Source organism: Camarhynchus parvulus, chromosome 2 (genome assembly GCF_901933205.1).
Source record: "Camarhynchus parvulus chromosome 2, STF_HiC, whole genome shotgun sequence".
NCBI classification, from domain to species: Eukaryota; Metazoa; Chordata; class Aves; order Passeriformes; family Thraupidae; genus Camarhynchus; species Camarhynchus parvulus.
The window spans coordinates 100186946-100763661 of record NC_044572.1 but is presented as its reverse complement, the minus strand read 5'-3'; the positions used below and the strand labels follow the sequence as shown (position 1 = coordinate 100763661).

The window sequence follows — 576716 nt, the reverse complement described above, 5'->3', positions numbered from 1 at the left end:
TTTGGTTTTGCTTTTCTTCTGCCTCATTTCTCTTGTGGAGCCTTTTGACTGCTTTTCCAGAGAAAGGTTTGTACAGCACACCAGAAAACACAGAACGTGGCTCTTGAATGAAAGCACTTCCCAGACATTTGGAGTCAGGGTTCCAAAGAGGATGAGACCAGATTTTGATGCCTCCAATACCCAGCAGCTCCTGTTGTGACATTAAGGGCAAAACTTCAAAGGAGTTCTGATTATTACACAAGGGGCTTGAAATGTTTGGAGAATTTAGCCTTAATTAGGTGGTAGAATAAAAATGCATAGTGGAAACATAAAATCTCATTGCATATTGAATAGTAGGTGATCTTATATGCATGATGGAGACTGCTGCTGGATAGCAGGAAACTGCTAATTGGCATTAAATGTTAATGGAATTAATTCTGCTTCTGTGTGTGCATTTCTTGTAAAACCCCATCTTGTACACCATCACTTTTCATTAGCCCAACCAGATAGGTCAGTCAATGAGCACCTGCAGTCATTTCCCTACATCTAGCATATTTTTGCTGATGTATCAAATGGCTTGGAAAAAGTAGACCACGTTTGTTTGCTTTTTAAAGAAAAAAGGCACCTTGGCATGTATAATTACTGAATACAAAAATGGGTCAGGTGGGTTCAGTGATGCCAAAAATCTGGTGAGCATATGAAGTCAGCTTAGTTGTCTGCATAAAATTTTATAAGTATTGCCATTGAAAAAAGCACATGACAATTACTTAGATTTTTGCATACTTCTGTTTACTTGACTTGTCTTCAAAGAAGCCTCCATGTAGTTACTGCATGAAATTCCAGGTAAGAGGGAATGCAGGAAGCCTTCACTTCAGAAAACAAATTTTAAAAAAATTTGATTAGACTATCGTGCAAGGATGGAGACAATTAATTTGAGTTAGGCCTTCCCAATGGAGTTAACATATTCCTGAGAACCAGGTAATTAAATGCTGATTTTTTTGAGTAAGCTTTCCCATTTTTCTGCCCCTTGCTGTGTCTGCTAGTCAAGTATAATTTTCATAAAAGTATTTTCTAGTCAGGATAACTTGTCAGATACAATCTCTGGTTACTCCCTGGTGTTTGAGAGGCTTATTGGGAATATTTGATTTAAATTTTTGACAAATAAATCATATATTTCTGTTTTCTGATTCAATAACTGCAAAAAAAATTCTTTTACTAATCCAGAATGAATATTTAGAAATTTTGTTTTGATATTTAACTTTAAAATGGCAGATTTTGCAAGTGCCCAGAGAATGTGCAGAAGGTAAATGCCAAAACTAAGGAAAATGAAATAAGATTTGAGTAAGACTATGGGATGTCAGCTCTGGGCTAGACTTTCAACTTATCTCCACTCTTGGCTTCTGGCTACCACAAGAGCTCTGACAACATTTTCAGCATGGCCATAACACTCTCAACAAGACATGAATGGAGGTTTGCTCTTTGATCCCCTCTGCAAGAGGGAAGGGGCCTCCCTGGCCTTCAAGCCTTTGGCACCCAGAAGGTGCTGCTGCAAAGCTAACCTGGGTGCAACTGCCTGGTGTGGAGCAGGAATATGAGGTACAGACTACTGAAACACCTTAGCAGAGATACTCAGCTCAAAGCATCACTGTATTTCCCAAATCAATTTTATCTGATAATACAAAAGCATTGAAAAGTTATCCCCTTTCTTTTTATGTAGTTTACAAATATTTGGCATTTGATACAGAGCAATGACTGTATGTGTGAGGCAGACATGTAACTATGCAAAAACCTCAGCAATGATACTCTAGCTTTTGTTTATAGTATTAAAAAAAAAAGTTATTAATGATGTCCTCAGTCCAGAAAGATGCTTAGTGCCTTTTTCAGAGTAACTGAAGTATTTTTGGCTTTCAGGAAGCATCAGCACTAGGCCTAACGACAAGAGAATCACAGAATCATTTCGGTTGGAAAAGATCACCAAGTCCAACAATAAACATAATACTGCCAATTCCACCACTAAACCACATCCCAAAATGTCACATCCACACATCTTTTAAATACCTCCAGGGATGGTGACTCAACCACTTCCTAAGCAGCCTGTTGACAGAGAAGACATTGCTATTCTTAGTTTCCTCATGCAAAAGTTTGCCCAGGCACTTTCTCTTCCATGCAGTGGACACCAGCCATTTTTTGTCCTAAAAAAATGAATCTGGGGATTAAAGCCAGCATCCAATGACAGCCGCACTTTGTCTGCTTTGTTGTGCCAGGCGAGCGAAAACCGGAAGCTCCTGAACGCTCTGAAGGGTTTGCTGGATGACTTCCGCTCGGAGCTGCGGGACGAGGAGCGGGAGCGCCAGGGGCTCCAGCAGCAGTACGCCCTGCACAAGGCAGCCTGGGAGGTGGAAATCACTGAGCTCAAGTGTCGCCTCCAACAGGTAACATGCCCTAAGTCCAACACCTGGAGAGAACAGCTGAGGTGCTTAAAGAAATAGGAAATTTACTGGGGCAATGTTCCTCACTCAGGGCTCACCAAATGTGGTGGTGTTCGCAGGGGTCCCAGGACAAGGGAAGAGACAAGAATCTTGACTCCATGTTTCAGAAGGCTGATTTATTATTTTATGATATATATTAAAAGAAAATGATATATTAAAACTACAGTAAAAGAATAGAAGAAAGGATTTCATCAGAAGGCTAGCAAGGAAAAGACAGGAATGATAATAGAATCTTGTGATTGACCAGAGAGTCTGAGACAGCTGGACTGTGATTGGCCGTTAATTAAAAACAACCAATATGGACCAATCCAAGATGCACCTGTTGCATTCCACAGCAGCAGATAATTATTGTTTTTCTTTTCCTCTGAGGCTTCTCAGCTTTTCAGGAGAAAAATCCTGGCAAAGGGATTTTTCAGAAAATATCATGGTGACAATTTACAACAAACTGAAGAGGGGCTTTAGTCATGCATTTTATCCTGGTGTCTGAAAGCCCTCACCTGAAGCCTGATCAAAGTTTTGCCACTTGGGTTGCCTCTTGGATTTCCAGTTGTCCTACTACAAGGGCACATACAGTGGACACTGTGTGGCATAGGTGAGAACAAAGGAACTGAACCTCTTGCTGTATTTTCTCAGCAGAGTTGGGTGGTGATGTATCAGCTGTGGTAATGAGACATGTGGGTGTCTGTATTTATTGAAGAGAAAAATGTCTTGTGGTTGGCATGCTCACAATTAGTTCATCACTGTGCCTTGGTATGTAACAACTGCAGTATCTGATTTATTGCAGAGAAAAGAGTGATTCAACCACACTGAGGTGATAGATCAATATATTGATATTAAACCAGCCATTCAAAGCTACTGGTTAGTGATGGAAGAGAAAGCTCTCATTACCTGCCATGGGATACTGTTAGAAGTATTTGTATAAAAGCTGGTTCCAGGTGTTTCAATGTCATGTATGGCGGTTCACAGAAAACAAATCAGCAAAGAACCCACAAGAATTTATTTCCAAAGCTGATGGCATAAAAGCTCTTATTTTACACATTGAGGAGGGAAGGGGTGGGAGAATTAGTACATTCAGATCTTGAGAAAAATTGTAGAGCTTCTCTGCAGAAGTAAAATATAATAAAAATATTCACTGTTGGAAGGGTGGTACATTTAGAAGGCTCTACTGAATTTTAGAGACTCACTGTGACACACAGAGCTGAGATGTGAGCACTGCTTTTCCTGCCCAGGTACTGCGGGCTGCTTTCCCAGAATGAAGGAGGCAGCTTTCATTTTTAGCAGAGTCTTCTCCCAGAAGATTCAAATTCTTAGTTCTACTGCTTCTCAGTGCACCAGCATTTCTGAACAATATATCACTTGAAAAAGGAAACAAAATCAGTTCCTGTTTTGGCTCCTTCTGAAATATCTTGGTGACAGATTTACCTTAAGCTCGAGATGGCAACAAAGAATGATTCTTAGAGAAAGTCTGACCACAGAACTGCCAAGCTTTCCTAGTTTGCCTTTGCATGGGCAATAAACTTCCAGGCTGCCACTTTGGCTGGTGTTTGGCACCAGGATGGTGCTGCAACTCCTACTCAGGGGTTTCCACCCTTCCTTCTGGGGCTTTTACCTGGCTCTTTGCTACCTCCACTGCCACACTGGAAATAATATACAACATTTGGTAATTACTGGGCAATGGGTGTTACTTGTTAGGGAGTTAGTGTTAGGGGCCAAACCCTGAGTATACTTTGAGAATTTGCATTGAGGACATGGGACCCATTAAGGATATGGGAGTCCCTCACTAGGACTCTGACCAATGGTCCAGCTTCAGGATGCCTGGGGGGAATATAATATATCATGTCATATCAAATAATATCATATCAATCATATATCATATCATATCATGTGGTACACAGGTGTGAAAAAGATTATGTCATGTCAGCTTTGTTAAAATAAGATGCTGCTCTTTCAAAATTGATTTTTTTTGTTTGGTCATTTGAAAGAAAACAACTGGACTCTAAATATTAGTGGTAGAAGATGTTGATGTTTTTAAGATTTCCTTGTCACTGCGAGTGGGTGTAACAGGATGTTCCCTGCAGCTCAGTACAATTTAAGTAACTCAAGCAATAATCTCTCAGTCAATTGTTTGGGGAGGCTGTTCCAGAAACTACTAAGCATCACTCCTGAATCCAGTCTGAAATTTTTTTGCTCAGAAAGTTTGGGTTTATTTTCCACGTAGGGCAAGGTGAAGGTGTTGTCCTTCTCTTTTGCTAGAGGAATATGCTTCCCAGCAGACCTGCTGCCTCTCATTTTTGAGGACAATGTTAACTCCAGAGGTGGAAATGAGTTTTTGCTGCTTTTCACTCCATTTCACCTGCAGAGCTAGGGGATGGAGATGTATCCCATTCTGAGTCATACACACATCTACTGAGCTGTCAACAGAAGGTCAGATTCCAAGGATAAATTCTTCACTCACTTGAACTTACACAAAACAATTGAGCACTTTTTCCCTCTGACAACAGTGCAGCACTGGCCCAGCTTGACCAGAGAGGTTGTACAATCTCTGCACTTGGAAGTTTTTCAGGATCCATCTGAGCAAAGTCCTGTACAACCCATTCTGACCTCAGAGTGTACCATGCTGGAAGGAAAGGGTTCAACTAGAGACTTCCTGACACCCCATAAAGCTTATATTTTCCTGTGAATCTATTACCTTGGGCTAGCTCTTCTGATCTGTTTAAGCTAACCCCTGATCATGAAATTGAAGAAGGGAGGGAAGGTGGTATCAGATAATTGCCCTTGAAATCAGTTCAGAGTCCAGAACCTCAGAGATGGGGGGGATGATCCTGGTGCACCTGCTGCTGCTGCTAATACCTTCTCTTGTTGGAAGGCAGGAGAGTCATACAAGAGCACCACTGCTGAGGATTGTTGTGGGACAGACCTCTTCAGAAGATGAATTCACTCTCCTTAGGTTTCAGGTGCACTGAGTGAGAGCACAACCGCAGGGCAGTAGCTGAGGACATTGTCCTGGAAATTGTCTCAGAGATAATGATGAGGCTGGAGTTTATCTCCATGTTTCCTTCATTACTGGTACCTATATTCCCATCAGAAAGATCATAACTGGTGCCTTAGGAGCATGAACTGGTAGAGCTTGAGAAGTTATCCCCTGTAGTTTTCACTGTCTTGATTTTAAAACTTTTTCCACTCTGAACATATTTGATCATTTATTGAGGTCCTAGGAGGTAATAATTGCTATTATTCTGCCATTGTCTTTGTAAAGTTAGGTCTTTAACTCTAATCCATTTTCAGGCACAGGTTTTTATTGCAGAAAGTTTAACATCCTAGTAACATTTGACTTTATTGCCAGCTGGAAGGGAAGAGTGAGAACACCTCCGGAGACACAGGTTCAGATGCAAAGGGAGCTTTTAAAAGGGAAAGAGAGGAGCACAAGAAGCTTCTGGCTGACAGTCACAGTGTGGTGATGGACCTCCGCTGGCAAATCCAGCACAGTGAGAAGAACTGGAACCGGGAAAAGGTGGAGCTCTTGGACAGGCTTGATAGAGACCGGCGAGAATGGGACCGCCAGAAGAAGGAGCTGCTCAGGCGGATAGAGCAGGTAAGGAGCCGTCAGGTAAGGAGTCATCTTGGGTCAGCAGTGCCTGTCTGAAAGAATGAGGCCATTGTACCATTACTACACTCAGGCCAAGCTCAAGGGACAGCATTAAGAAGAAGCACAGGAATGATTTTTCTTCCTTAGCTACATCAATGTTTCTCATGTTATGAAACAATTTATATACACAAGGGAGTAAAACGAAAATGCTCATAATCCCTATAAAAGACCACTTATGAGAATTCAGCTCTAGGTTAGAGGTCATTTCCCCATTTCAATTACCCTGGACAAGCATGGTCACATTCTGTTTGAAGGCTTCACTGCATCTCTGTGCTAGAGCACTCAACGCACAGAGTTACGCAGGGTTTGGTACACAGCTTCTTGCCGAAAGAGATTGTTCATCTATGGATTAGCCACCAAAGATGCAGCTGCTGCAACTATTCAGTCTCAACTGAATGCTTTTTCTCTGGCAAAGGAACACAGGGGTTAACATGAAGAGCCCTGACTGATAACAAACACAGTTACCAGTACTAAATATTCAGAAGAATATTTGCCTCATAAATTTTGTGCAAACCTCTGTTATCATTTGCAAATTTGGAAGCGCATACCTACCCCCTTGTTTTCATGCCTATCTGTATTTTCATCTGCTTAGTATTAGAGACAAATAATACCTAATGAATTTATTATCAGCCTGGAAGCAGCACAAAAAATGAAGTTTTATGAGGGGGAGTTAAAACACCGCTTTTGACTGAACATTGTTCAGATCTGAGTCATGCATTCCAGGAAAAGCAAGAGAAACAACTGAAATTGTGGGTCCTCGACTAACTGAACGCTTTCTGTCCTCAGGACAGCAGAAATGGAACCACACCAGACCTGTGCATGCCCTTTAGAGAGCTTTATACTTGAGAAAAGCACAGAGTGGCCTCCTCACAGGTTTAAATCAGTGAAAGTCCAGTGTAACTTCATGACCAATTTTTGCAAAGGATTCATTGTCTGTGTCTCATGTTCCCATGTCAGGGCTGCAACAAGAAGTTTAAAAAAAGAGACTAGGCTGGAAATATGAGTTCAAGACTAAACCTCAGTTTGAGCTTTGGCTGTTAAACCCACAGAGAAGCACTTAGGAAAATCCCATGCTCATGTGGGTCTTTCTAAAATCAATGCTGAAAGTGTAGGTCTGAGTGGGCAGTGCCAAACATGAAGGTTTTATAGACCAAGAAGGGTAATTTTTGAGCCTCTAAATTTTGAAATATCAGCAAACAATATTCTCAATTTTTTAATCTCCTATATATCTGAGGGGATTTGTGTGTATTTCACGCAGCTTTTTGAGCTAGTCTTTATAATGCAACACAGTAGTGCTAAGTTAAAACCTAAGTTAATCTCCTAACTTAAAATCATCAGAGCCTGTGAGCCGTATAGCAAAGGTCATCATACAAAGTTCCTGGCTTGCAGGGTTCAGTGGCAAAAGGTGCTTGGTTAGTTCTCCATGGCTGGACTGGGCTGGTTTCTAACTGTTGGGTTGTAGTGGCCAAACTACCTCCTATGGATTCTTCATGCACAATGAGAATTAAATAACCCTCAGAAAATTTTCCAATATACTAAGGACATAGACAGAAACTTTTCTTTGAAGAGTCACTGGTACCTCTTTGGTTGTTTCTTTTCCTGTCCTTTCAAATTGTGGGGTTTTAGGTATATCCACAATAGCTTGAGGGACTTAACCTGGTTAAAGACTGCTTTTTCCATTCCCTGGGAATGGGGCACATTGAAGGAAGCCACAGAAAAATCCCTGTTAATGTTAACCTAGCTTTTAATTCTCTTAAAACCTGACATAACCTCTCAGTGTCATCCTGGGAGAACCTACAAAATAGCTCTTAGCTAGTGCTGGAACTGATTCCTTTTGTTATGTTTCTGAAACCTCTGGGCTTTAACTATATATTTACTATGCAAACAGAGTTGTACACAGAATTGGCAATGAATGGGGGAAATAAAAAATATTATATCAAGCTAACTTCAGAGGACTAAGTGACCAGAAATAGGATTTGAAATATTGGCTTCCTGCCTACAAAACTTCATAACTCCATCTTTGCTTATAATCAAACATTTCCCTGTGTGACAGGAAGCTTCCAAATATTTGCAAGCTTTTAGTTGAATATCCTCTCAGATTGCAGTCATGCCCTGCTTTATATGGAAACAATTAGTATATCTCTGAAGTCCTACTCCCCAGGGTTTTGGTGTGGGTATTCCATGTATGGCAATACACAGAGGATGAGGAGACTACACCACTGTGTATATTTGAAACAAAGTCTAAGAGATAGCAGAAGCGTGTGTGCCACATTTCATTCTAATGCTTTATGCCAGTCTGCTTTCACACAGCTCCTGAATAATACATGTGTGATAAGAGGGAAGTCACACCAATGTATAAAATATATAAAGTATTTTACTCTGGATGGTGATGGGAATACTGCTCGCATAGAAAAAAGTGATGACCTACTTTATTCAGAGCTCACAGTTGTTGTTTTTTCTTTTTAAGTACTCTGTCACTTCATTTTCCCTTAGAGACTCTCCCTCCCCTGTACTCCTAAAGCTAATTGTGCACAGAGCACACTGACAAGTATTTCAACCCACAAGATCACCTATATGAAAAGTTATATATTTAAAGGTATAAACACATGGGGACTCAAAATTATTAGCTGTTATTAAAAAGTTAGGACAATATTTGTCACTTTAATTCTCCTGTCAGCTCTCTGAGGTTCAGAGAGTAAGGCAGTATTGGTACTGTTCTCTTATAAAGGTTTCCAGAACATTGTCCTTATAGGATCCCTAAAACTCTGAAGGGATTGTCATTGGAGCTATCTACAAAGAAAACATGTAATTACAATTTCTCCTTCCTTTGAATCTTGCTCATATGCTCAGGAATGGCCTCCAGGATTTCTTGATATATACCTTCCAGCCCCTGCCTTTATAGGACACTTCCTTTTAATAAAACTGTTTCAGGTTTTGTATATCATGAGCAAAACACTGAAGATGCATTTCCATTTTTGTAGACCTGAATCAAGAAAAAATCTCACTGTTTTCAGCTCAAGTGTAAATTTAATCATTTGAGACCAAAAATGGTTTGGTCTAAATTAAGCAATATAATGTCTGTTTATTTTTCCAGACACAAGCAGCAAGATGAGTATGTTTTGTAGGTTTTCAGTTTCCAGGGCCCTAGTGAATGAATTTTGAATTGCATTTTCAGTTTATTGTCACTAATCTTAACATGCTGCTCGAGCAAAACATGAGAGTTCTTATCCAATTCCTGCAGTCATTTATCATGTTTGAAATTATCACTTCATCCATCCTGTTGTATTTACAATTAAAAGAGAATCTGATCACATAATCTAATTTTAATATTGGCAATTTCACTAATGGTTCACTTTTTGAAAAGTATAGAGTTAATGGCTTTGATGCCCCTTCTATAAATACGCATTTTCTTTGAACACGTTCTGCATGCTTAATTCATCCCTTTGACAATGTTGTTCTGTACAAATACTCAACTTTCCAGCCATGCATTCAGGCTAGGCCATTTATAAAACAAAGCTTTTGGGTTCTTTTAAGCATAATTTTCCACCTCTGGAAAAAAGTGTTATACATAAAAGTGAAATCTTTGTGCTGCTGAGCAGAAGAAAAATGTCTTTGTTTTAGAAAAAGTCTTTGTTTTGATAAGAAGGCAATTCACACACCCTTCCATTAGCTTCTACTTGTACTGCTATCAAGATTGCTTTTAAATAACAGTCTGTGTTGATTTGTTTCTTTAAAAACCAAATTACAGACAGATGCATTATTTTGTATATACGTATATATTCAGTGTGTATATATGTATACATATACATGTAAATAAGCAGAACTGTACGTATACACATTTAGTCACCCAAAATCCCATGAGTAATAGCCTCAAAGTTCTGGAGAAGTCTCCCTTTGGTGGAACGACCAGTAGAGCAAGGCCAGTGTCCCCTGGAGGTGCACTCCTGGGGCAGGGCTGTAATCCCCAGGGCATGGGTGCCTTGCTCCCGGGAAAGGATGAGTTCTGCCAAATGCCATGCACTGCAGAAGTAATTGCTGCTCCTCTTGATGTGCCTTGTCTCCAGCTGCAGAAGGAAGCGAGCCCACGGAGAGGAGGTGGTTTGGTGTGTGACCCGAGCGAGAGCAGCCGGCGGCCGTTTGCGCCGCAGGGGAACCTCCGCGTGCCCCGTTCCATGGGCTCCAGGTCCTACTCGGACTCCGACACCATCCAGTTCGATGAGCGCTCACTGTCCAAGCTGAAGGAGAGCGACCGGTGCAGTGGCACGGAAAACCTCTTCCTGGAGTCACTGTCCCTCGACTCCCCCGACGAGCCTGAGGAGCATCGCTCTCGGCAGCTGGAGAGGGAGAAATTCTTGACTGGACTAACAGAAGTATGAGCTCTTCTGCATTTTATCATGCTGTCATGTTGTCTCTTCCGGCAGAATCAGTACTGCTTCCCTGCTGTAGGAAGTGAGATATTGTGTCACAGGCACTGCTTACAGTTACCCAGTAGTAAATTTACTATGGACAAGTTTTCATTCCTTCTTAGGAGCTGATTAGACCAGTGTCAGTCACCTGACAACTGGGAGCCAGCCTAAAGGTCCCAAAGATTAATTCATCTTGTGGCCATTTATGTTATGTATGAGAACTATATTTGACACAACATATTGGCTTAGAAGGTCTTAAGTCTTTTCCAATTATAAGTAGATACATATTTATGAAGAAACATGGGCTTTACTTTGTTAGTACAGCAGTAAGTGCTGTAGAGAGGCACTTCTTATTGTTCTGATACATTTGCCTTCTGAGGAGATCAGCATGAGTAAGTGAGATGTTAAAAAATAAAGTTATTTATCAGCAAAGTACCTACCCTGAAGTAAGACCATAAAGCTATAAAGATGCAAAACACAGTGCTAAAAGATGACAGCAGGAAATGGCAAATGAAGTCTGTGTCCTCCACCATGGCAGGCTTATTTTCATCAGTTCCAGGTCTTCACAGTTTGTTTATATTGTTCCTGAGTGAAACCAAGTGTCCGTGTCCCCAAATGCTGGTACAAAACTAAAAGATTGAGAAATCAAGTTCTTTGAGAGGAAGAAGAGAAAAAAAGTTTTACAGAGGCAAGAAATGTGACGGTCCTTGTTACATAGCTGAAGGTAGCTGTGTTCCAGTTAGATTTTCTTCCCTCGGTGCCATAAGTGTATTGCTGGCAGTGTGGGATCCCATATTTATTATTTCTTAGCCTTTTTTTTTTCCTACATGTCCAAGTGCTCAGCAAAGAATGTTGGTAACACTATCAGGGAACTAAGTTTTGTGCTTAATTTTGATTGCTGTTCCCATTCCTTCAAATTCAGTCTGATTTTCAGAGAAAATATCTCTTCACTTTTCTGTTTTTCAGATATTACCACCATTAACAAAAGGGTGGGCAGCAAAATTTGTTCTTAGTGATATTTGCATAGCTTCTTTCCTTCAAAGCATGTTTTGGGGAAACCTGGGCAAAGTAATTTTCCCTCAGAGGGTTTGCTGAAGTGAGACTGATTGGAGTTTAATGAGTAGCTTAACTGAGGATGCACAGAGGCAATAGCAGCTTGCTGACTACCTTCCACTATATTTTCTGTTTGGTACTGACTGCAGTAGAAATCAATCCAGCCTTCACCCTGATTAAGCATTCAGTTAGGTCAGATTTACTCTGCAGTAACTCCACTGAAGCCACCAACGTTATTCCAGAATTATACCACAGTGCATGCAAGGAGGATCAGTTTACTACTATTTTTTTCCCTGACCTGGGATAAATACCAGAAAGGTATTTGCTGAGTTAAGCAGTGCTGTTTTTAAACAGTCCCAATTTGAAATGGACTTTTGGTAATGTTCTTGATTTCATGAGGTCAAATAAAATATGTACAGTACCAATGTTCTTTTTTTCCCCCGATCCTATTTTGCATTCCCTGTAGTTTACTAGAAATATAAGGAAACAGAATAACTGTAGAGCAAATGCTTCAGAAGTAGCTATTTAAAACCCTAACTCGTTAGGGGAATTGTCACAGGGAAATAACTGCCATAAAAACATCTTAATGCTGTTAGCGAGCTGTAGGTATTCCATCTAGGAAACAAGCAAGTCTTCCCACACATTTAATATACCAAGCTTAAGGAATTTCAACTGGTGCCACTTGTTGGTTCCTAGAAAATGTATAATGAAATATTATGTCAAAGAAACTCAGTTGATCTTTTATTTCTGCACAGCTAGGCCTCTAGCATAAGGTAGATTGCCTCTACAGAAAAAATCGCTCGAAAATATATAGTCTGAAACAATATGTTGTGGAAATAAGCACCTTTTTTGGCCTACATCTATTTGTGATTGCATGGGAATATAAAAGTTCAAAGCTGTTGTAGATTTGGCATACAGTCTTTACCTATGCAGTGTGGTATCCTGATGGGATTGCCCACTCTCCTGCCTATGTACAAAGTGAAGAATATTCCCACTGGCACTTTAAGAAGCTATATCAGAGAGAAGATCAGATACTTTTTAGAGACAAACATACCTGGTGCAAATAATGGGAAGTGAATGACAAAATACCCATAAGCTGATGCCACCAACACCTTTAGAAATAACTTATCCTGCTTGTTTCTATTTTCATTCAGGAGGAAGAAACACACAAAGGAAATCTTCAAAGGTGAGTAAAACTTGCAGGGGAAAGCCCAGCAAATACTCAACTGCGATGGCTCTTGGCACCCAAGCCACAGCCCCAGGACATAGCCATGTCCTAAACAGCCTGCAAGCCAGATTAATGGATTCACCCATTAATTTGTCTTAAAATGCTTCAGTTCTACTCTGATTAACTTGGGCCACATTCAGCTGTCGTGCACAAAGATCAAATTCTATGAAAGTGGATGAAGCTGCAGCTTACAGTGAAATCCACGCCTGCCTTAGCAAGCAGTGCAGTACACACTGCTGACATCCATAGTTAAAGGAAAACACTGGGTGCTGAGGACATTATATGCTGCTGCATGTCAGGGGTATTTTGCTTTGGACTGGTTCTGGTCTTATCCCATGGGTTGAATACCCACCTAACCCTAAAATGCATTAGTTGTGCTTCTTGAGAGCATCTTCCAGCTCATTTTCATCCCAAAGGAATGAAGCCTGTGCTCTCTGAGATTGCCCTCCTGATTCAAACCAGAGCATCAGACTAGGAGATCCATTTAGAAACTGTACTCACCTGAATCCCTAACAGAGACACACCCAAACTGCAGCAGGAGCTCTTGATTCAGAGTGTGACTCACAGTGTGACTTGGCTGTATCCTTTGGATCACTGATCCATGAAAACCACTGCTTGCTGATTTCTCATCCAGTTTGAGTTACCTCATTGAACCAACTCTGATAAGTACACTCATTTGCATTTTTATTTAGTGCCATTCAAAAATTTTGATTTTTTTTCTTAAAATAAAGCAGTAGGAGAAGTCATCTGAATGCCTGTGATTTGTACAAATTAGTAAAATGCGGGAGAGCCAAGAATTCAGCATTATCACTTAGAGAGATTCCCTTGGTTAAACTTCAGCATGTAGCAGCATTTCTGCTGGATGTCCCACATCACTGCACACCAGCTGTGCAGCCTGGGCAGTCTCAGGAGTGGGGGTGGACTTGATGATTTCCCAGCAGGTCAGAAATACTCTACACTTGCTTTGAAAAGTGTGCCTCGTATTGTGACAAACACTCGTTTCTTGTGGACAGTGTAATTCTGAGATCCATCCTACTGCTCCACATTACAGATATTTGCCTAGCAGTTAATCCACAAGAAAGCAGTAAATTAAGAACCTCTACTAAACCATTTGGTACTTTTAATGCCACTTCACAGATGTTTGTGTTTACAGCTATTTCAAAGATAATAAAAGGGGGCTTAAATGAAAGAAAGGGCTAAAGGAAGGAAAACTAGGAAAAGGTTTTTCACACAGAGGGTACTTGGGCACAGGCTCCCCAGGGAAGTGGTCATAGTATCAAGCCAGGCAGTGTTCAGGAAGTGTTTGGACAATTCTCTCAGGCACATTTTTGGGGTATCCTGTGCCAGGCCAAAAGTTAGACTTGGATGATCCATGTGAGTCCCTTCCAACTCAGGACAGTCCATGATTCAATGATTGAAGTGGTTTTATATGTAAGGAGATAGTGAATGTTGTGTTTCCAGAGTTTGCTGGTGAAAATAAGTTACTCTGCAACAATTTCCAGGCTCATGAGTGACTCTCTTGTGTTCCTCTCTCCAGGGCAATGTCTGTTTCTTCCATGTCCGAATTTCAGCGCCTGATGGATATTTCTCCATTTCTACCAGAAAAAAATTTGCCTTCATCTGGCAGCAAAGATGACATAACACCTCCCTTGTCTCCCGATGATCTGAAGTACATTGAGGAGTTCAACAAAAACTGGGATTACAGTGACTCTAGGAGCCATGGTGGGGCAACTGAGAAGCCTGCAGAGGGTTGGGCAGAAAGGACAGAAACTGGAAAAGGCGGGAAGGATCCTGCTTCAGATCCATTCCAGGCATCCTCATGGTACCTCACCACCAGTGTCACTATGACCACCAACACAATGACCAGCCCAGAGCACTGCCAGAAGCAGCCAGCGAGGAGTCACAGTGTTACTGACAAAATGGGAGTGCGGGTATTCCACAGCCCACCGGTTGTCCGTAGGTTCGATAACTCAGTGATAGCTGGCAGTGAAGGGAAAAACCAGGCTGAGCCAGATTTCCTCTTTTCTGTGACCAAAGCTATGGGGAACGTCACTGAGACAAAAGGTGCTTCCTCAGACATGTTTGGAAGGTGGTCTTGTGACCTGGCCAAACACCATAAAGATTTTCTGGAGAACGGTCTTCATCCCATTGAACGCCCTATTTGCACTACTGTGGGCTTTGCCTCGCCCTTGCACAGCTTGCAGATGTCCAAGAACATGAGTGATGACATGAAGGAAGTTGCTTTCTCTGTCCGGAACGCGATACGCTCCAACTCCACGGAGCCCCAGTTCAAGGACATGGCGTGCCAAACCAACGGCATGAGGACGACAGGGACACAGACCACCCAGACCATCAGCGTCGGCCTGCAGACGGAAACCCTGCGCAGTATCACCAGCAGTCCACACAAGTGTCTGACACCAAAGGGGGGGTCCACGCCTGTCTCCTCACCATCTAGAAGCCTGAGGAGCAGGCAGGTGACCCCCGTCATTGAGAAGGTCCAGGCTAAGTTTGAACGCACATGCTGCTCCCCCAAATACGGCTCTCCGAAGCTGCAAAGGAAAGCCCTTCCCAAATCCGACCAGCCAAATAACCGGACTTTGCCTGGCACACCTCAGAAAGGATTCAGTGAGTCCGCCTGGGCTCGATCGACCACCACACGGGAGAGTCCTGTGCACACCACTATCAACGATGGCCTGTCCAGTTTGTTCAACATCATTGACCATAGCCCCATCTTTCATGAGACCTTCCAAAAATGCCCCAGATCTGGCAGCCGGTCCAGGTCAGCCGAACCCAGACCAGAACTGGGCACGTTGCAGGAGCCATGTACAAATGCCCGTGGCAGATCACCCAGTCCTCTCCGTCTGGGGACAGAGACACAAAAGGAAGAAGGATCTGAGGTGACAAGTATTAGGCAGGACTTATCTGCTCCTCCAGGGTACACACTTGCAGAAAATGCTGCCAGGATCTTGAATAAGAAACTTTTGGAGCATGCCTTAAAGGAAGAGAGAAGGCTACGTTCACACAGCCCACCAAATCTTAGCAATGACAACAGCACAGGAGAAATTGTCAAAGTAGATCCAGGGTCCATAGAGGTAACGAATTTGCTTGTTTTTCCTCCTATAGCTAAGTGCACTCTTCTTTGAGCAAATGTATTATGAGACCTCTTGCAGTCCTACTGAGTATTTACAGTGAATATCCTAGCCCTGTCCTGGTACCACCAGCAATTTCCAGTCATGAAACTTTGGATTAGTCACTGAAGAATGCATGAAAGAATTGAATTTCTATCCTGGCAGCTTATTTGCCCTGAAAGCATCAGAAGAGTTTTATCCTTTATGGGATAAAAAATGGTTCTTCCATGAATGGCTGGGATAAAGGTTTTCTGTCACAAAATACACCACACGTTACAGATGCTCTAGGAACACTAGGTTTGAATGAATTTTTTATGCTGGATGGAAAGGTAGATTCTTTCTCCTACACAAGAATGGGCCTTAACAAGTTTGTGTGAAAAATAGTTTCTACAGTACCCTGGAGCAAAACTTCAGGGCCTTCAGCATATCTTTTCTCAATGTATCTGATTAAGTTTGGCTCAGGTCTGTGAATGTGATTGAATGGCATGATGTTTGGTACTGACTGCTGCTGCCTCACAAAAATAACAAAAAGCAAAAAATACACACATAATCAACTAATCTAGACACATATCTATTTAGTGTTTAAGAACTCCTTGCTGATATTTTGTCAAGTCATCATCTGTCTCGGCAAGTGTGCCCAGATGTTGGGGGTCAGTCTCAGGTGCAACAGCAATCAACAAAAAAAGAAGGTGTAATGATGGATGAAAGCTTTCAGTTACCAGTATTTAAACCTCCTGTTTCTGGTGAACCTCTGAGAGCACTTGAGGGTCTTACTCTTAAGAAGCCCAGAAAAGCTGAATTATGCCCACCTCTTACATGCACATACTGCCTTTCTGGTACAACCATGAAAAGGGGTGTGTACTGCTGGTTGGTGACAGTCCCCAGGGCAGAGGCTCCTCATCCTCTCTGCCCTGTGCTGCCCCTTTGGCATCCTAGTCTTGTGGTGATCCCTGGCTCCAGGGAAGCAGCTCCTTGATCCTTGCACACCCCATACACCCCTGCACCCCATACATGCACTTTGCCTTCACAGGCAGACTCCTACTACCCCTGCCTCAGATACCTTAAAAATGGAAGGTTCAAACCCCACTTTCTAACTCAACATTTGGTATGAAGGATTTCCGAGAGCCTGAGTGCTGAAACCTTTGGTCAGCAGTTTGCCTTGCCCTAGTGGGGAGTTCTCAATGTACAGTCAGTTCCTTTTTTTTAGGTGTTGCTCAGAGGATGTGATCTTTTTTTCCTAACAGACAATCCAAAGCTAAGGATTTATTCCCTATGTGCAGTTTAAACAAATATAAGCAGGGAAGTTTTTTAATTAAAAAAGGAAAAGAAAAGAAACCCCATGCACATTATAAATACTACTAAGTGAAAGTGGTCTTTGTGCACAAACCTCAGAGTGAAGAAAGGTGGGAAGCAGCCTCATTAATTTGACTTTTTCCAGCTATCTCTGTATTTTGTCCTTAGTTATAATACTGGGAATGCACTACTAATCTGTATTAGGAAGTGTATTGTACTCTGACAAGTTCAGTTCAGCTTTGCCTTCAAGGTAACCCTGGAAACTCTTGATTTCCTCCTGTACCTTTTAACTGCCTCAGTAGATTTCAGATATAGGTAGACGGATGTCATCCCACATGATGACAAATTGCTGTTGGCAAAACACAAACTAGCAACAGTACCTGAGTTTGATGCACAGAGAGATTTGGGTCAATGCTATTTAGCAAAAACTCATTGACCATCAAACCGGCAGAAAATTGTTCCTTTTTGTGAATTCTCAGTATCTTTTGCCTAACTTTTTGAGTTATGAGCCCTAGAGCTAAGACTTGTTTCTCCTTGCAACTCCTACATGACTGTTATGACTGTAGTCTAGATGCCAGGTTTTGTTCTTTGGCTGGTCCTGGCATTTCTCAGGAATGTGGATTGAAAAGGAAGCTGGTGGGCATTCATACAATGAGCTTAGCTTTTGCTAGCTGAGGTGGTGCTCTGGAAGATGTACTCAAGGGAAGCGTGGGTTTGCTGCTGAAAAAAAAACCGCCCACAAATAAGTTTAGACACTGCAGGTGCCTTGGGTTATTTGTGGATTACCCTGACCACAGAAATTACACTTTGTACAAATTCTCTTAGCACATTTTGTACAAAGCCAGACACAGCTGTTCAGGGAGTTATGCTCTTGAAGGAGCAGGTTTGTGCTTGGGGCAGCACTGACACAATGCTTCCACCCTCCAGTAGATCCCTGCTCTGCTTCCCTCTGACCTGTTGGTTTCTGGCCAAGTCAAGTGCCCTTCTTACCACCAAACGCCTTCTAGATTCTGCAGCCATGGCATATTAATGACTTTTAAATTTGCATGCAGCACCTGTTGGTGACTTTTTCTCAATTTGAGCTTCTGAGTTGTTTAGTTACATAAATTTCTTCTATATTCCTGCTGCAAATATGAAATCTAGCTCATATATTTATCTATTTATGTACAAGTGCATGTGCGTGTGAGTGTATATGCATACAGAGCAGCAACAACTTTGTGTTTTCTGACTTGCTCAGAGCTGCTTTTACAGGCAAATTCATAATCCACATAGTGTAGCCTACTAGTGTCTTATCCTGCTAATTCCCTAAACCCCTATCTTACATGTGTATCATAGGATTTATACATCTTACTATTAAAAATGCAGATTAGCATTACCTAACTTACAACATAAGAGCTTTAGGAACATTTTTGCTTTTATGACTAGCGAGGATATAGATCGTGGAGGTTACACAACAGTCCTGGACTGGGAGTCAGACTCATTTCTGGAGAGAACACTGTGAAAGGAGCATCCACACAGACCCACAGATGAGAAAGCTGGTGCTGCATCCTCTGCTTGCCAGGGCAAAGCAGTTGCCACAGGCTTGCCACTGAACCATTCAGCATGGGAGGGAGAGTGTTGAAAATCAGGGGAGGTGTTGACAGAATTAAAGGGCTTATGGTTAAGCTTGAGTTTCCCAACCAGCATCACTGCTGAAGAGAAACAACGGAGAAAGGTGAGACAAAGAGTTGTCATGAAACCTGAGCAATCAAGTGTAAGCAACAAACAATAACAGCCATTTTCTTGCTTGTTGAAGATTTCCTAAGCAGAAACTCTCTCTTGAAATCGCATTAAGGGAAAAAAAAAATACAGCTTTATTCCTCTCATAGTAATGTGGTTTTTCCCTAGCCCCAATCAAGGTTGGCAAAGAAAAACAGATATCTTTCTCTGCTGAGTAGAAATGTTTGGTTTGTTTATTGATATGTCCACTTCTGAAACTGTGCTAGGATTGTAAAATGTTGGTTTGTTTGCTTCGTTTCTTTCTAAGTCTTTTTCTTCTAGTGGCTTGGCTTTTATTTTTGATTATTAGTTTCCCTGTGATAACGCTGGTAACATGATCTGAATGAATAGTAACATCAGGAGACTTCTTCCTTGCTGACATGAAATCTTCACTTTAAAAAAATAATCAATTAAAACAGTTCTTTCCAACCTACTTGCTTTCTTTTTCTTTTCTGTCTGTTCTGTCCAGAACCAAACTGTCTTATTAACTACCCCCTGGGGACTCTAACCCTGCCTGCCTCACTGCTGTAAGTCCTTTCTACCTTGTTTCCAGAGCTTTCTGAAAGCGGTCATTCTTGAACATGGGGGTCAACAGAGGGAAATACATGGCCACAACTCCAGAGGTGTCAGCACACACCTCTGGGGTTCAGCACAACTCCAGGGGTATCAGCACACACCTGACATCCCTGTGGGGTCTCTGTATGGGACAGTCAGGAAGAGTTCAGGATAGGAGCCCATCTGCTGTGTCCCGTCCTGCAGCAGCACAGGCTGGGAAGATGTCACACTTAAGTCAAAATTTGTGCTGTTGGGGATTTTTGCTAAGCTTTTAAAAATTGGCAACATTTAAGACTGACACAAAGATATGAAAAATGCTGGGGAGGGATTCAGATTTGGGACAAACTTTCTTTCTCTTTCCTTTTTTTTTTTTTTTTTAACAAATGCACAGCACTGCACAAGGCTTCTGTCTGCCCCAGAATGCCTTCTCTCCAGTTCTGGCTACAGCAGCAGGTGTAGAGGGCTGGGAAGGGGCTTCAGCACTTCAGCACCAGCCTGGGGCTAAAGGCTAAAGTCACCTTTGCTCATTAAGCAATTCTGGGCCCAGTTCTGCCCTGTGGCTGCGGTTGCCACAGTAGAGGGAAGATACTGTGCAAACATAAGCTGTGACCATCCACTCTGCCTCAGAGAGAAGAGAAAACTGTTTTCTTTATTTATTACTATAGACATATCCATGGTGGCTGACAGCCTGTTTTAGGAAATGGCTAGAAACTGAAGCTGAAATCATCTTTCCCATTTTCAGTGCTCAGGCTAAGAAATGCTGTCTATCCACCTACACCCTTGCGCAACTACCAAACTAAATTACCCACAGGTTATTTATTTTTTTGAAACCATTTTTAGCTATGACAGCTACATGTAGTAAGGGAGGAGGGGTTTTCACAAACCATTCTGCAGAGTTTCCTTGTCATGGCTGGATTTCCACACTGCAGGTGGGGGTGACTGACTCAGCAGCCAGCACTTTATAAGATTATGCTGCCAGTCACTTTTGGCCCTGGAGCAACATCCATCACCAGCACAGCCTTGTGTGCTGCTGGGCATGTGTACATCACAGATAAGATGAGCTTAACCTTGCTGTTTGGTAAAAGCTGACCAGCATCTGCAGGCATGCTGGAGAAAAGCTTTTGAACGGGGAGGCAGCAGTGGAAATAGATTTTGTTATCGCTGTGCTAACTCTGATTTACTGCTCCAAAACTAGGATAAAGCAGCCAGGAGCAAGCAGCACTATAAAGATATCATTTTAAGCCTCCTTTTTGAAAGAGGCTAAGACAAAACCCACAAATCTCATAGCCTCAATTCACTGTGTTGTGCTGCCCGTGACTGTTGCTGCGCAGATGGGTTTCTCTTAACAAATCTGAGTCTAGTGGCAGCTTTCACAGACCATATGCTGCCCCAGGCACAATGGGATAAGGTGAACTAAGGACATGCAGTCAATCCTTTTGTTAGCACCCATTCCTATTTCAGCCTTACTGCTGTTTTAGCAAGGGTTGTGAAGGTAATGGCACAGAGATGGGGTGGGGGGTGAGGATGCAGAGAGGAGGGGGTGCAGGCTGAGGTGCTCTGTGAGTGCCGAGGGCAGCTGGCCATAGCTCTTTCTCAAACACTGGTGTGTAGCTGTAGATCACCCCACTGGCTGCATGCTGCCCAAAAACCTGGATTGACCCTTCACCAATGCTTCCTGGAGCCCAGCAATGCACTCTCTCCAGAATAGGTGTCACCAGCTCCATTTCTCGTACCTCAGCTCTATGTCTTCAAAATTGGTCTTTCTGTCCTATGACATTCATGTCTGGTCGTCCACTGCAATTGAAAAGTTCAATGTTGTATCACCTTGTTTGTTCACTGTCAATCACATCATGTTACCTACTCCAATATTCTCCACCTTCAGTGACTATTCTCTTTCTCCATGAGAAACAGTGTGCTGAATCCTGGCCTCCCTGCTGCCTTGGTATCCCTGCGTCTTACTGTGCTACAGCTTTTCCTTTGCATTGTATTGTTTCTGGTCTCTCTCTTCATTTATCACCGGTTTGCATTCTGACTTTGGTTTTTGCTGAACTCCCCTGTACATTCCAGTGACTGCTGCTTGGTGTATGCATTGCTAGATGTTGGCAAACTGCTCTGATTTTCTTTCATAAATTTCAAGGTATGCAGTGAAATTCAGAAGTTTGGCTTTGGCCCTATGAGACAGACTTGCTTCCACAGTCACTTATCTTGATGTAGGGAGCATTCAGAGCAAGGCAGGAAGTGCAACTGTACTTTGAGCAAGGTGAATACTAAAAGCATTACCAACTTAATGCCAGGGTGAAAAATCACAGCTGCAGATTGTTTCTAATTGCAAAGGCAAGCTAACCAAGCCAGAACAGTAGAAACTCCGTGAAGGAATAAAATTTCCAATTTCTTCTGTTTCTGTGAATGTTGCCTTTAACAAAGAGTACTCTGTATCCTGTAACTCAGGCTTCAGCAGCTGGCAGTTAGCAGTGGTGTTCCAGAAAATGAAATCTGTAGGTAAGCCTCATCTTTAACCCAGCTGGAGATCATAACTACCCCTGTAGTCATTATTCTGTGCTAAGAAGTGTCCTGCATGTCAAGTCTGAATTCTGAAGGCAAAAAAAAGGAGACAGTTGTTGATTTTTCACCTGTCTTGCAAATGCCAAACCTAGCCTTTTTATGCCAGGTCAGCACTTAAAGTGTTGAACAGTGGAATTTCCTGAATTATTATGCAAATGTGCTTTTCAGCTCTTCTCTTTCTAGCACAAGGACAAATAGCAATTGAAAGTGTTTCAGCTACTCCAACTCACCCTCTTTCTTTCATTGTCTCCTTACCTGTTCCATAAATCACGGACACACATGCAGATACCTAGAGCCCTCACGCAGCCGGGTGTTTGCTGCTTGCTTTTGTCCTGTGCCACAACACACGCTTAGCTTTAGTTTGGCGGGTTTGTTTCGCAATTCTTCGCGTGGCGCGACGGTCTCTAACGCAAGTCACTAACCGCTGTTTTGCTCTCTTGGCTGCCAAGGAACTGCCTTGTTCTGCACTAGCCCCGTCCCTCCAACCCTGCTTCTCCCGGCCAGAGAGACCAGCGAAGCGGCGCCCACCGTCACGATGGGCCTCACATTCCCCCACTGCCTCACAGTCGCAGTCCACCGGAGACCTGGCGTCCTCAGAGGAGCGCGGAAGCGAGGAGCACCTGGCAGAGACCCCCAGCCAGGCAGGCGAGCCGGCCTGACCACGCATGGGAACAGGGCGGGACACCCCTCGCCTCCGCCAGGTCGCCCGCCAGCCGTCCCTGCCACGAAAGGAGGGAGGTCCGCTTGGAGAGAGAGGTCAAAGAATGTTCTCAGACACAGCTGCTGAATGTGCAACCTGGGAAAAACAGAGGTGTTTCTAGAATGAAACAGTTAATGTGCCTGTAATAACTTAATTTTTTTCATAGCTGAGAAAACTATTTTTGTCTCCATCTTTTCTACATACAGTATATTAACAAAAACAGAAAAAAAAGGGTTAAAATGATACAAAGTAAGATTTAAAATAAAATGTAAATTAAGTTTTAAGGGAATTTGAATACGTGCTCGCACTCTCTCCAAATACTGACTGCCTTTTGGTTATATTTGCACTGTTATGTTTTCAGTTTTGGTTTTGGGTATTTTGGGTTGGTTTTTTTTAATTTCATGTAGAACTAGGGTCTTAAGTTAATTTTATTCTATTTTAATGTCAGTGTTATCAGTTTTTAAAGGTAAGGTTCTTTAAGATGCTTCAACTGTCTGAAGCGATACCTTCTAAGTAGTGAAGAAAGCCATGAAGCTCGTTCACTAGACTTGTAATTAATTGAGATGGAGGGGAATACAGGTAAACACAAGTAAATGTGTAAAAAAAAAAAGAAAAGAATGCCTCAGAAAGTCTTACAGAGTTAGCTGTAAAATACACCTACGATACTTGACTTGCATGCCTCTGGGTCCTCGCACTTTAGTGCATGTACATACTGCTACTGTACCATCACATAAATGTGAGTCAATCTGTTTCACTGTAATATTGTTGTGAATTTACCTGTACTGTACTTTTATCGTTGGTATTCTTGCATTGACTATACAAAAAAGAGTTTTTAAATTATTGTTAGCAGTTCAACTGGCTATGTACAGCGTTTACTGAGAACTTCCTTCGTTTTGGAAAAACCATGGAAATCTCTGGGCATACTAAATTGTAACTGGTCTTGTTTAAGAGTCTGTTTGAGACCATGTGAAGTGGAAATAAAACCCTCAGTATTTACAAGCTGCTCGAGTGCTTCATAATGTTTTTTTTATTATGGTATTTCCCCGGGTTCATTTAACTGGGGGACATAAAAGCCCCTGAGCTCCTCCTTTATTCATAAGGGAAGAAAAAAGCTTCCTAATATGAAATAAATCACAGCAAAACCAAATACTATGCTGTGCTACACGGACTCCTGTGAGCACTGGATCAGACTGTGGGAAGGTTTCTAAATTCCCTCCCTGAACTCCACAAGACATCTGCTCACATGGATCTTCCCAGTTTCTCTGTGGCCCTATGGCTTGTTGTTTTCTCACTCATGGGAGTGAAAACCAGCCAGCTAAATGGAACACCAGAAATATGACATGTCCAGTATTAATCTAAGATTATGTACCATTTGCATTACGCACAGAGACCAATAAACAAGGCTTTTTTAAAACTGAAGGCTAACAATGAGATGTAAATGCAGCCAAGAATTCACACTTCTGAGAGGTGGAAACCTCTCAAGCTACTTTGCCTAAGACCATCTGTTTGGCCACATGATTTCTCTGGAGCCCCAGAACTGCTCTGACTAGTTATCCCATTGCTGAACTGGCTTGTTCCCATTCTGCTTCCTTAGCTGAGGTTTTCTGAGGCTCATTTGTTGAAGAGCACCATCTGGGCTCCCTAGAAGCCTTCCTGGTTAGCTCTGTCAAGAAATAAGCCTTTCACATCCTGTCCTGCTGTGTCACAGCCGGCTTTCTAGGAAGTTTAATTCAGCTGTTGGATAAGAACAAACTCCCTGTCTCCCAAATCACAGCCAGTTTAGGTCTGATTTCTCCCATATCAGGTAGGGCTGTGGCTATTGACCCCGGGTCAAAATGTCCACCTGTGGGTCATCATTACAAAACTGGGCAGTGACTGAACAGTACTGTTGTCTGATGGCTCTCTGGTGCCGCAGTCAGAGCCAGGGGTGTCCAGGGCCAGTGCAGAGCAGCAATAGTCGTGTTAGGGATAGCTGCCTTCCCAGCTGTCTCAAAGCCTCACTGCTAGCCTTTTTCATAAGCTAAGTATAATCCCCAAGTCTGAATGCCTGAAATTGTCCGCAGTGGCCATCCTGTTTGCTGAAATTTTCTTCCTGCAACACATTGCTGAATTGCTGCACTAATTTTGGTTTGGGAGGGGAATGAGGGCACATGCAAGAAGTATTTTGAAGGTGAACCGCAAGAGTCACAATGATTATTGGAGAAGACTAAGCCACAACTGAAAACTCCTTGTTTGTTTTCCAAGTAGCTTTGCAGGGATAAGGAGAAGGTTGCTGCTTCCTTAAAAGCTATTTCTCCTTCATGAAGCAATTGGAAGTTGCAAATGAACGAGCAATGTTGACATCTGGCAAGTAAAAATTGTGTTCTGTTTCTTGTGACAGCTGTAATTTTTTTGTTAATGATGCACCAGAAAATTCAGGGCACGACTCTGTTACTTTGATGCCAGAGGATGGTATTTGCCTTTCAAGTCAAGGATACCCCAGTTTGCAGAAATAGCTGCTGGCCATTCTGAAGATCTGTGAGGATAAGCAGCTGCCTGTGGCTTGACAGGTAAAGTGCTTCTGAAACAGCAGGAATCACTGAAACAAAAGCAAGAGAGCAAATAATAGCAAGAAGGAGAAGGTTAAGCACAAATAGAGATTCTGTGGGTAATCTTAAAAAGAATGATATTAATTAAACATAATCTTCTTTCTAGTCTAATTAGTGAATACAGTGACATCAAGAAATAGCCCATGTTTCTACTGGCTCTGGAAACAACAGGGCTTTTCTCTTCCAATATAGCTGCTGGTGGGTTTGGGACATTCCTACCTACCTCCACATTATTCCATCATGCTCCATAATTACTTACATAAATCATAAAACAAATGACAAGTCTCTAGTCCATCTGAAGTCCTTTTACAATCTTCTGAGAGAAAATAAAAAGCCTTTTTAGAAAGTCTGCAGCTCAGTGTCTATGGGGTATCTGAATTATTGCCTCATGAATAATCAGGGCAGGAGAAGCCTCACAGATTAGCACACAAGTTAGTGTAAGAGGATGTGGATACATGTGTCACAGCTCTTTTTGGTAAGGATGAAACAGATGGATTTCACCCAGGGGTTTGTGCTGCCAGAGATGATGGCCTTGGGATATCACCTGCTCCTGCAATACAGAGGGGAGCAGGAGCAGGACTGCGACCTGTGGCATCCCTCCCAGCCAGGCAGCTTTTGAGGTGGCTGTGACACCCCAGGGTGATGGGGTATCCCTCATGTCACAGCACTGATGTGTCTGTGGGGGTACCATGGGGAGGAGAAGTCCCCCTTTTCCCCCACTTTACTTCCTGCCTCTTCACAGTCACCTGCCCGTGCTGTGCTCCACTTTGCACTCCAGGGACACATGGATATATACCAGTGGCAATGGTGTATGGCCTCTTAAATCGCCAACCCAGAACAGGACAACCTGGCAACACCACACCTGTGCGGTGCCTCAGTGCCTGGAAAATGACCAGGCTTGGACCATCCTTCCCCATTGCCCTTTTCCCTTCGCATCCTCCTCTGCACAGAGGGAAAGTCCATGAACATATAGTACCTCAAGGTATGTATTTTCCCCTGATCCCTTCCTTTCCTATCTGAACCACCAAGGTCCTCCATAGTCTCTTTGGAGGTATCCCATTTCTCGCTCACTCCCTGCTCCCCAGTTTTTACTTCCTTATATGTAAATCACTGTAACCTGCTGGAGTATTATTAAGCTACTGAGTACATATAATTTTCATACAAAATGACAGCTAATGTCTTCAGTCTCCACACAGCCCAGCCTGCTTCGCAGAGAGGCTTGATAGCTTTGAGCAAAGTCTGCTTCCCTTCCCTATTACCATCCCCTTATCCATCATGTATGAGACATTGTGCCTTCAGGTTTGGGTGAGAGAGGTTAGTGCCTTGCTATAGATGTCTCTAGAATAAAAGTCTAGCACCTGTCACTGAAAGCCACTTTTTATTCCCTATCAGAGCAGATTTAGGACTTCTCTCATTATTCAATCTTCTTTTCTTTTTACATAACAACACTTTCTGGAGGCCAGTGTTGTCATCCTCCGAAAAAATACATGAGAAATCCTGAGAGCACTTGTTGATTTGGGCAGGATTTCACCACTGAGGGAGGGATCAATGAGCTGATCAGCAAAGGCAGTGCAGACTCTCATCCTGAAACTGGCCTGAAGAAAGGTGATTGTCCATATTGAGCAGGTGTTTGGAGGCAAAGTTGGGGCTGGGGCTGCACGGGCCCAAAGTAGCTCCTCAGAAGTCCCTGGTTTGGCAGCCAAATCCCTGGTTTGACAGTCATCACTTGCAGGTTAGAGCTGCAGGAGGTCAAGATGTGGATGGCAGAATGTTCCCTTTCTGGGGACAGGGCAGGGGAGCCCAGGGTGGTAGACTGAGATCTGAGGAGAGAAGATCACAGAAAAAGAAAAAATCAGTGTACTTGGCAGCTGCAAGTAGATGGATATCTCAATGAGAAGAAGAAAGAAGGTGGTTTGGATATTGAGTTTTATATGATTCTCTGGATGGCAACAAGCCTGGCTGAGCAACGTAAACAGATACTGCACTAAAATGGAAGAGTGCTGTTAGGCTATGAAATGTGAATCCTGTTAAACCTCAACAATAGCAAATAGCAAATTTTGGTTTGTCCTTTTTAATCTCTAGGTTGTTTGTTTGGGGTTTGGGTTGTTTTTTTATATACCATAATTGTATTTTATAATTTCTACAGTAAGACTTTAGAATACTATTGCACACAAAAATGTCATGGACTCAGGTACTCTCCTAACCTTCCTCTTGCTCCTCTCTCCCACTGTGATCCGTCTGGATTAGCCTGCAGAGGAGAGAGCTGAGTGCAAATGGATAGGCTCATCCCACAGGTTTTTCTCAGCAGGTGCCTCTTCCTCACTGAGCTGGTTGCAACCCACCTGGCTCAAAAATATCAAGCCCTGCCATAATGGAATAGGGCATCATTCTGGGGTTGAAAAAATTACCCCTTTAAAATAGGAAATGAGCAGTCCATACATTTTAGCTATTAAGAATTGCAATGTTAAGTGCTTAGCAATTTAGAACATAAATCTCATTGATTTTCTGCTCAGGGAAGAGACTTAAGCAACTTAAGACATTTGGAGAGCTTTTATCATGAATCTCTTACTATAGGTTCAGTGTGTTTGTCTTTAAAATACACCCTGAATTCCCAATGTTGTCTGGGAGAAGACATGTATTGTGTTGTTCCTCATTGCATTTTCTGCACTCTGCATTGTCAGGACTGAAAAAAAATCCACTTTGCATATATGAATGAGAGGAAGAACAATAAAGGCCATGATTTTGTCACCGCTATTTCCATGACAAAACCAAAGATTTTTGAGAGGGAGTTTTCTTACTACAGTGTCACTGTGGTTTGTCATGGAAATCACATTTCAAATTAAAAACAAAGCCCTGGCTTCACAAATTATCTGTGTTCCTCTTAGTCTGTGATGCTTCTGACAACACCTCTGCTTCATAATGTACACGTTATGTAATAAAAATGTAAGTTAAATATGTTGCACAGGCATCTTAGACATATTACAAGTAGGTTCTGATGTGTACTCAAACAAAAGAATTTTTTTTTTTTTTTTTTTTAGTAACAGGAGCATTCAATAGTTGGAAGGAAAACAGCAATAAGAAGCTGGGAAAGACAGAGTCCCTGGAAACCAACACCCTGGACTGTGTTTGGTAAACAATGAGTCTCATTCTGATTTCTTGGAGAGCAGCCCCAGACCTGTGCCTTGGCTTTAGCAAACCTTGAGTGGTGTCACTTTCATGGGAGGACACACAAAGGGAAAAACCTTGCCTGTCTATAACACTGACAGCATCTCTCAGCAGCAGTCCACACTTGAGTGACAGGGAAACTCCAGCTGATGAGCTACAATGTGCTGTGCTTTTCTCAAAAAGCTCCGGAGTCTTCAGCAGGACAGGCTGACTTGCCATGCCATGGGTCCTGAAGAACACAGTGACGCTCAGTGGAGGAGATATGGTGGGACACTATTCCCTGAATAATGCAACATTTTTCACATCAAGAACAGAAGCAAAATTATTCAGAAACTGCAGCACTATGGGATGACACCTCCTCAGGTATGTGGGTTACTTTTACTCAGCAAATAATTAGCGCATCTTCCTAGCGCAGAGCTACATCATTTAGCGCTTAGAATTTCCCCACTTAGAAGAGTCTGCCTGAGCTCTTGGCGAGCAGGCCTGGTTTAGGTGACCAGCAGCCCCTCTGACCAACATCAATCCTCCATGAAGAATTGGGAGAACCTCCACTTGCTCTGGACCCTGTCTCACAGACACCACATAGCCCCTGCCAGTCCCCAGAACCAGAACTGGTTTATTTGACTAGTCCCACTACCAGGGTTTCTGGTTTCCCCGAGAGGAGTTAGTTACCCTGAAATCATCCCAGCACAAGAACAGAGTATTCTTCTGGTGCTGGTTCTTCAGGTTAGGCAGAGGCAACTCTGAAACTCCAATGGAGCCAGGATGGGGAATGGAGTGAGGAACTAGACCACTGTTACCTGAGGCCACTTCTGACCTGAATGCAGAAAAGAAAACACACCACCCTACACTGAAATTAAACTATCATTTGAGCCACTTAGCAAGTTAACTAAATTGATTGTGACCTACATACTAGAAAGCTTTGGATATGTGGAAATGCTTCTTTCTGTGGGAGTCAGGTCACTCAGTAAAATCTAGTTTAAAAATTTTCTCTGAAGCCTCCATTGATCTTGCAGCAGAAACAGTCAATCTGAAGAAGCAGTAGGACATGCTTAAATCTTGGCATCTATTAGGTCAGGCCTGCAATGGTTTTAGTCTCTTGTTAGGGTAGCAGACAATGCTGACAGATGAACTGATTAGACTTGGTGCATATTGCAGTGCAGACACAGTAATTACAGCCTAGAAACAATCATTTAAACAGAAAATAATGTATTACATGCAGAAGGTTCATTGCCAGCTGCCTAGAGGCAGCACCTCCACAGCTACTATGCAAAAGTAAAACACATCAGGCAGCACATTGGGCATTTAATCTTTCTAAAAGTACATCAGTTAAAGACCAACAGCTGATGTAGTCACAGAGGATAAAACAATATATATCTTGAAAACAGTCTCCTAAAGGAAGATGGAAAAAGAAGCATCATTTTCTCTGTCTATCTGTAAAACAGAAAGTCTCTTATCTTTTTATATCTAGCAATGCAGGTGTGTATATAGAGGGATAACACCAGACCCCTAATAACAGACACTTTGCAAGGTCTATGAAGTGGCCTTTTCCACAACAGGGTGGAGGAGATATTTTTTAGACCAAATAGACTTTCCCAGCCCTCTCAGTATTGTCTTTTATCCCATATCAGCATCACACAACTTTTAACCACAGACTGCTGCAAACCTGGTCTTTGGAAATAGTCACCACATAGTATTTGCTCTCCTGTTTTTAAACAGTATTTGTGGGCAAAAGCTCAGCTCAGATTAAGAAGAGAAATACAATACAGAGCTTTAAAGATAAGTTAAATGGACAGTGAAAATTAGCCTTTAATCTACTTAGGAAGTCTTTGTGATTAAGTCTAGCAATTTTTTCTGTGCTAATGAGGGACTAGGCAAGATAGTCGCTGAAGAAATGTCTGGGGAATAGCACATAAGCCATGGCTGGTGTTGTTGTTTTCTCTTTTCTTTCTAAATCATTTACTTTGGTAAATTTTGGGTTCTTTTCTGTTCAGATGGAGCATTCAGACACAATCAAAAGATACATACATGGGCTTTCAACCTCCATCACGGTGAGTTCCCTTTTTCCAGCAGGCATCTGAGTGTGCTCCCACGTAAGCAAACCTCCTTTAGATGCATGTTTTATGCAAACAAGCCTTTGCTTTAGGGAGCAGCAGGCCACGAGCTGGCACATACATCAAACAGCATGCAAATCCTTCCCCACCAAAGACATGGTTTATAGCATGCCATCAGATTGTAAAAATGTAAAACATCTGACAAATTCTGTGGGGCTATGGTACAATGGCTCCTCAGAACAGGCAGGCACTGCTTTCACAGAGCAGACGTTTTGCAAAACCTTCCCTGGAACACCTATGCCCTCAGCTGTATATTCAAAAGCCATATGTAGCAGCAATTAAATGTCCCAATGCTTTATGGATTAGAAAGCAGAGGGAGAGGGCATAAATCTCAGATTAAATCAAGTTAACTGGAGTTTAGCTTATTGACTGATTTTCTGACAACTAGTTTTAGCAGCAAGATAAAAACAATTTAAGAAGGCACTAGTGTTCACTGAGAGGTTTTGAAAAGTTCAAGGGGCACCTGATTGGAACAACTGCATTGCATGGGAAGCTACCACTTGAGGTAGAGCTGCCCTCAGCTATCCCAGTGTTTTCCAAATGACCAATAGGAATGGAACATTATGTCCCAAACAAAATCAAAGAGGTTTTGTGTGCTCACCCCCTCTGAAAATGTTGTTATTAGAAACAGACACCTGAAAATAATTTTCCCTCTTCTACTCAGTCCACTCTTACCACTTCAGTATTTGAGCACTACCATGCTGTGGTTTAATAAGCAGCATGACTAACGTCTGTCTCATAATGTGTTTGCTCGTCATCTCCCTCGGGAGAGACCCATGTGCTCTGGAGACTGCTTTCCTTATGCATGCACACTGAAAAATAGGCAATTACACAAGCACACACACGTCCATGTGAGCTTGTCAGAGAGGGGAAGATGAAAGCAAACGTGGCTCACACCTCGGGCAGGGAGTGCTGGGGTTCACTCTGAAAGAATGGGGAGGTTGAAGCTTAGGAGGGCTTCCAGAAGGGGCTGCCCAGACGCATCTCACTCTTCTCTTGGACACACCACAGCTGTGTCAGGAAGGTGTTCATTGTTTTTAGCAGCATAAACGACCAGACACTCCTGGTGACCAGTGTGACTGAGTGGTTACAGAAAATCTGGAGTATTACGTGAGTTGTAGCTGTTAGCTGGTACATACAGTACCTGGTAATGCGGACCCAAAGAGCTGGGCCAATTATCAGTTTTGAGGAGTTTACTCCATATTACAGCATTTTGCTGAGAATTTGTTTTTATAGTAGTGTCTGTTGTGCTGGAGTGACCTGGAGAAGAAGAAGCCATTTCCTTAGTACAGGAAGAAATTTTGGTACTAATTGAATTTAAGCAAGTAGAGGCAGGAGAAAGGAATTTCTCTGTCTCTCTGCTTTTGGCAGCAAGAGAAACATATTTACAGGGAGCTTTTTGGAACCAAGCCTCTGAATAGGGAATATCCATAGTCATTCAGGAAATATATTAATGCAGTAGCCATGCTATGCAAGACATTATCAGCTTCTAATTATTGTCATAATGCAGGCTGGGTGCCCTTTAGCTGGCTGTGTCCTGTGGCTTAAAACAGAAATGCTCTTGCCCATTTTTTCTAGATGTGTGTGCTCTCTGTGAAGAAGAATTTGGATTTTTTTTAACTTGGATGGAAAATCCAGCAGTGGAAATGGTGCTAATCCAGAGAGCCCAGCAAATCTGAGCAGGAGTGGTCAGGCAGCATCACAGAGAAAATAAGTGACAGCAGATGTAAGAAACTACAGCTGTTCATCCAAATTCCAGGGGCCAAGGTGAAGAACTCAGCAGGACTGTGTCTGACTGTCAGCCTGCTTTGCATGTACCTATGTGAATTTTGATACTGGCCTCTCTGGTCAGATTCTATGAGCTCAGGCAGTGCTCACACAGCCATTTGCTTCTTGGGAACGTATGAAAGTTTGTTTGCTGTCTTGTGATGATTGTTGTTCTTCCAGCTGAGAAACTGAGGCATTTAGATGTTAAATAATTTATTTAAGGAAGTGCAGTGGGGTTTGGAAAACATCCAGTTCCTGTTCCTTCCTAGGCTGCATTGAGTACACCAGGCTGCCTTTCCAGCAGATCAACGGCAAGGTTTAATAAAAGTTTCCAAATCCTGTGAGTTTTTCCAAGGAGCAAGAAGGGGCCATCAGGCTAGAGAAGGTGATCCTGCAGGAGGAGAGCATCCTCTGGTGTTATGGAGCTGGTGTCTTAGTATTGCCAGATAATTTAGTTGGTAAGTTCCTTAAGGAAGTTACTGAGCCTCATCTCATACTGCCTAAAGGTTCACCAGTGAGAGCAGACACAGTATTACAGCCACAGACGTGACCTCCAGCTGCTGTAGACCTGGACTGGATTCCCTTGGGCTGCACCATCCTGTTCAAGGCAAAGCTGTCCAGAGACCAGCACTGCGTGCTGCTGGGCTTTTTCCATGAAGAGAGCGGCCCTGGCTGCAAGGATCCCGGCTGCGGGCTTTCACTGCTGCCTCTCTCAAGCTCCCCAGAGGCAGAGGAGAGAATCTGCCTCCCACCAGGCTGCGGTGCTACGCGGTTGGCACACAAGGGAGAGCGAAGCAGGACAAGCAGGGCAGCTCAAGTGGGTGTATCCACAGATCCACCTCCATTTATGTTTCCCATTTTTGCCAAAAAGGACAACACAAAACAGCAGCACCATAAATACCACATTTTAACTGTTTTCCTAGCACCCAGAGTGGGAAATATGCACATGCCTTGACTACAATCATGGAAAACACCTTTCAGTTCCGCCGACATCTTTGAGGATTTCCTGGGAGTTGCAGGTGGCACTCTGCCATACAGAGGGATTTAAACCCAAATGAGAACTGGTATCAGTGGTGAGTGAGGAGCATGGATCCTCACAAAATATGTTGCTTGCAGGCATGTCACAGACTGGCAGTGACATCAGTCTCAAAGGTGCTGCTGGCCTCCTGCCACCACTCAGCACATCTAAAGGCCAATTTGGCAAGGAGCGGGACATTGTGTGGAGCTGTTTGTACAGCAAGTACAGTGCTGCAGGTTGGGAGATGAAATCGGCTATCACCTTGAACCATTTCTTTATGCTGCCTGCACTGAGAGTGGGACCTGAGTTTAAAGTAAAAAGAAGGAACAAAACAAAAAGGTCAGCTTTGTTTAATGTCCCTTTTAGCTCTGTGGATAGTACCAGGTTTTTGTCTGTGCTCAGAAGCTTTGCTTATACTTTTTTGTGGTGGGAACCAGCATAGCAAAGCAGCTGGGACAGGCTTTTACTGAGCTGCTGAAAGAGCCCTACCTGCTGAGCTCTCCTTCCCAGCTCTGTCCTTACTCAGCACATCAGGGCCTGGCATGTAAAAGGAGAGTTCATGTAGTGCCTGTTGTCTGCTGAGCACAGTGAAACCGCTCCAGCATCGATTCTCTGGGCACTGGCTTCCTCTAGAGGGAAATGTGGCAAAACTGTTCCTGGAAATCCAGTGTTGTTCTCAGAAATGAGTAAGGTTTGCTGTTAGCAGTGTCGAAGCATCAAACAACTCCTTCACACATTCTCAATAAGATTGGGGCACAATTTTAAAAGACAAAATGTTCTAAATAATCCTGGTATGTTTATGGCCAAGCCACTCACCTATGACATTCCAACCTTATCCTCCTTTAATATCAAGAAGAGAAGCCTATTTTTTTGCCTTAATATTTGAAGAGGGCAGAAAGATCATGGGTTTAGAACATTGTTCATCATTATACATAATTTTGCTCTGTTTATTAATAGTTGAACTTTCTCCACTCCTCTCAAATGTCACCCTTATATTTCTTCATAATTCTTCATTGAAGTCTTAAGCATTCAAATTATGGATAGAAACCAAGGCGGATATGGAATATTGTAGACTGCATCTTCTTCTCCTTGTGTGCTTCAGTAACTCTGGCCAGTTACTGTGCTTGGACTCTAGAAGTATTGGTAATTCTGCGATTTCTTCACAGAACTCAGCTTCCCTTTCTGATCTTGGGCCCCGATTCTCCATTCCCCATGTACACAAAGCACATGAGGGATTTAGCAAGGAAGAGGATATGGGATCAGGCCCTGGCAGCATGCAGAGTACAAAGAAATTGGCTCCCACTGAGCCCCCAGTTGGCAGCATTTACAGCTCTGTGGCCCTCACAGCAAATCAATCCCTGTGCCAGAGCCCAGAAACAGAACCCACTCCCTGCTCCTGCTGAGCAGCAGCGCAAGGGCAGGACGCAAAGCTGCCCGGGCCTGAAGGATGGCATTTCATGGTGCCTTTGAGATTGGCATCCAAACTACTCATCAAGGGTGTCATACTCCATTTTACATTACATTTGAAGAGAAGAAACAAAATGTAAGCTGTGCTAAGTGCCCAGGTAAAAAAAGCCAAACTGAGCCATCCTATGTGTGGGTGCATCTGAAGCCTGTAGTTTAACTGGCATTACTTGATAAAGATGAACAGCACAAGGATTGTGGTGATGGAGGAGCACTTCTGCTGCTTCACAGGCTGTGCAGACTTCTGAGGAAGCTAAGAACTTAGCAATACCTTCATCAGCGCCTGTTCTTCCTCCCAGGGACCACCCTCTGTCCATCCACAGGTGTGTTCATCTCTCACATTCTGACAGAAGATCAAGGACTCTCATTCCAAACAGTTTCTTATTTCCAGCCAAAGTTTCAATTGTTGCTCTATTTCATTCTTTAATAAGGCACAAATGTTTCAGACCCAGACCAAGACCCTGCCTCTTGCCAGACATTTTTACTAATTTTAAAACTTCGAACAGAAAATATATTGCAAGGCTTGATCCTCCTGGCAACTTCTGAAGACATTCACATTTATGTAAAATAGCCCATGGATGAAACTCTTTGCAGAAATTACTCTGCTAGTTGCACTCAGAGTCACCAAAATGACTCAGGCAGAAAGTCCAGCCCTGATAATTTGACTCAATGCCATTTCTGCACCCCCTCTGAATAGGAAAATGAAGGCACAGAGACCAGAGCACTGCCAGCCATGTCTGCAGGAGCTCCCATACAGATAGAGAGCAGAGATTGCCCAGGGGTCACTTTTCTTCCACTCCATTTCAAAACGTATCCCTAGGTACAATTCTTCCCCTGATTTTCATCATACTTAAAATCTTAGATTTTGCTGAGATGTGTTTCAGAGTCAGAATCAACTTTTCTGACTTTTAAGGCTTCTTTTTCCTGTCTCCTACACTGTTCAATGTGCAGCAGCCTAGCAGGATGTCAGTCATGGTGTACTACAGATAGCAATAAAAATTAAGATAATAGTAAGGATACGTGATAATACACTGCAACAGCAACAGTTTTCCTGTGGTTGGGCCTTTAGAACAATAAATATTTGCTGCCTTTGGGATGGAATGTTTTCTCTCTAGGACATGATCTCCACCATTTTATACTAAGTAGAGTAGGGAATTTTAACTTCCACTGGAAAACAAAATAGTTCAAACTATTCTTGCCATCAAGGAAAAGCAAGAAAATGCTTTGAAGAGCAGTATTGGTTCTCAACCTCTTAAACAGGGGTAAATAGCAATCCTGGTTTTGCAACCAGTTTTCCAAGTTAGAGTTTTCATGGGCACTCGCTCATCCTGATCCTGTTACAGCAGTGTGGTTTCAAATCAAGAGAACTACACAGAATTACAAGGGAAAATACTGTTAAAACCAAAAATGCTTCAATTTTTGTTAATACTAGCTAAGAGTCAATACATTATCAGTTTCCCGCTGTAAAATAAGGGAATTTTTTTAAATATTAAGATGCCACAGAGGCTCCATGAGCTGATAATATCAAACCCATAAATTACCATCAAATCAAAAATAATGCATCTAGCTATCATAGGAGCTTTCCCTTGTGTACCAGAGTTGGGAGAGTGCTTAGACCAATGTGGGTTAATGTCTGGGAAAGCATTCAAATTACAGAATCCACAAATGACTGGCAGCCCCCATTAAATTCGTTGTCTTGAATCAACTGCGAGTGGTGTAGGGGATCCCACAAGGGGTATTATCCTGTTTGGCCTTAAGCCACTCACTGAAAATATGCATATTGTAGGTTAAATTGAATTGCATAGATTTGTTCTCTAAATATTCACCATATGTTCTCATAAAAGTAAGTGCCAGACACATCTTTAAAATGAATCGTGTATTGTGTAGCTGTTTTCTTTAGGCTTTGCTTCAAATCCTTAGTATACAACATGAGCTCTGTAAACATTTGAGTCATATACAAGATGCAAAATGAGTTTATTCCAAATTTTTAGAAAGGGAGGCTTGACAGTCTGAATGTTTGTTTACATGTGGATTTCTCTGCTTTGTGTAGTTACAGTCATGCTCCAGTCCCTCAGTAGTTTCAACTTATCTCCTTCAATCCTAAAACAATTTGTGCTGTGTCAACTACTGTGAAAAAGGTAACTATCTTCCCAGAAGGGACCTCTTCCCAGTCATCATTAATAAACTTGTAACACAGAAAAGTAACACAACCCATTCTCTAGTTAATAACATCTTGTGTGGTCTGTAGAAAGCTGGCAAAACCGCCTGAGAATTAAATCTGTACAGAGTAGATGTTCAAGAGTTATCCAGTAAAATAAAAGGCATGTTTTAGTAGCTCCAGCTGGCCCGTGTAGAAACAGAAGAAAACAGCTGTAATGACCTTGACACTTGGACAATACAAAGCCAAAAGATGCCTTAGGGCCCCTGGGTGAGACACATCAAAGAAGCCAGGAAGAATTTCTGCTGTGAGTAGGCTTGGATTATGTCTAACTAACACCAATTTCACTTGTAACCTGTTTTCCAGGTCCTGTTAAATGAAGTTTGGATTTTTACAGGAGGCCTGGTGTGAAGAGAGAGATGAATGAGAAAGAAACTCAGCACCTTCCTGAAGCAGCCATCTGAGTGCTGCAGTATGTCCAGGCAGAAATGAGGAATCAGCATCCCAGGACATGAGCAAGGATGACAGGTGCTGGGCAGCATGGGGATTTGGGCTGCCAGGTAAGAGGTATTCATGTCAACAAGCAAGTACCCCAACCATTCTTGCAACACCTTACAGCTCTGCACAAAACCCCAGAATGCCCAACTTCCCCTTCTGAGGCACTGTTCATCTATAAAGACCGAATGCAAAGACACTGACTCCAAAACATTGGCTCTGGTGGAAATGAAAGACAATTTGTCTGTTAGATGTCAAACTACTGGGCATGACCTGTGCAATCTCAGAGCAAAGAGGGCTTGTGCTCTCTGGAGAGCCCTCACTGGACCCTGGGGATGGCTTCTTGAAAGGTTTAAGACCTGCCATAGGTAGAACATGGAAAAGAGCCATGTCTGGGAACAAGAAACACTGTTCCTTCCCTGCTACCTCCTGCCTTGAGCATAAGAAACAAGGACTAAGATCTCACAAATCCCTCTGAATGAGCTCAGTGCAGGGATACTTCTATACTTTTGTTTACAGTACTTGTAACCAGTCTCTCAGCCAAGTTTCCTTCTCAGATCAAACACTTGGTATGGATATGCTGTACCTTGAGCTTGGCAATTTTTGCTGTTGTGATGCTGGACTTGGTATATTCCATTACTTCAGACACTGTTCATGGAATGTGTTTCTTCTCCAAGACCAAAGAGGGGCTCAAAAGCAAAGGAAAAGTGCTTTTTTAAACAAAGGAGGTTTTTTGTCGCCTAGAGAGGCATTCTGCAATCTATTTGCTGAATGTTTTTCCCTGGTTCACAATATCATTGAGGAAGTTCCCAGGAAAATAACTTAAGGCTCACTAAAAATGATGGCTTCTTGGGAACATTATCTGAAGAAGCAAAGGCTTGCCCATATTTCTGCTGCTTTCTGTAGCAGAACTCGTGAGTTCCAGGGCGTCATAAATTCCTGTTTGTTCTTTCCTGAACTGTATTTTCAAATTCCCATGATGAACTCACACAACTCCACCAGGACACACATTCTTCTTCCTTCTCATAATATGTTTATCATAAAAACTCTGACTGGCCTGAGGCCACATGGCTTACAAGCAATGAAGGTGAAGCTCCTTCTCCCAGCTCTTACAAAGAATTGCAATCTTTTTTTATGTTTGACTGAAGTATGAATGTGGTTATAGTACACATCTTAAATATTATTTTGTTCTTTCTCTGACATAACAGAATATTTATTGTTGATCTCACTTTATATGGATCAGATACACATAATAGCTTTTGGCATACTGTTTCAGTAATGTTTATTTGGTAAGCTCCTAAGAAAGTAACCCCTGGAGCTTCCATATTCACAGTAGTTTAAAAACTAAACCAAAACCAACAATAACAACAACACAACACAACTCTGATTGAAGGGTAACACTTTCAGTAGAGATGCAACGGTTTACTTTGGGACAATTTAAATTTAGCACTGTTTCTACACGGTTTACAGAAAGGATGTGTTTATAGTACTGACATGGGATTTCTCTATTGGTGTCCAGATCATATAGGGAATTCATAATTTACCAAAGATCTAAAAGCAAACACCTGGAGTGAAAATAGCTATATTCATATGGTCTACACTCATTTCAAATGACACAATTCAAGGCTTTGTAAGAACAACAGGAAAAGAGGGACCTGCTCACCAGAGAGATATCAACACCTTACAGATGTTAGTTAACGATGTCTGGGCCCCTGCCTTGCAGTTCAAGGTTTCAGAATTACTCAGGAGCATTTTTTTTAATTACCTATTACCAAACACCATGAGTTTCCTGCAAAGTCTTCCCCAGAATGTTTTTTTACTAGCTTCCCCTTTACAGCTAGAACAGAAGATGGAGCTTTTAATGGCCTTTAGTAGGACCTTCTAAGGTCCTCTTTCCTACAAACAGGTGGCTACAACTGAATAAAATCCTGCTGTACTCCCAGAAGAGACAAGCATGCGGTGTATGTGTAAAAGATAATACACAGTTTGTTTGTAAATCCTACTTTTAAAGAAGGTCATCGTGCTCCCTCTGCCACATTCCCTTCAGGTCCAGGACTCTGCACAAGGAAACCTGCTCCTGCGTGATTTTCACTTAAAGTCTCTGTCTTCTGATTCTGTTCTCAGATTCACCACAAAGAGTAAAATGCAGCATTCCCTGTGGTGCAATTATCAAAAGCTCTGATACAGCAAGTCACCTTAGATCCTTTCTGTTGTGCTGCTGAGAACTCCGTGCACTTCCAGGATGCCTTTATCAAGCCTGAGCCTGTGTGTTGAGCTTAAGTTTGTCCCCAAAAGGTGCCATATTGAGTCACTTGTTTCCCAAGAGTTCTGGGGCACTGTCCAGCCCTAATATCATGTTAAATCAGCCAGATTAAATGATACTTGCAGAGGTGTTGAGATCTGACAACAGACACAAAGGACAAATTGGTCTTTTGGAAATCATCTCAGCTTGACATCTCCATCATTAGCTGTTGATAGGAACAGAGCTGGATATCTGATCTTATTCAAAAACAAATGCATCCTGCAATCTGTCTCAAAGACTGTGTGGTAAGGATAGCTCTGAAATAGTTGCAATGATAAAATCCAGATGGATAAGTCATCCATTTTCTACCCATGGAAACATTGGTGAAACTGTTTCTATTTTGCATACAGCTTGGGAAGCTCTGTTATCGTGGATCTGCGAGAGGGATAAGAAATTATTAATTGTTCAAAATGGGGTTAGGAGAGCTTGTAGTCCTCACACCAGATGAACCTAATAGAGCTCATCTCCCAAGGAATGGTAAGTGAATGATGCAGAAGCCCTGAGAATTTCAAGTCCCTGACTTGAGAAACTGAAGGAAAGAAATGGAGGAAGGATGACTACAACCCTAGAAGGAGGTACCTTGGTGAGAAGTGAAGAGCTAGAAGAATGTTTCCTTGATGTATTTATTTCCTGCAGAAAGAAGACAGGCAGTCTTTATGATTTGACCAGGAATGCCAGAATGATTTAACATGTCAAAGTTCTCTCATGCAACATTAAAAGCAAAATCTCTGGAACAAGGATAAGGGAGGGGGCAGGAATTGCAGACTGGCACACAGAGCAAACAGATCACTTCAAAAGACCATAAAAATTGTGCGCAGCTACATTTATTTTCAATTGAACATAATTTTGGATTCTCTTAATTCTACTGAGTTGAAAGAGGAAGAAGAAGATCACCCAACTCTCTAACAGACCAAGGGCCCGCTCATTTCTGGAAATGTCCCAGGGGGTGAACATTATGTGGTGAAATGTTTGCAGCATTTGCAGTGCTGCCTATGTAACAGACGGTGCACAGGGACTGCCCTAGCAAATTATGCATGGACAATAAATAATGTATAATATGTCTCAAAGATTAGGGAAGTGCACTCTGCAATGTACACAACACTTCTATTCCAGAAATAATTTTTATTTTTGTTTGGACAGTTTTTTCTCATTAGCTCTGTGGGTAAACATGACCCCACATAAGCCTGAGGGTTTTTTCACACGTTTTTCATGTGACAATTCTCACATCTAATACACAAACTAAAACAAAAAGTAATTTTCTCCTGATCCTCTCTTAATTAGAATTTATTTCTTTATTAAGTACATATATAACCAGGTTAATTTGTTAGCTTTATACACACATACATTTTCTTGGGGTAAATTTGTCTCTGAACCCTATTATCCTGTTAGGTTTAGTGGTAGTAAGAGTGTTTCCAATCCCAGTTATGGAGCAGGTTCTGTAGCAGTATGTACTGCATCAGCCTCCTGTGAAATAAGCTCTCCATCCCTGGGAGTTCATAAACCAGGATATGAGAAGTTGCAGCTGGATGATGAGGTAACAAGTGAGCAAGATATCATGTCCTAATTAAAGGACTTGGCTTGCTTTCCACTTGGCTTCTGCAGTAAAGGGAGTTACTTGGAAAGTTACTTGTCTTCCTACCTCATGTCTGAATAATGTTTATTAATCATCACTGATTTCTCAGTGCACTTCTCCCCTGTGAGAAACAAGGGAGGATCATTCTCTTTCCATTTCACTTTGTGTGGTTTGCAGCCTGCATGACTCAAGCTAAGCTGGGCTATTTCTTCTCCTTTCATTTCAGGTGCTGTGTTTACTACACTGGTCTGGGCTGCAGAACAGCCTGACCTTCCTCATTAACTACTTAGAAGCTAGACTAGTGTCTACTTTTGCCTGGGATTCACTTCCTCCAGTCTTATTATCTCTTGGACAAAGGCAGTTGAAAAATGCAGTAGAGTAGTTCATGCACTCCTTCAGAGGCACCAGTAACCTTCCTTTGAGGACATAAATGTCCTGTAAAGATTTATGTCCAGGAGAAAGTCTCAAGGGTAGTTCCAATCCAATTTCACACTTATTTTAGTCTCTTCTTTCAGTGGAGATTTAGACCAGAAAAATTTCTTCACCAAAAGAGTTGGAACAGGTTGTCCAGGGAAGTGATTAAATCACCCTCCTGGAGGCATTTAAAAGACATGCAGCTGTGGCACTTAGGGACAAGGTTTAGTGGTGGACTTGGCAGTGATGAGTTAATGGTTCAGCACAATGATCTTCAAGTTCTTTCCCAGTTAAATGATTCTATGATTCATATTTTTCAACATTCATTTTCTTTTTATTTAATACATCTCAGTAAAGAAGTGGGAGAGGAAAACCTATACAATTTTTTCACTTTTTTTACTTAACATTTTGAGTGTTTTCTGTTGTACATAACAGATATCTTGTAAGTCTTAACACAAATAAATATTTGAACAGTGTCTGATTACTCCCTGGAATTAAAATGGTAACCATTAGTAGATATAGTTATAGGTTCTAAATTATGTTTAATCCAAAATTCATAGAAGTTGGTGATTTTCCTAGTGAAGAGATAGGCACAATAATATAGGTGTCCATTGAACTGAATAAATACAATACATACATGCAGTTTGAAAGTTAATAATTTGAAAGATCCCATTTTTATGGGATCAGGTACTGAGAACTTACAGATACTGCAAGAAATCTTCAACATAAATACACCCCAAAATTTTTTCTTTAGCAAAAAAGTTACTTGACTTGAGTCTATGATTAATTATTTGTTAATAATGAGTCATCAGACTGCAGATGTACACACCTTGGGTGCTTCTAAGGTTTCAGATTTGTCTACTTTGAGTGCTCTAAAAATGTCATTTCTTGCTGAAGGGCACATATGTAATTTAAGAGACTATGCTATTCTCACACTATTGTTACAAACTGCTTTGCAAACTGCTCTCAAATTGACCTACTTTGCTCTTCAAACCAATTTCTCTGGAAATGACAGAAGTAATTGGCATGACTGGCAAGTACCAAATCCAGTGGAAAATGAGAGCATAGGAAATACTGAAAAGAAATATGCACCTTGAACTAGAATGATGAAATGCTCCAAGTACTTTGGTGAAATTACACTATGAAAGACTATTGTCTGGGGCAGATAGAAGTAAAAAAAAAAATAGATCATTATACCTAAAAACTATCAACTGGAAATAAGATGGTGACCAGCAAAGATCTGTTATTTGATAGCTCTCCAGGGTTAATAATACCTAGTCCTCTCCAAATCCATGTAGAAGTATATAGCTCCTCCTTTAGTTTTCTCTGGTAACAGGTGACATTCACAGCCTTCAGAAATAGCTCCATCTAGGGCTGTGTTTCAGCAATCTACTCTGAAGATGGCCAAAACAACAATTATAAGGGTCCAATTTGGTCAAGAATAGATATCACTATCAACAATTTAGTTCCCACCTTATGTCTAAGTGTTTGCCAAGAACAGAGAGCTCAGCAAGACTTCTAAACTGCAAAAGACAGTGAGCAAATTTATGTAGTGAAAATGGGCTTAGAAAATTCCCTTACTTCACTGCACCCTACTCTTAGCCAAGTCTACTTGGCTGACTCTTTAATGTTAGCCTTCATCTCAATTAGTCCCATGTTCATTCCTACTCTGCTGACTGGATGAAAAGAAATCCAAGAAGTAAATGCTGCCTCAGAAACTCATAAAATTGTGGTTTCACTGAACAGTAATAGTGCAAAGACCAGAGGTGAGGGTGCTCCACACAGAGGTACTAAGACTAGACAGTCCTTGGCCTCATTCTAGCCTCCCACTCTCTGCACAGAAGAAAGCCCTTGGCATGGCAGAAATGAAACCTCCTTCTTCATTGTCCCAATTAGATTTTTCTCTCCTCTTGGACTCACTGTTGTGGTTTTAAAGTCTTACAGTACCTTTAGGCTCTAGCATCACACCTATTCATTAAAAAGAGCAGTCATCTTAAAATCATCTTCTGTAGATGTAAAGACTCTGACTAAGTAATTAATCATTTAATATACCATTCCCATCTTTTGGGTGATTTGGCAGTGCTGTAAGGAACTGCTGCCATAAGCCCTCAGTCAAACAGTCTGAAAATATTCATATGCCTCAGGATTGTCCATTTTGTTCTTTTTGCTTTTTCCATGGAGAGCTGTCAGAACACCACTATTGTACGAACTCACCTGGAAGATTTAACACGCAGCAACCAGAAAAAATGTGAAACTGGAAGCCTTCTCTGACAACAATAAGCAGCTGTTCAACAGCTGAAATCACTGGGATGGCTTGTGAGAGTCTGTCACCTCTCAGCAATGCCAGTAAAGATCTCACCATTTCATCAGATTCCACAGGGGTCTTACAGAAGACTCCCAACCCCTGATGCATGAGGTCTGGGATATGGTTCAAGAGCTGACATATGTGCTGCAGAGACTGGCTGGTTGCAAATATATAAACTGTCTTATCTGATGCAACAAAATTCGTGTTCCCAAGCAATTGCCAGATGTTGTCAGCTCTCTCTTCAGAAGATGAAAAGGCTAGGAAGACATGCAAATTGTGGATGATAAGAGGATGTGACTCTGACCCCTGCGCCTGACAGTTGATATTAGGCTGTTCCCATGGCTCTGCTATCCCCAGTACATGGCTCTCCACATCCTCCTGGTTTTCATACTCACATAGCAAATTCAACTTGGCATGCAATTTAAGGAAAAGTAACATACCAGTACAAGAATGAGCTTGTACCTGAGGAATGTCAAGATCTTAAATGTCAGGATTTTAAAACTAATACCTTTTTTTCCCCAAGTGCCATTGAGTTTTGCAGCAATTAGGAGAATGGAACAATCTGTTAAACATCAGGAGGAGTAGAGTCATTGGAAGACATGGCCTTCCATTGTAGGTCTCATCACATGCTCAGCCAGGTTAAAGACGCTGAAACAAAGCATTCCCTTTATGGGAGAGACAGAACATCTAAAACCTTGGATTAAGGCTTGACCAATGGACTTTTCTTTGACCTCCCGCTATCTTTGTGTACATAACTATCTGTGTAAATTTATTTATGTCCTAGTGTGGGATCAAGCATGATATACAGTAGCAGGAAAATAAGACATGAGTTTCCTGGAGCACTTCCTGTTGCAGTGAAAATTGTTGATTTGCAAGTTGAATCACTAGCTATTTGAATGCTTCTACTCCTCAAGGTAGGCAATATTCCTCAAGGAATTTTATTTTGCAAGAGTTTGTTTTCTCCTAAAATGGGATGGATAAAAAACAGCTTCATTTCTCATGTTTATAATTATGTTGGTCCTCTACTTCATACTACCTAGGGTAAAATATATTAAATAAGACTCGCCTTAGCTGCGCTGAAAGTATTTCTTGCTCTGTTTGGCATAAAGTGGGACCATCACGCCATGGCAAGGATGCTACACTGTCCTTGAGGATCCTCAGTAGGGTAAAGGAAAACACCTCATCTGCCTTCCCCTAATGAAGCTTTACCTGTTTTTATGAAATAACTAACACTTCCATCATGTGTCTGACCTAAAAGTTTAGCATGTGCTATTAACATCAGTTAATCTCTTTAATTGAAGATACAGAAATTTTTGGTTTATTGGAGACTAAGGTTCTAAATTCATACTGAAATGGGTTTTCTGCTCTTTACATATTGGCCATAGCCACGGGTATTTGTATGAAATATGTATTTATATAAAAATATGGAAATTCATTCTAAAATATGAGGTCTCTTTCTCCTGGAAGATCTGACAGAATATTGGAAATCCTGGATATCATTTTAAACCCTGCAGCAAATTGTGATCAAAGGAGTGTTCTTCCTGAACATTTCTTTGCTTCTTTCCATCACATTTACTATGTCCTTGTGATTCAGTAAGAAAGTGACAAATAAAAGTCCATTGTTTCACTTCTAAAATGGAATGCATCAACATGATACACTCACTGTCCAGTGCTCTGCTTCACCTGAGTGCTAGGTGACCTTATTTGCTCTTTGTGAGCCAGTAAAACCCACTTATGCAGCTGTGTTACATGCTGTTACATACCCTTTAGTATTCAGCATTCCTTTTTCTAACTGTTTTAATCTCTGTTTCACAAAGAAAATCAGTGTATGCAATGTATGAAAAACATCTCTATATGCCACTCCCTTAACAGAAAAGGACAAACTGGAATTTCAAGAGAGCTTCCCTACATTTGCATTTTAAAACAAACTTTGGATTTAACTTACTGAGCTTCCTTTTTTTCTTTTTGCATGCCAGATGTCTGAACCATACTGGCCTCCCATCATTCAGTTACAATCTCAATCCCAAATGATTTAGCTATGGCCTATGAGTTTTAAACGTACCTTTTCTGGTTACCCAGGGGTAGGTTTGTTCTCATATGTCTGCAAACCAGATCTCTTAGCTCAGCAACTCTTAATTTGGTACTCATGTTTGCCACAAACAAATTTTCTCCACAAAACTGAAGAGAAGTGGGAGATTCCCTTCAGTTCCTCCCCTTGGCAAGGGTGCTGTCGGGAGCGCAGTAAAAACACCAGCCCTGATCTACAGCAGAGCCTCTCAAGGAGACAGAACTTGCTGTGCTCCATTCTCAAAGCACAGAGGGAGGGTGAGGAAGACAGTACCCAAGAGGGTATGGTGGGAATCTGGACTCTGCCCTTGGTTTGTAGGTCCTGTTTTAACATGGGAGGTAACCCGCGCCTCACAGCATGAGTGACTGAGGTACATCAGTTTGTTGAATATGCTCATACCTTAGATGTGAGTGAGACTTGCTGGAATGACACAACACTGATATGAGCCCAAAATAACCTCAAGGTGTCCAGGGCACTAAGGTGCTGTCTCTGTACCAATAGATTAGCCCTAAATCAAGTCTATCCAATTCCTGTCTATATCAGTTATTTTTGTTCTATGAAACTGAGATACATTTTGCAAGTGAGATGAGCACAAGCATGCCTCCTGCAGCAAAATCTTTTATCTCCAGTACAAAATCAACAGGGAATCTATTTCATGCCAGGGAAACAGAAACCATGGCTCAAATATGGACAAATTCACCTTAGTTCCCTGAAATCTGAAACAAAGACAGGAAAGAAATCAGTCACAGGGATAAAAGCTGCAGTTCAACTATCTTTAGTCTGCACTTTTTGTGTCACACTAGAGGTCAGAGAAGCAGTGTATACTTATCCCTGAGATGACAAATGAAGATTAAATGAGACCGTTCATGTGGAATTTCACTTGTATCCTGAGCACATGCTGCTTTGAAATGTGCACAGGATTAGCATTCCTAGCCCATGGGGAAAAAAAAAAGCCCCCATCTAAAACTTCTGTGGTCTGGAGAACATGTAGGGGCTGCTGCAGCCTGGCTCTGGGCAGACTTTCCATGGCAGTGTCAAAGACCATAAAAGCCAAATCAAATATTCTCATTTTCAGCAGTGGGCTTCCATCCTGACTGTGGTCTTGTCCCTGTGCTGACTGCTGTGCCAGCCCTGGAGGATGGCACACACACACCCACTCTGGTGTTTAGCATGGGAAGGGAGTGAGCAACAGTCACCCATCAGCCTCTGAGGCTCCTGAACTTCCTGGAGCTTTCAGAGCATATTGAATTATGCCAATGTTCACAGGCAAGAAATGACTGTTTAAATTAAAAATATTGTTGATATATTTTATTTGTATTGTCAGCTACTGATTCTAGACAGCATTTTTTCATTTATGCAGAGGGACTGGGCATGCATGTGTGATGAATAAAGAAAACACTTGCTTCCTTTGCAGTCCGGGATCATCACTACCCATTCTGTGAGCCAGTACTAAAGAGACTGACTTTTACCCACTGGTCCCCAGTCCCACTTTTTCTCCACTAGTTTAGGAAGTCCTACAAGCCATCTTCTTTCTCACCAACACCCACAGTGGTTTCTAAATCTACTTCAAATTTCATCCTTTTTACTTTCCTCCTCTCCTCTCCTCTCCTCTCCTCTCCTCTCCTCTCCTCTCCTCTCCTCTCCTCTCCTCTCCTCTCTCCTCTCCTCTCCTCTCCTCTCCTCTCCTCTCCTCTCCTCCTCCTCTCCTCTCCTCTCCTCTCCTCTCCTCTCCCTCTCCTCTCCTCTCCTCTCCTCTCCTCTCCTCTCCTCTCCTCTCCCACATCCTCATTTTGCTCCTTATTTGAGATGCACAGCTGTGGGTTCACCCCACACTTGTGTTGTACCAAACTTCACTGCCTCCTCTTTCTTTTCCCCTCCATCTATTCCTGCTGCAGCTCCAACCCATCCCTCCCTCCTGGCAGTACACAGGGACTGGAAGTGACCTTCCCTGCCACCATCAGCCTCTTTAAAGAGTTGCCTTTTCATTAATCCAGGTTATGTGTATGTGTGTGACACTTTGTATATGGGTCTAGACAGCTGCAACTTGGCAGCCTTGCTGGAAGATCTCCACGGAGTTAGGTTTGTTAGCTGTTGGGTCTTAGTATCCAACAGGAAACAGAAATTTGACCCCAGTAACTAGACAAATGTAGTGCTAATTTCTGAAAGTAAACATTATCCTGCTTTTGTCTCCAATTTTCCTGTGTCACACACATAAGCATGTCATACTCATTATCTTAAAAAAATCTCATGTGGCCAAAAGATCGACTTGGGCCTAGCAGAAAGGTCCAACTAGGTCACATTTTTATAGATGATGCCTCTTATTTCCCTGTTCTGTCTGCACCTAGGCTGTCCCTCTGCTGCTGTCCTTAATTTGATACCAGTTTTCTAGGATAACTCTCATTGTACCTTTCTGGACAAGAGATTTTGATCCCTGACATAAATCCAAACCAACTCTGCATTTAAGACACTTAAATGAATATATTATGAAATTCCAACTTTTCCTGTACACACTCTTATTAGACATAAATAAGATACCATAGATATCATAAATGGCACTCTGATTTGAGCTATTTCTAGGCAAAGAGCATACATTAAAACCAGAAATTATTTTCACAGATTTATGGAGCTGTGTTTTTAATTTTGTTGAGGAGAAGCAGACAAGAACATGTGTCACATTTTCCAGCAATTCACATCAAACCTCAGTGTACTCTCTGAAACTTTTAGTACTCCTGATTCTTCTTATCCAGGAGCTTCAGCAATTTGGAGAGCCCACAGAGCGTGCCAGCAGGCAAAAAGAAAACAAGGATGAGGGAACGATGCTTCTTTGCATGCGAGACTTGGCTGTGCCTTACCAAACCCAAACCCAATTCATCATCTTCCAGACACTATTTCATAGCAACAATTTTGCTGTCTCTTTAATGCATCTGTCTGTTTATCTCCTCTCAAGTACCATCTGCTTGTCCTGCTCTCTCGCACTGCACATGTTCGCAGCGAAGACACCTCCAAGGTGACAAATGAGCAGTCGAGCTAATTTCATTGGGATAAACAAGAAAGCAAGAGCCAGATGGAAAGCCATGGAGAGAGCCAATGTCATGTGGGGGGAGGAGAGAGTGTTTGGAGGGAGAATCACCATAACAACGGCAAGTGCAAAGAAGAGGTTTCTATTCTGTCTATTCCACTAATTACTATGAATATTTTATTCTTGCCCTGTGGTTTATCCATGTCCAGATCAATGATTTACTGGCAGATGGCTTATTTTGTTCTGGACTGTTTTTTTCCAATTAAGTTTGACTGTTTTGATTTTCATGAGGTTTGGGGTTTGGAATTCTTTGGTTCTCTTTTAGGAGTTTGGACTGTTTTTATCAGATGCTCACAGGGAAGCAGCACTTGAAGGAGTTTAATGACTCTGTGAATTCCGAAATGAGAGCACCCTTTTATTACAGATTTTAATTACTGTAAAGACACAAATTGCTTGTTGATAGGGTTCATTCAGACCCTGCTTTCAGTTTACAGATAATCTTCTGAGACTGTAGCTTTTCTCTATATCGCCCTTCCAAGCCCTGGCACAGCACAAAGATCTTAAATAACCCTGACTACACTGGCAAAGGCCCAGATAACTTCAAAGCACCAAGATCTCTCTGCCTGTCAAAACACAAAGATTGTAGCCATTTAACTAAACTGGTTTCAAAACACACTTTAAGGAAAAAAACACAAAGCTTCGTGTGTGTGTGTGTGTGTGTGTGCGTGTGCGTGTGTGTAGCTTTAAAACTGTTTTACATTGCTTTAGCCCGCTTTAGCAAGAGACATATCCAAAAGTGACAGAATAAAACTTAAAATTGGGCTAAATATGTTTATATAGGCCTTAAGAGGATATGGATTTTTAAAACATGATTTTAGTTTGGTTTTCAGTTGAAAATGCGCTTGAGGCATGTTTTTGCAGGACAAAGCACAGTGCAGGTACACTTTAGCTACTACATGAAGAGCTAGCTAGAGCAGGAAGCAAAACTCTTTGGCCAGGCTAATAAAGTTGTTCAAAAAAGGCACAGCCCAGTATCTTGCAGAGATATTTGTGCTAACTGGGCATTCCCACATGGCAAAAGTCAGTGACCTTACTGCAAAGGACAATCTGTTTATAATTTCTAGTGACACACAAATACAGAGCTAAGCCAGCAGGCTGAGAAACCTCTCAAGTTCACTGTCATTGCATTCAATAATGGCTCAACAAATTTAACAGTACAGGCTGAGCAAGCACTTTATTTTGCTAAAATGAACAGATAAGGCACTTAAAAAATGTCTCTGGTTTTTGTACCATATCAGTATCATTCAGTGTGAATTGGCTGCTATGGCTCAACACATAATATTAAAAAAAAAACCACCATGATCTAGCTAAAATACCCCTCTACGTGAGCTTCCCAAAGTCCATTTTCAACCCTGTGTACATTGGGTGATTTTTTCAAAGACTCATCTGTCTGCATCAGAAACTCCTATTTCACGCTTTTCAGTGAAATACCTCTCAGAAAAAAAAAATTGCTCCCTCTCCCAGTGAAATATAAACTTTCACTTTGAAGATACATTTTCAAGCAATCTGATTTAGACCTTTGCTATAAGAAAAGAGTCATTCTGTATGTAATACAATCATGTACTATAAGCATTGTCTTTTGAAATCAGTTTTAGACTCTGTAAAGTAGGAGGTACTCTGTCTTCATGAACAGGAGCTGTTCTGCTGAATGGTGCAGAATCACACCATGTGCTGGAAGACTTTGCTCTTTGTCTCCGTTCTCACTTAACACATGATTCTCCATCAGCTTACTCAACCAGTTTGCTTTTGTTATGCTAAACACTAATGGAAAGATTAAGGCTCAGATTCGTCCTATATTCCTGTGTGTTCCAACTGCACTCGATGCTATTTGCATGAGAAGCACTATTAGATTAAATTTTGGGCATGGTATTATGTGGCAAGTTTGCACAATAAAGCGGGGGCCTAGGCTTAATAAACAGAAGGGTTCTTCCTCTTCTATAGCCTAAGATCCTAAGGGAAAGACCACTCATGTGGAAAAAGGTCCTTAGTAAAAAGCCTGTTAATGATTAAATTTTATTCTTGAAATCTTACCTAAGTTTTTTCTCTAAGTAATGTTGTACTCCTTGGGAGACAATGACGTGGTAAATCACACCGTGTGTTCTTCTACTTGTAAATAAATAAATCATATTATATGCCTGGAGAACACACCCAAAACCTCAAAAATAAGATGTTTTAGGATGGAAAATGTTACATATTTCTATGTGTAAGTAAAAGAAACGTATACAGTTTGCAGATGGAACAAGAAAGAAATAAAACTTGCCATAAATATAGCTCTCACATGAGTGTCTGCTGATGGACTGGTATTGCAAGAAGGGAGTTCAGGTTCTGCTTTTGTAGGATAAGTAAATAATGTCCATAGCGAGGCAGTTTCAAGAGAACAGGCGCACCTGCCTACACACAAATGATTGCAAAACTTTTCACCTCCTCAGCAGTCATGGGATGCCCCAAGTCAACAGAATGGAAGACCTTGAAGCACCACAGAACTTTTCCTGAACAAACATCAGGAACTCTGGAAGGCAACTTCATCCAGGGCCTCCCTGACAGGCCTCCTGCAGTCTGCAAGGACAACAGTGCAAGAGGAAAATATCTGGTCATCTCAAATGCAGGAGACCTGCTCTATTTTCAGCAGCACTCCTCTTTCCCCTGCCCACAACACACACACGTCCAGGTGCTCCTGAGGATCAGGCCTGGCCTGGTCAGCCCTCAGTATCTTTATAACCCTTTGACCTTTTCTTCTGCCTTTTTAAAGCTCCGTTATTTCTGTTTCAAACACTCTTGTCCATCTGAGGATGGATAGATGGATGGATCTGCGACTGATGACCTTCTGTTCATTGCCAAGGTGGAAAAAGCCAAAGGACTCAGTTAGCAATGGACATTTGCCCACCAGCATTGCTTGCAATTATTTTCACATCCTCTGGATGAGATGACCATAATCCACATTCTCCCTCTAAATACACAAGGCCTTTGGGTGAGTAAGCAGCACCCTGAAATCAGTGAAGCAACTGCATAATGTGCAGGTGATCTGGAGAGAATTACTGCTTCCCAGGGCTACCAGGATTGTATACTATTAAAAAAGATGAATCCACAGAACAAGCCTTACATAACTTTTTTCAAAAATGCCTCTTATTCTATCCCTTTGTTAATCTTGCCTTACACTGACTGCATTTGTAGAGGATCTCACTCCCACTGTACCTGAAATAAAACATGATATGTCTTTTGGCAAGATCAAAGCTGGAAATTTATACCAGGACAAGAGCCTGTGAAAACCCTTTAAGAAAATCAATTTCCAGTACAAAAATTCAAATGCAATAGCTTCTGTTCAATCTTTTCAGAATGCATATTTGACTAAGATTTACATGAACATATAATATTTCAAAATGGTACAGCTCCCAAACCAAAGTACAGTCTTAATAAACAATAATCAGCTTTGTTGTTGATTGTAGTGATGGGCAATAGAAAATCTGCTGCTGCATTTACCAGGTTCTGCAAAAGGATTAGACACGTGATAAAGGGGGAATAAAACAAAAAAAAAAAATCTGCGGTAAAGCTCTGACCCAAAAAAACACACCTGCTCCTGCAGTTGCGCCATCTCAAATCACCTTTATTAGAGCTTTTTGCACAAACCTTGCCATCTTGCAGCCTGCGAAGCAGCATATCAGGGAGTTCTGGATTAGGATTGCCAAGTGAAAGAAGGTTACTTTTCTGGTGGGTTCAGTGTCAGGACTAAAGGCTTTAACTTCACTACTGATTTTAAATTGTTTGGGACTTTTCAGCTTTGATGACTGCATCTAGAAACACTCCTCAGAAAAACTGTTCTTCCTCACAGCAGCTTTGCAGGGTTTAGCAGCCTGACACATGCAGAGCATTTTAGGATGCACATTATACACAGCTTTATTATTAATAGAGCTGAATGTTCACTTTTCCTACGCAAAGGTCTCCTAAATAAAATAATTTTAGGCACTTTATGGAAATAAAATATTAAGAATAGGACATTAAAGAACTATTTTGAACTGTCTTTTATCTCTGCATGTACACAACGGTCAAGCACAGCTTCATTTAATTCTGCACTAACCTAATTGCTGGGTACCTTCCACATCCATCTGTGTGCATTGTGGTGAGTACGTGCACGGAGGCCCTAATGAGCCTGACACCTGCTCCAGCGAACAAATGGACTAGAATTATCACTGCTAATATCATCCATACATTTAAGATGCTCTTAATTTAAAAGGAGTGCCAGTGCCGCAAAATAAATGAACTGGTAAGATTACTCCAGCCAGGATGCATGTGCAGGAGCAGTGCCATGTCCCTGGGACCAGCCTCTGGCAATGCAGCTGGAGAGACTGCACCCACACACTCTCAAGAGTGAGAGCCCTTGGAGCAGGGTAGTCCTGTTGGGAATGTTCCTGCCAAAGATACTTAGGAATGGGGGGGTGGGGAGTGGTAGCTATCCTGGATCACCACTGTGATAGGGAGTATTTTAAATCTATAATAGCATGAAAGACCAAATCTCACTGACAAGAATGTTCTCTGGCATTGTTCTGTTTACTGTGACTTAATTGCTAGTGAGCCCAGAACAAAGTGCTACAGTGAACAGAGCAAGGCAAGACACTTCAGTTCAGTGCCCATTACACAAAAATAACACTTTGTGTTTTCCATACCATTAATAGAATCCTTATGCAATTTTCTGCTCCCAGAAAGATTAGACTATTAAGTAGCTTATACTCTGAGTAACTATAGATACTACTGAGTCAAGCATCTCAAACAGCCTCCCACAGCCAGAAGAGTTGTTATGGTTGTGTTTATGGTGACATTTCAGAAAAAAATAATGCAGGGAAATAATCAACAGAAGCCCAGATACAACAGGATCATAAAAACCTACTTCACACTCAGTATGTAAGCAGGCTTTCTCAATCTTGTTTTCATGTGTTTTACTTTAGTATTTAGCTGACATTTCTCTCATGGCTTTTTTCCAAGGCCTGAAAGAACACAGCTTCCAGTATAAGGGTTTTTTAAAGCAGATTTTGTGGCAATCAGTTAATACTCTGTTATTACCAGCATGGTACTCCTGATTGCCCTCATTACCCTAAGCTACCAAGGCTGTGAAATTCTACCTCCAGAAGAGCCCACCTTCTGTCTCTGTTTGCACAGGTAGAAAGGCCCCAGCTGGGAATTTTAGCTCAGTTCTTGGTTATTTCATATTCCTCTTTCCATTCATTCCCCCTTTGAAAGCCATGTGCCTGGATTCTGCCATTTCGTCCCTCCCTTGTCCTCTTCCATAAAATACAAGTCTCTCTTCCTCATAATTCCTACTCACTCCTCTTCTGCTCTGCTTTCTGAGAGTCAGCCCTTTATATCTACTGGGTTTCCTTCACCTCATCACTTATATCAGGCATACCACTGATTGCTAATGGGAAAAATAATTAATTTCCAACTAATATTTGGTCATTTTCTTCCACAGCTACTGTGCAGGCCCACTCCAGGTACTTCCACCAGAAAAGATCTCAGCTAATACCAGAAAAAAGACTGAGAGGGGCTGCTCCACACTTGTAAGGCTTCTTATATGAAAATGAGAAGATGCTATCAAATTCTTGCTGGTACATGGTCAAGTGCAGGATGCACATAGAACCATACAGCCACAGAATCAGAGAATCATTTAAGCTGGAAAAGACCTCTAACATCATCAAGTCCAACATGGCACTACTGGGGTCACCACTAAACTATGTTCCTAAGTCCCAGATCTACATGTCTTAGTTTTCTAGCATTTTTAAAATTCATATATATATATATATATATATATATATATATATATATATAAAATAGAAAATATTTTTAAAATATTTATTTTTAAATAAATATTTATTTTTTAAAATTAGCATTTGCATAGAGGCAGGGTGACCTTACAGAGTCTCAGTATACAGATTTATGAGTCAGTCTTCACATAAGCACATTTGTACAATTTTAGGATTTAGTGTGCAATAACACTTCTTTTGAATTTCCCCTGAAATTTTAGGATCAGTTACAATGATGATGCTCTGGGAAAAAAAGGAGTCAGAGCATGCCAAAGTATAGGATAAAAAAATCATATGAAAATTTGGTGTGAACACTGCAATATAAAGTCTGTCCTTCATCTAGGACTGCAGAGAAATTAAACTCTGTCTGTTTAAGCTTCTCTCTTTCTCTTGGTTGCAGCCTCCAGCCCAGGTGGAGAAATCCCTGTTCCAGCACCATGAGCTAAACTGAAGACGTGGCAGCCCGTTGCTTTTGCTCACAGTGTGTATGCTAATGGCTCAGCTGGATCAATTCCTTCATCTCCCAGAATCCTGAAAGGTACTTGTTAGTGCCTCGTTCCATTAGGACAGCACTATTAAAATGCACAAGCCATTCCTCCAGGGCTATGTATATATTATGTGGCTGGCCAGGGCACCAAGCTGGGATTTATTAGTATGCTGTGCACAATAAGTAGCAATCAATACTTCAGTCTTGGCACAGTTTAACTCTGCAGAACAGTCTGAAGATACAGTTCATGCCAAATAGCAGCATAGGATTTAGTACACTACAGATGTATCTGAAATATTTTAATATGAAGAAGGGTTATGGAAAATATTTGGCAGTTTCTGGAGCATGCAGCAAATACTGCCTTATATACCATCTATAACAGTATAGCTGAGCATGTACAATGTATTAAAAAGATGTTGCATCCATTTCCTATAAGAAGTTTCATCTTTCTGTAAAAAACATAAATGTTTTAAGTTTTGGGGTTTTTTTTAAGGTTTCCAATTAGGCCAGATTTGTTTGGTTTGGAAATAAAATCCTATTGGTGCTCAGCTCAACTTATTCAATAGTCGAGCTAAGACAAAATTTCTTAAGCTCTTTGCAAGAAGTTCCCTTCAATAGTCTTCAATTTAAAATGTTCTTGCTAGAATATCCATGAGAAAATTGTATTCTGGACTCCGAAACCCAAATGTTTCTGCAGCTTTCTATTGTGGCAGCAGAAGAAGCCTTTTTATTCCATTAACTGGCTTCCAGATGAGGCAGCATTTCAAGGACTGCCACTACCATGATGACATCACCTCATGATCTCAGTCATTAAGCTAATGCAACACACAAAGCATACGTGTTAGAGAAAAAAACAAAGTTATCCCTTACTGAGCGCTCAGAAGGGCTCATGTATGAAAGAGTAACCCTTTAAGATTCATGGGTCCCTTAGTCGTACAGCTGTAAAGAGACCCACATCTGAGGGAAAAAAGTGCTTCCCCCTGGGCCATTAGGGGTGGAAGAAGACTCTGCTGACCATTACTGTGTTCATTCAGACTTGAAATCCTGTTGGTTTCCTCACTCTTTCCAAGGAGTAAGTAACATTGTGAAATCCCAAGTAAATATGCAGATGGAAACTTGCGCAGAGGAAATATCTTATTTTCCAGATTCTGTTACACCCAGTCAGAATTCTCTAAATAAAGCTAATCCTTTTCACACCAGACCACTGCTAAATGCACTTGCTGCATCCCTGAGTTTGTTGCTCTCATTGATGTATCACTTCATATATGAACAGGTAGGCTACAGGATCTGTAATCTTTTCCATGTTTGCTGTGAGAGTCACTGGGGCATTGGCACCATATTGACATCTGAAGGAACAGAGGTGACACATTCACCCAGGAAAAGCACTGAAAAGCAGCAGCTCACTGCCTAAACGATGTATTCTGCAGCGTTTTCTGAATGCACTACAAGGCACAGAAGTAGGCTTATGTTTCTGTGGTATGACATGAAGGTGATTATGGCATGGGGATAGTTTATCAGATCTTTTACTGTCTTCTCACTCATTGCCAAATTGTGTCAAAAATACTATTGGGCAACATGTGCTCAGTAGGCAGTAGAGAGGTGCAGCTGTTACAGCCATTGTGGGCAGATATGATGATATTTTAGGTAAAATTGAATCTTGATCTGGTATGGGTCTTTCTCTTGATCTGGTGTTCTTTGCTGGTTTTAACATCAAACAATTTGCGGTGTCCATGCAGGGTTGAATCCCCACACATGTGAAGACGATCAGAAGCTGAAAGCCTGTTGGAATGATACTTCATGGTTAAGAGCCTAAATTTTACTTCCTTTCTGGCTTACAGGTGTAGCATAATGGCTGGAACAACAATGCCCCACTAGTGACTCCATTCAGTTGTGGTTTAAGGTTCAATAAACTGATTCCATTCAGTTTAAGGTTCTTTCTATCCCCACAAAAGAGTTGTATGGTACAGACATTCCAATTCAGTGCTTCTAAATTAGTGTCATAATTGAAGCATAGTCTCCTATGGCATTTGCAGAAGGTTATGCTGTGTGATGGATTGTGTTCTGGTTTATGTCATGGTTTTATAGCTGTATAAAAGCCAATGACAGGTGTAGGAAAAAAAAAAGCTGAAAATTCATTGCCTAAAAAAATCACTCATCAAAGCAGAGGACTGAATTATTTAATAATTCAACAGTATAGATGGGTGAATTCTTTATGGAAACCTAGGAAATAGCTTATCTTTGAACAGCTGTCAGTACTTTTACTTGTTAAATTTCAGTGTGCAGTGTTCCCTCTGCTTTTCAGAATGTTCTGTCTCAAAATATTTTCTCTTGAGAGCCCTGTAACAAATAAAGTGGGGAATTTTTAAGGTGCTTGTTTGGGTTTTTTTCTTTTTTGACCTTTAGATGAATTGTTATCAATAATAATATTCCCTAAATGCTTTGTCATGGTAGTGATGTCTTATCTAATAGTGAAAGAAACTTTCAAGTCTCTTACTGAAATAAGGAAAAGCCTCATTGCTTGGATATATTCCATTTCTCCATGTTACCTTATGGCAAATTATTACTACAGACAGTTTTTTTAAAAACTGTCTATGATGACATATAAAGTAAGAGGCCCTCTGGAACACCATTCAGACAGATGCTGTTTCTGATTATTAAAGAGAGAAGCATTACAATATCCACAAATGAAATGCAACATTATAATAGGTGGAAAAGACTTGCACTAATAAGTGATAATGCATTTATATATACATGCATGCATGTGTGCCTATGCAGATCTGTAGGAGTAAGTTCAGAAAAAAGACGTGAAAAGGCTCAGAGGGATGGAGCACCTCTCCTGTGGAGACTTCCTGAGGGAGCTGGGGTTGAGCCTGGAGCAGAAAAGGCTCAGGGAAGACCTTACAGCACCTTCCAGTACCCAAAGGGGGCCTACAAAAAACCAGGAAAGGGACTTTTTACAAAGGCAGGAAGTGATAGGACAAGGGGCAATGGCTTTGAACTGAAAAAGGGCAGGTTTAGACTGGATATTAGGAAGAAATTAATTACTTTGAAGGTGGTGAGACACTGGCACAGGTGGGCCTGAGAAATCGTGGATACTTCATCCCTGGAAGTGTTCAAGAAAAACCCAGGTTGGATAGAGCTTTGAGGAAACTGGTCCAATGGTAGGAGGGTTGGAATAAAATTATCTTTAAGGTGTCTTCCAAGCTAAAACATGTTGTGATTCTATGATTCTGTTAAGCTTAAGACTAAAAGTCGTTATCTTGGTTTCATTTCACCCTGAACACTAATGTTCCCCATCTAGTTGTCTGGAGATGTGTTCATTTTGGAGACAGTATTAACGCACCTGTATTTTGTCAGGGAGAAAAGTTATTAAGTTGGAGTGTGGAAAAAAATGTAGAATGATAGAGGGATCCTTTTCAAGTACCTCACTGCAAAATGACTACGCTTTTGAAGCAGCTCGCAGTGACTTGCAGAGCCAGCTACTATTCTTCACTAATTACCAAGCAATGATACACTTCAGTAGCACAAATGTTCACTTTCAGTGCCTACTCAGTACCATTTTTAGCTCCATCTACTGAGGAAATGAAGCCTATTCTGTATCATTGGGAGGTCTATCTCTTTGTCCAACTCAGCAATACTTGGCTGACTTACATAAAATCTGACACTTAAAGGTTTAAATAGATAATGGGAGACAATTCAATTGCTCAGAAAAACATCTAGAGCTATTTTAGATGTCCACATGAATCCTCCATCTGCTGCTCCAGAAGAGTGCAGATCTTCAATAGGTTTTGTATCTTAGCTCCAGTCCCCTGTGCAAGCCTCTAGACCAGGACATCAGTTTTAGGCAATGACATAAATGTCTAGGCACTAAAATTTTGCCCTAAATCCCAACAATTTTTTTGAAAATCCTTAGCCTGCTGAGTTAATGGCCACATCATAAAGCTGGATGTTTACCTGTCATATTTTAAGTGCCAGTTCAGAGCTGGACACAGCCTGGTACTGCCTCTTTCACACTGGTAGGAGTGGGTGGGGAAGGGCCTGGAGATACTGTGGAGAGGCTTAAGATTAATTGGAGAGGGAACTGCAGGAATGACAGGAAGCTCATAAAAGGCTGTGATTATTGCAGTGAGGTCAAGGCTGGAAATTAAACGTGGTCTTAAAGAAAACCAGACTTCCTTACATCCACTCTTTGCCATGTTTACTGTATAATAAATTGCTTATATGGTCGCTCATTAATCTCTCCAGACACAAATAACCCAAAAGGTCCTGATTCATTTTCAGACTTTGCCAACCATCTTTCCTTATAGCTCCCCAGTAATGGTTTTCCTAAGCCAGACCCAAGGCATGGCTGCTGAAGAAGCCCCTGCAACATTGTTCTTGTCCCTGGACTTCAGCCAGGGCCGTTACCTGTGGTAGACAGACCCAGTTCTGAATATCCTTCTCTGGGATGATTACTGTAATGAAGTAGAATATTTGCCAAATTTAAACTGAACTAATAGTCAAGGACTAATTTAACCCATTGTTCTGTCTGTCTGGTTCTAATAATGCCCAGATTAACTCCCAGAGACTGCAGTGCATTTTTAAATACCCCTGTAATCAGTTGGCCATACCCCAAGATAAACAGACTCTAGAGTTTTGTCAAATATTTCTGGTCTGAATGTTGAATACTGCTGAGGGAGGAAAGGTCCAGATTTAGTCTATATTAAATATCTCATTTGTACCTTCCTGGGTCAGCCATATGCATCGTGATGACATTGGAGAACCAAAGAAACCATGATAAAAAGGATGGAAACAAGGACAGGAAACATCAGAACAATCACTCTGAGAGAGAGGAGACAAAAGTGTGACTTAGAGTGGACATGTGGTCCTGTTCCACCCTAGAGTATTATATTGGCTTCCCTGGAAATAACAACAGCCCTGTATCCGAATTCAGAGCCTAACATAAGGCTCCAAGTGACTGACATTTATCATGGGAACAATCAAGAACTGAGACTATTTGAGATCTTTTCCACTTATGACTCTCTTGCTTCTTCTTTACAACAGCTTAGAGCAAAAGAACCACTGGAGCATTTACACACCTCCATTACAACACATGAGATCTTGGAGATCCCTTTTGGGGTCAGCAACCAGGTACCAGCAGTATTTTATTTACAGTCATCTGTCTGCCGTGGAAGGGCAGGCCTGTGAGCCCTGATATCCTAAAACACTGCAGGAAAGTCCCACACATTATCTGTCTCAACATAGAGATTTAAGTGCCTTCTGCATGTTTTAGTGATCTACTGGACATGGATGTAAGGGTGCTGTGTTATCCTTCCACCACTGGCAAGTTAAATAACATTATAACAATATACTCCTCTTCTTTTTGCATTTGGAAAACTTTGAATGCTTTTTGACATAAGGCTGCTTAAGATTGCAAATTTACAAAATAATTTGTCTAATGTGATATGTTTGACTAACAATGTTTTGAAAATAAGCCTGGCAAGTTGTGTAACAGAAATGCTTTCAATGCTTCTTGCTATCTGCAGTCTGCAGTTCCCCCTGGCATTACTGATGGCTAGTCCATCTCTTTCTAAGCCCCAGTGCATTAAATCATTTTGTAAATTAAAAGAAGTGTGCTATCTCCAGCAGACAAAGAGTGGGTAGGAGATCTCTCAGGTTAACGCCAAGCCCTCAAAAAGCTTTTGAAATCTCATTACTCAAGTATCTAATGGACAGAGTAACAGTGAATGCATTATGTTTGGTGTGTACTGTGTATAACTGACATACATCAACCTTCACTGTGTTAGTAAATGGGGTGGATAATCTGCCAGGTTTTCATACCCTTTTCCATAACATAGGAAATTAATGTTTACATATTTTTATATATATATATATATATATATATATATATATGTGTGTGTGTGTGCATGTGTATATGCATTTGTAGATATAATTTACATATACACGTATATGCCACTTACATAGGATAGTTATATCTATAAATGTAGTTTAAGAGGACTGCCATTCTGTATATTAGTGTAGTAGCCCAATATGTTTAATGTATGACCAGAAAGCCTCTTTATATCCACTTCATTTTATCCATTACCTAAAGTAACATAAAACATATTCACAACAATCTCAACTTTTCCCTCATGTCTTCTCAAAAACCCAAAGCCACTTAATCATGAGTAGGGTTTAGATTCTTTAGTGTGTCTAATGAAGCACAAGCTGTAACCTTATACAAACTACAGAGCTCAAAATCACTTTCTTCCTCGCTCTTCCCTTTCTCTCTCTTCCCAAATAAAGACTGAATTCACACTGATATCTTCTTGACTACAGACACCAACATAATCTTCCTCTCCAGCAAATCTCCCCACCCTTAAAAAAAAAAAAAAATCCAGAACTTAAGAATACCTTACATAAGCTTTGACTTCAGTTATATATTACAGCAATTATTACTTCCTAAGTTACATTTTCTTCCTAAGTGAGGAGGAAAATCACTTCAGCAAAAATTCTGCCCATTTCTGAAATAACACAGCAGCATTTAGCAGAATATACTAACCAAGAGAAAATGGCATATTCCATAAGTGTCTGGACATGGATATTCTCGAAAAAGCAATGCAAGCATTTTCAAAGGTACATTACACTCATCTCACTCTGTACTACCAAGTCAGTGTGACAAATGTTCCCAACAAGGCAAAGAGCATTGTTGAGCTCTCCCAACTGCCTTCTGACTTCTGCAGTCTTTTGACTGCAGAATTTTATTTGAAAAATTGCCAAAAAAAAAAAAAGTCCACCATCCAAACTGTTGCTGCAAATTGGCCCTGAAACAACCTTGCTTCAATCCCTTTCCTTTTATTTGTGTTGTATTTGCCTTGGGAATCATGTGAGAGCTGCCCTCTGCTGTGCACCTACCCTGACCCAAAAGCCCCAGTCCCAGTGGTCCAGGCTGCCTATGGACAGCCAGGCTCAGCAAAGGGAAGCTGTGGACCTACATGGAGAGGTGTGTTTCAGATCTGGAAGCCTCTTACACAGAGCAGATGGGATCAGGATGGCATGAGGAAACTAACCTAATGTAATGGCTGTAGGGAACTACTAAGTGGTGCAGATTTTGGCTTTGCTCTGAAGGGAGAATGAACGTGTCCATTTGCTACCTCTGCTCAGAGTGAAGGGGGTCTCTGTGTATCAATGCAGGGTGACCCCAGCATAGGGAATAATGTACTCTGATTCCATGATTTCAGAAGGCTGAACAATTGCTTTTTTAAGCTATGTTATATTACACTAATACTGTATTAAAACAATACTAAAGAGATACTATACTAAAAAGATACTAAAGAAAAACCCATGACTGTCTCCCAACAGTCAGGACACAGCTTTGACCTAATTGTCAATCAATCCAAACAACCATCAGCAGAGTCCAATTAACAAATCACTCTCGGTAAACAATCTCCATAACACATTCCACATGTGCCAAACAATCTTACACCAAACAACAGGCACAGTAAGTACAGATAAGACTTGTTCTCTCTTCTTCTCTAAGGGTCTTCTCAGTGCCTTTCCCTATGAGAAATACTTGGGAAAGTTGTGCCTGCTGCTCTCTGTGAAGAGAGCTTCGGCCACATCTGTGCAAGCAGACAGAGAGAGCAATTATATCAGTTACTGGCTAATAATTATTGGACAAAATGTAATAACATGATCTTGAGTTATAAAGCTCATGACATGATGTGGTGTTTTTTCTCATTAGGACTTCAGCTAAATCAAGTTCAATTTTCCATCAGGAAGCTGCCTTGTGAGCCAGTAGTGGTGTGGTAAAGCAGCTCTCAGCAGCTGTACCACAGTGCAGGACTGCCTCACCACCACTTCCACATTTTCTGTCCTGGAAGCAATAACTTGAGAGGCCCAAAATCCTTCAGCACCTCAGTTCAAGATGAGATGGCCTTTTGGATCCATGGAAGACCTCATTCCAGACTATGCCAAATATGGAGCACCACCATCTGCACATTTGTTTAACAAATGGTTTTACACGCCTACCTCTTGAGGGGGCATATTGCACTACAAAAAAAAACATGTTGTTGGTACTTGCTGTGTGATTTATTTCTTCATAGAGGATTTCTTCTAGAAATTTTGACAAAATTTATTTCATTTCAAACTGGAAAAAACCCAAATGTCAAAATAATTACATGGTTCTCTGAAGAACACTTTCCTGGGTTTGGCTGGCTCTGATTAAGGTAAAATAAGAATGAATGTCCTCAAGCTGTACATCCACCATTTATCTTCCAGCAAGGAATCAGCCTGTTCTGAAAAGCCCAAACAGACGTGCTGAGCAATTTAAGTTGCCTGAACAAAGAGATGAATCAAAAGCTGAGCAAAATGTATACATGGGAGCAGGCACAGCATTGTGGCTTGTGAGCTACATTATCCTGCAATCACAATGTGACAAGTGGGTCCTGTGGCCAGACTGCACTTTAGTTTGGGAAGTGTTTTGCATAGTCTGGTTTGCATCTTTCTTTGGGACAAACCAAAAGAAGATGGAGGGCAGCCTTTGAAAGGCAGACACATTGATTTGTCATACTATTCAGGTGTCAGATTTCTAATTCAATGGGGAACTTAATTTACTTTAAAAATCCAAAGATTAATTCCCTTTGTTTACTCACTCCTTCAGATCCAGTTCTTGCAACACTTCATTCTTCTTACGTGTTTTTGAAAGCCATATGCATTCTTACTGGGAACAAAAATCATCTTAAATTCCTGAGTGACTGGGTGGCTCACCAAGATTTCTTTATGACTAATGAATTGTTTTCACTCCTTCAAACCTTCATCATTAAGGCCGTTGTTTCCCCAAGGAGATATCCTTGCATATTCAAAAATTGAACTGCATTTTTCCCATGGACTATGTGGCAGATGCAGCTGAGTTCTGAACACCTGTGGAGACTCAGCTTCTCTGTGAGCTGGTATCAGCCATTACTTGGCAAGCTCTAAGGATAATGTCTGCTCTCATAACTGCACTCTTATTCCTTTCTTCCTGATCTCATTCTGCAAAGTTTATGGCAGGATTGTATAATTTTTTTTAAAAATACCTATGATTTCTCTCCACTCGGAACATGGTGAGATATGCTTATGAAACTGCAGATTGTGACAAAATGAGATTTCTGGATCCTTGTCTCACCCTTCCGCTGTTCATCTGTCTCTGAACTCTCTGTGTAGACTCACCATTCCCATATATTTTAAAGGAACAAACTTCTGGAGAAGGAATGACAGTGTTAATCACAAAGATAAAACCAATCTTTTCTTCTCTGTTCCCTCCAGAAAGTCTGTTTCCCTTCAACACAAAAAGTTTTCTGTTTATATTTGTTGGGGTGAAGAAGTTAGTGGATGTTCAGGCTCATGCAGGTCTCGAGTGATGACAAGTGAGAGCAAATATTTTTCTTTTTTTCTGGTTTTACTTGAACTTCTGTAAAGAGGGAACACAGCCTTTTACTCTGAAAGAAACCCTGGCTGTTTGATGAGATGGCTACAGTAAATGACAGAATGAAATCTGTTTGACCTTTGTGTGCGACAAATTTAACTGATAGTTATAGAAGATTTCTTAAAGTGCCAGAAAAGGAACTTCTATCCATTTCCCATGTATGTAGGTGTTATACCAGCTGCTCACATAGTCTAGCACCTTGTGGTTGATACTGGCTGTTTTTGACAACTGTGCTTTAAAGACTCCTCCCTTCTTAACACAGGTTTCCCCCTTTCTCCACTGAACAAACCCATGGGCTTGTACAGCTTCACAACCTGACTTAAATGGCCAGGGCAGAGCCTGAAAAATCCCTGTCTTCGGTATGCAGCAGCCCAGAGGAGTCCCATTAGAGCAGTCAGGGGGAACTGCTTAGCTTCTCTTCATTTCACCAGCCTCCTGCCCATCCAAATCCTTCTCCCATTGTGTAGAGATAGTTCTGCCTGGGTGGTTTCTCTGACACTGCCCTTCAGATTGAGCTCTTGGCATAAATACACCTGGGAGCTGAGACAAAACTTCCCTTGGGCCTTTTTGTTCTCAGCATGCGCTTCTGCAAGCCCATCCTCTGCCAGGAAAAGAGGAGATGTGGCCGATCCCAGGAGAAGACTGGTTGCTGGCAGGACCCAGAGAGACTGTTTCTGATCTCAGCTAACAGATTTGGGGGGGGATATGGCTCTGTATTTTAGCATATTCAATCTGTTAATCATTATTGATAGAGAATCAATAGTGTCCTTTCCCAGGGAACAGAAGGGTCAAATCTGTCTTCTTTGAGGATTCTGCAGGGTAAGATGCTGGCTGATAACTAAGTGCAAAAGGGAGTATAAAATGAAGCTTGTGGGGGTTTGGGAGAGGAGAGGGCAGAAAGAATCTTCATCAACATTTATTCTTTCTTTTTTCTTGCCATTGACCCAACTCTCTAACTACGCACAAACATGCACAGCTGATCACACACCAGTACTGGGGGTGTTTTCAGTGCGGTGGCTGGCAGCAGCCTTCATCTCAGCTTCTTGTCACTGTATTTGTAACTCAGGTCTATAGAACATTGGTGACACCAGGCAGGATTTTTACAGAAGTCAAGGTCAAAGGCAGCTGATTCCCCTTCAAGACACTGAAAGTATAATGAATGTCAGAATCATACCGTGGCAGTTCAGAAATTGGTGCCATTAGCAGGAAAAAGCACATACTAATCAATAAGTGTTGGCACTTAATGGCTCTGAAGTATTGGTGGGTTGGCAATTTACATCTACTCACAGCACTGCACCGAGTCACAACAATTTACTGTCTGCTCTCCTCTTGAAACCCACCAGTATAAATTGTCTGACTGGCACTTGCTAATTCCTCCTTCCAGCCTCATAAATTACTCTGTCTAGAAATCAATAAATCTTGTATGGGGAATGGGTAAGGAGGCAGGGTGCTCTTTAATTAATAGCTAATTTTCACAAGGTAACATCATGATTTCCCCACCAGATTTTTTTGATGCAACTCTACAGATTTACTCAGAAGAGCTCTCAAGGTACATGCACATCCTTCTGAACTTCCAGAGATCAGTTTTCACTTAATTCAGTCTCTTCTGAGGTGCTTGTGCTCCCCATATCTCTTGAGATCAAGCTTCCTTCCTTTATGAGCAGGATGTGCTGAACTCGCAGGGCTCCGTAACCTACCCAAATTCCAGCCTGGGAGCCTGCCCTGGGGCAGAAATGGAAATGGAAGAATCCCAACAACATTTTGAAATGTAGTGTCTAATACCTTACCTTTTCTTGCTCATCGTTGTAAAAAAAAAAACATTAAAACACCATAAAGATAATATTTTATTGTATTTTTGTTCTCTCAAAGCAATAGCTGAAATTCTGTCCCTAAGATAAGCATATTAATTTTTGATAGCCTGCTCCCCAGCGAGTTCAGCTTGATCTGGCTTTTGGACAAAATGTAATTATAGAGATGATAGCCAATTTCATTAACAGTTATGGTGTGCAGAACCAAATCTCTGTTTCTCTCAGGATTCTCCTTTATCAGCATATTAGATCACTGTCTCAGACACCTGATGTGGGAGAATGAATTACAGGTGAAATGGCAATTAGCCTCAGAGATGGAGAAGCCCTGTGGCACACCATCAGTGGGGAATGAGGCTGGAGAAATTTATTTGATCTCTTTCTTCACAACTGAGATTTAAGAAATTGTATGCCATGGATCCTTTATTAAAGAAATTAATGTCTGGCATAGACGATTATTCCCAAGTCCACACACTGGACTGGAATTTGCAAGACTTGGTTGTCATCAAGTAGTTCACCTAATCTGCTTGTTCCTGAGCATCCTGTAGAATGTGGACAATAGCAGTGCACTCAGAGGCATTTTGTGGGGACAACCATATGAAGACTCAGAGTGAGACCAGAAGTTGTACTATTAAGGACAAAGCAAGTGTTAAACAGAATTTTTAACAGTGGTACATATGTTCTGCAGATTCACATTTTCACCCATTTAATTCAGTGTTTCTGTTTCATCACAGATGTAATAAGCAACTAAAGGAATGTACAAAAATGCATCATAGTTACATTGTGGCCAAGATTCTCAGCTCTCCACTGATTTCAAGGTGTTGCAACAAATCTAAGACACCCTGTAGGCACCTTCATGTTTCAAATGCTTGTAAATATCACAGATCACACATATACAGGGAGGTAAAATGGCTGCAGATAAAACAGCTTCTCATGTTTGAGAAAATACATCAAAAATATAAACTATTTTATAATGTCCCAAAATTATTTGCAATCTGAAAGTAAATGGCTGGTTAGCTCCAGCTGAACTAACGCTTATGTTTGGTCCACCCAAACAGTTGCAGATGCCCAGAAGACAGAGGAAAAATCTTAAATGGTTGGACAAGAGGTATGAAAGCTCTGAAAATGTTTTGGAAGTGCCTGAATATGAGTACTGAGCAGAGACAGGCGTTTGGGGTGGTGTGAGGAAGTCAGGAATCCAGAAAGTGGTCCCAGCTATGGAACCATTCTCGTGCTCTGGTTGGATCTCTGACAAACTACTTATGAAAGCCTGAGGCTTCTGGTAGAATTAAAAATCTAAAAAGCAGGCTATTCACTCAAAAAAAAAAAAAAAAAAAATAAAGGCCAGTTAGAAGTGAGACTCCAGGGGGACAATATCTCTAGGTAGCTGGAGACTGGCCTACAGCTCCTGCTTTCTAGGTCTCTTGTGCTGTGGGAGGCCACGGTGGAAAACTTTGCCTTTCTAGGTAGGAGATACAGAGGGAGAGAGCAAAATATCATGAAAGCTCTCCTGCATTCAGACAGCTCAGAATCACCACCCTACACAAAAGCATCACTCAGCTCTGGGAGAGTTTTTAAAATGGAAAACAACCTGTACTCAGGCAGGTCTAGGGTGTTCCCGCATAAGAAAAAATAGAGATTCCACTCTGCCAGTTTCTGTAAGCAGATGTGGTGGTAGGAACATGATCATCCTCAATGACAAAGGGCTTTGTTTGGTGTCCTGTCTCAGCAAAGTCGTCTTTGTCAGAAACAATAGAAGAAGAGAGGCACCTCACTGAGCAGTATGACACCTGTATACACGTACTGCAGACTGACAATTTACACACTTTCCTTAACCAAATACCAGAATTCTTGTCACAGAGTTTAACATCTTGCATTTGGGGGCTTTCTCAGGCTTTTTTGCCTTCCATACATGCAATGTATGGAAATTAATTAGAGTTCTCCTCTAGCCTAAACAACTTTAACCTAAGTTCATAGAGATCAATAAAAGCACTAACTGAATAAATAAAGCTTGCCTACAACATAACATTTATTCGGTAATGTTCAAATTGTTTGAGGTCTTCTGGTCCTAGAGGTCACTGTACTGTAAACTGAGGTGGTCACTTGTTGGCATAGTGCAGCAGGCAACAAAAATCTGGCACAGCTCTAGCAACTGCTCCCTGGGGCAGGCGCATTGGTGCTGAGGCCGGAGGAGTGGATGGGTTTGCTGCCTCTTGGCATGAAGCATTTGGTGACCTGAGCAACCTGCCTGAGAGGGATGCACATACTCTGCCTCTGTGTCCTACAGAAACTATCAAGATAAAATGTTCAGTGCTGTCAATCATTTGCTTTATTTCCCTCTCAGTGTTCAAATCCAGTATATTAGCTCATTAATAAACACCATTTGTCAGCTGCATCTCCTGTGTATTCTCAGTGAAACAAATAAGCTGTGCCAGAGAAGCATTTAATGTTCAGATTCACTGGTTTAATTTTACCCAGTTGCCACTACTGCCTCATACTTCATCCTACTAACAGATTTATGTCTGGATTTTTTGCTCATCCAGAATTTCCTTTGCTATTCGGCGCTTTGCCTTTTTGCCCTCACTCTGAGCAGACGGGTGATGCACACTCATCTCTCTCTGGGGCCAAAGACGCTTCCAATTCTTCCTCCTGCATTAATAACACATACAGACAACTTGTCTTCTGAGGGTTTTTCACTGAATTTTGTTGCCTCTTATTCTACAGAAGATATACTGCTATGAAAAGACTCATGGCTTTCTCCTACCCTTATCCTCAGGCTACTGTCATTGTTATCTATTAGCTACAGAATAGCCTAAGTTTTTTCAGATCTCTCAATAGTCTTGTTTATTATTTACTGCTCTTTTCAACAGACTATAGCTCATTTCTACTGTCTGCTATGTATTGCACTTTAATAATTATGATTTTGCATTGCTGTTTCACCATCACCTATAAAAGCACTCAGAGGGGAGAGCCCTTTTGGTCCTGTGGTTATGGAAAATATAATTGTAGTTTGTACCAAGAGGGACTCCTCAGCGCCAAATGAAGCACTTTTCTCAGAATTTTCCATAAACACTCAGGTTCGCAGGAGTTTGCTTTTTTAAGTCTTTTGCTTTGCTTGAGACTGCCCCCCTTTGACAATGTAGTGAAAGTTTTTTATGATATCTTGAAAGAAAAGACCAAGGTTTTCTTCCCTGTTTTTGTCTGTGACTGGAACAGAAGCTCATGGGGTAGGGAGAGCTGAAAAGAAGGCTGCTTGGCAGTACACCAGCCACAAGGCTCCATATGAAATCCTGCTTTGTTCACTGTTTAAATTCTTGTTGGTCTTGTTGTTTAGCATAATTCTGCCCCACATAACTATATCCAGCTGCCTCTCACAAACCCTTTAAAATGTAGGTATTTACATACTCCTTTTTCAGCAGCATATAACAATAACAAGTAATAACTTACTGTTAAGCAAGTTTCAACATGTGTAAGTAGCCTGTTAATGTAAATAACTTGCAGGGCTGAATAAACCTCTTAGGAGTTCCCTTAAAGGACCATTGAGTTTCTCAGTATTTTCTCTTCACCAGAAGCCCAGCAGTCACAAACAAACAATGCTTTGCATAACATGGGTCAGAGGGTTTTGTTGTGGTGATGCTCTGTTCTGCTTTGTCAGCCTGACTGACAATAATCCAGCTCTGGATGCTGCTCCACCCTTGCCAAATGAGACCATATCAGCAACTCCCACAGCTCCTCCAGGCTTGACTTCAGTTTGGAGATCTCACAGCTGAATGGGATATTTTTGTGCTTAGGGAAGGGTGAGGAAGAAAAGTACCTTATTATCAAACAGGCTCTTTCTGAAAATGCCGATAAATTGCTTGTGGCAAATTTCAGCTAATGGTGGCCTTGCCCCACCAAAAAGCTGCATTTTTTATCTCCAGGCTACACCCAAATCCCCATTCTCTGATATTGCTGGCATAAGACCTTCAGGATGACAGCTTCAGCCACACTGTTATGGGAGTAATGCACATCCATGGAGTCACTGGTGAGTTTATTTATACACACCCTGCCCTAGTGCCTGGCTCCCAGTGCCAGGCATGGCTGGGCAGAGACTCAGCAGACTGCCCCTGCTGAATTCCTTGACACACAATGCATTACATAGTCCCTTGTCCCTTTCACTCCTTCCCTCTTTCCACAGTGGTAATAGATTTTGGAGAAACAGAGGCACAACAGCAAATTCTGCTGAGTTTTTACCTAACCCAGCTAAGAAAAGCAAACACAGCAGGGAAGCACAGAGGTTCATTCAGAGTGCTCCTCGGTTTTTGCTTGCAGCAAAAGATTTTGCTAGGCCTTACTTTGCATGTGTTTGAAGGCACGGAAGCGTATGAAGTAGAAGGCTTGTAAAAAAAAGAAAGCTGGATCTCTTTTTGCCTGCATTTAAATCTCAATAATGTCCTTAGACTGCATTACTTATACATATATATATGTGTGTGCGTATTTGTGTGTGTGTACTATACACACATAATGCTGACTGCTTCTTATCCTGCTTCAGTCCAGCGAGCACATTTCAGCTAACACATCTTTGTGCCACCCTTTCACCTGTGTCTCTCTTACTCTACAGGTGAGTCCCAAGAGGACAGGACAGGCAGGTAACCCACAGATATTTCTGCCACAAAACTCCTCCAACACCTTCTCCAAGCCCAGACCCTCATGAAAATTTGCCTCTGGAAAGGGGAAAAAACTCATCCCCCCCTCTTTCTTTTGCAAGTCTGACTCCCCAGCCTGCCCAGCCCCCGAGCTGGTGGCTCAGCCGCTGTGCGAGACATCCGACGGCCCCGGGAGCAGCCGAGGGGCACGAAACACAGCGGAGCACATCCATGTGCTGCTCCCTTTGCCAGCACCCTGGCGGTGACCCCAAGGTGGGGATGTTTGTGTCGCCTGGCTTTGGCGTCTGTCCCAGCGGGAAAGCCTCCGCTGGCCGCAGCCGCCCGGCAGGCAGCGTCCGGCGGCACCGCGGGGGCTGCGGCGCCATCGTGCGTCCGCATCGGCACCGGGACACCGGGACACGGAGACACAGGGACACCGGGACACGGGATATGGGGACACAGGGATACGAGGACACGGGGGCATGGGGACACCGGGACACGGGGACACCCAAACACGGGGACACCCAAACACGGGGATATGGGGTCGCCGAAACACTGGGACAAGAGACTAGGGGACACCGGGACACGGGGACCACGGGACACCGCGACATGGGCACACGGGGACACCGGGACACGGGGTCATGGGGACACGGGGACACGGGGACACCGGGACACGGGGACACGGAGACGGGGCAATGCAAGGCGGTGGGGCGAGTGTCGGGCCGGGAATGAGCGCAGAGAGGGAATGAGGTGCGGGGCTCCGCAGGAGGAAAAGGCAGAGCCCCGTCCCCGCAGCAGCAGCAGGGACAGAGCCCGCGGAGGGGTCTCTGGATGCAGGCAGGCTGCCCTGTCTGGGTGGCAGGCTCTGCTTTTTTGGATAGCCTCTGATGATGCACTTTTCCCACTTCCCAAGGACCCGGCCAAAGAGAGGAGCGTGACTAAAGTGCTCGACTGAAGACGGAGCCGGGGGAAGTGCAGGGATGGGGATGGAGATTTTGCTGTGAGGAGGGCTAATTTTCTGAAAACAGTTCCATCTTTTCACTCAACCCAAAAATATGGCCCAAGAGGTGAACACAAATACAGATATCCTATGGAGGTGACAGGCTTCTATGCTACATACTCCCTATGATCTCTAGCACATGTATGGATGCTCCATCAGGAGAGCCCTGTGGCACCTCTGCAGTGCCCAGGATCTGCATTGTTCAATATCCAGCAAGGTCTTAAGTGCAACAATACCAGAGGCCAGGTATAAGGAACAACATTTTCACTGGAGAGCATTTCTTTCCACCTCTTGCACCTGTTTGGTTCTGTTCAATTGGGTTTTGTTTTCTCAAAAACTTTTTGCTCCACAGTTTTCATTTGGTGTAAGCAAAACATTTTTTTTCCAGACCACAAACATCTGCACAAGATTCAAGGTAGAGGTGTGCTGGGGCCTTCAGTGGTGGTACAACACAGAAAGGAAGAATTGAAGAAGTGGGATAGCAGAGTCAAAAGCTACACAGGAAACAAATCATCCTCCAATTCACATTTCTCCTCAGAACTCTGAAAAGTGCTTGGGGGTAAAAAAAGCAGCACAGAGAAGTAAAAGGTACACTGCTAACCGGTCCATGTAGGCTTCTGGTCTTAAAGAACTGAGAAAAGTTCTCCTTGGAGCATGCCAATTAAATGCTCATTAAATGGAAAAACATTGTAGGGACCAAAATGAAATGCAGAAAATAAGAAACTTAGGAGCACAGAAATATCTATAAGAGGAAAGAGGAAAGTTAAAAATGAAAGGGTAAATTACTATCCCACAGCAAAGGTGAAGGTTTATTTTAACATGGCTGAAAATGCACTTTTGTTATAACATCATTCTCTCATTTTCACAAGTGATCTGAAAAAACCTCTTCTTTAATGCCACTAACCTTTGGATGCATTTGCCTCCTACACCCCTCCAAGGGAAAGCCAAAGCAGGTTTGGGAAAGGATGAACAAAAATGCACAGAAGGTGAAAGGGTATATTTATAATAAACTGATCCTGAGCATCTAATTCCTATGCATTTAAATGTTCCTCAGGAGAGTTCATGACATACAGCTTTCTTCTGTTGTTTATTTTCAAACATCTATGGCACTAAACACTTTGTCAAACATCAATTAATCAGAATGCCATGAGGGGATTTTGGGAATTTATTACCTCAATAAATAATACAGTGTACTTATTTGTACAAAGTATACAGTAAAAATGTACATCATTTTATAATGTCCCAGGATTATTTGCAGTCTAAAAGTAAATGTCTGCTTGTCTCCAGCTGAACTGACTATTAAATATAAAGTTCACTTGAAAATCTGTATGTTTTTGACACTTAGGAGAGGGTTTCTCCTTTCTTAATGTTAATGGCTGATAAAATGGAACAATAAATCCACATTCCTCAGTAAGTGAACGTGCATTTAGTCTTGTTCCAATACATAATTTCCATTATTATGTGATTCTCTGGTTATGATTATAATGAGTTTCTGCTTTGAAATATATCAAATTTATTTCATGATTCTGTGTTTGGAAAGAAAGAAAAAAAAAAGGCAGCTGGAAGAAGTTAAGAAGCCCAGATGGGTCTTCTTGATGCTCCCCTCCCTAGCCAGCATTCATACACTCTCCCAGAATGGCACCAACCAACCAAATGCCTGAAGCCTCAGACCTACACCCAGATGTGTTGACCACAAACATGAAAAAAATGTGAGTAAAGGCAGTTTCATTTCAATGGTGGCAAAGAGACCATAAGTGATCAGGGATCAGACTACTTACATCTAAAGCATGCAGCAGAGACTCAGGTGTCAAACTTTAGGGATGATGCTTTGGAAATTGTAGCTCCAGCCAGATTCCTTGCATGGTGATGCAGGAAAGGGTTCAGTGCTTTTCCATCAACCCAGCAGGTGAACGGAGCCTGCCTTGGTTCATTGTACTGGGCTGTAATGGCCCATATCAGTGTTTCATAAAATGGGTGCTGAGCTCATCCCTGCGTGGAAAAACATTATTTGCAGTCATAAATCTCTAACTACTTACTGATGGAATCAGCACAGTCGCTGTGAACTCCTTATAGCTTTATATGGTATGGTATAAACTTTTATTTTATTATACACTGTCACAGACATTTCTTTTATGAAAAATCCTCTCAGGATTTTCCTGCTGAAGCTGAGAAGTTCAGCAACCAGACATAAACAATAGGTTATCTGCTGCTGTGGAATGTAACAGGTCTGCCTGGATTGGCCCAGTTTGGATGTTTGGAGTTGGTGACCAATCCAGAACTGAGATCTCTCGGACACAGTCTGAGAGAGCTGGTTTGTTGTTCATTCTTTACTTTCTATTCTTAGGTAGTTAGCAGCTTCTGGAAACTCTCCCTTTTTCTTTTTCTTTTAGTATAGTTATAATGTAATATATATATATATCATAACATAATAAATCAAGCCTTCTGATCATGGAGCCCATCTCGTCTCTTCCTTCACCCCGAAAACCTTGTGACCAACCAACGACAATACACTTTCAAGAGAATGTACTTTCTTCTTGGGCTCATTGATGATAAAACTCCTGCTAAAAGTAGGGAGGGGTAGTAGCTCTGGCTTAGGTCCACCATCAGCTCTGAAAAATTAATTCACATTTTTATTTGCTCTTCTCACTCCATACTGTAGCAATTTTGAGCAAGCAGATCCAAACACGTGGTTTTAATGCAAGCGATAGAGAAAGAGTAAGGAGGCAACTCAGTCATAACTCAATGGAATGTTTGTCACCTATAAAATTGGTGTCAGGGAATAAAAATAGAAAGAGTGATAAAATAAATGAAATATGTGATAATGGGTGTCAGCATTGCAGACAAGGCAACGAAGGCAGTGCTTTGCCATAAGTCTAGTGTGAAGCAAAGATCGTGGAGGTTGACTGTGGGACTTGAACAGCACCCTAAGTAATAGGCATAGACCAAGTCACTGAATAGGTTAGCATTGAAGTCAAAAATAGCTTAGTTTTGCTAGATTTTTCAAACAGATGAAGCATTAAATGATTATTTGTGATATTTGCACACTCCTGAAACTCTTGTAGTTTTGCCATCTGCTTTTTATTTGAAAATCTCAAGTTTATGGATCATATCACCTAGCAAGAGTGTAACAATATCTGTTACAATGTGTGATTTTCCCCTTTCCATATTCCGTGCATAGCAAATGGAACAAAAAATACAAAGAAGCTCAGGTGATGGTCGATTTGCCATCAAAATATCTCACTAAATATCTGGGGGCTCGTGAATGTTTTTTGCTTTACCTCCTGAGGTCTGTGAAGCTCTCTGATTTCAGAGGGCATTTTAGAGACTGCTTAGATGGAACAGTGTCTTTATGGGAGAAATGCTGCAGGAACCAGCTTGCAACATGCTCAGGAGTGAGCTGGCTTGCTGAAATCCCCTGCCAGCTCAGTGTGTGACAGCACAGGTAGACCCCTGCAAGTGCCTTCCTCGGTGCAGATATGTGTGTGCATAAGATGTGCTCATAAATGTGTTCTAACTGTTAGAGGAAACAAAATTATAGCAGCTGGTAGGAGATGGCACTTTTATAACAGCTTGCTAATGTTTCCGCAGCTTACCACCAAGCATTTTAGAACAGTGGTCTTGCCCGTAAGTGCCATTTCTTCTTGTTCATTTCAGTTTAATAGCTAAATAATGCATAATTTGAGTTCTTCGGTACTGGTAGTGAAAGGACACTACACTCCATTAAGTCCAGGATATTTGTTTTGAAAAAATGAATGAGTGCACAATTTTCTGGGAGCACCAATAGACTTAAATGGGTTTCAAAAAGCCTTTTACAATTACAGAATAAGACTCAGCTATGGGTCACATGCTCAGCCCCCAGGATGCATCCAGAATGCAGCCTGTCACTGACTTGCTCTGCTCTAAAGAAACTCTGTGGATCTTGCTGGGAGTGTCCCTGATTCATTGAGCTATGAATGGGATCAGAGTCAGGCTTATTATTTTTAGAACAGGCAGTACTCTTTACATAAAGAGGTATGATTTTGAAACAAAGTAATTTAGCATTATATTGATGATTTGGAAGGCGACCCACTAAACGTTCCCCTCCCCACCCACCACCCCCCTGAAATTCTGGCATAGTCTGATTCATCCACACAAAGGGATGTTGGTCTCAGGATGGTTTAAAGTTCTTTCATTGACTGGTGGGTTTTGTGTAACATTATCTGTTACAATGTCTGATTTTTCCCCTTTCCATATTCCCTGCATAGCAAATGGAACAATAAATACAAAAAAGCACAGGTGATGATTGATTTGTCATCAAAATATGTCACTAATTAATGTGTTTTATCACATCTCTCTTCTAAAGCTCTTGTGTGATGGACTGTAATATAACGTAACGCCTTCCCTGCAGCTTCCTCTGGCCTCAGCACCATTGATTAGGTGGCTCCTGGGCTCTAGAGGTACTCACATGGAATGACAGACATTTGGAGCTTGTTCAGCATTTTTCATGTCTGTGGAACATCACACCTCACACTTCAGACATCTTAGTTTCTGAGTCTTCAACACAAATATCCACTCAGCAATGTACAGTACAGGAGATATTATTTTCTAATATCTGATTAACGTTTTGTGGCTGTAACATCTCAAGCCTTTCAAACTAGGATTCTACTTTGGTGTTAAAACAAAATTGCTAAGAATAAAAAGAGGAAAACTGGTCCGAGAGATCTGACACACAGTACACACAGTGTGGCAATGCACAAGGCTTGTCTGTCTTTCTTTCGTGTCACTGGAGGGAAAGGGAAGTTGGGATATTTTCTGTTGCTCAAGCATGGGAACTTTATTTCCTTCTGATCAGGTTGGTTCATCACTTCTCTCCCCTACATCCCTCAGTCTGATACTTTGATCATCTCTGGTTCACGTTCCCACTTGCTAAATATAAAGCATTCTCTTGAGGAGATGGGATTCTTTTCTCCCAGAATGCCTGGTGTAAATACCTAAATTAATTCCTGACTGCATCTTGCTTTAATTTGAGCTTGTTTCTCCATTGCTACTAGTGCTGGTAAATGTTATTTGGAAAATCTACCCATTTTGTACCCATGTCACTCATCGCATCTCATGTCTAAATAAGAAAAACATAAAATTCATGAGCCCGTATGCTGAGCTAATGCTTGGCATATAAACTATAAAGTATTAAAACATATAAACAATAGTAAAAAACCCTAAAATATTTCACATTTCACTTTTTTTCACATCTCATTTTCACTTGTCACATGCATTTGGAAAACTGTACTACAGCAATATTTTCCTTTTCAATTTAATTTTTATTGACTTCTTTTCTTTTTTCAATCCCACTCACATAAATATGACAATATGAGCTATGTATGGATGATTCATTTATCGTGCTGACAGCTAGCCAGTCCAATGAATTTGAAACAATCACAGCTCCATGACAGCTATTTATACTTCCCCTCTGGTTTTGTTATGTTTAAGAGGAAAGTACAGTCTTAATCAGCAAAGACGGATTTTAAAAAAAAAAATTTCTATATATATATATGTATGTAATGTATGTATGTACGTACGTATGTATGTATGTATGTATAGATAATGAATTTAAGTTGAAATATTTTAAGGAAATTGAGTTAAAATATTTTCTCTTTTAATTTTGTAATCAGGCTGAAGACACATGATTTTCTGCAAGGAGTTGCAATATTCTATTGACTGTCACAGTTATGATATAGTACAATTATTACATTTCTTATTTCTGGTTATTTCTCTCTCTAGCTGCAGTTTCTTCATATGAGATGATGCCTGTATTTGAGCACCATAGACTACTTCACCCAGAAAAAGGTTTTTTCCCTACAACCACTTTCCCCTTCAGAGTTCAGTTTACATTGCTCTCCACAGAGGACCTTTGAGCCTCCTCAGCTCTTAGGACCCTTGACCTGGATTCAACCTCTGTCATACCCATCTCTGATGATTTTAAAGGCAGTGATGCTAAACAGTTTCCTAAGCATAGTTCCCAAGGTCAGATGGAAAGCAGAATTTGAATCCATATTCCATAACACTTGCAACTGCAGGGGAAGTCCTAAATAGCTTCTTTCATCACCAGCCATACTGAGGACAAGGATGTGGCTTCTTGTTGACAAGAAGGCTTCTGTTGTGACAATGCTTCCATGTTCAAGGGCTTCCTTTGAGAAACAGGATTTACAAGTTTGTGTCTGCAGTTTCTATATGAAGATGATCACTAGAAACTAGAAATGTCACTGAGCTTGAGCGTGAACAGGAGGGTCTGCTCCTCAATGCTTCACCAGGAGGTGACCCACACAGGGCAACGACGCTTCTCTCTACTTCGAGAAGTACTTGCTAAAGGAGGGGGTTCTGAATGCCCAGGAACCTTGCTACTTTCACCTCCTACTGCCACTTTTTGCACTGAACACACTGATCACGTATTGTCTCTGCTCTAGCTGAGACCCAGGAGGGGAATCGTTTCACTGTGTTTAGTTACACATTCATACACATGGAGTTAGTCCTACAAAAGCTTACATTTGCAGCTGGCAAAAAGCCATATAACTTATTATTTTATCTTGCCTCCAGCCTTTGGTGAATGCTGACATTGACACCAAGGTCATTGTGCCCTTGTAGATACCATTGTCATTTTTGCCAGGAGGACTCAATGTCAACTTCATAGAGAATTCTCTAAGGTTGGGTTTAATCCAGGTCACCGGCACCAAAAAAAAAAAAAAATTCACCCGCTGCTGGGTAAAATAATGCAAACTGTACAACAATACAACTGAAGGAAACCAGGAGGAAAATCAAAAGATTGTCCCAAACCTGTACATGCTTTAAACTTAATAAAGCATCAAGTGTTGACAAAATATCTTGTGGTTATGAACAGATCAGAAGTTCAAGGCTAGGAGACATGAAATTATCAAGATTCACAGATATGTTTTGCATGGCTGCTAAACCTCAAAATAATTAGTATTGAATTTCTTTGCTAATAATCTACAGCAAATGTTGGAAATCACAGGCTAAATCAAGTAATCCTGGATACCAAAAGTTTATCCAAAAGTCCTATTAATGGCACATCATTGTTTTGTTGTTTTTTTATTTCAGTAGTAATTGAAACATGTGGTTTAGAACCCTAACTGACAAAACCTCACATTTTAATAACTGCTCTGTGTTTATCTCAATGTACATATGAGCACGCCTGTTTGGAAGATTCCTGGCTTTCATATACCCATTTTAAAACTGTTACCAATTTTGGCAAACATCCATTTAAAAGCAAATATAAAATTTAAAGGCAAGCTGCTCATAATTAGTCACGTTATAATTTACATTGCAATGTGCTCTGGGAGCTTGTTTGGGGGGTTGGGGGATGCAGTCATAGAACGAGCCCTAAAAGGGATTTTATTAGGGGAGAACAGGCCCAGCTCTGGGAAAACATTTGTTCACTTGCTTCAGTCTGTCTTTAGTCACGATGGTCCCTACACATATTCTTAGAGGAGCATTTCCAAAATTTGGGCTGAATGAGTTAAAGGGAGAATTTCAGTGGCTTTGCTATGTTATGAAACTTAACGTGGGTTTTAAAAACAGGTACAGCCCAATTAAAGGATTTATTTCTTTAAAGTCTGAGTACACTGTCATTTAAATGGGACTTGTAGATAGTACCTGCAGAAACACCATCTGGCAACTTTCACAGTATTAATGTGTCTAAGCCTCCATGAAACTTGGAAGAAAAAGCTGGAAACTGATTTCTAGCTAATGCAAAGAGTATAGAAATATATAGAAAATTACATTTCTTTATAAAGCTCAATGAACGAAAAAACAGGCTTCATTGTAACAGTGGGGCAAGCAAGCTCTAGTGACAAAAACTTAATAAATAACCTCTTAAAAATTATTTAATTTTTAAAAATGTTTATTAGCAATAGTAAGTAAATCCCAAGCTCTTCTATCTGTCTATCAGTCTTACAAATCAGGACCACATTTGAGAAGACAAGGCTTGAAATATTGACCTAAATAATTTGTTTGTGCTGAAATTTTTGCAGTCTGAAATACAGGTCCTGCATTGTTGCCAAAGTTTATCTCCATGATTTGCTCTACTTCAGAATAAAAGAAGATACACAGAGGTACAAATCCAGTCGTGTCTTGTCTGTTTGATGTGTGATTCTTTTTAGCAATCCAGTTACCTATGGTGAGTTTCTTCAAGTCTTACAGAAAAATGGTGCAGAGAAAATGTAGTCCTGTGTTCTCACACATCAGGCTTTGTGCATAACAAAAACCTCATGCAGACAGGAGTCATGTCCTTCTTTTGCCTCAATTTTTTGGTCTCCTCAGCCTGGGAGGAGCCTGCACCTTCAAGCTGTATCCCATCTCCCTGCCATTAGGCAAAAATTGCAGCATTTGTGCACAGGGAGCCCAAAACTGTTCCCAGGGGAGGCAGCAGTGACCAGACCTTGTCGCTGCTCTCTTTATTCCTGTCCCCATTTCTCTTTGTGGTTGGCTGCTGCCATGCTCCAGCCAGCTGCCCAAAGGTCCTGGGAATTTACACTGTCAGGAAATGCATAAGGCTTTCCTCTTCAGCATTGGGTCTGACCCACATATTAACCTCATTATTCCTACATTTGCATGACAGCAAGCAGTTTGCTAGGGGAAAAAAAAAGAGCAAGCCAGCAATAAATCTGTGTAAAAAACCTCAGGAAGGATAATAACTGTAAGTCTGATGACTACAGTATGAGGACTGTTGCTCTTCTCCTGTAAGGCTCCACTACAGAAACAGCTGAGAAACACAGGAGGTAGGGAGAAATTGTAAACTTTATGAAAAATTTGAGAAATGGATAAATTATCCCAGCACAGATACAATGGAATTTACAGATCTTTTTTACCCTCTTCAAAAGCAAGAATCTGAAAAATTTTTTCAGCACATGCACCATGTTTTATACTAAACTGCAATTCCAAAAATTTGCAAACTGTATGCACTGCACAAGTCAGTTCCTGGATAGCTCTGTTCAAATATTTTTATAAATAATATTACACTCTTTATAAATAAAATTTATAAATAATTTTTTTTACAAAATTAGTTATTCCACAAGGAATTTTTTTATGTTATGAATATGTTAATTGAACATGAAATTTTCAGATTTGCACTTTCACATAAATCATTTTACTTTGTATGCTATTCAGCACAGTGGCTGAAGGAGCTGTTATGTAAGTATTAACAGGACAGCTGCAGGTTGTCCTTTCATCTTGTTATTCAGATAAGCTCATTTGTCATCCAGAAATCACTCAGAGCCCAAGCACTGATAAAAATCTTCCAAAATCTGTGTTCAAAACAAGTCCAGCAGTATTCTGTGACAGAATCATCTCCACAGCAGAGCAAGTAGTTACAAATATCTCTTGTGAGATCCCTCTAAAAATAGAGTTCCCCACAAAGATATTGCTGACTGGGTTTATGGAGTCTGACTGGGCTTTTAGTTTAACTGCAAATAATTCCAGCCCCATCTACTGAGTCATTCTAACTTAGCAATAGATCATATATTTGGGGAAAATACAGAGAAAATATACAACACTTGTCTTCTTCACCTATTTGAACTGTGAATTTTTCAGAGACATTTTCTTTATGATTTTATCATAAAAATGGTAGTTAGAGTCTTAAAGCAATAAATAGAAATAATTAGTGAAAAAATGTCAGAAAATTCTGAGGCTCACTGAGCCAAAAGTCTTTTATATTTAAGAACAGAATTTCAATAAATTTACTTTACTTTAGACTGTTATAGCAGACACCTACAGCAACAGGGACAAAATCATTCTGCCTTTTCCAGAACTCACCACAGATATTCCAGTTAGGACAAATTCTGGATTTCTATGAAGAAGTTCACACATCTTGGCAGTGTACATTTGTGATCTATCTTTGAGGAATACTTCAGAACACTAAAAGGGACAGGTTAAGGTGAGAATAAATATGCTATCCATTCTCTAGGGAAGCATTACAAATTATACCTGGACAAGTGAACAGAAAGGGCCAGATTCTGTCACCCAACAAGGCTTTCCTCTGCTCACTTCATCAACACAAGGTTGCTATAAAGACTTCACAGGTGCCTTAATCTCAGCACGGCAGAACTCATCTCCCAGCTTTGGATAGGAAACAGTTCCTGCTCCACTCCACACTGTCTGCAGCGGAGGGGAATGGTACCAGATGCCCACCATCAAAGCCATTCCTTGTAGTCAGACCAGCTCTGGGAGTGGCAGACCTGCTGCCAGGGACTGCACCTCTGTTGGTCATCCAGGCCTGGAGGGTGGCACCAAGGCAGGAGAGCAGCTGCAAGCAGATATTTTATTGGACCAAGTCCTTCTGGCCGCTGCTAAAGCTAATTAGATTGACTAGCTTCATTTTTTTCTGCTTTGAGAGGGAGCTCAAAGGAATCTCTTGCTGTATTAGGGGGGCCCACATGCCTCCCATAGCACAGGGCCCAAGTTGGAGTGTTCCTGTATACTTGAGCAGTCCCTTGTGTAGCTACACTTGACCATGGGGTGTTGAGGTGATGGTGATAAATAGTTAATCATTTCTCTGCCAATTCATGTTCCTGATAGTTGGAGTGAGCTGCTATGAAAGCTAACACTTCTTGAAGTGCAGAAAGTGATGTGTAAACTTTCTCCTCAGTCCATGGCAGGCATGTCCTTGTTGTCTCAATAAGAGTCCTTCACATCTGTGAAAGATTTGAGTGCCTCCAGCAGCAGAGAAAGGGCTTCCCAAAGGCACCACCTACAGCTTTAAGCTGAAATTTGGCTGTCACAGGCTGCCCACTAATGAGAGCAGCTGGGAGATTCAATGTGTGACTGTCCAACAGATCCTTGGGCATCATTAAGGAAGGAAGCATAGCATGCCAGGTTAGAGAAATCCTTCTGTCACACCTGAATAATAGCAAGTATCTTCAAAACACTTGCTAAAAGTTCAAAGAATCTTATGCAACAACTCACATCTCAACATGTTATTGCACTGCAAGTTAGTCATCCAAAGCTCTTCCCATTTGTTTGTTTCATGAACTGTGTGGGACAATATGAGGAAAAGGCTGTCTTTTTTTAGCAAGGAGAAATATTTCCTCAATTTCTTTGATTGCAGATAGCTTTCCAATCACACTCTCACAGACTGGCTCTGAGACTATTCCAAACTCCTTCTTGTACTCCCTGTGTGCTTTCATACAGTTTCCATGCAGACTGCCAGACTAATGAGATAAAGTGGAGCTTGGAGTGGTTTATGAAACACTGGAGCTGCACAGCTTCTGAAACTGAGATGGAGCAGTGAGGGGCTCTAACTAAAGAGGGTGACATTCATTAGTGATGGGATTAGAATCCATTTATAAAATGTGATTCAGGCACCTAAATTTAGGTGTGAACAGTGTAGCTGCCTATGATAAGGCAGCTGTCTGTGGCATCATTACACATAAGGGAGGTTGAAGGGTCAGTTCAGCTTCATAAATCATAGGTGTCCTGTGCTATCTGAGACTCTCAAGGGCAGCTATCACAGGAAGCTCACAGGGAATTTGTGTCCTGCTGCAGGGCAAAGATCCTGCTAGACACCAGGCAGGATGACCTTGGGCTAGGGCCTCTCTTTACTGTCTCACAGTGAGCATCCACTGCAATTTGAGATGCTCTAGGAAATCCAAGGTGTGCACAAGGCTGGGAGATAGGGCAGAGGATATCTGGGGGACATACACCCACCTGAAATGACACATAAATATGCTTGGGTAGGCAAGACACCCTGGCCACCTCAACTGGCACAAGATAAATATTTGAGGGTGATCAAAAGATGATGTGTATGTCCTTGTCCAGGCAAATGGATCACACCTCCAGTCAATGCAGTTGGGAAGGCACACTTTGACATGCATTTAAATAATCCTCTAGATCCATCCACTGCAGGAGCAGGTTACCCTGGAGACATGAAGAGAGTTCATAGACACTGGTCTTGTGTTTGCACTAGAAGTATCTTATCTTACCGGGTGTTCTGCTGCTCTTCCAGAAGATTAAATGTCTCCTGAAGGTCCTATGTTGTACACACACTGCATGGATGTTCCAGAGACATTGAGACATCTCACATAGCACCAGAAGCCCATTTTTAGGCAACTGAATCCTGCAGTAGCCCACATTGGTTATAATAGCAGCCTCACCACCAAACTCACCTACCTGTTACTCACCCTGTAGACAGCTCATTGTTCATGCCTGAACTGGGATGTTCACCTCCAGCTCTGCCCAGAGCCTGCCATGCTGTAACGTTTCAGACTACAGGCTGTTCCCTTGCTTTGTGTCTACCACTGCAGCACCCTGATCTCAGCTCCTTCCCCCAGCTATGCTGAAATAGAACCACTGAACCATAGAATCAAATCTCAAAATATTAAGAGTAGGAAGAGATCCACAGGGATCCTTGAATCCCACTACTGACTCCACACAGGGCAACCTAGAAGTTAACCATAGACACGAAAGTGTTCTCCAAATGTTTCACAAACACCAGGTTTGGGGCCATGACCTCTTCCCTGGGCCACTTGTTCCTGTGACTGACCACCCTCTCATTGAAGAGCTATTCCTAATATTCAATGTGAACGTCCCCTGATGATTTAAGTCATTTCCAGGCATCCTATCAGCAGAGACCAGAGGGAAGAGATCAGCACCTCCCTCTTTTTTTAAAGAAAACAGCAACCTGTGCTGGCTGGGCCTGATGCCCTGGTTGTCCTGCACATGCTGCATGATGGCACTCAGGATGTTCTGCTCCAGGATCTTTCCTGGTGTGAGGGTCAGATTGATAGGATTGCAGCTCCCTGGATCCTCCTTCCACCCTGGGGCATCACATTTGCTCACCTCCAGTCAAATGGGACCTCCCTGGCAAGCCAGGACTGCTGACAAATGACAGAAAGTGGCTCAGTGAGCACTTCCACCACCTCCCTCAGTACCCTTGGGTGGATCCCATCCAGACCCACAAATTACAATGACTTTCATCACAGGCAGTAACTAAAACATATCTCACTATTGAGAGAATAGCAAGTTTGTTTGTTAGTTTGCTTGTTTCAGGCTGAGCAAATCTACCATCAGAGAAACTGCACCTGAGCAAATTCCTAATTGCTATGTCAAGTTCCCTGCAGCACCAGGATCATAGTGACACAAAGAACAGAAACCTAAATATTTTTGCCCACCCCCATCTCTTCAATGACTTCCAAACCTCTTCAAGCAGCCTCTCCAGCTGCTGAATTCCCAAGTATTCCCTGCCTTACTGATTCAACCAAGTCTGCCTGAAAATGGATAAAAGGTGGTGAATACCTGGTTCACTGGGTACAGGTTTCAGAGTGTTCTGTGGTCTGGAGAGAGGATCCTGAGATGGAGCCCTCCGAGTGCCATTGATTCTGCACCTGCTCAGTGTGCCCATGGTATCATCTGATTTTTTATTTTTGTACCATTTCTAACAATTCTCATTATTACCTTGGCACCTGGGGACTGTGATTTGCAGGAAGGGCTCTTTTCCAGGCCAGGCAGAATTATATTACAGTTCCAAGGCATGTTTGGCAACTGCTAATAGTGGCTGGCTATTTTTAGATACTTTATCTGTTCTTCTCACAGTTCAGATCTGTCCTATTTACCCCTACCCCTTTCTTTTTTTTTTCTTTTTTTTTTTTTCCAAAACCAGAGATTTTAGACCTGTAGTAGTTTTCACTGAATTTTTGGAATATATTTTTACTGCTTTTGAAAAGGTTTTCCATTAGATTGCATCCACTTTGATTTTTCTAAAATTGTGGTATGATTATTTTGGACCTAAACCTGTGTCTCTTCCATGTTGTAACAGCGTCTCTCAGAATAAGGACTGAATTCCCATGTAAACCATTTGTTGACATTTGTTCACCATTTGTTCAGACAGTGAAATCTGTATCATCTATATCTATCTATATCTATATCTATATCTATATCTATATCTATATCTATATCTATATCTATATCTATATCTATATCTATATCATCTATATCTATATCTACATCTATCCAGTAATACCTGGTTTTGACATCTGAATATGAGGTTTAAATCTTTTTGAGGGTCCTGCCCCTCAGCCTTTGCCATTGATTTGCATGCCTTCCAATTTGCACTGTTCTAATTCACCAAGCCAAATTCAGTGACCCCCTCAATGTCTGAACATGCCTGGGGCCATTTGCTGAGCTAAGAGTAGCAGAGGAAGTAGAATTTGGCACTTTCAGTACCAGTAGAAACAAGCAGAAAAAACCTGCTTTCTCAGTATTATTTCACCTGAACCTACACAGGCAATTGCCCTATGTGGAGCTAATTTTGTCTGAAGCCCATGGTTCTAAAAAAATGGGGGAAAGTGGGGGGAAGATAATTTGAAGGAAAAATGTGCAGTGTATTTTCCAAGGCAGCTGCCAAAGTTTTCACACATGCATACACAGAGAGGAAAAAATAGTGCAGTAGTGATGCTAGATCCTCTCTCAAGACATTTTTAGCATCTTGCTAAATGATGGCATCCCCAAAGGAAGGGGATGTAGTCTTGAGTATATATTAAGTGTCCTGACACAGTACAATTTAAATTAATGTGCCATGAAAATTTGCCTTGGCAAAGCCAAAAACAAAGATCTTGTTTACTTTCCATTTCACAGGTATTTCTGCTTTTTGATGACTGCTACAAGCTGATTATAACACTGGGGATGTGTAGGCAGGCACCTCACTGAGTGACAAATAAAAAAGGATCCATCTGCGACCTGCTGTGTATCACACATACCAGAGGAATATCTTCACAGAATATTTTCCCTGGATTATTTTTACATCTACCTGGTTTTTTACTGACAGAAATACCCATTTTCAGCTGCTAGAATTCTCTCCAGAGTTACTGTGCATTGGAGCACAGCATATGATGAAAAAAGTCTGACCTGCTTAATGGAGGGGTTACAGGTGCCACATTAGAAAATGGAACATGCTTTTCTTTTTCTTGATAGCTCACTATTGGAAGCTTCCCCGGTGCTGTGAAAACATTTATAAGGACTAATATTGCAACTGTTGCAAGTAAATTTACAGACAGGGAATGGGAAAGATAGAATGACAACTTTAATAAAAATGCCTCCATCTGGAAATGTGAGGCTTAGGTCTTGCCTCTGCTGTTCTTGTATAAATCAGGATTTACTTAAATTTTAATAGAAAGAGCTTACCCCATTTTAAAAATGTGAGATCAGACTCCTGAGAGTGAGAATGAGAAAGATCTAGTCAAAAAGGAGCAACTATTATTAGTTTGTATTTACTTGAAATATTAATAAAGTGCCTAAGTCCATTCGTTTGATTACACTTGCCTTGCAATAAAAACAGAAATTCCATAGAACAGAAGGGATTGTTGTTTATGCTCCATATCCCTGGTAACTCAAGCAGCCTCCTTGTCTTTTCTGCATGGGAGGGCCCATAGAGAGCATAAAATCTGTGTAGGTAACACTCAGCATTTGGAGAGCCCAAGTACTGTCAATGTATTTGAGAGATAACATGAGAGGAAATCCCCACCCCAGCTTTGACTTTACATGCTAATCTTGCTTTCCAGCCATGTGTGATCCTGTTTCCTGTAAGATACATCTCTGGCAAGACAGGCATTGTATTTCTGCTGAGTTTTCTAGCAAGTGGGAACAAGCCAGCCAGTAGCTTGCAGACAGGTAAACACCTAGCCCTGCTGCTTCTTGTTTTAAATATTAGACTGTACTGGTGCAGAAACTTTGCAGATGCTGCTGCTCCAATATTTGCTGGCTTTGCAAGCTCATTTCCTACTTGGTTCAGGAGAATTTCTGGGAAATTTCGGCTATCTAGAAGGGCTTGGAAATTTTGCAAGGATGAAATAGTATGAGTTTGTATCCTGGCGGTGTTTTGCTAGTAAAAGAAAAGAAAAATGGAAAATTTATTTATGTAGTTGACACACCACAGACAGTTGCAACCATTTCCCAGCTATTTTTCCAAAATTAGTACTAAACATAACTCAGTCTAGTAAGAATTGCCTTAAGTGTACTGTAATAATTGCTATCTAATGGTCTGGAGAGAAAGAGTCCAAAGGCTGGAAACTCAACACAAAGTGCCACTCACAGCTACAACAGCCAGCTTCAAAGGGATTGAAACGGCTGAAAAGCATATTCAGGCCATTGACAAAAAGATGTAAGTTGTTTGCTACCATACCAGGGCTAATGCAAGAAAAAGACCATGCTTTTTCAATTTTTATTTTTCTTTTTTTTTCTTTTTTTTTTTTTTTTTTTTTTTAGTTACAGTCTCTCTTCTTAGGGAGACTATTAACGGATTTATGTTGAAGCATAATGTTGCTTCCTGGTTCACTAGTTCTTCCTTCCATAATAAATCCTGTCATTAGATTTGCTTTTTGCTTTCCATTGTTTTCAAAGCAGTAAGTTCAGAGACTGCAGGACGTCTTTCCCTGGTGGTAATAGCTAATTAAAAACCTATCATTGTACAAGCATAGGTAGGATTCTTTTTCTCTCTTAAAAGCATTACTTTGCTTTCCTTAATTTAATCTAATTTGAACTCATTATGGGTCTTTTTTCTTAGCTCATGGCTCCTGCTTCTTATGTACATATCTGTCTTTCTCTCCTTTTCCAGACACAACTGGCTATAATAATGTTGGCTTTGACACAACTCCCTAGCACGGATATTTAAAATACAGCCTTCTTTCCAGCAAAACCAAGGCTTCAGCTGCCACAAATTTCATTGCCAGACTTCTGCCTTGTGCTCCTGGCAATATTTTAAAGGACTGGAGTGAGATGCTTGTGAAGGCTGCCCTCACGAACAGGGTCTTTTTTTGTTCCTGCTTGTACCAGGTGACCAGGCACTGACGTACAGCGTAGCTCAGGCAATGACCAGGGGTGAGTGCCTGAACTTTAATGCAGCTCTTGAGCTTGTGGAAAGGAAGGCCCTTGGCAAGGCTGCTCCTGGCTTTCCCACACAGCTCTTTTCACAGCATCCTGGTCCCGGGATACACAGTTACACCACATCAGGGCTGGCCTTCAACACACAGGGCACTAAATCCCTGTGGTCATGAGGGAAGAGGCTGCAGGGCATCTAAATCCAGTCAGGACCATGAGATTTATATCTTGTTCGTTTACTTCCAAAAGATGCCCCAAGATCACCTGTGCTCCAAAAGTGGCACTTGAATATAAAGCTTCTAATGGATGATGGAAGCGCTTAGAACAGTCACTGGAATGAGTGCCACCAAATTCCTGGGAGAGCATAGTCCTTGAATTCTCTGTGTGTCCTCAGAGCCACTGTACATCATTTATTGGTTCAGACAATTGTTATGGATTTCTCATTCCCTCCTGCAGACAGTATAAAAAGGGATTCTTGGTCTCTGGCCAATATTTCGACCATTATCAGAAGTAATGGAGAAATCTGTGTTCCTCTTTGATTGATCAGAAACTGGTCATTTTGGGAGATAATCTAAGGTAGACATACATTTTCATGGTCGTAGAAGTAAAATTCTATTTTTTTTCATTTGTCAAAAACTTAAACACAAAGTACAAGAAACAAAGAATTTTCATGCTTTGTTAGCAAAGATCCATTCAATTAGTATGATTTCCTAAAGAGAAGGCTTTGAGTTTGCATACAGAAAAAGGTGCAGAGTATTAGTCATAGGAGTAAACTATTGATTGAACTTAGCAGTTCATGGGAAATTAGGTGCTTTATATTCATTGAACCAGATGCTTGGACTGCATATGTTGTATCAATTTGCTACATTCTCTCTATTTTAGACACAATTCCTTTTTAACAACACAAATAAGACTTTTGAAGCCAGTGTGGAATAGCAAGCTGTCCCCATCTCTGAGAGGATGTTCCTTGGAAGTCTAGATCATTATTTTCATGGTAATGGCTTAATTCTTAATAGTTTAACTATCAGGCAGAGTTCAGAGAGTGCTGAACCCAGAATGCATAGAAGTAATCTAACTACTTACATGGAAGTGAACCTATTAGAGCTCCCTCAATACCTTTAAAATGGCTAAATTATGCATGGTGTTGGAATGGGTTGTGCTGACTGAAAATCAACGTGGCATTCTGGGGGAGAATAATAACTACTTTACTCAGTTTATATGTTGGCCTTGCTCTCACAGTGGGAAAGAATGTATATGATGCTTGTGAAACTATATGGAAGGAATGCAGAGGCAGGCTGTTGCAATTTTTTTGGCCAAGATTATGTCATTTCATTTGAAATTCCAAAATAAGGTCACAGTAAATTTTCTGCATCCCAGTGTGAGCTTCTTTTTTATATTGCTGCTTCAGTTTGCCAGAAATGCGAGCAGTTGTAAATTTCCACACAAATTGAATCCAAAAAGGACAATGCAGATTTTCCCCTGCACCTGTGAGGCAGGCAGTCACATCCACTGACTTCAAGAGACCAAAAGCTGTAACATCATGGGCTTTGGGGATTGACTCTGGAAAGAACAGCAACAAGCCGAGTTTGAGAGTTTTTGACAGTCTCATCTAGAAATTATAAAAAAGCCAGTGAAAGAAGAGCTGTTTGGGAAGTACTTAAAAAGACACTGTGGAAGAAAGATTTAAACTACAGAAGGAAAAAAATATCCATTCTTATCACACAGGAATTACAAATAAACAATACATTCTGTGAAAATGTTCTGAGTATGGTGAAATCACATTGTGTGAGGTGTTTAAGATGACACATTTGCACCTGGGGCTTTTTCCCCTGAAAACTTTATTTTGATTTTTAGATTTTCCCTCCAGTAAAACTGAGGTTTACCATGGAAAAATTATGCTTGCTAGTTACAGAGGATTTTTTATCTTTCATTGGCTTAGATTACAGCCATAACCTTTCAGTGAAATGAGGCCAGAAAAAATACAAGATTGCCCTCTATCAGGTGACCCAATCTCTTTATAATTCTCTCTTTATATTTTTCCCTATGGCTAAATGATGAGACTAACAAGCCTCTTTGTTGCTTTTTAAAGACATGATACATTTTGATGGCCATATTTTTATAGTAAGCTCCTGACTTTATTCCCAATTTGTCAATGTATGTTACAATTTCTTTGGTACTGCTTGATTTGATACACTTGAATTTAACCAGATTTTCAGCTGGAGTTATTTTTGAAAAATACAGGAATAAGATAATGAAAAAATTATGAAAAAAAAGTATTTTTACCATTACTTTTTAAGAATTTGTTATCTTTTTTCTCTCATTTAGCTTTTCTAGACAAAGACTTTTCTTAGTGCAGTTAAGAGATATGAAAATTAAAGTTATCTTCTCAGATTTCAACAGATCATAGATTTTGATAGAATACCTGATTTAAGCATACTCAGAAAATAGGAAATCAAGCTCAGAAAACTACTATTTTCTGAGTAAGAAAGAATTAGAGTTTTGACTTAATACTCCTGCTATGTGAAAACTATAAAAAATTTTTTTAAATTAATAATTCAGGAGTATATCAGAATTGGGAGCAAATTCCAAGTTTAAAAAGTAGTTTATTTCTTCAAAAGCTGATTAAGAACCCATGATTATGTGACAATCAGGTTCAAGAGCACCTGAAGAACCTGAATATTCCTAAATCCATGGGACCTGATGAGATGCATCCCAGGGTACTGAGGGAATTGACTGATGTAGTTGCTGAGCCACTCTCCCACATATTCCAAAAATCATGGTAGTCAAGCAAAGTCCCCAGGAATGCTGGGTGAATGGAGGACCCTGGAACTACTGACCATTCAAACTCACCCCATGTGCAGTAAGATCATGGACCAGATCCTCCTAGAAGATTTGCTGAAACAACATACCAAAGACAGGGAGTTAATTAAAGACAAAGACAGCCAACATGGTTTCTCCAAGGGCAAATCAATGCCTGACTAATTTCATGGCCTTCTCTGATGGACTGACTTCATCAATGGACAGGGGAAAGGCTACAGATGTCACCTACCTGGATATCTGTAAGGCCTTTGATGTGGTCCCTCCCAACACAGTTATCTCTGAATTGAAGGTTTGAGGCATGGACTGTTAGATGGACAAGGATCTGGCTGGATGATTGTGTCCAGAGTCCCAGGCAATGCCTGAATGTTCAGGTGAAAACCTGTGATAAGTGGTGTTCCTCCAGGGTCCATACCTTGACCAATGCTATTTAATCTCTTCACCAATGACATGGACAGTGACACAGAGTGCACCCTCAGCTAATCTGCAGGCAGCACCAGGCTGAGTGGTAAAACTGGTGCGCTTTAGGAAAGGGATGCCATCCAGAGGGATCTTGACAGGCTTTAGTAGTGGGACAGCTTTTTACCAAGGCCTACATGATAGAACAAGGGGAAATGGTTTTAAACTGAAAGAGCATAGATTTAGCTTGGCCATAACGAAGAAATTCTTTTCTTTAACAGTGCCCAGAGAAACTGAAGCTACCCCATTCCTGTAAGTACTCAAGGCCACACTGGATAGGGTTTTGAGCAACATGATCTAGAGAATGGCATCCTTGTCAAAGCAGGTAGGCTGGAACTAAATGGCCTTTAGAGATCCCTTCCAGCCAAAGTCATACTGTGATTCTATAAAATATGTGGCTAGCCAGATATCTCCCGAGATTAGCATGACTGACCAAGGGATTAGCTGGATATCTACCCTATGGATGAATAGCTCTAGGGGAAGGAGCTATTACAGCTCCTAGCCTGTCTTTAGGATGACATTTCAGCTCTTAGCTTGCACATTAGTCTTAATTGTTCCAGTAAAAGGAATAATCAGTTCTTATGTTCCCTGCAGGCTGGCAGCCTGAAATGTGATCTGCAGCCCAAGGGTAAAGATCTCATCTCAGTCACCTTTGTTCAAGATGAAAACCTAAGGAATTTTATTTTAAAATCTTCTAGGTGAGTTAAAATAGTACCTGCAGGACAGCATGACTGTTCAACCACTTTTGCTAATTTCTCAGCACCAGAAACTACATCAAATACGGATTTGACACTAAAAACCCCTCAAGAAGAAAAGCAGTGATACAGTTGAGTGGGAGGATTAGGATACCAATTTTGATGCCCAAATAATGACATCTTCCCACTTCCTCCTCTGCCAGTTCTCTCATTCCCAATTTGGTGTCATGTTGTGATGATGGTTATTCAAGCTGCAGGGCCATAATCTCTGCACTGCAGCAGTGCTTACAGCTGCATTTGCCAGTCACTCAGGGACCAGGTCTGTCCCTGCTTCAAGCTGTGCAGAAGGCAGGCTTCTCTCTTTCTGGGTCACAGGTGATAAACAAGTATGGCCACCTCCTCTCCAGGGAACTCAGGATATTTCTGCTTGTGTCTGCATATGCTCTCACTCTGCAGAAAGAATAAAACATCTGTGGAGAGATGAATGCTTGAATGCATTTTAAAAAACACTAGTGGTTTACTGAAAAAAAAAAAACCAAACCCAAAAAAACAAAAACAAACCAAACAGATTTAATTAACAGTTGTTATAATCAACAGTGTTATGTATGGCCTTCAAAATGTCAATGACACCCTAAGCAGTGACTAAACAGAGGACGTTGATGTTCTACAGTAGCTACTCTTCAATAGATTCTGCATTTACTCTGATTTACAAAGCAAAATAAAATTACTCTCCTTCCCTTTCCCCAAGTGTCAGTTGTTAATCTCAGTATTCCAGAGGTTATTAAAGCAGGTAGATTTTCAGCCTTTACAAAGTACTCCTCATTTACTGATACCACTCACAGTTATACGAGCAGAACAAACACTAAAAGGAATCCTGATCCATCTCTCTGGCCCACCAGCTTCTCACTGTGCATTTCCTACATCTTCTAAGCAGTTGTAGAGTGTGATAGTAGAGTGAAATTTGTCCTGGTGGTCAAAAATCTTATCTGATCACCCTGAAGATCCTTAGCCCAAACTCACTCTAAGACCTTCCACAGATCCCAGGCCAGGACCTTGAGGTATGCATTGGATGGGGAATACACTTAAGGAGGTTGTGGCTGCACCCATGAGCGGGATGCCTGGTTCTGGTTCTGGGAGCAGCCTTCACAGTCCAAATGTGGATATTTCTCTCTTCCTCCTTCCCCTGTACTTGGGTGTACATCCCAACCATTATGAAATTCAGTCTACCCCCCTAGACCAGGCTGAGAAAAGTGAAGGAGCATTGATTCTGAGTTGAGAGTTAGAATAATGAAGGCAATGGGCTGGACAAACCCTCTACAAGCCAGGAGCTTCAAAGGAGATGGAAAACAATTAGTGAGATCTAGAATGTAGAATTGCTTGTAGTGAGATTAAATAAGATGGGGAAGAGTTTGAAATAAAAATAAAGTCAAAAATAGATGTTTAGATGGGAAAGAGATAACCATGATTCTGCTGCAAGAGAGGAAAGCCAGACTGAAAGTAAGCAGGGAGAAGAGTAAGAAAGTCTGAGTTCAGGTGGAAATCAGTCAAAAACCAGTGACCTATCTGCTTTTCACAAACATATAAGAAAAATACCTTATGGGAACATCATTCTAGAGAACTAATGTACACACTGCACAAAGAGAGATTAATACTACTCCAAGCATTGTTGTCTTTTGTTTTCATTTACCAAAGCTAGTTTGGTCATTAGGTTAACAAATCTGTGGACTTATCTCAGTTTTACCCCAAAATAAGCAAAGTTCTGGCTGTTTTTTTAAACTGAATTCTTTCTCTTCAGAGGAAGCCAATACCTGCTGCTAAATTCAAAAGCCAGATGGTGCATTTGGATGCATTTAGACATGACCCACTACACAGGAGAGAGTGTTGCCAACATAAGATGATGCTTTTACCCTACGGATTTGCAAGAGGGACCAAACCTCAGTGGGCTGATAAGGCTGAATGCAGAACGATGCTGAGCCCAGCACTGTTCAGTGCAGGAGATTGATCACATTAGCAGCTCAGCTGGATGCATCAGGAATTTAATGCCTTCCAAGGGGCAGCCTTTTTCCATCTTAGGAGCTAATAGTTCTTACAAATGAATAAACTGTAAAAGTATCTTCTGGGACTGGCTTAGGGAAGAAGGGAAAACAGAGTCAGAGTGGGTGAAAGAAGCCTATCTTTCTTTTCACCTACATTCCTACCTTCAGCCTTTCAGAGCAATTCTTGTACTCAGTTTGGTTCTCCAGCCATATAAAAACATCTGCTCTGAGTCTCTCAAAAGGAACTTGCTAATCTGTAATGTTTCATGCACACAACAAAACAAAACCTGGAATCCATCCTACGTATCATATGTAGCTGTGTGGAAAGATGCCTGTAAAATCAAGATGAGCAAGAGGTATGTATTTACTTATTCACAGCAACAAAACACAAATAAAGACTCAAAGTGTCTGTAAGGGCCTTCGCATTTCTCAAGCAATGCAAATCACTGCAGTCTGCTCGCTCACAGGTGTTCACTCAGGTAACAGTGTCTTAGAATCACAAAATGGTCACAAGGGATCTTTAAGGGTCATCTAGTCCAATACCCCTGCATCAAGCAGGGACATCTTCAACTAGATCAGGTTGCTCAGGACCCCACCCAACCTTACCTTGAACATCTTCAGGGATGAGGCATCTAACACTTCTCTGGGCAACCTGGTCCTGTGTCTCACTACCGCAATGGTAAAAAAAACCAAAAACAAACCAACTTATTTTTAGTTTGTATCTACCCTCTTTCAGCCTAAAACCATTACCCTTTGTTCTATCCCTACAGGCCCTCCTGAAAAGTCTGTGCCCATCTTTCCTACAATCTAATCCCCCGTTAATTTGGAAAGGTCTCACCAGAGCCTACTCTTCTCTCTTTTCTTGCTTTTAAACCTGATACCAAATGATTTCACTGAGTATTCTGTAGCTTTTATACTGTGAGAAATAGTGAACAGTTATTCCTCAACTCCCTTCTTTGTACTACTTGTGGTATTATAAAATTTAGCACATCTCTCCCCCTTCCCTCCCACAGAATGTTTTCCAAGTTGATGATCTTGAGATTGCTTACTCTTTTTCTTGTGGGAGTAGCTCCATTTTGCAGATCAATGCCACTATTCTTATCAGCACCCTTCCCAGCTCAAGTAAAACCCTTTCTAGATCAATCACAAGAATTTAATTACATGAAAAATATATTTGTGAAATCAGAATGTTAACTCCTACATTTGTTTCCTATTTTTCAACATGATATTTATCCCAAAAAGATCTTCTGGTTTAGTTCATGATAGCTTTACATATCTTTGGTAATAAATCTTTTAAATATTTTTGAAAATCCATTTGTATGAACAACTGTAATGATCTGCTTATTGACACCTTCAAAAGACTGCAATAAACTTGTAAGTAAAAAGAAATCAGAGCTGATGTTCCCCTATATCTCATATTTAAATTTTGCCCATGGTCTGATTTTATTATCTCCTATAGTTCCTAATAATTTGCTTGATGAAAGTCAGATTTACTGCCCTCAGAGCAAATTCTGTAGTTTTTTTAAAGACTGCTGCAGCATCTGCTTTTATTTTTAATGGAAAAAAGAAAGTCCTTCAGTATCCTGGCTGCAACTCTCTTACCCTTTTCTATTAATTTAAATAAATTTCTAGGATTAAGGATATAAATGATTAATTAATCAGTAATATATACATCAGTAACATATATTGTTTTCACTGGAAAATAGTTCAAGTAGACACTTTACAACCAGTAATTTCAGTAATCTGTCAGTCTGGGGAGACTTTCTAGCAGCCCTCCAGTACCTGAAGAAAGACAGAAGGACTTTTTACAAGAGCACAGAGGGATAGGACAAGGGGAAATGGCGTTAAAGTGAAACAGGACAGGTATAGATGAAATATTAGGAAGAAGTCCTTTACTCTGAGAGCGGCAATACACTGAAAATGTTTCCCAGAGAAGCTGTGGATGTCCCAACCCTGGCAGTGTTCAAGGCCAGGCTTGATGGAGCTTTGAACAACTTGGTCTAGTGGATAGTGTCCCTGTCCATTGCAGAGAAGTTGTAACTAGATGATCTCTAAGGTCCCTTCCAACCCAAACCAGCCTATGATTCCATGACTCTACTTTGCCTTCACTTTCTTTCTACACAAGATCTCAAATCTTGTATATGGTAGATAAATACTTTCTCAATAAAGTCTGCACATGGAGATTTCTTTTCCCTTTAACAATTCCAGTCTTGAACAAAGGATTGCAAGCCTTTCTTTTGCACTAGAACCTGAAGCCAAATGCCATTTTTCTCTCATGGAAATTGATAGGACTTCAGTGCAGTACAGTCTTAACATCAATGTACTGAGGAGCCTGTGTCTTCATTGCTGCATTTACAAAGACCTAGCAACAAAATTCATGATATAAAGTTAAAAACTTAAACATATACTAAAATCTGATCTAAAAGTAAAGGATCTGTTGAGTTACTGAATGAGAAATCAAGAGATGTTTCCAGAATATTTGTAAGGATGTACAAATTATGCATGGCTTCTTTATAGTCCTCATTCAGAGGAAAACATACACAGGAGTCTCTAAGCTTGAAAGCACTATAAATGGAAACCTGAGAAACCAGGGCTCAATTTTCCTGCTTGCAGGCCTCCATAACAATCTCTAAAATCTACATCTGTGAGTTCCCTGACCGAGGAAAACAGGAGGATAGTGTGAAAATTTGAAAAAAAGAAAGGCTAATTTTCTCAGCTGAGCCAATAATCATACATGTATGCCACATGTATCAATGCCATACCTTGCAGAAACATTTCAGAGGTTGGCAAGAAAGATCCACAATTTTACAAGAGCTTTTTGTTAACATTGACCCTCAGTAACAGAGAGAAAATGAATACACTGAGGATAAAAGGCGCACCTCCAGTAAAAAGCCTCATGTAAGTATAAATACAACCCACTTCTACTTTTATAGAATATTCTGCCATCTGACTGATTGGAATAAAAATATCATTGTAGTCCCTGAGATCATCATCTGCAGACTTATGTAACAGCAGAAACTGTTTTTCAGGAAAAATATTAATTGCAGCCTATTATTAGCCATGAAAACATTCTTCAGTGTTATGAGTCATGGTTCTTGTCATGAAGTTCAATGCCATTGAAATGTATTTCCTAAGAGCAACACCCTTAACTCTGCTCAACACAGTGGTTGTGTTAGCATGGTTAAATGCTGGCTCTCCAACATTCTGTTATGAAATAAAATGGGTACATGTGGAAGGACTTGAATGGCATCACATATATTTGGATTTCTGAAGTGGAGGGCTGATGCTGCCATAGCAACAAAGCCTCTGGACTGTTTAAATTTGAAACCACCACAGTTAAACTCCCTGTTGTGATAGAAAACAGCTGTATTGGTAGCCTGGGGTCATCCTATTTTTGCAATTACAGTTGTTTGCAGTATGATCCATGTTTGTGATATTAGGGGCTGCATTTCTCTAGGGTTTTACAGGCAGCCTCTCTTGTCCCTCCTCCCACCTGACCAAGAATGTTGTCAACACCAGATTTTCAGAAGATGGAGTTCCCTGAACATGTATTTATGTACATAGATACCAAAGCTGTGACTGAAGCTGGATGTTTCAATAGAAATATTGTCTTAAGTTGCTATTATTTGATTGTAAAGTATAATCCCTGGACTTGTAAATAAACATATTCATATTTTGAAAACTCACTTTATGTATTTATATGCATATATTGCATCCTCAATCACAAACTTGGGGCAGTAAAATAAGCCTTTTGCCAGACACCTGTATCTGATACTTCTGTCCTTTCTGAACTTAGCAGAGTCTGGTTTAGAAGATTGCCTCTCTGCTTAAAAATTGTGATGCTTGAAAGTTTGTTGATGAGATATTTTTAATTTCTGTCTTTTCTGGCATTAGTGTTTACAATATGATGCTTCAGATTTTCTGGGTTTTTTCACAATTCTGGAAGCAGTAATTATATTTATCAAATACTGATCTTTTTTCACATGCTCAAGTGTTACATCTATCAGAGTTATCTACCTCACAGCAAATAGTAATATGAGAATATGTATCAATTTTTAAGCCTTTTAATGTATTGAAGTCAGCTCTTGGGTTACATCTCTCCATTTCTCAACTGTTAATACTTTACCAAGTAATTAATATTTTCTCTATCTGCAGCTGTTGCTACTCTGAACTTGGTTCTCCCTGCTCTCAGGCTGCTTATTTCACTCTGGTGGAGTAAAGGCTCTATCTAAAGGTAGATTATATTTTAATCTACCCATTTTCAGGTATTTTTATGTAGAGTAATTGCACTGGCTATCTTTGAGCTGAAAGAGAATCAGTTGTTCTGGTGTACTATCCAGCCCTACTGTAATTTGCAACTGTTCACAGCCAGAAATAGTGTATTACGAAAGAGCTGCTACCTATTAAAATATTTCTGGTGGGAATCCATTAGGGAAAATTTATGTTCTATTAGTGAAATCAGTTATGTAGCCAACATAGATTTCTACTAAGTGCTGGGTGAACACTCCTCTCCATCCCCACCTTGTAATTGGCTCACAAGTCATAGCAGAGCTTCCGACCACTGCTACCCCAGGGAAATAAAATGGGAGTATTTTTGGATATAAAGTCACTGCTACAAAGCAGAAACTTTCCTGTGGAGTGAAATTATCTATATAGATACAGGAACACAGTTAAAGTTACACTGATACTTTTGACAGGTTTCTGTAGGTAGTTTCTCTCATGATGTGGAATATCTTTTTTCAGCTTAATATACGTCCCTTCAAAAATACTTCAAGACAAAATAAAAACAAGCTTAAAAGCATATAAAGGTTCACAAGAAGACTAAAATTAACTCTCTGTCAGGGATATAATTAAGCTAACATAGATTAAAAACTTCCCCAGAAGAAACAATCCTTAAATGAGTTTATTATTTTTTAAAAAGTGTGTGCAGCACAAACTCACTATCACACAAGCTGTTTTATCTCTTGGTTCCCCAGGGAATTAGAGGGGGAGACAGTGAGCATGGCATCCTCATGACAATCCTGAATACAGGCATCTCACAGGAACAGTTACCCACTGGCTCACCTTACTGGGGATTTTTATTTCAGTTCTAGCTCTGAAACTCTGCTGGTATTTGGGGAGCACTGGGCATCCAGGCTGCTGCATTTTCCCTGTGCAACACCAGAGGTTCCTTGACCTGGTGCAATAGTGTGGAAAATAGATTATGACTCTCAATCCTCACTCGTGTTTTTAAAAATAAACACCTTTTTATCTTGTGACCAGAGGCTAGCACAGGCTGTTCTATTGCTCTCCATAAATTTCCATTGCCTCTGAAAACTAACCAGCTTTGGAGCTCCTAATATATCATCATCATCATTACATTTGCCTTTGGTAAATTTACCTAAAATGTCTTTCCAGAGGACTAAATTGCAGCACAGCAGGGGAGATGAGAAATTGCTATTCACAAGTTACTGCCTTGCAAAGGTTAGCTCATAAAAATGTGTGCTGATTTAGGCAATGTTCTTCATTGCCATTTTGGGGATGAAGATTCAGTTACGTTAAGATTTCTTAAGATTAAGAGGCTGTCCTCACACATATGTAAATAAGAGGAATTGCTGAGCTCTGAAAAAATCGCTTAGCTTTGCTTGCAGATTTTTAGGAAACTATAAGGGCTGTGAAGATAGAAAAATTGCTTAAAATACTTCCATTTGTTTTATGAAATGTCACTTTTCAGTACTTCCTCCAAGGCATCTCCCAAGGATAGTCAAGACACAGCACTGAAGAAACTAGTCAAGTGCCAGTTCTTGGTTGACAAGGTAATTTGGAAAAATTGGATACCCAAGATCTATGTAGAAATCTTGTCCCATCAGTGGCTGTTCTTCCATGGACTACACAGGATTATCAATCATCATCATCATCATCATAATCCTTAATAAAGGATTGTGGCATCAGATAACTTCGAGGTCCTTACTTGGCCAGGTTTTACAGTTTTCTGACAACACACTGTTTTTCAAAAAATAAAAATCAATTAGAAAAGAATCTTTGTGAAGTCATAAATCATTAAGTTGTCTGAAGTTGTATGGATGTATTCAGATGTTATGGAAGTCATTAATATGTTACAATGATGAAGAAAATATCTAGGAATTAATCTGGTGATATAGGACTTACACATGATGACAACATGCTCCTATTATTTATTTTGATTTAAAATTTTATTATGTAAAGCTGCACATCCCTAGAATTTTATATGCAAATTAGTGCCTCTTAATTCTTCCTCCCATATGAACCAGAGCATTAGCTGCACCACATTTTCAGTAAGGGGAGCTCCATATGCATATCTGTGCTTACATGTGCAAATCCCAAAGCTGTCCTTGCAGCTGAATGTTTTGGTTTCTGTCATTTGCAGGAAAATTGTTGTTACTAAGGGTAAAAACATAAGTATGCTTTGTATCAAAGTATAGGCCTCTGTTTCCTGGAAAGATTTGTGCACATGAATTAATATAATAAAAATAATATATTGCCTGATCTGTGATCTCCTTTAGGCTCATAAAAATGATAAAAATTTACTCCACATTTGGGAGACTAAAACACCCAAACACCATGTGCTGGCCAAAAACATTGCTGCATCATTGCAGTCCCTGAGCCACCAAAGGCATGTTGGATTGTTCAGGCATCTAAAGTGGAACTGTCCCATAAAATCTCACCTTGCCCTTTTGTTGGCTAAGCAGTGTGAAGAAGTGCATGTTCTACCCAAAGAAATGCTGTAAATTATCTTCCTGGTTACAAGGCAACAAAAGGGAAAGAACATTCTTTGCAGACAAACATGTTTGAGGCACAGCACTTCCTTAAGCAGACCAGTTTGTATAAGAGCTTACACTTTGCTCTTATTTCTTCTTGAGCATAAAATCTTGTGCCAGAGCTTTCTAGGGTCAGAGCAGCGTGCACACATTTTTTCTTAAAGTTATGAATTTGGTTGCAATAGTCAGTGATATTCTTAGTTCTTTTTTAGGGCTCTAATTTCCAAGGGCTGCTTTTATACTCACTTCATTTACACAATATTTCAGCTGTTAAAAAGTTATCTCATTCCATTGGATACAGGGGAAGCAAAAGGAGGCTAATTTCCATAGCTACATTTAACCTGGGTGAATAGCACTTAATTTTTCAGTAGGTGTTTTTTTTCCTAACATTTCCATTAAATGAACCATTCTAAATAATGAAAATTATTATGACAAAGGGAGCCACAAGATCAAGCATAGAGTGTCTGGTATCTGTTCCACTTTATCTTGCATGCTGTCATCAGAGGATAAATTTATCAACAAAGATTTTCCAGGACATATTCCACATTTGTGAAGAACAACATTATCTTCTCAGTCTGCATCTTTCCTCTGTGTCATATGTTCTATAGCTTGGGAATACTGAACATTGTCTACTGCAGGCATGTGTTTTGCATGTCGAGACGTGATCTAAAATTTATGTAAGTGGATTTTTTCATTGTGACAATTCTCACCTTTTACCAATCTTTCCTAAGTACAGAGAAATGGACAGCCTGAATGGAGGTCCTTCTCAAAATACTGCTTCAAGTGGCAGAGAATAGAGCCATCTATTGATTGGGGGGTACAGTAATGTCTCCCTTCTGACACTCACAATGCTTTAAGAACTTACGTGCCACATTCTGAACACCAGCATTGCTCACAAGCTGTTATTTTGGTAAGTGCCATACTTCACAGATACATTCTTGAGAAGGAAAAGACCTAATTCCCACAGCTCCCAAGTGTGATTTGTTTAGCTATTAAGCACTGTGATCTAGAAAGCCTGCACAGGACTTTCTTCCAAATGTTAGGTAATGACTTTGGTCCTCCCTAGTATTTAATTTAGTAGCTACCTAACAAAAATGTAGGGGTAATATAATGAATTGCAAAATACACAACTGAACTGTCTGCTCCAACATGCTTTATTTATTAAAAATATACAAACAACATATTTTACACGTCTGTGGACTTTATGTTACCATGGTTAAAGTGGAAATACTTTATTACCAATAGTTTAAAAAGGCTGCACACAAGGCCATAATGAACCCAAAAATAGAAATCACTGGAGAAAATCACAGATGAATGCAAAGAGAATCATTGCACAGTAACAGCTAGCAGACACTCTATTTGATGTTTTGATATATTTCATACGAAAATAAATAGTCCTCAGTTTTTAACTAGAAAAAAAAAAAAAAAAAATACATGAAAAGAAAAAATGCTCTACCAACCCCGTGTGCTTTGACCCTGCAGGCACCCCTGCGTATTCCCAGCTGCAGTGCCGGATAAGGCAGCGGGAGCGCACGCCAGCCCCCACTGGGTGGCACTCAATGACCAGGCGTGCAGCGAGCGCCGCGTGCTCCCCGCTCCGTGTGCTCCCCGAGCCTCCGAGGCGCTGCCCGCGGAGCTGCCCCGCTCCTCGCACTATTCTGAACCACAGCTGGATGTTCTCCATCAGCTTGGCCTTTACAGCCGGCAAGTGCAGCACTGCGTGCTCTTGGAGCAATTGGATGGCAGGATGGAGACAGCAGCTGTGACAGAAGAAGGCACTGCCCCAATAGCAATCGGCACTTTGCTCATGACTGTCCATCTGTCATATCAGAGCTTCACCTTTACTTCATCCTTTTGTTTCGTGATAACAAGTCAGAATAAATCAACCTGTCAAACCTTCACGAGAAGCTCTAATGCAGCTGTTGACCAAAGCTAGTTTAATATACAGTGCCCACCATATAGAAGCAAAGAAAAGCAAACTTTGCATCTGTTAGCATGCAGTAGTGCAGCCTCACAAATGCCAACCTTTCAAGGCTATGTGCTTTCCTCAGGACTCAAACCTAGTCTTCTGACAAACACTAATCTTAAAAAAACTTTAAATGTTTCTCACTTTTTTGTGATGTGAACTTGTTTGAAGCAAACCAAATACCTGAAAAACCCCTCAGAGGAACTTAGTGCTTATGATTTTGCCTGCTAAAACATGGTATCAGCATAGGCCTTTGTTTTCCACTTGTATGTTAAAAAACATCATGTGTGAACATGGAATTGGCTGCAGGAGGTCACACTGAAGACTCATCCAGTGCAGCCGTGGCCAGTACTACATCGCATTTTTAACGGAATACCCAAATACTGATGGCAAATGCTTGCAGTTCCTAGCAGCCTGGAGCTCAGGCACTCACACAGAGGTGATGTTTGTGCTTCATAGCTTTTGGTATCTCTTCTGTTTATTTGGTGGGGGTGCAAATAATGAACTGGTTTTATTTCCATTTTCTCAAGATGCATACAATTTGCCTTTGGACGCCCTGCATGGCAATATGTTCCACATTTAACTACACATTGCTTGAAAAGGGCTCTATTTCTGTTTGTTTTGAACAAAAAGAATATTGCTGGATTAAGTATGTGTTAGACACAAGGAGAGAAGTTTGACAGTTTTAAATCAGATGGGAGGGCTGCCTAACCAAACAGACCTACGCATGCTATTTGCATCATATATGATAAAAGGAGTCATAATTATTTTTATATCTTCTCTGAAGTCAGGTGATTATAGCATCTATAAGGCTTGGCTACAAAGCCTATGACCTTCAGAACCAAACTAGCACAATGTTTATCCAGGCATGGAGGTGCTGTGAGTATAAAGCTCATTATTTCAGGCCTTTCCAGACTGAGAGAAAGTGTTATATTCATAATGACACATGGGAAGTATGGTGATATAAAGCACTGAGGTGAGATTCTGTGCCATGCTTGAGTCATCTTACAAGATTTTTAGATGTGAAGATAGTTTTACACCTACCCAGTTTTGAGGCTGTCTGTGCCTGAGGAGCTCTGCCTGTTAACTTACACTGTTTAAAACTCTCTGAGGCATTCACAGGGTCAACACTGCCTTGTATCATCTCCTCCTTCTAAAACTTTTTCTATGATACAAAATACATGTTGTATATTTGAAGTCAGCAAAAGGTTCAAACTCTTTGAACTGACTCTAGACTAAATCCATCAAGAAGCTCTGTGGTTCCTCCTTTTGACAGCTTAGTGTATTGCTTCCTCTAGAAGTCAGGCCAGGGTAATTATGAGTGAACCTGCTCCCTTAAATGGATAGGAAAAAGAACTTTTCTTTGGAAAACAGTTTAAAGACCGGTGGTTGAAAGCTTTTTTATTGAAAATACAATTAAAATCTAATGATAAAGGCCTGGAAGTTTCTTACATTTATTCACATGTGTCATTTTTAACAACTGAAAAATGGGCCTTGGCATTTTCCTATCCTAAGGTCAGCCAGAAAGTTAGGTGCAAACCTTGAGTTTAAAATTAATTTTGAATAAATCTGTAAACAAAGCTAACTGGATCACATTCCTTCCAGCTGACCCTATGTGAAGCCTATTGAATTATGTCAACAAGGGAAAAATTTGACCTATCTTGTTTATAAAATGTTGCGCAAACACAACAAATACTTTGAGTAAACGGTTCCAGAAAGAGTGCAGCATCATCATCCAAAATATGTTCTAGGAAACATAACGGTAGATAGTGAGCTGAAGACTTGCATCATGGAGAAAAAGCTAAATAAGGATTCAAATCTGTTCTAACAAATTGTCGTGGGTTTACAGGAAGCAGGTTTTCTGGGAATGGAGTGGCCAGAGGCTAATAGGTGTTCAGATTTTAAATTGACACCAGGCTTGGCCACTGAGGGTGGATGCGCCTCTGAGAACACAGGGGTTAGAAGCAGAGCACTCCCTTGGGCTCTCTCTTTGATTTCCGGCCAGCAAAGAGGCAAGGCCTCCCCTGCCCGGCTTCGAGCTGGGCGGGGAGGGAAAACTTGCGGCCAGGCAGAGGTAGGCCTGACCCTTCAAGATGGAAGGGTGGTGGGGGCACCAGGAGGCGTTGGGCAGCCCCCCAGGAGAGACAGAGGGAGAGAGAGGCCCCGAGAAGATTTGGGCAGCCCCCCCCCCCAGCCAGAAGACGAGAGAGAGAAAGCTGGTACAGGCCTGTGGCCTTGAAGTGATATCGGCCTGTGGAGAAGGAGGGGGAAGGGGGGAGTGCAGCAAGGAAGGAGCCTGGCCGAGTGCAGGAGTTTGTTAACCCCTTCTTAGACAATGAAGACCTCACAGAGCATTTGGACCTTTCCTGGAGGGGAGATGGAGTGGATGATAAAGAAGAAATGAGTAAATGAATGACAGTCGGAGCAGTGAGTGAGGCTGGGAGAGTAAAGAAGAGGCCAGAAAGGGATGATAGAGTAGCTAGTTGCTGGACTCTTTTTGGTACAGCCATGGACAGAACCATGCTTCCTCGCGCCACAGAGGCTGCGTGCAGGGGGGAGGCGATGGCTCAGAACTGAGAGGGTTCAGTTTTAGAGACCCCCCGGCCCCAGGGGGTAGACAAGTATGGGGGGGACAAGAGGTCCCGAGAGTGAAAGAAAACTGTGCTTTTTTTTGGAACTAGTCAAAGCACCCTTAAAAAGATAACCCTTGAAGCAGCTCTGTTCCTTGTCCAGTGGTGAGAGCGCTGGGCATGCAAAGAAGAGGTCACCATGGCCCCAAGAAAAACTCCTCTCCTCTTGATAGACTGGAATTGAGTATTTACAGGGTGATGGATGGAGACTTGAAATTTGGAAGATGTATTGGGAATGTGGTGGGAGGAGGAGGAAATGCTTTTCGTGGAGTTTTCATTTTCCAGGTGTGTGTGTGCGTGTGTGTGTGTAGTTTTTTTTCCCTTTGTAGTTTAGTTAATAAACTTTTTCCTAAAGTAGAAGCCTGCTTTGCTTATTTCCTGGTCACATCTCACAGCGAACACCAAGGAAGTATATTTTCATGGGGCACTGGCATTGTGCCAGTGTCAAACCATGACACAAATTTAGGCCTGCTGCTCTTATTTCTTTCTGTATTTAATTTAGAACAGAAGAAAAATCTACTTATCAATCAGACAGAACCAAATTCACCTCTGGTTTAACTCAGCTGGATTTAAGACCAAGACTGAATCAATATTTTGATTGCCAGAGGATGACACAGAGTGGGCATGGGTAAAGTGCAGGATACAATTCTATCTGCATATGCTGAGTATCCAAAACCAGTAAGTATACTTAGTGTTCAATACAGGGATGAAAATACTTCAGTATTTATTTCACAAGAGACCTGATCAACTGTCACAGATGTCCTGTTCCTGTCCTCAGCTTCTGTGTGGTACTACATCCCCTGGCAGGAGTTTCTCCTTGTGTCCTGCAAAGCCTGGTAAACTGGTGTTGGTATCAGAATCTGCTTTTTGCTGATGAGCAACTGAGCCCTGGGGACCACTGCAATGGGAGAGTTCTGAGAGGGTGAACCAGTCAAAACTTCAAGAAGGCATCTGTTTATGCTCAGCTTTTAGGCAAACCTCCTGTTAGCAAACAAAAATCAAGCAATGTTTAAACATACAGACCTAAACACGAAGCCTTAGATCTACAATACTGCTGCTGCATTGTGGTTTCTGATGGTTACATCATTTAACAATTCTCAGCCTCCAAGACAGTGGGGGCTGAGTTTGACAGCTCTCCAAGGGAAGCCAGAACTAAAGGGGGCATACTCTCCCTTCCCCAAAATCCACTGTATGTCACTTCTGTTTACACATAGCTTTTGTGTGGATCAAGACCAGTCTGGTCCAAAGGTTTGCTTCCTCTTTCTCTAGGTCAGGGGCAGTCTGGTCTGTCTGCTAGACAGATTTTACACTTTTCTGTGTGCAGGTCCAGTCCAGCCTCTCCAGGTGGGTGTTTTGCTGACTGCATGCTGACCATCTGATTCAGGTCTTTGCAGTCTGGGTATGATTATCTCAGCTCTACTATTTTTGTGTAACCATGCTGAGCAAACAGGTATTACACAATATTTCACTTCCTAAGTCAAACAGTCTTGTGATATGTCTGGGTACAAGGCAAGCAGGACGCCTCATGTTTCTGCTTTAACTCAAGCAGACTTGTAGCATATTTGGGTACAACACAAACAAAATATATTTCTCAAAAAGGTCTTCTCATCTCAAAGTTTTCCTTACTGAGTGTTGAAGATTGCATGTAAGATGTTTTCCATTACCATCTGTATGGCTGATTACCTTGTCAAGTGAGCAGTTTGCCTTACCTCTCTCTTTGAATGACCACATTCACATCTTCCTCGGGAGGGGGCCTCTGCTGATAACAGGCTATTGAATATCAGTGCATGACTGATAAGAACTATAACATCCCATTGTGAGATGCTCCGCCCAGAGGGAGGAGCCAAGCACTGCTACCCCAATATACTCTGAGATTTTGAAATTGCAACTCGTTTTTTCTCCACGAGATTCCCCAGAGGAACAGCAGCTGCCTTTTCCTCCTGGATCTTCAGAGGAAGACTACATCCTTCTCTACAGAGCCCCCTTGCTCCAACAGAACCACCCCTGATACTTCAGAGGACTGCAGCCACATTTTCAATCGGACTGCCACCAACACCCTGACCCACAGGGTGTCAGGTTGGGTTCTGACTCTGTCAGTGTTGTTCCAGTGGACTGCATTGTTTATTTTATTCTTTTTATTTCTTCCCTATTAAAGAACTGTTATTGCCTGCTCCCATATCTTTGCCTGAGAGCCCCTTAATTTAAAATTATAGCAATTCGGAGGGGTGGGGAGGGTTTACATTCTCAATTTCAGGGAAGGCTCCTGCCTTCCTTAGCAGACTCCTGTCTTCCCAAACCAAGACACTAAGTCTTGCTTCCTGACATTCTGGAGGTAAACTAGGCCATCCTGCAACTGAGCACAACATGACTTTCCTTTTTTTTTTTTGTCAAATCACCTTTTACTCAGTATGGAGCTACTCACTGACTCATCTGAGAACACCCTCTACTCCTCCTCTACCTGAGCCACTGTAAACTGCCTTCTCCTATCAGTCAAAAGATAAATGTGCATGTAAATATTGGGTTTTCTATAAAAAGGAACAGGTCATTCATATGCTTACATGTTAAGATGATGATTGTGCACTTCTCTGACTTGCAACTTGGTAGCAGTAATGATTACTTGCTTAATGAGGGCTGGATACAAATACTAGAGGGAATTTATAATCTCCTTTTCTTCAACTGTGAACCACAGCAGATGGTTTCAGTCTATGCAGATTAAGAGCACAGTAACACATTTTGTATTTCCATAATAAACAAGAATAACTTAACACCAATTACAGTTAGATTGTGCAGAATAGGAAAGACAGCATTCCAAGCAGTGAACATCTACTGATTTGAGCAGATTTTGAGATAATAAATATTACATTTGGCAGTTTAGAATCATCCACAACACAAATGGAGGAGAAACTGTGAGAGAGAAGAATACATCTGCCAAAACTGGGATTTGGGTCTCCTTTCCTTTACATCACTCTTCCAGTGAAGTCTTCACAGTAATTTCCAATATAGATTTTTTATGTTAGAACTAGTTCGGTCACTGGAACAGTTCCCCTGAGCTCCCCTCTCTTACATCCTATGTTGTCTCCAGGAGGTTAAATCAAAGCATGAACAGGAGAGGACAGATGGGGAAGTGCAAGAAAATGACACATCAGTACCCATCAGTGTGTCTGCTATCAGTTCCAGCAGACTTAAGTGTTGTCATCAGAGCAAAGAAGAACTTTAACAAGGAATTTAAAGGTTGTATTAGATATTCATACACATATTAGATATTCATAAATCTCTTCCTAGTGGGCAGCACAGGGCAAACATGAAACAACTGGGCAATGCATATTGTAACAGATTTTCCACAAACCCACCTCAACCAGACCTGCACAAGGGCCTGCCCAGGAAATCTCATGCACTTGGTTTTTGTTCATGACTCACCATTCTGCAGCCCAGGTGGCTGAACTGATGCCAAACATGAGCTGGCAATTCAAAGCCAGGTGATCTCTTGTCACTGCACAAGGACAGTGTCCAAGATGGAGAGGGCATTGTCTGTATGACTGCACCTGCAGCAGAGACAGGCATTTCTGTTGAGTTAGTGCCAAGGTAGGTCCTTGCTTATCTTTGAGGAGTGATTGACAGTTAGCAAGCGTTGTGCAGATTGAACCATGGATTTAGTCAGGAAGGGTCCAGGACATAAAATGATACCTGGTGTCTTTGCTGGTCCCACAGTTCATGATGTCACCCAGTTTCTGACACAAAATAGATATTGTACAATTGAATCAAAATAATTACAGGGGCTAAATAGAAGAAACTGTTCCAAATGCAGCTTGTCTTGAAAGAAAAAGCAATCCTTTGGAGAATAAAGGAAAGTCAGAATTTTCCCCTATTTTGTGGTCAAATTTAGGGAAAGTGTTTGCAGCAAAATTCTGAAGGGCTGTGAATGCGGAAAGATTGAAATCACTAGGACCTTTGTTCAGGAGGGAGAAAAGAATATGAGTGACAGAAATACATAATAGACTTAGAAGTCAGCAAAGCACAAGGGCAGAAGCTGCATTAAAGTGTGATTTTTTTGATGAAACCCCAGATAGGAATTGTATGCTAAAGATGTAAAGAGAAAGGATGATAAAGCACTAAACAGGAAAGGCAGGTGAGTTTGTAAGATTTTAAGACAGGAGGGGTTAAATCATGCCTGGATCTGTGAGGAAGACAACCCAAAGAAGAGTGACTAGAAGGACTGATGATGATTAAGGACAGTGTGATGAGTGGGTAACAGAAACTAAAAGAAAGGATGAAATGAAGTTCTTAGAACATGGTCAGAAGAGGAAGACAAATGGGAAATTTGAAGTCTAACTGTCTATCGTGGCAGGAATAGCACACTGCAAACATGTAAGGGCATATGTGGTTTTGGGTCTGGAACTCTCCCCTGTCTCTTCTCAGGCTCTGCAGTGTGAGCACGTATCACTGGGTCAGTTTTCATGAGAAAACTGGGCCCAGGCTCTGGCAGTCATGCTGTTGGCACCAGGCTGGGTGCTGGGTCCCAGAAAAGTGTGAGTGTTTAGGGAACACAGCTGTGGGAGGTTCTCATGTTGCAAGCAGGATCTGTGCACTAGGATGCTCCTGTCAGCTTGGCAGAGATTTGTTTCACCACAGGTATCAGAAGTGTGGAACAGCTGGATTCTAACAAATCACTGAAGTATCAAATCAGCCTGTCTGTTCCCAACACACTTAATTAATCTACAGGCTTTGGATATAAGACAAACTTAATTCCTGTGTTTGTAATTATTATCCATAGAGCTGTGAAGGTAGCTCTGAGCAGGAATGCATGTTTTGGCTTACATCAGGTAAAACAGATTCCTTCCCTGAGGATCCACTTTGATGCAAGGGAAAGGCAGATCTGACCTGGTGATAGTGAGAGCTATGCCAACAGAAGCATAAAGTCCTGCCAGGACCATCCAAGGTGAACAGATCTAAGATTAAAGAACAAATGAATAACAGCTTCTGGTCATCTAGGATGGTGTCTATGTAATCACTCAGGAGAAAAAGTTACTAAAATACAGTATAATTATTATAATAGACAGGATAGTAGACAAGGAGGGCAGAAACTTACTGTGCCCTAGGATACCTGACAGAACAAGCAGCATTTGTTTTTAGACAAGATACTAATGCATTAGAAAGTCAGAAAGTCAAAAACTGCCCTAGAAGTTTTACTAGGCAAAGTAAAACCAGCCCTTTAAACTGCATAATAATAACAACTGCATAATAATAATCTGACCAGAAGTCAAATTAATTCCTGGTAGAATTTTGCTGCCTTTAGGGGCAAAAGAAGATGTTGTCTCCTTTCATGCACACATTCATTGTGTTGCATTTTTTTGTTACTATTTTTTGTAACCTCAACCCCAAGAGGTGTAATGCATTTTAATTTCTCTTTAAGTAGGTCACTGGTTTTCCTTTTCTGCACTGCCCTCTTTCTAAAACAACTTGTAGTCTAAATCTTTATTTATTCTTTTTAAAATGGGAGAGGCAGGGGAAAAGCTCCACAGACATTTCAAATCTATTTTGGCAATTCTACTGAATTCGGCTTTAACCTCACCCACTCAATACCCACCAGGCTGTTCTCAAGTTCTTGCTTTTCCATCTGCTACTCCTATATGGAGAAGGATCTGGGGAAGAAGGCATCCCAGAAAGATAAATCTGCATACTGCAGAAAAGAGGAAACTTGTTCTTAAAGACCATGACAAAGCAACCCAACCTGTCACTAAAGTTGTCACCATTCTGGTCATGCAGGGTTTTTGTAAAAAGACAGTGTGTTACTGACCATCAGGAGCTTAAAAGAAAACCGCCTGAAACTCCATCCAATTACGGTCTTCCCATATTTGTCTCCACTGAAAATTACAGTTAATTCTTCTCCCATCTCCCAGATACCTTTCAGAACTTGGTAATACAATAACTCACAAAATGTCAAAACAATCATGTACCCAGCATGAGGTGGGGAGAGACCTCAGAGAGGAATTGACAAGAATTAGAGTAGATGCAGGCAGTAGCTGTCTACAAAAGGGTTCATTTTGATTGTTTGCCTGAAAGGTGGAAGAGATTGCCTCAGTAAATTCTGAACGTGGGATGCTACAGGCTGTAACCTCACTGGCTGCATTAGGTCAGCACCCTGAAGCCCAGATTACAAATCCAGGGCCATGCCACAGGGTCTACTGTGCTGCTTGGAGCCTGTGAAAGCAACATTCAGACTCCTATCTCTGCCAACACAAGATGTGAGGTTCACAGGCACTGTGGGAGGAAGATATAAATAATAAATGAGCTATATAATGACAGCTAGCTGTACCTAATTATAGTTCTAGTTGCCCTTTTGAATAAAGAAAGTTCAAAGCTGCTGCAAAAAGAGGCTGATACCTTTTCTGAATGGTGTTTGAACTTCAGAGATTATTAACATGAAAAAGTGAGGAGATGCCAATGGAAGCCACACCAGCCTGTCATAGCCTTGTTGAAGAGAGAAGCAATGTCTCTAATACCAGTTTATTTACACATCAAAACATTCTTCATCTTAAATTAATATTTAGCCTGAATACAGAAGCAATGCAAGAATTAAAATTAAATTGTGTACATTATCTGGAAGATGTTCTTCCTTACAGCTTTTGCTACCTGACTTGGGACACTAATCTAGGAAAGTAGCTCTGCAGGCTCTGTAAAAAGGGAGCACAGGGGTCAGCTAACTCCAGAATGCAGGTCCCTAGCCTGGGCATTTAAGTATCTAATGCTAAGTGTGTAAATGTATTTACCTCCTCATTCCTCTCTATTCATTCAGAAGAATTTGTTCCTGGTGCCCTTCCTATGCTGCAAACCAGGGATTATGAATGTCTGATCACTATGAACTGAATTTCTCTCAGATTAGGAGAAAAACAGAGCCCATGGAATAGGAAGCCCACGGAATTGGTGGGCTTATGTTCTTTTCCAGCTCTTGGTGACTTCTTGAGGCTTACTGGGGGTCAGTACACATTTTCCTCACATTTTTCTATCTGTAAAATAAATTCAATAATTCCTCATCACATTTTAAAAGAAATCTTCACCTTTGGGTAACAAAGTTTTAATTACTATGATTATTTTTCTCCCAGCACAACTATCTATCTCTATGGGTACATTTAAGTTATCATTACATATTTCTAAATAATCTGAGTAGTATCCTAAATTAGGATTCTTTTTAAACTTTAAGTGTATTTACACTTTCATACATAATATGAAATGTACTTTCACATAAAAGTTAAACTACTACAGTATATTGAAATAACTGCATTTGTAGAAAATCCAAAAACAGTATCAAAGGACTTGCAAAAGTGCACAATGCCTTTGGGCAAATAGTTAACAAAAGTAATTGTGGGTTGTTTTTATTCCATGTTCTATGTGCCTCCTCATTTTCTTTTCAGTCTCTGTTCTCTTGTAGTCATTTTTCTAAAGAAAAATGTTCTGTGGAAGTCGTTCCATGTGCAGTCTCTACACTACCCATACAGTCATTTTTTGTTGGAGGAGTTCTTCTGTGATGCTAAATTGATAATGGATGCTAAATCGATAAATACCAATTTTAATTTTTACAGTTCTTGGGTGAGTGTGTTAAGCAAGTAGGCACTTTACCTTTACTTTGCTTACAGAAATAGGTCTCAGGTCATATTTTACACTAATTTTTCTCTTAGTACATATCATTTTTTATTAATTAAAGCTAATCTATCAAAAGGATAACAATATTTATTAATCTGAAACACTCCTGGGTATAGAGGTTGGTTTTCTGTACAGCACTGCAACATGAAGATTGCAACTGAGAATGTTTTGTTTTCCAATGTTTTATGGTCTTAATTATTTAATATGGTCTCTTGTGTTTGTCCCCTGTGGTTTTACGCTTCCTAAAATAGATCTCTGTACTGGTTAAATACAAACATACTAATGTATTAAATTTTTTTTTAAAGACCAGAGAGATCTTAATAGCATTTATTTTTTTTCTCTTTTACATAGTTGACACCAGAGCTAGTTAAAGGTATTTTAATGGGATAAAAAGCTTCTGATACCATCTGATAGATTTTAGGTTCTCTCCAGATGACTTGCTTTCAAAAGAATCTCTTCTAATGGCTTGCCAACATTCACAGTCCCTACACTGCAAATTACATACTATTTATATTACTTAATGTTAGAGCACGCATTTGTGGATGCCCCATCCCTGGAGGTGTTCCAGGCCAGGTTGATGGGGCTCTGAGCAACCTGGACTAGTGAAAGGTGTTCCTGCTCATTGAACAGGGTTAGAACTAGATGATCTTTAAAGTCTCTTCTAACTGTGCTATGATTCTATGATTCCAAAATAATAGAAATGTAACATTTTCATGTATGATTGGTTAATATTACTTGTACTGCTGTGGCTGAAAGTACTACTTTTGAATGTCAGAAAATATACAGTGAATGCCTGTACATGCGTACATGAATAATGGGTTAAAAATTAATGAAAGCTGATTTGTTTATTTTTGTATTTCAAAATGGAGAGTATTTCAAAATGTAACAGCCATTAAATATCCCTACTATTATTTACATTTAAGTCAAAAGCCTGAAAGCAATTATTTGGCATAATGCATACTAATAAAGAAATCAAATGACATAGAAATTAATTATTTGATTGCAAGTGAAAAAATGAGTTTTATGAGCAAGTAAACAGTGAAAACAAATGAATGAAAATATCAAATATGGTAGCAGTACTTAAATTACAAATGCTGATAGTATCTGTCAGCATTGAGGAAATGATGAATAAGCAGCAGGAACACAACCCCTGACTACAGTGAACCCAAATGTGAAGAGCAGTAATCTAATCAGAGCTAGTACTACATCCTGCCTGATCCCCAGTGCAAATGAAAAGTATTCTGTTAAAAGGACATAAATTACACTAACAGCTCCCAAGTATATCTATGCACATATGTTCATATCCCTATAGATGTACATACAATTATCTGAAAGAGCAGTAAATATCCTAAAATGTCCTAATACATGCAATGTTTCAAGTTTTGGGTTTTCTCTAGAGCTATCTGTGTGATGTACCGTGGCACTTGTATCCCCATACATGCAGGTTTCTTTACAGGAAACCTTTCTTTTTCCAGGTGCACTTACACAGGCATGGCTACCGTGGCTCTCACTAACCTGGCCTTTTGTCCCAACAAGTGCCCTGATGGATCATTTTGTCAGTAAAAAAATCATACCATAATCATAAAATCTTTTTAATAAAATTCAGCTTGCTGTAGCGTAGCTAACCCTGCCTTTTTGAAAGTTTCTACAAAACAAAAGAGGCGCTCTCATCATAAGTAAGGAGATGAAAAAGGAAGTTAATGCTTTGGAGGAAGGAAAACACTGTAAGGAAAGCTGAATTTTTGTTCTGCTGTGTACTTATTAAAAGTAATTGTACGCACAGTGTCAACTTGCAAATCATCAAAGTTTTAGTAAAAAAATAAAATACACGTGGATAGACTTTCAGTGGGAAATTAATGAAATTAATAAGGCTGCCCCACTGAAAGCCAGGGCAGATGAGAGGGTGTGGACTGCAGGGGAAATTCCTCCTCGGAGAGAAGGACAATATGGTAAGAGATGTTGGAACATCAGGTGATGCTTTGCCAACCTGGAATGCTGAGTACTCATTGGAATAAAAGACTTCCTTCTTGGCTGCTATTCGAAAAATGTGAATTTATTTGTCAGTGAAAAAGGTACATTTGCGCTCCTCATCACAAAACCTGAATGATCAAGGCTCTGCACAAGGATGGACCTGTGAACCACATTCCTAAGGACCAGCTGCACCTAAGGAAGAGTCTGTTACCCACATCTAGCCCAGATAAGTCGTGGATGCCCCATTCCCACCAGTGCTCCAGCCCAGCTGGATGGGGTTCTGAGCAGCCAGGCCTAGTGGAAGGTCTCCCTGCCCATGGCACAGGTTGGAACCAGATGATGTTAAAGTTCCCCTCCAACCCAAACCACTCTGTCTCTTTGATCCTCTGTTCCAGCATTTGTACTGTATTAACTGGATTATGGTGTCATACAATGTGAAAAATGCATATTTTATGATTAGCTTTACGCAAATATTAAAATGATTATTATATGTGTTATGTTATAAGGTTATGCTGTATTAATTCTTCTAAGTAGTGTGTTAAATATAGTTTTAGGTTATAACTTAATGTTAAAATAGAAACTATGTATGCGGGATATTTTTTTAAGAAAGGAATGAGGTACTCGCACCAGATAGCAGCCACAGGATGCCTAAATCTTCCAGAGAAAAAGAATTTATTGCTTCATTATCAGAAGAAACAAACTTCTTCCCGCCTCGCTCAGCCATGAAGATGCCGCCAGGATTCAGAGGAAGAAGCCAACACTGACCAGACAGAATCCTGTGTTTGAATGGAATTTATGCATCATGTATGAGGTGTATGAATATGCCACAGGCTATTGTTTTTTTGGGCTAATCCTCTGTTAACGTGTGTACTTTTTCGGGCTTATTTTGCCCAGAAAGAAGTACCTAGACATCCCTAACTCTTTGTTTCTATTGTCTCGTATTGTCCTAAATCCTAATTGTCCAAGTTTTTATTACTCTAATTATATTACTATTTTTATAAACATTTTATTACTATTAAACTTTTAAAATTGTAAAAACAAGTGATTGGCATTTTTCACACAAGGATGGACCTGTGCACCTTGTTCTGAGAAACCAGCTGCACCTAAGGAAGAGCCTGTTACTCCCATCTAGCCCAGATAAGTCGTGGATGCCCCATTCCCACCAGTGTTCCAGCGCAGCCTGGATGGGGCTCTGAGCAGCCTGGCCTAGCGAGCGGTGTCCCTGCTCATGGCACGGGTTGGAACCACAAGATGTTTTAAGTTCCCTTCCAACCCAAACCATTCTGTGATTCTGTGATCCTCAGTTCCAGCATTTGTACTGTATTAACTGGATTATGGTGTCATACGAGAATGCTTATCAGAGGCCAAAAAGACCATCAATGTTTATTGTTTCTCCTAAAGGAGGACAAAACACAGGCGCAAGCAGCCCAAACAAGTGGGTAGGAAGGTGAGAAACACAGTGCTGAAAAATCCCTCTCTAGTTTCCTGTCATTTTCCGCTGCTATCAGCTCTTGTTTCCGAAGGAATCTGTTTTCTCCACGCTGGTGCGTGCCACAGAGGCTGGAACTCCCGCGGACACCCTCAGGCACGGCTGAGGCCCGGCTCCCCGTGGGGCCGGGATCCCCGCGCGCCGGGACAGCCCCCGCTCCCAGAGCGGGCACGCGCGCTGCGGGCGCACCCCGGCGCATGCGCGCTGCCGGTCTCCTTGGCGCGGCGCGGCGGAGGGCGAGCCCGGGCCTCAAGGAGAGGGATCGGGACAAGGAGGAGCAGCAGGAGCAGCAGGAGCGGGGACTGCCGCTGCCGCCGCCATGCTCCTGTGCGCTGTTCTGCGCGCCGCGGCCGCACACTCGGTAAGGGCTCCCTGCCGCCGCCGGCCGGGAGTGGGAGAGGCCGCGGGACGGCGGGGAGGCCGCGGCGGGGCGTGGGGGCCCGGGGGTAGGGCGGTGCCTGGAATCCCAGTCTATGGACCGCGGACCCGCATTGCCGGCTCTTCTGCAAAGACGGCCTGGTCAGCTCAGTGTTTCTAGCAGCGGCTCTCGCAGTGTAATGTCACGGGATGGCTGCAGCCTTTCCCTGTCATATGACCTGTCCCATCCCTGGGAGCGTTCGAGGCCAGGTCGGATGGGACTCTGAGCAGCCTGGTCCAGTGGAAGGTGTCCCCGCCCATGGAACGACGTGATCTTTAGGTCTCTTCCACCCCAAAGCATTCTGCGTTAAGAAAGCTCAGAATTGCTCAAGAATTAAGTATTAAAATACACGTAATTTAATATAAAATTATTTTTTAATAGAATAAATACTTGGAGTAAAATTATCAAATCTTACTAATAGCAGCCAGAATCTAGAAATCTTGTTCTGGCAGGTCAGAGAGGCCAGAGAATAGTTGAACAGAACAGTTGAACAGAACTTGCATATGGGTCTGTGTTCTGTTCATTCTTCAGGTTTGGGCTTACATTTGCCCTCCTGTGCCAGTTCTCAGTGTTTGGTTGGATAAAAGCTGAAGAAGCACACAGATGCTTACTGGAGAAGAAATTCAGTAGCAGTGGTGGTTTCTGCAAACTTTATAGCAGATGGCATGTAAAGTCAGGAATTGGGAAATTCTTCATGGAATGTTGGATGAGAATTTGTGTTCAAGGCACTTTATTAAGCAGTAGCAGAGTTAAATCCTTTAATTTCTACAATATTTCAACTGATCAAGGCGGGAGTCGAGAGATTTGCCCTCCTAATAGTACAGGAGAGCCCTTAATAATCTCTTCTTGACTTATTTTAAATTATAAGTGATGGTAGTAGAATTAGTGGCTTACAGTTAGAATGGCAATCAGACTGGTTCTGAAAGCAGCCACTGACAGTATGTGCATTATTAACCCTGTACTTTGCTTGTAGGCAAGACAGATCCGATACTTGCACGGAACAGCAGAGCGCAATGCCACTGGAGCCTTATTTGTGGTAAATAATCTGCTTTACTGTAAGGGGGATGGGTCAGAAGAGTTTGGCATGTTCTTCTTCAGATCTGCCTAAAAGCTTCTGATGGGCAGAACTTTGCTATAGAAACCTACTGCCATTTACAAATAAGAGGTTTATTTTCTATAGAATCTTCTATTAGAGTTGTAATGGAATTTTATTTTAATTTCTGGCTCTTGTGTTTCTTACCTTAAATAGTGAAAATGCTCCATAATTTGTATGTGATTGCAGATGAGACTTTGCTTAAACTTTATTTCATTATAAACCAGTTCTTGTTTATTTATGTTAGTTGAGTTTGTAATTGAATCTCATTAAGCTTTTTGCAGGTGCAGTTTCTTGCTTTCTGAAATTTGCTGCAGAATTACCCGTGGGCTCAGGTCCTAGCTGTGTTTACAGGAGTTGAGAAGTACAGTTCTTGTTGATGTTCTGTGTGATACAGCAGATCGTACAATGAGTTGTAATTGAGGCCATTAAGCACTGTCATAAAAGGCATAAACAGTAGTAGTAATTGAAAAAAAGTAAAAAGCCTTTGAATTTAAGTGTGTAAAGCAGCTGTGTTGTCTGTCTACCTCTGAAGAGAACCTGAAGCATCTCAAGAGAGTGTTTATTTTGTGCTATTCTGCTCCATTCAGAGCTTTAGCTGGTCTGCAGTTTAACACCTGAATGATTTGGCATTTTCCCAAAACTTGGTAAAAATCAGCCCTTTACTAGAGAGTTGACCACTGTTGAAAACAGGTGCTCAGGATTTTTGGACATGTTGTTGTGGTTATTTCCTTTCTGCAGCTGTCTCTACAGCTTTAATCATAAAATGAAGTTAATAGGATCGCAGTATATGCTTTGTGTAATTTTCCAGAAATCTGAGCAGGAATTGGTGATTTACAGGGTGAGAGCTGGTGTTCAAGGAATAGAGGAAATGCTGTAGTCTGGCAATTTAGGAAACTTCAAGTGTAGTTGGGGGTTGGTGAAGACAGGCAAAAGATGCCTTTGGCACCCTAATGGCTGTTATGTCTGACATATGAAGCTAGATAGCTTTGTAAATTCAGGATTTATGTAATTGTTTAAATTATTTGCTGCAGGGAGGAGCCTCATAACAGAGAAAGGCAAGTAGAAAAGCTGAGTGTTTTGCAGATGTTTATTTAATAGCATCATTGATGACTTATTCCGCAGCGGAATTTTTGCTAAAGGAGCATGAGAACTTGGTTCTGTGGCGGTTTGATTTTTTTCTTGTTTTTTTTCTCAGTTGTTATTTTTTTAATAAAGGTAATAGTTGTTCTTCTCTGAAGTAAAAGGTAATGGGAAGAAGACAGTTGGATGTCACTATGTGTGTGTAATTGTTTGCCCTAACTAAATTCCAGATGCTACTTAAAGTGGGAGATTTCAAGGGAAACTTGTCCTGCTGGTTTGAGACAAAGGCATTCTTTTCATCAACACCAGGTGTTCATATACAATCAGAAAATTGGACTCCCCCTGGACTTCTGTAGAGGAAAAAAAAATTTAAGGTTTTGTTTGTTTGTTTTTTAATTACAAGCAGAAGTATCAAAAGTTTGTTTAAAAACTGCTTGTGCAGGACGGGAGTAACTCAGACCTGTTGTGGTGGTCCTCTTAGTATGTCAGTTTACACACAAATGTCATGAGTTTGTTTTACAAAGCTTATTGCTGCTGCTTCTTGCATTTTTCATCTATACATGAGGAATGTAAATGCATGCAGTGTATTTGTGTTGTAACAGCAGAGGACAGGCTAGCAAGGGACCTGGTTATCACAAAATCTAGTATTAAAAGGCATTTCTAATTGGCATGCCCATGCTTCCCTTTGCAAACATGTTACATGTTAACAGAAACACACAGAAATCAGTAAGAGAACTTCTGCTGAAATGCCTTGGTATTCTGAAACACCCAGGAAGAGCCTAAGTGCTATCACAGGCAGCCACATCACACTCCCAGTGAGAGGATATCAAGTACAAAATTAGGTAGATTGTTTGCCCATAGGAATGTAAGAGTGATGCTCCAAATCTCTACATTCTGATGCCTAGGGAAGGCCTGATTCCAGAGACATTTATTATGATTACCTTTCTTCTTTGAAATATGCATTCTCTATACTTGACTTTTACTTGATTTTAGCCTTCTTATCAGCTAAAACTTAGCTCTTCTACTTTATTTTTTTCAATACACAGACTGAGTTTCTTTCTTCAACAGCCTTGATGTGGGCTTTGTCATAGGGCTGCACAGGAGTTCAGCACAAAAGGTTGAAGAATTGCTGTATTCAAATTTTAGTTACTTGTGAAGTTGATCAGTGAGATACTTGTGTTTGAGACCACTTCCACCATTCTTAAAGTAAGAGGGGTTTATATCTTGAATTCTGTTGGAGTAGTGAATGTAGGGTACTTTCCCTTTAAAGGACAAGTAATACATGTTTCTTCACTGCTGATTTGATATGGATTCTGAGCAGGTTGTTGCCCTAAACATTGCCCCTGCAGACCACCCAGTTCTCTCATTTTGGTTTACAGTGCTTTGGACTGGTGTTTGCCATAGGGCATAGGTCAAGTTTCAGGCCAAGGTTTTGCAGTATACATGGAAACTAAATTATTCTAACTATTCTGTTGTAATTCTTCAGTGCTCTTTAATAATTTTGTGTATCAATAAAGACAGATGATTGCATCACTGGGAAAAAAGAAAGCATAATAATAAAATGGCCCAGGTCGGTGTAGCAAAAGGAATATGAGGTGACCATTCAGCAGCCTTAGTGGCTTCCATGGGAGTGCACTGGCATCTGTGTCTTGGGTAGCCCTTGCAGTGAAGGTATTCCTACTTAAATAGGCTCTGTGCTGCAAGAGAATTGTGATACAGTCAGTGTATGAATGGAATGAAAACTGGAATTTATTAAATTGGGGAGCATGAGAAGAGACTTGGAAAAAGACTTGAATGGGGGGAGAGTGCAAGGAGAACAGAGCCAGGATCATTTCAGTGATGCCAGCTGACAAGACCCCCAAAGGCAATGGCCTCAGAGAACATCAGGAAACACTTTTTCACTATGAGGGTAACAGAGCACTGGCACAGGTTGCCCAGAAAGGTTGTGGAGTCTCAATTATTGGATAGATTCAGAAGAAGCCACCTAGACACAGTCCTGGGCAAGCAGCTCTGGGTGTCCCTGCTTCAGCAGGGGAGTTTGACCCAGGTGGCTTCCAGAGGTTCCTTCCAACTTCAACCACTCTGTAATTTAAAATAGTACTCTTTCCAATACTGTGTTCTTATTTCTGATCTTGTTCTCTAGAATCTGTATCCTAAAAAAACGTGGAAGTGCACCCATGTCATTTAAGAGTATGTCAGTGTATGCAAGTCTCAGATAAATGGCACATTATCAGACACATATAAGACAGAAGAACATATAAATTCCTAACTGCTCAGGAGTCCTAGAACTGTATAAGCTCTTGATGAAAACTATCAACTTTCCATGGCCCAGAATTAGATTAAGCCCTTTCAGGAAAAGGGAAAATATAAAAGGTGGCCTGGCTTATTTATTGCTCACCTCTGCTATAGCCTTTACAATATATCATGAAACCTTGCTACAGCTACACTTGTATTTTCCAATATAAACTCTGTATTATTCCTCTTCACATGTAGGGCATTTAAGGATATCAGTTTAGAGATGATACACTGAAAAGAACAGCTGCTCCAGACAAAGAGGGAATTTTTAATAAATCAAATACATTTATTTGTAAAAGCAATTGAGATGAAGTACAATTGCTAACTATCAAATAGCTACAGAAGGCAAAATAATAGCAAAATAGGCATGCAGATTTGAGATGGAAAAGCTAAGTTATGGAAATATTTACCATGAATTGTGGAATTGATCTGTGCAGCTAAGACATGGAAAGATCTGTAAGGGAAAAATAATAAAAGTTGTACAGTATTTCCAATCAGTCTTCTCTCCATCAGCCTCTTTTGAGAGCTTTTTTTACTCTTTTTCTACCAATAAAATTGGTAGAAAACACTCACCAAGACTAAATATGAGTCATCAAATCCTTCATCTGGAATGGTCAGTCTGAAATAATGGGAATCGTGTTCCTAAAAGCTCTTTTATGTTGTAAAACACAATAAGCAAGAAATTAACACTAAATAAAATATGAGTGTGTTCAAAGAGCATCATTCATCCTTCTGTAATTCCTGTTCTTATAGGAAAGTCATCCTTGGTGCAGTATTTATCCATGGTAGTTTTATATTGGACTTGAAACTGTGGTGAGGGCACAATGCTTTCAAACTGATGGTGATAGTCATATTGTGTGCTTTGGGGTATAGACAGGATAAGCAAAGGTAATCCCTGGACAGACCAACAGATTTAATTGAAGTATTTGCCCTTGCAATATTTCCATATTAAAATTTCTAAATCCGAGAATAGCTGTGGACCACACATGTTCTAAGTTCTTCACTGATGATACAAACTTCACTTCAGTATGCAGGTGTCTTGGCAATGCTAAGGTTTTCATTAAATCCTTTGCTCCTTAGTAAGGAGTGTAGTGCGGCAACTGCAAAATCACCCTCAGTTACTGGAGGAAATGATGCAAGTGGAAGTCAGTGGAGGGGGCTACTTTGTTCTAAATACACTTCTAAAGCTTTTATTATTGGCTAGTTGTGGATTACTTTTAACATCAAGCCTCAAGTATAGCTTGTATTTTCCCACAAACTTTCCCTTTGATTTGCAATTTTCTCAATTTGAAAACCATATGAAGTTTGGAATTAAACTTAACTATAGGTGTTTAAAAGAAATCAAAATGAGCTGCTTAGAGACAGCTAAAAATTCTGTGCAGGAATATTTTCTGGTGGAAAAGGATTTTCACCAGAACTAAGATTTTGCTACAGGAAAATGTTACTTTTTTCAAGACCTCCAAATTTGTATTTTCTGACTATAGAAGAAATAATTAAAATTTGATGTTTCCCTAGAAGACCACCTTAAAAATAACTTATTATAATACCTTATTTTGGAAATACTAATTCAGAATTCTGCTTCTTACATTTTGATTCAGAACTGTATATAAAATGAAAATGTTGAAATCGATTACAAATCAAAACACTATATTAAAATGGATTAATAATGTGTTTGAATGTGCAGATATTTTAATTCTACAACAAACTTCTGGATGAATTGTGCAGCTTTTTTAAAATTAATGTTTCATGGTAAAGGGAAAAATGAACTGTTGTTTTAGTCTCTTGTTTATTAAGGTATTAACCAGAGCGTTCTTACTCTGCCTATTGTAAATTTGAACATAATTATCAAACTGTATTAACAGTGTTAAAAATATGTATTTTGATAACAACACCATACATTTTCTCAAGATATAATTTCATGTATTTCTCAGTAAATAATTTCTTTAGTAGGAATTAATGGGAATAGGTAATGATTTTCAAGAGTGATGAAATAATTACCAATATTTTTGATGATTTTCCCAAATATATTTAATCACTTTGGTACTACATTTTTATGTGGAATACATAGTTTTTATTCAAGCAGCTCAACCGTAACTGTGTAATGAGAACGTATTTTACAACAGTAAATATGTCCTGAATATTTTTCTAACAATCCATTTTTACACGTTTTTCTTCTTTTCTTGAAGCATAGAGATAGTCCTGAAAACAATCCAGATACTCCCTTTGAGTTCACACCTGATAACCTAAAGGTATGCAGACAAAAAAGAAGTTGAATACGCAGATTTTGTCTTTAGAGCAGTACTGATTTGTTTTCCTTCTTTGCCTTTAACAAGCGAATAGAAGCGATCATAAACAACTACCCAGAGGGACACAAGTCTGCAGCTGTCATGGCAATACTGGATTTGGCCCAAAGACAGCACGGATGGCTGCCCATATCAGCTATGAACAAGGTATGTAGTACTTGATTATCTTTCAAGCATCATTTTATTGTTTTCTTTCAATATCTTACTATAATATTAACATGAATTAATAAAAGCTTACTAACATGGGAATTTACATGTGGCACAGAATTGGGAGAATTCCCTGTGAGACTACATTTTTAAAAATAAAAGGGAAAACTAATGCAGAAAAACTTACGGCTCTGTTTATATAATATTAGCCCATTGCTAGAAACTACAGGCAGAACAAATAAAAAATTAGATAAAACCTATCAGATAGACTCTTCTCCCAGAGTGATCATAGAATTAGGAACAGAGACTTGATTTTGCTCACTGCTGAATGTGGGGGAAGAAAAAAAGGTAATGTCAGTGGAGTTTTCTTCCTCCCATATTAATGGCATTTCATACATTGCCTGGATTACACTTAGTCTCTAAATCTGTAAGGACTCTGCAGAGCAATGTTAGTGTAGTTGATGTCAGGAGTGTTGAGTAACACCTCACAGCAAGTGCCCAGAAGACTTGTCAGGTTAATTATTAAAATTGTTTCAAAATAACCAGGCAAACAACTACACTGCTCCAAAGTGAGAGGCTGCATGACAGTAACTAAATACCAAGAAATAAAAAAATCTGGTTTATATTCATATGAATAAATCTGTTATACTTTGTGTTACCATCTGGCATACCATTAATTTTAAAGTATAAAGTTTTAAATTCAATTTAAGGTGAGGATTTTGAGCATTAGAGGAATGACTGACGGCGGTAAATGAGCATTTAAAGAAAGGCAACTTACGTCTGCTACAGTTTCTACAGTATAACATAAAGCCTCAAAGCTCCATTAATGCTGGCAGTGTATATTAGTTTATTTCAGTTTCAGGTTGATATTATGTTTAAAATGATCTTAAGGCTTTTAAGTGAACAGATATTTTCCATGATTTGTTGTTTGCCTGCTAGAGAAACTGGAACGTAAAACAGTTACACTATTGAAATCAGAGCCAGTTCTCAACTTGAGCAGTTTGCCAGGGTTCCATGTTAATGAGATCAGGGATACTTGCACTAGAACTGGCTCCATGGAGATCATGCTCCAATATTTACTTATTATCTGGGACAGGAATCTGCAGATGTAGCCTGGTGTGTCACAGAACCTGAGGGAGACCTGCTCTGTATGAATTAGATAAGCACAGTACCAACTTAAAGGTATTCCTTACCAAAAGGCTTCCATGGATTAGTGTAAGCAGGCTCCTCCAGGTTTGTTCATTCACACAGCCCAAGTGCAGTGTGAGCTGGAGCTGACTCCTTGCATCCCCTTGAGTCTGACAAGAGATCCTGGAGGGGACCTGACTCAAGCTCCTCGCTGTGCGGATCCACAGCTTAGTCAAGTTTGTAATCAAGCAGGGTGATGCCATTCAGAGAACTCAGGTGTCCAGTCTTGGCAATTGGCATAAAATACATTTGTGCTTTGATACCCACCCCCACCCTCCTACTTACCTGTTACTGCAAACAGGACAGGTGACTTCACTGAAATGGTTTGCTAAATACCTTTACTGCTGCCCTCTGAGAATTCACTGTAGCATGTTTTTGCCTGTCACAGGTGGCTGAAGTTTTAGAAATGCCTCCCATGAGAGTCTATGAAGTAGCAACCTTCTACACCATGTACAATCGCAAACCTGTTGGGAAATACCACATTCAGGTCTGCACCACCACGCCATGCATGCTGCGAGACTCTGACAGCATTTTAGAAGCCATTAAGAAGAAACTTGGTATGACACAAGTTTGTAATATACTTCTTATATTTTTTTTACCTTTGTTTAATGATACTGAAGTAAAATTCTTCATGTAGTGGAAGAAAAAAACTGGCCTTGTTCAGCTTCTTAAGGTTCACATGGGCCCACCCCTATCCTGTCAAGGTCCCTTTGGATGATAACATGATGTTAACATAATTTTTGAATTCTCCATGGGAAAAGTCAATTGAGAATGGTGCATCATGGGTTGTAAGGAATACTCAATGGTTTTGTGTATGGGTTGGAGTTTTTTCCTCCTTTTTGGGTGGTTATGGGGAGAAGACAGGGTAAGATCAGCAACTGACAACTCTTCCCCTTCTATGAAAAGCTGTGTTAAATTTTTCTAAGAACTGGTGATAAGAGCTGCAGAACAGCTGCCAATCATCTGTAATTTCATATACTTTGTTGTCTGAAAAAGGCATATTTAGATGAAATGTCTTGTTACTGCATAGATAGCTTGATTTCAACTGAAACTCTCAGCTTGAGAAGTCAAAGCAGTAAGGATGATTCTGTAGTTTCTACTGAGACAGACCTTACTTACAACTTTGATTATTTCCATCCCATTCCTACTAGTAAATGGAGGAAAACTGCTTTTCAGTATTCTTCCTTCCATGGAGTATTTGTAGAGATCAGATTCTGAGATGTTACTTGGACTAACTCACATATTGGGGAAGGTCTGTATCTCTAGCAGTAGAACAGTAACATGCCATGGATGCTAAGTATGTGTACAGTTTGGTAAATCATCTTTTGTGTATAACTTGAAAGTTGTTTATGAATTTGTAGCTAACAGTGTTTGGATGTTGGTTAATTTGGGAATATTCAACATTGTATATTAATGCATCTCCTATCAGCACACAAAAGCTATGTGTCCCTATTTTTCCATTTTATTGTACTGATTACTAAAAATGTTCTTGAGTAGATCTGTTGTGTTTCTTAGAATTGTCATTTCATGGTTATTTTTCAGTGATTCATACCTGTAAACAAGGTCTCAAAAATGTATCTGAAAATTGACTTAATGGTTCATTAGAAACTTCTGTTTAATGGAAACATTTTTGACTCATTTAAGGGGGCTTAACTTTGCAAATGCTTTTAAGGCCCAACTACAAGTAATGCAATGTCCATGGAGTACTTAGATTCATGCTTTATTACTCTTGTTCATAACCACTACTAAGCCTAATTAATTTATTGGTTTAGGTATTAAAGTTGGGGAAACAACATCTGATAAGCTCTTCACGCTGATAGAAGTGGAATGTTTAGGTGCTTGTGTAAATGCACCAATGGTACAAATAAATGACAATTACTATGTAAGTACTGCATTCCCTTTTAAAAGATAAAACTTCTTTGCTGGCTTACCTGTATTTTCCAGTTGTTTCAGATTGTGAAGTTGTGATCAGTTTTCCAATTCCTATTGACAGGCTGAACTCATTTCCTGCAGCATCTTTTAGTTCCTTGGCCTCTTGCTAGAACACTTCATTTGTATCAGGTGTATCAGTGTATTTTTCATTTCAGTTACTGTCTTGATTTACAAGAGGAGTGATGCATTTTTGTGATTGTGGTCTGCTTGTAAATCTGCAATTTTTAAATAGGTATTTGATAAGCTTTTGAAAGCATTTTAAAGCAGTCTGTTGCAAAGTATGCACTAATTTAAGAAGTGATGTCTTGAACTGTACCCAAAATCTTTTTCTTGGAGCCGACACCATTCTGCATGACACACGTTATGTGTCATGGCATGTGTGCAGTGGGTAGGCAGAGATCCAGCTCCCGAATACCAGGAAGCTGAAAACACAAACATTGTTTGTTTTAACATAATTTCTGCAACTACACACAAAATAAAGTCTCAACATTAAAATGACAGTAGACTTTTCAATTTTTCTGCAGGAAAATCCTTTAAGCCACAATGTGTGTTAATGGATAGGATCAAAATTACCTGTGCTAGGGTCACACTGATCTGATAAATTTGAAGTGCTGCATTTAGCATAACTGGTGACTCTCTCAGTTTTGTCAGTAATCTTTTTTTTTTTTTTTAACAGGAAGATTTGACACCCAAAGATATTGAAGACATAATTGATGAGCTGAAGGCTGGCAAAGTTCCCAAACCAGGCCCAAGGTAAGCTATATGTACAACAAACTATAATATATGATTGCCTGTGTTTATAAATTATATATATGATATTGGTCACCTTCTGAGAAACTAAATTACTTTTCCAGTGATTTGAGTTCACAGCCTACAGCTAAAAAGCATTAATTAATTTACTGAACAGAAGTGCATATATTCAAAGCCAAAACAACCTGGAAAGAACTGAGAATTTGCATGTTCTTGGTGACTGACCAGAGGAGCATAGAATGTGAAAACATGAATTCTGATTTGTCTTAGTACTTAATAGGTGAATGATGTTACCTGTTGGAATTTTTCTTTAGATCATTTAAACCAACAAATTCCTGTTGGTTGGTTGGTTGTGTTGGTTTTTTCTGATTTCTGACAAAAACCAAAGATTGTAAGTTAGTGAGAAAGGTGTTACTGCTGAACTTTTCTTATCTGTTATTTCCCACTGTTCTTTGTTAGCCCACCTACATTTATGTCAATGGGGAAATTAATTTGACTTCGGTGTTACTTATTCCTATTGTTTCTATAAAGATGTATTGAGTACAAGAACAATAATCTTAAAACAGTTACAGTTTCAAAAAAACACAGGGAAGCATCCACCTATAACAAAACTGTGATTGATAAAATTTGATGCTGCCTGGCCAACTATAAATTAATATAAAAGACAGCAAGTGGTCCTAGCTTGCATTTCAGTTATGAATTTTTTTGTCACTACTTGGATTTGGAACCCTCTCACTTTAACAGCTACATCACACTTTTTCTGAAGGTTGAATGGGAAGGACAAAATAAAAAACAGTGGCTTCAGCCTTAAGCCAGATTTTTGACTGTCTTCTATCCAATGATTAAACAGAATCTGAGTTTTTATCAATACCAGCAATGAATAAATTGCTTTCATTTTTCAGGAGTGGACGTTTTTCTTGTGAGCCAGCTGGTGGCCTTACTTCCCTGACTGAACCACCCAAAGGACCAGGTTTTGGAGTTCGAGATGATCTCTAAGGATTTTTGTAATATAAGATAAACTGTCTGAAAAGAATAAAATATCTTCAATCTCAGTAAAGTTATGCACATTCTAATGTTTTGCTTTTAAAAATTAACAGCAATTAGACTATCTAACTTACTGTGGTTTTAACTACAGCACAGTTTAATCACAATTCCAGATTATAAGAAAAGTGGTTCTGTAGACTGTGTAAAGTGACTCCCTGAGCATGTCCACTTACAGTCAACGAGAGATGAAATGTTGCATCTTTTGATCTGTCATTGAAAATTTCAGCTTTTTTTAAAGCTCTTTGAAGAAGCAACAAAACTAAATTACAAATCTGGCAAAGGCACAAGGAACCAAACTGAAAGGAGATCATCTGACAAAACTTCATTGAGTTACTTTTATTGGCAATTTATAATCAAACAAACACACACAAACAGGAAAGGTTATCTGAGCTGTGTTGTATAAAAAAATCTCATAGGTTCAGTTAGAAGTGGTTCTTCTTAAGCTTAATGCTTCTTAATATCATTCTGTAATCAGGAAAAATGTAAAGCCCCAAAGAGCAGCAGTATTCTACTAAAAGAATTAATAGCAACAGAAACCAGCTAACTTCCTTTGCAAGTTTATTTAGTACAGACAAGGTACGGAGTTGGGAGAAGACAGAATACATGAGAACAGTTCAACATGTGCTTAAGGGTAATACTATCTGACACTGGATCTTTGATTCACAGATCCTTCTTTGACCTTATTACTGTGCACCATCTACTTGCAAGAACTAATCTGTGTGAAATTGAGGAATTTCTTTCAATATAAAAAAGCTGAAGATAATTTTTTTAAAAATTGACTGCATACTGACACTTCATACCTATGCTTGTAAAACTGGGCATATGCTTTAGCTATACGGACATACATTTCCATGTAAATTAGGAAATGTGGACCCATCAGTCACCTGAGACCATATTGTGTTTGTCTCTTCTCATTCTGCCATGAAACTTGTATTTGTATTACAGTTGATGAGACAGATGAAGCTTAACTGTATCATTTATAATTTCATTCTACATTATATTTAGTTTGTTTTGATAGTCTGATTAATAGTACTTCACCAAACTATTCTCCCTCTTCAGAGTTAAATTGTGTTTTTACAGATTATGTGCATAATGGCTATGTCAGGTAGTCTATTCATGCACCACCTTTATTTCAGCACACTGTGAAGTTCCTTCACACGCCATTAAAAAAGCAGTATTACTGTTGGTAGTTCTGGGAACATAATATATCTGTAAACCATTTGTATGAGAAACTTGCTATCTCTTCCATATCACTGTATTTCTAAAATGAAATAATTTAATTGCATACAAATGGAAAAGAAAATTCAATAAATACATACAACTCATGAGTGAAGCAGTTTCCAGACAAGCATGAAAAAAAATCTTGTGTAGAAGCAGTACAGAACATAGTGCACAGGAGAAAATAGTACATGGATTGAAATCTTATCTGTCATTTAAAGCCTCTGAATGCTCTTCTGAAAGGTCACTCCATGTTTGTAATAGCCTCAGGCCTTGTAGCAGGCCAGGCATGTGGCACTGTGTGGCACTGCTCCAGAGACACGAGATGAGGCAGACTGCATCTCACATCTTGAATCAAAGACAAACTCATTTCAGTATCCCAGCCTGACTACGCTGTTTGTTCCGTTTTAACAGCAAAGCTGTATTCTAGTTCATACAGCTTTACCATATTCTAACCTGTGAAGTACATGTTGAATAGAAGTGAGGATGTTGCATGCATTGTGGAACTGTACTGTGCTACAGTTATTCGTGGTTTTGTATGTAACAGTGAAATCCCATGGGATTCATAATTGTGTTGAAGGGGAACAGTTTTGAACATGCCAAGGTTAAAACATCCAACTATACAAAAACAAAGCTCTAGAATGCCAGACTCCACCCATTTTTAAAGCCAGAATGAAATTGTAGCCTTATCCCACTTTTCTCCCCAATTTATTCCATCTGCATGTGACAATTTTGATGTCTGTCTCAGGAGCAGAACATGGACCTCCACAGTTCCCATATTTTGGAGATTGTTAGTGATGTTCCACAAACAAGCTGTCAGTCATTTTGATGCAACATGTGAGAATCTGCCAATCACTTGACTAGAATAGGATAATTTACATTATCCCTACTGCATGGCACAAATCTGATACATCACTCTTTAAATTGAGTACTGGAGGGACAGCTACGGGACTGTAAAATGATTGTAGACATATAAGAAAATAACTATTACTCTTCTCTCTCATCTTACCCTCTTCATTCATCAAACAATTATATGAGGCTTTATGGTCCTGGTTTCTCCTCAAAAAAGTATGGGCAATCATTGTATTAAATGGTTTTAAAAAAATCACATCTTGGGTTATTTCAGGTTTTGTTGAAATTTGAACATTTCAAACATCTCAAGTAGCAATACATATTCTGCATTATTTGTTACATGTAGCTGTTTACTATATACAATAAATTATTTTCACAATGGTAACTGATGCAGGATTGTGATGAGAATTAGCAAGGTGATCATTATTAAAGAGTTGCAGAATAGTGAAAGAATTGATGCATCCTGGTTCTCTGTTCCGTTTTTTAACAGCTGTAGGTAATATCTTGTGCTTGCTTTTACTAGTACTAAAAATGTGTATTTTACTACATACATTTGCAGTAGGGCATTTTTGGTAACAAATATTAACAGGACAGAATTGTCATTATCCTCAATAGCAGAGGGTCACTAATATTAATTCTAGGCAGTAGCACTAACCTGTCAAATAATTACACACTTGCAATTCTGCTGTTCCAATCAAGCAGTTAATATCCTGGATTATAAGAGTACTGGGTGGTGAGTTAAGCAAAAAATGAGTCAACCACTGCACCAGTCCACACATTCCTGAAACTGTTACTCCAGCACCAACAGATTCTGTGTTTTCAGTGGTCTTGTTTGCCTCTCCTGAATGAGGCAAAAATTAAAGAACTCACATATTATATTAAGTCTCTAAAAGTGGAAGATAACAAAGTAAAAGAAACTGGGGAAGAAATAAAAAAAAAAAGACTACCTTGAGAAGATTTTAAAATAGGTAGTCTTGAGAAAGGAAATGTGATTTAAGACACAGAAGTACAAGACACCAAAAGAATCCACTGGACTGCGAGAGTGGGAGACGATAATTCTTTCCTTTGGTGAAGACAGAAGGAAGTGTGGAGTAATAGGAAATTCTAGATAACCAATGAAGTGTGTGATGTTGGATAACAGAAAAGATTTCCATGACCACCACACACTGCTAGAAAAATGTTATCTGGAACAGTGTTCTGTCATTCAATAGGGAGAAGCAGTGAAATCCCATTCCACCTGTGCAGGACGTTTGCTGGCCCCACAGGCTGACCTGCCAGTTATCCCCTAGAGGCTGGTGCACATGCTTCCACCTGTGTGGCATCCTGCAAGTTCTTATGTCAGATGTTGGTACTGCAGTCTGACATTTTCAGTCCTTCAGTTACTAGACTGAATTGAGCAACAACACAGTTCAACCAGATGCTGGACCTGTTTGTCCTAAGACCAGTAGTTCACAGGGCTGGTGACACAAGGTGGGAGGGCACATCAAGGGCAGTGCTATGCACACCAACACAGGGCAGCTACAAAACCATCTTGCAGCTGTGCTAGATGTAGCAGGGAGGGAGGGGCTGCTGGAAATAAGGGCAAGAAATTAATGTAGGGGTAGCAACCAGTGGTCAACTGACTGATGCTTTTCATTAGTCCAAACAGTAGTTCTTACAAAAGGCTTAAGGAACAGTATTTTTTCCAGTTAGTGACAGATATTATTATTATTATATCTTAACATCTCCTGCTGCAGATACTGCTCATAAGACTCCTTCCCCAATACCTCAGCTGCTAGTTATGAACACCTAACACACACCAAATTTCTGGAATTCCACACTACTCGTGCACAAGGAACAAAATGCAGTATCACAATGCAGGCCACACCTGTAGCCTGTCATGTTTTACAGTGTGGATCCATGTATAGTACCATGAAAAGAAAAATTACTCCACCTTTGCAAACTGCTCTTACTCCACTTATGCTGACATTCCATAGGCTGTGTGCTACTCAAATGAGTTTTCCAATTCTAGAGAAGCCTCTACCATCAACCAAACACAAAAGAATATGAAGGCAACTCCCTATGTGACATCTCAGCTGACAGAGATCTTCCTGGCCACCAGACAGTACCCACTGTACACTAACAGAATCAAATTAAAGTGAAGGCATTTGCTTTAGAACACAAATTATCTGTACCAGCATTTGTACAGGAAGATTGTGAAAGCAAATGAGAGAAGTTTGTCTGAACAGTAAACCGTGGAGCTTGGGAATATGAGAGATTTTTGATGCTATCCTCTATCCATGCTGGTACATCATGGAGGAGGATCAGAATATACAGTCCACACAATAGGTGTCCTCAATCAAAGTTATCTTCTGATACTGAAAAAAACCCACTTTTCTAATAAATAAGAAATATTAAGGAATATCTCTCCAGTAACAGAATAAACCAATCCAGTAGCAGAGTGACCACAGCAATTAAAACTATGCTAAAGGGCTTTGTTTAAAGATGCCGTGACAAAATACTACACCTGGCAGCCCTTGAGCACCTCCCAGAAGCGATCTGGAGAGCATTACTCGAGAACCCATGAGTACAGCACCAGACGTGTTCCTTAAGTCCTGCCACATACTACTCTTGTCACAAGCAGATGCAAAACCTTTCACGAGAGCAGATGAATGACCTCCTTCCAAGGCTGCAACTAGGGCTACATCGTCAGTCAACGCCGTAACCCCTCAGACGTCTTTATATGACGTTTGGCTCATTTGTACAAGCACAGCACCCCCAAAAAACTAGTTTGGAAACCCAGAAGTTGTCTCGTCCTGCAGCGGCGGGCGGATGGGAATTGTGCCTGTGTTGCAGTGTGATGCAGGATCTTATTCCAATATGCCTGAGTGGGGGCTGGGGGGAAGCAGCACTGTCCAGACCGCCAGGCGCGGCGCGATCAGCATCCCACAGGCTTTCGCGAAAGCGAACGGCCACCCCGGGCTTTCCGGCACGGCGCCACACGCACCTGCGTCCGGGGGCTTCTCCCAAAAACCTGCGGGGCCTTTAACCGCAATCCCTCCGTACCCGCCCGGTGACGGGAGAGAACACAGGAGGGAACAGGATGGGCAGCGCCCGCCGCGCACGCGCATAGCGCCGGACAGTTAAAACTCACTGCGCCATCACCGCCGGAAAAACCCCTCCCCGGGGAGGGAGCGGCAGCGCCAGCACGGAGCGAGGCGAAGCGGGACGCGCTGGTGGCTCTGGGTCGGCTCCCGTCCCGCGGCACGGACCGGAAAAGCTCTCGTCCGCCACCTCGCCCCATGACCAGCCGGGGCCGCCGCCGCCATTTCCAGAAGGTTCCAGCGGCCGCAGCCCAAGAGGATGCGCGGCTGCCCCCAGCAACCCCCCGGTGCGCATGCGCAATGCTCGCGCCCTAGTCCTCGTCCCAGCACCGTCCGTGTGTGGCATCCCGCGAGCCCGTTATTTCCCATCGCCCTGCGGGCGTCCGCGCCCGTCTCCTTCGGGATGGGGACGGCTCTGGGAATGGCGAGAAGCTCCGCGCTGCCCACCCCACCCCGAGCGCTCTGTCGTTGGCAGCGGCACCGCTCGCCCGCGTCCCGTGCCCTGCGCGAGGCCCACGTGGGCGGCGCGCGGCCAATGGGAGCGCCGCTGGGAGGGGGGCGGGGGGAGCCGAGCGGCGGCGCGGGGTGTGAGGAAAGGAGGGAGGGAGGGAGAGAGGGAAGAAGGGAGAGACAGGGAGAGAAGGAAGGAAGGAAGGTGAAGGAAGGAAAGAAAGAAAGAAAGAAAGGAAGGGAGAAGAAAAGACGGAGAGAAGGGCGGCCGGGGTGTTTGCAATCCCCGGAGCCGCGGCTGAGCCTCAGCCCCTGAGCACTGCGGGCGGCACTCGCTGCCCTGCCCGATTCCCCGCGGCCGCGCCGTCCACAGAGACAGCAGCAGGAGGAGGAGGAGGACGCGTCCCGCTGCCGTGCTCCCGGGAGAAGGTAAGGACTGGAGCGCACCTTCCCGGCGCGCGGCGGGGACCCCCGGCCCCACCCGGTGCCCGCGGGGTGCCGCCCCCTTGTCCCCGAGCCCGGGGAGCGCCCACCCGGTGCCCGCCTCGGCGGTGTCAGCGCTGCCGCCGTGTCCCCCCGGGCAGCGGGCACCGCGCCTCCCGCCCTGCTCCGTCCGGCCGCGCTGTCAGCCCGTCAGCGCCGCGGTGGGGGCCATGGCCGCCGCTGTCACCGCCTGGCCCGCCGAGCCTGGCCCCTGCCCCGCCGCCCGGCGTGAGGGGCCCGCCGCCTACGGGAGGTTCCCGCGGGAGGCAGGGCCGGGAATGTGCGGGGAAGGTTGTGAGGCGGCACGGGCGAGCGGGGCGCGGGTGCCGAGCGCGGCATGGCAGTGTACACACACACGGCACACAGACACACACGCACATAATACACACGCCCCGCCTCCGTGTCGGGAATTTCGGCTGCTCCCTGCAGCCTCGGGAGTTGCTCCGTCGGTGCCGGCCCCGCCGAGGCTGCTCGGCAGGATAACGCGTTCCCTGCCGTCCCTGCCAGCGCCAGGCAGCCGCCGGTGTGCATGGAGCGCGGCAACTCGCGCTGCACAGGTGACAGCAGGCAACAAAGGAAGGGCAAGGAATGAGAGAATGCCAGGCTCGGTTCTTCATTCTAATTTCTGTCAGACTCTCGAGGTACCATTGATAATATTCAGTCTTGTTTGGTTGGGTTTTTTGTTTTGGTGGAGGGTTTTTGGGGTTTTTTTTAATTTGGTCTTTTTTTTTTCCCTAAAGAATGTGTATGCAATAAAAAATTAAAGGATTCTTTTTTTTTACTTTAAACTCTCAAATAAAATAAATATTTTGCAGAATCATAGAATCAGTTAGGTTGTAAAAGACCTCTGAGATCGCTGAGTCCAACCTGTGACCAAACACTATTATGTCAAGTAGACCATGGCACTAAGTGCCGTGTCCTGTCTTTCTTTAAACACCTCCAGGGGTGTTGATTCCACCACCTCCCTGAGCAACATGTTCCAATGTCACTTATTTAATATTGGTATTAAATATCAATTATTTAATATTGGTATTATTGCGTAGAGCTCCTGTGGAAGTTGCCTGGACACTGTCATTGTGTTCCACGCCTTTCTTCTGCAGCCCGTGTGATATGGAAGAAAGGGAATACTGTGCCCCTGAATTACAAGGTAACTGATGGGATAAAAGAAATCTTTAATGGAGAAAAGTAAGTAAGTGAGTGAGTAGTGATGCTTACAGGAACAAAAAGCTATTGGACAGATGTGGAGCAGTCCGAATGTACTTATGTTCCAGGAAAAAATTGTCTAATTTTGGAATGCTAGGAAAGGGTGAGATCATCATGTCTATAAGAAATGATTAACTATTATTAAACTAATTCATTTTGACAAATTATTGACAAGCCTTGATTTGGAGGTTGGGGGCACTTCCTTCTCTCTAATTTTGAAACAGCAAGGGTGTGGGTGTTTTTCAGTATGCGAGTAGATGGTAGCTTGGTTGTCCTCAAGTCTTGGTTACTGTAGGTAGGGACATGGTGAGCTGCTGTGCAGGTGCTGTTGTAGCTGCAAGGAGCCTGTGCTTTCTTTTCCTTCTTCTGCAGTAATCCTTTCCTATAGTTCACTGGGTAGAAGTCCCCAGAGCAACAGATCTTCAGCATTATCTGAGATGTCAAAGTGTTTCAACTGTTCTTTTTATTTGAGGTTTGTGCAGGTGTTGTGTATCTCTTGCTTTTCTTCATTCTTTGAGATGGAAATTCAGACTCCCTGCTGACCTTGTGATTTGATCAGCTGGGGACCTTTATCTCACCCTCTGTGGATTTAGTAGGTTTCTCTGCAAACTTGAGAACAGCTCTGTTCAAATAAAATTGTAGGGTTTGAGGTACAGCAGAATATTTCTCTGGGAAGGTAATGGTGAACCCATTGACTGTCTGTGTCTTTTTACATTCCACCTTTCCCTTAATAGTTCTGCTTTTCTGTATGTGTTTTGCAAGCTAAAATGTCAAGGAGTACCAATGTTTTTCTTGGCACTCAGAGGACCATGATGGCTTTCTTGTGGCAAAGTTAGTTTTTCAGAGTGTAGTGTGTGAATCCCTTTTCCTATTTCCAAGCTTTTCTGTAGTAATCACTGAGTGTGGGCAGTTGATCAGAGAGCCTTTGGTTCTTTCACAAAGATGACAGCTCAATCTTTCAATTATAAATACTTCTGCCTTTCTATTGCCATCTCTTTGTGTGTTCTTCTCCCACCCAGAGGATTATTCAGAATTGTTTGTGAACTCAGAATACTACAGACATTAAAGTTTAGGACAGATGTTGTGTAAGAAAGCAAGCCCCATGCCGCAAACTGAAGTCTGTGTGCAGTTTCTTCCAACAGGCTTGCACAATTGGTGACTTCTTAGAGGAAAGGGTCTTTTAACAAGCAGGCTAAATGAGTGCTTGTGTGAAGCTTCTGTGTTTGCTTGGCATTAGTTGCAGGAGGTACTGCTATGTTGCCACTTAACCATGGGATTAAAAGCATACACTGAAAGTTGAATATCTATGTTTACAAATCAGTGGGTCACCAGTCATTCTCAAAAAATAGTTTCTTTGCACCCTTAGATGTCTGTTTAAATTGCTAGAAACTCCAAAAGCTGTTGCAGCTTAACTAGGTGCAAGGTCCTGGAGGTCCTTTTTAGTGGAAATCTAGGCACCTAGAAATGACTGAGCTAGAACTTCTTCCTCAGTATTCAGAACTTCTTCCTCAGTGTTGGGCATACAGGCAGAAAAACAAATTGTATTTGTTGAACTGATTTATCATGTTTAGACCATCTTAGGCTGATGAAATTGCCTGAGAGACTAGCGCAGTTGGTCCTCTTTAAAACTGGAAAAAACTATTGATCACGAAATACGTAATGATTAACCTGCTACCACACTGTTAATATACACACTCAGAACAACCTACTTTTGACATTTTTTTGATCTTACCCTACAAAGTGATGGGCTGGGCATGACTGTTTGGTGTTTCTTCTTTTCTGTGTTCTCTTGCAGATGGATTGTTATAAATGTTGATTGGTCATTTAGTCTCCAAATCAAACTATTTTTTAACTACATCATTAGAGTCTACTTAGACTCTAGTGACAGATGGTATGAAATAAATATTAGCACAAACTCAGTCTTGCATTTTGTGTTACTACACTGAATGATTTTATTAACAGAATAACAAAAGTCAGAGCTCTGCTGACATCTTTAGGGGTTTTTTTTCCTCGGTTCATTATTATTCCAGAATACAGAAGAGTCTTTAAAGTTCTTCTGTAAGCTTATGGAGGCAGTTGAAGACCTTTATTGCCACCTTGCTTAAAGACTAAATATTCATGTAGAGACATGAAGCCCTTGAGAGTATGACTTTGCCTTAGTTTATTTTAGATTATTTCCCTGGATCTTATGAAGGATCCTTACGTCTGCTGCAACTGCTTTTGTCTTTCTCAAGCAACATATGAATAAATGCTCCCCAGTTCCATGGCTTCTACACAGAGTGCTCTAGGTAGTGATAATGTCACAAGTGGGTTGATGTCACACTGGTTTATGTTAAGAAAAGCCATTAGCAACATCAGAGACAGAATTAGGGGCTATATTAGAGGCAAAAACTAAAAATGCACTCTGAGGAGGAAAACTTTATATATATTCTTCTCTGGCAATCTGCTTTCTACCATTGAGTAGCTTGCTGGAGATAGAGAGTATTGGAACAACTCTTTCCTTGCCTTATATCTTACATTCATGAGGCTGGAAAGCATCAGGTAGAAAGCAGATTTTCCCCTCCTCTCTGGGCTTCAGAATGTATTCAGTGCAACAAACCCCACGTAACCCTTACACATTTCCAAGTGTTCTGTAGTAGATCTTAAAAAGTTCCATTGTTTGATGACAGCAGAAATGAGCTTATGTGTAAAGACATTTCTTATGGTTTCCCTTCTCTTTCCAAGCCTTTTGCATTACTCCTACCTAAGAGCTATCTGGCTGTCAAGCCTTTCAAGCTCTGTTGGCCAGATAATTTTCTTAGCTGGTTCGTGGAAATGTCTTCCTCTTGTTTGTTTCCTTCAATATTATGTGCAACAAACAACGAACTGAGAGAAACCAACATTCTGTGGTGCTCTGTACTCTTCAGCAACCTACTTATCTGGGTTCTTACTACTAGTTTAATAATGAAGGGAAAATGGGCCTTTCATTAGTGTTGCTCTCTTTCATGTGTGGGTAATGCTAATCGATTCATCTTTTGACTTCAAGAAGAAACAGGTGTCTTGACACCCATTTTACTTTTTTTAAGCAAATAAAAAAAATTCTAGTTTTTGTCTTGAAAATAACTGGTTCTTTGCTTTCCAGTCCCTTTGATTCTCCAGATGACACAGTAAAACTTCAATGAAAGTCAACTGCAGTACTCACTGTAGTTTTACAGCCCTAAATAGTTATACTTGTCTGCAAACAGTATTCTGCTTGTTCTCTGTTTCCACTCCATCTGTTCCCTTGCTATCTCTTTTCCCCCAAAGAAAGATTATTTCTGTAAAGGAGCTGACAGATGATTTTGTTGTTATTTTTGCGAGCTTTGGTGATGGCCAAGAGGTGGCAATAAAGCCTGTTGAATATGTTGCGTGTCATCACGATTTAGCCAGGACAAAAACCTCTGTTATCCATTTGGGAACCTATGAGTAAGCCAAAATTGCTTTCTGTCCTGCATCTACTGTTTTAGATTCTTCTTATGAATGGTAGCACTCCAGCTTCCTGCTTTACCTGTCCTGAATCCTGCTATAACTGAAGGACTGCGAGTAGGTGTTGGCGCTTCATCTGTTTTAGCCTGTGAAGGGCCTTTGTGTGTGTTTTAAGTCATGTTCTTTCTGGCAGTGCTGCAGATAAGTTGTGGGTTTTCTTGGTTTTAGATTGGCAAATTATCATTAGTTTATGAAGATTTAAATAGAAATTATTGAGGTTGTAGTAATAATGTATGGCATAGTTATGAAATCTCTTGTCTTGGAGATCTGTAGGTTTCCAGAGGGAAAGTAGATTCCTGTGGAAGGAGTTGAAAATTGTTTGGCAGTAGGTTTGCTTATTTTATGTTTGTCAAAGCACTGATAAAGAGGCTTTTAAGTTTTATTCTGGTAGATTCTGCATATGCAATAATCTTTCTTAATTGAAAAATATTTATTTAGCTACATCTTTAAGTAATAACCTGTAGATCAAACGTGACATTTACAACTCCACTTCTCCATGTAGTTTAAGAGTGTATCATATTAAGCTAAACTGTGCAGGTGTTTCCTTTGAACCCATAGCTCATCCTAAAAAAGACTCAAGAGGAAGCACCTGTGAACATTCAAGTTTATAGACTTGTAGGTTAAAAGGGAGGACTAATGGATTTTGCAATAAGATTTTGGCTCCTAAGAGCCAGAGTTCTTGGGCCGGCATATTCTTTTATTTCCCTGGAATAGAATTCCTCTTTGTAGAATCTCCTTTATTTTGAGAGACTATTGAGAATAAAGGGCAATCCCTTCAGGCACTCTGGAAACTTATCTGTGTCTGATGCTAAGAAGTGAGGTTGCTTTTCCATGTAAATGTTTATTTTGACACCTAGGTCTTTCCCTCAGTAGGAATATGATATTTGCATTCTGCACAGCTGTCCTGACATGGTTGGAGTATGGCACCCCTACTCACAAGATGCACCAGTTCTTCTGGCCAGCTATGTGAGGATTTGTTAGAATAAGTGCTGTTCTGACTACATAGCATGAGTTTCTGGAGAATGTAGAAGACACAAACCTTGTCCTATACTGAACATGTCAGCAGGAGGAGAGAACAGCCTGTAGCCATAGTGCTGCTGAGGTAAAGAACATCTACACTTCAGATTCTCTGATTCATGGGACAGAATCATGGACCAGCTGAGGTCAGAAGGTTCCTCTAACCCCCGACCCTGTCATCTAGTCCCTCCCACCTCCCTGCAGGCTCAGCAGAGCAGTGTGCTTATGGTCATGATCAGTTGAACCTGGAATTTGGCCCAATAGTGCAAGGAAAATATTATGTTCTAATTTTAGTTAGTCTGTTGAGATTCCTTGTTGAACTTATTGTTGAAGGCTTGATAAATTTTCAGCTGTTGTAGTTAATGTGTTTTTCCTGACTAATAATTTTTAATAGTCAGAGGATGCATTCTTCTTATACTGCCTGTGTGTGGTAGTCTTGTAAAGCTGTGGTACGTTCTACCAAGTTCTGCCATACAGATTCTTAATTAAGTAATTTAAAAAACAAATTAAATTACTGATTAGCTGGTTGCATAAGTAAGACTTCTTTGGACTTCATTTTTCCTGTTAAAAATGCAGTTTCTGATATTTCTTTTTAAAGAAAGACAAATGCATTTATGTCTTCTGTACATTACTTGTGGTATAACTTAATGGAAAAAGTCTCTTCTGGTGCTTGACTCTGAGTGAGCTTGTGAGTGAGAAACTGAAAGTGAAACAATCTTATTTTCTGTTGCTGAAGGAGAAATACGAAAAGTAGCTGAAGTATAATTAGCAGTAAGACAATTTATTCAGAAATTTTTTAAATATTGAGAACATCTGCAAAGAAACTTAGTCCTTTTTTTTTGATCCTTTGGAATTCTTTAAGGAAGAAAAACAATTCCTTATTCAAGCCATTCGGTTTGTTTTTTTCTAATGATTCCTTGCAGAGCGGCCAGCCTGTGTATGAACAATAATGGTAGTATCCTCCATGAATAGACAAAGGGTTAATCTGAGAATAGGGAAATGCACTTGAGAATAATGCAATACTGACAAGTGTCCTTCAGATTCATCTTGAATTCTGGCAGCAGTTCAGTTCCTTACTGGCCCACATGAAAGAATGCTGTAGAAATAGTATAAGTGGTTCAGAAGGAATGATGCCCCTTGTCACTTATGTGGGAGTCACTCCTGCCACACTGAAATGAGGGTTGATGTCTGACTTCTGAAAGGAAGATTTGTCGCCATTCAGGCAGTGCTTGTTTGTTTGTTTGTTTATAATGCCAGGAGATAACCCAAGATAACCCTATTCCTAAATATTAATTTCTTACTTCTTATCCTTCCCATTTTGTGGTAGGGAATGTATGTCTATATGCATGAAGAGAAGCTTCAACACAAGTCTCTCAGAATCAGGGAGAAGTTTCTGCTTTTAAGTAATTCCTAACCATTCTTTAATGAAAATATCATCAGGTGTAAGTTCCACAAACTTCAAAGTTTTGTACTTTAAGCTCAATTTTAAAGCAGGTTTTTGTTCTCGTTCAATTTAAAATCAGTTTTTTCATAGAATGTAAATGCTTTCCATGCAGCACTTTTCTTGGTTACTGGGAGGAAATTATATGATTGAATGGATAGTGGTAATAGAATGGTCAGCCTTTTTTTGCAAGATAATACTGGCTTATTGATAAAGATTCTGCCATTCCTGTGCAGTCTGGGATGCCATTGTGATATCAAATGTCTTACTGTTTTATGCTTTTCTAGAACAAGTCACCTTTTTCCAAGCCTGTTGTGAAAGTTCCTAATTACTTAAGATTATGATTTTGCAAGTTCATTTGTAATATATGTATCCAGTCTACATGCTTCACTATTAAGCAAGCCCACAGCCCTTCAAAAACTTCTCTGAAATAATGGAGAATTCCATAATCTCAAACTTATAGAACTGCTGTTCTCAAAGTTTATCCTGAATCTGTACTATTTCTGTATAAATTAGAAAGTATGTATTGTAAAAATAGTTCCTTGACCCTGTGTGTTCCTTTTACTAAACAATTAATATTAGGATTTCAGACTTGTGAAACTATTTCTGTTCAAAAATGAAAAAAAAATCATGATATTTGATCTTACTTTCTTGTTCCTTCAGGTACCTTCCATCAGTGCCTTCCTTTTTCAACTCTGTTTATATAAAATCTTTCTAATAGATCCCTGTTGCAAAGCACCATCTCCCCTGCTCATGTATTTTCAGGGCTGTGCCATCCTGTCTGTTCAGGCCATGTTTGTCAACATTGTTTTTTCACCCTAAATAATGTTATGTAAACAGATTAATTTCTAAGGATTTTTTTTCCTTTTTTTTAAGTAAGGAAGGAGTTCAGCATCCTAGAAGGGAGCTCTACAAGAGTTAGAAAAGAATTAATCTCATCTCTACTTCTTTTGCTTTCTGCCTTTTCTCAGCACCTTACAGGGATTTGTTGGCGGTTTCTTGGTGTCTTCTTTTGGCTGGGTCTTGATACAGGTGGATTTACATAGGTTTAGGGTCCATGAATCTAAATAATAATTTGAGAGTATTCCATCCTTTGAAGATGACCTTTTTGGATACTTGGTCTTCAATACTGCTATGAGATGTTAAAGTAGAGACTACCACACTTTTTTTTTTTAATACTTTCCTGTTCAGTTATTCATGTGGAAGAATTTTAAAGGTCATTTATAGATATTTGGGATCCTTCTTCTTTCCCTCTGTCATGCTCTGCTATAATTTTTAGATCTTACATGCCAAACAATATTCAGTTGGTTGACATAGCACCTGCAAGGATATTTTGACAAAATGTTAGTTTTTATGTGTTTTTTGCAGTGTCTTGGAAAGACATAAACAGTAATTAATTCCATATGAGTTTAGAAGTGTGATACCAACAAACTGCTTTGATTTTTTTTTTTTTTTTTTGTAATCTTGATGAGTGGAGTGACATCTGCAGTGGGAGGATCTCAGGATCTGTTTGAGACTGGAAACTTCAGAGAAAGTAGAGGAAGGAAATGGGAGGAGTGTGTTGCAAAAGAAGTAAAACGAGTGCTTCTTGTCTGTATTTGCGTGACTTCTTGCTGTGTTCTACAGCGTGGCTAACCTTCACCTTTTGCTGTGCCAGAAATGCTGTCTGCTCTGTATTAGAGCAGCACTGCTCATTTGCCCTGCTGCACACAGCAGAACTGCATCATGAGTTGATGGGTTTTTGGATGATATTCCACTTTAAATGATAAACTGTACGAATGTCTGGGGTTAAACGCATTTGTGCAGTCTAGGTTACTGCTCTAAGAAGAGTCCTCTGGCAAAAGCTGAAACAAGTTCTGTAACTTACGAGAAGGTTACAGGAAGAGAGGGTCCCATGTTGAAGGAAGTTGAACACTGACCCTGAAAATTACCTATTTTCAGTCTGTTTTGGATTTTATGTGAGCTACAGGCTTTTTATGAGCACATGCTAAATGTTTTCCTCACATGGGGATATCTGCTTTGAGGCTGTTTGACCTTTTCCTTCTGCAGAAAGAGTGGTTGCTTGCAGAAGTTGAAAATTAAGTCAATAGTAGCTATGGTCTAACTAAGTATTGACTACTATCTAATGCAAAAGAATCTCAAAAATAAAATCTTTGATGTTACAAGTGGTAGATTGGTCAAACTCACTTCATTTTTTCTTCCCTTCATTATTTCTGTCAACCAAATTTGCCATGTGTAGGAATGGCAAACAAAGGAAGTAATGCATTTTCATCTTCCAGCAATATTGTGAAAAGAAATTAATATTTGTGAAGGGAGATGGAGCGCTCCTGGTTTTGATTTATGAATAGTAATTTCTTTAGAGTCATCTGGGATAGGTGCTGCTTTTTATTTAGGATGTTGGTTTTGGTTGGTTTTTTTTTAAGGTATGGTAGACGTTTTCTTCCCTTTAAGAAGGTAGAAATCAAGACAAGCTGAAATAGCAGGAATCATGTTAAGAGTGAGAAATAGATTATCGTTCTCTAGGAGCAGGTTTAGCCACTTGCTGCAGCTGTTTGTGGTTGTTGGTTCCTCAGAACTTCACCAGGTTGTCAGCATGTTGGTTTCATTCTGACAGGTAGATTTTTGGAATTTTAGTTGAGAACTTGTGAGGCAGGAAATGTCCAATTTACTCCAGCAGAAGTTTCAGTCCTTACTTGGTTGATATTTAATATTATGTAGTTGCAAGAAAACCTTTGGGAAGATACGCAGAGGTATTCCTAAAGACAAGCTGTGACATGAAAGAGAGGTCATCTCTTGCTCAGATACGGCTGTTACTGCTGCATGATCTCTCTAATAAACCATGTGTATGAACCCATAGCACCTTTAAACTTGAGGTCAGTCCGTGTAGCACATCTCTAATACATACTGGGGTGTGGTGTTTTCAGTCAGTGAATAGGATTTTGGAAATTAAATCTTGGGCCAAAGTTTTTTCTTCTTCCACAGCATGCTGTTTGTGAAGTGCTGCTACATGATTTATAGGTGCCTACAATTAGGAAGTTTGGAACTTTCCATACTTCTTTTTCTGTGTTTTCCTGCTCAAGTTACAAACTCAACCTGGTCTGTGTAAAGTTCAACTGAAGCTGAAAATGTCTGACTGACTAGATAACTGAGAGACTTAAATGGACCTCTAAAGGTTTCTTCCCCTCAGCTATTCTTTAATTCTATGTACAATGAAGTTCTTGAGTTCTTGTATTCTCTGATAAATATGTGTTTAGTTAAAATAAAAGAGGAGAAAAATCTTACTAAAGGTTGATAAGAAAGCTGTAGATTCAGTCGCACTCTATTAGAGAATATTTGTTATAAAGAAGTTGACATGTCTAGTTGCTACTACTGCCACAGAAATCAATTGAAGAGTGTTGTGAAATCTGTGGAACTTGACACTTGAAACCGAGCACAGGTAAACTCAGGCTCTTCAAATAGGGATTATCTGTAGGAGCCCAAGAAACTGTATAGGCAAGTGCAACAAAACCACTGCAAAGGTTTTGTTTGTTTTCTGCATAGGAAGGAGTTGTGTGTCCTCTCATTTTTTTTTTCTCTTCCTTGTAGAAATTCCTAGACTATGAGATAGATTCCTTATTTTGGTAGGAAGTAGTGGTGAGTTCCAGCTGAAGTATTGGAAAATCTTTCTTGCTGCCTGAGTGTTGGCTGTTTTTTAGGGCCTTTGTCCTATCCCTGTATCGTGTAGTCTGGCATGCTATGAGTACCTACTTCTGAGTATATTAAAAGCTGTTCTGGAGATTGTGAGTAGTCACTGCCCATGCCTGTTTTACTGTTACACTTTATTTTACAAAGGACACCTTTATAAAATGGAGTTCAAATAAGTAGTTTATTTTGCTTATTGCAGAAAGATTTGTGCAATTCTTACGTTTGACTCTCAGTATCTCAGCATTTCAAATTAAAATGTAGGAATGCTCTCTGATAGGATGATGAGTCTGTTCCGTCTGTTAGCTAGCATCTGAGGAGTCTCCAAAAAATAAATAAAATATATACACAACTTAACTCGTGGCACATATTTCTGAAATGTATGTTTATTAGGATAATGCTTTGTTTTCTTCAATTTTTTTAATATATCCACTAAAATCTGGTAGGGCAAACTGCTGCAGGGGAGAGGTAAGGCACTGTTTCTGAGATTGCACAATAGCTATAGCAAATGAGTAGAACTAATCCCAGCATTGCATGGTCTAGCCACAAAGTTGTCCCAAGTATTGTGCAAATCTTGAAGAAAAAATGTAATAAAAAAGAATTTCTCACTTCTGAACCAAGAATGTTTTGTCATATTTTTAGTGTCAAATGCTGTAAAATCTGCCAAATTTGTGACTCATGTCCGTGCTGGGTACTGCATTTGCACTTAATACAGCAACAGACTGTTGCCTTAGGCACATTAGTTTGAGACTGTGTTGGAGCTTAGTTCTTTCATCATAACCCTGACACCGGAATGTGCATGCACTGAACCGTCGCAATTGTGTGAAAAGACCTTGTGAATATTTTCCAAATAAAAATGTTCTTGTCACCTTTCATCTGCAAAAGCCACTGCATGTATCATTCAGACCGTGCTCTCTCTACAATACTAAATTGCTGTGCTTCCTAAAGCCAGTGTTGGTTAGTAATTTATTTGCTGGTTACTGCCAGAGAACTGAATTGTGAGTACAATGAGACACATGGAGTGCAGGGCAGAAAGAGCCTGGTAAAATGTTCTGTTCATTGTGTTTGAAGGTATTATAGTGTGTACCACATACAGGAAGCGGTGATGGTAAAAATACAATCTCAAATAGTACAGTGTACACAAATAGCCTTTTATTTAATCTTTTCTTATGCAGAATGTGGTTTCCTTTGAGCTTGTAGAGAATAATATGGTTCTAGCCTGCAGCAGGAGGCAGGCTTGCCAGTAGGGATGTATTGCAGTGTATATTTAGTCCATTATAGCTGCATATATCTAATGTATTATCAGTTTTTTAGAAAAAATGTTTTACTGTCTAGATTTTGTACCTATTCAACTTTGACTTTAGCACCCAGGGAGTTAAAATGTTCCCTATTCCTATTTAGCAGTAATATGTCGGACTACAGCCGTGCCCTCAGTTGCTGAATGATTGAGAGGAAGCCTTTTTTGGGGAGATCCATGTAACACAAGAACCTTAAACTATTTCTGCTCAAATAAAGCCTTTAATGACCTTTTCAATGTCTTCATTGTAAAGATCAAATAAACTGCTCTAATGATTATAGAATAGCTGTGTGGATATCGTTTTCGTCAATTAAGACCTTGGTACAAATATTTTTCTGGCTGCAGTCACTGAAATTTTGACCTTTCAGAACACTGTTTTGTATAATGTTCTGATGAGATTTTTAAGTGCTTGCTCTCGGCAGTTTCCCATCCTTTACCATCCTTTTGACATTTTCATGAGACATCAGCCATGTTTGAGACTTCATTTCTGCAAGTATATCTGTCCAAGGAGGTAGTGGAAAATGGACCACAGAGATAAGCGGGTCATTCTCAATTTAAACAAAAAGGATATGGAACATTCATGCTTTTTTACAAGGCATAGGAATGACAGGACTAAAGGCTTCTGGTTTGTGTTCTGTAACACAGAAAAAAAGTATTCTGGGGAAAAAATACTTGTGTGTTGATCATGGAGTCCCCTGTGCTTTCCTCCCAGAGACAATCCCTTCTCACCATTGTCCTGTCAAGTCTCTCTCTCCACTGCCTCCTTGTCACAGTTGCAATCTGTCATTTGGCTAATCTGAAGCTTTAGACATATTTCTGTGTGGGAGGTGCCAGGTTAAAATACAGACAGATGTTCTTTTTGTAGACGTGGTGCGACCCAGAAAAGCCTGGCCCTGTCCTACTGGACTTGCCTGCCCTCCTACTGTGTGTTGTAACCTGAATGGTCTCTTTCCTCACAGTAGCAAATTGCTTGTGCCTCTTAGCACATCCCCTCTAACTGAAATATCCTGAATAATTTCTTGTTATGTCTCAAGCCCTTTTTTCTTACTAGACACTGTAGGTGAAAAGGTAGATGCTGATCTGATTACATGTTAATTTACCAGGAGCCATTTCATTGTGTAGCACTTGGCTCTGGTTGAGTAACTGTGTGCAGAAGGACTGAGTTCCGTAAGAAGAAAATAATTGGCTGTGCTGCTACATCTCCCATCACGCATTTCATTTAGCATCAATAATTAGTTAACCTCTCTTTTGAAAATAAATCACTTCTCTCAGCTGTTTGCTGAAGGATGCTTTTGTTGTGAAATAAAATACTGAAGTCATTTGCACTTTCCTGATAAGAAGAAAAAAGAACACAGAGTGTTAAACTTAGTTAAATGAACATCTTTTTGCTAAAACTCTGCTTACAGGATTTGAAAATACGAGTTTTCTCTAGCTTTTTGGTCTTTTGTACTATACCCATTCCCTTTCTCCCAGTGTGTTAACCTCATCTGTCTTTGACACACTCCCACAAGAATGCAGATAACATTTGGTATGGCTAGGCGTGAGCTACCTACATACTTCTTAATTAGCCAGTGTGTGCATACGGGTTGGCCAGCTGGCTTTCTCTGAGCAGAATATGTAATGTTGGCTTTTGCCTGCCTTTCCCTCAGTTCAGCTGTTCTTAGCCATCTCTCTTGTACTCATACACTAACTATTTTTTTTCCTTTGGTAGACTCTTAATAGCTTTGAGATCTAGATCATACCAGTCATTTCAAAACAAACCTGGAAGAGACAAATTTCTAGGGCTGGGAAGGAGGAGATTGCTAAGAGAAAATCAGGTCGGTCTTAGTTTAAATCAATGACTACCCTCTCTCCTCGCTGTAGTTTCATTTGCCATGTGTAGTGTTTTCAGAGCTTGATTCCTCCTGGTTTAAGCTGAGACGTGTTTAGGAATTTGTTGAATGTACTCCAACCTTTAATGTGCAGTTAGTACATGGAACTACACTAGAAGTAGTCCAGAGCAAATCTGCTAAATGTGACTAGTGTAAATGTGGATTTTTGTTACCAGCTGTTCTACTCTACAGATCTGCTCTTGATAATTCTTTACTTCTTGCTAGTTTAGATGTAGCCATAGTTGTCATTTTCAGTAGTGTAATTTTATTATAACATTCTGAAGCATTCCTGTCAGCTATTTATAGCAGAAATTTGGTATAGTTGATTCACTGTTTCCTAGTCTGGAGTAAATCCTTATTGAGAGAGGGATTTTGTTTGTTTGTTTAATTTTGGTTATGTTTTTCTTCTTCCCTGCAGATGAAGCAAAGGTAGTTGAGAAGATTGCCTTACTCTAGATCCCTGCTTTTCAAATGCAGATGCTTTCTAGAGCAGGAAGGTAGTTGCAGTGTCTTGGAAATGAACTCATCATTTACTGATATTCCCATAGAAGGTTAATCTTGTGCCCCCTTGCTTTGATGTAGTACCAGCAGGCAGCTAACCTTCAAGATCAGCTGTACAGCAGGGCTACCAGAGAAAACCTTCCCAAAGCATCCTGTAACATTTTGCTGTAGGTGTTAAAGGGAACACAGTCTGAACCAGAAAGGAAACAAGTAGTTCAGTGAGCACCAGAACTAATGATGCTTAATTTCTTAGCAATTTGTCTAGTGATTGATTGACTCTGGTAATGTGCAGGTCTCAACTGAAACTCCCCCCCATAACTAAGAGAAAAAAGGAAAGTGGTTTACAAAGGCCATCTCATGTGGAGTTTTCTTCCAGGCAGTATGCCATGAAGCTCATATTGAAGCCTTCCCATGCAGAAAACAGTGATAGATTATTATTGTTATTCTTATTATCCATTGGCCACCTTTTCCAGTGAAATTTGTGAGTGCTTAATATATTTGAAAATTTCTGCTGCTGCCAAATTAAAAGAAAATCTATCTACAAGCTTGGAAGTCATTAGTGAATCATACATATGCACCTAACACAAACACATGGCCCTTAATTTCTCAGAAGAACAGAATGAAAGATGTAAAGGAGTGAATGACAGTGGCAGCAGCACCATTGTAGTACTGCTTGAATTCCCTGTTTTTTTGCATAGGTAAGGACAAGCTTTTTGAAAGTTTTTTCATCAGTGCTAGTTGTAAGCTTATACAAATTAATAGAGTGACTTGTTAGCATTAGACATTTATTATATGGCTAATTTTCTGTAACTAATTATATCTGAAATTCTGGTGAATTGGTGGGATCTTTTTTTGGATTTTTTTATGTCCAGGGTTTTTTATATTAAATAATCCTAGCATTTTATGTCACTGCCCATAGATCTGTCTAAATGCTTACCTTTATTACTTCAAGGAGAAAAGAGAATTTTTAGTTCTTAGTTGGAAAATGACTGAGAGAAGAGTTCAACAGTATTTCCAGTAGTATGACTCGTGATAGGTAATGAATGTGCAGGAAAGATGTCCAAACATAAAATAAGAATGTCTGATTTTGTTACATACAGAGAAGTTTCTTTAGTAGGAAGCAAATTCTGTTTTATTGAAAAGCTTGAAATGAGTTTGTTTGAGAGAAAGCACAGCTGTGCCTGTGTCAGATGAAAAGTGAGGACACTGCTTGTTGTGACAAAGGGGAATAATTTAAATGTAAAGAGTTTAACTTTTAATTTAGGGTTCTGGTGATTCAAAATGTGCCATCAAGATTGTCTAATAAACCAGTAATTGCATTAAGAAATGGCAGTGAGGAAAACTCAGAGCAGACAGATCTAGGTTTCCCTGAAAGACCCTGTTAATGTTCTACATTTTCACTATGAATGCAAACATTTTTGTTTACAACTTGAGTTGCAATGGCATTGAACTCCAGACAAATGGAAATAAAAGTTGACCTGTCAGGAAAATCACTTCTTCTGCAGGAAATTTTATTTTTATATACACTATGTAATCACCAATTGAATAGTTTGCCTAATTTCTGGGCCACCATAGTGATATTTTAATAATTTTTTTAATATCTATTATTTATGAAAAGTATTTTTTCTCAAATATGTGATGAATTTATATCTGTTTGAAATTTTGCATAGCCATTGTGCAACAGCAATCTGATACTTGGCACACTTTATGGAAATGGTGCTGTTTGTTAGTCTTAGAGTATGGTGGTTCTGCTTTGGTAATCCAGCATGTGACACTCAGTTTTAGTGAACTTCCAAAGCAGTTTTTTTCCCAAAACATACTTGACTTGGGTCAAGAATTTCATGAATTCATGTTAACTTTTGATCACAGAATCAATGGGTCAGGTTGGAAGGGAGCACAGTAGGCCATCCCAGAGCGCATGGCACAGGATTGTGTCTGGAGGGTTTTTGAATACCTCCAGTGAGGGAGACTCTGGTCTCTCTGGGTTAACTGTCCCAGTGCTTGGTCACCTGCGCAGGAAAGTTCTTCTCATGTTCAGGTGGAGCTTCCTGCACATCTGCTTCTGCCTGTTGATCATTTGATAAAGAAAATGGAAACTTCCTATGCTTTCTGTTTTCATTTACTTCTATTTGTATATTAAGCTAACTGTATTAAAAATACCTTTAATTGAAATCTGTTTTGAAAGTGTTTTCATAATCCTCTTGCCCCTATACAATACCATTTTAAAAAATACACTGTTGCTGTCCAGGTGAGACATGCAGGGAGGCCTTTTGTGAAGAGCACCTCCTGCTGATGAAACAAATGAGACCAAGGGAGCCAAACCTAAGCTCTTTAAGTTTGGCTTCCTGCTGTCATACACCAGGGAATGGCATATGAAACCAGGAAAGGAAGAGAAGCAAAGCAGGAATGGAGATAGTTTCAGGGAGCCAGGTAGCAGTAAAAAAGGAAGGAAAGGAAACAGCAGCATATGCAATGAAAAATATTTTGATTGAAATAATAAAGAAAACTTTGACCCATTATATTTTTTAAGTTGTTGTGATCATGATGTATACAATGGGAATTGTTACAAATGAAACTTACAGAGAGAATTTCAGAGGCTAAATGAGCAGAAGCAGATTTATGACTTGTCCCTTTTTAAACCCATGGGAACAGATATTTGCTACTATGGTAATACATTATGTTTGGTCTAATCAGCAGAGTACTATTCTGTGAAGATAGTAACTTGTTGCTTCTTTTAGGATTCAGGAAAATTTTTTTGTAAATTACCGGAAACTCAGTGTAGTTTTCTTTCTCTTCTTTGAACTGATAACCATTTTTTGTTCCTGCAGCTGTTACAAAAAGCAACTAAAAACAAAAGGCTGATAACCATGTGCTTTAATGTTCGTTAAAATTGAACAATTACTTCTGTATCAGTAAGGCTGCATAAATCCTGTTAACACTCCATAAATGGAGTGTAGTAATGTTTCTTTTGTCTTAAGTAAGAGTAGAACAATATTGAGTTTCACAACATTGTATCATAGTGGAGACAAGATTCTAGTTATAGAAGGTGAGATTGTTTCTAATTAATCTCTTCCTGTTTTTCATAAGCTTGTGGTTAGTTTAAAAAAAAACCCCAACAAAACAACAAACAACTTCCTCAGGTGTAGGGGAAGGGGAGGAAAACAGCAGACCTTAGTGCAACATTTCCTACTTCTCTGTCTCAAGGATTTTGCTTTTTGAACTTTCTTCCCCTCCTGTTCTGGAAGATTAAGAAAGTAGCATGTTACATTGTTGTAATACAACAGTATTAATCTTAGACAAATATTCAAATTTCCCATGGTTTAAGCTTTGTGGGGGATGGATGTGTGGGCAGGATGTAGAAATTTGTTTGAATATCAGTGTCTCATGTGTCAGGTGTAGTGTGCAAGATGGTTTTTTCAAAGTCATCTGCACCAGATTTGTTGTCAGTTAACTGTATCAAACCAAAATAGTGGCCATGGTCCTAAAACAGCAACAAATTCTCCACATGATGATCCCAAAACCTTAATGATAAAGCAACAATAGAAGTGTTGCACCTGAAATGATGACTTGATCAGGCATAAAATTACGACAACTCAGTAAGATTGTGATCATGTAAATACTTGCAACAAAATACATCAACTTAAAAAGACCCATAAAAAGTCACCAGCTCTGAAGTGCTGTCAAATGCAGTTTTAGCTTTTGTGTGACCTTTCCTCTCAGCCATTCTTACGAAAAGGGTGTCTCTTCCTGCTGTGGAAGAGGCGAGTCGGACCTCTTCCATCATGTGAATCTGTAGTGACACTTGTTTGCTGTACCATGGAGATGAAACACTACACAGCTCTTGGAGCTTTATATAGATATATATCTGGCTCTAGTAGTGGCTTATGTAATTGATTTGATAGACAGTGGAAATTTAGGTTTCTAGTTCCAGGTTTAAGCTTTAAAAGATTTTTCTTCTAAAGGGCATCTCTTGATCCAGAAAGAATCATAAATCACAAGACTTGACTTTCTTTTTCCATACTACTTTGAATATACAGTATTTCAGTTTCCCAGACTAGGAAGCCTTATTTCTCTTTCCAGTGTTGCTAGAAAATCTTGTTCATCTTTTTAAGCCTTAGGACATTTAACACAAAGTGAGATATTGAGCTTATGAACCTGTTAAAATAGCCAAAAATGTTCAGTCTTCCAAAAAGATAAGCTAGAGGGATGAGGTAGTTTAGCAGCTGACTTGGTGCTTTTTTCATACACTGTCCCCAGCAACAGCTGTGTTAGACCTTTTGGGGTTTTGCCCCAGGGTTTGAGCTGCATGTGAGGAAGATGCTTGAAGCCAGGCGTCGTTATTAGTCGTCTTTTTTGGGGTACTATTCAGCTCTGCTACCATCTGCAGTAACATTTGTCCTGAAATGACACTGCCGTGTGTATATTTATGTAATGTTGTTTGTTTGTTTTTCAGACACAGGATGAACCCACTGATACAAGATACAACTAGCTAAACAGCTATAAAATGCCCAAATTTGGGTCTACAAAAACAGTTCAAGTTGAAAATTCTGACAGCAATAGCACCATGGTGGAAAAAACAACTGCAAGAAAGGTAAAGTTTATATTAATGCCCCTTTAGTTTCAGTAAAATGAAGCATGTTTCATGATTTTTGTTGCTGTAATTGGAAGAAATAAATATGAATCTGTGTTCTGATATATTCAGTATTGAAAAAAGTTATAAATTTTTACATTTATTTAACTGTAAGTTAAACTGTGAGATAGAATTCTACTTTTATTGTAATGTGCAAGTTAATTTAAAAGGAGCTGGATGCTTTGGTTTTATTTGATATAAGTTAGTATATAGTCTCCATATCTTAGCTAATTTGAAGTCTTCATATACTCACAAGAACAACAATCCATATTTTTTTATTTTATTTTACTGTGTATTTCTCTCTGTAACAAACACACAAGATGTGTGAAGGCCTCTGACAGAGCACAGACCAAAAAAACCCAGCAGTTTCCAACATCCCTCTATAACAGGAGGGACTTGCTTTGCTGCACAAGGCTTTAGAGTAGCTCCTGTACAAGGGAGTCCCATCTAAAAATTGTACAGTCCGTTTTTGAGTGTTGGAGAATGAAGGAATTTGAGAAGTCCAGTCATGCTGGAGAGTGGTTTGTTGTTTATAAATGTGAGGTATCCCATGATTTTCAGAATTCTGGAGGCAAGTTTCAAATCACCCAGTTCTTCAGCTTGTCTGCCTTATACACTTGTACAATAGACCGCGGATTTATCTCTCCTACTAATGAATAACAGAAGCTGGAGTAATCCTCTGCGTTGACAACGATGAGTGACATGTATATTGCCCTAAGGAGAGAGAATCTGTTTGTTTCCCAACAATCTATAAAACTGTCTTCTCTAGAAAAGGATTTTCTGTGTGTGTGTGGTCATACTTACTCTTGTGTCGAAATCTGTATTCTCAGCAAGACCATTTGATGGTGAATGGATGCAAGACAGACGGGAGGAGGTTAAAAAACAGGAAAAGATTAGAAGATTCAGCATCTACTTGTAACTTTTTATCTTCCAAAAACATTCATAGAAACCTTTAGACCTTTTAGTGTCGTTCTAGTTTGTTTCATTGGTCCCAGTAAAGTGAGGCAAAGGTAATTCTTTCTGCTGACTCTGATGAGCTACTTAGATAAGACGAGGAAGATAACAGAATAAAATGGGGAAAGGAAATCAGTTTACTAGTAAAGAGATGAAATGATGTTGGGTTGGTTTTTTTTTTCCTATTTATTGTGGTCTTTATTTGGGATATGGTCAAGTTAATTGAAGTGTCATTCAGTAATTTAGGGAAAGAATAGGGAATGGAAGTTTGACAAAGGCTGTGAATATGGAATCCCAGTGATGGACTGATGAAGTTGATACCAAAAAGTAAGCTGATAAACTGCTTGCACTGTTTTGTCCAGTGTTGCTCACTGTCCATCCTGGTACAGTGGAAACAGCTTGAGATTAGAATAATGTAGGGTTTGGTTTGGAATTGCATTGTATAAAACAATGTGAAATATAAGATCCTAAATAAAAACAGAGAATTAATATTATTATTAATGGAGAGTAGAAGTGTTTCAGTTAATATTTCTGTATTCAGGTTTTTAGCATAATAAACACAGTTGTCATATTTTGAGAAGAACTGAATACATGGTTATGTTAAATAGTCACTTAAACTATCACATACCTGTTCTCTAATGGACAATTGCCAGAAGTGTTCAGCTGGCCTTTGACTAATCTGCACTCTTCAGAGTGGATTAGGTAAGATAGAGAAAATATTGCCAAAATGTCACAATTTAGGTTCAGCCAAGAAAATTATTTGAAATCAGTCAGGCCATAGGCTAAGAGTAAAGTGTGAGTTTGAACAACACAAAATCATGAAGGTAAATCTACAAACACAAACATAGAGACCCGAAGTAAAGATTGACCAGGCCAATCAACAGTGATAATGTTAATGAAATATCTTCAAAAGGTAGTGGAAATATCTGTAAAACAAATAAGGATTTTTCTCAGTGCATAAACATGTGCAGCCATGAATTTAAAAGTTACAGTTCTTAACTCATTAGAAGTATGAAAAATGTTACGGATTCATTAGCAATGTAATTGATGTTAGGAAGTGCTAAGGCCTAGTGTGAAATAATGTTCATAAAAAACAGTGCCTCTTACAAGTGATGAGTAATGCTGAAGGATACTAGTCCATAAAAAAAAATCCTCATTCTTCACAAAATAAAAGCTGTAGTGACCTAAATGGCATAAGACTATTCCAATGGTTAGCATAAGATAAAAGAAAAAACACTTGCAGAGTTTTATTTCCATTTCATAGTTTTTACACTGTTTAGCTGGTTCTAATTTTGCACTCTTTAACTGTTGACTAGACATAATCTTTCATATTTGTCCAGAAGTTAATGCTTATTAAGCAGCCCTAACAACCAGTGAATAGTTATGTGAACACAATAGTGATGTGAACACATATGAACTATGTGTTCAGGTCTTCTGACAACTCAAAAAAACCCATTAGAAATAACATTGCTGTTAATAAGCTGTGTTTATATAATGTATGCATTAGAGTACATGTATTTTTATTTCAGTTTCTTATCTGGCAAGCATAAAAAAATAGTACAAGTGTATACGGCAGCTAGACCATCTAATGTTTGCATGAGATATTTTGTTAACATATGAACATGATGAAATTTTAATTTATACTGAATTTATACTTCATATGGCCAAACTAAGGAAGTAAACGATGGATATCTCTTCCAAAGAAGAAGCACATTTGGAGTTTGTAAGAATTAATTCTCTCCTTGGAAGACTCCAACAATAGTGCCCAAAACCATTTGGTACCATACAGAATATGCTTCAGTATGTAATTATCTTTGATAGGCAGAAAAAGAATACTTGTTCTCCCAGGGTTTAGTACATCTGCTAGATTATATGGCTCTCTGTTGTCTCCTTATGTGTCTTGTCGTTGATTGTAGCAGTACCAGACAATAGAGCTGGAATGGGATATCAAGGAATTGTCCAGACTGCTGTTTGTTAGCCTTCTGAGACAGTTCCTATTGAACAGATTAAAAATGTGTTCTTCATCATAGCACACTAGTATGGTTTTGTTGACAGAAAAAATTCTTCCTTGTTACTACATCCTCCAGTGAGGCATGCATTAAACGTTGAGACATGCAGATCCAGTTCATCCATTTGCCCCAGAGTAGAATAAGCTGTACTCAGTTCCTGACAGATGTTTGCCAGACCTTTTTTTTAAAGGCTTGCCTGATGGAAATTCCTGTCTCCTTGGGCAGTTTATTCTGATACTTAATTATGCTGACTGGCATAGAGTTAATACTTAGTAGAAGGATAAATAACCTTTGCTGGTCTCCTGTTGCAGTCTAAAGCCATTAAATGTTCTCTAGCTGCAGCGGACATGGAAAGTATGTGATGCTTTTCACTTTGCAGCAGTAGTTTAGTTTTCTGAACATCAACATCTCATCAGTGTTTTATCTGATTAGCAATTTTCACTTGAGATTAATCAACCTCTTTAGAAAGTCCACAGGATTTATAGATTATTTTATTAAAAATGTCAACTTCATTTTAGGTTGCTTATATGGGTCACATTAAAGTAATGCCACAGACTTATTTATGCTGAGTTTTGAACCTTGCCTTGGACCCTGAGAAAGCAATGTCCATGCTGTTGCAGTGACTAGGAACAATTGGAACAGTGAATGCTCACTCTTGAAAATGGAATGCCTGGTCGAACCTGCAGGGTTTCTACTTCCTCTTCCTTCTTCTACTTCCTTTACTTGGAGTTGAATTCAGGATGCCATTAAGAGTTTTCTGTCTGCTAACACAGCATTTTGCGATGGTACAGTTAATTATTTTTATCAGTTTGTAGGACCTTGGTTTTATATCCTGGGTTTTCCTATTTTGTCTTGTATTAAGACTGGTTTTCAAATTAGTAATTTTACATTTGCCTTTCCAGGGCTCTTTGCTTCTTCCTCTCTTTCAATTGTGATGATGTCTGCATATCTGATTGTATCTCTATTTCAGCATTGTCACCAAAAATAATAAATAGCATCAACTTCATACAGACTTCTCAAAACACCCTGTTCATTGCATCTTTTGGATTGGAAAGTCCACCACTGAATGCTGAATGCTTATTTCCACACTAGCTAAGGAACAAAATAGTCTCCTTTTATTTCAGTTTCTGTGTATTCTATGTGTAGCCTTTTTTAAAATTTTCAATTTGTTTTCATTTATCTGAAAGTATGCACTTTGAACTGTCTCTCCTCCTAATTAGAGTATCACAAAATTAATTTTCAGTCATTGTTCAACAACTAGTGCATCATTCATAATATTTAACATAATACATTGAGATGGTGTTCACAGGGGTCTCAGGATGAGGAAAGAGACGAGGATTTGACTCTATTTCAGAAGGCTTGATTTATTATTTTATGATATATATTACATTAAAACTATACTAAAAGAATAGAAGAAAAGGTTCTCCTCAGAAGGCTAGCCAAGCTAAGAATAGAAAGGAATTAATAACAAAGGTTTGTGGCTTGGACAGAGAGTCTGAGCCAGCTGGGCTGTGATTAGCTATTAATTATAAACATCTAAGATGGGCTAATCAAAGATCCCCCTGTTGCATTCCACAGCCGCAAACAACCATTGTTTACATTTTGTCCCTGAGGCTTCTCAGCTTCTCAGGAATAAAAAAATCCTAAAGAAAGGATTTTCATGAAAAGATGTCTGCAACAATACATACAAGCAATTTGAGAATTAATGTAAAATGATCAAATTACTTAAGCAGCTTGTGCCTCTTTGTGAGCACCTACTAATGTATTTTACTGAGGAGTGCCCTCAAAAAAGGAATTCTTTTTAGAGATTACCAACTGCAAAAAGTTGTGGGGTTTTTTTTTCTACTGAACAAGTTGAAACCAAGATTTTCTGCTTAGGAACTTTATTTTTAGTTCATCCTTTCTATTGCATAGTACCAAACATAAGATAATATTCTAGAGAAAGAAATAAAATTTTGATACCACTTCATATTGTGGGAAATTCACATACATGGATAGGAGAAATAATTGGTTTGTTTGAAACAAGGGATGAGAAAGCTCTTGGTGAGGTTGGACTCAAGTGGGAAACTTGTGTGTGTGTGGTGGAAGAGATAAGGAAAGACTTAATGGAGTTTGGATCTCCTCTTGCTAACTTAGAGATGCATTTGGAAATGATGACTTGTGTTAGATGGATTAATTTCTTTCATAACTAATACCACAGGCACTGAGTGTTCCAAGGGCCTAGGGGAGTCCAAAGGGGTTTGGGTTTTTAGGGTTTTTTTTGTTCTAGCATGTAAAAAAAAATAAAAGGGGGAAAGTGTTGTTTCCTTTGGGGTTTTGAAGGAGAGTTGGCTTTGGTTTTGGTGGGTGGATTTTACTCTGCATTTTGCTTTGGTTTTTTTGGGTTTCTAAACTTGGAGTGAAGAAGACAGGCGTTCTCTGAGGGCAGCAACCTTTATACTTCAGTAATTCTGTTGATACAGACTAATGCCTTCTTTGTCATTAGTAATTTTACATTTGCCTTTCCAGGGCTCTAATGCCTTCTTTGTCATTTCCCTTGTACAGATACTTGTCTTCTGAAGTTTGTAGGGCTTGTTACAGGTTCTTTTTCTAATCACTTCTGCCTAACTTTTTGGCAACATTTTAAACTCAGCATGTCAGATGATGTCTTCCTACCTGAGTTTGGTTTCTTTGAAAAAAAAGGAAAGGTGCCTTTGAGAACAGTGCCTCTACTTTAAGTTATTTTTTAGTTTTCCTCCAATTGGAATAAATCTTCAGAAGCATCAAGGACCAGCTTTTTGGTTTTCAGTGATTGGCAAGGTGGTGTATATTCTTCTACCTTTAGGAAGTTAATGGATTAGTACTTTCATCTGATCATGTATTAAGAATGACATAAAGCTGTAGAGTTGTGATAGCTGACAGAGTAGATAATTGTTTCTGCAGCATGTATTGTACAGAAAAGATATGTCTGCATTGCAACTCGATTGGTAGCTAAGATGTTGGGTTTGCAGAGGGTTCTCTCAAGCAGTCTTTACACTAACCTGGTATCTTTTGCATGCTTTCCTCCTATATCAGTGTAATCAAGTATATGTTAATAGGGAGCGTGTTTAAGTTTTTCTCTGTTTATTTGAAATATGGGTTATAAGCCCAAATATCTAGACTTAAACAACTCAAGAATCCAAATAGCTTGTACCTTTTTTCTTCTAAATTTGGTATCAGTTTAAAATATTTCTTCATAGATTTTTCTCGAATGAAACATTGCGCTGTTATTGTTGAAATAGAAAGGGAGTTCTGTATTGATGTATCACAGGGTGGGAGTGGAGGCAGGGGAGGGTAATTAGAAGGGTTTTTGGGGGCTTACAATTCACAGTCTAAATTGTAGTGTGGGCTTTTAATGTGCTTTTAGTGGGATTGTTATGGTCAGGGAAGGAAATTGGGGTGGTCATCAAGACTTGGCAAATTCTTGTTCAGTTTATGTTGCTCCTTTGCTAATTAGTTAAGCCTCTAATAGTGAACAGCATTTCTACAGTGATGTGTCTGAAAATAAAAATAACATAGAAGTTAGTAATTGAAAAAAGAAATGACAATTGATTCTTTTGTTTATTGAATAAATTTTGTAATACACGTTCTTATACACAAGCACATGCATTCTCACATATCAGCCTTTTCAGTCTGTATACATTATAAGACTGTCCTGCTTTATGCAAAAATTACTTAGTATACTTTTTATTTATATTAGAGCAAGGACAAGATTGCATCCTACAGCAAAACTCCAAAAGTGGATAGGAGTGATGTGGGGAAGGAGATGAAAGAAAAGTCTTCCATGAAACGTAAACTTCCTTTTACAATTAGTCCATCCAGAACTGAAGATCGCAATTCAGATGCAGGTAGAACCTTTTTATTTCCTTAACTAATTATTTGTTGGTAAAATACGTCCTAACTTAATTAATTGTATGTTATGTTTTTACATTGATTTTTTTCCCTCTTTAAAAAGAATACTAAGTATAAATGTTGCTTGCTTCCTTCTGATTGTTGCATCTCAGTCTGATAGACTTTCATCCTGGCATTAGCAATAGCCAGCATGCCACCATCGTTGATCTATATTCTCCAGTTGTTTCCTAACCTCATTCTTTCCTTCTGTTTCAGTAACAAATCTTTCTTTGTTTTGTCATCCCTAGAGGTCCATTTGTTTAAATGAGTAAACAGATGAAAAACCATGTGAATGCCTTGATTTGAGACACAGCTGTCAGCTTTCATAGCCTTTTTTGAGGAGGGAGTGTTGGATTGGTAGATGTACTGTCTTTTATAGAAAAGCTTGCTAAGGTGACAGAGGTAACTAAACTAGTCATGGAGAGCACACTTTCCTTTCAGTTTAAGTTCCTATCACCTGTACCTTCTCTGCAGAGCATAAATAGTTCTTCCCAGATTAAGCTTATTTATATTAGAACTGATTTCAAGGCTTCAAACTGCCATTCTTAACACAGTTCTTTTCAAATCAAGATTTAGGGAGCTGGATACATGCCAAGGGTACAGTTATCTCTGGGTTTAGGTAATTAATTATCTGTGTCATTGTGCAATTATAGTTCAGTAAGAGTTCACTTGATAACCAAGCAGTATCCATGGCCAGCAGAACACATTGAATTTCCCCAAATTTCTCAAAGGCTCAGTGTTACAGTTTTTTATACATTGCTTATTGTACATTTGAATATTTTCACGACCAGATAGTTCCCTTAATATGCATAGATTTAAATGCAAGGTAGAAGTGTATACCTCAGTGTGAGTTTAATTTTTGTTCAGGATTGATTCATGTAGATTTGGCTCCTTGATATTACATACATATTTTAATTACTGTAAAGAGACTGTAGTATGAAATCCATATTTGAAATAGTCACATTACAAAACAATGCTCTTGGCTTTAGTTCTGTTCCCAGTAGTTTTACAGCATTCTTGCACTATTCACGATACCATCTGATTTTGAAAAGACCATGTCTAAATTAGAAGTATGCTCCCAGCATCTGCTTTATTAAATTTTTTGCTTGATATTAGATCATAACTATTTTTTCATAATGGAAGTAAATGTATTTAGATGTAATATTAAATATATATTGAAAGTTGGAAATTTTTTGTCATGTCGTCTTACTCCCATCAACTTTAAATAAGTCATGCTTGTCCCAAACATCTTGTAAAGTAGCAGAACTTTTTGTGGGTTTTTTGCTATAGCATCTATTGTTACAGTTGCCACAAACAAGATTGATTACTTCAGACTCTTAAACATGCACAAAAAGACAATGCTCACACTACAAAATTTTTTTGTCAGAAGTTTATCAGAGAGGTGAAATAGACAGTTTCAAGTAGGGGCAAGAAATATTTAACATAAAAGTAGAAGGCACATGGCTCTTAACTGTGCTAGCAAACACCACGGCTTGGTCAACATTTAATTTCTGCTGAGGTAAGGAGGTTAGAGCAACTGCCCTTTTGCAGGTGGGAAACTTGGTACATAAACCTTCCAGAAACTTCAGAGCAGGAGCACTGCTAGGATGAAAAAACTGTTCCTGTAATGCAGATTCTGTGCCTAACCAATTAGATTAGACCACTGGGAATGAGACACACTGGTGCCAAGTTTGTCACTGACATGGATTAGGAGTGACATCAGTGATCATGAAATGCAGTGCTGCTTCTGGCACAAACATGGCGTTACACATGGAAAAGGTTTGCTGTCACTGAGCTAAACTGTTACCTCTGACAGAAGTGTCTCCCTGATAGCTGTGTACAGAGAATGGCAAACCCTGAGAAGGAAGAAAGTAAGTTTTTGGAAATTAGAGTGTAATAGGACACAGAAGGGGAGAAAGAAAAGGTACTGAAAAGCTTCCTATCAGCTTCAAGGTCTTTAAAAATATGTCTGAGTTACAAAAAAACCCCTAAATGTAAAAGTAGCTAGAGGTACTTAAAAATTTTTAGTTTAATAGTTTAATAAATGGTTTATTCCCAAGATACATTATAGGGTTACTAGCTGATTGTAGAAACTCCATGACAATTGGATTTCATCCTGTTTAGGCATGTAAATGAGTCAAAGAATGGTGATACCTAATTTTTAGTGTTACATCATTAAAGGTTTCTTGGTTCTAGTTCCAGGGTTTTCTGTAAACTAAAATTTTGTCTTTTTTTTTTTTTCTGATTTTTGTAAAAAATACTCCTTTTTCTGCTGGGCATTTTTGTTTTGTTTTGTTTCAGGTTTTGTCTAAATATTGCAAGTGGTAATGAACATGGACAGCCAAAATGAAAGTTGATGTAACACAGAAATGTTTTGGGGTTTTTTTTTCCATTTGATTTCTGCAACACTGTACACAAAGTACATTTTACACCCAATCAGTTTTGGCAAGACTGAAACCAAATGGCATTTGTAGAGTCTAGAACAATTATAGCCCACTTCTTTATCTAAATTTAAATTTAATTTTTTTTTCCTTAAGAAAATGTTGCAATAAATTGATATTCAGTGTTTTAAGATTGAGCCTTTTAGTTACTTTCTTAACAATTTGATACCCATGAAGAGAGTTGAGAAGGCTGCAGGAGCTGCCAAGTCTGTGCAGGTCTGAAGGATAATGTGAGTCCCAGGAGAGCTGTGGCCCTCTGAAGAGGCCCCTGGGAACAGGACACACCTGGAAGGACACTCTGTCCCTGTCTTTATCAGCAGCATCCTGTTGTGTTGCTTCTGTTGTGCAGGGCTGTGACACTCCCCTGGCTGTGGTGGCTTCCTGAAACTGAGAGCTCTGTTGTGACGTCCCCGTTCTTGGTCAGAGCAACCACAAAAAAATAATGCAATGTATACATCCTGCAGGCAAATTTATTTATACTGCAGTATAGCTTTAACCTATTTATAAGTAAATCTTAGGAAGGAGTCTACATGCAAGCTTTGATTGAAACTGCTGGATTGGATGATCAAAGCAGAATTATTTTTCATCTATTTTGAAATAAACTCTCTGATTTTAAGTCTCCCCGATCCAAAACCATAATTTGACTGAAAAGCCATCAGTTATTTAGACTGCTTAAACAGAGTTGCTTACATTTTCTTAATTTATTTAAGTAATCTGGTTAGTTTTAAGTAACCTCTGATGCAGTTATTGGAATAAGAACAATAGACAGGTGTTGATTTTGCAGAGGTCAGATTTGTTTCCTTTCTCTACCTTACTAGTCTGAAGAGAGAAATTAGAATTTTTCATAATAATTAAACATAACTGCAGATCCTAAAAATCTTTCCATTGTAAAGAGAATCTTGTTACAGAGTTGATTATTCAGGAACAATGAGTTACAATTACACTGAATGTGGTAATTTGTTAATCTTTCTTGGTAATTATGTTATCCAGATTTACTGTTTATAGCAGGATCTCGGTTTTGTTTTCTGACCCCTTCAATTTCAGTTTTTAAAGTAGTCCAAACCTGGCACAGTCATACTTCTTTTTTAGCATTTAGTTGTCATCCAGGAGAGCAAAACAACTGACCTCTTCATGCTGCATGGGCACATCACAGTAACACAGTTCCTGTGCTCATGCTTTCTGTAGTTAAAGAGGTTTGTGGGAGTGTTGAAGGGAGTGTTCACACACTGCTTGCTGGATTTGGGCTTGTTGTTCAACTGTAACAACTTCATTTAACTGTTGTTTGGGCTACAGGCAGGAAAGTGGAGGTGGTTTTGTGTGTTGGTTTCATTAAATAAATATGATACAAACTAGATTAATTAGGTATCACAATTAGGTATCTACATTGTTAAATGCACTGTGGGGTCTCTGCATCACATTCTAAGCTTTCTCTGAGGGTAGGAAACACAGCCAGTCATGATGTCTTTCTCTTGGAAGTAACTTGGAAGTAACTTCAGTCAGGTTGCAGTGACCACGCAGAGCTCCATAAACTCTGTCTCTGAACTTCATCATCTGCAGAAGTGGTCTTGACCTAGCAAAGAACATATTATTCTTTGATTGTATATCATTCAATCTTCTGACTTCATAACATTCATTTCAAGCAGTTCATATTTTAATTTTGTATGATCCTATTTTCTGATCCTGTTAATTTTTATGATTTAGACTATATTGGGAGTCTTTTACATAAAAACAGAGTATGATGAGCCCTAAAGTTTGAATTTGGGGTTTGGGTTGGTTTTTTTGCCTAATTTCCTTTATCCACTGAGGTGATTATTTTACCAAATGAAATACTCTGTTAGTTTGGCATGATTTGTTTTGAGAAATCCACGTATTACATTACTTAATAATTTAATGTTCCAATACATTAAAAATTACTTGTGTGGGTATTTGTAATTTATCTAATTGGGGGAAAAGAGCAAGCAAACAAAAAATGAGATACATTATTGGCTGCCTTGGGACAAAATCTGTCATGTGTAAATTATCCTAAAACAATCACCAGTGTCTCTGATGTTCCTTGTGCCAGTACATTTTAAGTATTGTGAGTGGATTTCATTGAGCCCTTTTACAAATAAGTACTCAGATGCTCCTGAATTCCTGTTTTACATAACTTGAGTATTTCAAAATAGTTTTTTTTTAGTGTTCATTGAAAAGCTTGTGTTGTCAAGGGAAAATCTTAAAGAGATACAGTCCAGAGGAGTTTGGCTGTGTATTATGAAGTTTATTTAATAAAGGTGGATGAACATGAAGCCACAGGAGTAGTTCTAGTTTTTATTTTTTTAATAAAAAGTGAAAAAATCTCTTATGTTCTATTTCTAATGAACATAAGTTCATTTCAACTTCTGAAGAACAGCAGAAAGTGATGAGATTGTGAATGTAATAGGAGATATTTGTAGTCCATAGAACCTGAAAACAAAGCATAAACAAAAAAAACAGCCAGAAAAAACCAAACAAAAAAAACAACAACAAACCCAAAAAACAAAACAAACCAACAACAAAAAAACCCCCAAACCAACTGATGGAGTTTCATAGTCAATTTTATAATTAAATTCTACCTAAACTTACTTCTTAAACTGATTCTGTTCCTTTATGAGGGAAGTTTTTACTGTTCAAGTTGTAGAAACATCAGGTTCACAGTGGTGAAAGTTTTCTGTTACCATAAGATGAAGAATAGCTAAGAAGTTGAAGCCCCTAAATGTTAAGTTGGTCTCATCCTGTTAAAGTGTGCTATGTGTTGGTATTCTTGGAACATTGATTTTTGGTTTGATTTGAGTTTTGGGAGTCTTGTTTGTTTGGGGTTTTTTTTGTTTGGTTGTTGTTGTTGTTTTTGGTGGGGTTTTTTTTGTGGTTTTTTTGGGGGGTTTTAGGTTGGTTTTTTTTTTTGTTTGTTTGTTTGGTTTTTTGTTTTTGGTTTTTTTTTTTTTTTTGGTTAGTTGGTTTTTTTGGGTTTTTTGGTTTGGTTTGGTTTGGTTTTTTTTGGTTGGGTTTTTTTTTTGCTTTCTTCCACCCCTCTTGTCAGAACCAGTTCATATCCATGAGATCTTGGGGGGGATTATCAGGTGCACCTGCTATAATCTTGAGACTTTTTTAGCTTTCTTGTTGATCATATTGATTTTTGTGTATTAAACTGTTTAGATTAACTGACAACATATTTGAAGTCTAATACCCATTTAAATTAAATTGTGTCTCCTTTTGAGCAGTAAGTGCATATTTACAGTATAACTTGGTGAGAACAGGTGTTCTTATTTGATGCTTTTAATTTGTAAGATCTAGAAATGCTTTGCAAATGCTGTGTTAATAAAATGTAATAGAAGAATTATTTACCACTGAAATGGAGCACTGAACATGAGGCAGGAATAAATTGTGCTGATTTAAAAAAAAGCAAAACCCAAAAACTCAGAGAATCCCAATGTATAAAAGAGTAAACCTAGATAATAAAAAACTTTATTTCATGTATTTTGATACATTATTTTCTTGAGCTGAAAATAGCTATAGAATGGTAAGGAATAATTCAGAATGAAAATAAGTGTGTTTTTCAAGGAAAGAATTACGAGCAGTAAATAGCATATGCTAAGAAATACCTGATTATGCTGGTCAATCTGAAATGTGTTATTTCAACGGAAGTACTAAATTAGTCAGTAAAGAGTATGCTGTGCTTTTTCATTGCAGAAAGAACAGCATGCTTGCAGTGAAAAATTTCAAGTACAATTTTATTGTTAAGGGTTTTTTTTATTTTCCTACACAGATGTTTTTACCAGTAAGGCACAACACAAATAGCGTTGGTTTGGATATTGAATTAATTTTTTAGATATTCAAGATTCTGAGTTGCCTGTAGTTTAGGAATAAAAAAACCATCATTTGATTCTGTAAAAGGGATCTCGTTTCCTTTTTAAATGTGATACATAAATGTATAGAGGTTTTTAAAATATATACATGGGTCAGTAGCGTTCCATTCTTAAATACTCTCACTGGCAATTGTTTAGCCCAAAAAATCATGTATTTCTTATGGGTCAGTATGGAATTCAAGATAAGAACTGTTGATGTGCCTTCGTGTGCCTCAACAGCACTGCTTTACTAGAGCTCGTGTCTGTAACCAGGCCTAGAAAGTGAGATTTAGAGAAGGCTAGGAAGGCAGAAAATTAGCTGAGAGGAAAGGAATGGAATGAGAAAGAAGGCAGAACTGTAGAAACTGAAAAGATAACTAGGAACCTCAAAGGGACTTAAGATTCTAATTTTTACCTCTGCAGAAGTTCAGTGAAGTTTTCCTCGTCGGAGTCCTCTCTTTTAAGGTTTTCCACTGTTGCAGATGACAGGGTTTCTTGGTTTTGGTGGGAGTTTTGTTTAGTTTTATTTTCGATGTGTTTACTCAGATGTGTAATTTTAGCTCCTGGTTTAAAACTTGGAGATGAAATATTAAACAGTTTCCGTAAATATTGATAAAGAAAAGAAGTTATGTATATAAAATAGCTGTATGTGTTTGAAGGATATGAATTATGGAGAAGAAATTGCTTTGAGACAAAATACCTGGATGAGTTTGAGAGAAAGAATCTTTTAACCAATTACTTAGCAGATACCAATATTAACTAGTCTTTTCCTAATTTTTACCATGGTGTCTTGAGAGAAGCAGAAGAGAGCGTAGTCTCAGGTCTCTATTCAATGTTGAAAGCTGACCAGCTGATTTTACAGAAATTTTAAGTTCTTGGCTTTAATCTCTGAGGATTGAAGTTGTGACATACACAGCGTTCCTTTTATGAAACAGGTTTTTCATCTGTTAGAATTTTTTGGTAATCCTGCTTACAGCTTTAAGTGCTTTATCTCAGTAGCTTATTATGCTAATATGATTAGAGCAGGTAACCAACACTAATGCAAATGCAGTAAGTTAGAGGTGTAATTTCTGTTTTTCATCACCTGTCACCAGTCACGAGTTTACAGACCTTAAGAGGATGGTTTTATTTTTAGAAAAATATACTGATGGAACTGCACATTGAGTCTTGAAATGTTCCTATTTCTAGAGAAGGAAGGTCCAGAGAAAAAGAAAATGAAGAAGGATGCTGGGAATAAGAAATCAGCACCCGTTAGCATTCTGTTTGGTTACCCTCTGTCAGAGCGCAAACAGATGGCACTTCTCATGCAGATGACAGCAAGAGACAACAGCCCAGGTGATCTTACAGAGTTAACAGTTTTCTCCCTCCTGCCTCTTTAATTCTGTCCTAGTCAGAATATTCAGAGCACTGATGGTTTTCAACAATCTCTTATTTTTTTCAAATATTTTAAATCATTCATACTTCTGTTAAAATTTATTTCACATGGATGATTAATCTGATGAAAAATTCTTGATCTTCTATATTTATGTGAAAAGCTTTGCACCGTGATAGCTGTAAAAACTGAACATTTAATTTCTTCCTTTGTTTATTTTTGCCTCTCAGACACTGTTCCATATGGATTATTTAAAGCCTGAAATACTTTCTTTTTTTTTATTTTTATTGAAGCTTAACTATTATCTCATTTTCTCACTTTGGAGCAGGATTTTAATCTAGGAGGAAATGGGACCATTTCCTTCTGATTTAATGGGAGAGGCAAGACATCTTGTTCTTAATTCACCATTTCAAGCTCTCCTTGGTCCAGCTGCATTTAAAAAAATCTTTATGTATGTATGTGGTCTACAGGTGTAAAGTTTTTACAAAATTGCTATTTAAAAGCAAATGGCTTCATTTCCTTAAGGAACTATCCAGTCCACCCACCTGTGGAACTTAAGGAACTATCCAGCTGTCCAGTTGTGTTGGTACAGCTGATGATTTGTATGTAGTATAATACACAGACTGTAATTCTTTAAACTGGCATCCCACTACATAAAAATATAGTAGAATTTTGCTGGAGGAAGGAGAAAGCAGGGTAGATACTGCTCTGCCTTGTCTTGATTCAGGAGAATTTATACCAGAATGTGTGAATCTTGTAGTTTGGATAGACTTCATCTTTCCTAGAAACTTGCTTAAAATAGTAAGATTTTGCAAAATGCCCTTTTTCACATTGGAAATCTGCATTGTGCTGACTCCTATGAAGGGTGAAATGTCTTTTATTTAAATATAATTATTCAATGGTCATTATCATCTTTGAAGGCAAGTGTTGACAATCATTTAACTTCATCTCACTTTTATTAACTTAACAGTGACCATTTAAAAACTTGTCTTGTAGATTCCACCTTAAATCATTCCTTACAAACAACACCAACACAAAAGAAAACTCCAACCTCTTCTTCAAGACAAAAAGACAAAGTTAACAAGAGAAACGAACGAGGGGAAGCTCCTCTACATATGGCAGCAATCCGAGGGGATGTTAAACAGGTCAAGGAGCTAATCAGATTAGGTGCAAATGTAAATGTAAAAGATTTTGCAGGTAAGTTAATATGAGTACTCTTAACTGTATAAATTAAGACTGAAGTTGTTAACAGAGGTTTCCTTTAAGTTCATGTTGTATGCTAATGAAAATGTATAACTTCATGGAAATTCCCAAAGGTGTGTTTTTCATTTCCAGTGGCAGTGGTAGTACTGGGACACTGTAGTACATAGTGTATGATTAGAACAGGGTTTTAATCCCGAGAGGTTTCAGTTGTGTCCAGAGCCTCGGTGTAGTAGATATTTGCAGAAATCTGTGCACACAGATTCTGTGTTCTTGCTGAACTTGGTAGGATTGTGCTGGACAGAGTTAAATGATGAGACTGTGGGCTATGTGAGGAGATGCAGAGTTTAGTAGTGGTGGAGGTGATGGTGCTGTGATGTGCAGTGTCTTCACTGGGACAACTGATTCGCAGCAAGGCAGAGTGGTGTGGTTGCAGTTGTCATCTACTCCTGCTGGATTAATGACTGCTTTGATGTGTCAGTATTTGATGTGATTTGCATAATGGCTGATGAGCTTTGTTAAGTTGGAACATATACAATATTCTTAGGTTTATGGTCTGAATTATGTTGTCAGTGGGAATGGTTGAGAGGAGTTGAGATAGCAGGTCTCTGTGGAAAAAGCTAAGAACTATATAGCACAATTAGTTGTTAGCTCAAACTTGACTTCAAGAGAAGATATTAATGAGATTAACCGAAATCTTGACTTTAGGTAAGAAATAGATGGGTAAATTCTTACCCTTTGAGGAGGGTAGGTGAATTTGTATTTGAACATGAAGCTACCCAGGACTGGCATGTAGAGGAGGAGAAGAAGACAAGCAGAAGTAGAACACTATGAGATCTTCAAAGATAGAGAGGGGAGATGAGAAGAACTTGTTGACAAGAGCAATTTTAGAAAAGAAGGGGGAGGTTCAGGGGAAGACAGGCCCATAGATATCACTGGGAGAATAATAGAAACACTTGAAGAAGAGATGTAGTGGGTTGACCTTGGCAGGCTGCCAGACGCCCACCCAGCTGCTCTCTCACTTCCCTTCCTCAATAAGGTGTTGGGAGAAAATAAGATAGAAAAAAGCCCTTGTGGGTCATGTTAAAGACCATTTAATAAGAACAGCAAAAGCTGCCTGTGCAAGCAAAGGAAGAAGAATTCATTCACTACTTCCCATCATCGGGCAAATATTCAGTCCCTTCCCAGGAAGCAGGGCCTCAGCAGGTGTAACAGATGCTTGGAAAGAAAGACAAATGCCATTATGTACAAACTACCCTCCTTCCCTCTCCTTTCAGTGAGCTTTAATTGCATGACATCCTGTGGTATGGAATACACATTTGGGTAGCTGTCCTGGCTATGTCCCCTCCCAAACCCTGGTGCAGGAGGAGGGAGAGAGAAAACCATGACACTTCACAAGCCCTGTTCAGCAGTAGCCAAAACACCAGTATGCTGTGAGTACTGGTGTTGCTCCCAAATGCAGTGCACATTACTATATGGGCTGCTCTGAAGGAAGTTAACTTCACAGCTTCATCTCAGTCTGACCTAGGGCAGATATTTTATTTTAAAGGCAGATGAAAGGAAAAGGACAATGGCTGAGACCTGGTTCTGAGGATCAGTTGGATATATGTTGGAGGCTTCATTCAAAATTCTGGAGGGGTTGTTTGGGATCAGGTGAGATAATTTTTTATTGGTGATGCAAAGTGAGAAGCAGAGATGGCTGAACTTCAAAATACTGAGCAGAGGGAGAAGTCAAGAAGAGGGGGAGGATTGAAGCAGTGAGTCATGAGTGGAGAAAAGTAGGAATTCAGGATGCAGTGTAGTTTAGAGAATTAGAGGTTTTTTAGCTAAGGATTTGGCAGAACTAAAGGAGCAGAAAATGAATTAGTAATGGAGGAAGTAACCCTGCTCATGGGATATCTGCCAGCATGATACTGTTGTGTGAGAACAAGAGTAAAGGAAACAGATACTGACAGCAAGCCAGCGCTAGAGTTGGCAGGCTGGACATTGTGAAAGGATGGAAAAGCAAAGCAGTACAACATGGAGAAAAATAAATTATGAAGGTAATTAATATAGAGAATACAAGACAGGGATCAGAGGGCTGAGAGCAGAAGAGTGTTATCATGTTGGGTGAGTGTGAAAAGAGCAAATGGCAAGAAAATGGAAAGATGGAGGTGGTAGCCAGACAGTGCTGGAAGTGAGTAACCCAAGTGATGATTCAAGAGGAAAATTAGTGTATGAAGAAGAGAAAGAAGTGTTTTGCTTTAGAGTAACTTAGAACCTTTTTTCTTTTTTTCTCTTTTGCTTTTTTCTCTTTTCTTAGCTGCTTTTAAAATTTAAATGAGTGGCAGCTTGAAGTTGAGTGAAGGCTGAAGGTGAGAAATCCCATTACTGAGGGATTAGATAAGTTAGGGATTTCTTGTACCTCCACTTCATGGATGTACAAGACTGCTACTGATTAGATCCAAAGCTCATGTGATTAAACTCTTTTACTGGTTATGTTGGAAGCGAAAGTTGAATGCCTTCCCAGAACTGGGCTTTGAGAAGGCATCAACAGCAGGTCAGGTCAGCTATGAAGTGGAAGTCATCAAGCTGGGGAGAAGAAACTGAGGTACGGAATAGAGAGTGCGTGGGTTGTCATCTTCAGCTGACACTCTGCTACAGAGAATGAGCACTGAACTCAAGGAAATCATAATTGCAAAAAATTACTAATATTCTGGGAAATACCAGAATGAGTTCACTGCCATTATTTATTAACAGCTTGTTATCTAGCTGCTAATGTTGTTCATATTTCCTAGTACATTTTCAGTAACTCTAAAAGAGCACTGGTTATGGCAATTTGCTACACTTACTATTTCAAATAGTGTGGTTTTCAGAGGGTTTCCATATATTTTAATATTATTTTTATATGTATTTACCAGAGTTCAAATGTTTACTAGTCAAAGAATCTCTGACATGTTTAGCCTGGAGATTTTGTGCCAGGTTTTGTCTTCTACTATTTGATTTGTGATTCCAGCATTTAATCTCAGAAAAACTTGGAATTTGATGTGAGGTTTGAAGTTGATAAAGCGTGTGTTGTTCATCAGACGGATGGCGTTGCTGTTCTGCCAAGTACTGTGTGTGAGTGTTTTGAAATGTTCAGAGGCAATAGAGATCTATAGCACAGGAATGAAAAATCAAATCTTTGATCTTTGTCTTAAATCTACCATTCTTCTCTCTAGGTTGGACGCCACTACATGAAGCTTGTAATGTTGGTTACTATGATGTTGCTAAAGTTCTGATAGCAGCAGGAGCAGATGTGAACACACAGGGCCTGGATGATGATACCCCACTTCATGATTCTGCTAGCAGTGGACATAGAAATGTGAGTGTTCTGGAAAAGTGGGAGGGGAATAAATACGTGGTTTGAAATGCTGAAGCTTCAGAACAAATCCTAACTGTCTTGATTGCAGTCATATGGTCTCGTAGTTCTGCTTCTGCTCTTTTGGGAGCATCTTAAAGTTGTTCTGATTGTTTCATCTGACTTCTATTACCAGATATTTTCTACTAGTATCTGTTTTCTTAAATATTTATAAGTTTCCTCTTTACTTTCTTAGTAAATAAGCACTTAGGTGACTTTTTTTGAGAAACTTTTACTGTACAGAATTCTCAAAAGAAAAATGTCTCCTAAAAGTATACTGTGGATTCGTGTATATTGTATATACATATTTATAAATATTTAAAGGTATATATCCTATATTTCTTTTAAAATATTAAATGTCATTGAAATAGGGAACTGATATATATATATATTCTTATTATTTTTTAATTTACCAATCAGCACTTAATGGAGAAGATAAATGGAGCTCTGTAGGTACTTTATATTAACTTTCAAATTTGTTCTTGATTTCTGCAAATAAGATGCAGAAATGACTCTGCTTTCCCTTTATATCTCCTTTATTTCATTACTGTGTATGCAATCTGTTGTATAAAGCAAAAGATAGAATGCATCCTTAAATCAAGTACACCTTGCAAACAAGATGTTCAGTTTGAAAAGTTTTTCTGGAAAAGCTAGAGAAATTAATTATCATAATATGTTGGGAATTCTTTTATTAGCTGTTTAGTAACTGTTTTTTTAGGTATGTAAACAAATTGGGTCTTAAGATCAAGCTTTCATAGAGTTGTCGTGGAGTCTTGGAGAACAGGACCTCTTGCTTATCTGATATCAGTACAGGTACCTGTGGCCATCCTACTGATATTATGTACCAGAATAATTCTGAAGCTTCCTGTTAAGGTATCACTGTCTGCTGAATTTCCACATTCTTTATACATAGGCAAAAAAAAAGTAATACTGGACACTGTGCTAATGCAGTGGCCTTGGATTCACTGTAATATTAACAAATTGTTGCCTTTGATGATGGAGAAGTTGATAATTTTGATTTATTGCATGTAGTTGCTGGTAGGGTGCTTTGTTCCTCCAGTAAGATGCTTGGATCTCTCTCAGGGCTTTTTGGAACTGCTGAGGAAAACAGTAGTACTGCGATTTGTAAAAGTTTATCTGTTCCTTATTGAAGTGGAATAAAATTTGGAGCAAGAGGGTGAATCAAGTGCAGAGGAGTAAAGAGCCTGGTAGGTGGGGAACCAGATAAATTGTGTGAAGAAATGCTAGAGCAGCAAGAACAAAGGCCCCTGTTTCTTTCTTCTATAATGATGCTGTGTAACAGAGGGCAGCTGTCTCTGGTCTTCCCCTTCACCTCCTTGACAGAGCAGACTCTATGCACTACCTGGACTTTGCATTTTAGTTGCTGAAGTCTTGCTTTCCAGTCTCAGTATCATAGATAGGACTTAGGATTGCATATTGTGTTACTCACATTTCATGTGCAACAGAGGATTTTTATGCTGGTCAAGTAAGGTGTCGTGGATAACCTCAAAGTTAATTTATTTAATGCTGCAGATTGTGAAGCTGTTGCTTCGACATGGTGGAAATCCATTTCAAGCCAATAAGCACGGGGAAAGACCTGTTGATGTTGCTGAAACTGAAGAATTGGAAATGCTGTTGAAAAGAGAGGTGCCCATCTCTGATGATGAGGACAGTTGCTCAGGTAAAAGTAGCTGTTTAATTGCATACTTAATGCATCGTTTCACCTAAGTTCTTTTGTATAGTGTTAGCTATCAAGGCTTGCTGCAGGTAACAATTGATATTGCTAAGGTTGTCTTTCACTTATATTTTTAGAGGTAGTTTGTTAAATTTCTCAATTAAATTACCTGAAATGTGTATTCTGATTTTTTTAATTTTTTTTTTTACTTTTCTCTCTGTCTTTAATAAGCCATTCCCACTTTGCAGATCAACTCAATATCAGAATGATGATTTTACCAGAGAAAGATATAGAGGAAAATACCAAATTTTTTATGATACAGCTTGTTTCTGAGATGGTTTATTTCATGGTGAAAAATACCCCAAAGTCACTTACTTCCTATCTTTGGTAGATTAATCAGGAGTCAGCGTTTCACATGGGTGTAACATAGTTACTCAGTGTAGAAAAGTTCCTGCCAGTGGGGGGGACCTCTGGTTTCTGTGGATGACCAGGTAAGTAAGTTGCTGAAGTGGAGGCAATAATTCTTGGTCCCTCCTGTGTTTCTGCAGATTGAGGAGTATGTAACACCTCTTGGAGCACAGAAAGAATTGTAACCTCCTCAGAAGCAAAAGATTCTTGGTCATGAGTAACTTACTTGAGTGCCAGACAGGAACTTTTGATTTGGCTTTCACAGAATATTCAACAACTCAGAATCTTTTAGGTAAAAGAAATTAAGTGGATTGAAAACTGGCTGAACATTTAGACCAGAATGGCAGTGATTGGTGGCACAGAGTTTATTTGGAGGCCAGTAACTGCCTCTGTACCTTGGATCAGTACTGTGTCCGCTCCTGTTTAACACCTTCATTAATGGCTGGGGTAGAGTGTTCCATCAGGAAGTTTCCTAATGACACAGAACTGGAGATTCTGAGGAGGAGTGGATGGTGCATCAGAGTGTTGTGCTGCCATCCAGAGGAATCTTCCCATGTTGGAGAAATGGGCTCGTGGGAATCTCATGTAGTTCAGCAAGGGGAAGTGCAAAGTCCTGCAGCTGGGGAGGAACAAACATCCAAGCAGCAGTGCAGGTTGGGATCTGACCAGCTGGGAAAGCAGCTTTGCAGAAAAGGCCCTGGCTCATGCTGAACAACACCAGCTTGACCGTGAGCCAGCAGTGTGCCCTTGCTACAAAGAAGGCCAGTGGTGTCCCAGGCTGCATTAGGAAGAATGCTGCCAGCAGGTTGAGGGAGGTGATCCTCCCACTCTGCTCAGCACTGGTGAGGCCACAGCTGCAGTGCTGGGTCCAGTTCTGGGCTCCCCAGTACAGGAGAGACAGTGACACCATGGAGAGAGTCCAGAGAAGAGCCAGGAAGATGACAAAGAGCCTAGAAAAGCAAAATTTGATTCATGAAAATACCTGAGGGGAGGTTGCAAAGAGGACAGAGCTGGGCTCTTGTCACTTGTGCACAGTGACAGGACCAGAGACAGAGGGCATGCAGTGAAACACAAGAAGTTCCCTCTGAGCAGCAGGAAACATTTTTTTCACTGTGAGGATGACCAAGCAGTGGCACAGATTGTCCAGGGAGGCTGTGGAGTCTCTGTCCCTGGAGATAATTCAAAAGTTTTCTGAGTATGGTCCTGGGGAGCTGGCTCTGGGTGTCCCTGCATGAGCAGGGTGGGTTGAACGAGATGATCTCCAGAGGTCTCTTCCAAGCTCAACCATTCTATGGTCTGTGAAAAGCACTTGAAGAAGAGTGTCATGTCACCTGATTGTAAAAGTTGGTTTCTCTTTCCCAGACAAATACATAAAGTGCAACCCCCTAGGAATGTTTTCCAGTCAAAGTTTCAGTATACTTCAAGGGAAAAATGTCACATTGCCCTATGATCTGATGTAGTGTTAACTTTTTTGGCATTAGAATAACCTGAAATGCAGTGCATGGTCCTTCTGTTCTAAGGGGCAGTTGTGGCATCACTTCACAGAATCAATTTCAGCTTATTGAAAGCATTGCTCTTACAGACAAATATTTTGACTTATGTGTAATAGAAATTTGTTACTATTTAACAACTGATTCCTCAACAGTCTGTGCAGGGTACTGTCCTTTAGAAAGAGTCAGGTTATACAGGAATTATGCACAATGGGTGAGGTTTTCAAAATTTAAATTGCATTACTTTTATTAGATATAAATGTTATTTAGTATTTTTACACACCTAAGTGAGAGCTGTAAAGGGAGGGGAGAACTTTGATTTCATGACCTTTTGTTTTCTCTTAAAAAGCTTAATTCTTGTGAGAAGTTTTGCTGTGTGTTTAAGATCGGTTTTATTCTTTTTTCATTTGTAAAGAGGTGACTGCTGAACTGAACTCCTTTGTCCCAAGGTACGACAAGTGTCCCATCAGTATTCAATTTGATTTTTTCAATTTCAATTTTTGCTTTCCTTACTCTAGATTCTGAAGAAGCTCCATCTGTAAATCCTTCCAGTGTAGATGGGAATGTTGATTCAGAAGCAGAAAAGGACTCAGTAGCCAACAACAGCAAACAAACGGTCCCTAGTAAGGCACCACTTCCATCTGCTCTAGATGAGTATGAGTTCAAAGATGATGATGAAGATGAAATGAAAAAAATGATTGATGACAAACATATTCTTAGAAAAGACCCAAGGAAAGAAGATGAGGCTGAAGTGGAGAAGACCAGCTTATTTGTGAAACAAGAAAAAGTTGTCTTTTCAAAATCATTCAAAAACAAAAAACAGAAACCCTCTAGAGTTCTGTATTCAAGTTCTGAAAGTTCAGATGAAGAAATAATGCAGGACAAGAAAATGGTCTCTCCTTGCTCTGTTTCAGAGACATCAAATTCTGATGTCAGAGTGAAGAAAGAATATATGGTTACAAACGAGCACAAGCAAAAGGGCAAAGTTAAAAGGAAGGTAAAAAATCAAAGCAAAAATAAAGAGAATCAAGAAGTAAAGCAAGAAAAAGAAAATGCTAGAGTAACAAATATAGCTACTTCTGGGTTAGATTCTTTAGATAAAGCTAGAGAGGAGGAAACCTTTAAGAAGTCTTTTACCTCAAAAGAAGATTCTTCTTTACATCTGTTTCATATCACTGCTGGAAAATCTCCAAAGCATCCCTGTGGGTTAGGTGAAAAGCAGTCAACACCATTAAAGCAAGAAAACACCAAAACTTGCTTATCACCAGGAGGTTCTGAAATAACATTGCAGTCTGAATTAGTTCGGTATGATCACAACACTGATTCTGATTATCTAGTAGAAAGTTCTAGTGGCAAATCTTGCAAGCACAAAGAAAAAAGCAAGCATCATCAAAAGGATTTTCACTTGGAATTTGGTGAAAAATCTAGTCCTAAAATTAAAGAGGAAGATAATAGCTCAACATTTGAGAATTCAGAATATACTTTGAGAAAAATTGACAAGGAAGGTAAAACACTTAAAAAGCATAAATTAAAGCACAAAGAAAGAGAAAAGGAAAAGCACAAAAAGGAACAGGATGGGGAGAGAGAGAAACACAAACATAAAGATAATGTTAAAGACGTTCAAAGAAGTATTGAGTTTGACAGAGAATTTTGGAAAGAGAACTTTTTCAAAAGTGATGAAAATGATGATACTTTGATAAACACAGAACATGAATCTCTTTCTTCAGACAGAAAATCAAAGCTGGAAAAAAATGTGGCAAAAGAAGATAAGTTAGTTAAGGAGAGACAGTTCCAGAAAGAGAGAAGTATTAAAGATGAGAGAGAAAAAGAGAAGAGCAAAAAGGAAAATGAGAAGTTTCTCAAGGATGAAAAAACAAAAGATACAAAAGAAGAAAAAGAAGTTATCCTTGCAGATAAAGAAATTGAATTGTTCTGTTTTGGTGTTAAAGATGAGGCAGCCAGCGTGCATATAGTAGAAAGAGAAACAGATACTGAAAAGCAGGAAAAGAATTTAAAGGAAAATAAAGAGAAGACAGAAAAGCGATTCTCAATCAAAGAAAAAGATTTTGAAAAGATAGAAAGAAAACATGGAGAAAAAGAAAAAAAGTTAAAGCATGAATACAAAATGGAGAAAGATAAAGCAGAAGTAAATGAGAATACAGAGAAAGTAAAGGAGAAGTCCAGTTTCCAGCAAGTGGAAAGGTGCCATAAGGAAAATGATAAAGTAAAAAGCATGGGTGCTCTTAAAAAAGTTGATGACAAGGAAAGAAATAAAGAAAAAACTGATAAGAAGCATGATAAAGAAAAAGCTGATAAAGACAGACACTGGGCTGAAAGCAAAGAAAAACATTGTACTGAAAGAAAAGTCAAACAGTCTGAAAAAGAATCTGAATATGCTAAATCAGAAAAAAATAGAACTAAAGAGAAGGAATTTGAAAAAAAAGACAAATCCAAAGACAAGGAGGCCTCATCCTTAGCAAGCTCAAAACATATGCAAGAGGAAAGGAGATGCACTATTACCGAAAGTAGTAAAACAGTTCATGACAAACTGTCATCTTCGAAAGAAAAACCGAAAGATGATTTGTTGAAAACTCCAGATGGTAGAGAGAAAGATAAAAAAGATAAAGATATAGACAGATACAAAGAGAGGGATAAGCACAAAGATAAACTGCATCAAAGTAGTTTGCTTAAACTAAAACTTGAACATGAGAAACTTAAGCCTAAACCAGCTCCTGCATCGAAGGATGCTCGACCTAAAGAAAAAAGATTAGTCAACGATGATTTAATGCAAACTAGTTTCGAAAGAATGCTTAGCCTTAAAGATCTGGAAATCGAGCAGTGGCATAGAAAACATAAAGAAAAAATAAAACAGAAAGAGAAGGAACGTTTGAGAAATCGCACTTGTTCAGAGCATAACAAAATGAAGGAAAAACCCAAGCACTCATTCACTGAAGGAAAAGGCAAAGAACTGATTCGTTCAAAAAGTTCCGAGTTGCCAGATGTTTGTATGAAGGAAAAACAGCAGAAAGATGCTACAAGTAATAGATCACAGTCAGTAGATACTAGAAGTGTCAATATTGCAAAGGCTTCATTGGTTTTAGATAATTTAAATAGATCCCCCAAATCAGAAAGTGAAAAGATGGGGCTGAGCTCCAGGTCAGTGTCCATGGTTTCTGTTGCGAGCTCTGAGGATTCTTGCCATACCACTGTAACTACTCCAAGGCCTGTAATCGAATATGATTCGGACTTTATGCCAGAAGGTTCTGATTCCCAAATGTCTTTTTCACAGTCACCATTTTTGGCAAGTGCCAAATCACCAGCCCTTGTGGAAAAAGAGGCTGATGGTCTTGCTGAGTTGCCAGATCGCATTAAGCCGCCTTTCACAAACAGGCTCCCACAAATGTATGTTAGATCAGCATCTGCTGAAGATGTTAAGTTGGTTTTAAATGAGTGTAGGCCTGTTATAGAGGTTCGAAGATGCAGCATGCCTGCTGCAGTTTCTGAGCACAGCAAACAGCCTCGAACATCAGAAGAAAACAACCAGAACACTCTGCCATCAGTTCAGACTTACAATAGCACTTCTCCTAAACCAGAGCTACTGTGCAGCACACTTGAAAGAGATTTTCAAAGCAGTGTGGCTGTTCTGCAGTCAAACTTCACATCATCTCCCAACAGAGCTGTTAGCAACAAGCAGGCAACAACGGGGACAAGTACCATTAAAGATATTGCTCAGATGAGCCCTTTGGAAGATTCTAACATGCATTTAGAGCTGTGTAGTCAAAGTGGTGTGACTCAGCAAACCAAACCGTGGGATGTGCCTTTTGACAGACTTAACTCATTAAGCAGTGACTTTAACAGCTCAGGCTGTGGTGTACCAGAGCAAGATGCTAAAAGCATTATAGCAGTGCGTGATTCGGAGAGCAGGACATTAAAAGAGCAACAAGTATCTGAATTTTTGCCTCAGCACCCTGAAATTAAGGGAAGTTCCAGTTCTCAAGAATCTGCATCAATGTTCCCTTCACAATCGCCTTGTTCTTTACCTATCCAGCCACTTCCACTTGTGTCAAAACACGTTTCTTTACCAGGCATTATCAGTCAAGATTCATCATTAGTACAGCAGCAAAATCTAGTTCAGACTGCAGCTTCTGCTTTGGAAAGAGATACTACTAGTACCAGAGAGCTGGAAAACCCTTTCTTCCCTTCAAACTTTAGGAAGACTGATGCACCCATGGCTGTATATTCTGAGAGCTCTGCAAAAGATGTTTCACAGAGCTATGAAAAGGTGAATGATTTACCATTAGAGAAGGATACTCCTGAAAGTGATAGCAGTTCACAGTTAAACATGAACTCGTACTCATTCAGTAGAGCTGCTTGTAAGAATGCCCTGAGTGAAGTGGGTGGTAACACAGCAGATACTTCAGATATTAGAAATGAAAAAGACCAACAAGAAAAGTTGGTCTCTGTACATGTTGTTGATAGTAAAGTCAATGCTGATCTCTGTGAACTAAGTTCAGGAATGTCAAAGGGAATTGCAAATGAATTGGTTAATAAAAGTCCCTGCACTGCAGACAGAGAAGATGTGTTGGCGGATGATCCACCACAGTACTCGTCTATATCCAATTTGGAAAATAGTTCACAACAGGTTACACAGGAAGAGGTGCATAAATACAGCCAAATAGTCAAAGTAGAAGAAGAAGTTGCTGAGGATCAGAAGATGGAACAACAAGAAGTACCTCAAAGAATCACAAGGAACAGAGCAAATTTGCTTGCTAACCAGGGCAAGCAGAATCCTCTTGGCTGTATACAAACATCAGAAAAAGAGTCTGAATCGTCAGCATCTATGAAAGCAAGAATTAGATTAACTGAGGATGATGATGCTCAGGTACATCATCCACGTAAAAGGAAGGTGTCACGCATGCCTCAGCCTGTGCAAGCAAACCCTTCTTTGCTGCAGGCCAAGGAGAAAACCCAGCAGTCACTGGCAGCTATTGTTGATTCTTTGAAACTTGAAGAGATTCAGCCGTACAGTTCAGAGAGAGCAAACCCCTATTTTGAATACTTGCACATAAGGAAGAAAATAGAAGAGAAGCGTAAATTGCTGTGCAGTGTTATTCCTCAGGCACCTCAATATTATGATGAATATGTGACCTTCAATGGCTCCTACCTGCTGGATGGCAATCCCCTGAGCAAGATATGCATCCCAACTGTAAGTAACGTGGTCTTTCAATCTGCGGTATAATGAAAGGCATGTTTTACTTTTGTTTTTGTAGCTTCCATATTCTTCCTAACTTGCTTCTGAACATTCTGCTGGAAGCAGTAAGTTGACATATGTCAAAATAATATTGATTAATAGCATCATATTTAAAAGCCCAATTCACTGGAAATTCAAACAGTGGTTTCAGTCACTGTAAGACAAACCATGTATGACACCTGTCAAGGGCACACAGACAAGTGCTATATTTCAAAGTATGTAAAGCCTGCTCTTTCAGAAGTGAAATAAATTATTGAGAGCTTCTCTGAATTTTTGCTGTCAATAATTTCATTAAAACTAATTAGTCAAAGCTGTTTTGTTTGGCGGGGGATGGACATACAGTGCTTCAAAATACCAAGTCTGTTTGCCAAATGTTTTAAGCAGGAGAGTGCCTGCCAGCTATCTCAAAAGCAGCAGATGTAATCTGCTGTGTCCTGGCTTTTGTAATCCATCAATCTAAAATGTTCATAATTTTATTAAATAATGTCAAGGTTTTTTTTCTTTTTTACTGAAGAACATCTGTAGTTCAGAAACACTTGTTTAGGTCTAAGCTTTACATTTTTGAATGGTCAGGTTATTATGTCAGCTCATCTAAGATAACTCACCCTTACTTGAGAGTAAAAAGCTTTAGCGTTTTCCAGTAGAGTCAAGGATTTTTTTGATGAAGCAATGAATAGAAGTTTAATGTGTACATTTTAAAATGTTTGCTTCATTATGCAGCTAGTCTTAATTCCTTGTACAAGCTGTTTGTTCTCATTTTTTGGGAATTTCTAGGCCAGTTACAGTTTGAGGAAAGATGTGGGTAAGAGCTTTTGCAAGGTCTGTAGGTGAGCCAGAGTGTATGGTAAGCTTCACCACGATGTACCAGGCTGTCAGCCTTCCCGAGTCTGCAGATCTTTCTCAGTAGCTGTTGCAGCTTCTGTAACATCTTTATCACTGGAGGCACAGATTTCAATTTTTTTTAAAGCTGCCGCTAGTCAAGTACATACTGTTTCCAAGCTACGGCTTTCTACTTTGGCATCACACTTCAGTGCTTAATTTGGGATAAGTGGAAAGTAGAGAAGCATGGAATATATTTTTCCTTGGCCCATCTTCTACCTGAGCAATAGAATTCAATTCCCTATCATAAATGGCAATGTGTGTGTAGACACCATAAGGAGGGCAGAGGTTTTGACTTGATATTAAAGCACTGCCTTATAATTACTTCCTGTCTCTGTTGCTGTATATAATAGGAACTCTGCAGTTAATGAAAATAAATTTAGGTTTTGGAGAGCAAAATCTCAGGTAACAGGTTCAGAAAATACCAGAGATGGATGTGTGCTTCCTGTTCTCAGTGGCTTTTAATTAATTGTTGAAAAAAAAGCCTCTTCTAAAAAAGTTGATGAAAACATAAATATGTAATTGAAAAATTATAGTTACTGATTTTTGTCTCATTTAGATTTCTGGTGCATGTTCTGATGGTAATGATGTTTTTGAACAGTTAATTGTTTTGTGTATACTTTGATGCTCCTGGTAATATTCTACAGATCTAGAGAGAACAGGTGGAACTTTTTATTTCGAGTTCCTAGAAGCAAAAAGGAAGAAGATAAAGTTTGAGAAGCCAAAATAAATGATTAGGAAATTAGTGATTATTTTCATTAGAATTAAAGTGTAAGAAAAAGCATGAGTTTTGCTCTAAATAAGAAGATACTCTAAGCAATTCAGTTTTGTTTGTCTGAAAAATCTCCAATGCGACTAAGTGCTTTATTTAATTACTGTCACTTGTGTAAATGTACAATTTTGATAAAACTTCTTAGGTTTCCTTTCAGAAAAAAGTATTGTTTAAAACATTAGTAGTATTTAAGATTTAACTTATTGGCAGAATTTGCTTGTGTACACAGTGTAATGGTTTTATTTTGTCACCATTGAAAATCACAATCATAATAATTACTGTTACAAATACCATAAACAGGAGAATTGCTAAACCAAGGATCATTTCATTCTCAGAAATGAGTGTTTGTTTCTTGCACACATTGTCCAACAACGTGAAAATAAAGACTAGGCTTTGTCTCTCTGAAATATTAATAGCATGTTGTTATGCCTATAATGCAGAATTTAATAAGCAACTGTAAAAATACCTTTTTGTCACGTTTGTTTTGCAGTTTTTTCCTTCAATTCTCTAATGATTCTCTGTTAACCAAATTTTTGCCTTATCAATTTACACAGAGAGAAAGTAGATACTCTTTCTTTAATTATTCCTGTGTTACAGATACCCTTTGTGTAGGTCTGTGTGGAGACCATATATTTAGCTCTGACACTCTGAGGCTGGGAATGGTTGGTGTATGGAACAGTGTGTTTACTGTTCTCTGCATTGGAATTTTAATGATGCACTGTAGTTTATCTGATGAACTTCAGACATGCTGTAGGTGGGAACCAGGAGGTGGTGTGCTAAAACCTTGTTTCCACAGCCTCCTTTATATATTGTAACTTACAGCCTGGATCACCTAAGGCTGTGAGGATATTCATGTATGAATTACGGCTTCCCTCTCACCAGTACAAATACAAACATAAGGTAGGAGGCATCAGGTCAGTTCAAAATAGAAGGAAACAAGTCTGAATCTTTTAACAGAGAAATTTCAATTGTACTTGGCTCTGTTGCCTTACAGGTTATTCCATGTTCTACAGGGTTCAGTCATCTTTATCTGTATTGTTTCCTGAGAAGAGGTGCCAGGATGATTCACTGCCAGCCTCCAGTGCCTATCTAGTGGATGTGTTTCTAGTAAAGGGGATTCTGTCCAGTCTCCCTGGCATTGCTGTAGAAACTCAAGTAGTAAGATCTAATTTTAGGGGTGTTACCAGAAACTTGTTTTCAAAATGCATGAAATAGAGCATGAGAGCAGGCCAGTTGTTTGGATGACATAGAAGAGTGGGGGTTTGTAGCAGGCAAAATGAGGATTGAAAATTTATAGAGTGAAGAGTTGATGCTGTAGCTGTAGTTGTTTTGAAGCATGCAAGGCCTGCAGGAAAGGTGCTGATGGATTTTGATATGTTGGAGATGGGAAGGGCATGCCTTGAACGTGAGCTCTGGCCAATCAAACCTGCCCTAATGGCTGGCTCCAAGGGAGGTGGAGCAGAGGCACAAGGCCAAGATCTGTCTGGCTTTTCTGGGTCATTTCTCAGGCTGGGAAAAGAGAACTCTCTGAAGCAGGCAGGGCCCCATTGTTTCCCTGTCTTCTGTATGGAGTCTGGGCCCTTAAAATAGTTTAATACTTGGTTATGCAAAAACAGAGGGCACCTTTTTTTGTGGTGTTCAGTTTCATGCTCTGTTCTTGCAAGTCCAGCTTATGCGTTTGTATTTTCCCTAGACAGTTTTTTGTGTTCTCTTTAGTAATAGTTTCTTTGACTAGAAGGTCCAAGAGGTTCCTCTGGCTGTTCCTGCCTCAGACCCTTTAAGTCAGACTTTTTGGTCTCAAAGAAACCAATTTTCTTTGTCTGAATCTGAATCAGTGCTGTTTCACAAGCTGGGAATTCCAGCAGGTGGTGTGCAACTGCCCAAATCCTGTGTTCAGACTCGTAGGGATCTGAGGCTCACTCTTCCTAAGTTTCCAAGAAGAGGGGAAAAAACAGCTAGTTCTATAAATGACTGTAACCAACTTAGTATTTAGCTGTACGTTTTGGCAGGTGGTGCTGGGCTGGGCAGGAGTGAAGAGTTTATGAATGTGTCCAGTGGCAGTTGGGATCTCTGGAGTCATGGAGACACACATGTCTGAACATAATCTGTGTTCAGACCTGTACATAATCTGCTGAAAGAGAGTTCTACATGTTTAAATGAAAGTCCACACAAATGATCAGCTCCTTGTCAGATTATTTCTATGTTGATTCTTATTTCTGTTGCACAATTAAACTGTCTGTAAATTTAAGGGAATAACATTTTAAAATATTTGAAATGTAGTGACATTACAAGGGTGAATGGCTTGAGACTGAGAGAGGGGCAGGTTTAGATTAGGTAGTAGGAAAAAATTCTTCACTGTGAGAGTGGTGAGACACTGGAGCACGTTGCCAAGAGAAACTGTGGATGCCTCATCCCTGGAAGTGTTCAGTGCCAGATTGGATGGGGCCTTGAGTAACCTGGTCTAGTGGGCGGGGGGGCACATGGCAGGGGGCTTGGAACTCCATGACCGCTGAGGTCCCTTCCTACCCAGACCATTCTGTGATTCTGTGAAATTGTTCAAGTGATATGAATGCTTGGCAGCTCTGAAATTTTTATTTCTGGAAAATCTAGGTGCATAAATCCAAAGCTTATTTAGATACTCTGTCTTGCTTCTTATCTGTGTGCTTTTCTGTAAGCAAAAGAATGGAGATTTTGGGAGATGTTTTGGGTTTATTAAAATTAAAGCTTTATATTACTTACAAGCATCTTGTCTTATTTTATTGGAAGACTGTGACAGCACTATTGTACTGTACCATGAATGCAAAGTCTTCAGGAAGAATAGACTATAGGGGGTGTATTTGTTTTTAATACTGCTGTTTTACACAAAATGGCATATGCCATAGACATGACTGGTTTGAGAGCCAAACTGTTTTCACTAAGAAAAATGAAGTGTATCTTGTTCTGTAGTTTGAAATGCGAAGGAGTTGAACATCGTTTTATACGATTTAATAATTTAAGGAATTAACTGCAATCAGTTATTCAGATTATGTGCTACAATTCCAGAGACATTGGCTAACTTCCAATTGGGAAAAAATTATCCTGAAATAATTTTCCAGTATAATACTAATTCAAGCATTTCTGGTAAATAAATTGCTTCATGGCTGGAATGTATAGTTGCAAGATTGATACTAATAATCAGGATTAACCTACAGTGTATCTGTATTTCCATAATGGATTTATTACTTCTTGGCAGTTGAAAGATCTATTTTATTGAAAAGAGTTATTTATCTTTCTGCTTGTGTTAGGTAGGAGGCAGGGTATAGTGAGTGCAGGTATGTATTTGAGCTGTGGTTTTTGAGTATCATTGGTAGTAGGCAGTGTTTCATGTAGTTTGAATGGGTCTTTGCAAAGCAGTATCAGTGCTCTTACATCTGTTAGGTGTTAAAACCCATGCTGAACTGTCAGATAGAACTGGCATAAAGGAAAGTAAACTTTGGGTGGAGCCTTAAAACTTCCAAGAAGTTTATTAGTTACTTCTGAAAAAGCTGAAAAATCTGATTTCTGCAGTTGCCAAGAGGGCTCCAGGTGCCTTGTCTGTGTTTTTCATACAGCTCAGACCAGACAGTAATTCTGGCTGTTTACTGTAATTGGCTGAAGATGCAAAATGTTTATAGTATAGCAATCAGTAACAAATCAAGTCTATTTGATTTTTTAAAATTATTTTCTTTTTAAGGAATAAGATTTTTTAAAAAACTTATTAAAATAACTGACAGGAAGAATCACTTTTCCAAGCTGCTGTCTGGGTCTCTAGTCTACTTTTTGTGCTTTCTTGTGTTCTGTGTGATTGCAAGATTAGGAGTATGGTTGGTTATCTTTTGTGCAATATAAAATGCTGTTGCTGTTGTATGAATATATCAAGTGGTTTGGAGTTTTTTTAGCAGTACTTTTCTTTTTTTTACTTTTTTCTTGCATTTTGCTAGGCAGTTTTTATCTTCTCAGAATGAACAGCTGTGCTTTAAAGAATCTTTAGAACATGAAGCAAGTTGTATTCTTACTATATTGCACAGTATAGCCTTTTAAAAAGAACAGCTATGGAATGCTGATAATGACTGGTTAAAAGCTCTAAATAGCTTGAAACGCTGTTTTCACTTGGGTTTATTAATTTTATGGTATGGAATCCTTAAAACCTTTTCCTGCAAACACTGCGAACACATTGAATTCACATAATTAATGGAAAGTTAAAAGTAAAATTGTTTTTCTTTAAAAATGCCTTATTGTTTCTTGGGTTTTTTTTTAATAAATCACATAAGCAATGCTAAACCTGTGAAATACACATTCACTATATTATTTATAAAACTTTTTCCACAGATTACACCACCTCCATCACTGTCAGACCCGCTTAAGGAACTATTTAAACAACAGGAGGTTGTAAGGATGAAGCTACGTTTACAGCACAGTATTGAAAGGGTGAGACTAATTTATTTTTTATGTCCTGGATTTAAGCTTTAGGATTTTTTTTGCCTTTTCAATGAACAGACTATATTTTTCTTAATTTAACAGTGTTTAGAAGTAATCTTCTTTCTGTCCAAATTTATTAATTGGAGAAACTTCAAAGCAGGGGGGGGAATGGTTTGAACAGCTGTTTGCAAAATGCTCAAGTTGGTAAGACAACGGCTTTTTCCCATTAATTGCTCTGAGTTGTGTCCTGGATTTATTCTAGAGGCAGAAGCTTCACACTGTAGTTTTGAAAGCTAATGATGGTTGTAGACTTCAGATCCAAATTGACTGAGTTAAAAGAATTGAAGATATAGTAAATTAGTAAATAAATATAGTAAATAAAATCCTCTCTGTGTATTGAGAGGAGACGTGTGGCTCTAAGACTGAAACATGTTTGGCAGTATTCTGCTCAGAAACTGCCTAACATTATATTAGAGCTACACCTGTAGGCACCACTGATTTTTGAGCACAGAAATAGAGAAAATATTCCTGGTTTAGGGGTACTCTTCAGTTTTAGTTACCTTTTTCCTAGGTAACCTAGCTTTAGATGCCAGTATTGTGAGCCAGATAGCTTGTAGGCACAGGCAGGGCCCCTTTCTGACATGGATGCATCATAAGGATTTCCACATAGTTAAACAAGGAGCTGCCACATCAAACCCAGTGTGATACTTTGCCAATTGACAATTTCAATGTGACTTAACAAACCCCACTGAGAGAGGGGTTTTACTTGAATTTAGTATTTCAGTGAAGAGTATAAAATAAGCAGCACAGAAATTGTAAATGTGCTTCAAGTTCTGAGTGAAAACACATCAGTTGCAACTAAAAATATTGTGGACAGCAGGGCCAGGGAGGGGATTCTGTCCCTCTACTCTGCTCTGGTGAGACATCCCCCCCTTAGAGTGCTGCATATTCAGCCCTGGGGTCCCCAGCAGAAGGAGCACATGGACCTGTTGGAGTGAGTCCAGAGCAGGGCCAGGAAACTGATGAGAGGGCTGGAGCACCTCTCTTATGGAGAACAGACTGAGAAAGCTGGGGCTGTTCAGCCTGGAGAAGAGAAGGCTCCTGGGAGACTTCATTGTGGCATTTCAGTATTTAAAGGGGCTTATAAGAAAGAGGGAAAAGTGACTTTTTAACACACGCAAATAGTGATAAGACAAAGGGAGGTACAGTTGTAAGCCAAAAGAAGAGAAATTTAGATGAGACATTAAGAAAAATTCTTTATTGTGAGGTGGTGAGGCACTGGAACAGGTTGCCCAGAGAAGCTGTGGGTGGCAGTGTTCAGTGCCAGGCTGTGTGGAGCCCTGACCAAACTGGTCTAGTGGAGGGTGTTCTTGCCCACAGCTGGGAGGCTGTAGATAGATAATCTTTAAGGTTCATTCCAGCACAGACTCTGTGATTCTAACCAAAGAAAAAGTGGTCCTTTTCCTGTTTTCTGAAAACAAGGAAATATAATATTATAATTTGCCTTCTTTTATTTTGATAAAAATTAGAGCCATTTTATTATAGAGCAGTAAACACATACAAACATTCTTCTGTGTCTTAAAAAATTGTGCATATTCCTAGTTAATTTGTTCATATAGGCTGTTTTTCAAATGAAATACACTTTATACAACTGTAAGTCCGGTTTTGTCAAGTGAGTTGTATTTTTCTTGTCTCAGTTCAGGAAAGAATATTTATACAGATGTGAATTTAGGGAGTTACTGCATGTTGTTTAAAAAAATATATCCTGCAAATAAATGTATTTCTGCTTCAGTTTGCTTGGCCACTGTGCCTGGAGTAAAAGGCTTCACACAGTTAACATTCACAAATGTGTATCCTAAGCCTATACTCCTCCTACCTTTCATCTTTCACCACCCTCATTAACCAGGACTTGCCTCAGTAAGTGGAAACATTCAGCTATCAGTGGAGGCTGGGGCTAAGGAGGTGTTTTCAGTTCTGACATCCATGGGACAATCTTTGCATCATCAAATTGAAATTTTGTATTTGATTAGAAGAACGACCCCTCCTACTTTCAGCAGCCCATTTCTCACAGTGTTCAAAAGTGTAAGCCCTGAAAAGATATGTTTAAATTAGTGGACATTTTTATAAATGTTTAACTTACTAAATGTATATCTATATATTGATATCTTAATTAGGAAAAGCTTATTGTCTCTAATGAGCAAGAGGTTTTACGTGTTCACTACCGAGCAGCCAGGACCTTGGCTAATCAAACTCTGCCCTTCAGTGCCTGCACTGTGCTGCTGGATGCTGAGGTGTACAACGTGCCTCTGGATGCTCAGGTAAAGATTTGTCCTTCACAGCTTCAGACAAAAAGGTCTTGCTAGCCTGGCTCAAGCATTCAGAGAGAATTCTGTTCCCATAGCAAAATTGTCATTGATTTGCCTGGAATTAAGATTATGCCCACTGTAGATTGTTACTTATATTAGGCCTCCATTGGGTGTACAGTAATGGGAGGATATGGGTGTATGTATGTGTTTTTTCTGTTTTCTGCCATGTCTGGTTTTCTTTCACGTCCAGGAATTATGAGATGGATGAAATAAGAAAATTCCTCTGCTGATTCTGTTACAAAAAACAGATTTCAGTCATAAACAGAGCATGTTTTTGAAGCTTACGAATATAGCTTAAACAAGAGCAAAGAAATTATCAGCATAGAAGATGACGTCTATCAGTAATCCAGATAATTGGAATGCAGTAGTGTGTGAAGTGATGAAATTGGTTTGTGAACTCTGGAGATGTTTGTGGATGTATCCACATTACACTTTCCACCTCTGTACAAGGCAGCCACTAGAGCTGTACCATAAAAAGCAGATGACCAGCAGTGAAATGTTGAATGCTACCAGATGAAATAACCTTTTTCAAAATTACTTCGGGCTCCATATTACTTACCTGTGCCCTGTTATTTACGTGTTCAGTGTGAGTATTTAGTCCTGATTGAAACATATAAAATAAGAAATGTGCTTCACAATCTGTGTATGTTGTATGGACTGTCACTCAAAAGTTGACTGCAGCTGTATCTCTAAGAGAAAATAATCTCGTGGTGTTGGTATTTTGTGGACATTTTTCCAACTAACAATCACAGAAGCAGCATTTGACACCTGTTACAGTGGCTGTGAGAAGCACATAATGCAAGGAGGAAATGTTGATGTTTTGGGTATAATAAAAGTGTTGGTGCATTGGATGTTGGGCATTTTAAAATGAAACATGTACATTTCCAACATATGGGAGATTTTACATTCGTTCTGCAGCCCTTTTTAGAATTATTGCAGCTTCCAGTGTTTCTGCAGCCAGTTACTACATTTTCCCCCAGTTTTTAAATAACTAGAGCTATGCCCTACAAGGTGATTCAGCAGGAGATAGCAGTTTATGGAGACTGTATTGTTGTCTCATTTTAAACTTCACACAGATAAATTTTTAAAGCATTATTTTCTTAGTACTTCTAACTGATAGGGCAAAAATTTTTCTCTTCCAAAATTCAGAAAATCCTTTGCTTTATTTGTGCTCCACTTCATAGGCCTTGAGCTTTTTAGAGATGAGGAATATGTGAGTTGTGCACATAAGTGCGTTTTTGTAGTTAACATTTTACAGTTTGTTTTAAGTAAGCTGATTCCATATTTGAATTCTATGAAACAAAAGGAATCTTTGTTGGGGGAGAAGTTGAGGTGTGCCCCCCAAGTACTGCCATTTTTTTTACCATCTGTATAATAACAAGAGCAATAAAATGCCTCTCCTTCCCCCTCAGTGCTTCAACAACTTTGTGTTTCAGTCTGTGGTAATTTTTCTTGGGAAATTACATTACATATAAGGTTCAGCAAGTTATGAAATACATTTTTTATATAATTGAAATCAATGTTTTATACTACCAGCTTGATGGTTTGATTAAAATGTGTTTAATGGGAAGAATGTAGATGCATAAGAAAACATTGTCTTGTAGTGCATCCTACAATTTTCCTGTTACCTCATTAGCAAATACTGATTTTGTTCTCTAGAAAGATCAACATTTGCACCTTTGGTTGGGCTTCTTTTTGTTCCTTCTGCTACAGTGTACAAATTCCTGCAGTGCTTCTTTTCTCTCTGAAAGAGGAACAGCAGCTTCTTATATTTAGTGGTTATCATTTAAATGTTAGATTGGCATAGTCTGGCTTTAGGACTATGCATGGAGTATCTCTAGTTTTTCACAGTGGACAGATGTGACATTCCAAATCCTTTTGAAAAAGTTGGAATTAAAAATAAAACTATTTCATTAAGTAGGACATAATACAGGTCTACTCAATTTTTTAATCTCCTTTTGGGGATTGTGATGGCAGAAATATTTTTAATTGCTTTCAATATTTGTGTAGTCAGTTAAATGAGGCTGCTTAATTTTTCCTTTATTAGTGTTTTTGCTTTTCCCCGAGGGATATTGATTTGATACTGAATTTTAAAGAGAAAAAAGAGAGACAGTAATTTTGTGGAAGGATCTTTTATTAGTTAAGACTTTAGGTGTAAATCCTTAAACCTCCTATTCTAAATTTCAAAACCAGAGCACAGTAAATAGCTTGAGGAAATCTGAAAATACCCATTTTTAGTGAGCAGCTGGCTCACAGAGGAAGTGTTGGTCAACATTTATGTTTTCGTATACCTTTGTACTTTGAATCTGTTTTTCCATGGGAAGCAGTGTTTGTGGGATTGTTTACTGTTTATGTCCTGCAGAGTAGGTTTTGTGTTTTAATGTTTCAGATTGAATCATCAGGTTTTAATAAATTTTTGTTTTTTGCAGACTGATGACAGCAAAACATCAGTGAGGGATCGATTTAATGCAAGACAGTTCATGTCATGGCTGCAGGACGTTGATGATAAATTTGACAAATTAAAGGTACACGTCTTGGTTTTTCCACTTAAAAGAAAAACAGAGCAAAATTAATGTCAGCATAAAGATGAGATGAATAAAGAGTAGGTTTGTGTGCAGTGTCATGTGCTTCTGTGGAGGCAACACAAAGGAAAGTCTATTAGTAAAGAAAAAACCAAACTTTCGTTGCTATGTAGTGTAATGGAATATTCTGCAAATTTCTAAATCTATACTGTGGGGGAATTATTTGCTATCACCGGAGAGGCTCTTAGAGATATTTCCTGTGTTCAAACTTGCTGCAATAATATTTTTTCAAATATTTCAATAATTTCTTTCTCAATTTTAAACCAGACGTGCCTTTTGATGAGGCAGCAGCACGAAGCAGCGGCGCTGAACGCGGTGCAGAGACTGGAGTGGCAGCTTAAACTGCAGGAGCTCGATCCTGCTACCTACAAATCTATCAGCATTTATGAAATTCAGGAGTTTTATGTTCCTCTTGTTGATGTTAATGATGACTTTGAACTGACACCCATATGACAGCCAGCACCGTCTGGCTCTTCCCTCCCCGTGGACAGCTGGAGACTGAGGTGCAGTGATGCACAAAGGTATTTCTTCTTTTGAGACAGAGCACTTAATTCTGTGGAATACTACCTTTCTCCATAATTCAGGTGTTCCTACAGAGAAGTGTGGCACAGACTCTTGTTCAAACACAGAAGATGGATGCTGATTTTAAATTCAGATTCCCAGTAACTGCTGTTATCTGTGTTTTAAAATTGCCTGCAGCTTTAGGGCTTATTGCTGAAAAAGATGACAAAACCCGGTGAGTTTACAGCGCTGGAAGCTGTTAATAACTAAAAGATCCACCAAAAAGCAAACAATACTTAAAATCTGCTATAAAGCTTTGTATTATGAAACTTCAGTAACAGTTGAACTCCCACAGAAAAATGATGAGAAAGCCTGTGGAAGAAAGTGTAAGACTTGGAGGAAAAGAATCAATCTTACTATGTTTTGTAAATTACTGTACAGATTTCTTTTTGGAAAAAGATGTAATATTGTCTTCATTTTTAAATAATTTATTTTATACATATTGTGCAAATGTAAATAGTCTTGTAATTAATGTTCAAACCTGTATAAAATAGATATTTTAACTGTAAAACTGTTTTTGTCTAATGTTTTATTGGACCAAAGTTGTCGTTTTTATTAAGTGTAATGTGTTCCTGGTTGGCAGTTCCTTTTTGTATGGCATGCGTTTGATTTAGCTGCTTGTTTCATCATCATAACTGTAAGAGGATTGAACTGTATTGCATGCTCCACAGGACTCTGAACTCCTTCCCTTCAATAACTGATACCTAAACTGTTGTAATATTTACAAAATCATACTTCATATTAGTCTGCTGTTGTAATGCCATATCTATGACTTCCTATACTGAAAATATTTTTGTGTAAAACAAAAAAACCCTTTTGCTCTTATATGGTGGTCTCACAATAGAGCCTATTTTTTCCAACAAAATGCCTTTGAATTAAAATTCTTAAATTGTATATTGTCTATTTTAATATTAATCTATGGAAGGGATATATAAATAGTTGTAAATATAATACTTAATAAATTTTATTGGTCATGTTATTAGTTGGAATTTCTTAGTATTGGAACACTTGATACATCAAACCTTAGCATTCCTGGAATATATAAGGAGACTCAATGGAAAAGTTAAAAAGAATTCTCCATGTTGTGAAATTTAATGCTTTTTTATTCTTAGTATTGTTAATGAGCAGACAGTTAATTATTTATTAGTAGGAGGTTACAGATATTCATGAAAAAGATTTGTTACCCTCCAGGCCATAAATTATTCAAGAATGCTTGAGATCTGATGTCTGTGAAATTATTTCTGAAGGAAGTGAGGCTTGGGCAGGACAGCTGGTTACTCAAAATAAGAGATTTAAAATCCTTGGTTTTGAACTGATTTTTAATGAGTAGGTGAGCTACCCCAGAGAACTTATTCCTTGTGTTTGTGTGAATGTCCAGGGGGCATTTCCTGGGGCACAGGGCAAACGGGCAGTGAACAAGAGACTCTGTGGACAGCTGACTCTTTCCCTCTGCACAGCGCTGCTGGTGCCAGTTTAGAATAAATAGTAACTCAAGCACAGTAAAGCAAATTAATATGTAGTTCCTACCCTGTAAGTTTGGGGTTTTTTCACTTTTAATTTGTTAAGTACCTGTGGAAGGAGAAGTTGTTCCTGCTTTTATGACAGGGATATCTTCCTGACCTCATTCAAAATTAAAACTATTGAGGAAAAAGCCAATTTCTTCTCCAAGTTAGATACTCTTCTGAACATAGCTGTAAAATCTTAAAATGCTGCTTCATCTGCTTAAAATCTGTTTTATCTGCTTGAAAAAATGAGGAGAAATGGATAAAGCTGCAAGGTGTTAACTAGTAAGTGGGTACAAGTTACTTCTATCAGATACTTGCTGGAGTAGTAAAAAGTAACAGACGTGACTGGAAGTGGCAGAAATACGAGATAGCAGTAATTAAGAAGCTAGCAAAAAGAACGGATAATAAACTGGGTTGTAGAAGTCTTGGCTGTGTTAGAAAAGAAGTGTGTGACAAAAATACTTGGTGTGCAGGAGACAAGAACAATATTTTGGCAGTATCTTGTAAGGAGATCTGAAGACAGATTTTTCTTAGCATTAACCTGGGTCTTCTTCCTAAGGAGAAACGATTTCCCAGTCTGTGCAACAGAGTTTTTACAACTGCAACTTCTTAGTAAGTTTTATTGCTCCAAATGTTTCAATCCCATAGATAATGATCTCTTGGCTTCTCTGATTTGAAGCCATTGTTTTGGGTTTTTTCCTTTTCTTTCCCCGAGTTTCCTCGGTGGGATGATACCTCCTGTGTTGTTTAAGGACACCGGCCTGTGGATTTACCTCAGCAGAGTGCCGGGAGCTGGGAAGAAGGGATGAGAGGAAATACGGTAGTAACGCGTTGGCGCGATGGCTCTTGTTACCCTCGCCAGGGTCCAGCTGCCTCCTGGGAAGCCCGAGAGCTACTCTCAGTTTCTGGATACCCAGCCAGGCTCCTCTTGTGTTTTTCTTCCAGGGACCAAACTTGTTACCTTGGTCCCTTGGAGCTTGGCACGTGGGAGGATAAAGCCGCGTTTTAGAGGTCCTGGGGGAGGTTGTCCGGAATCCCAGGGCCCCTTCCCAATGCAGGCGGCCCCTGCCCTCCCCCGGGCACCTGCACCTCTTCAGCCATCGGGGAAGTTCATCGCGTTCCCCGCTGGCGCTTCCAGGGGCGCTGCCCCCGGGTTCCTTTTCTCCCGCCTCACTCCTACCCGGGAGCGCTGCCCCGGGCGCCCTCTGCTCCCCGTGGCGGCCACTCGGAGAGACCCCCGCGCCCCGCTGCTCCTGACCCGGAGCTGCTTTCCTGCCCACAGAACCCCGAGTTTCGCACTCGGCTTGCGGGGGGATATTCCCTCCTCCTCCCCTAAGAAGCCCCTCCGGAGGCAGTGGCCTGGCCGTGCCGTCCCGTCCCGCTAGGCACGGCCCGGCGGCAGCTCCCGTCCACCGGCCCCTTCCTCCTCCTCCCGCCCCGCTCCGCGCAGCCGCCGCCCGCCGGGGCGGAGGGTCCCGGGGGGAGGGTCCCGGCGCCTGACGGTGCCCCGAGGCGGGGCGATGATGCGAGGCCGCCGCCTCCGCGCTGCCTGCGGCCGAGGAGGGAGCAGTGGGACGAGGCGCGGGGTTGCTGCCGCCGCCGCCTCCGGAGCAGCGAGAGCCGCCTGCGGAGCGCGGGGTGCCCGGCCCGGGCCGCCCGGTGAGCGCCGCCGGGGGAGTGCGCGGGGGGCGGCAGGGATGGAGCCGGTGGCTGGGGAGGTGGAGGTGGAGGTGGAGGAGGTGGCGGAGCCGTGGCTGCTTCTTTGTGGCAGGAAAGTTTCGGTGCGGCTCGGCGCGGCCGCCCCGCTGCCTGCGTGCCTGCCCGAGGAGGAGGAGGAGGAGGAGGAGACCCGCTCCCCGTGCGGGGCCCCGCCTGCCCCGGGCCACTCCAGCGGGGGTGGGGGGGGTGGGGGTGTTCTCCACATCTCTCTTCTTGTCACCGGCCTCTCAGCCCCTGGCAGTGCCATCTTTGGGGCCCGGGCCTCTTGGGAGCTGCGGCGGGGACGGGGAGCCGGGCGCGGGTCGATCGGCCGGAGGGGTTTTTTGGGGAATTTTCCGCCCCGGTGCGATCCCGGCGGAGCGGCGGAGCGATGATGAGCCGGTGCCGCCGGGGTGGGCTGCGGGACAGGAGGGGCGGCGGGCGGGGGTCCTGCTCCGGAGGGACGCCGCGCCGGATAAAAGTCTGGGAAAGCAGCGGTCGGTGAATCGGAACTGGAGCGGGGGGAAGAGGCCGGGGAAGGGGCACTCGGACCCCGGTGCGCACCCCAGGGGTGTCCGTGGGGACGGCATCGCCCGGCGCCGCTGCTCGGGACCCTTTATGTAACGCAGCCCCGCGCTGAGCCGTGCGGGAGCACGCCTGGATCGCTCCCCTCGGCAGGCAGCGTGCTCGGCTCCCGCGCCCGGGATGCGGCACCCGCCGGCTCCGGGTCCGGGCCGGCGGCTGCGGCTGCTGGAAGGAAGCGTCCTTGGCTCCGGATGGCAGGGAGGGAAAGCGGTGGGGGAAAAGATCCCGTGTTCTCCGTGCGTGCCCCCGCGTCTTGCAGGGGGGTATCCCCAGCAGAACTTGGTACAGATGGCGGCGTGCCCAGCACAGCGAGATTCGGAGGCATTTAACAACCATTGTAAGAAGGACTAATCGGACACAGACTTTGAATGTCCAGATCGTGCCTTCATTTTCCACTTTTTTGTTCGTTGAGGGTGTTGGGTTTTGTAGTTCATAAAACAGAAAAACATTTCTAGATACCAAAAGAAAGCAATCCAGTGCTCCATTAGCATTCTTTCTCTCTTAGGAGAACAATACAGGCTCACTGTAAGCTTGCCCAAACATGGGCTGCCTTTTATTATATATTGGTACAGTGCCTGGTGCAATAGGTCCTCTTTTGGCCGGGCTCACATGCAAAGCACAAGTAAAAACTGAGTGGCACGCTGCTAATCGTGATATATTTGTGGCAAATACCACCTGCCGACAGGCTGGGTTTTCACAAAGGGAGAAAGGTGGAATGCTTTGAACAAACCCGGTTCCTGTCTGTTTGATGTAGCAGATGCTTGTCGTCTCTGGTTGACCTCAGACACTTGCTTGGCTTTTGAAAGTTACGTTGTTCAAAGTGTCTGGTACTTTTTTTTTAATATTGGTGTCTGTAGATTTTTAAAAAAGAAGTTAACAACTCTGTGATTGGGTTGATAGCCTGTGTGACATCTAAGAGTCCATGTGAAAACAGCTGCCTGTCTGCATTAAAGATGACAGGGGCAACTTACCTTGTTGTAAAAGGTTCCTATGTGGCCTTGGCCCTACAGACCTGTGTGTACCTTAGCCTGAGGAGATACTACACAAAACTCATCTTCCTGCTTTGGGCATTTACAAAATTAGGTCTCCTTTGGTGGGTTGTCTCATCTAAGGCAGTTTTTATCATAGGATGTCATATTTGATGCTGCAAACTTGAGATTGCTCACCTCAAGTTTATTGCAGTTTTAATCCAAAGGGGCAATAGCAGAAAGCTTTGTACAAACAAGATAGCTGGAGGAGGAGGGGTTGGGTTCACTGTAAAGTACCCCAGTTTGCATTTTTTAAAAATATTAATATTTATTGAAGGAATGGAAAAGGGGGAATGGAATGGAATTTAACTTGGGCTCCAACAGCCTTTTCAGTCGCTGGTTCTTGTTTCAGTGCTGGTTGAAGTACTTGTGAAAATTGCTCACCTGCAGGAAACATGAGGTCACAGTACATCACAGCGCCCACAGTCACTGTCCTTCTGTTCCTGCTGTGGATCCCATCATCAACAGGCTGCAACAAGGCTCTGTGTGCCAGCGACGTCAGCAAATGCCTGATACAGGTACGAGTCCTGCGTCCTCCATCTGCTTTCCAGTGGGCAGGAAACAGCCCTGAAACTGCCTCCTGAAAAGATACACATAACTGGCATTTTATGTTAAGTAGTAACACAACCTCTGTAAAGAGGTTGGTTTGATCTCTTACCCATATAAGTGCAGATTTACAACCATTTTATAGACAGAGAATACCAAGTGCATATTTATATGGACATGCTTTTGGGGATTTTTTAATTGAAACTTTTTCAAGCCAAGGACTATATCTGTCTGAGATGTTGCCCTTAACTTTCAATTTGTCCAGGTCGTTAAGTCTCTAGCAGAGGGTCAGGAGTTGACGCCTGATGCTCTCCATAGCATCAGGTTTGTACGGTGAATTAAAAGATGCCTAAAAACCAAACCAAACACTTATAAGCTGAACTGGTAGGAAATGGATGTTAAATTCAGACGCTGCTTTTGGCTCACTGCATGTCTGTACTGTGAAAGAAAGAGAGTGAGAGCAGGTTGCTCTTCTTAGAGCAGGAGTTAAGAGATGTGTACAGCAGAACAAAAGGGCCTTCTCTAGCAAAACAACAAGCAGTTCTGGTAGCTACCAAGTATTTTTTTAGTCATGGTAAACAGAGCATGCTTCTTGACTCCAGACTGAGAAAGGAGGCTTCATGTGGTCAGCTGCAGCTTTTTTAAAAGCAACTGTTTCCTACTGCCTCTTTGTAGATTGGAAAGGCAATAACAGAGAGCATGAACATCATATGGCAGTAAGATGTGAGTGTGCTTACTGTAAATGCATGGTCACAGCCTGAAAAGAGATGCAGAAGTGGCCTCAAGCATTTCCATGTTTACTTCATTTTGCTGACTTCTGTCTAAAATTTGTCTGGGTTACAAATAAAACACTTGCCAGATTCACAAATCCTTTCTGTGGAATGAAGACTGACTGTAGGCTGAACCGTCTTTCTGGGTTCAGCACTGCCTTTGCTTTAAAAGTAAAAAAAAAGAAATTGCTGCTTCTTCCAGCCTCACCACAATCTGTGGAGTTGTTAAAAAGAGGAGCAAGAACGAGGCTTTTGATTTTTACCTTTTCAAACAGAACTCCAGTGGTTTTGCTGGCATGTTGGACATTGTGCACTGTGACAAACCGATGCACTTGTGAGCCCCTTCTCTTGCATTTTTTAAAATCTGCTCCAGGATTGAAACCTGTAAGAAGTAACATGCTAATTGTGGTGTTGAATGTACGTGGCACTTAAATAGTAAATCCAGTGGTACAGATTTGTTGATTCAGGGGAAAGTTATTGGCTCAGGTGCTGGATTTCAGTCCTGGAAGCTGTTGATCTGCTGCTAGTTTCTCTGTAAGCAAAGGGGACAACAGGGAAGATGTGTTTCCTTTTCTGGTGCCACTGATGGAGCCCACCATCTGTGAAAGAACAGATATCTCCTCCTTGAGAAATCATCTCTTATCGAGTCAAGCTTGAGACAGCGAGCATTTAAACTTTATTTTTATGAGCTAGTCTGGATAGAGCACAGCCCAGGAGGGATGGAGTTAATGCTACCAGAGTCCTTACTCTTACTCAGCTGGCAATAAATGGCTGAGGTTCAGCAGTGCATGGAAATGGCTCGTACAACTGTGCTTTCCTTGGATTATGTTGGCATCTCTGTAGCAACACAGCCCTGTGCATACAGAGAAACCACTGAACTGCTTGACTTGTGGTGTGTTCTCTCTTACTTTGTACAGGTGATGTGGAGTCCCTTTTAAAGCATTTCCCTAAAATCAAAATCACATGGAATTCTCTGAGACCCTAAAGTGGCCTAGGCCATGTGAGTTGTGTGCAGTTGCAAGGGAATTACACTGTTTGCTTTCACCATCTGGCTGCTGTCTTCCTGCACACAGGCCTGACTTACCAGTCAGTATTCATTCTTTATAGAAGAACAGATCAGGTCAGACTAGTCTGATTGTGGACAGGAAGATATCCTAAAGCTTTGACTTAAAGCAATTGTCATCTTTCTTCTTGGCTTTTTTCTTTGTTTTAAAACTTCAGTGCTGTTGTGGCAGAAGTGCTGCACTGGCATATGAAATGCATGTTCTGTCCTGGATAGATATGCAAGTAGAGTATATCCATGCACTTTTTTTTCCCCTCTAAACTCTTTTGGAGGAATCTGGACTTTTAAATAAAATACTATGTTGAGGGAAGTTGCTTGAATATCACATGACATTTTTCCCTCACTGACTTTTATCACTGTTCAAGTTTAGCAAAATCCCTATCTTGAAACCCAGATAATGTCACTCAGAGACAAGTGGGGGGGCAAACAGATGGTGAGTGTTTGTCATCTGCATCAGTGTGCAGAAAGGGAGGCTGTCTGTCCTGGAGACAGAGGGACAAGAGACCTGCTTTCTCAAAAAGCATACGGTTAACATAAATATTTTTGCCAGCATGGCTAGAAGTCTGTACAGTCATTACTGCCACTCCTTAGGAGCTCCTCTGCTTAAGGGTGGTCCCTACATAAATATTTATTTTGTTAGATCCAGAACAGTGCATGAGATCAACAACTCCCATGGATTCAGCTTTCCCTTTGCATCCTGGGCCCTAGCTTTATTGGTGCTCCTCTTTTTCCATAAGCAAAGGCCTGGAAGAAAATAGCTTGAGGCATCTCTCTACATAAGCTCAGCCTTCGCTAAGAAACTTTGTGGCTTCCTGTAGCTGTTGAGAGAGTTGTGGGCAAGACTTGGGAGTGTAGAGAGTGAGTCCACACAATTAGTTTGGCCCTTCAAGGCTCTGGCTGTAGCTCTTTCCCATGTCCCTGGGACTGGGACTGGAGTCCGTGATCCATTGTTGCTGTGCATTCCAGGTGGAGCCCTGGGTGCACAGGGAGCATGTGCTGCAGTGTTTATTGAGCACATCTGCTGTTGGCTTGGCCCGTGGGTTGTTTTGATGTTTCCATGTGTGGAGGAGATGAAAAGGCCCTCACTGGGTGGGGGGGAGGGCATATTGTGCCCTTGCAACATGGAGGAAATCCTTGAAGGCAGAAACATTGAGGATGAGACATTCCCACAATTGTTCATAGCAAAAGGGTTTGAGGCAAGTCCCAGGTTGGCTCTTGAGGTGCAGAGCTCCTGGCAGGAGTCAGGCTCGGGTGGAATGTCAGTGTTGGGCTGGAAGCTGAGCTTTGCTGCCTTATCTGCAACAGTGCTTTAAACTGCTGCTGTGCATAGGAAACAAATGGTGTTATAATTCAGGCATGGTTTCACGAGCCTTCTAAGAGAGGTTGTTTTGCGGAGAAAACAAGATTTTCTCTCCTGAACTTTACAGACCTGCAGCTACCTCAGCTAGTGTGGTATCATTCCAATTAAAATCTCTTTTCATCTGTCTTTTTTGCCTCCTGTTAATCCTGTGTACAAACTTGTCAGCCTGAAAGGATTTCCAAGACATTTTAGCCCTCTGGTATGAAATAAATGCCACTCCTTAACTTCAGGGCTTCAGCATCTAAAAATTACTTCCAGTGTGGATTGTAGCTGCAGTACGTAACCCGGCTGGGTTAACAAAACAGTTCTGGTTGCTTCACTTCCAGGAGATTTTCTGTTATTAAACTGTTCTAGGGAAAAAAGCTCTCTTTCACTCCCCCTTCCAGTTTGCAGAGAGGTTCCCAATGCCTTCAGGTCCTGCTTCTCCCTGCACCAAGAAAATAGTCTCTGGAATTTCAGGAAAGCTTTGGAAAAAACTCAGATGTTTAACATCTTCTAAAAATTTTTGTTTGCTCTCTGGAGCAGGAATATCTTTATTGTACAAACATGCCTACTCCCTACTTAGTACTGTATTTTTAAACTGTGAGGCTTATTTCTTGCCTAGCAAAATACATTGATGCACCTTCAGTAGTTCAGCTTGGGAAGTTGCCAAGTTGACTGATGAGTAATATTTTCTTCCACTGACACCTCACCACCCCCAGCTATCAACCAGGAATGTTCCTTATTCTGCCTTGCTTTCACCCACATCTCATGTAAGCATTCTTTTTAAAAGATGTATCCTCTACCGGTATCCAGTGTGGATGAGTCAGGCAGGAGGACTCAAAACTGGTTAAGGAAACCATGGATGTGCAAACAGATATATGGAAAAACTTACAGTTATTGCCCCAAAGTGGCAGAAGACTAATTAATTAGGTTGTTCTTTCTTCCTTCCTCTCCCTCCAACTTAAAAATAAAGAAATAATAATAAAAAACCAAACAAACAAACAAAAACCCTCAAACAGCGACAAAAAACCCTTAAACATTGCACAGCTCATGAGCCCTTCCTGTGAAAACAAACTTGTTACAATACTGGTAGGTGTAATTGTGCTGGCCCCAAGTCAGTGCTTACACATATAGATGCTAGGCAGAATTTTTTATTAACAGGTTGCAAGTGCAGAATTTAAGGTTACATTTAATTCTCTAAGAATGCTCTTCCATAAAACCAAAACAACTTTAGTTTAGTGAACTTTCTGGTTTCTATTCATGCATTACATTTAATGGTTTAGTGAGAATTGTCTCCTCCCACATGCTGGCCTGTTGGTGTCTTTAAAATGTAAAAGTTGTTTGCCCGGTTTTACTGTTGAGGAATAAATTGGATATTTTTAATGCTAAACTCGTGGTTATTTTTAAAGCTGTTCTATTCAGGCTTTTTATTCTAAAGGCTGACAAAATCTGTTTATCAAATGGTAAGATAAATATTTTAGAAATGTATCATTAACTCATGTAAGTTGTCTTTCTAAGTTTGTGGTGTCTCCTGTGGTGGAAAAATGTGCATATTTTGTTAATTGGCCTGTTTTCATCTTTTGCTTGGAAACAGCACAGTTTGTGTGGAAACAGTGATAGGTGCCATTCATAAATTTTGATGATGAAAAAGTAATAAATCTTAGTAGTTTTCCACTCTGTAAATAAAAATTCAATACTTGCAAGGGCTGCCTATTGCAGACATGTGTATGGAGCAGGGGTTCGCTGTCCATCAGTCAGTGGGGCAAACAGGTCACAATAAACTCTACAGGCAACAGCGTTTCTCAGCATTATGTATCAACCAATAGCTGGTGAATTTTGTTTCTTTGCTGGATATAAGATGACTTGTGATCTGGGATGAAGTGAATGGAAAAATAAGGGATCAGTGGATTTATACTGCATTAGTACATTGTAGCTTGTCTGCAGCACATTCTAGGGCTTGTTCAGCCTTAGTAGGGGCCTGAGAGCCTTGCAGCTCCATTTGCTGTGCTCTGGGGGCCTGTCCCTGTACAGACTTTGCTCTGGCCTCCCTCTCTGAAGGGCTCTCCTTGGTCCTCTGTGTGCCCATGTGAGTTGGTGTGAGCGAGGGCTGGCCACTGTGCAGCCCAACAGGCTGTGGATATTTGCAGTGGCCAGTTTTGCAGAGTAAAGAGAGAGCAGGAGTCACAATCAGGTTCAAGACTGCACCTTGCTGTGCCTTGCAAACCTGTTCCTGACATCTGTTATAAAAATGCCTCTTTCTCCCCTACCTTGTGCTTCTTAACAATAGCAAGGAAAGAATTATTTTAAAAGTGGAATTTTGCCCAATTTGAGCTTTTCCCAAGGTGCTTCAGAAAGAAACCTCATTTTGCAGGTGACATTGGTGCCTGCCACCAATGTAAAGAGAGGTGCCCCTGACCCAGCTGGAGTGGAACCATGGGTGGAGACTCCAGGATAGGAGAATTTCAAACCAAACCTCCTTCCTGCCCTTCTCTCCTGTCCATGAGCGTCTCCTGCAGTGTGTCCCTCCTCTGCCTCTGGATAATGGGATCAAAGAGAGGGGATGGGCATAGTGTCCCCCCTGGCCTGGTGTGTAACAGATTTGCCGATGGCCCTTCCAGTAAAGCCGGGGGTGGAACGATCCCGTGGTCAGTGTTTCCAGTAACGGGATTTGTTTTCTCCCCAGTTGTGTGTAATGTGATAGTTAGACAGACGTCATCAAAACCAAATCCTTACACAGGACAACCAAAGGGACTTCTTGGCCAGTCTGTGTTTTGCGCTATGATGTAATTCAAGGCTGTGAATTATTGTCATGCAGCTGCAGTCTTTTGGCCAAACTGGAGTTACTAGTATGGATTTGAGTTAGAGGGAAGGAGACCGCCTGGTTTTTAGATTTTCTTCATCCCTGTCAGCTTTTTCCATGCTTTGAGTCCACAAGTGTGTGTCTCCAGCAGGACTGCTAAACCAGAGCTTTTGGGTTTAGGTAGTATGAGGACAAATATTTGTCTTTGTTTCCACACCTTTTTCCATCTTTTTAGGTTATTAATGGTTAAAGAAAAGTACTTGTATAGGTCATTTCACTTTCTAGAGGCTCTAGAAGTCTCATAGGTATCCCAAGGTGTCAGTTTGGAGGGATGAAGCATAAGGTTGTTTTCATAATGGCAAAAATGAATCATCTAGACCTGGGGTGGCTGGGAAGGGGGGAAAATCTGGTCACTAATGTTGCAAATAGAGAGCAATGTGTAACAAGTGTTTGGAGATGCAGAAAATCCTGTGGTCAGATGTCTTAAATGGGTAAGTTCCTCTTGGAGTCCAGGGATAGGTGTGATGGTAGACATCATGCAAGTCTTGAGTGGGCACATGTGGCTTATAGTAGCTTTCTTTTTTAGTTAAATTATAATGTACGGTCACTATTTATATATAAAGAAGCATCTGTCTCCAAGTTTCCTGTTGTGATGGGAAAGCATTCAAAGAACTTGTAGATTTAGGCATGCACGTGCACAGAAGTGCACACACCTTTCCCATGAATAGGATTTTTTGTCTTTTAAATGCTTCCTTCAGATTTCTCTTCAGAATGTCACCTTTAAGGGAAAAAAAAAGCAAACTTGCAAAAGATGCTTTTGTAAACTTGGATTGGTTTTTGGCTGGAGTTGTTTCACCGTTTACTCGCTGTATTAGTGTACTAAGCTTTTTTAATGCCCTAATTTGAGTTGTGGCTTGAGGAAAAATCACTCTGCTGTGTAGTTATTTTACATCTGGGATTGCTGCGGTGTAATGAGTGTCTGTTGATTCCAGGAGCTGTGTCAGTGCCGCCCTGGGGAAGGGAACTGTTCCTGCTGTAAGGAGTGTATGCTCTGCCTGGGCACACTTTGGGATGAGTGCTGTGACTGTGTGGGTAAGTTTGCATTTTTGGGGAGAATTCCTGCTTTTTTTTTACATTGCTTTCTCCTGCCACATGCTGAGCTCACAGTCTTAAAATAGGAGTAAAACACTGGGACAGAATCTGTGCTTTAAGCACCTTAGTAGTGTGAGTATGGAATAAATTACTGTGGAGACCCAAACATCTGAGGGCTGTGTCTGCTCTGTGGAGCTGGGGGTGGCAGTAGTCCAGGTATTGCTTGTTAAATGTCATCATAGCTGATTATTAATTTTGTCTCTCAAACATAAAATTCCTGTTTGAATTGTCATCTTGAGGTAACTCCCCAGTGGGGTTGGATGCTGTTTCTGTTTCTGTATTTCTGAAGGTTTCTACCTATAAAGGGTGCATTGACAGGTACAGCACTGGGACACCTTTAGGATTGAGTTGGGACTACTAGTAAATATGCATGGCCCAGTGTTTCCACTGTTCTTTTATTTACAAAAATAGCTCTTTGTGAAGGGTGAGAAAGAAGCAGACAAAGTTTTACTGTAGGACTACATGACTATCTTAAAAAGAACACATTGCTGCTGACAGGTGGTGTTCAGAGTGCCCAAATCTTTGCAAGTGAGTGCTGTCCCAGCTTGAGAAGGTTGCATTCTAGTTCTGTTTCTTGTTTTATATGTAACATTCATCTTCCTATGGTTGTTGTAAATCTCCCTGTGCTGCCATCCAAAATCCTGGCTTCAATGAAAGCGATGCATCTTGAGTGTTGTACCTGCTCTCAGCTTTTCTAGGTCAGTTTTCTCTGAATTCATGAAGGTCATTAGTGTCAAAATTCCCATTTTCAGTGCAAGTTATTTCCCTAATTTAGAACCATTATCTGCTGTAGAAAGCAAGGCATAGAGTACTGATCTCTAGGGAGAAGAAGGACCTACCTCTTGGGATTGTGAAGTCCCCACACGAGCTTCTTTTCATAAATCTGCAGGTGACTCACTGTTCTGCGGCTCTTTCCCATAGTGTTTTTCTGGAGAGGAGCTAACAAGGTTTCAGGCCCAGTTTCCCAGTACTGAGTAAACTAAAATTTCTCCTGATGGTTCTTTGTGTGCCTCAGGCCTTTTGGATTCTATGGCATGGTCCTATTCTTCTTCTCTTCAGTGTAGGATCATCCTTGCTGTAGCCTTATTCAAATAAGGAAACGGGAATACATGCCATACCTGACTCCCTAGACAGAGTTCTTTGCTGATGCCTGAGCTGATATTTTAAGTTTCTTTATAAGCTGCTCATGTCTAATGTAAAAGCAGATAGATTGTTGTGTCTTTAAGGTCATGTCTGCCTCAAGGACAGGAATTACCTCCTATCCTCCCCCACTAACTGTACTAGTGCTCAGTTAATACCCCCATGTTTTGTGTAGGTTCTCTCCCTTCTCTGACAGGGAAAAACATGCTGGAGGACTGAAAACAGCACCAAGTCCCCCATTCCCTTTGAGTTAAGCTCTTCTAGTCCCTTGTGTAAAGGTTTATCTGCTTCCATAATTTTAATAGCCCATTTCTGCATCTTCTCATCCACTCCAAAGTGGTAGTGTAGACATGTTTGATCCTTACAGGTTGCTCATTAGTTAAACTTTTTTAAATTTTCTTTTTAACCTTTTAACCAATTTTCTTTTTAACCAATATATACTATATTAAAATATTATTATAATTCAAATGCTTTTAAAAACAGTAAGAGTGAAGGATCTTTGTGGATGAGCACTTACCCATTAAACTATAAGCAATGATTTTTTGGTACCATCTTAAGGTAATACTCATTGATATGCACACAAACTTGTATAGATTCTGCAGGATTTTGGTAAACAATCTTGATGTTATTTTTTTTCCCTTGTGTGTCATTTTTATCAGTGAAATTTTTAATGATGTCATTAATACAATGACATCAACTAAAGCATACATCCCTTGATATATCTGTACAAAACTCTTTCCTGGTTTGATATCTTCCTAACTGATTTTCAGGTGGTCATCCTCTCTTGCAATTGTATGGTTAATACAGTGCTTGTTAAAGCATTGTTAGTATTAGTGCTTATTAAAGGGTGGTAAGGAAGGGATAGAAATTTTTTATTAAAGCAGTGAGTCTAGAAAGGTCTGCAAAGAACAAACCTAATTGAGAGGAGCAGGAAAACAATCATGTACAGTAGGGTGTTTGTGTAAGTGGAATTATATTTTATTATGACTTGGTGTTGTTTGGAAAAGAGGCTTATTTTTTTTCCTACTCTGTACTTGGCTCACCTTTTAATAGGAGCAGACTGTCGTGGAGCGTTCCTATTACCAAATGCTGGTAATGCTAACCACTTGCTTAAGATTTGCTGGATCTCATGCTAATCACCGTTGACAAACTTCCCTCTGCTTTGTTCACTGTGGTAATCCATCTACTTAGGTTGAGAAGATTATGGGTTTGTATAAGGCTCTAGTTAAACACAATTATTTGTGAAGCCAGAGCCCTAGTGGATCTGTGGGGCAGGAGATACTTCTCTGGTTGTATGAGGCAGGTAGACTTTAAACATTCATGTCTCATAAGACTTTAATACTTCAGGAATTGGTGAGCTTTGCAGCTGTAGCTGTCTAAACCTGTGTCTGTGAAATTACCCAAAATTATATCCAGATGCACATGAGGAAAATGGATTTGCCTGTCTGTTGACAGGTGACTTCTAACAGTGTTTTATCACTCCTGAGTTTAAAATACCTATGCAGATACAAATTTTCTTTTTAATCTTGGTAGTTTCCACTGATTGGACTTAAATTGAAATACCCTTCAGTTTAATTGCCAGTAATAAATATTAGTGTTTAAATGGTTAACAAAAAACTGGAACTGGCATTGCATATCACAAAAACATTTTGTAGGAATTTGCAAAGTGAAAAAAGATTACAAGGTTTCAAAAAAGATACTGCAGAAGATATTGAAAAATAAGGAAGAGGTAACCTAGAAATGAGTATTTTGCCTGTTGTGGCCCCTCCAGCTAAGTAGCAAAATGAGGTTCATCTTGGCTGTCTCTACACAAGTAAAGTAATTCAGACTCATGCTCTGTCCTGATAGTGATCTTTGTATCTCTGACAGATGACTAAAAAGATCTAGTGCACTGCTGCAGCAGATGAGATGGAATACTTGAATTGTGATCAAAAGTTTCACATACCTCAGATTCGTTAAGATAGTCCCTTTCTTCAGTCCTAACCTTGCATTCCAGGTTTATGCTCCTATTGATTATATGTGCTTTGTATAATCTCTTCTCCCAGGGAAATCAAACCTTCCACTGAACCCTCCATTTTCTAAGCTGTAACGCTGACAGGGAAGAAAAGTGCTGTTTAGATGAGGTTTTTCTTTCCACAAGTCACAGGTGTGTTTTGTAGAAGTCTGAACAATCCAAAACCTGCTGTTATGGAAAACTTGTCCTGCTGTATTTGATAGCACTTCTGCTATTGGGCTGAGAGTAGGATAGATACGAAAGAGTTCTGTTCTGTTCAGCAAAAAAAGAAGCAATTTTAGTTCTCCAAACATTCCTACCTGTTTCAAGAAGACTTCGGGGAGTTCTGTGTGATTTACTGTTTGTTTCCTCTGCAGGTATGTGCAATCCTCGCAATTACAGTGACACACCTCCAACATCCAAGAGCACTGTTGAGGAGTTGCATGAACCAATTCCTTCCCTTTTCCGGGCACTGACAGAAGGGGATACTCAGCTGAATTGGAATATTGTTTCCTTCCCTGTGGCAGAAGAACTGTCACACCATGAGAACCTCGTCTCCTTTTTAGAAACAGTGAACCAGCCACAGCATCAGAACGTCTCTGTTCCAAACAACAATGTCCACACACCTTACTCCAGTGACAAAGGTAATGAGCGTAGTGTCTAAATCCCTAGCATCTCCTCTTGTCTCTTTCAGGAGCCTTCTCAGTGCATGTCCTACTCTTCTCTATACTTGCTTCTTCTTTTCCCATAAGAATGTGTGAAAGGTTCAGCCTAATTTTGGGCATGACATAACAGAAGGAGTAAGGCAAAGATGTTGAGGAACATGGAAGATGGTTTTAAAATGACTGAGGTTCTTAGGAGACAATGAACCACATGAGTTTATCTCTAGAATTACTCCTGTGGCGTGAGGCAGTTTGTTCATGTTGTTTCATGTGCACTGGCACGGAGTGTTCTCTGACCTAGAAACTGTTACCTGTATCTTAGGAGACAGGACAGACCAGAAACTGAATCCAAATTACACATAGGTGCAGAAGTAGACAACTGAAACATGGCTTAAGATATGCCATAAGCTCTTGTATCTGGAACAGTTGTTTATTTATTTCATCTGAGCTGGCATAACTTGAAATCTTTAGAGGGATGTTTTGTATGAAATCCAGGATTAATAGTAAACCTAAGCAAGATTAGAAGCATTGATGAAGGAAGGATATGTGACAGACTGTCTTCAAAATAAGTAACTTGGTGGTAGGGGTTCAACTTAGAGATTCATTCCTCCTATTTCATATTAAGTTTTTTATATTATTTCCTTCCATTTAGAGGACAGACTTCAGGATACTGTTTGCTGTGGCTGGGTGGGAGAAAGATGAGAACTTTGAGTTGGTGTTGACAGTGATATAAAAAAAACACTGTCTGTTTCTTGGTTTCCATACTAAACCTGAAACACTTTTCCCTGCAAATCATTACGTCAGACTTTAAAGAATCTCATAAACAGTTCATAGTGGAACTGCTGCTTAATAGGGGAAAAAGAGCATCTGATTTATTAGTGCAATTAATGTTTTGCTTCCTTCCCAACGTACACTTTAAATATTCGTAACCCATATGTTGCTGTTGTGATGGCCCTTTTATCTTATCAATAAAAGATACCCTAATTGATGGACATGCTGCTTTTCCATACCAGTGTGAACCAGTGACCTAGTTGTGTTTCTGAGTAGGACTGCTGCTGATTAAATGGAACCATAATGGCAACTTTTCTAATTTCCTTTGGCTAAGGCACATTAGAAAAATAAATTAATTCCAGAACTAGGAAACCAGATGGGCAGAAAGCATCTCATTCATATGTCTTTGATGTTATTAAAATGCTTGCTTGGCATTATGAGAATAATGTACAAAGTCATGTAAAATGGAAAGCCACAAAAAGCCCTGTGTACAAAGACTACAGTACTTACAATTATAAATTAAACTCAGGGAGAAAAAATTATGTTTAGTACAGCCTTGAATATATCCCACTGTACTTAGGTACTGCAATCCAGATGGCTGTTCCCTGACAGTCCTTTACTACTGTACCAACAGGATGGGCGAATGATAGTTTTGGATTAAATTTAGAATTTGAATTGCATCTCAAGGGTGTGGAGCAGTTTTGAGTTCAACAACACAGACAAATACATAAAACTGCCATTTTTTCTTAGTCAAAAGTCCCCTTCATTTCTTTTGCTAGGAACATATTAGAGATTAGGCTGAGAGAGCTCTTACTGGAATGATGACAGTCCAAAAACAACAGTTATATTTGGAAATAGTTACCAAATGCCACTGGCTTTCAGGCCCCAGCAGACACTTAAAACAGAAATAAATGTCAGAGCCTGTTCTTGTAATCATTTGCTGTGCCTTCTCCATCTTAGTGACCAGTGAAGAACTGGAAAAGATAGAGGATTACTTTCCACATCCTATTCCCATACTTTTAAGTATCTAAATACGTAAGCCTGCTGAAGGGTCTCTTTTCTTGGTCACAGTGTAGATAACTTTGCAGTGCTCTGCTTTCTCAAAAGTCATATTAAATTTTATTTATAAAAACACTGAAGATTTGAGCACTGAGAACGGAAGAGATGGAAAGAAAAATTAGCATCTGGCCTCAGTCAGTTAATGTTTATTATGGGGGAAGAAGGACAGCTGGACATCCAACAGTGTTGGATGTTGTGTGAGCCATGGGGTAGCATTGTTTCTAATACTGTTTTGCTGAGTTCGTTGGGGAAGCCATAATCTAAAGGTGGAGGGGCAGGCAGTAGGTCAGGACTGAAGAGCCTTGTGAGCATGGGCACAGTGAGGCCGCTGAGGGAGCTCCTGGAGCCTGATGGCTTCTGCCCATGCAGAGTTCAGTCACACAATCAGGTCACTGCTTTAACAAACTGGCAAGTGTTAGAGCCACTGAAAGAGAGGGAGGGTTTGTAAAGGTGTATATGTGTGCTCAGTGGCAGTAAACACAAGCTTAGCCTGCAGTGGGAGAAACAGATCAAGTCTTTACCCTTTCCTTCTCCCCAGAAATGCTGCTAGGCTTGAGGGCAGGTCTTGCAAACGGAGATACCCTTAAGGTGACTTGCTAAGCAGTTGTCTTTGAGGCTGTGACAATCAGGGATTTGAAAGAATATTCCTGTGAGCAGGAACACAGAGGCTTTATGTTTCCTTTACAGTGCTGTGCCTCCTCCATTTTGTGGTTCTTCTGTGCCTCCTTGCATGCTTCCCTCCAACATGGTGTGCTGGCAGCAGCCAATGGCATGGCCTCTTAAGGGAGAGGGGCTAATGAGAGGTAGATTTTGTAGGGGGACAGTGGTCTCTGTGCTGTCTTCTGGAATGCATTCCAAAATTTGGAAAGGCTCTGCTTACAGATACCCCTTGTCACGTAGTGTAACACAGCTCTGATTTCAGCTTTCCGGCACGTTCTTGCAGGGATCACCATTAAGCTGGCCCAGGGTGCCAGACTTGCTTGATGCAGTTCTGGGTGAGTGCCATGAAAAGCAGCACCAGCCACAGGAACCACGAGCTTTGTGCCTGAGTGGCGTGGAGCCACCACCAGGGAGGGCGGCTGTGGATCCGGGAGGAGGTGGGGTGCGGTGGGATATAAAGAATTCCTTTCTCACCCCAGCCTACTCTGAACCCAGCCACCAGACCTTGAACTTCCCTGTTATTTTCCTAATGAGTGTCTTCCCTTTCCTCCTGTGAACTGACTTGTAATGTTTTAGCTGCCAAAGTTATGCGCGCGCTGCTGGAGCTGCTGGAGCTCTTTGTATCAGTTGTTTCTGGCACTTGAGCCTCTACTTCAGAGAGAATTGCGATGGTTACTAATCTGGAGCTACATTTGTACTTCATTCTCTTTGCTGTACTTCTAGCTGATACCCTCAGAGCTCTGAACTGTGATTTAAACTCAGAGATTTCAATAAGCTTAGTTGTTTCAGATGATGACAGGATGTTGGCGAGAGGGAGAGGGGAACTAGATAATTTTTTGGCAATTGATAAAACAAAATCTGTGCTGTAGTTAAGGGTTTCTGACTTACATTGCTCGGTGACACAGGGGATGGTGTCTGGTCTGCAATTCTGCTCCTCTCCAGTGCAACAGGGAGAGGAGAGTTACAATTCCAGTGAGGAGACATCTACCTCTGTAGGTAGTCCAGGAAGATTTTTTTTTAAATGTTTCTTTTTATAAATTGATTGACATAAAATTGACTTGTCCAGAAGTAGTAGATTATGTAAATGGATTGTGCATAAGCAGTTGCAGGTTAGTCTCCTTGCTCTTGTTTTCCCCTCTTCTCACTACTGCACTAGACTAGTGTTTTTCCTAGTGGAAGGTGTATCCCTGCCAACAGCAGTGGGGTTGGAACTTTAAGATGATCTTTAAGGTCCCTTCCAACCCAGGCTGTTCTATGACAAAATGGTATGACTGCTGGATGGACAGTTACCTTTTTAAAGAACTTTTAGAACTACCAATAAAGTGGCCAGCAGACAACTGAAGTTACACAACACATATAACTTCAAAGATCCCGTACAGCAAATTATCATCAACTGGGAAGGTTCTCTGAGTTGCTAAATTTTTCTATATTACACCAATGCTGATAGTTTTATAGCAAAGCCTAGTAGTTTCTTCTGTTCACTTTTAATTTAGACTTGATTATTGTCTCTCCTACACAACCTTCACTGAGTATGAAGTGTGAGGGGGGAAAAGGTGAGAAATTAGTGTTCCAGGAAAAAAAGTTTACTGCTGCATCCTTCTCCCTCCCTGCATCTGCAGTCTGTCATCCTTAGGGTGTGAAAATTGGCAAAATGCAAATGAGAAAGCTGTTACTGCACTAAGTAATATTGTTTTTATCTATACTGAGGGACCCAAGTGATGACTCGGTAATTAGCTTTGTGAAAGAGTTTAAGTACTCTCCCAGGTCCCAGCTGAGCCTGTAGGTATGTATTTTTTTCCCCTGTGTAGCTCTCTTTTTGCAGTCTATAGAGCAGGATTTAGTGCTTGAGGGGAGGAACTCCTGCTTTCAGTAATTCAGCCTCCACATGAGCACAGAGGCATTGCAGAGGAGGGGATCATGAGTGCCCTATGATAAACAAATTGCTCCCTGGACAATCTGACTTGTTCAGACCTGGCAGGTCTTTCAGTGAACAAGGCATCAGAAACAATTTGGTAGCATATACATGGAGCACATCCTTCAGCTGCTTACAAGAGGTGCTTGGGACCAGATGGATCTACTGCTGGCTCTGGCCTGCCACATGCAGTCTGCTCTCTCCCTTTTGCAGCATTTTTGTGCTTGTCCTCAAGAACCTAATCCCCTTGACTTGTGTGCAGGTGCAAATAAACTTTCTTCTCTACTCTCCACTCAGTCAAGATTAATGTCCTTGGCTGTCACTGCCACCATAATAAAGTTGAATTTTGGCTTTGGTCCTGGGAATGTGATTTAGGAGACCAGTCTGCAGTCTCACAGGAGCTGACTGATGCCACCTAGTTTTCCAGAGTTATAGGCCAGGTGCTGCTTCTCCTCTGGCCTCCCTTATCCAGAGAGATGTCTCCCTATTCAGTGGCATCAGTCTTTACATCCTAGAAATCACAGGCTCTCCTTCCCTAGGAAGTTTATTTCATTTCTGCAGGCATTAGCTGATAGCCTTCACCAGGACTTGTGAAGCAGTACTAACACTGCTGAGGCTGTCAGAGATGAGGTTAGCATGAAGGTGGGCACAGATGTCTCCTTACACAGAAGGGACTGGACATTCTCTGGTGTGGAGACAGTCTGTAAGTGCTGGGAGAAGTTAGCACACCTCAGAGTGTGCACAGCTTTCATGACAACTTCCCTGACCTACCTTAGGCTTCCCTTTGTGTGTTGCAAGTTGGAGTGTCATGATCAACAGATAGTGAGCATTCTGGCAACCCCTTGGATGGTTGCTTCCTTTGAAGAGCTGTTTCATTCCAATTTGGAGATAGCCATGAATCATTTTGCCTTCTCAGGCTTATCCAGAGACTAAGTCAGTCAGCTGGAGATGGCATCCCAAAAGGTGATTTTGCAGGAAGAAATCTTTCGAGATTAGCCAGGATTGCCTGTTTCAAGGGAGAGGCTCTGTGCCTCTAGCTGACACCTTCTAAGACTATGGAATTTAAGGTCAAACTTAATGTAGTAACACTTCAGTAGAAAACTACTGAAAACTAATCAAAGGACTGAATAGAGATTAAGCAAAAGGATATAAAGAGTATGAGTAATGTGCAACAGAGGCTTCTGTAAGATTCTTGTGCTTGAGCCCCAGCACTGACTTGGATGACTGATGGGAATGAGGATACTGTCTGGAGACTTGCTCCTGCTTTCTCATCCCTACCCTTCCACTAAAAACTTCCTGTGAGGAGTGAAGGGAATAGATACCTGGGGCTATCTGGGACTTCTAGGTGTGTGCTTCTTCTTGGGACCATGGCAATCTGAACTTTTTATCACTGGTGATGAAATGCTGCCAAGTCCTTGTGCACTCCCCACAGAAGTTGGAGCTCCGTCTGGCCTCTGCCTTCTTGCCTTTGAGGTTGTGGTGGCTGCACCTCCCTACTACTTTTCAGCTTTGGCTGAGCACTTTAGGTGTACACCTATCGCTCTGCACATGCTACCATACTTCTGTTCAGCTCTTTCCTCTTCCTCTCTGTGAATCAAACATCCTTACTGAAGCTGTAGATATGTTGGTTGTTTTCAGGTAGAGATTTTGTTCTCTGAGAACTCTATTCCTCTGGTTGCTTTGCCTCAGGATATATTATTAAGGCTTATAGAAACAGAATGCCAAGAATGGGACAGGACTTACACAGCCACAGTGGACTTTGTTGATGTTTCCAGCAGCACTTCAGATACTGCAAGATTTTTTTGACAACTGCAGCACAGCTTTTCTGGGAGCAGAAACTGCTTCAGCTCTGGGTCTGCCTCTCCTACCCAAGATCCCTATTGCCTGTTGCATTGTATCTGGTGTCTGCAAGGCATATACATCAGTTTGGAGCCTGACCAAGGCAGTGAATACTCTGTTGCTCTCAGTGGGCTGGCAGCACATCCTCTGACCTTCTTGCAGCTGTTTTGGTAGTAGCATAATAATTTGACAGTGATGAAAATCAGTCATTAAAAAAAACCAAACCAAACCCACTGTCTTGATTTACTATTTAAGTTTGGATTACATTTTTCTAATCCACATTGGAATGTAAATCAGTGGGTTTCTCCCAGGTGCACCATGAGTAGTAATAGGCTAGAAAGCCCTTTGACATCTCCTGCTCACAAGCTGGTCTAATCTGCGTGAGGGAGACATTCCTGTTTGCAGACAGCTGCCAGTTGTGCTCTCCCCAGAGTCTGCCAAGTTATGGTCTGGGTAAATATTATGTAATCGTGGTCCTTTGGAGGATGAACAAAGTTTTATGGTATAATCACCTGGTCAGTACAGAAGAAAGGTGGTGGAATCTGCCAGCTTGAAGAATTGGAAGTGGACTGTGGTATTTTCTGAGGACCTCCATTGTTGGAAGGAAATTATGAATATGACTCCATGTTCTTAGAAGGCTAATTTATTATTTTATGATGCTATATTATATTAAAGAATACTAAACTAAACTATACTAAAGAATAGAGAAAGGATACAGACAGAAGGCTAGAAAGATACTAATGAAAACTGGTGACTCCTTCCAGAGTCCCGACACAGCCTGACCGTGATTGGCCATTAAGGCAAAACAATACACATGAAACCAACGAAACAATCACCTGTTGGATAAACCATCTCCAAACCACATTCCAAAGGAGCAAAAAACAGGAGAAGCAAATGAGATCACATTATTTTCCTTTTTCTCTGAGGCTTCTCATCTTCCCAGGTGAAGAATCTTGGGCAAGGGGATTTTTCAGAAAATGTGATGGTGACAGTGGACTGAAGGGGGAATGGTTTTATTTATAGTTGTGGTGAATGCCTTAGCTCCATTTTGATGTTGCAGCACCAAACTTCTTAGCATTTCAAGTAATTGCATGGGTGTTAGAAGCACAAAGTCAACACTTAGGCAGAAGGGGTTTCTTAAGATTAGTAGTAAAGCTGGTGGTGTTGCTAAAAAAAAAAGGGAGAAAAAGGTGTGCAGTTTCATGCTGATGAAAAAAGGATTCTTTAGGTCCGTGATTTTTTCTGGCTAAAGATCATTGTGGAGTTTGGGGTGGGGGTGGGGGTGAAAGAAACATTTACATCCAAATAAGTGGGTTTTGATGGTTTTTTAAAATAACTTCTCTAAACCTGAAGTGTTTTGTGGTAGCATATTACCTTCAGAGGACACATTCCTGCTTGCAATTTTGGCATAGCTCATCCTTACACTCTTGTAACTGGGGGAAAAAACTTAAAAACATTCTTGCCTGTGAATATAGAAATAAATTAATCCAGGAGATCAGACAACAGGTTGAGTTGTAGATGCTGAAAATTTGAAGCTGATAGATTTTACCTTGTCTCTGCCTTGCCTCTGTTCTTTTACTGTCACCTTTTTTTCCTTATACCTCACAGTCCTGTCGGTTTGCAATCATACTTCTACAGCTGCTCATTTAACTAATTCCTAACTAACCTTTAAAAATACACTTTAAGACCTTTTAAACCAATTTTTTTTCCCTCTTGGTTTAGAACACATGTGTACTGTGGTGTACTTTGATGACTGCATGTCAATACATCAGTGCAAGATCTCTTGCGAGTCCATGGGAGCTTCCAAATACCGATGGTTTCACAACGCCTGCTGTGAGTGCATTGGGCCAGAATGCATCGACTATGGCAGTAAAACTGTCAAATGTATGAACTGCATGTTCTGAAGCAGGGAAATTGGAATATAGCAATACTGAGGCCAAAGTAATCTCTCTCAGTTAAAGAGACTGGGATTGCAAATTCTGCATTTTGGTGGAGTGCCTGCTGGTTGCAATTAAATGTACCTGGTTGAAAAGAGGATGTATAAAATCAGAGAACTTTTTCCTTTTTTTTCTTTGTTTTCTTTTTTTTTAATTCATATAAGCAAGGCTAACTAGTAAATGTTTAAACACTATGTTTTAAACTTGTTTTTCTCTGTTTCTGCTCAAATGGTACAGTCATGCTCATCATTACTGTTCTGATTGTTTTCCTTTGATTTGAAAGTATTGTCTATACTGGTTTTCAGAACATAGTACTCTATCTTGTAGTTTAGAGTAGGGAAACTTTTAGAATACGGTGATGAGACTTTCATTATCTAAATTCAACAAATAAATAAATGGCTGCTAGGTTGGAGGGAGGGTGGATGTTGTTTAGGGGCTGGGTTTTTTGGGATTGGGTTTCTGGTTTTGTTTTTTAACTTTATTACCTTCCAGTTTTTAAGGTTAGCTTTTATTGTGGAAGTGATATTTGGAGGAAAATTAAAATTCGTGCTTTCTCTTCAAGTTCAAAGAATGGGCTGTCATGGATAAAATCCTAACTTCTTAGAAGGGCTGCCCAGCAAAACACCATGTGTGGGATACTTTTCCTCCAAGTTTGATGTGCCCTGCTCTCTTTTCATTGGGGCCTATGATGCATAATTTATGTGTTACACAAATTAATCTTTTCAGTCTTCTCTTAGATCCCAAAATAAAGCTGGTAAGTGCCATTGCATTTCCCACCGGTTGCACTGTTCTCTAGGGCTGTTACACCCTGAACATTTAGTCCAGTAAAGGAAACATGAAAGGCTATGATGGATTTAATGACTAAAAGAATAAAGAATGAAATGACAGGAACAAGCAAGTGGTACAGGTCTACCAGCTGGGCAGCTGGCAGCAAGAATGTTCCCATTTAGTAATTTCCTGTGAATATTTATTCCAAAACATTTTTATTATTAATTAATTTCTTCTTCTTTTCCCCACAAATTTTTGTCAGTGAAGAAGGGAATATGTGTCTGCAAAGGCAAAGTTAAAGTGCTCTGATTATAGAACATTGTGCATTTTTCTAAGTAAGAGTTTTTATATGTTGACAGTTACATAGCAGTTACTATGACCGATTTAAGGTGTCCACTGATAATGGTACTAAGTACAAGAATAAAGGGTATGAGTAGTTAATGATCAGCTTTTTGTATTTATAATAATGTAGGTTTTAACTCCTTCAATTTTTTATGCATATATGCATATGCAAACACAAAAAGGAACTATTGACTATTCATTTTTCTCTCATTAACCTCAGCTAGAGGGATTAAACTGTTTTCTAGTTACACCTGTCTATCTGTACCATGTACACATGAAAGCAGTCATATTACATTTATTTTGTTGAAAAATTTTCCTGAATGTTTTTTTCAATTTTTTTTCATGATACAGTTCTTTCAATAGGATGGAATAATAATAATAATGATGATGATAATAATAAAAGAAAAATCTACTCTCGTTAAATAATGTTACTTTCTTCAGTGTCTTTTTCAGCTATAAAGATGTACTTGAAAGATGAATGTTATTGTTTTGAACTAGTGGATTATGGAATGTCTTCATACTTTAAAGTTACAGTTAAGTGATAAAAGATCATAGACAAAAATAGAAAAACAGCTTATAATGGAGGAGTTGTTCTTCCTATACTTTTACAATTCATGTTATATTTTTTTCTGCTATATTTTTTTCTTAAAATGAATGGAGAGGCAGAATATGTTAAGAGTAACTGTGACTGTTTGTAGCTGGAGGGTGATGCATCCGTGTTCCTGACCCAGACAGGAGACATGTAGCAATCAAGCAAGCAGGGGGTCATTAGCATGCTTCGGATTTTTGCAGTCTTAAATTATTGGAAAGATGAGGGTAGCTCAGAATCCTCTTGGGGGAGGAAGAGGGCTGATGTTTCTGGTCAGGCACCTGCTGCCCCATGGATCTGTGACACTGTCTCCACTTACATCCTCAGAATTTTGCTGTGAGGTCAAATCAAGTGGGGGCGGGAGGGATGGGGGAGCGACCTAACAGGTGTCCCAGGAAATGCTGGGGGGAATGGCATAAAAATGTAAACACAGTTCTCTGTAGTGGCCTGAGAGAAGGTAGTGCACACCTTCTGGGGCTTGCCTTACTTTTTGTAATTCCTGATGCTGTCTAGAGTTTGCTGAAAGTGGTGTGTGTACACAAATGTCATGCAGCAACACCCAGTGTATTTTATGATGATGAGTGCTTTTAAGAGGTATTTTAATAAAAAGACATTACTGGTTCTCATGTGTTCTTTCTCAAGAGTTTCTCAGGGAAACATTACCAGGAAGCATATTACAAAAGTTACTGATCTAAATGGATAGAATAATACTGAGAATTACCTTTCCAGCAGTTTTTTTCCATACCTAAAAGTGTTACTTTGAAGTATTTTTCTGTCCATAAATGATAAATACTCAGAATGTTCTTTCTGAAAAACCTAACCATTTTAGAAAGTTGTTTATTTAGTCTTATTAATTTTGCAGGAAAAAATCACCATTTATTTTGGGGTCTCTTATTTCACCCTATGTCTGGATAACCAGCAAACCATCACCTACATAAGAACATGTTTTTAAAACTTCTTTTAGTTAGGAATGTTCTCCAGGTAAAGCATTGGCCACTTTTACCACTGTCCTTTGGGACAGAATTGTAAATAATTGAATGTAAAGGGAAGCAAAGAGGGAATTCATATAGTAAGAAATTATACAAATTTCTTGTGGCCAGATGCCCTAGTGTGTTGGGGGTCTGACTGAAAAGGGGTGGAGGGCCTTTTGTTATTCTTTCTTTAAAAGTAAAAAGTTTTTTTTAGTTGCTTTGGGGTTTGGGTTTTTGTTCCGGTTTTTGAAGTTTGTTTTTCCTTACAGACACTTGAGTACAAAGGTCATAATGTGACATTGCTTTCCTGTCATTCCATAAGGTTCTTAGCTTTCTTTTAGTATGCTTAATGTATTTCACATCTAATTCCAAAAAAATAAATATAAGAACGCCTGTTGCATCTTTAATGATATATCTATGGTCACTCCAGTGTCCCTCCCAAAATTATGGCTATTGTGATAGCTGGCTCCAAGCCCCTCATCCTGCTGGCTGGAGTGACTTGAAGTTTGCTGGCAATGGCACGGTGACACACAGACCCACCCCACACAGATACACTGTGGTCTCTCCAGCCCTGTGACCCACGGTGCCCTGTCCCATGGCTGGCACTTCCACCTTCATGGGGAAAGCCTGGAGACTCGTAGCCCGGGAGGAGTTTAATGAGAAGAGGACAGACCATGCTGATGGGACACCTGCTGAGCCAAACAACAACCTAACATTTTCCTGTTGGATGGTAATGTCTGTTGGGCTTGGCAAAAGGAACACCTTTCACACATTCCCTTGGCACGAGATCTTTCACCAAATCACCAGTACATCATTAAAATATGTGCTACTCGCATGGGAAAACACACTTAGACACAAAATCTTCCTAGAAACAGAGCAAACCTGATTCAAACAAGTACATCTAGGATGTAAAGGTGGCCAAGGCTCAAGTTTTCTTATACCCTTGTCATTGCTTAAGAATTTATAAATTTTCTTCCTACCACAGAGAACTTGGAATTATTTGGCTTTGAGCAACCTGTTCTAGGGGAAGAGTGTTCCTGCCCAGGGCAGAGGGGTTGGAAATAGATGGTCTTTAAGGGCCCTTCTATTCCAAAGCCTTCTGTGATTCTATGGCTCCATAATACTGCTCATAGGAGTTGCTAAGGCAGAGTTCAGCATCATGCACCTTTATTGGCTCTGTTCTCCTGCTCTGTGGTAACTTCTATGAACAACATACTTTCTTCCCCAAAGGCATTAACTAATTTACTACTTCCAGGTTTTCTTGTTGTATCTTCAGGCTCTCATTGTTCCACTTGTTTGTTTCAGTATGTGGACAACTAATTTCTTTCCTAAGCTAAATCTTTTTGATTGCTGTGTATTCCTTTATTGCTAAGGAGAATTACAGAGCATGTCTGAAGCTATTCCAGAATGGTACAGCTCATGTAGGCTCCCATTTGTCCAAGACAATCTCAACTCCAGAACTGGCTTTCTTGAAGTAGTAGGAGGAGGAAGGAATTATTAATTAACACAGCTATGCCTTTTCCCTTTTCTTTCCCTTTCTGAAGCTCCCCTCCATTATTATTTTATTACTTTTATGAAGCTCAGGTACATCAGTGAGACTGATTTTCCAAGCAGGGAGCTTGCCACCTCAGAATCCTTGCTTCACTTTGTCTTTAAAGCAGTAAGAATTTACTGAGTGAATGTGGGGCAAGCTGAGGGTGTAAGAAAGTGCCTCAGTCTGTGTAACTTGGCCCCAGACCACAATGAATTTTGCAAGTCAGAAATCATCCAAATCTGTTTCACATGGCAGTAAACTGGTACAGACAGCACCGCACACAATCACTTGTTTGTCCTCAAAATGTGGGAGAAAATTCATTCTGGGTTCATTAGCTGATGAGCCCATTGTGCATGAACTTTTGTTGGCAGTGGCCTCTAATAATACACATTCTTCAGAGCTGAGAGCCTCCGGCCACTGTCGCTTCAAGTGGAGATCCTCACATCCACGGGACAACCATCTCCAGTTACTACGGGATGTTACAGAACTAACCCTTCTCTCTTCTCCTGCCAGGAGTAAGGTGGCCTTTATATGTAACAAAAAAAGAAACACATTAGCTGTGATGTTAAGTTAAATAGCCTATGAGCCCTTGCTGTTACACTGTTTCTTCTGGAGAGGAGGAGGGAGCCTGGAAGTTGCGAGGTTATGTAATAGGTGCTGCAGACAATATCGCTGTGCTCCAACACTAATCGGAGTGTTTACAACCCTCCCTTTTGTAGCTTCCACTGAATAGCACAAATTCCTGTGGGGGACCTTTTACATTACCGCAGGAGGTGGCACAAAGAGCTCATTCGACAGGGACTAAGCAGCATTGAGTCCCAAGTGAATAAATGGAGCAGGTGGCACGCTGCCACAGTTTTAATGTGTCCAGTAGGCCGGGGATTATGCTTGAGGCTGTGGGAATGAATCGGCCCTGCTTCTGACTGAAACAAATTCCCCTGTTGATGAGCAATCCTGAAAGGGATTCAAATTACGCAGGTGCTCAACGTAACAGAAACTTGCATTGTAAGAGGCAAAAAAAACCCCCACAACATTCCTTATAACACCACTGTAAACAGGATGCATCTTGAGATGGGGATGTGTTCCTTGGCACAGGTCACCTCAAGCAGCATCCAGAGCCTTTCTTAATTTCCCTTGCACTCCAGAAAGCACTAGAGAAGTGGATAACTCCTCTGAGGAGGTCAGATTTGTTATGTGGGATGAAGCCAAAGCCAGTGGCTGTTCTCATGTGAATTGAGGAATTCTGTCAGCAGTAACATCACAGGGAAGGCGGCCCAGGTGCCCCCACTGTGGGGCTGTGTCAGCTCCCTCACTGAGACTGATGGCTTGTGGTGTTTGCTGACCTCCCATTCTGCCAAAAGAATCACAAAATCACAGAATGGGTCAGGTTGGGAGGCACCACAGTGCGTCATCTGGTCCAACCTCTCTGCTCAAGAAGGATCATTCCAGAGCACACAGCACACATCTGTGTCCAGGTGGTGCTTGAATATCTCCAGCAAGGGAGACTCCACAACCTCTCTGGGCAGTCTGTCCCAGTGCATGGTCACCTGCACGGTACAGTTCTTCCACATATCCAAATGGAACTTCTTGTGAATCAGTTTCTGCCTGTTGCCTCTTACCCTATTGCTTAACAGCACTGAGAAGAGCCTGGCTCCATCCTCTTGGCATCCTCCCTCCTTCAGATACTTATAGACATTGATGAAGTCCCCTCCCAGTTGTCTCTTCCCAAGGCTGAACAGGTCCAGCTCCCTCAGTCTTCCCTCATAACAGAGATGCTCCGGCCTCTTAATTATCTTTGTTGCCTTCCACTGGATCTGCTCCAGAAGCTCCACGTCTCTGTTGTACGGAGGAGCCCAAAACTGGACACAGCTCCAGATGCGGCCTCACCAGTGCTGAATAGCGGGGCAGGATCGCCTCTCCTGACCTGCTGGCAACGCTCTTCCTACTGCAGCCCAGGATATCATCGGCGTTCTTGGCCACAAGGGCCAGCTCATGGCTCAGGGACGCTTACGTTCCTTGCGTTCCCAGAGGAGAGATGGACCTGCCGGCTCTCGGCGGCCGCTGAGGGAGCTTCGCATATATCTCGCCGGGGTCCCCTCAGGCAGCCGGACCCCGCTCCCACGGGCCTGGGGGCTTCAACAGCGATGGGGGCAGACGAGCTGGATCCCCCCCCGCGGCGTGCTGGCCGCTGGGAGTTGTAGTGCTGTGGGCGGCTGCGACCGGTAGTGCCCTTCCCGGCAGCGTTCCCCGGAGAGAACTACAACTCCCGTCGTGCTCTGCGCGCGGGGGATGGGGAGACCGGGCCCGCCCGCCCCACCTCCCCGCCCTCACGGCCGCGCGGAGCGAGGCAGCGGCGCGTGCGCGGTGGCGTGAGCTCGCGCCGCTCCCCGCCCGTCCCTGCGAGCGCCGGGCGGCGGCGGCGGCGGAATGGGGCGCGAGGCGGGGCGTGCCCGCCGCGCGTGAGGCCGAGGCGGAGCCGCGCGCGGGCGAGCGGGACCCCCAACGGTCAGTGCGGGGCACGGGGGCCGGGCGGTCCGGTCCGACACCCGGTGAGGGCCGCGGGGCCGGTCCGGGTCCGGGCGGGCGGGCGGGCGGGGGCGGAGGAGCGGGGGGTGGGGGGGCGCACAACTGGCGGCGCGAGCCGCCACCGCCCCGCGGCGCGCGCGGCTGCCGGGTGGGGGAGGGGCCGGCGCGGGCTGCTCGAGCGGGTGGGAGGGGCGGGTCCTCGGGAGGCTCCGCCCATTTTCCCTCGGGTCGCTGCTCGCCCTGCCTCTCCTTTGCCTTCCCTGCGTTCCTTCCCTCTCTCCTTTCTTTCCTTGCTTCTTTCCTTCTCTTGCTTTCCTCTCCCCCTCCGTTCCCCGCCCGGGCGGGTGTCCGGCCCCTGTGCGATACTTACGGGCCGTGTTGTCCCTCCTGCCCTTACGGGCACCTTGTGCGCCCTGTTTCCGTAGGCGTTTGCTCCCTTTGGGTCGTGCGGGTTCGCTGCAGCTCAGTCTGCGCTCTGGGTTGCCTCTTTGCAAGGTCGTTTTTAGCTGTTTTTTTTGGGTTTTTTTTGAGGGATGGGAGAGGTCAGGGATTTATATTCTTCTACCTTCACCTAGAGGTCTCACCTTAAAACCCAGAAAAATTTACTGTTGTTGTAATTTTTCTGCATCTAGTGTGATTAGCAGGTTCTAAGGATGTCGTGTTTCCTACCTGATAATAATGTTGTTTAGAAAGTGTGTGTTCGTGTTCATCATAGAATCACAGAATAGTTTGGAAGGGGCCTGAGAGACCATCTACTTCCAGCCCTTCTGCCATGAGCAGGGACACCTTTCACTAGACCAGGTTGCTCAGAGCCCCATCCCAGATGGCCTTGAACACTTCCAAGGATATGTTAGTGGGTGATGTATGAGTAAATACATCTTGTTTTTAAGTGCTAACAGATGTTCAAACCAGTGAGAAAGATAATGCCAGCAATCCACACCAAAAGTATCTGTTCATGAGAATGGTGTGGTTTGGATTTACCCCACCCCAGTGTCCCTGAGATTCATGACAATTGTTGATAGAAAATAATATTTTAAAAAACCAGGCTAAGGCCTTTTTGCCAGTTGCATAAACCAGGGTGATTTGTGCAAATCCCTGGTTTCAACGCAGGAAAACAGCCCTAACTGTGCCCTTAAACAGGTTTCTGATCTGGAAACAGCTCGAAGTACTTACCATGAGTGGTCTGCACTGCCATAACTCACCCTTTCAGGGGTGGTGTTAAGGCTTTGTTGGCTATGACACAGGATGGTAATGGATGTAAATTTATTAATGAGCTTACAGGGAAATGGCAGAGGGATCCCTTAGATTTGGGTTTTGATGTTGCTTGAGGTGTTGCATACAGCTCGTGGTGGATGGTGCTGTGCTTCAGTTCATTTCAGCTCAGTCTGGGAATAATCCATACAGTCAGTGTGACAAGCTCTTGGGGGCTCTTTTCTACAGAGAAATAAACAAGAAATAAACAGGAATTTTAAAAAGCCCTTCCAAACTGTTGTAGTTTTGAGCATTTAGTACTTCTAAGAGTGTGAAATTTATTAACCCTTTTGCTGTAATGTTCTAGCTAACTACAAGAATAGAATGTCTATTTTGTTGAAGTAGGGAACTGTACATTCCTCGTCCTACCGATCTCATTTCTAGGTTGGAGAAAATAAATTTACTTTAGTCTTCCCACATCTGAAATGGAACATGGGAATAGCTGCCTTCAAATCTTAATACTCCATGTGCAACTTCTGCATTGTTCTGTCTTAGTTCAGGTGTATTCAGGGGTAGGAGGGCATATTTTGTACTTTGGTTTGGTGGGGCTTTTCCCCAAAGTAAGGATTTCACAGTGAAATCACTGGTGTGATTGTAGTTATGTGGGGAAGAAAGTTCTTTTTCTGTAGGGCAGATTATTTCCATTTCTATATGTGCATGTCTACACTGGAATATATTGTCCTGGAATAGCAATAACTGTGTTCCTGCTTCAGAGCTGCACGGCTCAGTTCTGCAGATGTCCTTAAAGCAAAGCTGATATGCACAAGCCCTGCACTGAACTCTTTAGGGTTCTCATCTGCACTGCACCCTTCAGGCACTCCTCCCAGTGAGTTTTAGCTGTATTTTCTTGCAGAAAAGGTTTGCATATTTCCTGAGTAAACACTGCTGTTACTTATGGGCAGTTCTTAGACTAATATGGAAGATGCTGCTGTTCAGCAATAAATATCACCAAATGCTAATTTACTTTCCTTGGATAAAGCTTGGTGTCATGTAGCTAGCCCCAAAATGCCAGAATATAGTATGATATTTACCTTCAGTTTATATCAGTATAGTGTAGCATAATCTACCAAGTTTGTCTCTGAGCTAATGTATCTGGTTATGTTGAATCAGTGAATGTTTCGCTACCCTTACAACTAGTCATGGTTTGCTATGTGCATGGTTTGCTATCATCATCACCTCCTTCTGCTGTTCCCCAGAGCCTTGTGGATGGTGGTTTTCAAATTATTGCTCAAAAAAAAAAAAGGATATCAAATGAGCCCACAGTTGGGCTAGAAATAGGAGGTTTTACTTAGGCTGCATCCCCAGAGGTGGTGGTGTTGAGGGGTGACTGCTGTCCAGATAAGGTTTACATCTTCTGCTTGCCGTGGCCAAAGCCAGAAGGGTAAGGATGCAGGCTGAGTTTAGAAAAAGGAAGGGTGTGACTCCATTCCTGTCCATGCTTAGCCTTCTCCTCCCAACCATCCCTCACCTTTTGGGCTTGACATCAGGCATTACAAACTCGGTGGAGGTATAGTAGAGTGAAACAGACTTTGATGGTGGCAGCGACAGCAGGTCTGCAAAGCTGAATAGCAGCAGGGATCCTGTGCTCCCTGCTTCCAGTTTTTCTTTAGGCTGCAGTAAAAACTGGGGAACGACAGCTTACTTGGGGCAGCTGCTGGGAAGTGGGGGATTTATAGGGTATTATCCAAGTAAGGAGTGTTGATCCAGTACATTGGCTCACGCAGTAAGTTGCCTCAAATATGTCCAAGGAGTTTCTAGTTTATTCTGTCCTGTTACTAGCAGATAATGTACTAGGAAAACATTTATTTAGGTTTCATCAGTAAAGTGTTGTGACAATTTTGAACTAGTAGGGAAGAATTTGTGAAAAAGATAAATAGGAAGTGCAGTGGCTTCAGTGGATAATAAGAAGGTAAAAACAACATTTAATACCTGAACAAAGTATGTCTGACCAGAAATATTTGGAATGTGTAACTATGTCCTTAGTGTTTTTTATTATTGGCTGTGCATTAAAAAAGCACAGAAAGCATCTCTTTTTCTTATCTAATGGTGAATTCTATGTATACATCAACGACTGAGATCTGCAAATTCAAAGCCTTGAGATCACAGCATTTAGAGCAATCAGTTCACTACCTACAAGCAGTATTTCCTTTGATAACTAATTAAGGTGTTTTTAAATAGAAAACACGATTTGGTATTTTTTTCCTTGTCTAGTTCCTGTGATACTCAGTAAACAAAAGTACAGATAATGAAGATGTCCTAGTTTCTTCCAGAAGAAGCTTGGTGTAGGATCCTGACTAAGAAATAGCAGCTAATTATTTACTAAACACATAATTTTATAATAATAAAGAAAAAGTGCTTGCCAGATGCTAAAACAGTAATAATATAAATCAGTACGTACAGCGAATTGTTAATGTGTGTCAATAGTAATGTGATATTTAGCCAAGCTTAAAAAAATATTTATGGAGAAAATGTTGTGTTTTAAATAAGCAAATTTAGTATTGTTTTTTACAGAAATAGGAAATAGTGCAGAATAAAATGATGCAACTATTCTGATATAATACTAATAATTGAAGAATGTGATGTAAGTCACTTCATCTATCCTGGTGCGCCCTTAATTGTTAATAGCTTGCTGTCTGTCCATTTGTTGTAAGTGCTAGGGAGGTAGGCAGAAATACAGACCTTATGCAATCAATGCAAAGAGAAAATTTCTTTAAAAGAAGGATGATAATCCTTGGTGGTACACATTAATTTATGATATGACCTTGTCTGTGATCCCTGCCTTGCCTGATGCAGGCTCTGTGTTCCCTGGAGGAAGCAGGGAACGGTTAATGATTGGTGCCAGCTTCAGCGTGACAGGAGTGCAACGCTGGGGCAGACCCTGTGTGCAGGTGCACAGATGCCCCATTTTGCCTGCTGGGGGCTATACTTCTTCATAGGGATAGGCCCACCCTTCAGTGCAGTGGAAGGGTCATCTTCCCAAACAGTAGGAGCACATTCCTCATATCCACTCTGCCATCTTTATTCTCTTTCTCACCCACATGGAACAGAGCTTTTTTAGACTGGCTATTCTGGTCTCTGGAGGCACGCAGGGAGAGCAAGGGATGAGTGATGGCTGTTTGCATGAGGTGGGAAGGGACAGATGGTTGCTGGAGAGGAATAAAGAGGAGTGAGTGCTGGGTGGTAAGGTTTGACATTCCAAATCAGAATGCAAGTTTGAACCAAACTGAAATTTATTTTAAGGAGAATAAATTTAGTTTCGTGTTCGTTGTTTTGTACATTTCTTAGCAGTGACTAATTCTTGAGTCAATTCCAGTAGTTATGTATAGATAAAATGTATTTTTATACATTTTTGTCCTCTCTAGTATGAAAATTTCACAGGTTTCTGGTGTCTAGGTGAAGGCAGCCCATGAAGTTTTCCTCCTGTTTCACAATTCAGTAGGATCTCTGGGCTTTTTCTGTCACTAAAGGACAAGACATCTGGCAGAAAGGAGCTCTTGGAACTGATCACAGAACTCTACTACCAGAGCTCGAAGAATGACTTTTGAAAACACAATATATGATGATAATTCTTAACTTGACAGTATGGAAAAAGATATCACAGTGGCAAAAATTGCAGCTTCTCTTTCTCATAAAAAAAAAAGTAAGAAAATTTCAAGGGTATTGCTTCTCTTTAAAATCATATCTAACTTCTAAAATAGAACTTACACCTCTGAGCTTGAAGCTGTAATTTAATGTTTATCCTCTAATGGCTTTTGTGAGGTTTAACATTTATCTTACTTTGGTGGTGAAACTTGTTGCTACTTTAACATTTCTAGCCTGCCCTGTTGTGTTTTGTAAATACAAGGATCAACAGTCAGGTGCAGAATTTTTCTGGATGTTGCCATGAAAATAAATTTTCAGTGAGTTTTATTAGCATGAATTAAATTGAGTGCTGAATGTAAATTCTAGTGCTCAACATGCCAGCAATTAAACTCTCTCATTTCATGGTAGTAGTGGTTTTCTGCCATGAATATTATGGAAGTTCATAATTCTCTGGTATTGTTTTCCTGTATCCAGTATACTGCTTTCACATACTTAATACTGAGTGTGTTAATGTAGTGTATAATTACTGGTAAAAGGTAATTAAGTTGACAGATATTTTACTATATTTGTACTGCTCCAGTAGATTTTAATATTGTGAACCAAATGCTGTATATAAAAGTGTAATGCTAAACTGTAAAGAACCCAAAATACCTTTTGTTTTTTAACTGGATTCAAAGAAAAGAGTAATTTCCTTTTCTGCATTTCAGTTGTGGTGGCTTCAAAGGAGATACCATTCCTTTAAGATAGCCTAAAGAGCTTTTTATATTCTGTGGGATATTTTTAATTGATTGAATGGACTAAAACCTTGGGGGCAAAAAAATACCAAGTGATTGAACTGATTTATCCAGAAACTCCTTGGATTATTTCAGTCCAGTGGTTTTAGCTTTTCTTGTCCTTTAGGTGTTTTAATCTTGACAAATTCTCCAAGTTTTCTACATGCTGGCCACTTGTTAATTCTAGATGCAGAGATCTTTCACAGGTCATGCTTCTAAAGTTTTCATTCTGAAATTTGGGGTTGCAGTTCTCCAAAATTCATGCAGTTTGCACCACTTGGGAGCAGATGCCTTTTAAGCAGTCAGGTTTTGAAACATTGTTGGAGGAAACAAATTTCAGCTTTCCAGCTGAAAGAGGAAGTGATGAACCTGTGGAGTTCTTTGCTGCTACATATTAGTATATTAGTGTGACTGATATACTAGGGTGTATATTTAAATGCATGTTCCTTCACAAAGATAAATAAGAACTATTTTTCTGGCAGTGGCTTTCAAAATGTACTTTTGAATATGCCAGAACCTGTATACGACCCCACAAAGCACGGGAGAAGGCACATTAGTTTTACATATGTCATTCATTTTGTGTGCTGCAATTTTATGATATTTTATTTGGTCTATGATCAAATTTCTTTGCAGTTTTCTTTGGGCTTCTTTTGGTTGCTTGTTTTTGATAAATCCCTTAGTAAGTAAGGGTTTAATGTTACTTCAGTCAAACTTCAAACACATCTAAAAGATACACAATCGTGTAAAAGAATTTTGCAGTTAGTGTGTTATCATTAGAACAGTCAGTTGTTGGTGGATATTTTGACAGGTAGGTTTATTACATTTGGTGGGTTTTAGTACTTATGTGCAAGGATTTCACCACTCTTAAAATTGCCTTAGACTGATGGAGGCAGTTTATCTTCTTTAGAGGGAGGGATAGGACAAAGGCCATCTTTGGTCTTATGTGTATTCAGGCTTCCATTAAACTATCTGCTCTAATTTTAATTAAAGCAGCATGACTTATGTTTAGACAAGGCAACACAACAGATTTGGAAAGGCAATCAGAATTTCTTTGGTCCTGTGCTATCAAATACCAAACCTTTCCTCCATCTCTGAAGCATACAGTATTTTTAATGTTGTATGTTATTCAGTTAATTTTTATTGTATTTGGCAAGTAGGTTGAAAACATCAATCAGTGCATTTCTTAAGGTATGGGGGGTTTGGTGATATTCTCAAGATGTAGGATTGCTGAAAATTGCTGCAGTAGATGCTACAGACTGAGCTAAATGAAGCCTGTTTTAGAAAGTATATGTGGATTTAATTTTAAATTCTAAGGATATTTATACATTTTTCTAGAAGGCAGGTGTTTCATGTAAGCTTTCTTCTAAGGCTGGCTAGGTAAATTAGCATAGAAGACAAGGCAAATAGTGTGAACTTGTGGGTCCTGCTGCTGTCCCAGTAATTGGCATTTTAATGGATGACAGATTCCTGCTTTCTCTGCAGAGACCAACAGCTGCCCCATGGTGGGTGGTGCCACACCTTGCCTTCCATGTATTTCTGAATGCTTTCTGTGTTCACATGCGTGACATTTTGCAACATCTCAGCCCTGGAGGTGGTGATGTTAATCATAATTAATAATCTGCTGAGCTTGTAAATATTTAAATTGACTTTCCCTTTGGGTATTGAGTGAATCTGGGGCAGACATGGAAAGCAGAACTTGTAAACCCCATCTCTTCATATGGTACTGAAAAAAATAACTAAAAATTCAGAAATTTGCTGAAAGGCTAAATCCTTCATGTGGTGTTGATGAAGAATTGTCACTGGCATTAATGGGAATATGTCTGGGAAGAAGAGATGGTATAGCCCTACTCTTGTACGGAAACTTAACATACCATGCTATTTTTTTTTTTTAATATATCACATGAATTTGAAAGACATTGACATCTCTTCCCTGCAGGTTCCTGCTGCAGACATAACATGGATCAGCAAAACAATTATTTTGTTGGCTTGTCTCAAAACAGATCTCAAAATAAAACAAGCTGCATCAGAAAAAACCTTTTGGTGGGTAGAACTGCATCTACAATAAGGCTGTGCTTAAAACTGCTGTGCTGGGAGCACAGAAATGTTACGTGTCAGTCCATTATTGTTAAGTTGGGAAAACGTTTGCGTGCAGCCCAGTCTGTGCTTGATTCTACTCAAATTGGACTTAATAAGGCAACCAGTGAAGGCTGATTTTCAGGTCAATAGGCACTGATGTTAGCTTGATAATAAACAAGACTTTTAAGCCAAAAGCAAAGGTGATAGACATAGATTTCAAATAAACACTGAGAATAATCAGCTGATAGAAACAGTTATTAAATAATCACTAAAAATAAATAGTGTTTCTGGATCAAAGTCTTCTTTTGCTTTCTGCTGTTATGGTAGAATGGGTTTTATCTCAACCACCATAGTTCCATTTAATATTCACTTGAAGCTGAACATGTTTTGCCATTGTTGCACTGGAACATGCAGGGTTTTAAACATGAAAAGAATCATACATGGAAATTGATCATCTGTGTCATCATATCACACTATGAAGAGATCCAAGCAAAGCTGTTCTTTGCTTCCTCTTCTGCTACAGAGTTGTCAGTTCAAGTGACACCCTGTAATTGATAGATCTTTTCATCTTTGCTCAATAGATGGTGGCAAAAATGCAATGTAAAGCGTAAGAAAGTTAATTTTCACGGTTCAAGCCCTAAAGGTTTGTGTGTCATTAATATACTTTCAGAAATTGCTTCTTTCTGAGTATGATAAGGCCATGGAATTGAATATTCTTTGCCTTTGGTAAAGATTGTTTGTACTGCCCTCCCAGTTAAAGGATTATGAAGTGACTTCTGCAAAGTTAATGCTGTTTGAAAATTCTATGAATAAAATAATGATCACAATTCACCCAATTCAGTGAAGAAGCATGGTGATTCTAATTGATTTTTTTTCTATATCCAGTCTGAAAGGTGATATTTGAATACTGGATTAAAAAGCCACGCTGTCTGGACTCAGCATGCAGTTCTGTGTGCAGCACCCGTGCTCTGCCATTCCATCTACGTGTTAAGCAGATTTATGGAGTGTGGCAAGGCTCTCTGTGGCACTGTGTGTTTGGGGGTGGCAGCAGGTGGCTCTTGAAGGGCAAACCAGCAGCCACACCAGTGCAGTGGCGTTGGCAGAGGGGCACACACCAGTCCTGGTTTCGCTGTAGTTGGCACGGGTACGAAAGGTGATGGTGCAGCAGCAGCAGTGGCACCTGCCTGCACATGTCAGCTGAGTGTGCTCCCAAGAGCTCCACAGAGCTTGAACTCCACTGCTGGCACGAGCCTCACAGTGCCTTACTGCATCTCCACTGCTGCTCTGGAATTTGCCAGGTGAATTACTTCTGTTACAGAAGGGCCAGTGTGCTTTATAGTGTGCATTTCTGGTGTCTGGGCATTCCCAGATTTGTTGCCACTGTTAAATCCAAAGCAAAGAGTCTTTGGTAATTGCTGTTTACCCTTGCCAGTCTAGTATTTTAGCATGTGTTAGCTAAGACACTCTTAAAAAATCCCCACAAAACACAAAAATAGATTTTTTATAGGCTTTGTTGTTTTTTGCTGGGTGTTGGAACTGAGTGTGTAGAGCTCTGGCCTCTCTGGAAAACTAGGTTCTATTCTGTGTTGTTTGATCTGTCACGGGTAGTCTGCAGATGCTTTTGAAAGAACAGCAGCAGTGCTTAAAACTCCTGTAAAATATTTTATGCCAAATCAATTGGTTTTTCATCTGCTTCATTTTGCATTTTTTACTCTGAATAGCACTTGCTTTTTTAACGTCATTTGTAGTACATTCAGCTCAACCAGTCTTGGGTTTAGGATGTTTGCTTTTTTCCCCTGACTCCACTAAATTGACAGCTGTTCTCAAGCTGGCTGCATTTAGGTACTGGAGTGTGACTGAGCAATGCTGTAGTTTAAATCTCTGATCAGGGGAATTTGTCATTAAATAGATCTGGCCCAGGAACTGATTAAAGTATAACAATTAGTATTAATTTGCAAAATCATAATCTCTGTACAACTTGCTGCAGACCTTTGGGGACTAGACTACTCTTTGAAGGGTTTGTCAGAAAATGTGAATTTGGATACAGTTGGATACAGCTCCAAGGGCAGACAAAACCCATGGTGATACTGTGTTTACAGTGATTGTCAAGAAAGTAAACTGCACGCCTTTTGTTGTATATTCTTCCTTCCTTTGTTAAGTAGTAAAAGTAAAATTTTCTTTTCTCTTGTTGGTACAAGTGGGAATTTGGAGAGGTGGACAAGAGAGAAGGGGCAGGGTTGTCACACCAGGAATAATTCTAAAGCCAGTCTAAGTAATAGTGGGTATTACATATGTTGCACAGTGTGGCGGTTTTCAGAAGTATAGGAGGGCTCAATGTGTTAGCAGGACAGTTGTAGTATTCAATTCAACACTCAGTAATTCAGCTCTTATCAAAAGCTACCATATTTTAATTTGGGCTGAAAAGTTTTGTATCAGAGGCTGTTACTTCAATTTTATTTTTTTTAAAGCACTAACTACATTCCTCAAACTGTTTCTGAGAATTCAGCTAGCAAGAAAATATCTCTTTTCTGTAATAATGAATATTTTGCTAATCAGGCAAATCTTTTTAGTGCTCTTTGTAATTTAGAGGAGGAACCTGTATTTGGCTGGAGAAGACCTCCCAGATTGCCTTGCTTATGTGTGGCCCATAACTTGCAGAAGTTTTAACGAGAAGTGAGTGTGGGAGAAATAGAAGGTGGTGAGGGAAACCTGGGAAACCGTGAGCAGCCAAGAGGTGAGGTTAGATGAGACACTGGGTGTGGAGAACAGGAATGGTGAAACTGGGGTTGCACAGGTCCAGGTTGTGAACACCTGCTTGGTGAGGAAAAGATTGTGAGATAGACGAGGTGCAGTCCTGATTGTGGAGGAGCTGCACTGCAGGAAAGGGGACAAGGAAGCAAATGGCGAGAGTCTGGGGAAGAGTGTGACTAAACCATGAGTGAGAAGCTAATGTACCAGGCTTGAGTAGTGTTACTGGAGATATTGGATTACTTTGTGCTGACAAGACCATGGGAACCAAGAGCGGGATTTGCTGGGGTTACAAACAGAGAGTCCTGAACAGTGGAGTAGCACATTGCCAGGAAGTTTGGAGAATGAGAATTTTTTCTCAGGGTGGGCAGTAGCAGTTGCAGTGCAGGTGGCTGATTAGTCAAGATACTTCTTCAGAAGTCTGGTCTGGGTGCAGTGCCTGTCTGCCTCGTGGTGCAGAGTTCAGGCCTTCTGCTTGTTACTTGAGAAAGCTGCCATGCAAAGCAATTAAACAGCTTGTTACCTGGACAGTTATTTGCAAGAATGCCTCTTAAATATTTGATTGTGATCATAATGTAGAGCACTGCTTTGAAACTGCTTCCATGGCCATTGGTTCAGCTGAGGAGAGACATGGGAGGACTTGCTCTGATATCCCTGAAGGGTAGAATGAGGCACGTGGTGGGGAGGGTGGGCGGAGCCACTTGTGGGGCATAGTTTGTGTACCCTCTGTATAGGGCTTTCGTTGTTACCCTGTAACAAAGATCTGTGCCCATACTTTCCTTGTAGACTACTTGCTTTGGAGAGGTAGTGGGCTATAAATTGTCGAAGCCTGCCTCTCCAGGAAAGTGGGATGTTATGGTAAAATAGGAGTGTGACAGTACAGCCAGTGCAGGAGGCAGCACCATGGGACAGGGGCTTTTCCTAGGCAGTTCTGGTCCATCTCTTTCCAATGTGCTCTCTCCTGGAGCAAAGCATTCAACTGTCCATCCCTCTTCCAGGGATCCTGTTTTTGTTTTTTCCAAAATGTGTGTCTTGGAAACAGCCTGTGAATTGCATCCTGATGGAGCTCTATAGAATTTTGTAGGCTAGGGGCTGTAATACTCTTTTCCCTGAAGTGAACCAAACTGGAAAGCACGTGCTTCCACATATCTGGAGATTTTATCTTCATGCGATTGCAAGACTTTATCATAATGGGATTGGAAACCTTATTTTTGATATTTCTAAAATGTCTAGGGTATTATTTAATTATTTATTTTAAGGCTGGCTCCCTACTGATTAGATTACTGAAGAGCTGGAATACCCTCAGTAATAGGGAGTATTCTGGATACAGCTGGATATTCTAAATGTGAGCTGGCTCCTCCAAGAGCCCACTCAGGTATGGATGTGGTCGGTAGCTCACTGATTGTTGAAAGCTAAGTAGTTTTTCTGTTTGTATATCACTCCTGAGCTGGAATGGACTCTCAGAGCTGAACTTGAAATGCCTTGGATGGTGCTGTAGCTGCCAGACTTTATCCATCTACAGGTAAATGAGAGACCACACAATAGCTAGTTTTGCTACTTTTAGAGGTGATCTGATGCTGGCATTATTTGAAAAATGTATGGCTTGCTCCTGTGTGACTTCAACTGTATGATTATGCACCCTCCTTTGAAGTAAATTTTTCAACATTCTCATGGCATCACATATCCTGTAAACTAATCTGAGGTTGAGGAGCTGAATTCTGCTAAACAATTTGTATTTTATTCTTTTTATCAAAAAAATTCTGTGGAGTCCCTTCTTGAGGCTTTAATTTTTGCCAGTTATGAAGAGTGCGTGACTCACAGGGGAGTTACTTAATGCTGTGTTTGTGTGATTACATGTGACTTGTGAAATTTTAAACTTGCTTTGCCTGTCTACATGAAGTACTTCCCTATTCCTTCTCCTTTCATGGTTGTGTTGCCTTATTAAAGAAAGGAAAAGGCACTGATTTTATACCTGGCCACTGCTTATTAAATGAAAGACTGAAATGCTGCCATGCAGTCAAATGTCAAGATTACATCAGAGGCCATCTAAGAAGTGTTCAAATGAAAACAGAGATTTGTATTAAGCTTTTCAGTGTGTTGTAAAAAATGCAATAGATGCAGAACTTAGATATGATACAGACCTTGTATGGTCTTGGTAAATTAATTCTAATTGGATCTTCTCATCTTATTCCAAAGTCTCAACAGTTATATGAGTACCACTCATGTTTTCTGAAGTGTTTTGACATACTTAGCCAAAAGTGATAGTTTTTATTCTTCTTGTGGTTCATTGCTCTCCAAAATGGAGCTGTGTTTGTTACTAGGGTATTTTTGTCCAAAAATGGTGTGCCCCATTTCTGCAAGAATCAGGTCCTTCACACATATGCAGATATTTTGGACTGAAGGTCTGTGGTGATGAGTGAGGTACTGCTGTGCTCTCTGTCTTGCTTTTGGATAATTGTGGTGGAGCAGGTATTGGTAGCTGAGTGAGTGTCCTCACTCTGCCTCCATCCTTTGATTAGTGACTTCTTGGGACTCTTTTCAGTGTAACACTCAGGTATTCAGAGGGTGTCTGTTTGCGGCAAAATGGAATGACCAGGGGACACCCACTGTGCTTCAGATGTGGTCTTGCATAATACTTGTTGCAGAAAAAATCCACATCCTTCATTCCACCCAGAAGCTTTACAAAATAACATCTGTGCATGCAATCACCTGCTCTAATTTGCTTCTGCTGTTGCAATTGGTTACAGAGCACAAAGTCACAGTACAGACTCAGTGCAAAACAGAAATAATGGAGCCTTCTGTACTGAATGAAAGAGCTGAATTTGGTCTTTCAGGCTGTGCTTCTTTTTAATGTGTTCATACTGACTTAGATGATACACTGTTGAAAGTGGTATCTATTAAAGCTGGCTGTCATGTCTCTATGTCTTCCTTTTTTTATGTTTTTCCCAAACCTCATCTTTACTTACTAAATATGCAGCTCAGACTGAATTTTTTTAGGAAAGAGTTTGGTTATTTTCAAAAAGGAGGCTTGAAAAAGCACATTGTTTCGCCTGTGCAGACATCTTCCTTCCTTTCCCTGACCCACTTTCCTGTGCTTAGTCTGTGGTCTAGAAAGGTGGTGATGGCATGATGGCTAGGAGATTTTGTGTTAATGATGTACCTTCTTTCCGTGTTTAAAATCTCCTATAATTTAGTCTTTCCTTGGGGGATGGAGGAAAGGTCACGATTTTGCCCATGTTCAGTGAAGGCTTCTATTTGACATTCAGTTATTCTGAAAGAGTGACTCAGTGTTGAGCAGGAAGGTGGTTCAAGAAAGTGCATTTTGGCAGTACTGAAAAAAGTAGCTAGGTCTGAGAAGGTGCCTGAGCTGCGAGAAGCTCTCTGATCCTGTCATGTAACAGCATTTGTGGCTCCTGTGGAAGAAGAGTCAAATGTCAAGTGAAGGAGAAGTGGTGGGAGTCAAGGAGCCTGCTGTGGGCAGGGAGGTAAGAAGGGACTTCTTGTGGTACTGGGGAGAGAATGAGAGCCAGTGGGAGAAATGGGGAAAAGGTGAAAAGATGAGGTAGATAATCATGAGGTAACAAAAAGCAGCAGCAGAGGACATTCAGGAAGAAGTGGAGACTGGTAACTACTCAGATAGAAGAAACAGAGGAAGAAGGGAGAGAACTTTATCTGCAAGGAAGTGGTGTGCAGCAGGAAAGTAGGAACTGCCCAAATGAAAAACAAGATGAGGGGAAAGTTGGAAACTCAGCTTGAGTCACAGAGACCAAAGCAGATGAAGATCAGATTGTCTATGATACACTGAGGGTGAAACAGAGTGGTAAGTCAAGACAAGAGCTATGGGAATACTGACACTTGGTGGTAAAGAAATCAAAGTTTTAAGTTATAAATACTAAGAAATAACTGAAATCTGAGGAGATGAAGCTATGTGTGTGGTATGACAAAACAGAGGTGCCCAAAGACAGAGGTTGCCCTCCTGTCATGGTGGTTCTGCCACTTCTCTGTTTTTCGTTGCTAGTGCTTGTTGAGCTTTTCCACAAGCCAGCTCAGCAGCAGAAGCCTGTTGGAGCAGCTAGCAACTTGAATCATCTCAAAAAGAGCAAACTGCTGCAATTGGAGGCAGAGGAGAGTTAATGGGGGGAGTAGTGTGACCTTCCTCATGTGGCAGCAGTGAGTTATTGAATCTCCTGACACATGAGAGCTGCACAGGTGAAAAGAAGCAATTTGAGGGAAGGGACCTGCTGCAGAGGGGAGACAGTACTGAAGCAGTAACAGATTGGGAAGAAAAAGTCTGAGAGGGAGAAATTGGCAGAAGAGCAAGCCTGTTAGAAATATTCCTTCTCAAAATGCCTAGAAGGTCCATGATTTTTTCAGTCTTTTATTGCTGTCAGAAGAAAATGGTAAAAGCCAAAGGAAATGTAAAGATTTATATGGCAGTAGAACATTAACATCCATTAGTAAAGTGGAAGAGGTTTTTTCAGTAGGCTTAAAAGCTCTCTTCTGCTGATAGGTTTTGATATAATTTGAGCATCATAAAATTTTTCCCTTATTTAAAGGCCTAGGCAATGTTACATATAGGAAAGTAATGCTTTCTTGAAGCTGTAAAATAAAAAAATAAGAGACATAACTACAGTCTTAATTTGTTGCATTTGCAAATACACCCCATTGTCTTAATTTTTAACCAGTGCCTCTGCTTTAGCTAGAATAAGGAATGAACAGTATTAAATAAAGATTTCATTAATATTTTCTCATCATAATTCTGTGTCTTACTGTGCCCTATTCAAATTCTGATCTGAGTAACTGGTAGTTTCCATAAGCACTGTGAGTGATCTCCTGCAGGGAGATACTGTTGCATACATACTCTAAAATTTCACTCTGATCTGCATACAGAGAGCTGAAAGATGAGAATTTAAAAAAAAATTAAAATTCCAACCCCAAAAAAGTGAACAAATCGCCCTCCCTAAAACCCACTTAGCTAGACTCATCTATAATTATTAACTGGGCAGAATTAACATGGGCAGAATACAACACCATGACATATTTTTTCTGTATGCTACCACGCTGTAAAGAAAAGCCCTGGACTTGAGTGATACTGCTGAAGAGTGTTGTGGAATGTGTCCTTTGTGACCATTTAGACACAAGGGGCCAAATCCAGCCAAGTGGACTCCAGAGGTGCAGTGTCCCATGCAGCCTATCCATTCTGTGGAATTTCTGAAATTTATCTGTGCTAGGAAGAGATTTTACTTATGAGTTCTACTGCTGAGAATTTATGCATTGGTTTCCTTTAGCAATTTTTGTATAAGCTTTTATTTGGCCATAACTCCCAAGTGATATACCAGCGTCTGGGTGCAGATGACCTGATCCAGCCTCTTCAGAGGGGAAATTGTTGTATACCAGAAAAGCATAATCATTATTTTTTTACCTTCTTTAATTTGCAGCAGCATAATTAAAAGATGGATTCACTTCAGCTGTATTTGTTTTATTTCCCCTCTTATTGCAACAGGCTAGGCAAGTTCTTATTTGCATCTATAAAATATGCTTGGGAAAGAAGAAAATGATCTTTGCCTTAAGGGCAGTGCTCACAAACACTCTGAGCTTCCAGGCAAATCTATTTGATGTAAAAAAAATTTGAAGTTAGCAAACTAATTTGTAGTAAATACTACGAATCAGTATGCAAGCTGTCTATGAATTTTGTAAGAATTATTTCAACAGTTAAAATATTCAGATACTTAATATATATGTTTTATATATCATAGAGTAGAAATGGCTAAAATGGCAGATCTCATGTTAATATGGCTCAGGAGTTAATGAACAAATTCTGTAAACATTGAGCTGAAGGCCTGATGTGTTACTGTGTCTTGACAGAAGTTGGAACTCTCATTGTAGAAGGTATTGCTGGTTATGATTTCAGGGTAAAACTCTAAACCAGGTGTTCTGAAACCCATTGCTTAAAATCGTGTGGGTTATCTTTTTGTTTTCTTCTGATGCAGGTGTGATGGACAGGTAGCGGAAGGTTTCACTTTGCTATCTGGGTATCAGAATGACCGAGTGCTTCCTGCCTCCCACAAGCAGCCCCAGTGAACACCGTCGGGTAGAACACAGTGGGGGACTTGCTCGTACTCCCAGCTCTGAAGAGATCAGTCCTACAAAATTCCCCGGATTGTACCGCACCGGTGAGCCCTCACCACCTCACGACAGCTTACATGAGCCTCCAGATATAGTGTCTGATGATGAAAAGGAGCATGGGAAGAAGAAAGGAAAATTTAAGAAAAAAGAAAAAAGAAGTGAGTAGACAACTTCTCTTTTTAATTCAATGCTTTCAAGTTCTCTTTCTTTTTTTCTCTCTCAAAATTGCTAAGTATTCCCAGTGGGTTCTTTTAAATTTGTTTCAATGTAGAGGAAGTTAATTTAGTCTGCTACAAGCAGACTTTGTGCAGTGCCCGTTTCTCTTGCAAAAAACTCCACACCCTAATTTTCTTTTGTTGTGCGATTCAGGTGCCAAGCATGTGCCCAGAATTACTAATGGATGCATTTATCCAAAACTTTTCATGATGCATTGGTAAATTCTGGCATGGGGTGGTTCTTCACGTTCTAAGTGGAGGTTTTCAAATGTGTTTCCAAATACAGCAATTTTTAGTCATAGCTGAGGTGCCAGCTAGAATAAAACTGTATGTCTGATCTGAATTGTACACTTGTGAATTTGGAAGAAGCAGTTTCAAGAACTGTAGCCCTTTTCCCATGTGTCTCCCTTATTCAGTGTTTGCCTTATTCAGTGTGCCATCCCAAGTTTTCATGTGCGCACTGCACCATTATTCGAGCAGTCATAAAATCTCTGTTGTTTTTTTTCTCTAGCTTCTCAGTTTAGTCTGATCATGCAGTTTCCTCCCACAGTGCCAAAGTATTATTGCAGAGGTCAAAAATGTGGAAACCAACACTGAGATCTGAATTTTCCAGAACTCACTGAGCAAAGGTTAGAAGAAGGTAAAGCTTTGACTATAGAATCCTTTGTCAGTGTATCAGTATCCAGAGTGAAAATTTCTTAAATGCTTACCCCTCCTCCAAAACAACAGAACTATGACTTCCCACTTTTAGATTTGTGCAGAAAATTTTTGAAACGTGAAATAGTTTTTATTCCAGAAAGTTTTTCTACATATTCTGAAAGAACAAAGCACTTGGAAATACTAAGCTGATAATGAACACTCTCAATACCAGAGCAACCCTTCCTGTCCAAGTCTCTGAAACCTAAATATCACAGCCCAAGTGCTAGTACTTTGTAAGTAATATTTGTTTTAGCAAAATTTCAAAATGTCTATATCTCTGCTGCCAGTGTATTCTGCTACTTCTTACATGTGGAATTTGGAAGATCAGAAACAGTGAGACAGTATTCTGTTAGAATTAATATCATGACTATTTGTAATATGCATGCACATATTTAAACAATCACTCCTTAAGAATCATTCTGCTGTCACTGCACTGCTTTTAATCAAACCAGTTTCCTGGCATGCAGGAATTGTTTCTACCACAGTTAAGAAGGGCTATGGCTATTTTAACTAAAAACTGTGTGCCTAAAGAATACTGTAACTCAAAGATGCATCCTCAAGTTAAAACCAACAGTTGAAATTCCTACAGGTTTTTAGAAAAGGGATTCCTTAGTGATTTTCTGTATTGTAAACCATATTGACCTAATACAGATTACTGGATTAGCAGTGAAAATTTGGTATTGATTGGATAGGTCTAAATTCAGGCTATCAGTAGTTGCTTTTTTACTGTCCAGCTTTCTGTTAGAGCTCTGTATTGCACACCTCTAAGTCTGGAACTGGTAGATGCCAACATTTTTCATTGTGTGGATTTCTTTGTATGGAATTCAGGATGTCTCATGGTGATAGTGTAGCTGAAGGCTGTTGTTTAGGAGGAAAAATGCTACTTCAGCAAATCCACACAGGTCTGTGCACATTGGCACTGCAACTGTTTTTTTTCCACAAGAGATTGCAACACATTTTATAGCTGATTTTATAGCTGATGTAAAGCAATTTCTGTTACTTAAAAGAACCTTTAAAGGTATGAAAAAGTCCTCAAAGAACATAAAAATGCAAAATATTGGAGAAAAAAATCATCTTTTGCAGCACTAATGTAAGGGGCATTCAGCATTTCTTGGCCCTAATATGTGTCTGTCATATAACTGCCAGTCAGATAGAAGAGTAGATTACATACCAAGCTTTCAGTCCATCTCATACACTCCAAAAATAATCAATATTGTAAATATACCCTCAACAGACACTTTACCTGTCTAAATTACAAGTGTTCTGTACAGTTGCTTATCATGGTAGATTTTAAGAGTTTTCCTTCCAGATTTGGCCTTTGTTATTCCTCCCATCCTTTTGATTCTTCATTTTATTTCACCTTTTCAATTCTGTTGTATGTCTTCAGATTGTTTGCTTTAATTTTTTCTGGCTACCTGCTTTGGTTTTGAGTAGTGCACAACCTGCCATGATGATATTGTTTGGGGTATAAACAAATATAACTGAACATGTCAGTGAAAAAAAGACAAGTTAACATTACATTATGACAGAGTGAGTGTTTATTGAACTTGCAATATTAGTGAATTAATGACAAGGTCATTCTAACACTTGAAACTGTATCTAAGTTTAATCCCACAAAAATCTTGAGCTATTTTGATAATACTCTAAATGTAAACTTCAGAAGTGCTTGAAGAGCAGCAGGGAAGGGAAGGTTAAATACCCCAAAGTTACTCAGTTTGGTTTTTCAGGTAAGTCATTTCTGCAAGAGTAATGTACTCTTAGCTTCATTATTATCACCTATATCAAAAAGCATTTTTGTGTGCTAGCAAAATATCCTTTTCCATATCTTTGATAATAAATATAGTTATTTAATTATTTGATTTTTTTCATGTTAGTTTCAGTAACCTAAGAATACACAGTAATTATTCTGGGGGAAAAGTGCTAAAAGTGTTTTGAAAGTAATAGAAAATTCAATTGAATATTGTTTTTTGTGAGGAATATCGGCTACTGGAAAAATGTTTCAACCACTAATTTTTATTCTCCCCTCTTTTATGATAGACTGGGTGTTGGTTGGCTGTAGAGTGAGTTAGATTAGGAGACTTACTAGGGATTAAAAGGAATTTTCTTTTTACTAGCATAATTTCAAATCAGATCTGTTCCCTGACTCAAACAGAACTTGTCCTGTGACAGCAGGAGAGCAAAAATGGATCTGTGTTAAGCAGTAATGGATCATCTGAAACAGCAACTATTGTAATTGATTTTGAAAATGTTTAACCACCTGTCACTAATCACATGTTGATAAAGCCATAAAATATGCAGTTCCTTGCAGAAGAAAAATGTTATGGTAAAATACTTCTGAAGAAGCTCTTCTTCTCATTAGAATTTCTGTAGATAAAGAGTTTGTATGTAGTAGATCTTACTCTGCTTTTTCATTTTACTTCTGAGATTGATGCTGATGGGCAGAATGGGTTTAATATACAGCTAGGATTTTTTTTGTTTACAAGAATCTTGATTTTCTTTGTACCATTCTCAAGTAAATGGAGAATTGTTTGGATTGTACTAAACTACCACATGAAAGGTTAGTAGAATCATCGATATGAACTCTTCTGAAAATTTCAGGAAATGTTTTTGAAAGACAGATCCTTGATGTGTTGGACAGGGGGTGTCCTCTGTGTTCCTTTGGACTGTAGATGAGGACTGAAACCAAACCACTGCTATTGCAAACAAAACATTATTTTTACTGTCCGGTGTGTGGAGAAGCTCTGAATACAGTTTTCAGATCTACAGACTAAAAGATTATTAGAATTTTCTACACCTGATAAAGATTAGAGGCCCTTCATATCAGGGTTTATCTTTGTGTGTTGCTACATCCTGTTCTGCTGAGAAATCACTGTATATTTCTATGTACCACTGTGTGTTTATGTAGCAAAGCACCATTTGCAGATAGTTTAAAAGTCTGCCTTTCAATGCCAGTGATTATTTTAAATCAAAATAAAGTAAGACAAATTCCTTTCTTCAGCTTCATTTGCTCTGCTGGCATGCTGCTGCAGAGTAATCTGCATGCAGAATTTGTTTGGGAGTGCTGTGCTGACATCAGTGAGTCACGTGAATATTAAAGACAAACTGATCTAAATGAAAGTTGGATAGTGAGTGTTGGTAGTGTCTGTAAGGTGGAAGTTTCTGTTGATAATGAAAATGCATCTTGTGGGCAAGGAGAGGAAGTAGAAGACATCTGTTCAAGCTTGTTGAACATTTGTGTGTCTTAGTTTTACTTAGAAATGCTGTACAATCTAATGACAACCCCTCTGACAAACTGACATTAGCAACTCATGCTTGCACTGCACTTCAGTCATATTTGACCTACTAATTCTTTCATATGTAAAAGCCATCCATGTTTTCTTTCAATTAATTAATTACAGATGCTGCAGATTTCCCTGGGGAGCCAAATCAACTGTAGAGTTGTAAATTACTTTAAAAAACCCATCAGAGACCCGATGGACAAGATGTCTCTTGCAGTAGGTTTGATAAGTGGTAGTTCTGAATAATGCCACCCTTGGAGTTAACAGTAAATACTGCAGCATGACTTTAGTGCTTTGTTGTGAGAACACAGAAGTATTCCCAAGTATGCAGACTGATAGAGACACTGGACTTGCTGCATGACAAAGATTATAAGCCTGTAAACTAGATTTTTCCAGAGTAACACTGGAAAATAATAATAATAATATAATAATGATGATGATGATGATGATGATGATAGGGTTTTTTATAATTTTCAGTAAGATAAGGGAACTTCAAGCATTACATTACATGAAATGTAACTTGAAGCATTACATTTAAAATAACTGCAATGAAGGCATGCTTATGGAAGGAAGGTCTAACAAAAGGAACTGGCAGATTATGCTGTGTCATTATGCTGGTGAAATTGGAGTATTTATTACATTAGTACTGTTCTCATATAGATGGAGGAAGATGTCAGTGGCATAGAGTGATGGGAAAAATGGGGGCTATTAGTACTGGAAGTCTTCAGGAAACAGTGGACAGAAATACCAGTTTATTATACCCTGGGTAATAGTCTTTTCATATTTAAAATTACCTGATTTTTCAAGCACTTTTGGTAATTTTTCTTCTGTATAAATTTAAGTTGTTTATATTTCAATATATTGTATCACTGGTGAAAGGGGTACAGCAATTTTATAACCAAAAGTATAGTAAAAAAAAATCAGGCTGTTCTTGAAAGACATGCAAATCCTCTCTTGGGATATTCTGTGTGAATCTGTATTAGTTTATGTTTCTAAACTTTGTTGACTTATGTTACTGAGACAAATTTTAAAAGGCTGGGTTTGTATTTAACTTGCTCCTTCATGTCTTCTCATGAATTCAAGAAATACCAGTTTCAGTAATGTTCTCTTGCCGGTGTTACATTACCACAGGCCTAGGAAGGCACTGGGGCTTGTGTTACAGAGTGCAATGTTGGGACATGTGAGCGGTGCTCTGTTGGTGGCACCGACCTCCCAGCCTGTGTTCCAGTGCTGACACTTCCTGGTGTGCATGTGGGAGCCCCACGCTGTGTGGCTGGGAGCTGTCACAGCTACCCAGGAGGAAACACTGATGGCAGATTGTTCCAGGCTCTCTCTGGGGAACATCTGGCTCTCTGTTTGGAAATTACATCTCTGAAGTTCATCTTGAACCTTGGTGCCAACTCCATCTCATTCTCATAAAACATACTGAGGATGGGTGCTACTGCTTTGTTCTGTAGCTGGTGGATCTGCAGTTGCTTCTGTACCAGAGTGAGATTTGAATCCTTGCCCATTTCTGGGTTTAGTTTACAAAAACCAGTAAGTGACATAGCCAGTAAGCAGGGAGGAGAAGTCCTGGCTGCTGGTTGGCCTTCAGTTAATGTTTGCATTTTTATGTTAAAATCCACTTGGACAGGAACAGTTCTAGAGTCTTTTTCAGTCTTCTAGGAAAGTGTGTGTTTGGTAGTCCTAGGGAAGAGTATCAGCTGCAAAGACTGAGCTGATTCAACAATTGCAATTATCTTGTAGTAGTTCCGTGCTTTAATACATTTATTATATTTGTTTGACTATTACAAGCTATCTTCTACAGAGCAATCAAGGAGGCTCCAAAATAGAGACAGTTCTTTTATATGCTGAAAAATGCCGAGAGACTCTGCAGTCTGGTATAGTTCAGAATTGGAAGGAGGACAGACTAAATGCCCCCTGGTTCTTCTGCAGATATTCCACTTGGAAAAAATTATAGCCTATTGTCTCGTGTGATATGCTCGGATATTATCAAGAGGGTAATTTTCCTCTGCACAAAACTATTCAGGCAGCAGGAGCACTTGGCTGTCCGTGCTGCCTCACTCAAGCAGAGGATCTGCCTGTAGGCAGTAGAAGAGCCTCAAAGGGCTCCTAATGGGGGCTTGCTGCCCACTGCCTTGGGGGACCTGGCTGGAGCACATGGCGTGTCCAATGTACTTTTGTTGACCAGGTTTCAGGCTTACTTTTCTTATATGGGGTACTGGGTGTGTAAAATTAGAATTAGTGGACTTGAAAGTTGTGTTGGATTGCATGTTGCTGGGTTTGTTTGTGGATTGGTTTTTTTTGTTGGTGTGTTTGTTGGGGTTTTTTTGTAATCCACCTTTAAAGACTTCTGTGTTCTTGCCTGAAGGTGAGGCAGGGCCAGCTGCAGAGGCGTAGCGACTTAAAAGCACCTGGTGCATGTTTTAGACAGCACTTGGACGTTTGCTGCTGGAGTGGTGTGCTCAGCCCAGGGACTTGTTTGAATCTCTCCCATGTGCTTTTTAAGGCAAATCTGTACTTTCATGGGCAGGTATTGTTCTAGAGTTACTGAAATTGTGTTATTCATCTGGTGAAAAGTAAGTGCTAGTGCTTTTTTGGTATATGTTTGGGGTGGAGTTTTTTGTATTTTGTTTGAGGCTGAAACTTTATTAACTTCATACTTGTCTTTAAATTAATAATATTCTAGAAAAGGATTGGGGCTTTAAGTCACTGGAGTTTAGTTTGTTGTTAATTGAAATTTGTTAGACTTCTGTGTACGCAGCAGATGATCCTTAACAGCAACTCTTATACTGTTGATTGCAGGAACATAGAGAAGTTGCCAGACAGTTGTTTTTATTTTGCATTTCCTTGACTATTAGATGGGAATCTAGCCCATAAGATGGACATAGCCATTATGAGTAAGTATATAAACTATTCATTGTTTAGATCGTTCAGGAGCTCTGTGGCTTATCTTTGATGTAATTATACAACTTGATTTAATCCTTATCCACTCAAGTGTGTCACTAAAGAAAACCTTCTGAGGAGTCAGACAGGCACTGTTTTTTAATTCATGTTGTTTCTTCCCTCTCCTCCTTACATGCAACTTCTTGTTGTTGCTGTCTGGAAAGTAAACAGACTCACAGCTGTCCCCTTCCCTTCTCCTGCTTTGTCCAACAGCGGAAGGCTACGCTGCATTTCAAGAGGACAGTTCCGGAGATGAAGCTGAAAGTCCTTCCAAGTTGAAGCGCTCCAAGGGAATACATGTCTTCAAGAAACCCAGCTTTTCCAAAAAGAAGGAGAAGGATTTTAAAATAAAAGAGAAACCCAAAGATGAAAAACACAAGGAAGAAAAACACAAGGAAGACAAACACAAAGAGAAAAAGTCAAAAGACTTAACTGCAGCAGATGTTGTAAAACAGTGGAAAGAGAAGAAGAAAAAGAAAAAGCCAATTCAGGAGACAGAGATACCTCAAGTGGATGTTCCAAGTCACAGACCCGTGTTTGGCATTCCTTTGTCTGATGCAGTAGACAGGACCATGATGTACGATGGCATCCGCCTGCCAGCAGTTTTCCGTGAATGTATAGATTACGTAGAGAAGTATGGCATGAAATGTGAAGGCATCTACAGAGTTTCAGGTACTCTGAGCACACTGATATGCAGGTTCCTAAGGTCTTTACTTCCAAATTTCTTATTATTTTATCACTTCCAACATCTAGGTACACTGTTTATAGTTCCATTAATTATCCAGAAGGTAATTAGGTAGCCAAAGTTAAGCAAACTTGTAGGTCTGAAGCACCAGAAAAAATTGGTAATTTGGTGTACTACTCAATGGCAGTAAAAAACAACTATTTTGGCCTTTTGTCATGGGATGGTAGCGATTAATAAAATGTGTTAGTGTGGCCAACTTGTATTCTTTCTTCTGCTTTAGAAATACAATGGTAGCTGATTGCAAAAGCAAAGATGAGCTATAACCATTTCATTGCTTGTGCTTCCCACTAAGTTGCTTTTTCCATTTAGTCCCATTGTATATTTATTTCTTGAAAACTTCTTTTCTCTGAGCAAATTTGTTAATAAGCAGAAAATGCAAGTTTCACTAAGGTTAGCAGCTAATTAACTGCGGTAGTTGTGTAACACCAGCTTACATAAGTGAAACCTCAGTTTAAGTCATGTTAGACAAAACAGTCCCTTTATTTGTGAGCTGCACCAGAAATGCAGCTCCTGTAAGTACTTCTGTGGGTACATTGAAGGGGACAAGAGCAAGCAAGGAAAGGAATTTCAGGAAAAGCATTTTGAATCAAGTTACCCATCACTGTAAACCAGTAATGAAATTATTTTAAAGGCTTCATTGGCTGTCTTCTTGCTGTTCATCTGCATGGTGTTTGGTAAGCATGCAGAAATACTGCAGCACCTTAAGCAGTTGCTTAGTCCTGCCTAATGACACATTTTGGTTGCTTGGTTTTTTACACACAATGTGTTGGGAGTTTTCACAGGTGTGTTTTCCTTAATTTCTGCTGTGTCCTTTGTACGTGTTCTCCAGTGCAACAGCTCCCTCTTGTGCATGTAGGGTTGTTTAAATTGAGAGCTCAGAGGGAGCATTGCCATGCCTTAGTGGCCTGCAGCTGTTGTGGTGGCTCATTTTGGCCGTGAAACTGAGCGTGTTTTCCTGGCATTTTCCAGGGCTGAGTGTGCCCAGTTGTGCTCATTGAGTATGAGCCAAGCCAGGGCTGTGCACCAAGTTGGTGTAATCCGAGTGGGTGTTGGAGCTGCAAGAATGAAATTTCCCCAAGCTTAGGAAGATTGGAATGTCACTGAGTTTATACAAACACGTTGTAGAAAATCTTGGCTGGGTTGAATAATAGTGAACACACTTTTAATCATGTGGTGCCTCAAATCAAGGATCCTGTGTGAGATTCCTCTGCTGAGGAGGGCCAGCTGGAAATCTGGAAACTAAAAAGTGTGGGGTTTGTTTTGACAAAGGAAAGCTGTTATAGGTAGAGCTTGTTGCACAGCATCTGAACTAAAAACATATTTCCTGCCTGGGTTAGGGATGGGTAATTGAACAGCCAGAAAGAAGCTTAATGCAAATACACAACTGATCTCGAGTTTCCCAGCTTCTCCTCACCCTATTTTATGTTCCTTGATGAAAGAGAATGCTGGCACCAGCTCTGATTCAAAGCTCTGTCAGCGCTTTGGTTTTGCTTCATAGGAGTAGTCAGTGCTTTTAGAACCAGTGACCATGTAATTTTGAGTCACGATTTTCACTTTGTTACATGTGGATAACTTTTAAAAGGTGCTTCTCAATTATCTGAAATTGTAAGGAGAGGTGAAATAAAGGCATGTCCAAAAAGAAAAGTTTAAATATAACTGTTAGATATTTACAGTCAATTTTTCTCTTAATTCTTGATCTAACTATTTTAAGGAATAAAATCAAAAGTTGACGAGCTGAAAGCAGCCTATGATCGCGAGGAATCTCCAAACCTGGAGGAATATGAGCCCAACACAGTTGCCAGCTTGCTCAAACAGTACCTACGGGAACTGCCCGAAAATCTGCTTACCAAAGAGCTCATGCCCCGCTTTGAAGATGCTTGTGGAAAGAGCACAGAAGCTGAGAAAGTTCAGGAGTGCCAGAAGCTGCTCAAAGAGCTGCCAGAGTGTAACCATCTCCTGATTTCTTGGCTGATTGTGCATATGGACCATGTTATTGCAAAGGAACTGGAAACAAAAATGAACATCCAGAATATTTCTATAGTGCTCAGCCCTACTGTCCAGGTACGTGCTCCACACTGCAAGGCTTAGAGCAGAACTGCAGCCCAAGAAAGATTTCTTTGTAGGAATTCTTTTGCAGGTGGGAATTGGGTATTGTCTGATACAGTTTAGCTAACTTACAGCTCTTCTTTATGCCTCAGGAACCCAAAATACTGGGAAAGAGGGAACAAAAGATTTTCTGCATGTGGGCTTGCATACTGTGGGTCTCATATTTGGGTTATTATCAGAGTACTACAAAGACTTCTGTCTTTCAATTCTGTCATGAGAAGTCATTTAATGTTGATTTTGCTCAATAATTCATACAGCTACACAATTTCTGTGAGGTTTTGATTCAGTGATAGTTTAGTTAAGATATTGTTGCTTAATTTTAATATCAAGCTAATGAACCCTGTCCTGCATGTAGATCTTCCTGGTGCAGTAGTGACTTAGGCAAAATGGCTTTGTTGTCTGCAGCCAAATGGCTGGGGAATAACAACTGACTTGGTTTTCCAGTAAGATTTTGTGGTTTCTGGATTGCTTGATTCCTTAATAGACATCTTGGAAATATTTAATTAAATACAGCTCAGAATTAGTCCCTGTGCATGATGAAAACGTGGCATTACTGGGTGTGGATCTTCTAGAGCAAACCCCACAAGTTAGAAAAACCTGACTTTATAATTCGAGTCCAGGTGGAGGCCCAGTAGCAGAAGGGCCAGCTGTTATTCCTGGCTTTTTTGCTATGCCAGACACCTCTCTAGCTAGGAAAATAAGTAACAATTAGGGTAAAACAATGCAGGCCCAATCATGTTTTGTTGGTAACTAGATCTTAGCAATTGAAGTGCAGGTAATGACACAACTCTAATATTTGTTTTAGGATAATTTTTTAAATGTCAGTGGAAGATAAAGTATCAAAATAAATATACTTGCTTCTGTCTCAGGTTAAAACAAGGAATATAGTGAAAGATACTTTCATACTACTTTTTTCTACTATATTAAGTCATCTGAGAGAGAAGCTGTAGAGAATACTTAAAGTTTGGGGGAAGAGAGAGAAGGTGTAGCCAGCCATCAGGTATAACACAGTAGGGTTGATGTTCCCTCTTACTATCTGTCTTTACGTGAATACAAAGAGATTTAATGCATTTCTACGTGTATCAGTGAGAGAAATAATTCTGGTAGGTTAAGAGATGTGAAGATGCTGAGTTTAGTATGAAAATGTCTCAGATGTACAGGTAGGAGAAACAGTGAAGTGATCCCTTGAGGCCAACACTGCATTGTTGAAAGTAAAGATACTTTTCAATCCAGATTTTAATCTCAAAACAGACTGACATGACTGTGGCTCACAGAAAGATTTACTAAAGGCTGCTGTTTCTGGAGGACACTGTGCTTTGCAGACAAAGATGATGTGAATAAATCATCTTAACCAATATTCTCCTGTCCTTTTCAGATCAGCAACCGTGTTCTGTATGTTTTTTTTACACATGTTCAAGAGTTCTTTGGAAATGTGACCCTCAAGCAGGTGACAAAACCTCTTCGCTGGTCAAATATGGCAACAATGCCAGCACTTCCAGAAACACAAGAGAGCATCAAAGAAGAAATCAGGCGACAGGTTGGCAATTACTTGAATGTTTTTCTGTTTATCTTTGCCCTGGCTTTTATACATTCAGCAGAAAATTCTCCTAAGTTTGTAACGTGTGCTTTAAGTCCATCACAATTATCCTATCGGTGAGACCACTGGGAAGAGCTTGATGATTTCCTTTCCTTTTTCATGTGTGGGAAGTTGTTATGGTCTTGTGATGCTCATAGCTGTGTCGTCCATGGACATCCATAGCTTTGCTATGTGGTCAATACTTTGGTTGTGGGAGGAGGGTCAGGAGAGCCCATTAGGGAGGGTGGTTTCTTTATACTGCTCTTCAGCTGGCTCTGGATCCATGCTGGGTGTGTGTTAACACTTGTTCATGGACATGTCAAGGTTTGAAACCAGAACTCCCAGCCCACTGCCACAAAAGCAAGAAAGATCTTACTTCTCAATCTGCTCTGCTACAATTTATTTAAAGACAATTTCTTTGGCAATCTTTCTAGGAGTTCCTTCTGAACTGTTTACACAGAGACTTGCAGGCAGGGATAAAAGACTTATCCAAAGAAGAGAGACTCTGGGAGGTGCAGAGAATCTTAACAGCTCTTAAAAGGAAACTAAGAGAAGCTAAGAGACAGGTGGGTAACTTTCCTGTTTATTGGCCAGACACCTAAATCATGGATCCTAATCCATAACAGTGCAGAGGCACCTAGTCAGATCAAAACACCTTTCAGTCTTCTTTGCTGCAGATTTTCTCATTTTAACTTTACATGCCTGATGAGCAATTGTGTTTTCTGCTTAGCTGGCTCTCCTAGGGACAGGGAGATCTTCACAGCTGTTCACAAAAAATGTGTGTGTGATGAAAACCTTAATGTTTGCTAGGGCACATGCTCATTGCATTGAGTCCTAGAGTACCAAGAGGAATTACTGGAAGACTTGAGGTTAACAAATCTGAGAAGTATTTTTTAAACGATTTTATGTCCCACAGATGGGACAGACCATACTCAAAATTTGGAAGACAACTGTGATGGTGGTTCTAAATTTGGAAAATAATGCATTCAAAAAAATATTTTTTAGAGTAAATACACTGACCAGGGAAGCTGTCATTTTAAATGTTGTTTTCTTTCTCTGGCAGGAGTGTGAAACAAAGATTGCACAAGAAATTGCTAGCCTTTCAAAGGAGGATGTCTCCAAAGAAGAAATGAATGAGAATGAAGAAGTTATAAATATTCTGCTTGCACAGGTAGCTGGCAGGCACTTACCTGTTTGCCTGGTAATGGTATTTTGTATTTCAGATCTATTAAACACTCCTTTGTGCCTTCTGATGCAGAGGGGACATTGGGGACAGGCTCAGAGGGGTCTCTGTGTCCATTAAAACCACAAGGCTTTGTTTTAATGGTCAGTGAAGCAGGGAAGGAATGCTGACTACAAGAGTGAGCCCAGAGCTGAGGAGACTCTTGTTAACAGCAGAAAGGAGACACTGTGAAAGAAAAAAAGTGGCTTTTGTTGTTCATGTACTTAGAAAGCACTACTTCCCAATGTAGTCAGGTTCAGTACTGTTAACGGCTTTCCTGCTGATCAAAGGAAATAAGGCAACTATTTTGGCTTTTTTGCCTTCTGTTGCTTCCCCCAGTAGCTTTGAAAATGAATATAAGGAGGAAAGTACAGAGGGGAGAAGATCAAAGACATGTAATTCAGTTTTTCTAGTTATTTTACTGGTTGGCCAGAGCTTTCCCCTGTGATTTAAGGACAGGCAGCCAAACATGCCAGGATTTGGTGTGTCATCTCCACAATTATTCAGTATGGCGATTATCTTGAGGATTTAGAACAGACATTGCTGGATTTGAACTTTTTATTTGCTTTGAGGTTTCGATGGATCAAAGTTCAAAGCAGACATGCTAACCACTGCCACTGGAAGTATTTCAGAGAAGAGCACCATCTCATACTTATTGTACGTTCCTGTAGGAAATAAAGTCCAGGCTCTAAGTGAACTAACTGATCATTGCAGGAGAACGAGATTTTAACAGAACAAGAAGAGCTGCTGGCCATGGAGCAGTTTCTGCGGAGACAGATCGCCTCCGAGAAGGAAGAAATAGATCGGCTCCGAGCAGAAATAGCTGAAATACAAAGGTAAAGGGGACAGCTCACAGCAGAGCCCAGCCAGGACAGCATGCTGGGATTAAAAGTACATAAATGCTTTGCTGAAAGAATACTACAAACCACACTTAAAAGTGAACATCACAGTTGAAAGCCACTCGTTTTTATTGAAGTCTTGACAAATGTGAATCTTGAAGGATATTTTCTATTGTTTTAACAATGGAATTATGATCTAAAGGAAACTTGACCCTGTGCACTAAAAAAATCCCCCTATGAAATCACTGCTTTATTAAATTAAGCTTTGAAAGGGAAGTCTGATTTTGCTCTTTAAACCACTGGCAGATGATTGAGGGGATGAAAGTTAAGTCTCTTATGTTGCCACAGTTCTGGCAGACTCAAGGAAGTGTTTAAAGTGGAATTTGCCCTTGCTCTTTCAGTCGCCAGCAGCACGGCCGCAGTGAAACCGAGGAATACTCTTCCGAGAGTGAAAGTGAGAGTGAAGATGAGGAAGAGCTGCAGGTCATCCTGGAGGATCTGCAGAGACAGAACGAGGAACTGGAGGTAGGATTTGGTTCTTAGCATTCACTGGTTCTCTCCTGTGGTGCTTATGTGATTGCACAGGTGTGAACTGGTTGTGTGCATCAGTTTTGCCCAGCATTTAAATCACTGCTGTGCGTGAGTCCCTGTTGCTGCCTGGGCCAGCAGTGCTAAACACCCCTGAGCTACAGCACTGCTGTGTCAGAGGAACATATTGTCATTCCCTGACATTTGTTCCCTTTCCTTAAAAGATCAAGAACAATCACCTGAACCAAGCGATTCACGAGGAGCGCGAGGCCATCATCGAGCTGCGGGTGCAGCTCCGCCTGCTGCAGCGCGCAAAATCCGAGCAGCAGGGCCAGGAGGAAGAGGAGCCGGAAAAGCGTGGGGGCATTTCCCAGCAGCAGAGAGACACTGTCCTGGAGACAAAAGCAGCCAAAGAGCAGCCAAAAGCAAGCAAGGAGCAGCAAGTCAAGCCATCCCCAAGTAAAGACAGGAAAGAAACTCCCATTTGATCCGGCTCCTTGGCTATGCACAAAATCAACCGAACTGTGCAAATTACTGTAATTTGAGTCAAACTGCACAAATTATTGGTGGCTGTGTACATTCTGTAAAGAAACTTTTCTTTTAAGCCCTGGAGACTTTTGTCTCTAATACTTGTGGCTTCTACTCATCAGACTCAGGTGAGTTTGGAGAGGCCAGAAGAGTTTTCCAGTTAGTATCAGATTATTTCAAGACTGGTTTCCTTCAGGTGATTCAAAATAATTCAGTAACAGTTTTATTTCAAACCAAAATCATTATTTACATTCACTGGAGCAGAATTGGAAGATCTCCTTTTCAGTAAAACAAAACCCACCTACACTTACTAATGATTTGCCTTGTGGATCTGTTCATCTTCATTCACCATTATCTCTGCTTATTAACCTAGTCACTTCTTGCTTGTGCCTTTGATACCTTTCTGATGCAGATTATATACAAGGGAGCTTTAAATTTATTCTGGGTTGGCTGAAACGGTGGGAGACTGTGGGGTATCATGTTTACCTAACATGCCCTTAAGCTTCATTTCTGTTCTGAGATGTACTGAATAAGTGTAAAAACTTGAGAGATGTTATTTATGTCCCTGAATAATGGAAATGTCCATGTCCTGTAGCGGTGTAGGTAACTCACTGACTCATCATTAACCACGCCCATCACTCCTGTTTGAGGGGCGTGGTTAATGATGCGTGGTTACCTGTTCACACTGCTGCCGTGTAGCCAAGCGCTTTGTCTTCATCCATTTTAAATGTTTCCATCTCTTGGAAAAAGCCACTGCTTGTAGGCAGGGATGGGAGTGGTCATGTCTTTAGGACGAATCTGCCTGACCAAGCAATACAGCATTGCCCCTGCACAAATGCCAGGCACTTGGGATTCCAAAGGAGCCTGCAGAGCCACGCCAACGAGAGGCACCGGGGGTTCAGCAATAGCCTCCTCTTGTTGGTGTTTAACAAACCAACCACCACTACCAGGGACTTGGTTTGGGTTTAGCTGTTTTTAATGCTTCTGCCCTTCAAAATCCTCCACCCACACTGGCATTTAAGGGCCCTTTAATGTTTCGGATATGCTCATTGGACTCAGCCCTCAATCCATAGTATAGACAGAAACTCCACAGAGTGCATATAGGCTATCTTATTTTTTAATCTGGATATTTATTTTCAGCACCTGTTGGATGTGGTTGTATTCTTTATCTATTGCACTGTTGTGAATCGTTGGCCATGATTTGATTTTTGTACAAATAATGCTTTGATATGTTATAGAAAAAACAGCATAGTATTTTTTTAAAATTTGGAAAAAAGTTTATAAACACAGAAAATGTGATCAGATTACAAATGTAAACTAAAGCATTCTCCCTTGCCTTCGTTACATACATTTTATATTTGCTGGCAATATTTAAACTTTTTGTTTGTTTGTTTAATTCACACTAATTCCTATTGAATTGTCATGGATTTTTCTAATGTTCTTCAGACAAATCTCTTAATATTGGTTAACTTTTATTTTGTTAGGATTGTATTTATCAAGCAAATAAATTCAACAGCCATTTGAAAGTAGTTTCTCCTTCATCTACTTCATAATTCAGATCAGAGTTACTCTTTTCAGGTGGGTGCCTGCAGCTGAGAAGTTTCTATGAAAAATTACTCAGAGTAAGGTCTGAAACAGGTGGAGCTGCTGCCCCTGCAGCAGCACAGCTCCTGTAAGCAGAAACTTGGTAGCAAACCACCTGAGAGATATTTGAATTGTTCTGTGCCTCAGCACAGGTGAGGCTGGGGCTGGGCTCCTGCTCGTTCTCCGCAGAGGGGCCTGACTACCCCAAGCACAGAAGCAGCTTCCTCACCCCACTCCCTGCAGTGAAAAGCCACAGAGCAGCAGCCATTTGAAAGCCTGCATGTGGCAGTTGTGAATCATTAGCCAAAAAAAGCCAAAGCTAATTTCAAATAAAGTGGAAAGTAACTACAGCACAATAATCTGAGTGTGCTGTTCAGATCACATTATATATTTCTCAATCCCAAGGGCCATAAAAAAACACCTGAGCAGCCTGGCCACCTGCATAAAGCACATACATGTCCTAAAGGATCAGGTTCTATAAATCAAAGTATCGTTTGAGCTGACTTAAAATAAGCCTCTTTGCAACACCTTAGAGCCTGTGTGTGCCAAGTGCAGCAGCAGAATCTCTGTCAAACCCTTTGGACAAAATGCCAGACTGATTTACATTTACTGAAAAGAGGCAGGAACAGACTCACAATGTTAATTCCACTGTTCTGGACTTAACATTTGTGAGTGATTGGCCCATTGGCTTCCTTCTTAAAATCTGAGCACTTCCAGTGGAGGTGGCCCAGGTGATGGGATGGGTGACAATGACACACCTGGCTTGTTTTGACAGCCCTTTCCAACACAGGCCCGGAACAGATCGGTCACATCCAACAGTCAGAAGCCCAAGGGATCAGGAAGCACCATATGAACAATCATTGGGATTCCTGTGCCAGTGAGGCAGGACACAAAGGGGGGCTTGCCCACAGGTTACTGAAATCACAACAGCTTTTATACCCATTGAAATACTGCAGCTGTACTCGGAACAGCCTCAGACATCTGGCACACCAAGCAGGATTTTTCCCTCCTACTTTTTACCTGACAAACAGCAGCCTGAAGTGAACTGGTATTGTCTGAACAGCTAAAAAGAACTGGAGTTGTTTTATTTACTGAAGGATAACAAAAAAAAAAATAAAATGTTAGATGGGCCTCCAGAAATTCACTGTCCTTTACCATGGACATAAAGGACTCCTGTAGAAAAGGTTTCCACCTCTATTCATTTTTCCTACACTAGCACTGGGGGGACTTTTATTTCTCTGTCCCCTCAGATTAATGAGTTAACTAGCAATTTTTAAAATCTCTGTACTGAAGTCAAGAATTTGCTACCTGACCATGTAAAGCTAATTTCTTTCAATTAAAAAAATAGATAACAATTAAAACGTCAACCTGAACCTCTGCCAAAAAGATCTGACCAAACTTCATCTGTCGAGGTTTTCATTTCTCAGCAAGCAGCTCTTACTCCCAATGCTTCATCTGCACAAGGAAAAATGCCTCATCCAGACCAAACATGCCTTATATCCAACAGCACAAGTTCTCCACTGTGTTCTTTAAAACACGCTCCCAACAGCAGCAGCCACAGCACAGTGCCCTGCGCCAGAGCATGGCTGTCTTGCTGTCTTTCCTGTCCCTCGGAGGAAGCCCTCGGCTGCTGCCCCACCCTCTCCCAGAGGTGGAGACCCACAGAACCTGTCAGGACAGGCCCCACCTGGAGCACTCGGCATTGGCACTGTCACTGCTGACACAAAGGACTTGCTGCCACGTTTCCTCTGGAGTTCCTTGTGTTGCTGCCTTAACAGCGTGAGCTGGAAGCTCTGCCAAAGGATTACACTGCACTAACATATGATACTAAACCAGACAACCCTGCTCCCACAGCCTGGAAAAATTCCCCATCCGAACCACAAGAGTTCTCAGACCAACCCTGCAAACTGGGCTGCTCTGCATGGACCTTCCCCTTCCCAAATGCCTTTTCTCTGAACTCCCTAGTCCAGGAGAGGAACCACAGCTGGTCCTTGGAGGGGGAAGGGAGCCTTGAGCACAGCCATAGCCTTGTTCATCTACAACTCTGCAGGTCACCATGGCAGTCTGCAATCCCAGCATTTTGATTTGAGAGATGGGAATACTGCATCCCACGTTTCTGCACCACTGAACACCACTTGCTGGCAGACAGGGGATGTGCCTGGGAGTCCCAATGAGCTCCCACTGCTGCACACTCCCACTACTGAGAGTCACTGCCTGTGCTTATCCCAGTGCAGGGCCTTGAGGGAGATGGGGGCAAGACATTTCTGCTGACAGCACTGCCTACAGGAAACAGTGCCAGGCACAAAGATCCAGGAGGTGACTGGAAAAAACTAAAAACAAACCCCAAACCCTCAGCCAAGAGACCAGAAGAAGAAACCATGAGATCAGTGACCAGTACAAGAGAAATGGCTTGGCCCCATTTGTGCCTTTGTCGGTACCTTACTCAAATTGAGTTTGGGTTTTTCTTACACCACAAACCCAGACTGATTGAAAAATAAATGAGATTCCTTTTGATGTTCAAACAGTGCATCTCTCCTCCTCTCAGCCTTGCTAAAAAACATGCAGAGAAGTGTGCTCAGTACCTTCACTTGTCACAGTCACAGTCCCAAAGCACCTGCAGGTAATCCCTTTCCCTTTAAGCATTTCCCACACAGAGACGTTACTATATGTCTGCAGAAATGGGTCACAGAATTTCAAGCAGACAATGATCAGAGAGCTGTAAGATGTTTAAACATTTGGTTGTTTATCTCTGCTAAGTGACAGGGTATTTTAATCAGCTAGATGTAGCCCGACCTCAACAGCAACTGAACCCTAAAATAATCCCATTAACTTGGGCTCTTTATTTATTTTTCTGATCTAAATAGAATGTTAATTAAAACTAACAGGCAGAATCTGAAGGCACTCGGGCAGGGGGAGAAGATCATGCAAAATGAAGTTGTCATACTTTGTCATATTTTAAGGCAGTCTCTCAGCAAGTCCTAACTCTGCACATAAAGAAATGATTAATCACTTCAAATAGCCATTCCACAGTGGCACAGACAGGTAGACAAACCCTTCCCATCAGTAAAAGGGAGGACAGTGTAAATGGAATATACAACCAGCTTCTGCCCACCTGCCTGCCTCAGACTCCTCATCCTTCACAACAAAGGGCTGAAACCAGGTCAGAAAACGTGAGCTGTACACCAGCTTCCCCAGCAAAAGACAAGGGACTAACAGGAGTCTTTGCCAGCAGGAGGGAACTCAGTCAGAGAGTGCCTGAGCCATGGGACACACTCTGCCCTCCTGCCCCTCCACTCCCAGTTCCAATCAGCCACCTCTGCAGCCTGACCTCTGGCAGTACAGGGACAAGGGACTGAGCACTAACAAGGCTCTAACAAGTACCCTGCTGTTCTGTTGTCCTAATGAACCCACGGGGCCAGGAACTTGTGCAGTAGCCATCTGGGACATTCAGAGCAGAAAAACAAACCCAGTTTCCAAGCCTTGCCCATGTCTTGGTTATAAACAAACCCCCCCCTCTACAGAGTTGCAGACATTTGCCAGTTTTATTGGCATGAAATCTGCAGGCAAGTGTGGCGAGGAAATGGCCATACCAAATCCTGATGGGTCCCTGGGGGGAGAAAGAACTGAAGGGAGAGGCTGCTGTGGAAAACAGCGAGCAGGAGTAAGGCAGAGCTGCAAGCAGGACATGGGAATAAAAGGAGTTTCCTGTGAAGAATTCTCCTGAAGAAAATGCAAGATGAGTGAGCCAAAAGATTAAATGGCAAACAATGAAAATAGCCTGTGAAGAACCAATCTGGTATTCTACCAAGCAGGTGAAGGTTGAGTGATGGTACAGCTTTTGAAAACCATGAACCAACAGATGGCAGCTGGGGAGCCACCTCCCTTTCTGCTCAGGAAATCCTGACAACTGAGGTACACAGCTCAAATCTTTCCTCAGGAAAGGCACCCAGGAGGTAACTCAGCAGGATGTCTGGCAGCATCCCCTGATACTGCTCCACAGAAGAACCAGCGCCCTTTAGCTGTGCTCAGAGCAAGGATGCACATTTCCCCAAACCCCATATCCTTAGGGACACGATGAAGACTGAATTATTGGCACTGCTAACACTTCTGGCATGAGAAAATCCCTTATCAGAGTTCAGCAATAGAGTCCACATCCCTCAGGCTGTAGATCAAATGCTCTAGGGAAATGCTGACAATAAAGCAAGCCTTTCCTTCCCCTCTGCTTCTTGGGAATCATCAAACAGAGCAGGAAAAAAAAGGGATGGATCCATGACATGCTGGGTGGAGGAGAAAGGACAAAGCCATTTCTCCTCTTCACTGATGATCTTCAGCTGTTACATGAAAGGGGGATTCAGGCACTCTGAAACTGAAAACACTCAATCCTCCTTAGGAAAAGCTTCAAACACTCTCTCAGATTCCTAGGCCTGAACCACTACTGCATAAATAAAGCATCCAAAAGTTGTCTCATTTTTCAACACAGAAGTGTTTTACCTTGAAGTAACTAGAAAATACCTAAAGGGATCAGATATAATCCTTCATTTTACTGGACTAGTGGAAGAGTACATGAGTACAGTGATGGAATTAGGTTGGGCTATGTTAATTTCAGACTCTAAACTCTGGGATTTAAACCCCCATACTCCTCCAGTGAATACTGTGCTCCATTCACAGTCAAGAGGATAGCCTGGACTATCCCCTGGTCTCAACAGGTCCTGTTCACCTCAGGAACTGCACACACAATTCAACTACAACTTAACTGTCATTACACACAAGGCAAAAAACCCCTCAGATGATGGGATTTATGTTCTCTGAACAAAATGCAGAAATCGACTGCACCTCAATGCATATTGCTAAAATGGAACCATCTGGCCTGGGAGATGAGTCACTTTCAGGTGCTCTCCTTAGGGCAGCAGGGAGAGCTGCACTGCTCCCTGCTTCCACACAGCCTGGTGCCATGCACAGCGCTGTCACCCTGCCTAGTCCTCCAGGCATTTTGCCAATTTTGAAAAGGGACATGCACAGAAAAAAAAATATATATACTTATATATTAAAAATCCAGACTAAAAAAGCAGATGAAAAACACACATCTACAAAAAGTAATAAATAAAGAAATCCTGCAAAAATCCTCGAGCATAAAAGAAAAAACCCTACAATCTAGAAAATCAAACGTACCTCAAAAAAACCCAAACCCACCACATTTCAAGGCAGACAGAGATGGCTCTGCATCTTAGCCACTTCCATGGCTGTGCTAAGGAGTACAAAAACAGCCTCTGGGGAGCAAATAGCAACCTTCTGTTTACAAGAGAAGAAACTGCAGAATAATCTACTTTCCAAAAAAACAGGAGTTGAAAAAAAGATATCCCCCTAAGGCTCAACTGCCAGGGCATCAGGTACCTGACTGATAAGTGAAAATGTTCTGCTAAAACACATCAAAGATAAGCTGCCACAGCCATTTCTACTTCCTCGGGGAAAAAAGCTTCACACTTTGGGTTCTGCAGGCTGGAAGAAAGGTGATTTAAGGAAGTTGTCCCTGGAAGACACAGAAGGAGATACTGGATCAGTAATGTTAAATGAGAGGAAAGGAAAGTAGTCAATGGACTGCAGGCAGGTTAAGGGCAGTTTGAACTCACAGTTTTCTGTAAATCTGACTGAGGTGCATCTTCAGACTTACTTCCAGCCAAGATGACGTTTGAGGCTGGAGGCAACAGGTTCCCAAGCGAAAGGGACACATGGAAGAATCCAGCAAAACCTCAACAACATGGTCAAAGTACATATGTGCTGTAGCATATTCCATCTCAAAATGCAGAATTCTTCATGATCATTAAGCAAACCCCTTGCCCCTGAAATAGCCACCAAAGTGTAGAAAACTGAAAGAAAAAGTCCACTTAAATTTCAAACTTTTTTTTTTAATGTCTTAAAAAGGTCACAAGATTTCTTTCCATCTTATTAATAAATTTTATTTGGACAAGTAGAGAACAACTTGTATCACAACAGCTTTTAAACAACAAGATTAGACTGCAGCACTCCAAGGAGGCTCACAGATATGTACAGTATATGAAGAAAAAAGTTGCACCTTCAGAGCTGATCATGATCAAGTTAAAAATACCTGACTTAAAGTACATGTGCTAATAAATTTCCTTTAGGTCATGACCAGCATGAAAATAATTAGGACACAGGTACTCAGCAAAGTTTTCTGCTAATGGATACAGCAATATGCTGCATTTAAGGATTAAAATCAGATTCTAGTTTAGTGTTAGCACTGAGCCCTTAAGAGAAATCCAAATTTCTACTTTTCCCATTTACAAACATCAAAGCCATTCCCACTTAAGGGTGTGCCCAGCTGCACACAAATCAAGTCCTTGACTGATAAAAACTTTAGGTCTAATACTGGAGGTCTCAGTCCCTGTACAAACTCGCCTCTCTGGCCATCCCGCCCATCAGCTGCTACAGAAAATACTTGCTAAGTTAACTCCTCAGGAGAAACAATGCAGGTCTCTGGAAATCATCACATCCTTTCTACAATGAAAATGATCTGCCAATTCAAGTTTCATTTGTTCAGGAAGACAGAAGATTTAAGGCTTCGGTGGCAAAAATAATCCTCTGAGCAGTGTTTTTCTAAAGTCAAGCTGACACAGGTATGCTTACTTTGCCTTGACTTAAAATCCCTGGTTATCACATTTAGATAACATCCACCTGTTAAATCTGGCAAGAAATCCCTTCTTCCAAAGAGGTTGCTCTAAATCAACCATTTTAGAAGCATTTGAGGATAGTTGGTTTAATTTTTTTTTTTTTAATTATAGCAACATTGGGAACTTAGTAAGTTGATGAAGCAGTGCTCATGGCATCATCCGCAATTTTGGTACTGGCAGGGTGGATGCTTGCAAAATACTTGACATCACTGTCACCATCCATTTGAAGAGCCATAATTGTTTGTTCCACAGCTTCTTGGTGAGAGTTGGCAGAATTCAGGAAATACTCTGTAAGAGAAAATGCACAAAACTTATGGGAGGAAAGGACAGCAGATACTTCAATGCCAGCCTTGGTGTACCCTGTGAGAAAATACACAATTTCAGAGGACAGTGCACTCTTACAGTCCAACTGGAATACTGAGCAGGCACACAAGACACTTCCAAATATATCTATGAATTCACCTTAAAAAATCATTTAATGTTTCAGAGTACAGTTGCTCTAATGATGTTGCTCAAGTACAGCCCTTCAGTATAAAAGGGTGACAAACTCCATGGCCAAAGAGGAAGGAAAAGCCTGGAAGCAACTCCAGATGAGAGTGCTTGTATTTGTGACAGAGGAAAGATACCATCAAGCCATGGCCATGCCACTCCATTTCCCTGCCAGCCCTGCCAAGTAATTATCCAATGATAGGCCTAAGATAACATGAAATAAGAGTGGAAGAAGTTCCAACGTTCAATGAACTACAGAACACAAGGTGCATAAAAGCAATGTAACTACAAATGGCTCACAGGAAGATCAGCTGAGATCTGAGGTTTAAAAACTCCTGAATTGATTTTTTAAATCTGCCTTTCCCAACCTATCCACCCTCCCTAATCATACACAGAGCACCTCTGAGGCAGAGACAACCTGCCATAAGTTTAAGTAGTGGCAATGCAGAAGGGAGGTGCACTATCCATGTGGGGGACACAAAAAACACTAATGCCACATGACAGCAGGAAGAACAGTGACATCCTTGGCACAGTTAACAGAAGATAAATCTGCCCATCAGCTGATGCATCTCAGCTGCCTCCATATGCTTCCTCAGTCAGCATGCACAAGGCAGCTCCCAACAGCTCAGCAGTCCTCAAGCCAGTGTATGGTGCTGAGACTGGAAGTGACCAGAAATGGATGAAGTATTCCAAGTATGGACACTCTGCTGTCTTAGAGAATAGGCTAATACATCTAATGCTGCTTTCCTTTAGAGTGCTTTGGGCTCTGAGCACTGCTGACTCTTCTGGCACCTGCAATGCACTGGAGATGCTTTCCTGAGCACACTCTGCGATTTGAGAGTTGCATGTCTTATTTCCCTGAGGAGAATCCAGAGAAGCTTTCTTCCCACTATTATCATAAAATATAAAGACCAAACAACAGCCATCTCTTCTCCCAGTGAGAAAGCAAATGGTCGTTTATATTTGTGTATATTTTTCTTTCTTATTCTTATTGCACAGAACATAAACCTTTATTTTTTTAACTAAATAAAGGGCACTGTTCAACAGCTTCACAGATGCTAGTTGCTCACTTGTGCTTTCTGATGACACCTCTACCAAGTAGCTCATTCATGGAAAATGACACCAAAGGAATAGGCTGGCATATGAGCAAGAACTCATTTCCTCAGCACTACACAACAGGAGGCTGGACACCATAACAGGGTCATAGCTCCATGTCAGCTGAGGTAACATCTCACACTAAAGACACAGTGAAAGCAACAGCATCCCACATCTGATGTTGCTTCTTCTTTCCCAGCTATATTTAGGAAAACTGAGGGACAAAAAACCCCTATGCAGTCAGCCCATTGCAACTCCTCCTGCCACTAACCTTTCTCTAAAAGGGTTTGCTTCAATGTTTTTGCGAGAAGGACTCGAACATTTGGAACCTTGTCAGATGCCAAGTGTAGTAAGTGTGGCAACAGATGCACAGCAAACTGGTCCATGGGCAGGCAGTCATCTTCACTGATAGTCTGGCAGGAACACAGAGGCAATTTCATTACATTTCAGCACAGGGAGGATGAAATCTCAACACATAATCAGAAACCTGGAAATCCCTTTTTTCCCTTTTATTTTTTTTTAATCACTGTACCACTTGAAAACAGGAGAGAAAACAGACCTTTATAATCCTTCTCACAGTTAATGTAGTCTTTGTTTAAACTACATACTATACTGAGGCAAAAATGGTTAATAGCAATAACAATTCTCTAAATAAGCTCAAAGCTCACATTTCTCCAAACACTTTAAAGAACTGTCCACGTGGGCAGCAGCCACAGTGGCTCCCAGTCTGCACCTCTGCTACAGCCTCCAAATTTGACCATTTCCTTGGGATCCCAGCTAGTTTAAACTCCTGTTGGTTTTGCTGAGAATGCATTAGTTTTGACCAAGCTGCACAAGCTGATTGAAGAGGTACAGGCAGCACCTACTCATTGATTTCTAAAGATTTATTATACCAATCTCACTTCATGCTGAGCAACAAAGTAGCTTCCCAATTCAGACATTATTTTGCTACACTTGTGCTCTATATTCAATATCAGATTTGATGACCTGGTGCTTATATGCTGAGCTAAAGATGCAGTCAAGCTCATCTATGGAGAAACAGAGAAAAAAACAGCCATGAAACTACTCCCTTGGAAACAATGCTCTCAAATATTCACCAGTATAATGCCAATGGACAGCTGGAGAGTTCTAGTCCCCTTAATTCTGATCACCACCACCACTCAAACAAAAACAAAAAGCAAACAAACAACCCAACTTCCCCAAACCCCCAGAATATAAATGAAAAGACATTTCACCTGGCAAATAAAGACAAAAGTCTGCCGACCAGACCATTTGGGGCATCTACAGAACTTTTCAACAAGTTCATTCATGAGGTCTATCACGAAGGTTGGCGTTGAAGCCATGTACAGCTTTTTCACCATTTCACTAACCTTGAAGAAATGAGAAGGGGAAAAAAAGTGAATAAAAAATTACCTCCTGACCACCAACACTCAGAAGTCTGACCCCTAAATTTATTCAGATTGCTTTACCAGCTTGTAGGAAATCCAGCGGACAGAGGACACTTTGTCTGCACAGAGGCTGAAAGCAATAGGCCGCAGGTAGTCATAGATGTCCCTGGCACTGTACAGGTCTAGGAGCAAAATCAGCTGCCTACAAGATGGAAGAACAACCAAAGAGAGTATATCACAGTAAGAAAAAATACAGCTTAACTGGGTACCATCATTTATATGACAACACTTATCAAATATGCAATGTGGCCATAATGAAGTTACTGGGAAGCAGAATCTATTTTTCAGTTGCCATCATCATCTGGACTGTGGGTCACTTCCAAATGTCAAGCTGACAATACAACTACTGGGAATTTTTAAGCAAGGGGGACGTGGAGGAGGAGAAGGACCATCTACTAATCAAAAATGAAATTAGGAATAACACTGCAAAACATCTATAATATGATTTTCACATCTTTAAATATCCACAACAACAAAAATAATCATTCTAAAAACCACATACTCAGCCAGCTCAGCACGGAAACGCCAGTTCCTGCTATTATCAGTCACCAGGAATTCCTGAAGCTGATAAAGATACTCTCGTCTTTTGTCAACATGAAGAAGCTGAAACAGTAAATAGAAACTTATATAAAGAGCTACAGGCTACAATCAGCAGACAGAGCAAGAACTTTCCTGGGCTAAACTGTGTAATGCTTAAGACTAAAATCACATGGGGCACTACAGAAAAGAAAACGTGATGAGTCTCTTCTTTTACTCTAAGAAAGGAGGCGTGAATAGTAAAGACAGTTTTAGGATTTGTGTCTCTCAGCTCCAGAAATGAGGCAGTTACAAAGAAACCTCTACAGAAATTTGACAAGTCAGTCATGTAGGCAGATTAGAGCCAAAAAAAAAAATCATATACTGAATAAACATGAACAAAGCTCTTCAGAGAAAATCAAGTAGCAGCAACACATCTCTTGAAACATTTATCCCAGTATTCAACAGATATCTGCAGAGATTCCCACAGAGTTACATGGGTAGGAACACAGACATACCTTCAGGAAGTCATGCAAGTGCTTAAGCACACCTATCCTCACTTCATCTAGGTCCTTCAAAAAGCCATTGAAGACAGGAACTAAATCTCCAGCTGTAAGCTGATCTCCAAGGATGACAGCAAGCTCATGTATGGAAAATGCCAGTGTCCGCCGAACCTTCCACTGCAACACAAACAAATCAATGTTATTGATCCAAAGTGCTCCAGGCAAACCTGAGGGTCAGTATCCAAGCTGGACTCCCAGCAAATTCCACTACTTACAAATATCTTTACAGTGTCTCATGTAACAACTGAAAATTACACTGGAAATTTAAAACGAAAAAAAAAAGGAAGAGAAGACAAATGACAAGGTATCATTTCTTCCACCTCAATATCAAAGAACTATTCAAATATAAGTCATAAAAATATTTTAATTTTCCAGGTGCCAGGAAGCAAAATAGTATTCCTGACATCAGTGCTCTAGCACACATTACTTTTTGCTTTAAATTCTTCAGCATAAATTAGTTTCATGCTACTATTGTCTCATTCTGCTTTTAAAATTAAAATGAGTAAGACATATATCCCACAATATTTCAGCTGGGATATTTTAGCTTCCATAATAGGTAAAGTTTCTTCCACACTTGGCGCCCAGCAGCCCAAGGACCAGTGGAGCTTTCAGATACCCTAAAGTGAGGGCATGTTGTTTAATTTGAGTAATTCTTTTAAAAATAAAATAGCATCTATTCTTTAGCCAGCACTTTCCAATTAGCATGGGCACTGTTCTTTTGCCATGGTTTGGGGATCCAATCATAATTCAGATTAGACTGGTGATAAGTTCTGGACACTTCTGCACATAGGGCAATTTCTTTTTATTTGTGTTTTAAATTATTAGCTGGTTGTTTTTAATGGCTGTAAAGCAGCCTGGAAAACATGAGCAATAGCCATGTATAAAATTACTCACAATGTATCACTGAGAACTGCTGCTCTCACAGAGCAAGCAGCAAGTTCAAGAGAGGTGAAGAAGTCTGAGAATATTTTAAAAAATAAAAAGGGCATCTCCAAAAAAGGAAACAAAGGAGGTCTGGGAAACAACTGTAAACCACAAAATGCAGAAAGCCACCCTCCTTACCACCTGACAACAAGGAAAATGCTGCTATTTCCAGGATTTGTTTTTAAAGCAGCAGTGCTGCTGCATGGTGATAGCGATGTTATTCCTGTATGACTAACTGGATGTGGCACCAAGGCCTGGTGTGAGGCTGACTCACTGAGCTCCAGACATGCCTGCAGGGGCACGTCTGCTCACACAGCAGCACGGCCCAAATCCTCAAACCTAGGAGGCTCCCAGACACTGCCATAAGATCTCAAGCATGCACAGGAAATCGGAAACCTGTCCTCATTTTCCTACTGGAGATCCATCTCCCACTCTAACCTGCCCATTTCTTTACTGACTGAGCACCACACACCCCTGCTTCCTCTGAAACAACCACTGCACCATCATTCCTTGTAGAATAACACCATGGAATGGGAAGCTCCGTGTAAAAAGCACAGCAGCCCAACATCCAGTGAACAAGAGAAACCACTACACAGGTTGCAATTAGTCTTTGTCACATCTCAGAATTTCAGACTGTTCACTGTTTGAGCTCACCTGCATGTCAGATGCCAGAGTCTCGTAGGTGTCCTTCAAGCAGTGCCAGTTCTGCCTGCCCAGGGTCAGTGCCACGCCGGGCAGGCTGTAGGCGCAGTGCTTGGCAATCTCGGTGTCCACTGTTTGTGCGCGGGACGGATCAGTCATGGAGAGATACTGATCCAGCAAGGCTTGAGGTACAACATCCTGCAGCAGGAGAAAGGCACAGAATCCACACCATTTTCACTTACTCCTCATAAGGCTCACTACCATTCCAGGGCACTCTTTTTTCCCCCACTTTTTTCCCCACAATTATAGAATATTATTTAATTACAGTGTCTTAATAAGAGCACAACCCTGTTCTTCTAAGCCTTTTGACGTTTACATTTTTGTAATGGAGTTTCTCACACACTTTTCATGTAAGTAATGATTGTTTTGCATTCCTTTCTAGAGGAAGAGAAATTTGATGGACTGTTGGTTTGCCCAGTGTGACTGGAGAGGTGGCAATTTCATCCTCCAATCCATGGTCACTTTTGAAAGTCTATAAATATTAGAGTCAGAAATAAACTATGCTCTTTTTACCTTAGATGTTTCAGCTTCTGCGTGTCATTAATTTCATGTCCTACTGCGACACACAACAGTTTTGTATCTGTTAAGTTCCACCAAAAGGTTCCAAAGGAACAATAACATGACCGGGGACTATTTGAAAATAAACAACTCAAGAGAGGAGCAAGTGGACAAGTCTCCTTAGGGAGCCTAGGAAATGGAAAGTTGCATTCTACCCTTTGCAAACACTCAGGCTGACATGTTGTGCAAATTGGCCATTTTAAGTCATCCATAAAGACAGGTAAAACAGCAAATGATGTGACTTGCTCAAAAAAACCTTTCTGAATTCTCTCAAAATCTTGAAAAGGTGGAGAGAAGAAAACTAAATTAAAATGCCCTGGGGAGGCAGGGAAATGGAGGGAGCAGACTACAGTGTGTTCAATACTGCTTCCAAACTCCCTGAACAGTCAACAGGGAGAAAGAGGCTTCTCCAGAGACAAAGAGATCTCTGGTGAAGAACTATCCTTCTGTCCACTGAAGAATCAAAGCATCTGACCCAAAATTCTGTGAAAACCTCGTTACTACTGCCTTTGCTTCAGCTGTGTTAGGGATTGACTCTATGAAGGGGTGCACAGGAGCATTTGCCTAACACAGCTGCTGAACAGCTCCACTGACAAGAACGAGTGAGGGACAGAGGTTCCCGCTCAAGGAGTCACACTGATGCACAGTGGCAATGCAATACCAGACTAGGGAACTACAAACCCTTGATACCTTTTGGAAAAAATACCAGAGGCAGTTCCAGCTTAATGAAACACTTTCAAAACTGTTCTGAAAAAAGCTGTCAAGGGGTGGGGGTGGTTCCTCTCAAAACATGTAATAAAAAAACCATCCTGTTCCCTCAATAACCTAAGTCCCACTACAGCATGGTTCCCAGCGAAAACTAAACCAAATGAAACAAGAGCCTGAAGATCTGTGACAACTGTTATCTCATGTCAAAATAATATTGTCATCTCTCATGCATAAATGTAACAGAAGCAACTGCTAAATGAAGCCATTGACTCTGGAAACAAGGACTATTTTAAAACTACTTAATTAAGAGGTATTTAATAGAAACTAGATCATGTCAGAAATGACTGAATGAAAAAGGGGATAAAGGAAATACCCATATATATTTTAAAAAATTTCACTTATTTGCTACATATAAGAAAACCAGAAGTCACTGTCATTTACCTGCACTTTGGATTTTCTTTCTTCTTCAGGGCTGAAACTACTGTTGGTACTCAAATCTGAATCATTATGAATATAGTGAAGTGTAGAATCCATACTCTGTGAAAAAAAGAAAATAAAAGGTCACATAAAAGAAACCCTGAGATTAAACACAAAAGAAATACTAACATCAAGAAGTGCTGTGCTCGCCTCAGAGTCTATTTCTTAGATTAAAGGAATATATGTTTTAATATCGAATACAATTTTGCTGCAGCCCAAAACCAAAAAGTCTGCAAGATAAATCTGCTTTCAATTTCAAACAGAAGCTCCTCTTACTCAGCTCCATTTTGGTTCTTATGGAATGAAAATCACAGGAGAGGAGTACTTTTGAGACTGCATTAAGGAAAATATAGCTAACATATGGGTCCCATTGCTTCTACCCTGAATGGAAAGTAAGAAAACACCTGTAGCTGATTTTGATGGATTTGCTGCTTTGGATTTGTGCTAGAAAATGGTCAAAACAAAGCCACCCTCACACTGAAGAGCAGAACCTGATGAGACTCATGCTGTTGCACCCTTCCTGGAGGTGATTATTCTATAACCTTCTCTGGATAAGCTTCACCTTATAAAACTGAGTCCTACTTGGCCACAGCTGCTGACAAGAGTTGTAACTTCTCTCAGCAGTCCAATTAAAATCATTTTCAGCAATCATTTTAGCACCTTGGCTACACATCTGGGCCTTGAGGAGTGGCAGAGGTGTGATGGGCTGCAATGAGCTGCGCTGCTGGAGGGATGCAGCACCGACACTTTCCTTACAAGTGCAGCTCCCCAAATACAATAGGCTTCGTGTAACAAACCATGAATTCCAAGCAGAATGCAATGAATATCTGGAAAGTTCATCAGGCTGCTGTGTGCTGGGACAGGACAAAGGCATTTTTGCTAGATTTGAGCCAAGGTATCTATCTATTCACAAATGCTGCAGGGTGAGCTCCTAGGGTCAACACAAGCAACAAGAACATGCCTACTTCCACCAGCTGCTCAGATCATTTTGACAACGAGAATTTTCCAGCAAACTATAAACTTCTTCCAAAAAATGCCTCCAGGATACAATCTGTCTTCCTTGGTTCGACTTCAGACAGTTGCTTTTTCCTTCTCCACAAGCTACTTTCATCTAAGCACTGGGCTGCAATTTTAGCTGCCGAGGTATAATTACAGGTGATAAAGAACAGGCAGAGCTGTGAGGCAATTGCATATCTCTGGCACAGCAGTCCACGTCACCTGTCAGGCTTAGGAAGCAGCAGCAAGAAGGTGTTAAAGACTCAAGGAAAAAACAGATTTGCAAGCAACTCCGTAACTAAATGTGTCCAGCAGCACACAGCTCCAACTATAAAACCTCTGGAGGCTCTGGAAACTGCTTCTGCAGGATTTTTAGTTTGACAGTCAATTCCTCCTTCACTCTTTTTTAGCCTTTTGTTTATCTAGGGGTTTTTCCCCCTGAAAATGAGATTATTTTCAGCATTGCCAGTCACCAGCTTTGATGTCTTGCAAATCATGGAATTATGAGGCAGCCAGTACACCCTAGCCACAGTACTTTCCATGAGTTGCCAGTTTGCATGGGACCAGAGGTCGGTCATCCATTCTGTTACAATAAAAGTGACAAGACTCCATCTCACATTCCCTGCTCAGTTCCAAAAGCTTAAGCTTAAAAAATCATACTTTATGGATTGAACCAGTCAAACAACTGAATATAATGGAGGGTGTCAACAGATGGGAACGTTTTTATTCAGCCACTTTCAAAGTTAGATATGCATTCCAGAGAGGAAGAGCTTCAGTAGAGAAGAACAACAGCCATCAGTCAGTATTTAGGTTATGCAGTATCTTCACCACTGAAAAAGAAGTTCCATCTTTTTCCATGCACATACCAAACTTGTGTGCATTGCAGAGAGCCAGGACATGAAAATTCAGCAGGGTTTAGCCTGAAAGCTTCTTGTGTACCAAATGCAAAATCTTTGCCATGGCCTTGCAGATCTCTAAGGCTAAGCCTCCCCTGGCTGCATAACAAGAGCTCTGGGATTGTGCTCCAAAATCTCTGCTCTGTGTCAAGGGCTGCACACCAGGACAGGCAGTGCTGGTGCTTCCTGAGGGAGCAGCTGGCCCAAACAAAGAAGAGGCCAGTGTCAGGGGTCCATCTCCTCCTGGCATCCATCCTATTCTTATTAGAAACTGGGCACAAGTACCAAGTACCTAGAAATAGGTACTTGTGCCAGACAGGAGTGAGAAGGTTTCAGCCCAGTTTCCTTTCTTCCTCTACCTCCAAATAAAAACAGATTCCAATACACATCCCCTTAGCAAACCTTATAAAGAACACAAAACCTAAAAAAAATAAAAACAGTGCCTCCTGAGAAAAAATAAACAGCTGCCCTCAACAAACAAGCTTCATCATGTCCCAGAAATCTTACTGGTCCACTCCATTACATCATTTATTTTCATTTGAATAGAGAATCTCTCTTTAACATGCAGCATTAACTCCTTCACGAACCAGTACAGCTGCCAAAGGACAAGCAGACCGTGGTTTTGCTTACTGGCGTACGTGCAGAACTGTGCAGGCTGCACTCAAATATAAAATGCTCGACAGCTTCACTTCTCTCAAGTGTCCAGTGCCCTACTGACACATTGCTATACCGAGACTTAAAAAAACTCAAGAAAAGACAAGAAGAAAAAAATCACCACCACAACAAAACCCCGACCAAACTAAAAAACCCCAACAACCACCTGTGAAAATCAGAGGTCTCTTCACTGCTAGGGGCAACAGTCTACTTGCTCAACAGATCACAGCTTGATTCCCAGAATTCTAGGTCACCTCTATAATATCTGCTCACTTGTAAAATGAGGACTTGATTCAGTGCCAGTAGCAAACAAGAAACTGACAGATTAGGAGCATCCTCTTAAAGCATAAAACTGAAACATGCAAAATCAACATATACCAGCGATGCGACTGGTTCTTAAATTTTTGTCAGCACTATACTCTGCATACAAAAACATAAAGCACAGGACAGGTCTCTCTGCACAAACACCACCCTCACCACCCCCCAAAATTCTTAAGAATGGAGGATAAATGTACGCTGTAATTTCAGGTAAGCATTAGAAAGAAGAGATCCTAGAATAAAAAAAGCATTTTGAGCCTGACATAAAGGAATTGGAGGCAGGCTGGTGTTTTTAAAACAAATCACATTTGTAGAGTTAAATTATGATTGTGTATCAGCAGCAGTAACCATGTAAATGTCACATTCCTGAACTCCTTGTATGTTTTTGGTCTAGATGGTAGTCCAACAGCTTAGAGAAAAAGTTAATTAAATGCCATCAAGAAATACTGCTCTAATTCAAGAGGAATGAAAATATTTTATACTGAACTGGTATTAACTACTAGACATTTCAAAGATGCTTGTCAAAATTTCATCTGGAAAACACAATTTCAGTAGAAGGATTCAACAAATCACTTGCTCTTGTTTTATGGAGCCTATTTTGGAACCATTGCTATCTGCAACACAACAGCATTTAATACCACCTGAGCTTGTTGCATTATATGCAGTAAATGTAGTGGGTTTGGCCTGACACAGAAAAGAACAGAAAAGAGTATCAAATGCCAGAACTACAGTCAGGTAGGAAACAGGGAGAAGATCTTAAGACGTAAATGCAAAAAACTTCAAGATGTTACTGACTGCTAGAATATTTCAGCAGTCCACACAACATCTCAGTTGCAGGTCCTGCACTTCTCTGATGCAGACCAGTAAACCATAATGAACCAATTCACAGGGAGCAAAGAATGAGAACAAAGCATCTCGTTCTACAGGTTCAGGGAAGGGCACTGGAGAAGAAGATTCACTCATTATCAGTAGGGAATCTATTTTAAGCAAGGCACTTTCACATTAATAAAATGTGGTAGCATTAAAACATCTGCAAATGCAACAGTCACAGAGATTTTAACAGATATTCTGCAACAGAGATTTTAACAGAAACAGTTTAAAGAATTTACATGGACAAGCACAGAATTGGCAAAAACAAAAGCACCCAACACAAGCAATTTTATTTTAGTAGCTAGCATTTCAATAGCATCCAACGAAAGGGAATGCCACACCAGCCAAAAGTAGAAAGCATTTGGCTGCAATCATCCCGTGAATGCAAATTACAGCTCTGTTACTGGAGCCCTGAAAATCCTAGTGGGAAAAAATAAAGTACAAAACTCTCTTACCTCGACAGTGTCACCAATTAAAGGCACAATATCACCCAGTATAGGTTTAAAACTTTGTTGGTCATTGATGGTTAGTTCAGTCTGTGAATCTGTTCCCTTGCCAACACTGGCCATTGTCTCGTCTTGAGGATGCAAACTGGATGCTCTGAGTGCAGCAGACAACACCTCCACTTGTGCTGCAGTACACGAAAGAGAAACACATGAGAGACTAAACTGTAATAAAACTTTTAGCAAGTCCACAAATTCAACTTTTAGACAGAACTGAAAGATGGTGGAGGAACTAGAGGAGAGGTACACCAACTTAATATCATATTGTTAAATCCCAAACTAGGGACAAATTAAGTGCTAGATTAAGACTATTCCTTTTCTAGGGTACTCAACCAAACCATAGTCCAGTGAAATTTGTCCCTAAAGCTGAAATAAACAAACAAACCCCATAACTCAAGACGAATAAGGAGACTGCTGTTGTGGCAGCATCAGTTCTTTAACAATTTTAGTAAATATTAATGATGCAAATAGTTTTTTTGGGGCAGAATATTCCACGAATATTAACTCACAGACTGGGTCATTTGTGGGCAGTGGGACTAAGAGACAGAGGGACGAAGTAATTCAAACAAAGATTGAGAACAGGTTTCGTAATATACAAAGGATTTCAGTTCTGAGAGGTTGTTTCTCCCTCCACATATGCTCATTAAATTCTTACATTTTAATAGCAACTCTAAAGCAAGATCCATATAGAAAGATGCCAGACCCAATACTTCAGCCTTCTTGGATCCTCCAAACAAATAAGAAGGTTGCACTGTGTGATATTCTCTTATTCATCTAAAAAAGGCATTAGCACTTCATATTCTGCTATCTACTCTTTTGGAAAAGATCCAGCAGTTCTGAGGCTACTCTGCTTTCCATCCCTCTGTTTACTGCCAATTAGAAAAAGCTTTGTTGAGCAATGCTCCTTGGCTATAGCCTGACCTGAGATCAGATACCAGGGGCAATCTCAGTTGCAAGTGACACAGAATTCAGTGCAGATTAATCTACCCTGCCATTCTCCTCCTCCTCTTCTTTCCAAGAACGCAGGGAGGAATTATCTCCTCACTTATTAAATTTATCCAGTCATCCGGAAGATCTGTTCCTCATAGATTTTGTCTTCCAAGGTTTCTTAAATGTTCACTGTGAAATTACATGACAACCCATATGCTTCTTTTTAATCCTGCATTGCCATACTAAACTACAGAATTCTGAATTACTCCCTCCAGCATTTTCAGTATGGTTGTTAACAAGTACTAAATAAAGAAAGTTGGACTCATTTGTAGATAGAAGAAACAGATATACACATATACAGCTGTTACAAGAAACAAAAACTGTTAACTCAGCAAAATCTGAGATTAGAAGCCTTAGCAAAATCTAGCAAAAACTGGAAAACACACTGTGGGTTCAGATAAGCAGGAATAAAGACAATTTTTTGAAATACGCAATGCTAACTCTCTAACTCTGTTCAATTTCTGAAAAAATAACCCAAAGATATTATTGCTGTATTAGTGTATCCCTCAACATGAAACAGGAACAACAAACTGTTAAAAACTTAAAGTATAACCAACAAAACACTAATACTTCCACTATAAAACATGTGAAAAGTATAGTTTAAATATATATATTATAATTTACATATAAATATATAAAAATAAGGAAATTTACTGTTTCGAATATTAATAAGACTGACACAACCTTACTCTTCAAGTATTACTTCACTGACAATAAACTTGTGTACTTTAAGACCATGAGAATAAAAAAGATCAAGGTTAATAAATTTTTCCAAAACTTCAATGTTAAATAAATCACCCCCAATACCAGGCAAAATAAGTGGCTATGCTAGGGCAAGAAATGCCTGGCTTATTTCCAAACTATTTTAGAGAAATCAAACAAGAAAATGGAAAATAATTATATTCTGCTGCACATTGAGACATTTTTCTTGAAGATGCCTTTCATGAAGGACAACTTCATGAAAAACGTGCATTCCTCTCACCTTCACTGAAAAGTGAAGAAAGCTTACCCCGACTAGGTAAACACATACTGCTTCAATACTGTTTATGTATTTTCTGAAAAATCCACACAGAGCTAACAAAGATTACTTCTAACAACAAAAGTATCTACAGCAGGTATTGGGAATTTTCCAAGACATATTCCCCACCCATGCCCCACTGTCGGCCTGCATACCTGGACTGCCCTTGCTTAGGGGCTTTAACGGGATGGAGACAACACCTGTCCTGACTTCCTCTGCCTGACCTAGAAGAAATATGACAAAAATGTGCATTTCCTCAGCTTCTTGTCAATTCTACAATCTCAAGATGTGAGGGTGAAGGACAGGAGAAGCTAAACTCCCAAGGATGTCATTGACTGGCAAGTGCCTTCTTTCAGTGCTTATCTGTGACTTCAGTGCTGCCATTCACTGAAAGGTGAATGTCCTGAAGTCCATAAACATCTTAAGGTCCTTGCTAAAAGAAGAGCCAAGGATCGCTGCGGCTCCTTATCTCTCATAAAGAGATTCCCTACTGACATGAGACAGGCAATGGTTTGCAGAAAATCATTTCAAATTCAAGCAAAGGATAAGGCTTCTCCTTTTGTGAATGACAGAGAAATGTTTCAAGAAGGGAATCTCTGGCTAACCAGCTTTCACAACTACCATCAGTAAAACTTGGAGTGTAAAGGTCAGCTTTGCATAAAGCACACAAGTCAGGGAACTGTATTGCTCAGATAAAGTCAATGTTCACTGGATCTTAGAACATGAATTAACTCTTCAACTTTTGCTTCAGGGGAGATGTATTTTTAAACAAAAAAGTATTTAGTCTTGGCTACTGTACCTGCATCCTAAAATAACTGGTACAATCCAATCTGTAAATTCTAAATCATATTTTATCTGGTCTTACTGAATTTCCTTGTTTTCAGGAATTTCTGTCCTTTCAATAAACCTTACTGTTGTTTTCTGTTTCTCCTGATGTTTCACTAGAAGACATTGATGTTTCATTTATTCTTTTTCTTCTTTTTCCTTTCTTTCTTTTTTCTAAAGGATCTGCCTTCCTTACCCTTACTTCTTACTCAGAGGCAAAAGCTATGGGCTGTAATGGGTACACAGAGGAAGTAACTGAAACATAAGAACAGTTTCTTCTCCACTTACTCCTCACCTGTTCCATTAACAACATGTTTTAGACTTTTATTGCAGGCAGCGCTAGGAACCTAACTTACTGTTCTTATAAGGGAATGGGATCAATTGACCCCACATTTGGGCTGGTTTGTCCATATTAGGTCTCCTTTTGGCAAAGGACTTAGGCCACAGTTAGCCTCAGCAGCCTGCAAATCAGGCTTCCTCTATTCCCCCAAATAATATTAAGGAAAGCTGACATTACACGATTTAGCCCTTTCTTACACAGATCATAAGATAAAGGCAGTTGAAGAAAATGTCTGTGGAAAGAAAAATAAAGAAATAAAAACATCTGAGGAAAGAAAAGCAATCTCTGAAGGAAGTGAAGACAGCAGCAACCTCAGGGAACTGGAAAAATGTGACCTGAAAAAACTCCCTGTGATGATTTTTAAAAAGCCGGCATACTTCACAGGAACGTGCAGGTTCCCATCTCCCAGCCTGAGACCTTCCAGGTGTCTGGCCAGTGGATTGGAAAGGTCCTCTCAAGAGGGATTACAATAGCAGTGCTTAACTTTGCACAGCCTGTGTAGCTCTGCTAGCCAGCAGCTTGCCTGTGAGAAGACAGGCTCTCTTTATGTCATTTGCTGAATGCTCAACCACCTATTGCTCAGATTTATCATTTTGGCAATAAGCTAGTTCTGGAAGGAAAACCCCAAGGTAAAGAGTGAGATACAGGTGAAGCAGTTTATCCTTTTTTGAGAACAAGATTAGGGAAAAAACTATTCTATAATGGTTACTGACTACCGTTAAAAACCTGGTTTTGCTGCAGATCTCATCAGTCTCCACACCTTGAAGCAAAGTTCTAAGGCTTGAAACAGAAACCGCTCTATTGAGGTGCACTGAGAAAACCCCAAACAAACCAATACTACCCACCCCCCTACCCAAAAAAACCCCCAACACAAAACACCAAACCCAAACCACACAAGCACGACCAGTGTGTATGTAAACAGCAACCCCTTAGTGTTTGGCATCCAAGACATCTGGAAGATGGGGATATGCACTGAACATGCCATACTCTGGGCTGCACGACCTGGTGATGCCTTTCCTTTGACTCTCCCCATTGGCATGGTACACTCAGGTACTCCTCAGATAAAAACTGAGTTATTCTTTCTCAATATTTCTGCTATAATGATGCAAGACGGTGAGGGGAGAAGCAAGTCACACAACACACAAGGGTGAAGTGAGACATGTGAAGCAGAGGAATGTCAAACCCAGAAAGGAAGAGAAATGAAAATAAAAAAGGAAATAGGAGGGGGAATACATATAGTAGCTGCTAGGGATGAACATCCAGTGCAAAGCAGAGGGTGATGGGAGAAGGAACAACAACAAAAAAAACCACTAAGAAAACCCCAACAAAACCACATTTTTCTGACTCAGAAAGAATAACTGCTGGCTGAACTTCAGCACCAAATCTCCACATCTGCCTCAGCTGTCAGGGACAGGCTCTGAAACCAACTAGCAAAATAGAAATCATCAACCTCCTCTGATTGACCAGTGAAGAACAGCACCCTATTACCATCACTAGATATCCTGCAGAGTCAAAAAATAAAAATTCAGTGTGATCTTAAGAAACTGCAAAAACCCTGTGCCATTATGATTCCACACAACAGGAATTAATTTTCTTCTTTTCATAAATTTCTAAAATGCAAAAAAAAAAAAAAAAAAAAAAAAAAAAAAAAAAAAAAAAAAAAAAAAAAAAAAAGAAGAAAAAAGAAATAACCAAAACCCCACATCAAAAGAAGGCTGCTGAATTTGCACAGTCAAGCATAGAGAGGCAAGGTACAGCCACAGTCAAGGTCATCTGAACAACTTTATCCTACTGACACATGCAAAACATCATACACTGCAGTCCCATTCCCAAACCACACTTCATCACTTCATCTTGTCACGCCTTCAGGATCCTTGGCCAATGTGCTATAGAAGCCAGAAGATGTGTACCCATGGAAGCTCTCCAGTATGGCAGGCCTCCACTTACCCACCACAGAGAACACAGCATCTTCCACTCCCATCCTTTGGCTGGGAATGCAGCAATAAAGACAGGAGCACAGCATGGAAGCAGGAGTCCAGGACTTAGGTGACAGCAAGCCAATGAAGAAAATAAGTGCAAGAAAAAGATCACAGGGATTTAAAAGAAATAAAGAGAGGAAAAAAACCCTCCTAGCTTGCTCAGTCATTGCTGTCAAAGCAAAGCCTACTCACAGTACAAGACTCAAAAACACAATGGCCAGCTTTGCAGAGAAGGGAAGTGCAGGCAGGGTAAGGCCCTATGGACCATTTGGGACCAGGGCTGTTTGGCATCCATTTGTAAGCCATGTATACTGGAAACAAAATTATCTGTGAAATTAGGTAGTTTCATAAAATTTCCATCAAAACAGATTAAAGATAAGCTTTTGACTGAATATTAATACCATCAGTTTGCAACATCAGTTTTAGATTATATTGGCATGAGCAAAGAGACAGGGCTCTGATCTTCTGGATTACCCCCAGAACAAGCCTACCTTTTGTCACAATTTAGGAAGCCTAAGATTCAAAACATGCGTATTGAGTCAGCTACTCAGACTAAAGTCTGGATATCTACCACTTCTATGTTTGCCACAGTGTTTGAGACAAGCATGCAAAATTAATACTACTTGCATTTTGTGTAAAATTAAAATTGCAATTTTACTAAATCGAAACAGGCATGTTGTTAAATTCCAGCTTCTTGAGCATTTAGACTGAATAACAAGAGCACAGGCAAGAGGAAAAAGAGTAGAAGATTAAAGAGGAATGTTTTATGGGGCTTCACTACACAGCCTTGACCAAGTCAGAGTGGGGGAATCCATGGTGCTGACAACCTAGGAACAGTTTTCTTCTACTTAAATGCACAAATGTTGGTCAACAACTCCACAGAAAATCTCCTGACACCCAGTCAAGTAACCAACAAACAAACAAAAAGAATTCCAGAAACCTGCTCTGAAACAAGACATGAACACACATGATAAACAAACTCGTAACACAGGACAATTCTGGATGTACAACTACATGCTTACATAAACCACTGTAATTTATGCATTAAGGTATGTTCTCTAACTACAGACAGAACAGCTTTACAAAGTAAACCTGAACAGCAGTGCAAGCTTCTGCAGTTGGCTTCAGAGATGGGTTATATGAAAACTGAAGTCATTAGCAAGGGTGAAATTTTTTTCTTACCTCTTTCCTTAGTGCCCAAAGCACTCCTAAAACAAAGCTTTATCTGCTGACTTCACAAATGATTAGATAAAAGTACAAAATGGATTTCAGAAAAGTTATTAGCATATCAACCTACTAACAATAAAATTAAGTTGAAAGCAGAATCAGTTTATTCTAAAATATTTCCCCCCAACTTGCCCCTTCTTCTCTTCCTACTTTTCCTGGTATAGAGGCATGCTTCCCCCCTAGAGATTCCAAAATAACAGGCTTCCTCCTTAGTGGTACCTCCAGACTTTCAGACTGTGACACTCAAGCCCAATGTGTCTTAGAATTTATTCAGCATATGAATACCAAGAAAAACCTATTTCCAGTAAGTGCGTGTAGAAGAGCCAAGTCCTTTTAGCTGACGAGGTGTCCCTGAAGTGCTGCTCCACCACCTTGTCACACTTATGAAATCCTTCTCCATTCTTCAAGAGCTTTTAAAATGGAGAATGTGTGTTCACTTCAAGAACTCAGCTTGGATCAATTATCAGCCTGATCTGACAAACTTGTCGCATTAAAGCTGTAAACATGTGACTATGATAACAAAGCCCTTGCAGAAAAAAATGGAGACTAGTTCATCCAAAATCAAACGGATAATGAGTAAAAAGAAAACCATAATTCACACTGATAATTAAAAAAATAAAACCCTCTTAATCTGCCTTATTTTGCATGTATGCTAATTAGGAATAAACTTGCTTATCAACAGCTTATGCCTTTGAACCATCCATTTGATTATAATGTCAAAACAGGCAGTCAGAACTTTATACTGCTAACTGCACATGCATTCAGTTTATAAAAGGAATTATACTCCTTTTAAACATCTTTACACAAATGCAAATTCCCTTTCAGTTGACTATCAATTTTCCTCAATCTCTTTGAGGATGAGGAGAAAACAGTACTTCTGACTTTTAAAACAACTAAGAGGTTAAAGCACAAACTGCTGAAGCAACATATACATATCTCCAAACATTAAAAATGCTTCAGTATCTTTACCATACCTTTAACATCTGGATCGTCTATATGGGGTTCCAAATTTTCTATCATTTCTTCTAATTCTTTCCTTGTTGCCATAGGAATGCTTGGAGACACTGGCATAGTGAGTTCCTGAATTTCTCTATCGAGTTTTATATCAGAAGTCTGCTGAAGCTCAAAGTCAATATCTATTTCAGGAAGTGGAGTCCTCCAAAAATGGAAAGAGTTGTATAATTCCTGCTCTGAAAGAGAGGTTTCCTGTGAATTCAGCCCAGCCTCCTGCACAGCTGTTGTACAGCAATGAGAACTTTGCTCGTTCTCATCTGCCATTTCCCCACAAGATTCTGAAGACAAAGTGCAATGGAAGGATGATTCAGTCTGGAAATCACTTTCCCTCTTGGAGTTATTTGACACTGTATTTTGATCTTCTATGACATTTTCAAGTTTTGTTGCAAAATCATCACTATCATCGCAATGTGAAGACAGATCCTCTGTCCTGTTGTGCTCTTCATCTGTTGTGCCATCTTCTGTGGTCCTGACTTGCTCACTGCTGAATGCCAAAGAAAATGGACATTAAAAAACCAAAAAAGACTTGTTATGCTCTTGAAAATTCCCACACATGCTATCAATTTGTTATTTGTCAAAGCAAATTTATTTACACCATAAAAAAACAGAAGTCATAGAATCACAGAAGGGTCAAGGTTGGAAGGGACCTCTAGAAGCCACCTGGGCCAACCTCCTTGTTCAAGTAGGGATGATCAGAACCACTTGCCCAAGACTTGTCCAGACAGGTTTTGAGTACTTCAGAGGATGGATACTCCACAGCCTTCATGGATAACCTTTGCCAATGCTTAGTCATCCTCATAGTAAAAAAAAAAAGTGGATTTTGATGTTCAGAGGGGACCTCCTGTGTTTGGGGTTGTGGCCATTGACTCTGGTCATGTTACTGAGCATCACTGAAAAGAGTCCAGCTTCATTCTCTTTTCACTCTCCCCTCAGGTGTTTACAAACATTGGTAAGACCCCTCAGTGAGCCCTCTCTTCTCCAGGCTGAAGTCCCAGCTCTCTCAGACTCTCCCCACAGAAGAGATGCCACAATCTGTCACTCTGTGGCCCTTCCCTGCACCCTCTCCAGTGTGCCTCTCCAGGTCTCCCTCTGGATGGCAGCAGGGTCCTATGGGTGAAGCAGCCACTCCTGCCAGTCTGCCATCATCAGATCTGCTGAGGCTACACCCTGCTCCACCATTCAGATCACTAAAGAGGATGTTAAACAGGACTGGACCCAACCAGTGCTGACCCATCTCGACACACAGTCAGTGACCTTCAACTATGTGCTGCTGACCAGTGCCCCTGGGCCCAGCCACGCATTCCTCAGCCCACCTCACTATCTCCTCATCCAACCCAACTTCAGCAGCTTCTCCACAAGGATCTTACAGGAGACCATGCCATAAAAAACCCAGGTACACACTGCTCTCCCTTGTTTATCAAGTCAGTCATCCCACCACAGATATCCTAATTCTGGTCTATGAAGATGAGAAGATCCAGATCTTTCCATTTACCAAATATTCAATTTATCCAGGAAAGTTAGCTTTTCTAACACTTCATGGAGAAGATGAACAAGGAGGCAAAAGCAATTTGTAGATTTAGCAAATTTACCTGCTCTCCTGTGCAGAATCACAACCTTCTGGGTTTTTACCATCTTCTTCCTTAAAGTACTGGCCACTGCTGGATGGATTAGCAAAAGTTGATATGAAAGGCCCCAGAGACTGAAAAGCTGCTTGGCGAACCTAGGGAAAGGGCCCAAAGTGAAAAAACAAAATTATATATGTAAATAGATAGATAGATAGATAGATAGATAGATAGATAGATAAAATTATAGATAAATCTTGCTGTCCTAGAAAACATAAAATGCCTGCTACTAGGAATTGAAAGGGTCATAAGCCTACTAAGAAAATCAAGAGCAGAGGCTCTTGTCTGGAAAGAATCAGTCAGATGTCTACAGAGTGCCAAGTTAAAAAAATGAAAAAGCATGGTGAAACCAGTTAAATCACAGGTTACCAAACTGACAGGCTTATTCCCCACAGCCACAGGAGGAACAATCTGTTTAGATAATAGAAGCAGGCAAATTTGAGAGCTCAGCTCAGAATTTTAACAACTTGAAAGGAAAAAAACATCATGTACAGTAAACAGACATTTCACTTTCAGAAACTTGACTGATACGCATTATGTTTCTTTGCCTTTTCTATTTGGCTATGCTATGCATTTGCTCCTCCTTTCTCCAACTCTATTCTCCTCTTCTCAACAATTCTCTATCTCAATTTTTGTTATTTGATTAATTTGATCGATTTGATTAATTCTGCTGGGCTACAGCTTCCATGACTTTCTAAGATCCATGAGCTCATGCTTCCATGCAGATGATCCTTTGCTCTTGGAAGTTGTCTGCTTAATAACAAACTTAAGGTTTAAGAGTAAATCTTCAAGATGGCAAATAATAAAAAACTCCCAAACAAACAAAAAACCAACCTATCCCCCCAACAACAAAAAAAATCCCAACCCCCTCTAAAAAAACCCACAAACAAAAACCCATCACCTAAGAAACAATAAAAATTTAATTAATAAGAAACTCCCCACCATCAACATCCAAAACACCCACAAACCCCAAAACCAATCAACCTCCAAACCAACCACAAACTCCACCACGCCCTCCCTCAAAAAACAACATGGTGGTAGGGAACCTGAAGAAGAACAAGTATATCATAATTAATTTTCCAGTTTTGTTAATGATTCTCAGCAATGTTAATCACAGGCAATTCTGTAGCTGAAAAAAGCTACTTCACTGACAGAGTTTTTCTTACATGCTGCTGTAAAAATGTGAGGGACTCTCTACACCCATCAACGAACTAACCAGTTTAAGAACAATTTTGCTTGAGGTGCATGGAATAGGTTAGATTACCCACACCCATGAGAAGTTCTGCATAGAGTATTGCAGTAAAATCCTTCAAATATGACAGCTATTCAAAAAATAAAAAGCAATTCTTACCCATCGTGAAGGATCACTAATCAAATTAATAAAAAGGGTCGACAACTTTGTCCTCCGGACTTCCTGCGATGTTGCACAAGAAACTGCCATGAAGCACTCAGCACAGGCTTTCCTAACTCCCCACACATTATCAGAGCAGAGCTGGAAAAACCTTGGCAGCTGTTAGGAATACAGTGAGTGAGTTTGCAAGTCTTAATAAGCAACACTTGTTTCAAAACAAGTTCTCTTTTCAAATTAATTTTCTTCACCTGGCTGTCCACCTTCATACTCAGATGCACAGTTTAACATTTGCAAGACAAAGAACATACATTCAGTAGCACCATGCTTCTAATCTGCTGCTTTCATATTACTTACGGATACAGATAAGGAAAATTCACCTGTCTAAAGAACAGCAAGGAAGTACTAACTCTTAAACCTGATTTATACTCCCAGAAAGTCCCCAAAAAGCCCAGCTTCTAAAATACCCCCAAGACCAACAAACCTATCAAAAGACAATCATGTCTACACTGTTCTTTTAAAGCAAGCACAAGAAAAATAATACTGATGCATTATTAGGAAGCAATTCTTTACTGCAAGGGTGGTAAGGCACTGGAAACACACTGTCCAGGTAGATTGTGGATGCCCCAAGCCTGGAAGTGTTCAAAGCCAGGTGGGTAAGGTCTTGAATAACCCGATCTAGTGGAAGGCATCCCTGCCATGACAGGGGAGGTTGGAACTAGATGATCTTTAGGTCCCTTCCAAACCTTACCATTTTTTGATTGTATGATTAACATTTTACCTATCAGAGACCACTTCAGATTTTTTGTAAGATTCTTACTGAAATACTAAACAGCATCTTCAGAAAGAAAAACCTTCCTTTTCTACCTACACTTCTCATTGTTAGATTTATCGACCCCTGCCACCCTCTATCCTACAATGCAACTGCAAAGAAGAACAGGGGAATGAGAAAAAGACTTCATTTCCCCAAGAGAAAACATGTTTGAACAGAGCAGTGGTTTTACTAATATAACTGAAGCATTTTGAAGGTGCTCAGGTGCTTGGGCTTTTTAGACACAGTAATGGAGTAAGGGTGGACAGAGTGCAGGTGAGGCACAGCTGTCTTGGCTTTGCAACAGGCACAGTGACAAAATACGAGTAATCCAATGGCTGTTGCTACAGCCTTGTTCACAGTTATTAATGTTCAGCTGTTCCTACTCTCTGCAGCCAACTATCCTGGACTTTGCCTCTAATTTAAAAAAGCTTTTAGATTACAAAATGAAGTTTTATCATTCAGCTTTTTACACCCCTCCTTTTTCCTAATAATAATCCAAGAAGAGCAGAAAATGGCATTTTCTGTTAAAGAAAGAGAACCCCAGCTGTCCTGCCACACATTACTGCTTTCAAACTAAATAATCATCACATTTTTATTGCACAGTAGTCTAAGTGCACCCTCTACAAAGTTTTAATCCAAATTCATTACGCTAATCACTAAAAAGGCAGTTGTGTGAGAGAAATCAATTTACATCCCAAATCAGGAAGCATATGGGATGCAAATCCACACAAATAAACTTCACTACCAAATGACTTGAATCACTCAATAGCTAGAGAAAAATGCAGCAAATGCTTTAAAAGTATAAGAAATGGTCTGAGAGACACAATAGGCCTACCTGTCCCAACACCACAACTGCAAAAAGTTGCAGAGCCTCTGGCTGAAGTCATGCCTGCATTTACGCTCTGTCCATATAAGTCCCTTGCTAATTCAGGGCATTGATTCATCAGCCTCTGCTGGCCCTCAACAAGCTCATAGTCCACATTCCCAAGAGAAGAAAGCTTGAAGAAGGATCCAAGAAGGATCCCAGAGCCTGCCAAGATGATTTCTGCTCCCTAGCCTTGTCACATCTCCAAATTTATCAACATCCACCAACTCCCTGGACCCACCATGGGAATGTGTGCACAGTTAAGGATCCTGTTCTCACCACTCCATCCAGTTCCCTGCTCTTCCATTTTGAATTTGTCTCTCTTCCCTTTATTTCATTTGTTATTTCTGACATTCACTTATTTCCTTTACTTTGCTTTCTCTTTCCCTCCTTTCCAGGAGGCTGTTTGAGGCAGGAAAACTGACTTGAAGAGATTAAATCAATACACAAGCCTCAGCACTCCCAGCACTTTACTCCCCCTGCCACGCTCCCCTGTATCTGCAATCTCTCATGAACTGCTCTTCTTCTGTAGCTTGTCTGGCTCCACTCCTGAATTGTATTACGAAAAACCCATTAAGAAATGACTTACCAGCATTTCTTCAGTGGCCTGCTGTCCAACCACACTGCAGATATCTCCAAAATTGGCTGCACATACCTTGCAAACAGAATGCAAGAAATAAAGACTAAGACCACAGTTTTAATACAGCAAAATCCAAGGGGAAAATAATAGACAACTTCTAAAATCAGAACAATGCGTTTTGTTGCAAACTCATTGTGAGCTACTTTCCCATTCCATCACTTCCCATGTTTTTAAAACATGGAAACATTATTTAAAACATTATTTAAAACTTTATTTAAAAAAATAAATAATTTTCTTTTTTAAAAAAATTAATAAGTCTTTTTTAATCATAGAAGAACCCCAGAACTTAAATGACAAGAAAAGAGGATAAAATGTATTTGAGGTGCTGTCAAATTAAAGAACACATGCAGCTATCAAAGGAAATAAGCTATCCAATGGCAGGATGAGACCAAAGTGCAGCCTCCACACCTAAATATCATGATGGAATACTGGTTTACTTCATCTTTGATGAAGATGAGCGTCTTGAATTGCATCTGTGCACAGAGATATGAGCTCAGGTGGCTGATGCTGTATCAGCCACAGTTGGTTCAAGTTTTCCTGGCTACCAACACAACCATAAGGACAAATGCCCAATCACACTGCAGCTATCTATAGCATAAGGACAAGCAGATTCTTTCTTTGTTTCTAGTAATAAGGGTAGTGATTCTGGAAAAAAAATCTCAGTGTCAAATGTTAAAATTTGTGGAAATGCGAGATACAAAAACCCCCACAGCTTTCACTTACACATGTCACAAATGAGATCTACCAGGGAAGTTTCTTAGTCACACGCAAGTTCCAAGCACATGACACATTTTTTCACAGATAATCGAGACCAGACGCTCATAATTCATACCTTACGAACATGAAACATCCTGCAGTCACAGCACATCTCGCAGAACCTGGGAAGCACAAGTCTTTCCGTGATGTCCTTTCCAACCATGGAGGCCATTTTGCACATAATCTAATGACAAGACAGACACTAATCAGAGATGCTTGCATAACACACCATTCTGTGTCAGCTAAGCAGAGGCTTTTTACATCTACTCTTTATTCTGATGAACATAACTTTACTGAAAACTGTGAAAAATATTGAAAACAAAATGCCGTTTGAATTGAAAAGGTTTGGCCACTTTTGCAAAAAACTGTGTTTCCCATTTCCTTGTCATGACATGACACAGGTGTAGAAGAGAACACTGATCTTCCAATAAACTGAATCAAATTCCCAGCTAACAAAGCTAATTGGACTCTTAGAAATTATTCTCCCATGTTACCCGACAGACCTTAAAAAAAACAAAAGTAATGATTCTTTTACTACTTCAATACAAAATGTATATATGTAAAATTATCAGGAAATTATTGACAATTAATATGCTTAAGAGACTTCTGAGTCCTGCACAGTTTACAATTAATTACAACACTCCACTGCATATGTGCAACTCCCAAACATAAAATTCCCAAAGAAATGTATCGCACCAAAAAAAACCTCTTCCCTCTAACTGCTCTTTCATTCTAATTTGTACTGAAACGTAAAATAAAAAGCTTTAAAAAGCAAAAAGAATTTTACATTTACCATTCCCCATCATGTCAGTAGAGCTACTTACATTCATTCCCCTATAATAACAAACGATGGCTTTTCTAACCTCTAGGGGGTTGATGAGGTACAGAAATTTCTGTCAAGTTTCAATACCTTCAAAACCATGAAGACAGACAACACTAATCTGCTTATACTTTATTCCCTTATATATAGTTGTAAGCTTCATCAAGAAGCGCTAGAAATTTGGTGCCAAATGCAACAGTGCTGGAGACTTTTTACTGTTTATCAGTCCAGCCACTGTAGGAAAGTAAAATATTAAATGAGGTCTCTCTCAAGCAAAAAGAACAGGAAAAAAAAATTCACCAAGCAGAGAGCAGCAATATAAATTGCAATAAAAAAAGGAAACAAAAGGGCTTACATCTGCCATTTCTCCATTATAAATTAACTCATCTACTAACTATTTTAATTAAACACATACATTTTAATTACAAAGGTTGTGTCTAATGCAAAAAAACGGCCACCAACCAACCAACCATGAGTTAATCAACTCAGATGCTTATTACTTTGTCCAATAAAACACTACAGAATCAATAAAGAGAACAGACATACAGCAAGAAGCAACAGAACTGAGGCATTAAAGCTTTTGATCTGATGGAAATTTTCCACACAGGCCATTTAAACTTCCATAAAATAAACAGACAAACACTCAAAAAACTAAAAAGCCAACACAATAGATGCTTTAGGAGTCAATAAAATTAATCCCCTGCACTGTTTTGTCCAGCTGGGGTGTTTTTTTAATAGCATATGTAAGTTTTTGAATTTAAATCTTAACTTGACAAGAGTCTACAGCACTGACACAGCACAGTGGAAGTTACAGATTGGTTACGGACAGGGAATATAACATTTTCTTTTTAGTAATGGCTGCGCAACTTGGAAACACACCACCACCATTGCACTATCGAGCATTCAGGCAAATTTTTGGCTGTGTGATTTGGCACTGCTGTTACTTACAGCCACAGCTTCTGTCTTCACATCATCATTGCTGTCTGGAGCTGTCAGATCTATCAGCACAGGGCATACTTTGGTCTCCACATCGTATCTCTCAATGAGTTCTTGCTCCAACAGCACTAACAACGCTGCCTGGCTTGTTTTTCTGACCTGCCACAAAAAGAGGAAAATTGAACCAAGCAATTCCAAGACAGTTTTGTTTTTTGAAATACACGTATTTTGGAAGCTGTACCTATATACCAACACACAGCAGTACTAACTGCACACAGTGACAGGACAAGTGCTCCACAAGAGCTTTTGCAAGCACTTCATGTTTGCTGTCCTGTGTTTTGAGAAGTATAGAGGTGGATACCTGCTTTAGTTGACAATGTGCAGGTGCTTCTGGGGTTCACACACAATTTGTTTTAATGTCAAAAAGAGCAGTCACGGCAAATCTCAAGCAAATGTGCGAAGAAAAAGCAGCACAATTAATGGAGAGTAACAAATTTCTAATACTAAACAAATCCTCTTTTTCTGAGATTAACAAGAAATAGGCTGGCAAGGAGAAACTGCATTTATTTCCAATGCCTTTAAATTCTGAGACACAATTCTGCTTAGTCCCATTTTGAAACAAATTGTGCAAAAATAAGATACCCATTATTGATGCCATAGCTTGCTAACCCCTACCTCCAAAAGGAGTAATTGCACCAGAAGAGAAAACATTACATACAGCGAGAGACTACATACACTGCAATGCAGCAATTTTGGAAACACCTTTGAGCTCTTTGTTTCAGAGATCTGCAGCCCAATGAACTATTCAAGAGAGGTTAACACAATGAAAACAATCACTGAATCTTCTAGCAGGAGAACATCAAACCAAAGTAGAGTTGTTGTATTATACATGAATTAGCAAAACTACTACTAAGAAAAACATGTTTGGGTAGTTATTTTTAACTCTGTAAATTTTGGAAAGGGCAGGGAAAAAAGTGACAAACTCAAGAGGCCTAAAATATTGAAAATAATGTCTCAACTAGCATTAGTCTAGTCTGAAATGACTAGAAAAGCCTCAAGAAAGCTTTGGACAAGCTAACTTATACATGCAGAGAAACAAACCACATGAGTTCAGTCCAAAACGTTTATTGGACTGATATACAAATAACTGGTAATGAAGGTACATCATGGTGTTAAAAAACTGAACTATACAAAGGACTCAGTTTTTTATTACTACTAATCCTTTTTGCCAGAATTTAAATTATGTAAACTTGTCTAAATGACTAATTTTATCCATATGAATACAGTATCAGATAAAAGGCCCCAATTCAGGACAGATCACATTAGATGTAAAAAAACTGTCATTACATTTTCTTTAAAAGATCTTCTTTAATATTTTCTTTAAATAAATTTATAGTACCACGTATTTCATGTCCAATCCAAATCCTTACATCCCAAAATAGAACACACTTGTACCATGCTAAATTTAAATAATTTGGCATCACAACAGTATTTCACCAGCTAGTAAACTATTCCTACAGGAAACGTACCTGGTTATTCTGGTCGGCAAGGTATCGCACCACAATTGGTAGCAGGTATTTGGAAAAAGCATAAGGGATTGAAGGTCTGTTTTCTTGACAGAACATAGCAATATGAGGCACCTGTTCCATCAGTTCTGCCCGCACTGTTGGCTCTGTAAGGGTCAAAACAAAACAAAAAAAAAATGGCACAATATATGTTTACAAGCATGCTCCCAGATCCTGCAAGAGTAAGCTTCTTACAGTACTCTACATACTAAGTATGTTCTCAAGTGTTCATGTCAGTGTGTTTGTCAAGCTTCATTTTGACATCTTTTTACAAAACCAGATAGAAGTACACTCTGCTGCTGAACTACTAAAAAGTCACATCTCACATTCTTAGTAATAAAAAAGAAGAGGTGTAAGACAGCCAGCCATCAAACATTATGAGTATCAGAATGTGATGGTGTTTGCAGGGGTCTTAAGATGAGGGAAGAGACAAGAATGTTGACCCCATGTTTCAGAAGGCTTGCTTTATTATTTTATGATATATATTATATTAAAACTATACTAAAAGAATAGAAGAAAGGATTTCATCAGAAGGCTAGCTAAGAATAGAAAAAGAATGAATAACAAAGGCTTGTGACTGACCAAGACAGTCGGACAGCTGGCCTGTGATTGGCCATTAATTAGAAACAACCAACATGGGCCAATCACAGATCCACCTGTTGCATTCCACAGCAGCAGATAATCATTGTTTATATTTTGTTCCTGAGGCCTCTCAGCTTCTCAAGAGAAAAAATCCTAAGGAAAGGATTTTTCAGAAAATATCATGGCTACATCAGAATTGTCCAAACTCCCTATGAGCATCACCGACTTCACAGAAACCTCCTATGCTGAAAGTCAGCCCAGAACTGGCACCACTGTGAGAAGAAAGGAACTGAGGGGGAGTCTGGGCCACACCCTCTCAGATGGGAAAGATTCCACTGGGCAGGATAACCAGCCATAACCACAGATGCTGTTCTTCATTCTTTGCTTTTTAAGGCTACTGATGTAATTGTCAGATGGAAAAGGAAAGTATCTTTCCAGCTGCTTCTGCTAAACCTTTGAGATGTGTTTCTCACCAAAGTTGGTGATTATTTAAAAAATATTTAATTAAATTTTTAAATTCAAGAAATGGCACACTGCCTGGATGAATCCTAATCCCCACAGAATATGCACATATATCTGGGGGATGAGAGAAGAAGCAAGAGAAACAATACAGATGTAGATTCAATTCCAACTATTAGAAAAACAAATTCAATTTAAGAAGCAGGACCTTATTACGTGCCTAACTTCCCCCTGGGGATAAAAAAAAAATCTGAACTAAGTACCTCTGCCCTTTCAGGATTTGTTGATATATGCAGTTATCACTGGTCTACTGATTACTTACAAAAAGACATAACATCAGTTACTCTCAAACTACACTAATTTGATTTAGAATATTTTAAATAATAAGATGTATGTGTCACAGGATAGATACATATGCCTTACTGAATTTTTACCTAAAAGTTGTTCAGGCAAAAATGGTATAACCTGAACCATCTTCCTTGGAATACTTGTAATTAACATGATTCATTAAAAATACAACCTTTCGTTAAACAGAAGCATGCAACATGCATTTGTATTTAACACGGCAAATGTGTGCAGCACTTGGCTTTCTTGAACACTGGCTACAAGTGTAAACACAGGTCTGAATAAAACATAACAAAGACAAAGCAAGTCCCCTGCTGTGTGCAGTCTTTTCTTCGCTGAGAACAATGAGAACAGAAAAGATCACTCCACACAAAGTAATTAAATGCCTATGGGCTCCAGTTCCTTCACTATAGACTTAAATTACTTTTCCTATAGAAAAACATACCAAAATCAGAGTTGGAGGGGACCTTATAGATCATCTAGTTCCAACCCCTGGAGGTTGGGGTTCCACTAGACAGGTTGCTCAAAGCCCTATCCAACCTGGCCTTGAACACTTTCAGGGTTACTCTGGAAAGTTTATGAATTCCTGAACAAGTTGCAAAATACAAAATGGAGTCTCAGACAAATCAATATCGTATAGGTTTGCTGTTCATGACAATAAAGTAAAAAAGTCTTCCAATCTCTTCTGTATCTCTTCCCAAATGTTATCAGGAGCATACAAGAGAAAAACATTTTTGTTTAAACTTCAGATGCTCTGAAACATGTGCAGGTTGAACTCCATAAGCAATACTGGCATCCTGAGGTTCGTATTGAAGAAGTCAGATCCCGAAGAACACTATACACACTATGTGCAAGTTTTAGCAGATCTAACAAAAATTCACACCTTAACAAAATGCTGAACTCTAGTTTTGTGATCAAACACTCCATTTGTAGCACTGAAGGTAACAGCTGACCAAAATATGCAGCTGTAACTAGGACAAACTAATAGTTAATGAGATTTTTGATTCTGAAAGTTGAAGTCGCCATATCATACTAACGCAAAGAAAGAAAATCCTATTGTAATAACTCATCTTTTGCTTCCTTATAAAAATTTGCCAGAGCAGTCCTTAGAACACGAGGAAGAGAAGGTGAAACTTTTCATTAGGATGAGGTGGTGTAGGGGGGTCAACCAAAGTAGATCAGGTGCTTTCAAGAGTCAAGTCAGCAAAAGTAACTGTTTTCTTCCTACATTTCATTAAATTCCGGTCCTTTTATCTGACAAGGCCTGGCTTCTTCAGTTCTGGAAGATGGGCTTGAAGTGTGCCTGAGAAAGGAGTCCTTTCACATGCCAACTTTGACACATCAATGTGGTTTTTTTCACCTGTGTTACAACCTGCTCAAAGGTGGCTGAGTTAAAGAAGCCTTGCACCCTCCATTTGCTACTGCCCAGTATCCACTGAAAGCAGAGCAACTACAAATGGAAGTGTCCTTCCTTGCTGAGTGTATTTTGAGATAAAGAAAGACATTATCTCGGCAAACAGGCTGTACACAGCCCCTCTCCCAAGAGCAATTTGTTTTAAAAGGGTGAAGATGAAAACAGAGCAAGATGAGGAACTATCAGGCTGGGTAAGGAGGATGGGAACTTGATGGACAAGAAATAGGGACCAGTGCCCAAGGCCAGGGTTGGAGGAACTCATGCCCACCTTTCCAAGAAAGCTGTTATTTCAAGACATGCCCAGGACATGATCAATTGGCACAGGAGACCCATGTACCAACACTTATCCCTAGGGTCTTGCTCTCCCATCTTAGGACTCATGCCTTGTTTCTTGTGGCAGACAGATGACTGGGGGAAGGGAGGGAGAGAGGGCAGAAGTTAAAGGGGATGGAGAGTACGCGAAAATCAATCTGACTGAGGCTGCATGCATAGCAGCAGTGCTTCTTAAATGGCTTCTAAATTTGCTTCGGGCAGTTCCCACCCTCCCAGACACAAAACCTGCAGCTTCCATTTATGCCAATGCTACTGCTCATGCAGCCAGACAATAAACCCTATCAAAGAACTGATCTAGCTGATGCAGCTTTTGCCTTACCACAGCAGCATAATTAAACAGCAAGAACTGGCACTTAATATTGATCTCCCTGTGCAATCACATAATTCCCTCAAGCAGCAGAACTGTCTGATGATGGAAGCAAGCAACGGTAAAAGAAGGTGCTAGAACTGAGGGGAAGAAGCAAAATACTGGGAAAGCCAATTTATTCCTCTTCCTAGTGTGAAGCTGTGCAAAATGTTCATGCCAGGCTCTACACAGAGTAACTGCACACTACTCATTTGATTGCAGTCTGAACTCTGTCTTGATGGCAAAGAAATAGCTCTGCAATCAAAGCCAACAAGAACTCAGTATTAAGCATATCAAGAGCTGTGTACATACTTTAGCCACCAGGCACTCAAAATGGGGAGACTGTTTCTGTACCTCTTTGACACCTCTAAAGTTTTCCCACCCACTGATAAAGCAATGGCAACACTCCCTTTCCATAAATTGATGAGGTTTGCTGTGAAACAGGATTTATACATTTCTTTATGAAGCACTCCAGTAAGAGTGCAGGATGTACCAAAACCACGAGATCCTTTTCCTTCAGAACAGGGTTCATCTATTATGCAGCACTTATGTCAGCTGCCTAACAATACTAACGACCTGCAGATGTAAAGTGAGCCCCTTTCTTCCTGAGCTGCCAAGTCAGCTCTGGCTTTGTGAAGAACACAGGCAGATGAGACGATGCAATTAAAGATTTGAAACATTCATGCCCAGGAGTGAATTAGAACTGTAAAGTCACCTTAGTTCTTACATTCCCTAACTTTTAAGTACCCGGCTCTGGGATCTTTGTAAGGTCGATTCAAAGCAACAAACAAGGAGGGCTGTGTAGGGAACTGGCTGTGTAACACAACACCGTAATTCGCCATCAAAAGGCATTTGTGCTGTTCTGGGGAATTACTGCTGCTATGCAAGAACCTGAACCTTAAGCTTACCAATTTAGATAACAGCTCAATTCTTCCAAAGGCTGAGGCATATGTTCCAGTGTGTACTGAATAGAGCCTAATCTTGCAGTCTGATGCAGTTACAGTAAAGCTTTTTTTTGCATTATGTTTCCTTAAGACCCAAGCAACACTGCCAAAAAAATCCACTGAAGTCAGAGAGGTTTCTTATTCCCTTCATCTATTCCTCAGCTTTGTCTTTAGCTTGAACAGGTGGCAGCTCCAAGCAGGGATTCCAGGAGGCTTCAATACATAACAGTGTCTGCCATTTCAGTTAAAACCTCCCTGTTGTTTAAAACCAAATTTACAGCTTGGTCACTGTGTTAGTTTTGGCCAGCATTAATTTTCTTCATGGTAGTTGGTACGGGGCCATGTTTTTGATTTTTGCAGGAAACAGGGTTGATAAAGGATGTTTAGTTATTGCTGAGCAGCACTTACACAGAGCCAGGGCCTCTTCTGCCTTTCACCCCACCTCACCAGCAATCAGCAGGAGACACACAAAGAGAGGAGGCAGCCAGGACAGCTGATCCCAACTGACCACAGGGACACCCCGGACCATGGTGTCATGCTGATCACATAGAGCTGAGGGAAGAAGGAGGAATGGGGGAAGTTTGGAATGGTGGTGTTTATGGTCTCACGTCACTGTCAGGTGTGACAGAGCCCTGCTCTCCTGGGGATGGCTGAACAGCTGCCGGCCCATGTGAAGTGGTTTATGAATTCCTCTCACATTCACAGTGAAGAAGGCAGCTTAAATGTTTCCAGCACAAATCCAAAACATGGCCCAATATTAGTTACTATGAAGAAAATTAACTCTACCTCTGCCAAAACCAGCAGTTATCAACAGAGTGAACAGTGCACAGCAGTTACAAGGTGTTTTGTAAAGCATAAGCTCATCCAGCTGGGGAATACACGTGCACTCTGTGTTTTTTGCACTGCAAAATATAGTCAAGGACCAGGCATTCACACAGTATAAACAAACCAGAAGGAGAATTTTGCTTCACGTCAAGTTTCTGTTTTAGGCAGTCTGGAAAAATCTCTGTGTACAGCTAGGCTCTACATAACATTTGCCTGGAACAGTATTTTTCTGTTCAGCAGAGGAAGTATTTTTAAATGATCTTTTCAAATAACCTCTTGAAAGTACGAAGTCTAGCTATTCCTTAAAATGGCAATCTACTAAAAAGAAACCCTGCAATTTGTTAAAACAAAACCTTTAAAAATAAATATTAATATAAAATACTAGATTTCCTTACTCATTAGCATTTTATTTCATTCTATCATATCTAGTGTATTATCTAGATACAAAATTACACTGAATTGAGTTTTAGGAATCAAGCAAAATTAAGAGAATGACAGAAGACAGTGAAAATAGCTTCCATTTCTTCTATTCATTAAACAATTTGGAAAAGAAGTTTCCAGAATAAAATGACACAGTTCTACCTCTCTTCATTTCCAGATCACACAAAACCATCAATATGTTCAAATCAGCATCTAAAGAACCTGGGCAGACTTTTTTCTGCATAAACAAACCCTCAGTTTTACCTATTTCAAAAATAACCATTCAAATCAAACTGACTCTAAAATCACAGAAGTAACTAACTGTTTCTTCTTTCATCCATGAAAAAAACATTTCCCCTAAAATCTGACACCATCTCTCATGTATAGTGCCAGCACGCTCACTTGGCTACTCCTAGCACATACACTCAGCTTGGATCTATAAATGTCTAATGTTTATTTCAGCCCTGCTGAGGCTTCAGTTCACTCTGTATTCCACTTCAGCTATGATGAAGTAAAGCACCACCATCAGCTGCATACTGAAAATTAAAAAGGGATTATTTTAGAGCTGCACAGTGTAATACCAACTAATTGCTTCAGATCAGCTATTTATAAATCAAGTCATTACTCCAGGGCCACCCCACAACTAGATTTATTTCACAATGCTTTATTCTACAGCAACGTACAGTATTTTAAAAAAAGTCTGCAGTGCTTTCATTACCCCACTATGACCATTCTGAAATACAAGCAGCAGCGAATTTCCATTAGATTCGTGAGGAGTTGTAAGGTTTTTATGTTGTAAAATTGTATATGAAGAAAAACCATTGATGATGTTAGAGCTGCTTCAACTGACAATTTTTATGGAAGTTTTAAGTACATCTGTATATTAATAATATTGCCCTTTGTTCTTACTAAGGGTTGTGAGCAACAGGGAAAGGTGTTTAAGTGCATGGCTTTGCATTAACACTTCAATTCAATAAAAGAGTAATTCATGGAATCACAGAATATCCTGAGTTGGAAGGGACCCAGAAGGATCATCAAAGTCCAACTCCTGGCCCTGCAGGGGACCACCCCAAGAGTCACACCATGTGCCTGAGAACATTGTCCAAATGCTTCTTGAACTCTGTCAGGCTTGTGCTGTGACCACTTCCCTGGGGAACCTGTTCCAGTGCCCAACCACCCTCTGGGTGAAGAACCTTGTCTTAATATTCAACTTAAACCTCTCCTGACACAGCTTTATCTATCCTCTTCTTTCCCCAGAGATAACCTTCCATTTCCAACTTTCTTCCTTCTTTCTACAAACACATGTATATTCCCTTTTGAGTTCTACCATTTCCCATTTCATACTTCCCTCTGACTTTGCTACCTCTTTTGAAGATAAAATAAAAGCTAGACAAGTGGAAATACACTGTAGCCAGAGCCCATCCCTTTTAGTGTAGAAGTCCAGCAGAAAGGCATGTGATGCATGTGCTGCTTCAGTAATCAGGCTCTTTTCTCCTACTAACCAGAAATGGATTTCATTACTGACTGGCAGCGCAAGGAATGGAACATGGACTAATGAGGGAGGGTAAAGTCACCGTTAGTCACTCATCAGACGCATGGAGAGGCAAAAGAAGTTTACATCAAGCTCAGGAGAAAATTCTTAGCATAGCACGAGGTGGGAGATGAGGTATGGAAAATCCTGGAACATGAAGATGGAGAAGGGAAGAAAATGCAGCTGGAGAAAGGCAAATATTAGCATTATCATTAATAATAATAACTGCTTACATATGAAGATTTTTGTTAAATGAAATGGTGCACTATGTGCTGTTTGACAGGTAATGTTGGCATGTCTCAAAATACCAACAGCAGTAATTGAACCTACATTAATAAAGCTATTCAAGCACACTATTAAGTAATTAGGGTTGTGAGGCCATCCACATTAAGCCTGATTACAGAGCTTCAAAATTTAATGACCAATTAGCCTAATAATTGTTTTCAAATTCAGTTTGTTTTGGAAACTGCATTTACAGCTGATTCTTTGCAGTAAAGAGATTACTTTTCGTTCAGAAGAAAAACATCCTAGCTGGCTATATTCAGACAAATAAGCACCAGCCCTTCAGGATGCCATTTTATTTCCCCCCATCATTTATTTAAAAAGATATCTATTCCACAGTAAGCTACATTACATAGGCATTTTAGGAACAAAGATACAGACTTTCACTTTTAAAGAAACTTCAGAAAATAAAGTTTAAAGCTTCTGGAGCCTCTTGCACACCAATAAAAATGCCAATAATGCAGTAATTCTAGCTGGGGCTAACTTTCAAAGCCAGCTAATTGCACTTCAGCACACAATGATGAAATCTTGTATCATCTAAGCCACTCACAAGCTGGTACCAAAAAAAAAAAAAAGTTTGAATTATGCTTATTTATTTAAGTGAGTAACTCAGACATAAGGCCCTTGTTCAAGCTCTCACAAGCCTGTGGCCAGTGTACATTTCAGAATGAAGAAGACCCAGCTATCTTAATACAAAGATAAGCATTTTTAATCTAACAAGGGTTTATGGGGGATAACTTAACATTTGCCAAGCACTGAGCTTATATGTCAAACTACTTCTTGGCTTGTATAGATTCAAAGACACCATAAAAAACTCTAAGTGAGAAATCATACCTAACATCCCTGAAGAAACAGAAATTACAAAGTGATTGAACAGCTGATTCAAAAGCAGTACAAGGGATCTTTCTTAGCTGTCACTACTCAAGGAAACTTGGTACCAAAGACAGCAGCGAAGTCCAGTTTAGGACTGAAAAATACCCAAATTCCACAGCAGAATCACAGATTTAACAGCAACACCCAACTACAGCAACGAAGGCAAACACTGAAGTCTTACAAACAACTCAGAGAATAACTTTCTTTAGCAAGTAAGGGCCTTGGGGGCAGGGGATTATTCCCCAAATGCCACTGATGGGTTTCCTCTATGGAACAGTTATTCTGTGCTGCCATTTACGTACAAGAGCAGCACATGACACCAGGGCAGAGCAAATCCTGTGTTCTGCCAGCACTGGGAGCAGCTCATGTCCAGGACCACCTGAAGTGGGTATTTCTTCCCAGTAGAAACACAACATTTTGATGTTGTGATTGATTTTAAGGCTACAAGTGCAAACTGGAACTAATTCATTACCAAGAGTCCAAACTACCCTGTCAGAAGAAGGCACACTTTATATCATTTGTATGTGCAGACACAATGGTAATCAAAACTCTCTTTCACAAAATACAATTCACTACAACTCTACTCAAAGGGTCCAAATGAGTTTCCATCAAAAGCTATTTCTTTCAGATTTCTTTTTTACAAAAAGCTTTTATAAAACCAGTTTTAGAGCTGATACTTGCTTTTGTCATGATGCCTCAAAAATGTGTCTTGGCTACCCAGTTGGTATCTCAATATATGTATCAATCGTAGCAAACCATACATAATTTTCTTCCATCCTACTATCATATTTGGACCCAGATATTTTTCTAGTAAAGATCATTTTTATTCCACATTAAAACAGTGTTTAGTGCAGCCAAGATGACATTTAGGTTCTCAAAGTTTTATCACAGTAGATGAAGAATGAAAATGATTGGAAATTCTCCTGCTTTTAAACACAGAAATGGCTGTCTCAGTATAGCCCCAGCTTATTAAAACAAAACAAACCTTAAAAAAGCCACAAAAAAAAAAACCCCAACAAACCACAAACCCAAAGAATTTTTTAAAAACCCTGAGACTGTTTGTTTTTCAAGCAAAGACCATGTCTGAAAAACATCAACTCCACTACAAGATTTCTGAAAATGCAAGGTATTATTAACAGGACAGAACGCTCTCTGGGTAACTTTAGGATAGCTGGTATTTCTAGTTCACTGCTGTACCTCTACTTCAGAAATCAGCATCAGTAGCCCAGAAAGAGAACAGATAATATGTATCCTGGGTATATTCTTCAATTTCAACCTCATTATACCAACTAATGAAAAAAACAGGAAAAGTATCTCACTTTCTGTGACTTGATTTGACACGAGAAGACAAAGAGCTCCAAATGTTAAAATAACTGGCATAAGACTAACAAGCACCAACAGTTACAACTGAAAAGACTTGTACTTAGTCATAGATTAGTTTGACTTCTAAGTTTGTTTTAATTTTTATTTATTTAAACATTTAAATGTGAAGTTTTGACTCCAGGAGGGCTCTACCCATACAACTATCTTACCCTAACCAAGCAAGTTAAAACACACGGACATTTTTACAATGTTTTCTTATTCCAAATTCAGGGGCTTTTATGTTTTATGGACAAATTGGAAAAATAAATACTGTAAATGGAAAGAAGCAAGACAAAAATTAACAAGTCTAATAGTGACAACCTTAAACATACACACACAAAAACCAAAAAGCCAAAAAAAAAAAAAAAAAATCCACTGTGCTGTGGTATGAATAATAGTCAAGCCCATATACTAAGATGATACAAAGCAAATCAAGCTCCCTAATGAATTTTCACATGGTTTAAAACACAAGGCTATTCTAATAACCTGTCTTACCGAAACCAGCCAAGTCCAATACTGCAACTGCTCGAGGCACAAGACTCACAGTTAAGTTTGCAGAAATTTAATTTGTGGGGCAGCTGCAGAATCCAGCGCTACTAGTTTGGCAGATCTGAGACAACTTCTACAGTGCAGGAAAAGCCTGAACTGCTGCTTTTACTGACGCTGAGAAAATATCAGCTCTGACTAAAAATGTACCCCACCCTCGTTAAAGGCAACAAATTGATTTGAGCTCAACTCTTGGCTTCCACTACACTTCTGCCTAAATAAACTTCAATTTGACACACTTAGTTGGTCACCAATGAAAAGCCTAAGGCTACAAGTTGCTGCAAGAGGCCATTTTCCCTTGGACACATCTGTCCTATTTTCTAAGCTGAAGTGGAGCTTCAGAAAGTGTCTGATGCTCAAAACTATTCAGAAGGCCACACAAACAGGCAACTGTATATGCAGATTTCAGAAGCAGAGCTTTGCTAGCAAAGCACTCTATAAACAGTAGCATGCCACTGTTCTCAATTAAAGACACATTTTATTGTAAGTGAATAGTGACTTTTTTTCCTTTTTAAAGAATCCTTGGAGAGGTACTCAAAACAATTATGTAATGCTTACAACAGGCTACTTTTCCTGGCTAAACAAGGACATTCCCTCAGAAAAATAAAACCATGCATTTTAAATCAAGACAGTAGTGACAGAATAACAGAAATCAGCAGAATATATTTTTACCCTTGGAAAGCATTATCTTCTGCAGTTCCAGAAGAAGTGACAAAAACTAACAAACATTAAATAGAAGAAACATTTTCTTCTCATTCAAGATTTAATACAAATTTATCTTCATAGCATACCAACAATAACAAAAGAATGACCGGATCTTTTCTGATGTTCTGCTGCTAGACTTTCATCCTTCTGGTATGTCAACTGTATCTAGATATGTTGAAATCAAGCCCTTAATTCTTTCTAGGTAATTTTTAAACCAGAATTCTGTCACAGCTCTGTCCACATCATTTTTCCCTTCATCCACTTCCCCGTAACTTTTTAAGCACTCTTTTTCTTTCACATTTGTTTTTCATTTTTCACTTGCTTTTTCCTTTTAATCTAAACACTCAGCAGTCTCAATATATTGATCAGCAACAGACACACTGGATCTACAGAGCCCTCCTACTCATTGCAAAGAGGGTGCACAAGCAAGCTCAGTACACTGGGTTTCAAGAGCAGACTTTTGGCATCTTCACGGATCTGCCTGGTGGAGGTACCATGGGATAAAGCCTGAGGGAACAGCTACACAAGAAAGTTAGTTAATATTCAAGGATCACTTCCTCCAAGTTCATGAGCAATACATCCCAAAAAAGAACTAGTCAGGCAAAAACACTGGGAGGGCTGCATGGATGTACAAGGAGCTCCTGGACAAACTCGAGCAAAAAAGAGGAAGCCTAACAGAGGGTGCAAGCTAGGACTGGTAGCCTAGGAGGAGTACAGAAAAATTGTCTGAGCTGCCAGAGACTGGGTTAGGAAAGCTAAAGCCTCAAAGAATTAAAACTGGTCAGGGATATCAAGGGCAACAAGAAAGGGTTCTATAGGTACACCAGTGATAAAAGGAAGACTAGGGAAAATAGGAGCCCTTTCTAGAAGAAAGAGACCTGGTTACCCGAAACAAGGAGAAGGCTGAGGTACTCAATGATGTTTTTCCCTCAGTCTTCAGTGACAAGTTCTCCATCTAAGTCCCAGAAGGCGAAGGTGGGGATTGGGAGAATGAAGAACTGCCCACAGAAGATCAGGTTCAAGATCATCTCAGGAACCTGAAGGTGCACAAGTCCACAGGACCTGATGCAGTGCATCCGCAGGTCCTGAGGGAACTGGCAGAAGGAGTGGCTAAGCCACAATCCATTGTATTTGAGAATTGTGGCAGCCCACTGAAGTTCCCACCAACCTGAAAAGGGAAAACAAACCCCTCATTTTCAAAAAGAGAAAAAAAAACCACAGGGCCATCTCACCTTGGTGCCTTAGCAACACCATGGTGCACTCCTCCTGGAAACTGTGAGAAGGCACATGGAAAATAAGGAGGTAATGCATAAGAGCTAACACAACTTCACTAAGGCCAAACCATTCCTGGCAAATCTGTTGGCTTTTTACAATGGGGTTAAAGTGTTGGTGGATAAGGGAAGAGCAACTGACACCTGGACTCATGCAAAACATTTGACACTATCTCTTTAAGTCCTTGTTTTTAAATCAGAGAGACAAATTTGAGAGATGGTCACTCAGTGGATAAACAGCTGGTCAGACAGCTGCACTCAAACAGTTATGGTCAACAGCTTGATATCCATGGGGAGACCAGTGACATCTGAAGCTCCTTAAGGGTCAATACTGGGACCAGCACTGTCCAACATCCTGGTGGGTGACATGGACAGTGGGATGGAGAGCACCCTCAGCAAGTCTGCCCACTACACCAAGCTCTGTGGTGGGATTGATATGCTGGAGGGAAGGGAAGCAGCCACAAGGACCTTTATGTACCTGAGAAGTGGGCGTCATGAATTTCAACAAGGCCAAGAACAAGGTCCTGCACCTGGGTTGGGACAAACCTTGGTACCAATGCAGGGTTAGTAGAGAATGGACTGAGAGCAGCTCTGAGGAGAAAGATTTGGAGGTGTTGGTTGATGAGAAGCTCAACATGACCCAGCAACTTACAGCCCAGAATGCCAAACACATCCTGAACTGCATCAAAAGCAGCACTGGCCAGCAGGGCAAGGGAGGGGATTCTGCTCCTCTGCTCTGGCAAGACCCCATATGGAGTGCTGCATCCAGCCCTGGGGACCCCAGGATAAGAAGGATGTAGACCTGTAGCAGTGAGTCCAGAGAAGGTCATGAAACTGATCAGAGAGATAGAGAATCTGTCCTGTGAGAGAAGGCTGACAGAACTGGGGCTGTTCAGCCTGGAGAAGAGAAGGCTCTTAGGGAGACCTTACTGCAGCCTTCCAGTACCTAAGCAGGCCTGAAAGAGAGCTGGAGAGGCACTTTTTACAAAGCCATGTAGTGTTGATAAACAGTAATGGCTTCAAACTGAAAGAAGACAGGTAGCAGAAAGTCTTCACTGTGAGAAAGGTGAGGCACAGGAACAGGTTACCCAGAAGCTGTGGATGCCTCATCCCTGGAAGTGTTCAAGATCAGGCTGGATGGGGCTTTGAACAACCTGGTTTTGTGGAAGATGTCCCTGTCCATGGTAGGTCCCTTCCAACACAAACCATTCTCTCATTCTATATTTGCACCTTTACCAATTCTTGCTGCTTCTCTTACCTGCACACCTAGTTGCCCAAAAAGGTGCAAAGGAACAACTTCAGCATTTAAATTCTATCAAAACAGTGTTGCACAGATGGTTTCCAAGTTTATTTTCAAGGCAAGAAACTAATCTTGATCTATAAATCTAAAATAATCATGTAGATCTTTTGAGTAGCAAAAGGAAATAATAAAAGTTACAAAAAAATGTACTATTGGAAAGCTGCAGTCCTACATTTTGAAGGGGTGTAAATCTGTTGATGAAAATAGTAAGGAAAAAAGTAATCTTTGGGGGATGATTAAGAAAAATTAAATTTTACACTATTTTATTGAATTTGCAGAAACCTAGTTTGAATATTGGAGAAAGAACATACTGCTCCGTGCTAAACACAGGTTTAGCAACTCTGATTTTCCCACATCAACCCAGTAAAATGTTTAGTGCTACCTACCTGAATCATCAGCTAATCTGCTGATTCTCTCCAACACAGCAATACAATCTCTCTCATCATCACTGACTTCCTTCAAAGTGTCCAGCAAACTTCGAGCCACCATTTGCCTAGTTTACAGGAAAGATTAAAAATCAGCATTATTTGTGTCCAGAAATACAGCTAAATCAAAAAGTTATGAATCACAGAAGTTTCTTACACCAAATAGAATTTTATATATATTCACTGAAAATTTAATTTATAAATTATAGTAAATTTAGTTAGCCCTGCTTTGGGAATTCTTACTTCTGATACCTGGCATAATCTTAAAGAATTGTAAGCTTTAAATATAACATTAAAAGTATCCCTTTCATTTACAAGGACAAGAGAAACCAGCCACCAAGACCAGAAATAGCAATCATCTGCTAAGTGGGCAAACAGGAGCTGAATGTTAGGAAGTCAGAATCAGCCTTCCATCCATCCTCATCTATGAAGTCCTTAACTTGTTCCATACAAAGCAAAGTAACACTAGTAACATTAAAATGTTTTTAAATAGAACTCTGAATTTATTTCACAAAAGCATGAACACTCAAGCCAAAAAGATTTTCATACCAATGGTGTTATAGTTGACATTTAAACCAACAGTGGTTGACATTTAAAAGTCAAACTTCATTCGAATGCTATGGGTATACACTGTGAGTATATACTGCGGGTACATACTGTGAAAATAACACGTACTACCCAACCCATGTGTACCTGAGACATACATTAAGCAAAGCAGAAACATTAAGAAAATATGAAATAAGCCATCATCAACTCAGTTACTACTTCAAATGCACAAGAAAATTTTCTACGGATTAATTTATGAGTGATGAGATATAGACAGATTTGGGAATTTGGCCTCCAAGGTTCTGTCACAGCCTGTGCTACAAAGTCATACCCATCAGGTACCTAGACAGCCCTGAACACAGCTGGGAATGTGTGGCAATCAACCTTTCTCCTCAAAAACACCCTGCAATGGCATAACTTTTTCTTACCCTACTGGATAATGTGGGTCACATGTCAGTTCAGAGAGCTAGCAGAATTATCCCTGGATAATGGAATGGGAATAGGCCAAGGAACAGTGTCCAAGGCTCTGGTAGATCTGGTAATGCCCTGGAGCAACTCAACAAAACACTGAAGTAGCAAGTGTCAAGTGCCAGGTATTTCCAGAACTGAAGGACAGAAACACTCCTAGGATGTAGCCTAGGTAGAAGCACTGTTGACAAACAGCAGTGCTGTAGACAAGAGCGGAGGCATACCTACACTTTATTATGTTCACTACAAGCAGTGAACGTGAGCAGTGGTCAACAACTTACAAGAGAACAGATGGTTACATTCCTAGCGCACAAGGGAAGCTCAAGAACTTCACAATTCCATGCAATCAGAGAAAGGCAGGAGGTTTCCATGAATTCCCAAAGCTAAGCACACATTCGTTCCTACTGAAAATCAGTAATTTAAATACTGCACATTGGCCAGTTGCAGAACTATTTTAAATTAAACTGTTTTGACATACTGATGTATAAAATCTTCTAAAAAACCAAACTGAAGAAACCATTTGCCTTTAATGAATTTCTTCTCCCTCACTCTTTTCAACTCCACAGAAGTACACCTCTGAGCAGAGATCTTGATACACAGTTAAAATTCAGCCATAAAAACCCTAACAGAGGGAAACAGACTGCATGACACACTAACCTAGAAGCAGAGTTGACTTGGTCTTTTTAAAGGGCTGGACACCTCTGAAAAGAGAAGAGGAACAGATGAAGCAATTTCATAAACCAGCCTGTGTGGACACGTGTCTCCTACATATTTAATGTAGTCTTGGAAAGTGAGAGACAAGTCAACTAACCCACTGAGTCTCAGCAAGTAAGGAACCACAGTAAACAGCACTACTGCCAAGATGTGCTTTGGTCTGAAGAGAAAAAGCAGCAATAATTCCTCATATGAAATGAAGGATCTGTGTCCAGGAACTGCCTCACTATTCAAATATATTTATTGGTGAGTGCTCTACAACTCTGAGCCTTCTTAATGAGGAATGGAAGCAAGTTCATGGCAATAAAGATTAGAAAAACCCACGAGGGATTTTAACACAAAATAACCAAAAAGAGACAAAAGCTAAGCTCCAAACTGCATCAGCAACTAGCAATTGGTTTTTAAAGCAAGTAGCAAAAGGGAATCATCATCCTTGTGTGTATCTACACACACCAGTGCTACCAGACACAAGAAGACTCTGTTTCAGGGCGATGGCTTTGGTTTTCTGCTCAACATCTACTCTTGCTGCAATGTGATGTTGGATTATTAAGGCATATCCTAGAGATGCTACCCAAATCTGAACTGAAGGCTGCCTTTTCAATAATCACACCACAGCCAGACTCCCACTTGCCTTATTTTGGAAACAAACAATTTATTGTAATATTTGTCAGGTTCCCCTCCATTCTCACAGGCAACATCTATGGTGCTTATGAGCAACACCTAAACCAGTAAAAATGTAAAACATAACATACCAAAAGCTGTCACAAAGCAACACCTTCCATCACTTGGGAAGCTGTTAAAGGATTCCCTACTTCTCTCACTCTTTTTCAGTTATTCCTATCAGAAATCTTACATATTTAAACAAAGAAGACATTCCTATTTCCAAGCCTCATCTCCTGAAATTTTTTAGGACACAGACACTGACTCATTTCCATCTCAGAACAAGTGGCTGAGAAATCATGAGTGCTCAAGAAATCCACTTAAAGGAGACTAGATTTTAGCAGCAGTTGTTAAAAATCCCTTTAATCATTCAATACAATCACAGGCTGCAAATATGCTGCACAGGTAGGTGATTAACCAGATAGAAAGGGATAATAAAACCAAATGCAAAGAGAAATAGTATCTAAAATGAAATTTAAAGATCAAAACCTGCCACACTAAAAGCAAATTCATCCAATTAAAGGGGGGAAAAAAATCTTACCCTAATTTACCCAGATTCAATGATTATGTTTCAAGAATTTGGAATGTGTAACATGAAGCTTCCACATAAATGTAGGTTCCAGGTCACAGAAACAACTGAAACATTATTAACTCAATCATAGTATTTTAAAACTATTAAACTACTCATCAGTAATTGGATGTGCTGATACCATACTAAGACATAGGAATAAGCAAATGTAATTTAATTAATCTTTTTCGTATTAAATGCTCCAGTTCCTCTGCTTAGCAGAAATCCCTCCCATTATTCTGAGACTGACTAATGCTGAATCATCATAAACTGACTGCAGTAGTCACTATCATTTATTGTGATCTAAGTGCTACTCAGTTATACCACTAATAATTATCATTTGCTACTTCCTGTATTTTCTTATGCCACATAACACAATAAGCCTACAAAGAGAGCTAGGATTAAAAAATGTTTGTACCAGCAGAAATAATCCAAACAAGCAAACACAGGGAAAAAAAATCAGGAAAAACTAGTTACTCTGACCACCTTCCCCTGCAGGAAAGCACAGGATGCATAAAGCTGGATAGAGCAATTAAAAGGATTCCCAGTTTATGCATGCCCATATCCAGTGCAATCCATACTAAAAAATCAGACACAGTTTTTTCTTAGGTGGGCAAGTAAAATATGAGGAACAGCACTGTTGGTTAAAATTCAAGATACACAACTTGAGTTTCTCAAGATACTCAACTTGAGTTTCTGAGTTTGTTCTCCTCCCTGCTGGCTTTTATTATACAATTGTCACCTGGAGCCCTGAAAGCTCCTCTTCCCTCCCTCTCCATGAAAAGTCAAAACATGCAAAAACTCTCTCCTGGTAGTACGAGTGTCAATTTCATCTTAAATTGTAAAATACAGCAATTTTGGATTTCAGGAAAAAACAAAATTTGAAAATGGCGTGTATTTCAGAACTTATATGTGCATACAGGTTTATGCAGGTTATAACAAGAGAAACCATTCTGCAATTTTCAGCTTTGATTCAATGGTATGCTCACACATGTAGTGTGGAATTTTAAGTACAGTTCACGTGACTAAAGTTAAGAACAGGGCTAAATCCTTTCCAAACCCAGGCCATGAACAACAAAACAGAGCCTATCCTATTGGGTGGTTGATCACAGACTTTGCTTCTGCATATTACTGTATTAAGAATTCAACATTAAAGCAAACACGCTTCATCAAAAGCTTACTTGAAGCCCAAACTAAACCATGTTCAAATAAAATACTAGAAAATCTCAATGTTAACATATTTTATACATTTCTGTGATCATGTTACTGTTTACAGTTCCAATTAAAATAAACTGTGGGTTTGAACTTCTCCATTTGAGTGCAGAGCATCTGAGTGCAAGGGGAAGGGGTGGGATGTGTGTCTGTCTGAAGTATGCTACAATACCTGTGCTTTTAAATGAAACAACCATCTCAGTGGCATTACAGAAATAAAAAGGGGAAAATGCAGAACACAGCATTAACTGGGCAAGTTCACTTTCAATAACCAGAAGCAGCAATACTCAAGCTGTAAACTACAGAGGAGACTGATTCTGAAATAAAGTTCTTGGCTTTCTCCTGGCAATCTCCTGGCTGTTCATTATGCTCTCCTGACCGTTCATGAAGTATTTTCTTAAACTTATTTTCACACAACTATGGATGGAGTTTACTATCACCTTACAGTCCTGTGCCAACAGGAATGTTAGCATCTGCAAAAAAACCTAAATTATGTTCTCCAATTAAGGAAGAAGTTCAAGAAGTCCTTTACTACAGTTGCTTAAAAGGTGAACTAATGTTTTTCTGTTATGATTAATATTTTGCTCTCTCTAAGTAGGAGGCAAATGAGCAAACAGAAGGAGGGGTGGAAACTGAAGTTTCATAAAGGTGTTGGGTTTTTTGAAATTATTTGTATTCCATGCAAATTAACTTCAGTCAGATTTGAATCAGATGAATAGTTTGCATACCATTAGCCAGACAGACATTTAAAAAGCATACCTGTTAAATATGTTCTCACTTGCAGCGTACTTGTCCAATCTTCCCAAAGGCGTCAACATCTCATCTTGTGAGACAAAGTCCAGGGCTGAAGGTATAATAATCACATCAGACTCTGAGCTGTAGTCATCCACACCAACTATCAGAGACATCAGAAATATTCCTTATAATCACAGTAGTTTGACACTAAAATGATGTCTGTTGTTGGTCTGAAATACAGAAGTCTAGGCAAGGTCCCATTGACAACATATTTAGTAACTGCATCACATTGTTCCCACCAGCTCCCCCAGCCCCCATAAAGTCTTTTCTATACAAGTGTGACTGATGATGTATAAATGGATTTTGAGTCATTTTCTCTAAGTTCCCAAGTAAGATTCATCACTAAACTTCCTGAGTATTTTTATACCTTATATTTTTCTCAAGCAAATTACTTTTATCTAATTGTAAAGTCAGCTTTTTGAAGACACGAACTCAAATCATAGCTGCAGGTAGCCCAAAGTTTATACAACATGATCTAAGAGAACAAAAAGACTTTGTTCTAAAACAGAAAAATCTAAACTAGCCATGTAAAAAAAAATCAGTGTGATGCTAGATCTGGCTACCAAATAAAATGGGCACAAATCACTTTAATTACTTCATAATTATTAACGAGCAAATAATCAGGAACTTCATATACAACATTTATCGACATAGAACCAAAGAAGTGGAAGGAAGTCCAATCCTGTTCTGTAGAACTGCTTAAGAATTAAGATTTGAATTACCACTTTTTAGTTTCTGTATGCCCTCAAAACTGCTCTAAAACTCAGTCCCATAGCAAACACACACTTCTGGCTGCAAATGAGATCACCTGTTGGAAAGGTCACCTCCATTAGTCCTGAAAACACAACACAACCATACACTACCCCTACTCTTCAGTCTATCCAAATCTCCCTGAAATGCCTTTTCAGAACTTGCAAATAGAGAAGATCAGAATGCAGACCTACAGGTCCAACAACAACTTTTTTTAAATGAACTCTACAAAAGGAAGAAAAAATATTTCTGTCCTCTACCTTCCACACAATTATGCTGTGCTACATAAATTGCTTACCAAATAGTGTCATTATTTTCAACATTCAGTATGCATAAACAGCTACCACTGCCCGAACATCTTCCTTACTGTACTTCAAATGTCAAAAGACAAACACTGAGCTCTGGGAGAATTATATTTTTAGACATAAACTAAGGTAATGGCACCCTTTTACAAATGAAGTAATTCTCCCATTTTCTACATAGGGAATCAATGGACATCAACTGATCCTGTCCTTGCACAAAAGACCAGATTTTGCAGTTGCTGATAGGACATGAAATTCTTGCCAGAAATCAAATGAAAAAGTGATGAGGAAAGAGCAAGAGCGTAAGAGCAATCTAAGAGATGGGAGAAAGGAAGAAAGTGTACTAGGAGCCAAAGGAAATGGAAGAGCAATCTGAGAAGGGGAATTAGTGGTGTTAGATATTTGTAAGGTAGAGGATAGAATAACAAACTGCAGGGCGAGGAAGGGAAGGCTGAAAAGAAAGATCAGCTGCAAAAAGCTATTGCAACACAAAGGGAAAGTGTTTAGCAACTCCAGGTTTACATAACTGTTTGAACTTGTGTTTGGTTTGGGTCTGTGGGTTTGTTTGGGTTTAATTTTTGTTGTTTAGTTTGGGCTTTTTGCAAGAATCTGTTTTATTTTCACAGGAAGTGGGAGGCGAGTAAAAATGAACTCATAGTGCAAGCTAGGACTTTATGCCAGGTTAAGTTAACAAGGAACAGGCTACATCCTTTCATAGGCCTTTAATTCAACCCACAAATCCAACTGAAAGCAAGGATTTTTCTGTGCTTTTAGTTCTGCCGTGTCACACCTAGACTATTTCAGTGGAAGAAATCTTCAACTATGATCCAGTTCAACTGCCCAACCACCTCAGGGCTGACCAAAACTTAAATCACTTCCTTCTCCACTTCCCATTCTCAGGAATCTACAGAAAGTGATGAAGTCACCACTCAGCGTCTTTCTCTCCAAACCAGACCGTGAAATTACTTCTATGACAGGGTCCTATTTTTCTATTTCAGTGTCTGTTGATCATACTGTAAATTTAAAAACATAAATTAAAGAAACTGTGTCAAAATACCAACATAAAAATAACTATACTGCTGACAATAGTTACTTAGCTATCAAACTCATGAATACAAAAAAATAAAACGCTGACCATTACATGCACCACCAATTTTACTCACTCAATTTCCCTGTTCCCAACCTCAGCCTTGTTCTATGTTTGTCCTTGTACCCTCTACATTTATTTTTCTACAGTTTTTGCCTTATGAAACCAGTTAAGTCAATCCAACTGCTAAATCCACTCAATATCAGATGTAAATACCAATGATAAAAATATGAGCATCTGCTTACAATTTATCTGTTTGAAGTCTCCTACTAGTTCAAACTGTGAGTTGTGTGGATTTTGCTCTGCTGAGTTTATGAATTGTAAAATTAGGCTTAGCACTACATTGAGCTTGATGTGCCTCTGCTACCAAACAACATTTATTATTTAAATAATTCCAGCATCTCAGCTCATAGTCACAGAAGAGATCATTCAAATGACAGCATCTTGACTAACACAACTATAATACACGGAAGAAAAGGGTGGTAAAAATAGATCAATCAGCACATGAAGTATTATAGTTCTAGTAAAGTGCTGTTACAGTTACATTACACACTTATTTTTCACTTTCTCAAAATCTGTGCAAGTCAAAAGAGACAGTCCATTCTAACAAAGAACTCCCATTCCAACAAAGCCCCTCATGTGGATGCTGGTCTTCAACGCACCACAAACATCAATCACCAACACCTGACCACTCCTCATCTAAAATGCATAAGAACACACTTCGCATTATTTAATTAACCAAGTCACTGTGCTATTCCCTCCACATTACACCAAAACAGTGACCAAAAGGGCTGTGAACTGAATATTGCCACCCAGCTTTGAGCACTTAATCGACTAAGTACCGCAGGACCTTCTGTGAATTTTACCAATGCAAGCCACACCCCTAGACAACACAAGTGTAGCAGTTTTCGCTGGGACAGCATTAAAGTTCTCCACAGTACCTAATAAGGGGATACTTTGCACATTTCCAACCTATTCACTGGGAGGGCACCATGAGGAATAGAAAAGGGCCTGACAGTGTTTAAGCTCTGTCTTCAACAGTAACTAACGCATCAGTGATTAATCAACACTAGTTTCAGCACAAATCCAAAACATTGTCCCAGATAAGGTATTATAGAGAAATTTAACTCCATGCTGGTCAAAACCAGTACAAATTTTGCCTGATTCAAATGCAGAACACACAAATTTCTTCCCGCTTCAGAATGCAGAGCAGGTAACAGGGCCGTGTACTACTTACCTACTGCAGAAAAACTGTGGGTCAATTTTCTTATTTTTCTCCACTTTTTCAAACAGATACAAGTATGGACCAAATCCACAGAAAGCATATAAGCTACAAGACACCACTGAAAACTATTGCTAGTGCAGAGCCTTTACTACTTTCTAACCTGGTCTTAGGTGCTCACATGTAAGCATGCAAAAGTAGAGCTAGAGAAAACAGGAGTTTCCATAAGAACTCGCTATCCCAGGAGTTCAAAGTCACTAGTGGTGTCAAGAGGAGAAACAGCAATTGTACAATGATGTCAAATGTAACCACAGCGCTTCTATTTCCATACATTCAAGTACCAAAGCAGAGCAAACTGAATACATTCATCATTTATCCAGACAAAGTTTGCAAGTTTCTCTTCAAAACTCTATACAATGACTGCTAAACACAAGGAAGCATCATGTAACAAGACAGGTACGGCCTTTTGCTTCCACGTCTGACTGCCATTAACTTCTGTTGTTATCACAGAAGCCAAGTAACTCCTCCTGTGTGTACCTTGATTTTCCTACCAAAACATTTGAGTGGTTTTTTGTAGAAGTTGCTCAAGCTTGTCTATCTATCTTGTACCTGGTCCATACTGTACTGTGTGAAAATGTATATTAACATTCCCTGCTTTAAGCTCTCCTATTTCCCTTAAGCTCCCCTCTGTTTTATGGCAAGGATACAATAATGTGACACAGTTATTAACTAATGTGAACTATACAGCAATCTTGCTGAGGCAGACTACATTTAGGGGTGCTTAGTCAACCACTGCCAAGCTTGGCTGAGCATACAACAACAAAACAGAGGTCCATTTAAAACTCAGTCTCCTATAAAACCACAGCCTCTAGGCCAATTTTCAAGGGAGTTGGTTTTTCTGCAACATATCTCACCCTGATAGTATCTTTCACAAAGATCTCTCATACTGAATCTTTTACAGAGGCGCACAAAATCACATTTGAAAAACATAACTACTATTTTTTCTTATTTAATAATGCAGGAACAATTCTGTGCCATAGACTGTTCAGTAACAAGGCCTATATGTACTCTTCTTGCTCTTCTGTACTTCCTATGAGCCCCATGGCAGAAACATATTCTTCTTTGTTTTGGCACAGAAACTCAGTGACAAGAAGTCAATTTAAAAACATAAGCAACTTTCAATTCTGAAAACTGAACAACAAACAGCTTTAAGGATTCAAGATTTCCAGCTAACATTAACAGTTCTCTCATTTTATCTTCTGTATCCCCAAAGAGTTCTCAAGATCTATTGCAAAAACTATATGGCAGATATATCCACTAAAATGGACAAATTTTAGTATAAGCTACTTATTACACTCTACATCAATTGTTATCATGTGAATATTCAGGATAATACAGCACTTATATGCAGAAAGAACTGAGTTCTGTTCTGCTGTTCAGGCAAGTAATTTTTCTGCTTAACTGTAAAGCAAGAATTGTAATCTTATGAGCCCAGACATTTGATATCATGACCACAAAACAACAGTAGCAGGTTTTGTTCTAAATTACTGCCTTCCATGCTACAAGAGAATAAATCCACCTTAGGTTCAGACTTCTGCAGAACACGAGTAGTATTCTCAGCCCTTCAATACTGTAAACACATTCATTTCTATGTAACTTTCTGTAAGAAACATCACTTTGCATCTGATGTGCTGCAAAGAGAAACTCAGCTCAGCAGGAGCACTAATGCTTAAATATCTGCATTTGCTCACAGCTGAACTCACTACTCTTAACTCTTTGCTACTGCACGACGTCCCAGCTCTGGTTCCATGGTGACAACACAGACCCATCAGTGACATTATTTCAGATTAATTTGCTACCACATATTTATTGCACTGCTTCAGTAACACTAACCAACAGCTATTGCAATGGCAATCACACAAATTTTACAAAATGTGCTTGTCATGCTGAATTCTACCGTATTGCCTGCCCCATCCAGGCATCACTCACTGGTCATCACAGAACCCACCATCACAAAGCAGGAGCTGTTTTTTCCCTGAGACACTTAAAACCTACTTTCTCTGTTTTCCTCCTGCTGTAGTCTGAGACTGAAAATGCAACTGAGAAGCCACAAGATGTATGATTCTACTTGGCAAAAGTCATCACTGCAAGGGATAATGTTAGATTCCAGACCACCTACCATATTAGCAGAAACAAGAACCACCCTTCTTCTCCTTCTGTCTTTCTCCCCTAAATTAGCCCATCAAACCACGGAGCACTATCAGACTTGAGCCTCCTATGAATGTCAAGTTACCACATCTGTATTCACAGACTCTGTTGTCTGAACTCCAAGTTCGGCAGGACTGGGTTTGGGGGTTGGGCAGAAGGAGTAGAGAGGAAGGAGCGAGGAAGAAGATAAGAAAGGTGGAAATGCAAAGCAGCTCTGACACAATTACCACATTAGCCCTATGCAGCACTTTGATAGCAGAGCTTGCTAACAGCTAGAAGCACAGACAAAGCAAACTCTTTAAAATAAAGCTTCAGTACAGGTTTGGGGGGCTAGGGATGGGGAGCACTTAGCAGATGAAAGACACAGGAATCAAAAAATCAGCAGCTGTTTGCACACAAAACTGATGCAAGCACTACACAGCAAATTTTAAAGACCCAGTTGTCTAAATGTAACAGGCCATGAGAAAATTTTTATTTAGCAGAGGTCTTCACAAAAAGATAGCTATCAAGCTGCCACAGGAGCTGCATTTCTCATCAAGCATCAGAGGAAACAAGGGGCAGTACAAAATTCTTCAAGCAAGAAAAGGTGGAGCTACACACAAGTTTGCTTCTTTCAGGCAGCAAGCAGCATTGAAAATCCTGATTTGCCTGGAAAAAAAAGGAATAGTTCTATCTCATATTGCTCACTAGTAATCTATTTGCGCAACAGCTGAATGCATCTTCTACTGATTAACAGTTTGACCTGCAACAAACACTGCTCCAGAGGAAACTGGAACAAAGAGAAGGACATCCAAGCCACCAGTTAAAACAATCAACAGTTTATATTCTGTCTGCCTATTTCCTGTAGGGGGCATGTCACGCCCATCACCAAGGCACTCAAGTTCCCTGCTATTTAAGTCCCTGTCTTCTACCCCTTCCAAACAACTGCATGCACTTAAGAATTGTGGAATGAGGCTGGAGGGAAGCAAAAGCCAGCCACTGCAAGTAGGAAGCTCCTTTAAGGTACTTTTTTCTCCTCTAAAAGGTCATTGCTGTCAAAGAAAGGCATCCCTTTTCTCTCTGCAGAGCACAGCTGGACATAGGATTTTTAACTGACCTCATGACTGACCGAGAATTTTGTAGCACTGGGAGGAAAATCCTACTTCCATCTTCAACCAACATGTTCTCTCTGGTCCTACCAAAACAGGATACGTGCATTCACTGCGCTTGGGGCCATGCTCAAATTCTGCCACACAACTGGGTATCTGGTACACACAAAACCACCAAGTTCAAACTATATGTGCCTTAACATTGGACTAATTAAAAGGAAGAGAGACATGAAGCAAGCAGCTGAAGCTCAAACACTCCAAAGACTTGACCAAGCTTTGCAACGCTTGATGTGACACCCTGAGTTATGATACATCAGCTACAAGTGCTGCCGCACTGTGCAGGGACTTTGACAGCATCATCGCAGTAACTAAAATACACTTGGGCTAAATGCTGAAGGCAAGCCCTACAACTGGGACATCCATAAGCTCTAAAACATGGGTTTGCAACATAAATCCCTTTCAACCTTCTAACTGCACTTTTCCTTTCTCCGCTTAAATCCCAGACAATGTTCTTGAGACACTGCTTGACAGCTTTCAAAACCCTAGGTGGGATAAACATCTGTGTCTCCTGGGCATACAGAGAAATTCCTGTTGCAGCTCTCCACACTCTTCCTGTCTATGCTCAGTATAAAGTCTAAAACTGGTCTATGGGAGAAGGTTGAGCAGGACAGAATGCAGCAGATTCACTCTTAGAAAAAGTATGAACATGGCTGGGGTGTTCATGGGTGTTCATTTCAATGCAATTTAATGTTTACATTGCTTGCACAAGCATGCATCCCTACAGACTAATCAAGCTGTTCCTCCTGTAGGCTAGAGAGGAAGGAAAAGGTAGTCTCTCCTCCATTCAAATATTTGGGAACTGTTCAGGCACTATGGCAACAACACAAAAAAAATTCCCTAAGCGGATTTGTTTATCAGAGAAAAATGTTTCAACAGCCTGCAATATCACTCACATACCACATCCATTTTATACATTAACCTATTTAGCTTTTCCAGAAACTGTACAGAGAATAACCCATAGTTATGCTATTATTTGCCTCTCTATTTTCTTTACCTTAAACACAGTAAAAAACCCACCAAACCAGTAGTCTCAACTGTCAGCGCTGTTGGTCCACTGTTGCAAACAAACACTCTTCATAAACATACCCTGACACTTTTTTAACCTGTCCAGTAGGGTTTTAACACCCTACTGCCAGAAAGAACTGCAGCATCCCTCTCAAACCAAGGAACAGCCACATTAATTTCTCTTATACTGTACCTTCTAAAGCAGACAGAGGAGCACTGATATTCTGGGAACCTTTAGGAGCAGCTGTCCCTGGCTGGGTCTTCCAAAGAGGGAACTGTTCCTCCAGCTCTCAGAGCAGAAGCTATCCTTTCATCCAGTTCTGCTCATGTTATAACTCTTGCAATGAAAACCTCCTGCCCACACAGAGGGAAAGCCTTAGCAGCAAAAGGCACACATAGGAAAGAAAAGCATTTCAGCTTCAACACACTGCAGTCTGCCAGCTCCACAATAGGTCAGCAGTCAGAAATAACAGCAAGCACCAAGGTTTCACTATCTTAAGCCTAGGATTTTGAACATTTCCAGCTCCTTCCTGACTCTTTCACTCCCTGTTTTTTAGCTGCAAGTGGGAGAGAAAGGAGAAGGAGGAGAATATCCAAAGCCCTGGAAGATAAATCATAAGACAATGAAAAAAAAAAAAGCTGGCAACCTTAACTGAGGATCCCTGCCAGAGATGGGATAATAAAAGTTGGCTGGTGAAAAGCACATTCCCACATCAGAAGTGATGCTAGTGGCTTCAGAAAGCTGAAAGCCTAGAAAATTACTTCTTCGATCCTCTACTAGGTGTAATGGAGAAAAAATGTGCAGCTGCACAAGAAAGGTTCATTAGCCTACATCAAATCAAGCACAATCCTTTCCTCACATCATCTTCTTTTCTCTAGGATCCGAAGAGGTTGCTGGAGAAAGAGACTAACCATTACCCCACCTGAGACCACTAACACCAGAATTCCATGGGGACACAGCCATCCACCTGAGTCTCCCAGTTTCTATAAGGGTCAATCACCACATTAAAAGACAAAGAAATGAACTGAAGTTTTGGGAGAATTAAACCCTGATCTCCAGGGAAAACAAGGGACTTAACAAGTGTGCTTCATTAGCATTAAGGAACGGTTATTGGATTCCCAAAGGAGCAGAATCTCAGTCACACCAGAGAACTGATTCCAATCACTACAGAAAGTCTGCCAGTAATTTCTGTTATTACTTTTTTGCAATGTTTAAATGCCAACGCAGTAACTCAGACTATCTCAGCACTCTCACCAGAGCTCAGACTCTGATGGGACCAAAAGGTCAGTACTGCAACTGGGCATCTGAACCTCATGTTGGAAATTTAGCTGTACTCAAATCTGGAATTAAGTCTAAGAGTGACACAATGTGCAGCCTATACAAAATAACTACCAGCATAACAAAATCTGCTAATTCTTATTCTGTGGTAAAGGAACAAAGAAGCCACAGTGCAACAGCTTCTGATATTACTATGTACAGCTGTGGGAAAGGGAAGGTGAATTTTAATATATTGAATGCATGTTATGCCAGCATAATTCACTACCAGAGAATAAAAACTACTACACAGCATCAAGCTGTGACTGTGATTTGACACCGCAGGGAAATACAGACTGATTTTATAAAAACAAAACAACAACAAAGAAAAAAACAACTTTTTTAAACTTAAATTATCATTAAAAAAGGTTAAAAAAAATTAAATTAGCTTCCATTTTGAAAGAGGCTTGTGCCCTACCCTAAGTCTAAGAGAATAATTTAATTAAAAGCATTCAACCAACACAAGCTCACTGCTAATGCCAGATGATTTGCTCATCACCTGGAAAGAGAACATAGCATCAATGATAAAACAGCTTTTGACATCTACAGATGCACAAAGAGAATTTTCTTCAACTCAGCTAAAAAAATGTTCCACTCACTGAGAAGCCTGCTGGGAGGAGAGGCTAGGAAGACCTGTCCTCCCTTTTTAATCAATGGAAAAGAGCTCAATAATAAAAATACACCTACGTTGGATCATCACTATTCTGTTTTTAGTTTTTAGAACTGTTTCATGCACTAGTAAAATCCAAACAGTAACATTAGATTTGCCAATTGCAAAAACTACCTTATTGCTAAAGAAATAAAGCAATAAGCGCTATAGAAAACAAGTTTAGGCACAGGAGTATCTGTATATATATATACATATATATATATATATATGTAAAAACCCATTTTTAATAGTTCTAAACTAGAACTGTCTAAACAATGTGTAGATAGTAAAACTCAATTTTCTGCATTTTTAGTTAAAACATCTGGAGACCAAGTGTACAGAAAAAGGAATGGCAAAAGGTAAAGTTTCAAAATCCGAGTAAGCTACATAACCACCAAAGCATGCACATATACTTGCAACTACCAGAAGTCCTGACATTGCACGCAAATGCAGCTGTCAGCTATCACTAACAAAGACTTTTTCCAAAAACAAATGTAAAGCAATATTAAAACCAGTTATCAGATCAAAATTTCTCTTCTCTCCAGATTTAAATCACAATTAAAATACTGAGTTGAATAAAGCTATCCCCTTCCCAAATCCAAATTCTAATTGCAGATGGCTCTATTTTTCAGAGCACACATCCTGCACACATCAATGGTCAGACTGAAAGACGTCAGCATCATGGTACGTTTCATTTCATCTATCTGGACTGATCAGCTCAGCCTTCAGAAACAGCCAGGGGAGGGGGGAACACAAACTGTCTGGCAAGAGCCATAAAGAACGCTTCATTTTCCACAAGCCCAGGTTTGCTTTTCAACCATTTTTGCTGCCTATTTTCTTTTCTTTTCTGTACTTATCTTAGACAGTTATACTACTCTGTTTTGATTTTGTAGGCACAAAACAAAAGATTTGAATAAAAGCCAAATTTTCCCTGACTTTTTGTATACTGTGCAAGATTTCAGACAGAAGAGCAAGGAAATCAACAATCCAAGTAGTGGGATGGAGATTCTTCCTCAGGCTTCCGCTTTGAATTTTTTAATTTTCACTCTATTGTCTTTAGAGTGAGGTGCCTTTATTCTTTTTTTCCTTTAATGGATAATATCACACAAGGATTCTTCTTAGCTTTATCTTTACATACATGAAATGTAATTGTATGTTCCTTATTTGGGCGGGTTAGAGTCAATTAACTGTCTTTCACGAAAGAACTCACATCTAGGAATTAATTTTTCTTTTCTAGCACTCAGTATGTTCAGCCAGGGTACACTCACTGCCTTGGGTTTGGGTTACTTTTCCTTTTACTTCAAACAAGCAAACAAGGAAAAGCCACTGCCTAAAGAATTCCTGAAGAACCAGAATTTCTTCAATTATTATCACAGCCTTTGACATCAGGAGCTATATCTACAGAAGTGAAATATCAGCTAAAATCAAAATACTGAAATACCATTTCATTTGCAAGCTATGTAACTACTTAAAGCAATCATCTGTTTAATGTACCAGGTGTAAAGTATGTATTCACCTCAAGAAAAAAAAATCAGAGCCTTCCAGTGGTTACCAAGCAACCAAGAGCAGAAAAATAATATGAAGCTTTCAAAATAGAAATGCAAACCAAAGCTGAAATTAATTATTTAAAAGTCAATCCAGCTGGTTTATCAACCACTCTCTGAAAGCCTTTCTTATAAAAGCTCTTGTTTAATCTCTGACCTCTTAAACAAATCAACAAAAGGAAGGTTGTTGTTTTTTTAAAAGATGCCTTCCACAGCATATATTCTGAAGGTCTCCACTACTCCAACAGCAGATTTACTGCTCCCTGTTGAAATCTAGGAATGTTTCATTAACCTAAATATTTATCAAGTTTTCTTCAGAGAAAAGGTAAACTTTGTTTCACGAGCAGCTATTAAAACAGCACTCCAAAGAGATAATATTTTACTCTTCTATATTTCAGGTTAATTAGCTTCTAACAAGTTGGCATAATGAATGAGGAGAAGAACAAATTGTACAGCTGTACAAGTTGTTGATTAAACTCCAACTTTCCAGTAAAACACTTGACTCCAGAAACCTTAAAAGACAAGGATCATAAACCAGCTGTTCTTCACTCTGCCTATCTAAAAGATGCACAGATGCTTGGTTCATTGCTTTCTGCAGGAACTGTGCATGGCTGTTTGCTCAGCTCCAGGACTTTCTCCTACTGCTTTAGAACATGACCAACAAAAGGGAGCTCTTAAGTCACCTTAATGATTCCTTCTTCAGGAGGAAACACTGAATCACACTGGAAATTCTCATTACCAAAGGGAAAAAAACCCAAAACAATACAACAACAACAAAAAATGTTCACAATTCAGACTCAAACCTAGGCTTACTGATGAGCTACAGATGAATACCTAATCTAGTGAAATGTCCTGAGCCATATGCACAATCAGATACTCATCTTCACATGTCCAAACCAGACCTTGACACATGCATCCAGCCTTAAACACTCCTGATTTCTCCAGCACACCCTCACAGATGTCTTGCTATTGCTTGATAACGGATCAGTTAAAAGCCCAAAAATTTACTGAAAACATAGCTCACTTTTCAAAATAGCCAGTCAATCAGACTATTTTACATTTATCTGATTCCTCCTCCTAAATTATGCTACCAGGACTACAGGTATGCCTGCAAGTATTTCTCTTATTTGTCTTTAACTTAGCACACTTTTAGCAAGAATGCAGCTGGCAGAATCACACAGACATAAAAGCTGCCAGCACTTCCAGTTTTATCACTATTGCATTATACTACTTCAGTAATACACCTCTAAACCAGCGTCTAACCCTGCTACTTGAAAGAGCTGCAAACATTTGAAATATTTCCAACAGAAGGATAGTATAGGGTGGGGTTCAGGCAGCAGTTGCAACTTTGTGTCTTATTTTTTTAATTGTCTCTTTCATACGTGCAACCAATCAACTGGAAACACTTCCATAATTGTGTAAAACATGTTGTATAGGGGTACAAGGCACAGCTATTTCAAATAATACTGCACAAGAAACAGTACTTTTGACTAGATATGTACAGTCTCCTTGATCTGTATTATTTTTCTTTGGCACACAGACACCACCCAAGAACAAAATCATGTACAATTTAGAACCATAAAAGCCACTGTGTGACTGAACTACATCCAAACAGCACATATTGATTCATAGAGAGTCCTGTTTTTCTCCTCCAAAAATACCATGCATAAGTATTGAGACATTTGCTTTTATCTACTTCCATCAAAACCTCAGTAATTTTTAATGAGGTTTCAAATCTTTATATTTCTATGGTTTCTGCCTTCAGGATGCTCTCATCTGGACTGAGTCACGTCTCCAAGCATTTATTTTTTTTCATTTTTGAAGACCATAACATTAAGACCAGCACCAGGAACCCACACCTTCTTTCACCCCACCAATGACTACAGATAACTTCAATTCCTGTCTTACAGTCAATTAAAACCATAATCTAAGTGGAAACTAAAGAATGCACTTTATTTTTTTGTTAAGTGTGTCCCTTCTGAAAAAGTCCTCTGTAATGACAGAGTTTTCAAACAGTGACTTATCACACTGAATTAAAAAAAAAAAGCCTGAGGGAAAGGCTCCCTCTTTGTGCAAGGCAAAGCACAATAGGAGCCTTCTAAATGTCAGCTGACAAACGTGAAAAAGAAGATGTATCAGTTAAATCCTGAAAAGTTTAAATAGCTCTCCTCTAAAAATGTAAGCCACAAAACACAAGGCGTTTTTCCTGCACTCCAGCCCCGGTGAGAGGATGCCCTGCAGACTGCACAGCCAACACAACACCTTCAGGCAGCAACCAGGGGGTCTGCACACCCACGGCAGGTGCCTGCCTCTGCCTCCATTTTCACTTTCCACCCAAAATTCATCCTCCTCTGCTTCCAAGAAACTCCCTCAGTACTGACACGATCAACAGACACCTTCTCATCTGAGTAACATCCTAGTCTGCCATGCTAAGGCTTCTCAGCCCTGAGCTAGTAATTTTTGCACCACCCTGGCCACAATTCTGCGACTTTGCACCCTGACATCAACTCTTCTCCACAGATCTCTCCAGCGGTGTCAGGACTCACAGAATCAGTTAAGTGTGAAAACACTTCTGAGATCATCTCTCCAACCTGTGACCAAATGCCACCCTGTCAACTGGACCATGCCACTGAGCGCCACGTCCACTTTCCTTAATCACCTCCGGGGACAGTGACTCCACCATCTCCTGGCCAGTCAATTCCAATATCCAAGCACCCCTTCTGAGAACAAATCCCTCCTGGGGTCCAGCCTGAGCCTCCCCCGGCGCAGCCTGAGGCCATGGCCTCTCTCCTATCGCTGGTTGCCCGGGAGAAGAGAGCGACTCCCACCCGGCCACAACCTCCGCTCAGGCAGCTGTGAAGAGCAGTAAGGTCCCTCCTGGAGCCTCTTTTCTCCAGGCTAAACATCCCCAGCTCCCACAGCTGCTCCTCACAGGACATGTGCTCCAGACCCCTCACAAGGAAGAGAGAGCCTGAGGGGGAGGGGTGGACGGGGGGAAGGATGGGGGACACAAAAAAAAAGATATACAAAACACAGAGATATAAAAGGAACGGGCAACCCACATGCTGCTGCAGATGCAGCAGCCCTAGCCTCCTCCTGCTCCTCCCCGCCGGCGCCCTGCCGTGCCCGGGCCATGAGGGGACGCCGCCCCGCAAGCAGAGCCTCCCCTGCCTCCATCCCTCCTTCCCCCCCTCCCTCGCTCCCTCCGGGGCGGCCGCTAACGGCGCCCCCGCCCCGCCCGCCGCCCAACGCACCCCGCGGGACCGCCCGGCGCAGCCCCACGCGCGACCGGGACCGGGTCATGGACACCGGGAAGCGCGGAGCATGGCCATGGCTTCCTCCTCCTCCTCCTCCTCCTCCCCGCCGCCTCCCACAATGCACCCTGGGCGCTCCCCCGCGGAAGCCACTTCCTCGCCCGAAAGCCGCCCCGCCGCTCCCCCCCCGTCCCCACTCACATCCGTCGATCTCCTCCTGCAGGTCCTCCTGGAGCAGCGACAGATCTGCGTTGGGGGAGACACACACACACGCGCACCATGTGCCAATGCGCCCGCCGACCCTCGGTGCCACGCGTGACCCTGCCCCTCCCGCGGGCTGAGCCCCCCCGACGCGACCCGCCCCGCAGCCCCTGCGTTCCGAGCCCGGACAGCAGCGGCCAGCGCTTCCGAAGCCGGGGCGGGGGAGAGGAGAAGGAGGGGGGATAGAGGAGGGAGGGCTGGCGCCTCGCCGGGGAGGCGGCGTGTGCGGGAAGGGGGAGGGGGGCGATGCCTACCCGCCATCTTGCTGCTGCAGCCCCCGCGGGTCGCCCGGCTACATCCAGCCCGCGGCCAGGCGGTGGGGCGGCGGTGGGAGAGGGCGGGCACCCGTGCGGTCCAGGCCCCGGGCCCGGCGGCGCCTCTCCGCGTCCCCGGGAGAGCCGCGCAGGGAGGGAGGGAGGAGGGAGCGGGCGGAGGAAGGCGGGAGGAGGGGTCTGGGCCGGACACGCTGCCCCCGCCTCCGCCCGGCGGAGCCGCTCTCGCTGCTCGCTCGCTCCGGCGGCCGCGCCTCCCCTCGCCGCGCTCTGACTCACGGCCGGAGCCGCCCGGGCTGGCCCTGGGGCTGGAGAGCGCCCGGGCTCAGCCACACGCCCCGGCTCGCTCACCTGTCCTACGCGCTCCTCCGCCAACTCGGGGCTTGGGCTGGGGCTCCTCCTGCCGCCCGCCGACGGGCTGAGGCGAGGTCACGGAGCTTCCCCTGCCGTGGAGTTTGTGGGGTCACTTGGAGGAAGGGCCCGAAGGTGCTCCTCGCCGTGGTCACCGTGGGGGCGCTTCCAGACGGGGTAGCGGGGCCGGAGAAATTCTTGCCGCCGGCGTCGTGGGGTTACCTGGGGAGGAAGGTTCCGTGACCTAGCAGAGAGCAGAGTGTGGCCCGCAGGTCCGGAGAGGTGATACCCCCTCCTCCTCGGCTGGGCACTGGTGAGGCCACCTCTGCAGTGCTGTGTCCAGTTCTGGGCTCCTCAGTACAAGAAAGACAAAGAGCTACTGCAGAGGGTTCAGTGGAGGACCACAAAGGTTATTAGGAGTCTGGAGCCTCACTCATAGGAGAGGTTGTGGGAGCTGGGCAATGTTTAGTCTAAAACCGGAGACCGAGAGGGGTTCTCATGAATGCATATAAATATCTCGAAGGCGGGTGGTAAGAAGATGGTTCCAGACTCTTTGGTGGTTCCCAGTGACAGGATGAGGTGCAATGGCCATAAATTGAAGCACAAGAAGTTTCAGCTCTACATGAGGAAGAACTTCACGCTGAAGGTGGCAGGGCAGTGGAACAAGTTGTCCCAGGAGCTCATGGAGTCTCCCTCTCTGGAGACATTCAAACCCCACCTGGATGTGTTCCTGCCTCACCTGTTCTAGGAGACCTTGCCTTGGCAGGGGGTTTGGACCAGATGATCTCCAGAGGTCCTTTCCAACCCTAACGGTTCTGTGACAGGCAGCCATGCCACCACCACTGTGTAGCCCACGAGCATCCTCCTCATGTGAATTGCCAAGTTTCTGCAGCTGGGATCCCCTGGCTTAAACACACAGGATATTGCCCCACTCCACTGCTGTGCCTTCTGATTTCTGCTTTAAAAACAGGCACTTTAGGTGTACATAGGCACAAAGGTGTACATGGTTTTCCGCTTTTTTTGGCTGTACCTTTTGGTCACTGCTGATGGTTCTCATTTCAGCTGTTTTAATAGATTTTTCCACTGTAAATTGGAATATTAAAACCATTGGATGAAACAAATGCTCTATTCAGTTGATAACCAGGGCACTTGATAGAGGAAAGGACCAGTACTGGTATAGTGCTACCTGGGCATATTACCTGAGTCTTCCCCAATTTGTTTTAAACCTCCATAATAATTGATGAAGTTGTTAATACACAGAAAAGCAAAATAATTTTTTTTTGCTTGCAAAAGAATATGCAATTTCATTAGCACTGTTTTTAACCGTGTGTTTGATAGTATGTCTTGTAAGCTGCTTTTTAACAATTTTTGGTTTTATTTGGTGAATTGTACAAGGATTGAATCTCCATAACCATTCATTCTCTTTGCCATGGTGAATGAAAATGTGTAATCTTCTTTTAAAATCCGTACATCCCTTTCCTTACAATCCTTGTAGTGGAAAAAGCTCTGTCCTATTTGACACCTTTTCAATCTTTGGATGAGCCACTAGGGCCCACTGGATACTGATTATCTTTCATTTTCTTTTGTTCAGATATATAACCTCAAAAGCTGAGTAAATCAAGTAAATTCCCCATGACTAAGTTATATGAACCATGCTATTCTCTGCCAGTGTCATTGAAGAAGAGATTCAGGGGAAATATTTGACATCACAAATCTCTGGCAATGCTGGATGTGATAGCAATAGACTTAGAACAGAAAAGCTAGGTGTACTTCAAGACCTCATTTTATTATCTTTATTACTGCAAGTTGTTTCCAGGAAGTTTTCTCACATCTCCTCTGCATCATTCACCACAATCAGTTTTGCTCCCACTGAATTCAGTAGAAGTGAATCTAAGAATGTCTCTCACAACTAAAATTTGATGCACTTCATTTTACTGAATGAATCAAGGGGTCTGACTCCTTTTTCCAACCATTTAGAAAGAGGCACTAATGCTCACAAGCATTTTGATGGTCTGAGACCATCAAAGCTACCTTAAGCATTATTAGGGTTATCATCATAAGGAGAACTTAATGAGATACATCTATGAGAACTGGGTTTACAATGACCAGCTCTTTAAATGCATTAATAATGTTAATTATCATCAATTAATTATTGCTCCATATATATTTGCCTCTAGAGTATTTAGGATTTTTAAAATTTTCTATGTGTGTATTTGTTTAAAGAGAGGAAGCGTAATTTATTGAATCAAGCAATGACAATTGCAAGCAGTCACACTGAACATAAGATCATATAAATTAATTTTGGATCTTTCTATGTACTTGTGATCTTCAGTGGTTTTTGGTTCTTTCTCTGTAGGCAGGACCATGTGGTATTTAAATAGCACAGATAACTAGGATCAGTGTGCTACAAATGATAATTGTTCAAGAATTGCAGGGGGCTTTGTGCTTGGTGTTAGCTCTAGAACATCAGGCTTTGCTCCTCAGGCACAGTTGGGTCCAGCACCATCACTAGGAGCCATCAGGAAAGGTCTCTTTCTTCCAGGAACTCTGGCAAAACCTTTGGCTCATACAGTGACAACACTCATGGTAGGGGGAAATAATTTAATTAAAACAAACAAACAAAAAAGGGTTAATGCCAACACTCAATGAAAAATCCCATTTAATGAATAAGTAACCAGGTACTTCTAAACTTGTTGGCCTCAGTAAATCCAGAGGCACTCCTTCAGGGTCTGATCCAAAGTTCAAGTTGATGGTAACATTCCCTGCCACCGGTCACGGATGAGGCAGACAGAGAACCTTGTAAGTGTCAGACAGATGCTGACTCTGGCAGATGAGTGGCTGTTCCAAACCAGCACACCTCATTATGGAAGAAAATTTTCATGACAGCCTTGTTTTATTAGATGAGACCCGTTAAGGAGCAAGTAATGTAACACTTAACAAAACATTCTAGCAGATTTTGTGCTGGAGTTCTCATAGTCAGCTCAAGTACCCTTACAAGCACTGGGAAGTAAAGAACTGAAGAATGATAAACTCACATTCTCACACTCTATCTCAAGGAAAAAACACACTACAAACACTACACCACTGCTTCAAACTAAGGATGGAAGGATACAAATGGAAGACTCCTTGACAAGATCCTTTGCACATGATAAAAGACACCTGCACTGTTATCTCCAGGATGTATCTCAAAGAAGTCCAGAGCAATCAGCAAGACATTTCCATAAAGTAAAAGGGTAGTTTACATAAAGTGTAGTTTACATTTCCATAAAGTAAAAGTGTAGTTTACATAAATCCTTTCAAACTTGCATGCTAAACATAATATACCCAACATCCACCTAGACATACTTGCAACAAGTTATTCCATAGTTTGATTGGTGACATCTTTCCATTTAAAACTGTTCCAGGTCTAAGGACCTCAGGCTCAAAAACACTGCTGCACTTGGAACTCACCCATGTTATTTTATTTATTATCTAAGGTATTATTATCTATTTTTGCTCATTTGCTTGAAGAAGCAGGTCTGATCAGATAGTGTCAGCTTTCAATGTCCATATATTAACTTGCTTTGCATTTCTCCCAGGCTACCTTCATGTGTGGGAAGAGCTTCCCATAAATATCTGCAGCCATCTCTCTATCCTCCTTTGGATTCCTCTGTGAAACTCTCTTTTCCTGTGAAGTCTATCAAGTAATGGATCAGGGTTAGACTGCTGGTGCACCAAGGCAACTCCTTACCCTCTTGAGTAATCCTGACTCATTGTTCTCTTGGCCACCTCCAGGATTCCATGTGCCTGCATGTGTTGTCCTTGATGGTTCAACCATTCACGCTTTGCTTTCTGGACCATCGTTTTGTTCTTTACAGAGTGTTTAACCAAATTTGGCCCATAAGTAAATATACAGATTAAGATACATATACATACAGAAGCACACACATACCTTTAATAAGTATGGATACATGTGAAAACCCAGTGGCTGAAGCCTGGGATTTACAGTCAGTTTGCATTTGACAATATAGTAAAGCATTTCTGCTTAAAAGAGGTGTTCATCATAAAATGTTTCTTTTCTTCTCCTTTCCCTTTCCCTTCTCTTCTTCCCTTCCCTACTCCTTTCTTCCCTCTCCAATAAAAATACTGGAGAGGGGTGGTGTTTTGTTTGTTTTGGGTTGGGTTTTTTTATATATCTCTATTCCTTGTGGCTGCAAAAGTTTTTAACTGTGCATCACTCAGTTTTATTTAATTTTTGCTGTTTCCTGGGTAAGAGTCTGCGCTGGTGACTACTGGCAAACCTGGTGATTTTAGCATTAAAGTTCAGCTACCACTACTCTCAGAGAAAGCCTTGCAGAAGGATTTTAAACACACAATATGCCAACCGTGAATAAATGAACACCTACGTTTGCTGAGAAAGAGCCCGGTTAATATAAAGTTTGCCTTGTGGGTTCCTCATGTCATTCCAGGTCAGCAGCAAATTCTGTGGCAAGTTCAAGTGACTCTCAAACCTCTTAAAACTAGGAAATACCCACCTGAGGTACATCCCAGCATGGAATTAAGGCTGCACCTGGAGCTTGCAGTGGCTCTTGGCATTAATTTTCAAGTAAATCTCTTGCTCTGGTGACATGGAGATGGCAGCTGTGTGGGCAAAAGGAAGAGAGGCATGTCCTGAAGAGGAGACAAGTCCTGATGCCTCATTTTCCATTCAGACCATGACCAGTGGTGATATCCACAACTCCTTTGGCCAAAGACCAAAGAAAGAGTGTGGTCTGTCATCTCAATAGCAGTGAAGTGAAAGTCTCTGTCTGTATCTGACCCTTCAGGTGCTGAAGTTGACAGTGAAAGAGCACAAAGAATTTCTGCATCAGGGGCAGTTTCAAGGAGATGGGTCTCAGAGTTTGACTGCAGCACATGTGCAGGATTCCTCATGTCATAGCACTCACCTGGATACAGGTTTTCCTTTAAGAGCACTTAAAATAAGTTTTCCTTTAAGAGCACTTAAAGTGCTGCAGCTCTGAGATATTCTGCTTCAGGAGTCATGGTGTCATGCATATGTGTGTCACAGGAAGACTGAATCACTGATCAAACAATGCAGAGTTCAGGTGGAACTGCTCTACCCTAGCTCTGGATTTCCTGGTTCTCAGAGGTGTCTATCTCGCTATCAGATCAGAAGGGAACAAGGCTATTGAATCTTCTCCCCACTGAATTTCCTGGGGGGGAAATTTGTTGATTTTTGGGGGAGCATTTGTTTGTTTGTCTTTGTTTTGTTATTTTGGTTTTGTTTGCTTTGATAAGAGAAAAAAAGGTGAATTTTGGCAATTTCAAGAAATTCCAGCAACCACCTATATTTGCAGCTGGGATACCATTGTAGTAGATACATTTATCCCCCAAGATTTCATCCTAGATCTCCAAATCATTTTTGAAAGAAAATAAATTATTGTCATCTTACGGGTAAAGAAACAGAGAACAAAAGAAGCAGTGATGTGCTTGATACTGCTTCAGGCCTGAGATGACAATTAGTGCATAAAATAAAATACACCAAAAAAAAATCTTCTGTGCTATTTTTTGCTATCTGATGCCATTACATATATGACAGTAGCAATCTAATGCATAGTTCCTACTGTGCCAGCTCTCAGTTGCATGCCAGGCCAGACTCGCCCTGTTAGATTAGCCCTTGGACTCTCCAGCCTTTCCTCAGCCCACACAGTCTCCCCTCCCTACCCAACTAGTCCCTGCCTGGAAATACCTAACCTGATATTCAGATGAACATATTTGCATTTATTCACTCCTTTGCTTCCTGGTCTACTGAGTTTAAATTTGCATCTCTTTAGATCTGCTTAGATATTGGCACACGTACACATGTGAGCTGATGGCTCACATTCTTCTGAACAGAGATCAGTTACCAAAATCCCAGAACATATCTCAAAGGGACAAATGGGATTGAATTGTCAGTACTTCCAAACCTCCTTTTCCATGAGTTTCACATCCCTCCAACTGGTCTCTTCCTAAGATGCTTTCTCTTCTTGCTTCAGCACCAGCTCTCCCCACTCTCCTCCATTCCAAACTCGTCTCAGCAAGCTGCTGTGTACAGCACATTTAATTCTGTTCTTGTTGACAGTTTTTGAACCTTCTTGCTTATTTTCTTATACTCACACTGCATTTTTCCAAAATAAAACAGAAACAAAACCTAAATCCTGGAAGAAGTGAAGTCTGGCACCTTGTCTGCAGACCTTTGTCATATTTTAACTGGACTTAGGTTGGACTCAGGAGTAGCACTCTTTCATAACCTACATGAATACGAGCTAGCTGGAAGTCTTCTTGGCACCCTATTCAGCCAACAAGTGTGTAATCCATTTAGTCAGGGAGGACTGGGTACATGCCTATGCAGGCAGCCAAGCTCTTTTTTTGCTGATCTGGAGGGTGGTAGGTGCCAGTGGGAAGCATGTCAGGAGAATGATTGTTATGGGACACGGCTTGTTATCGTGGTCTGTGCAAGTGCTAGGACCTGTCAATCCTTAAAAATGTGAGGGGTGGAGAAGTCAAGAGGTTACTTCCTAAGAACCCTTTGTTTAGATAACCCTGGCTCTTGCAGGAAGAACACTGAATTTCAGGGTCAGTTACACACGTGTATTTTAGACCTCTGAGGGAGGCAGCCTTCAGATGTGTTTGTTCAGTCTCCTGAGGGCAGATGTGAGCTCATTCTGCTTCTGGTCCTCCTCAATCAGCAACTGTGTAATTACACTTCAGGTAGCACTGAGCCCAGACAGAGGTACGGACAGACTGTGGCATGACACTTGGAGACCAGTCAAATATATGCAAAATATAGCAGAGGTCCTTCCACTGAAGAATTAATTAAAACTGAAACTGTTGTTCCTCTCAAACTGAAGGCTGACAATATCCAAAAAGACTCAATGCTTATCTTATTTACAGTGTTAGAAAAGGATTACAGACTATGAGGAAAGAATTCTATAACAGAGGAAACAACCACCAAAAAGTTACCCAAAATAAAGAGAAGAACTGAATGATGGTTCTTGAGATGTGCTAGTTCCTACACTGAAATTTTCAGCTATTGAACTGGGAGGGACTGCAAAGAATTAAGTGTTTTATCTGAAATAAATGTACACAGAACTATAGGGGATAAAGATACATGCAAAACCCCATGTATAATTTCTGAAGAAGACAGTGATAAAGTATGAGTTAAGAAATCTGACTACATACAGGGCCAGATGGTTTGTAATAGAAGGTACCAAAAGTTTAAAGAACTGTCTAGTGCAAAAATAGTTTCTCTGTTTAATTAAATTAGCTAAGATACGAAAGAGCAATTACAGCCCTAAAGCAGCTCCTGACTATGCTGATTCTTACAGTAATTTCCAAATCAGCTTTTCTCACTTGATATAAAAATGATTATTTCCTTTTCTTTTACCATCATATAGGGCTTGACCTCCTGGGTGCCTGGTTGAGGTACAAATGTAAGCTGTAATATTTTTTAACTGTGGGAACAGTTGAAGGGTGTCAGAAGAATATATTAAGAAGCTTTACATGATGCATTTCAAATTCTTCTTGGATTCAAGCTCTGGAAACATTCCAGGTTCCAAGGTTTCTGTTTAAAATGAGATTTAATGTACATACACTGTAGCATTGCCAATAATATCTTAAACTGGGTGTGTTTTATTGAGTGATTCATAAAGTAAGACAGACAAAGTATGCACAGTGGTATTGGAATTTGGGTGGGATCAAAGTACTGATTTAGTCTAATATGTTTGTCAAGCACAGCATACAGGAAATCTTCTTTCTGAATGAAGATGGATTTAGCCCATGAGAACCTCAGTATATTTCCAACTGCCATTTATTCCAGTGAACCCCTCCACCTTTGAAAATATTAAAGTAAAAACTAAAAAAGCTGCAGCACTCACCCTCAGATATTCCATTGGCAATGAGACTACAGTCAGACTTGTTGGAAGTAAAAGACAGGAAAAGTATTAAAATTAATAAAAATAACATTGATTTAAAGGGACACTCACTGCAGTTGCAACACAGAAGAAAATTCTATCTGTTCCCTAACAGAGTAGCTGCAACATTTTTATTTAAATGCAATTTTGCTGTGAATTTAGCATCCATAAGCATTCTGAGCTGGGTATGCTGTGATTGTACATTTGCATGCATGTACCTCACCCTCTCTGCACTCTTCCTGTTTGCATCTCCTTCCAGGCAGTATTTTGAAAACCACAGTGCTGATTTTGTTTGTGAGACTAAGAAGCCACTCGTACTGAGAACAAGGAGCTCTAACACTGAGAAACTGAGCCCTGCTTAGAGGGCTTCATACTGGCAGGAGGGATAATCCTGTCCTGAGTTCCATTATTAAAAATCAAGCTATTACATTTATGAAACATCTGTTTAAATACATTATGTTTGATTCTTCTTTGACCCCTGATCAAGAATTACATCTTTTTTTATCATATACTGCTCGCTAAACAGTAGAAACAGAGTATTCTGCCTTTATCACTGCTTTGTCCACTCAGATGCACTCGGAGGGCATAAACACCTAGTTAGTCTGGCCCTGCCTAGTCCTAACTGCTCCCTTGGCAAAATTCATGCATTTGTGAGATGGGACTGTTACTGAAATAAAAGAGAAACTAGCGAAAGGAAGGCTGTGGATGCCCTGTTTCAAGAGGAAGAGTTTTATGGAGGAGAAGGAGCTTGCAAGACTCACGTTCATACAAAACTGACAGAAGGGGACGAGATGAACTCTCCTGCTAACAGGAGCCAAAAGGGCTCTCAGTCTGCCCCTAGCGCTGGAAAGGCTTCGGTACAGGAATCAGCGCAGATACAATGTTTTCAGAGGGCTTTCCCCCTTTTCCTTTGGAAAGTAGTCTGCTGTTTCGCAAGACCTGTGTATAGAGAACTAATATTCCAAAGGTGTTATTTAGTTCTCAGAATTTCCTATCAACTGTGATTTTTTTAAGGGTATGAATGCTATTAACCTATAGGTTAATGGATTAGCTTCAAATAATGTATTACATCCTTTCCCTCAATTAAATGTTAAGATTTATTACACAGGGAAGATTTTGGTTTGTAATTTGCCTCAGTGAGAAACAGATTAAATAGAAGGCTGCACTTTCTGTGGTGTCCTTCAGTTACCCATGAAAAGTTAATCTGTAAAGTTCTCAGAACAGTAATAGAACAAAACTTCAGGATATTAAGAGCTTGAGAATAAAGGAAAAATTATTTCTCCTGGAAAGCTCTGGCTTACATGCATTAATTATCTCATGATACCTTTTGATAAGCAAACACAAAAGCAAGCAGTGTACAGCATGCCAGTGCAAGTTAGAGGAGAAGTTGTGAAAAATTGTCTTATCTTGAAAAAAAGAAGTTGTAGCGTGATTTTGTTTCTTTGATCTGCAGACAGATCCTTCATGAAGATAAGAGCAGGGAGCTGCATGTCTTGCTTTAAGGCAGGATTTAGGTAATCTTATCTTCAAAAATCTCTTCATTCTTTTTTCTTCCACATTTCACTCCTGATATGCCACTAAGACAGCATATGTACATTGAGTCTGATTACTTGCCTATCATACTTCTTCCCTTGGACTAGGTAAACCAATCAAGCAGCCCTCGGTGTGAGCTTATTTTTTGGGGTGACAAGTCCAAAAATAGGTGTGCAATAGGTGTCCTCCTCAAAGACATCTTCATGTCCTTGCTCCTGTGATGGAATAAATATGGCATTTTGAACTTTCTGGTGTTGTGGGATAACACGCCCAGGCAGCTCTGCATCTGGATGGAAGTCTTTGAACTCCCACAGTATTGCTAACCTTCCCTTCCTGCAGGATAAAGCCAGACAGTAGTTCAATTTTTTCCTCATCCTCTGTGCAAATCATTTGGGAGCCAGCTTCCCAGATACTTTCTTATTTCCAGTGGTCTGATTTCCTTACATTTCAGGCTATTGGAAATTGCTATGATCTAAGTCGCCCAGATGCCCAAGTGCTCCCATTCTCCATGTAGGAGCCAAAGGGATATTCCCACCAAGATGCAGATCATCTGAGCTTTTTTAAAAGAGGAATTACAGTCAAGTCACATGCCCAGAAGTTAAGTCAACAATAGTGGCTCACATAAAGTCCAAATTGCTCACAAGCTAGGCTTGTCCCTTGCTAATGACTGCATGAACACCTGGATCAGGGAGTCAAGGACCAGATCACCATTCCAGCCACCTGTCTTACTGAAAGGAATTACTTGGCACTACTAGCTCAAACTCACTTCAACCAAGGCTTGAAGATTGAATTAGAATTTTTTAATATGTTCTAATACCAAAATGAGACTTCTGACTCTTATTGGGTTTTGGTGAAATGATATTTTGTCTCTGCCAGAGCATCAGATTTATTTTCTAATCCATTTTACCATCCTCCTGATATCATAAGAAAGTTTATGACCATGTTAGCTTCCCTTTAAGGTTGTTCTGCAGATAGGCCTTCACTTTGCTGATTCCTTTGCTGAAGATAACTAGTGCCAGTTCTCTTTAAGTTATACCTTCACAGCTTACTACTCTATTACTTTTTTATTCTCATCTATTCTTAAAATTTTTCTAACTGTGAAAGTGAGAGATATGATTCCATGATCTATGTGTGATGAAGCTAAGTCTGCAGACCCTTAGAGTGCAGACCTAGTATAGAACATTTCTTTTACATTTAATTGCCCTAAAAATAACATTTAAAACCTCCTAATGTACTGCAGGATTTTTGGACCTAATGCACCCATCATCTTTAAAGAAACCACAAGAAATGATTGGGAAGGAGGGTAAAATAGCTGGACCGATAAAACAGGCTGCATTGTGCATATTTCCAGTTTCTGCTCCTCAAGATAGTTTCTTAGCTATTAGTTGTGTCAGGGTAATCAGCAGTTAAGGTCCTGACAAGTTATTGCTTTTTTGAAGAGATTACTATATTATTACTCTTCATTAGAAAATTAAAGCTATTGATCAAGTAAGGCATTCTTTCCCCCCTTGTAAAACATTTTAATAATATATATTAAAAAAAATACAAAACAAAGCACACTAACTTGTTATTTATTTTTAGGTTTGAACAAACTGAGATTATCTGTGTTGAAGCCAGATTCTGAGGTCCAGAAACAGGCAGTACTTCTGCTGCTGTACAAGGAAATTGAAATAAACATTAAGCAAAGAGTTGTCCTGAAATGAAAAGGGGCCGACATCATTACCAGCAATAATTATAAATTGTGTTGTCAAAACTTGGCAAAGCTGTGGGTTTCTTCAAGGGTTAATTTAGCCTCATAAAGGACATAGACCCAAAAAGGGAATTTTGAATTTATATCAAAAATCCTTTGCATTTCAGGGCTGTTTAGACTAGTGGTGGGAAGAGGGGAGGTCACACTTCCAAACTAATTAAGAGTTTGAGACTTAATCTCATTTCAACACACAAAAATGTTATTCATAGCAGAAAAAAAACAAAAGCGGGGGGGAAAAAGCAGCTCTATCTTTTATGCTGTAGATTTTTTGGATTGATGAGAATTTCTTTCTCATCATCAAAAGGGTGAGATTTTTATCCCTCTGAAATTCCTTTCTCATATTGTTTTCCTGTTTTCTTTCAGGAGTGCAAAGATCCCTCTCACTGTTAAATCTAAACAAAGGAATCAACTTTAGTATGTAAGACTAAGGACTAAGACATAAGTCTCCTCTGTCACCACCTGGCTTACAACTAATTTAATATCTCCCTTGCAGCTGCTTCATGATTGTTCCTAATGAGCACCCAGTTTCACTGATGCAGACAAAAAGGTAGGAGCGACACCACAAGCTGGCTACAGACACCCTTCTCACTGCCTAAACTACCGTAAGATCAGGATGGATAGATGCATTCTCATTTGAAAATTTTCATTTGGGCCTTGTTTGGAAGGTCCCTGTTTGGGTCTTCTGTAACCAGAGGAAGCACCCATCAATGTACATTCACTGCCTGCGGATTTAATGAGAAAAATCAATGTAAAGTTCAAACCTTCTCTGGCTGGCAGCACATGCTGGGTATGTTTTAGACAAACCTGATGCTCACTTGGCAGGACAAATTTCTGAAGTATAAGAGCGCTCTTATCTCTCCTTGGCAGTATGCACAATAGAAGCCTGCTTGCTTGACAATAAAACTTTGGCCCTGATATAAAACTCTTTTCATAGTTTATAAGGCTAAGCTTAATTAAAAGGAGAATTGTGTATGCTCTCCTTTCATTTGGTAGTAAACACAGGCTCCTTCACCTCATACAAAGCTAATGGTGGTAAACCAGATACTGCACCACTCTATACAAGAATAGTGTACTGTGGAATATCCTGCTAGAAGGAAACAGCATGTCTATTCAGTAAATCCAGTTGCAGTTTATGAGAACCTCACTGCGCTGCTCCTGCAGTGAGCTGGAAGGCAAGAAGGTATCACCGACCTGCTGCAAAGACTGCCTGAATTTTGAAGTAGAGATCTCAAGTTGTCACTCCAACCAGACCACCGACAGTTGGGTAAAGCTGATCTTCACATTCCCTTTTCAAGCAGCAAGTAACAGGTGTCATCTATGCCAGAAGCATGAAAGGAACTGAGCAAACCAATGTCAGCACCACCAAAAGTAAACTGAGACAGTTTTTGTTATTCTAGGGGCTCACTCAGGACAATTGTCATGCCGTCTTTACAAACTGTTCTCAAAACTGTCCAAAATGAGGACCTGCAAAACAGAACATGTTACAAGAACTACAGAAGCATCAAAATTGCAACCTTGAATATCCCCCAGACAGTGACCCACTGTTTTGAACTGCGCCTTGGTACAGGAAATCACAATAGCCTTTTGTTTGGATTGGTGTTTACACTGCAAACACCTGCATGCTCAGGCATGGTTTTCTACGGGATGATACATGACAAAGGATTCGTGCAGCCTTGTGGGCTCACATCAGAGTTTTCATAAGGTTCATGTGGAAAATGAGTTTGATAATGAGATACAGAGCTTTCATCAAGAACTGACTGTATGAATTCATACAGTATAAGGAATTTACAGGATGCAGCAACTGGATTGATTTTGCTGGACTGATTCCATAAAATCACATAGATGATTTCAATCTCAGCAGAAAGAGCTCTAACTTGATTCCTTTGTGAGCTGATGTCCAACCTCAACAGTTGGTGTTGACTGGCTGTCATGGTTTAACCCCAGCAAGCAACCAAGCCCCAGGCAGCCACTCACTCTCTGCCCCACCAGTGGGACTGAGGAGAGAATCAGAAGGGTAAAAGCTGGAAAACTTGTGAGTTCCCATAAAAACCGTTGAATAGGCAAAGCAAAAGCTGTGCAGGCAAGTGAAACCAAAAGGGGAATAAATCCACTGGTTCCCATGGGCAGGCAGGTGTTCAGCCAGGAGAGCAGGGCTCCATTATGCATGGCAGTGGCTTGGGAAGAGAACCTCCATCACTCCAAATATCCCTCCCTTCTTCCTTATTCCCACACTTTATAAACAGAGCCTGATGTCAAATAAACATTCCTTTGGTCAGTTGGTGTCAGCTGCCCCAGCTGTGTCTCCTCCAGTTTCCCACGTGCTCCCAGCCCCCTCCCCAGCAGTATGGAGAACGGAAAAGGCCTTGGATCTGTGTAAGCCCTGCTCAGCAATAACAAAAACATGTCTGTATTACCAACCCTATTAATTTGTGTTCAGCACAAATCCAAAACACAGCCCCATTCCAGCCATTGGGAAGAAAATTAACTCTAGCCCAGTCAAACCAAGCCCACTGGCCAATTTACTTAGCAATATGGACAAATAATCTGTTGGATCACTGAGTCTTGACTTCTGCTTTCCAAGACATCTCAGAGACTTCTTTTTACCTGTATAAGGCTGTACCTTTAAATTAGTTTACTTTTCATTTATCTTCTGGCTGAGCTTTTCAAAGACTTAGAAAGCCCTAATCCTAGCTTCCAGACTAAATCCATCTGAAGCTAATTTAGGTCTCTTCTTTAATTGAGCCAATATTTTGCTTTAGCTAGTTCTTGTCCCTTCTTGGTGCTTAATTCGCTATGGTATTTGCAGTGTTCTCAAGTTGTAACATAGCTTCTGTTTTTCTGATGTAAGCAACAAGCTTTTTTTAAAACTCTTTCCCCATCTAACAGTGGGGAAAAGTTGCACTATCACCAGCTTGAAGCTACGGGACATCATTTGCAAAGAATGAGAAGTCTTGCATCATTTTTCACTCCTTTGATAGGACATTGCCTTGGGGATTAGCACTGAATAAGGAGAGTAATCTTGACCCTCTTGACAAACATACATCTCTAATGCCAGAGATGTCAAAATGTTTCCCAAACACTTTAGGAATAGTGCATCTCTTACAAGGTCCAACAAGAATCATGCTGGTAAGCCTTACACAAACAATTCCCAGGTTTTGCTCAACAGCAATAATGGTGCTTTTCAATGTTCTTGGCAGTCAAGCTGCAAGTAGCGTCTTGCAGAGGTTTACTCCCCTCTAACCTTTTCCAGCAGATTTTTCTCTTCAGAAGGGAGTGACTGGACCATCCAACTGCCATAAACAGAAGACGATAAAACATGAAGCAACGCTACAACAAAATGAAGTAGCAGCCAGCTACATAGTCTCCAGGCATGAATGCTGGAACCAGCGGGTTATAAAGAACCTAACTCACTTTTTGCATGTGCAATGAAGTGGAATAAACCTTCTCAAAAAAAAAAAAAATTGCAGTGGCTTAAGACCTGTGTAGCTGACATCAGAATCATGCTCTTATTTTCACCAGGTCATTCCTGTACTTCTCTGTTTTTCATGTCTCAGGACTCTCATGATGCTTTTCCAAGGCAGTCCTTTTCTAGCCTTTGTTTAAGTAAGCAAACTTTGATTAAGTAAATATTTACTTAGCTCAAGTAAACAAACAAACAAAAATAGCATCTCCCAGAATTTTAGCCATTTCATAACCACTGGATTTTGCTTGGGATCTAGGAGCTGGAAGCTGCTCCTCCCACTCAAGGAACAGCTTGCTCAGCAGCAGCTGCTTTCCTTTCAAGAGATTTTGGCAGTTTCTTGGGCAAGCACCAGAAAGATTTCTGTGGTGGCAGTCATTACTGTACTGCAAGTTTGTGTCATCCAAGGGATGCAGAGGCATTTCTTCCTGGGCAGCAGGGAGTTAACTGGCCTCCTGTTCCCTGCCTTGGGAATAAGAGCTGGGATGGCAGCCCATAGTAGGAGGGTCTGGATTGAGTTCGCCAGTGAAGGGGGGATAACATTTTTGTGTGAGAAAGATGCTTGCCAAGAAATCGAGAGGGGAAGTAACATGGGAGAAAGGAAGTAACTCATCAGTGCTTGGGACAGACAACAGCAGTTTCAGGATCTGGGTACACATCAGGGTCTTGGATGGATCTTTCTCTACCTACGTCACTCACAGAGAGAGAAAGCAGGAGGAGGAAGTGTAGATGCCTTCATAAGCTTACAAACACTGCCAGAACCTCAAAAGCATCCAGTTTCCTACCAATAGAGGCTTTCTAAATAACATTACGCCACTTCTAGAGAGGAGGAGACTGAGGTCATAGAAAACTTTTAACCATGGGACTAATTTACCAGCATGAGCCACATTGGGGCAGACACATGTGAGTAGGGGCAAAGAGAAGGGCATCAGCAGCCCCAGCTGCCATTGCTCCAGACCACTGGAGGACACCATGCCATGATATGAAAGCTCTAGAGGAAGGCTGCTGAAAACCAAAGCCACTTGGCTTTGTACTTCCCAAAAGCAAAATACAGTTGGTTAGAAAAAAGTGCTTCAAAACTTACAATTATTCATTGAATAAAATAGTACAAAAGGAAGAAAAAAAAAAAAAAGAAAACAAGCTTCTGGGATGCAAAGATTTGTTTTCCTTTATTTTTAATCAGCCATTTGAAAACACTGCAACATGACCAATTCTGCAAAAATGTTTTCCTGACCACAGCGTCTTGCATGCAGACAAACACAAGGATTATGCTCGTTCCTGGAAGAATGAGCATCAGTAACTTTTTTAATACCGGAACACGTTTGTTGTTTTTCTCTCTAATTTTCTCTCTTATCTCCCTAATTTTGGGGATACTCAAAATTTTTGGGGATACCTTTTTTGTTTTTTTTCTTGTTCATAGGCTCTTTGTTTAAACAAGTACTATACATTACTTTTTCCTCTGGTTGTTAATTTTTGTTGGCTCTTTAGATTTTTTTGACTGTACAATAAAATTGACCCTAACAACCTCTCTTCTGCTGTTTCAGCCTGAACAACTTCCACCGGGTCATCTTTGTGCTACTGTTCTAAAAAATTTGCTTGTTTGTAAGTAGCTAATTAGTTATTTGTTCTATTCAACAAGAAACTTTTGAGGTCTGGGCTGTAACTTCTTTTAGTGAGAGCTCACACTACACCAGTGTGTATTTGAGAAATTTCCCCAGGTAGGATGAAAGAGGGGAATCTGACTTGCTTTCCTGGGCAAATATCTCAGGAACTTTTTTGTATTTTGGTGGTACTCAGTCAAGACAGCAAGTGGCCATGTAGTAATATGATTTTGAAATCAGTGAGATGTATTACTGTCTGAGAAATGGACAGGTGTCCCTGCCCATGGCAGTGGGGCTTGGGACTGGATGATCTTTCAGGACCATTCCAACACAAGCCATTCTATGATTCTATGAAAATGTAATTCCAGTGGGTCTTGCTGAAATTAATTCAGGTGGCATAATGTTTCACATATACAGTAATGAAAAAAAAAATCCCAGACTTCAAGAATTACAAAATCTGGACCAAAGGAAAGCGATAGATGACTAATAGCATACATGAAAGATACAGAAATTTTTAAAAAGTCACAAAAACCCCAAAAGAATCTATGGAAAGGTGATCCTGAACCACAACACTCTGTAAAAGAGTGGAGTGGGATGGTGTAAAACCTTAAAATTTTGTATCTCCTGTCAATTTGTTGAACTAATTACTATCTGAAATTTGTAAAACTAATTAGAAGCTGCTTTAAACTCAATGTCCTGAGTGCAAACTGTAGTTTTTCCACATCAGGGGGTGTATCCATATGCTTATTGAAATACTTGAGTGTATAATGCATTCTTGTTGAAAGGCAATGAGCAGTCAGAATCCTTGCAATATGCTTTACTGGTTGTCTAAAAAACATGCTGTGTTTTGGTTCTCTGCTAAATTCTCCTAAAAAAAAAAAAGCTTAATTAAATCAAAAACATCTCTCTGATGAGCCCCTTTGATCTCTCTCTTTTGATAATCTCTCCCTGACAGGCTGTGAATACTCTGCTAGCAATACTTCGTGCTTTCCTCCATGGAGATAACAACTGCTCTGCTCCAGGCATTTCTTTGGCCTAGGATTTGGGATTCTGGAAGTGGGCAAACATCTCCATCCAGCCTGTTGGTGTGAGTGCAGGGCTCCGTGTGGAACTAATTAGTGCTATAATGAATGCCACAACAGTTTATTGCCAGGAAGCATCTAATGACCTGGCAGTAATCTCACAATGACTAATCAAGATTTTCTTCAATTCCCTTTAGCAATTTTACCTGATAAAACAGTGCAGGGAAAAAAAAAAAAAAGAAGGCAAAATAAAACTGTAAGCAGAACGGAGCGGCTCTGATTTAAAATATCTGATGGATGATGCTCTTCTGCCTTCCTGGGGTTGTTGTGCGCAATTCTTCTCCATAAATTCTAGAACCCTGCATACCAAGAGCAGAGTGGTTATGACTTCTTCTTCATTGATTTCAGAGGACTAGCCTTAAGCTGATGAGTTTAACTTAAATTTGGTATGTGATGTGTGGGCTGCAACTGTACTACTAACCTGAAGCTGACTGTTTTAATCCAAATTGGGTGCGTATTACCAGGATTGGGTAAAAAAATTGAGGTATTATTTTCAATTATTTCTGCACATAGCAGGAAAAGCTAAAAAAAAAAAAAAAGAAAAAGGAGATGGATTCAGATGGTTCACAACCAGAGCAGTCCCCATCCCGTGCCTAGCCCAGCACATGGAGTGTAGGGCTAAGCATATGCACAGCCCCCTGCAGGATGCCGTCTCTCACAGACTGTTTTTCTCTCAACAGCAAATATTTACCCCGCAGTACAAGAAAGACAAGGAGCTCCAGGAGGGGGTCCAGCGAAGGGACACAAAGATTATTACGAGTCTGGAGTATCTCTCTTATGAGGAGAGATTCTGGGCCGCAGAAAAGACTGGAGGGGATCTCACTAACACATATAAGTATCTCAAAGGTGGGTGCCAAGAGGATGGTGTCGGATTCTTTTAAGTCGTTCACAGCGACAGGATGAGGAGCAATGGCCATAAACAGAAACACAAGAAGTTCCACCTCTGCATGAGGAAGAATTTCCCATTGAGGGTGGCAGAGCGCTGGATCTCCATGTCCCTCTGGAGACATTCAAACCCCGCCTGGATGCGCTCCTGTGTAACCTGCTCCAGGTGACCCTGCCTTGGCAGGAGGGTTGGATCTCCAGAGCTCCCTTCCATCTCTAACCATTCCGTGCTGTCCCCGCTCACCAGGCTCAGCCCAGGGCGCGGTAGCAGCCACGGACCGCCCCGTGCCCGCTCCCGGCCGGCTCCGGCGGCGCTGGGATGGGATGGGATGGGAGCGGGGGGCAGCAGCGAGGCGGGGCCGGGCGCATGTGACCGGCGGCGGGGGCGGCCCCGGCGGGGCTGGGCCGCCTCGGCGGGGCAGTGCGGAGCGCCGGGGATGCGGAGCGGCCGGGCCCCGGGCAGATGATGGCGATACGCGAGCTGAAAGTGTGTCTGCTTGGAGTGAGTAAGGGCGACCGCGGGGTCGCTTCCCCCTTTCTTTGCCTCCTCTCTCGCCTCGCAGGTGGGGGCTGTGGGAGCTGGGCTGCTCGCTAAGCGGGGGAACGCTCCCAGCCTGGCTGTCCCGCTCCCAGCCTGGCTGTCCCGCTCCCAGCCTGGCTGTCCCGCTTCCCGGGGGCGCCGCGTCTGGCGGTCCGGGCGGGGCGGGGGGGCTCAGCCGCAGAAAATTCCTGCACGCCGAAACTTGGCAGCCGCGCACCGGCCTCCGCGGGGCGGGGGGAGGCTTTGGGGCTTGTTGTTTTGGTCTTGTTTCTCAACTTTTTAAAAGTGAGAAGGGCGCAGCGGGCTGGGGGAGGCGGTGAGCGGCTCTCTTTCGGGGGTCTCCCCCAGCGCTCCCCGGCGGCGGGGCTGCCCGCACAGAGCCATCTCCCCGGCGCCGTGGCCCCGCGGAGGTCTCCCTTTGGTGCCAGAGCCCCGAAGGTACCGGGAGGGGTGGAGGGGTTTGCTGCCCACCCTGGGGGCTCGTCACAGGCGGCGGTGGCCCCGCCGAGCCCCGTTCCTGCGGCGGGGAGCCGCCCGGAGAGAAGCGCTGCTCGCCCCGGGACGCTGTGTCGGGTGGTTCGGTCCCGTCTCACCGATGCGCTGCTCGGCGCTTTGTTTAGTTCCTTGCCTGGCTTTATTCAGCAGCCCTTCTTTGACTCGACTCCTTCCTTACAGGAACGTCCTTTTTGCCATTCCCCTTTTTTTTTTTTTTTTTTTTCCCTTTCGCTTTTTTGGCGAACTCGCGCGTGCGTTTCACATCTGGAGCAGCAATGTGCTTAGCTCTGCACTTTGGCTGCGCCTGCCCCTCTCTGCCCGGCACCGAGCGAGCTTCCCGGCAAAATGTGCCCACCAAATTGGCACAAGCACCGCCGCGGAGCAGAACCACCTCTCCTGACAGTAACCAGCAGAGCATCACTATTCCAGTACACAAGTTTCTTTCTAAAAGTCAAACATCTCAAATTACCCGCTGCAAGTTCGGCTGCTTTTAGGCCCACATCTCCATAAGCCCTCAGAGAAGCTGCATGAATGAAGGCTTTTGAGAGTGAATTTGCTTTCATGCCATCCAAGTGAGTTGAACATTTGAAAACCAAACACAAATAGACGCTCCAGCTCTCTCTGATTTGTGTTGACACTTAGCCCAGCAGGAGTGGGTACCTTGCCCTGGAGTAGTTCTTGTCAGGATGCGGTGCCAGGGCCCTGGAGAGTTCAACCCAAAGTATTTGGCAGTGACCATTCCTCCTTTCTTGGTCAGAATTCCTGCCTTCAACTTTTATAATGGCATAGTGACAAAAATAAATGTGGTTTGTACAAACATGAGGAGTCTGTGGTAGAATATGTGGATGTGTCTTTGCTTGTTTTCTTCTCCAGCACAAAATGTTGTAATTTTATAGAGATGAAACATCTTGTGGTATGAGATTCCACATGTCCATAATTTATTGATGTTTTGTAACATTAAAACTTACTGGGGATTTTGTAAGGCAATTGTTTGCTTCTTTTTTTTTAAGACAGGAAAAGGAGCCTATAGTGCAGCTCTGTGTTACTAGGAGTATGCAATTACTCTGTAGATGCATTAAAATGATGGGGTGGCGGTGGTAGCATTTAGGGAGATGTGTGTGTAGTTATAGTCACTTAGTAATTAGTGATATGTTCCTTCTGTTTTAAGAAGGCATAGCTGTAGAAAACCTTCTCCTTCTGATCACAGACATCTCATTTACCATGGGGATTGACACTATTTTCCCAAAAGAGAGGAATCCTTCAGATGATGAATCCCCTCAAAAAGTTGACATTTCTAGAGCAGGGAAACTCCATACCTGTCTGTGTGAACAAATGGAGGCATTAATCATCTGATCTGCTTGAAAGCTAGATGGCAACTCAAAAATACATTCTCAGATCTACCAAAAGAAATCTTGACAGTTGTTTTTTTCAGTAGGTCCTGAAAAAGACCTGGTTAATCTGCACTGTATGTCATAGATCCTTTGATAATCAGTCTGGCATGTTCTAGTCCCAAGACAAGTTCTTATCCTTGTTAGAAATATGGATTAAAGTGGTTTGTAAATCCAAATCCCTCTCCACTTCTGAACACAGCCCTAGACCACACCACTGGATCAGAGGATCACTGACAGTTTGGCTTCAAGCTGTGCAAAGGTCCTGGGCTTCAGCTGTTTCTGCCTATTCGGAATTTCCCAGTGGGAAAAAATTGCAGCTGGTGCAACGTTTGCAAAGCCAGCTTCTCCACAAGCTCTGGAGCCCCATTTGGCTATAGAGGGTCTAGATAGGAAGATGACGAAGAGGACTAGAGAAACCAGAGCTCTGGTCTACACTGCCAGCCCTACAGGCCTGTGCAGTACTCCAGGGCCAGTGAGTGGCCTGGAGCCATTGCACTAAAGATGGGGAGTAGGTTATTGGCTCCTGGATGTGACCCCACATTGCCAGGAGGGAGCCTGGCCTCTAGTTTTTAGTATTAACCTAACAAAACAGGATTTGGATGTCTGCATTTCAATTTCTTCTTCCTTCAGAGTATCTTGGGGTTTTTAAAACTATCTGTGGGTGTCACAGGAGTGATTTGGAGCAGCCAGGACTAGTGCTCTACAAGATGATGGTTGTGGGATTTGTAGCTGTTGGAGGAGACACGAGCGAGAGAAGGGCAAAGGGGAAATCTAGGGCAGCAGGAGGGTGGGAGTGAGTCACTTTGGAAGGAAGGCTTTGTTGATTGCTCAGCTCTCTGAGAAGGGATGGTTCCAGCTTGCCAGTGGGCGAGGAGGAGCAGCATGCCTGTCTAATTGTCCCGTGCCTTGCAGCCTCGGGTGTAGGAGCTACAGAGGTGCAGTTGAACAGCTCTCTTTAGTATGTTGCCATGCAAGTGTCCTCAAGCCTGCTCCTAAACTACTTCCTCCAGTAAATGATTGCTGCTGGGCAGTGAGGTATCTGCATGTGGAAGGGGTTCATCTTCCTGAGTGCAAATGCTTGAGCTCTGCTCCAAGTCCTGTCTTGTTACCCCTGACTCTTCCTGGTCTCTCAGTCCAGTTTGTTGTTTGTTCCCAGCAGTTGTCCCTGTGTTAGATGCCACATGCTTCTGGGTCTGAGCAGGTTTTAGCTGCAGTTCAGTGTGTGTGGTGAAATGGAGTGTAGCTCTCCTTTGATTTGCATGGTGTTTCCATGTGGGCACCTTGTTGAGGGGCTGGAGGAGTGTAGGGGAGCTGCTGTGTTCCTGAGCCATGCCTCAGTGCTGAAATGTGGCTGGCTGTGCAGCTGCCAGCTTTCCTAATCTGTCTGTGGCTGCTGAGTGCCCTGTGCCTAGCTCCCAACATTTTCTTTATGTGGGCTGGAGGAGCGATTTACAGCTCCTTGCCAAATCCTGACATAATTGCGTGTGGCAGCCGCAGAAGAGATTGCCAGGTTTACGACTAAGGCAAAGTTTCTTGTCTTTGTCACTTCCTGAGGAAACCTTGACAACTCTTCAGACTTTGGGAGGTGGTTTGCTGACTACCATCTAAAGTGACCTCCATTACTCCTTTCCTTCTGTTTTTGTTTATTACATTTTTGTGTTGTGACTGCATCACAGGACCAAAGGAGGTAGCATTGGAAGAGGCTCAGAGGTCATCCCTTGTCCCTAAAGCCCTTCTTATTCCTTACATATGTTTGTTTCCTCTGTCTTTAAAAACTCACAATTTACTCCCTGGGGTTATGTCCCAGAGCTTAACTGCTTTTCCTGTAGAAAGTTTTTCTGGAACATAGTGCCCAACTCTTCCCTGGTTGACACTTTGTTTCTTCACCCTTCTGTTTGTGCCTCCGTTTTCTTGCCTGCGTTCTGCTATCATGAAAATGCTGTCTGAAGCTGGTGAGCCTGCATTTGTAAAAGGAGTGACATTTCCTCTGTGGAAATTACACTGTGATACAGATGTATACACAGATCACTGGGAATCTTTTAGTTTATGTCTAAAATGTTTGTCATAGTCAGTGCTTTTATGGCCTACACGTCCCAGCACAAATAGGAAAGCTGCTGTTAAAAACAGAACAGCATCCCCCTGGCTGGGTTGGACCAGTTAAGGAGCTTTCTTGTCACCAGATATGTGCAAGGTGGCCTCCATGGAAGGTGAGCATGCTGCTGAAGACAGCAACGCTGCACAGTGCAGAAGCCACGGGTGCATCAACAGCTGCAGTGTTGAAGCCTAAAACAGAGAGCAGAGCAAACAAAGAGAGTCATGAAAAGAGGAAGAATGTACCGATGAAGTAAATGTGTGCCTTCTATAATTTTGTCCACAAAAGTATCTTGTCTGAGAGAAGAACAGAGACTGCCAAGCAATTTTTCCCCCTATGTTAATGGTTCATCATTACCTAGTCATTCATTCTATTTTTAATGTAAACAAGTAGCCCTATCATGAGAGAAATTTTTGAGTTGTGATCACATGGCTGTCTGTCTTGTGAAGTCACTGGTTTGAAGTGTCCATCATTTCAGCCTTTCCATCAAAGGAGCCTTTTGATCTGTATCTCTTTGCTAGCCAGTTATGTTTTTGCATTGTAGTGAAACATCAAATTACAGGTAAAACTGAACAGTGATTTTGAGTCCTTGGAGAACTGAAGACAGACACATGGCTAGCTGAACTGCATATACCTGATTTTCTTGGGGAATGTTTTTTCTTTGTATTCTTCTTTGGTGAAGAATACCCTGAAATATGCACTTAATGTGAGCACACAGCACTACCATATTCCATTGCCCTGCTTTGCCAGTCAAAAGAAGCATATCTTGATACTAAAGGAGACTGGGACTGGTGATTTTGTTTTTATTGTGTTTGTCAATATTGCATAAAAATCCAGTTATACACTGAGCAAGAAAGGCCTGTTCTCTTGTATCAATAAAAAAGTGTCTTCAGAAGCCTAAAGCAGCTTTTCCATATTATTTTATAAGACATTTAAATAGCTACAATCAGATTTTTTTGCAATATAGACATTAAATATGTAGGTAAACAATTTCTCATAATTTGGAATTCAGGATTTCATGTTGATCTTGGGCCTATTGCTTTATAATGTATCTACAAAATTTTTTCTTTACTGATTTCTTCCAAGGGTATTGTGTGGGATTGCTTAGAAGAGTAGACTGGAACATCCTTCTAGGAAAAGGTATTGTGGAGGCCACACTCTGCTTTCGTTTCCAGTGGCCCAACCAAACTGGATTTCTGAGGAAGCAGAAGGAGGAATTTGAAGCAGATTTTAGTTTCAGTAGCAGCAAAGCCTCAAAGGGGAAGCTTGTCACTAATCATCTACTGGGTAGCAAAAGAGTACCCTGTGGTTGGTGCTTGTTGCTGCACTTCATGGGCTCCCATTCGCTGATAACCATCTCTGAGCTCCTATCCCATGCTTGTAACTTGCCTGTTGAATGAGTCCATGCAGTGACTGTCACCCAGATGTCATATGCAGGCTGTAGTTCTACTGTTTTTCAAATTCTCTTTATATTTAGATTTCCCCAGCCCCATGCTTTTTTTGATTTCTGGCCAAAAAATTGGGAAACTTCTTGGTTTACAGTAGTTCTGGAGAAAAAAACTCCCACATTCTTTCTTTCTGCCAAAATAAGGAAGTTGAATGGTGATAAACTCAAATTTTTTTCATATAGTTGAGTGCAGTTTTAGCCCTACTCAGTGAAGTAATGCTGAGACAGACTATGTGAAGGAGGCAGAAACTTTGCATGCAAACAATACATGGGGAAAAGAAAAACCCTCTCATTTCCATCAGGTGGTTCCTTTTAACTAGCTTAAGTCAAGCCATATTAAAAGGCCATTTATAATGTGCATTTAAACTGTGTTTTCTGAAACTCTGGTTGATGGTAGGACTTGTTTCTAAGGTGATAATTTGATTTATTGATAGGATGTGTTGCAGGTACAGTGCAGTTGAGCTGCCCATGGGCAAAGGCCTTTGAGTCTGCAGGGCTTTTGCCTGTGGTGGTGTTTATAAATTACAGTGCTGGTGCCTTTTAGTTGTGTTGGGTTGTGTCTGAGCTGGGTGCAGTGTGGGTGCTGCAGACTGCAAGTGCACATACAGGCTGGAGAGACCTATTCTTGACCCATTCTATCTAAAATTTCTCAAGCTAATTGCTTGTTTAGAGAAGCATTTACAGGGAGGCTGGAACCATAACTCTGCTGCTCTTGCTCTTTTGCCTCCCTGCTGCTCCTTCTTGCAAATGCCACTTGTCCAGTCATCAGGCTGCTAGACCCTCCCAGGACTGCTATTAGTCATGGATTTCCTGGCCACATCTCTCTTCAGATAAGATCAGGACAGGCACTTTTTTTTTTTCCATTTCCTGCAAGGTGGTTTTGAGGGGAAGGGAGAGGGGCGCATTGAAGTGAACACTTTGAAGTGAACTGCTTTAGCAGGTTTGCACTGTTAAAGAATGATGGAATGGTTTGAGTTGGAAGGGACCTTTAAGACCATCTGGTTCCAACCCTGCTGCCATGGGTAGGGTCACCTTCCACTAGAGCAGGCTGCTGTTGGCCCCACCTTCCCCACAGCTCAGGTGCTGCCTCAGAAAAGTGAGTGCAGGGCAAGGAGTTTCTTCTCAGCTTTGGGGGCTCACCAGCCTCCACTGATGTGGGGGCTGGTTTTGGAGCTGTGGTCTCCATCATGAGATCTGGAGCTTCCTCTGCTCATATTTTTCTCAAGGTGTTTCTGGGGCCAGCCAAGTGCCCAACACATGGTTAGAGGTACCTTCCAAGAGGGTTGGGAAAGGAGTTTGGAAGCTGGGTAGAGTTGGTCTGCTCACAAGCTACCTACAAGTCTTACCTCCATCCAGTGCTCATCACACCTATGGGTTAGGTCATTGTGCCAATGAGTTGGATCATCCTGTGTTTTTTAGAGAGAGCAGAGCAAGCCTCCAGTGCTTTGCTCCTTGTCATGTTCCCCACTACCTCCTGACTGTAGGCCAAGGGCAGCTGATGTGAATGTAACTCTGCAGAAGGTGTCTGGAGCTGCCGTGGGACACATGCGTCCAAAGTAAACCAAAATAAAAGATGTTTTTATTCTTACAGAGTTGTTTTTCTTCTCACTACATACCTTGTAGAGGCTGGGTAGTGGTGTCAAGGTCAAGGTGAAAGGAAATTTTTAAAATTCCATCTCAGTTTGTAGGATGCCAGGAAAGGCACACATTTCAGTTTTCTTCTGAAACATCTTGTACACCCTTTCCGTGAATGCTCGCCGTTTTGAGCCCCACTGCCAAAGGACAAATCCAAGCTTTAGGAAGCTGCCAGCGGAGGTGGATGGGAGGCCAGCTGGGAGCACAGCCTGTGGTGTACACATGTGTAAGCACATGCCAGTGGTTGATTTACGGTCTTTGGCCTTGCAGGGCTGTGCTGAAAGCCGAACAACAGGCAGTGGAACAAACGCTTTTTATTTTCGCTGGGATATTTTTAAACAGAAATGCTGGTTAGTGCACGGGTTTTATATTTTTTGCAGGCGAGGGTAGAGAAGTTATGGTTTTTCACTTTTTGTTTTGGCCAGGGTATGTTCTTATTTGGGCAACATGTGGAAGTGAATGTGCATGAAATCCAGCCACTAAATACTTAGTGTCCCTGAGTTATTGTTTCCTCCTTTGTCAGCAGAGTGACAGGATGCTGCGGACGTCACTGGGTGTCCTGGTTGGACCCCTCAGGGGACTGTAGTCCCTGCAGGGTACTATAAAAAACTGTAAATGATAAATATCAGGCTCTTACAGGAATTCACCTACAGTTAGGGGCTCTCTGAAGCAGATTTTCCTTCCCTTTAAAGCCTGTATACAGAGCCAAAATGAGTTACAAGAGATTCCTAAAGTGGGTTTAATTCTGAAAAAAAATTTAAATTTGGGGCCCATTCAATCTGCAGCAAACAAAACTTAAGTGTTGGTAGGATCTCATGGTTCATCAGCAAAGCTGTGCTTCTGGGTGACAGAACGTGTCTGAAGTCACCTGCATCTCTTTCCACGCTCACTGATGACCTGTGGGATACAACTGGAATAGCTTTAACCTTCTCTATCTTATGCTTGTAATTGGTAACTGATAACTCATCTCCAGTACTACTGTTGTGTCAATTCTCCAGATCTACCCATTTCTTCCTGTGAGGGAATTCAGTGGCAAGAAAGAATCCTTAGGTCAACATCTGGTGTGTGCCAGCAGAGAGAAGCCATACTGGGAACCTCCAGACTTGCCAAAGACTGATTGAAAAGAGCATTTTCTTGAATGTGGTCTGGTGTCACACCAAGGTTCAGCATGACTCTTGAGGCTTCAATTTTTAGCTACTTGATTTAAGGGGGCAAAAATATGTTATCACTATGGTCAATAGTTTAGGATTTAGAATGATATTGCAACTGAGATGTTGGAAGTGTTGGTAAACATACGGTCACAATTTTCATTTTGAGCATCTTCTACTATCCGTGGAAGCAAATACTAATTTTGTTTGCTTTAGGTAGTCTCTGTCAATAAAAAACCCTCAAACCACAAAAAAAGTGAACTTCTCACTGACTGATATACACCACTATATGCCTGTAAGGGTCCACTTCCACTTTGGTGGATGAATCTTGCAGCTGATAATTCCTGGAGGGGTTTAGGAAATGAGAAAGGGAGTATGTTCTTTCGTGAATAGGAAGCCCATTATCTATCTTTTTTTTTTCCTTATCCTTTGCATACTAAATATAAGTATTTCAGTGCCTATTTTAAGAATCAAAATAGCAACACTTGAAATATCCCTTCTTAAAGCTGATATGAACAGGAAGCCTCCAACCACTTTTAGGCCAGAAGTTATTCATGGTGCATAGTCCATGCTGACTTCAACTTTTCCAATACTGGATAGACAAGCTTCCTTTTAGGATATTAATTTTCTGAATGTGCTACAAACATGGGGGGTTTTGCTACATTATCCCTTACACCAGCAGTTTTCTTTTTTGAATGTTATTGCTCTTGTGAAAAATCCAAGGAAAGCTCTACTTTGTTATTGTCTTGGTTTTGTTAAATGTCAGTGAGGGAATTAAACCTTGTCTTCAAGTGTTATGACTCCAGCAGCAGAGTGTAGTTTATGGGAATAATCCTCAGAATTGATTGTTCTGTCTTAAATTGATGTGGTTTTTTTTCTGCCTTGGATATTTTTGTTTATTTTTTTCCTGCAGAGTGTGCTTGAAAAGAATAAATGCATGCCAGGGCATTAGACAGACAGTTGGAGTATGTTTTATGTGACAAAAATGGCAGTTGGATAAAACCAGATAACATGAATTTGATTTGAGATTATGTTACTGAAACCCTAATCTGAGTAGCATCCTTGAGCATATATTTGATTCTGAGCATTAGGGTAATCCCCCTTCAGCAGAGTATCAGGGTACATCCTTCAGCCTTTGCTGCACGGGCTGAATTGAATCCCATGCTTAAAGCTCAGCATATGCTTTAATACACAGCTGAATGCACTGCTGTGTGGAGAATAAGATAAAATGTTTAGGTAAATTAGGTATTTGAGATTATACAGCTCATGAGTGATTCCTGTCATTTGACATTAAAGCCAGATAGAATAGCTGACATCTCCCTATTTTGTGGTCAGGTTTGTCTTCTCCCTTAGGCTGGTGTGGAAAATGGCAGAGAGAAAGCCAACCTTTGACACCATAACTCCAAATTTAAAGAGGTTGTCTGAAGGAGGGTGGTAGCCCTGCAGCCTAAAAAAGTTCTTCAGGAAGAGTTTATGACTAAAGAATGGTTTGGGTTGGAAGGGACCTTAAAGATCATCTCATTCCAGCCCCCCTGCCATGGGCAGGGACACGTTCCTGCAGACAACATTGCTCAGGGCCTTGAACACTTGCAAGGATGTGCAGATCAGTAGAAAAAGGGGTGTAGAAGTTGGCATGGAGGAGATTTGGAGGAACAGAGAATAACGGAGGAGGAGGAGGAGTACTGAAACTGTGAGACCAAGGAAGAACATGTGGGAGCGTTGTAGGGGGACTGGTGAGAAGGATTGAGGAACACAGAGGAGTAAAGTCAGGAGCAAGGGAAAGAGAAGCTGAGGATAGTAAAACAGAAAGTTAAACAGAGCAAACCAACAAAAGATAGTAGAAATAATAACATGGGGTGAAAAAACCCTGCCAACTTCTCCCTTGGTTTTTAGCCTTCAGTTTCCTTTTAAATTATTTTAAAACCCTGACTTTGTCTTAGTGCTTTTTCATTTGTGTTTCGAAACACTTTTGGCCAGTGGAGCCTGCAGAATTGTTGCTTGCATTGCTTTAAATTCAGCTGTATATCTCAACCAGTCAAAACCACTGTCACAGATGTGACACAGGGAAGTTTTGGTGGGATCTCATTGGCCAGTTGATATCTCTTCCTCAATCCCTGTACCTGTTGTTCTGCCGTGTCTGCGATCTATGGGAACTTTGGAGTTACTTCCATGTAGTCCCAAATACTCAGGCTGTGACACTGGAAGTGTTTAGTATCCAGACAGTCTGTCTTCAGGGGGACTCCTCAGCACCTCCTGTGGGGCTTTTCCTACTTTGGAGGGAAAGATGAAATGCACTCCTTCTACCCCTTTGTCCTTTGAGGAGATGTCCTTAAATGTACTAAACTCCATGGTTGAGCATTCCATTTGAAATGTCCCCAGCATGTTTTCAGTTGAGATCCGCAAAGTCTACACACTTTTGACCATTTCTGGTTCCCAGATTATGAGTGAAAATGAGAAAAAATGATCAGGTGAATAAAAACTTCCTTCTGCAAGTCAGTTGTAAGTTAGATACTGGTCTCCTAGTTATTTTTGTGATGGAGAGAAGAGGGTGCCTTAACAGTAAGAGCAACAAAACCTGGTTTTCCTTAAGGGCCTTTCCCTAAAAAGTTGAATTTCATGGCACTGGTGTTACCAGCTTTTAGAAGTTGCTGCGTTTCATTCCTGATGAAATCAACAGGAGGTGAACACATTCAAGAAGTCAACTGCCTAAGGGCTACAGCCTTGCACTGATAATTTCTCCCATTTGTGAGCCTGTTTGGTGCAGATAGCTTTAGGTTTAGTAACTTCACAGCAGCACACAGTAAATCCACAGATAAAAAACTCAGTCCTGGGTTTTATTATACCGTGCTTGCTGTTATCTCTTCTCTTTGCTTGCATGAGTGATAGAGGGGAAAGCGCCAGGTGGGTCTTTATATGATGCTGTTTAAAATAAGTGGTGATGTTTGCTGTCTTAGGGAAAACTTTACATCCTGACAGCAGGTGGAATGAATATGAAATCACTACTAATTGAGGTTAATTAAACCTAACAATTGGGTGAAATATTTCTTAACACAGATTTAGGTAAACTTTTGATTGTCCATTTCCCATCCTGCACATGAATTCAAGAAATGAAAACCACCAGTTTCCAGGATTTTAAGCCTCTCCTTCATGTTGCCGCCTAATGTCCACATGGATGCATAGTATCTACATGTCATTTGCAGTTAATTGTAAATAACAAATAATGGCAAATTTCAGAAACTCTCGACTTGTCCCCTTCCCCTGATACCCCCTGCAGCAGAAACTTGTTTTATTGTGTCTGGAAGGTTGATGGAGGTGGCTTTCCAAAGATTGGCAAATTGTAAAAGCCGCTGGCATAAAGAGGGTGCTCCTAGCAGCTGGGCAGCCTTTAGGCTGCTGAAAAAGGAGACCAACTCTCACCTTAGATGGTCACCAGAGGCTGCTGATTTTGCAGGTTGTTGTATCAGCTAAAAGGAACTGATAATCAGAGGCAGAGTCTCTGGCAATAAATCCAGGTAAGAAATCCTTAGTTCCTGTCCCACCTTTGTGCCGTTTCCTGACCCACTCCAGGCTGATGATGTCCAGCTGCCTTTGGCCAGTAGAGACCAGTGGAAGAGTTATTTGCTTCTGGTTGTTGGTAGGTGACATACCCAGTCCCAGGGCTCTGCTAATTTGGAGCAAAGATCCTTGGCCATGAGGCTGGTTCCTGTTTGTGAGAGGAAATGTGCATCTTTATAGCTGCCCCCTGAAACTGCCCTCTTCCTCTCTCTTGCCTGTTGCTGCAAGGGAGAAGGGATTGGGCTTTCTTGTCTCCAGGACTGAAGTTTTCAACCAGTGTTTCAGTTGAAACTCATAATTTAAGTGGCCTTTTTTCTTCCTCTCTGCTATGAAATGCGGTAACAAGTTGCAGGTGGGACAGTTACAAATTGGGATGAGTAAGTCTGAGCATTGAATTTAATAGCACTTATTGAGCTTGGTTGAACAAATTTGAAGGTAATTGAGCCCTTTTACAGTTTTTCCAGGCAATTGCTGGACAATTTTTATACTACTGAAATAGCAAGCTGAACAAAAGAGCCATTTTGTCAGATGCTGTGGTTGATGGGAATATTGTTGCTTGTGTAAGAGCCACTGCCTTCATTTAATAAAAGAAAATGACCTGATGCTTGTTGGCAATCTGCAATGTGAAATTATAGTGTTTGGATTGGATTATCAATTTCAGGCTGGTTGGAAGATTTTTGATATCTTCTATGTTGGGACAGGAATATTAATTATTTTGTTTTTGTATTTACTAGGTGACACTAACAAGCCTGTATTTCTAAATCATGACCCCTAATGATAGAATTTGACAATGAAAAGAGTAGGGTGTTGGAGTATGAACAGCAACTTATGTCAAACAGCAATTCAAGTCAAAGATTATCTTCTCATCATACCAGTATTTTGAAAGTTGCAGATGTTACAATATATGTGGGGAAGGTTCACTTAAGAAAAGAATTTGGTTTGGAAAGAACTACACAAAATTTTTATCCCATTTTTTTGCTGGCAAATTGTACTTGAAAACAACATTTGTCAGGATGCTGTTGCTTAATGTGTTTACTTAACTGTGAAAACCTCAGGTTATTTATGCATGTTGTCTGAAAACTAAATTTAGTTTCTGTGATCACTGCATTGCACAATGGTGATGAAAGATATTTAAGCAAATTGTTATGCTGGTGTGTATGCATATGGCCAGTGGAGATAAAACCCCTGCAATCAATACTCATTATCACTGACAATGTGAGGTACAGTGACTTGTATGTTACTTCCCTTACCTAATTTTTCAACTTCAGAGACAATTATGAGGATTTCTAAGTAGGAACTATTCACACATTTGTTACTGTATCTTTAAATAGGAATTCCTCTGCACGAGTAGTACTACATCAAGTGGATTTTTGTGACTCCATCTGTGTTTTGAGATAGGGCAGGTAGGAAAGGGACAGCAGCATGCAGATGTTAAATGTCCCAAATTTGTCTAGAAAATTAACTCTGACCATTGGAATTGCCAAAATCCAGGTATTACTATCAATAAAATTGCATAGGCATTGAAGCAGAATCTGCAGTTTCAATTTATTTTAGCTTTATTTAGCTCCTCCCTGTTTGAGGTTTGACTTGCTGGAGTGATCTGTGAAGTTTGCTTTTAGTTCCTGTTTTGTTGGTGTTGGGAGTGGGGTAAACCAGGGCCCATTTCTCATCCTCACCTGCAAAATGAAATGGTGAACATTGGAGAGGTCATACTGAAGTGTCTGTGGTGGAGCTCAGATGGGAAATCAGCAAGCTGGCAGCAGGGAGATGTCATTAGGGTGAGCTAGGATGGTAGGAGAACACCTCAAACATGGTTTGAGGTTCCTGAGGGAAGCTGTGGGTGCCCCATCCCTGCAACTGTGCAGGACCAGGCTGGATGGGGCTTTGAGCAACCTGATCTAGTTGAAGGTGTCCCTGTCCATGGCAAGGGGGATGGAAATAGATAATCTTTAAGGACCCTTTCATCCCAAACCATTCTGTAATTCTATGATTCTGTAACACACTTACCACTTGGAAGGTACCTGTCAGGGGGGGTTTAGTGGGTTTGTCTTCTGGTCTGCGTTATGCCATGGTCAGGAGGATCCTCTGATCCAGTGCTCAGTAAAAGGCAATTAGAGGTGTGATTCTTGTGTGGAAGATAGTGACTCCATGAAGTCCCACAACTGTGGTCTCCTAAAAATTAACCCAAAAATTTCCCCTCTGCAGCATACAGCATTGTTGATACTGTGCAGGTTTGGGTGGGGTTTTTGTGGGTTTTGTGAGGCTTTTCCTTTCTTTGTTCATTAATACAATAAATTAATTGTGGGATAGGGGCATTCCTTTGAAGCTGCCTTTGCCACACTCACACTACCCATTGCCACACAGGGCTCCTCAAGGTGGTCCCAGCAGTGGGAGATGCCTGTGATTCCAAGGGAAGATGCTCAGGCACTCTTCTTTCCCTCTCAGTCTGCCTCACCTTTCTAGTTCTTGCAAGTTCACCCTGCTGTCCTCTTTCCTTCCCTCCCCAGGCTTTAGGCTCCCAGCTCACTCGAGTGGAGTCAGTGTCCCTTCCTCCTGCGCTCCAGTCTCAGCGTGGCCAAGCGGAGCCGGTTCCCTGCTCCCGCAGCCCCAGGAGTCAGCAGGTGGTGCTATTGCCCAGGGAAATGCCCTCCGTGCGCTGCCCACAGCCCAGCCCTTGCTGAGGGGCTCGGTGGGCTTGGTTTTGTGATGGAGCTTGCTTTGGTGGGCAGCTGGGTCAGGGGCTGCCAGGGGTTCTGTTTCTTGCCACGGGTTCAGTCTTGAGACTGTTCTATTGATGCAAAGTTGTTTCCTGTGACTTAAGCAGCCAGTGCCTTGTTTGACAGTGAGGTCCCCTAAAGGCTGGACTGCTTCTGGATAGTTTGTGCAGAACTCAAAAAGCTCAAAAAACTCAAAAACTCAAAAGCTGCTTGTACACTGTAGTGTGGAGCATAAGCAAGTCTCATTAATGATATCCTCAGGCTTTGTACTGTTCGGTCCCCGTGCAATCCAGTGGGAGGGATTTTTGCTCATTCATTGGCATGTGCTGCTTGTCCAAAAGAGATTTGTGTGTGTGTGACCCTTCAAAGGTGCTCCTCTTCTTTCTCCTTTCATCCTCTCATCTTATTAGCCAGCCAGATTGATACCACCTTATTTGCAGCTGGTTTTTGTAGAGATTGTGCTCCTACTTGAAACTGTAGAGGCAGTTCACAACATGGAGTTGAACATCTTAAATGAATAGCCAGTGCCCCCAAAAGCCACAATTTGAGCTGAAAGAATGCAAATAAACACCAAGTTCCTTCTTCCTTTTCACCAGGCTAAGCAATTCTCTCTCCACAGCCGCCCATGCCACATGCTGAGAAGGGCATAAGAAATTGATTGAGATTCTGCTCTTTGATTTCAATTTAAAATCCCCCATTTCTCTTGGCAGCTCAGCTGCTGTTCTGAATTTGATAACTTGTGTGCAAAGGGGAAGGAAAGGTGTAAGAAAAGACACAGGGAATTAGCTGGGAATTTGATGTGGGGAAGCAGTTTCTAAATAATATTAGCAACAATCAAAGGCTGTTATCTTTGCTGTCCACGCTCATGGTGGCATAGCACTGTGGTTAGCTTGCTCTTTGTATAGTAACATGCAGCAATTAAGCATAAACAGTGGAATTGGATTATGGATTTGGGTTTTGGGTTAGTTTTTGTTTGGTTAGTTTTTTTTTTTTTACCAGAGTAGGTGAACTCTAAAAAGTGTGAAGCAGAGGTAGGTTGGCTGCAGTGTTAATTTTATTCCTGAAGAATAGGTCTGTTGTCCCTTTCCCTCTACAGCCCCCTTTCTCATATATCAGGATTGCTTTATATTCCTGTGTCAGCTTCACAGACAAAAGAGTTGGCAGGTTGTGGAAGAGCAGCAGGTCCTGGAAGAGAAAATATGCGGCAGACACATGGAATACTTTGTTGGGGCAATGAGTATCACTCCAGGCTGGGGCATGACAGATTGAGAGCAGCCCTGCTGAGAGGGACCTGAGGATTCTGCTGGATGAGAGGCTGGGCATGAGCTGTCAGTGTGAGCTTGCAGCCCAGAAAGTCAAACACGTCCTGGGCTGCATCAAAAGCAGCGTGGCCAGCAGGGCAAGGGAAGGGATTCTGCCCCTCTGCTCTTGTGAGACCCTACCTGCAGGGCTGCATCCAGCCCTGGGGCCCTCAACACAGGAAGGACATGGATGTGTTGGAGAGAGCCCAGAGGAGGCCACCAAGATGATTAGAGGAATGGAACATCTCTAGTACAACAAAAGGCTGAGAGAACTGGAATTGTGAAGAGAGAAGAGAAGAGAAGAGAAGAGAAGAGAAGAGAAGAGAAGAGAAGAGAAGAGAAGAGAAGAGAAGAGAAGAGAAGAGAAGAGAAGAGAAGGCTTCAGGGTGATCTAATTGTGGCCTTCCAGAACCTGAAGGGAGCCTACAAGAAAGATGGAGAGGGACATTTTATCATGTGTAAGTGGCAGGACAAGGATGAATGGATTCAAGCAAAAAGACAATATGTTTGGATTAGATATTAGGAGGAAGTTTTCTGCTGTGTGGGTGGTGAGGCACTGGAACAGGTTGCCCAGAGCTGTGGATGCCCAGTCTCTGAAAGTGTTCAAGGCCAGGCTGGATGGAGCACTGAGCAACCTGGTATATTGAAAGATATCCTTGCCCATGGTAGGTGGGTTGGAGGCAGATGATCTTTAAGGTCCCTTTCTATGATTCTGTGATTCTTAAGGCTGCAGCTGTGATTCTCCATGCCATCAACCCAGCATGAAGAGCTTGGAATTGGAGCCCTAGTGATGATAGCAGAATAATGCCAATTATCTTGGAAACACTCTAGGAAAGACTTTGGTTTTATATAATATTACATGCATGGATATGTCAATGTCTCTGGCAAAGTGAATCTTTGCTAGCATTAGCTGCAATATAGAATTAGCTGCTCTTCAGTCTCTCTTATCTCTGGCCAGGCACATTGCTTTGGTAGGATGAGAAAGTGCTTTTGGCCATCAATGCTTGATTTTGTACTTTATGGTATGGTGTTGCTTGTGATCCTTGGGTATGTCTTTGACAAAAGTAGATAGTTGAAGAGATTGTAATTAATATTGCAATCTATGAGTGAGGCAGGGATGGAAATACTCTTTTTTATCTATAAGAGAGAAAAGGGATGTGGCAAAATATTAAAGAAAGCATAGTTGAAACTTGGGCATTAGAGGTTTTTGTAGTTTCTGAAAGATGACTGGGCTGGGATCTGGTGGAGAGCAAGGGGCCTGTGACTACAAAGAGACTTGCTAACTCCAAAGAAGCCTACAGATAGCAGGACCAGTTGGGATTCTCTGCATTCTCTGGCTCCAGGTATTGCAGATACTGGAGCAGCTATGCAGGCCTGAGTTTAATTCCACAGGAAGATGTGTGCAGGATGTGTGTGGAAGGAAACCACATGCTGAATAATCACACTGGTAAGGCTGCCAAAACTGGTAATGCAGCAGGCACTTGGCTTTGGGGACTGGTTGGGAACAGAGGTGGACAGGGCTGTAGACTCCTTTCAGCTCTGAGGTGAAGCAGATGGTCATTCGCTGTACCTGTTTTGCAAATGGATGTGGACTGAAGGAAAACAAACCTAGAAAAGGGATCAGATGACGTTTTCCATTCAGAGATACATTGGGTTTCCATGGCAAGGCTTTGGTAGTGGCGGGGGGTTGCTGGGGTGGAAAAGGTGGATGCCTCAGGGAAACTGTGACCACATGGAAAATTGATGCAGGAGGAGGCTCCTGCCAGGACCTATAGACCCATGAAAAGAGGAGCCCACACTGGAATAACTTTGCTGGCCCACCTTGTTACTCCATGGAGGACCCACACTGGAGCTGTGTGTGCCTGAAGGATTGCACCCCATAGAAGAGTCCTGGAGCAGTTTGGGAAGAACTGCATCCCATGGGAAGGACTCACATATGGGCAGAAGAAGAGTGTGGGGAGTCTTCCCCCTCAGGAGGAGTGAGGGGCAGAGACAATTCTCTGGTGAGGAGCAGTAGAGAAATTGGAGTGAAGTTAAGCTCAGGAAAAGGGGAAGGGTATGGAGGAGGTGTTTTAAGATTTAATTTTTATTTTTCATCATCCTACTTTGATTTGATTGGCAATAAATTAAATTAATTTCCCCATTTCAAGTCTATTTTGGCCATGGCAGTAGTTGGTGAGTGATCTCTCTGTCCTTATTTCAATCCACTGGGTTTTTGTTATATTTTTTCTCCCTTGCTCAGCTGAGGGAGTGATAGGATGACTTTGGTGGGCACCTGGTTTCCAGCATCAGCCCACCACAGGAGGCCAGATACATTAAGCCCTGACTGGCAAATGTTTTTCTGTTTTAAAACAGCCAGTAGAAATCTGCAGGTGGTATTGAAGATGCATATAAATACCAAACAAATAAACTCAGTGCTGACTATCTCTTAAAGAACTTAAATAGCTCTTTGTTACTGTACTGTCTGAATGCTTTAGAACTATCTCTGTTTTACTTCCCCACAATGCTGTTGCAAGGTAAAATCAAATACATATTTTCATATAGCAGCTAGTGAGCTGAGAACAATAGAGCCAAGAATTACTGTGCCAAATGCAGTCCTTGCAGCACTAGGAGGAGGGATTGCATTCTGATACAACAGGACTGACCTGATTGTGGGTAGAACAAGTGCTGCACTTTTGTGTGTTGAGGATGTTGATATAATTCTAATGTGCTCCAGAGGAAAAAGTCTGATTCTGTAGCTAGTTTTTGCTCTGCAACAGCAATGTTGGCCTGAAAGCAATTAGAAATTATGTGTAGGGCTTTTTACTGTGTGGGAGTTGGCATAGGTCATCCTAACTTAGTGGGAGTAATGTACCAAGTGACTTAAAAGACACCTTTACTACCATTATGAGTTTAAAGAAGGGAATGCAACAAAGGGAAATGCAAAAAGGGATTTTCATGTAAAGTTCACACAGGGATAGGTGACTAGAAGAACTGCGGTGGTTCCTACTGAAGTGAGACACTGCAGAATCCAGCCAGAGTAAACCCACCAGAGAAGGCCAGTGGTGGCCATCCTCCTCTCAAAACAGAGTTGCAGTGAGATCCATGTGTTTGTGCTGGGATCATGGGCAGCTGGGTTCCAATATTCAGTGTGAGTGTTGTTCATTTGGCAAGTACTCTTCACTCAGGAAAGAGCACGACAGCAAAATTACACTTCTGAGAGCCAGCTCTGGTCCTAGTTCTTCCTTTTCAAAAATTTGCTTTGCAGATGAGTATCTCCCAGATCTTTGCAGAAATTCCTTGAAGATCACTGGTGGTATACAGCCACAAAATTTTAATTTGGAATTTACAGAAATCATTAGTGTCCTGGATGAGATGCCTGTATTTTGACTGCAGAAGTGAGGCTTCAGAGCGCCTGTACCTGCATCCCTGTGGTTCAGGCTGAAGCCTCAGGCAATTTTGTCTTGGTGAAGCAGCTGAGAGCCAGTGTGTGAGTCTAAGAGCTGCTCTTGTATTTTCATCTGTGCAGTTGTGCAGTGATAGCTTTGCCCACTTGATACATCTTGCAGATGGAAAAACTGAATAAAGGCCGGGAGCTTTTTTTTTTCTTCCTAGACACCACTCCAGAGTGCATGGCTTCATTTTCCCTGGGACAAGCCTGACACTTGGCAGATTCAATCCAGTCCCAGGGGTGTCTCTGAACCTCGGTCTCCTGCAAGGTATTTCTCCTTACAGCAGTGTTTTCAGACAACTGAAAGTGATACCCAAACACAGGGAAGGGCGAAGGATGTGTTTAAGGATAGCGTAAAGTTTATTGGGCAGAGTAATTCTTGGATTAAAATACTGCCCTTGGAAACTGCCATCAGGAATCTGTTGTGCATAACTCTTCCTTCTATGTTCATACAGTTGATAAAAATCCAAAGGCAGTTTCAGATGCTCTTCAAGCTGCCTGTCACAGCCTTCCAGAGCAGCTGTAAGTGGATTAGTAAGACATGGAAAGTATTGCAATGCTACCTGCATTTGATCAGCAGAGTAATGATTAAAATGTTGAAGGCAGGCACAGAGGACTAAAGCAGGCTGCAAATTGCAAAGCTTTAATTTATTTTTCAGCTTGTTGGTTTTTTGCCTCCACTGGAATTTAAAAGACAGCCATAATCCTGTGCTCAGCCTTACTGTGTCACATGCCTTTGGGTTAAGAACTGGCAACCCTGAAAGCATTCAAAATGCAGGTTGGGTGTCTCAGTGCTGCATGCCAGACTGTGCCCGAGGAGTGGCATTCCTCCTGGACACCAGGCTTGACCAGAGTTGAGCTTACATTTCTGCTAAAGCCCAGTGATACTTTACAGCCCAGGCCCTGCAATTTGTTTGATGATAGCTAATGAAATGCAAACCATTTAGCAGCTCTGAGATGCGATTACCCTGCTGTGAATTTTCAGATTCCATCAAAGTCCTGCTGAGGGTAATGGGAATGGGCCAGGGTGATTCAACTGTAAATCAAAAATGAAAGCCTGGCCAATTCTGGCAGTGGAAAGAAGAGCTGTTCAAATGTGCAGAAGCTGATTTGCCAAGTCAAAACCAGCTGTGCTTTACAGAGCTACTGGAATGAATGGTCTCTCTGCATTTGTATTTTTTTTTGTGACTCATTGATTATTTTTCTTCCCCTAAAGTTTAAATTCTGTCTTTCTACCTCAGGTTTGCCTGGCCAGTTGCAAAGGTTTTCAGAGCCTGTTTTTGGTATATGAAATACTAAATACATTGATAATGAAGGACAATGTTCTCCTTTTTGGTAACTTCATACCAATTAAAGTGTATTCATCTGTACATCTTTAATGCCTCAACAGTGAAAGCTGTGCTTGGAACAAGACAGGGACCTCTCCTTCCTCTCTGCACTAGCACTGGCAGGAATCAAATCAGTGTTACAAAAAGTGGAATCTAACTTGGGAAATCTTGAGCATAAACTGGCTCCTCTGTTATTTTTCAGTTAGGGATGAATCAGCCAAGAGTTGTCCGGTGGTGTGAATATGTAACACGGAGCCAGGAATTATTGCTTCTCTTAACAATGAGGAGCAGCCAGCTTCCTCTCTGAGCAGATCCTCTCCTCCCCACCCAGGAGAGTGGGACAGCTTTTTGACTGCACCCCAGTTCTGTGTGTTTCATCAAACCTGGGGTTTTTTTGTTGTTTTTATTTTGTTTTGTTTTTTGTCTGAAGGAAGACAGAAGGTGCTGTTATCTCACTGGATGGTACACCAAGAGAATTGTTAAAGACAAATTTGACCACAGATGTTTCTGCACTCTGTACTTAATTGTACTTCTTGATGCTGACCAGTCTGGAGAAAACTTCAGAACAGCTTGCTGGTTGGCTCTGGTGCTCTCGAAACCCTGAGTTCCATCAGTGTGAGCAGCTTTGTAATTCCAGCCCTATACCTGGTGAAAAAGCTTTGCCATGAGAGGCTTCCTGGGGGTTGCACTAAACCAACCCTGACTGCATTGGTTGTGCTCTTTTTCTTCTGATCAGGGATCCTCAGTGGAAGGGTTCAGCCACCAAACGCTTGTGGTGCCTTTGCTCAAGTTAGGGTGGTTGGCTGCTCAGCTTTTGGGGAGCCTGGCACAAATGGGCGCTGAGGAGCAGATGTATTCCTGCTGTGAGGTGCAGGGAAGTCCTGCTGAATTTGATGGAAGCCACATGAGCTGTGGGATCAGTTTCTGGCATGTGGGAAAGGATAAAGATTTGTCAGGTCCAAATGTTTCTCATATTATTACTGAAATAACATCTTTGCCTGGGGATTTTTGGGCACTTAGTATTTATACCCTCCAGGTTGCTAGGGCTCATTCTTCTTTTGATCTGTAAGACTAACTCATATTAAACCCTGTCAGATTTAATGAGACCTGTCTGTAGCTGATGTCTCAGTGACTCTTAGTTATTTTGAGGAATGTTTTGAAGGGACCGGCATTTTTAATTTTTAAACATTTTTACAAATTAACATTGTAAATCTGATTGAATCCTGGCTTTGTCTAAGTTGATGAGAAGACTTCCTTTTGAAGGAGCTGTATGTGGGATCCCTATTTATACAGAGGTCAGTTCTCCATTGCTTCTTAATGCAGATTTTTGTGCTGCCTGTCTCCAGGGTGTCTCAACCTTCCTTTAAAGCTGAAATGGGAAGTTAGTCATGAGATCTGTGGTGGTTACAAGCCAGATGTTCTTTTTTCCTTTTTTTGTCCTTACTTTGCAAGTAGAAGGACAGAAGGCAGTTTCTTCAGCGTGTTCATTCTTAGGGTGCCATTTCCTCGTGTGAAGTGCTGTCTAGTGTTCTTGTTTTGTTTGTATTTTCAGAATCCTAGAGTCATAAAGGATTTTTGTAAGGTTTATCTTATTTAACACATATTTAGGAAGCCCTGTCTGTTAACATAGCAGAGAAAGACTCTGCATAGTCAAGACTAAAAAAGCTCTTGCAGCAGTGTGCATGATTATAGGGCTGCTGTTTAGTCATCAGTCATGGTATGTGTGGATTTTTTTTTTTTTTTTGTGAATCCAACATTTATTCAATTTCAGAAGTAGAAAAAAATTACATGAAGAGATTAGTTTAGTCAGCACAATAGGGCTTGACCCTCACTCTATTAAAAGCTATTATAATATTAAGGCTACAGACTAACAGCCTAATCAGGGATGTGTTTACAGGGACTATAGCTTCCTCTGGTTTGGAAAAGTGCTTGGAGGACCAGGCCCTATGTGCAGAGATATAAATGAGACATCCAGATTTAAATTAAAGTACTCAATTTTTCTGCATTAGCTTTTTCTGCTGGGATAAATGTGTTTGGAACAATAGACAGAGGAATATACCAAATGCCTATTTGTAATGGGAAAATGGTTTTCCTTTTTAATATATTGCTCATATTTTTCTGCTTGCTTTTTTTTATCTCCCTGTAAGCTGCTGCAAATCAGCCAGAAGCAGCTCAGTTGTTGCTTGCCTGCAAATGAGTTGCCAGCATCCTGTAATGCTGCTGGCTTGAAATACAGTCTCACCTCCTTTACAGCAATGAGAGCCGAGGAGAGGCAAGTGGGGTGGTTCCTCAGGAGCAGGAGTGTGGGTGGAGGCACTTCTGTGGCATTCTGCTCTCCGTTCTGGTGCTCTTAAAATCCTCACACCTAAATCTACCAGTAAGGGATTTTGGAAGAACAGAGAATGTGTTTTCCAGGGTTAAACATTAAAAGTCTGGAATTAGTCATGCTTACATTGGTTCCTTATATTTATCAGAAACATCTGATACAGTTTCAGGTTTTTGAATCCTTTTTGCTGACCAGGGGAGATTCTGAAGCTACAGCTACTTATTCTGGCAAACTAATAGTGGCTCACTTACTGTGAATTACATTCCTGCTTCTTTCCTTCCTCCCTACCCCACCCACTTTGCTTATCTTGCTACAATGTGGTTTATAACTGATATTTTGTAAGTATGCTAGGAGGTTTATGAAGAATAAAAAGAATAAAGAGCAAAACCCTGTAGTTGGTTCCTTGAGTGATTCTTGAACACCTTGATTCGCAATAATTATTTTATATTTATTAATTTCTTGCCGCTTCTTTCCTGGATTGGTATGCTCTTGATCGTGATGAGTCAATGACTGTAGTGCTGAAGCCCTTGGGTTTCCTATGGATGAGGATTTTCCCAAAGAATTGCAGGATCTCTTCCTTGAAGTGCAACGTAACTCCTGAGGGCATCTTCTCAGTTTCTGAAACTTATCCAATCCACTCTGCTCAGTGCCGCCGTGACCTTTTGCATAAGCCAAGATGTCATACCTTTGTATATATTTGATGTTATATGTACATCAACATCAGGTAAAACAAAACAGAAAAACAGATTAGAGGGTGTAATAGCAGAACTTTGAGAACTGGAAAAATAAATCTTCTGTATGCCTGAATGTTACCCAGGCATGTGGCTTGATAAATCTGCAATAATCCTTTGAAGAAAAAAGAACAAAACAAGGGAGATCATCCCCATCAGATGTTAGAAAAATAGGTTTGTGTAGAGAAAGACCATATAGTAAAGTACAAAGCAGATGGTTGCAGGAAAAGTTTATACAGCCTTAGCAAGGAGGTTCAATATCGATGCACTGCTGAGAAAAAAACGCTTTTTCTACTTCTTTGAAGCAACAACTCTGCTTTCCTTGTCTTCTGTGAGAGACTTCAAAGATAGTTCCCTGTTGTTGGTAAAAGTTAAGGTCTCTTTAGCTGTTTTCAAGTTGTTGTATAATGTTCATACGCCATGATTTGCTTTGCTTTCAGGCAGGTGAATGTCTTGATTGATGGGTGTCAGTACAGTTTTCAGTAACATGGACTGTTACACTGTTGAAGTCGTTTTAAATCCCATGATGGATTATCACTGCCTTAAGTATGAAGCTTTTTCTATTTTACTTCCTTCCCCTCTGTGCTCTAATTATACTCTGGTAGGTGGTGGTTTGCATACTCCAGGCAACAAAAGGGAAGCTGGGAGTGCTTGTTTCAAGGGAACCCCCCTGGTGCAATAAAGTGCCTGGCTCCTGGAAAGCACCAGCCACTGGCTGCAGCAGTGCTCGTCCTAGGAACAGGATCACTCGTGGCCCAAGTCCATTGGTTTCACTCCAGTTACTCCAGGGGGATCTTTAGCCCTCTTGGTAGTGCAAGCAATCCCAGGAGCAAAGTGTAAGAAAGCCTTTAAGCTTCTGGAGGGCTGTTGGTGTGCCTGGCATATGCCTAAGTTTGACTGTGCTCATTGTGAGATGTGAAAGCAATAGAAACAGGTCCTTTTAGCGTTATCATGAAACATTAGTAAGAGCCACGAACTGAAAGATGAAGAGGTTCCAGGAAAATGAGCTAAGCTTTAATCCATGCTTGTGGATGTCATGTCTCTGCCAGAGACCCTGGCTCCTCTTGTAATTGCAGTTGCCATTCTGAGTGACTTTGTCAGGGGAGCTGGGGGAAGCAGATGAATCTGAAGCATCATTGGGTCACCAGAGTCAATGTCTAGTTTCGAACACTGTGGCAGAAATGCTGTCCCCACAAGAGAGAAATGTAATTCCTTGCCACCAGTGGGTGGTAATTCTAGTTTCTCTACACCATTTAAAATCTGGAAAAATAATTAGATCCTCAATTTCATGGCAGAGGGATTTTTTAATTTTATTTTTTTTAGCGTGTTCTGCCACCCTGGTGTAGTAATTATACAGCGATGTCAGCTGGAATCGATAATGAAGGCAAAATTTGGGAATAGTAACAGGATGTGTTACTGCTATTGATCAAAGGCTACAGGGCTGTTTTTAAACACTGCTCCTCTCTTTGATCTTTTTTTCCTATTGATTGAACAGAGTAGATAAACAACTGTCTGTGTAACATGAGCATTTATTATGGCTTTTAAGCTGACTAAGGACAGCTTTGAATTAAATATGAGAGTTTAAATGATGGTTTTCTAATAAGTGCTGTCCATAAAGACTGGTGTGACAATAGAGTTTCATGTAAGCATGGTGGAAGGAAATGTAAATAGAGGCATTCTTTTTCTTTCTTACTCAAAAAGAAGATAACATATTGCAAAACTGATTATAGGAGAGGCAGAAGTGCTATTTTTAATATGTAGTTATGTGTGGGCAAAAGCTGCTTTTCTATTTTTTTAATAGAAAAGTTATGTGTGTTTTGCTGTTAACAAACTCTATTGTCTTATCTTGGCATTTTTCAAGAGTGTTTTGTAAATTAGTCATCTTAAAATGTGGATACAAATGGAACTACCAAGTACAATCTGGTAATTCTGCAATCACTTCAATGAAATTAATAGAAAACTTTCCATTGACTGTTTAATGAGTTAGATTGGACCCTGGGCTGTCATTGTTAATGTCTTGGAAAGGTCAGTATTGATTTCCTGGCATCCTTTTGTCTCTAAGGAGGCTCTTTGCAATTCTGTGGAAGACACAGCGATAATGTTACTCCTCTTCCTTGATAATTCCCTGTATAATTTAAGTTCTACCTACCATCCAAGGCTTTGGGCAAAAACAGACAGACTGAAAAATGTTGCGTTTTAGGGAAGTTGTTTATATCTTAGGTGCCCAAATAATATTTCTGCATAATTTCAAATTTTCTCCTGCTGCTTCAGGTTATTTTGAATTTTATTTTAGTATTGTACTGCTGTTATTTTTCCCTGCTGATTTGATATGTTGAAAGAAAAAAAAAGACTCTTCCTGCAAATGGAATCAGCCTGCCATGTTGCAGTGCAGAAAGTAAGCTGTGTTGCCTTTAAAGTAATGCACTGCAGACCTCTAGCATGGCATGCACAGGGAGAGCTGCACATCCCTGGGGATCCAGATCTTTGCATTCCTACCTTTTCAAAACCACCCAAAGCCTCTGCAAAGTTTCCACTAAGTGGGCTAGTTTGTCTTGCCATGAAAAGGTTATTTTCACTAACTCAGTGCTGTCAGTGTGCTGAAATGTTGGTGTTATTAGTCTGTTTTGGAAGCTTGCTTGGGCTGGCTGTGCAACAGGCCTGAATGAAATTGTTTCTCTGGCTGTGCCGTGTAATGCGCCGCATGTTGGAAAGCACAGGGTTTGCTTGTACAAGTAAATGGCTCTGCTGGATGGACTGCAGTCCTTGCAACAGGAATATAAAATCCACCCAATAAAATAGAGGGCTTGGAGAGAAAGGAGTCCTGGGAAGAAGGCCAGGGAGATTCACTCACAATGCTGATGTTTGAAAAGGATGAGCCATGTCCTTTTCCTCTGAAATGTGTAATGTGCCCTTCTTGCCACCGGACAAGAATAAAGAGTCAAATATTAATTCTTGAAAATAGATCAAGTGAAGCATTGGCATCTGGGGTCTCGTGGATATGACTTCATTGACTCACTGTCATGCTTTCTTTGATTTTCAGGATACTGGTGTTGGGAAATCGAGCATCGTCTGTCGGTTTGTCCAGGACCACTTTGATCATAATATTAGTCCTACTATTGGGTAAGTACCAGACAAAATATCACTTTGGTTTTCACTGGTCAGTGAGGTTTCCGATCTGACCCTTGAGTGATTTCAGTCTTAGGTGCCACAGCCAAAACAGTCTAAAGTGGGAAGCTCTTGACAAGACAAAACCCAAAACCCCACAACCCAAGAGGCTGTGACCTGCGCAATGATCAGGTCATCCCATAGCTGAGTAATGGCAGGAAGACCATGGGAAGCCCTCCAAGTACCTTTGTTGAGTGTCCTGGTAGGCTGGGCTGGAACATGGACAGTGTCTGTTTCCCCATATGGATGTGCTTTTGTCGAAGTTTAGGATGTGTCACATTTTCCTTTCTTAAAATAGGAGCAGTGCAATTCAAACTAAGTATAATTAATTTATATAACGTCTTTAAAAACTACTGAGCTTCCATGTATCAGAGCATCAGAATCCTAATAGGCCTGTAGTAGATTTTAATTCAGATTTTTTTTTTAATACCTTAGGGACAAATTTTCCAAGTCCAATGTGATCTGGAAAATTTTTGAAGTTATAGATCTCTTATGGAAAAGGAAGCTATTATGGAATGTACAGAAAGGAGTAACTTGGGGGGAAAGGGCTGATCTGGCATGTGTGTCAGAGGTGTTTTAAGTTGTCTGTGAAGGATTGGTATTGATTGCTGTGTGTTGTTCAGAGGGTTGGACAGTACCTTCTGAAGCTCTGCCTTTCAGTGCATGGAGGAGTCTCAGCTGGAAGCTGCACATAGAAGTTCCAGGACGATTTTGGATTCCTGAATGAGATGAATAGAGAAAAATGGACAGAGAGAAAGGAAGCATGTCATGGATAAAATTACTGGCTGAAGGACACTTGTTTGCAGTGAAAGAATTGATGGCAACTTGAGTGGTTTTTTTTTTACTTCTAAACTGTTAGCAGCCTTTTTCCCCAAGTAGTTGTTGTTGCTAAGTAAATGCCTTCTGCTCAATTTGGAAAACAATTTTCCTCTGTTACCATAATTATGAAAACTAAAGGGATTTTTTTTTCCATTGGGAGATTAAAATGTGAACACTAGCTTCACACAGGTGATATTATTTGTCTGCACAGATAAGGGTTTTTCTCTTCCAAATTATTCAACTGTTTTAAATATATAATCCTTGCAATCAACAGTAGCCACTGTGGATCTATAAAGTTCCCATTTTTGAAGCTGTGAAATGTTGCTTATTGGTTTGAGAGGGAGAGTGACAACTGAGTGAACACACTCTGAAAACAACCAAAGAAATGTGGCCATTTTTTTCCTTGGTTAGTATTTTCATAAACAATGCAGCATTGTTAAATTCAAGCAATTTGCAGATGGCTGTAGAGGAGAACTCTGGTATATCATTCTCAGAAAATGTCATTTGATGTCATTTGGTGCTTTTGTAACAACCATGCATTGTCTCAAATGCATCTTTGTGAGCCAGGAAAAATGTTACCACAACAAAAATTGTTCAGCAGTACCCAGATAGGATGGGGAAAATAGAAATCTGCCAGAGTTTGGCAGTCTCTCCTACCAGCTTTCAAATGAACTGCTGTAATACAAAAAAGCCTATAAATTTGTAACCTTTCCTAAAAGAAAAATCTTTGAAAATATAGACGTATCTCATTTCCTATGGAAAATAAAAGAAACTACGAAGACTTCTTCATCCCAGTTGAAAAGGAGAGCAAATTTCTTGCATTTGTTTACCATGTGCACTCCAGAAGGTGACTTTTCTGTTCCCTGGTGATCCAGTCACATATGTTAAAGTGAAAAGTGGCACATGATGTTGTCTGTTGCCTTTCTCTCAGGTCTGTACCACCAAGAAGATGGAGGTAACAAGCAGCAGAAGCCACATGTAAATGGCGGGAGCATTTGTGTTCCTGGATCCATGAACAAATGCCCTCTGAACTTCAGAGCTTTTTCCTTCTTTTAAAAAAATACATCTATAAGTAGCATGTGTGCTATCTCAGAAAAGGGAGACTTCTGCAGGTATTTTATCAAGATTTTGGAGTTTCCCCCAAATGCAGTCTAATCCAGAAGAACTCATTAAGGTCTACTGTTTACATATTCAGAGTGTTAGTTATGTTACAAATTTCTCTTTCTTCCTTATTTCCAGAGCATCCTTCATGACTAAAACTGTGCCATGTGGGAACGAGCTTCATAAATTTTTGATCTGGGACACAGCTGGTCAGGAACGGGTGAGTATTAGTTTGCAGAATGCTTTCATTATCCTGCTCTCTCTTAATGTGTTGATGTACTTTTTCTAAACCTTTCATCTTCAGAAGACTTTGTAAGTATCAGCCTCCTGCATCTTTGCAAGGCTCTGCAATGCAGGTGGTCAGCAGGCACCAAGGATGTAGGTTCCCTTTCCATGGATGATGAAAATGCAGACAGTCTGACCATGCCACTTACCGAAAAAAACCCCAAACCATGGTATGAAATGTTAGCCACCTTCCCCAAGACAGCTTGAGCAGTGCCCCAGCAACATCCAGTTCCCCTCTGGTTTCATCAGGTTCGTGTGTGGCAGCTCTCATTGGCATTGGAAAGGCTTTCACTTGCAGCCCATGGGCTGGGGTGGTCTGAACTTAGGTGGTGACTCCGGGGTTGTCTTGGATTGGGACAGGGAATATGGGCATGGCTTGTGTCTGCTGTTATTATTTATGTTACATGAAATTACCACCAGCATCCTGAACCATTTTGGGTTTTTGTCTTGATTTTTTTCAAGTGTATGAAGCGAATTGCTCAGATTGAGCAGCTTTTCCTTTGACTTAAAAAAACCCAAAAACAAAAACCAAAACCAAAACCAAACCATAATGGATTTTTGGGCATTAGTTCATCTGGACTGTATGTAAGTCTGGTTGATAATTTTTTTCCTTTTAAGAGCCTCAGTGACAGTTGCATGCAGTACTAGACTCTAGACTGTAGAGCTGTAGGTTTCTCTTAATATATGTCCATGTTTGGCTTGAGAAATGGAAAAACCTATGAACACTTCTAGAACACCAAACTGCCTAGAACATCATCACTGTGTGAAATGGCACAGTGTCTCTTCATAGGAAATTGCAGCTATGCTCACATTAGGTTGGGATAAAATGAGATGTTTATACAGCCTGGATGTCAGTCCTGATACATCCTACTGTATTCTCCATACCTTGTATGTGAATTGTGGGCAAAGACGATTTTTTTATTCCTAATTGCAGGAAATGCTTGTGCTTTTATTTATAATACACAGTGTGAGATAAAGTGACTGATGAAATCTGTTGGCTCATAACAATTCAGTAAGTTATTTGTCATGGGAAAATAGACCTTGAAAAACATATTTGAAGCCTAATTCCTTCCCTTGAATCTTGTTTGTTCCATTTCTGCATGGTCTTGAGCTGATAACTGACTAATTATTGCAAGAGCTAGCAAAAGTTCAGTTTTCTTTCCCATGGTTTCAGTTTCCTTGCTTATTCTCTCCCTTTTCCCTTCACTGCCCTGATCTCCTTGCTTTTTCTTTTCTTTTTAGCACTTCACACACAAAACTCAGTTGGATTAATACTTAGATCAAGATTTACCTATTTTCCTACATAGTGTAAGGACTCTCAAAGCCCTCTAAAATTAGGTGAATAGTACTATTCATATTTACATATTTACTGAAAAAAATGACGCCTCATTTGAGGCAGGAAATCTGTGACTGAGCTCTGACTTGTGGGCACAAAATTCATCCTTCCTAACTAGTCCCTTATGTTTCCTCTCAATTTTTTTTTAGCTCATCGTTTTTCAAACATCTGCTTTCCTTTTTTTGTGTGTGTATGTGTGTATATATGTGTCAAACTGTGGTGAGCAGTGAGCACCACAACCTTTGTTAGATTGCTTAGAATTTATTACAGATACAGCATGTTAAAGGTTTTCATTAATTAGTAATCACCAATTAGTCCAGGGACCATCTATTTGTTGTGTATTTGTGCAGTGTATTCCCAGTCCTTCACTAGGACTAGGAAGGTGTAGAGTGATATATTAAACAAAGCTCATTGGTGCTGAGTGCAAGCTATGGAGGCTGACAAGTTTCCCAAGGTGAGGTCCATGCTGGTCCAGGTCATTCCCTGTCCTGCAACATTCCCATTTTACTTTGCAGCTAAGCACATGATGCTTCTCAATATCTTTCTTACTATAATCAGAAAATTTTGGTTGCTTTGTTTTGTGTTGCTTCTTCTGATTCAAGAGCAAATGTCTCCCCCCTGTTAATTTCTTTTCTAATTATCCTCTGACCAACAGTGACCCAACATTTCCAGCCTATTCCATCCTATGGGCCTATTGCTGTTTTCACAGTGTACTAATAGATGTCTTCTAAATGTTGTTTCTGCTTTGAGAATTGTCCTTCCCTTGTTCTTTGAAATTTTTGTTGGGGTTTTGATTTTTGTCCCACTGCTGAAGCCTGGCAGTTTTGTCAGTCTGTACTGCTGAGAGCAGTGTTTAGGACTCTCTGCTCTTTCAACATTGCCTTCATTTGACTTCACTCTCCTAAATGCAAAGTCAAGCATAGGCTTGTGCTTATTCCGGAGCTGGGATGCCCTGTGCTTCCCCAGCTGTGCCAGCTGTGTCTGTGTGCTGATGTGGAGCCTTCACAGCAGAAGAGCCCCGGCTGAGATTTAACTGAGGCCTCACTTATGCCATGAAAATCAAGCTCAAAGCTTAACCATGGTGGAGCAGGCAGGCAGAAACAACAGGAGTGGCATTTCCATGGTCCTCGTTCATGAGTTTGTCCTTTTTAATGAGTTATCATTTCCCTGTTCGTGATTTTCTCTGGGAAACTGCTAGCTTGGAGTCAATGCTGTAGAGTGACAATAATGCAGCAGAAAATGGAGATTAAAAGCTTTTCTGTCATATCCCTGGTGGGGGTGAGTGCTGAGTGTGCTTCTTAGGAAGAGACCCTGGGGAGGGGTATGTGGCTTGTGGTGAAAAATTCACACAAGTACATGATTACAAAAGGAGAGAGAGCTTCTTAATCCTTTTATCTTGTTTTTTTTTTTCTTTTCCTTTTTCTTGGCTAGAAAGAAACAAACTGGTAGAACACTTCACAAAATCCCCCTATCTTCTGTGCCTAAGTACTGCTCTCTGTGGACCTGGTTGCTTTGTGTTGGTGTGCTATCCAACAAACTTGCTTTAGTTTTTTCTTCACAGTCACTTTCCCTCCACACCAGTATTTCCCAAATGTCACTTTCCCCCTCCAGTCTCACGTTTTCCCCATTAGCTTTGAATTGTTGCAGACTCTGGGACTTACATGCCAAATAATTGTGTTGTTATTAGCACAGATTCCCTCCCCTAAGAAGAGTCTCCTCGCAAGTTAGTTAATGATGTTTTTATTTGCATATATTTTGGTTCATGGTGCCCTAAGTAGCTTTTAATTACAATGTTTTGTTTGAATGCCTTGGGTGGCTGCCAGCTTTTCATTTTGCCAGCTGAGGAATATTGTAGCAAACAGGGAGTCTGAGGGCTGTGTTTCTAGGGCAGGAAAATTTATCTCTGTCCTTTTAAAATTTACTGTGTTGAACTCTGGGACTTTTAATTTTGTTTAATAGAAGAGGCCTCAATTCCTTGAGCCCAGTTTAAAGCTCGATAGGAATTATCCTGAGTTGTGAGCTTTTTCTTCTTTTGTTTTTTAACCTTCTCCATTTTCAGGAGAAGACTGACTGATGACATGTCCACAGCTCTTTATAGCTGCCTCTTTTCTGAGTGGCACTAGTTGTCCTGGTGATTCAGAGACAGTGGCACAACACCATCTATCAATGACTTGAATTATTTCTGCAGGCAAAACACAGCCTCAATTTTGCTCTGTGGTGTCATAAATGTGGCTTTGATGGTCTCCCACAGCTCAGTCAGAGCTGGGGTGGTTCATTGTGTGTGGTGTGAGGGCCTCTTGCATGCTGCAAGTGTTGACAGGTGATTTGGCAGTGTGTGAGAGCACAAGTGGCATTAGAGCTAGCAAGCAAATATGTTATTTTTACTATTTTCAGAGCGAGCATAAAGCACAGTAAATCATTTAAGGGATGCATTTAAATGTGTTTTTTCTTAAGCTTCAGCAAACTTGCAGCACTTGTAGCTTGATGGTGAGTCATGGTTTTGGTGTAGTGTCTTTTGCATTCTTTGTTTAATGACTGTAAACTTCAGAATGACTAAGCACAGGTCACTTCTGTCCTGTTGCAAAGGTTTGTTTTCTGCCTGTTTAAAATACCTTTAAAAGGTTAACCTAAAATGTTGAGCTTTTTCCTTCTTCAGTTGAAGAATTCTTAGACATTGGAAAAAATGCTCACTCTTTTATATATTTATAGATATAATTTATAGATATATATTTAATCTTCAATTTAACTAGCAAAAAATACCTGTAGATCAGAGACAGATCTTTCCTGATTTACTCAGCTTGCAAATCCTGAGAACTGGAATTTCAGCCTTCAGTCATGTAAGGAAAACTACTCAAAGTTTTAAAATGCTAAATGGTATCTGAAAGTGGCTTTCATGCATAACATTTTTCCCATTTGCTCTTTGCCAGCTGAGAATGTCAGGAATTTTGTATCCCTCCCTGTTCGAGGACCTTGTGTGTCAGGATAATCTGTTTAATGCTTTTGGGTTTTGCCTTTGCTTCTCTCTGCACCACCACAATTTTCTGTTTGTTGGCAGCCCCTGCCTCGAAGGTGGCAGGAGTGGGGTGTGTAACTGCCCAGACTTGGGCAAGTGTCCTTCAGGTGGCTTTTGGGACAGGACTGAAGGGGTTTTCTGGGAGTGGCCTGGCAGGAAGGGCCAAGGGCAGGAGAAACAGGACACCCAAAATCACCTGCAGAGGTGTAGGAATGGCCTGCTGAGCAAAGGGAGCTGATACATGTTTAAGAGTCCAGAAAGTGTGAGTGGGTGTAACAGGAAGGGGAAGGAAGTTGCAGGGCTGTGACACTGCCTGCACATGTCAGCAAGCAGCTGAGCCAGGGGCTGTGGCTGTCCTTGCCATTAGTGGCGCCCTGATAAAGAGTAAGAGTAAGAATCTCTCAATTTGAGAGGAACCAAGTGGTTTTGTCTTGGCCACTCAGATACAACATATGTTGTCAGAGAGCAGCTTCGTAGGAAAGGGAATGAAATTTAGTCAAATGATCACAGCTGTCAGGAAGCAAATCTTGTTCTGCTGTGCACCTGCAGGTGCTTGAGAAGGCACTGTGTAGGAAAATCATAGCTGAATTCAAAGTGTGCAACATTTGCTGAGCACTGGTGTGATTCTGCTCAGTCTGTGCACCCTTATCCTCTCCAGCTGTGCTTATGGGCAGAATTATCATCCTTTTGCAGTGAGAGCAGGTGATGTTCTTTACAGTCTAGAATAGAAAAAGCAACCAAGTGCAGGAGTTAGTGGTGGCTGTAGTTGTTGGGTTTGCTTTTGCTTTTTTGCCTCTTGACTGTGGAGTTGGGAAGAGGCAGCCCTGCTGTGGCAGTATGCCAGTCTTGGGATATAGCACCACAGGATGGTGCAGAGAGCTGCTGACATGAATTAATGTTCCCTGGTGTGCCTGGCAGATTGAATGAATCCCAACTGTCTTCAGCAGCATTTGTCAGCCTGTATATAAACAAACAGGAGTGGTAGTTTTTATTTCTGTGTTCATTTGGCCTCTGTTTTGCTTTCTAAATCAGCATTATATTAGACAGGGTTAAGAGACCTCCACTACCACAGCTCAGGTGTGATTTACACTGTTTTCCCTTGATTTTGGTTTTCTGTTCCAAGTAGGATGTGATAGTTTTCCTTCTTCCCCATTCTTTTCTTTTAGTAAAGAGGAAACATGGTGTTACCAGTGACCAAATACATCCCTCCGTGATGAGATGCACAGGAAGCAGAAAGCAAAATACAACACTGCTTTCAAATAGATGTTCAATTCCTTAATGGCTACTTGGTTCCATCTTTCTGTCCTTTGCAAGGGCAAAGCTTCTGTTGACTTCGTTGAGATGGCCAGATGAGAGGTTGCAGAATCCCAAAATTCTCCTGGAATTAATGAGAGAAAGTCTGGTTGTGCTCAGCTTGCATTTGCACCGTGTAAGACTGAATTTGCTCCCTGTACTGTGAGGCTCTAAAGGGTTGGGTAGCTTCTAGTTGGACCCTTGGGTTCTGCTTTCAGAGGAAATTTCATCGTGCACATGTGGCCTCACTTCTTTGCTTAGTGTCAGAGATGATGAACCACAAGTGCAAAGTGGATGTGTTGGTAGAGGAGCACAAGGAGGAAGATGCTCTGAGACCAGTCAGCATTGTGCCAGGATTCAGGTGATGGAGCATGCTGTGTGTCTCCCAGGAGGAGAGTCCTGGAAGTCTGCATGAAGTAATTGATTCTGGGTTTTGGCATGTCTTTGGAAAAATAAGTTTCTTATTTATATTTTGAGAGGTCCTTTCAGCCTGGCTGTTGGATTGGAAAATGTACCCCTGCAACTTGATTATGGCACTGTGTGGATTAGCAACCTCAGCCTCACCTGTTGTTATCAGCCTCTCCAAAAGCAAAATGGGACTAATGAGTGATGCAGTTGGTCAAATAGGCAAACTTATTTTGGTGGACAGGGAATGAGAGGCATGAAACTTCTAAATTCTCTCAGTAGGTGACCTGCTAATGGTAATTTACTCATTATGCAGAGATGAGAGGTTTTCCCAGTGCTTAGAAGGTGGAAAGCAGTTGAGATGAAGTTTGGTAGTGTAAGTACCAAGGTTCTGTATTTTTTTGCTCCTAACAAAAATATGTGCTGTAAAGTTGTAGGTGAGATTTTAAATTTTGGGATTTTTTTGGGAAACAGAGGAGAAAAGCCACCTCTGAATGTATTCACCAGTTGAAGGATGACCATGTGAGTATGATGCAGCCATGAGAAAAGTGTTAGGGGATGTGCAGTTAAGGCTATTCATTCAATGTCTATAATGTTGCGTAGAAACCTGGTCACCAGCAGTCAGGAAAGATGAGCTGAAGCTGGACCAGGCACAAGGAAAGGTGATTAGACCCTGATTTCTCTCTTTTACATTATCTTCAGAGTGTAAGAGCCTGGTATAGCAGACTGGCAAAGTTAAATCTGCAAGCTTGTCAGTCTATATTAATATTTCAGCTAAAGGCAAGCAGTGATCCCTTAATTTTACTAAGTCAAGGTGCAAGCAAATTACAAGTAATTTAGTAATTAGAAATTCAAGATGTTATTAATTGTCAAAGTAATATGATCCCTGTAGCAGTATAATGAAGAAAGAAAACTAATTATTTTATGCAGAACATTGATCAGCTTTTGAAATGGGTTAGGAGTATGATTATTTGTGATGGTGGGAGCTGATGGAAATCTCTTTCTGGTCTGTGTTTTCCAGTTAGGCCAAGGGGATATGAGCTGCTGCTGCCTGCAGGAAGGGGTGACATCTGCCAGAGTGCTGCTCTTGGCTGCAGGTTACGGAGGGGCTGGCTCCCTGGAAAGCTGGGGCTGTAACCTGAGTGTTCGTGTGGAGTGGCTGCCTGAGCATTTTTAGGTGGCCCTTCTCAAACAGCATTGTTCTTATGCCAAATCTCAAAACTGCTTCTGTTTATCCTAATTTTCTTGGGAATTACTGGTTACAGGAATACTGAACTATAAAATCAAAGTTATAGACAATGTCATTTATAATACAGAAGGTAGTCCCGTGAGATTTAATTTTGTGAGCTGTTTTTTTGTGTGTCACTTGTTTTGGGCATCTGTCCCACATTTGGTCCTTGGCAGGTGAAAAATGTGCAGATTAGTATTTTGTATCCCTTTAATTAATTTGGTGTGACTCTCTTTTTCCAATTAATTAGGCCAGAAAAATGTTCAAGAGGACTTTGCTTTTGGGCACTGATTTAAAAGAAAAATTAAACATAGTTATTTGCACGATATTGGAAAATACATGTTCATGAAGCACATTTGTTGAGAGTCTATCATTAGATCATGAAATTCATGCAGTTACAATTTTTCAGCCCCTCTTGATTCATTCAGTGTTGCAAAGAGGCTTTTTGTGTTTTTTTCTAGAAAACTGATTTTTTATAACTGGGACATAGTGTATTGTTATGTTTGTTTATTAGCCTGTATAAGAGAATGACAAAGGGCATTTTTAATGTTATTTGTCTGTTTTAAATTACTTTTTTTTTTTTTTTTTTTTTTTTTTTTTTCTGGCTCCAACACTGCAAATATTTTTCAGTGAAACAGCTATTAAAGGAAGTGTTCTTGTCAGCCGGTCAGAAGAAACGGGAGAGAAATTCCCAAGATGTTGTACAGGTTCTCAGTGTGCTTTCAGGGCCAGTCTTTAAGGAATTTGGAGTATTTGAGTTTAACTGCATGGCTCCTGTGAAATGTGATTACTGTTGTCTGAGAGCTCTTTGTAAATTCATGAATACTATGTAATCTAGATTAAAATGTAATCTAGATTGAGACCAAATCAGCATGTGTGTAGGGTTTGAATGTTTTTTTCCTGGAGTTTACAGACTGGGAGGAGTGTGCATACACCATGAAAGGTCAGATTACCCTCCACAGTTTAGGTTTCTGACTTCCACACTACTTCAACACAACATTTATGTTGAGGAGATGGTCTTGGCTTGAAGATAGTAGGAGATAACTTCTAGTTGCAGGCATTCAGTGATCCAACCAGGCAAGATGCCCTCCTAGATTCTTTTGTGATTGGGAAGGACTTGGGGAATGTGGTAGCTGGTGGGATGCCTTGGCCACAGTGATCATGAAACAAGTAATGAGTCTAATGTTTTCTTTAGACCTCCTCTGCTGTTAACATACTTGAAAAGGCCCTTTTTGTTTTCTCAAGTGATGCCTCAAGCTTGTCAGTGTTTAAGAAGCCTTTGGACAATGCCCTTAACAAGATGATTTAACTTTTAGCGAACCCTGAATTGATCAGGCACTTGGTTTACATGATTGTTGTAGGTCCACTCCAACTGAAATGGTCTGTCCTGTTCTAACATACTGAAAATTTCTGTTGTGATTTAGAAGCCTAAAAATTCTGGAAAGCATTTATTGCATTAAGCATGCAAGTAATAAAGCTGCATACCAAAACCCCAGAAAGCACACATCTACCCAACTCCCTCAGGATCTTGGCTGATCCCATTTCTTCAGACCATGCTTCTCCACTGATTCCTCTTTCTTTTCTCATCCTCTTTCCTGCTGTTTTCTCTTATTAATGAGCTCTCCCACCTGCTTCGCTCCCCAAAACACTTGAGCACTTGACCATCTGTCACTGCTGCTGTGCATCCACGCTGTTACAAAAGAAAGCGCCGACCTTGAGCTGGTGTGCGTGGTCTGTGATAAATAGCTTACGAACTGGCAAGGCAACCAGCACCGCAAATAAATTGCCTGATATGTTGCACGTGAAACAGCAAGAAATGTGGAGGCTGCTGAAAGTCTAAATGCTCAGTCAGTAGGCACAGATCTGGGAAAAAGATGTGTCCAGTAAATGTGCAGGGGTTTGCAGTGTAACACGTGGATCTGTGTGTGTTTGCTGGGCAGTGAGGTTCAGACCCTGCCCTAATAATGTATTTGATTTAGGTGCTGACCTCAGTTATTAGCTGCAGCTTAATATCCAGCTTTTGCAGATAGCTTCCCCCCCCAAAATGATAAAATGGCTGTGTGAGCATAGTGAGATTGAATGCATTTTCCCAGAAAGATTATTTTTGGTTTGTTTGAGACTAAGCTTAGTTGAATCAGCAGAATGACTTTTTTTACTTCCTTACTCTAATTGTAATTGTAAGCTGAAATTCTAAATCAGCTGCTTAGTCATTGGTAAATTATGAAAATTATGCTGTTCCTCAGTTGTTCTAACAAACATGTTTATTTCTTGGTTTTTTTCCCCTCAAAGAATGTTTTCCTTGAAACAAAAAGCTGAAGAGTAACTGCAAGAATCCATGTTTCATGAAATATCTATCATAGTATAGGATAGGTAAACAAGACAGGTGTTCAGATTTTTCTGACAAGTTAGTTTTATACAAGTCATTTGCAATGTTTTACAAAATTCAAACCTGAGCTGAATCCAGTCTTAGATCTACAAAGCAAGACTGTGGTTTGCCAGGGGAAGGGTTCCCTATGCCATCAGGTTGGGGTCCCTATGCCATCTGGTTAGGCTTCCAAGTGCAGTTGATCTTCCTGTCAAAACTTGTCCTGATGCATTGAATCAGTAAGGGCTGGTTGTGTAAATTCAGTGGGATGAAGAACAGCACGAGATAAAGGAGATCTGGCTTATTTGTGTTTAAGGAAAATGAGAGAAGGGTGACCACTGATAAGGTCTGTTCTCTGTGGGATGAAGGAAAGGGGGTGGTACTGCCATGACAAGTCTTTGAGACCTGGCAAAGTGTGTGATGGTTCTGATTTATTAATACTTTCTCCTGGGGTTTTATGTTTTAACAGTTTCATTCCTTGGCTCCAATGTACTACCGAGGTTCAGCAGCAGCCGTGATAGTGTATGATATCACCAAACAGGTGAGACCTTTGGCATGCTTTTTGCTTGTGTTAACTCCTCTGTTTGGGCCTGAGCTTGAGTTAAACCCCACAACTGCAGAATTTAATTTGTCTGGCATGTATATGCTTTGGTAGTTTGTGTAGATCTGGCTGGAGGTGTCCAACTGCCTTAAAACATTAAATAAAAAGTCCTGCTTCTGTGTTGTTTCAACTTCATGTAGACAAAAGGTTTGAGAGTGCCTTTTGTCAATGTTTCTTTGGGTTTCCTCTGACTAAGACAGGATTCATATCCTGCAATACTCCCTACCACCACCACCTATGTTCTCTGTGTGGAGTTGAATTTTTACTACAAAAAGCAGCTATTAGCTTTATCATCTAGGTAGAAATTAAGTTGTTTGCATATTACTGATTTTAAAACTAATTATTTTTTATCTAAGCATATAATTTCATGTCTGTATTACAAGCATCATATCTTAATTTTCAAACTGGTAATGAAATCATAAGTCTCTGACCTTTTGTCCCAACATTATTAATTTGGAATGAAAATTTTATTTTTAGATCCTTAACTTCTCTGGCTCATTTCTCAGGCAGAGGAGGCTAGGAGATCCCAGCTGAACGCCCCTTTCACTCCTTTTAGAAGAAACCCCTGCTGATATAGCAGACTTAGAGGCAGTGCTAATGGATGGATGGCCAGGAGAGTTCACTGGCATTTTATTCCTTTCTTGCCAATTGACTTATTTACTACGAGGTTGGGAGGGCTGCTTTGGTTCCCCAGTGCATTAGTGCAATGATCTGTTGCTGACAGTGGTGGTCACTGTTGTGCAGCAGTGCTGTTCTCCACTGCTAATTTGCCAGGAAAAGGTGAGGAAGAGTGAATCGTGCTGGATTTATACTTTGGATTTAAATATCTTACAGCTGATCTGGTAATATATTGTAAGAATAAAATTCTGTTTTGGCAGCCTTTCTCTGAGCTTATGTGGAACAACTCTCAGAGTAAAGAGGGGAGAATAGGAGAGGAAGGTCAATGTGCATTTCACTTTCTGATGCTTAATATTCAGTGTTAATCATTAAAGCAGAATGGATTTTTTTCCCCAAGTGACTGATAGGGCTCTACCTTCGGTGATACTGATGCAGCCATTGCTGATTTAGAGACAACACTTATGTGCATTTCTGAAGGGGAAAAAATTATTTATCATCTGTTTGGGAGCTCACTTTGTCAGTAGAAATTTCAACTGTGCATTATAATTAGAATCTCCAGAAATAAGTGTTATCTTAAAGCTACTACTTCACTGGTGTAAAGAAATAGAAAAATTTCTATTAAAAGTTAGGCAGCATCAGATAGAGTTTGATTTTCATATTTGGAGGGGGAAAAAGCCAAGTGAATTGTCACCTCTCTCTTCAGTTTTATAATGGGTAAATTGAGGTTTACCAGATCACAGATTTGGAAATGCAGGGAAGTGGGCATCTCTGTGGAAGCGCCATTGGATGTTTCCAAAAAAATGACAGTGATTGAGATGGTAAGCTGCTGGACAGAAGTGAAATTGGACAAATGAAGCTCGCATTAGGTGAAGGAAATGTGCTACAAGCTGGGGTAGTTTCTTCATCACTGGAAGTTTAATATTCAGTGCTGCGTTGGAGCAGGGAGGAGGAGGAGTGGAAAAGAGGGAAGCATCCAAGTTCAACAATTAATTTGAGGAAGCTTTATGGCCTAAAGCTTGAAAAGCAAATTGTAGAGATAAATAAGTGATCTTCCAGTCTTGTGATCTATATAATCATTATTGCATTAATACTGTCAAAGCTGTGCTCCTCTACTTTAAAAAATAGGCAAATACATTGGCAGAGAGTGTGCTGGTAGCTTATTTTGTTATTTCTCTGATGCAGGATTCATTTCATACTTTGAAAAAATGGGTGAAAGAACTAAAAGAACATGGTCCTGAAAACATTGTAATGGCCATCGCTGGAAACAAGTGTGATCTGTCTGATATCAGGTAATACTTTTTGATGTTGTTTTCATTGCAGTAACTATATTGTTTTTTTCCTTCAGGTAACAATTTTGCTTCATTGTTATAATAGTATATAATTTTGGCCTCCTGTAGAATCAGTGATTCTAGCAACTCCTAGAATCCGTGATTCTAGCAATGCACAACCTCAACAACAACAGCACAATGTGAATTATGTTTTTTTTAACCCCTCTTTTATTGCCCTTCCTCTTTATTTGTACAGTCTCTACATCCTTTATCTGCTGAATCATTTGGAATGGAGAAGGGTTCTCTTTTTTGTTTCTCCCTTCCATTCTGTTAAAAGGTGCAGAATGTAGTCAGTGATGAGCAAAACCAGCAATATAAAACTATGAGGGTGGGCAAGAGGTAAAATACTAATCACAGAACTTTGAGAACTTGTGATTTGCAAGAACTAAAACTTTTTCATAATACTGGATGTAGAAATTGTACTTTTGGGATTTTTTGGAGCATATCCTCAAGTAAAACTTTTTCCCCTGTGTGAAGCAAAGAACCTCCTAGATAAAAGAGGGAAGGGCTGAATCCATACCCCTGCAGAGGAGCTGAAATGATGCTATTTGGAGTGAGAGTGAAGCTAGAATCGCTCTTCTGCTTGTTAGCTGTATTTTGGATTTGCATTTATCCTTTCAGGAAATGGAAGCACATTCTGCTGTACAGTAGTGATTCTGTTTGTCAGTCCATGACTATTATTTTTTGTTTCATCTATGAGTACAAACTCAATGATCATATTTGATGCTTTCCCCTTACGACCTCATGGGCTCTCATGGCTGTTCAAATACATCCCCATGTGTTTAGTTATCGTTACTTTGGCCCAGATTCACCAGAGCTCTGGAGCATGTGTGTAACTTCAAGTAAGTGCTGCAGTGCTTTTATTGAATCAAGGCCTACATGAGGGTTTGACCTGTGTGGGTTTTGTTTGGTTCTCCCCTCTGCCACTGCCAGCCATGAACCAACACAAAGTTGCAACTCACTGCTTTCTGTAAGAGCTGAACAAGCCCTCATTCTGGCAAACTTCTGGTTTCTGTTGGGGTAAGATCAGAGGTACTGGCATCTCCTACGTGATGTTGTGATATGCTGGTCAACATGGTGAAACTGAGTCTGACAAGACAAAAATTTCCAGATACGAAGGAGAAAAAAAGAGGAAAGGATAGTTCTAAAAATAAAACCAAAAGCAAGCTAGCACAAATCAGGGGTTTTGGTTGCCCTGAGAGTCACTTTCAAATTAATTGCATAAGTGTTCCCAGCAATACAGTTGCCAGATTAACTCAAGGGTAGTAAGTTTGGAGATGGTGACAAATGGCAACAATTTTAAATGAGTCCATAACCAGCCCTTTTCCTGCTTGCTCTTGCACCAATTGAAGACTTTAAAAAATCCTGTGCCCCAGAAATGTTGTGAAAGTACTGGGCTTCCTCACAGAGCAATTGTGATATGTGATCTTCTCACCATATTATTATCAACCACTACCTGTAGTTTACTGATTGCTGATCATTCACTTCTTGCTCCTGTTCAGCTGGAGCTCTTCTTTGCACAAATTGTTTTGCTGTGTGAATGGTCCTCATTGTACTCCATGAGCTAATGTCTCTTAATCTTTCTGGTTTTTATGGGAGAGGACATTTTTTCTCCTCCTAATTATTAATAGTTTTGGTAATATTTTTTTGTGCAGTTTTTCGTTCTGCATCCTCCAGTCTTTTTTTGGTGAACTTATCCAGTGATGTCCAGCTAAAGTTATTTTGGTGGAAAAATAGAGAGTAGACTATCTCATATGTGATATATTTTCACAGTTCTTCCAGAAATCTGATTGTTTATGCAATGCATGCAGCTGTTTGCATTCTCTGTCTGCTTTACGTCTTCGGATTTACTTCAGTAAAAATGGTTTTAGGTGAAACATGTCACCAATTTATCAGATTGTTTCCAATGAGTAGAAAATATGCGTGCCTTTAGGCACAGAGAATTTACAAGTAAGATAATGTGAGCACACAGGAGCAAACTGCTGTTTGTATGCATTTTTGGCATCTCTGCTTGGTTTTGTAGAGCTTTTGGCAGATGTTTTGCTGGATATCAGAGAGACAGCTGCTTTTTTTTTAAGACCAATATGAATAGATGCAAAAGAGGTCGAGCTGACCCGGTTCAAGTTGGTTTGATTCTGCCATCTCTGAGTGTAAGAGATGATGTAAGGAGGAATTAATGTATTTCTCATAATCATTGACCAGGCTACCCTCCCTGTTTAGCATCTAAATTTTGGTTTGGAGCTGCCAAGTTGTCCTTGGGACCCTTAGGGATCACACTGCTTTTCCTCAATGTTGTTAATAAGCTATCAGCAATTCTTGGTGCTCTGTTGAAGTAAATTTCTTCTCCACTTTGAAGGAATTTCTACAGATAGGCAAGCAATTTTATCAACTATAAATCTTCATCTTTGTTGTAGTACTGTCAACTCTTAGAACTGCTGAATGTTCAGCGTACTTCTAAGTAAGAGGAATAAGGCTTTCTTCTGACAGGTCATTAAAAAGTACTTTAAAAGACAGGAGCTCAAACTTCAATGCTAAAATGTTGTAAGTGTCCATAATACTTTTTTGAGCATTATAGAATTCAGTAGTTGTAACAGCAGCTAAGAAGTGTTCACTTCCCTAAAAATGTGGTTCATCTCTTTAACAAATTGTGTTCTCTGGAAATCCTTGGTTAAGAGAATTCAGCAGAATTTCATGCTCAGATCTTCATTCAATGCATCCATAATATTTCCTTATTCCGTAATTTATCCGGACTTCTTTAAATCCTTTGACATGGTCCTTTACAACATCCTTCTCTCTAAACTGGAAAGAGATGGATTTGATGGGTGGCCTGTTTGATGGATGAGGAGTTGGTCACACTGTCACATCCTGAGGGTGGTGGTCAATGCCTCAGAGTCCTGCTGGGCACCAGTGGTGTCCCTTGGGGATCCATACTGGGACGAGTGTTATTTAATACCTTCAGTAATGACACAGAAGGGGTCGAGTGCACCCTCAGCAGTTCGCTGATGACACCAAGCTGAGTGATGTGTCTGACACGCTCATACTGGGAGGAAATTGTACGTGGAGGCTCTGGATTGGTATATTGGAGCTGTGGGGCGAAGCAGTCAGTGCAGATTCTGCTGTAGCCCAAAAATCAGGAGTAGAGGTGGTTACAGATAGCAGCACACATGGGCAGATCCAGCTCTGCCAGCTGGCTCAGGGAGATACGAGGCCAGCATGGGGCTAGCTTGTTTAAAGCAGAGGTCTTTTTTAATGTTATAAACTGCATTTGCCAGCCTTTGGCTTATGAAGTACTGGTTGCAAAATGAGAGTGTTTGGTCTGCTGGTGATTTTAAGATGGTGTCAGTTTGGTGAAATGGCACAGAATGGTGTCTTTCCCCAATGAACTGGCACTCAGAGATTGCTGTTGCTGATGTTCTCAAAGTCAGTGGTTTTCCTACTTACTTCAGAATCTCTCATTTCCTTGCTGCTTGCAGACCAAGACACATGATGCTCTTATCATTTGTCATCCACAACAGTTGTGCCCTATCATGTTTGAACATTTGGCATGTGGAGAGTGCTTTTCTTATCAAAGTCAAATATAAAACACAAACAAATGTGATTTTCTTTACATTATCTTCCTTTTCTCAAGGCATGGATTCAGTAGCAAGTTGCAGAAATCTGCAGATTGATCAATTTTGTTTAAATTTGCATATATTTTAATAAACTTTTCTAAATGCTGTATGAAGAAAGGCAGTACTGTTTTTATGGAGATGAAGAGCATATTAATGCTCAGGCTGTGTTTGAAGTTGTTTGGGGTTTTTTCTTAAAAATTAACTTTTTTTTTAATTTGGCTTCTTTTATTTATAAATGTTTTTTTTTTCAGGGAGGTTCCTATGAAGGATGCCAAAGAATATGCAGAATCTATAGGTGCAATTGTTGTTGAAACCAGTGCAAAGAATGCTGTTAACATTGAAGAACTTTTTCAAGGAATAAGTAAGTATATGTTCTCTTTAATTAATTAATTTTGATTGTTTAGAAGTTTTCTGAAAATAGCTGTCTGTTTCAGGTCTATAAATTACTTTCCCAAGGACATCAGTAAATCCTATGAAGCCTGTGGTATGGCTGCTATTTATGCAGATGTAAATAAACTAAGAACAGCTTTGAATACATCAGAGCAAAACGCAGTAGATAGTAGATACAGAGTAAGCCTGTTCCTTCTAAATCTGTATTTGAATCCTGGCCTGGGTCACATCTGCTGTTTCAGACCAAGCCTGCTGTAGAGGCAATACTGTTGATCTTATCATTGTGTCGCTAAAAAACTTAAATGTTGATAAATGCTCCTGGAGGGCTTTGGTAAGTGGAAGGTAGTCATTGCAGTGGAATACATTAAAAAAAAACCAAAACCCCAAACAGGCCTTCTAAACATGATGAGGCTGGCACTTGTCATGAGGAGAAAAAAACTGTCTTGTTCAGTTTGCCTTACAGGGCTTCCAGTGCTGGTCACTGTTTGCAAGTGGGAAGGATTTTGTGGGTTGGAAGGGACCTAATGAGAACTTGAGTCCAACTTTCTGCCCAAGCAGACTTGGTAGAAGTCTGCCCAAGAGAACTTGGTGAATTCAGACCAGATTGCTCAGGCCATTGTCTGGCTGGGCCCCAGAGCAGAGGTTCCACAGCCTCCTTGGGCAGTTGTTCAATAGTCCTCATAGTGACATCCCCTCACCAAGCCAGAGCCTATTCTCATTCAGTTCACTCCCTGTCCTGGGTACACCTCACTGTTCAGATTCTCAGCAGCCCTTCCCATAGGCACTGACAGGCAGCTTTGTGGCACACCAAAGCCATTGTGTCTCCAGGCTGAGCTGGCCCTATTTCCTCACAGAGCAAGCCCTCCAGCTCTCACTGTCTTGCAGCCCTCCTCTGAGTTTGTGCCAGCTGGTCAACATTTTTCTTGTGTTGTAGGGCCCAAAGCAAGTGTGACCCAGGTGGTGTTGGACCACATCTAAGAGGGGATAACTACTTTGCCTAATGCTCTGTCTTGGTTCCTGTGGCTTGCTGCTGGCTGTCTCTGCTGCCAGAGCGTGCTGCTGGCTCATGCTAGGATTGCTTCCCTCAGGTCCTCTTTGGGCAGAGCTGCTTCTCAGGCGGCCAGCGCCCAGCCTCTCTCATAGCCAGGGGCTCTTCCTTCCCACAAGTAGTGCTTGGCGTTTGTCCTTTCTGAAGTATGTAAAGGCTCCTTTTGACCCATGTCTGCCTCCAGCCTAAGGCCCTATGAAGGGCAGCCCTGCCTTCAAGGATACGGGGTGCACCTCTGAGTTGGGCGTCATCTGAGGGCTGAATTGGGTGCCTGTTTTTTCATACTTCAGGCTCTGATAAAAGGTATTAAGGTAACTGGCCTGTGGGTAGACACCATTAACCACTGACCTTTGAGTTGGATGTTCCAGCCAGCTACGTACACAGCTAACAGCCTGCCTATCTAGACTGTAGCATGCCAACTTGGATGTACCAGGATGTTGTAGGGAGAAGTATCAAAAGACTTGCCAACGTCAAGGTAAGCAACATCCAGTCATGCTGCCATAGAGGGCAACCAGGATGGCTGGACGTGGTTAACTCTTGGTAAGCCCATGCTGACTGGTCCTGGTCACCTTCTTCACCTTCTTGTGCTCAGAAGCAGCTTCTCAGAGGATTTGCTTTGTGGTTTTCTCAGGAAGCAGAGTGAGGCTAACCAGCTTGTAGACCCATGGCTTGTTATGTCCCTGTTGGAAGACAGATACAACATTCACCTGTCTCCACAACCTTTCAAAAACATCAGGGATTATAAAGAATGGTGTTGCTCCCTATGCATCCTCAGGCTTGTATGGGTTAAGATTTCTTAAGAGATCCATGGTCTGATCTTCTTCCACTACTGCTGTTTCCTCCTCTCCCTGAATCCTCTTCTGGGGTGCAGAGACCTAGGAGACAGCGTGTGCAGACACTCAACCAACCTTGTTTCCTTTCCTTGTTTCCCTGAAGTTATTTTATTTTTTTAAATTTCACATATTTTTAATCAGCTGATATTGTTTAGCAGACTTTGCCTGCGATGGGGCCTGTGGAACTGTTTGCTCTGCTTACATGGGATGCATTTGAAATGGTTAATGAGAACCAGTATTCCTAGAATACACCACCATTCTTTTGCCTCCTTTTAAAAAAGAGGTGTGTGCCACATGGGTGTCTGGAGGAACTGGTTCTTCCCTGTGATAGTTTACTTGTTTGTCTGCATCTGATGGTTGTGGATGTTCTTGCAGAGGAACTCATTCTTGCCACATAATTAGATAATTAGTTTCCAACTTTGATAGGCATTGCTGCAGCTGGCAGTGTGCACTGTCCCTAATAATTAATATAATAGATGAGGAAAATCAGCTAAATTAAGTTTAGTATGAACTAGATACCCAGGCAAGTGCGCTTAATTCCACAGGCAATTACTTCTATATATAGAAATATTTGGTCTCAGTGGATCCACTTGTGACCTTATCAAGCACTCAGCAGAGAGAAAGGAGAGAGTTGGTAGAGTATGTTTATAGAAATATAGTGGAAACCAAGTGAAAAATGCTTGATTAGCAGTAGAATTAATTGGTGTGATTGTGACTGGACAGACAGTATCGATAAGTAACTTCTTGATGTTTTACTTCAGTCTTAGTGCAATTTCCAAAAAAGTCTGTCTCTGCCCAAGTTGCATAGCAACATTTCTGCCTTTTCAGTGTATGAAATCCTCCTGTGGCAATGTCTCCTACTCTGCTGGCTAATTTTGTTTGTGTGATGCCCGAAAAGTCATGCTGCAGCTTTAGTTTTGCTTTCATGTTGCCTGAGAGCTCCTGCCCTTGTCCCTTTGTTGGTCGTGAAGGGCATGGTGCAGCTCCCTGGCCTCTGAACAAAGAAGCTGCAATTTCTGTTTACCTTGGACTTTGTAGGTAGACTGCATGTGTTATCTATTTTATGGTCTAGATTTGGAAGGATATTCCAACATGTGTGGAGAATTTCTCTATTAAATCCTCCTTGAAATTGATTGCCTAAGCTGCCCAAAGGGTAGACTTCATTTTATTTTAGCTAAAAAATTTACCTTCTTGTTGCCTATGCCTTTCAATTCCCAGGGGCATTTTAACATAAAAATTTTTCCTTCCTGAGATGTCTAACAACTCTCTCTTTCCAGGGACAATATTGTGAATGGAGTGAAATAGTATGATGGAAAAAATATATACTCATAATTGATAGGAAGAAGGCATAAAGAGAAAAGGGGAACTGGTATGTTTTGTTGACAGCCAGATAAATCTTGGAAAAATAACAGAGATTATAGAAAGATTGCTTCATTTCTAAAGTTATTATATTACACTGGGCTTAAAAGATTTTTAAAATAAGTTTCTCTCACAATTTGAGGATTTGGCTGCTTAGAGGGGATAGCTTCATAGCACAGTCTCAACACAAATCTATCACCCTTAATTTGTCTAAAGAAAATACAAGATATGAAAGACTAGAATCAGTAAAAGTTTCTGGTTTTTTTGAAGTTGGGTCAAATTTGGCAGGAGGGGTACTCTGCAGTCACTATCCTTGGGCAAATAAGGGTGAGGGGGCGGAATGAGCATGAGAATCAGCAAAGCCAGTGTTCTCTGAGCTGGGAGTTTGCACTGAGCTGGGTAATGGGCTGCAGCTCCTGGGTTCTGTTGTACCCATGGGATTTCAAATGATAAGCTACTGCACTTAGCCTGGGTTTGTTTAGCAGTGCCTGGCTGAAGGCTTGCTGTGATTGTGAAATATCACATGATTGATTTATGTCTCTGTAAACATGAAATGGGTATTTTTAATACAGTTGTATATTCCTCACTGGAGGTAGATTTTTCCCAATGTCTTTCTTTAAAGGTTTGTGATATAAAAAGGGCTTAACAGTTCAGTGTTTCTTTAATTTGTTCCAGTAGTTCTTTTTTAATAGCTGAGTTTCTATAGGAACAAATGTTATTAACTTTTTAGTCCCAGCCTTTAAAGAATCATAGGCACAGTGGCTCCTTTTCACCGTTTTTTTGGCAGCAGCAAAAATGCCAGGAATGTGTTATACAATAGCAGTATAATAAAGTTGTGCCTGTGCAGGGGGTCATACCAGTTCTGTATTGCCCCTTCTTGTTTGTGGGACTTTAGCCCACTGACTTTTGCTTGTGCCTGGCTGGTTTTCAAAGACTAAACAAGCTCCCCAAGGTGTACTATCATTTAGTGGCAATCATACCCTTGCAATTCTCAGACACCTGTTCATTTCCCAGCTCAAATAAGCCTTACTCAAATCTGGTACACACCCAGCTGTTTCTCTCCAGCCTGTGTGTGTTGCCTGCTACCTCAGCGTGAAGGTGGCCCAGATATGAAGGAGCAGGTTACGTAAGAGCCACCCTCGGTGCGCGCAGAGCCGAGCCCGTGGCTCCCTGGTTAATGCACCAGCAGCTCCGCAGGGGAGCGGGCCGTGGGACAAGCAGGCTGCTGAAGAATATCTAGCTAAGTGAAACATGAAATAAACGTGGGCTTAAACGAAATCAATGAAATAAACATGGGCAGGAAAACCTTTCTCCTTTTTAATACCTTTATGAAAAGTGATTAGCTCTAAGGGGCAGAACGGACAGGTCCGCGCTCACGCCACCACTGCTCCTAGGAGAGACTCAGAGGAGAAGAAACAGTGCAGCTTTGTCCACTGCCCTGTGGGCAGCGCAGAGGGTTCCATCCTCAGGAGAGCATCAGGAGATCCACTTACTTTCTGGTTTAACATTTGAGGTCCTGTGTCTAGCTGACATCCTTTAGGTTAGGGTAAGGGGTAAAAAGGGTCTTAGAAGATACTAGATTCTGTTCCTCACGTCTAGACATCACTTTGATTCGTCCATTTCCTGTTGGCTCCTTGTGTTTAGGGGTTTTTGGCTAGGTTTGGTGAGGGGCTTCTCCTGTTGCATGCTGGTTCCAAGGTCATTTGCATGCTAACTCGGAGGTCTCCTCCTCTTCACCATCTGGGTGCCATTCTCCAGGAAGAAGCAGGGTGAGGCCCGGCTGAGGGGGAATTCTTAACCATCAACGACTGAAACAACAGGTGATTACAATAACAAACAAGTTATGGACTCCACCCTGGCAGCAACTAGCCCAACCTGTGAACTCTGCAACCTTTTAAAAAATGGGCAGCTTTTCTACTTATAAAACAAACATTATGGCCATGGGTTATTTTCTTTGAAGTCTGTCAAATCATAGGACAATAGAACGGTTTGGGTTGGAAAGGACCTTAAAAATCATCTAGTTCAGCTTCCCCGCCACAAGCAAGGATGCCACCTAGTAGATCAGGTTGCTCAAGGTCCCATCCGACAGAAGTTTGAGATCAGTGTGCTACCAAAGGGGGCAAGATTAAATCATTTCAGCATCCTCTGTTGAGGGTGAGAAGGAAGTGGGAAGAGCATTATCAGAACACACTGCGGAGACTGTGCAAAGAGTGGTTAGCACGCTCACTCTTACTCATGCTCCTACTACGAGAAGGAGAGACTGGCTGATGTTTAAAATCCTGATAAGAACATTCTTCCTAGATGAGGCTTCCTAATTAGAGCAGTTTCTGTCTTGGGATTCAACCTTTCATGTGGTAAATGCTCAGTTATAAATGTATGAAGCTATTGATTTTCTGATGCCTTGCCAGCAGCTCATATATTGAATATTTAATGTAACCCAAACACTTGTTTCCTAGAAATACTGGGAGATTAAAAAAACCAAATCAAACTCAATCTCTAGAGTTTACACTTTAACCAGTTGTATGCTGGACAAGCTGAAGAGGAAGGTATGAAATACCTGTGGAATGGGTAAGGGATCCTTCCCAGCCGACACTCAATGTTTACCCTGACTCAGATGGGCTTGGATAGGTGGAATTGCAGATGGGCAGTCTGCAAGCTTTGTGAGTGATGAGTGTGGTGGTTTTCATCCTTTTATCTGCTGATTTGCAGATATCTGTGAAGTACTTTGAAGAGGTCTATGAAAGATATTTTAAGAAAAGAAAGTACGTTTAGGTTACAAAGAAATTTGACATATGCCAATTTTTAAGGTAGTCCAAACTCATAATTGAATTTTTGTACAGGATGTGAAAGGATGGAAGAACATTGTCCAAACTAATATTTGAGATTACATTCTTTACAGTTTATGTTCCCTGTGTTTCAGGATTAGTTCTCCTCTTGCTTTCAGACTTCAGTGAATGGAGCAAAACTTAATGACCTTTGGACTATTCCTAAAGTTAAACTTGTGAGGTACTGGATTCCTCTCCAAAGAGAGCGCTTCATCTTAAAAAAGTAGTAAATACACTGGCATAGCCCAATGTTAATTACAGCAGGACCTTGAGTCAAGGTTGGATCTCAGTAATTAAGTAATTAGAAATGCTGTTGTTTACTTTGATACATGCAAGATTTAAATATTTGTTTGGGGTTTTTTTTCTGGAGATTTTAATTAAATTAGCAAAACATAGTTGTGTTGCTGCTTCCCCTTGCAAGAACTTTTGTCTGCAATCTATGCTTTTGCTTTAGATCAAACCGAACCAAAGGCTTTATTTTCTTGCATGGAGATGCTGTTAGCTGTGCTATTAGGACTATTAAAATAATTGCTACTTAACTGTGTTTACTTATGCAGTCGATTTTATTTATTGTGTTCCCTTGCATGAAAACTTACAACATGAGTAAACAGTCAATTGGGGAAATCTTAATATAAGTGTGGGGGGCAGGGGAAAGAACTAGAACCAGACTAATGAGCCAAGCTTTATAATTCTTGTGAGAAACTTCTAAAATACCATTAAAATAGGTTTCAGAGCATGAAAGAATTGGGAGAGATATGAAGTGGGACTGTTTTAAGTCCTACAGGTGCAGGAAACTGCTAAAACTGTTGGATCAGATGTGCCTTGTCTTCGCAGGTGGCTGTTCTTTATTAATGAGGTTTGCAGGGGTTCATCTTGCTGTGATACAGCTGGCAATTTGAGGAGGTGGTTCTGGGTATTGTGTAGCTGTTGTACCACTGCTTGAAGAAGTTAATCTTTTCTCAGGTGACCCATTAGAAAAGCTCACCTGAGCTCTGACAGGTGTCAGGTTGCTGCTCTGGGGCAGAGTGGAATGTATTTCACCTTCCTCCATCCCCCTAAAAATTACCTGGTACATGATTTTCAGAAGATGGAAAGAAAGGCAGAGAAAGCCACTGCACAGGACCCCGATTGCTTCTTCTCCTTAGAGTAATTGTTGTGTTAGATAGCAGGACTCTGCTTCTTGAATGGCCTGAAGTTGTGTCTGGGGAGGTTTAGGTTGAGTATTAGGAAAAGGTTCTTCACACAGGGAGGGCTTGGGCACTGGAACAGGCTCCCCAGAGAGGTGGTCACAGCACCAGCTTGACAGAGTTCAAGAAGCTGTCAGGCACATGGTGTGACTCTCGGGGTACCCTGTGTAGGGCCAGGAGTTGGACTTGCTAATTCTTGTGGGTCCCTTCCAACTCAGCATAGTCTGTGATTCTGCAAGTCCTTGAGACTTGACTTCATCATCTGGATGTGCCAGCTCAGGTTTATCACAACACGTCTGTTTCCACAGTAAATGAGTCATCTGTTCAATGCATTGTTGTGTTTGTCCCTTTGTCATTATGGTAACTGTTGCAGGTTTTTTACAGAGCCTTATGCTCAGCTTTAGGGCTGATCCCAACCTTTCCTTTCATGCAGTCTTTTACAGGTCAGTGATGAAACTAGTTTCATGTTTAAAAACCCAAACAAGAGCAAAAAGCTCAGCTCCAAGCCTGATTCTGAGCTAGTGAATGTCACAGCTTCCAACTGGAGCATCACATTAAAAAAGGAATAAAGGCAGCAGCTTTTATTACTTTCATGATGCCTTCTGCTTCCAGCTGCGCTAGAGCTCTGCCTGTCTTTCTTCAAGTTCTGCTCACTGAGCTGCTACCCAGTCCCTGCTGTCTCTCTTGCTTCTCTGCTCCACTTTTCATTTTTGTTCATTCCCATTTTGTTTATCTCTTGTTCCACCCTCCCATTTCCCAATCTCTTTGCCTCTGGCACTCTTAGAACAGCAACGCCCACAGTGCAGATTAATCTCTTAACAAACCTCAGATTCAGTAGCAGGAGTTGGAACTCTACCAGGTTTTGGAGAAGACTGACCTTCATCCTGGACTGCCTCAGCCTGACTCAAACATGCCAGAAAGGAGGAGATGCAATTGCTTTAATGCTTTTCATCTGTTAATCTGGATGATTCACTTCAGAACTGTGACAATTTCTGTATCCCTACATTTGAGCAGTCTCTTGTGACACTTCTTGTTTTACACACCAGTGTTTACTGGAATGAGAGAGTGGAGGACACCAAGACCTCTTCAGGAATGTGCAGAGGTGGATGGTTACAAACAGTTTTGTTGCACAAAATCTGTGAAATGTGATCTGAACCTTAGTGAAATAAAATTGAAATATATAATCTTACATTTAATAATAGTGCAAAATCAAATTTGAAATTGCAGTCAGCAATTTACTATGTAGGAATATCAGCAATAGGAAGCATATGGAATTTTCATACCACCTCAGTAATATTTTATCCCTAAGTTCCTTGTTTCACCAGTTCAGCTGGAGAATTCTAAGATAAATGTGCATGCATTCTCTGTGAATAACTATTTCTGGAATCCTAAAACACACTCCTAGTGATCTTTGGCAAGCTGGCAAGTTGTGTCCTGCTCATCAAAACAGGGTGAAGACTATTTGTGGTCTAGTTTGTCATCTTAAGTTAAGCAAGAGATGAGAACAGGTTGTCCTGAGAGGGTGTGGATGCCCCTTCCCTGGAAGTGCTCAAGGCCAGGTGCCCTGAGCACTCTGATCTGGTGAGTGACATCCCTTCCCAGGTCAGGGAGGTTAGAACACCCCTCGATCTTAAGGGCCCTTCCAACCCAAGCCATTCTGTTATTTTAGGAGTTCAATCTCTGATGGTGGTTTTAAGCTGACTCTATCTTTACCAAGCAGTCTTCAGTTTGGAGAGGAATTGCCTTAATATTTTTATTTCTTTGGCATGAGAGTTGCTGGGCTGGATGTCAGAGCACTGCTGCTTCTTTGTGACATAAACTGTATGAAAGAAATAACCTACAGCATTTTAAATGTATTCAATACCAGGATATTTTTATTACTCTGGAACAGAGACTATGGATGCCAGTGAGATGCAAATTTTAAATGAGTATATACTTTCCAAAATTAATTCAGTTTGTGACCTCTGTTGATCCTGACTCAGTGCCAGCTATATTTGAGTGGGGTCAGCAATATTGATGCCATATTTATCAGGAGCTGAATGACAAGATGAGATGATCACAGTGCTTTTAGGTGGCAATAGTGATTGAGCTGGGTTAGAAGCAGGAAGTGTAGATGCTGGATCAGCATTTCCCTCCTCATCCTTAGTTTTCTGCTGCTGCTTAGGCCTTTCTCTGTTACAGTGCCTACTGTCAGGGAGGCCTAGGTCAGACAGATTTCTGACTGATTTTTTTATTCACTTTCCCTGATTCCTTATGAAAAATTGCTGTATCATTTGCCATGGAACTGGTTCTCAGGTGTTAGACTGAGTTTTATGCTCCAAGATAGTTATTCCTGTCATGGTAAAAGCTGCTTGGGCAGGGATGTCTTGTTACTAAAACTAAAATGATTTAACTTCATGGTTTAATAATTCTGGTAATAAGAGAAGTAATAAGTGAGGCAAGAATCATCTACTGAAAAGATATTCTCAGACTCAAATAAAGTAAAAGTTTAGACTGTTTAAATATTTATTTCCTTACATTGAGTTCAAGGAGGGGGTGGTGGTATCAAAACAGCAGAAAACATGGCTATTTCCTGACAAACAGTACTTAAGTTCAGGAATAACTAAGCAGCAAATAGGTCTAAAGATTTTTTGTGTATATTATTTGTAGTTGTTATCTATGTGGGTTTTGTTGTTCTGAGAAATTTCTTAAATCTGGATGATTCTTAGCAACATATGTTGTGTCCTGGTCTGAACTGGACAAACTGCTTGCTGACCTTGAAGCCTGCAAGGTTTTTGCTCCAAAGATAAGTTTGCCTGCTTCTTAGCATACACATCAGGAATACTGTAGAAAAGACTTGAAACTCATAGGGAATATGAAAAGCTGAATGAAAACCAAATAGAGTCAATGTCTTTGTTTAATGCATTTCTAAAATGAAAGTTAGGCTTTCATTCTAAAATGAAGGTTTGCACATTAAAGCTCTTCTCTTCCAAAGTTAATGTTAGAAGAACAAACGTTTAGAGGTATTTGATTAATGGCAAATTATTTATGGAAGCCATGTCTGTAGATTCCCGGTTTTTTAGCTGCATTGTGCTCTGTCTGGGTCAGATTGAAGAGTTTTATTTTGCTGGGACTGAGTTGAAAGCCCTTTGGAGGTGTTAGGTACCTAATGCACAAGTTCCCTGCAGGTCTCTATGATGACAGCACTGCCTTCTTGGAAAGCCTCTCACAGATACCATGTTCTTCATATTCTCTAGAGTTTTAAGAATTAGTGGATTCTCTTTGTCTCCAAACAAAGCCAACAGCACTAATGCATGTAACAGCTGGGTCTATAACCACCTATTCTGCTTTTTATTTTACTTCACAAACATGAAGTCTGAACAGAATGTTAAGCAGGATGTGAAGTTGATATTTTAGTGACCCAAACAGAGCTCAGCATTGTAATGTCAGTGCTTATACATGCTTTGGCCCTCAAGATATACATTTTTCACTCTGTTGGACCAGACGCAGTATCTTTACCTTAGTAACGGGAGAATGTTTCCCTTTCTCGTTCAGCTGTACCAATACACAAAATTATCTGCTTTAAAAGTCACACTTTTCTTGTACAGCATACCTGTGCAGAGCTAACTGAATAAGAGGAAATTTGAATCTTGGCTGAAGGTAATTTAAGGACAAGTTTTACAGATTGAATTTTCCTGTTTGATTTCATTGGGATTGGATTTTACCCGAATGCTTTTAACTTGCCCACCCACAACCACTCCCCCAAATAATTTGTAGGACTCAGGCTTCAGCACAGGTACATAATTCATAGAACATTTGGTAAGAGACAGCTGTGAATAACTGAAGCAAAGGATGGGGAAATCTAAGCTGTAAAATCCCACCTGGGTTATGATGAGCTGTTCACAGGAACTCTGTGTTCTCTGGAAGTGGTATATGAGAAACAAATGTTAAATATTTTAACTCATGTTATTTAACATGGGTAATGGTAAACCCAGGAATGATTCATAAAAATGGATTCAGCTTCAGAAAAAAAAATTTAGGAAATCCACAAAGTGATGGGAAAGTACATTACCATGACTGTAAAATCTCAAGGTACTGATGGAGAGCTCATACAAGGTTTTAATGCAAAAGCCAGATGCACACCAGAGAGAGAGAGACACACAGGATGGACTGGACCTGGGAGAATTTTTTCCCATTTATTATTATTCTTATTAAGCACATTGTATGTTTTCCACTAATAGGAAGCCAGTTAGACAAAAGATGCATCAGTACTAAAAGGGCACACAGGGGAGGGAGTTGGAGCAGTGCCCCTTCTGCCCCGGGAGAGATCTCTGGCTTTCCTGTAATGGCTGGAATTCTTTCGAACACTCTAAATAATTGCTCCATAAGATGATTAAAAAATCAGGAGAGTTTGCAGGGAAAGGGGTGTTGGTGATGTTAGGTAATCAGAGCTGTCAACTGGAAAGACGTGGGTACGCCTAAAAAAGAGGAAGGGATTCAATGGAAAGAACAGATCTGTTTTTCTTTGTCAATTGTAGGCATCATGTGTTTAGTTACAGTGTTTTGTAAAACTCCAGTGTGCTAGGACTAAATGTCATGCAGATTTAGGATGGGCACAATCTCTTTAAACTTGGACCATTCACATTTAGGTGGAACTAGGAGAAAGATGAGCATTTTCTCTTTTTAAGTTGTAAGGAGCTCAGTAAGATAGCTATTTAAAAAAATTACTGGATAATATAATTTCAGTGTACTTCATGTCTTCTCAATAGCCATATTTCTTGTATTGTTTTTAATGTGAAAGTCTTTTTTCATGAGCAGGATACAAGGGAAAATATTCAAGCTACAGTTGTTTTCTTGTAAAATTTCACAGATGTAATTCTTATGCAAGCTAAATTCTTCTAACTGTTACCTACATAGTGTGTTGTTCTTACATCAGGAAAATTGAATTCATGTCTCCTCATGTGTTTCAGGTCAGCAAATTCCACCCTTAGATCCTCATGAAAACAGTAACAATGGAGCAATCAAACTTGGAAGGCAGACTTCACAGACGGGTAGGCGGTGCTGCTGACCCAACTTGATCTTTTTAGATTTACTTGAAAAACAGCACCATTTGCTTTTTTTTTCACTGAGAGAGGACTTCATGATCTCAGTGACGTGGCTCCTTATCTTGAAAGCAGTAATTTCAATACTTCCCATGAGCAATAACGCAAGGACCAGAAGCAGAAGGCTTTACTTCAAAGGGATTTTGCAAAACCCAGTTGGAAAATCCTCTCTAATATCCTGTCAAAATTACAATGTCAAAGTACTCCGATTCTGTGTTTAAACCAGTGACTGTTTTGTTGGAGTTTTTTTAAATAAAAATATCAGGTTTTAAATAAAATTTGGGTTTGCTGCAAAAACTTATCTTCTTACATTTGCAAAGTGGACTTGGCCTGTTTTTAGAGTTTTCTCTGTAATAATAGGGTGAAAAAATCCCGTAAAACCTGAATTTTGGCTTACAGTTTCTCTGCCATCTTTTTAGCTGGACTCTGCTTCACGATTTTTCTAAATCTGCAGCTTCATCTCCTACTTTCAGTAAACATCAGCAAGAAGTGGACTGAATTTGCTAACTGAAGAAAAAAAAAGGATCCAAAGGATGAGTGAATGCAGTTTTTATGGACTGGAAGTCAAAATCTGTGTCAGGAAGTGCTGTGTATGTGGAAGAAGGAGTTGTCACGAAGGAAACTGCTGGACCCCATACAGTTCCAGTGTGCTCCAGAAAGAAGTGAAAATGCAGCCCCTGTGTAGAGTGGGATGATTCCCTGTGCAGGGTGTGGGTTTCAATAGTTGCTGAAAATGTAAAAAGAGGATAAATACAGGCTTAATATCCACTGCTTACCAGGGTTCCTCCAGATCTGTGCCTCAGACCAAAGTTGTCTGTGTTCAAAGTTGCGTATTCCTTGGTTTCTGAAAGAGGGTGCCACAGTGCCCCACTCCTTGTGGTCTCACTGCTGTGCTCCAAGAGGTATTTGAGCTCAAAGAACGATATTTCTGTACAAAAAACTGCACAAGAGAGCACAATATTATTTGGGGTTAGAGGCTGGAATCTAAAAAACAAACGTGAATGTTTGCTTACAGATGTAATTCCCTGAATTTGTGGAGTAATCTTCTCAATTGTGTGGGGATGTGGTGTGGAAGGCACACTATGTGATATCTTTGAAGCGTGATGCACTTGGAAATGCAGTGGAGGAGAGAATTCCTATAGAGGGTTATGAAGTAGAAATAATGTAAAACCGTATGTGTTTTCAACTTCTGTCTTTTATGAATGTGTGTGACTGAGATGATAAAATCCAAATTTATCTTCTTCATCAATTTCATTGGAAGTGGGAATTAGAGTAAGAAATGCTGTATTCAAAACCAGAGCCCAGCCTGAATTCCACAACATTAATTTGTTCTCTTATGAGGAAAATTATCGCCACTGCACATTTTCAGGAGGGCTTATGAAAAGCAAACAAAAGGGAAAAATAACTTTCCACAATAAATCATGAGCAGGCAGCCAAGAGCGTTGTTTCCGTGTTGATACATAGAAAACCAGACCTCATTGGCTGGTTGGAAGATTGCTTAGATAAAATGTCACTAATTGTTAGGGCTTGAAACAGAGCCAGATAAAATCAACAGGAACATTTTGTCTCCAGAGGGTTTGGAGTAGCATAGGTGGGAAATATCCCTCTGCATTTTATTTGAGAACATATGCTGCATTGTTTTTTCACATATAAGTAGTTTCTCCTATATTTTGGCCTCTTTTGAAAACACTCATTCTAGAAAATACAGCCTTGGATATTTTGGCTAAACTTTCGGTTTTCAGTTGCACTGATATATGATCCATGTCTCTGTCTCATTGCAGCAAGTATTTAACTGATAATCTAGGGTTATTTAAGTGAAAATTCAATAATCATCATTGTGGATAGCAGGGGAGGAAGACAGGCACCTTTAGGGAACATTTAATTCCATCCCAGTACAAGCAAGTCTGACAGGGATGCCTGGCTGTTTCACTTGACTGCAGAGGGAAAAGCTTAATGTGGCCTTCAGTGCTGAGGAAATACCAAACTTACCAACATCACAGGTTCATACATTTTGTGAGTCCATGACCCAGTGCTGGAAGAGATCTGATTCCTCCTATGTAAAACCCAGTAAGAGGCTAGACCAGTTACCCAGAAAACAAGGTGAGATCAAACCCATGTTTTTAGAGGTGCCATAAACTTTTGTTCTATACATAGCAGTTATCCATAATTGATTTTTAAGCTTTTGTAAATCATTGTTACATATTTTTATCTTTTCTGGCATCTCAAAACTTACTAAATCCTAACTGAGATGTCTGAAAGCTTTGTAAGACAATTTTGTGAGTACCTTGTATACTCTAATTTATGTTAGAACTGGCAATTGATGCTGATTTTTATGGGATGTTGTCCTGAACAACCAGCCCTCACAGCTGGCTTTGAGCAGTATATGAATCAGAACAGGTTTATGAGTTATATATTAAAATAGTTTTAAATTGGAAGTTTTTACAATGGATCTCTGACAGATTTTAAAATTTGAATGGTGACTAAAGAGGTTTTACTTTTGGTAGGACAAATCTAAATCTCTTTGTTCTGCTTTTAGTCAAGAAAAAGATTTAAATTAATAAGGAATCTGATTGTATGAGTTCTTGAGATTTGGGTTACTGGAAGCTTCAGTAGGGAAGTCTGAAGCCAGAATAAAAATAACAGGCCAATGTGCTGTGTAGAGCATCTTGCATTTTCTCTGAACACAGGGCTCACTTTTGACAATATTGTTGCCTCTCTGCTGTTTGTCAAAGCCAAGGTGCAGCCTCTTCAAATTGGGCAATTGTTTATTTAAAAAATAGTGATTTTTAAATGTAAAATTAATGATTTCTGCTTCCATTGGTTGCTTGTGTTTCTTGGAAAGTACCACCACCCTTCATAAACAGTCAGAAAAATGACAATCTCAGAGTTGAAAGTTTTAGCAGCAACTGGAATTCGTCTTAGTAGTTAATGGCTGGTGAAAGGCTGAATTACTGTACTGGAGCACCTGACTGTGTAACTGATCTTCTCTAATAATAATAATAATAATAATAATAATATCAATGCTGCAGTTCTTGGTTAGCCAGCTGGTGCTGGATTTGTGCAAGACTGATTTTCTCAAGAGAGCTGGCAGCAGGACTGAGGCACAGGCTGTAGTGCCAAGGATATTTGGTGGAGCTTGTTTGCACTGTGACTCAGGACTGTGACTGTCCAGTTGAGGGTGACTTGCTTTTCTGGCTTGTCGTGAACAAGTTTTAAAAAAAATTATGAAGGAACTAGTTTTTGTATATGCTCTGCATATATGTATGTATATAAAGTACAGTTTTGTATTGTTCTGCTGACATGTAGTGTTTTTTTTGCTATGTCTGGTTCTCATATACTACACATTTTATTCTGTAAGTACATTTTTCTGTTAGTGATCATTTCACCTGTATGAACTTAAAGTTGTGGATCAAAGGTAGCAAGAAGATAGAGATATGTATAGGTACAATTTTTGACTTGCCATTCTTGTGCATGAAAATGGCATATTCTAGAAAATGTTTGTCTTGCAGATTGATAAATCTAAAACCAGACATTATTCTTCAGGAATTGGAACTTAGAAGTAATAAAGTGACACTCGAAAAGCTTACTATTTTTGCTCACAGTACAACATGTTATCTAAAGAGCTGCAATGTAATATGAGTCTATCAATACCTGGAAAACTTATTTGTCATCCCATGTCTTCACTAATCCTTCATGGCACATGGGAATAAGGTGACTAGATAGGTTACATGTGTGAGCATTCTGGCTGTTATCAGACTGTTTCATTACAGTGATATATTTTATTAACCTATCCCTAATTATTTAAACCAGTGTCAGTGATAAATTTCCAGTTTAAAATCACCTGCTAGGTATTCTTCCTCTGTTTTGTTTATATAAGAGCTTTGGTTGGGCTGGACCCACTTGCTTCATGTATGGGATGCTGCAATCTGTTAATACTTTATCTTTTGTTTTACATATCAATTGTATCATACCTAATAATATTTTTCCCCTAAAATGTAGTTTTTGTGTTTTATTTAACCTACAATGATTAATGCTAATAAATGTTTTAAATGCCTCTGAACTGGGGCCATCTCTGGTTTCAATAAAGCAGAACAAAATAGCTTCCATTTTATATGTCCTTTGCTCTTGAAAAAGGGCTGTCTGCAGTCTGTGGATTACTTCCCTGGGATTTAAATGCTGCTTTAAATGTGTGTGGATGGCCTTTTAACAGAAAGTGAATGCATTCCCGGGGGATCCTGCAGTCCAGGTGAACTCCCAAAATCAGAAAAAGAAGATCTGAAAATCCTTTCATTAAGTTATTTGATTTATCCATTAGAAGAGAGGGACCTCAGTGGCCAGCATCTGCTTGGAAATTTAGAATAGTAACTATCAGTAGAAAGTGAGCTTCCAGTTACCACTTGGTTTGAATGGGAGCAATGACTAGTGCGGCTTGTTAGACGCTTCATCTTTTGTATGCTTTTATTTTGGTGTACATTTATTTTTTCGTCCTATTTTATGTCCCTCCCTCAGACTTGTGTCTAGAAGAATTAACACTCTCTTAAGAAATGTGCAGTATTTCATTCCCTTTGGTGCTATTGTTTCAAAAGGTATTTACCTACACCAGCATATTTTTGCACTGTTTGGTTCATATTTTCATAGTTGTTACAACAACTATGAGGACTATGAATGAAGAGCTGGGTTTTTTAAGGAAGAACAGGGTTTTGGAGTAAGACTTTTCTGACTGCCATGATAAATTCAATGCACAGCAGTATGCAGGAAGCAGTGTAACTCAACAGCACAGAACACCACTTTTCTGTGTAATGAGAAATCAGTATTTCGAAGACATTTCATACGTGGTGAGTTTAGTTACTGCTGGAAGATACACAGGATCTGTTCCCTGCTTTAAAGCAATTACAATTATCTTGAAAAAATTATGTATCTTACCTCCAGCTGTGCATAAACAAGAAGGAACCCAGGTACATAACTGGAAACTAAAAGGTGATGTACTTAATTAATGGAAAGCCTAAGCCCCTTAACTATTATCTGTGTGTTGGAAAATCTGAAGTGAATGCTGTTTTGCCCTTAGGTGTTTGAAGAGCGTTGTGCCCCTGAATGGATCACTCCTTGTGTTGTCAATGGGATGTTTTACATGACTTGGAAGCATGTGCTTGTTGTGCTCTAGCTTAGCTTGAAGTTGAATTCAGCAATGAGAGGGGAGCTATACAATTGACTGGAAAATAAATCTCCTCTGCTTTCCTTTTGAAGATTGAAGGTTGTGTCTCAAGGTACTTAAGGAAAAGTATTTGACATTTCGGCCTTCAAAATCTTCACCACTGCAGCTTCAGCCTCTGCAAAGAGCATCATAGGACACCCTGCTGTGATCTCCTGAGCACAGCACTGAAATCAGGACAGCAAGGCTGATGAAATAGTCTGTCTAGCTACTTCAGGCCTCCCCCCTCACCTAATCTGCAGAACTGTTCAGGCCACTACCAGGGTTCCTTCCCTTCCCTGAAAGGAATCCTTCAGGATTATTAATTTTTTAATCTCCTGTCAATGTTGCTTTATACAAGGCTACAGAATAATTTTCTTTAAAAGTGTTAAAACACTCATAGGAGGATAGACTAGCTAGAGGTGTTGTACAACTGCCTTTGTTAATTGGTGCTGGTTACTCCGTAAGGACTTGACATCAATGATAGAATGGATGTCTTCATTGTGTAATGGGGTTCTTGGCCATCAATAAGGTCCTCTCTTGGTCTACTGTTTTTTGCCAGCTGGACCAGGGCTAAATTAATTGCTTGATATAAATGCTCTCTCACTGTCCAAAAGTAAGACTTCACAAAAAGCTATAAAATCAATAGCTAGTCACATTTAACAGGTTAAAGATGAGAAAGAATAAGTAATAGCATAATGTGGCAAAATATAGCTTTTTCATATCTATTTCAGGTGGGTTTCTTGGGTTTCAATTAAGAAGAGTCTTTATTACAAAATGCCTGCATTTCTGCTACTACCAAGTGGGTCTTGATGCAGATTAGTTTGCCTTATCGCCTACCACTGCTGTGTATTTTGTTCAAATAGGAAGACGGGCTCTTGATACTCATTCATAATTCTTTTATTTTCAAGACCTAGTTCTAGAGGTGTTATCGGAATTGTTTTGTAATACAGACATTGTGAAAATTTGAAGATAGTACACTGACAGAACTTGAAGTGTAAGAGACCTGTGCAAACTTACATTTAGTGTCACGCCAATTAACAAGTTTTTAATAAGATATCGTTATTTAGTGTGAAGATAATTTTGAGACTCCTGGTTAGGTATTAAACATTTAACAGCTTGGGAAGGATTTCTTTTATCTGGCTGTTAAATTACTCATTTTTTATCCCTGAGACTGCCTGAAAGACTTAAAAAAAAAAAAAGCTGTCTCTGAAAAGTACTGACCTTGTTTTCTCAACACCTCCTGAAGAGCCCAAGCTTTCTCTCTCCCATCATCTGTCAAAAGTTTTTTTAGACACACCTTATTTATGATAAAACACTCAACCATTCTGTTTGCTACACTGGGAATTTTAGAACACAAAAATGCCTTTCCCCTAAAATCCATTTAATTCACATTTGTTTTACTTAGTGCCACTCCTGCTCCCTCCATAGCACTAAAATACATGTTTAAATAAGAAGATACATAGTTAACAACTAAATCCCTATTCCCTTACATCAAGTAGGGTACCCTGGGGAAATGATCTGTTACAGACTAGAACAGAAATGATCTCTATGCTTCTGATTACATATTGACAAGAGCCAATCAATAAGAAAGTCAGCTTACATGTCTGAGAGATGCCCTTGAGGAAAATGAACATCACATTCCTTCCTCTTGGTCAATATAACATGACTTGGGGGAACAAGCGATAGCATTGTTGTTACTGACAAAAAATAAATTAAAAATGTTTAGGAGGATAGCAACAGTTTCCCTTCACTTGTTTAAAGGGTTGAAATGTAGGTTAATCACCTTATAAAAGAAATCCCTGTTACCTGTCATCTTCAGACATTGGCAGCTTTGCTGACAAATATGTGTTGGAAGTTGTCACAGGGGTTTAGGAAAAAAGAGCATTGGATTCAGCCTGGATGACACAATGCATTTCTATATTCCAGCTCTGCAAAAAACGATGTCATCACCAAACCTATAGAATTACTACCAAATATCCAAGTTCTTGTGTGTGTTCATCACTCATAACATGGGAAAATTTTGCACCATAGATATTTACCTAAAAAGAATAAAATCTGTAGAAGTAATGTAATTAAGAGCCCTTTGGAAGGAGGACATTCAAAATAAAGATGTAGCTTTTCTGTGCTATTTCTTGACACAGTCAGAAACACAAATGAGAATTAAATAGCTTTCCTGGCAGCATTTCCTTTAGAGATACTGTTTGTCCTATGAGTTTTGCCACACTCTGTAAGTCATTCCTGATTCTCAAGGAAAATTTGCTTTCAAGGTGGCAACCTGAACTGCCTACTGGCACCAAACCAGCTCCCCTCCTACATTGCAGCCTTTGACACCAAAATGGTTCTCCCCATAATCTCAGTAAGAAGGGACAGAAGTCTTGAGATGTGCTGCAAATATGAACTCATTTTGATGTAGGAAAAGGTTTCAAGAGTTTAACTTGTTTTCTTATGATAAAGATACCAGAAAAGCAAACAATTTTTTAATATATATCAGTTTTTTACCACAGTATTTTTTTCCCTGCAATGTTTTAGGTCTGAAATTTCTGGAGGAGAAATAGGTTTCTTGGAATGAGAATGAAGCCAGAATGTCTTGTTGATTACAAAACTTGAAGAGGGAAAATAATGTTTAGAACTGAAAAGAAGGGATGAACAACATGAAGATACCCTACCCTGGGAGATCCTCTTCATGGTGGATCACAACCCTTCTGAGGTGATAAGAAACAAAAACTGTGTCTGAAGTACAAAATCTAGATTTGGGGTAAAAAGGATACCACGTTGTAAATGGTCAGAGTACATATACACTCATTTCATGGCACAGCCACGCCACCTTAACACCATTGTTACTTGAGAACCCTAGCTAATAAATAAGCATAAATAAACACAAGATTAGAGTACACCAGGTGCCTATGCTCCACCTATTAAAAAATGATACCATATCTTTACATGTGGGTATGCCTGAATCTACCAAGTGCAAAGTCCACGGAATAAAAGATGATACCCATTCATGCAGTCCATGACACACCAATTACTGAGTTGGAACTCTGGACAAAGGGCTTTGGCTAATACATTCCAGTACATCTATGTAGCCACCCTGCCTGTATGGTTTAGCTTTTCATGATGCTTGATTCTGTCTGAATGATGTCTTGGAATGATAGGCTTTTGCACAAATTGTTCCAGAGAAGACTAAAGAAGAAAGGATGAGGTGGTGATAAACGTATCCAAGTAGATTTATATTGACTGATTTAACCACAGCATGTAGTATGTACTTAAGTAGTTGCTGCTGGCAGTATAAAGGCTTTACAATAACACAACATCCATCACTGAAAGGTAAAATGGAAGGATTTTTATTTTAAATCTCTCAGGAAGAAATTGATGCCTTAGAAAATCTGCAGCGCTTGAGTCATCAAATCATCACTGTCAGCGGGAATGTCTTTCAGACACTTCACCTTATCTCACTGTGACTCACACACCAGGGAAAGATGCACACCATGGCACAAAATTGCACCCTCCCCTGTGTGATAGACACAGCTGAAAAAATTACACGGCCTGAAGCAACTACTAGATTAGAAAGAGAGTTGCCATCTGAGAAGGCTGTTTCTCATCACATCCATGACAGCGAGGTAAGGATGTCTGGGAGCCACAGGTTTCAAAGCTCTAAGAAAGTGGTTACTTAGCTCTTTGGCAAAATGACTCAGCCCAGGTCTCTGACAGTGCAGGAGAGCCTGAAGTTACTGAGGCAGCTTTCTGACAGGTCTGCTTTCGAAGACAGCTAATTTTCCTGGTGAAATGGTGCCAGGATTCCCATGAGAAGTTGTCATTTCTCAAGAAGTGCAAGGAAAGACATGATCCCCACCATTTTCAACCAGCTTTGGAAATTTTCCTTCTATTTAGTGGGAGCTCTAAGCCATAACAGTCATGGATGTTAGGTAAGTCCAATGTATATTTCAAGCCATGCAGCTAGAGGCAGGAAATCTGAGTTCAGGAACTTGTGATTTTCTACTGGTATCTTCAGATCATTCTGGAAATGTAAGGAGGCCATATTTCAAGCTAGGCCATCTGATTTTATACACAACCATGTCATAGGAAGTGTGTGATGAGGAGATTAAAAAACTCTATCAAATTTTGTAGTTGTCACCATTTTAAACATAGCCATTACTATGGCTATGTCACAGTTGTCATTTGCTTGCATCCTTTATACTCAGAGCAGGTCCTTGGAGACTGTGCATCAGTAACAAAATGTTTAACCAAGTTAAAATATTGGATATTCAATCTTAGGGAGGGCTAAACCAGTGAGATTACTCTTTAGGCTGTTTTCACATTCTGAGTTGGGTTTCCAAGCCTGGAGTGCAATCTTCAGCAAATATCAGGAGGATTGATCTGGGTAGCTTTGATGGAGAACAAAGCAAGGAGCTCTGTCATTACATTTTTACTAAGTCACACTTTAACTCTGAGGATTAGACTCTTCTTTAAAAACTATCATGTATTTGGGAAAGCTAGTGCATTCCACTGACTTCATGTATGATATTTCTTGACCAATTTTTCTCTTTATTTTTACTGAAAAGTGAAATGAGGTTTTCAATCTTTCAATTCAGTCTCTTAGAGAGTGAACTGGATAGAATGTGGAAATGGCCTAAAGTGTAATCTTATTAGGATTTGGCCACCTCTAAGATTGAACATCCAATATTTTGACTTGGTTAGAAGTTTTGTTACTGATGCTTAGTCTAAAATCCAGCTCAGCTCTCTCTGTCACAATTGTATAGTCTCTGAATAGCCAACAAGAGCAAAATGCAATGATTTCTTTTTTGCCTTTGATATGAATTCACGTAGGGACTAGTTTTTTGATAACAAAACACAGTTTTTACTAAGCCACTTTGAAAAGTTGGATTTCTTTCTGTTATCATAATGAAGTGATATATTTTTTTTTACTCTCACTGTATGTATGAGAGAATGTTCATCAGTGAAAACAAAACACATTTAAATCTTCAGGCTTCAATGCTCCCAAAGAGTATGACAATAAAAAAAATTGTGGAAATATTGTTGGAGCTATTCATCATTCCTAAATAATATTGTCGGTGCACAGGGGAGATTTCAGATGACTGGTAAAAAGTGAATGTGCACACTGTAAAGAATAAATGCAAGGAGTTTTGGATAATTATAAGCATTATATAGACCCTGGGCAAAATACTAATGATAACAGATTATAAAGACAGAAATAAAGAGAAATTAATTCATAGTTAGTATCTTATGTAATGTTAATAAATATATTTTTTGTGTGAAAAATAGATGCATTCAAGCAACAAGATGAGACTAAAATACAATTCCTTAAGATAGATGTATTGAGTTAATACACATGGATTACTTTAAGTCATTTGATGTAGCCCTGCATGACAATCTGGTAAAAAAATGCAGTACTATACAAAATCAATTTACCTATATCAAATGCTCTGGGAACCAATTAGCAGCTACATCAGCATGTTTCTACTCTCTTCTAATGGGTTATTTAACGGCTTCAAAGGAGCTAATACAGCTCAATATCTTTATCAGTGATCTGGAAGAAAACATAAACTCTGCTGCTAACTTTGCAAATTACACCAGAATTGCTGGAAAGAATGAAGAGAACAAAATTACATAATGGTATTGAAGATGCTGCTTCAGATCTTGAGCATTAAGCCACTATTTTAGAAAGGGATTAATCTCAATGTGGAAGATAACACTAGCTTCTGTCTTCAAATGTGGGATTCTCTGAAGCTTCTGGTGCTGACCCAGAGAGGGAGGATGATTAATGAACTACTCTCTGATCCACTGGAGGTTCCCATTTTCCTCATTTCTATTATTTATCTTACTCACAGAAGGAAAAAATGCAAGGAATGGCCTGGTATAGGAAAAAATTACATTCCAGATTTGAAGTGGCTAATTCTGTTTTATTATTAGATTAATTTTTATTACATGTCTTTTTCTCATACTAGGGAAAAAGGAAGGAAAAACTGACCAGCCTCTTTTGGAGAGGAAAGCAGGGGAAGTTTGCTGCAAGCTACTGGGAACACAGAGGCAGGAACAACGTGAATTAGGAGAGAGGGAAAGGGAAAAAAATCCCAGTAAAAGATGACAGAATTAGTTATGGAGCGATGGACTGGGAGCAGAAGAATCTCTCTCTCACTGTAATTTTTTCCCACTGAAGAGCAGAATTGAAGACAGGAAACCTGTGGCATTAAAATAGAGACTGCACAATTAAAGTCTGTATTACAGGCATGCTCACCAAATATTTACAAGGATTTAACTTAATGAATTTAACAGTCAAAGTCTGTTTATGTTTTTGTCTGCAACAGGTATGTAGGTACAGGGCCAAAGTAGCAGCTGAATGGGTACAGTCTCCCAACCTTCCTTGCTCATGCTTGGTGTTGGAGGAGGAAAATGGCAGATAATCGGTTGTAGGTGGAAAACCCTGCACATGGTTGCAGTGTCCATAGCATAGGTAGAACTCTGCTAAAGGACAGAAGGGACTGGGTTGCCCACAGGGAAGGGGAGCATCAGAAAAGCATGACAGATTGCTGGCTGGTGAGTGGACGTGGGTGAGGAGTGGAAAGGTCCCACATGAGCTAATCCAGGTCAGAGCATCATTTGCTACATTTCTGCAGGCTTTTTTAGCCCTTGCAAGTAAGAAAATGCTGCCAGGCATCCCTGCTTGGCCTCTGCTAAGAGTTCATACCTCTTTTAAGGTGACCCACCAAAGTACCAGAACAAAGTCTGAAAGACACAGCCCTGTTTTTGTGCAGTGTATCAATTGCATATTGAAATCTAACAGGTCCTCATGGATATCATTTGTACAATTAAGCAATAAATAATTCAGTATTTGGCAGTCAAAGACTCCATCCATAATAATATGCAGACTTTTTTCTTTTTTTTTTTTTCTTCCCAGAATGCAAAGTAAATATTTCCTAAATAATCTCTCAGGTAGAGTGTCCAAGCTTTTGTGCAGACACAGAACACATCTGCAACAAACAAACCAGAGTGGGGAGATGATTTTAGAAACATTGTGTCTTTACTACTAGACATAATAAATTAGTCAAAAGCAAAGAGTTTTCATCTGTGTATTAGCCCCACATTAGTAGGGGCATCTTGCATCAGTTAAAGAAGCATTAGGAACCATCCCTGTTTCCTGCCACAAGACACGGTGCAAGAATTTCCAGGAGATGCCCACAATCCACAAAAGCTATGGATGCCCACAGGAGCTGTGATCTTGCGAATATGCAAGCTCATAACTTCATGTAGAACTTCACGTATCCAGCATTCCTCTCAACTGCAAAGTGCAATTGCAGAGGCAGACCTTTAGCTGGCATAAGTGTTTGTGATTTAACTGATCATTCACAGTGGAGAAAAATCCTTATGTTATTTGGTAGCAGACTATGGGGAAATGGATATTTCCTCATCAGTCACTACACAAATGATTGAATCCACTGACAGCTTTAATGTCTCCCCTTCTTTTGCTCTGCTCATTTTCAGGCTCTCAGCTAATTTGATCTTTTGGCAGCGACAAACATTTCATTCTCATGGTCACGATTCCTATTCATTTCTAAAGTGTTGTTAACATAGTTTCAGCTGTCTCCCTCTGTCTGGCCCTGCCTAATTGATGTAAAAAATAGCTGTTTAAAATGTTCTTCCTTGAGAAAAGTTGCTAATTCCCCCCCAGAGATCTTCTCCTTGTGTCTGCCTCCAGTCAATTCCACTCAATTTTGTAAGAAAAATCTAGCACTGCACCTTCAGAGTGTGTTTACTTTCCCTTGTAAAACCATTGCAAACAAATGTGCCCTGGGAAAAGGAATTGGATTCTTCCCATTTGCAAATACCATTAACAAAATTGTGGACCAAATTCCATACGCAGCTCCAAATTACACACTCAATTAAGGCATGATCCACTGCTTATTAAAGTCACTTGGAAAATTACCCCTGATTTTAATGGGCTGTAGCCCAGACCTCAGGAAGTGGACATTTCCACTGCAGATGATCAGTTTAATCTTTGAGCATGCTGGAATTCATGCAATGATAGACTCATAGGGCTGGAAAGGACTTCAGAGGTCACATCTCAAGGCAAGATCAGCTAAATTTACATCTCCCAACAGATGTCTAACCCGTTCTTGAAGGTCAGTGACTGGGACACCATGGATTGTGCTTCCAGGCAATATTTTTTGTTAATTATCCTTACTCTTAAAAAGTTCTTCATACCCACTCTAAATCAATTCTTGCTCTGATCTACACCCATTACTTCCTGTTTTATTCAAAGTAATTGGGAGAAGACTATTTTTTTTCTCTTTCCAATAGCTTTGAATGCATTTGAAGACTATTACTGAACATGTGAGACTCTCTTTTCTTCCTTAGGCTAAACAAACTTGGTATTTCAATTTGTTCTTATGTTTCAATCCATCTGTTTTCTGGATCTTAGTCAATACAGGTCCTTTCTTCTGGACTCCCTTCACTTATCCCACATATTTTCTGACAGATAGTGCCCAAACCAGACAAATCCCTCCAGCACAGGTTTTATCAATGCTTTGTAGAGCGGAAGCACTTCAAGTGTCAGCACAGTGCTTGTCTTTCACACGTTGATATGACACTATTTTTTCACATTTACCTTGTGACCCATTAGAACTGAAACAGAGCATAAGTCAAAAATATAATTTGAGGGCTTCCTGGGATGGGGGGGGGAAATGCTGAGGGTGGAACTAGCAATGCAGAGCTGCTGTAGAGCAAATTTTAATCCCAGTTGCCAAATGATTTCTTCAAGCTGAGATTCAGAAAGAACATGATGTTGTTTGCAAGAATATCAGCTTGAGAAAGAGAAGTATGTGATGACCATAGGGCACTATCCTGCTGGTTCTTCAGAATTACTTCTCAGGTAAGACTCATTTGAGTCTTTTAAGAGTCTTAAGGAGGCCTTAACACTTCTCTTCTGGAAGCAAGTTTCAGCTACGTACTTATGTTTGTATACTTAGTTACAATTTTGATTTTTGGCTACTTTTTAGGAAAGTCTTTGTTAATTTTTAGATATGCATCATCGGCAAACAACAGCCAACACATATACACACACAGAGTCTGTATTTTGTATATTGAATTGTCTCATTACATCCCTCATGAATGGGTATGAATGTAAGAATAAATTCTGGAAACAATATGCAAAACTCCACTTCCTTAATAAATTTTTCCTTTGTCAAAGGACTTATGGTTTTTAGCACACTTGAAATTGTCTGAAGAATCCTTTGGTTCTTTAAATTGTACTTTAAACCACAAAGACAAGACAACACTTCTGTCTTGCTCTTACAGAAGTCAATGGTCCAGGGCAATTTTGTGTTCAGTAGAACAGAACGGGGTCCAAAATATGAAAAGCACAACAAACTTTGTGCTATAGCTATTTATGAGAATGCCATTATGTGTTATTGGCTTCTTTCTTCATGAATATTCAACATATATTGTGTGTTTTTATATGTAATTTGCTGTGGTAAAGAAATACACTGTAGTTGAACCAAGTTGAAGATATTCAATCAAGATCTGCTTTTCCATTCTGTGGCAACATTTGAATATTGCCATAAATCTTCAATAACAGTTTGGACTGTGACTTAATCTCTGATTTACAATATAACAAGTGTGCCTAAAATTATATATGTACCTCTAGCAGTCAAGTAAATGATAACTAGAGCCTGCTCTAAGAACAGTTTTGTATTACAGAAGAAAAACAGCAGCACCAAAAGGCCAGGTATTTCCCTAAAGAGAAATTGGAACATATTCTTGGCTTTATACCTTTGCATTTTGCAATATTCACTGACTTAGCAGTGCAGGATGCATGAGATACTTCACTGAGCGAGAACTAGAATTTTCCCATTAATACAACAAGTAATGCAGCACTTGGTTACTCTTTCTGACAGTCTCAGTAACACCAAGAACTGGCAAACAAGGTTGTGATATTGTTTTATTGCAAGGCATTTTCAAGTTTAGAATTGGTGGGACTGACCAAACAACTTGCACAATAAACAGGAAAAAGCTATTAAGAATCTGAATCCATTCTATTACTTCTCAGGAACAGAGAGTGCTTATTTAATATTTAATAGCAAACAGCTTTGAAAGATGTCAAACTATCTCGAAACCAAGATATTATAACAACAATACTGAATTTGCAGAGTGAAAAACATCAAGATCTACAAATACACAGGACAAATGTTGACCTCAGATTAAGCAAATGTTATCCTTTTGCAAGCAGTGATGAATACACTAATAGCACTTCTGGAATGACATTATTATCTCACTGAAATCAGTGACAGGAGTTCTATTGACTGCAATACATCCAAGGTTTCATTCCAGAGCTGTGCTGTGAGGTGATGAAATGAAATTAATCAGATGTTGGGGAAGGTTGTCCAATATTGCTGATCAACAGCACAGGTGTTGTTTTAATATAAAAAATTACATCAGTCTGGATGAAATAGAAACATTAGATCAGAAATGACACTAAATGTAATAAAACAGATCAATGCATTAGCAAGCTTCAAAATGTGTTCAAACAACAACAAAGACCACATTTTTAAAAACCAGCTTTGAGTTGGAAATTAAACTATGGCCTTGCAGCCTTGCTGATCCCCTCAGAGCTTGGGGCTGTGCCCTGTTCTTCATTCCCTCCCTCTCACTATGCTGTTGTTAAGTACCAACCCAGTCTTCCCCCAAAACTGTGCACATCCCCTGATGTCAGTCCCATCTACTGCACAGCCATGTCTAACAAGGTGTTTGCATAGGAAAACCTCTAAGTCCTGTCAACATATTAAGGAGAGATCCAAACTTCTTGTTTTCCTCAGTTTTTCTTAAACAAGAGGTGTGTAGAAGAATTAGACAACAAAGATACTTCTGTCTTCTAAATCTGCACAGCAGAGCCTTTGAAGCTTCTTTTGCATTTATACTCTTTTCTGTTTTTTTTTTATCTCATTAAAAGGACAAAAGACAGAAACTTTTGTGGCATTCAGCATTTTGCTGCCATTTCCCATGTCTTGATTTTTTGCCAGCTGAGACGTATTTCTTCTGGTACATAAGCAGCAGGTAATTCTGGAGGCTGAATTACTGTTTCTGAAAAGTGTGCACTATGCCTTAATCTCTGTTAGATTCATGAACTGAAACAGAGAAAGAGATAACAGAGTTAACATTCTTCTTCTGTGTTAAGATAGAAGAAGAAAAACCTCTATTTTCCAGTTTATCTTCCAGATCCCAAGGGTAAGAATGCATAAACAGAGTGGAACATTTGTTTTGTTAACAAAGCCCAACAGACCTCCAGATAACAACTTTAAATATTGCATTGTAAATAAAAGATGTAATTTAAGATGCTGTTTTATGTGCATCATAAAGTAAGTCAAAAAAAAACCTGCAGCCAGAGTAGTTGCAGAGCTCTAGTGACATTTTCACACATAGGTCATGTAACTCCACCTATTGAAGCCAATTCCAATCAGGCAAATCTGCTCTGAGGTGCTTTTCTAAAGCACTTTTTACTTGTTTCTTTTTCAGGCAGTGATGATATTAGAAGTCATGTGGGTTTTGGTGTTGGCAAGAGTGGTGTGGAAAAAAGTAGGCAGGAATGATGGTGGCAGGCCTGAAGGGGAGGGGCAGGCAGCTGAAATGGGAGTGTGGAGGCTCCAAGGCAGAACCTGAACCTAAATTACTCAGAGGGTCTCCCCAGCCTTACCAGTCCACAGTCCTTCCTTCATGGCTTGGCTGAACTAGAGGTATTCACTGAAGAAATTATGTGATCTGCAAGTGTTGCTATGAAGAGCTGATTTTGAATGCAAACCATTCAAGTCCTCTCAATGTATTTATTATCAGGCCGTACTTTTGAAATGGGTTATTATGTCCCTACATATGCTCTTAGCATACCCACACCAGATTTTGCAAGAGAGAAAAAATGTGTTAGTCCTTCTGACTAAATTTTCATCACCTGTACTCCAACTCTGCATGAATACAAGCTTATCTCTTACAGGAAAATTCTTCAGAAGCAGATTTAGGACACAGAAATCATCAAGGTTTGGATGGATTTGACTGTCTAACTGTTTTTTCTTGTTTGTTTGATACTGGTACATTCAAATACCCCAGGATGCACCATCTGCTTGAAAGTATGGTACTAATGAAAAGGCCCACGGTGACAACACTGTATCTGACAAAAAGTGTTAGCAAGGAGGATGGCAAACAACTCAGGTTTCTGCCTACTAATAATTAATGGCTCTTGTTTTTCATTCAGGTTTTGGAAGAGCTCAATCTCTCTCAACTTTTCACAGAATTGCAGAATTGTTGGAAGAGTTGGAAGAGATGTCTGGAGATCCTCTGGTCCAGACCCCCTCCCAAAGCAGGGTCACCTAAAGCAGGTGACACCGGAACGCATCCAGGTGCGTTTTGAATGTCTCCAGAGAGGGAGACTCCATTACTCCCCCTCTTCCAGTGCTCGGTCGCCCTTGACATAGTAAAGTTCTTCTTTATGTTGAGATGGAACTTCTTGCATTTTCAGTTCACTGCTCCTTGTCCTGTCTCTGGGCACCATAGAAAAAAATTGGCACCATCCTCTTGCCACCCACCTTTGAGATACTTACATGTATTAATGAGATCCCCCTCAGTCTTCTCCTCTCTAGACTAAACAGGTCCATTTATTCCCTGTTAATATTCCTAAGACTTAATGTAACAACAATTTTCCTACTTTAATGGTTTTGGCTGTCTTCAAGGCCAGAAGGTCAGGCCCATCCACGACAGTGCCCAGGTCCCTTTGGACCAGACCACAGCTATTGCAACGAGGGTGCCTGGCAGCAACTGGGAACTGCCTCATCCATGAACAGCATTGACCCGTGTCAGAGCCACCAGTGCCGCCGGGACCCACCAGCCAGGCTCGCTCTCCCTTCTCCAGCTTAGAGAGAAAGGCCGGTCAAGCCGCTGCCCCGGAGGCCCTAGGGAAGGGCGCCCGCTGATGTCCCCCCAAGACTACAACTCCCGGCAGGCCCCGCTACTGCCGCGGGGCATGCCGGGTGCTGTAGTTCCCCTGGCGCAGTTGCCCGTGGCGCCGAGCCGGCGGCACGCTTCCCGCTCCAGCCCGAACTGTGTGTGTGTGTGCTTGAGAAGGCGAGGAGCGGGGGTGCTGCTTCTCCCCGATCCGTCCCAGCCACCGCTGCTTGTGGGGATCGGACCGGGCTAAGTCGCGGCGCGGGGAAGGACAGACTGGATCAATGAGCCGAGACCAATGGTGCGAGGTTCAACGAGAACAAGTGCCGGGTCCTGCACTTGTGTCACACCAACCCCTACAGCGCTACAGGCTGGGGGAAGACTGGCTGGGAAGGTGCTCAGCAGGAAGGGGTCTGGGGATGCTGGCCAAGAGCAGCTGAACATGAGCCAGCGTGTGTCTAGGTGGCCAAGAAGGCCAATGGCATCCTGGCCTTTATCAGGCATCATGTGGCCAGCAGGACCAGGGCAGTGATTTTCCCCCTATATATAGCACTGGTGAGACTGCGCTTGAGAACTGTGTCCAATTCTGGGCACCTCAATTCAGGAAAGACATTGAGGTGCTGGAGCACGTCCAGATAAAGGGTCTGGAGCACGTCCTGTGGGGAGCAGCTGTGGGAGCTGAGTGTGTTTAGCCTGGAGAAGAGGCGGCTCCGGGGGGTCCATGTCTCTACAACTGCCTGACAGGAGGTTTTGGCCAGGTGGTGGTCAGTCTCTTCTCCCAGACAATTAGCAATAGGATGAGACTTCCACCTCAACTTCCACCAGGAGAGGTTGAGGTTGGACATTAGGACTAATTTCTTCACAGAAAGAATGATTAGGTATTGGAATGTGATGCCTAGGGAGGTGGTGGAATCACGGTCCCTGGAGGTGTTTAAAGAAAGACAGGACGTGGCAGTGAGTGCCGTGTTCTACCTCACAGGTTGGAACCGATGACCTCGCAGCTCTTTTCCAACCCAACTGATTCTGGGATTCAGACTCGCTCTAGCCGTCAGAGCGGGAAGGAAGGGTGTGTGTGGGAGCGTATGTCCGTCTGTTTCCACGTCCCTCTGCGTCCCGGTATCGCTGGGGGTGTGGAACGACCCCGCGGCGCCCTGGCGCATGCGCACAATAAAGGCCGGGGGGGGGGGAGCGCGCCGCCGCCGCCGTGCCCGCGCAGGGGGCGGTGCTGCCGGGGCGGGGAGGGCGCGGGGCCGCGCTCGGGGGCGCGCAGCAGCAGCGGCAGTGCCCGCCCTCTGCCCGCGCCCCGCCGGCAGCGCCCGCAGAGCCGCGCCGAGACACCGCCCGCCCGCCGTGAGGGAGCGGCGGCACCGCCGGCCCCCTCCGCCCCTCCTCCTCCTCCGCCTTCTCCTCCGCCTTCTCCTCCGCCTCCTCCGCCCTCCCCCTGCCCCTCCTCCCGCCGGAGCGAGCGAGCGAGATGGCGGCCGCTGGGGCTCTGGCGAAGCACGAGCAGATCCTGGTGCTCGATCCGCCCACCGACCTCAAATTCAAAGGTGAGAAGGGGGGATCGCGGCGCGGCGGAGGGGAGAGGGGCGGCAGCGGCGGGGTGTCCCGTTCCGCCTGGGTGCCGGGCCGCCTCCGGGCGCCGCGTTCCCCGCTGCCTCCCGCGGGCGGGCCGCGGTGCCGGGCGCTGCCCGCCCGCCCGCCGGGGGATGGGGGGCGCCGCCGAGCCGGCGAGCGGGATCGGCCGCCGCCATCTTGGGATCCCGCGGGGATCCGCGGTGCCGGGTGGGATCGGCCGCCCCCTCCCTGCCCCTGCCCCCGCCCGCCCCGCCGAGTCACCGCTGCGCTCGTAGGCCCGGCCCCGGAGCAGCGGCGCCCGGGGACGCGGGTGTCGCTCTCCGGTCGCTGGCGGTGCGGGCTCCCTCTGGCAGCAGCGGGCAGGAAAGGCCCTGGAGCGGGCGGTGGAAGCCTTGCGGGGTTCCCAGGCTTCACGAGGCTGCCCTAACGCCTGGCCTTGTCCCACTTTTCCTCTCGGGCGTGCTGGGGCCCGGTGCCCGCTCGGAGCTGGTGCGGCTCTGCACCATCAGTGCCCGGCACCCGCGCCCCGGTGCATCCCAGCCCGGCAAAGGGCTCCCCGACCTTTCCCCAGAGCTGTCATGTCTCAGGCAGACTCTCGGAACGTAAACGGGGAGCTCACCTCTTTCCCGGGAATGAGGGAAATGGAATGCGTGCCTTTCGGAAGTTTTATGTGTGCTGTGTGTTGCGTGCCGACCGCATGGCTGTGACTGCTGACGTGCTGCTGTCAAAATAGGTCCCAGCTAGTGCTGGTATCGTGTGTGTCTGTGTTTTTTTCTCCTCATGAATTAGATAGTTGTGAAAGGAAAGGCTCTGTCAGAAATGAGTGATCGTTGAAAGGCAAGGCATAAAAAAAAGCGTGTCAGAACATGTAGTTTTTGTGATGATATACCTGTAAGGGGCATTGGGAAAAATCTCAGAACCTTTCAGATTTGGAATCATCAGTATTAGATATTTTTTTTAGAAAAAATAGTTAATATTATGTGAACTTATATTTTTAACTGTTGTCAGCACATGTACGTGCCTAATCTTTTACATTCTTCTGTTCTCCACTTTTAGTATGCTCATTTTTCATTGTTTTAGAGAACAGAGTGGAATTTATGATGTTGTAAAAATCTTCCATGGACAGCTAGAACAAATGAATATTTGTATTAGAACAGAACACTGTATTCTCCCCAAAATACCTTTGGTCTGGCCTAGCATTTAGATAAATTAGCAAACTATACTTGTTTTATTGATCTGTCAAATCAGTTAAACCCCAGCATCTGTCTAATTATGCATATTAATTTCTCGATAGCTTCAATTTTTTTTTTTTTAATTGCACTTTCATACAGAGTCAAAACTGTTGCAGGAACTTGTCATTTTCACTTGGGTTTTGTGTTGTTAGGATGCTGCTGGTCTCGTTGCACTCACATTTCTGTATGCTGTGTTCAGAACAGGTTGGGGAAAAATGCCTTATTTGAATTTTTTTTAAATTAAAAAAAATGCTGTGTCTAATTCAAAGCCTGCAAATGTTGAGATGTCTTTGAGCTGGAACTAAGCTGTATTGTTGTGATATGAAACAGTGTGTTGATAGAATAAATACTAGATTAGAAATTCTGTCTGTGTGAAGCTGTTTTCAGTCAGTGATCTTTATTGTGCTATGTGTTTATGCGCTTAGAGCATGAAATGTGTATTCTTTAGGCATAAACTTCAGTTTCAGGCTAATGCATTTATTAGGAAGATTTCTGTAGAGTAGACTAAGCAAAAACAAAATATGAAGCATAATGAGACTGCAGCACTCTCTATTACTGTACTATTGCAGTAATATACTATAGAAAGTGCTATCAATTCAGAGAGCATTGAGTGCACTCTCAAGAAATATTTTCTAACTGCTTATTATTTAGAGGTGTTTAAAAAGGTTTGTGGGCCACAAACTAACCCAGTTCTAAAGTACTGTATTGAAGAATACAATATTGGCGGTAGTGAATTGAGTGTCACCTTTTATAAAGTAATTGGTTAGTAAGAAAGAGAATATATGACTCAGAATAAATGTAGCATAGTGTAGGAAAAGCATAAAACTTTGTTAAAAGAATAAAACTCTACATTTTTTCAGTGCAGTAGATTATTCAAAGTTATTTTATTGGTACAATCAGTACAATCATCCATTTTTATTATTATTGTTGATGCATATGAACAGAGATGCAATGTTAAGTCTAAACATTTGAATTGAGCAAATAATTTTATTAGTTTTCTTGATTCAGGAAGTTATAATGGGTTTGCTGACCTTTAGGGTAACAGTGAAATGTGATAGTGTGCCCCTTTACAAACAACTATTTCATTGAAAGATATGTAGTACTTAACATAAGGAGTTGTTAACAAGCCTTTAAATTAATCATTGCCTGATGAAACTGCTTTTTTATTAATAAAACCTAATTTACTCTGTCAGCAAAAAGAAGGTCTGTAATACATTTATCTTTGAATTTTATTCAGCACGTTTCAAGGGGAGTTCTAAGAGCATGTCCTGTGGTAGCTAACATGTTACATAGTTCCCTTGGTGTCCAAGATTGCAATCTTGTTTTTATAGTCCTTGTAGTTCTAGAAATTTCAGTCATTAATAGTGTTTGGGTCATGGTTGATTCCCTCTGACTCCCTTTGGTAGGTGGATTTCTTTGGATTCTGAAACTAGCAGGAATATCTTAAGAAAGCCCACAAAACAATTAAGTACTTTTCATAGTGTTGTGCAACTGTGACAAAGGGAAAAATTGTACTTAAAAGTGATGAAACCAAGAGGCAGTTGATAAACTATGTAATACCACTTTCAGACACTTAGTATGGAGCACTGAGAATTTGCCTCGTGGCAAAATTCTGGTCTTGTACCCAGGTTCTTCAGCCATATTGCTCTTTCAGGTTGGCTTTCTTTTCTATTCTAATGTGTTTTGTTTAACTTCCCAAATCTGAAGTTGTTAGGAGTTTATTTAGGACTGGATAGGAAGAATTGAAACATCAGACACCTAAAAGCAACCCATTTGGAAGGTGGAACATCTTCTTACTGGTGTCTTCTTCATGTGACTCATACATGTAATCATTGTTACATGTAGTTCTAGTTCAGTGAAGATTATGGGAATCTGGAATTGATGCCCTGTGAATAAATATTTTTTTAATTTTTTTTTTGGTAAGCAGTCATGTAGTTTAATAGCAACATTTGAAGTTTTAAGTTCAAAAATTTGTAGCGCTTTTTTGGAAACTCCTTTTTCCTTAAGGCCAAAGAAGCCAGTTTTGCAATTTTAAGTAACGTGGATTTAAGTTGATCCTGGATTATGATAGTTTTTTTAAAAAAAATTTAAAAGCCTTCTCCAAATGTTTAAATCAGTCATAAGACATGCTTCTGCAACACCTAATTGAAAATCAACACTAGTTGATTTGATGAGCTTTGGAAGATTAGTAGACAGTGTTCAGAATTTGAATTTCATGTGATTCAGAGGTGTCTGACTAGCAGTGCAAGATTCTAAAAATGCCTGAATATTCTAAATTGATATCCTTTACTGAAGTTCTTGCTTACAAGTGTGTGAAGTCCAGTTATGTTACCTTTGTAAACATCTCAAAATAATTAACTACTCTTTTCCTTTCGCAGACTAAAATAAAACTTGGAAAGTGTCTGTGTGCAGTAAATTTTCTTTTTGGTGGGTTGAGTTACTAGGAGAGATCAGTGTGACAGAGAATATTTCATTTGTGATTGTTCATCTGCATCATAGTCTGGAATTGTCAGTGTATAAAATCAGCTATCAGCTGGTTTATGTTCAAATGACTTTTCATGGGGGGTAGAGAGCACTTCACTCAAGTATCGTGGCTTATTCTGAAATGCAGATTTCGACAACCTTTTAAATAATACAGAAATATTGCTGTAGGTTATTTTGTAATCATTACACTGCTATTGGTAACACTGAAAGCCATAGGATATGTGTTGCTGCAAATCGAGAAGGTGGAATTTAAAGGCAAAAATAGCTCAATGTTAAATGCATCCTATGCCCTCAAGGTCTGTTGCCAGAATTGGCCTAGGATGCCTTTTGGTGTAGGCAGAGTTTGAAGTCCTCGAATGTGATCTTACTGCCTTACTTGTGTGTGTCTTGATTATGTCAAATTATGCCTGTTTTCCCTCTCTTCAAGGTACCAGTAAATTTGTGATGGCCTAATTTGCTAAGATAGGTTAGAAAAAAAAGGTGATCGGGATGTCAGTTTTCTGCTGTCTTCATTCAGGAACATTTTTGAAACTAAAAGAGTGGGAGTGTAGAGGAGGGGGGGAAACTGGTTGTAAGTGATTACTAATATAGTTGTGACTTTCTGATACTTTGAAATGGTTCCATTTAAGTTAATATTTTTACTGGCTGAGAATTGCATAATGGCAATAAAATGACTCAGTATTCAACATGTAGTCTGACATTTTTTTCTTTTAAATACAAGAGCGATTCTTGGCATTGTTTGCTCTTCCTTTATGTATACTTCTATGCATTGTTTCATGGCTCAAATGTAGTATTTGTTAGTATTTTAATTTCTTTACATTATATGTATTAATGAAAATCAAAGCACAGGATGATTTGTGGGAATGTGTCAAGGAAGAAAAAGAAAGATAATGTTTTTTTACCAGGTGTTGCTTATTAGGTGGTATTATGTTATACAGTCGTCTCTACCACTGTGCTAGACTGCATTTAAAACTGCCTTGTAAAAAGGGAATTATATTGATCTGTGAAGTCAGGTGTGTTACAGTGTTAGATTATATTTTGGCAGAACTAGTTTGTCATTTGTTTTAAGATTCAGTAATGAAATATTTTCCTGTGGTGGTAGAGGTATACAGCAGTGAAGATTTAGAAGTTTAGTCCTTAACGTGAAAATTACAGGGCTCTGTTTTGCTTAATATTGCAGTTGCTTCACTTAACAGTGAAACACTATCCAAACCTTGCATCTTGTCCTTCTAGTGTGTACCAATGATTGGTATAAAAGCTTCACCTTTGCATTGTAATTACTAGAAAGTGCTTATTCATGCTGCTTGTTGATAGCATAAGCAGGTGTTCTAGATCACCACAAGACATTTTTATTAATATTATAAAGACATTCTGTATTATGCATGAACAGTATACTGTTGTTCAAGGCCAGGTTGAAAAGTGGAAAGTTTAAGAGGATTGAGAGGAGTTGTTTTATTGCATCAGTAAATAGATCAGAATATTTAGTGCACCGACTGTCCATTGTGAAAATATAAATTGCTCCTGTTTTGGCCTGACCATGGTTTGTGAACGTTTTACTTTCTTCGTCTTTGGGAGATGTTTGTTAACCAGATCTTTGTGACTATCAATCGCTAAGGGTTTTACATACTTCCCTTATAAACTATGAATTCAAATAGAAAGGTTTCTGAAGAGAACTTACTGTATTAAAAGTGGAAAAACCAACCCTGACTAGCTAGATAAGTATTACACTTTCCAGCTTGGAAGTTGTTGGTTTACAAGGCTTGAGGTGTCAGATGAACCTGATAAGTGAGTGTAAGCTAATTTCTTTAAAAATAAAAAAATCAGCAAAACAACTCTACTAAGATAATTTGTGATGTGGTATTTTTAAAAATAAAAATGCATAAACACAAGTTAGAATTTTTCTAACTTTGTTTTTCTTAAAGTGGTAAGACTTTACTTTGGGCGTGGTTATCTTGGCGTCTTGCTTCTCTTGCCTTTTAGTGTTGTTTTGGATTGTATAAAGTTATTGTCTGGCATTTAAAATTATTTAGCAATGTAGATTTCATTGTCATATTTCATTTTAGTATTTGAATGTATTTAGAAATAGATGGTTATGTAAGGAAAACAGATATTTTCAGTTCATTCGTGTATGAGCAAGGTCTTGTGAATTAAGATAGTTTGCTGAACATTATCCTGCTGTAGGACTTCGTGTGTTTAATTAAACATAGAAGAGGAAGAAAATAAAATGTTTGCATAAAATTTAAAAAGATAGTAAAATCAGAACTTTTCTGCCTTTTGTTTCTCAAAATGTGGTCTTACTTGGATTAAAATCTTCTTCTGACGCTTCAGTGCTTGAATTGGTCTGGCCTCAATAGTAAGCAAAGGCTTAGAGGAAAGAATGAAGACATTGAGGTAGATGGAACATGGAATAAAATGCAGTGTCCCAGGTAGAAGGTGGCAGTCTGATCTGAGACCTTCTCTATCTGTGATCCAGGGGATTGCCCTGATCCATGTGCAGGACTTTGCACTTGGCCTTGCTGGCCTTCATGACATTCCCATTCAGCCACCTTTCCCTCCTGTCAAGGTCCCAGTGGATGGTTTCCCTTCCCTGCGGTGGATCCACTGCATCGCTCCTTTGGTGTCACTTGGTGCAGACTTGCCAAGGATGATGTCACTTCCACTGTCAGTGTCATCCATGAAGACACTGAGTAATAGTGGTCCCACTATGCATCCCTGGGGGATATGGGTACCACTTGTTGATGGTTTTCACTTGAATGTTCTGGCATTGACTGGAACTCTTTGGACAAACCACCCAGACAATTCCTTGTGCATCTAACAGTCCATGCATCAAACCCATATCTCTCCAATTTCGGGGTAAGAATCTTGGGGGGGACCATATTAAAGGCTGTACAGATGTCCAGGTAGGTGACACGTGTAGCTCTTCCCTTGTCCATTGATGTCCACTGCAGAAGGCCACAAGATTAGTTAGGCCTCCTTTGACCATGATAAAGCCATGTTGGCTGTCGCTAACTCCTTGTCTTCAATACATTTTGATATATTTTTGGGGAAAATCTGTTCCATTTTTCATTAATGACCTTGGTATGGGTGGGAGTATGCTGGTACAGCTCACTGGTAATGCAAGGTTAGGAGATGTGATGAATGCAAAAAAAAATTGGATGTGTGCTAATAATAAAACATTTTCTTAGAAGTGATGAAAAAGAAGTAAAACCAGCAACTAGTACTTAATCATGGGTTTATTGTGAATGTGACAAGTCATGAAATGGGGCAAATACAGGACTGTAATTTTGTAGTGAGGAAAGTATTAATGTCAAGATTTTTGGCTTTGATGAAGCTTCATCTGAATGCATCCTTGGCAACACCTAGTCAGATAAAATGAACCCAAATGGGAATGATGCAAAGACAACTTTATTAACACAAGTGAAGTGGAAGTAGAATAGCTTTAGCTTGTTAATCTTAGCAAAATGAAGACTGAAAGGGGATCTGATTGCTATCTATAAATACATCAGCAAGGTAAGCACTGGGGAAAAGAAAATCTATCTAGACTAAAGGATAGACTTGGTGGAAAAATGAATTTGCTTCAAGTGGCTATGAATGTATTTAGATCATTAGAAACTTAGCTGAATCTGAATCGTGTCAGTCTGAACCAACCTTCTAAAAATTATGTGGGCAAAAATAGTTTTAAATTCATCAGATAACCATCTTACAAAATTATAAGTTTCATGTGGACTTCAGAAAGCGTCTCCTAGGTCATGACTTTACAGTATTCCTGGATAGTTTGGTAGGACATTAATGGTACACAATTATGTACTTAAGCTAGAGCAGATATGTTGTGTTACATTCCAAGACATTGGAATAGCTTGATTGAGATATGTTTAATTTTTTCCTTTGTAAAAAGGGATATCCATGAATTTAAAAATGATATATGTGGGATTAACATATATGTGAAATAAACCTACTATTTCTAGTCCATAGGGATATGATGTTAGTTTAACATGTTATCATGTTTAACACTATGGCGCTAATAAGGCCGGTAAACATAGTAGACCCACTGAAAGTAAAAACTGTTTGTTTTTTTAATTTGAGTGTCCACCAGCCATCTACCAGGCACGTTCTGTGTTACAGCTCAGACTGGAACTCCAGCTGCTTCTGTAGCAGTGACCTGGCTGGTCCTGAGAAGTGTGGTGCATTAGCTCAGCTCAGTACTGGGATGTGAAGTTGATGAGGAAGTGGAGTTTGTGGTCCTGCCTGATGGATGAGACCAACTAAATGCAACTTCTGTTTGAAGCAGGTGTTTGTTTGCCCGAGTGACTGGAGGAAATGATTGTGCTTGGCTTTCAGTGGCTTGGGAAATGGAGACCTGTGGCCTGTGCTTCCAGAGACTGAAAAGTCACCCTGAAACTGCAGTGATCTGTTGATGTGTTTGGGAGGCAGTCCAGTGTCAGCTAGCCCTGTCTGTAGGAGATTTTAATGTCTGATACACAAGTTTCTTTTGGCCAGGCTCTTGTGTCATGAGCCGAGGTTGGATACCACGTAGCAATCCAACAGCTAAAGCTGTTTGTTTGTTGGCTTGTTTTTAAGAATTTTCTGGGCTATTGTCCATACTGGGAGACTTGTGAATTGGATTGATTTTTAAAGTTACTTTGTTACGCTGTTGGGATATTGCTTGCAAGGAAACCAGTGAAAACCACAAGAGCTTTGGTGTCTGGCCTCTGATACCCAGTTCTTGGAGCAGATTGGGAAAAGTGCAAGGCAAGAGCTTTTGATCAGGTCTTCTGTGGGAAGACTGATTTTCTGTGTGCCACTACAGCTGTCATCTGAGATGATTACAAGTGTTCTGATTACTGCTATAGAGTTTGAAGAGTATCTTGTATGTTGCAATGCAGATCAGTTAGGTGTATCCAATGGGAGATTTCTTACATGAGCATGCATATGGATTTTAAGTTGCTGGATATTTGAATATTTTAAGCAGCACATCTGGGTTTTTCAGCATCACTGAAACCACTGGTAAGCTATAGCAGGTAAAATACGAAGCAAGTTTAAAAGGAAAAAGGAAAGGGAAAATTACTTGTTTATTTAGTTCTGTTGATAAAATATGATAGTATTCTGGAAATCTAAGAAACCCTGTAAATATCAAGCTCATTAGATATTCTACGTTATGCAAGCAAAGAGACTAGTTGCTCCAGCAGGAAGGGTTTATAACATAGCCCTTACTGAACTAAATCTATACTGAAAGTTTGCCTGTATATATTAGTTGCTTCAGGACTGTGGGGAGATACTTTGATGGTTTAAATGTTCAAGTTAAGCACCATTGAAATATTTCTACTGTTCTTGTTATTTCAGCAGTGCTTTGGTATGAATAATACTTTATGATTAGATCCTGAAGACTTTATCCTAGTAGAATTAAGAGCTACCAATTTTAGTATGCTCTTAATAAGTCTCTGACAAGAATAACAATATAATCGAGTACAGCTAAATTGTGAGTAAGAAATTTATGCTATTATGGAGGTTAAGTTTAAGGTACAAGCATCCCTTTCATGTTAGTAACCAGATCGTCCTTTAGTAATGGCACTCTTTCAATAGGAAAAATGTCAGGAATAGATGTTTGTGACTGACTTGGGCCTAGGCTGCTAGATTTTAATGCTTAAGCTAAGTACCAGCAATAATATCTTTGGATGAAGTTATTCCATGTTATACTATCTTACAGCTAGTGGTGTTTTGTTGTTGTTAGGGCTAAAGAAACCATTGCCCATATTTAACATTAAATACAGGACAGTCTACATTTAGTCTGTATCTTATCTAATGTATAAAGAAAATAATGGTCTCTTGATCAGAATTCCTGGTAATGATCTGTGTTTGTACTTTACCCTTGAGATAGATGCTTACTGCATTTTTACTGTGGTTTCTTGGCTACTAACAACATTTTAGTCACAAGCTGGGGTGAATAAGAAGTTTTGATCCAGAAAAAACATGTAAGGAAATGTTTTGTCTGCTTTGAAATGTCACTGTGTTGTATTTTTGTCTTTTCTCTGTCAGAATGGCAGGCAAAAGGTTTCAGCTCCCATTTCTCTTACACCAACCCCCAGTAAAGTGTGTGTGCCAGCATCTGCACAAGCACCTCTAATAAGCTCTGTAGCCATATGCAAGCTCTGCCCCTTTGACAGAGAAAGATGAGCTATTTTAGGATTAAAAAATGGGCATTGTCTCAGCATTTTTTAGAAAGAAAAATCTATGATAGACACATCAGCAGCACGAATGCTGACAGCATGTCATCGTGGGGAGCTCAGATAAAATCTGATGTTACCCCTTGTAAACAGCGGTAGCCTAGAATCAGCCCTCAGGAATTGTGGACATTGAGGTGTGTTAGCTTTCTTATAAAGCCTGTTTTGCATTCTGTTTTTTACATGCAGGTTGATGATAAAACTGTTGATGATAACTGTTTCTCAAGTGCCAGGGTAGAGTAAGAAGTGAAAGATTCTGTAATGCTGCTCTAATATATGAATATCTTCCTGAGAGCCATGATTATTTGTAGGTATAATTAATCTCTTACCTTCATCCACTGATTATTCCTGATCATTCATATTCATGTTTAAGTATTAATCCATGAAACCTAAGTTATTATGCTTCATAGACCATGAATAATTTTAATGTAGGTGATTTGTTAGAGTTGGGATTTTTCTTCCAGTTGGCGAAGGTATATGAATTCTCACGGTTCTGGTATTTCAAGAGGAAGGAGTTATTTATGTTCAATGGCAATATATGTTATATATTCTTTTCAGATTTTTTTCATAGTGGTCTGAATATTAATTTCTTAAAACAAATTTATGGAAATAAACAAATTCCACTCACTTTCTTTTGTGTCAGCTATGTCACCTATGCTTTTTTCAGAAAGGACTATAAAATTCAATTTTGAGCAATAAAGTGCTTTGGGTATATTTTAAGATTGATTTGCTTATCTGATAGTCGAGGTAGTTTTGACTTGCTACAGAACACAAGTATTTCTCATTTTTATACATCTTTCCTTCAGTACCTCTGGTGGAAGGTGGTCTGGTCAAGGAATACTTAAGTGAGCTAGACATAATAAGTCCAAGGACTCTGGTGCAATGCACACGTGAGTGCTGAGTGAGCTGGCAGATGGACAGACAAGCTGACAGAAGCCTTGTGAAGTTCAACAAAAAATGCAAAGTCCTGCAGCTGGGGAGGAACAGCCATCCAAGCAGCAGTGCAGGTTGGGATCTGACCAGCTGGGAAAGCAGATTTGCAGAAATGGCCCTGGGTGTCCTGGTGGCCACCAAGTTGATCATGAGCCAGCAGTGTGCCCTTGCTACAAAGAAGGCCAGTGGTGTCCCAGGCTGCATTAGGAAGAATGCTGCCTCCAGGTCAAGGGAGGTGATCCTCCCACTCTGCTCAGCACTGGTGAGGCCACAGCTGCAGTGCTGGGTCCAGTTCTGGGCTCCCCAGTACAGGAGAGACATTGACGCCATGGAGAGAGTCCAGAGAAGAGCCAGGAACATGATGAACTGGAGCATCTCTCTTGTGAGGAAAGGCAGAGAGAGCTGTGGCTGCTCCAGGCTGGAGAACTAAAGGCTTGGGAGAATCTTACTGATGTGTAAAATACCTGAAGGGAAGTTGCAAAGATGGAGATGGGTGCCCATGAGCGGACCAGAGTCATTGGGCACACCTTGCAACACAAGAGCTTCCCTCTGAGCGTGAGAAAACACATTTTTACTCTGAGGGTGACCAAGTAGTGGCCCAGATTGTCCAGGGAGGCTGTGTAGTCTCTATCCTTGCATGTATTCCTTTCTGTCTATGGTGCTGGGTGGCTGGCTCTTGGTATCCCTGCTTGAGCAGAGTGTTTGGGCCAGATGACCTCTAGAGGTCCCTTCCAGCCACAGCCATTTTGTGATTGCTATGTCAAACGATGGGAAAGAAAAACAATTCTATTTTGGCCTAATTAAAAAATTCCATATAACATCATACAAATATAGATTACATGAAGCTTTCTTAATTTAACTTACTCTTTCTTTACTCCATTGCTGTATTTGATTCTGGCAGAAAAAATTGCTGGAGATCTTACTCTGTTCCTCTCAGGTCTGTTGAGGAGTCACTTTACTTGGTCTCAAAATCTGTCTTGCTTGGTTTACAATATTGCTATTAGTTTTTATTCTGCTGACTTGAGCTCATTTCTCATTTATTAGGGTTCAAACTGTCAAATGCAGTAAATGAGTTTGCTTTGTCTGCCCAACATAACTGTATTGTGCACCCAAAGAAAACTACCCTGAGTTTGTTTTAGTTAAAGTGCATTGAAGTGTTCTGTATGTTTCAAGTGCTCTTGGAAATTCAAAGGTGATGCAGCAGCTTTTAAAAAACAGCATTCCACTTAAAGCATATAATCCCCATATTTTTGAGGTTAATACTGTAACACATTTTAAGGAGTTTGGATTCCTTTTGCCAGTCTGTAAGTTTTTAATGTGTACTTACATTGTTTTTAGATGTGGCTGAATGTATCACTTTGCTGTGTCAATTTACAGCTTAAATAAACTTTAATTCAGTGCATGAACTGGAATGTTTTCTGGCAGAATTGGCTTAGATACTGGCTTTTGCAGCAGCTACAGTTCATTGTCTTAAATTGAAGCAGGCTATATGCTTAACACTTAAGCTGTTTCATAGAATGCTGTTGATGTTGTTAAATAATGCATGCTCATTTTTGTACAACTCTACAAGTGATCTGCCTTCTAATTATCATAGATTTTGTGTAATTTAATAAAATTATAGTTTATTCTTATCCAATTTTATGTAGAGGTGATATTTTAAGGCAGGCTTTTTCTGTACTTTATGGCAGCCTTACTAATTTTGAATGGAGCTTCTTGCTGACCAAACCTGCCCCCTTTTCAGAAGTGCTTTGTTTGCTCTGTACAACTAGAGATTCTGACATGGGTCTCTTTGGTACCAGGGGTACCAAGGCTGTGGAAATTTATCTAAGTTCTTCCTTCCCATACTAGGAAGGTGTGTTCACATCATCATTTTTTCGCTGGTGTTTGACAGTCTCAGATGGTAGAAAAATGGGTTTTGAAGCTGGGACATTGAAGGAGACCTGAATCTGAAATGAAAGTGACACCATTGATGAAAAAGATCTCTGTTTGGGTCCTACCTGTCCAGTAATATGTATATTTTGGTTTTACTGCATTATAACTGGCAAGCTTGTGGCAAACTGGGAAACTTGGCACTGTTTCAGCAGTAGAAACTGGCTCTGCAGAATTCGTGGCATTTCTTCCTGCCCACTAGTTGCTGTAGTCCAAGCTGTGTGGTTGCCAGAGGCAACCCCGGCATTTATATTGTGCGGTGACAAGCTAGCTGAAGTAGAAACTCAGCACTTGAAGTTTTTGGGTAGGTCTGGTATTTCTGAGTGTGATTAAGCAGGTGTCTGTCCTTTTCTAAGGCCTTCATAAGTCAAAGTGACAGGAAAACTTGTGGCATGAATTGTCACTGCTCCATTCAAAACCAGTTGGGACAAACTTTATTCCAGGAAGATGCTGTAATTTGTGTCTTGAATTTACACTACTAAGAGAGTTGTTGAACTCACTGTCCCCTCTGAAGTAACTCTTGACTTCAGAGGTTCTTGGATTGAGATTACAGGTTTATAAAGCAGTGACCTCTCGTCATTAGACATCATGTTGCATTGGTATGTAGCGTGAGAATTTTATTAGTTGAATTACTACAGCTTCTATGTGTACAGTTAGACATAAGCCTATCTGAGATTTAAATGCTTAAATAAAAACCTGCTTGGACCTGAGTTTCATGCAAGCAGCAGGTGAGATACTATTTTTGAGATTATAATGCTGCCCTGGTGTGGCTGAATATTTACTGGCATGAAGTGGGTGTGCATTTGTCCATTTTGATGCATGAGCAGAATGTTTGTATCCATCTTTGCCAGTTCTTTTCCTTGTTTACATGCAGTCTGTGTAGTACAATCCAAACATTTCTCCTTCCTGGTTCTTCTGCCTCTGCCCCACATTTTTCCTCAAGAACGGTTGTAGTTTAGGCTTTTGCACTTAGGCTGTTACTGCCAGCTTGTACTTCATTTCCCCACTCCTGCAAAGGTAGTGGTGCTTATGTTGGTGTAATAGTGAACTCTAGAATCTTCTTCAGATGTTGCAGTTTCTTTTTTGAAGGCTATGTCATGCTAACTCAGATCATGTAGCTCCTCTGAAAGGTACTAGATTTTTTTTTTCTGATTTACTATCCTTCTCTCTGTTCCTGCTCAAATCCATGCTGTTGGTTTGCCACTTAACTACCAAACACTTGGGTTCTGCAGGAAGAGTGAAATTCCGTCATCTCTTCCTTTTGTGCACCAATTTGTTACCGCCTATTTATTAAATCTGATGGTTGCAAGTCTTGAGAGTCTTTATACAGCTATTTTCTTTAAAGCTTTTAGAAAGCAGGTAAAAGGTAAAGCTGTCATAAGCATCCTCTAGACCTTGAAAAAGATTTCAGTCACCACTGGAAGAAATGTCTGATTCTAAAATGTCCCCGAGCTAAAAGCTTTTTTTTTTTGTGAAGTATCCAGGAAATGCAAAGGAGGTCACTGCATTCATGTACCTGGGAAAGAAAAGCAGATTTCTTTTCATTATCTGAGGTGTTGAAACTGACAGTAAATAGCAGAGTAATTTGAAGAATATATTGAATCCTATCTCATTATTGCACACTTTAAAAAGGCAGGCATGAGGAGACCTTTCATGTCTCAAAAGAAACAGAACATCTTTTATTTTAGTTTAAGAACCAGTTTATCATCAGTTTATAAATTCACTGTTGCTTTGTCTTGAAACAAGCTGGTTTTGAATAGTATAGCTCCTTTTCTTGATGACTGTGCTTTTCAAAATGAGCCTCTGAACTGTGTAACTTTTTTTCCTTTGTCCCGAGTGTCCTTAGTAAAAGTAGTTGAGAAGATTGAAAAGCAGACCACCTTGCGTTGCCTAGAGTTGCAATTAAAAAAAAAGTAACCCTCAAGCTTGAAAGTCAGATTCAAAGTGCTTTTTGCCTCTGGGCACTGCAAAAGCAGTGGTTATTACATGACTAATAGCTTAGGTGGTTGTTAGTAAAACTCCCAGAATAACTTCCTCAAAAATGTATGTGTAGCATGTAGAAAAAAATACATGTTGGGTGTGTTATGAGTGTATCACCAATCTTAGAATGAGAAGAGTATTCAGCTGCCTGGTTTTAGTTCAGTTTGTGGTAAGGGTGATGGGAGGGTTTTTTTGGCTCTCCCTCTATAGGTAAAGACAAGTGGATGATGCAAGAACCATCAAAAAGATAAGTGGCAGGAAACTTTCAAGTAATTTTGTAAATCTTGGGGGCTGTGTCAAATTTGCCTGGATTGAGAGGATGACTTACTTCATCCACCATGTAAAGTCAGATCAGAAGTGAAGTTTCAGACAAATAATACCAGTTCCTATTTTGTCAAAAAAAACCTCACTGATTGTAAACCTAGCTTGTATCTTCATCTGCCTCTCATTGTTCTGGTTCTCAGTGATTCTCTTTTTAGTCTTTATGTATTTGTATTTTGGTGTTTTGTGTTAGGACTGTTTAATGCTCTCTCAAAATCAAGTACTTGGAATGAGTTATAGAAATAAAGGCATCAGTCAAATAGTGAGCCCTCTAGTGTAGTAATGTGTTTGCTAGCAGGCAGAGCTTTTTCCTTCAGAAAAGTCCAGACTCCTCTATGGAATAAGGTGTTCTGACTTTTCTGAGTTGACTTCCTTTGTCTCATGCAATTAGTGGTTTTGTTGTACCTTACCACTTGTTCGTATCACTTATATTTTTCATCCAATTTAATTTGAGGTTTGCTTTCATTGTAGTTGTTTAATGGAAAAGTTGTTGTGTTTTCAATACTGATAAAAATGATTTTGTAGTCATTTAATATGTTTAAAGAACTATAAAGAAGGTTCTTAAAAGTTAATGTACACGTGGAATATTCTTGAATAAATTTCATGCTCATATGAAACACCATTTTTCTAGAGCCCTTGCAGTCTTGCTTTCAGATGACACAAGCATAGGGAAGATTAACGCTGCTCAGAATGCTGTGAACCTTATTTTTTGTGCTGTTACTGTGTGGCATTGCATGAAGGTGATCTCTGCTGGAATATGTGCTTTTGCAGTGTGATATTAGAATTATGCCTCTTGTCCAGACTTGGAAGGAATTCCTATCCTGAAGGTTTAACATAAATACGGTTTCGAGAGTACACTGCATTGAATACATAAATATGCAACTTCAACTACAATAGCAACTGTTGCTTTTCTGTGGATCAGTTAGAGTACATGCATAAACAGAGTATCATCTCTCTTGCTTATTTTGAATGTAAAAGCGAAGATTGATACCTTGTTCTTTTAACTCCATAGGAGGTCAGAAGCCTACAGAAGTTGAAATCTCAAGAGCAGTGACTATGTTTTAGTCTCAGTGTTTTCTTTCTTTACACAATTGAAATTCGAGTTCCAAAGAATGGGTGACTTCTACTCCTGAAGAACAATTCCGCAAAATTTACTTTTGCATGTGATCAGTACCTTCTAGATACTTGAAATATTAAGAATGATTTGGTAGGAATAGCATATTCATATATGAACCACTTGTGCCAGCAGCTCAAGTCTGTTGTAGTATTTAAGAGTTCTTGATTGCTGTAATGTATATTGTTACAACTAAGGTGATAGAGCACTCTTTGCATGTAACACAGGATATGTGCCTAACGGGTGTAGGATTTAACCTGCTTTTGCCAGTTGGCAACAAGATGTATTTTAAGAGTTACTTGTACTGTATAAAGAGATTTCTTCTCCAGAGATGTGCGTATATTTTAAAAAGACCAACCTTTTTTTTTTCAGGTCCCTTTACAGATGTAGTAACTACAAATCTTAAACTACGAAATCCATCAGATAGAAAAGTATGCTTCAAAGTGAAGACCACAGCACCTCGTCGATACTGCGTGAGGCCAAACAGTGGAATTATTGACCCAGGATCATCTGTAATTGTTTCAGGTAAAAATAAATATATGCAGTTGTAGGTTAAGTGTTCTTAAGGCCTCTGATGCAGTTCCCTAATGCTCGATCCTAAAGACTGTTTGAAGTATGTCAGCTTTTTGAAACCTTTTTATTTTTAAATAGAAAGGATTCCCCTCATTAGTGTGATGGCAAGTTGATATAGAGCTGCAATGATACATGAAAAAATCCTCCATGTAGAAATACTTGTCTTTGTCACATTTATTTGTGGCTCTCAAAAGGAGGAAAAGCAAGTTGAAAATGGGCAGTGACATTAACAGTACCTTTGCCTCAGACTACTATATTCATGTTTGTATCCTGAAGTAGAACGTTCCTTGGTTGCTCTGATGTGCTTAAAGTGTAACATTTCATAGTTCATAGCATTTAAGAAAAAAATAGTTTACAATTGTATCTAGTAGTTTTTTTTCAAGAAAATGGGAAGACTGCAGATTTGGTAAATGATTTTTGTAGGTCATTCTCCTGACCGTTTTGTGGTAGAATCTCTAGAATAAGGGATATTCATTCAGGTTGTAGATATCACAGGCAATACAGATGTGAACTCCTAGATCTCCTAGGTCTAGAAAACTGATTATTTTAGAACCCTTGGAGACCTCTGTAGCAAAGCAAAAGGGAAATAAGGGAGCAATCCTCAGAGCTTTTCAGATCCACATTCTTACACCCTTTGGGAAGTTTAAGAGAAGCTGGAGAGCTGTCTTCAGGTGATATGTTCAAATGATGCAAAGAAGAACACAAAACGAGTTTATGATTGATTAAACCTTAGAGTAACTTTCCTTGTAGGAGTTTTCTAATCAGATACGATCTGTAGAATGGGGCCCTTGAAAACTTCATCATTGCTTCCCATGGGCAGTCCAGCATCTTGACTCATGGTACTTATTCACTGACTTGGGGATGAAAGATGATTTTACTGAGAATTGATTTAAGATTCAAATAGTCAAAAACTTCTTTGTTTCTGTCTTCAGCTACAACTTAGAGCCATTTTACCTTAGCTGTGTGTTTGACCTGGTATCTGGGATTTTTCCACTGGGTAGTTCAATATCACAATCAAGATCTTGCTGGCATTTCTCTTCAGGGAATTGAATAGATTGAGGGATTACATCCTGTGTTTCATAGCTATAAATTATCTTTTTAAAACTTTAAATATTTTGGTTTTTTAAATGAGTCAGTACTGGAGCTGTAAACAATACTGTGGCTTCAGGATCTCCAATAAAGGGAAACATGTCACTCGAGTCTTCAGTTGGCATGGCAGGAAGTCTTTGATGTGCCTATTTCTGTATTGCTGTATTCTCATGCAGTTATTCAGCTACAGTGACCTCAAGATGTTTTCAAGTGTCATTGTTTAGTTACAGTGATTCCACAGTACTTTTCAGAACTAAGTTCTCTTCCCCACAGAGTCAGCTTCATATTTTTGTTTTTAGGCATATAATTTCTTTTGGGTCATTTGCTAAGATAACTGCACAGATTATTTTTCTAGTGACCCACTTTATCTCATCAGTCTCTCAGCTGAATGTTTTCAGTGCTGAGTCATCTTTCATATAATTAAAAATAGATTTCTCTCATATTGTTTTGCAGAGAGAAATAACTATAGGATACTGTGGGCTGAAGCTCTTATTTTCAAAACTGAATGTTGTGATAGTGTTAGCTGTCTTCAGCCTGTTTAATGCATTGTGCTGATTCACAGCCAAGACAGTTTTTAAAATCATTGTTGGAAATGTGATTTGACAGTCATTTTAAAGAAGTCCACTGACATTTTTTAATCATTTATTACTTTTCAACTGTGAATCACTAAGTAACCTTCTTCCGCCATGTTTTTTCTTTTTTTTTCCAGAAATACAAATTCCGTGAGAGCTGTTTTTCTTTACAATGATACTCTAAATTTACTATTTATTATCCTGTCATGTATTGTATGCTGTAAACTTGTTAATAGCAACAGCTTGTTGTTGGGTTTTTTTCATAATATACCATGTTACTCTTGTTCCTTCACAGCTTGTTACTGTTACTTGTTAATGTTTCCCCCTCTGCTTTTTCATTTTTCTAGCTCTATCATCAGTATCTCTGCCATAGCTTTCTCATTGCTATAAAATAGGTACATATAGGTAACTGTTATAGGACTCCATGTATTTTTTCTTATATTTTTCTGAAACTGCCTCTGCTTCTTTTAATTTTGTATAAAGATGTACTGAACTGAAATTCCCATTCAGTGGAAGACAGGTGTATGTACACTGCAAAGTAATTTATCTCTCCTGTTCATTGAGTCCTCATCCTCTGGTAGATCAAGTTGCAAGTCTACTCCCACATACACATATTTAGATGTAATTTTTTTTTCAGTCTCTTTTACAGGATGTTTGTTCATATTTGTATATGAAATGTCTTTTCCTATAGTAATTACAGAAATAATCATGTCAGCCACACCATACTCCGACCTCTTAGTCCCCTTTTCTACAGTGTATGCACTGCCTTTGCATTTAACTTTCAGCCCTCTATTCAATGAGGACTAAATCTGAAGTGTTGACTGTATGTACATGCTTGCTGTAGTGATTAGCTGAAGAATCACAGTTTTATTGTTTCCTTTGGAACAGTAATGCTGCAGCCTTTTGACTACGACCCAAATGAGAAGAGTAAACACAAGTTTATGGTACAAACAACCTATGCACCACCAAATATTACAGATATGGAGGCAGTGGTAAGTAGAATTGGGGTAAAATGGCTGTTGTATTTTGTTCCTTAAAAATTTTGGCTTAACTATAAACGATTCATGTTTTTGCAATTCCTTTTTGAAGAATTGGGTTTTCTCTGAACAAGGTCACCTCTTAGAACTTGCCTGTAGTGATTAACATAGAGGTTACTGAATGGAAATAGGAGTGAGTCTAAGGTAAGGTCAGTTCAGTGTTAAAATATGGGCATATTGTACCTTTATATGCAGCTAATTTAAAAGGGATAAACAGATTTAATTTAAAGGAATCAAGAGTATATTCAAACAACAAGCCTGAAGCTGTATGTAAATGGTTTCATTTGGTATGAAAAGTGTTTAAATGAAATGTTGAATGGAATTATAATGAATTAAAACATTTTCAAGACTAAGATGTCTCCCTACAAGACACCAAGTGCTGGCTAAACACAGCACAAATGATAGATTTATTTTCTGTTTTGATAGAACATGTTGTAACTTTAGTTCTTAGGCTGGGTTGGTCTGATGCAAGATCCAGAAAGAAGGTATGTAGGTTTGTGCTTGTTAGTTCAGAAGGAAGGTGCCTATTTCTGATTTTGCTGGCTGGCACCAATGGGAATGAAGCCCTCAGTTGTCAGAACATGCCTTTTAGGGTGTATGTGGACTCACATAAGTATGTCCTAAGGTGGAGGTCAATGTTGCTTCTAACTCAACAAAATATTTTAAGTAATGCCTGGGTTCACACAGGTACATTTGATGTTCACTCAAGGCAGACAAGGAGAGGGAAAACAAAGGATAAAGATGAGATTTTATAAATTGCTGAAATCCAAGAGACCTTTTGGGCTCTGTCCCCGTATGTGAAGGCAAAGACTACTGTGACATCAGTCTTCACTGGAAGCAGTGGAAAACCTTCTAGATTTTGTGAAGCTTTGGAGACATGGAATGTTAACGCTGTCTGCCTTTTTGAACTGGTTTGTTTTTCTTCATATGCTCTTGGTTATGTTTGGTAAATGAAACATGCCTGTTTGGTGAGGATATAAAAATCAGCTTCAGAAATACCTTTCAAATAGCTGCCTTCCTTTCAAATAGCTGCTTTCTTAGTGAGTTCAGGTATACAGTACTGAGAAACTGATCTTGCAGAAAATCGCTAATTGTAATTGAAAGTTACTGTATAACTAATACTGCTGGAAAAAAAAAATAGGAAGCATGTTATGGAAAACCTGAATATTTGAATCTATAACACCTGTAAGGTAACAGGAGGACCAATTAGAAAAATTGCTGCAGACTTCAAACCTGTCTCCAAGCCTTAGAATTTAAGGCAACTACATGAGGTGTGTGCTTTGAAAGTTAATTGTCAGTTGAGTAGAGAGATTCCAGCATAGTTTAGTTATTTAAATATACTGAGAACCATTAAAATTTAAATGTTTTTTATAAACAGCTTTGAAAAATTCTCTAGGCTCAAATTGTCACATGATATGCAGTAAAAGGAGAAAGTGGTTAAAAGTCTAAAATATGAAGAACTAAAGAAATTTACTCTAGAACACATGTTGAGTCACTAAAAGGTGTCTTTCAATCCTTTATTTAAAATCAGTGCTTTCAAGATGGGATACAAGCAGTGCATTTACTGAGGCATAATAGAGCTAGAACTTTTCGTTTCAAACTGACTCAGATGCTACTTGTTTCTTGTTCTGTGTTAAGAAACCACTGTATTGTCCCCTCCCCGTGTCATACAAACCTCTAATGGATCCATCCTTGCATTCAGTTTACTCTTTTTCATTTCCAGACTTGAATAACCATCTCTAGCTTTTGTTACTTCACAGCAGTGAGTGTGAACAAAAAGCATTGTTCATAAGCAAGTCTGAAAATTGCAGGGAGGGTAAGCATGCTATTCAGCTGTATAGGAGGTCAGTGCTAAGAGCAAGCCATGAACTGTTGAGATGTTTGCATAAGTCCAGCATGTTAAATAACTGTGTTAATTGATTTCTTAGTGGAAAGAAGCAAAACCTGATGAGTTGATGGACTCCAAATTGAGATGTGTGTTTGAAATGCCCAACGAAAATGATAAACTGGTAAGTAAGGAATAAGAAACTGTCATACACTGACTGGTAGGATCTCACAGAAATTTCAGGGTTTTTTTTAACTTATTTGATGTAATGACTAAATGAATTGATGGAATTTGAACTAAATTAGACAGGAAGAGTGTTCAGTATATATCTTTTTAAGGATTCACAGAATCATGGATTAGCCCAGGTTTAATGGGACCTTGAAATACCATCTGGTCCAAGAGCATGTCCCAGAGGGAGCACTCTGTCCAACCACATCTTTAAAAACTCCAGCAATGGAGAGCAGTTGCAAAAAACTATATTTTTGTTATTTTTATACTTTATAGTTTTCAGATGCAATCTCAGTTTAGTCTTGAGGGGAAGGGGATGTAGGGATTGCTTTGTAGTCAGGGATTTTGGGGTTGGTTTATTGTTTTTTCTTTCTTTTTTGAAAAGGATAATTTATGAGATGAAGGTGTAAACTTCCTAAATGTGTGTTAAACAGTAAAAATGTAAGGTTGAGCATTTATTATCAAGGCATTTAGGTACCTACTTTCTGGCTTTAATTTTATGAAGTGTGTAATGTAGTGAGAGAAATGTAATGGGCTATACAAAGCTACCTCCTTTTGTACTTCCTCCTAAGAAACCGTCCCTAGGGACAGAGGAGCTTACTCTTGAATTAAAAAGTCATCTCTTTACACTCTTAAGGGGCTTTAGGCCCTTCTAGGGCCAGCTCTTTAAGGCCATTTTTCTTAGAGTGCAAGAGCTGTCCAACCTCATGTGTAAGAAATCAAGGAAGGCAGGCCAGAAAATGGCATGGCTGAGCAAGGATCTGCTCCTTGCATTGAGTAAGAAGGCAATGCACAGCCAGTGGAAGCTGGGACATGTGACTTGGGAAGTACAGGGGTATGGTTTGGGGATGTGTAGGGGTGGGATCAGGAAAACTAAGGCACAGATGAAATGGGATGTGACAAGGGATCTGAAGAGTAACAAGAAGGGACTCCATAAGTATGGAGTATGTTAGAAAAGAAAGGACAAGGAGAGTGAACCCCCGTGATAAACAGGAAAGGAGAGCTGGTGACAACAAATACGGAGAAGGCTGAGGTACTCACTGACTTCTATGCCTCAGTCTTTTCTGGCAGTCAGGCTTGCCAGGTCTTGGGGGTTCTCATGGTTGAAAAGCTGGACATGAATCTACAGTGTGTGCTGACAGCCCAGAAAGCCAATTGCATCTGGGACTGCACCACAAGAAATGTAGCCAGCAGGTCCAGGGAGGAGATTCTCCCTCCTTCTACTCTGCCCTTGTGAGACCCTATCTGAAGTCCTGAGTGCAGCTCTGGGTTCCCTAGCATAAGAAGCATGTGGACCTGCTGGAGCAAGTCCAGAGGAGGGCCATGAAGATGCTCAGAGGGCTGGAGCACCTCTGCTTTGAAGACAGGCAGAGAGAACTGGGATTGTTCAGCCTGGAGAAGGTTCCATGGACACCTCATTGCAGCAACTTTTAACACAGGCAGATACTGATAGCACAAGGGGAAATAATTTTCAGCTAAAAGAGGAAAGATTTGGGTTAGATCTCCAGAGGAAATTCTTTGCTCAGGAAGTAGAGAGGCACTGGAACAGATTACCCAGAGAAACTGTGGATGTCGCATCCCTGAAGGTGTTCAAGGCTGTGTAGGATCAGGCTTTGAGCATCTGATCTGGTGAAAATTGTCCCTGCCTGTAGTGGGCCGAGGGGGAAGGGATTGGAACTAGATTTTCTTTGAGGTTCCTTCCCACCCAAACTATTCTATGATTGTGTGGTTTTGGGCAGAGCTGTGGGAATTAGATAGTTAATTTTAATATTGTTCTTTTCACAGCCTTTTGTGACTCTTCAAAATTAATAATGTGTATTTCAGATGCTGTCAGACTTAATTTTCATGTTTGTGCAGCACTTTATTTTCCTTCACTAAAAGGTATTACAAGTGCAAAACATTGTGTCACACATACTTCATAGGAGTTTGTGACATGACCTGTTCTGATTTTACTTTTTGTTTCTTACTATTGTGGGATTACCTTCTTGCATTTATTTCCCCCCCAAGTTCAAATGCTCTTTGGTGTATTTTATGCCTCTTTTGAATGCCTCCTGGGTCTCAGTCTTAAACAGCTAAAATATTAATTTATGTCTCAGTAGAGCGTAGTACCAGGTAAACAGTGCTTTTTTAATACTTGAGCTAATCAGAATTGAACTGTCAGTGTGTCTCTTCAGCTTACTGTAAATATAAACCTCATTGAACTCTATTAGTAGCTTCATTGTTTCACTTTAAAGCTGTGGATGATTTTTCTTTAGATAAGTAAATTCTCAAATCATTCTTGATGTTTGCAGAATGATATAGATGCAAGCAAATCCACCCCAGTACTGAACACATCTAAGCAGGATGGACCGATGCCAAAACCACATAGTGTTTCACTTAATGACACTGAAACAAGGAAGCTCGTGGAAGAGTGCAAAAGACTTCAGGCAGAGATTATGAAGCTGACAGATGAAAATCGGCACCTGAGAGTAAGTTCTGCATCCACATTTATACTGAAGTGGCGTCACTCTTCTTGAGTGAAAGGTCTGGTTTCTAATTAAGCCAAAAGATGAATATTCCAGCAAGTAGATAAAGCTGTTAGAATGTCAAGATCAATTATGACTTAACCGTCCTATATATAATGTATATTTTGAACTTGTCAGTGATTGAGACTTTGTGATTGTCATGGAGGAGACATTGAAGGTGCAGAATTTTCTTCTTAAATTGAGTGGCCCTGTTTAAGGTGATCTTAGTTACTTGAAGTCTATGTCAAAGCTACTGAATTAGTAACTTTGTAAAAGTGCTTTATTTTTCATTGATAATGAGTGACATCTAGAGCAGTAACATTTTGTATTACAAACAGCTAGTGAACAAGAGCAATTGTTTGGCCAGAGGAGGTAAGCAAGCACTACTTTCTTATACCTTGATGTAAAGGTGTCTTTTCAGTGACCAGTAACTAGTCAATACATGACTTTGTGTCTTTTCTATACATTTCCTTTTGGAACAGTTCTGACAATTTCATTTGCCATGGTAGCCTTTTAAAGAATTATGATAATATGATATCTCCACACCTGTTACTCTGATGACACTGACACTAAACAAAGCAGATATTTCTCCTTAACAATAAAGAATTACTGCTATTTAATTTTGACACATATTAAGTAAGAGCAGAATGCTTCATTGGGCCTAGCAAGATTTTTTGTATTTTTTTTAAGCAGAGAGACTAGTGAATTGAAGTCCTTATTTAAAATATGGTTTTATATGTTCATGTTTTGGATTTTGATGTGATGTAATTTTGTATGTCTTGGGGTTTTTTTTTAAACTTTATTTAAATATTCACCAGTAAATCTGGCCTTTTGAGTTCAGCTTTTACTGTCCTGGTGATGTATTTATGTTTCTTTTCCATCTGTGTTTTTTCTTCCCCTCAGGATGAAGGCTTGAGGCTCAGAAAGGTAGCACACTCGGATAAATCTGGATCACCCGCAGCTTTGGCCCTCAGAGATAATGGCTCTAATTCTCTTCCTTCACTTCTTGTTGTAATTGCAGCCATTTTCATTGGATTCTTTCTAGGGAAGTTCATCTTGTAGAAAGAATGAGTGAGAGAAGCATGCAAAACTGCAGCTTCCTTTTTTTTTTTTTTTTTTTTTTTTTTTTTTTTTGTTTTCTTTTGTTTTCTCTTGGCCAGAAAAAGGTTTGTTTACCTACCACATCATGGGTAGTATGGCCCGAGTGGCCGTTCTTGTGTACAGCATCATAACAGGCTTTGCCTTTAATGATCTCGCACGGTTAGAAAACACAATCTGAAAAGACAAACTGTTCAGCTGCTGGACAAAATTGTACATTCAGTCATCAATAGCAGGTATCAGTTGCACAGTCAGTCCTTTATGAAAATTCATAAATAAAGAATTGTTCTTTCTTTCTGTGGTTTTAATAAGAATTCGAAAATTGTTCAGAGTCTTGTAAATGTTATTTTAATAATCCTTTAAAATTTTATCTGTTGCTGTTACCTCTTGACAAATGATTTATTAGATTGCTAATCCCACTCATTCAGGAATATGACAAGAGGTATTCTGGGGGAAATGGTGCCTCTTACTGTGTAAATTTTCTCCTTACCTTACTTTGCTAATATCATGGCAGAATTTCTTTCTTATTCCTTGTGAGGCATTGTTGAGAGTTCTTCATCCTTAACAGTCCTGTCCCATAATATTTAACATGACAAAAGAAATAAAATTGTTAACAGATTTTTCTGCTGGGTAGCCTGTTTGTGTGTGTCGTGCTTTTAGAGGGGATTCTTAACAAGTTCATTGTTCATGGTAATTTGCTACTTGTAACAAATGGCTACTTTGAAGTTTATTTGCTTAAGTCTCTGGCTTTGACTGTTGTAATTGAAGCTTGGGAAAGAAAAAAAAAAAAGGTTTCCATTCCATTTGTTTAAAAAAATGAACTGTTTTCTGGCTGCTTTCAGCTACAAAGAAGATGGTTATCAAACTTGTTTTGGGACAGAATAATTTGGATATCCAGCAGGTGCAAATGCCAGACATGAATGTTTTCAATATATTAACAATTTGCTTGGATTGTGCAGGAGTGTAATAATCAACCTTCTGTTCCATCTTTGGATCTTCTGGGTGTCTTCCAGGAGTCAACATTATTCTTTGATTTCTTAAGGGTACTTAATTCACATATATTAACTTACTCAGTTTATAATTCTGTCTTAGCAGAAACTAAAAAATGCAAGTTGAAGATTCAGACACCTGTAGTGAATTCCATGATGCAGAAGAGTTGATGTTCGCTGAGTTGCTTACCTTTGGCTCAGTTGCTCACCTTTGGGAAATAAAAATCATTTTATGCAACTCTACCTTGTTTTAACCATGTATAGCTAAGTTTTAAAAAATGAATTTTTGGGGTCTGAAATGCTTCCCTGCACTTAATCTTACGTCTTGCCTCATCTCTGAATATGTCATAAAAACGAACAGTAGTATTGAAACGAAATATTATCTGTACTTCTGAGTAAGCATAATCCAATACAGGGAATTACTTGTAAACTTGAAAAATTGTGAAAGAGGTATACTCCTGTAAGCAAAATTGTGTATGCTCTTGGACAGCTTGACTTGATGTGGTGCAGCTAAGTGTGTTAGACCTTGGTATATGCACACCTTATGTAGCTGAGAAGAATGTTCTGGGAAAGATGTACATTATCTTGGTTGCCTTTGATTTCTACTGCTTTTTTTTTTTCAATTACATCATGTTCTGTCATAGCTCTCTGTGATAAACTTTTTTTATAAAATCTTGCACATGTACAAGGAAGATGATGGAGAAAATGCAAATACTGCTTATCTTTTCACTTAAGCATGCAAGCACTGATGTTTCCAATTACTTGTTCCAGTGTCTGCATTCAAGTCTCCTTCCATCCCAGTGACTGGAAAAAAAATGTGTTAAGGTTTTGATTATTTTGGTTCCGCTGGTTCAGAATGGTGTATTTCTTCTGATTTTTTTCTCTAACAGAACATTTCCACATCAAACTTTCATAGCCTGTTCCAAACTGATTACGTGGAAAATAACGAAAGCAATATTGTGCAGGATGTAGTTTGCTTCAGATAGAGCAGTTTTTCCTGCATTGAAGGGAGAAAAACCACACAAAACACTCTGGAAGATCTTAAAATGTTTACAGCATGGTGTGCGGAGGTTTTCAAAGGTGCTAGCACTTAGAGGACTTAAAACCAGAAAAAAAGTCAATGCTCAATGCAGCTGACTCAGGTTTTGATATCTTGCAGCAGAAATATGGTAAAAGTAATGATAAAATCAGAGTGAAATAACTTTTTTTCATAAATAAGAAAAAAAATTGATGGTAGAACTTGGGTCGTGGTTTAAGTGATGCTTTCAAGTGTGCAGCGCTCTTGTAACCAGAGTTCTCAGTAATGCTCTAAGGAGACTGTCTTGGTTTCCCGTAGTCCCTTCATAGCTGTATATAAAATGTAATGCTAAAACTATTTTGCTCTCAGGAGTCACTTTGGATGAGATCAGCTGTATTCAATGAATTATGTAATATGGATTAAATTGTTTGTCTTTGTTCCTGAAATGGTTAGAACTTCTTGCTTTGTCTGCCTGCTTACTCGTGTATGTAAGCACAGGGAAATACAGTCTCTTCACCTGCTCCTGGTGAGAGGAGCAGACCATGATGCCCATAAAGTTGTGTCAGGGTAAATGCCTAATTTCAGTTAAATACACATTGCAGGTTGCTCATCTGATTTCTGAAAAGGGCAAGATGATACAAGTATACAATATCAAAGTAGTTATATAAAAATTTTTATGAATATAGCACTTTAAAAAAGAGTAGTATGGTTCAGGGGGGAAAAAATATAGCTAACTAGAAGATACAGCTGCTGTAGTAATTCTGGGCACCAAATTTAACCCACTTTAAAAAAAAGATATATAAAGTTCATTTAAGAAAAAGTTATTTGTATCAATGCACAAGTTACTTGTGTGTTTCTATTCATTCTCTAAAAGCTGTTTACAGACACTATTGCCCTGGCTTGCATGTTTCTGCTGCTATGTTTGAAGCCAACTTACTTCAAAGAAGCAACCAAACATTAGCTTGGAACTTCATTATCCTCCTGGGAGGAGGGAGGGTGGAGGGAGGAGTTGAAGGGTGACATTTTGCCAAAGGGGAAAAGACAAAGTCAATAAGCAAAACTTATCTTTCAGGCCTTCTTCAAAGTTATTAAAGGTTGAAGTGTTAATAAACTATTAAAAATGTAGCAGTGTCCTTTTTATTTTGGAACTTCTCCCTGACTCCATTCTCTGGACTGCTGCTAGAGAAGAAGTGTATCTGGTCCCATGGGTGGTGTTACTGCCCTGCTCTGAGTTCTGCTGGTAAATGGCGAGAGGCTGTCTTGGATGAAGAGTCAGTGTTGGAGTGAAGAACGGGTGCCTTGATCCAGGCAGCACTGGGGATGCTGATGGGTCTATCAGATTTATAAGAATCATCTTGACAAATTTTCCTTTTGTGAGTCCACTGGTTTTTATGTGTGAATTGACTTGCTGGAGCAAATACTTGTTTCAGTCTATAGCAAAAGATGAAACAAGCGCTACACAGTTACACAGCAACCCTAATAAATAAATAAATAAATAACACTGCAATGCCCTCCTTTCCAAGTTTGCAGGTGCGATTGAAGTTCTGTAGCCTGTCTTTTTAGCCGTATTGCTGTGAAGGTTGGAGTCCACTGCCTTGCCTGCTACTCTGGTTCCTGTGGAATGGCTTTTGGGGGGTGTCCTGGAAGGCCCATCTGGATGTAGCACTTGCCACTGCTGCTAAGGAGCCTCTGTCTTGGCTGATCCTGAGCTTCTGTGGCAGCTTTAGAGTGGTGGCACATTGGAGTGTTGGACAAGAGGGGGAGCTAAATGCAGGAGTCAGTTTTCACAAGGGTTTGAGCTCCTTCCTGTGGGAAGTACTGAAACTAATGATGATAAAGTGAAGTAGGTTATTTCTTGTCCAAATGTGTTTCCCAGGCACACAGAAATAGTGTAACCAAGTGTCTGATTGAAGTTGGTCTGTTGTGTTTTTCTGTTTCAATGTGTGTTAGGTATGTTGGGGAATTGCTGATTCTGACAGGGCTGCATAAGCAGAGGTAGTGCTGGTGTCACCTATTATTTATTTGCCCTGTATGTGACAAATGATCATGTAGAACAGAGGTCTTGTGCAAAGACAAAACAGTTGATTCTCATCTTCTATCTGGCATTTTCATTACTGCCAGGGGGTGGTAAGGTCCTCATTTGCTGTGCCTCATTTGCTGGGAGAAGAGTTTATGTGTTTGTGTGGGGAACTAGATCTGGAAACTGCTTTGGATGAAATTACTGTTTCATCCACTACAAATTATGTTTTAACTGAATCCTGGTATAAGCATGCAGTGCCCCAGTGCAGTGCCATTTTATTTAAAACTTGGTACCAGTGTATGTCATGTTGGTAACACTGCCAGCAGGGTATTGAATCTGTGTACTGCAGCTACTCTTCTGCTGGCAGTGGTGGAAGGCTGATGTCCTCCCTCTTAGAAAAGACTTAAAAGATGTTTGTGGTAACCAGGCACAGAGTTATGAGACAGACATCCATAATTACAGTGAAGCAGTCTGAGCTCAAGCAGGTGAAATAAGTGAAACAGTAATTGAAGGGTGGCTGAAATAGTTATTGTTACCTTTTGAATTGGTTGATAAGAAAAAAAGCATTGTAAGTTTTTTTTTGTTTAGTTGTGGTGGTTTGTTCTTTTTTTTTTTTTTTTTTTAAGTTAGACTACTGATCATCCAAGTTCTGCAAGGGAAAAAAACCCTAATGATCAACCAACCAACAAATTGCCATAGTTTAGGAGTAATTATTTCAGGATTTTATGGAAAATTTTTACTAATATTGGTGCAGGCTCACATGCAAAGATGAATTTAGAGAGACTGCTACTGGGGATCAGTATCTAGGCTTTTCTCATGGTGGGTAATAGTTAAATAGCAGTCTTTGTGAATGTCTTGGTCTGTCTTGTCAAGGATGGGTTATCCTGGCTTTTGAGATAGGGAAACTGAGGCATGAGTGTTGGCATGAGGCAAATGACTAGGTAGTTTAAGCACAGCCCTTATTTTCTAGCATACATTCTATCCTGTTTCTCATCAAGTATTCCTTTAGCCATGTCCAAGTCTTTTTTTTTTTTGTTTGTTGGATTTCAAAAATGCTGCTTCATGTTGCTTAGACATCTGTAATAGTCTTTTGAAGCAGCTTCCTAAAGACTTAGCTGTTGCTTTGTCTGTTCATGAAGCCAAGTGTTGAACACAGAAAACAGCTAACTGTTAGGTGTTTAGAAGTGGAATGTGCTCACTGGGATTATAATGCCTGACCTCAGCTGAAGATAGTTGAGGGGGGGGAAAAAGGAAAAAATATGCTAAGCATTTGGATGTGTTGTGTTTGTAGTCCTGAAACATAAAAGTCAGTCTGTGTTGCAAAAGACTTCTGTGGAGCCAGTGCTGTTTGCACTTAACAAGTAAAAGAAAGCAAACTGTCCTAAATGCGTACGGCTGCCCTGTTGGTGGGGATATATATTGTTGCATTGGGTTTCCCTGGCAAGGCTTTGGTAGTGGGGGGGCGGCAGGGGTGGCTTCTGTGAGAAGCTGCTAGAAGCTTCCCTGGTGTCCCACAGACCCAATGCCAGCTGGCTCCACAATAGGTCTAACACTGGTGAGTCAGTGATGGTGGTAGTGACTCTGGGGTAACATGGCTATGCAGGGGAAGAAGGTACTGCCCAAGAGCAGATTGCAGCCAGAGTGGAGACTATGTGCGAGAAAGAGCCCTGCAGACACCTGGTCAGTGAAGAAGGAGGGGCAGGAGCTGCTCCTGCAGGGACACTCCTGCAGCCTGTGGGGCAGCCCCCAGTGAAGCAGCTGTGCCTCTGCAGCTCATGGGGGTTCACAGGGATGCAGAAATCCACCTGCAGCCCATGGAGGACCCCACGCTGGAGCAGGTGGATGCTTGAAGAGGCTGTGACCTTGTGGGAAACCTGCAGTGGAGCAGGTTCCTGGCAGGACCTATGGACCCATGGAGAGAGGGGCCAATGCTGAAGGTTTTCTGGCAGCACTTGTGACCATGCTAGAGCAGTCTGCTGCTGGAGAAGTACACCTTGTGGAAGGGAGCTGTGTTGGAGCAGTTTGTGAAGAACTGCAGCCCATGCATGGAAAGGACACATGTTAGAGAAATTTGTGAAGGACTGTCTCATAGGAGGGACCCCATGCTGGAACAGGGAAAGAGTGTGTGAATCCTTCCTTGAAGAAGGAGTGCAGAGACAATGTGTGATGAACTGATCACAACCTCCATTCCCTATCCCCCTGCACTGTTTGGAGGGAGAGGAAATGAGGAATAAAATCAAGCCTGAGAAGAGAAGAAGGGTGGAGGGAAGGTGTTATAAAATTTGGGTTTTTTTTTTTCATTATCCTACACTGATGTGGTTGGCAATAATTTGCCCAAATAGTCTGTTTTGCCCATAATGGTAATTGGTGAGTGACCTCTACCTGTCCTTATCTTAACCCATGAGCCTTTCATTGTATTTTCTCTCTGAGAGGAGTGATAGTACAGCTTTGGTCAGCATCTGACATCCAGCCATGGTCAACTCACCACAACTGCTCTTCCCATAGAAGTGTTTTTCCTTTGCTGCTTTGATAGCCCAAGCACAGATGATACAGACAGATACTTCAGCACTTCTTTTTTAAAAAAGGCACTTCTTTTTATAAAAAATGAAACATGTTTGACTCTTGCCAGCAAAGATGCTCCAGAATCCATCTGACTCAGAGGTTAAGCCCACTGATGTGTTTTCACTCAAAATTAGTAAATGTTTCTATTACTGCTCTTCAGACTGCAGTAGATTTCTGCACAAGTATGAAGGTTGGTCTGAGGAATGTTAGTAATGAGAATAGAATAATTATCTCTGTTTCTTAATGCTTAAGAGACATTACTTTAAGTTCTTGTGTAGTTTATGGAACCATGTTATGAAAAGGCTTAGGAAGAAAGTCTACAGAAAACAAAACCTGAGCTTTGGGCCCAGCCCTCTGGAACTACAGTCAGAAGTACTAAGAGTGCTGCTTTGATAATGAAGTGAGTGGTTCTTAGAAGAAGGAGAAGCTTATCTAGTGGCTATTTTTCACTGCTTGCCTTAATCTTCTCTGGTTAGTTTAAAATGTTGAAGTAAAAACTACGAGATATGTGTCCCACACCTCAGGAATGGTTGGTGTCAAGCGAAGAAAATCAGAGTATGGTAGGAAGAGATGGCCATGACAAAAGCAAGGGGGACTGCATCAGAAGTGGCTTTGTAGTCCCAGGACGCCTGGACTGTTAGAAAGGTCTGTATGTGCTGCCTTCTCTCCAGACATATGCTGGGAACTGCCATGCCTTCTCTAGGCATGGGGATTTCTCTCCAACTTTAGGGTGTAAAGCCTCAAACATGGTGGTTGCCCTTGTAAACAGGAGAATTCCAGGAGAAGGATTTTCATTTTATTCATTCCCAGGATTGTCTAACCTCAGATTTCCAGTGCAGCCTTCAGCTTCATGGCAGTGCTTTCTGACTGCACTGAATACCTTGAAATACTTTAGCCCTTGGGCCTCTCATTTCACATCCCAGCTTCAAGAAAATGAGAACAGATTGCCTTCCTGATTAGGTGAAATAATCTCTTCATCCTGCCTCCACAGGAACCAGGTTACAATGGCAAAGGAAGGTCAATGTATTTGTGGAAAAACCTGACTTAAAAGAGACAAGATTTATGTGATTGCAGCATTTTAATGCTGCTGTTCCCTGTGTGAATTTGAAATCTAGTTCAAGCAGCATTTGATAGAGATGTGTATGTTTCACAGATACCAATTACCTCCAATTAAAGGAAGATTAGAGCTCGGATGAAAGACATTTAAATTGAGTCTCCCAGCCTGGGCAAGCCTGCGTGGCAAGCTGGAAAGATACTGGTTCTTCTTGCTGCTGTTGGCATCCTTGCCAAGCTGTGGGCATGGGCGCAGATCAAACACCCTGGCAGCTGCTGGTGGTGGCCCTGCTCTTGTCAGCAATGGGCTGAGAGATGTGTGGGCTACAAGGGAGCAGGTTGGCAGGAGCAGTGGGGGCAAGAGCTGTCACCAGACTAAGCTCATGGAGGGGGTGTGGAGGTGAGACTGCTTCATCTACCAGGGCGTGGGAATGGGTGACCCAAGAAACCTGCCAAGAAATGGGCTGAAAAATGCTAAAAATTGGAAGAAAGTATAATCCTGGATGTTAGCATCCTCACTGCTCTGCTCAGGCACTTCAGAAACACTAATGGTTCAGTGATTGCAAAGAGATCAGAGGAGTCTCCTGTTCAGAGTAGCCAAAACTGAGCTCAAAGCTCCTTGTAGATCAGAGCTTTTTTATAAATTCTGGGTTTCTAAATCCACTTTGTGAGGTGCGTAAAGGTTGCATTTGTGGAAGTAGAGGTTTGGAAATGAAGCAGCTAATCAAAACTAAACCAGCAGTATATGGAAGGGACCTCCTGATTTCCTTGGCTACTGCTCAGGGAGAGCAGCAGGAAACAGCAGTGTGTGACCAGAGTCCTCTGGTGCTCTGCTCACACAACACAGCACATTAGGTGAGCCACACCAGCAGTAGCTGCCCTGTGTGCAGGCATGACAAGGGGGTTATGCAAAACCATTTTTTGTGTCTGTGTATGTTCATGTCTACATCAGAGTCTGGGGTGCCTGTATGTGGGCTGGTGGTTGCAGCAGACTGGCTTTCGAAAGGGCTTTGCATTGTATCATGCGTTTGTAATTGCTCCAGTTGCCTCTAATCCATTTTCTTCCTTCAGCTGCTCCTAATCTTTAGTTACTTTAATACTGCTGATCTTGAGGGTGGCTGCGTGCAAACACACTTCCTTGTTGCCAAATTGGAGCCATCTCATCTGAAACCCTCTGAAGTGCACTCTGACCCTCTGCAAGTATTGAGACCTTCAAAGAGAAACATGAGTCTTAAGCAGGAGAAGGCTCTCACACACCTGAATTTCCAACATCCAGGAGCAATTGCTACTGCTTTTGTGTAGTGCACAGGTCTCTGCTGTAAATGCAAAAGTATTTTATATTTAAGTAATTTAAAGATAGATTTTTTTACAGGAGATCCTTCCTGGTCTCATGCCTGATGGCCCCTAAGTCCTGGATGCTCCCTTCTGTGTCGCTATACATGGATAGTTATCTCCTAATCATGGAAACTAAAGCACTTGCTTTTATAACAGGGTGAGACAATTATACTTTAAGATTTAAAATTATAGTGTATCTGTCAAAATTCTGTAATTCTACCCCATATTTAGTGTATTTGAGAGTTTATCCAGCTCTTAATTTTAATTGAGTGTGTGATACTTCTCATTAAAAATGTCAGTAATTCCCTGGATAAAGTACTTTCACATGTGCTGCGTATGTATCCTTACAATTTTCGGTTGGTACCTATGTGTACATTTCTGGCCAGATTTTGAATATGGACAGATGGTGATATGTTGGGGCAATGCAAGGCTGCCAGTTTAGTAACAGTATTTTCCTTCTATGGAAAACGCATAAATGCAGAACTGATTGGTAGAGCTTAGGCCGTGTAACCATTTCTCCTGTATTTCCTTGCAGAGTGTAGAAAAGGGAATTGTTTAGTGCATAGGTTCAGCAAGTTTTGCCCTGATCATATGGCACTGGGCATGCAAGGAGGGCTTCAATGAAGGCTGCAGGGGCAAAGCTTCATTTTGGCATTTCCTAGCCTTTGAAAGCGTATCTTCACATTTTTCTGAGTGCAATTCCTGATGTCTTTTATCACTGCTGCTCCCATGGATGGTGCGCCCCTCTGGTAAGAAGACAGCATCATGCATCATGTGGAATAAAATTGTAGCGTTAGTCTGAGCCTCAGGAAAAACTTGTGAACTGGCTTTAAGAGATGGATGCTTTATTTTCTGTACGCTAAAACCACGGCCTCTGTAGAGAAACTGGCTTTGTTACTCATTCAGGTTTTCTGGATTTTTTTTTTTTTTTTGCTTGTGCTCGATAAAGCGGACAGAGTCTGATGGCTTGGCAGGGTTTGAGCCCCGCTCCCCTCTCCCTCGCCGTGTTCCCGCTGGATTTTGGCGGGAGGACGCGGTGAGGGGAACCGGTGTCCCGCAGGCTCCCGCCGCCAGATGGCACTGTGCCCTCGGCCCGCGCCGCTCCCGGGCCGATCCAGGGCCCCGCTCCCGCCTCCCGACAGCCCGGCCGGGCGCTGCTCCTCATCCCTCTACCCCCTCCCGACAGCCCGGCCCGGGCGCTGCTCCTCATCCCTCTACCGCCTCCCGACAGCCCGGCCGGGCGCTGCTCCTCACCCCGCTCCCGCCCTCCCAGAAATGGCGGAGTGTCTGGGGAGTTGGGTATCTCTTGTTTGTAGTGTTGAAACTATTGTTTGTAGTGTTTGTTGGAAGATGTGATTGTTTCCAGAAATGCCTTAGAGAATCCTAGAATGGCTTGGGTTGGAGGGGACCTCAAAGGTCATCTTCTTCCAGGTTGCTCAAAGCCCCATTCAACCTGGCCTTGAACACTTCCAGGCATGGGGCATTCTCAGGTTCTCAGGTAACCTGTTGCTAGACTGCAACAGGTGCCTCGCTACTCTCACAGTAAAGAATTTCTTCCTAATATCCCATCTAAATCGACCCTCCTTCAGTTTAAAGCCCTTTGGCCCTTTCCCTATTGCAGCAGGCCTTGCTAAAAAGTGTGTACCCATCTTTCTGACAGACCTCTTTTAGTTACTGAAACGCAGTAATAAAGTGTCCCTGGAGTCTTCTCTGAAGTGAACGGTACCAAATCTGCCAGCCTTTCCTCACAAGAGAAGTGCTCCAGCCCTGATCATCTTCATGGCTCTTGGCCTGGACTTGCTCCAACAAGTCCATGTCTTTCTTGTGATGAGGACTCTGATGCTGGATGCAGCACTCCAGACGCAGGTGGGCTCTCATATTGAGCAGTTAATAAAACTGATGCCCACAGATAATTTTGATTATTTTTTTGGTCTTTGGTTGGCACTAAGAGCAAAGGGATTCAGTAGTTGGGCAGTTACTTAAATAAATTAATAATGCATGTGTCTGTCCAGCAAGCATCTGTCCTTTGAAAGAAGGTACATATGTCCGATTCTGTTATTTTTACTAGGTGTTAATCTAGGAGGTATAATTCCCAACATTCCCAAGTAGAAACTTTTTTCTTACAGCATTTTTCATTTATTTATTTGAAGACAGCACTACCCTGTACAGCTTGCTTTCTCATTTTCCAACAGACCATCTTGGAAATGGCAGCAGACAAGGAGCACTGGGGTTCCCATGGGAAAGGATGTCTGCCTGCTTTAAGGTGGTGATCATGGCCAGTTCCCATTATTGGATGACATGCAGGAATTAATTTACTGTCCTCAGGGCTTGGTAGTACCTTAGTTAGAATCCATGCCATGGACTGGTCTATGCCCTGGAACAGACTTGTGAAGAAGACAGATGGGCAGAGGGTGCCTGATAAATAATTGCTCAGGCCAACAGCACTTCTGCTTTGCCTGTTAAGGGTACCCATGGTATGATTCCTCAAAACCGTGTTTGTCTCTGCCTAATTCAGAAGTGGAGTCTCTTATTATTATTTATTGCTGGTAGAAAATGGCAATGAAAAAATCCAAAGTGATTGCACTAGAGAAGACTAAAACGGATAAAAATACTTGTAGAAAGAGTAAAAATTATGGAAAATTAATGGAACAGAATGAACCAGAATGAATGGTGCTGGTGTTTGTTGCCTGTCTTTCCCTGTTCTGTCAGGACTGAGTAAATTATGCCAAGTAGAATCTTGCAGAATTTTGCAATAAATTGCCTGAATTTATCCATACTCCCTGTTTTGTGAGGAAGGGAGGCCACTTCAGAGGCTGTGGCTACTGCACTTGGAGTACCTCGTAATTTTGGGCATATTTCCTGAAAACAGAACTCATCTTTCAGGGATCTCCTGAGTCACTTTAAAAAACTCAGGAACAGTGAACCCCAAAGCTTTTGATTGTGGTGGTGGAAGGCTCAAAGACTGCACTTCACCTCTTTCTGTGTGTGAGGCAGGAGTGAAACTGCAGAGCACTAAGCAAAGATACTTCTGTTATCCCCTGTCTTCTTTTCCCTTCGTGGTTTGTTTCAGGTTTTTTCTTTCTTTTTAAGTAGTGTCTCTTCCCTCCCTGCTCCTCGCCCCAGGCTGTAGCCCTTAAAGCACCTGGGATGCAATTGCAGAGCAGCAATGGTTGTTTGTTTACATCTCACTTATGAAAAATAGTAGGTTTCTGTTGAAGAATGTCCTTTGCCCTGACACAGCTGCTCTCACCACACTCTCTCGTTACTCACTGGGCACCTCCAGCCACGATTTTATTCAGTAAACCTGGAGATGTGCTGTGAACCCCAAATCCTAAGTCTGTATCCAACAGAACTGTTCCTAGTGACAGAGGTGTTCTAAAACAAAAAATGTGTATGTAGTAAAAAATGAGCTTTTCTGTGCACAAGTTACTCAACTTAGTCAGGTTTTTGGCTGTTTCTTTCCAAGACACCTAACATTTTTTTACACTTAGAAAGTCAACAGAACAGGAAACTAACATGGAGAGGAGGCAAAGAATCCTTAATTTTACAGTTAGGCTTTTTTTTTATTTCAATCAATAGTTTAACAAGTGCTTAAACTTCCCCAGCAGTTTAATCTGGAACATAGTTGAGAAGAAAAATATCTTCTATAACTTTACAAAAATTAAAAAAGATTTTTTTTTTTTTTAAAATCCTGCACTTTAGGCAAGCACGCTCCGACTCAAGCAAGACTGACATTATATCCTAAAATACAGACTTCTTTTCATAGAAATGACATTCTACCCCAGGACAGCAGGCACAATAAGTAAATGGTATAGAAACAGAGCAAGAACACTTGTTTTGACTTTTCTGATCCCTTTTGTCCTATTTCTTGAATAGAGCCTCTTAAAACAATTTGCCTAAGAACTTCTTTAGGTTGCCATTTCTTCTGTTAGGTGGATCCTTGAGTAGGATATTACTGAGGGAAAAGCTTTCACCTGTCTTGGCAACACTGGCAGCAGCTGAAGATACCAACATTAATGGATTAATTTTTTTTAAACCTTCTGCATTTCAGCAAGGGACAAATCACCCAGCTTGCAGGTCTTCCACTGCTAAACCACTTGCAGCTTAATTTCTTCAGCAGCCAGGGCTGCCAGCACATGAGGTCAGGTTGGAGAAATAAAATGAATGGAATATATTGTGTCACATATGTATGTGGTGCTGTGAGAAAGTTAATTTAGTGAGTGATGAAACCAAAAGAGGGGGTAAGCTTAGCTCCTCGTTCTGTGCCTGCAAGCAAGGAGAAGCCTCACAGAAAATACAGACTAGCACATAAACTATGTACTCTGAAGACTTACAGCTTTGTCCAACTTGACTTGTATTGGCTAAAAGAAAAATTAAAAATATACAGGCATGTGGAGGTAAGCTGGTGCAGCAAATGCTAAGAACCTAGATCATAAAATTGTTTCTGTCAACACTACAAATAAACTACAGAAGTCCCCAATCAGATTTCATGTAATGCATTGTGAAGACCTTTTAAAAATACTTCCTTTTTAAGTGTCTTTAAATAACAGGGGAAAAAAGAACATTTATTGTACAATTTGTACAGTGAGTTACATTTGCATGTAGTCTAACCATAAACCTTTTAAAACCTAGACCTTTGCAAGTCTGTGATTCAAAACAGCTGAGATGTGAATGTGCTTTTAGAGGTTATAACTAGACAGATCTTTTTCTTGAAACTGTTGCAACATTTTTGATATTAGACAATTTACAGAGGAGCCACAAGGCACTAACAAACTGTAAATGATTGCCCTGATAAGTATAGAAAATAATGCTGTGGAACAGCTCCTTTGGTCTTTGCTTTCATCCTGCATCACAAGCATGTGCAGATTCAAGCTGGGATCGAGTGTGTGTGGCACTTGCACAGGCAAGTGACATAGTCTGACAACTTCTAACCACGGATATTTTTTCAGAGATAGTACCACATGGGAATGGTCGATGGTGGTAAAAGTAGCTTGTCTTGTGTGATCTAAGGAATGCCACACAGTACCCATCCTTTAAAATAAAGCCTAGTGTGAATTCACTCCTGGTGCTAGATCTCAAATAGAAGTCAGAAATGCAGCAGGTACTTAGGGGACTTGTTTGACTGTAACAGCTCAGTAGCTCAGTTAGAGATATGCTGGTATCACTCTGCTGACTACAAAACTCAATCTAGAGAAAACCAAACTCCATGCTGGTTCATAACTACTCTGTCAGAGGTATCCTGTCTCCTTCTTGACCCTTTATATAAAACTCTGCTCCCCACCAGCAACTGATCCAGAGCTGGCTCTTCAAGTAGGTTTGACTGCATGGAGCAAAAAACACATCAAGAAATGCTGATCAGAACAGTTGTTGTTCATAGGGCTCAATTCATCATGGTGAGCTGGCTTTCAGATCCTTCCAACAGGCTGAAGGAGGATCTGTCATCAAATGGATGGATAAACACTTTGGTGATTACTGAGCCAACCAGAGCTCCATTTCTGACTCTTAAGTAACAGTTTTCTGTGAGTTTTTATTTGTCTGAGGAAAAAATATGAAAGACGTGGTCTGACTCAGCAGAGCATCTATCTATGATACTGCTCCTTCCCTCTATCCTCCTGCTGTCTCAAAACTAGGTGAACTGATTCTGTTCCAACTCTGAGGAAATTCACATCCATGTTTTCAAGGAATGCTTTTGCTATAGTAGTCAGTATGAAGACTCACTGTGTAAAGTTGAAAGACTTTCATTCAAAACATACTTTCCCTAGGATACTGAAAATAATACATTAAAGGTTCTTTTTCTGACACAGTACTGGGCTGGGCAGCTAGCAGCTGCTTATGCTTTGAAGAAACACTACAACTTTTTTCCTTATGTTTCTTACAGATGTTCCTGCTCTTCCTGTGAGCCAAAATGCGTACATCAGTAAAAGCCACAGTCCAAATGCAAGATTAAGCTACGTTCTCAGTTCATTCCCCATTAAAGCAGGGGAACGTGGTTCATCTATGAACTTCCAACCCCTTGCTGGCCTTAAACATCTCCCCTACTGCTTCCAGAGTCTGCTCTGATTTGCATCAGTGCACAAAAGCATGTATTCACCACTGAGAGAAACCTGAGAGTTTCCAGGGCAGGCTCTAGTTGACAAATGCTCTCTGAGGGCTGTGTCTATTCACCTTCCCAGCAGTGTCTCCCCGTACCAATGCTGATTTAAGCTCTATGAAACCGTGGCATGAGTTGGGACACTTCAGCAAGGAGAAAAGGAAGGATGTGGTTGCATTAGTGCATCTCTTGCTCCTCTCTCTCTAAGACTAAGCCGGTGTTCCTCCATCTGAGGGTGTGTTTCCAGCTGCTTTCTTGCTCTACCAGGAACCACAGCGTGTTTGCTGCTGTAACCCTTTTCCCTGTTCTTACATGAGGTCACATGACTAAAAAGATGCTGCAAAATAGGGCTGCAGAGCACATTAGATCCCATTTCTTTACTCTGCCCACCCAGCTGACCCAAGTACGGCACATGGAGTATGTAAGGCCTCAGGAATATGGGAAGAGAAGTCTTTCCCTGCAGCCTTGTATTGGCAGCTTACCTGCACTCTGTGCATCTGACAGGAAAATTGCTGCTGCTAGCTGGCTTTGAGGGGGCTTCGTTGTAGCTACTCTCTAGATACAAAGGGAGGCCTCGAAGCAATTACATAGCCAAGTTAATTGAATGAGAAAATACTAAACCACTGGTTATTTTTACAACTTAATGATTGTAAAATAGCTTAAATTACTTGCAGTATTTTTGTTTTAATTAGGGGTATCAACCATTTAGCGCTTTTTGAACAGAGGGCTGTTGATTTGCTGATTCTTTCTGTATTATGAGCTGTGAGATAATGGCAAGATAAATCTTTGTGGGTTTCCTCTTTATATACATATTTACATCAGAGCTGTGAAGTCAGAGGGGGAAGCTGCTATCACAGTACTGGCACAACACCGAGCCCTTCCCCAGAGCTAAATTCTGATGAGAAATCAGGCAGTGGGGATAAGAGTACCACAACAGTAAGATGGCAGAGATGACTGAAGCAGGATCATAGAGTTCATCCCAGCAGTTAAAAAAAAAAAACATAAAAGGAGACCCCTTCCCTCCCCCCAGAAGTCTGCAGTCCTAAAGTGCAATTACTTTTGTGCAGTCGTGTCAGGCCAGGGATCAGACTGGATGAAGTTCAAAGCACAAACATCAAACGAGTGCCGTTTGGGATTCGAGGAGGAAGAGGGAAGTAAGGAAAAGAACAACAGTTCTCAGGCATTCAAGTGCATCAAGAAAATAAATGTCCTTTTCTGTCTGAAGAAAAACAACCCCCAGTCTGGTGGAATCCTGGCTCTGTAGTCATGAAAAATAAGTTTTCCCCACTTCTAGCTGAGAATGTCCCAATATGACACAGTACAAATAAACAGCAGAGCAAGAGCTGGGGTGCTGGGATATTTTTCCGGTGCCCTGCTGCTGTACAGCCTGATTTTATTCTCCTCGTGTGACTCTTCAGGTCTGGGTACTGATGAGGCACACTGAATTAAAGGCATCTGGTAGGAAGTGGCTCTTTTCTCGGGTCGGTCGGGGCTGGAGCCGTCGCTGGGTCTCTGGCCGTTGTAGAGCAGGTACCTGCCCCAGGCATCCTGCTCCATCTTGAAGATTTCGTACTCGGTGTGAGGTAGGCGGATGCCGAGCGCGATGCAGCCGTTCGTGTGGGTGACGTCCTGCTGAACCCCAACCTGCCAGGATCCCTGTGCTCCACACTCGTTCCCGTTGAAGACATTGAGCAGCGAGGCTGTGGATATATCCATGGGAGTGACCTTCATGTGGTTCACTGTGAGAAAGGAAGAGGGGAGCTGTTAGCAGAGGGACAAAAACAAAAGCAAAGCCAATATGCAGATTGGGGCACACCTGTTAAATCAAAATTGTCTCCCCTTGTTCCTTCTTAAATTAGTTTTTCACATTACAGGTGTGGCCAGCAAATCTAGGAGCATCATTTTATGTCTTTGTCTGTGCAAAAATTGCTTTTTGCAAAGAGCAACCCCCCTCCAACTCGGTTGAAGAAAACCTGATGGCCACGTATCTCAGCCAGAGATTAAGCAGAGCTTTTTATAAATTCCAGACAATCCTTCACAGATAAAGCCTGGTTGGTTATACTAGGAGATAAGGAAAAAAGGAAACAATAAAACTTTACTCATGTTTTATTACTGTCCGTATTAATTCGTAAGTGGAGCATTTACCACATATTTTTCATCATTTCTTAACATTTGCTAGCTACCCTGCAAACCTAATAAAATAATTTGTTCCCACTGGGAAATCTGTAAAACAACACAGTTGCACTATCATCCTATATTACCTGTCCTTTTTTGCATGAATTATAAAATATAGATGACCTACAGAAAGATGTTTTTTCTCATCTCTCAACAATGACTTCAGCTTGCAGTATCAAATGTAGAACTGCTGCAGTTTCTTTAGTTCTAACATGCTTGTATTTCAAAGGAGTTTAAGGCATATAAAGTTTCATTTTCCAGCCAAGTTAAAGAAGTTGAGAAAAGCCAAAATGAATGAGCCTGCAGAAGCTAAATAGACATTTTTCCTGGTGTGTGTTTGACATTGTATATCAAGAAAAAGGGATCTGAATGGATTGGTGCTGACCAAAACAGAAGCAAATAACCATCCCTCATGCCTCCCAACATACCAAAATCCCAAATTCTCTTGTAGATAATTTTATAGTGGGATTTGTTGTGAGCTTTTCCTGAGCTTTTATAAACAGTAATTTGATTCAATGGCTCTACAATTCACATTATTTACTCTAGCTGGAGTAAAAGGTAATTTATAGAAATTGAACCTGAAAGTTTTACCTAAGCCAAATTAGTGACCTTGATCTGTAAGGTACATTGGCACAACATAAACCAGAAATGCAAACTGGATTTCATGCCAGGACTTGAGCTGGGACATGCTGCACATGCAGCTCTAAAGAGCCAAAGTTCTGACAGGAAAGGGGTATCTCCCACCTCCAACAAAAATCTCAGATAAATAAATTATTTCTTCTAGTTGGACACTTTTCTAAATTAGACCCATGCAAGATGCTTTACACTTCTAATGTGGTAACTGAAATAAGGAGAAGAGCTCTACAGAGGGCTTGAGGCTACCAGAGGCTCCGCTGGGGCTGGTGCCGTGGTGGGATGTTGTGTTTTGGAGATGTTTGTTTGTGTGAGTGGCTCAGGCCCCTGAGCTCTTTTTAAGCAGGGTTCCATGGGGCTGTTTGCACAAGAAAGCTTCTCAGCCATGGGTGGCATCACCACTGAGAGCTGCTTTCCAAAGTACCCGATGGGTTTGGGTTAGATACATTGTGTCTTCGCTCTGGCATCGTTAATCAGAGCTGTCTTTAGGGACACCCTTATTTGCTTGAGGGCCCCTTGGGAGCACATGAAAAGATGCATGCCGCTGCATCTGTTTTCCACAGAAAATTATTTATACCACTTCAGATCTGAAATGCCTTCTGAAGATGCTTTTTTCTCTCTATGGAAGGAGCCCTAGGACACAGATCTAACCACTTCTCTTAGAGGCATGACATCTGGACACTGGACTTCAAGATCACTAAGTAATGTGGAGTCTTATTTTCTTATGTGTACTTAAGGATCTCTGCCTCAAATGAGTATTGCTTCAGTGGTGTGAAATGCCATGCAGCTGTATAGTTTGGCTGGGCATTCACACAATGCCTGCAAACTTCCCAAGAAATGATGAACTCCTGAAAATCCCAGAAAAAAATCATGAGCAACCAAATCATTATGAGCAAACTGCTCTGGTCCATAAATACATCTGTCCCCATTGTATCAAGCTACTCTACCTTTGAACACAAACTCCGTGCCACCCATGACTTTGGACGAGTGGACTCCGCGGCTGTAGCGTCCCTTGGCATAGATGGTGAAGGTGGGGTGCTTGCAGATGGGGTCGGAGTAGTGGTAGTAGTGGCCCTCCCAGGTGTTGTTGTTATCGTGGAAGATGAAGTGCCGAGTGAGGAAGAGCACCTCCGGCCGCACCTCGCAGCGCTGGCTCACCCACTCTCCGTGCAGCCCGATGGTCAGGTCCGCCTTGGGGGGCAGGATGGGCGGGTGGTGCTCGTCCGAGCGGTAGATGATCCTGCAGGCGATGCACTTGTGGTCGTGGTTCTGAAAGAAAGCAGAGAGGAACCCTCAGTAGGCATCACCTGGGATACAGGGCAATGCATCAGGCTAGCCACTTCATGCTGAAGTGACACCAGCTCCACATTTTAAGGAATGCATTGTCATTTCTGATCTTGTCAGTGGTACTATTTGGTTTTGTATTTGTATGACTGCACAGCAGATGAGCATGTAAGAAATCAATTCTCTTGTCTGCATTTATCAGAAATGAACATTTTAGTTCAGGACCTAGAAAAGGCTGACTTTATCCTTCAAATCATACAAGAAGCTGGCAGATGGTAATTTACTATGATACGGATTTTGCAATGCTTGTGTCAGAAATCAAGACATTTGCTGAACTCTTATTTGTCTGTCTTTTAGTTGTTAACTTTAAGTACTATAGATAAACATGGGTGTTATAAGGACTTCTTTCTTTTTAGATGGCACCTTGGGAGAATAGAAACCAGTGCTTTTTAAACTCTTTCAGCTTTGCTGAGCCCTAACACAAGTTTGGGAAGTGTGTGATATGGCTGGTTGCTGCTGGACATGGTGAAAGCTTTATGGCTCTCTCCAGCAGGAACAGGGGCTGTGGTACATGCTGAGCTCCAGGGTGGCTCACCACTGTGGGCCATGCAGCAGCCTCAACCAGCCAAGTACCCCTGGCCCCAAATGTGAGTACCTGGGGTGTCTTAGGAGGGGTCTGCAGGCTCCAAGTCTGTGGCAGGAGTGGAGAAATTTCAGGCTGAGGCTCCCACCTCCTGAGCAACACCATTTATAGCTACTTTGCATAGACCATTATTCTACATCCTAGGGACATAGAACAGCATTGACTTCACTATTGCTTAAAAGACTTTGGATGACTATCTGGTCTGGGACGGGGCAAATATAAATCCTGTTTAATATGTGTAAAAGACATATATTGTGGGTGTTGTAAGTTGATTCACTGAAGCTACCTACAGTCATTTTATTGGAGGAATTCAGGGCACTAATGAAGATTGTGTGAATGTCACCTCTAAACTGAGCCAGAGCTGAAGGCAGTGAGAAATGCTGACTTCATAGCAGCTCATGTGGACTTTAAGAGCAGCGAATATGAGCATTTATGTTACAGAGGGTGCTCAGAGAGGCCTCAGAAAAGAGGGCTGGAAAGGTGTACATAGAAGTATTTCTGTAAATCTCCCAGATAGCTGCATGTTGAGCTTTAACTCACAGCTTGAATGTGGTGGATGTGAGTAACCTGCCAGTGCACCTCCCTCTCTCCAGGAAGGATGAAGGAGAATCCTTGAGAGATGAAAGCACAGGATCTGTGCTGGTTGATCTGAACCACTGCTGGCCAACAGCTCTGCTCTGAGGAGGAAGGAGGTTGGACTTGGTGACCTCCTGAGGTCTTTCCACCCCTAAACACATGGTCTTCTGGAGACCACATGGGCTGACATGCTCTTAAAGTGGATGTAGTCCTTTCCCACTGTGGAGCTTGTTACCAAATTTTAAGATACGTTTTTTTGCAGCTAAACTCTGCAAGCAGGTTGAGGTCTGTCAGTACTTTAGTGAAATACAAAGAAGATTTAATTGAGTAATTTAACTGCAGCTGGTGAAGTTAGTGCAGATATATCCACAAAAAGTATCTTTCAATTGTCATAGAAATAATGTTTTTTTTCTGTAGATGAACATGCCAGTGCCTTTTAACCACACATTTCTGTCCTGCCATGGGGCAGACTGGCTGCACTGTTCCCTGACACATAAAGGGCAATGATGACAGTAACTTTATGGCTTTGATTGCCCTGCTCACAAAGCCAGAAAAAGCAAGAAAAAGACAGTGCTATAAAGCTAAAAATAACTTATATAAGTTGAATCTATCAATAGTAGGAGAGAATTTCTGCTATAGTCCCTTCTCTCCTGAAGTGAATTTAAAAGCTTCTGTCATCTCCCAGAGGAGACCCTGGCAGAGCAGTATTTTGGTTTGGTTTATATTCACGTTTCCTTCCAGGAGTCCATCCTCCAAAACCAGTTTATGAGCCAAGGCAATTTAACCTGGGAAGCAGTCATTCCTGTTGCCCTTGTTGAAAATCTGAAGAAAACCAAAGAACAACTCAGCCTTTTTTCTTTTTTGATCACCACTGGCCACCATTACACTGTGAGCAGAGGTGACTCCTTTGGCAAACCACAGGAAGGTGCCTGTTAACTCTCTGTTACTGGCCTGTATTCACCCAGCTCTTTGACCACTGTGGTCCTGAACTACTGTAGCTCTGTGCAGCCCTTCTAATTGTGAAGGCTTTGCCCCAGCTGTGAGGGTCTGGCCAGCTGGGCTGCTAAGGAATGTCCCACCTGAAGGCCTTCTAGTCACTGACAGCGTGCCCAAATGAAGGGGCTGAGGTAACCAGAAACTTTTTGCATCAAACCGCGAGTGCAGCAGGGAGAGGTTGGGGTGGTGAGGGAGGAAGCAGAAACATCCCTTTCACAGCTGCGAGACACCAGCTGGCTTCAGCCCCTTGCTGGAGCTACTCTGAATCCATTGCTTTCTTGAGACCAGCATTTGAATCTAAGCCCACATAAACCTTTTTTGCTGTGATACTATCTTTCACAACGTTATAAACTTCTTAGTGGAAGAATATGCCACGTATAAACTCCCTCAGTATGATTTTTTGCCCAAGTAATGGGCAAGGGAAAAAGCAAGTTCTGTTATGAGGCAATTTGGCTTAATTATGGAGTAATTTATGTTTAACAATTGACTGTATATTTCGCTCTTGCTTTTTTAGGTCAGCTGCTCTTGGCTCTTAATTACACTATCTGAGGCTTTGCAAATCACTCCCTTTCCATGTGTTTCAGGGAAAGATTATTTTATAAAAACAGGCATTCAAAGAAAATAGGAACAGAGACAAAGGACGTTTGAGTCCAAACAGGATTAAGAACTCTCTAGTAAAAAGCTCATTGGGGCATGACATAAACTAAAAAGCAATAAAATGAGCAGGAGACAGGATGAACATCAGTTCTACATTTTGATTATCTTAGGTGCACAGTGCAGTATTTTTAATACTGGGGCCTTGCTAGAAGGACTGTGCCCTAAAATAGCTGGAAGATTCCTTCCCATGATGGGTGGCTCCTTGCAGCTCTGCAGTGCCAAAGCCTTAGTGACAACATTCCTCATCCTTCCAGGTGTTTCTTTAAAGCCAATTTCTGAACTAATCCACAAAGCCATGTGTGGCAAAACAAGCCTGAATCTCTGGCTGAAAACTCAGTTTTTGTAGCTGGGGAGAAAATAGCTTAGGATCTAAAAATTCCCACCAACATTTTTTCTTATCACTGTCCTTCTGTCTCAGCTGAAGTGGTAATAAGGACAGAGAGCTCTGGAAGCCAAGCAAGGGGGATTCCAATTAAAAAAAGCAAACAAAGATGAGGTTCCTTCATCTTTTTCCCAATTGCTATGGATAGTCAGAAATATAAACACTCCCAGCACAGTTTAATTTTCTCTTAAGTTCTCTGGAATTCTACGGCTGCTTAAGACTAATTATCTGACATTGGCTCTGCCACATAGCATGTGACTGGGTCTGTCATGTTGTACCCAGCATATCCTTTTTGCAGGGAGACATGAGATGAGAGAGCAGGCATCGGATTTCCTTAGGCATGGGCTGAGGCTTGAACTGTGTGTGCAGTACAGATCTAACCAGAATCCTGGGATGTTGTAGGGGCCAACAGCCACAAAAGCTGGGGTAAGAAACTCCATGTGAATGCACGTATTACCATGAGGGGAAGTGCTGAAAAAGAGGCGAAAGAAAAGCCAGACTCAGCTATGGCCTTGCACACCTCCCGAATGCCACGTGTCACGGGCAGGACTGGAATGAATCATGCCTGGTCAGGATGCTTTAAACCTCACCACCCAAGGAAACACAGTACCAGGTGTTAGTGTTAGTAACTAGTGCTCCCAGGATGAGTATAAATGGAAATTCTTGGGAGAACATCAATTCAAGGAAATGCTTCCAGCTCAACAAAAAAGTTGGATGGCTTTGCTTCACACTGCCAAGGAGCCAAGTCCACAGGAAGGACACATTTATGAATTGCTCAGGATAGTATCAGGCTCTCTCCTCCACCACTGTAGATAACTGCAGACCAAGACAACACTTTAAAAAACGACCACAAATTCTCTCCAGTACAAAAGTGATAATTTGCAGGCTTTGCATGACCTCATATGAAGCTGAGTTGACTAATGTGCATTAGCCCGGCTCTGGGGAGTTGACAAGCACGGCTGACACAGTTATAACTCAGCCTGCCAAATGGAATGAAGAAAAACTAAGATTTAAAACTTTAATTAAAAATCTTGGGGCAAAAAAAAAGGCTGGAGAGAGCGGTAACTTCTTTGCAGAGCTGTCAGATGGATATTTCTTTTGGTAGGGAACAGAGGTGCTGCAAGCAGGAAGGAGGGTGGAGATATGCTCAGATTTATCTGCAAATGTGTACCATATATTCTAAGATATTGAGGAATGGTTTTTATTAACTGCTCTTATGAAGGGAAAGATAGTGAAGGAATCTCAAGGCACTAGCATTACACAACTGTCTGATCTATGATGTTGATTCTGTTGCACAACCCTGCATAAAACTGAAATAAACAACACCAATATGAAATGCAAAAGTCTTCTGGTTGTTCTTCTCTGGTATAAATGACTTCAGTGTGGGCAAAAGACAAGAACAAAGAGAAAACCAGACTTCTCAGATGAATGTGCTTGCATGTCATCTGTCCCATTAAAATGATACTAAATTATGGTGAAATGAATGTTTTATGAAGTATTAACAAAAAAAATTCCTGGAAAACCCGAAGGGACAGCTTGAATGTCCATTTTCAAGAATAAAGTATTCCCAAATAAAGCTGCCTTATGTATTTTTTATGCCCTTAAAAAGCATCCTATCTAGCCCTCTAAACCATGCAATATCACCACTGAGTCTTCCCTGCCCTTTTACAATGATGAAGCCACTGTGCTAAGATGCCAAAGGAAGGTGTCAGTAGTTTAGATACATATGCTGAGTTGACCTGGAGGCCTGGGTTAGGCTAAATAGTAAATGTTGATCCCTGGTGCCACATTTGAGTTGCGGCAGGCTTTTACTGCAGCTGCAGAGCAGACAGTGCTCAGTGCAGACGTGGCACCTTCAAAGGCGCAGGGCCGCGGCCGACAGTGCTGCCAAGCACGGCCAGGGCCACCCTCAGCTAAAAGCTGCTGGCTTCCTCATCTCTGTAGGGCACCACACACACTGTTACTGTTCATAAACCTAGAATTAACCCACTTGAGCATTCTTCTGAATATTTCTACCTTGCTTCCCCTCATAATTTTCCTAACCAAGAGCCCTTTTCAAGTAAAAACAGACAAAAGGCACCCTTCAAGTGTTGCCTAAATCTACAAGTCTAGTGGCACTACTCGGGCAACAAAGGAGTTGTGCCTGCCAAAACTGTGCTTTTTGGTTGAGTTTTGCATATTTCTCTGAGGTGCTTCACATGCTTAACATCTATTTATTAACTTATGATTGCATTTCCCTGGGAGCTTCACAAGTACATAGCATTCCCCTAGAGATGAAGTCATTGTGTTTCAAAGAGATGAAGACTCAAATTTTTGAAAAGCACAGAAAACCTTGCACACTCTGCTCTTTCCTGGCTAAAGGAAAGCCCAAGCACCAGTCTTTCTCCATACACTGAATCTGTATCAGCTGCAAATTCCAAGTGCAGCTGGAAGTCAGGTCCCAGAGGTAAATAAAGTTGTAATAGGAATTCATTCATTAGAGTCACATTTTAAAGGGAAAACATCTTACTGAAAGAGTGTGTCCAGCAACTGATTGAGCATGACAAAGAGTGAAGGTTATCCTAGAGCGCTTTTTAGGTTTCTTGTGATGTTCCAGGCCATGTCAGCCTTATTCCTAAGTAATGATCTAATCAGAATGACCGGTCATCACAGCCCTGCTCTGATATTTCCAGTTACTCTGTCACATGATGAAATAGCACAAGGAGTTCTTTGTTTACAAAGCAATATTGCTGAGGCAATTACATGTGAAATAAGTCTCCCAGTACTGATATTATACACATTTTCTGTAGTTTAGAGTAGACATTTCTGAAGATATTTTCTGTCCTGCACAGAGAACGAATACTGCATTCAAGCCTTCCTTCACGCTACAAGTCCCTGTATACTTTTGTGATATTACAACTAACCAGGGAGCCTCCTTGGTGTTGTCCTAATTGGGAACATTTTGTGTAACATATGTGATGATGGCCAAGCAGTTCCCCCATCCTGCCCTTCCCAGCCATGTGCTCTCTCACGCTGGCTGAAGAAGCTCCATGTGTGATAGCCTGAATCACACGATAAACTTGCAATGTCAAGAGACATCAAAGATCTTCATCTCCATTCATCAGCCAGTCCTAACTGGTATCTTGAGCCAGGTCAGAAAATGGCCAAGATAAATCTATATAGTGACCTATTCATCATCTGCACTCAAGAACTTCCACATATTTTACAGGAGGAATTTGTTTAAGGTATGTTCTTATCTAAGAGAATTCGTAAAGCCTTTAGAGATGACATATTATATGTTTTTATAGGCTCCCTGATTCTATATGAACACTTGAGATACAGTAATCTGTGAATTTATTCAGATTTGTAGATCAGCATAAAGCTGTCTGGTTTTTGGACAGCCCTTTTGATTTACCATCCCGTGGTGAAATCGCTGCAGGAATTTGGAAAAGGTCCAATTCTATTTGTTTAAAGTCCTGATCATGTGGCTTTGGCATTCCTAACATATCCAGCAATCATTTGTTTTTAATTACCATTCATTTCAACCACATAAGTAATGAATGTGGCTACCACATCCAACTTACAGGCTATGTAAACTCTTGGGCTGGGTGGAACTTTCTTCTATATAGAGGCTTAACTATAAATTTAACTCAAAATGTGAATCCTCTTAACTTATTTTAGGCAGGCCTTTATGAGTCTAAAATATAAATAAATAAAAAGGAAATGAAAAAAGCCTTAAATGAAAGATTCCACACAATACACCTGATTCACTTCAGAAGCAATTTCCTGGCCTCCCCAACCTCTTGGTATGACTGTAGAAACCTTAAAAAAACAAGTTGATTTAACGTTTCTATTTATTCATGGTGTCCAGTTTCCAGAGGAGTCTGTGACTTGTAGTTTTAAACTCAATTTAGCATTTAAACTCATTTTCAGCTGGGTCCCAGTGGAGCAACAATTAAAAAAGGAAAAGAGTTCAAAAAGGAAGGGTTATAACCTTTCAATGGTATGTTTGCCTGGACTTCAAGAAAAAAAAGGGAAAAAAGCACTTCTGTTACTATTCTTCCTGCATTTGGCAAACAGTAGGTCAGAGTGCCTGTTGAGAACCTGTTGGTATAGGGATCTTCATGCTTAGATGCAAACCAACAAACCCACATCCTGGAATCTTTCATGGCAGCTGAAGCAAAGGTTCATTTTTTATGGTATTGCTATTTATATCATGCTGAAAGCCTAATACCAGCAGGCCCAGCTTCTCTTAGCTAACCTGTCTCAAGAAACACACTTCTCTTATGCAGAAGTGTGGTCCCTTAAATTTGAACGTTGTATTTTAGAGCCACTGTATTTTAGAGAGAAAAAGGGATGCTACGGTAGCAGAACACACAGGCAGGAAAATCATTACCTAAAATTACAGCAGGCCTGGACAACAATCTTAATTTTCTAAAGCTGTCTGAAAGTACATCTGACTGCTCTGACTGTAATGAAATTACTACAAGGTGGAAGTGTAGGTATTTGCTGTCTTAAGTATCAGCCCAGAATAAAATATCTAGATTAGACCAAAAAAATACTCAGCTACAGTGATTTAAATCAAGATTTTGTCTCTGTTTCAAGCGGTTGGAAAAAGATCTACAATGTTTTATAGAACAGATACAATATAGTGGTGTCTGATAATTTCTATCTACAGATACCTGCAAGGGAGAGATCTAGCAAAGAACCCTCACACCCAAGTCAGTAAAGTGAAAGTTGATGTGGTTAATTAAAGAAAACCAAAATTTTGCAGAAGATTGTGCTGTGGTACATCTTCTGCTGCTGAAACTCTCTATTTTGGGAAGGTAAGTTTAAAAAGAAAATTCAAACTTGTCCTTGGTAACTTGAAGACAGCAGAAGAATGACAGAAATTACCACAGTTTTCATAAAGGTTTTCATAAAGCAAAACAGTTGACTGTGGATTAAAATGATCCCTAGGCCAGGCTACAAAGCAATTAAAGGCAGATCACATAATGCTGTGTTTCCTGCTGTTGCTGATAAGCTGTAACTGATTTTTGAACCGTTTGTGATGAGATGATTAAAAATGGTGGTAACCCATTAGCTGGAAGTGATGCTGTGGCAATGCCCAGCTGGAGCACACTGATGGCAGCAGCACCTGGCAATGTGGTTCCAATTGCTGCCTGCCTTTGAAATGTCACCAGGAAAGATCTATAACAGCCTTCCTGCTACAGGCCATCAGTGTCTGTGCTTCCGGTTTGAGTTTTATTTAGCTTACTATGGGTTGATCAATTCCCGATGAAGCTGAGGGCACTTTGAGGCCCCTTTGAAAACTGAATTATCAAATGGAATTAGAGCCCAATTCAAAATTCACCTGTTTTTAATTTCATTAATGTGTGTGCCTACGTCTGGATCCATGACCTGTGCAGTCCTTCAGTTTTTTTCCCTTCATGCTGCCCCTTCCATGTGTTTACCTTCCAATTTCCTTGTCTTCTCTTCAGGTTATGGATCACCTAACTTCCATACGCTGATATTCATATTTGATTTCGTCTCTCCCTGGTCCCCCACCACAGCTATAGAAGTATCCACTGATGCCTGTTCCTCTTCTGCTGTCTCAGTTCTATATGAAACCTTCCTCTCAGCTGCTAGCCTACAGCCATGGTCCCAGACAACCACTTCCACTTCTGCCTACAAGTCTCTGATTCCATCTTCAGAGTGGCCTTTAATGAGTTTACTTCATGAGATTATTTTTTTACATATTTGCAGTCACATAAACCGCAGCAAAGTTACTGTTCTCACAAAGTAAGTTCTGTTATCTTCTGTTAATTATGGCTGCAATCAACCCCCTGTATTAGAAGCATGTGTAGATTTTAGGTTACATCAGTGCACTTACTCAAAAGAACTGAGTGATTTGGGCTTTATCAGCAATATCTTAAAAAGAGGATACATGCAAACCCCCACACACGGTACCTTGGCATTTTGAAGAGGAGGCTGGTAACTAGAGGGCCGATAGAACCTCCTCTGAGTAGCATCAGTGTGAATGTCTCCGAGGAATAGCTCCTCCACAAGGTGGTCTACATTGAGGTGCAGGTACTGCTTCTCCACACGGATCAGCTGGAGCTCGTGCATGGCAAAATTCAGAGCTTTGGTGCATTCACAGCCGTTCTCTTCTCTCAGCAAATCATAGCTCACATCCTGCTCCCAGGGACTATCTCCTGGGACAAATCCAGGACATGTCTGGTTCACCAACTCACTTAATTTTTTGGCTACTGCTTCATTGTGGCATATGATCTGCACGCTGCGGAGCTGATAGTCGGCCTCGGTGCCGCCGCGGATGATCCAGGACGCCTGCCGGAGGCGAATTTTGCCGCGTATGACCAAGGTGTAGATGGGATTGGTGCAGCGATTGCCTCCGTAGTAGAACTGATAGGCCTTAAAGGTGTTGTTGTGGTAGAACCTGTAAGACCTTGTGATGAACTCTGGGCCTGCTCTAACTTCGCAGCTGTGGGAGGAAAGAAAGTGTGGAAACAAAATTTTAGCAAGGTGGCACATCATGGGCAACATGACCCACATGGGTCCACAGAGACACCTGGGTGCTTAAATCCCTCCAGCAGGAATAGGAGTAAATAGGAACTAGGCATCTGTGGCCTGCCAATTATCCAACAATTCCCCCTGCTGCTGTTAATACACTGCTTCATGGTGATCATATCTAAAGGCTTTATCTTGTAGGCTTAAATACTTTGAATTGTGTTTTGCTTTTGCCTTTTGTCTAGGGACCACCATGTGACTCAATTCTTTGTTGAAAATAGTAGCAGCTTATTAACATCTATTGCTCTCTTTTGCATGGTAGATTTAACAGAATGACTGATAACATCAGAAAGTGAAATGTCATATGTCCAGGGAACAGCAAAAAGAACTGGCTTATAAGCTGCTCTAGAAGCTTCTCTGTGTAACTCCACCATCTCTATGGATATGCAGAATCATATCCTGAGCTTTTCCACTCAAAAATTCAACAGGGGTGGCATTTAATGCAAACTTCTGATTGTTAATCCAAAACTTCCCCCCCCACCCCCAGCTTTATTTTTTCTGGAAGTGTGAATGGCAGTTAAGTTCCACTTCCTCTAGGAAGCCCTTCTGTGCCTTCAAACCCGTTCCCCTTGTCACCTCTACTCTGCTTAATATAAACAGAACTGTAGAATTGTTAAGGTTGGAAAAGACCTCTAAGACCATTGAGTCCAGCCATTAACCCAGCACCACAATGTTCACCACCAAGCCACACCCCAAGTGCCACATCCACACGTCTTTTGAACACTTCCAGAGATGCTAACTCCACCACTTCCCCAGGCAGCCTATTCCAATGCCTGACCACTCTTACAGTGAATAAATTTTTCTTAATATCTAATCTAAACCTCCCCTGGTGTAACCTGAGACCATTTCCTCTCATCCTGAAATACACTGTTAAAAAAAACCCCAGTCTTTCCTACTACAAGTCACTTCCAATGAGCTTATGATTATTGCCTGCTGAGACACAGAAAGCAAAATAGCTCTCTGAAACACAAGTCACCAGGTATAAAGAGTAACAGAACTAGTGAAATACAGCTTCTTAATTTCTTTTGCTAATAAAACCTGTGCTAGACCCATGCTCTGAAAACAAGGACCCATTCAATGGATCTAATGCATGGAGACAAATATAGTACAATGTTATGTTTGAATGAGCATCCATTTTGGCAGCTTGGTAGCCTCCTTCCTATTCAGAGAGATTTAAAGATATTTCACAGCATGCTGTTTAAAATCCAGACAATAAATTGATTCATCAAGACAGCTTTATGGCACGCTATTTTAATGTTCATAATGCTGCTCCTTCTCCTTTTATGCATAAACATATAGAGAGCATCTGGAATTTAGAGCATCACCATATTAAAGAAAATATTTCTGTTGTTGAAAGTGGGAATATTCATCCCTCCCTCTCTGCTTTTTTATCATCTTCTCTTCCCCATCCCAAGCATCTTGTTTTATCTTTCCTTACCCAGTAGAGACCCAGTGGCCCTCAATATTGGGAGGCATCTGTACGGTGATGCGGGCTCCATTGTGAAGGTGCTTCAGCATATGATGGCACTGTGACTCCTTGAAAGCCCTCCAGGCACTCTTCTCCAGGGACCGAGGGTAGGTCCTGCTGTCGGGGTGCAGAAGAGCAGAACCTTCTCCCAGCCCTGTGACAGAAAGGGTAAATTACATCATGAGACCCTGCTGAGTAGGGCTTCAATGTGATAAAGGACATTGTGACCACCTTGTGTTGAATGACACTTGTTCATATTGTTATGTGTCTGGGCAAATACTGTTTACATTTATTTTCTCATATGAAAACAAACAAAAAAAAATAATGGGAAGCTCTTCCTTTCTGTCACACCACTCATAATCCACTAAATAAATTTATGAAATAAACTGAGGAAAAGAGCTCGAATGGAAGTGCTGTGTTTCCACACCCAGATGTGGCTCTGAAACTGAACTTTATAGACACCTCTGTAATCTCTGGTCAGGACAATCAAAAACCTAGACTTTCAAACTTTCAGAAAGTTGCATCCAGATCCGGACACAAACTTTGCGGTTTCAGCCCTCCTCTAATTTGAACGCTTCTATAATAAACTTGCAAATAAAGACTGCTCTTTAAAGTCAAGGGAAAACAGATATTAAAAGCAAAGCCTCTGCACACAGGAAGCCTCTGTGATGACTGAGGTGGTCAATTAAAGGCAGATCCTTCTATTTTTATTTTAAAGGGGAAAAGGAATTTCAAAAGCTAACTTTATCTCCAGCACACAGTAATTTTGGTTTCTAGTAATGTATACATACAAAATCTACCAGCATGCTCTCTACACAATATTAATTGAACAAAATGAATACATAGCTTCAAAAGGAATGTGCCTTTACTCTTTTAGACACAGATTGTTCTTAGATATGTTGGAAAACATGGATCAAAAGAAAACCCCACATCTAAGGGTTAAAAGGTGACAAACATGAACCTTACATAACATGTTGGAAACTCTATTACATTGCCAGAAGGAATTTGAGCACCAGAGGGCTACAAAATGGATAAGGGGTGGGGTAAAGGGGCTGTTTGAGTGCCTGGGAAGTTGGGGCAGCCATCTCAGGAAAGGGATGTCTCCCTGTAAAATGCTTCCAGGGGCAGGGTCTGGGATTCATCCCCATATTTTGTGCTGCCTTCTCAGCTGACCTGGATAAGAAACAGGGCTGTTGGGGATCACCAGTGGGAGCCACCCAGTACAGGATCCTATGCTTTATGCCCCAGGCCCCATCTGACATTTGGGCACATGCCTAGTGTTAGGTAGACACTTTCTTAAGTCTTTCCCATTTCCTATTAAAAATAAAAAAAAAAAAAAAAAAAAAAAAAAAAAAAAAAAAAAAAAGGTGATTCATTATGTTGGCTAGGTCTTAGATCTTCTGGAAGAAACTTGGGTAGCACCTGGGAAAATGGCATTGCCAAAATTATAAATACATGTCAACCATTTAAAAACAGCAATTCCTCAGCTAAACAGAAGCAAAGACTTGTCCAGGAGATAGGGTAAAAATTATCAGAAAGAATACAACAAATACTTTAACCTAAACAGTGCTCACCATTGAACAATACTAGAATTTAATGAGATTAATGAATACAACCTCACAAAATCTTTTCTGGAAAATCTGATAGCTTTATGTTGCAGGTTACAAACAGTTCTTCAATGTGAATGAGAATTTATGGCCTTGCTTTCTATAGGGTAATAAATACTAGGGATACTTTGATATTTGAGCACACTGCCTGAGATGCTCTTACAGAAGCCTGATTTTCAGGGGATCACTATTTCTCCCTTTCTGGAAGTCAGAAATTTCTCAGGTATTTCTATACTGCTGAGCAGAGTCACTCATGCTAGCACCAAACAACTCCCACTCTGCAGCCAGAAATGGTATAGCCATGACAGGGTGATGCTCTGCCTGAACTGACTACATCTTTGGAGAGGCAGGATTGACTAGGTTGTGTCTGTGCTTCATGTCCATGCAAGGTACATGGCAGAGGTTGTAGCCACCAGTGCTATCTTTCAACATGGTGTCTCCTGCAGACAAATTATCTCACACTGAAAAAAGACTTTGAAAATTCACATTTCCTTTGAAGTTGTTAAACGTTTGAAATTTGCCATCAGAAGGTTTTGAAATTGTTCAACTGGCTATTTTCAATGCATATTTATTGTACCACTTGCCTTTATGCAGCTGTATTTTGCCTAGTTCATGTCATATGACTCATGAATACAGATGCATTTAGAAATGATTTATTCATTTAGACATACTTCGGGATTTGATTTCTTCAAGCAAAAATCCTTCTTTGGGAGGACACCATCTTGCATGCACACATATCAAAGAAAAAAACTCAGTAACCACATCAGACATTCCAAATTATTCCCTGAAGGAAATAATGAAAAGAAGTTTTTGAAAAGGAGTCAAACTTTATGTGGTATTATGCAGCGTCTTCTTTGATACAGCTCAGAAGCAATTGTATCTCAGCTCTCCATGTCACATGAGTGTAGCTCTGTCTGTAACTTGCAAATGATAAACTGCAGCTAGGGAATGGAAGGGAGATTTCCATTGATAGGCCTAGAGGAAAAGAGGGTATTTGCTGGGGACTCTGTCCATCTAACTGTGACAAATGAAGGTAAGAACAAATTCAGATAATCAAGAGAGGCATGAGAACATAATGAAAGCTGCAGAGACACAGGGAGAGATGTAGAAAACACACACAAAGAATGGTTTGGGCTGGAAGAGACATTAAAAATTATCCAGTTCCACTTCCCCCTGACCATGGGCAGGGACACCTTCTACAGGACCAGATTGGTCAAGGCCCCATCTAGCCTGGCCTTGAACACTTCCAGGGATGAGGCATCCACAACTTTCCTAGGCAACTTGTTCCACTGCCTCATCACTCTCACAGTAAAGATTTTCTTCCTAAAGAAAGACCTAAACCTGCCCTCTTTCAGTTTAAAGCTGTTCCCCTTGTCCTACCACTACATGCCTCTGTAAAAAGTCCCTCTCCAGTTCTCTTGCAGGATCTCTTTAGGTTCTGGAAGGTGCTCTAAAGTTTCCCCAGAGCCTTCTCTTCTGCAGGCTGAACAGCCCCAGCTCTATCAGCCTGTTGCCACAGGAGAGGTGCTCCAGCCCTCTGAGTATCTTTGTGTCCTCCTTTGGACTTGTTCCACCATGCCCACGTACTTCTTATGCTGGGGACCCCAGAACTGGACACAGTACTTGAAGTGAGATCTCCCCAGAGCAGAGGGACAGAATCCTCTGCCTTGCCCTGCTGCCCACTCTGCTTTGGATGCAGCCTGGGATGTTTGGCTTTCTGGGCTCTGAGTGCACATATTGAGCTTCTCATCAACCAACACCTCCAAGTCTTTGTCCTTGGGGCTGCTCTCAATAATGCTAAACGACATCACAGAACCAGAATATCAGAATATGAAATACAGAATAAAATTGAGACACAGCAATGGGACCAATACCTGTGTTTGACTTGCTGGAGCAAGGAAATACTTAATTTAGTGCAAACTTCTTCCTTACAAAGAAGTCATTTCAACACTTTTGTAGTTACTGACATATGCCTGTAGATACAGCTGCCACACAAAGGCGATATAACTTCCCCTTGTACCATCTGCAGGTCAAACACTGAGACCAGTGATATGCTCCCCACACAGAGCAGTAAATCGAACACCATCTTCTGTGTTTTTCCTCACAGCAGGTGCTCAGAGGCAGTGCAGTGCCCCTCTGCTCCACCCTTGGCCGTGCACACGAGGTGTTCTGCAAAACCGAGGAACTGCAGGGATGATTCACTTATTTTAAAAGATCCATTTGGCCATGTTAAATGAGACATTGCTGGAAAGGCTCAAGGTTAAAACATGCATTCACAAAACTGGGAAAAGAATTTCATGACTCTTTAGAAGCCCACTTTGGATAGTAGATGCAGTTGCAACATAGTTGGAGCCATTACTTTCATTCAGAGAGATCCAAGTCTGCTATTCTCTATAGCACTGACAGATGGTAGGTTTCAGTATCTCCATGACTGAGTATCTCAGACTCAACTGAGAATATTTCAGACTCTCTCTGACTGACTGTTTGAATTTTTGTGTATTATGAAGGAATATTACCCACTTGTTAAAAAATATAAACCCAAAATACACCCACTATGTTACTACTCAAAAGTGAGACAGAATTCAAACAAACAAACAAAAAACCACCTTTGCATTATACCAATAACAATAATTTTGTGAGGCTTCTGGTTGGCTCTCACTTCAGTTACACCACAACCAGAGATTGGTATGATTGTATCCCCCACCCCACAGCATTTGTTTTCACAAAGAGCAAGTCCAAAAGGAAAAGGAAAATTCCAGAATCCACTTGAAATATCAGGTGGCAAAACAAAAGCATGTTATGCTTTTGTTTCAAAACTCAAGTGCTATCAGTGACACAGCTTTAGCATGAAACTAACTGAATATAGCATGAGATGCACTACAGCTCACTGGGGATCCCTGCCCAGACCCTCAGAGATCACACAGATCTTTGAGGGCCTGTGATCTCAGATCACACTTTACAGGATCCAACATCCATCTGAGTGGGAAAGCGGAGGCCGGTACCACTGCCATGCCAGTAAGATGTGGATGGGAGCATGCACCACACCAGACAGAGGGCTTCAGGCTCTCATGTTGACCTATAAACCTGTATCTGATGTGGGAACAACCATTCAAGATAAAAATAATTGTTGAGGGAAGATAGGTTACTTTCAAGTTCTTCAAAGATTTCTGCACATAGCTGCTAGTAAAATACAGATCTTAAAAGGGCAATCTGTTGGCAGCATTACCCAAACGTGTTTCAAAAATGGTTATGAAAAAGCTCTCTGCCAACATTTCTGAAAAAAACTGCAAGCTGCTAGAATGAATGTTTTGGTTTTCTGAAAAATAGCATGCAAATACTGTACAACAGCAACAAAGATAATACGTAGAGTTATGCTTGAATACAGATAGTTTTAATTTAATTTGTGCCTCAACACCCAGGCCAAATTCTGTTCAGAGCTATGCCAGACTGCTAAAGCGCAAGGCAAATAATCTTAAACTGTTTAGATTTTATCACTTTAATGAACGTCTCTACCAGAATCTAAACCACGTCTTCGAGCATGTCCAAGTGTAGCTCTTTAAACCAGTCTGAAAGCTACCAGGTGTTCAGCAGGTTCATCCTTTGCTAGATTGTTGGAGAGATGTTTCTACCTCAGAGTAGGGTTCAAACCTGGCTTTAGACTGGGATTGCTCAGCAGGAACCACTTAACTTTTTTTTTTCCTAATTTCTAGTGATGTAAATACAGAAGAACAAAATTTTATTATGAAGTAAAACAACCTCGAGTGATAGCATAGCATAAGTTCAAAATAAGCAATGGCTTAATCTCTGACAGAAATATTTTAACATTCAGGCTTTATTCCTGCAGCAACCTCTTTTCAAGTTAGAACTTGTCTGAAACTGGAAAAACCTTACAACAGATAAAGAATAATTGGCTGGATTAACTTTATAGCTCTCCTTATCTAGGCAGCTGCCCTGCACAATTAAATAAATAGACATTTGGATCATGCTCTTTCTTGATGTGGGATAGTGTCAGATAATGCCTATGACAGGCTTTTAGCTCCAGTGCAAGCTTACACAATTGCCATGGAGAATATAATGTCCTGTTACCAAGCCACGAGCTGTGTTTACCAGTGTTTTCCCTGCACTTGAAACTTCAAAGAGTCCTCGCAAGACTGGGGCCCAAATTAGCTACTACAAACAAAAGGGTTGGGAAAGAAAAGCCGGGTTTTATGGCCAGGGAAGCAGACAGGACAATAACTTCCTTTCACATGTATCTGCTGCCGCTCTTGTGCACACAGAGTTTCCAAGTGCAGCTTTCGAAGAGAGGAAAAATGAATACTTCAGAGCACAGAAGATCCTGAGGAGGGATCCAAAGTATGTTTACACGGGACAGGTAAAAAGAAACCCTCTCAAAGATGACAGGGCCAGCATGGAGGTCCCTGTTATCCTGTATCATGGTCCTTATTCAAAGTCCTCTCTTGGAAGAGGTCAGAGAACCAAGAGCCAAGCCGTTACACAGCCCATAACCTCTACTTAGCTGAAGTTCTTAATTGGGATGGCTGCTGCTACGTGTGCAAGGTGAAATGGCACTGCCCAGAGTGAGGGTTTCTTTATGAAACACTGAAGGGTTAAAGCCCATCTTCTTTCAGGGCAGTGAGAACTCTGCCCCTGACAGGAATGGGCAATGTTGGGATATCAGTGCAGTTCAGTATCAATGGTAGTTTGGTCTTGCCCTCTTCACAAGAAACATCTGCCCTCTGTCAGAGCATCTGCTCGTCCTGTACCCCACCTTGGTACTGGGGTTTATTCTCGCAGAACTGCCCCAAGCTCCCCTGGGACTCGTGTCTGGGTGAAGACAGTACTAAACAAACTCACTACATATAATCCTGCCCTCTATCAGCCCTAATAATCACCTCACTAATGAAATCCTACCCTTGCCTTGAATAGCTGAAGGTATTTTGCCTCCAGTGTGGTTGAGGCAAATTTTGGGCCCCATTGTGTGCCAGCCTACTTTCTACAGACACCCTACAGAGCACAAAAAAGTTGCTCTCTCTGTTGATGACATCAACATCTTACCACTGTCAAGCTACAAAAATGAGTGAAATGGAATTTACACTGACAAACTTGTGAATAAAATTTAGTCCATCTTCTAACTCTCCCTGCAAATTCTCCAACTCTTACACTAAGCACTGTGTCTTCCCATCTTTTTATTGTCTTCCAGATTTTGAAATGCATTATTTAACTGAGGAAACAGATCACATATGTCTCTAGCACAGAGCACAATATATGTTCATTCTATGGTTATGGGTATTTATATCCCCTGATGCATTTACTTACTATTTTCCTGAAAAGTTTTTAAATAAAACACTACTATATAACTAATTTAAGCAACATTGCCAGAAAACGTCTAAAGCATAAGAAGTTTTGCTCTGAAAAGCCTATCAGTCTTGTTTTCATCATCTTTATTAGTACCATTTCCATGATGTTATCGACTAATTGTTTTAAAGTTTCTAACTCATTACTCTAACAGTAGCATAATCAGAAATAGACTAAAGCTTTTTTTTAAGCATCTGTATTTATAAAAAGAAAAGGTTATGTTTACAAAATAAATTAGCCAAATTTGTTTTCAATCCACTTGAACGTAGCTCTTATTATTCAGGTTTTTGGACTTGAATGATCTTAGTGTTTGACATCTGAAACTTCTGTGGCTTTTGTCTAAGCAAAGAAAACAGTGATAATGGACAACTTCCAGCTGCAAACCTGTTTTTTTTTTGGTTTTTTTTTGGGTAACACTGTACATGTACAGGTTTTATTTTGATTAATGAAGACTAGTTTTTCCAAATTTCAACTCAGTGACATTAAAGCGGGCATTTCTTAATGTAATGAAAGCAGAAGCTCTAGCCTCACAGGACATTTTAACTTCTGTCACAAAGCTTTAAGCCCTAAAAAGCCTCAACCACCCACCCACTCACTCACTTTTAACCCTCAAATTGCCATATGGGATAGAAATCTAGAAAGAAAACACTGCACGCTGCAAAGAGGCTTAACACTGCAATCCCCTGGGATTGCTGGTTATTCTTACACATTAGCAATTTGGGATAGCTGTGGATCAAAGGATGCTTCTACTGACTTTATGGCATGGATGCAAAAGCTCTAGACCAAGTTAAAGCCAACAGGATAAAGACATTTCCATGGGCTATATTTCAGTGCCACTGATACAATTTTCAAGTTTGTAAGAAGGCAGTAGTTTCCAAACTCTTGAAACTCTGATCCAAACTGTGAACTGCTACATTACCAAGGTACTTGTCTTCATATACAAGGCAGTGAGTTGTATCTTTCCATGAGAACTTTGGTTTATGTTATTTGGTGAAATATAACTGCAGATGGAAGAAAAGGATGACTTTTCTTCATCATCCTCTTTTGGCAGCTGCTGTTTTGATCTGATCACTGGCCCTGATTTGTTTCCTGCTCCAGCCAGCATTCAGCTCTGCTCTGTAATTCCAAGCAGATGAGCCAGGGAGTCCAACCCTGCAATTACACCTCCTCTCTTTACCCTCTAACTTCAAGTCTCCCATTTCAACTTTTACATCTCAGATCACAGAGTTTAAAGAACACCTCTGGCGTCCTGTCAGGTCTGGCTCAGCTAAACATGTTTCTACGCTCTCCGGATCTCATAGCTGAGCTGTGAGAAGAGTATAAACCCCCTCCTGGGGATCAGAGCCTCCTACTCTTTCTTTCTCTAAACAAAATATACCATCAGAAGCCCATGCTCTTTATTATTTATTAAATACCATAGTGTGCGCTTAGCACTTGTACAAACACAGAGAGAGACAATCCCTGCTTCACAAAATCAACCCCAGGAATAGCTTTGAAATCCTTAACCCCAGCTCACAGATCTCCCACTGAATCCATGTAGGTCACTTGCATTTTAACAGTTAAAAAAATTCCTCTTTTTATGACTAAGCTTGGGGTCCTAAGAAATTTAACTGATGGACGCTGGATGCTACAAAGGACTTCGGAATTAGGAACACTCTTCAAAATGATACTGTAACCGTGTAGCTTGAGTCGCACTTTCAGAAGGATATCATACCCAGATTTTTCAAATCTGGCTGCCAAATGTTAGACATACCTAAGCAGCTCATTAAACTGCCTCCTTTTCAGAAGTTTCTCTTGAAGAACACCGGCTTTCTGGAAAGATGGGTTATCTGTTTAAAGGCCTAAAAATGAATTTACAAGCTGAACTTTCAAGTTTAAATACGCTGACTTTTTTCACTAAAATTTCGCCTGCTGTGCAGCTTCAGAGAGATGTCACTCCAGGTTAAACTGAGAGGCTGTCAAAGCAGGGCTGTGTGTAATAACACCAAGAATTTTTGTGCTCTGCAGCAAAACAATTTTAGTTGCGCACAAGATCCGGTGCTGGCACACTTTGCTACCGAAGGCTTCCCAGGTAACATCTCCACGCCAAAAAACGCTTCCCGATAAGAGGAAGAACGCGGGCCCCGCAGGGCGTCTCGGCCAAACGCGCCGGAGTTCGGCAGCGCCAGCTCTTGCCGGAGGTGAGTAAAGAAACTTTGTGTGAGGTGCCCGGACCAACTGCTCCATCCAAGGAACTGCAACGCAATCCGCCGACACACGCTCGGGAGCAGGGCGCTTTCGGCGTGGTTTTACCCGCGCCGGCGGTGCCGCTCCCACGCGTGCTGCGCAGGGGCGCCGCTCACACGGGGGTCAGGCAGAGCCAGCGGGGGCTGCCCGCTTCCCATCTTCCCATCCTCCGCCCCGGGCAGGCGGGACCCAGCGCCCGCGGCCACCACGGGAGAGCGCACCCACCCGCGCCCCCAGAGCGGCTCTGCGCCCCCTCGCACCCCAGCGGCTTTCGGGGCACCCCGCGGGCCGAGCCCCGCCGGCAGCGCACTCACCGTGCAGCAGCAGGGCTGGGAACAGGTACCGCATCAGGCCGCCGTACGGGGCGGACATCTCCCCGCTCGCTGCGCTCCTCGCCCGCTCCTGCGCTCCGGCCGCCGCCACTCCCGCCGCGCCGCCCGCGCCTCAGCGCCGCCGCGGGCAGCCCACGGCCCGGCGCTGGGGGCAGGCGGCTGGCGGGCCGGGGGACACGGGCACCCTCCGGGACCGCCGCCGCCGCTGCCGCTGCTCAGGGCTCCCGCCCCGCACGCCGCCGACCCGGCAGGGCTCCGGCTCGGCCGCTGCCGCTCGGTGCCCGAGGATGCCCGCACCGCCGCTGCCGCGTCCCCGCTCGTCTCCGCGCAGCGCGGCGACGGCTCCGCTTCATATTTCCCCTTCCAGCAGGAGGAGGAGGAGTGGTCGGGAGGTGGGGACTCCTCCCGGGGCGGGGAGGGGGCGGCCCCGCCGCTGGGCTGGCGGCAGCGCCGGACAGCGCTCCCACGGCGGGGAAAGGGGCGCTCGGGACCCGGCGGGCGGATCCGCGGGGGCGGCACGGAGCGGACACCGCGCTGTGTGGGCACCGGGCACCACGGGGCTTTGCCATCGGCTGGGATGTGCACGTGGCGGGCTGGGGATCCCGTGGGAGAGAGAGCGCGGCTGCTCCGTCCTCCCGCGGCTGCGGGCACGGAGGTGCCGGCTGGGCTGCGGCCCCCGGGGCCGGCCGGGATCTCTTCCCTGGTGGCGCGAAGCGGGACTTCGCCGTCGCGACCGTAAGCTGGAGAGAAAGAAAGTTGGTGTGCGTCCTCTCTTCGAAAGGAAACCTCTGTGTAGTTACTGCTTTCCGTGTAAATCCGGCGTTTTATAAGCTAAAAATGCGTGTCAGGGATACTTTTGGTGATGCACTCTCCTGCACGCATTCCCCCATGTCTCTTGTTGACTAGTTTTGCTTTTTTCTCTAGTCTTGGGCCCTTGTCATGCAAACACGCATGGATTTAATGTGCGTGTGAGTGACTCGTGCCTGAGTTTAATCACGGGACTTTTCATTTGTGATGTCCTCTGGATAGGGATGTCATATTTTCCAGTTTGTGTTTGGTCTTGTGGGCTCAGCAGTAGGGCCTCATGGCAAAGAATGTGTAACAAATTGGAGGAAATGTTGAGAAAATCAACATAACTACGTTTTGAACAGCTGAAGTGTTTACACGCTGCATGCTTAAAAAGAAATACAAACAATGTTGATTCCTTCCAAGTCCCTTGAGAGGGAAGAATAAACTTAATCTTCCTCACTTATATAGGGAGGAAACTGAGACAGAAGCAAGTAAGTGATGAGTCAGAGTCAGTGCTCCAGTGCCTTGGATTCCCGGGATTACGCTTGCGCCTTCACACAAATGTCTTTCCAGCCCGAAAGGGTGGTATCCAGAGCGCTTGGTGGTGGTCTGTACAAGCCTGTAGTGATCAGATGTACTCTCAATGACCTGGATAGACATGGACAGAGAAAGGCAACATTCTCCAAGAAACTGGTGTCCATGAACATGATCAAGTAACACAGGGTAAGGCTGTAAAAATGCCTTTACCCCACGTTGGTTGCTCATTGTCTTCTCCTGCAGTTGCGACAGAGGTGTTTGTCAGACAAGCATGTGAAGGGAGGTGATTCATGCTGTAGACACAGTGCATTGGGAAAAAGTGTTGTGTATCCAGGTCAAAATTCTGATTTTGCCACTTGTAACAATCCTACAATAGCAGAGACACCCAAGTAATTTTTCTTTATCTGCAAGTTCAGTAAATGAGTCAGATACAATGAGCAAATATCCACTCAAAATACAGTACAAACATCTGCATTTCTGAATCTCGAGGACCTGTGATGTACTTCAGATCTGTGTCTGCTGGTTGCCTCCCCTAAGAGAAGTCACTGTCAGGGTTATCAGTAACGTGATGCTGGGTGTGCAAACGGGTGTTAGAAGGACAAGGGAAAGGTGATGTGTGTGGGAAAGTGGATTGTTGGTTGAGCAGGTTATTACTAAGGGATCCTGCCTGGTGGAAGAAGCCAATCTGAAGAGTCTCGTGTGTTTGGCACACGCATGGATAATATGACATGTAGGAAGTCTCCTAATGTAACTTCTGCTATTCACCTGAATATAAAAGGCAGGCCAGTGTCACTGTGAGCAGTAATGAAGGATTAGGGGTTTTGAATGTAATTGCATAAAAGCAGCAACATCCAAAAGAAGAGGCTTCTTATAGGCACAATCTGCTTTACCATCCCCAGATTGAGCAACATAATAATTTGCAAAAAGATGAGGCTGAGAATTGCCTGCAAAAAATTACTTTTTACAAAAGGCAGTTATCCCAGAAGGTCATGGTTTCTCCCTTGGGAAGTGACAGACCCCCATGGCAGCAAACAGCTTTTCATAAGAGGAAAGGGCAATGCCTTCACTGTTCCACTGGACAACTTTGTAAATTGGGCTGTGCTTGTGATTTACTATCAGTGCAGCTTCAGATGTGGTAATGAAATAAAATGAAATCAATACCCAGTGAGTTCAGATATGGGAGAACTTGCAAAAGACAGCACAAACTATACTTTGTTTTTTCTTTACTTCTTTTTTGTCCCTTAACTTTTTGTCATTTTAAGGCATCTTATTTTTCTTTAAATATACCCAGTCCTACTTGCTTCATTGCCGTGTCCCTCTTCAAAATGTGCTGTAATGGGAAGCAGTGACAAATAACAGCTCTCTGCACTTTGATCTAGGCAGCATGTCACATCAGTTCTCATTAAAAATGGCATTAACCAATCCAACCATGACTTTCTGAACTGGAGCTCCTGGGGTGTATACCTAATTTAGGTATAATGCAATATCATTCACAAAGGCATTTCTCATGCATATTCTCAAAAATACCATAGAGGTCAAAGCATTTCAAAAAGGAAACCGTCAGCAGAAGTTTGCACAGAAAGGAGCTGTTTTGATAAGAAAAAAGCCAAACCCCAAACCTGATGGGAAATGTACTTTGTGGCTGAGGCCCTCTGCAAAAAGTATTAAAATAGGAGGAAAACTAACTTGTTGGACTTGTTGTGTGACACTTCAAAGATCTAGGCATATCAGCATAGCACTTGTCTAGGTAAAGTGCCGACTGGTTGGCTGCCTGCCAATGCCAATCTGGTGGTGAAAGATACTTAAAAGAGGGAGAGGATGGGAAAGAATGGAGGCAGCGAGTGTGTGGGACACTTTATGCTATGGAGAAGAATAGGATGGGGCAGCACAGCTAGGATTTACTAATGGCTATATTATGTTTTTAAAAAGAAGGGACGTAAAGATTTATTGAAAAGGAGTGGAGTGACTAATTTGCAAAGAATCAAGCGTCTGTCAGATTTCTGTGAATTGCCCATGGCAAATTAATCAAAATAAGCAGAGAGAAGTTTTTTTACACATCCAGCTTGAGTTAGAAGCCACAAGATGAGCCTGGAGACTGTTTGATAGAGAGAAATATTCACTATGTGGCTTCTTATTTTGGCTTCAGCTGCTTGAGGAAGAAGTTAATCTGTTTAACGATTTAAAAGAAATGGTAATTGGTTTGTTTCTTCTTTCAGTCTGAACTGAAAATGCCATACTTTATGAGGTATAGCAGAAATGGGGTTTATCCATTACTTCCTCTATTGGTTTTAAATATTTAGAATAAGGTGTTTAAGCTGTTGATTTTTTTTCTTATTCTTTGTTAAATTGAAAGAACCTCTGGCAATATTTCCTAAATGTTTGGCTCCCAAATTGTGCAGACTACTTGACCTTCCCCTACCAGAGATTTTTTTCTTCATTGCAGCTACTGAAGACAGTGGAATTTTATGGTTGTTTTAAGGGATGTTGAATATGGGTTTAGTTTTGTCAGACATGTACCTGTGGTAAGGCTGTCCTGGAAACTAAGGCTCTGAGGTGGAGCAGTTACCACAGAGGTCTATCCTTTATTGCTTTTCCTTGTTTAGGTAGATAACTAGTTGGATAAGTGTGTTTTGGAAATGAATTTATTTTAGTCATCCAAGACACAAAGCATATGTTAAAGTCCTGTTGCCTGGAAACAAACGTAGGAAGTACAGACCAAGCATAGTAAAATGAAGTTATTGTGGCCATTGTCTATAGGCTCTTTTCTCTTTTTTTTCAGATACACAAAGAGATGTGCATGCACGTGAAAACGCAGAACCCATCTGCTAGAATAGACTTGATGGTTTCACAAAAATGAGATTGGTTATCTGAATAAGGTTTTTTTTTTTTTTGTTTTTCTAGAATGGTTTAAGAAGTAGATGGAAATAAAGGTATAAAATGATGTAAGAGTAGACCCTGCAGAGCTAGGGCCATCCCAGACAGAAAAAATCAAAGAAAGACGTAAGGAGCTCAAACTTAGCCAATGGCCTTTCATAAAATAAGCTCTCTCCTTCTTGTTTCCCTGCTGACTTCTGGCATTTAAAATGTGATTTTGACTTGACGATTCAGAGGCAAAGAGGAACTTCTCTGTGTAGAATTACTTTACTACAACCACAAATTTCATGGTGCTGTTGCTGTAACCAGAGCTTGAGAGCCAGGTCCAGCTCCCAGTGAGCTTGGCTGGGGTCTTGCCATTGACCAGAGTGAGGGGTGGATCAGTCCTTGGGTGAGGCTGTTGGAAACACCAAGTGGAACACCCAGTGCTCGTATGTTGGTGACATTCATCTGGAAGCACAGCAAACAGGGGCCGAAGGTATTTCTTCACCCAGCATACAGGCAGCCATCCTAACCCTCTGCAGCACTGCCATCCATTCATGGCACTCAAATACCATGAAAATGGGTGTGGTAAAAATGTCTTCATAAATGTTGTTTGAACCTCCTGTTGTTTGCACAGTGGCTTAGTGATACTGTGACTTAAGGAAGAGAAAACCACCTCAAACAGCTAAACCAGCAGATTGAAAATCTGTTGCAATCTGGACAAAAAAATGCCCTGCTTATATCTTGTTGCTCTGAAGAGCCGTGCAATGGGTCAGAGAAATAATGATTCTGATTGCTGAAGACAAAGGAAAACTTCTGGAAAAATTTAAATGCATATAGAGGGTTGTTCATTACTGCTTATATTTTGTCAGACTAAAATTGAACTTTGATTTTGATTAATATCTTTGAGAAAATGGAAATTTTGCAATTATGTATAAACTATCTAGAGAAGCAGGTTTCATTTCCAAACTGAAAAATGGAGTAATGTGATCTGACAAGCTTGTGTTTAAAAGTCTCAAGTAGCATCTAATGCACCTGGGAGCTACTTTCCTTGTTTTTATTCTTCTTGTAGCTCTTTTGGGGCCAATGCTTCTCCAGGTTAATAACATCCTTTGGGAAATGGGATTTTCATCCCTTGCAGAGCACTGCCCATGGTCTTCATTTCACTTGGCAAACTTTTGCAGCAGGGGATGGACAAAGAGTAGGAAACTGAATCTGTTCCAGGCAACCCTGTTAAAAATAGAGCTGTTCCCTAGCGAGGGGAGGAGGAAGCCCTCCTGCCCTTCTGACCACATCTGAGCCAAGCTGGACTGGGTAGAACTTGAGTGTTGCCTTGAGGGAGCAGGTGGAAACTTTTCTTTCATGTTTTGTTCCATGTTTGCATTTGGTGATGGGTCGCTTGCAATGTGCCTTAGATACACAGATGGCCAAACAGAAATTGAAAGTATTTCAATTGAAAGTGTATGTTTTACAGTGCCCCTGGGTTTTTGCAGCAGAGCTTTGGTCGACTTGTATCCAGTCTCATTCTTGTGCTAAGGTTGGTTATTTCTCAGTGTGATGTTGCAGCAGCCACTTTCAATCTTGATCTTGCATTGCAGGTCTGACAGTCCTGGTGTTCTGCAAATATCTCAAACATACCCAGGCTGCAGGCAATTTTTCTTTGTTCATTACAAAGTTGACTTTTGTTCAAAGCATTCACTGAATTTTAGACTCAGGCTCTCAAAACCACTCATATGTTCAAGCACAAGTGCATTTTATCAAAGCTCCTTCCCAAAGGGGGCTAACCAACACTTTCAGCAATGACATACTGAAGGTGTCAGCATGGCCACCAAGGGCACAGTTGACTCCAAAAAAATATAAAAGCATTTGTTTTCCCAAGTAGTTTGCAAGTAAGGAGGAGGAAAAGAAGGAAGCAACAAGAAGTCTTGGAGAGATGATTTCTAGTCTTGGCAGCTCATGTGGAGCAGAAGCCTGGGGCAAGCCTCTGCTCTGGTTTGATGTGCAAAGCTGCTGCAAGCCACTTGGTTTCTCAGGGCCTCAGTTTCCCTAACAGTGGGAAAAGGTAACTAATCTGTGAATAATGTCACCAACTAAAAGGAATGTTTGTACAGTAAGAACTGTAGCTTTGGGTGAGAGCTCACATGCAGATAGAATGACATTAATATGGCTTTCAATAAGAAATATCACAGAATGGTTGAGGTTGGAAAGGACCTCTACTGTTCATCTGGTCCAGCTTCTCTGGTCAAGCAGGGACACCCAGAGCCAGTTGCACAAGACCCTGTCCAGATGGCTTTTGAATATCTCCAAGGTGGAAGACTCCATAACTTATACAGGACAGCCTGGCTATACATTGTCTCAGAGTATTCCAAATCAACTGCAGTAAGTTCTGAATTCCTTCCATCATTTCCATCTACTTACCAATGTAAAATGTGTGTTATATACATATATTTGTATGGGTGATATATGTACATATACAGTATGTATATATGTATAAAATATGTCTATTTTCTATATGCATAAAGTCTTTGAAACATCTGGATAGTGCATTATCCATGCATATGTGTTTCAAGTCCATATGCAGCCAGCCAGCTTGCTGACTGCCTGAATTAAACTGCAGCCTTCCCAGACAATTCTGTCTGCAGCTGTAAGGTGTTCTATAGGTTACCTAAAAGCTGACAGGTTTTGTAGAAAAATGCTTTATCTACTAAGAAAATGTTACCATCATCTTCTTGGAGAGAAGCTCCAAGTTTCTCAGACCAGTGGCTAAATTACAGTTATTTTAGGTAATAAATGGAGTGGAGCAGGAGGAAAGGAAAGGCACCAGCCAAATTAATTCTACCTGATTTCTTTCCTCTCCTATGTCTGTGCTTGGTACCAGAAGTAGGAATATAACAGCCAGGGTTTTGTAAGACAGGTCTGTGTTTTTTCCGTGGCTGATGCTATTTAGGGTCTAGAAAATAGCAAGTAACTGCTCAGAGTAGCAGAGAGCTGCTCCATCCCCTTTTGTGTCTTTGCCTCTCACAGGTAACTGTGCCAAGCAGTTGCATGGCCTCTGTGTTCAAAGGATCACAGAATCACAGAATTAATTAGGTTGGAAAAGACCTCTGAGATCATCGAGTCCAACTTTTGATCCATCACTGCCTTGTCAATCAGACCACATCACCAAATGCCACGTCCAGTTGTTCCTTACATACTTCCAAGGACGATGACTCCACCACATCCCATTCCAATGCTTAATAACCTTCTCCATGAGGAATGTCTTCTTGATGTCTGACCTGAAACTTCCCTGGTGCAGGATGAGGCTGTGTATGTCCTCTCATCCTGTTGCTGGTTGCCTGGGAGAAGAGGCTGATCCCCACCTGGCTATGTCCTCCTTTCAGATAACTGTAGAGAGAGATGTGGTCTTCCCTGAGCTTTGTCTTCTGGCTCAAGAACCCCAGCTCTCTCAGCAGCTTATTGTGGGACTTGCTCTCCAGACCCTTCACCATCTTCTCTGGATGTGCACCAGCACAGCATCTCAATGTCTTTCCTGTATTGAAGGGCCTGGAACCAGACACAGGACTTGAGGTGTGGCCTCACCAGTGCCGAGTACAGGTGGACAATCACTGTCCTGGTCATACCTCCTCCCTCCTCTCCTGGCTTTTATGTTTGGACGAAGCTGCAATTATCTTGTGGCAAACAGCACACAGGTACTTTTTCTTCCTGCAATGTAAGGAATAACAACAGGACAGAAGCCCTTTATCCCATCCACTGTTTGTGGTCCTGGGAGCTCCAGCACCCCTTTCCCAGCCCTCCTTTCAGCCCCTTCCCTTTGTCCTGCTTCCTGGCCTTGCAGCAGCAGGGATCACGGACCTGTGGAGAGTTATAAAACACACCTGGCAAAAGGGACATGCTCACACCTGCTTTGCCTCGTGTGGTATGGGGCTGCACGTGTGGGATGCTCCAGGAGGGAAACAGAGAGCAAAGATGTGCACCATGGAGTAGGTAGCCAAGGTGTGCTGACCCTTGCACTGCTGTTTCTCTGCTGGACACATGTGTGCACAAATAAACACCCTATGTGCAGGTGACCTCTGGAACTGTTTTTCCCATTGGAATAATCTCAGCTACTCCAATTATAACCACACGTGTGTGTGACTTACTCCTGGCAGATAATTCAGCGGTTGTAAAGCTATCATGTTACTAAAAATATCCTCTTCAGCCTGCTCTTTAATTAATGAAACTGTTTCCCATCACATTACAGGAAGAAAAAGTACATTTGGTAGTAATTGTCTGACATGAAGGCGTCTACACAAAGAGTTCTCTGGTCATCATGCAAGTGTGGTAGACTCCCTGAGATATTTTTAAAGGAGACTTTTACAGAGGTTGCCTCCATTGTGAATCAAAGGGCAGGCTGCTGCTGCTGCTGCTTTCATTTTGGTCTCTCCCAAATCTGGAGGAAGCTGATGTGGTCAAAGTGAGCAGCCAGTCGATGAGTCTGCATTGATGCATGTCCTGGGAGCAGAATTTTCTTCTGAGCATTGTTGTGTGTGACATGGGAGCAAGCTGTCTGTGATGAATGAAACTGTTTAGAAGGAAGGGGTGAAGTTCATATCCATACATGTCTTCTGGATTTTCATCCTTCCATGGGGGGCAGAGAGACATATGCAGTGAATGGGAGCTGACATTTCACTTTAAAAACGTAAAATGTCTTTCTCTAGCTACTGCCTATTTTATAATTGTATGTTATGAATATAGACAGTAACATGGCTAATGGTTTCTGGCAATGCCACAGGGTCCACATTCATATGCGCTAACACCTCCAAGGAATATGGGAGGAGGAGAGGAAGAGTACAGATGATTGGATGTAAATGTGCTCCACTACTCTCAGGCTCTCTCTTACTTGAACATTAAGACTGGGAAACCAAGAACTCGGAAGAAGTGAATTTGATTGCTTACATGATTTGATTGCTTTCATGGTCGGCCATTACCAAACTGTTGTTACTCATTTTTGTTACTGTCTGACATGAGTCTGTAGCTGTTTGTGAACATCCCAAGCCTTATTTGACGTGCTTGTGCTTGGGTTTTGGGCATGTTAACAGTATAGAAGCTTGCTCTGAAGAGCTGTGCATTCCTTATGCACTGGCGAAATGCCCTACATGTAAGCACTGGGAATGGCTCCTAGCGTGATATCCCAGGAACAAAGAGATGTATGGCAGTCCTTGAACAAAGGATGGCAATTGGCCTGCATTTTGCCAACACAGATGACCCACTGTGCTCCCTTCCAACCATACCCATTCTGTGATTCTGTGATACTTGATTATGACAATATTTATCCTTTTACTTGTTATTTTTTCAATTTCTCAGCAAAACACTATCACCAAGTACCAGGTTGTTCCAGGTTTTGTCCAAGTTTATACAGTTCAGAACTTTTTTACTGCAGTGGGAGTTTCACCTCTGATTTCAACAGAAGTAGGGTAGGTTGTAGGGCTAGTGACAAATCCTTTATAGTTCAGTCTGAAAGCAAGTGCAAACAACTAGAAGAAATCTCTTAATAATTTGCATGTTGAAACTTACATTGCATAAATGTGCCATTAATATCATTAATATCTTCCTGGAGATAAGATGCAATGAACTTCTTTGAAGACGAATTGCTCAACTCACCCTTGGCATGACTTCAGTGGAATCTCACCCACTTCTGACAGTGATTGATTTCGTCTGGAGCACTTTCCTCTGGGAGTCCAAGATGTCTATCTTTTCAAATCCACGCAACCTAACATCAGAGAACTCAGAAGCAGGACTCTCAAGTTCCAGTACTAGCTCAGCCATGAACTAGCATTATGCTGGTTATCTCATTTAATTTCTGTGGGCCTTGCCTTAATCCTAAATCTCATAGGCATACTTATTTCTTGCAAAACTTATCAGAATCTCACTTTGAAAGGTGTACTCATGAAAAATTTAAATATCCACAAATTAAATGTCTCTAAAATAATTTGCAAGCAGAGAAGGAGATTCATTCCCACAAAAAGGAAAGGAGGAGATGTTCCCTGAGGCTGTTGCATAAATTTTTGGTCATGTCTAATATGGTAGGATAGCAAAGAAATATTCTTGGTGTGTTTGTTTGCAACAGAAAGGAGGCTCTATTCCTCAGCTTTCTCTGTTGATGTATTGGTGCTTGTCTGTGTATATGGAAGTTAAAAGCATTACTTCTGTAGTAGGAAAAGTGGCAACAGTCCATGCTTGAGCATGAGTTGCTATGGGCTGCATTTAAAATTTGTCACATTTGACATGGAATGAAAAGTTCTCTATGCAAATGTTAGTTTTAGAAAACAATGCCAATGGTGTAATCCTTTATGCTAAATGAACAACTGGATTTCTTTAAGCCACTTTTATGCCTTCTTGATGCTGGCTCAGATCTGTTTTGGGTCTGAAGTGGCTTTAAGTGCTCAAAGTCCTAAGTTGTAATATTTTGGAGGCTTTGCATCTTGCCTCCAAGAAGGTATGAATGAGAGTGGATATGGGCACACTTCCACAGTCTAAGTGTCAAGCAAATTTGCCTTCATTGCAGCAGTGCAACATGGACTTTAAGAGTGGAGTCCTTTGCTTCTGTACCTCCTCTCTTTTCATACCTTGAATTTATGTTGTAGGTACTCAGGCTCCTTTTTCTCTCTGTGATGGTAGCACCAAGGGATCCGTGGTCTAACTTGACCTCTTGCTAAACAGAAGGGCTTTATTTAATAGTGCAGTCACTTGCTGCTGAAGTTAAAAGAACCATTACTTGTTTAAACAGTCTCAGACACTTGGACACAGAAAGACAATTCAAAACATCCACAGGCAAAAAAATATTTTATTATAATGATAGAGGGAGTGGCACCTCAGAGATATGGTCGCATTTAAGACTTAGAGAGATCTGTTAACAAGAGAAGTTTTATAAGCTGTTTGTAAAGAAATATTTATCTGCTGGTGAAGGACACTTAATAAATTGCTGCAGCTGAAGAAATGTTAGGTAGAATGGGGTACAGTTTATCATACAAACTACACTATTCTGTTACTATTTCTCTGCTGCATATGAATATTAGAGTTAAAATACTTAAGGTGTATCTTATGGTCAGCTCATATATATATATATATACACACACATACAAACACACACACACACATATATATATATATATGCATCTATGCCAAATCCTTTTATGTCTGAACTGTAGATTGTGTCACAAGATTAAACAGCTTGGTTTTGTAAAACTAAAATAAAACATCTGTTTGGAAAGGCCCTGGCATTGTAAGAATTTTTTTTTGCAGGCTGGATCTGCATTCAATGAACATTAACCCACATAAGTTTTTATAATTATTTCAACTCAAATAATCTTATCACATACATTCAGAAACTGAAGCTAAAGGAACTGTTGAGCTTAAGCAAAGGCTTCTCCTGAATTGGAGTTGTTAAGTTTGTGTAGTTTTCTCTGTGGTAGTCTGTTGTTTTCACTGACTTCTAATTTTCTGAGCTGCTTCAGTCAGCTCCCTACTTTAAGGTGAAATATGTTTTTCAATGATTCAAGCAAGAAAAGACTAGTTTTTCACCACATCTATGAAATGCAAGGGAAAAATTTTGCCTTACTTACCCCAAAATCCTGCCTGTGAACCTAGTGAAGAGGCCTCGGGATAAAACAGGGGACCTGGGGATCATAGCCCTTCTTATACAACCAAGCATCTTTAAGAAATATTTATTAAGCATAGAGAAAAATGTTACTCCATCTTGAGGAATTAAACTTAGTGAGCATTTAAAAAATAATCTACATTCTTTATCTCAAGTCTTACAATCAGGTCTTGGTACCCAGCTTTCTGGGGATGCTCAGCAGTGTTTTGTCTACAAGACATCCTTACTTCCCAGACTGAAATGATTCCAGATTCTGTTCAGATGTGTTTCCTGGTGAGCATAGGATATATTTACCCATCCGGGACAATCCCTTTATGATCTACCAGGGAAAAACACATTGTAATTGCCATGCTTTCTTACTGGCTGCCTGATGTACTGCTCAGCGGCAATGGAACAGCACAGCGGGTGGAGGCCTGCTTCTCCTCTGGAAATCAGATCACTTCATGTTGCACCATCATTTCTCAGTCCTTTCTGTATTCCCCTCAGATAAGACAACTCAGTTTTGAATGCTCGCTCTGGTAGCAGGGCAAGGACAAAGAAAACTGTTGTCTTTTCATCAACATACCACAATCTGTGTCAGAGCAAAGAAATGTGGGCTCTGGAAAGTTTTTTTACTTTATCTGCCTGAGTAGAAATGAAAGCAGAAAAATAGCAAATTGCAGTTGTGAAAAATGTCAGTTTTCCAGCTATAATTGTCCCTCAGTAAAATGCACAAACTGGCAAGCATGAGTGATCCAGTTGTGTGAGCGTTTCAGCATGGAGCAGGCTGGGTGTCAGTGCTGTGTGCATTTCCCTTTTGCAAATGGGCTCACTGAGGTCGAGGGGCTCTTGCAGCCATTCCCACTTTGTACAACTCCTTTCGCATGGCTTGTTGCACCCTACCTCAGGGCCTTGGAAAGATCATAATTTATAAGCACCTCTGAGCTCTTGGTGGTCTCCTGTGATTCTAGGAGTAAGGCTGTTCAGTCTTCCACACAAGGCTGTGGATGCAATTATGTTGCACCAGGTCCTGGAACTTTTAGATGTACACATATAGAGGAAACAAATACCAATAGAAGCTTTTAGAAGAGCAGAGGCCTAAATGCATACCATATTGGTCTACACATGCAGGTGGGGGTCCTTTAACATCGTTATGCATCCAAATAGTTGCACTAGGCTTCTAATGCTTGCCCTCCTATCCCTATTCTCGTGTTCCCTCAACCACACAGACTAAACAATCCAAGCACAGAATTGCTGTTTTTCAGTTTTAGGCCCCCTTCTTTCCCATATGCTTTGTGTTTTGGTGAGGTGACTGGCTAAGAATTTAGAGGCTGCTTATTGGTATCCATGTAGGCGTAATTTAGCTGTCTTTTAATCCAGTCATGCTTTTATTTGAAATTTTAAAATATAATGTGCAACACTAAAAAGAAACAAAGAAAAAGAATTTAACACGTGATCCCTTTCAGAAAAGACAAATTATTCTATGAAATGGTGGACCACTGTGCAAAATAAATCAGGCTATTAAAGAAACAGAACTAAAAAATAAAACCAATGAATAATAAGTATCAGTGTCCAACAAATGCTAATCTACAGACTAGGCACCACAGATAAAGTTTAGGCTCCATTCTTGCATGTTCTTATGTTCCTGAATAATCTAATATTTATGGGAATCGTCTATACCTGTGTCTAGAGGATGTGGTTCTGTGTGAACAACTCTGCTACTTGGAATAAAATGATGTATCCATTTCACGGTTAGAGCTGTAGGTAAGTGGCACTAAAGCACTGAATTAAATTCAATCAGATTAAAATGTTCTCATAATAACCTTAAGGAGTAGGTAAGCCTTATCATGTACATTCAGGAAAAGATGAGGCACATCATAAATTTTCATGCACGTACTCTGTAGGCCAGGCAGCTAAATTAATTTTGAGTGAGGTCTGTTGCCTGTAAGTATATTGGATCCAACAGTGGGGCACACGTGCTTTTAATGTGGAATGAAGCAAGATCCCATATCCACATAGTTTGTTTCTGATGAAATCTCATCTTATACATTTGTAAACATTGCTATTTCTCTCCTGGAAGCTCCTAACATTGTGCATAATTTCATCAATTTCTCTCATAACCATTTCTGACACAGCACGTACTCGGGCACACAGCACATGCACACGTAGCGTTTCGCGAGGCCAGCAGCAGCCGTGCTCTCACGAAAAGATGGATTTGCTTTTGCTAATAGGAATGTCCTGGTTTAGGGCAAAATTAGGAGAAAACCTCCAGAAAGCAAACCCACATGACCTCTTCCCCCAGCTGGTTCGGGAAGGATTCCTCAGAGACAAGTGGAAAGAACCTGTTTATTTAACAGGCACAGCACACCCCAGTACACAGAACGAACAATACCGGATGACACCTCTCTTTCACTGCTCTGAAAAAGATGAAAAATTCAGAAAGTCTCTCCTGGGAGTGGTCGCTTTGTTATCAGTCCCTCCAGCGCCTGGGCAGCTGCTGCAGCCACAAGGTGCAAACTCTCAGTGGTCCCGGGTCCCAGTCCGGAGCAGGTTTGAGTGGTTCCAAAAAAGGGAAAGGAAAAACAGTCCAGGGAAAAATTTGGACTACTTAGCTAAACTAACTAATGAGCAAAAGCAAAAACCAAAAGCAGCACTATGTCCTGCCCTGTCTCTGTGCTCCTCCAGCCATGGGGGACCAGGCTAATAACAAAACCAAAACCAAAACATTCCCTCTTCAGAGCCAGTCTTGAAGGCACAGAACATAATATCCATAACAGAACACACGAATGGGGATACAAGCATCATAACATCACCCTAGGACAAGGGATTTTTATGTAGTGGCCAGCACATGTGGAAGGGCAGAGTTGTGCCTCTTGGTAGGACACAGGCTGTCCCTTCAGGACACCTTCCTGGGGCTGCCTGTTCCTCCTCTGTGGCTGCTGGCACCTCCGGGACCAGGACTACCCTGCCCTCCTGGTGGGAGCTGGGAAGGTCAGTCCAGCCTTCCTGGAGATGGGGTCTGAAATTTAACAAACAGGTCCTGAGAGAAGTGAGCTGGATTTTCTGGTTTTGGATGCTTATTTCCAACTGGGAGAGCAGTCACTTCTTCTGGCCAGCACAAGCTGCTCACTGGTTACCTGGTGACCCTGACCAACGAATGATCTGCCCAAAAAATAAGTGCTCCTCAGCCCAGCCACTTTTCAGCATGAGGAGATCGTGCCCAACTACCAGAGTAGTGGTAGGAAGGACTGGCCAAGGATTAGGTGGTATCCCAAGGGACATACTCCTTGGGAAGAAAGAAGAGGGATGCCAAGCACGAGTCCTGGGGTGCAGGGAGTTCCAGCTGAAATGGACTTACAGTGCATCGTGTCAGTTACATTTTAAAGGATTTTTGTTTGACACCTTTGTTGTCTTGTCAGTTTTCCAGAGCTGAGTATAGAAAGGTAAAAATATTGATGGTATTTTTAATGGTTTTTTTTATGACCTTTTTCTTTTCAATGCGAAGAAAAACATAAAGATAACATAGAGAAGATTAGGACTTTTCTTGTGCTTTTGAAGTAGCAAATGTCAAAACTTTTAAAAAGCAATAAAAAAAGGAATCAGTTTGGATTGTTTAAAGGACACAAACATCAAAACTCTGTGTTTACAAAAATCACATTTTTTTGATAGAAGAAAAGCCTATTTAATTGAAAAAATGCCTGCCATCATGTTGACTCAATTATACAATGCTTTGGTGACAGATGCAGAAATGAAACACATAAAATTTAGTTCTTCATGTCAAGCAGGTCACGTTGTCCCATACTTTTCCAAGCAGAGCTAATTTTTAGTGCAGGATGTCTCACTAGCATGAAAGGTCTATTTTGAGAGCCTTCTGAAAAGTTGACATTTGGAATGAGTCCAGGATAAGTGCTACTGACCCTTTTAAGGCTGAATATTTATTAAGTAAGCCCAGAGGATTTTTAGCTTGATCCTATCAAATTTAGCAACAAGATTTTCGTTGGATATTCTGTTGTTGCTGTGTTGGTGTTTTTGTTTTCAGTGTGTATAAATAAATTTAAAAGTATCTTTTTTGAACAAATGGTGGAATGTTTGCCTGTAAGTAGGCAAGACAAAATGTTCACAAGCCAGCCGTGAATTTTTAATCACAGTTGGACAAGCTTGAAAATACCATACTTCATCTTTACAATCAAGTATATTTACTTGTTTCCTCCATAATATCTCAAGCTTTCTCTGAAATGAATTTTTTAATGGCTTTTCTTTACCTTGAGGACAAGATAATCCAATGTATGGTATTGAAATACCATATAGGCATTTATAATGTTTATCAGTAAAGCAGGATTATTTTATGGGTTGTTTTATTTGTTTGTTTGCTTGCTTGTTTCAGTTTTCTGTATTTATTTGGATATTTGTTTTGTTTTTGTTTTTGTTTTTGTTTTTAAGGTTGAAACATTTTACTTTGGCTTTAAATTTACAGATTGGGTTTAGACCAGCCCATCCATTGGTCATTCTTCTCTGACAAGTCATGCTGATTAAGTGCCCAAAGCATGGGGCATCATGTGCTCTGTGGATTAATTTATCCATTTTCTTTACATCTTCTATACTTTGCAATGTAAACACCAAAATCTGTTTGTCATGCAACTCGTGCAGTTCTCCTTGACATCAGTACACTTGTGTTTCCTTATCAGTTGCTGGGATGTTCCTCAGGTGACTCCAGAGAAGATTTATCTCCAGAAAGGTCCTCTTCTGTGGCAAAGAGGAAGGACTGAAATGTTGCAAGCCGGGTGCTGAAAGCAACCTGTTGTTCTCACAAGAAGAGGGTTGGCAGGTAACTTGGATATGAGATGGTTTAGATGCTAACAAACACCTGTCACTAGAAGTGGTTTTCAGCATCAGAGATAGAAAACAGGAGTGTAGGAATGGCCGTGCTGGTCAGACCAGACACCCATCTAACCTAGGGTCCTCTCTCTGGTGTTGGTGAGCCATGGATGGCCAGGAAAAATAAGAACAGGGCTTAGTGAGCAGTACTTGCCTGATGTACTCTCCTGCCAGCCATCAATCTGGAACTCAATCTCCCCTGAGCTGGAAGTTGCATCTGTAAAATGCAGCAGTCCCCTGCAAACCTTCATTCTGCGAATTTGTCTGGCTGTTTGCTGAAACTACGTCTATCCACAGCATCCCGCGGCAAAGTGCTGCAGAGTCTAATAACACGTTGTGTGAAGAGCCTCTGCCTTTCCTTTGTTTTCCACCGGGTGCCTCCTCTCTGCAGCGTGCCCGGTCCCTGCCCTGAGGGTACAGAGCTCCCATTGTGCCCAGTCTGCTCCCAGTGACTCACGTGTGTGATTTATGGACCTCTGTCCTACCCCCACTCCTCATTTCATTTCCAGTCTATTCTCTTTAGTGATTCCTGGTGGGGAAGCTGATCCACACCTTTGATCATCCTTGTGACCTTTTCCTGAACCTTCCCCAGTTCAAACATATCCTTTTTGGCTTCAGAGGAACAAAATTGTGCAGGGCATTCAAGGTGCAGTCACATGAGAAATAACGCAGTGGCATAATAACAACTTTCAGTCTTTTCTCTAAAAACCCCACTGTTTTATTTTCCTTACTGATGGCTTCTTGCTACAAAACCTGTATTTATGTGACAATATCCACATAAAGGATTGTACTCTAGAGGGATAATTGTCTCAGAGATCATAATTTTTTATCAGTCTAGAGAGCTAGACTAGACCAGCCAAGCTGAAGCATAGCTATAAAAAAAACAATAAAACAAGGTTTCTTTCAAGATGGATAGAATGATTTTTTTTTTTAATCCAGAATGAAAATAAACTCTTCTAGGGAAATTCACAAAAAATTTCCTTTCACTTTTTTTTTGAAAGGTTTTATTTGAAAGTTTTCTTTATTTATTTCTTTATTTCTTTATTTTGTAAAGAAATATTGTAGTGGTTTAGAGATGATTCAGAAGGTTTCAGGCCAGGAACCTTTCATTCAAGCCTTGCAAAAGCCTTTGAACTACTGAAATAAAATTAATCTAGAAGATTACAATGAGTGTTTGCAGTGGAGATTGTGCTGAGCAGATCCTTGGACTTCTTTGACTATGTCAATGAAGTGGTCAGTGGATAAATTAAATGAGTTAATAAAATTTTTTTAGACTTTGAAAGACCTTTAACAGCAGCTATTAAAAAATTAAGTAGTCACTGCTGTTGTTATTGGTGAAAAAGCAGGAAGGAATACATTTCTATCAGTGATCAGTTTTCATTATTACAAAATCCTAAGAGCAGGGTCTGACAAGTTTCTGTGTTACAGCCAATGTTTCATGTATACAATAATAACTTGGAAAGGATGGTGAGCCCAGAGGCAGAAAGTCAGCAGATGGCCCCCAAATAATTTAGACGAGTCAAGATGAAAGATGTAGATAGGAAGACAAAAACTGGGAAAAATTTGGTGAAGCTTAAGAAATCTAGATAAATGAACTACTCAAAGCAAATGAAGTTCAGTATGGCTAAATGCAATTTGTAACTGCAGTATTAGTTAAAAAACAATGGAAAAATACAGTGCAAATGTATAGAAGTGCTCTGTATGCTGTAGACAGTCCTATGTTACAGCAGCTCAAGAAAACATTGAAAAATATCTGCTCAGCATGTAGCTACTCAGCTGCTACAAGTAGCATATGCAGTAGGGAAAGTCCTACCCAAAGAAGAAATAGAAACTATTCATGTAGTCAAATCGCTCCTTTTAAATTTAAGAAGTCCCTGAACCACATGGGTTTGGAAGACAAAACATTCATAAAGAACATAATTTCATAGATGTTGCTTCCCTTTGCATAATTATAGTCTTGGTAACTAGATAGAAAAGTGTTCTGACTGGTGAAACCTCTGACTTTGACTAAATTAGGTTAATTAGCATTATAAGTTGCTTGAAGATTATAAAGATAACTATCTTTTGGTCTACCAGCACTACCTGTAAGTTTGAGAAAGTTCTCACATCACAGCCTTAATTTACTTAAGACTTGTGGAATTATTTCTCTTTTGTGACTGACCTGTGTAGTAACATAATCCTGCTGATTGCCAAGTTAGGGGATAAAGCCCATTTAAAATTTGTTTTTCCTCAATATGCTACTTTGTGCATTTCTGCCTTGCACAAGCATTTGAACTAGTAAAACCCAGTATCATAAATATCCAGAAAAAGCAAACATAAAGGAGGAAGAAACAGCTGGGAAACATTTGTTTAGGAGGTTGATCAAATATTTGCACACTTTTTTTGCTTTTACCCACTATTCACTTTCCTGTGCAGGCACAGAAGTAGTTTTCTTTATGTAGGCAGTGCTTTTCCTGTAGACAATTCAACCTGTTTTGCAGACAACAAGCAACACATAAACTTCAATTACATTGGTGGGAGCTGAACTGCACTAGCCTGTGGTGCGAGGCAGAGCATACCAATTAGAAGCCACCCCCCCTAGTTTTGATATTGCGCCAATATTGAATCAAAGAGGAAATAAATGGCAAAATTGGAATTTGACTGGCAGACTTGAACCAACATTTTCATTGCAATGAAGAATGTCCTAGATCTTTCTGTGGCTGCAAATGGCCAGGTGCTTCAGCCAGACCCTCTGAGCGATTCACTGGTCAGGGAGGGATTGCAGCGCTCAGGTCAGAAGTCCTGTGGTATCTTACAGACTCCTTCCAGCTTTTTCTAATGGTATGTAAGGCATCAGAGAGCAGTCACTGTGGATTGTACACGGGGCACTCAGTGAATTGCTGACTGTCTCTTTCTGTTTCTTTCTTCTGCTCAGGTAGATTTGCTGCAGCTTGAATCAAATGGATTCCATTTGTCAGTTTTCAGGGTTGATGCAGTATCTTGCCTTACATCTTGATTGACTTTTCACTCTGTGCTTTTTGCTCTGCAGCTGCTCACAATTCTTTAGTGTAAGTTGTCACAGATGCAAACTTTGACTCACATGCTTGCAAAGTGAATCAGTGGCAACATCTGTTCCCCCAGAGGGATGGGTGCACCGGCCTGGAGCCACCCACGGCGGCAGTGCCTATGGAAGCTGGTATTTCCTGGCTCACTTTCTGGCAGGCATGTTCACTAAGGGGGAAAAGATAATCAATCCATGCTTCTGTGCTTTTGTGCATAGGGGTGAGGATCTCCCCTGCGTTCACAAAAACAGGGTCAGGGAGAGGGAGTCATGTGGCATTACTACTAACAGGCATCTGAATTTTTCAGTTGAATCCAAGATTCCCTATATGGTTACTGCAGTCAGAGATGGTGTTTTTAATGTGTGGCAGATGTACCAACACACTGTAAGGAAATATTTGTTATTAGAAGAAAAACATTTTGCTGGATACATTTTCCCCTCTGTTGCTTTAGTGGACCTGCAAGTGTGTACCTTAAGCTGGCCTGTGTGGATCTTCCATGGAGAGCTGAATGCGGATCCTTGTGGGATTCTACCAACCTACAGTGACATCTGCAGTCTGACAAATGAAACCTTGTGGGTTCTGGGCAGTTCAGGAGAGGAGATACCAAGAAGAAGAAGCATGTGTGAGGCTGACTAGGCATCAGTTTCAGTCCTACATCATGACTTGGGTCTGTAGTTCTTCTGTGATTAGATGCATATTCTCCTTTAAAGACCGCCTCAGAGAAAGTTCATGTTATTAAAAACTCTCAGACTTCAATGGTAAAATGGGAGAAAGCCAGAGATGAAGGGACACAGAGTCAAGAGCTGAGGCATTGTTTGATGAGGAAGGATTAAAATGAAGGGAGGTTTACCAGAATGGCTTAGTTTCCTCTTCCCTCTGTTAGTAACACAAGGAACACTGCAAATTGTGGGTGAAGTGACTGTGAAAGAGACATGGCAAGGTGTGGTTTCACATTATCTTTGTGGCTGCACTCTTCCATAGAAGTCTGGGTGGTCAGTGGAAATGTGCCTTTGATCCTGAGACATCACAGGCTGAGCACCCAGGCGGGCCAGGGTGAGACATCTTGGCCTTCTTGTATTTTGAGGGTTTAAGCTTCTTATTTCTGTGGTTAAAGGACAGGAGTGCATAATGGCAAGACAATTATTCTCCCAGACAAAATCTTGGGTGTAAATGCCCCCAATCCTGGTGTGAGGAAATACAGAGCAGGCAGCCTGAGATGTCTGTGGTTTGTTGGCAGCATCTGTGCTGAGGGAATCACAAGGGAGTTGCCTCTTTAGCAGCCTCTTAGAACACTGGGTTACAAACAAGAGGTCATGGTACTTAAGAGGTGGCTTGATGGGAAGTTGATTGCAGGAGTAGGGCTGGCAATCAGAAGTGGGGTCATGAGCCTGGAAGTGCACTGGGAAGTGAGGTCACGAGAGGGAGAAGTTGAGAAACTGCCCAAAGATTTGTGTTTAAGTACAGTGCCGCCCTTGGCCTCTCTTGCATGTTCCCATCTCTGTGTCCATAATGCTTCTAGTGAGGATCAACAACCCTCTTCCTGATGCATGAGGATATTCACTTGGATCCCATTTCTTTGGTATCCTTCAAAACACTTGCCAGCAGGCTGACAACAATCTCCTTTGTCAATGTGAGGAAAAACCTGGGAACTCTGTGATCAAGGACTATTTCTCATTTTCATGAAAGCAACAGGAAAGGGTTGAGCCACAGGGGAGACATTTGGAGTCAAAGAATAGAACTTGCCTCAGCAAAGCTATGATGCATATACACACAACATCTAGTAGGGCTTAGAAGTCACAGTCTTGTAGCACCAGACCAGATTCTCTCTGAGAATGATCTTGCATAAGAAATGAGACTTAATAGCTATTTGTAATTTAAAAAAGGCTATTTGTTTATATGTGCTGTTCTCATGAGCCCTGTTTTTTCTCAGTCTGAATAAAGAGAAAGTAAAATAATATCTCATATTTTCCTTCGTTTTCCTATATATTGACAGAGAAACTAAAATTAAGCATGTAAAAAGGCTAGTGACATGCTTAATTAATATTAAAGCATTAGAAAGGGAGATGGCAAATTGTTCTATGCAAGCAATAGAATAATTTTATGTGCTGTCCTGCCCAATATTTGTGGCACTGTAATTTATGTTTTATTGGGAACATTTTCCTGAGTGTGCAATAAGATCCTTACGTGTACATATTAGCAACGTCCTCTTACAGGGAGGCCTTAGAGGGGGGTTTTGTGATCTTTAGGAGAAGAAAGCAAGATGCAGGATTTCCTTAGAACTGCATTGATCCATGAACAAAATTTCTCTCCACATCTCTGAAAGTTTAAATGTCACCTCTTAAGCATAAAACAAAAGAAGTATCTCAGGGTTTGCTCATTTTGAATAATTATTTTAATTGAAATGTTGGATTGTGTTCTAATTCCTACACCAAAATGTCTTGCAGGCACAGAGAAGAGAAATTATTTGTGGAATGCATCATCAGCCAAGTCTCAACACACACGCTGGAAAGAATTGGCGTAGGCTCACCTGGTTTTGCATGCAGAGGAGTCTTGAAGTGTAGGAGTTTGGACTGGTTTTTCTTTTTAATTCTTTTCATTAATGCTACAAAAAAAACAGATGCAAATTTCCCATTGCCTGCTTGCTTTTCACATTTCTCAAAGTCAGAATTACTGGCTGTCAGTGGGACTTCTCTTGTTGCAAACGGTATCAGACAATTCTCTTCTCTTCTCTTCTCTTCTCTTCTCTTCTCTTCTCTTCTCTTCTCTTCTCTTCTCTTCTCTTCTCTTCTCTTCTCTTCTCTTCTCTTCTCTTCTCTTCTCTTCTCTTCTCTTCTCTTTCTTTCTTCTCTTCCCTCTTCTCTCCTCTTCTCTCCCCCTCCCTCCCTCTTTCTCCTCTCCTTCTCTCCTTTCCTCCCTTCTCTTTTTCCCTCTTTCCTCCCCCCCTCTTTTTTTTCTCTTCTCTTCTCTTCTCTTCTCTTCTCTTCTCTTCTCTTCTCTTCTCTTCTCTTCTCTTCTCTTCTCTTCTCTTCTCTTCTCTTCTCTTCTCTTCTCTTCTCTTCTCTTCTCCTCTTGTCTTTCTCTTCTCTTTTCCTTTTTCACCTATCTTGCAATAATCATATTGTCTTCTCCTTAAATCTCCTTAGTACACCTTTTCCAGTTGCAGCAATTTCTTTTGTAGTCTGGAATTTTTACAGAAGCTGAGGAAATGAGACCTAACAGTTGGAATTGATTGAAGGTGTCATTAAGGCTATGTGAAGAATTGATTTTGTTTCCCTCTAGGGGAGGGGAAAACCAAACCAAACCAAACCAAACCAAACCAAACCAAACCAAACCAAACCAAACCAAACCCCCCAAACAAACAAGCAAACAAACAGGAAAAAAACCAAACAAAAATGATCAAGATTTTGGTTTATATTAAAATAAATCTAGACTTTTAAACATTTTTTTCTACCCAAAGAAGAATGAAAACTCCCCAAATTATATTTTATGTCGAATGAAACTTTCTGTTCAATCCCAAATGAAACATTTGTTTTCCCAAGCCTTTACAAGAAAAGCAAAGGAAATGAAGGGATAGAGTCATGAAATTGGAAAATGAAATGGAGAGTTGGACAGTTTTAGCTTATTGCCAGAGAACTGTTCTGTCACTTTTCAACTTTGTATAAATATTTATTAGAAAACAGAAATGAGCCCAGAGGACTGCTCCAACTTGCAGGTTACCTAGACCTCCTCCTGTGTCTATTTCCCTTGAAGATTTAAAAAAAATATCCAACAAAAAGTAGACCAGAGGGCAGCATCTTCACTCCCATCCATTCCTGAAGCACAGCAGTGGTAAAGACAAAGGGTGAGTTCACACACACCTTCTTTGCATGGCATAACATTTAACCACTCCTGACATGTACAGCTCACTTTTCCTGTGCTCCCAAGCCCCTGGAGCACAAAGCAGTGAATTTTAACTCAGATCTCTGTAGCAAAAATCCAAATCACCAGGTTTTACTGGTGCTCCCTCAGCCTCTTCTGCTGAAGCTCATCTACCCTGTTTTTTAGATTTTTAGGAGGTGAGACAACTAGAGGAAGTGAATGTGGCTCCTTACCCCAAGGGGTAGGATGCTCAGCTGGAAGGTGAGAAACCTGCAGTTCAGGGTTTTTTAAAGTTACTGATTGCTAGTGAAACAAGATAGCCTGGCAGACTGAGGTAGATGCCCTGCCCTGAACATGAGAAGAGTTGATATCATGGGTGAACTTCTGGGAGGTGAGGGCCATTGGCTACATCTCCTCTGTCAGAGGAGGAAAACCAGTGTTTTCTCACATCCAGCTGTGTTTTCCCACTGGTATAATACTAGCTAAAAATATACCACAACTGATACTCTCCCGAGTCCGCCTTTTAAACTTTTCTTCAAGCCAAAATGATTTGGTGAATTTGACCAGCCTGCCCTTTGCTACATATATTACATGGCAGGTATCCCATCAAATAAAAAATGTTCTCAAACATGCGTGAATTTACAGTACAAGTCCAGAATAAACAGTGGGCTGAATTAAGCCTTTAAGGTGAAATTCACCTTTCCTTTCAGAAAGCTGTAGAAATCAAGACTATACATGGCATTTCTCTCAATACAAATAGAGTTATAGCAGAGTTGTCTATAGGCAGCAAAGAAATTTGAATTGTAGATTTTATAGGGTAGATACCGCATCTTTTAGGTATAGTTTTATGCTTAGACTAAGCCCTTGACTGAATAATCTTCGCTGAAGTTGCCTGCAGCATTTGGGTGTCTGTAGAGAGAATATTAAAGAATAAGAGGAAACAAAATACTTCACATGTGAAGATGAGCTGAGAGAGGCCAGGTTTAGCCTTGAATAGGTTTTCCAGAATTGTACATTTCTGTGGTAACATATTCATGAACAAGGAACCTTCTTGTGTTCTTCCTGAGAGAGACAAGGAAAAAGTCTGAGACCAAGACAATTGCTCTGCATAGAATCAAGTTACTCATCCCTTAGATTGTGGAAGCTCGCAGTCTACTTCCAATTCAGCTTTAATTTTCCAATTTACTGCTTTTTTGTAGAAAATGGTACCTGTGTATGTGACTTTGTTTATGCAGATGAAGAACTTTTGTTGGCAACCTCAGCTTATGCTCACAAAGTCTACTTAAACTGGGCAAGCTGCATCAATAGCAGTCAAGCATTAGTGTTCAGAGCTTGAGGGCAAGCAAAGGGTAAGCAAAGAGAGAAAAATGAGATTTTTTGGGATTTTTTTTTCTTCACAATTCTTTATTAGAGCTAAAAAATGAAAAGTAATTTTGAAAAAGTAAGAAAGTTTCATTTTGTCTATAAAATGTCAAGAAAACCAGACAAAAATGAAAAGGGAGAAGCAAGCTCTGACCCAGGTGTTCCAAAGATCTCCACTGAATTTTCACTTGGGTAGCTGAATTGAGGACCCTGAAACAGACTCTTTCTATATTGGTGACACCTAAGTGGCCAATACTTGTTTCTATTTGTACTTGTCCTGTTTTGCCAGGACTCAACATCAGGACTTTCTTGTGGCATTAAGAAATTTCAGTTTATTTCAGAACAGAAAAAGTTTTCAGTTTGTTTCAGAACAGAAAAAGACAAAAATAATCTTCTATGCATTTTACCACTGTGGCTGACTAAGTAGATACACATAATTTACTTTATGTTTTATATAGTACGTATGTGTGGAAAATATGAAAATTTATGCTTAATGTCACATAAAAAGTAATTTGTAATTATACTATAAAACTGAAAATAATTTAGGATTGATCAAAAACTTTCATTTGACTGAAAGTCAAATATTCAGTTTCCTTTGTAAGGTTTTAAACTCTTTTTTAAACCCATTTGAAGTACTTGGACAACTTTAAAGTAAAAATGCCATTTTAAAACAAAAAAGGGAAAGAAAACTGAAAATATAAAATGAAAAACTTTGGCCTGTCATTCATCTTTCTAAGAGCTCATTGTCAAAACTGTTAATTAAATTTCAGCTGTCCTTCCACTGCCCCTTGCAAAAAGTGTTTTTCAGCGTGTAAAATACTCACTGAGGATAAATAACCTAATCTACCCTAGAGACCTCATGCTGCGCTCCTTTCTCTAGTTTGCGTGTTTTATTTGCCATTATTTGCATGCTCAAATAACTGCCCTGATGTTCACTTACCCATTGAGCTGTGCACAGAAGCGTGCGGGACACACTCCTCAGAAGCTGAAACAGAAAGATCTGTGATAACAATACGCTATGATTGCTGCAGAATTTGAACAGCTGCCCTAATAAATTTCCAGAAGGGCAGTGGGCAGTGACTGAAGCTCCAGCAGTGCCATGCTATCCTGCCTTCAGTGACCTGCCTCCCGTGGGTCTTTCCTTTCTGCCTCCTCATGGTCAGCCACACTGGTGCTACTGCATCTGCTCAGCTTGAAGATGAGGTCTGTGTGCTTGCAGAGGAAATTGGATTACTTTTTGCACATTTGCATGCTTGTTTTTATTTCTTCTGTCAAAAACATTTTTGACCTGAGAAAGAAGGAGTTAATAAAAATAGGCTTTTTGCTCTTGAAATGTCAGCCGCAGCTTCTCATCACCCCATGAAAAGCCCTCTTGTTTCCTTGCTCAGCTCCTCCTGAACTTCAAACGGTCCTATAATCCCTTTGACCTTAGAAGGTCAAAGATATATAAAATGTATCATTCTTTGTGTAAAAGCACATTAGTCATTCTTACCTAGCTTTTTATTCTCTTTGGAGGGCCCTGTGATATTTTAATTCATGAACCACCTTCTATCATTAACATATATAATTTCAACTCTTTTTTTTAAGCAGGTAAAAGAGGAGAAATCCTTTCTGCCCCTTCTTTTGCTGACTCTCTGAATAGAGGCATATAATTTATTTTCATGATTAATTTAATTGCATAATTTAAAACATTAATATTCACTCAAAATGCACATACGTATGTCCAATTGTACTATAAATATTGTTTAATTAAAGAGTGGAAGCAGATATTTAACTATGCTGCTCTCAATTTCTATGAATTTGGCAGGACTTGAAAGTTCTGGGAGTAAATTCTGATGTCAATGCAAATCTGGAGTTTAATTTAGGTCAATGAAAAAACCCCTCTGGACTTTCAGCTGAAGACAGAATTTGTTTTCCTTGAGGAGCTGTATCCTGCAGTGAGGCGGGAAAGGGAATAGTCAAAATGAAAACTCCTCTAAAAATGAAGCAACTTCAGACAAACTTAATTAACTGTGTGGAGCCTGTCAAAGGTCAGGGCGAGCTCACTGCAGGAAATGCAAGTGCAAGATTGAAACACTGGCAATGGGAGAGTGAGGGCAAAGCCTTTCAGGCAGGCATGGCTCTGTGCTGGAGAGCCAAGCCACGCGTGTGTGAGGCCAGTGTGCCTGCCAGGGAACAGCCCCTGCCTCCTTAGCTCCTGCCTCTGTCTGACAGAGTGTATTGATGCCAGCAGGCAGCATTTGTCACAGAACACAATCACACATCACTCCTGTCATTGTGCACATGCACTCTCCTGCATCAGGGCCTCAGTCAGAGCAGGCAGAGGAATGGGCTGGATGGAGGAGGTTGGGGAGAACTGGGCTGGCACTGGAGCTGTTTTGGGCCTGACTTGTGCTTTCTCAGCTACCCACGCTGGATGCTCTTGGAGGAGTAGCCTTCTTGAACTGAGATACCTGTTCACTAGTACTTTAGTTTTCTTTCCTTTTTATTTGGTCTTTCTTTTTTCTAAGTAAGATTGTTTGCCAGTGGATTGGCAGAGCAGTTTTTGACTCTAGTTCCATGAGCAATGTTGTGACTGTCACACATTTGGAGCACCTCTGCACGTGATGCTTGGAAAGGGAGGGCACAGCATTTTGAAATGGTGAGGTTGGAAGGAAAATCACAGACTGCAGAACTGCATCAAAGTGTCACAGCTGGGGAAAGCCCCTTGAGGTGGTATTTACTACCTTTGTACTGATTTTTTTTCCTGGGTAAACAGCATTTTGTTTACCTAGTGTTTAGTGCCTTGCGCTAAAAGAATATCAGTAGCAACCGATTGTTGTGTCTGTAAGCCAGAGAGGTTATGTTGATGGGTCCAGAACTGTCCACCTTTTTCTTGACCCTGCTCTTTAAGGACTGGAAAACAGTCTTGGGGACATACAGGGGCACAGCAATGTCCTGAAATTTGGGTATCTGACACAGCTGTTCTCAGCTTCCTTCAGCCTTCCTGGCATTATTCCAGACTCAGCATAAAGCAGTCACTAATCCCCTTAAACCTTTGGAATAGAACAACAAAATGATGAGAGAAGGACAACTCAAAGTAGATGAGCAATCCAGGGAAAACATGTGCATTTTAAATGTGCTGTGCTTCCCTACAGGGAGTGGCAAAATGCCTCTCACTGATGGTTGTCTCCCTCTGGCTACAGAAAGGCTGCTTCTGACACTTGTACAGTTCCCTGGCTTTTTAATCTTTCCTTCTCTCCTCCCCTTGACAGGAAGCAAGGGGAGCTGCAGCAGCTTACTTTATACCAGTAAGTTCTGTAAGCTGAAAATGAAATAAAATTATGGGTTGATGCTGGGAGGGCAAGGGTACACTGCAAACAAAATGTTCTCTCTGTTGATAGCATGAACTAGTGAGCCATGGGGCTGCTCATGCCTGGAAAAAGCATGTTGTAAACCAGAGAACTGAAGTACTCTTGTACCTGCGAGAGACTGTATGACTCTCCTGCTTCTTAACATGGGATCCTGCCATCAAGTCAATCTCAGACCATCAGCCCTCGACCCGGCAATAAATGTTGTCTTCCCAGTCCTTTGGCACTCGCCACCCCTTGCAGCAGGGCAGCTTTCTGGAGCTGATGGGTGCCCCAAGCTCAGACTGAGAGCTCCCTTTCCCCCTGAGCTTCCCTATTAGCCCTTTCTTCCCCCAGTGTGGTGAGGCCCAGTCTCCTTCCTACTGCAGCTGCCTCCTCTCTGTTCCCAGTATCAAAACTCAAAAATCCCACCACTGCCACCCACCAGGACTTTACCAGGTTCTTTCCCTAGGTCCTTTCATTGTGCACCTGGGCTGGTTTTCTGTTTTTATTTTAATCTCCCATTATCTTTTAATTTTATTTTATTTTGTGAAGCTTTAGCTACTTTTGTCCTGAAAGAGCTCAGGCCCCCCAGGGATGTGATCCATTTTAACCTCCTACCTTCTGCACTGATCCTGGCTTTCATCTACCCCCCTGCAATGCGCTACTTTGGCCACTGAGCCAACAGACTGTACAGGAGGGGCTTTCCTCAGACAATTTCCCACATATGAGGACTCAAAATCACATCATGGGAGATATGTATTAACTGTTCTTTGTCAATACCTATTTCTTTGCCCAAGCCATGAGGGCTTGCTTTCCTAATCCTGCTAAAGGTAATGGCCCAGCCATAAGGAATCCCCACCTGGGTCAGACATTTGATATTGTGCATGAATTTCACTAATTTACCTCCCAGAATTTGAGAGAGGTGGGAGGTAAACTTAAATCAGTTTAAGCCTGATTTGTGATTCCAGCCCAGCTTGGAAAACCATTGAAATCTAACCCTCCCTTAAGGTAGAGGGGACAGAACTCTCCTCCAGACACTTGCAGCAGAAAGTACATAGTTGCCTATAGGTTTATGGCGTGCGTGTGTATGCGCATGTGAGAGAGAAAAAGCATAAAACTGAACCTAGGAACCATCAGGCCAGGTGTTTCACTCAGTGCTATGGGTTTCAGGGTATTGGCAAGCTGTGATGCTCTTAATGGATGTCCCAGGTTTCCTGCTGGGACAGAGAAATGGGGCATTTAGATATTAGCAAAGAGCATTTCCAGATACACGTGTGAAGGAAAGAATTGGAATTGTAAGGGCTTGGCTGAATGCTGAAGAATCTCTTGTTTATATATTTGGGAACAATGAATAGTTTATTCTGGGTACTTCAATGTGCAGGAGGAGTTCTGCTTAAGCCCTCTCCTTTCAGTGGAAGCCCTGACACACTGCTTGCCTTGTCCTTGCTCAGATCCTTCCCAAAACAGAGAGGAGTGAACACAGCCTGAGATGTGCACCACATTCTGAGCTCCTACATGTTTCTGGTGAATATGAGGAGGAGTTCAGGAGAAGGATTTGAGGATTTGATTTGCTTTCTTTTCCTTTTATAGTGGAGCAAGGCTAGTAAGCCTGCCTATGAGAAAGACTTTTCACGTGTTACAAGGAAGCTGGCTGCATGAAGCTGACAGTTCATTGGTATCCAGGAAGAGGTCAATTTCCTTCTTTATAAACATATCAGAATAAGGCTATAGATGTAATAAAATAGTAAACCTCCACCTATTTAGTTCCTTTGACACTCCATCAGAAGAAAAGTAAGGGAAAAAGTAAAAAATCATCAGTATTCTTGTGCATACATATTGGATTATTTCTCCAGAAAGGAAAGAAAAAGTAAGTCTGTGAGTATCTTTTGCAGGTAAGGAGGAAAATCATAACTTCTAGCTGTTGGATTTACAAACATTCACCCAGCCCACCTTCCTTTACTAGAGAAGCCAACAACTTTCTGGATCACACTGTTTCACAAATCTTAGGAGATTAAAGAAAGGAGCTAGTAGGCGATTTAGAATTTATTAAAATTGGCTGTGACTTTGAGAAAACCTGCTTTTGTGCTGCCTGGAAAAGAATCTGTGCATAATATCTGCCTTGTTCTTATTTGGTTTCCTATTATTAGTCAGATTGATTTTTCACCTGGTTTTGAGTATCCTGTTATGGGAAAATTACTCTGAAAAGTCATGACTTAACAGCAACTATAGCCAATTTTGCTTTAGTAGCTTTGAGCTGATTCAGACTGTGGTGGTAAGGAGGAGGACAATACTTTTCCACCAGTCCCATGCCGAGATTGCAGAGCTCTAATTTAATCTCTTTGGGAGTGTTGTAGCACCCACATCTTGGGTGCTTCCAAAGAGCTTGGGACTGCAGGCAGGAAGCATCTTGCCTTCTTTACCCCATGCCACTGGAAAGAGCCAGCAGCCCCAGCCAGGGTGTGGACAGGGAGGCTACATTTGTCAGTGGAGCTTCTCTTGCTCAAGAAGAAGTGGTTCATCCTGAGAAAAAGGACTTTCAGTTCAGGAGATGCAGACAAAAGGAAAGGCAATGTCCTCAGGACTCCTCGGTGCACAGTCACTCTGTGATACTGCTGAATATTCAGATGTGTGACAAGTGACAATATGCTGCGCAAGATGGGATCAATAAGAGGATGGGACCTGTAGGAATCCTCTCTTGGTCAACACACTCGTTGGACTATGAAGATCAGGATGGAATTGGGAAGGAGAGGCAAGGTAACACAGGAAAGTACTACAGAAGATATGACAAGACTGGAAGGGTAATGTGAGGCTTGAATGGTCAGCACTGCCTTGGGCTGATGCTGTCTGCTGCCAGAGGATATTCTCTGGTGCCTTCTGTAACAAAACAGAAAGAGACATCTTTTACTTGGAGTGTGCAAGGTGGGTGGATCCAGGATATATACTGATATTTCAGGGCCTCTACTGCATTCACATGCTTAAGTACAGGAATGTAACAAGAAATGCAAAAAATGCCCAAAAAATGTGCCCAAAAGGGAGAGAATTTCTGATGTAGAAGAGATGGGGTGGCTTAGCAGTGAATGTAGGCTGGATATTGGTAGCCCTCATGGAGGACTCCAGAGCTAATCTGTCAGGTTGCTCTGCCCTGGCAGATAAAGCACACACAGAAGGGATAATTAGGAATGGATAATTAGGCTCCCCAGTGAGAGTCAAACTGGAATGAGGTTTAGAAGTGGGATGAAGGTACTGAAGTCAGAATCTGGGAATTATGCTGCATTTTGCCAGAATGTCTGGTCAAGAGGGTCCTTAGAGGCTTAACCACAAAATTAGGGACTATAAACTGCAGAGCAGATTCTGGGATAGCGCATGAGATAAGGTTTAAGCAATGTAAGACAAGCAGGTCAGGATTAGAGAAAGAAAATTAGCAAAGGTCAAAGCAGAAGTCTGTGAAGAAGGGTCAAGAGCTAAGTAGGGAATTACAAGTGAGGTTCAAAGGCCAAAGTGAAGATTGAGCAGACAAGGAACACTGCATGCTGAATGGTTATACATTGGACATACATATACCCCATAGCAGAGTCTACCTGTACTGGATTAACTAGGACCAGAAATTCTGATTTTGTTCTGTGTCTCAGATACTTACAGGGACCCAGCTTGGAGGCTGCACTTGTCTTCCTTCAGAGAAAGGAGTTTTATTTATCACAGACAGAATTCTCTGAGATTCTCCCTTTTCTGGACTCTATGAAGACAACTATCTTTTGAAAGAGACAGAGCTACCATGTGATGGTAGTCCTTTCTTCTTGTTTGAGGCAAATATCCAAAATAATTTCCAGTGTCCAAACCTTTCTAATCTAGACCTTTCAAGACACTCAAGTCTGACTGCAGGTATTTCTGAATGACTTCTGTGGTCTGTGTGCCATAGGCGGTGATCACCACAGTTCCTCTTGTTAATGTGTCAGGATGCTTTAGAGGATGTCACACCTTGTGGCACCTACAAGGGCTCCTTAATTGTTGCTGTGGATTACTTTACTTATATTATCTTTCCTCTGAGTGAAAAACTGGCAAGCTGAGAGAAGAGAGTAAAGTCATTACCATTTTTCTTTTTTCTTTCAGCAGGCTACAGACCCATATTATCAACTGCAATGAAACAATGCTGGAAAGGAATTGAATATTTTGGTGCAGAGTACTTGTATGAGCTTCAAAATTTTGTGTGTTCCAGCTGAAAGATCAACATAATTTTGGTTTTAAAATGCTGACTCTGCTCTGGACAGCTGCTGCTGTTATGACTTCATTAGTGGGCACAGATCCTTGTCTCCCTCACCCTGGCTTTACTCTGAAGTAGCTCTGTCAGGTCACTGGAGATATATCTGACTTAACTCAATTTGAGAAGAGAATCAGGCCACAAATGTCATCTGCCTAACTCTTTCGGACAGGAAGGAACTTCTGGTTTGGATCCCTTTGGGTTAAGAGAAAAAAAAATAAAAGAAGAAAAAAAAGAGCTTTAAAACCTCAAAAACAAACATAACCTTTCCTTCCCCTCAGCAGCAGGTTTTGCTTATAGAGTGATAGTATATGGCTCTATTTAGTGTGCTGGAGCTGCCCCACAATGAGAGAGTGCGTATTCTATTTTTCCCTCTGGGAAGCAGGCGGCTCCCCAGCAGTGACGTGTGGCTGGTTTGCTGCTGGAGCAGGAAGCAGTGGGTTTGCAGGGCTGACGCACTTTGGCTGCCTCTGCCACCTTCCAGCCTCTGATGGCACAGGCCAAGCTCATGCAGACAGATATGACCTAGAAGGATGTTTATGCAATAAAACAATGAAGTATTTGTTTCAGACAGCTCTGATGACACTGAAATTGTATCACTAGAAAAGCATCTTCTCTGAAAATAATTGCAGCCTACTGCTACGTCTAGATTTTGACAGAATAAAAAAAAAAATACACTGCCTACATGACCCGGTGTGGGTGTAGTGCAAAATATCAAGCTAAAGCAGAGATGATGAGAATGACAAAACGTTCACATGGCATGAGTAACGTCCCAGTGCAGAACAATGGCAGATCTGGGAGTTCTTGGTTTTTACAGCATCTGAAGTCTCCTTTGTGCATGAAACCATGATAACTGTGTTGTGGTGGGTTGTCCAGGGCTGGATGTCACTCTATGCCACCCAAGCCATTCAATCCTTCCCCTCCTCAGCTGAACAGGGAGGAGAAAATGTAACAAAAAGCCCATGGGTCAAGACAAGGACAGGGAGAAATCCCTCAGTATGAAAGCCACGGGCAAAACACACTTGACTCAGGTAAATTACTTATTTATTAATAAAGAAATGAGAGTAGGGTGATGAGACGTAAAGCCAAACCTAAAATACCTCCCCCCTACTGCTCCCTTTTTTCCAGGCTTAGCTTTACTCATGAATTCTCTACCTCTGTTCCCTCAGCAGCACAGGGAGATGGGGAATGGGGTTTGCAGTCAGTTCATCACATCTCTGCTGCTCTTTCCTATTCAAGGGGAGGGCTCCTTATGATCTTGCTGTGCTCCAGTGTGGGTCTCTCTCACTCTGTGCAATCCTTCAGGAACAGATTGCTCCAGTGTTCCCCTGTGGTTCCCCTGTGAGTCACAAGTCCTGACAGAAAACCTGCCCCAGCAAAGGCTTCTCATGAGGTCACAGCCTCCTTCAGGCGTCCACCTGCTCCAGTGTGGGGTCCTCCAGGGTCTGCAGGTGGATCTCTGCTCCATCACAGACCTCCATGTCTGCAGAGAGAAAACCTGCTTCACCATGGTCTTCACTGTGGACTCCAGGGGCACCAGTGCCTGCAGCACCTCCTGCTCCTCTTTCTTCACAAACCTTGGCGTCAGCTGTTGTTGCTCTGACATATAAATTCTTGCTCCTCTCTCTGGCTGCAATTTGCTCTTGTGTAGCATCTTTCCCCCCCTTTAACTACCCAGAGGCTCTACCACTGCTGCTGATGGGCTCGGCCCTGGCCACCAAAACCTTGCTCAGCAAACCCAATTCAAGAGTACAGGTCCAGTGATTTGCCAGAGGAAAAGAGATTGAAAATTTTTTCTCCAGTGCGAGTTCTTTGTGTGTGAGTACAGTTAAAGATGTTGATACAGAATTCTGTGTGACAATTGGCACAGAGCCTATTGAACCCAAGGATTTTTGATTCCTTACACAGGCCAGAAGAAGACCTTTTGAGCTGTTACTTGTCTTGCCATGACAAGTGCCATGAGTGGATTGCTAGTATAAACAGTGATTTATTGTTATTAATTAATTATGATCAACTACTAATTGTAGATACCAACCAATTATTCTTGAGGAAAAATACTACCCCTGCAACTTTTCTCCCATTGATCTAGGAGAATTTGAGGCTCCTGATCTTCTTTAGATGGTATGAGGCCCAAGGTCCTAGACTTCCGTCTGATGAACGGGAGTTGTTGTCTGGATGTTGTTTCTATTCAGTAGTTTGGCTTAAACCAACATATGACATTGTCTACATGCTGTCGGAGGCTTTGGAAGTGGAGTTTGTAGAGTCATCTACAAACCAGTCATGGTACTTTGCAAACTGTGCTGTAGCTCATGCAAGCCAGCACTTTACTACTACACGAAACAATGGGCTGAATTCATCAAAGTGATAGTGGGGTCAAAAGGGTAGAGTTGCCAAGGCATAACTCACTGTAGTTAAAGGTAATTTTAGTTTTATTTCCTTTTTGATTAATGTTTAAACTTTGATTAAGATTTTTCCAGGGGAGAACAATAGAGCTGTGGGATAGATGTTTAAGTTCAACTGATAATGCAAAACAATTAAAAATAAAAAGTCCATCTAAACCTCTCAGCAGAACTTTTTCCAAGAGAAGTCCTTCACGTCAAAGCTAAACAGGCAGTTCCCTTTCCACCTCTGTTGTTCTGCGAATGAGGGCTGTCTGTAAATAAAACTAACGTGTTGCCCATCTGTTATGCGCAGCTAAAGGAAATTTAAAGACAATACTACCAGAACTCCCAAAGATACCATCTAACTCCATAAATAATTTATTTTTACAGCTCAGATCAAAGAGCTCGTGGATACTGGACTCATTCCGTCATGGCATGCCCTTTGGAAGAAACTCCCACAGTCATGTGATTGTTTTTCCACTGCCCTCTGAAAAAGTCCTCAGGCTCAGAAGTTCCCTTTGCTCTGACTCCCTCTCCCGTCCCCTGGATTATGTTTCATATAACTTATGCTGTGGCTGTTCAAACCACCCCCTTTAGATAGACAAGGATTTTTACTTTTCCTGGATGCTGCTGAGGTCTCCTGTTGCCCAGAGGAGGGTGTTGGGTAACAGTGTGAATGTGGACTACCAGAAACACTTTGAAGAAGGAACTTTTCACCCAAAGTGTGAGGCTTTAGGAAAATGTTGGTGCCATTCCTGCTAGATAAAGCAAGGAAGGATTAGGCCCTCTTTTTGGAGCATTCCATGGGCCGGGGCTTCAGCTCTTGTGCAGTGGATTAGAAGTGGTATCATGGTATTACCACACATGGGAGACTAACACCTGTTGCAATATTTTTAAAGCAGGCCAGAGCATGCAGGGTTAAGTGTCATGTTGGGTGATGTGTCTGGTGTGTCAAGCCACAAAAAGTGGAGAACAGGCTGCATGGAGGGCCAGACAAGTGTCAGCTGGGAATACTCATGATGGCCCAAGGCAAGGGAGCAACCAAGATGTTGGCTTTTCAGTGCTGACTGTGAGGTCTGTGGCTGCTTTGTATCTATGGACAATTTAGAGTTCACAACCAGATGCAGAATAATGCAGAGAAGCCAGACAAAATCAGTCTTCTCATTTCTAGTTAAATGGTCACTACTGATTTTTCTCATGAAGCATTTTGCTTCATCTATATGGCAGCCATGGATAATGGCTGTCATACTGTTCCCAAGGAATACTTTTTGGAAACTGGTCCTTTAAATTTGGCAGAGCAAAACATCTTTGGTTCTAACACAGTCATTTTGAGATTTGATCTTCCTCTCAGGCTGGTAAGCATTCGTAAATTCTTTTTCTTCCTTCTTTTACTTTGAAGTGTTGCTGAGGAAACTTGATGACTTTAGCACACTGCCTGTGATAACATTGATAAAAATAATCTCCATAGCAGTCTGGAGTCCTCTGAGAAGCAGACTGCATGCACAGCTCAGACAGCTTACAAAGCTCTGGCAGTAGGGAAGCATGGCCATGGCCCTGGATGTAGGGTAAAACAAGCCCTATTTCTTGTAGCCTGCTCAGCCAGGAGGGTCTGGGGACAATGGTCACGCTCAGATTACTTTTGCAGCTCTTAAGTTTCCCTGTTCATAGCCACTTTTCATCTCTGGAGGTTGAGGTCCCTATTTGGCACGCTGGGCAAATGTGTTTTGAATTGCCACTCAGTGTATGTCTGAGCACTGAGATGGACACTGGGGCTGCTCGTAGTGCAGGTCAACATGCATTATGTTAGCTCTCTAAATGACAGGAATGGGACCACTTATTTTTGAGGAATCTCAGCTATACCTTCCTCTAAGTTCTAATTATTTACACACACACAGGAAAAGAGACTTTTCTTAACTTAAGGCAGTAGCTAACTATCTAAAGATCTCATTACTTCAACAAACTCATTGCTTTACTAACCTGTTTAAATTTATTTTTATTTAATTTATTTTACTGTGTTGGATCCATATCTTTTAAAAGGACAAAGGCAATATGATTAATTAGAAAGCAGCAACATCTGCACTGAATGATTTGTACTGCTTAATAAAAAATTTTGAAAGTGAAATAAAGATTGAGACTACCATGAAATACCTGAGTGTAACTGGCGTAGCTTTTGCAGCCTGTTAATAAATTTTAATTATAAAATAATAATAAATAACATAATAAAATAAATAACATAATAAAATAAAATAACAGATAAAGGAAAGTTGGCTGATACATTTAATTTAATTCTCATCTTGGTAAACAGCTTGCCCAAAATGTTTAGACAGTTATGGTGTGAGAAACAAAGTGCTTTGAGAAATCCCCCTTCCTGCCTTGGCAAACTCCAAGAATATTATAGCAAAATGTTTCCAAAAAGGGAGCTGAATTCATATCTTGTGATGGAAGTTGCTTTATTTGCTAATGATATGCAATAGGAGACAAAAAAGCACCATGTAATAGCACCAAATTGTTTCAGTGAGTGTGACTGAGGAGAAAGTCAGATGCACTTTCTTGAGTGAATGAAAGATAAAATTCAAAGAAGGCTAGAAAGCAACATGTTTTTGGAAGAAACATCTGGAACTCTGAATTATCCTATCACCACAGAAAGAGATCTTAAGCAAAAGCCAGCCAGCAGAGATAAGGGAAATCTTGCTGTAGGTCTTGTGTGTCTTCCACTGAGTCGCCTAGACATGGTTGGAAACTGAACTGCATCCTGAGAGTTTGACTCAAACCCAGTATGGCATGTTTCAGATCTGAAAATCAGTATTTGGGTGGTGTGGTGAAAGTTTTGCATTCAGCAGATTTGCATACCAAGAAAGAGGATGTCAAACAATTAAATGCTCTGATACCTTCACAGTGATGTGGCCTCATCAGAAACACTGTGCTCAGTTTAGTCAGCCAATCTTAAGACCAGATTTAGACTTTATTCTAGAAAGGAGATAAATGCCTCTGCAGATGCTGAAATGGCCAGTCTTGAAGATAACGCTGTGGACTAGCTGGGGTGATTCCTCTGATACAGTGGTGCATTTCCTTTGTCTCTAGCATGTTAAATATTTAGGCAATGACTGTTTCATTTCCTGACATTTCATTCATCTTGTTTAAAGATGCACTTAACTGATGTTTAATAAAATATTGTGGATACTCTTGAATTTAATGAGTTGCCATGTCAGATTTCATTTAAATCCTTTGATTTTTTGTCTTACATTTATAGCCTAAAGCTCTGTTTTTCATTTTGACCAGAATTATTGCTCTAGCTATTGGCACTGGGTTCCCTGTGTTTACATACCTGCAAAATAAAGATTGAGCCAAACTAAATTAAAACTTAATAATAATAAAACCTCCTCAGAAAACGAAAACAACAACTGAGCTCCATACTTCACCTCCTCAGAAATCCTAAACCACAACACATCAGCAAAAAGTACCTTTTTTGCTTTATTACTCAAGGCATGTTTATGTATTTTGGGCCTGAAATGAATGGGCCCTTCTTAAATACGACATCTGTGTATTTTAAAGCAAGCTAAACCTTTCTGTGGGGATTATGCTAAATTGACACCCACAGAGATTACAGTTTCCTCTTTTCATGTGGAGAGGATGTCACCCCACGTGTTTGTTTTTGTATGTGAGTGTAACCCATGCTCCTGCAGTGCCTAAAATAGGCGGTTTGCTGGGGTTGATTGAAGGATAACATAGCCTGTGTTGCTGGAACTCCAGGTCTCCTGGCATTTTCATGCATGCCTCACATCTATGCAGTCATGGACATCTGTGTGTGTTACGTGCCATACCTGCCTGTGGTCCTGTTATCATCATCTGTGGCTGTAGGTAGTCCTTAGTTACATCCACACGTGAGCTGGAGTGCCACACTCTGACTTGGTGATCCTTGTGGGTCCCCTCCAGCTCAGAATATTTTATGATTCCACATAAAGAGCAGGCACAGTGCTATGTTACTTCACCAGAAACCATGAAGCCTTTTGATAATGCAGAGCAAAACAAAAAGAGGTATGCGCTGCCCCTGATGCTAAAGGGTTTTTCATGTAACAAAATGTCTTTATTCTCTATGTGGCTGACATTTTCTTTTTAAAATGCTTTCTTTTTGAAAAGATGCTTTCTGTTTTCAACAAACTAAGTTTTAAAAACTGCTTGAGGTGAATAATTTTTTCGCTAGGAAATTTTTTGAGATGTGTTCTGATGTTTCAAATTTCCAGGGCAGAAAAACTTGTGGTTCTGACCTTTGAATTATGATTTTGGTCTGTTTGGTAATATCCCTATTTTGCAGATCTGCATACACAGGTATGTAAACAGAGTGGTCACCAGTGGAATAACACAGAGGAGCAGGAACTCCAGAGTTTCCCATGTGAAATCCCAGTCCCCAAGACCACTCTTTATTTTATATTACACAGTGTTACCTGGAAAACAGAAGCATGCATTAGATACAGCTGTGATGAAAATGAACAATGCAGGGGGATACAGTATGGGTAAATGAAGGTGGTATAGAATGTAATCCTATCCCCTAAAGAGTTGCACCTGAGCCAATTACTAAAGATTAGGAGCAGGCCTGATCTTAACAAGCCACACCTGTAGCTAACAAGAAGAGTGTTATAAAATAGTGGATTGGTGGGAACTGAAGTTGGTTGGCTCCTGTGAGGACAAGGAAGAGTCAGTGCCTAGAGGAGCTGCATACCAGAGACATCAAGAAGGCACAAAACTCTAGCAATATGGAACCCTTGCAATGTGTTGACACTAGAACCCTTGTGATATAATGGCAACAGAACAATTCATGTGGGAGTTCCTTTTGGAGATTAAGTTTTGGTATTTCCAATACTCATATTTGCCTTTTCTTAAATCCTAAGCCTGGATCTTCTACTGAATTAAATATATCATGTGGAAGTTGTTTACAAGCTTGTTGTTGATTTGAAGTAGTGACCTAATAAGTGTATTTTTGGTCCTTTGTATGAGGTCTTTCAAGTACTGCCTGACAAGCAAACAGCTACTACAAGCATATTCTTAAGAAGCAGATGCTCAGGTGTGCTCTGGTCAGGTAGAAGCAGCCTGTGAAATTAATTGGTGCATGTAGTTACTCATGCCACATTCATTGTAAGATGTATTACCTTCTTTTTATTGTTAATGTAATCTCCTGAGAAAAAAGGTCTGCTGACATTATTAATCTCCTGGCTAAATCAAGAGCCACGTTAAAATCAAGTGTTTCCCCACCACCAGACTCTGTTTAACTAAGTAGCTCAGGGGAGAGGTTTATTCCCCTTTTATAGTGAGTTCAAGTGAGACAAAGGATTTGTGTGGCCAAGGACTAAGTGGAAAAGGCCAAGCTAGTCTTTCTATTATTGTGCCCCTCTGTAAACCAAAACCCCAAATGGTATATAAAATATTTCCCTTCTTGAATTCCAGTAAATCACAAAGTTCTTTCCCCAGTTTTTCTTTACCTCAGCATGGGGCATTTTACTTATAAAGTAGAAAATGTTATTTATATACTTCTGTCCTTTCCTTCCCTTTCCTTTAATGCTTTTCCAGGGATTACAGAATAAGCAAACGCTACAAAAGTAGTTTGAGAAGGTTTAAAGTGCATTAAACTTTCCCTCATTTATGAAGGAGATGATTGAAGTGAAACGTTGATGTTTTTGGAGCTTGCTCTTTCAGGGTTGATAATGAGATTTAAAATTAGGATAAGTAAATACTCTTTAATTAGGCACCTGTTATGTTCTGTTGTGATCAGTACTTTAAGGGACAAAAATGCCAAGTGGTAGTGACATTTTGTACAATTTTGCAAAGAACATTTGTGCTCACCCCTTGCTTAAGAAATACAATGATGTTGGCTTTAGTCTGCTAATAGATATTTTAAAATCAGTTTGGGAAAAGTTATTCCTTGAGGTAAAGACCCTGTTTGAAGTGGAAGCTGTTCATCTGAAGAAACATCCGTCACAAGACAAGAAAAGAATGATTTCTTTGTGACTGGGAAATCAATGAGACATCTGTTTTAATGTACAGGCCAGAAATAATGCAGTGAGTTCAAAAGGGAATCATAAAGAAGGCTGCTTTTTGTCTCTCCAGAGTCTGTAGGGTGGGATTCAGCACAAATTTTGCATTAGCAGGACTTCTTGAGTTTGTGTGCTTAACTAAATGGTTGAGGTAGACCTTTTGAGGACTCTGATGTTTACAGTTATATGAGCTACTGGGGATTTGTGTTTACTGACCTCATAAAAGAACTTCATTTGGGTCTTGATTTTGTCCCTGTTTCCCAGACACAGATTGCTCAAATGGCTGATCCTGCCCTGTTCTTGGTGGGGAGCAGGAGCTGGAGGCTGCACAGTCTCTGGGATGCTTGGCAGGAGGTCAAAGCACTGACTCACCATGGGCTTGCTCTTCCTGAAAACACCGTGACTGGGCTGCAGGCTCCCTGTTTGGAGGGGCAGCAGGACACGTGCAGACATCACTGCACGTGCTGTGATTGTGTCCATTTGTCCTGCTTGCTTCCTTTCTCTCCTCTGGAGCCCCTGTAAAATTTGTTGGGTCCCTGTTGCCTGTCTTTCAAGTGCATATGCAATGAATTCAGGTTTTCCCTTGCAGGCTCTTCTTTGCAGTCTCTTTAGCTTCCCTGAATAGTAATGGTGTGGGAAGAAGCCAAGAAAGGGTTACAACCACTACACATCAGCTTAGGCTGGAAGGACCCTCCCCACAAAACCCAGATGCCCTGAATGAGACCTAACCCCTTACTTGCAAGGTTTTTTGAGGACAAGAAGAAACAAAACACTGAGTACTCAATTACCCCAAGGCACATTGGATTGGTAGTGTTTTATAGTTCCTTGGTGTGCACACACTGAGGAACCCCCAGGCACTAGGTAATGGGTTTGCTAGAGCCCCACTGGTATCTGTAGTGTGGAGTCTCCTTACGATCGGGCTTGCAGACGTCTGTTTCCAAAGGGAGGAGAGAATAGCAAGAGGATATGCAGCTCTGGCAATGTTTGAAATCTGAGACCAATGGTCACCCTGGAAACAGCATGTTGAAAGTCTGAAAACCCTCCTGGCCCTGCGTGGGTGGAGTAAAAAAAGTCCTGGGGTTTGTGTGTGCAATTCCAACAAGTTGTGCTCGCCAGGAGGGAAAACAGCTACTGAGGGGACACACACATACGTTCTCTGGGGAGCCATCTTATCACCCCTTTACATGGAAAGCTGCTAAAAATGATGATGTGTAGGACATGCTTTCCCTTGGGAAGTGTCAGTGAAATGAATGCATTTTTGTTTCTGTCAGCACAGTCCCATGGAAAAAAAGTCTGTGGAGAGATGCACAGAACAAAATAGTCAAAGATGGGAGAGCTGTGCCCTACCAAAGGCAGCAAAAAAGCCATGCTGTTCCCACTGAAGAAGATGTTTGCATTGCAAATTCCAGCCTGGCTGGTGACAGAACAGGGTCCCAAACTTCTTCATTCCCTGATGTCATGTATGGAGGAATGAGGCAATCTGGCATTCATGGATTGGTTGTGGATGCAGACCCATGGGAGTCTCCCCACGCGCAGGAGCTGCGCAGCCGTTCCTCACGCACACACAGCTCAGCAGCTTGGCTTCTGCTCCCCACAGGACAGCTGGTGGTGACACTGCCCTGGTGTGCTCTTCAGGCTCCAGTGAGATGTATTCAGTGGTTCCCTGAGCGAGCAATGGGTGTCTTGACATCTGACAGCTCATGAAAGACTTTCTTTCTATGAATTGGTCAAATTGTCTTTTAACAATGTGAATTTTGACATCCACGATGCTGTCTGACAATGATTCCCCATTTTAAGCAGACAATGCTTTGGAAAAAACCCTTCCTTTATTTACTTTGACATTACCACCTGGAAACTTCTTTTGATGCTTTTATATCCTTTATCATTTGGTATATTGAAGTCTTGGCTCATATCCTCCTTCTCACTCACTAAGTGAAGAGTCCTAGTCTTTTCGAGAAATTTTTTTACAGCAGTTGCTTCATGATTTTTGTCATCCTGATTTTTGTCATCCTCATTTGTCTTTTTGTGTGCCTTTTCTAGCTATGGTATGTCCATTTTGTGATGGTGGAATGAAAACTCACCAGTATTCACTGTTCAGCAGGTAGGTGCACATAGGCTAATGCAATTGTTTTGATGTCTACTCCTTACCTGAAAAATTCTGGCATTTGATTTGCTTTTGTGATGGCTGTGGGGCAGTCAGTTAAATGGAATTACCTAGTGTGATCCTAAAATCTTGTCTCTAAGGGGCAATAGTGAAGTCTAAGTTAGGATTTGTTTGGTGCACACACATTTATTTACACTGAACTTCATTTGCCATTCTACCTCTGCTGAGACACTTCCTGAACATTCAAAATTACCAGATCCATTTGATCTCCTCTGTTCCATACTTGTTGAATCCTTCCAGGAGCTGCATCAGCGTAGTGATGTGACTTCCTTCTACAAAAGCTGCATGGAGTCTCCCCAGCACATTGGGTTTATTCCTGTGCCTCCCTAATCATATAATTTGGAATAATTTTCACCAATTTACATGTGGTTCTGTGCAAAGGAAGTTCCCCAGCATTAAAATGTAGTGACTTCCCAGGACTGGTAACGGGAAGCTCTGTGGGAATCACACTATTCAAAGGAAGCTACTGAATTTCTGTGTATGTAAAGTCAATCATACTTTTCCACTTTTTAGTCTTCATTAACCATTGCTATTAGATAGGATGTGGGTGGACCTTACTGTAATTTTCCTGTTTTTGTATTGATGAGCAGCCTTGCTGGAGCAAGCACTGAAGATTGCAGTCCCGCATGTGTTACTTGTGAATACATCCCATGAAGTTTTTCTTCTCTTTAGGCTTTAACAGAAGCAAAGATTGGAAATGAGGCCAGTGCTGAAATATTAGCTGAAAAATGCAAGACTTGAGTGGAGATTTAAGTCTTGCACAACAAACTTGCAATTTCTGTTGTTGACTGCGTTGTTTCCTGCATGGACTTATTAAAGAAACAGAAAAAACACACCCCTCTATAAAATTAAAACCAGTTACTGTTTCTTCTTTCACTGTTTGCATACCCTGTGATGATTAAAAAGTAGCATCTTGCCTTGATTTGCCATCTTTTTGGAAATAAAAGGGTTTTTTTCCCAAAAAACCCACAGAATTTTCCCAGACTTGTGGACTTCCTTAAAACATAATCTTTATTTGGCTTTGCTTTTTCCATGGACCTGGATAAAATATAGACTACACTAAGAAGAGTCTGTTTATTTGGTACCTCAGAGACTTCTTTGACATGTGTGAAAATGACCTCTGTGCCAAGGATGCACAAGCCTATGTGGAGATGAAATAAACAGGGAAAAAATAATCTGAGTGCTTTAAACCAGTGAGAAAAAATGATGTGCACAGGAACATTAGCACTGTGTTTGATATATCTGAACATTACAGAATAGGTGCAATGCAATTAATTTTATTGCTATTTGTCCTTTATTTCTTGGTGAAACTGTCAGCTAGGAAAGGCAGAATAAATCTGATATTAAATTTACAATGCATGGAAAACACTACCTTTCACACTTAATGGAAATATATACATCAAGAGTTTCTTTTATTTATGCATACAGCTAATTCCACTGAGTTCCAAGTACACTGTGTGAGTAAATATACGTATATACATATATATATGTGCACATTTGCAAAATTGAGACTTAAGGACTAACTTTGTTCTGTAGAACCTAATATTTTTGTTTGTGTTGTTTCTTTTCGTTCAACAAATCATAGCCTATTATTTATATTCTGTGAGGGATTGTATTTGCATCCTCCACAGCACATTTTATTCACTGTGGTGATTGTTTTAAGGAAGGTGTACGTTCTCTTATTTTCCTACAGAATATGGCTTAGCTGGAGCATCGGGTTTCAAGTGAAGTATTTTCCTACCTACTTTTCCATCTGAGCTGACCAAGGTGTAATAAAGTTAAAAGCTGGGCTCAATCATAAAATGGGTCAAAGCCTTGAAGAGGACAAAAGTTGTGACTTTTGACGATGGAGTCCTTTGTTTAGGCCTTAGCTGGCAAAATGTATCTAAAAACTTTCAATCTGAGGTGAATCTTAAGTAGTTTTGGGTCCAGGTTTGGGTGATTTTGATTAGATGTCTGTAACTGTCTCTAAGCCAGTGGATTTTGATCCCTGCTCAAGCAGGGGTGATTTATCTACAACTAGTTCAAACACAGTACTTCTCCATGCACTGTGTTTTACTTGACAAAAAAAAAAAAAAACCAAAACCATGGGAAAAAGTAAAGATAAACTTTAGTTTGACTTTTCTCTGGGTTTCCTGGCAGAGACCTCAGAAAGGAATTATTTCTACAGAAATGTTCTCACCTGCCTCCCTAATTTACTCGGTTAATAGGATGTGTGAGCTCTGTGGAGAGTATGAGATCTTAATATTTGCTGATGGAGTGTTTCACTAGTATTGCAGTGGCATCCTTCTTTATATGACAAACTTAGAACTCTTTATTCAAAAGGAAAGTTTTACAGAACCAAGCAGCAGTAAAACTGGTGGAATTCTGCTGAATTTTTTTTGCATTCAAATTTAGAAAAAAAGTAGAAAAAAAAGTAGAAAGAAAAATAGAAAAAATCCCACTTGAACTGTAAAAACAAACAAATACATGAAAGCAATTTACAGTAAGATTCACTTTCTGGATTAATCTTTCTAGGCTTTTAGAATCATTAAGCATCCTTTACATTAAGAAAAGTAAATTTTACAGTAAGAAAAAGTCAGTTTTCTGATATAATTTGTGCAAGGGTATGCACCTCTTGGTTTTGAAACCTGAAAGTTTTGGTTGAACACATAAAGAAACACAGAATCACAGAGTGCTGGTGTTGGAAGAGCTCTTTGAATATCATCCAGTCCAACCTCCTTGCTGTGGGAAGGAACACCTTTCACTCGAGCAGGATGTTCAAGGTTGCTCCTTGAGCACTTCCAGTGGTGGGACATCCACAACTTCTCTGAGCTATCAGTTCCAGGGTCTCAACACCCTCACAATAAAGAATTTCTTCATTACATTGAATGTAAATCTACCTTCTTCTAGTTTAAAACCATTACCCCTTGTCCTGCCTGTTGTTATGGAGCCTCTCCATCTTTCTTGAAAGGCTGCAATAGCTGGTTCCTCTCTACTCATATACAAACTTTCCATGCTGTTTATAATCTTTCCTTCTGTGGGAGGAGCTGTTTTCCCTGCTCCAGACTTTGCTGTCAGAAGTGCCACGTGTGCCATGGTGTGTGGTGCCATGTGCTCCACAAACACCAGGAAAGGGACAAGGTGCATCATTACCCTCCATGGGTTGTCATCTCTGTTGGATGCCAGGTGTGCATGTTGTGTGGACATAGCATGGCAGCACTTTCCAAGTTCCCAAATGGACCCTGGTATAGGGGTTCATTTTCAACCCATGTGTTTATTGGTAGGAGTGGAGTCTCCTAAGGAGCTTTATAGTGACTGCTTCTGGCCTTTGTTGGATAGAAAAGCATTTGCAACAAATGAAGTTTTGCTCTTGGAAAACATACATTTTGCCATCTTCAGTCTATCCTATTCTTGCATTGCACAGTGCTCTGACTCCATAGGGAAGAGGTCTTTCTGTTGGTGGAAAAATATTAATAAATGAATGATCTATAAATAAACAAATGGAGACTGCCTAAAGAGGAGTGAAGTTGTTTAAATTAGTAGATCACCAGAGTAGCAGAATTGTTTCTGGGAATAACCCCCTATTACAAAACACTTAACTTTTTCCACATTTCAACTTCTGGGTACAATTGTCCTTTAACACAAATTTGAGTCCAGAATACAGTGTGAACTCATGTGGCTTCATCTAAAGTGCTGTGGAATTCAATTGCTTCATGATTTTTCTTTTTTCAAATTGTTATTTCTTACCATGTGGGCACTATAGAATGCATTTCAAATTCATTTATTCAAACTGAAATAAAAAAGTGGAAAATTCCTCCCAGCAGAGCCTAGCACTGGGGCTTCACAGAGAAAGTCTTGATCATGTTGAATAAATGTCTTGTGGATTTAAAAAAATAATTCAGGTGGCTGACCTAGTATATATGTAATTCTGGCTGAAGTTAGCCACTTTGAAAGATTCGTGATTATGTAGTCGAGCCTGCAGGTCTTAAGAAAAATTCTTGGCATGAAATGCAGAAAAACAGCTTTATAGATTACATGTCTCCCTTACACATACTGTGCCACATAAGAAAAATCAATTCTGTACCTATTAATTTGGCCTGAGGTAGGCCTCAGTTTGGCAGCTTACCCCATCTAATTTGCCAGCTTTATAACATGCTGGATTTAGTTATTTTCTCAGTGGTGAGGATGCCTATTTATTAGGAGGAATAAAAAAGTACTGGGCTAGAATAGACTTTCTATCTCCATTGCCTCTTGTAGTCAATTATTAACAACTTTGGGCTTATGGTCAGGGTACTGTTTCTCTGTTTTAAAAAATAGTTTTAATTTACAGCTAATATGTGTTAGTGATTATTTATACCTTTTGCTGTTATGCTGATCTTTTCTGGCAGTGTTAAGTAGCTTCATCAGTATCTGCATTTGGTGTTCCCTTCTCTTTGTTACAGATAGCATTATATCTGCTTTCAACCTCTTTTTTGTAGGATGTATAAGTCAAATTGGTTTAGCTTAATCCATTTCAGGAATCCCCACCTGTTCCAGTTTGTGTTTTCATGCATGACTGCGTCTGTATGATATTACAGAGGTGGTTTCATTGAAGTGTTTTATAATGAAATCTGTATTCCTGCTGAATAGGAAAATAATTTTGTCTCCATATATATCAGGACCACATTTTTCTTTTACAGTGACGACATAGGTGTGGTTCTTGCTCTTCCTGTTACTGATTGACTCATTGTTTTTTCTGCTCCTCATCAAACTAGTGAAATCCCAAACTACAACAAAAAAAATCTTGGAGATTTCTCTCTCCCTGACCTTATGCTTGGCACTGCTGAATGCTGACTGATTTCTAGAGCTCCATGCCTCAAGGTCATCTGGTTCTTCTCAATGTCCAGACAGAGAAAAACTAAGAAATTCCTTCCCCTTGTGCTCCAATCCCCAAAAAATGCCATCACCTTCAGGGGTGAGTATCCAGTGGATCTGCCCTTTCTGCCAGTGGCAGCATCCTGCAGCATGCCAGGACACACCTTACCTACTGAAATATGTACATGGCAGGTGGTGCACAGGTCAGTTTGTAGGTAACCCACTCTGTGACACTCTGTTCTCTTGATTCTGATTATGGTTTTTAAGTCAGGGGCATGAACAAAAATCTATAGTTTCTTCAAGAACGTCAAGGAAACCTCCCCCCTCAGACCAATTGTTTTACTGTCAGCACATCCCTCTCTGTCGTTACTTTGTTACCATCTTACAATTGTTGAATTCAATTCCTATTTTCTACATCATAGTCTTTTCCCATATGACACTGTAGAAAGAACTTTAATGAAGTCCAGATATAGGAAAACTGGCTCATTTATCTTGTCTGAAAACCTATTATTCTGAAAAGTTCAACTCTTGGTAAACCCATCTTACTCTATACCCCCAGTTTTCCTCTTTCTTCTGTGCCTTTAATGTCTCTGTTGACTCCAAAGCGCAATTTAAAACTGTGGATAAAGATCTGCAGTTCAATGGCTTTTAATAATAAAAATTAATATTTCTCTCTTCTTATAGACAAAGTTTTCTGTCTGGTATTTGCCAAAACGGTAGACTTAGTATGCCTTGTTTTGAATTAGATGGCAAATAGAACAAAATGGCAAATAACCACAGAATCTCAAAGCAGAATAATCCTGCTCCAGTGCAGAAACCACAAATAGACAAGTGAATTCTGGTCTTAGGAGGGGACTTAGACAGGCTCACAACATTGAGTATGCCTATAATAATACATATGCAGACATATTAAATTGAGGCCTGACAACTCTCTAATTCTGTGCAAACCGTACATGATAAACAACATAAAGAGTGAATAGGAGGACATTGTTTGTGGAGCCTGGGAGATGACATCCTTCAGCAGACTTCCTGCTGATATCAATGAAGTTGAGTGTGACACAGCTCAGAAAGCACTCATCAACCCTGAGGGACTGTTATCTGTGTAGCCAGGAGATCTGTGTGTCCTCTTGTACATTCCTTTAATATTCCCATTCCCTTTCAACCCATTAGCCTTTTTCAGCCCAACTTGGAAAGGCAGTAGTAATCAGAAAGCTTTTGCAGCTCTCAAACAGATGGAGGAGAGAGAAATGTTAACTTTAACACTTAGAGACAGGCTGAAGTATAAGCACTGGTGGCATAGGCAAAGATGTCTTAAATCCCCAGCCCTGGCAAGAGTTTCAAGAGGACCCTGAATCTGAACAAAGAGGAACTGGAGGTGAGCTCATGTATCATTAGTCTAGTTTAAAACTGCTGACAGGGCCTGACTTTTGCTTTTAGCTTTGGGCATTCCCTGTCCTGTACAGAAACCTCCTGTCAAGTGACCATGTTTGAGAAAGACCCTATTCAGAGTCATGGGATCACAGGCTTTTGCTCAGTAAGTGTCTCAAGTTTTTCTGACATGGCTGAGAGCAACAGCTCTGATGGTAGCTGAGCTATGATTAAAAACAAAAAGATCCTCTTATGGCTTCCATATCTGTCTTTGGCATGGTCCAGACAATTCAACTGGTTAATTTAATTCTGCTCTATTTCCATGTGCAGCTATGTTAGAACACCTGTCTCAGTGATAAAATCAGGAATATCTTTGTCTTTATCAGCTGCCTGGATTTCCTTCATGCTTGAGTGGTCATACTGACAACAGATTATGGGGTCAAATTTTCTGATTTTTACTGCTTCAGGATTAGAATATGTGAGACATTTAGGGGGAAATAAAGCTTTTCTTCATTATAATCTAGAGATAGGATTTTTCTTTTCTTATTCTTCCTGAAGATGGATAGATTTCCCACCTTTGTTGTCTCTGTAAATGGAACTTATTGAGTATTTAATATCTTCTTTTCCTACCTAGCATGTCATAATCCATGTTATCAGACCTGTGTCAGGAGTGTGGGTTGGTCAAACAGGCCAGCCATCAATAAGTTTCTTATCTTCTTTCTCATTCATTTTTCTTCATTTGTTTTTTGCTCCAATTCTTCCTTTTTGTCAGAAACTCTGTAATAACTGTGATTTGTGCCTGAGAGATCTCTGCCATTACTTTTGAATTGGTAAGTCTGTAGAACTGTGGTTGTGATTGGAGGAAGGAAAGTAAAGGAGTTAAAGGATTGGGTTAATCAAGGGGATGCTTGGAGAATGGGTTGAGAGAAATGGCCTGAGGAAATGGGATTGAATTCATTAGCTTCAAGTTCAGTACAGTAGTATTTGCTATTATAAATCTGGGGTAGTATAGTTAAGCAAGAGCCAGACAAACAGGAAAAAAAGAACAGCTCTTGCTGAAAAGTATCTAAGGATTGTTTTGTGTCACGATTTGAATAGAAAGTTGTGATTGCCATGTTCTTTCAAAAAAAGGACGCACTTTGATTTGTAAACTGGATTTTGCCTGCAAGATGTGTGAAGAAAGTTCTTGCTCTGTTTCAAAATGGGTAGGATGCAGCTGGAGTACAGTGTCTGGCTTGGGGCATTTCAATGAAACAAAAATTACAGGGATGCAGAAAAATATAAGAAAAAAATTTAAAATGGCTGAACTAAGAGAAATACTATAATATAGGAACAAAAAAAACACCCCAGTTCAAACACTGGGGTTACTTACCTTAAGGAAACAGAGACTGAGTGGAGTTGGGATTACAGTTTCCAAGTTTTAATTGACTAGTGCAAAAGAAAAAGGAGTATCTCTTTCTCCAGATCTCTAGTGAATAAGGGTGATCTTCAAAGGTTTTAAAACTGCAGCAAAAAGGTGCAGAGCAGATATTAGAGAAAACTTCTTGCAGAAAGGCCAGGGGAGTACTAGAGGTATTTGGCTAGGGAGCTCTAGGCTAAAGTCTGGAGCAAGAAGGCTCAGACAAACATGAGTAAGGAATGGCAGTGAGAGGGTCTTGGGGACAGAAAGTGAATCTGATTATCTCCTGAGGTCCCTTTTGGGACTCTTTTCTCAGTCATTGTGATTTTCCTGTCTTATAAATCATGACTAGCTCTTAATATAGCCCTCTATTACTGTACTGATGTTTCTATTGCTGGAGTTAAGTGGGTAGCTTAAGAAGACAGCCAGTTTAGTTAAATATGCCTCCAAGTCTGGCTTGAAAGTTGTTGGAGTTCACAGAAAGAGTATAGTCTTGAAAAGCATGGTATGAGCTGGGTATAAAATGCATTTTGATGCTGAAGCATGTAACAGTTGTGTGGCATCTTCTGACTGATCTGCACATGACATACAGTTGTGGTTTAGTTACAGATCAGGACGTTGTTCTTGCCTATGTGATCATCTGAAGAAAGACCCAGGGAATACCATTCGTGCTTCCCCAGAGACTGCAAGAAGTATTTGAGGGCTCACAAAACTTTGATTGCTGATTGATGTGTTAAACAAGAGAGTTGACTGAAGAAATCTCTGATATTTGCCTTTTAGTGAGGGATTTCTGACTAGCTCAACATTTAGTATCAACAGTAAGGAAAAAAATTTGTTCCTTCTCCAGATATGAGTGTATTTATGCAAAAACCAGCATAATCTTTCTTTGACCTTAACATACAAAGGAATTTACCTCTTTCTGTTCTGTCTCAATTAGATGTGCATTTAGAGAAAGAGTGCTGTATTAATCTTCTTTATTTTAAGTCATCAGGCATAATTGCTCATATAGCTGCTGTCTGATGAGCATGTGGCTACAAATCAACATTTATTAACAGAATCAATAAATGATGTAGAACAGCTACATGTCTGTGGTGAGAATTGCCATTGTCCTGTGTGCAAACAAAAGTTTCTGGGCTTAAGTCAGCTCTAACTTGCCCTGGCACAGGCAAAACTGATTTCAGGTCACAAAATAAAGTTGAAAGGGGATAGACAGAACAACACTGCATGCTTCTGAATATGAGTAACTTTTCAGAGCTCACATGTAATTTCACAGTGTACAGTTTTTGGGAGTAAGAGAGTGTTAGTGGATGGCTTGTTTATATGGGTTTTAGGGGAAAAGCATTTGTTTACAGCAGCCTCTCTATAGACTCTGGAGGAACCTTGGCTGTAGCAATCAGCCAGACCCAACAGTGAGCGGCCATACAGTGGTAGACCAATTTCACAAAGCTGGCTAGTAGAAGAATCATCCTTTCCATCTTTCTGTTTGCCACCCATGCACTAATACACATTATTTCTCTTTTAGCTCCATAAATTTTTTTTTCATTCCCGAGTGATTTCTGTGCCGAGGGCCATTGCAGGCACTGCCAGCACTTCTGCAAGTTATTTGCTTCCTGTTGTTCTGTCTTCTTTACATCTCATGACAGATTCATTCAGTAAATCCTTTGATCCCCTTTCACCTTCATTTATAGCGACATGTCTACCAAGACTTTCTAAGGCTCTTTTCTCCATGGTAAAAAAGACCACAACCCCTTCTCTACTGGTGTCAGCAGTTTTATTTTCATAGGGCTGAAACAGTTTTCACATGGAGCAGGCACATCTTGGAGGAACATGACAGGAAGTAACTATTGCCATCAGGTGGAACTCCAGTGGTGACTTGGGCTGTTGGGCTCCACAGTGGGAGAAAGGTGCAGCACGCTCTTATAGCACCTACCAGTAGGTTTGGCAAGGACTTGGCTGGGTTTAGGTGGGGACACTGTCTCTTTTCTCTGTCTCCTTGCGCTGGAAAGGTGTCAAACACACTGTTGGTTAGCTGAGTTACGTCCCAGCTGGTGGTGCTTGCGAGGTAGGTTAGTGTCATTGCAAGGTCCTAAAACCTGGATGCTAGTGGGAAAGGATTAGTGATGTTCTGAGCTGGGGGTTAAGGAAGTAGGTAGAAGCAGAGTGGAGATTTAGGGTTCAGGATGAGTGGCTTCTAGACAAGTGTATGAAACTAACAGCTAACTTAAGAGCAAAACCAAAGTCTCAAGTTAAAGAGACATTCAAGCAGGCTGGTGGGGGTTGTTTTAATAGTACTTATGGTTTTACCAAACCTGTTAAGTTTAGTACAAAGTGGATGCCAAAATGCTTAAAAAACAGATGTTTGTGATTAGAGAGAGAGTCCTTGGGCTAAAGGAAGGGATGAGTTTGTGTGTTCTACTAGGTTTTAGTAAGATGGAAAGTAAATTGGGGGCCTTAGCAAACCATGAGGGGTCACAAGATAGGTGGCTCCTGGAGGGGTTTATTATTTCTTCAGAACAGGCATATATTGGTTTTGATATGTGATGCATAGATAAGCCTAAGCTGACTTTGACATATGTAGGTAGGGCTGGGACACACAGAGAGGACAAATGTGTCTGGCAAATATGTGTGAAGGGTGCTTATTTGTCTGTAAAATGGGCGGGTTGATGGGTATTGCAGCATTGTTTTAGGGGAAAAAAACTGCATTGCTTATTCTTTTGAAATCTGCTACTGCCCCCTTGCTCTTCACTCTGACCTTCCTGCTTGTGGGAATCACCGAATGACCTTCTCCCCACAGCAAGCATGTGCTCCAAGGCCACAAGGCTCCTTGTGACTTACCAGTGATCTGCTTGTCCTGCCATGTGGTTAGCTCTTCCACAGTCCAAAAAAAAAAAAATTAAGCACCCATCTTAGCCCTCCCAAAGAGGCAGCCTCCGTTTTCTGCATTTCCTCATTCTTCAAGCATCCTTTGCCATTAGTCTTCTTTAGTCTAGGAAATAATGCTCTTATCCTGTGGTTGGAGATGCATTTTCCTGCTAATTTTGTTCTTCAGTGGGGTGCACAGTTGTCATTTTTGTATAACAATGCTTCTGTGGTAACATTGGTTAAAAGGAGAGGAAAATTCGCTATCAATCACATGGAAGGTGGACTGGGATTGTTTATTTAAAATCTGCTATTGGGATTCCCAGATGTCTGTCTGTTCTTCTTCTCTGACATGCTCATGAAAATGTTGGAAATCCTTTTTTCCTAATAGGGATGGAACTGTCAGTATGTAAGGAATCATGAGTGATTTTCCAGCATTGCAGTGGGATCAGCTGAGTCATAAATGTTCTTGAAAATCTCATCCTGTTCAAAGAATGCATTGCAAAATGTGGCTAACAAGTGTAATGGCATTTCCCATGGGATGGACCTCTTGTGGATGAAGATTCATTTAAGCTGTGTTATGTTCCAATTAACTAACAAATCCACCTTTTTTAAATGAAATACTACACATGCTTCTTCTCATAATCCAATTCTATAGGTAGAGTTTTCTTGGAAATGTTCTCATGCAAGCACTTGGACAGAGAAAGAAGAACTTGGCTCTGTGGCTGGGCAGTCTACCCTCGCTTGTTTCCTTGACAAATTTGCACTTGATTCATATTCATAAGCCTTCCATCATCATCAACCCTCAATCCTCTGTCTCTGCAGGGAGAGGCAGGCTCTGCATTCAGTGATTATTTTGAAGATGAATGTGTTGGGTAGCTTTGATTACTAATTTGCTATTTTCAGTCTGCATTGTGCTTTGATGGCTCTTAAGGGACTTTTTTTCTTACAGTAAGGGATGAAGATCTAAGGGGTGTCTATTTGGTTTTTCTCATCCCATAACAATACAAAATGTCATCTTGGACTAAGTAGATACACATGTCACCAGCCACATGGCAGTGTACTAACTAAAAACAGTACCCTTCATACAAATACTTGAATATTTAAGTGGACTTAAGGGAAGAGAAGCAATAAATGAAATACTTTTGGAATATGAAACTAGTTTGTTATTGCTTCATACTCAGTTTAAAAGCAAAAAAATCTTAAAATGTCTTCTTTTAGTTTTTTAATGCTTATTTTTAATCTTAGCACAATTAAGAGATTCCCATTTTCAGGCAGGTTTATAGTAACAGGTTTATAGCAAAAGGGCAATTATATTTAATCTTAAAACCAAATATTTTTCTGATTAATCCAATTGATTTTTTGTTAGATGTCTTAATCTAAATACGGTATCTCATTCTGAATTCAATGAATGTAACCATTTCCTCCTCCTGCTGTAAAGTGTTATTGGTTTCTACTTGCCTCTGCTCTCATCTAGACCAATTAGCCTCCAGAGGCAGAAACTCTTCATTGTTCTGCATTTAAGGTACTATCATGCTATTAAACTCAGTACATTTTATCTTCTATTAAAATCAATACATTTTAGCTTGCTCCTTATTAAAATGATCCGTATTAAAAGTGGTGATTGTTCTAACACTGTGTGTTTACATGGAAAACACTTACTTTAAAGTAAGGTCCTATCACTCATGAGTTGTATATGCAATAGTTTTGCACTAAAAAATGTCTGGTCTAGAAATTCAGTCTGTGGTTTGCCTTAATAGAATCAAGATAATGAGATCTTGAAGTTATGTGTGAACTTGCATGCTTGCTGAGGAAGTGCCAAGGACACCACTTGGGGGACATATGTTAACTGTAAGGGTGTCAGTATCCAGTGTCCCCCAAATGGGGGTCTGGTGCTGCACTTGCCTCGTGCCTGAGGTCCATCTTACAACTCTGAGTAGCCTAGTTGAAGCTAGCACACTACTTAGGTTGTCAGTGCTAGCAGGATGACTCTCTGATGGTCCCAATCCTTTCAACACTTCTGCATGAGTTTAATTTGGGGTTATTGATGAGTTTACAATGAAGTGCGTATGTAAGAGCTGGCGGGATTTGGTGTTCCTCATTTGTTGCTACGAGGACTACGAGATTTCTTAATACACCTATTGTGTTTTAATTTAAGAATATTTTTGTGTCAGTAATCAGGACATGTTTACTACAATCAGTGAACGTTTTCTGTGACTAGGACAGTACATGTTAGCAGAAACCAGTATGCTTATGAGAGCTGGTACCATTTCTTTTCCTATAACCAGCAGATACTTTAAGAATCCTCATTGTACTGAGGTTTCTAGTCAAGGTGGTGAACCAGGATGAACATAAGAGACAGAGCAACTACAAATCCCATGATCTTTATTTACTATCCCACTGTAATGTGAATCATTCCTGAAAACAGCTCTCCGACCATCTCAGTGTGGTTTGAGTAGCTTTGGTGTGTTTCCTTTTTTTAACCTAATACTTGCTATCTTCTAGCTTAACTACAGAAATATCCTGGTGTATTTTGGATTCTGACAAAGTTTAAATTTAGAGGCATTCATGCTTCAGCCTCTTTAGAGTGAATGGGAGAGCCTAAGCTGTTGTTTCTGTGTGTCACTTTTTGACAGATGTATCTACATGCTGTTTCCCAGTTCTTTACCTTGCAGAGCCATCACCTCTACCAGATGAAAGCCTGTACCTTTACATGGCACCCACTGTGGAAACATTGAGAAACCCATAGGTGAGAAATATCTTGAATCCATGTTTTGTTTCAAAAGCAGCCCTGGGACTTTTACAGATGACAATGCCCAGCAGAATTCTCCCCTATTGTGTTTCTTTTGCAGTCACTGCAACAAAGTCTGAGTAATTGAGCCTCTTGTCCTGGGTTGTGTCCTGCACTGCTAGAATGAGTGGCAATGACACGATGATTGTGGTACAAGATTAAATAGGGTGTGTGATGAGCGTCGTGATTTGTAAAAAAAAAAACAAACCCCAAACCAAACCCCATGACAGGGCTGGTTTAGGCAGAGGCTGCTGATGTCCTGTGTTAGGAGATCTGCATAGCAGTCCTATTGGTTTGGGGCTCTTTTGGGTCTGAAAAGGGCATTGATTTTGTGGGCTTTTCCTCTTTATTTCTGCTTCCTTTAAATTCTCTTTTTCCTGTATGGACCTGTGCAGATCCCACCATCAAGTCCTGAAGCTCATTCCCTGGTGATGAACCTTCCTAGGGAAGTCAGTGTCTGACACAATTTGGTTCCCACTGTCACCTGATTTGTACCCTTGGAGCAATGGGAGAGATGGGAATACTGAGCTGCTGTGCTGGCTGCCTGAGAACCTTATTGTTAACTGCAAGGTTACCCTGTATGTCTAGAATCCCTTCTGATAAAAGATAATCCTGAAATTTTGTCATCTAGAATGTCTTTAAAATGTGTCACAGCTCAGCTTAATTTCATTACTGATGTTTGTTCTGGGTTTGTTGTTTGTTGCAGTGGCAACTCACGTTGCTGCACTGTTAAATTCTGGGAAAAAAAGGTACAAATTCTTTCCAGCAGGAAATTATTTGCTCTAATGTATAGTATTTACAGGAAAAAGCAACATTTTAAGTTAAAAGTTGAAGTTAAAAATTAAAAAAATTGCACGTTTCAAAGAATCTTTTCAGGGGGGCCAGTTTCTAGGAATATCATATAAAAGAAAGGACATTAACAGTAAAATCAGAAAAATATGAAGTCTTCTTAACCATACCAGGGTGAAATGTGGTGTCTAATAGGAAGAGATTTGTCTGAAACCTCCACTATGAACAAAAAGACAAAATAAGATCTGTGGAATACGTGTTTATAGAGCAAACTTGGAGAAGAGCTGTGCTAATCATGCAGGGGACAAGTTGCTACGGCTGAGCTGGAGAATTAGCTGGAGTTCCCATGTTCTGCTGAACTCTGCATTTTTATTGTTTAAGATTTTTATGCATAGTTTGTGATTTCACTGTAGTTTTAATTCTTTGCTTATTGTGTGTGCATCCCTTTCCTCTGCCAGACTTAGCAGAGCAATGGCATCAAAGGGAGCAAGTTTTCTCTACAGGGCACAGACCAAACTGTTATGAAGACTTAGTTAATTTTTGTTTATTCTTTGGCAATGAAGAAGGAGAGCTTGTTTTGTGTCCTGTTTTTCTCAGATGCCACAAAGTTCAGCAACTTTAGGTATAGCATGAAATGCATACCCCAAGAAATGTTTGTTTTATTTCAGTGATGTTCCTCTATATTCCGGAGAAAACATTCAGCTCTTTTCCAAACTGCATTAAAAACAATCCCCTCCAACCCTCCCTCTCCCCAAAACAAAAGAAGTTTTCCTTCTCAGAAGAGCATCTGTTATTTAGCAACGTCTGAATTTCCATAAATAATCCCAGATTTCCCCTGCACAAAGATATAAACAATTGTTCAGCACTCAAACATCCCCCTGTCTCAGATTCCCTGAATGAGGAGAGTGGGAGAGGAGGAACCAGTGGGGGGGTTTGCAGGGGGACCCATGTCAGGACAGAGGTGGGGCAGGGCAGAGGCGGCTGTTGGGCCCTCCTGGGATGCAAAAACTCTTTGGCTGGGTTGGAGACCTCCACCAGAGGGGATTTTTTATGTTACTTGATGTTTTGAGCAGCCAGCTGGCCTTGTGGGCTGTAGATCTTCCTGGCCTGGCCATGGATTGGAGAGGGTAATGCTGGGATAGGGAAGGGAAGATGCCACCCTACCCCTGACTTGAGTTGTGGGACTGGCGTCTATGGTGGAGCCCCACCAAAAAGCTGCTCAAGACTGGATGCTTCCCGCAAGTCCTACCTCTGGGTTTCTTTAAATAAAGTTTCTGCAGAAGAGAGTTAATATCTTATGAAAATTCTTCCTTTTATTCATAGCTAGGAGTTTTTTTTCTGGCTAGGAATTTTTAAGCACTCTATGGCAAGTAATGAAAAAGAATAGTAACTGAGCAACAAAAGGTAATGGCAAAAAGAGATATGAGTAGTTCTAGAGACAGAATCTGCTTCACAAATTCATTAAATTAATGAAATTTGGCTCCCTGATGTAATGATACTTATTCTTAATGCATGAGTATATAAGTTGCTGAGAAGCAACTCCCCTTAAAAGATTTGTTTGTTCTCCTGGCCAGAATGTATTTTTATTTTTTTCTTCTGAGCTGAAGTTGCTGACAAATTATACCATGCTTTTTGTTGGTTTAATTTTCACCTCAAAATTACTATTAGTTTTTTAATTGCAAATGCTAGGATGCCTAAATTACTTCAGTGATACAGTAAACAAGGACACCACTTTTTCCATTAATGTGTTGGGATGGATATTTAATATATCTTAAATGTACAAAAGAAAATCTGTTTATTTGGGCTAGGGTGCCATTTCAAACTGAAGATCACTTTTCCTTGCATTGACCGTGTCCTATATTATTTCTCTTCCATTCTGTCACAGGTCCAGACGTCTTTTCTATGCTTTGAAAATCTTGTAAAAATTAATTTCATTATTAATCTCAGTATTACTCCTTGACTCTTTTGTGGATCCCTCACCTGCTGGCAGCTCTGGTGGGTCTTCTGATGGGTCCATTGGTCTTCCAGCTTGCTCCCACTGACACCAATTTTCTCTCAAGTGTGAGCTATTGGGCAGTGGATACAGCCTGAACAAATATGCCTGTCCAGTACTTGCAGTTGGTTTGCCTGAAAAACAGCAGAAAATAATCTTGAGTTTTAGAGCTGGATGGAAGGACTTGTGGAGGCTGCATTTATATGTATGAAAATCTTGCTGTCAGATTGGCCCTGTAAGGAAATGAGTGCAGAGAATGACATTCACTTTTCATCCTAACAGGGCAGCACAAAGACATCCCACTGCCAGCTGCTGAAGCTGATTTGATTTGAATACAACAAAACCTTAGAAATGTTTTCATTTTGCTGCTTTGATGTTTTTATGTTCTCTTTAAAAACCTTGTATACTGAAAAGACCTTTTTCTTTACAGTTTCATGACAATGATTTGATTTGATATGTGAAAAGAAAGCAAGAGTACCTAAGAGTACCTTAGAGTAGTTTAGCTTGTTTGAACACTGTCTGCTTCTAAAACTTACATATCCATGCACAAATTCAATTGAAATTATAAATCCATGTAAACTTAAGTTATCCAAGCTCAGGAAGGAAGTTTTGACTTTCTATGCTTGCCTTTGTTCTTTTCCAATGTCCCTGACTTCTCTGGTACCTGAAATAGGACCTCTAGTCTCCTCTTGGCCAGGCCAGCTTTTTATATCTTGGGTCCTGCTGTTTATCTAAATATTTCTCTTTAATCTGAAGAACTTGTTTTTCTAGAGGAAGAGTTTTCTGGGAAGGGATCCAGGAGTCACCAGTGCTCAGCTGCACTAAGAGCTCTTGCAGTGTGCGGGATCAGCAGCACTTGGTGAGGAGCTCTTTGATGCTGTGAGTTACAACAGAGAGGGGAGATTATGAAGCCTTCCCTTACCCTGGACCTTCAGGCACAATACTTGCATTCTGCACCAGCACAGAGGGTGGTGGGATGTGGTCCAGTGGCTTTCCTTCCGCTCCTGTAAAAACTCACCAAGAAGCAGTTTGCTAAGGAAAGTATTGTTTCTCTGAAAAAAAAAACAACCCAAAACCAATATTAGAAATAATACTGTTTTAAAGCATTGGACACATTGTAGGTTGTTTGTTGCTGTTCCTGCATGCCCTGACACCCCAAAATGAATCTAATCTTAAAGTTGATAACATTTCCGTCTTCAGCAGCATCCATGTCTTCTTTGTTTGGAGTTTTGCATGACACCAGTTCCTGAGGTTTTGGTGTGCTTTATCAATGTATGAAATGAAATTCAAGGTTTTTACTTGAAGATGTGAATAGCCTGAAATCTAATGATCAGAGGGATGCCCTTCTTCTCTCCAAAGTGCTGCTGGCATGGGAACTGCCAGAGATGACCCATTGAGTTTCCTTTCCACAGAGGGGAAGTCGTCTTGTTATTTGTCATCTCCCCCACTGAGTTTTATAACCTTCCCAGCGAGCTTCAAAGCCCCATCCCTTCTCTGCCCCACAGAGGGACATGGCTGGCTGCTGGATTCACTGGGCTTCAGGTCAGGAATTGCACACAGAATCTTTTTGAGTGTCCTACTGTTCCATGGGGGTGAAAGTCAGGAAGTTTTGTGGTTGATGGAGACAGCATCAAATGTTTCATGTACAGCGTCTACAGCAGCAAAGGCATAGATGTGGCTAACGTGTGCCTATGGATGTAACAGCTGTGCATGTGTATCAGTGCTGAAGTCTTTCTCTGAACATCCTGAAAAGGGAGGGAGTCATCAGAGCTCAAAATATAAAAGTTTCGAAAGATTCTAGGTCAAGAAAGTTTCTCTTGTAAGGGGAAAGAGAAAAGATGTGTGGAAGATAAAAACCACTGTTCTTCTCAAACACACCCTCTTCTTGCAGGACACATATGCTATTCATTTATGCTGATGGGGGAAAATATTTGTCCATTTTACTTTGTAAACAAATTCTGAGATTGTGAGATTGAGGTCCTTTTTGTAGCTGTGACTTCCCAACTACAAACTCAAATTGTAATAAACTCTCTGGAAAAACCTTTTCTGAAAAGCCTCCTGCCTAAATTTTCTTTTCTGTGGCTTCTGCGAAGCGAAACCACACATACTGGTTTGCTGGGCTAGAATTCAGGTCAGCTTTTGATTTTTTTTTTGGTGCCACTTACATGAATTCTACGCCTGTGAGTTTCCAGCTTAAGAGACCTGAGGAGGGATGAAGGGATATCTTCTAACTGAGTCTGGACAGCCTGTGGCCAGAGGGGCTGAGTTCTGGTGCAAGGGGAAGGAAGGGCACCAGGAGACTAAGAAAATGGTGGTTTTATGAGAGTGTCAAACTCAGATACTGGGAAATATTTTACATATTTATTTATCTACCTGATATTGTCTTCCAGACTTTGCTATTTTAGAAATCTGGTCTTTGGTCTCATGATTTCTGCAAGAGACCTTGACTATCTCTTTCTTTTGTGCTGCCTTTCCAAGATTCTCAGATAAAGGATTCATGGAAAAGGACTGGATTTCAGAGGTTTGCACAGACCCCTTAAGCACCATGTGCTGACTGCAAACTTGAAAATCAACTTTTTCTAACAGGTAGAGTTTTCTCTGTTCTGCCAACCAGCTGCAGTTGGTGAGCAATTGCAGAGCCTAACCCAGTGCTGTCTCCTGCAGTGGAGACAAAAATATGTAAGACATCTGTGTCAATAAAATGACCTGACAGGAATTATTCCACTGCTGTCTGCGACTGCAATGGCACTAACAAAAATCACAGATGGATTGGGACACATGTGTGGGAATGCGTCTACCTGAGCTGGATCCACTTCAGTCCTGTTCTCTGTGAATGCAAATACTGTAGGACCTTCACTAAATGGTGGAGCAAATATTTAGAAATTGAGTTTTTTTAAGTTCTCTGAGGTGCTGCTAAATCTCATGTTGCAAAAGTTTGCTGTTTACCAGAATCCTGAGTGACTCCCAGGAGCTCTCTCACCTCTTCTGCAATGAAGACCTTTGCAGGCATAGATGCCCACTGAATTTCTGCCAAGAACAACTTTCCTACCTCCAGTACGTGCACGGCAGGGAGGAGAGGGCACCTGGAGCGCTGGTGTTCCTGCTGCTGGCTGAGGTACTGGCAGGGTTGTGCTCATGTATCCCTGACTTAGTGTGTGTGAGAGCAACAAAGGGGAATAGCTGAGCCCCTTGCATCTGGCCCTGTTTGCCTGTTAGGAAACAATCAGGTTCCAGGGGCAATAAACCTTCCTTTCTTCATAGCAGTACCTCTCGTGCTGCATAACCCACATCCTACACATCCAGGGTTGGGCTTGCCATTCCAGGCTTTGCCCAGCAGAAAAAAGGAGTGTGTGGAGTGTCTGTATAATCACTCATGGGTTCTCAGAGCCAGCAATGCTGCAGATGCTGGCTCCTCAGGGTGGGTTTGCTGGGGCCTGGCACTCCATATTATGGAACATGGTTGGAGCATCTCATTAAAGCTGTGGCCGTGTCACACGGAGACTCCACATGGTTCCACTCTTGCCCTTGGGTGAGGATGGTTGCATGGGTTGCATCTCATGCTCTGTAAAGCTGAAAGGGTCAGTTTATTTTACCTTATACTTGCATGTAGCTCATGTTCCAGGAGGAGTTTCTGCTCCTCTCCTGCAGCACGGGAGTTGTTAGAAAAAGCTGGTGCCTTGCCTGTTTCACTCCCATGGTCCCAAAGGCTCAGTGGTCTGCAGTAAGGGAATTATCAGTGTTTGGCAGCAAACACAAGAGGCTGTGAGTGAAAGGGAGAGCAAGGGCATGAGCTGTCCTGGGCCAGCACTTCTGGCCACTCCAAGTCTGGGTGGTGATCACGAAGAGCAAAACTTAATTAGTACTGAAGCAGCATGTTTTAGACTTTCTCAGAGCTCAGAAGAACCTTTAGTATATTCAAAGGCCATGCTCATGCAAATATTTCAGTTTATCTAACTTTCTGTGCAAAAAGGCTTGCCTGTGCCTAATTATTCTAGTGCCATTTCTGAATGTTAGGGGTGCTTTCATTGTGGCAAACACCCAAATTAGTAATTATAAGGCTTTTTCAAAATGATGTGCAAGAAAATAAAGAACAATAGGAAATTTGCTCTCTTTTGTCAGGAGGGGATGGGAGAGCAGCTGAACATGTCATCCTGCTTCTCCACAAAATCTAGTTCAGAGCAGAGACATGTTGCTACAACCCACTTCTTCCGTGAGAAAGGAAAACATCTGACTGCAGAGATTTCTGTTTCTGTACGTGTGGTGAAGCACAGACACTCTTTGTGACCAGGGCAGTGTAGGGATTCCTCCCCATGCCAGTCAGGGCAGTGTCCACCCTTGGCATACCCTCAATGCCATTGCAATTTCACGTGACTGCACATCAGTTGCACGAGGTAGGAGTGAGCAGGCTGCTCCAGGGGATGCTAACACGTGGGTTACAGTGATGCCTTGTGAAGGCTGACCTGGTACAGAGGCTAGACAGAGTTAAAGAATAAAGTAGGTATTCATTACAAGGCCTTAATTGATACACCTTGGGCAATACAAGAGCCCAGCCAGGGCTACACCCAAGATGAACACAAAATAGTCTCAAAAAACAGATGACTGGCCATGAGGTCTCTCACTTTTATAAGTTTTGGTCCATTAGTATATTGGAGTTAATTGTTCAGTTATAGCTTTAGGTTATGAAGTCCCACGCTTCTTGTTTTTCTCTCTTCATTCCTCTGTTATTTGTGCTCTTGGGCCTGAGATTTCAATCATTTGTCCTTGGTCCCCAGCTAGAGAAGGAATTGTTTTGTCTACCTACTCTCTGAAGAGAGCTTACTATCCCTTAATATGAAGCTCAGAACTAAAGTAGTATAGAATCTGAAAAATATAAAAGCTAAAACTTGAGGCATCAGCAGCCTCCCTACAACACTGACCCCCTACCTCCATCTTCCAGCTAACTGGTGCTTGATCCCACATGCAGGATCCCCTTGGTCAGTCTAATATCTGCTTGCTGTGTCCCCAGGTTTTATTAGAACATCAGAACTCGATGGCCTGTGGCACTGGAAACAGTTCATAACTGGTTTTTACCTTGTGGTGTTTGCACCTGTGCAGACTGGATCTAAAAGGCTGACAGGCACATCAGAGGAACCCTGAAAATGCCATCAGTTCCCCCCTGGGTACCCCTGAATGCACAGTGTGAATAGTCCTGTTAGGGGCTGATTTGGACTTGACTCTTACCCAAAATTCTGTGAATTATTATACCACAAGAGATGAAATTATGCCTTAATTTGGCTAGGTTTAGCCACTAGATGTGGGGGTGACCTTTCAAAATCCAGTCAATTTGTCCTGATCTTTCCTCCCTCCCTTTGCAAGTAAAGGTGTTGATTCTGAATTTTGATAAAGCTCCTTCAAATCTGGGGCATCTTTTGGCTGCATCTCTCCCTCCACTGGCAATAATGCACTCCCTTCCCCCGTGCTCTCTGTGCTGCTCAAATTCTTCATCTGCAGCAGGGCAAGCAGCCAACTCCTTTTCTGAGCATCTCTTGTCTGGGGCTCCATCCAGATGCTGTGGGAGAGAGAGCTGATCAAACAGACAGTTCTGTGATTCAGCCTGTTCCCAGGGATCTCTGAAATGGTCCTGTAGCCCCTGGAAAATGCTGCAGCTGCCCATCAGGCTGCTTCAGTGCTTCACCAAAGTCATCCTCCACGTCCAGGATAGTACAAAGGATGAGAAGAGATAAACACAAATATTTAGTTGGCAGTGTGAGTGGTGGAAAGGATTTTATTTTCTCTGTGACAAGGCTGTTTTTAAAATAATTTCTGTGTTATTATTTACCCTTCCTGCTTTTCTTCTTCTATAACTACAGCAAGCTGATTACTTTACTCAACAGTTCCTTGGCTGATGATGAAGGTGACAGCAATAGTAATTATGAACTCTACAAGAGGAGTTGTGTTTACAATGGAAAACTTTTACAGCTTGTTTTTTAGTAAATGTTGCATTTACCACAAAACATCACCAACTATCGTTGACTTGCAATGCTCATGGTCTCTTTTAGAGAAGAGGTTGGCCAGGTTCGAGACAGTGTTGAGACAGATGAGAACTCTAACGGCATGCTGTTATCCTCAGGCTCCTTTGTTTTTCCATATGAAGCAGCTTAAGAACTTCTAAAAATGAGTATGAGGAGCTAAAAAAGCCCCAAACCAACCATCAGTAATTAACAGGTATTGCTCACATCCAAAAGATTTCCAGCCATTGACTACCTGTGAACTTTCTGTGAAGCCTGACCTTCCAGCAAACCTACATTTTCTTCTTCCTTCCGAGTCCAGTTTCCTGTTCAGCCAAGCTGGTCATCTTTCCTGCTTTCTTGACTCAGGACACAATGGGCTCACCTGCTCCTGTGTTTTTAAAAGATGGTTCTTTCAAACTGAGCAGTACTCATGTACCCCTAAACCCTCAAAGCAGATTCCCAGGGCACACTGCTGAATAGCTACTTGAGTAGCTTTGAGTTGGCTCTCTGAAACATTTTTCTTCATCTGGAAAAGATGAGTTAGGAAAATAATGTTGAATTTTTCATAAAAAATGAAAAATAAATTCAAGACCCAACTGTGATTATTTTGTTTTCCTTCCAGCTTTCTCTTATAAAACATATTTACTATTTGTAAACTGCCTGGGTAAAGGGCAAGTCATGTAATTTCTAGAGAAGGATGACCTCAGCTTATGAAAGACTCTAAAGTGAAGCCAGACGAAAATGAGAATCTGGGGAATTTTCTTTTATATTTCTCTCCAACTTACCATTGTTTTTGGAATGGTCCCGCTTTTGCCTGTGTGTTTTTGGAACCAAAGCCGTGGCAGAAATAGCAAACCTGCCAGAGAAACCTTAGCTAAGCATTTAGGCAATTACATGACACTTTAGAAAGATGTAGACAGAATTTGAGCCTTATGTCCAATGTTTGTTTCCTCTGTGTTTTTTAAAAATACTACCACAGCCCCTATTAAAATTATCCTGGTGACAAATGGCTGTTTGCCAGTTACACTTCCTACTGCTGGCATTTCTGCTCACTTTGCATTTTGTTAAGTGCGGGGAAATGACTGCTGCTTCTTCACGTGGGGAACTTTGCTGGTACATTGGCAAGTTTTGTGTGCATGTGAGATGGATGTTGCTGAATGCAGCCTATGAGATACACACCATGGCAGGTCTCTTGACTTTAAACTGGTCTCCAGGTAGCTTTGAAGAACTGAGGGACTTCACTGCTGTCCCTCTCATTGCTGGAAGTGCTGTGTCATTAGAGAGTTCCTAGTATTAACACAGTTCCATTCTTTCATGTCACTTCAGGTTGAAGTGGCAAATTTCGAGATGATAAAGGATCATCAAATAAAATAATTTCCTTTAACAATTTCCTTTACATTATCTGTGGTTCTCAACATTCTGTCAAGCTGCAAAATATGTGCAAGTGCTACTGATTTTTAGTCCAAGACTCTCTCATAGCAACACACGCCTCCATAACCCCCAGATCAGTTGTGGCCCTTCTTTCACAGCAGCATTTCTGCAGACCTCTTCTGTCAGGCTCAAAGGGCAGCAGGACTGTTTGTTCTTCAGCTTTAGGCTGTTGCACTCAAATTACATTCACCCCACATCCTTTACATTGCATGGCTATAAAGTAGCAGTTTGTTTTTAAACCAGTGGTGTTAATTTGAGATTTTGGCTGCATTGGCTACTTCTTCCTTTGGCTTTTGCTTTCACAGATATTTTTTGGTAGCTGAAATCACATACCTTTTGATGGGTGATGATGAAGCAGCATTATAAATGACTGGTGAGACCTGAAACTTCTTTCTCTGCTTTTCTGCATCTGTTGGGAAAAAGCAAATGAGACAGCCAGGCCCTGGTCACCCAGCCCTGAGCTTGGCATAGAGGGGAACTGGCACAGCCCAGTTCACATCTGTGCAGCTGATGTCTTCTCCCATGGTTATTGTGGTTACTCCCAGCTCACTGCAATTTCCAGAACCATGCTGGAAAATTGCCCCTGGGAGGGTTTGCTTGGTTGGATCCTGTTATCACACCCACACTGAAGAAGGGGGTTGCAAGGGTGGTAGATGACTTTCTGGGATCAGGTATCAAATACCTGAGTTGGAGGAAAGGTTGGATTCTGGATCCTGAGGCAGGTTGTTCAACCATCAGTACAAGACATTTGTGGTTTTGAAAGATTTTTTAAAAATCAGATCTAAATTTTGTAGCTCTTAGTTAACTTCATTAGAGTACTATTACATGAGTAAAATACAGAACTCACAATGAGCAAAATCTAATTAAAAACATTAGAAGATTTTGAATAAGCATTATATGAAGGAGACGAGTGAGGACAAATTTACAGTTACTGCGTTCCCATGCTCGTTTCAGTCCCATTCATTCTGCCGTTGCCTTCTTAGCCAATATTTCAGCACAAAAAAAAAGCCTCTAGAGTTTGACTAAACTTGCTTGGACCCACCCTGAGACATGAGTGTGGTAGTGCAAAGGTAGCAGGCGTGCTACTGCATGTCTGCAGAGAGACGAGGCCTGTGTTGTGCAAAAGGAAGCAAATAACAACTTGCTGCTGAGTGCAAAACAGAGCAGCTGTGCACTGCAGCAGCCATCTAGCCAGTTTGACTGGTTATGTGCAGTGGGGCCACATGGCAGCATTCAGCATGAAATCCCATGTAGGGCTTCAGAGATTGTGTTCCTGCTGCTCAATGGTGGCTCTGAATGGCCCTTTCCTCTGGGCATGGTGTCTGTCAGTCAGGAATGAGGGTGCTCACCACTCGGGCACTGATCCTGGCGTCCTTCAAGCGTTCATGGTCATGGCTTGAGGGGGAAAAAATGGAAATAAACCTCACACATTCTATATTAAATCTGATCTGCTAAATCTGATCTTCTGGGATATTTGTCTAGTAAGGTGTAAAAATGATTGGTCACCTCTGGGCTCTTTAAAATCAGCAAGAACTTTTGAGAGGAGGTGAGGGGGTGTCTGGAGGAAGGGTGGGTGGTGTGACAAGGATCCCCCTTCCTCCATGGCATAGCAATAGCAGCTCTGCCTCCCTTTGGAGGAAATGGTATTTGTACGCTCACCAGCTCTGGGCTTTGGCTTCCACTGCTGTCACGTGCACCGTGGGAGGTTGCAAGGAGCAGAAAGTTTGTCAGGCATTTGTACAGCCTCTCTGAGAGCTGCAGAGCAGGGCAGTGTGAGGAGCTGCTCTGGGCTGCAGGGCTGGGAGCAGAGAGCTGGCATGCATGGTCTGCAAATGGGCAGTGTGGCAACTGGGCTGTCCTCTCACTGTAACTTCTACTCAGCATCTCACCTGGCAGGAATCACTCTGAAGTATGTTACAGCGGGAAGGCAAGATTGCTGCAGATACCTGATAGGTGTTAGCAAATGGGTGCTCCTTACAGGGAGAGACTTTTGAGAGTTGTTTCTTCAGTTGCTTCTTCAGTTTTGCTCTACTGGCCACTGAGGGATCAAAAGGAGAAACAGGAGCACAAGGCAAAAATAGCAACACATTTTCATATGGGCAGTGATTTATTGCATGAAAAACCAACTGAGAACCCTTCCTTGTGGTGCCAGGGAAAGCTTTCCTTGTAACCCTCTCCTTGATCACTTCTACCTATAAACTTCTGCCCTGTATTAAACAATGCATGTTTAACAGTCTTGATAATGAACAGGCTGAAACTAGGGTAGAGAGTTTTCCAGAAAAAGTGGGGAAAACCTTTATAATTTCTAATTATTGCTTGTGAGCTGTGTCAGGGTGAGGGGAGGCAGAAGGGCATGAGCAGTAGAAATATGGTCTTTAGCAGGTGTTGGGGAGAGCAGAATCCAATGAGAATCATAGAAACACTTGAAAGCTTTTTAGCTCCATGCAAGATTTTCAGGAGCTGCTGATAGGAAACAGTAGTGATCCAACTGACAGTTAAAGAGATGAAAGGAAGCCCTTTGGATTAAATAAGATTTAGGAAATAAAAGGATTAGTGGTAGACAAAAGCTAGATTTAGGGGTTTATTTAATGAGTGCAGTGTGGCATGATGGAATGTGGGGCATCAGAAAAGAGATGAAAGACAAAATAAAAAGACGAATGCAGGAGGTAGTATGGAGGCAAGGAATCAGCACATCTCCAAAAACCCTTCACAAATCTTCTTGTAATTGAAAATGGTACCAAAAAATGTACTTTTCATTAGCAGTCCTGGCTTCTTTACATAGTAACAAGAAGTGTTACAATGACAGGAAATCTTCTGTGATGGGGCTGTCAGCTGAAATCCCCGCCACAGGAGGGAAGAGCGCACATTATCAATCTACTTCTCTGATGAGATAGAATCAGATTTAAGTAAAATTACCCCTCTGTTGGATTCATAATTTGTTGTGCTTCCAAGTAGGGGCTGCTGAAGGACCAGTCTTTTTGAAAAGATCTCCATTTGGAGCTCTCTAGTGAAGCTGGTGGCAGTCTCAGAAATGAGGGGTATGCACATGTTGGTAGAGCGAGCAGCATAGAACTCCTGCATGCAGCACCTGTCACAGGAGCATTTCATATTGTAGCTTTAAAAGCAGGACCAAGAGTTTTCCAGAGCTCAAATTCTCCACTTAATCATCTAAAGGTGTACATTTGTATTACTTAGGGAGGTAAAGAACATAAAAAGATGTGTGTAAGAATTTGACTCGAACAGATCAGTTGTTCAATTAGCAACTCCTCCAAAGTCTGCTGAAGACAGTAGAGTGGCTACCAGTGGGTTTGGCTCTGACATTAAGGTAATGTAGTCAGGTAAGTGTGGATGCTATTGGCTTATGAAAGTGCTATTTGGAGAAAATACCACATCCCCTGTTCCAAAGATGCTGTTAGTCCTCATCTGGATGGTAATGGAAATATCTAGTGCAGGTACAGATATCTCTAATGAGAGGCTATTAGAGGAAGAAAAATACAACTTTTTTTTCCTCCCTTCAAGTCTCCTTTTCTTATCTAAGTGCAAAGGAAAATGTATTTTGTGGCCTAATTTTACCAGTAGGAAGACTTTTAAAAACACAGGTAGTTACAACTGGTCTAGGAAAGTTTAAAGTTCTTGGTGGATGTCTGCATTAAAGTAATCTAGACATCTGCTATCAATGTTTCTGAAAGACATTAGGATAAAAATGTTTCTTCAGACAATATTCTCTTTTCACTTGTTCTATTACCACAAAGGAATGCTAGTAGGATTTACAAATGGCTAATAGGAAACAAACAAACAAATTAAAAGCTAGGAAATTTATTTTCTTGGGAACATTTTATATAATATTTTGTGGTTTGGACCCTATGTTGTCCCTGAGCGATTTTGTTGCTGAACCTGAATAAGAAATATAAATAAAATAATAGATTAATTTTTTTATTGCTTTGTATCATTTATATTACTCTCTGTAAAGAGATGTGTGGTCCAGTTCATTGCCTTTGGATGCAAAAGGAAGCTTGACTGAAAATTTACAGTGTGCCTAAGAGACATTTTATTTGTTCAATAAAGTGACCTTCAATATACCAAACAAATAAGGAAATTTTAGTGATTTTTTTTCATCTAATTAGCCCTTTTATTTATTTTATTACAGTTTTTGTCCACTTGAGTGAAAGCAGTTAGAAGTTGTTCTCCTTAATGAGCTGGTCACCACATTATTAATACAAAAGTAATATGGTCTCCATTCAGATATGATTTTTGAAGGTACTTAGACATCTGCTTGGATTTTCCAAAACACCCAGCTGGATGAAGTGTGTAGTAACTCATAATGTCAGAGGGCATTAAGTCAGCATCTGTAAGTGCTTAGGTACCCTTGAAACTGGGGTTTTCATGATTTGTGTTAAATAACTTGCCTGCAGCACTGGACTCCTTGTCGGTGTCTTCCCACTTCCGAGCAAATGCAATCAAGTCCAAGGGGCAAAACTGACAGTCTTTGGACTACCCTGCAGCACAAGTCCTTTCTGGTTTCTGTGCACTGCAGCCTTAATTGTGCCATGTCCTTGCTTCTGAGGGCCTGAGTTTGCAGCCTGAGCAAATGTCCTGTAACAGTAGGCTTTGTTCGTGTGTACTTCAGGACAATAGTGGGTTTGCTGGTTTGGTTGACTTGTTTTCCCCCCCTCATTTCTAAAAATCATAATTTATATCTGCCAAATCTGTTTCAGAGCATCCAGATGACAACCAGGAGACACTTGTGGAGTTCCTTTACCCCTAGCCCTTTCTTTCCCTGAGTGGATGGTTGACTAAACTGAAGCAGTTTTTCATGAGTACAGTAATTGCCAGGAAAATCTGGTGCAGGTTATTTAAAATCTCCCTTGTCAGAGTTTCACATCCTTCTTCCAGGACATGAGGACAGCGCTGCAAATATCTGCAAGTATAATAGAGATCACTGGGGCTTAACAATGGCTGATTTTCCAGTGGATATGTTGGTTGCCATTGGGGTTTCTGTTTGTTTTTAAATCTGAAATCAATTATCTGTCATGGGAAATGTTTTCTTGGACGAGGAACACTTGGAAAATGTGTTTTAAAAATGAGAAAATGAAGGTATTAATAATGGAGAGTTTGAGGCATCATATTTAACAATGTCACTATACTGCCTTTAGGTAATACATGGATGATTGCTTTAGCCATTATTTCAGAACATCCTGGAACACTGATTTTTACACAACTACATATTTATGGTAATGTATTACAAACTTTGAAAAGGTTCCAGCACTACTTTCTTTTAAAATGACACTTAATTCGATTGTGCTTCTGCACTGCTCTCTTCTCTCATTTTTGTCTCTCCTTCAATTAGAGTGGAAGAAATGCTGAAATAGTGTTGAGATGGACTTGAAATTCCTCCAGAACATACCAGAGGTTTCAGGAGAACAGGAACTCCTTTTGTCCTCGACAGCCTACACAAAAAAGCAATTTTTCCTTACTAGAAGCAGGGCTTACCTGGCAATTACTGCATTCTGTGCCCTCCCACCAGCTCCCCTTACCCAACCACTGTGGCTAATGCAAGTTTGAGGGTCTTGTGCCCCTCTCAGACACTATCCAGTATCTTTCAATCCTAAAATGAAATTGGCAGAGCCAGCAACAGGCTGTTCCATCCTAATCACGCATGACAAATGCCACAAAATAAAATGGCTATGGAAAATGTCTGTGGATTTTTTTTAATGGTTTATTCATTTTCCAAATACACTTTACCTCCAGGTGATACATGTGGTTTAACCTTAGAAAATTTTTGGTGCCACTTTGGGCAACTATAACGTATAAACCATATGATTTCAGACTCAAGGATCTTAAAGGTCTTTTCCAACCCAAACAATTCTACGAGTCTCTGAGTCTAGTCCTGTATGGTTTTTTCATAGACATTATAGATGAAAAAGATAATTTTCTTTTTTTTTCCCCAGCGTGTCATGCTGTGGTAAGCAGCAGCAAGGTGGAATGCCAAAATCCCTGCTCAGATGGCCTGGCACTCTGTGTAAAGGTATCTGATGAAGTTTGTTGAACTCATACCCCTCTTACATGAGGTCATTGTGCAGACTGTCTCATGCTCCTGGTCGGCTTTGATGTGAGCTGCAATATTTCTGTGATCTCAGCCCAGAGACAAGCTGGTGGCCCCGGAGTCAGCAGTGGTTAAACACGAGTACAAACAAAGTAGAGATTTGCCGTGTGCCAGACAAAGTCACTTTCAAGTGTGCCCACAAACTCATAGAAAATTGGTATCTTTGGTTTATTGCAGATATGTAATGGTACCAAGAGAAACAGGATTCCAGGCTAAATAACATGTAATGGTTACCAGCTCATGTACCTTGACTCCATGATTTCAGTCTGTGAAAGTTCAGATGATAATTCTGTAAGTACTGGTGGAAGGATTTGAATGTATTCTAAGTTTGCCCTCTTACAGATTAAAGGGTTTCTGCACTACTTGTTTTAGCCTTTCACTTTCATTTGCTTTTTCTTGAGTAAGTCACTGAAGTCAGCTTTATGAGATATTAGATCATGGATGAAATGCATGTATATAACTCGATAGACACATTTCTCTCTTTTTTTTTTTTCCTTTGTCCTCGTGGCTATTTATTTTGAAGGAAGCTATGTATAAACTGTCAGCAGTTCTTAAATAACTGAAGCCTTCAACTGCTGTGCATTGGGGAGCAGACGGTTTGCCTGCAACTACTGAAGGATGGTATCCTCTGTTTTATATTTTCAAGGCAAGAGAAAGGGAAAATGTAAGCTTACAAAAAAGATGGTCTCATGGAAGGGATTGCTAGAACATTCCTTAGTACAGTCATCAGTAAATGATATCAAATTGGCACATGAGAGGCAGCATGAGAATCTTCTGGGTGCAGAGGAAGGAGGAAGGATTTTTTTAAAGGCAGGGAGATGTATAAATTGCATTAGTAGTCAACTTGAATAGTCAGCCATACACTGGGGCCTAGGTATAGGCTGAACATAAAGGTGTAGCTATGGAGAAAGCCTTGGTTTACTTCTGTGTGCCTCTGTGTGCTTTGGGGAGCTGAGTAGCACATTCTAGAACTGCTTTGATGTTTAGCAATTGGTTTATTTTTAAGTATTTTGCTTAAGCTTCACAAACTCATGAAGCTTCCATTTGAGGAATCTTGCAATAATGCAGATGTTGAAGAATAAACTTGAGAGGTGGGCTCAAGCTGAAACCTGCTGAGGCTGCTTCCCTCTGTATCCACCATAGGAAAAAAAAGCTTTTTGGGAGCAATTCCTCCAAATGATAATGAAAAGCTATGCAGCTGTCAGTACAACCCCTAAAAATCAGGATAGTTTTGAAATGCTAGAGTGTTCACTGTAACAGGTAATGGGAACATTACATCTGGTCTTCTTCAGGATGAGTCACACACTTTTCCTCTTTTCTAATTCTGCAGAGACTTGGCACCTCTGTGTGATGAAATCCATATACTGGCTGTGGTAAAAGGGCTGAGCTAAACACAGAGCAGATGAAGAGATACAGGTCAGTATGTGCGTCTAAAACTGTTTGCCAAGATGACATGGATCCAGAGGAATGTTTGAATATCATCCAGAAATTATCATTCCTAAATATACATCCACTGAGATGACCCAGGAGAATACACACCTGGTTTTTACTTAACCAGTTACAGAAGAGATACCAGCTTGAGGGTCCTGAGATGCTGGAAAATAGTCAGACAAGTCAATGCTGTTGCTAAGATATCATGACATTTGGGGTACAATGGGCTGTAGTTTAAATTTTTTTTTAAAAACCGCACCCAAAACTAGAAGGACTGTGCAATAAAAAAGGGGGCAGAAAATGTACAAAATTACTTCAGCTTTGCCAGTTTGATAAACAGACCAATGCTTGGGTTTTTTTTTCCCACTTGCTTGCTTTTCGTTTTATCTTACATAAGCAACAGACAATATTTTGAAGTGATTTTTTTCTATTAATAACATTCCCTGCAGCCAACAGGCCCTTTATCTGGAATATGATGCTTATGGATAGAAAATCTCTCTTTGGTTACTGAGATTAAATGCAAGATTGTGTCCTCCAAAAGGAGTGACTTTGAGAGGGAATAAAACTGTGTGTACTATGCAGAAGTATTTCTATGCAGAACCCTGGGAATATTCCACTTCCTAGGACCTGTTATGGAAAAAGAAAAATTGAGGTTTAGTCTAAATTTTGCCTTTCTTAGGGTTGTCATTATGTCTAACTGTTGCTCTTTTACTCTCCTGACTTGTTATTCCTCTGCTAGCTGTTTATTTCTAACAGATGCCTGTAGCCAGTTAACATATGGCCTCCATCATTGCTCAGCTGAACTGTACACACAACAGCTACTCCTTTCCATTTTTTTATCCAGCCGAGCCCCCTTTTCAGCTACTTAGCATTTTCTTTGGTTTCTCATGGCTTATAATTTGTCTACATTTCTGCAGTGCTGACTGAAGTATTCTGGGAGTGGCAATTTGGTTTTTTAAAAAGAATCTAAAAAAATATAAGCCAATCTTTTTTTAAATTCAAGCTATTTAGTTTTTTTTTTCAGCAATACAGTTTGTGGGGCCTTATTGTTCTGGAAGGCTCCATAAGAAAATGAGAGGCCATGCTCTATGGAGCTGCTGCTTCCACGAGGAACTTCAAATAGGAAAATAGCTCAACAAAACAAAACCAGCACATTACTCTGCAGATGGAATAGCCAGTGACAAAATTGTCTCTGTGTCTGGTGGAAATCAACCGGTCAATCTCTCTCTGCTTTGTTGTTTTTACTATCCCTTCCACAGTCCTTGCTAAATAATTTTTCCATTAATTAATTGATAGCTGTAGATATACAGGAGCTGTATGTATAGGGAGCCTCCAATTTCTGTAGGGATGCCAGTAGCTGGCAGCTTCTTGTGAAAGGCCTTTGCTGAAGGGCAGTGCTGCTCCAGTGGTGCTGCGCGTGCCAGGGCAGACAGACGGATTCCAGATTGAGCCTGCACGCAGCCGTGCAAAGCAAGCCCTGCTCTCGTGCCTGGAGAGATCCTTGGAAAGCACAAGGAGGACGTGGCACACTGAGGCCATGGGAAGAGCAGCCACCTTGTCCCAATGACACTGGGGCACTGAGAGGACTCATCTCCTTGCAAGGTGAGGGACAGCGGCTGCCCTTTTGAGACAGCAACAACAGCAGAATGAGCTGCTTTCCTGACCAGCTGATGTCCTCCCTGTGGCACTGAGGGCAGCCAGCTTGGCGGCCTTGGTGGTCTGCTGGAGTGGAGCAGGCAGTGGATCTGCAGTTCTTTGTGTGACCTTAGAAATATAGCAAGAGGCATGGCTGGGTGAGCCTCACCAAGGGTGGTGAGAGACATCAGTGTGAAGGGTGCAGCTGAGCTGAAACCACACAGGGTCCACTTCAGTGTCTTCCTTTCGTGGCTCTGTTCACATGTGACATGAGTGACATGGAGATTTGAGGAAGAACAGACCATAGATAAAAGGAACAATCAATCTTACAGGGTCTTTAAAAGAAGGCATGAATAAATTCCCCATGCAGAGGAAAATTACCTACGTAAGACACTTTCCAAGAACAAATGAGGGATGATTTTTTCCACCACTGACATCAGTTACACATATGGGGATAAGCATCACAGTGAGCAGCAGCCTTTCTGCAATCCACTGGAGAAAGTAAACTTGTGGCTGACACTTCCAAGCATTCAGTTAGGGTTTACTCTCCAAACATACCTAAATGAAGCTGTGATGCCTCAAATGTAGGAATTGTTCATCCTCCCTGTATAACACACTTTTCCAAAGGTTTGAAGGTTGCTTTTGAGCAGGTCCTGTTACCTGTATTTATTTCCTCTGATGGGAAGAGCAAGGCAGGGACCCAAGAAGCACTACAATTAAGTTGGGAAATGCACAGGAGAATATGAGAAGCAAAGCCACAGTTTTTTCCAGCATTTTTCTGCCTCCCTTCATTGCATGTCTGGTAGAAGTAAACAAGATCAGATACATTTATATTGAAAGCAGTTCTGGCAAATTTGGAATCTCTCAACTGCAGATGGAGAGATGATGCTTCGTGATGCTTCACATTTCTCGTCTACTGCATATTCAGGGCTCTCTCTGCCTTCAGTCTCAGTGTTGCTTTGGCTCTCAGATCATTAGCTTCATTTTGTTCAGCCTTCAGCAATGTGGCTCCCAGATGTGTTTTCCGGTATTTCGTTTATAACTGTGAGGAATCTACAGCATCCAGACGCCCCTATGCCTGCCTTTTTTTTTTTTCTTGGCATTGCAATTCTCTGAACAGGACATTCCTATTAACATCAACAGTCAAAAAATGAAATAAAACTAAAAAACCCTGTAAGGTTTTCATCCTCACCAGGAAGTTCTTTAAGGCAGAACTTCGACACACACACCATTGTAGAAATATTTGCTGGTAAAGTTATTGGGGTTTTTTTGCTCGCCACTATGCTATAAGAGTTTTCAGCTGACATCTTACATCCATATGAAGTGGGCCTTTTCAGTCTCCAGCTTTGTGAGTATCAGTATCAGTGTTGTAGCTGTGATAGTTTTGGAATGTAAATGGTTTATTTTATTACACCAGCTTATAAAGATGAGAGAAAAAGTGAGCTGGGGAAAGGCTTGTATGCCTGAAAACTTGTCTGCTTTCTCCAGCTATATAGACTTGAAAGATATTATCTGCCTTACAAATCCTGCCTTCCTTTGTAAGCATGTGGTTGGATAATTATTTTCAACTATTGCTTGATAAATAGTTTCTAAAGAATTTGGGCACACAAAGTAGCCCTTGCTAAATTGTCTAAAGATGGTTTCATAAATGAAGTGATTTTCTTAGACGCACAGAAATGCTTTTTTTGCCAAAGGTATTTCTAGATAATTTTAAAGCACAGGGAATGGTTTGATCTGTTCTTATGAATTTTCAAGTGCATAGCAAAAAAGTGCAGACACTTGTTTTTGTCCACATCCTTTTAAAAAGGTATCACTATGCTTGGCTTCAAAGTGCCTGATAAATGTAGATCAGAAAGGCAACGAATTTGAAATATTAAAGTATGCATCTCAGAGCACTGGGGAAAATTAAAAAGGGAGGCTGACTAAAAGATAGAAAAACACATAGCTGAAGCAGAACTGTGGGAGTTTGAGTTACTTTCCTTTATAAATTGATTTTTTTTCCCACAGGATCTTCCTATACCTCCTGCTGCAATAAGAAAATATCTTCAGCTTACTTTGCTTTTGCAGGCTTTGCATTTGCAGTCTCACCAGCTGGATCCTGAAGATCATGAACTTTGCAGAAAGCAGCTAGTCTGATCTTGCCTGTGCATAGTTTTAATTGCAGTATCTAACAATTGCTTTGTACTTGAAAGAGTAGGGTGTACCGTCTCTTCCTAAAGTATTGCTGTTAATGATAACAGCACATTTTTCATATCACTGGATTAGAATCCTGATTATCCCTCAGCATCTCCATCTTTTGGGACAGTGTGCTCCTCATTTTAAACTAGTGCTCTTTGCAGAAGCACTGGATATTTAGCTGCTTTATTGCACTGACTGCAGAGTCCAGGACAGAATGAAGAAAGGCCCCACTCAGTCTTTTCTACCTGAGCCATATTCTATATTCTATATACTTCAATCTAATCCCAGATTACCCATCATTTTTCTAATGTTATGGATTCCAGGCTTTACAAACTTACTTGACAGGAGAAGCTCTGCCTCTTGGCTAAACCTGCCTCTATCCTGCAACATCCTTGCTGATGTGGTTAGTCCTCAACATTTCCTTCACTCTTGGCTGTCAATGGACAAAAAGCTTTCTCCAAGCACCCTACCATGTGTCACACTCTCTCTTTTGACTGAAGTGGTTGTTAAAATGCTGTCATATATAAGACCAGGTTCTATTTAATTTTTTCATTTTGAAAAAGGCAGGTTTTTTCTGTTTTACTTGTGGCTTTATCATGGTGTTTCTGGTTTTCTTGACCTCTCAGTCAAGAAATGACATCCTTGCTGGTAACAGACATAGTGCAGCCAACAGGCATAGGGAAGGGATCGTCACCCTGTACTGGGCACTAGTGAGGTGCACCTCGAATCCTGCATTCAGTTTTGGGCCCTTCACTACACAAAAGACATTGAGGTGCTGGAATGTGTCCAGAGAAGAGCAACAGAGCTGGTGAAGGGTCTGGAGCCCATGTCCTGTGAGGAGAGGCTGAGGGAGCTGAGGGTGTTTAGCCTGGGGAAGAGGAGGCTCAGGGGTGACCTTATTGCTCCCTGCAAGTGCCTGAAAGGAGGCTGTAGCCAAGTGAGGGTCAGTCTCTTCTCCCAGGTAGCAAGTGACAGAACCAGAGGAAATGGTTTCAAATTATTCCAGGAGAGGTGTAGATTGAATATTGGGAAAAATTTCATCATGCAGGTGGTGGTCAGGGATAGAAAGAGGCTGCCCAGGGAAATGATGGGAGTCTCCATTTTTGGAAGTGTTCAAAAGGCATGTGGATATGGGTCTTAGAGACAAGGTTTAATGGTGAACATAACTGGGCTCCATGATCTTAGAGGTCTTTTCCAACCTTAATGATTCTGTGATGCTATGGTTAGTCTGCTCTAGCCGGGACCACGCCGTAAATAAGCAAATCACCTGTTGGTGCTGGCTCGTCCCTTCCCCACCTTTTTACAGATAATGCAACATATTTATTAAGCATTTCAAGGCACTAGCTGATGACTCCTGCCTAGAAAATTAATTAGTTAATCCTATCCTTTGTTTTGTATCCTGTTTCTGATATAGCAATTTTCTGCCTTTCTCCACATACATAACTTTTGTATGGCTCCCTGAAGAGACATTTCAGATTTACTGTCCAATGCTTGCCAGGGCAGGACCCCAATCACCTACAGAAGGCAAACCTTTTAGCCCTGCCAATATGACCACTCCTATGATGTGTTGTTTTCAAAAAGGCTGGAAATTCAGCCCTTGAACCCTTGCAGACTTGCCTAGCGGTCGGTCGAAAAATACATACAAAAACTTCCTTAAAAAAAAAAAGCTAACAAAAATTTAGTCTATAATTAAGAAACAATGCTTCATGAGGTATTGTGTTACTCCAGGACATACTGAACCCCAATTCTGAAGCATTTAATGGTTTCAAAATCTGGGATATTCCACGGCAGAGCCTCACAACATTAAGTTGTTATTCTGTCATATGAATGATATTAACCAGACCGACTTAATCTTCTTTGAGGGAGCTCAACAGCCACGCTGGAGCTAAGCATTTTCATTCTCATTTTGTTTATGTTTTGTGTGTGTGAAATGACTGAACTATGGTGGGAAAGGAAAAGAAAAGAGGGATTTGTGTTGGTTTTCTTTGACCAGCTTCTAGTTAAGCTTCCAAGTGTTGTTAATATCTAATGTACTCTCCAAGGCCTTCTGTGTATTATAATCTCTAATCATCTGTGCTACAGTTTTCACAGAAGTGCTAAAACCATTTTACCACCAATTCCCTGGCAAGACTGTTTAGAGACTCTTTCAAAGAATGAAACTTTTCATGAACTACAAATCCAAGACATTTGTGAGGCCTTTAAATTCTTGGCATTTAAATTACTGTGTTAAGTCCAAAAGTAATTTTCGGATCTGCAGTGTATAAAATCAGTCCTTTAGCTCCTCGTAAATATCAGAACAGAAAGAGGACTGTGAAAATTCAATTGTCTGTATCATAATTAGTAGAAGAAAGTACATTGATATTAGGGTTTATTAAACAGGTTTACAAAGGAGTAAAGGTCTCCATGCTTAAGTTTTTTTCTTCCAGAATTGCAGGCAAAATTGAAAATTGGTCTTTCTCACCAAAAATTTGAATGTTTGTGGATATTGCTTTTTTTATAAAGATATCCAGACTAAAATGAAAAAGACTTTAGTTCAGGACTAATGGAATACCACGTAGAACAAATTATTTTTTACCTATTTTCTATACAAAAATTTTGAAGTTTACAATTTGCAAAGGAGAAAATTGGAGGAAAGGAAGGTATAAACCTTTGCCAAAGTGAAATGGTGTACAATGGAAATCTCACAGATTTTTTCCTTTTTCTTCATGAGGAAGGCCACTACAATTAGACCTTATAGAAGAAATACAAATCTGTCTGTTGGGGGGTTTTGTATGTTGTTTTACTTGTTTTGTTTTATTTTAATCTTTTTAGAACTGTCCTAAATTATCAGATTATATCTTGATCTGGAGCTTTTGGTGTTTTTCAACAGACTCCCTTACCCCACTCTTCTTTTAAATATGAAAAATAGAGATGGAATCCATTTCTGCTTTCACTTGACAGTAAGAGAGGTCTTGACTAGCATAACTACCCAGTGAAAATGAGCGTACATGAGACCAGGGCTAAGGCCTACCTGTTTTTATTAGGCAGGCATATGGCATGGGAAGAATGCATGCAAGCAAGTCCAGCACAGGGCTGTCACTCCAGCTATGGGTGGTGCAAACATACCTTTACCTTAGTGAATTTAGAAAAATATCAACAAAACCTTTGCTTTTCAAATCCCATGAATATCTCTCAATCTGGGGCATTGTGTAAATGTCAAAGAAATCTCATTCTTGACATTTGATTGATGCCAAATAAGAAGCCTGTGCCCCTTCTTTACCAAGGTTTTTGTGAGAATCAGACAGATTGATCTCAATCATACTCATGCAGGCAGTGAAGTTAATGCTAAAATAACAGTAAGTCCCCAGGGGAGGAGGGAAGTTGCTGAATGCTTATGAATCAGTTTGGGGGTCTGGACTTGGCAGGTGTGAAGAGTTTGACAGTTAATGGCTTTGGGAATTCATTCTGAGATGGTTTCTAAATCTTGTGCAGTATTCACATGCTGTGACAATAAATCATGACATATATATTTAGCACCTGTTGCATGCACACACAATATATTTTCCCCCCTAACACTGCAGGTAAGGGGAGCACTTGTGTGGTTATGCTTTGCACTTTACTGAGGAGAGAAGCTCAGGGAATTTGCTCTTGCTCAGGAGCCTGTGTCAGTTCCCACATCACAATTTGGTGGTGTAGTCACACGTGCAGTGCACTCCTCTGTAGATATTTTCCATGCATTGCACATACAGAGGGATTTAGTCTGAGAGTTGTGAGGCTACATCCATCAAACCAGGTGCAGGCAAAACTCCTTTCTCAGTGATCTTGCCTTGCATTACTACAACATTCAGACTCTCACACTGCCATATAGATGTCAGCAGACAGCTTGAAGTGCATCAGTTTGGAGACCTGCACACCTGCTCGCTCGACAACTACCTCAGAGATCCAGTCAGTCTTGGCAGTTTCTCTTTGCTCTTCTTCCACAGATGAGAGGTGTGAGAGACCTGACAGCAAAGAATGAAGCAGTCTTTTTCCTTGGCAGTGAAATGTGAGCAGTTGTGCTCATTTAGAGATACTCTAATCCCTTGCTGTTAATTTTGTTTTGAAAGAAAATTATGAAAGATCCTGTGTTTCCTAGAGGCCATAAACCAGATTGCCAGCGAAGAAAGTTATCCAAAGCAGACAATGATAATAATAATAATAATTTAGATACTCATATCAATTTTTATCTGTCTTGGGCTTTGCAGGCTTCTGTCTGAGAAATTTTCTGAAATCAAAGAAGGTTTCAGAAGAGCAATAGCAGTTTAAATTGTGAAGCGGTATCATGGCAGCTCTTACTCCTATCAAAAACACGGCAGGTTATTAATCACTCTTTCAAACTAGAGTTGAGTACTTCAGACAAGTGGTATTAACCTCCAAAGGGTGAATGATGACAGGTGTTTTCTCAGTTTCCATTCCTCATCTCCACTGCAGCCCTCTCTCCTCTAAAACACCATATTAGAGAGGTCAGCTGTAAACATGTCACAAGCATATCAAAACACCACATTACATCATTACATGCAACATTCCAGAGCGTGAGCACCTCAATGAGCTTCCTCAGTGTACCATACCAGGATCTCATGAGACTCACTAGTGGCTTTACCTTGCAAACAGCTTTTGCTTCCATGGATTTTTTCCAGCAACCTGAAATAGTAGATCACTTTGGTGAAATACATGCCTGAAATATTTTGGGTTTTAACTAGTCCCAAATCTTTGTCTGGCTGGAGCATTTTTAGTTTTCTACAGGGGCACATTTCCATGGGAAGAAGCACCTGTTGGGTTGGGGCGTTGAACCCAGAATGAGCATAACCCACCAACAGGGAGAGCTTAGCACATCTGCTTGCAGAGGCCTTTCCAACTTTTTGTGTGTGTCTACAAAACTGAAGACTTCTGAGTTCTTATGTTATGTTTTTGTATCTGTCTAAAGCAGAGGCCACGCAATCGCTCACAAGGAGGTGTGAGCATGCTCTGAGCTGACTGGAAGCCATCTAACAAACCAGCGTGGTACCGGCCCTAAACTAACATGCCCTGCTTTCAGGTGAGCTTGATTAGCTTGGGTTGGTGCCCTGCTAACCACAGCTGTGGGATTCTTGTCAGCTTGGGACTACAAGCAGAACAAGCTCAAGTCTCTCCACAGGTATTGCTGTAGTGTTTTAGTGCCTGTGAACAGTGCCAGCATTAGAAATTTTAATGTTTCTACTTTCTGTCCTCAAAACAAGCCATAAGGTGAATTGCATATCTTCCCATTTACAGCCCCTCCATCAGCAAGCCCAGAGTGTTTTTCAGTCTTTGTAATCTTTGTGTTACTCTAAGAAAGTCATCCTTTATGCCATTGAGTATTCTTTTCCTTTGCAATTCTTTTGTAGCTGAAGAGAAAAGGGTTTTTCTAGCTCATTAACAAGAAAAGCAAACAAACAACAGAGCTATAGAAGATTAGGAAGGAATAGATGAGGACAGACTTGGAAACTCATGTGGAAGAAACAGATGTTTCTTGGAAATGTCTTCAAGTTATTTAATCTAGGTTTCTGATCTGGAAGCTGGCTTTCTTTTAAGAATATACTTTTGGGAATTTTCCCTGTGAAAACATATTGCTGGAAAATGGCTATTTCTTAAAACCAAGCTCTGCATTTAATGAAAGATAAAGCACCTTGGGTACAATGGTCCTTCCCTGGCTTCTGGTCGAACCCATTCTGCATGAAGCTGAGTAGAAAACTTTAAGAGTGTTGAGCCCTAGCCTAATGTGAGGGGGTTATCACAGCTTTTGAAATATGTGCTCTTTGTTTATCATCTTCCTGTTGTTTGGTTTTGTAATTACAGGGTCTGTGGGTGATAGATTCATGGCATTTGAGAGTATGGTGTTATGCTGCCTTCTGAAGAGTTAAGTGGGTTCCCTTCTCCCCTTTTTCACTTTCCACTTTTTATTTTCACACTCAGATACCTGCTACAATTGAAATGGGTAAATTTCAAACTTAAAACTGATAAATTTGAGTTTTACAAACTGGGATCTTTTTCCCAGAAAAATCTGAGATGAGAGCTCAACAGTTCTTTCTGTTCAGAATTGCTTAAGTGTTTGACTAAGCTTCCTATCTTAGAACAAGGTGGAAGTATTGAAAGAATAATAAGTTATGCTATTTTTTCTGAGTTTAGCTAGAAGTAGATATAAGAAGAGCATATGAAAATGCAAATTGGTTAGCAAATATGTTTCCACAACAGAAACTCCATTTTCATTTGGTTTTCTGTTTTGGTGGCTTTTTTTTTAGTTTTTTGGGTTTTTTTTGTTTTTTTTTTTTTTCCTGGTGGTTGTTGTTGTTGTTTTTTGCAGGTATTTGACTAATATGCTTTCAGGGTATGCAAATTTTTCATTTTGCATGAACTGCTATCAGTTTACAGACACCTCTGCAATTGCAAAAAGCAATTTCAAAATGCATTGACCTTATTGCTAAGGGGATGTTCAGAGAATTTTTCTAGCTCACAAAAAAAGCAGACTAAAGCTTATGTTTTCCATTTCTCTGTAAAGTCATGGAATCCCATGGGTTTGCTTGGGGCAGATTCCAGTCCTGAATCTGGAGGTACAGTATGAGCTGAGTGGTACTTGAGCTTCATTGCACACCAGATCACTGAGAGAGGGCAACTGAGAATTTTGGATGCTGTCCAATACCTCTATGTTGGTGCCTCCCATGCTGTTTTAGAGGAAATATTCCTATGACATATTGGAGGGTAGTGGAAGAAACCTACCTTCTTCTAGCTGTAGAGTTGTAGCTGTTTCCCACAATGGGACAAGTTTGCCTTTGAGCAAAGGCACACTGTTAATTACCAGGAGTGCCATCTTACTTGGCTTGCTGGTTTTGTGTTGTAGCTGGTTTTGTGTTGGGTGCCAGTGTCTCATGCTACTGGAATAGGATGGCATTTGGAAGATCATGTTTTCTGCTTGTAAAGATGGTGTAATGATTTTGCAATTAGTATCTCTGAAATTTCTAACACCTGTTTTTGGAATCCTTAATAGAAAATGATGAATGTGTTTTATTGTTCATCCTTCAGAGGAAGAGAGATGGGGACTCTCATACCAGTGGGGGAAAAGCTTACCAAGAGATGAGAAAACGGTTCCATTATCTATGAAACAATGAAAATGTGTCTTGTAACAATGCGAGATTTTCCAGGAAAATCAACAGTTATAAAATAATATATTTACACGTTCCTGCTTCGTCTGGACAGTTACCTTGCATTTTGAATAACTTTCATTAAAATTGATAGAAAAGTGATTTTTTTTTATTTTTAATCTGGAGGCAGTTTTCAAAATACTTTATTTTCTAGATGATTTTACATTACTCAGACATGGGAAATATTTCCAGGGGATTGATGGAGAGAAGGAAAGGAGGCAGTTCCTCATTTTGATTTCTGTGATTTTTGTTGTTGTTCTTGTTGTTGTAGTGAGCCACATGAGCAGGGCACCCATTTGTTTCCATTGAAAGAATTTACCAAACTTTTGACATTAATTGAATTTACAATACCCTCTGCTCTACTGTAGTTGCCTCTGTGGCAATGGAAGATGATACAACAAATAATAAATTATTTCAAATGAGTCATGGAATCATAGGCTTGTGTTGGAAGGGACCTTAAAGATCATCTAGTTCTCACTCCCAGCTGAATGAAGGAAGGAAGCAAATAAGCAGCTAGAATTGGCTTTATTTCTTCATTATTTATTATTTTCTACTGATCCAGAAAACCATTAATGGGAACATGACCCGGATATTAAACAGAGGACAGAATCAGCAACGTGTACCAGAGATGAACTGATAACCAAGTTCTTCACAGTCTGCTCAGATGAGATTTCTTCTACACCATTTTCCTCCTTTTTCTAGTTTAAGCATGCTCCCTGGTCAAGACAGAGCTTGGGGGAAAAAAAAGAATAAAATCCCAAGACTGGTTTGGAAATCCGTAAGGGAAACATTCATTAAAGTGTGATGCCATCAGCCCTCTCCCTCCTTGCAGTGCTGAGGCAGTTGCAGGGCTGGGATCGTGGCCCTTGGCTTTGTCTTGTAATCCTTGCAATCCCATCATGTGTCAATGCTCTCATCATCTGAGTGAAGATAATTAGAAGTGACTGGGTGAGAAAAGTTCCATCTCTGTGGAAAAACTGCAGCACTCAAAATTTGGTTTTCTTTGTTCCCCATTGGAACAAAAGAAACACTTAAAACTGCTCCTGGGGGAAAACCCTGAATTAGCCTAATCTGGGTTTGAAAACCCTTAATGAGTTTAAGCCAGGTCTTGAATCTGGGTTTTCTTCACTAAAGAAGGTCCTGATACTCTGTTGGTTTGGGTAGCAGAGGGTGGTCTTGTTCCATCTTAAAGAATGGTGATTTCTGGATTTTGTCACTGTGAATATGCTCCTTTATAGAGAAAGAATTTTTAAATGTTTTTTATCAAGAGATATTTGACCTCTCTCAAGTCATTGCTCGAGACAGTTTCAATTAATAAAGAACAAAATGCATGCCAAACTTGCTCAATAGATTCTTTGTGCTGGAAGTAACTGTCAAATGTCTAATAATTGACCAAATCTATATGAAGCACTATGTAGCAAGGTCAGGGTAATGGATGTACATGAACTCAGGAGATGTTTTTTTCCATCTACCTTCCCCTTTGATCACAGGTGTGTGCTGTCATTCCACTCCAGTAACCAAACAGATTAACTCCTAAAATGAAAAATGGCTTGAAATTTGATATGTGACACAGTATCCAGGCCAAAATGAAGGGAGGGAGGGAGAGAAGGAGTTATAAATTATGCTGTCTTCATATTGTGACAGTGGCAGCATAATTTTCTACAAAGGGGATAATATTTCTGCATTATTCAGTTGGCCAACAAGGTGCAAAATTCTTTCCAGAAGCATGAAAAATTCCTATAAAGAATGTGTCAAGTTATAATTTACCAAATAGAGCAGCAGAAAGAAAAATATCTGCTATCTTGATATCTGCAATATTGTGGCATCTGAGTCACCTCTGTAGGCAAAGAATCTGAATTTGCAAATATTGAATGTGGTAAATGGGTTGGCTAAACGACTTTGAGAAGATGTGTTGTCCTGAAATATCTGTTACAGTGTTGTAACTGATCATAGGTTTGTGTTTTATCACATGCATGGAAATAAATATTATGGTGTTCTTATCAAATGTGCAAGAGCAATGGGTATGGAGAATACTGACTGCAATTCATAATGTGAATGCTGCTACTCTCCACTGGTTGGTTGGTTTGGTCCTTGTTGTGCTTTTTTTTTTCCTTTTCCTGAAGCTGAGATGCCTATGGTGAGCCTAGTTCTTTTGCTTTCAGAGAAGAAAGGTCCTGAAGTTTTTGCTCACTGCTGTTGCTCTTTTAGTTGTGAACGTATGCAGTGGTTTATATCAAAGCAAGCAAGCATTGCTGGAAATTTAAAGGAAACTTCTTAAAGCCCAAGATTTGTTTCAAGAGCT

General features: G+C 40.8%; 9 protein-coding genes across 25 annotated transcripts in view; 7 read left to right on the top strand and 2 right to left on the bottom strand.

Moving 5' to 3' along the window:
- Positions 1-23796, top strand: part of MTCL1 (microtubule crosslinking factor 1) — a 102279-nt gene extending 78483 nt beyond the window's left edge. For 3 of the 4 annotated variants that reach the window (XM_030944131.1, XM_030944130.1, XM_030944129.1), the window contains 6 exons: positions 2244-2411; positions 5812-6060; positions 10179-10484; positions 12728-12759; positions 14339-15893; positions 22547-23796. In XM_030944131.1, the coding sequence (XP_030799991.1) occupies positions 2244-2411; positions 5812-6060; positions 10179-10484; positions 12728-12759; positions 14339-15893; positions 22547-22756 (2520 nt within the window). In that variant the 3' untranslated portion in view covers positions 22757-23796. Of the gene's footprint in view, positions 1-2243; positions 2412-5811; positions 6061-10178; positions 10485-12727; positions 12760-14338; positions 15894-19449; positions 19508-22546 lie in introns of all 4 variants that reach the window. The other variant, XM_030944133.1, reaches the window with a different exon arrangement.
- Positions 23797-117987: 94191 nt separating this feature from the next.
- On the top strand, positions 117988-130581 carry NDUFV2 (NADH:ubiquinone oxidoreductase core subunit V2). The gene is made up of 8 exons (XM_030971449.1): positions 117988-118150; positions 119181-119243; positions 124865-124927; positions 125012-125128; positions 126705-126873; positions 128089-128198; positions 128925-129001; positions 129901-130581. The coding sequence occupies exons 1-8, from the start codon at positions 118109-118111 to the stop codon at positions 129992-129994; spliced, it is 735 nt and encodes a 244-aa protein (XP_030827309.1). The 5' UTR covers positions 117988-118108; the 3' UTR covers positions 129995-130581.
- Positions 130582-135875: 5294 nt separating this feature from the next.
- On the top strand, positions 135876-195797 carry ANKRD12 (ankyrin repeat domain 12). 3 transcript variants are annotated; one of them, XM_030971047.1, is made up of 12 exons: positions 135876-136074; positions 155097-155234; positions 161955-162102; positions 169635-169781; positions 170815-171015; positions 174219-174361; positions 175931-176078; positions 178489-183176; positions 189220-189318; positions 191484-191627; positions 194105-194200; positions 194525-195797. In XM_030971047.1, the coding sequence occupies exons 2-12, from the start codon at positions 155148-155150 to the stop codon at positions 194708-194710; spliced, it is 6087 nt and encodes a 2028-aa protein (XP_030826907.1). In that variant the 5' UTR covers positions 135876-136074; positions 155097-155147; the 3' UTR covers positions 194711-195797. The 3 variants fall into 3 exon arrangements, with proteins under 3 accessions (XP_030826907.1, XP_030826908.1, XP_030826909.1); XM_030971048.1 differs by lacking the exon at positions 135876-136074 and having other exon boundaries at positions 154555-155234; XM_030971049.1 differs by lacking the exons at positions 135876-136074; positions 161955-162102 and having other exon boundaries at positions 154555-155234.
- A 1994-nt stretch (positions 195798-197791) lies between these two features.
- Positions 197792-221601, top strand: TWSG1 (twisted gastrulation BMP signaling modulator 1). 2 transcript variants are annotated; one of them, XM_030943342.1, is made up of 5 exons: positions 197792-197982; positions 199987-200152; positions 207148-207247; positions 210818-211084; positions 219066-221601. In XM_030943342.1, the coding sequence occupies exons 2-5, from the start codon at positions 200030-200032 to the stop codon at positions 219245-219247; spliced, it is 672 nt and encodes a 223-aa protein (XP_030799202.1). In that variant the 5' UTR covers positions 197792-197982; positions 199987-200029; the 3' UTR covers positions 219248-221601. The 2 variants fall into 2 exon arrangements, with proteins under 2 accessions (XP_030799202.1, XP_030799201.1); XM_030943341.1 differs by having other exon boundaries at positions 197831-197982; positions 200025-200152.
- Positions 221602-225919: 4318 nt separating this feature from the next.
- Positions 225920-258775, top strand: RALBP1 (ralA binding protein 1). Of its 2 annotated transcripts, none has more exons than XM_030970882.1 (10): positions 225920-225989; positions 242431-242724; positions 249918-250376; positions 252161-252510; positions 253931-254092; positions 254566-254697; positions 255195-255302; positions 256068-256189; positions 256594-256717; positions 256945-258775. In XM_030970882.1, the coding sequence occupies exons 2-10, from the start codon at positions 242481-242483 to the stop codon at positions 257206-257208; spliced, it is 1965 nt and encodes a 654-aa protein (XP_030826742.1). In that variant the 5' UTR covers positions 225920-225989; positions 242431-242480; the 3' UTR covers positions 257209-258775. The 2 variants fall into 2 exon arrangements, with proteins under 2 accessions (XP_030826742.1, XP_030826748.1); XM_030970888.1 differs by lacking the exon at positions 225920-225989 and adding an exon at positions 237944-237962.
- A 5939-nt stretch (positions 258776-264714) lies between these two features.
- PPP4R1 (protein phosphatase 4 regulatory subunit 1) lies at positions 264715-328141 on the bottom strand. Of its 9 annotated transcripts, none has more exons than XM_030965626.1 (21): positions 327920-328141; positions 327606-327650; positions 312885-313020; positions 307919-308025; positions 293959-294101; positions 292442-292588; positions 290750-290857; positions 289867-289932; positions 287602-287760; positions 286218-286348; positions 284589-285109; positions 279399-279467; positions 277188-277363; positions 272963-273058; positions 271208-271393; positions 269585-269746; positions 269053-269153; positions 268572-268692; positions 268338-268472; positions 267374-267515; positions 264715-265806 (listed from the first exon to the last, which is right to left on the bottom strand). In XM_030965626.1, exons 1-21 carry the CDS (start codon positions 327924-327926, stop codon positions 265643-265645), a joined length of 2922 nt encoding a protein of 973 aa, XP_030821486.1. In that variant the 5' UTR covers positions 327927-328141; the 3' UTR covers positions 264715-265642. The 9 variants fall into 9 exon arrangements, with proteins under 9 accessions (XP_030821486.1, XP_030821468.1, XP_030821496.1 ...); XM_030965608.1 differs by having other exon boundaries at positions 284589-285112; positions 327920-328139; XM_030965636.1 differs by having other exon boundaries at positions 284589-285112; positions 312885-312969; positions 327920-328139.
- An 18780-nt stretch (positions 328142-346921) lies between these two features.
- RAB31 (RAB31, member RAS oncogene family) lies at positions 346922-408657 on the top strand. 2 transcript variants are annotated; one of them, XM_030971876.1, is made up of 7 exons: positions 346922-347032; positions 373708-373787; positions 375891-375972; positions 386147-386218; positions 388079-388185; positions 392087-392196; positions 404427-408657. In XM_030971876.1, the coding sequence occupies exons 1-7, from the start codon at positions 346994-346996 to the stop codon at positions 404522-404524; spliced, it is 588 nt and encodes a 195-aa protein (XP_030827736.1). In that variant the 5' UTR covers positions 346922-346993; the 3' UTR covers positions 404525-408657. The 2 variants fall into 2 exon arrangements, with proteins under 2 accessions (XP_030827736.1, XP_030827737.1); XM_030971877.1 differs by having other exon boundaries at positions 346967-347017.
- A 15378-nt stretch (positions 408658-424035) lies between these two features.
- VAPA (VAMP associated protein A) lies at positions 424036-451860 on the top strand. Its single transcript, XM_030970955.1, has 6 exons — positions 424036-424235; positions 440847-440999; positions 443597-443700; positions 445674-445754; positions 448090-448266; positions 449206-451860. The coding sequence occupies exons 1-6, from the start codon at positions 424160-424162 to the stop codon at positions 449362-449364; spliced, it is 750 nt and encodes a 249-aa protein (XP_030826815.1). The 5' UTR covers positions 424036-424159; the 3' UTR covers positions 449365-451860.
- Positions 451861-461915: 10055 nt separating this feature from the next.
- Positions 461916-489485, bottom strand: APCDD1 (APC down-regulated 1). The gene is made up of 5 exons (XM_030970022.1): positions 489331-489485; positions 479799-479982; positions 477743-478274; positions 468224-468545; positions 461916-466207 (listed from the first exon to the last, which is right to left on the bottom strand). Exons 1-5 carry the CDS (start codon positions 489386-489388, stop codon positions 465759-465761), a joined length of 1545 nt encoding a protein of 514 aa, XP_030825882.1. The 5' UTR covers positions 489389-489485; the 3' UTR covers positions 461916-465758.
- Positions 489486-576716: the final 87231 nt, after the last annotated feature.

Excerpts from the sequence above, each read along its gene's own strand:
- NDUFV2 (XM_030971449.1), top strand. The coding sequence starts at position 118,109 with ATGCTCCTGTGCGCTGTTCTGCGCGCCGCGGCCGCACACTCG. Across the intron at positions 119,244-124,864 it reads CCACTGGAGCCTTATTTGTG|CATAGAGATAGTCCTGAAAA; the intron begins GTAAATAATCTG and ends CTTTTCTTGAAG. Across the intron at positions 128,199-128,924 it reads AAATAAATGACAATTACTAT|GAAGATTTGACACCCAAAGA; the intron begins GTAAGTACTGCA and ends TTTTTTTAACAG.
- ANKRD12 (XM_030971047.1), top strand. The coding sequence starts at position 155,148 with ATGCCCAAATTTGGGTCTACAAAAACAGTTCAAGTTGAAAATTCTGAC. Across the intron at positions 189,319-191,483 it reads TACAGCACAGTATTGAAAGG|GAAAAGCTTATTGTCTCTAA; the intron begins GTGAGACTAATT and ends TATCTTAATTAG. Across the intron at positions 191,628-194,104 it reads ACGTGCCTCTGGATGCTCAG|ACTGATGACAGCAAAACATC; the intron begins GTAAAGATTTGT and ends TGTTTTTTGCAG.
- TWSG1 (XM_030943341.1), top strand. The coding sequence starts at position 197,844 with ATGATGCGAGGCCGCCGCCTCCGCGCTGCCTGCGGCCGAGGAGGGAGC. Across the intron at positions 197,983-200,024 it reads TGCCCGGCCCGGGCCGCCCG|GAAACATGAGGTCACAGTAC; the intron begins GTGAGCGCCGCC and ends GCTCACCTGCAG. Across the intron at positions 207,248-210,817 it reads TGAGTGCTGTGACTGTGTGG|GTATGTGCAATCCTCGCAAT; the intron begins GTAAGTTTGCAT and ends TTTCCTCTGCAG.
- RALBP1 (XM_030970882.1), top strand. The coding sequence starts at position 242,481 with ATGACCGAGTGCTTCCTGCCTCCCACAAGCAGCCCCAGTGAACACCGT. Across the intron at positions 252,511-253,930 it reads TGCTCAGCCCTACTGTCCAG|ATCAGCAACCGTGTTCTGTA; the intron begins GTACGTGCTCCA and ends TGTCCTTTTCAG. Across the intron at positions 256,190-256,593 it reads GAAATAGCTGAAATACAAAG|TCGCCAGCAGCACGGCCGCA; the intron begins GTAAAGGGGACA and ends TTGCTCTTTCAG.
- PPP4R1 (XM_030965608.1), bottom strand. Across the intron at positions 294,102-307,918 it reads CAGATTAGCTGATGATTCAG|AGCCAACAGTGCGGGCAGAA; the intron begins GTAGGTAGCACT and ends TGACCCTTACAG. Across the intron at positions 285,113-286,217 it reads GATTCTGCACAGGAGAGCAG|CAGTGAGCAAGTCAGGACCA; the intron begins GTAAATTTGCTA and ends TTTGGCATTCAG.
- RAB31 (XM_030971876.1), top strand. The coding sequence starts at position 346,994 with ATGATGGCGATACGCGAGCTGAAAGTGTGTCTGCTTGGA. Across the intron at positions 347,033-373,707 it reads TGAAAGTGTGTCTGCTTGGA|GATACTGGTGTTGGGAAATC; the intron begins GTGAGTAAGGGC and ends TTTGATTTTCAG. Across the intron at positions 375,973-386,146 it reads ACACAGCTGGTCAGGAACGG|TTTCATTCCTTGGCTCCAAT; the intron begins GTGAGTATTAGT and ends ATGTTTTAACAG.
- VAPA (XM_030970955.1), top strand. The coding sequence starts at position 424,160 with ATGGCGGCCGCTGGGGCTCTGGCGAAGCACGAGCAGATCCTGGTGCTC. Across the intron at positions 441,000-443,596 it reads ATCATCTGTAATTGTTTCAG|TAATGCTGCAGCCTTTTGAC; the intron begins GTAAAAATAAAT and ends CCTTTGGAACAG. Across the intron at positions 448,267-449,205 it reads ATGAAAATCGGCACCTGAGA|GATGAAGGCTTGAGGCTCAG; the intron begins GTAAGTTCTGCA and ends TCTTCCCCTCAG.
- APCDD1 (XM_030970022.1), bottom strand. The coding sequence starts at position 489,388 with ATGTCCGCCCCGTACGGCGGCCTGATGCGGTACCTGTTCCCAGCCCTG. Across the intron at positions 468,546-477,742 it reads CTCCTCTTCAAAATGCCAAG|AACCACGACCACAAGTGCAT; the intron begins GTACCGTGTGTG and ends GCTTTCTTTCAG. Across the intron at positions 466,208-468,223 it reads CACGGAGTTTGTGTTCAAAG|TGAACCACATGAAGGTCACT; the intron begins GTAGAGTAGCTT and ends CCTTTCTCACAG.